Source organism: Apostichopus japonicus, chromosome 10 (genome assembly GCF_037975245.1).
Source record: "Apostichopus japonicus isolate 1M-3 chromosome 10, ASM3797524v1, whole genome shotgun sequence".
Lineage (NCBI taxonomy): Eukaryota > Metazoa > Echinodermata > Holothuroidea > Aspidochirotida > Stichopodidae > Apostichopus > Apostichopus japonicus.
The window spans coordinates 3,410,734-3,822,556 of NC_092570.1; the positions used below are offsets into that span (position 1 = coordinate 3,410,734).

Below are 411,823 nucleotides of genomic sequence, written 5' to 3' on the forward strand. Positions count from 1 at the left end.
GTTTTGTGATGAACATATGTAAACAAAACTCGATGGACATGTCAAAAGGGTTGCAAAACAGCGACTAAACGCAAAATGCTGCATTAATATACGACACAGGACCACAACGCAGATAAGTGCCGATGTGGATACCGTAGAAGATTGATTCTTTAAGAGCGCCATCACTTTTACTGTAACGTCATATATTCTTGTGTTGGCAGTATTATTAGCCTACAAATGATGTATACCACATAAATAAGACTGAATGCATTGCAGATGTTTATAATTGTGATATATATTCACAAAATTTAGACTTTAAGTGACAATATCAAGCAGAAAAAGGACTGAATTTCGATTCCACTTTAGGATATTCGTTTATAAGAGATGACATTCTTTATCAGATAAATTGATATAATTCTTATATATTACCTTAAGCAATGTGGTAACAACATGTACAACTATAGTTTAAGTACTTAGACAGGATAGGAGTAATGAAACTGTGTTCAATTTCCATATAAGTGTCCTAAGACCGTGTTTGTGTCATATTATCGAGCATATTATCGAGCAATCTTCTACAAAAGAGAATGAAATTTACTTGGAATTACCTGAAATGAGTTACAAATAAAACGCTATATGTTAATAACAACATGACAATTCACAATAAAAAAAAATAAAAAAAATAGGAGTTGAGGTGATATAAGTAAGCTAACATTTTCTAATACAATTCGAGTTGGTTTTTCTTTCTTTCTTTTACGAATTTTGTTCTGGCAAAAATCATGATTTTTTTGCAAAAATGATTGATAGCCTAATTGCCATATTAAAACACCATACCAGGTATCGTAAGCCTATGTGGATATGCATATAGGTGTATAGGTCTATGAGTATAGTACTCCCCGGGTAATGAATGAGTATCTTCAAGCAACGCCCATTTAGTAGTAATACTTACCATCGCCTGGTTCAAGAAGAATTCATGTTGTCGCTGAATGACTATATCCTTTAAAGATGTGACCTGATACCTGATACAGACATCTTTGAAAATATCTCAGTAATATGTTTTGTTTTTTTTTAATAAATTGAAAAGCATGTATGGCGATTGGCGTTGTCTCTCTAATTCTGTTCCCAACAGAAATAATGCCGCATAATTACTCATGTAACTACAATATAGGAAGGGTATGGGCGATAGTAGGGATCGTAGGGGTGACAGTTGGGGTGATCGTATGGGTGACAGTTGGGGTGATGGTAGGGGTGAGTGTAGGAGAATGGTAGGGGAATGGTAGGGGGTTAAGCTAGGATGATGGTAGGGGTGATAACTGGGGTGGTGATAGGGTGTTCTTTGATTACCAAAGTTCCATAAGTCATTTTGACATTTTTTCACCACTTTTTTTTTAATGATTAAGTTTAGACAATATTGTATGGTGATGTAAATAAAACGTCACACCGTGGTGAGGCTTCAGTGACCACCATTTACTCGTTGTTTCACTCTTGTGTAAATATAAGCCTAAACATATTTGTTTTCCTTTTGATTTCAGAGCAATATCTTCTGCCATTTTGTTTTATTCTTGTTTGTCGATATGATATTGTCTAGATTGTCATAATAATTACGTTTTTGTTTACAAGTTACAAATTAACATAACCTTAATGAGTTCATCAATGACGCAATCCTTGTCGTTTTTATGTGTAAATATTAATATTTCATAAATTTGAAAAAAGTCTTTGTTTTGTCATTGTTCTCTGCAAAAGTATGCGGATCGAATGTTAAATGACGTCATGCTTCGGATTCGCCGATAATCCGATGGATTTGGTGCTTTTTTTTTAAAGTCAGTTATTTGTTTGTACTCAAACTAAATCCTTTTCCCAGTGGTGTGAAGCTCTCGCATTATATTCGATAAAATCAGTTAATGTTTGTGCTTTGTTAAAGTGTTTTTTTTTCTCTTTATGAATTTAATTTACTACAAAGTTCACAAACTTTCGGTTCAATCAATCACTCTGGAAGTCCCTGCTAGCCTTTCTTCTAGCCCCCCCCCCTCATCCCCTGACCAAGCACACTCAACATAACACACACATACACAAAATACAATCTTTACGTTGAAATTTTGCAAAATAAGGTGTTTACCTTCAACTTATGCAATCTACTAACATTTTATAATAAACTTATACAATCTAAAATTCAGAGACAGTCTGGTATAATCACAAACCTTAAGATATGCCCCTATAAAACACTGCAACGAATTCAGTCAATGTACAGTATAAAAACCATTTTTTTAATGATTTTTGTCATTAGTGGTCTATCGTATGTTCCAGAAAATCAAATTAATTTGTTTTTTTTCACTCATTTGAACGAAAAATCTGTAGCAAATCCCGCTTTTTGGGGGCATTTTCCTTACACACAAAAAATAGAAACAGGATAAAGAAAAGAGAGAGGGGTGAATGTGTAAATGTGCAAAATATTAACACCTTTTTAATCAACAGTGATGACGTCAAACCTCAGATATATGCCCCACCCCCCACCCACTACCACCCACTCCCATCCACCACCACCGCGTGCCACCGCACCACTGTCTGTACCACTATTTGAAATTATGGATATTAAACTTTCCTATTTGGCGTTACGTATTTTAAGCGATACCTTAATAAAGAAAGCAAAACAACCCTCCCTCCTCCCCGAATAAAGGCCCTCGCGTCAAAAGGAATAACCGCTACCCAAGTGACGTCCAAACATGCCTATATACTACTTCCAATAGGCGATGGTGACTGTCTATCAATTGTTGTAAGATTGAGCACATCTCGCTAGTAATCATCTTCGATGTCAAAGTTTTCTTGAGCCTCCCCTTTAACGTTTGAAATGACCACCTCAAAGTCAGAAGGTAAATTGCGGCGTTTAAAATAGATTTTCATCCAACTCTTCTCTTCTATCACTTCGTCGCAGTGCACAATATCCTGTCCTCTTCGTATAGTCAACTCCAATGGTCGTTCTCCACGAATACGTAGAAGTGCATGGTCTTGGTAGATCCTTGTTTTTTTGCTTAAAAATTGTGGGTCACCTGAATTACAGAAACATAAAAACCGATTAAAGATTTCAGACAAATAATGATTAGTACTTGATGTATAGGTAGTGTGTATATTACAATACGCTTCATCGGAATCAGATTGCCCCCGCCACCTCCCCCCTCCCCGTTTACCGGCTCGGAACTGGTGTACCGATGGGTCTAATGCGCCAATAGGTGCTGCTAATATGTGTTGCTGTAAGCTTAAAAGCGAGAGAGTTAAAGAGAAAACAAAGCTCGTGACACAGAGATTTATATAATTAGAGATAGGTAGAGAGGGAAGGGGGGGGGGGGGTGGAACGTCATAGTAGTATTATAACTTTATCTTAATGATTCCTCTCGACACAGGTCTTAATACCATCTCAAGTATTCTACAACCCCTTTCAGATTAGACAGCAAATCATACCACTAAGATAAAAGAATAAGAAAATAATGATGTGAGCAAACCGCCCTATAATAACCTGTCGCTGTAGTAACGCTAAAAATTGAGAGTTTATCACATAAATGTTTGGATGATATTAACTAACAATCCCTTGGCTATCTCTGCAGGACTATTTGAATTGAACTTTGAAATGATAACGCAGCTAATAAGTTGTATTGTATGACGATAAAATCGTTATATTCGCACACTGATACGATAAGCTATAGTCCCTCGAAATGTATTCTAACATGGTAAGGTATAATGTGCATGACTATTGATAAGGCGTTCTATAACTTACACTGTTACACTGTGATAGGATAAAGACCACGTACCATGCTGTTGAATAATAAACAAAATGATTCTTACTGGTTTTTACCTTTAGCTTGAGAAGTGTCAGCGTTATATCTTTTATTACTGCCATTACGCCAGGTCCATTTAACTTTAATATCACTAGGTTCCACGTTGTGTGCCATAATTTTCAACTAAAACAGCTAAAAGTATCAATTAAGAATGTTATAAGGTCAAATTCCCGCTCTCGATTATATATCCGCAAATCTCGGTATGAGATGATACTACGTTTGTGAGCATGCTCAGACAAAATTCTGGAAAATTATTGAAAATGATAATAATCTGTATAAGGCGATACCAATTAACAAAATCATGGGTGCAAAATGATAAAATGATAACATGACAAAAATCTAATTCCTTCCCTATAAAGTCAGTTAGATATATTTTTTAACCGAAATTCGCTGTAAATATTTTACCAAAAGTTTTAATGATTCTCCTGATTTTTAAGTATATCATTTTTGTTCCAACTCGAACGCTATCAAACCATATGAGTTAGACTGAAGCTCGAATCACTCTTTGCGATTCGTCAGCTGATTCAACTCGCTATAATAGTGGTTATATATCATAGGGAAAAACAAAACAAACCAAAGAAAGTGTCTGTGACATGTTGGCGTGCGAAAAAATGGTTGGAATAGAGAAATCGGTAAAACTGAATAGATTTAAGGTTCGTCACCTCACCAGACAGCAGCGATACATTATATTTTCGATTTTCCTGAATGGGTATAGGACAATATATGAGGAATTAACAAAATCAGTATTGTTGATCATAAGAAAGGAAAATCCCTCACCTTACCAACACAACAGTTCACCCACACCCCTTGTCCCATAAATGAGACCGAAAGCCGAAGAGGTTTGAAGTCCTGTTACTCAACTCGTCTACCAAACTATATCATGAAAATCTTTCCAAAATCTTCGACTTAAGTATGTAAAGAAACTACAGGTAAACATCAATCGAAATTTGTTTGATATGTCTTTGAATATCAGCTATACTACTTTTCAACACCTTGTACAGTTTCGGTAACACCATAATGCACCCGCCATATACCAATTATGCGAAGTTATTTGATCACGGTGTAGAGGGGGGGGGGGGGGGGTTGTGTCCTCTCCAGTAAATAGAATTAAAATAGTAGGATCAATGCATTTTGAGGCATATTTAGGCTTTAAATTAGGTATATATTTAGGTCTAATCTCAAAATTGTGCTAATAAATACTTTCAACTTTGGAAATTCCTCAACTGGACGTTAACCTCTTCGATCGGGGTAGGGGATGAAGGGGTATCAAATAGCGCACTAAAAGTGTGATCATTCAATGCATAGTTGATGATATACTTTGTTGGAGGGGAAATGGTTGACTGTGCGACTTTATTTTGTTTGTCGAACGAGGATTAGCTTTGTGCGGGTGTAGGTCACTGAAACACGTATGTTATGGACAGTGTTGGGTATGGGGGCGTTGTGGTCAAGTGGTTAAGGCAGTGGACTGGTGATCTAAGGATTACAGGTTCGAGTCCTGGCCAGATCATTGCGTTGTGTCCTTGGGCAAGGCACTTTATCTCCATTGCCTCTCTTCACCCAGGTGTATAAATGGGAACTTGCGAAGTAACTTGTAAATATGTGGTGCCCCAGGAGAGATTGATTGAATTGCGCACACTTTGGTGTGCATGTGTGACAAGTTACCAATGACCAAGGCTAAGTTGTACACGTTATGGTACAATTAGCGCATTTGAACAATTTCTGTTGATTTTGGCGCTATATAAATGTCTTATGATTGATTGATTGATATGGGTAGTTATTTTTTATTCAATTGACAGGTGTAATTTATATTTGTTGTATTGTGTTTTATTTCTCAGAGTTGGTAGAAAAGAAACAAAAAGGGTATATTTTACCTGACAACTATATGACCATGCCACTACATCAAATGACAGGACAGGCATTGGCGACGGAAGAGGGTTAAATCGGGGGGAGGTTTGTGGATGGGTGGGTTAATGGATGGGAAACGAACTTTGATTTGATTTGAGGCAGAAAAAGTAAATTCACCCTAAACGTCCATACAAAATATAACCTTTGTTCATTCTCTGCTATACTTTCCAGTATTTGAAAATGCTTTTTCAATAACCGAAGGTGTACGTTATCTTATTTGTAGCAAAAGGTCATTTTCGAACTATACAGTGTTTGTTTAAACTTCTCAGCACAAAATTTAAGTGGGGGTCAATACTGATTTATGAAATTGGGAATTTCAATTTTTTTTTTTTTTTAGAAATCGGATGGTGAGGGGGTGGGGGTACATTGTACAGATTTTTGATGTAAGACAGCCTTTTATATTTCACTATAAACTATGACTGGGTAAAGATGGGTGACGATAGGAACGAAGAGGGTATACATAGAAAAACAAGATATGCAATTTTTTAAAGTTTATTGTTAAGTACCGAACATCAAAAAAGCAGAAGCAAAAGAATAATTAAAGTATAAGTAATGATTTACAAGGCAGCCTCGGTGTTTGTGCTCACATTTCATTTCTATAACAGAGAATCAATCTCTAAACATTTATAACCTGTTAATTTCTTTCTTGCATAATTCAAAACAAAGGAATAAAACTTTCACCGGGGGTTAATGACGTAGTTTATGACGTAGTATAATCGTCACCATCCTGTTGTAAGAGGATATTATATATAATCCGAGGCGGTTATTATACCTCATATTGAATTTTGATTTAAACATGTTATTTCTGAAAAGAGAAAAGTTAAAGCTAGAATATTGATAAAGTCAATAAAATATTCGTTCACATTCCTCATATAATCCATAATTCATTTACCATCGAACATTCTTTTCGTAAATTCATTTTACTGTAGAGGATTGTTTGTCAAGAGTATGTCCTTAGTCCATGTTATATGATTTTGAGCAATATGAAATATTGATATAAAATGTGATATTCCACCCCCTTATAATCTACCTTAGTATTAACACCCCAATGATACCCAACACCACCATTCCCAGACGAGGAGAATGTTTAAGTATAATACAATGTAATATAGATATTCGAAACAAAGGATGGTTACATTTTGAATTAACAATTTAACTTTATTAAACTTTATTAAACAAAAGAAAAAGTTAAATGGTAAAGTCAGAATTTTTTTTACCACTCTCCCTTCTTTCACTACATGTCCAACCATCTATGATTTATAATTCGGATATTAGGACACCTCCAGATGTCGTAAGACTCTACTGACTACAGCCGTCAGTTAGACATCAGTTTTATGATAATGATAGAATAATATATATAATGAAACAAAAACAGGTATTATTTTTGACATTTAGGTTAATTAAACAGATCAATCGTCTTCCTTTATGGGAGGATGGAGGGAGGGGAGGAGTGAGAGGGGCAAGGCAATAAAGCATCAAAGGGGGAAGCACGGTAACTAATTTTTACCCTAGGATTTGAAGAGCAAATATGTGGTACTGATTGACGAATTGTGCAATATTAGGACGAACAATGAGAAAATGTAAATATTTAGATAATTTAAATAAAAACTACATATGGTATGCGTTATTTCGACTAGATATAATTGGGGCTATTTTGGAGTAGATATAGTAAGGTTTACTTGGAGAAGAGATGAGTTAGTTTGGTTATTTTGTTTACGTATGTATAGAAAGCTCACTGCAATTCTTCAACAGCGCCATTGTGTATTGAATACCTAGCTCGTTGGGGGGCAATACTATACAACGTTAAAATTCATGGTACGATAAAAATGAATACATATTTGCTAGATAAATAACTACTAGAAAATACTCAAAACAGTGACTTTTTCATTTGAAATTTTGAGAATTCGTTAAAATTTCCCGAAGTCTCCATACACCCCATTGCTGCATTTCGTGTATTTCTTTTACGTTACATACGCAGTGTTTACCACACGTTAGTATGTGTATTTGTATGTATAAGCATGCTAGGTATACGCAAGTCTCCAAACATTTACGAAAAACGATAAATTGTACAGTGTATTACTAAATTCGTTTGCGAAGGATATAGGAATCACATGCGAGTTGAAAGGAAATTGCACCACATATTAAAAATTGCACATGTGAGTTCATGACTGTTTTGTAATGTTACATGGGAAAAATTGTTTCGTTGAAATGGTTCAAAATGTACGTGAAGCGAGTGAGTGAATTTTCAGTTACAGGATATTGGCTATGTATGTTATATATTAGGTATAGGCTTACGGTACTGTAATGAGATAACAACAAATATACAACGACAGTAACCAACTATTTCGGAGGGGAGGGGGGTGGAAACCAATAGCTTTGTTTAATATGATGATATAACTTGATGGGGAAACCCGTCGAGTCTATAAACATGGGCATCATTATCCAATCAGGGTTAGACACGAGTGTCATTTTAGAAATTTCAACTTTCGGAATGACTTGTTTGTGATTCCTGCTCAATAAGGAATTTTTATTATGACGTATCTGAGTAAGATGAATATGAATTATACTCTCAGCCAATCAGCGATCGTTTTGCAATAGATACTTATTTCAAAATAACCGGAATCTCCCCATGATGTTGCAATCATTCCAGAATATTCGATGGCCTATTGTTTACGTATTCTAACTGTTATCCATTTGTTAACAACAGCTGCTGTTAAACTAGAAATGTAAATCTGCAAGCGAAATTTTATATGCAATACGCGGTACGGAAAACACTGCAACGAATTCAGTCAATGTAAATTATATAAACCAATTTTTATGATTTTAGTAATTAGTGATCTATCGTATGTTCCAGAAAACCGAATTAGTTTGTTTTCTTTTCACTCATTTGAATGAAGAAATCTGTAGAAAATACCGCTTTTTGGGGCATTTTCCTTACAAAAAAAAACAAGAAAAAGAAAAGAGGGGGGGGGGGGAATGTGTGAATGTGCAAAATATTAACACCCTTTTAATCAACTTATGCAATCTAAGTTCAGAGACGGTCTGGTGTATGCACTACAACAGTGATGAAGTCAATCCTTCAGATATGCCCCACCCCCGCCCACTCCCCTCCACCGCCACCACGAGCCACCGCACCAATGCCTGTACCCCTATTTTAAAATAATGGATATTAACCTTTCCTATTTGTCGTTACTTTTTTAAGCGATACCTTAATAAAGAAAGCAAAACAACCCTCCCTCCTCCCCGAATAAAGGCCCTCGGTTCAAAAGGAATAACCGCTACCCAAGTGACGTTCAAACATGCCTATATACTACTTCCAATAGGCGATGGTGACTATCTATCAATTCTTGTAAGATTGAGCACATCTCGCTAGTAATCATCTTCGATGTCAAAGTTTTCTTGAGCCTCCCCTTTATCGTTTGAAATGATCACCTCAAAGTCAGAAGGTAAATTGCGGCGCTTAAAATAGATTTCCATCCAACTCTTCTTTGTTGTCACATCGTCATTGCAGTACACAATATCCTGTCCTCTCCATATAGTCAACTCCAATGGTCGTTTTCCACGAATACGAAGAACTGCATAGTTTTGGTAGATCTCTGCTTCTCTGCTTAAAAATTTTGGTTTACCTGAATTACAGGAATATAAAAACAGATTAAAGGTTTGAGATAAATGATGATTAGGACTTGATATATGGGTAGTGTGTATGTTACAATACGCCCGTTAACCGACTCGAAACTGGTGTACCAAGGGCTCCTATGCGCCAATAGGTGCTGCCAATATGTGTTGTCGAAAGCTTACATTGTTCAAAGCGAGAGACTTAGAGAGAAAACAAAGCTCATGACACAGAGATTTATAGAGTGAGAGATAGGTAGAGGGGAAGGGGGGGGGGTAGGAACGTAATAGTAGTATTATAATTTTACCTTAATGATTCCTATCAACACAGGTCTTAATACCATCCCAATTATACTACAACCCCTTTCAGATAGGAAAGCAAGTAATACCACTAAGATAAAAGAATAAGAAAATAATGCTGTGAGGTAAACCGCCCCTATAATAAACCGGTCGCCGAAATAACGCCGAAAATTGAGAGTTTATCACACAAATGTTTGGATGATATTAACTAACAATCCCTTGGTTATCCCTGCAGGACCATTTGAAATGAACTTTAAAATGATAACGCTGCTAACAAGTTGCATTGTATGACGATAAAACCGTTATATTCGCACACTGCTACGATAAGCTATAGACCCTCGAAATGTATTCTTATATGTTAAGGTATATTGTGCATGACCATTGGTAAGGCGGTCTATAACTTACACTGTGATAGGATAAGGGCCACGTATAATACTGTTGAATAAAAAAATAAAAAAAAATAAATCGATTCTTACTGGCTTTTACCTCTAGCTTGATTAGTGTCACCTTGATATCGTTCATTACTGCCATTACGCCAGGTCCATTTAACTTTAATATCACCAGTTTCCACGTTCTGTGCCATAATTTTCAACTAAAACAGCTAAATGTATCAATAAAGAATATTATATGGTAAGAATCCCGCGCTTGATTATATCCGCAAATTTCGGTATGAGATGATAGTACGTTTGTGAGCATGCTCAGACAAAAATCTGGAAAATTATTGAATGTTATAATAATCTGTATAAGGCGATACCAATTAACAAAATAATGGGTGTAAAATGATAAATTGATAAAAAAGACATAAATTTAATTCCTTTCTAATAAAGTAAGTAAAGCATATTAAACCGAAATTCGCTGTAAATATTTTGTCAAAAGTCGTAATGATTCTCCTGATTTTTAAGTTTATCAATTTTTGTTCCAACTCGAACGCCATGAAACCATTTGAGTTAGACTGAAGCTCGAATCACACTCTATGCGATTCGTCAGCTGATTCAACTCGCAATAATAGTGGTTATATATATTCAGGAAAAAACAAACAAAAGTAGTGTCTGAAATATGTTGGCGTGCGGGAAAATTGATGGAATAAAGAAATCGGTACTACTGAATAAATTTAAGGTTCGTTCGTCACCTCACCAGACAGCAGCGATACATTAAATTTTCGATTTTCCTGAATGGGTATAAGGCAATATACGAGGAATGAACAAAATCGGTATTTTTGATCATAAAAAAGGAACATCCCTCACCTTACCAACACAACAGATCGCCCACACCCCGTGTCCTATAAATGAGACCGACAGCCGATGAGCTTTAAGTCCTTTTACTCAACTCGTCTACCAAACTATATCATGAAAATCTTTCCAAAATCTTCGACTTAAGTATGTAAAAAAAAACTACAGGTAAACACCAGTCGACATCTCTTTGAATATCAGCTATACTAATTTTCAACGACTTGTACAGTTTCGGTAACACTATTATGCCCCCGCCATCTACCAATCATTTATGAAATCACTGTATAGAAAACATCGGAGGGGATTCCAAAATCCATCCGATGATAAATGGTATATAGGGAAATGAACCTTTATGGGTATGGAATGGAAAATAATATAAATGAGATGTGTGGCTGTGTGGTCTTTAAATGTCTTCCTATTTGGCGGGTGGGGGAGGTGTCCTCCCCGTTAAATAAATTAAAATCGTAGAGGTCAATGCATTCTGAGGCATATTCAGACTATAAATTAGGTTTAGAACATCTTACAGGATTTCCATATTAGTGAAGCAGCCTTTTATATTCCACTATAACCTTTGACTGGGGTAAATGCGGGTGACGAAGTAACGAATAGTGTACATAGAAGAACAAAATATGTCATTTTTCAGTATATTGTGATGTACCAAAGAAAAAGAAAAAGAAAATGAAGGTAGAAGTTATGATTGACAAGGCAAGAATTTGTGCTTACATTTCATTCCTATAACTAATAATCAACCACGGAACATGTATAACTTGTTCTCAGCCCATTTACAAAGATCATGTCAACTATAAGCGCACTCATGTTTTGTTATTTATTTACCTTTTTTTTTTGTATGACTTTAAATAAAGGAAGATAACTTTCACAGGGGGTTAATGACGTAGTTTATGACGTAGTCTAATCGTCCCCATCCTGTTGTAAGAGGATCTTATATATAATCTGTTAATTTGTGTATTTCTCTATGATATCTTAAAGCTTGATCTTTCTTTTGTTTCAGATCATATTCGGACTTCTCTTACCACAAGTTAAGGGGACGGTTATTTATACCTCCACCCTTCCTTCCTTCACTATATGTCCAACCATCTATGATTCATAATTGGGATATTAGGATATCATCAGTTGGAGTAAGACTCCAATTAATATCTCCATCACTCAACCCCCTCACCCCCACGCCACTGCCACCGCCACGTCCTACCCGACACCCCTGTATTGGAATTATTTATTAACAATGACTGATTAATTTAATGAATAGTCAAAGGCAAACTTCACTTAATCAAGCTTGAAAATACTCAACATTTTAGCAACAGTTAAATTAAATACGAAGTTTATTTAGTGCAAATTTTCCCAATGTCTTGTCTCCGTGAACCGGTTCTTGTAACAGAAAATGTAGAAACTAGTATAATCGGATTCAAGCCCAATGACATCCTCCAGTGGGGTAAATCTGCAAGAGAAATATATATGAATATGGCGTGGATATAAGAATGCGATATTGAGGCAAAAAAGAAAAGAAAAGAAGGTAACACTTATATAAAGACCGTTTGTGTCCAAGTTTCGAAGTTCCACATCATTTTTGTCATAATGATAGAATAACATATATTATGAAACCAAATCGGGTATTATTATGGATAGTTTGGTTATTTAAACAGATATATCTTCCCTTTATGGGAGAATGGGGGAGGGGAGGAGTGGAAGGGGGAAGGCAATGCATTATCAGAGGGGTAAGCACGCTAACTAAATCTTACCCTACGATTTGATGAGCAAATACGTGGTACATATTGACGAATAATGCAGTATTAGAACGAACAATGAGAAAATGTAAATATTTAAATAATTTAACCAAAAATGGACTAGGTATGGTAGGAGTTATTTCGACTATATATTGCAGGGGTTATTCTTGTAAAGTGCTTTGAAACGTTCGTTATGTAAAGCGTTATATAAATGTTTATTATTATGATTATTATTGGATATACAGTAGCGATTATTTAGAATAGATATAGTAGGGTTCTTTGATGGAGTAGACATGGTAGGAGTCTTTTGGAGAAGATATGGTATTGGTTCATCAGCAATGTGCAGGTAGTATAAGTAATTAGGAGGGCCGGGGGGTGGGGGTGGCTGTGATTGCAACACATATGAACTATGTTTTGAAGGCTCCTAACCAAAGAGCTATTGTTCTATAGCAATACCAAGTTGCAGATATGATCTTTTATGAGATTCGTTTTGCCATCATCAAGAAAAGGCGAAGCGAGGCGAGGCAGGGCGAGGCTGGGCAAGGTGAGGTAAAGAAATTTTGCATTCATACCAATATCATACTGTAAATCGAGCAACCACAGTAGCTCCATCGACTGCCTTGACATATACAAAGTAAGTACCAGGGCTACAATTTCCCACGCGGATAACGCTCCCAGGTTGTCTGTATTCGAAAGATCGGATGATTCGTCTATAAATGTCGCGTATGGTCACATTTAATGGTCTCTTCCCTCCAATCCTTAAGATATATTCCTTTGTGCGTGGATCGTAACTTGGGTCTGAAAGGAATTTCGCGGTGCCTATATCATTATGTTGAAACGAAAAAATGAGAAATACGTGTTTTTGCTTTGTTTTCTTTCGCTTGGGTCAATGAGTGGGGTACTCGTATCGGCGTAAAGACCAATGCCGAGAAATGCATCAATCAATGTTCAGAGATAAATCTATTTAGTATACCCCTCCTTACCGGTAAATTTCTATTCAACATCTCAGAAAAATTTGTAAGTCTGGATTCTAATATTTTTTAATAAAAGGGGAAAAAACGTTGGAAAATCTGATCCTTTTTCATAAGTGAAGGTTTGAAAAGAATAGAGCATTAAGTAACCCTGCCATGAACCATCAAGATCCTTGCTTTAGGAAAAAAAGACATGTGAGGTACAGTTTGATATGGTTCCACACGCGTGTACAGAAGCGGTGGAAGCGGGTACGATCAGGTTGGTTGGAGGGTGGGTGACTTCGAAGGGATTAGGGACAACCGAAAACTCACCCCAGAAAGTACCCACAAATTGCAGTCCTGGAATATTTTTTTGAACAAAACGGCACAATTCAATTATCTTTTCTTTCTTTTGTTGTTGTTATTTTCCAACGACATGGCTTTTTTCATTACAGTTTTGCAAGTTTCTCAACATCAATAAAATGATCGTTTCCATTACGGAAATGGAAAAAGGGTAGTTTATATTCTCGAAAAAGGGCTATGCCATTACTAGGCCCCCAAATATATATATATATATATTTTTTAGAACATATATTCTGTTTATTGGTTGCCTTCACCCCCCCCCCCACCCCCGTCAAAGCATTTCACCTCCTTAAAAAAGTAGTCTAGCAACGCCCTGTTTCGAATTCGTTAAAATACACAAATATCTAGCGTGCAGTTTGACTTTACAATATAGCCAAATTTATGTTTACTCTGGCCGTATATTTGGCGCGTCAAAAATGCTGTAAGGACGTTACGGTGGTATAGGTTCCATTAATTGCAGCCTACCATATACTGTATTGGCGTCCGAGTTACTTTGAGGCGTTCCGGAATGTTCCCATTTTAATGTGATATCCGAGGGTTCATTCATGATGTAAGTATTCTACAACGTTTTGTCCTCCTAAAGATCAACGACTGGAGATATCTGACTAGATTCCGTGATCGAGGCTGTGTCACTGTTTTTCAACGACCGACTTCACCAGATGTGTAGACTCACGAGGTAATCATGTAACTATGCCAAAACTAGTTAACTAAGCATACCGTATTACGGACAATGGGTATCATTTCACATATAATTTAAGACCAGTTATGAATATATGAAATCTTCCAAAGTTAGAAAAATAATGTTATTACAAATGTCTATAAACGAAGTGTCGTGCCGGCACTTAATAACGACTATACCAGATTTTTTTTAATTAATTAATTACTTCATTAATTATTACAATAATCAGTAAATGTTTTTAGTAAAATCGGTTAATTGTTCAATTTTAAATGTAAACTTTCGGTATTTTCGTCCGTGTGATAACTGTTAATCACGAGGTTTGCTTAAAGTCCTACTTGTATTCCTCGTTCGCCATAGCGTGTAAGAAGTGCTAATACAACCGGCTCGATGATCACCATTTATGGAGAGCGCCACCATTTTTCGCAATTGTTATCACCTCGATTTTATCAGCTAATAGTCATTAGGGTAATATTATATGATAAAAACCTGTGGTGTTGTGACGAAAACGTATGTGAGGGACTTGGAACATTCTACACTACAACAATAATGGAAAAAGGGGAACAGTTTATTTTGTAATCTCGATTATTCGATGTAGCTCTCAGGCTATTTCTGGGACTGAGAACTTCAGTCCGCTTCTAAATAATGAGTAGGCCTTAAACAAGGCGAGTTAATTCAACTTGCCTTTTATTAATAAACGTTAAACTGCAACGGTACAAATAACACACACTAAGAATAACAATTCAAGATAGTTATTTGTTATTGGTAGAACTATCAAAACAAGTCTAACTACTAGTAATAATGTACACACTAAAATATGAACATTTGCCTATTTTTATTACAAGGATATATACATCTTCCATACAATTTCAAAACTATTTTCGGAGTACAGTTGTACAGTTTCGATAACACCATGATGCACCCCCCATCTACCAATTATGCGAAGTTATTTTATCAAAGAGAGGCAATAGGTTAGGCTATGTTTACATGTTCTAAATATCATTGACTTGACACAGTATAAGTTGCCGACTACTAATAACCTTTATGGTTGCAATCATTTATGAAATCTCTGTAACGAATAAAAAAAAACAAGCGGGATTCCCAAATCAATCCGACTGATAGAAGGTATAGGGGCTTGAACCTTAATGGGTATGGAATGGAAAATAATGCAAATGAGATGTGTGGCTGTGTGGTCTTTAAATGTCTTCCTATGTTGCTGGTAGTGGTGGTGGTGGTGGTGGTGGGGGGGGGGAGGTGTCCTCCCCATTAAATAGAATTAAACTAGTAGGATCAATGCATACTGAGGCATATTAAGACTATGCATTAAGTCTTTTTTTAGGTCTAATCTAAAAATTGTGAAAATAAATACTTTGGAATTTGGAAATCCCTCAACTGAACGTTAACCTCCCCGATCGGGGGTAGGGGATAGAGGAAGGGGGAATCAAATAGCACACTTTAAGTTTGATCAATCAATGCATATTTGATGATACACTTTGGGAAAGTTGGAGTGGAAATGGTTGACTGTGGAACTCGAACGAGGATTAGCTTTATGCGGGTGTAGGTCACGGAACCACGTATGTTATGGACAGTGTTGGGTATGGGGGCGTTGTGGTCAAGTGGTTAAGGCAGTGAACCGGTGATCTAAGGATTACAAGTCCTAGTCCTGGCCAGATCATTGCGTTGTGTCCTTGGGCAAGGCACTTTATCTCCATTGCCTCTCTTCACCCAGGTGTATAAATGGGGACTTGCGAAGTGACTTGTAAATATAGTTTACGCCGGTTTGTGGCTGCACCCTATGGGAAGTCCCCCGGGGGACACGTGGTTGTGGTGCACTGCGGTGCCCCAGGAGAGATTGGTTGAATTGCGCACACTTTGGTGTGTAGGTGTGACAAGTTACCAATGACCAAGGCTAAGTTGTACATGTTATGGTACATTTAGCGCATTTGAACAATTTCTGTTTATTTTGGCGCTATATAAATGTCTTCTGATTGATTGATTGATATGGGTAGTTTTTTAATTCAATTGACAGATGTAATTTAATTTTTGTGGTATTGTGTTTTATTTCTCAGAGTTGGTAGAAAGGAAACAAAAAGGGTATATTTTACCTGACAACTATATGACCATGCCACTACATCTATATGACATGACAGGCATTGGCGACGGATAAGGGTTAAATCGAGGGAGGGGTGGATGGGTGGGTTAATGGATGGGGAACGAACTTTGATTCGATTTGAGGTAGAACGAGTAAACTCACCCCAAACGTCCATACAAAATATAACCTTTGTGCATTCTCTGCTATACTTTCCAGTATTTGCAAATGCTTTTTCAATAACCCAAGGTGTACGTTATCTTATTTGTAGCAAAAGGTCATTTTACAGTTTTTTTTTAAAACTTCTCAGCACAAATTATAAGTGGGGGGTCAATGGGGGAATTTGAAGACATTAATTTTTAAAGAAATCGGATGGTGAGGGGTGCGGGGCGGGGGGGGGGGGGGTACACTGTACAGTTTTCCATGTTAGTGAGACAAACTTTTATATTCCTCTATAAACTATGACTTGGTAAAGATGGGTGACGATAGGAACGAAGAGGGTATACATAGAAAAAACAAGATATGCCATTTTTTCAGTTTATTGTTAAGTACCAAACAACAACAAAAGCAGAAGCAAAAGAATAATTAACGTATAAGTAATGATTTACAAGTCAGCCTCGGTGTTTTTGCTTACATTTTATTCCTATAACAGAGTATCAACCTCTAAACATTCATAACCTGTTATTATTTTTTCTTGTATGACTTAAAACAAAGGAAGAAAACTTTCACCTGGGGTTAATGACGTAGTTTATGACGTAGTCTAATCGTCCCCATCCTGTTGTAAGAGGATATTATATATAATATGTTAAGTTTTGTATTTCTCTATGATATCTTAAAGCTTGATCTTTCTTTTGTTTTCAGATCATATTCGGACTTCTCTTACCACAAGTTAAGGGGACGATTATTTATACCTCATATTGAATTTTGTTTTAAACATTTGTTTAGGAAAAGAGAAAAATGAAAGCTATAATATTGATAAAGTCAATAAAATATTCGTTTACTTTCCTCATAATCCATAATTCATTTACTATCGAACATTCTTTTCGTAAATTCGTTTTACTGTAGAAGATTGTTTGTCAAGAGTCTGTCCTTAGTCCTTGTTATATGATTTTAAGCAATATGAAATATTGATATCAAATATGATATTCCACCCCCTTATAATCTACCTTAGTATTAACACCCCAATGATACCCAACACCACCATTCCCAGGCGAGGAGAATGTTAAAGTAGAAGACAATGCATTACAGATCTTCGAAATAAAAGACGATTAAAACTTGCATTAACCAATGTAACAGTATTAAACAATTAAAAAAACCAAAGAATTAATTTAACGGTAAAATTCATGTTTTTCCACCATCCCTTCCTTCATTAATTACATGTCCAACCATCTATGAATCATAATTTGGATATTAGCATATCTTCAGTTGGAGAAAGACTCTACTGACTACAGTCCGCCCCCCCCCCACCGCCGTGCCAGACTATACACCACACTATGGGAAATATGCAATTAATAACAATGACTAATTATTTAATGATTAGTGAAGAGTAAACTTTACTAAAGCAAGCTTGAAAATACTCAACGTTTTGCAACAGTTAAATTTAATGCGAAGTTTATTTAGTGCGAATTGTCCCCATGCCTTGTCTCCGTGAATCGGGTCTTGTCACAATACATGTAGGAAGAAGTTGGATTCAAAGAATGATGCAACAATTGCACTGTAAGAGAAATATATATGAATATGGCGTGAATATAAGAATGCGACCTTCAGGCAAGAAAACTAAAAGCACTTATAAAAAAAGACCATTTGTCTCCGAGGTTCGAAGTTATACATCAATGTTATTATAATGATAGAATAATATTATATTATGAAGCAAAATTGTGTATTATTATTGATAGTTAGGATATTTAAACAGATTTATCTTCCCTTGATATGGGAGGATAGGGGAGGGGGAGGAGTGGGATGGGCAAGGCAATAAAGCACCAGAGGGGTAACTAATTCTTACCCTAGGATTTGAAGAGCAAATATGTGGTAATGCAATATTAGGACGAATAATGTGAAAATGTAACTATATAAATAATTTAAAAATTGGACTAGGTATGGGAAGAGTTATTTCAACTAGATATAATAGGGGTTATTAAGAGTAAATATAGTATAGGCCCATCAGCAATGGGTAGGTGGTATAAGTAATTGGGGGAGGGGGGGGGGGTGATTGCCACACAGATGAACTATGTTTTGAAGGCTCCTAGCAAAAGAGTTATTGTTATATTCCAACACCAAGTTGCTGATCTGATTTTTTATGGAATTCGTCATGCCATCCTCAAGACAAAGCGAGAAATTTTGCATTCATACTCATGCAGGTACTGTGACTAAAGCCCGCACACTAGTTCCGTTGTTGACATCTACAGAGTAAGTACCAGGTTTACAGTTTCTCAAGTGACAAATACTCCGAGAATCGTTAAGTGTGTGACCTTTGATGAATTTTCTATCTATGTATATACCCACCCTTGATGGTCTCTTCCCTGAGTTCCTGGTGTTTTCATATTTTTTACCTGAAACGAGAAAAAGGAAAACCATATTTTTGCTTTGTTTTCTGTCGCTTTAGGTCAATGGGTGGGGTTGAGCAGGTATTAGACGGGTACTAGTATCGGCGTAACAGACAATGTCAATAAATGCAATAATAAATGTTCAGTGATAAATCTATTTAGTATACCCCTCCTCACCAGTTAAGTTCTATTCAACTTCTCAGAAAAAGTTGTAAGACTGGCATTCTTACAGTTTGGAATAACCGTTGGAAGAAACAAATCCTTTTTTTATAATTGAAGGTTTGCAAAGATGAAAGCGTTTAATAACCCTTCCATTTACCATCAAGAACTTTGTTTTAGGAAAAAGGTACCTGTGAGGTACAGTTTGGTATGGTTCCACACGTGTACAGAGACGGTGGGAGAGGGTACGATCAGGGTGTTTGGAGAGTGGGGTGACTTCGAAGGGCTGTGAGATAACCGACAACTCACCCTAGAACGTATACCAACAAATTGCAGTCCTGGAATATTTTTTTGAACAAAACGGCACAATTCAATTATCTTTTCTTTCTTTTGTTGTTGTTATTTTCCAACGAAGAGTTTTTTTCATTACAGTTTTGCAAGTTTCTCAACATCAATAAAATGAACGTGTCCATTACCAAAATGGAAAAGGGTAGTTTTCATTCTCGAAAATGGCTACGCCATTACTAGGCCCCCGAACATATATAGAATTTTAGGAATAAATTCTGCTTATTACGTGCCTCCAACCCCCCCCCCCCCAGGAAAGCATTGCGCCTCCCTAAAATAGTAGTCTAGCTACGCCCCTGTTTCGAATTCGTTATAATACGAAAGCATCTAGCGTGCAGTTTGCCTTTACAATATAGCTAAACTTATGTTTACAATTGCCGTATATCCGGCTCGTCAAAAATTCTGTGAAATCCTCGTTACGGTGGTATATGATCAATTAATTGCAGCCTACCGCTGTTTGTACTGGTCTCCGGGTAATGTCCATGCGTTCCGGAATGACTCCATGTTATTGAAATATTGGAGGGTTCATTCATGATGTAAGTATTCTACAACGTTTTGTCCTCCTAAAAATCAACGACTGGAGATATCTTGACTAGCTTTCGTGATCGAGGCTGTGTCACTATATTTCAACGACCGACTTCACCAGATGTATTATAGACAAGGGATATGAATTGACACATAATTTAAGACCAGTTATGAATATATGAAATCTTCCAAAGTTAGCAAAATAGTGTTATTAAAAATGTCCATAAACATACTGTCGTGCCGGCACTTAATAACGACTATACCATATTTTTTAAATTAATTGATTACTTCATTAATTATTAGAACAATCAGTAAATGTTTTTTTAGTAAAATCGGTTAATTTTTCAATTTTAAATGTAAACTTTCGGTATTTTCGTCTGTGTGATAACTGTATATCACGGGCTTTGCTCATAGTCCTGCTTGTATTCCTCGTTGGCCATAGCATGTAAGAAGTGCTAATAAAACAGCTAAATGTATCAATAAAGAATATTATATGGTAAGAATCCCGCGCTTGATTATTTCCGCAAATTTCGGTATGAGATGATAGTACGTTTGTGAGCATGCTCAGACAAAATCCTGGAAATTTATTGAATGTGATAATAATCTGTATAAGTCGGTACCAATTAACAAAATAATGGGTGTAAAATGATAAAATGATAAAAAAGACATAAATTTAATTCCTTTCCAATAAAGTAAGTAAAGCATATTAAACCGAAATTCGCTGTAAATATTTTGTCAAAAGTCGTAATGATTCTCCTGATTTTTAAGTTTATCAATTTTTGTCCCAACTCGAACGCCATAAAACCATTTGAGTTAGACTGAAGCTCGAATCACACTCTATGCGATTCGTCAGCTGATTCAACTCGCTATAATAGTGGTTATATATATTCAGGCAAAAAACAAAACAAAAGAAGTGTCTGAAATATGTTGGCGTGCGGGAGAATTGATGGAATAAAGAAATCGGTACTACTGAATAAATTTAAGGTACGTCCGTCACCTCACCAGACAGCTGCGATACATTATATTTTCGATTTTCCTGAATGGGTATAAGGCAATATACGAGGAATGAACAAAATCGGTATTGTTGATCATAAGAGAGGAACATCCCTCACCTTACCAACACAACAGATCACCCACAACCCTTATCCCATAAATGAGACCGAAAGCCGAGGAGCTTTAAGTCCTGTTACCCAACTCGTTTACCAAATTATAGATGAAAATCTTTCCAAAATCTTCGACTTAAGTATGTAAAAGAAACTACAGGTAAACACCAGTCGATAATTCTTTGAATATCAGTTATTAATTTTCAACGACTTGCACAGTTTCGGTAACACCATGATGCACCCGCCATCTACCAATTATGCGAAGTTATTTTATCAAAGAGAGGAAAAAGGTTAGGCTATGTTTACATGTTCTAAATATCATTGATTTGACACAGTATCATTTATGAAATCACCGTAACGAAAACACCGGACGGGGATTCCAAAATCCATCCGACTGATAGAAGATACAGGGGCTTGAACCTTAATGGGTATGGAATGGAAAATAATATAAATGAGATGTGTGGCTGTGTGGTCTTTAAATGTCTTCCTCCTAGCGAGTGGGGGAGGGGGGTAGGGGAGGTGTCCTCCCCATTAAAAAGAATTAAAATAGTAGGCATATTTAGACTATGCACCAAGTCTTTATTTAGGTCTAATCGCAAAATTGAGCTAATAAATACTTTTGAATTTGGAAATCCCTTAACTGGACGTTAACCTCCCGATCGGGGTAGGGGATGGAGGAAGGGGTATCAAGTAGCGCACTTAAAGTGTGATCATTCAATGCATAGTTGATGATACACTTTGTTGGAGGGCAAATGGTTGACTGTGGGACTTTATTTTGTTTGTTGAACGAGGATTACCTTTGTGCAGGTGTAGGTCACTGGACCGCGTATGTTATAGACAGTGTTGGGTATGGGTAGCTTTTTATTCAATTGACAGATGTAATTTCGTTCATTCTCTGCTATACTTTCCAGTATTTGCAAATGCTTTTTCAATAACCGAACTTGTACCTTATCTTATTTGTAGCAAAAGGTCATTTTCTAACTACAGTTTTTTTTTTAAAACTTCTCAGCACAAAGTTTAAGAGGGGGTCAATTCTGATTGATGAAATTGGGAATTTGAAGTATTTTGTTTAAGAAATCGGATGGTGAGGGGTGGAGGGGGGGGGGGGTACATTGTACAGTTTTTCCATGTTCGTGAGACAGTCTGTTATATTCCTCTATATAAACTATGACTGGGTATAGATGGGTGAAGAAGGAACGAAGAGGGTTTACATAGAAAAACAAAATATGTCATTTTTTTTTCATTTTATTGTTAAGTACACCCCACAGACAAAAAAAGAAATAAATAACATATAAGTAATGATTTACAAGGCAGCCTCGGTGTTTGTGCTCACAGTTCATTCCTATATAACAGAGTATCGACCACGAAACATGTATAACCTGTTCTCAGCCCATATACAATGATCATGCCAAGATTAAGTGCACTTATGTTTTGTTATTTATTTACCTTTTATTTGTATGACTTAAAATAAAGGGAAAATAACTTTCAACGGAGTTTATAAAGCACTTTGTGACGTAGTCTAATCGACACAATCACGTGTTTCCCATCCTGATGTAAGAGGATGCCATATACCATCTGTTAAGTTGGGTACTTCTCGATGCTATCTTAAAGTTTGATCTTTTATTTTGCTTTCATATTATGTTCGAACTTCATTTTCCAAAATTTAAAGTAGGCGGTTATTATACCTCACATTGAATCTTGTCTTTAAACATATCTTGATGAAAAGAGAAATATAAAAGCTAGGATATTGATAATGACAATAACATATTCGTTTACTTTCCTTATATAATTCATAAATCAGTAACTATCGAACCTTGCTGTTGTTAAATTCATTTTACTTGAGAGGATTGTTTGTCAAGAGTCTGTCCTTAGTCCATGTTGTATGATTTTGAGAAATATGAAATATTGATATAAAATATGATATTCCACCCCCTCAGTATCAACACCCGCACTATATACCCAACCCAGATCTTCGTACCGCATAAATCAAGCAAAAACGAATTAAAAAAGGAATAAAAACTGCTTTCCGTTGTGATCTTTTTCTTTCCTTGTAAAAGATTAAACTAAATTGATACTTGAGCCATAAAAGTCAACACGAACACACTAGAGAATGTTTAAGTGAAAGACAATGCAATATAGATCTTCGAAACAAAGGACGGTTACTTTTTGAATTAACAATGTAACTTTATTTAAAAAATTATAAAATTGTATTAAAAAAAACAAAAGAAAGAATTTAACGGTAAAGTCAGTATATGTTTACCACCCTCCCTTCCTCCATTACATGTCCAACCATCTATGATTCATAATTTGCATATTAGGATATCTTCAGTTGGAGTAAGACTCTAGTGACTACGACTACAACCCCCACCCCAACACCCACCCCACACCCGACTGTACTAACTAATTTCTCTATTAATTATTAGAATAATCAGTAAATGTTTAGAGTAAAATCGGTTAATTTTTCAATTTTAAATGTAAAGTTTCGGTATTTTCGTCTGTGTGATAACTGTAAATCACCGGCTTTGCTTATAGTCCTGCTTGTATTCCTCGTTGGCTATAGCGTGTAAGACCGGCTCGTTGATCACCATTTATGGAGAGCGCCACCATTTTCCGCAATTGTTATCACCTCGATTTTATCAGCTTATTGTCATTAGGGTATTATTGGATTAGAAAAACCTGTGGTATCGTGACGAAAACGCATGTGAGGGACTTGGAAAATTCTAGAACTACAACAAAACTGTAAAAAAAGGAACAGTTTATCTTTTAATCTCGATTATTCGATGTAGCTCTCAGGCTATTTCTGGGACTGAGAACTTCAGTCCGCTTCTAAATAATGAGTAGGCCTTAAACAAGGCGCGTAAATTCAACTTGCCTTTTATTAATAAACGTTAAACTGTAACGGTACAAATAACACACACTAAGAATAACAATTCAAGATAGTTATTTGTTATTGGTAGAACTATCAAAACTTGTCTAACTACTAGTAATAATGTACACACACAAATATGAACATTTGCCTATTCTTATTACAAGGATATATACATCTTCCATACAATTTCAAAACTATTTTCGGAGTACAGTTGTACAGTTTCGATAACACCATGATGCACCCCCCATCTACCAATTATGCGAAGTTATTTTATCAAAGAGAGGCATAAGGTTAGGCTATGTTTACATGTTCTAAATATCATTGACTTGACACAGTATAAGTTGCCGACTACTAATAACCTTTATGGTTGCAATCATTTATGAAATCTCTGTAACGAATAAAAAAGAAGAAGCGGGATTCCCAAATCAATCCGACTGATAGAAGGTATACTGAGGGGCTTGAACCTTAATGGGTATGGAATGGAAAATAATACAAATGAGAGGTGTGGCTGTGTGGTCTTTAAATGTCTTCCTATGTAGCTGGTGGTGGTGGTGGTGGGGGGGGGGTGTCCTCCCCATTGAATAGAATTAAACTAGTAGGATCAATGCATACTGAGGTATATTAAGACTATGCATTAAGTCTTTTTTTAGGTCTAATCTAAAAATTGTGAAAATAAATACTTTGGAATTTGGAAATCCCTCAACTGAACGTTAACCTCCCCGATCGGGGTAGTGGATAGAGGAAGGGGGAATCAAATAGCACACTTTAAGCTTGATCAATCAATGCATATTTGATGATACACTTTGGGAAAGTTGGAGTGGAAATGGTTGACTGTGGAACTCGAACGAGGATTAGCTTTATGCGGGTGTAGGTCACGGAACCACGTATGTTATGGACAGTGTTGGGTATGGGGGCGTTGTGGTCAAGTGGTTAAGGCAGTGAACCGGTGATCTAAGGATTACAGGTCCTAGTCCTGGCCAGATCATTCCGTTGTGTCCTTGGTCAAGGCACTTTATCTCCATTGCCTCTCTTCACCCAGGTGTATGAATGGGGACTTGCGAAGTAACTTGTAAATATAGTTGCGTGCGCCGGTTTGTGGCTGCACCATATGGGAAGTCCCCCGGGGACACGTGGTTGTGGTGCACTGCGGTGCCCCAGGAGAGATTGGTTGAATTGCGCACACTTTGGTGTGTAGGTGTGACAAGTTACCAATGACCAAGGATAGGGTTGTACACGTTATGGTACATTTAGCGCATTTGAACAATTTCTGTTTATTTTAGCACTACATAAATGTTTTCTGATTGATTGATTGATATGGGTAGTTTTTTAATTCAATTGACAGATATAATTTAATTTTTGTGGTATTGTGTTTTATTTCTCAGAGTTGGTAGACAGGAAACAAAAAGGGTATATTTTACCTGACAACTATATGACCATGCCACTACATCTATATGACATGACAGGCATTGGCGACGGATAAGGGTTAAATCGAGGGAGGGGTGGATGGGTGGGTTAATGGATGGGAAACGAACTTTGATTCGATTTGAGGCAGAAAAAGTAAACTCACCTCAAACGTCCCTACAAAATATAACCTTTGTGCATTCTCTGCTATACTTTCCAGTATTTGCAAATGCTTTTTCAATAACCCAAGGTGTACGTTATCTTATTTGTAGCAAAAGGTCATTTTACAGCTTTTTTTAAAAACTTCTCAGCACAAATTATAAGTGGGGGTCAATGGGGGAATTTGAAGACATTAATTTTTAAAGAAATCGGATGGTGAGGGGTGCGGGGCGGGGGGGGGGGGGGTACACTGTACAGTTTTCCATGTTAGTGAGACAAACTTTTATATTCCTCTATAAACTATGACTTGGTAAAGATGGGTGACGAAGGAACGAAGAGGGTATACATAGAAAAACAAGATATGCAATTTTTTAAGTTTATTGTTAAGTACCAAAAAAAAAAAGCAGAAGCAAAAGAATAATTAACGAATAACGTATTAGTAATGATTTACAAGGCAGCCTCGGTGTTTGTGCTCACATTTCATTCCTATATCAGAGTATCAACCTCTTAACATGTATAACTTGTTATTTATTTTTCTTGTATGACTTAAAACAGAGGAAGAAAACTTTCACCTGGGGTTAATGACGTAGTTTATGACGTAGTCTAATCGTCCCAATCCTGTTGTAAGAGGATCTTATATATAAGCTGTTAAGTTTTGTAATTCTCGATGGTATCGTAAAGTTTGATCTTTCTTTTGTTTTCAGATCATATTTCGGGCTTCTTTTATCACAAGTTAAGGGGACGATTATTTATACCTCATATTGAATTTTGTTTTAAACATTTGTTTAGGAAAAGAGAAAAATGAAAGCTATAATATTGATAAAGTCAATAAAATATTCGTTTACTTTCCTCATCATAATCCATACTTCATTTACCATCGAACATTCTTTTCGTAAATTCATTTTACTGTAGAGGATTGTTTGTCAAGAGTCTGTCCTTAGTCCATGTTATATGATTTTGAGCAATATGAAATATTGATATCAAATATGATATTCCACCCCCTTATAATCTACCTTAGTATTAACACCCCAATGATACTCAACACCACCATTCCCAGGCGAGAGAATATTAAAGTAGAAGACAATGCATTATAGATCTCCGAAACAAAAGACGGTTAAAACTTGCATTAACCAATGTAACAGTATTAAACAATTAAAAAACCAAAGAATTAATTTAACGGTAAAATTTATGTTTTTCCAACCTCCCTTCCTTCATTAACTACATGTCCAACCATCTATGAATCATAATTTGCATATTAGCATATCTTCAGTTGGAGAAAGACTTTACTGACTACAGCCCCCCCCTCCCTCCCCACCGCCTCACCCGACTCTACACCACACTATGGGAAATATGCAATTCATAACAATGACTAATTAATTTAATGATTAGTGAAGAGTTAACTTTACTAAAGCAAGCTTGAAAATACTCAACGTTTTGCAACAGTTACATTTAATGCGAAGTTTATTTAGTGCGAATTGTCCCCATGCCTTGTCTCCGTGAATCGGTCCTTGTCACAATACATAGGAAGAAGTTGGATTCAAAGAATGGTGCACCAATAAGACTGTAAGAGAAATATATATATAAATATGGCGTGAATATAAGAATGCGACCTTCAGGCAAGAAAACTAAAAGCACTTATAAAAAAGACCATTTGTCTCCGAGGTTCGAAGTTATACATCAATGTTATTATAATGATAAAATAATATTATATTATAAAGCAAAATTGTGTATTATTATTGATAGTTAGGATATTTAAACAGATTTATCTTCCCTTGATATGGGAGGATAGGGGAGGAGAGGGAGGATTGGGATTGGCAAGGCAATAAAGCACCAGAGGGGTAACTAATTCTTACCCTAGGATTTGAAGAGCAAATATGTGGTAAAACAATATTAGGACGAATAATGTGAAAATGTAACTATATAAATAATTTAAAAATTGGACTAGGTATAGGAAGAGTCATTTCAACTAGATATAATAGGGATTATTAAGAGAAAATATAGTATGAGCCCATCAGCAATGGGTAGTTCGTGTAATTAATTGTTGGGGGGGGGGGGTGATTGCAACAGAGATGAACTATGTTTTGAAGGCTCCTAGCAAAAGAGTTATTGTTATATTCCAACACCGAGTTGCTGATCTGATTTTTTTATGGAATTCTTCATGCCATCATCAAGACAAGGCGAGAAATTTTGCATTCATACTCATGCAGGTACTGTGACTAAAGCCCGCACACTAGTTCCGTTGTTGACATCTACAGAGTAAGTACCAGGTTTACAGTTTCTCAAGTGACAAATACTCCGAGAATCGTTAAGTGTGTGACCTTTGATGAATTTTCTATCTAAGTATATACCCACACTTGATGGTGTCTTCTCTGAGTTCCTGGTGTTTTCCATTTTTTTACCTGAAACGAGAAAAAGGAAAACCATATTTTTGCTTTGTTTTCTGTCGCTTTAGGTCAATGGGTGGGGTTGAGCAGGTATTAGACGGGTACTAGTATCGGCGTAACAGACAATACCAATAAATGCAATAATAAATGTTCAGTGATAAATCTATTTAGTATACCCTCTTCACCAGTTAACTTCTATTCAACTTCTCAGAAACAGTTGTAAGACTGGAATTCTTACAGTTTGGAATAACCGTTGGAAGACACAAATCCTTTTTTATAATTGAAGGTTTGCAAAGATGAAAGCGTTTAATAACCCTTCCATTTACCATCAAGAACTTTGTTTTAGGAATAAGGTACCTGTGAGGTACAGTTGGTATGGTTCCACACGTGTATACAGAGACGGTGGGAGAGGGTACGATCAGGGTGTTTGGAGAGTGGGGTGACTTCGAAGGGCTGTGAGATAACCTACAACTCACCCTAGAGCGTATACCAACAAATTGCAGTCCTGGAATAATTTTTTTGAACAAAACGGCACAATTCAATTATCTTTTTTTTCTTTTGTTGTTGTTATTTTCCAACGAAGGGCTTTTTTCATTACAGTTTTGCAAGTTTCTCAACATCAATAAAATGAACGTTTCCATTACCAAAATGGAAAAGGGTAGTTTTCGTTCTCGAAAATGGCTACGCCATTACTAGGCCCCCGAACATATATAGATTTTTAGAAATAAATTCTGCTTATTACGTGCCTCTCCCCCCCCCCCCCCCACAGGAAAGCATTGCGCCGCCCTAAAATAGTAGTCTAGCTTCGCCCCTGTTTCGAATTTGTTATAATACGAAAGCATCTAGCGTGCAGTTTGCCTTTACAATATAGCTTAACTTATGTTTACAATTGCCGTATATCCGGCTCGTCAAAAATTCTGTGAAATCCTCGTTACGGTGGTATATGATCAATTAATTGCAGCCTACCGGTGTTTGGACTGGTCTCCGGGTAATTTCCAGGCGTTCCGGAATGACTCCATGTTGTTGAAGTATCCGAGGGTTCATTCATGATGTAAGTATTCTACAACGTCTTGTTCTCCTAAAAAATCAACGACTGGAGATATCTGACTAGCTTCCGTGATCGAGGCTGTGTTACTAAATTTCAACGACCGACTTCACCAGATGTGTAGACCCAAGAGGTACTCATGTAACTATGCCAAAACTAGTTAACAAAGCATCACGTATTATAGACAAGGGGTGGCATGTCACACATAATTAAAGACCAGTTATGAATATATGAAATCTTCCAAAGTTAGAAAAATAATATTATTAGAAATGTCTATAAACGAAGTGTCGTGCCGGCACTTAATAACGACTATATACCATATTTTTTGACTAATTAATTTCTCTATTAATTATTAGAATAATCAGTATATGTTTTTAGTAAAATCGTTTTTTTTTCAATTTTAAATGTAAACTTTTCGGTATTTCGGTATTCACGGGCTTTGCTCATAGTCCTGCTTGTATTTCTCGTTGGCCATAGCGTATAAGAAGTGCTAATACAACCGGCTCGATGATCACCATTTATGGAGAGCGCCACCATTTTGCGCAATTGTTATCACCTCGATTTTATCAGCTAATTGTCATTAGGGTAATATTATATGAGGAAAAACCTGTGGTATCGTGACGAAAACGCATGTGAGGGACTTGGAACATTCTAGAACTACAACAATACTGTAAAAAGGAACATTTTATCTTTAAATCTCGAATATTCGATGCAGCTCTCAGGCTATTTCTGGGATTGAGAACTCGTCCGCTTCTAAATAAAGAGTAGGACTACAACAAGGCGCGTTAATTCAACTTGCCTTTTTTAATAAACGTACAACTGTAACGGTACGAATAACACAAACAAAGAATAACAATAAAAGACAGTATTTTTTATTGGCAGAACTATTAAAACAAGTCTAACTACTAGTAATATTGTACACACATACAACTATGAACAGTTGCCTATTCTTATTACAAGGATATATACATCTTCTATACAATTTCAAAACTATTTTCGGAGTAATATATATATCTCGTGCACGTTATATTCTCGTTATAGGCCTATGTGTGTTTATGCACGCTATTCCGCACGTATGTAAAAGCTCACTATAATTCTTCAACAGCGCCATTGTGTATCGAAAACCTAGCTTGTTGGGGGTAAATACTGTACAAGGTGTAAATGCACGGTTCGTTAAAAATGAGTGTCTACATATCGTATACAGAAATAACTACTCGAATATACTCGAAATACTGACATTTTCATTGTACATTTTGAAAATTCGATTAAATTCCCCGAAGTCTCCAAACACGCCAATGTTGCATTTCGTGTATTGTTTTTACGTTACATTCGCAGTATGAACAACATGTTAGTATGTGTATTTTTATAAATATAAGCATGCTAGGTATACGTAGGTGTCCGTACATGCACGAAAAACGAGAAATTGTTCAGTGTGTTACTAAATCGTTGTAGTAAATTGTGAAGTTCGCGAATGCATTTAGGAATCAAATGCGAGTTGAAAGAAAATGCGTTATAAATGCACATAACTGTTTTGCCATGTAAAATGGGACAAAATCGGTTCGTTGAAATGGTTGAGAGTGTTCGTAAAGCGAGTGAGTGAATTTTCAGTTACAGATTATAGGTGATGTATGCTATATATTAGGCATAGGCTTAAGGTAACTGTAATGAGATAACAACAAATATAAAACGACAGTAACCAACTATTTCGGGGGGTGGGAAACAAATAAATTTGGTCAAAATGATGACATAATTTGATGGGGAAAGCCCGTCGTGTCTATATATATGGGCATCATGATGCAATCAGGGTTAGACACTAGTGAAATGTTAGAAATTTCAGCTTCGGAACTACTTTTTTTGTGATTCTTGCTCAATAGGGAATTTTTTATGACGTATCGGAGTAAGATGAATATTAATTATTACATTCTCAGCCAATCAGCGATTGATTTGCAATAGATACTTATTTCAAAACAACTGGAATCTCCCATGATGTTGCAACAATTCCAGAATATTCGATGGCCTGTTGTTTATGTCTTCTAAACGTTATTTCGGTAGTTAACAGCTGCTGCCAAACTGGAAACGTAAATCTGTATGCTATTTGCTATGTGCTGTACACTATTGGAAAATAGACTACAACGAATTCAGTCAATGTACATTATATAAACACAATTTTTATGATTTTAGTTGTTAGTGGACTATCCTATGTCCCAGAAAACGTAAATGATTTGTTTTCTTTCCAATCATTTGAATGAAGAAAATCGTAGAAAATCCCACATTTGAGAGGAATTTTCCTTACAAAAAAATTAAATTAAAAAATAAAGAAATATACAGGGAGAAAACAGAGAGGGTTCTGGGGAATGTATGAATAGGTGAAACACAAATCAACGTGTTAGGAATTGATTCCATTTCATTGCTAAAAAAAAGATCACAAAGCACCTTAAGATTCTGCATTATTGAGACATTTTTTTAATGGTATTTAAGGTAGGCTATGATTAATTATATACAGTGTACTTTTATATACAGCTTAAGTAAAATGACACTCATGTTAACTATCTATGTACATATCACGTTGATGACATTATCCTACTAACTTGAATCATTCAATTTCTATTAATTGTTAATCTGATATGTTCCAATAAATATTTTAATATTTTTTGTTGTTGCAGTGACCTGTTATAATGTACAGAGTAACACATTAAACAATCCAAAGTCTCAGTGGAGAGAAAGCGTGTTGAGGATTGATACAGTCAGTATTGGTTAGTGAAAAAAGGACACCAGTGACCATATTCCAAATCCAACATACTTGTGATATATTTATAACATATTTAAGTATACCTTATCTATACCACCCGCATTACGTCTTCTAGTTTCCTAACCCCATTTATGAACACCATAAAGGGCCTATATATATATATATCTCCACTCATCATGCGAAACAGCAGTACAATGCAAGACTGCATATACGTACATATATACAATACAACAGAACACAATATTTGGCATATATATATATATATGCCAAATATTGTGTTCTGTTGTATTGTATATATGTACGTATATGCAGTCTTGCATTGTACTGCTGTTTCGCATGATGAGTGGATCTGTCCACTATCTATCCATCCATCCATCCATCCATCCAGTTTTTTTCGGGCAGACTATCATTTGGAGCCGATATACTGATATATGTTGAGCTTCTACAGGACAAGCAAGCAACGAAGAATATAACAACACTGCAAAAGTTGACATATATAGTAAACTTCATTTTGAACAAAGATACAGCAATATCGATGGTGTTCAGTCACTATATAGACTATATACTCCAGGGTCACAACACCTGCTTTGCAGAGCGGGAGGATAAGATGATACGTCTTGCTGGGGAAGGGTCTTCTCTAATGTATCCCCTCCCTTTTGTAAAACTTGGTCCAAAAGGAGGTTGCTTCATAGCAAAACTGAACTATAGATGCCACTTTTCAAACAACGTTGACGAATTTTCGACTGTATATACTATATATACCGTGTTTATATGTTATGGTTGGGTACTGTACTTCCCCTGAGTTTTCTCTTGTTGCTGAAGTCCCCGACCCACGGACTTATTACGTGGTATTTCCCCTGCTCTACCCTCTTTCACGTTTTGGATTTTTGTTTCGGTGGGGTTGGGAGGGGTTGGAGGGCCAGGGGGGGGGACAACATTAGTCTGCCATCCGTTCCAGGCAGGGGTCTTGGGAATTTGTTTCGGTAAGAGGGCTTCAATGCAAAATTGTCCTATCATTTCCATCACTTTGACTACGTGTCTGTATTAAATCTGTGAATCTTACCAATGTATCAGAAATCACGTTCAGGCTTCTTTTTTTTGGCGACAACGTGTCGTCCAGAACTCTTCTGTGGTTGAACTCTTCCCCTGCCCCACCCCTTGGCTACACATGCATTCAAAGTGCTCATGTTGTTAGTATAGGGCAATAAACTAATTTCATAAGGGGCCTCTTAAGGTTAATAAAGTTTAAGAAAAAAGAAAATCAGATATATTTCTCAGACATTGAAGCAAATTTATTCAAATTAAATCAATTCTTTAATTTCAATTGTTATGTAGAATATGTTGAAACAAAAAGGTAATTAAATTTCATCAGTATTGACCCGACATTTCAGCATGATAAAAGGTGTTACAGGTTTCAAAGGTCTCAAGAAGAATCTGACCCTTCCTATTATTCACAGATATTGTTGAATATTCAATTCAAAATTCAATGGTTCCAATGGGTGAAAATGTTTTAAAAATGGCAGTGAAATGCTTATTCAAGATCGAACATTGGTGACCATAATGTGACTTTATAGCATATTTCGGAGCAATACTGATGAACTTTAAAAGAAATCTTCAAAGTTTTTCTGTTTTCTAACAGAATTCAGGAAACGTGTAAATTTAGGGGTGTGTTCCGAAAGGAAAATATTTGGAATAATGGGGAAGCAGCGGGGAAAACATCTCACAGTCTCGGAATGTCACACGTTTAATTACTCCGAAACAGGGGCAAAACTTTTCATTGGCTTAAGAGAAAGGTAGAAAGACATTTAACTGTCGTTTCTGGTTCAGAAACCAATGGAATGTGAGCAAATAACTTCACGACTCATGTCACCTAGTCTCGCGCAACAAACCAATTATTTAGAAAATGACTATTATTTTATCGATTAAGATCTAAAACAAGCATAGATAGAATAAAATCAAAGTGACTTATGCACTCCTTTTCTCTTTATAATCCCTCCTCTATACCTTTTCTTATTGTTCACCCCTGCCCCACCCACCTCACCCACTCACCCCGAAAAACTATCAAACCCATCCAATATCACTTACCAAAACCCAGTGTGAATATATTATTAACATGTCTGAGAATTTCCACTCAATGTGCCTTTAAAATAAAAAGAAATAAAAACACATATCCTAATAGTTAATAATTTTAAATTAAAAAAAAGAAGAAAAAAAACAGGAATGGTTATCAAATCAATAATGACAGTACTAATGCTGGCGATTCCTGATCAAGCTATAATCATCTCAAGATATGAGTGTGTCAAGAATATGTCTTATTAATTATAAAATAGATCAACCCTGCGTTGATTTGAATACATCTCGAAACGTTTTTTAAACAATAGTTTAAATGTATGTAATGAAACGAAATGTCGACATCTCTAGTGAAAATCATAAACCTAGGAAGATTTAATTACACATTTAGGCATATTGTCTTTAAAGTTCGCGTTATGAAAACAAAGTAAATGCTACAAGCACAGCTGACAATGAGACGTGATAAACATATGAATAATTCTAACATTGCTCGCAAATGCATCTCGGTACCTCCCGCCCCCTCCACTACCACCACACCCCCGTCGCCCCTCTTCCTTGTAATCCACCATAATGTTGCTTCTATATATGGGGAAGATTAAACAGTTGACACCGTTCATCCTTCAAAATACCTTCTTTCTACCTCTACCAATCAGTTTATTCCAATAGGTTTACTTCCTGCTGATAATCTTTATAAAGAGAGTCAGATTGTTTCATCGCGATTTATATCAATGTTTTTGACTTACTGTCTGAATTAGTACGGGTAGCGAGATCAATTCTGTCAATGATCTATTCATCCTTGGAAGTTCAAGTAGTAGTTCCGCGAAAGTTGTATCTTACAACGCGATGATAGCAGAAGACCTTTTTACCGATGTTTTTATCAAATACTTTCCGTTATTTCCAAAGTTCTTTCACATTTTTTTAATTTTTAGTCGCATGTTAGTATAACTTTTTAAATCACTCAATATATCAGGATAAACCACCAAACTCCTTTAAGCACAGTTCTCATTGTCGATGTCCTTTTCGTCCTTGGAGGTACATGTAGTAGTTTCGCGAAAGTTGTTTTCTTACTACACATAGCAGAATACCTTGTTACAGATGTTTCTATCAAGTAGTGTTTGTTATTTCCAAAGTTCCATTCCGATTTTTGATTCAGTCACATGTTATTACAACTTTTTAAATCTCTCAGTATATCAGGATCAATTACCGTGCTCCTTTAAGCATCGTTCTCAATGTTTAGCAATATATTCTTGTTACTTTAAATCCAGCTCTCAGTCAGCTCCCGTCTGCATTCTCATGGCTGCTTTTTTATTTTAAACTTAATCATCAGGGAGCTGTGACTATTCACTATCCATTTATCCTCCGGAAGTTTGCTGTAAATCAAAACAAAGAAAGACAAATTTTAACCTCAAACAATGCCAGATAAAATACTACAAAACCATTAATTGTTAGTGGTCATTTCAACGTTAAATGATTATTCCGTGTTCGTTCAACTTAAAATGAAATCTTAACACTTGAATATGGAAATTATATTTCCAAACAATAAATTAACATCCCAACTACAGAAATATACATTTAAATGAAGTACGGAGTGTACGTAGTTATAAGAAATAAACAAACATAAACTTATGATGGTAAATGAACATCATTTTAAATATAGGGTTTCTATGAACAATTCTGGGGTTATATAACCACATAATGATTAATGAAAATGTTCTGGGAAACATTTTAGCATGCTAACAATCATGACATTGATATCAAGTACTGGGAAACATTTTTAGGATACTAAAAAGTTTAACACTTTATATCGATTTATATACACTGCTATAAAATAGGTACACATAGTAACGTCATGGGTTATGGTAATTTTTTCCATAATTTTCGCATTATGTGCTATTATTGATGAAACTCTCAAGAAAGTGGTGTACAACTATGATATCTAATATATATCTTCTCTCTGTATTTATTGACATTTCTTACTCATGTGTTTAAATATTATAAATTACCAACAAAGAACAGAACCACTATTTCTATAGTTAAGCTTTAACAAAACAAAATTATGTCCTCCGTTTTGGCTACACCTTCTCGCATGGATTTATTTTCTGCGAATTGTAAACTTTTAATCTGAAATATCTTACACAAAATTATCCCCTTAAAATTGAGGAATTTCAAAGCATGTTAGTGGAGAAGAATTGCTCCTCACAGCAAAACGGTCTGGTGTTATATACGTTGGAAAATGATAGTCGAGGTTTCCAAAACAAGAGACACCATTAATATTAATTGATTTTGTTCATTTATTTGTAGACAAAACTTGATGAATGTGAAATTAGAAACATGTAACATAAAACAAACATTCATTATTTTATTATCCAATGTAAATGTGTATACATTCAGTATAAATTGGAATAAAATTAATAATCTTACCTGATTAATTTGTAAAGTTCGCGTCAATATTGCTCCTCCTTTCGCGTTTTCTGCAGTGTATTTAAAATGATGTATTCCTGCATAATGTCGTCTTTGTACCGTGAAACTCAACGTGAATCCAGCATCACTTTCGCCTAGTGTCAACGTCTTGAGATCGTGCCATTTGCTGGTGTCAGTAAAATCTTGCTCTTGAAAAAGAACGGTAACATCCCTCTCACCCTTTATTCTTATTACATCCTGGTAGGTTTGCCCGACATTTAGTCGTGTCCTATCGTCGTGCCTGCCCAGAAACACGGGTTTACCTGATGAAAACAAAAGCATAAAAATTGCCTTTTTATGACAATTTGTCGACAGTGTCTCAGAGATATGAATGATGTTGGTTGATTTGTTTTCTTCACTAGGTTTATTGCTTTCTTTTTCAGACTTATGATAGGATATAAACCAAATATAAATAGACATCTATATGACAGTAGTTTATACTTTACGCGCTCATGTTTATCGGTAAAATTGTACTTAAAAAACGGTATCATAGTTAAAGGTTTGCTAAAGTTAAAAAGGCAATCAAATGCAACAGGGAGCAAATCTAAGCACCAGGAATTGAAAGTGTGCAAAAAAATCGAAATCTTTAGAGTAACTTAAACATTTATTAGCCACAACAATTTCAGTATCGCTATTTATATTCATATAGTATATGCCAGCTATGTAGATACCATAATTACACAGAAAGTGTGGAAGGTCTATTGGTTAGTGTTACCGCACAGTAGATGTTTAGGACACTCATACAACAAACACAAATAGTACGTTAACAGTCGGTGTCAAAAAAGGAAAGATATAAATGTTAAAAAAGGAAACATACATCTTCTATATATAATCATTATTTCGTTTCCATCGAATATGATATGATGCTATACTGACATCAAAATAAATAAATTAATAATGATAAAACTTGAGCAAGAAATAAACTTATCCCCCCCCCCCCTCACTCCGAACACCTCCCTTTCAACCATAGACCTATAACTGTTAGGAGAAAACCCATATATTCACATACCTCTCGAAGGGTTGGGTGGTTCTGGTCCAGGATATGGTCTTGGATCATATCGATTATAACTCACGCTAATATCTCCTGGTTCCAACATTTTGACTTCAAATTGTTCAAACTTTATCGTTTATTTGGTAATGAAGACTGATATTAACTAAATACGTATCTCTCCTTATATACATGTATAAGAAAATTATTCCACTAGTTAATCCCATATCTATTTATATATAAACGGGCGATCAACTATACATAAGTTCATACGCCTTGAATAATATAACACCGTGTCGATTAGTGGGGGCAGGCAACTTTTATTTATTAGTGCTACGTATTGCGTAGCTATGTTTGCCAAAAAGTGCATACATTACTACACCACACGTAAGAATTGGCGATGCTTTTCATTGAGACGTTATCATGATGTACAGCTATAAAGCGGTCCACTTTACGTGTGTGTCAACCAATGTTAATCGGTCTGTGAGCCTTTTCCTAAATATACACACTGTTTTCGGATACTTGTTATATACAGCTGTGTTATACAACCTAACGTGTATTATTTTACCTACGTCCTATACACATTACTTAAGCGCTAACATTTTTTGTATTAATTTAATGAACGAGGAAATATTCCGGAGAACAGAAAAACTACACACACATGGCGATCGATCGAGCTTTAGTTTTTAAAGGTTTGCTAGTGAACACCCGTCACTTTGCATGGTAGGAATGGGATGTGCGATGTCGATAGAAACCCCTATATCGAACTTAAACATTCTACCTCCCTCACACATTATTTCGGGATTACATGAGACTTTATAGCAGTTGTTCATGAGCAAATAAGACAACACAGAAGCAGTAGTGTGACTCGCTCAATAATTGTATTTAGAACTCTTGTTCTTGTAATTTCCGAAGTATTGTGTGGTGCAGGTACAGAAGCAACGTGTTTTACTTTCCTGCATTCATTTTACATGGAATAGTAGCTACAACACCTTCGTTGCATTACGCAATGGTTTAAAAGTGATCGCAGGCAGACAAACACGAACCTAAAAGTATGACCAAAGATTCTGTCGGTGGGATATGTGGTGAAAACTGTGTTATAATAAATCAGTTAAAGGCGACCAGTAAACTAGAAATTTAGACGATTCATTGAATATAATGAATATAATATGATATTACCAAATTGAATGGTAACATATTTCAGTACATATGAAATATATTCGTAAAGGTTTAACGATCATCAGTTTTAGCCTCAAATTAGGCTAGAAAGATCTGATAATGGTCACCCGTATTCAACATGCATTAAGACAGGCGTTTGAGCTGAATGAGACTAAATGAGAATATAATAATTTTGGTCGTTTGGAAACACGGGAAAGGCAACTTTGAAAATGTTTAATGTTTTGTTGTTGTAAAATTGAAGAATTTATATACAGCTGACCTTAAAAGCTTGTTTTGTGTGTAACATTGGAACACGTTTCTTACGATATCAGAAGATATTGCAGAGAGAAGTGACGTCACAAGACAAACTCTCACCTTCAACACAAAAGCCAATGCTGCTAGCATTTTGGGTAACCTTGCTTTCTTGACAGATAAACAAATAAATGTTTACAGAATTGAATTTTGACTTTCAAAAATGGGATAACTTTGTTATATTTTAAACTAGCCTTAACAATTTAATAGTATTTCCTAATCACAGTCTCTATTGCTTAGCTATTTTTATATTTTGTACATGGAACAGTATTACCGCAGAGTCTCACCTGCTGAATGTGATTGGTTATTTGTATGTTTTGTACATGGAACATTATTACAATAGACTCGCACCCCTGGATGTGATTGGCTTTTTATATGGTTTGTACATAGAACAGTATTACCGTAGACTCTCACCTCCAGAATGTGATTGGCTATTTACATATTTTGTACATGGAACATTATTACCATAGACTCGCACCTCCTGAATGTGATTGGCTATTTACATATTTTGTACATGGAACATTATTACCATAGACTCGCACCTCCTGAATGTGATTGGCTAATTACATATTTTGTACATGGAACATTATTACCATAGACTCGCACCTCCTTAATGTGATTGGCTATTTACATATTTTGTACATGGAACATTATTACAATAGACTCCCACCCCTGAATGTGATTGGCTATTAATATACTTTGTACATGGAACAGTATTAACTTTTACTCGCACCCCTTGCGTGTATAAGCGTCTGTTTCGTCATTGTAAGCTTGAGGGGTATAGGGGAGTGGTTAGAACGGATTTTACAAAAATCTTTCTGGTTGTTTATAAATAAGATAATTAAATACTGGAGTGGTAAGAGCCATGTCGATTCAACCATCTCGAATTCCAGATGATCCTTAAATGGATAATAACACATCTTAGACATCAGACACAGTATTTTAATTTAAAAAAAAAACCGCTGTGATAATATCGGAAGTTCGAACATTAATGCTGTGAGAAATGATGATCTAAGAATAACAAGTTCTACAGATAACAATTATAAGTCTGTAGTTAGTTCATGTTGATTCGATAACCCTTAACTATATTAACAAGACAATAAAAGTTATCAACAGGCTGATCCTGTTTTCCACGAGGTTATGGAATGGATAGGATATGATAATCGGCCACCATACAAAAGAATGGTCAAAAGATCGCCTGTTTTGAAGAAGTTGTGGAGAGAGTTTCCTAGGTTAGTGAATTATGGATGGTATACTTTGTAGAACAGTGCATAGTTGGATTAAGAATCTCTTATCAAACTGTTACTCCGGAGATTTTGGCTTATGATATGTTTAAAACTGTTCATGGTAATGTTACACGTGGTCATTTTTGTTAAGAACGAAAATCTAACAGGTTTAGAGATATTTGTTATTGGCCTTTCGTGAACAGAGATGTGAAGTTCTTGTGCAAAGATTTGTGTATATTGTCATTTTCGTACTAACGTTAATCTTTCTCGAAGGGGCACATCTCCAGGATAGTAAACTTATGAAAGTAAACCTATGAAGGAAATTTGTGCAAAGTTTGGAATAAAGAAACAGAAGAACAACTCCATACCACCCACAGGGAAATGATCTAACAGAACAATTTAATAGGACTCCTGAAAGATCAAAATGTGCAAATATTTAATGTCATTAGGCGATGAGTTGGACCAATACCAAAAGTGCCTTTGAGTTTTCATACAAATCGAGGGTTTACTCAACCACTGGCTTGAGCCATTATTTAACCAATCATGGTAGGGAGCCACCGAACTCCCTTTTAATCGTATTCTCCTCATGTAAACTTCACATGGAATTAGACATCATGCTTTATACTCAAACAGTTGAAAATAGATCTAAAACGAGCACATGAATATGTCCCAGATATAATCGAGTGACCATAGACGTATATTAAGCATATGTATAACGAGACCAGGTCAAACTTGTCAAAGGTCATCTGAAGCTGGTGACCTTGTAGTTGTAATCATCAAAGAGAAAGGTGAAGCCCTAATTGGAAATGTCATTATATGATTCTTTATAATGTGAATAATGTTAATTCTAATCCGGCTATATGTGCCATCATAGATCTGTACTCATTTATAAATGTAAGGTTCGTCACCTCACAACACACCCGCAATACATTTATTTTCGTTTTTCCTGAATGAGTATAAGGCAATATGAGCTATGAACAAAATCAATATTGTTGATCATTAGAAGGGAAAATCCCTCACCTAAACAACACAACAGATCACCCACACCCGTTATCCCATAAATGAGACCGAAAGCCGAGGAGCTTCAAGTCCTGTTACCCAAATCGTCTATCAAACTATATTATGAAAATCTATCCCAAATCTCCGACTTAAGTATGTAAAGAAACTACAGTTAAAATCCGGTCGAAATTTGTTGCTACTTTTTAACGGTTTGTATAGTTTCTGTAACCCCATCATGCACCCGCTTTCTACCAATTATGCGAATTTATTTTATCACAGAGAGGGCTATATTTACAGTTCTTAAATAATTATTTTATTAATTTGCCGAGTACTAATAACCTTTATGGTTGCAATAATTTATACAATCACTGGTATTGAAACAGTGGAGGGGATTCCAAAATCCATGCGATTGTTAGAAGGAATAGGGGCTTGAAGCTTTATGGGTTTGGAATGGAAAATAATACCAATGAGATGTGTGGTATTTAAATGCCTTCCTATTTAGCGCAATATAGAATTAAAAGTGTAGAGGTCAAATGGTCCATTCTGAGGCATATTTAGACTATTCCATTAGGTCAATATTTAGGTCTAATATTGCCAAATTGTGCTAATAAATAAATAAAAATTCCCTCAACTGGACGTTTACCTCCCCGATCGGGGGTAGGGGATGGAGGAAGGGGTATCAAACAGTGCACTGAATGTGTGATTATTCAATGCATATTACATGATACATTTGGGAAAGTGGGAGGGGAAATGGTTGACTGTGGATAGGATAGGGAACTACAAACTGATTTGAGGTAGGAAAAATCACCCAAATACAAACTTTGTGCATTCTCTGCTATATTTTCCAGTATTTGTAAGTGAAATTCAATGAAAGAAGGAGTACGTTTTCTAGTTTTCTTTGTAGCAAAATGTCATTTCTAATTACAGTTTTATTTAAACTTCTCAGCACAAAGTTTAAGAGGGGCCAATTCTGTTTATAAAGTTAGGATTTTAAAGGCTTTTTAACAATCGGATGTCGGGGTGGTGGTGGGGTGGGGCAGGGTATGGGGGGACATGGTAATTTTTTCCATGTTAGTGAAACAGCCTTTTATATTCCACTATAAACTATGACTGCATGGGTATAGATGGGTGACAACAAAAAACGAAGAGGGTGTACATAGAAAATCAAAATATGTCATTTGTTTCCTCACTTTATTGTTTAGTACCGGTACACACCCACTGACAAAAAAAAGAAATAAATAACATATAAGTAATGATATACAAAACAGCCTCGGTGTTTGTGCTCACATTGCATTCCTATAACAGAGTATCTACCACGAAACATGTATAACCTGTTCTTAGCCCATTAACAAAGATCATGTCAACCAGAATAAGTGCACTCATGTTTTGTTATTTAATTTTCTTGTATGACTTAAAACAAAGGCAGACAACTTTCACCGGGGATAAATGACGTAGTTTATGACGTAGTCTAATCGTCATAATCACGTGTTCCCCATCTTGATGTAAAATGAAACTATATGCCACCTGTTCAGTTGGGTACTTTTCGATGGTATTGTAAAGTTTGATCTTTTATTTTTTTTTGTTTTTAGATCATTTTCGAACTTCATTTTCCACAAGTTAAGGGAACAGTTATTTATAACTCATGTTGAATTTCAATATGTTCAGGAAAAGAGCAAAATGAAAGCTATAATATTGATGATGTCAATAAAATATTCGTTTACTGTCCTCATATAATTCATAATTCATTTACCATCGAACCTTGCTGTTCTGAAGTTCATTTCACTGTAGTGGAAGCAATATGGAAATATTGATATCAATTATGCATTTCCATCCCCCTATAATCTACCTCAGTATCATCACCCGCATTATATACCCAACTCAGATCTTCGTACTGCATAAATCAAGCAAAAACGAATTAAAAAAAGGAATAAAAACATGCATTCCCGTTGTGATCTTTTTCTTCCTTCGTAGTAGATTAAACTTAATTGATACTTGAGCCATAAAATTAAACACGAACACAATAGAGAATTTTTGAGTGAAAGACAATGCAAATTTAGATCTTCGAAACAAAGGACGGTTACTTTTAGAATTAACAATGTAACTTAAGTAATCAATTTAAAAAACAAAAGAAAGAATTTAACGGTTAAGTAAGTATTTGTTTACCACCCTCCCTTCCTCCATTACATGTCCAACCATCTATGATTCATAATTTGCATATTAGGATATCTTCAGTTGGAGTAAGACTCTATAGTGACTACGACTACAACCCCCACCCCAACACCCACCCCACACCCGACCCTACACCATGGAAATTATGCAATTAATAACAATGACTAATTCATTTAATGATAAGTGAAGGGTAAACTTCACTAAATCAAGCTTAAAAAACCAACGCTTTTGGCAACAGTTAAATTTAATGCGAAGTTTATTTAGTGCAAATTACCCCCATGTCTTGTCTCCGTGAATAGGTTCTTGTCACACAAAACATGTAGGAAGTAGTGGGATTCAAAGAATACTGCAACCCGAACAGGTGCCCTGTAAGAGAAATATATATATATATACGTAACATATATGAATATGTCGTACAAATAAGAATGCGACCCTCAGGCAACAAAAAGTGGTAACACTTATACGAAGACCGTTTGTGTCCAAGTTTCGAAGTTCCACATCATTTTTATCATAATGATAGAATAACATATATTATGAAGCAAAATCGGGTATTATTATTATTATTATTATTATTGATAGTTAGGTTATTTTAAACAGTTATATCTTCTCTTATGAGACGATGGGGAGGATGGGGGAGGGGGAGTGGAAGGGGAGGGGAAGCGTGTGAGAGGCAAGGCAAAAAAAAGCACCAGATGATGGAGAAGCACGTTAAATAATTCTTACCCTAGGATTTGAAGACGAATAATGCAATATTAGATCGAATAATGAGAAAGTGTAATAATTTAAAAAAATTACAGGGTTCAGTTATAAGGAATAGACATTCGTGAACCTATGATGGCAATTGAACATTAATTTTAATTCAAGAAATAGGGTTTAAATAAACAATTATGGGGTTATACATTTTCTGAGATCTGAAAATTTTTAATCTGAAATATCTGACTTAAAAACTATCCCCTGAAATTGAGGAAATCCAACACATATTATTGGAGAAGAATTGCTCCTCACAGCAAAACAGTCTGCTGTTATATACGTTGCAAAATGTCTAGGTTTCCAAACCAAGAGACATCATAATTGAGTTTGTTTATATATTTGTAGACAATACTTAATGATTGTTTACCTAGAAACATGCATCATTAGACAAGCATTCATTATTTTTCTTCCAATGCAAATGTATAACATTCAGTATTAATAATCTTACCTTATTAAATTTAAAATATCGCATCAATACTGCTGTTCCTTTCGCGTTTTCTACAGTGTATTTACAATGATGCATTCCTGCATTGTGCTTGTTCTGTACCTTGAAACTCAATTCGAATCCAGCATCACCGTCACCTAGTGTAAACGTTTTGAGATTGTGCCATTTTTTGGTGTCGGATGAATCTCGCTCTTGAAACAGAATAGTAATATCCCTCTCACCCTTTACTTCTATAACATCCGAGTGGAAATGTCCGACATTTATTTGTGGGACATCGTCGTACTTGCCCAGAAACATGGGTATACCTGAAGGAAAAAAAAGCATAAAACTTGCTTTTGTTGGACAATTTGTCGAGTACCCCAGAGATATGAATGACGTTGGTTGATTTGTTTTCTTCACTAGGTTCATTGCTTTCTTTTTCAGACTCAAAATAGGATATAAACCAAATATAATAAGTCATCTATGACAGTATAGTTTATACTTTACGCGCTCAGGTATATCGGTAAATTGTTATCCCCCTCCCCCCCCCCCCCCCCAAAAAAAAGGAAAGCAGTACGATAATGAAAGCTTTGCAAAAACAAAAAAAAGGCAAATATAAGCAACTGGGAGCAAATCTAAGCACTAGGAATCGACAGTGTGCAAAAGAATACAAATCTTTAAATTAACATAAGCATTTATTAGCCACAACAGTTTCAGTATCGCTATTTACAATCATATAGTATATGCCAGCTATGTAGATACCATAATTACATGGCATGTGTGGTAGGTCTATTGGTTTAGAGTTACCGTACAGTAGATGTATAGGACACTCATACAACAAACACAAATAGTACGTTAACAGCCGGTGTCAAAGAACGAGAGATATTACGGTAAAAAGGAAATGTATAACTAATATTTCGTTTCCACCGAAAATGATATGATGCTATACCGATAACAAAGATAAATAAATTTTAATAATAATAATAATAGTAATAATAATAATAATAAAACCTTGAGCAAGAAATATACTTACGCCCCCTCCCTCCCCGAACACCCCTTTTTCAACCATAGACCTTTAGCTGTTAGGACGAGATCCATTTATTCACATACCTTTCAAAGAGTCGGGTGGTTCTGATCCAGGATTGGGCATTGGATCATGTTTAAAATAATCCACACTGATATCTCCAGGTTCCAACATTTTGACTTCAAATTGTGTAAGTTTTATTGTAGAGTTGGTATAAAAGACTGATATTAACTAAATACAATATCCCCTTATATACATGTATAAGAAAATTATTCCACTAGTTCATTCCATAACTATTTACATATAAATGGGCGATCAACTTTTTACATATGTTCATTCGCCTTGAATAATATAACACCGGGTCGATTTGTGGGGCAGGCAACTTTTATATATTAGTGCTATGTATTGCGTAGCAATGTTTACCAAAAAGTGCATACGTTACTACACCATACGTGAGAATTGGCGATGCTTTTCATTGCGTGTAGTTATCCATGGTGTACAGTTATAACGTTCCACTTTACGTGTGTGTCAACCAATGTTTTTTCGGTCTGTGAGCCTTTTCTTAAATATACACACTGTTTTCGGACAGTTGTCATATTCAGCTGTGTTATACCACCTTACGTGGATTATTTTACCTACCGTACGTCCAATGTACAGTACTTAAGCGCAAATAGTTATAATAATGTAATAAACAAGGATATACTCCGGAGAAATGCAAGACACACACATGTAGACTTTTGGGTAACTTTGTTTTCAAGACAGATACAAATTAAATGTTTACAGAACTGATTTGACTTAAAAAATAAAGTGGGGAATACTTTGTAAATTTTAAACTGGTCAAAAATATTTCACTGTGACATTCATTAGATTTTGTATTAAAAAAACTATACCTATTATATATGGTATCCCCTCCCTTTTGTAGAGGGTGAGGATAAGGTACTATGTCGTTCTGGGTAGGGGTCTAATCCAAGGTTTTCTCTCCTTTTTTTGGTTGCAATTTGGTCAAAATGGAACTATATTTCCCACTCTTGAAATAACGTTGACGAATTTTCGACTGCATATGCTGTATACCGCGTATACATGCTATGTTCATGCCCTTAACTTGTGAAGTTTTTCCTTTTAATACTCTGTCTACCAGTGGACGGGGATTCTTTCTGGTAGCTAAAGCACCTCTTCCACGGTAGTTCACGTGGTTGCTCTACCCTCTGTTTCGATTTGATTTTTTTGTTTATGTGGTGGGGTGAAGGGGGGGCGAGGTGGAGTGCGAGGGGGTACACAGCATTTGTCTAACATCCGTTCTTGGCAGAGGTCTTGAGAATTTTTTTCGGTAAGGGGGTTGGGAGGGGGAGGGTTAAAATGCAAAACTGGTGCTATACTTCATGTTTGTATTACATCTGTGTGAATCGTACCAAAGTATATGACTTTACATTCGGGCAATTTTTTGGCGACCCCGTTCTTCCTATGGGGAACTCTTCCCCCTGCCACACCCTAGATGTAACACAATAGAACACATTCAAAGTTCGCATAATCCTGTTAATTTTTAATGAAGTTTGAAACCAAAGAACAAAATGCAACATGTAGAATATGATTAGAAAAAAAGTAATTAAATTTCATCAGTATTGACCCGATATTTCAGCATGCTAAAAGGTGTTACAGGCTTCTTAGGTCTCAAGAAGAATCTGACCCTTCCTATTATTCACAGATATTGTTGAATATTCAATTAGATAATTCAATGTTTCCAATGGATGAGAATGTTTTAGAAATGGCAGTAATATGCTTATTCAAGATCGAGCATTGGTGACCATAATGAGACTTCCTAGCATATTTCTAGCAATACTGATGACCTTTAAAAGAAATTTTCAAAGATTGTTTTTAGTCTGCTAAGAACAACGGATAGAAGAAAAATAAAGGATAATGACAAGGGACAAAACCTTTCAATTTCGTTTGGGAATTTTAGAAAGATTCTTTTAACTGTCGGTTCTGGGTCAGAAAGAAATTGAATGTAAGCAATTAACTACACGATTATGTCACCCAATCTCGCGTAACAAACCAAATATTTAGAATATGAAATAATTAGTTTGATTGATTAATATCTTAAACAAGCATAGATAGACAAACTCAAAATGTATGTTATATGTAATTTTCTCAAAATCAGTCAATCCAGCCATGACATATATTTTCACACTGGTTAAAAATTTGTCTGTGAATTTGTTAGTGTATCTTATCAAAGTTAAATGTCTGGTTATGTTTCTTATTGAATCGTCAGTCGGATTTATTGCATGTACAAATTTCTCATGCATGCATGCATTATGTAATGTATTGTTTTCACATTTTAGTGTCAACTGGAGGTCGACAAGTTATTTACAGGTTATATTTTCATAAAATAGCTACTTGTATCTGTCTTTTGTTATGTCTTACATATATTAACTGAACTTACTTATTGTGTATGCTTTGTATAATTCTGCCAAATGAAAGTTTATTTGGAAGTCCAGTTTCTATGCAAAAAAAAGAAAAGCAAAAAAGAAAAAGAAAAGAGAGATGGGAATTCCACACTTAGCCAGTTCTGGAGAGAGGTTATTATTCATACGTGAAAATTGTTTCATCCGTAGCTCAGAATATATAGTGAGACGAAGCCGTGTGCACTAAAAATGCCTCGACCGGTTGGCTACATTGAAAGACTTTGTTGTAACCTTGTTAGACTGGTAGCAAGTAGAATATATATATATATATATATATATATATATATATATATATATATATATATATATATATATATATATATATATATATATATATATATATATTATATATATATAAGATATATATATATATATATATATATATATATATATAAATATATATATATATATATATCTTATATACCGCTCGACAAATCTCCTGTATTTTCTCCGGCTATCATCGTCTTTCTCGTGAACGCGACAATATTCAAATCATTTCGCAGAGAAAGTGATATATGTAATTCCATAAAGTGCGGTTTTTCAAGATATTAAGAGTTGAAAATGTCACCCGTTTGGGCCATGGGTGAACTTGAAGGATGTTTTTTGTTTTGCCTAAGTAGTAAGTTTGCTTTGGATTGAATACCAGTTCCAAGTTTATCCTAGAGGATTTGTATTAAATAATACCCAAACATCCAGTGGCTGTATAGTGTTATCCATACCGAGGCGCTTCTCAGATTAAAACAATTTACACGCTTCTGTCCACTTTATCCAGCAAATCCAAGATTCGCAAGCCATTCTCTTGAGTATTGACAGGACGTATAGCCACCTCTCACTCTCTGTAAAACAAAGAAAGAAAAAACTATATAATTTTAGAGTCATTTTAATCTTTTGAATCTCATTGGACAATAACTTTTTGGAGAATTTGGGTATCCTCCCCCCCCCCCCCCCCTCAAAGGAGCAAAAACCTGACGAGTTAAAACGTTTTCCAATTTTCATTAAGATTTTCTAATTAATTTTCCATATTTTTTTAACTCAGGGTAATGGCTTATGTTGAATTGTACCTTTTTAAACATAGCTGTGAAAGTTATATAGGAAATGGTGGTAAAGGGGTAAGTGGATGGTATAGCAGTGGAATAACAAATTTTGATTTTAAATTTCTGTTTTATTTCTTGCTAGGATAACATTGAGGAAGGGGATGGTGGTGGGTTTGATCAGTGTCGGGTTGATGGAAGAGGGATGGGAGACGTTAATTCCATGTGGAATGCTTCACTAGATATTTACAACGAAACAACATTTGGAGCGTGGTTTTTTGCTTTCTTAAAAGTCGTTTTCATCGGTATGATATAAGATAAATCAGATTTTATTCACAACCATGATACCCCATGAACGCTTTTTGTTTGCAATTACAGGAATACTTGCAGATTCGTAGCCAGGAATTCACTTGGAAGAGGAAGGGGAGTGGGGTGGCAACAATGTAAAAAGGAGAACAATATTGGTATTTGCATGGTAACATATGTAGTTTGTTGTAAACATGGTGGGGACTCACAAGTATGGGTCGTGCCCGCCGTGCCCCCGTGTCTACCAAACCCCCCGTGCCACTCGTGCCCTACGATGTTTACGGCTTTCGAGAAAGGAGTAGACAATGAGGGTTGGGTGGAGCAAGTGGATGAGGTGGGTTTGGGAGCGGGTGGGGGTGGGGGAATTAAGGTTTTGTTGAGAGAGGGCTTATATCATTTGATCAATATATTTATATAAATGGTATATATATATATATATATATATATATATATATATATATATATATATATATATATATATATATATATATATATATGTATTGTGACGCTAACCTGTTCCACATTCAAAGTCTGCTGATAAATTGGAGATCCACGTTCTGAATTCGTAGCTACATATCTTAGCATATGTCTACCCGCCATACGATCCCGGGTCTGTATTTGGACAGTGAATCCCAATTGCTCAGAATCCAACGTAACACGTCCGATTGAGGACCATTCCCCTCGTCCATACAAGCTTCTCTCTTCCAGCGTGACGGTAATAGGACGAATGCCCCCCATCGTTATACTTTTCTGATATGCTCCTCCGGCAAAAACACGAACGGTATCGTCACCACCTCGGGTCAAAAATTTCGGTGAGCCTATACGATAGAAAATGCAAACACTTGTCAAACCTTCACGTACCTACAAACTTCAAACCTTCAAACCTACGCTGAACCTCACACCTTCCCTCCCTCACCCCCCTCCCGCAACCACCTCCTTAACAGGATTAAACACAAGGATCATGACTCAAATGTAGATAATTATTAGTGTATAAGACAAATCATAACTTATAACCAAATCGGACCATTCAATTGCATCAACTCTACCACAATTTATCTGCAACATAACATTTTTCGATCAAATTGAATTCAAGTCTAGTAAACTTATTATGGTACTTTTAAAACTTTGCCCCATATATACATAAAATATCTCTTATATACCCAGACCAATAGATATACGAGACGACAAGGGAGAGGCTTATACACAAATATATAATTTACAAATGTTCAAATTGATAAAATATTTAATTCTAGCTGTGTTACCTCCACCTCCACCACCCCCCCCCCCTCTGTGTCGGATTAGGGAGGGGCATGACTTAGTCCCAGTGATGCAAATGTCCTACCCAGAGAAGAATCCAGCTTTGCCAGGACATAGCCAGCCTATGTTATATAATTTAAAAAAAAATTACTTACCGCGAAAAGTCCTGTCAGTTGGCTCTGGGGCATTTATCGGAGTTTGGGCCCACGTCCATGTAGAAAATTGAACATCCGAAGTCTCAATCATAGTGCTATATGATATATACTTGTTAGTGTAGAATCCACGAAAACAAAGTTTTGTTTATAAAATTAGCAGAAGGTTGTATACAAAGTAACAAATGTAGCTCTTAGTTGCTTGGTTTGTTACAATATTGTGCCAGTATTTCAATATTGCACACGGTTTTATATAGTATGAAGAACGGGGACTCCCCTTACAGATATATAATATAGATAAAAGAGGATGGTTGTTAGTATTCCTCCGCCAGCATTCACCCAACCGTCTGATAACACTATAATTTCACGTAAGGTCATATTCATACGTGAAACCAAATAGTTCATCGAAAATTATATTCTACACATCTGACTTGTTGATACCGATGTGGCGAACGTTACCGTATGTCTTTCGGTAATTAATGTTGTGTGAACATTTTGACGGAACTTACTAGTATGAAATGTAGAAAATATTCGCAATCTACCATATTACTATAATGTCTATTTCACTACCAGTACATACGGCTCAAAGATGTGAGCTTCTAGCTCAGATTTTCGCGAAGTTGCCATTGCTTAACTATACACAATTTGCGAAGAAGCGAATGTTACCTAGGAAATAGCACACGTTAAAATATTCGTGGGTAATATTCAACCAGTTTGGTTCCTAAATATATCTAATTCTTCGTTGATTCATTTCGCATTCAAGAATTGTGATTCCTATCATCAAATTGTGCTTCAACTTTCTTTACTTTAGTGAGAAAAACAAGAAATTTCATTCGTGTTCGATATATCGAGGTCATAATGTTACCAGAAGTTAATCTATACATTTGCTAGAATTTCTAGTTCGTTATGGGTTAAGCGGTGAGTGCTATCAACATCAACACAGTGTATAATCGGAGGGTAGTTGTGTTTATTTGCATGAAAGATCAAATTCACTTCAAATAGGCTTTACCAACAGTTGCATAGCGGTGGCTTTCTTCACGATAGAGGCAGTTGTGGAGAGGGAAGGGTGTGTGTGTGGGGGGGGGGGTGTGGGAGGGGGTCTACTTCACTGAGAACTACCAGTAATTTGCAAATTGTAATTTCTTATTGGAGTGGTGTGTTAAAGGAGAACAGTGGGAAGGAGAAAAGAAGGAGGTAAAGAGGGGGGGACAAGCGGCGACAAACTCCTGCCGATTTAAGGCCTCAAACACACGAAGAGAACAAAGTCATAACAACCAGGTAGATCCAGGTAGTGGCGGGTGAGGCCGGGCTTTCCCCCTCCTGAAATGTCTTTGGTACTAAGAATTCGTCTTGTTCAAACTAAGGTACATTTAGTGGGGTAACATTAACACTCTTTGATAGAGGCCATTCCTTATACCTTTTACTGAAATTTTCCTTCGATATCTATCGAAGGCGTTAAATGTTTACCTGTGAGGTAACTTCTCATTGGGTGCAGTATATAGCTGCAGCTGCCTGGGGGGGGGGATTGTCTCTGGGACAGGTTATCATTGACCAGGGGTAATATAACGTCTGTAAAGCGCTTGAGACTATCGCTGGTATAAGGCGATATATAAAAAGCTAATATTATTTTAATTATTATCGATACAATGATGTCTCCCGGGCCAGACCTTCTGAAGAAAAAAAGGTCCTGGATCCTCCACTGTCATCAATTTTATTTGACACGGATGGATGAGATTGAACGGTTGGTAACTTTCTCCTCAGTATAACTCGAGTTCTTGTAAGAATTAACTCGTATCTGATGTCTAGTTAGATTAAGGGCTTTGTACAGATATTATAAAGGATTTATATGTCGGGTAAGTGTGTTAACCATCGCTATATTTAGACGTTGCCATAACGTATCATTCTCGTGCCCCACAATGTGCTTTGGAAATATTTGAATACTTATATTTTAACTTTGCTTAATCCACCCCCTCATTTCCCCCCTCATTTCTCTCCTCTCTCCCCCTCCCCACCCTGTCCCACTCAACACAATGTAAAAGGCTGGTTAGCCCTCTACGTGAGCCAAACGTTAGTATTACGTAACTAAATATAGCGCAGTCTCTCTTTTATATGCCAACCTTGTAAAGGAAACTTTACGATTATTATGATTTTGTTATCTTATATATAGGTACAACATCATTGGTATGGAACATATATGTAATGAAATATGTCCTTCATAACACGAAGAACTTCATGTGGAAATGAAGAGTAAAAGTCAAAATTAAAACATGGCCTTGATTTGATATCAATATGTATTTCTATTTGAGAAAAGACATTCATTGAGAAGACACACAACGCCGATGAAAAAAATTAATAATATTTAAAGATAAAAGAAAACTTGTCTACTAAATGGATTAAAGAAGAACAAAAATACAAAGAACCTAATTCTGCACAGATATAACACATCATTAATTCACAATACTTTTATTCTGTCATATCGTTCCTTTCTAAGCTTCCGCGAAATTTGACAACCTGCAGTCTCTGAAATCATTGAAAATTCCATTGTGGAATACCTGATCGACACTTCTGGGCAAAGTGTCTGCCCATTCCCTAAAAGTGTGACGTATTCGAACTTATATACGGCTTTACCACTCATGACTAGAACATTTTAGCCAAAATAAAAGGGTTTAGCAACTTTACACAGGTTTATTTTCAACCAATCAGAAAGCTTCATTATGTATTTTCAAACATATCGACTGAACTGTGTTAAAGCTTTGATCGTCAGTAATATTGCTCCCAAGTCTTTCGAAATGGAATATGCTGGAAATATACCTTAGATTCTTCCTATAAGTACTGAAGCGAAATCTTTGGAAATGTATTTTCAAAACAAGCAAATAGATTGAGATATCGCTTTAAAAAATCTTTGGCGGTCAGTAAAAAGAGTAGATCAAACCCATTTGAACCAAGAGATGTATCTACGACATTGTTAGAAGTGATATGACCTCGTCTTTCTGCCGAAAAAGCTGATTTCCCCCAATCTCCTCCTCTCGTCTCCTCTTATAACATGAACATGCTTTAACAAGACTCATATTACAAGGTTCTGCATACTAAGCTTTTAAAATTACACGATTCATTCTTTTCATAACTACCATTTTTAGTTCACGTATAGCTTTGAAGAAAAAGAACAAATTAAAACAAACTGTGATATAGTTTACTATCAAAAGGATTGAAATAAAATAAATCATGAGAAATATGCATATCACATTATTTTTAAGCAGTTAAAACCCGAAATAGTTAGGATTAGGACTTAAAGACCGAGAGATGTATCCAATGACATTGTTATAGAACTGACATGACTGCGTCTATCTGCCGAAAATGCTGATTATCTCCCCCCCCCCTCTCCCCTAATATAATGAACATGCTTCAATAAGACTACAAGGTTCTGCATACTAAGCTTTTAAAATTACACGAATGAACCTATTCATAACTACCCCTTTTAATTTAACGTACCTTTGAACTACATCAAAAACAAATTGAAAAAAAAACTCTGATAAAGTTATCATATCATATAAAAGCAGTTAAAAAACCAAAGAAAGTCAATTTCACAGTGTGTCTCCTACGATTAGTTCACATTCCACCTGCTGAAACTAGCCACCTTCGTTTCTCTGTTGAAAACAAAAACAAGAAAGAGAAAAAAGTCATATCATTAATACTATCATCAAAGTCAATTTATAGTAATTCTTTAATGACGTAAAAGGTCAATTGTCTGCATTGTTGGCAAGATTTAGCAAGATTACACTGTCTTTAGTTGATCTCAAGTGTATTTTCTTGAAAAGAAAAAGAAACATTGAGGGGATTGACTATGAGATGAGGCAAAATATGCAAAATATGCAAGTTGGATACTTGTGGAGCTGAACGAAATTTCATAAATTTACATCTTTTGACCATCTCTATCTGCATGAAATCATATTGTATACTTTCCTGCTCCCTTTCCTCCCCAAACCTCCTCTATCACCCATTTGGCATTTTCATCAGTACTGTCATACCTATGCAAGATATATTAACACAAAATAAAGTTTCAGAAGTTTCATCTTTGAAGTATGAATGCACCTATTTGTTGAAAGAATCAAAGTCCCTTAACTGGCAGAAAGACTTTTAGTGACCATTATTTCGGCGTCAATTTGGCTAAAGCCTTGAAATTGCTTCACTGTATGTCGTAAACTGAAAGCTAACTCAGACTAGGTGGACGATGCGTAGCCTAACCATACACTACAATGCATTGTTTGGATTCATTCTAAGGGGTATCTGTTAGAATGTAGGTAAGCCAGTCGTTAATTCTAAGTAATTTTACAGTAACAATAAGGTGTTCTCAGGAGTATAGTCTTAATGTGACATCATCGAGCCACAGGTGCTTCCAATTTTGATGTTTTTTTTTAATTTTATCACTCATTGTTATGTTCAAAGGCCATTATTTTAAAATTGCAACAGTAATTGTTTCAAATATGCTAGACTGACAAAACAAGTGGTCATACACCTTAGACCAAATCCATTTTAATACCATATCACCATTAACACATATATCCTTCATTGAGACATTTTATTGTCCAATTTTGACCTTGTTCGATGTCCACGCAGGGAAAGAATGTAAGGTAAAATCCGTCCGAAGAGTAATTGTTTTGAATAGAAATGATAGAAAGTGTTCTCTTTATGATAGACAGATACGCACCCCATAAACCTTCAGATAAACATATGCAATCGTGGTGCCTTTACTGTTGGTAGCTTCAAATATGAATGTGTATACATCAGGTGTATGACACCCAATCGACACCGTAAACCCTGCGTCTCCACATAGGAGTGCCACAACGCCAAGCTCTCGCTTGTTGTTACTTTCTGGAAATATCTCCTGGTACATAGTGACTTTAATGTTCTTCTCCCCTTTAACTATCATTGAGATGGTAGCTGTTTGGCCCACAGTACAAAATATTGGCTCGTCTGGGTCATTCTGTAGACCTTTTATTACTGGACGGCCTGTAATAAATATGATAAAACAAACCACACAAAACATAACATAATCAATCAATCGGATATAAGAACTAAATCTACAATTATCATTCCCAATTATCATATCGATAATTACGCAAACCAACCATATCCGGCCATTGGATATTTCCTCGTCACTTTTGACATCTCTAAAATATTCCGCTCTCCGAAATATGTGTTATTCCACATTGTAATATTCTTGAATTTTTTCCCTTTCATTTTGTTGTTGTTGTTGGTGATGAAACACACCATATACTGCTTTTACATTCTTTGTAGGTCATAGGTCAAATGCCTTTCATTTAACAAGCAGGCAATCGTTAGCAAACTTAAAAACGTATCTTCCAACACAAATGTCGGGCAAAGTTCGGTGTTGTTGCCTTTGCAAGCTAAACTGAATATTGAAATTATAACGTTATCTACAGGTGTATATGTGTGGTTTAAGGACTCATTGTGAAGGCTAAGTCTATTCTTAGCTATAGATACGTGACCATTGTGTCGTAAAAGAGCATCTACTATAAATTAATATTAAATATAAAAGAGTTTTATGGACGATTGGGCTGTTGCTTTATACTAAGGTACCAGTTTAAGATATTCAAACTTGACCAAAAAACGGCTTCGTTTTCCTCTCTCCACAAATTGGAAAGGAAACACTCGAATTGGGAGAACGAGGTTTAGTTTCAACACGGATCAGAAGTGAGTAACCTTCTTACCGTAACAAACTGCTACATTTTAAATATGAAGTCAATGAAGGTATTTTGTTCCAAAGCCTGAGAATTCACTCTTTAAGAGTGCACTGGGTCATCAGTCTTTTAAGAACTCACCGAATAGTAACATAAATAAAAGGTAACACCAACAAAGAAGTTGCCATATGTATCTATTATGTAAAAAATAATACAAGCAGGTCCAAAATAATATAAACTTGTCCAAAATAATATAAGCATATACAATATAATATGAGCATGTCCAAACTAATACGAGAATGTTGAAAAATAATGAAAGAGTGTTGAATGTAACTGCTAATTTCAACTTGATATGAACAGTTTGGACACATGTACCTATGGGCATGCTCATATCATTTTTGACACGATTATATAGTTTTAGATATTTAAAAGAAAAATACATATGGCATTCTGTAGATGGGGTTTGCTCTATTTGGAGTTCAATTTGTACAGGATTTCAGTTTTAGGAGACAGTGGAGTTCACTCATCGAAAGAGTTGTTATTTTGGACACCATCAGATAGTGAATTTGTACTCTTTGGAATTAAAACTGTAGACATTAGCTTTTGACAACACTACATCTTTATCGCAAAGCATTATATCCTCTTTATATGCGGACAACATTTCCAACTAGGCTATACACACTGATTGTATTTCCAGAGGTTCGAAAGTAGTAAGGAAGGTCGTCATTCCACTGTAGGCTTTTGCCAACTGTATAGAAAAAATGGTGGTCTTGTTTTGGTGACATATTTTGCCTTACTATAGAGACCAATCACGTTGCTAACCAACTCTAAATCATGTTTTCATCCTAAGGCCGTATCACGAAAGCAATAATATTAATCAATAGTAAAACATGTTCTCGTTCCACAAATGAAACTCACCAACATCAAAATTACCAGGCTCGGGTAACGGTCTAGGTAAGGAACTATGTTGCCAAGTCTTAAAGGTAACGTCGGATGTTTCGATACCCATCTTCAACGATTTGGACGAAATTAAAACAGATTGAGGTGCGTTGGCTTTAGTCAAAGTGACAGAATGTTGTACTCCTCACAGTAGTTTTATAAGAAATTTTATCTAATTTAATAATTTATATTGGAATTCCCCCTTGTTCGGCTTTTACATATGCATGAGTTACATATCATGTATCTTTGCGCATGTTTTTGCACTATTAACCTTTTCCTTTTTTTTTTAAATTAAAATTTATGTGGAAATGTTGGATAGATGGTATGCAATGATGATAGCTGAGACTAGACACCTGCACTCGTGTCCTGCAACAGTGTGGTAAAATACGTAGACTTCGTTGGGCAATTTTATTCTAGGTAGTACTGCTTTTTTGTTGCCGATCACGCATAATACTGTGAGTTCGTTCTTTCGTTTGTCAACATACTCAAATCATCGCTACATAGCCTAACCCCTAATACACTCAACTATAGAGCTATACCAAAAGAGCATAGGCGATCAACAGCCACAGATAGCAGACCAGCCAAAATTGCGGATTCTCGCAGTACGCCAGAACGTTATATTAATAGCGCCCTCTATTTGATTCACCTTGCGTAACAGTCCTTGTGCGTGGACATTGTGTTTATTTGTGCCTAATTCTGCTGTTCATTGCGGAGTAAGCCCATTTATTTATATTTGAGGGGTAAATAAGGTGTATTATTTTCAGTGAAATACAAATTTATGTTAATTTTTAAGCATTTTTTCAGCCTTGGTAAGTAATGCGTTTATAATACCATACAAAAGCTCGTAAAGGACTATAGGGACATAAGTTATTGTAATGGTCATATGTTTCTCTGTATGCTTGATATAGAACGGTAGGAAAACCTTTATTTGGTCATGTTTGTCCTAAAGATAGGCCTTCACCTGTTTTTTTTTCATTTATTTATATACTAGTTACGTAACACAAACATTCTGGAAAATCGCGTAAAAAACGGTACTTCTAAATTTGTTGAGTTGATAATGTCTATTTATCCCGTTTACCATTCATAACATTAAAAGTTAACGATTCCACTTTCCTTCCTCTTTGATAAACACAAACAAACAAAATAAATAAACAAACAATTGCTAAGTTCCCACAATGCTTCAAACACAAATAAAAGTTTATTATCGATGAAATTTATAGCCATCAGTATTTCGAAATTCAATTTTCAAAATAGACACATCGATTTCATTTAAGGAATAATAAGTAAAAGTAAAAACATATTAATTTGAAGTAAAATGTGAGTGTATTAATTAAAATAAAAAAGAGCGTTCTAAAAAGTTTCTTTTAAGAGTATGATTTTTAGTCTAGCCTTTAAGTTGTTGTCAAATCTCACTAGATTGAAAATGGGAAAAGAAACAATCATACCAATTTATTGAACCAAGTGTTTTTGCCAAATTAGTTGCCTTGTTTTTATGATAAAAGCATTTTATTAAATTAAATTTCTTATTCTTTAGCAAATTAAGATAGCCATATAGAAATCACGAATTTCGCAAAAAAATATATAAAGAACTAACAAAGATAATTAATTACAACAGTTAAAAACATTAATGAAAATAAACCATCGAAGGTCTATCTGGCAGGCAAATAAATAATACAATATAAGACCCCAAAAAATGTTCAGCATAAAAGCAAGATTAATTTACAAACTCTGATTCATCTGTTAAAAAATTTGCTAGTAATGAAAAGTATTATCATAACTTTAATAAATTTCATAATGAATTTCTCAAAACATTAATGAAAGAAATTCATAAAGGAAAAATAGAGGATGACAGAAACGCTAACGGTTAGCAGTAAATGAGAAACAAAAATCCAGAAAATATTCCAATTTTAATTTGGGTCCTTATAGTGTCAAATGAGTGTACAATTTGCGCCATCCTCCACCCGATCGCATACCGATAACTCGAAATTGTATATAACCTTGCCGAAATTGTTATCTGCTACGAGTCGAAATGTGTGCTCTCCGATGTGTCTCTTTTTCAGAGAAATATTCAGATCCACTTTTTCTGCCTCATTAACACGGGCTCTTAGCAGGATAACTGGTTGGCGGGTAGTCTTGTCTGTTATATGGACCGTTAGGGGTTGCCCACGCAACTTTAATGGAAGGCTGAACATGTTACCAACATATTCAGAGAACCGTGAACGTCTGTTTAAAATTTGTGGAGCTGTAAATGAATCCATCATGTATATGAAAATTGTAATAATGATAACAACAATAATAATAATAAAACAGAAATAGTCCAATAAACTTGAATTGAATACTAACTAAGAGAACCAAGAATCTCTGTTTAAAATTTGTAGAGCTTTTTGTAAATTCATCAATTAATAATGATAAATATCAATATCAATACCAAGAATAAGAATATGAACAAGAATAAGAATAGAAAACAAACAAGGGTTGTTTTTGTTTTCAAGAGAGGAATATTTAACAGAAAGATTAATCTTATTAGGCAGTTTGAAGAGGTTGATATATCTCGAATGGACAGATATTGTGTATTTAGCTATTTCATGATAAATTAATTTTTAGGAAGAAAGCACAATTATCCTTTTATGCTTTCATATAAAGTAAATCATACCCAGGATCTTTCGTTTATGTTGTTGTTTACAAAAAGGCATATCTTCTAGCCTATAGACAGCCTAACCCCAAACCTACACACTATATCATACGTTGTTTTAGTTTTTACTATCGTCAGCGTAGAATATATTCATATTTTTATATACAATTTGCTTAGTAAAACTGATGACTTTTTTTGTTAGAAATAAAGGAGAAGTAATGTGTCAATGTCAACTACACGTGTTATGTTAATTTAAAATACTACTGCAGTTGTTCATCGACAAAGGTAAATTAATATATTATTAAGAATAATATCACCACAAATACAAAACAATACCCTGCGACAAAATTACGCCACATAGAATCAGGCTTTAAAACCTATATTTCCATTGCATAAAAGACAACTTTTGTATCAATTATTTTCTAAACGTTAAAACAAATTAACCTTTTCCTTGCCTCCCATCACGAGTTTCTATTCCATGTCTACAATTTCCATCGTATTCAAACACAAACTTAAGATCACCAGGTTCAAAAGTTGACGCCATTTTATCTTTATACGGTTCTATATATCTCAAGATGCAGAAGCTGCAGAATAACCTTTATCCTACCAATTCATCCTATAACGAAGGGCGCCAACTTCATCGTCGGTCGATCTTTCCCATCTACTTTTAAAAATACTAATTTTGTTTATATTTTTTGAAGTAACACTAAATGCACAAATAACTATTATTAATATCTGAGACATTTTATTAAAATCATATAATTCAATTTCACCTCCTCTTAAGGCTCAAATTTACCACATTTTCTTTTCGTTTTAATTATCATCTAGATTAACAAGCTCATTATGTTCGACCCTTTCCCAATCGTGCTTCTTAACATTTTCTCTAGCATGCATGGAATTTTAATTAAAATAAGCATTCCATACTCTATCAATGACAGCTATGGTCGGGCTCTGATATCAAATAAATCCCGCTGATTAAACTCTCAAATCACCACTAATTAATTGTCGTATCATCTTTTGTTTCTTTCATTACAGATGAACTGGATACTGCAGTGTAAGACTGATTTATATAAACGCTGCCACAAAAAAAGGAAGATTCAAATTCTGTAATTAAATTTTGTCTTTATTTAGGAGGTACCATGATACAGCAGAAACAAAACAAAAATTGAATGAAGTACTTATAACAACAGTGCAAACGACAAATCGACGGACGCAAAACTACATCACTATATCACTACGTGGATTCAAGCTTTGAAACGTGTCGTCAATATTACTACTTCAGCCTTCAGTCAAGAAATAAAGTATTATATTGTTATTTCCTTTTCAATGTTGAAATCTTTTCCTATACGTTTTCTCTGTGCAACGGGACGTGTATGTGCAGACGGTTGGTGTCCTTATATAGTGCTGTGGCCAGACAGACATGTATGTACATAGTCGCGTTGGTGTATCACATCTACCAACAGAATATATGCTGCTTTATATCCTTCAATAAATGATTTGTCATAGAGTACAACACAGCATAATTTGTGTGCAGTCGATTGTGTTCGAAATAGCCAGCGTATGAAAACCGTTTGCTGGAAGTTAGCGTCAGTGTACCATGACCTTTGTGACATATTACCTGATACAATAAATATTTGCTCGGAATTGTTGTCGATGGAACTCCCCAAGATATATTTTTGGTATCGTTCGATTCACCTTACCCTTTGTCGTTTACTAGGTAGCGTGCCCTTTTGGGATAGCTTTACGTCATGCACGCCACATAGTTTTTTTTAAATATGTTTACACCTTTGCACCATTCAGACCACGCGTCATTATAGGTTTTCTACATTCTTGAATTTCATGCTATAAGGAACAGCAATAGACAACTTTTGTCACCTAGTGAAGATATATCAATTGTTGGTCCTTTTTAGATCGAAATCGTTAGGATCCGTGAAGAGAAGAACACCTTCGGTAACGGTTTTTTCCATTGTGAACCAGTTCCAAAATGGCGACAAGTAATAGCGAAAATTTGCTATTGGATATTGCAATAATAACGACTCCACCCGCCAATTTGCCAGAACCAGCCGATTGTCTGCCAGAGGAGCTCAAAGAAAGATGGGAAGCTGGTAAAGTAGTATTTTACTATTTTTAATTTTAACGTTTTGTAGAAATGTTATTAAAGGTAATAATCCCACTCAATATTGCTAATAGCTACAAAGGTTGTATAGCGTGATAGTTTATGAATATATGCTAGCATTGCCATTGCTTACATTGCCAATCACTACATCTGGAGATACGATAATGTTAAAAGATAATGTTGCTAACTTTTGTTTTAAGTTGTTGATATTCAAAATGTTCAGACATATATTTGGATTGGGTTGATGTATATTTAAATTCTGGTCTTAAACTTGAATGGCAACAGGATAGTTATATCTTAACAAGGATACGTGAAAATGAATCACGAGGATAATATAATGACAGAGTTGCATTACTATCTAGATGCTTTGTGCGTTTTTCACGTACGCACATTCATCATGAATACATATCTCTCTCTCTCTCGTCTCTTTCTATAGTCATAATTAACTATTTTAGTGTTGCTAAGTTTGCATACATCATAAAATTTTGTAATTACATTTTGAAGTATTTTGAATTTAAGTTTTGGGTTTAGTTTATTGGAGAAGAATCTTTACATTTATTATTTTGATTGATGTCAGTAAATGAAGCAATTCGTTTTAGCGATTTTAAAATACAAACATTGCATCATTTAAATTTTGGTCGATGTTTCGGTACGATTTTTCTATTTTTCACCTGTTTACCTGACGTTTTTATTCTCTCTCTGTTCAATTCTTTCAAAACAGATCTAGATTCTAAACTCTTCTTTATAGAACTAACCATAGTGTCTTGTCATAATTCATTACAAACTAAATAAATCTTTTTATCGATTATGTTCGTTCTAAAACAAATGTGAAGCACATTGCTCATGCCATCATTCTACTATTAATAATAAAAACAATATTAATCTACAATTTTAGGAAAATCAAAGTTGGTATTATTCTTGTTGTTTCTTCCATTAAAACCCTTTGTCTCAATTAAAACTAAAATGCTGAACCATCCCCGAACCCCCCCCCCCTCCCCCTGACTGACGATTGGAGGTTGAGAGGACATGACCCCTGCCCCTTTTCTATACTTGTGCATGCCATACGGAGGTACTGGGGTATGGTTCAGGGGTAGACAGGGGCAGAATGTTGAGGTATTTATCCGCGAATGGACAGTTTATATTGTATTAATTTTGGTGGGCACCACGGAGTGCTCCCCTCATTCCATACATTTCTTTTCCATTTAAAACATCACCTTCTCAGACTGGTTTTGCGGCCCCAGTATTAGAGTATTTCTTCGCACAGTGAACTCTCATCTGAGAATAATGAAATAATTGTGTCGCATGTGGTTTGACAGAGATGTATGTAATTACTAAAGATCAACACACCATAAAATTCGACTTGATTGATATGAATATATTTAACATAAATATATTTATAAATTAAGGCACAGGGGGCGGATTTTTTGCTATAATGTTTAAAATAACCTTTATCAGTGTATATATTTTTTTGACACGCCTAAGTTTAAGCACTGTAGTTTTACTGATATTTCTCCCATTTTTTCTTCCATCGTAGCTAAAAGGAGAAACGCTGAAAAGGATAAGAGAAAGCGAAAGAAGAAGTCTGAAAGACAGCGTTCGGGAAACGAGTGAACTACATACAGGTTCAATGTATCAAGCCCTCTACAATCTTGGACACGAAAAGCGTTCGTCGACTTCACAGATACACCACCATCACGAATATCATATGCAAGGCATAATGAGTGGTGTAAAATTTGGACAATGACTGAATGGATATCTTGGATAGAATGAGAAGGGTAGAAGGCAACGAGAGGAAGTGGGATTTATTGGGAGAGGGCTAGCAATGTTGTCATACTATTCGTTTACAGTCATATTTTTTTCAGGTCATAAAAATTGGGTCAATATATACGAATGGCTAAATGGTGCTGTGGGATAGGGGTCGTCGGTTAATAGTGGGCTAGATTATCCTTAGCGTACCTTAGGGTGGCTATATCAGTTGCAGAGAGTTATCTTTCGAAGAAAAGGTACCATTAAATAGAAAACAGCTGTAGGAAAAGATTCGTATATCTATGATAAATTGTATGGCAGTGTAATCATGACGTTCGAGTGTTTCAATGTTCAGCAGTTACAAGGACAACAAAATTTATAGGCAGGGCCCATGGGGCAGCAAGATGTGATGGCATTTGTCTGCTGAAAATGGCATTGCTTATCCCTATCAATGACATTCTAGAGGCGTCAATGACCTCTTCAGAAGTGATTTTGTTTTCATTTATATTTTCTTCTCAAAATATTGTTATGTACACGAGTGGGATCTAGACTTGACCAGCGTTGTAACATGGGCTTACATTAGACCTTGTAAGGTCTTAGAGGTAATCAGAAAGCGTTGATATCGATAATCTTTGGCTGACTGAAATTTTTATGCTTTGCTGTATCATAGATGCACAGGCGGGCCTACAACTTTTGACCAATCACCTTGCAAATAACTGTTTTGTATGAAGGTCTCTATTTACATAATGAGGGCTCACTTACTGGAGAAAAATACAGCTCCAACAACTAAAACGTATATCCCCATGCATCTTGGGGTTTTCCAAGAGTCGTCAACAAGACAAATCATCGTAGATTTGGAAGAAAGTGACAATGTCTGGCGCCAGGGTTGTATCCATCGTTTGCATAAATATGTGAAGGTATCTTAGTTCATCTTTTTTACGCAGCAGCTAAGTGTAAATACCGTTATTTGTCACCTTACTAATATTGCAACGTGAGCCTGTCCAAGCCTAGGCCCACTAATTGGGCCTAACGTGATTGCTACCTGTAGACTAAGCATTCGCAATAGTGATGCTGTGACAATGCTAACAGTCTATCGGCCTAGTGTTATCGTTAGGCTAGGCTGTAATATTGTACTGCGAACAGTGATAACACCCAACAACGTTAGAATCAAGCGGTTGTTGTAAGCACCTTCGAAATCTTGTCACAAGGGTATCAACCATCTTCAAATGTGAATGCAAGGTTGTGAATTGTTAAAGTGGCAGTTGTGCAAACTCATAAACAGTTTTTGATGCAAGTAGGGCACATGTCATCAAACTTGTTAAAGCTCATATTGACATATGTTACTGTTAGGATAGGCCTTGGCCTAATTTAGGCTTCAATGGATGACAGCAGTGTTCACAATTTCAAGCTCAAAAAGGGGAATGCAAGCACTAAGGCTTTGTGCCGTCATAAGTAAGTAGTACTGTATCTGTCCATGTTCTTAATGCATTGGTTTAATGGACATACACCTTGGTGTAGTGCTAAGCATGGAGGATTGAATATTTTTCAATGTGGAATTAGACTTATATTATCAGTTTATACAAATTCATGTAACATTGGTTGAAGAACTATGTGCACTCTTGTTCTGGTTGTATGCATGCGTTACAAAAGAAACTGGCCAAAGGATCGACTAATCAGGTTATTAATATATGTCACAGCAAGATAAGATTTTGTATGCTGTCTTAAATTAAAGTTATCTGATATCTGGTACATGGAAGTTTATCAGGAGAGAATTAATCCATAGAGAGGGCTTTCCAAATGTTTTGGAGGCTGCATCCTGCAAGACATTGACCTTCTTGAGAAATTTAAGTCACAGATAGAAAAATGGAAAATATTTAATATATGAAAGGGTGAAAATTCAGAGTATGTGTCAGTACATTATCTTTCCAGAATGTGTTCTCAAGACTGTCTTTTAAACATCATAATAAAACAAGCATATATACAAACACTGACAAAGGCTTGTTTACCATACATAATGGTGGTCCATGAGATTTTCAAATAGTGACCTGAAATGTATGCATGTGCTAATTGTAAGAACTTGCTTTTGACGTACCATTGCTTAATATCATATATGTGTACATCGTGCAAGAGCATTAACTAGGTTTTGAGCTGGACGATCATGAAGGCAAGTTCTCTGTGTGATAGCTACCATAGATACAGTGCTTCCCATGTAGCATTTTGGAGTATGGAATTAATGTAGTATGCCATGGGTTCACTACAGCTATACATTCATGCACATGTGTACTGTACTTCAGACATGGAACAGAGTCTTTCTCTTTCTTCTGGAGAAATTATCTGAAAAATGTAAATGTATGTCAGAAGATGTATCATTAACTATATTCATGCTGTTTGAATAAATTTTCTCCCTCCCTCCCCCACCTCCACACACACACACAGTTGGCAACTTACTTGAAATACCATTGAGGCATTGGCTTAATCAGGGGAAGCAAACTTGGATCATATTTTTTTTGAAATATTAACAATTAAATTGCCAATCAAAATGACCCAACTGTGCTTTCTAAATTTCTTGTATTATTATTGCCTTGCGCCCTTGCTGTTGCTCAGTATCCTTATAGAGTAGTAAACTTTCTATTTATTTGTTCTAATCTCGTCCTTTGTCGACAACAACATAAATTTTTCAGGCCAGCCCCAGCCTGCAAAGCAAATCACCTATGTGTAAATACTATTTCTCTAATTTGAAATCAGTACTATTTTTTTTTTTTGTGCAAAATTGAACCTACTGTATGAGGGGAAAACCTTATTGTTCAAAGTTGCTTGTAAATACATATATGCGTAAAATTAAATTGTTTGTTGTGTTGTTTCATATTTGTGTTTCCTATCATATTGATATGTTTGAAATAAACTTAGTCTTGACCTTTGGGATCATGATTGTGTTTTGCTTACAATAATTAGTCATGATTTAACAGGAATCTTGAATCTGAACAAGTGGAACATTTGTGGTAACGTTCTCAGTTCTGCAAAGTTGTCAAGGAATGCGGAAGTAAGCCTCACCCTAACAACTGTCGTAGAGTTACAGTAGGTTATCCCATCCTGCTTGTTCTACCCATCCTACTGTATGTGTGCAATATCTTGGGTACACAATTGAAATACTCTGAAAACCCACGTCCTAAATGTTCAACCATCCTACATTTTTGGATTGATTAGCACTCCCATTGTCACTGCCAAGTTGATGCCAGAACAATAAGTCACCGTTTCAAAAACTATAAGTGACCATCGTCTCAATTTCGATATCAAAATGGATGCAGACTAAAGAGATCTGATGTCAAATTTGTACAGAATTCTTGACTTTTTTTGGGATGCATTTAAGTTGGTGTGATAGATTCAAATTTCATAGTTATGATCTGAAGTCAGATATAAATGTAGTATTTCCCCCATCGAAGCAGATGATAGGAGATATATATTAATTGATTAAATCTAGCCTGAATTAAGTCTTCCCAACAGTTGTTATTATATTTAATTATGATTTAGTGGATCCAAATAAAATCGGTATGTAGTGTAGTGGTATGGCCAGAGTATAAAGAAATACAATGCCCACCTTCCCGCCCTCCCCCCCCCCCTCCTCTCCCATATCACCACAAAATAGAACCAAAGAAGAACGGAAAAACACACAGTCACACACAAGGAGTTGTTCTCCTGCATGACCAAATGAGGTTGACTAGAAGCGGTCAATATAAAATGTATTAAAAACGTCAGTAGAAGAATCAGTTCTATAAATGCAAACAATTTTGCAAATTGGTCAAATTAGTTTGTACTTTTTTGTTCTTTGTTTGAATGCAATTGTTTGTGTGAATTGCACAAAAGGCTTGCTGGAGCACAGCTGTGGTCTGTATTTCTCTGGTCTGAAGTTGTTAATCAGACGACAATTTCCCACAATGATATAGAGTACAGGTATGTGTCTACCATAGATTGATCATGTTCCCGGGACCAGATTTCAATTGAATTTTCTAGCTAGTGTCTAAATATACTACTCTTAAAGATTTCCAAATATTTGCAGATATCTCAAATGATACTTTGGTTACCATAATTGCTGCAAGATTTATGACAGTGTTGACTTCATGAATTGTATAAGACACGATAAGATTAGGGAATAATTGATTCAGTATCGAATTGTCAAATGCTATGCAAAATTTACATAAATATTGATAGACAAGTGTAAAGAGGACTTTTTTCATACATGTTCACTTCACACATATTCATACACTTCACACACATTCATACACTAACATGCCACACAAATTCAAAACTGCTGCACAAAGCTACAGTATCATCCTTATTTATTCTTGTACTGTACTCAATTTTATACATATTGCATTGAACCCCTTTTGTTCAAACCCACAGATTATCACCACAGCATTCAACTGTGCAGAACAGTGCACACTATGTATCCAATTTGTCAGTACATTTTGTACAGGATATCATCAAGTACATAGGTTTTTGCATGCTGATCAATGGACACTTCCACATACATTACACAGCCCATGTATGACACACATTGTTGCAATGCGTAAAATAGTGGGCTTTAGCTGCAGTCGGTTACTAATGGCAACGATGGCAATTGAAAACTGGAGATTTACTGTGTGTGAATTGGTTAATGATGTTAATATTATTTTAATAGAACAAAAAAAAAAAAAAGTAGTAGAGTTAGTTTAGTACATATTGGTAATAAGTTCAGGAAGTATCAAAATTATTATATAAAAGAGAAAAACATTTGTAACAACTTGTTGATCCACTACACAAAAAGCCTGTAATAACACAAAGACAAGAGAAACAGGATTTCTCTGTTTTTGTTTAGTTTGCCTCTGAAGAAAGTTTTTTCAAGCAGTGTGATGCATTTCTCTTGTGTGTACTTTGGTGCCCATTTGGTGCCCATTCAGATTGTTTGAAATTTGCCTTGGTGCCTCCTACAGTATTTCAATAAAAGTCCAAGGCAGCTATTAACTTGCCATGTAAACTGTTGTTGTTGTTGTGCCCCTCTCTCGATCGTTATTTTCTTGTATTGAACTGAAGTGTTAGAAAGTAAACACAAGGACAAATTTCTGCCACCTGTACCAACAATGTTCGCATTGGAAACTTATCTTGCCAATATGGCCAGACGAGTTTATGCAACGGTACATGAAATGTGCAGGTCTAAAGGACTTTGGTATGTTAGGGTTTTGACAGACAGCAGCATACTCAGACAGAGCCTTATCATTATGTTAATAATGATATTTGTTAATTATGTTAATAATTAATTATGTTAATAACAGCTGTGACCCAGTTCAAAATCACAACATGGAAAGTTAGCTTGGCGTGTTGCTTTCAATGTTCAACACAGTTACTGTAGATTATACAGTAGTACATTACAAAAGCGATATATACTATAGCTGATCCCTTGTTTAGCCGTATCCGACTTTTACGACCTTTCTGATGTAGAGCAAACTTGTGTACCAAGGAATGACTTTCTTTTCTTATGAAATTTTGTGATCTTATGAAAAAGTGAAAAGAAATTCTTTAATTCTATAGTTGATATTATAATAATAGTGGAACATTTTTGTGCTACTTAATTTTTATGGTACAAAATTGTTAAAACCCTACATTTAATCTCATTATCTACTGTTAATGTTTCCTGCGTCTTTATTACTGTGCAGTGTTGCAGGTGGTTTTGGACTCTCTACACTCATTAAGACACAGAGCACACATGAATTGCAGAAGGAAGGACGTGCAAGTTGATGATTTTATTTTAATCATGTACAGTAGGTGCTGTTAGTATGGTACAGTATGTATAATACTGTGTGAATTAACAAACAGAAATGATTTTATTTTACGTGTGTGAACTAGTACTGCTCATGACATATCATGTGCAAGCACAGGCAGTTGAAGCATGGACAAGGTTTTAAATAGAATTGATTGTTATGAGTTATCCAGCTCTCTAAAATGGCTAAAATCTTTTTCTTGGACAATCCAAACAATCTTTTTCAGAGACCCGACTGATTTATTTCCAAATTACAATGCTCCGTTGTGCTTTGTAACACACGTTGGTATTGTTGGACAAGGCAACTTTGATATTTTCACACATTTTTAAGCAATGATAAACATGATCTGAGTTTTTGGAATAAAATAGGCTCCAAGTTGATTCTCTCCATCCTTGTTGTGTAGTTTGTCAAAAATATGCAGGACTTTGGCTGCTGATTGAGTTAAGCTAAGTACTGCAGAGTCAAAAGCCTTCAAGTATTGCATCCTTGCCCCCCACTTTGCGTGGATGTGTGAAAGAATACACTACAGACAGTATTCTGGTAACTACAGTAACTACTTTAGTTGATTGATTACATAACTTTACAAAATGACAGCTACCAGAAATGAACTTTACACAGTTTCTCCCAAACCTGACTGTTTAGGGGGAGCTGTACCTCAAAACTATCTCTGTCATGGAAACTTTTAAGATGATGATTGACTCTGTGTCGCCTTAATGATGATGGTTAGTTTGTGTCCCCTTTAAGATTATGGTTGATTTTGTCCCCTTTAAGATGATAGTTGGGTTTGCATCCCCTTTAAGATGATAGTTGAGTTTTTCCCCTTTGAAGTGGTGATTGTTTTTGTGTCCCCTTTAATATGTGGCCTTTGGTTATTAGTAGATTTGTAGGCTATATGGCCCAAGTTGAGGATAGGATAATTTATTGATAAAATTGGAACAGTACACAGTGTGAGATAGCTAAATATTTAAGTAAACAATTTATACAATTTTTTTTTTCTTTCTGTGATCACATGGAAAAACTTCACATAATCGGTGTGCACATAAATAATTGTACACAGTTAAGTAGTTCCTGTCACATAATGAGGAGAAAGCCTGATGAAAATTATTTGTAACTTTCGTTGTGAACCTCCCATTAGATGGCATTGTCATGAAATGGCCTTAAGAGTCTGTAAACATGGTCACAATCTCTCCTGTTTTGATAATTTCGGCCAATAGTGTTTCTCTTTCGCCGCTGTTTATAACTTTCAGATTGGAGGAAGTATTGTTCAGTTGTTTTTATTGCCTTTAAAATGAAACCGAAGATTGGCTGAAAACTTTTAATCTAGACAGGTTGAAACACATGTCCAGCACATTTCTGTTTATGGTGACCGCTGTACTCTATGCAAATAAGGAAGTCGTTTGTTAAATGATTGGGAGGTTTAAATCGTTTCTCCTACATGGATAAAATTCATCTCTTATTTAGGAACAATGCATCCACTTCAATACCACAATCTAGTAATGAGGACAACACAATTATTACTACTGTAGCAACAACTTACTGTATGCTGAACCCTAACTGCATGGGGATGTCACTTGGAAAGGCTTCTCCTACTGTGCAATAGACTGTTACTGTAGGACACAGGAAATATCCAATCAGGACTTTCCTGCTGGGGACTTATTGCTATTGATGTATTACCAAGGACTGTACACCATTTGGTGGTATTAACTTGCGTGGACATCTCTTGTCGTATCATATGAGTCGGTCAAATCATATTGGATTCTGGAAAAAAAAGTACCTGTTTAAAATAGTATTTCCTTCTATTTTCTCACAACTTATTTAATTCAGATCTCTTTCAATATCTAGTTATGTGGTCTTTATCAACTGCAGATGTCATTACTTTGTATGAAGGTAGTCCTGCAGGCAAGCTGAATTTGATTTCGATGTAAACTCATACAGTCGTCTCACCTGTAGTAAAACATCCAGTGCATAAAGGTAGCATCCTTTCATGTTTGAAAGCTTTGTGGAATTTGAGCCACCATGTGGTGTGAGACAGAAATAAATGGTTTTGATTTTGGAGACCACGGATCAAGTTGGATGCTTTGAGACTTGTTCATAGTCTTTGCACAGTAAGTACTGAGCTATTGTCAGGTCTTTGTGTACAATGTTCCATCAAATTTGCAGAGCCTGTTTGAACATTTCATAAGCAGTACTGTACAGTATGTTGACATGACATTATCATCGTATACGTCATTCTAAAAACATTAACTTCCCATTTTTCATGACAGAGTGCAAATCTGAGTTCAAAGAAGTCAATCTGGCTACCAATAGATGGGAAGTTTAAGAGGAAGTTTCCAAGACCTTCCTCTACCAATTGTCATATTTCAAACTTCCCTGTTCACCGCCCGTTCTACTCAAAAGCAACTATACTCTAATCCCAGTCATGTCTGGAATCCTTAGATCTTATGATACTCTCCATAATTTCTGCCACATTTAGGTGACTCACTTCCGGTCTACCTTCCTTCATTCTCATTATTTATCCAAAGTGTCTGAAAATCTGAGTTTTTTTAGTATGCAAAATTTTGGTATCTTTTAAAATTGTTTGTTTGTTTTAAGTAGCCATCTGAAGGCTGATCTGATCTGATATAATGAGGTGATACAAAACAACTTCTCTGTTGTACTAGCCATAATTATACCAATAGTGAAAACTTCAGAGCTTTCAATGCTCAAATTTTTAATACACTTAAAAATTAATTGTCTGCAATATAGCAGTCTGAATCACTTTGTCTCAGATCTGATACACAAATCTGATGAAATGGTCACCTTTGATCTAAACAGCCCTGAAGCTCATGCTTCTCAATGTTTCTGGAAGAGCTTTTAGTCTGCAACATGTGGTATCTTTAACTTTTAAAGAGGTTTGTCTCTGTGTTACCATCTGACCCATCTTATTGTCTCAGATCCGATATACTTATTTTGATGAACAGTTGCCTCTGGGTCTACCGACCTCTGTGAGATTCTACCCTAAGCCTGGAAGAAGCATTTTTCAATACACAACATCTTCGATCACTAGAATGCTCTCCTTGGAATGGTCATCTGGCAATCTCTTTGGTGCCGTAGATGTATCTCTATCAACCAATGCTATTTGATTTTTTTTTCAGTTTCAGTTTTTTTACTGTTGATGACATTCATTGTTAATTGTGATGTACATAGGTTAATACTGAGCAGCATGATATAATAAGGTACCTGGCAACTTAATGCAGTAGTATGCACAACTTTGGCTTCCAAGTTGAATACAGTGTGAGCTGTATGGGAATGGACTAAGTCACTAAACTAAACTATACCATTACCATCTTTTGAATCCATACAGTGTGAAAACTGAGTAGTATAAATTCTTTTTGATGGTATGAATTTTACATAAAGTTGGTTGTAGGCAGCAGCAACTGGTAATGTCTGTAGACTCTAGTCTGTCATTGTTTAATACCACATGAACAATTGATCATTGTCCTATTGTTTTTGGATTTTTTTTCCTCTGTGTATGTCCGTCAAGGGTTTCATGAGCTTGGTTACTTGTAACTAAAGTACGCAAGCAAACCTCAGTGTAATTTCTCTGTTAATTAGATGCATCGTCACAATTGTTTGTACAGACTACAGTACCTATAGGAATTACATGACAGCTAAAAGATTTTCCAGCATATTTTGGTATTATTACTGTACACCAGAAATGATACCTACTGTACATCATACTTTTGTGTACTCGTTCCACTTCTACTGTAGATAGTAAACCAGAGAGGAGTGGCCATATTTTGGGGGCATTCGTTATGAAATTTTCCTACTTGCATTCGTACATTTCTGTATGAAGTTAACTTTAACTGTATACCCCAAAAAAGTAGCTTGCCAAGTTAGTTTGCAGATATTTTTACCGAATGTCATAACTGCAGGTATACAAATCCTGGCAAAGTAACCAATTGTGTAGTGTTTGTTATTCAAGTGAAACGGTTTTATCCTAAAGTTGTGCTACTGGTAGAAGTTGCTTGTTTACAGTACAGAGCTGAGCTTTGCAATATTCTTTAATGATCAAGGCATATGTGCTCTCAGATACTGCATGGCTCTACCAGACCCATTCCTCCAGGAAGTGAAGGAAATCTGAGTCATATGTTAATTTCCTCGCTCTCTATGCCCACAAGCAACAAATACAGTCAAATGATGAATTTTCAGTCTATGCTTTGAAATTTGTTGATTCAATGTTAAGGGTACAACTACATGTGAAATACAGTTTTTCATTTCAAAACTGCTTCAGGCAAAATGTTATAAAGTGTACTTGGCTCTTTTTGAAGAACTTTTCTTCAAATTGTGGTTTTGAAAATTTTACTTTTTCTGTTAATTTCATCATTGAGTCATTAGCCTCCATCAGTTACATATAGTTCATATACTTTTGTGTTTCTAAGTTAAAACCCTTTTTCCGACCTTGTTTTCAAGGTATTTCAGTATATTCCTGCACTTCTCATTTGTCAACAGTTGTGTGCCTGGACCTACAAAGCCATATTAGCACTTTGGGATATTAAAACATCTCAAAGGTTAAAAGCACAGCGTCAATCAAAATGGAAGTTCACAGATGCCAGCTGGTTAATTTCAATACCAGCTAATATCTTGGTTTTAAGACAAAGGTTGTGGTAGCTTGATATTCCCTCAGAGGGTGAATTGTTTTACAAGGTAAGATGACATAGAATGACAAATTTGAAGAACTTTAGCCAAAAACTGTTGACTAATGAACATCACATGTTTCATGTTTCGTTATTCAATAATTTACCATTCTGACAGACTGCTTTTGCCAACGCAAATTCAAATTACAACAGCTTTCTTCAGGCTTACTGTTTGGAATCATAGCTCCCGAGCAGCAATGTACTTTCAGGAGGGCATGCTTGATGCAATATTAACTAAACACCTGCAGAATCAATAGAATGGTTAACCTTGCTTTTGACCTTTAAGAATGATTATAATTATTTTCTGTAGATGTTACTTAAATGGTTAGTTTAACATGTATAATGACCTGCATTTGCTTATCCCTACCCCCCCCCCCCCTACAAGTTCAAATTACCCTTGAAAGTAGCTCAGAACTTTCAGACTATATCCTAACCTCATTTATAATCTGGTCCTCTCCCTCATATTATATCATTCCATATTCAATCTTGTTTGGCTCTGATCATCAAATTTGTGAATATCACAGTACCAAAGAAATTGTGGGTGGTTTTGCAGTACATATGGTATATACTTTGGGTCCACACCTTTAATACACAAGTTTGTATACTGTTTGAAACTCATAAACACTTTAAAAACATGTCAGGACATGTTACAAACATGTCAGGACATGTTACAGTACCATTCTTTAATCATTTCCTCTCTCCTGCCTCCCCCCCCCCCTAAAAGTTCAAATTACCCTTGAAAGTAGCTCGGAACTTTCAGACTATATCCCGACCTCATTTATGCTCCGGTCCTCTCCCTCATATATCATTCCATACTTAATCTTGTTTGGCTCTGATCATCAAATTTGTGAAATACCACAGTACCAAAGAAATTGTTGGTGGTTTTGCAGTACATATGGTATATGCTTTAGGTCCACACCTTTAATACACAAGTTTGTAAGTGGTTAACTCATAAACACTTTAAAAACATGTCTGGACATGTTACAAACATGTCAGGACATGTTACTGTACCAATCTTTGAAGGGTGTGAAGACTCGCGCAAAAAGAAACGTCTAATGCCGGTAATCTGACCTAGTTTCGAATGAGGTGTAACAGAAGTGTTAGACACCACCATCCATCCCAGAAAATGGACACACACAGCTTGCTACCATCAGTAATTAGACACTAGTGTACAGTCAGTACATACAGCTTCGGTCAAAACCCATAGCACAGTGTACACACAATATAGCGATGGACATCTCAGGTCCAGCTAAAGATAACAAGGTATCACGTTTCATTACTGTACTGTCTGCATTTTGTAGCGACACGAACAAAACGTCACTTGCAAGCAACAGAAAGTTAACTTTTTCAGATGGCCGCACGCGGTTTGGGACGAGTCTTCAATGCCTTTAATCATTTCCTCTCTCCTGCCCCCCCCCCCTCCCCTAGAAGTTCAAATTACCCTTGAAACTGGTAGCTCAGAACTTTCAGACTATATTCCGACCTCATTTATGCTCCGGTCCTCTCCCTCATATATCATCCCATATTTAATCTTGTTTGGCTCTGATCATCAAATTTGTGAAATATCACAGTACCAAAGAAATTGTGGGTGGTTTTGCAGTACATAAGGTATATACTTTAGGTCCACACCTTTAATACACAAGTTTGTAAACTGTGTTAAACTCATAAACACTTTAAAAACATGTCAGGACATGTTACAAACATGTCAGGACATGTTACAGTACCATTCTTTAATCATTTCCTCTCTCCTGCCCCTCCCTTCCCCCCCTAGAAGTTCAAATTACCCTTGAAAGTAGCTCAGAACTTTCAGACTATATCCCGACCTCATTTATGCTCCGGTCCTCTCCCTCATATATGCTCCGGTCCTCTCCCTCAGATATCATCCCATATTCAATCTTGTTTGGCTGTGATCATCAAATTTGTGAAATATCACAGTACCAAAGAAATTGTTGGTGGTTTTGCAGTCCATGTGGTATACACTTTTGGTCTACAGGTTTAATACACAAGTTTGTAAGTGGTAAACTCATAAAAACTTTTAAAACATGTCAGGACATGTTACAGTATTATTCTTTATGCAGGTTGGACACTGGCTATGATAATGACAGGAAATCTTTGAAGGTTGGTGGTACAAAATTAGTAAGTCACTGGGGAATACCAAAACATTGTAATTATTGAGCAAGAATATAAAAAGTGGGGCTTTTCTGATTGCCATGGACCATATTATAGAGAGGGAGCTATGTCAGCTTACTGTGCATGAAGATACATCATTAATGATGGCTATGTATACTGTATAGCATGTACACGTACAGTAATGTCTGTGTGCACACTGTACTTATATATGGCAGTACTACTGTACATAGAGCTGTTATACCTATTAATAGGTATAATACTTTAGCCTGGCATTTTGCTATGTATACTGTAAAACTGCATTGCATAACATTGTGTGTGTGTTACATTCAGGATTTTGGTTCTGTATACAGTTCTACCAATTGGGTGGGTGATTAAGATAATAAAATGTCCAATGTATTTAAACTCAACCGAGACTGTTACCAATATCTACAGTTGATATTTCTGTTTGTATTGCCTGTATTTATGTTGAACTATTATATAGGCTTCCAATTCTGTACATATGATGATGATGAACCAAATTTGCTGACATTCCAAGAACAACCTGGTTGTGTGTTGGAGGGATGTCCAGGAAAAAATACATACATGTATGCATACATTCATACATACCCAGTACACGCATACATACATGAATTTATACATACATACATGTATGTATGTATGTATATATACATACATACATATACATTTGAACTGTCATTCATAATTACAGCATTATCAGAAATATTGTATAATTTACTGCGATGGATGTTGAAATTGAGGCTGTCCATCACTTTCTTAGAGGGTGCTCTGTCCATTGTCCATGGGTCAGTAGGCTCTAAGAAAACAAAATGCCACCCAGTTGAATATTGTCAACTTCACACGTGCAACAAAGGTTGCTGTGCATCCTGCAACCTGCTGTACACAGCAAGTGTAGAGCAATGTAGTACAGTCTATACTAGTACATAATACTGTATATATATTACTACACTACTACACTACACTACTACACTATTACTACACAGAACTGTGTACAGTGTATGTACAGTATACTATACTATGTAGGTTAGTACTTGATACCGTTAATGTACTCAGTCAAATGTGTTCTACAGTGTGTATGCAAATGATCTCACTTGTATTTCCTTGTAACGAATTCTATGAAACAGCAGCCATCTTAGAAGTAAAATTAACTTCAAGGGACTATAAAATGATTATCTGTTTTTGATATCCCTTGGTACATGGCTAATTGCCCCATTTATCCACACCACTTCCAACTTGGAAACATTACTATATCTAAGCAGTTTCCCTCCAGTACGTTGACTTTTCGTTGCTGCATAATTTCATGACGATAAGTGATAATCCTCCTCTTGCATTAGTCGCAGACGTAGAGGCGATGTTCCATCAGGTGAAGGTCATCCTAGAGGACTGGGGTGTCCTAAGGTTCCTTTGGTGGCCTGGTGGAAATTTGCATACTACAGTAGTTTGAGTACAGAGTGATGGTACCCTTGTTCGGTGCCACACCAAGCTTAAGTTGTATCTAGGCTATGGCGCTGCAACACACAGCAAGAGGACAAGGAGACACTTAATCAAGTGTACATTAGATCTGTTACGTTGCATAAACATGTACAGTAGGTTATAAGAATGTCACATTTTAACCACACTTGGATGTATAGAACTGACTGTTTGAAATTTCTTGTAACGATTAATAAGGAATCTGGAAGTTATAGTTATTTACTGTTTACAGTTTGTATTGATATGTTTGTCTGGTTAGCTGCTTTAAAGCTTAAAAGAGCAACCAATAATGCTGCCATTTATAATGGAATCTCTGGTCAGGTCATTTGCCTCTGCCATTCCTTGGAACATGAAGTTGAATACTGTGATCAGGATAAAATGTGAAATATACCTTCTTGGGGGGCTTTGAACTTCCAAGTTCACTATCTCTTGTAAATATAAGGGAAATTTCCCTTCCAATAACTTGGTATGCTATATACTAACATGTAGGCAATGATCAGGTGTCCTACAGTAGCTCAGCAATCTTGAACTTAACATACATCTGTACAATGTTACATGAACTGTGATTCACCTGCAGATCTACAGCCTTTGAACTGTGTTTCGTACCAACGAACCTATCTTAAAAAATTGTATGATTCACTGCAAAATATAGAAGCAGGGGTTTTCCATAAAAACATAGAGGGCACTCTCTGTGAAATCATGTCCTTCGTACAGTAGTAGGGCCAGCGGACGTTGAAAACAAAATGGCCTCCAACGTACAACATGTGTGTTGTTGATATACATACAGTAGATATTGTACAGTATACAGTAGCACTACTGTACTGTACAGTATGTACTACCTACTGTATATATGTACTGCACAGTAGTATGCATGTAAATTTGAATTGTGATGTGAAATTTGTATTTCTCTCTACCGAATTACATGACATAACTATCATTTCATAGTATGATAATAGGGATATAACCTTTATTGTTAATTGCACCAAAATATGAAGAATGTCAGTTTGAGATTTGTCTTAGTAATAAGAATTTGAATCTTTCCAGTGTGCATCTTTTAAAGTTGTCATAACTTGCTTTGGCAGATTTTGCTGGTCAGTTTTTGCGTCTGCATTTTGCTAAATGAAATTGCCCAATTGTGTGACCAAGTGCGAGTGATAGGGCTAAAGTCTTTAAGTTAACCGCACCAAGATATACACAATATTTATCTAAGATTTCCTTGAAACAAGGCAAATCTGCCCAGTGCACACCAATGAGAATTGGAAAACTTGACAAAATAGCATATTCAATGGTCTTCTCCTTTTTGTTAGATTTAGTCGTGTAATTGGGCTTCCAAGTGCGTATGATAGTGCCAAAAACATCAAGTTAACAGAACCACAACATTAAGCAATATCTGCCTAAGATTTCCTTGAAATAAAGCAAATATTTCCAGTTCACCCCAAGGAGAGTTGGAGTCAATGCTTTAGCATCTTCAGTGGTCAGCAATCTTGTGGGATTTAGTCGTGTAATTATGACACCAAAAGTGTATGATAGGGGTAATATCACAAATTAAACTGCACCGCAATTAGCAATAATTGGGTAAGATTTCCTTATAACAAGAAATATCGTTTCAGTGTGCATACCAATGAGAGTTAACAAGTGTAATTGATTTTTGGTGTATACATTTGTCAGATTTTGATTGATTTTGTCATCCAATGTTGAACCATGAAATGTTGAACCATGAAATGTTGAACCAGGTGCTGATGGCAGGGATTTTAAATTGTCAATTTCACCGAAACCAAAGCATATAAGCGTATATATATGTGTGTGTGATTTGCTCTCGGAACACTTGAGGCAAATCTTTCCAGTGAACTGCAACGAGAGTCGGAAGTACATTACTCAAGACATATTCACCGGTCAGCTTAACTGCTTTTGAATGTTGTTAGATTTAGTTGTTGTAAATGTGTTAGCAAGTGCACATAATAGGACAAATATTCCCCAGTTTTATCAAATTGAGGTATTAGCAATACCAGACCTTCATTTCTATAAATGCCAGGAGCTCTATTAATCGCTCTCCTGGATTTAACAAAGAGGCTTTTATTGAGCTCCTTAAAATTACTCTCCTGAAACCGTTGAGGAGCTCTGTTTGATAGAGACAACTGTTTTTATGCATGTGAATTTATAAAAAGATTATTGCAGTATATTTCATTTAAATTCTGTTTTTCATAGAAATACTATACCTTAGTACAAATAAACTGAAAGAATAAAAAGCAAGCTATAACTGTTTTCTGTCATCATTTATTTCATGTCTCCAAATAAATATTGTAAAGTTAGTGTTGTTTCTAGTACTTCTTAGTACTTTGTTAGAACTTTTAGAACTTTGTTAGAACTTTGTTAGAAATGTTATTATGAACTGCTCAACAAACAGACAGCTTTAACGTTTAAACTGCAAACAATGAATAAACAAGTTTCAAACATTGAACTTATGATTGTGAAACTGAACTCTTAAATGCAAATAAAGCATTAAAATTGAAAAGAGGCCGTCAGAATTTTATAAAATGTGCCTTGTTAAATAATTCACAGCCCAAATTTGACAAATGCATCATACTGTGAAATAGTCACTAAACCATATCTGCAAATTTTCTAGCCCAGTTCTCTCATTCTTCAAAAAGTTCTGGTTCCGATCATCCACTATCTGAATCTGATGAATCGCTCACTAACTTTTCGGTAGTGGCATCACTAGTTTTGACTTCCATTTGCAGTTTTTCTCTGTTTTTCCATGTAGTGACATAGAACATTGTGGATTATTTCATGTCAAGCTCTTTTTCACTAGCTGTCTTTCGGGCTTGGGAACCATCAGAAAGAATACTAAATGCAGACGTACGTCGTACAAAGCATTGAGGTTAACTTTGTACGAACAGCATCAACTAAAATTCTTGGAGAAATTCTCTGGCTTTGTTGCTACTGTCTGTCCCCTGGATCAAAGATACACCATTTGCTTTCTGAACCTTAACAAGGGTTGAAAATGGGACAGTGGTAAAACCATCAACTGCCATCATGTACTGTAAGCTGTTGTCAATAGTTTGTAATATGCTTGCTGTGATTGCTGCAACACTGTATAAACAATGCTGGGTTGCAGACGTTTGTGCTTGGTAGAATTAGCTGGTGCATCATTCTGATCTTCACCCAGAAGTTCTTGGTAGTCTAGTCCAATAGCATGACCCTAAAGTATAATACATAGAACAAGAACTGTGTACTCAAAACTCAAAAGGCACAATTGACAATTGTTTACTACATGTAATTATCACAACTGAAAAGTTTCAGTGACTGCAAATACCTAATGTGCAGCACTCTCTACATCAGCCTGTACAGTAGTTTGCATGTTGTCATAGCCTATCTGCTTAGGCCCCAGCCTAGATCCATTGCTAAACGAATGTGTGCATGACCAAATTATAAATCCATCATTTCATTCTTCTTTATAATGTACTACTCTGTACATAAATTTGATTGAATGAGAATAAAATATACCATGATAACGTACAAGATCGATGTCCTTACTCATAGGTCAGGCTGAACCCATAAACCCTCTATAGTACTTACTAGTAGTACCTCTACATACCGTTGACAACGTCAAAAACACCAGAATGAAATCTACCGATGTTACTAAGTCGACATGCTACTTGTTAGTGCCTTGCCTACGCATAACCTAACACAGCAAGACGTAGCCTAATATAGGCCTAAGCATGTTCGTTTAACATGCAACACAACTCTTTGTACTTTGAACTAGCAGATTCCCGGTTCAGTCTTTCCTTCTGTATTTTGTTGTTCGTGGTGACTCTACGAATTGATAATGCTACCATTTGCATACGATTTTGAATCAACTATGCAATTTAATTGCTGTTCATATAAAAGTTATTCAAAAGTGAGGCAAATTTGGCAGTGTACAATGTACATGGGTGGTGCTTAGAAGCTCCAACTGGCAGTGTGTCAAGTGTTTCACGTTAAATTAAATGGAGACAAAAACAGTTCTGACCGTTGTGTGGGCTGAAAATAAAATTAAGAATTGCAATATGTAGGATTAATTAAAGGGAATATATTTATTGTAAAAATTTTGCATAGCAGGTTTGAAGGCTACGGACTTTGTCTCTTTTAAAAATAAGTGGTTCTGTGTGGAAAAACTGATTTGCATCTTGCCACTTAGAGGACTTTGCCCATTTTGCATAGCATTTTGTGCTCCAATACGGGTTAAATTATTCACTGTTTTAAGATCTGTTTGAGACTTAGCTTTTGATCAGGTACAGTAATCTTCTGAGCAGTAATATGCAACAGAGGTCAGCATTTTGTGTACATAACAGATTCACTGGTAAGATATTGCTCGTTTCTTTAGGTTGTATCGTTGCACTTCTATTTGTGTACATACAATAAAGATATAAGGTGCAATTTCTCCTATTTATGCTACGATTATGTGCCCAATCTATAGTTGAACCATTATGAACTAGGTGATAGAAACCTCAGATCTTCATCACAGAGGCTTCAGTAGAAACAAATGAGGCTGTAGATCTTTCCGTGTTCTTGCAGCAAAAGTGTGGAATGTCAGTTTACCTCCTTCAGATAGGCTTGCCAATACTGTGAGTCTTTTCAAGACAAACTTAAAGCCCTGTCTCTCCCAGGTCACATATTACCACAGTTAACGTTTTATTTATTTAAATGTTGGTCATTATTTTGCAAAGGGCCATGAGAGACTCCTGTCAGATACCGGCCCTTTATAAGTGTTCATTATTATGATTATTACCTAATGTAGATGAAGATTGTATCATTAGCTGTCCAAGATTTGTCTACTACAAGTGGTATGATCAGTCTCTTATTTGTATAATACAATAGTTATTTTAAATTATAAGAAACACCCATCTTTTTTTTCTTGTTGCACAAAAGATATTGGTGATACAGGGTCTGACTAATTTCATTCATATATACTCTACAGTATGCCACAGTGAAATTAATACTCTGTGTTTCACAGATTTTGCTGGTCGCCGATTTCTTCCTTATATTTGAGCTGGCTGCTCACTCTGGGATGGACTTAATGTAACCCAACTCAACTTGGCCGTCATAACGTTGACAATGGGGCAAACGTGGGTCAGTGTACTGTACATATTAAAAGTACCTGTATTAAGACTGCAACTGAGGCAAATGAGGCTGTAGAAACAAATGAGGCTGTAGATCTTTCTTTGTTCTTGCAGCAGAAGTGTGGAACAGTTTACCTGAACTTCAGATAGGCTTGCCAATCCCTAATCCTTTCAAGACAAACTTAAAGCACTTATCTCTTCCATGTAACAAATTATCACTAACACTACCAAATTGTCTTTGAGAATGTCATTCTCATCAGCAGAGATTGACGGGAAGGGTGGGGGGGGGTCAACGAAGTGGAGGGAAGGGTGGGGTCACGGGTTTGGAACCCTTCAAATCAATGGTGGTGCTATGAGGCCATCAGTTCATGTCTATAGTAGTGGTTCCAACAAAGTCACTGGTTCACTGTAATAGATGTAATGAGTACAGTACAGCAATACTGTGTACAGTGCAATATATGTACAGTAATATCACACATTGTTGTAGCTTACTGTACTGTATGTACTAAGAAAACACTGTGTGGTGTAGGGCTAGATTTTGTCCATGTATTTGTCAATATTGGATTGTTCAGCCCCAAAAGAGTGTGTGGTCTGTTCCTAAAAGATCGTTTAATTAACTACACTCTGTTTCAGCCGCGTGATTGGCACATTTCATCTTCTTTTGCAAGATATTTGTGACTAGTTTTGAAGGGTCAAGGGACACATTCTTGACTTCATTTTAGATATATTTGATATAAATTGTATAATATGTCGGTTGAAGTTTATAGTTCTGAATTCGCAACAGGATTTCATTCACAGAATAAAGTTGCGGACCATGTACTGTAAACAGTTAACTAAAGGAAATACTGTGTACTGGGGAAGTACTGCATGGACAAGAACTAATTTTTCTTATTGTATTTTGTGTATCTTAGTTCATTGGCCATGATACAGAGTGCGGCCTGTTCCTAAAACATTTAATTAATGGCGCCTTGTTTTGTGTCAGTTTGCACCATTTTGTGGCCTTATCAAAAATCTTTACAGCCATTTGTAATTGTCTGTTGATCACATTATGTTCATCATTTCTGATCAAACTTGTCTATGGTGCTGACTGTCGTTTTGATGTCAGTTTTAAAGTCGCAATACTTAGGCTTTATTCCACGAATGTAATTATTTCCCCCAGTTGTTAATTGACTAAAAAAATGTCCCTGTTCTAATGCATTACAATTGGGTGAGGACACAACAGCACAAGTTGTTCAGTTTGAAACCATGAAATGTAACATTCTGACAATCAGATATTGGGGTACCGGGGATTTCCGGAAATAAATGGTGGCGCTATGTCACCATCAGTTCATGTCTTTAGCATTGGCTCAAACATGGCCGCTGGTTCCTACAGTAGTAACAACTGACTGCAGTATGAGAACAGTACAGTAACATTAGCTGTATGCAGTGTACAATACTGTACATGTATTGATGTGTGTAATGTAATATATGAGAAAATACTGTGTTGGGGTAGGGCTAGTTTTTGTTTCTATATTTCTGTATTAATGGTTGAGTACCCCTGATAGAGTGTGCGGTCTGTTCCTAACAGGTTATTCAGTTAACTGCACCTTGTTCCAGCCACCTGAGTGGCACACAGTATTTTCTTTTGCAAGAAAATGATAGCTAGTTTTGATATGAAAAGAACGGTATTGTGTCTTTCAATATTAATAAAACTCTCTGTTGGAGAAGGGCTAGTTTTTGTCTCTTTATTTCTCTATTAATGGTTGAGTACCCCTGATAGAGTGTGCGGTCTGTTCCTAACAAGTCATTCAGTTAACGCACCTTGTTCCGGCCACTTGAGTGACACACAGTATTTTCTTTCGCAAGAAATTGGTAGCTAGTTTTGATATCAAAAGAACAGTGTTGTGTCTTAGTATGTTAAAAAACTCTCAGTTGGAGAAGGGCTAGTTTTTGTCTCTTTACTTCTATATAAATGGTTGAGTACCCCTGATAGAGTGTGCGGTCTGTTCCTTACAGGTCATTCAGTTAACCGCACCTTGTTCCATCCACGTGTGACGGCACAGAGAACCTTCTTTCGCAAGAAATTGGTGGCTAGTTTTGATATGAAAAGAACAGTATTGTGTCTTACTGTATGAAGAAAACTTTGTTGGAGATGGGCTAGTTTTTGTCTCTTTATTTCTGTATTAATGGTTGAGTACCCCTGATAGGGTGTGCGGTCTGTTCCTAACAGGTTATTCAGTTAACCGCACCTTGTTCCATCCACTTGAATGACTCACAGTACCTCTTTCGCAAGAAACTTGTGGCTAGTTTTGATATGAAAAGAACAGTGTTGTGTCTAACCATATGAAGAAAAACTCTTTTGGAGAAGGGCTACAGTAGTTTTTGTCTCTTTATTTCTGTATTAATGGTTGAGTATCCCTGATAGAATGTGCGGTCTGTTCCTAACAGGTCATTCAGGTAACTGGACCTTGGTCCATCCACTTGAATGGCACACAGTATTTTCTTTCGCAAGAAAGTGGTGGCTAGTTTTGATATCAAAAGAACAGTATTGTGTCTTACTGTATGAAGAAAACTTTGTTGGAGATGGACTAGTTTTTGTCACTTTATTTCTGTATTAATGGTTGAGTGCCCCTGATAGGGTGTGCGGTCTGTTCCTAACAGGTTATCTAGTTAACTGGACCTTGTTCCAGCCACTTGAGTGGCACACAGTACCTTCTTTTGCACAAATTTGTAGCTAGGTTTGATATGAAAAGAACAGTGTTGCGTCTTGGTAGGTTAAAGACTCTCAGTTGGAGAAGGGCTAGTTTTTGTCTCTTTATTTCTGTAATAATGGTTGAGTACCCCTGATAGAGTGTGCGGTCTCTTCCTTACAGGTCATTCAGTTAACTGCACCTTGTTCCAGCCACCTGAGTGGCACACAATACTTCTTTGGCAAGAAATTGGTATCTAGTTTTGATATAAAAAGAACAGTGTTGTGAAGATTACTATATTAAGAAAATTCTGTTGGAGAAGGGCTAGTTTTTGTCTCTTTATTTCTGTATTAATGGTTGAGTACCCCTGATAGAGTATCCGGTTTGTTCCTGACAGGTTATTCAGTTAACTGGACCTTGTTCCAGCCACTTGAGTGGCACACAGTACCTTCTTTCTCAAGAAATTGTAGTTAGTTTTGATATGAAAAGAACAGTGTTGTGTTTTACTGTATGAAGAAAACTCTGTTGGAGAAGGGCTAGTTTTTGTCTCTTTATTTTGTGTATTAATGGTTGAGTACCCCTGATAGAGTGTGCGGTCTGTTCCTAACAGGTGATTCAGTTAACCGCACCTTGTTCCAGCCACTAGAATGGCACACAGTACCTTCTTTCGCAAGAACTTGTAGTTAGTTTTGATATGAAAAGAACAGTGTTGTGTCTTACTGTATGAAGAAAACTCTCTGTTGGAGAAGGGCTAGTTTTTGTCTCTTTATTTTGTGTATTAATGGTTGAGTACCCCTGATAGATTGTGCGGTCTGTTCCTAACAGGTGATTCAGTTAACCGCACCTTGTTCCAGCCACTAGAATGGCACACAGTACCTTCTTTCGCAAGAAATTGTAGTTAGTTTTGATATGAAAAGAACAGTGTTGTGTCTTACTGTATGAAGAAAACTCTGTGTTGGAGAAGTGCTAGTTTTTGTCTCTTTATTTTCTGTATTAATGGTTGAGTACCCCTGATAGAGTGTGCGGTCTGTTCGGAACAGGTTATTCAGTTAACTGGACCTTGTTCCAGCCACCTGAGTGGCACACAGTATTTTCTTTCGCAAGAAATTGGTGGCTAGTTTTGATATCAAAAGAACAGTGTTTTGGCTTACTGTATGAAGAAAAATTCTCTGTTGGAGAAGGGCTAGTTTTTGTCTCTTTATTTCTGTATTAATGGTTGAGTACCCCTGATAGAGTGTGCGGCCTGTTTCTGACAGGTTATTCAGTTAACTGGACCTTGTTCCAGCCACTTGAATGGCACACAGTACCCTCTTTTGCAAGAAATTTTTTGGTAGTTTTGATATGAAAGAACAGTGTTGTGCCTTACTGTATGAAGAAAAACTCTCTGTTGGTGAAGGGCTAGTTTTTGTCTCTTTATTTCTGTATTAATGGATGAGTACCCCTGATAGAGTATCCGGTTTGTTCCTGACAGGTTATTCAGTTAACTGGACCTTGTTCCAGCCACTTGAGTGTCACACAGTACCCTCTTTCGCAAGAAATTTGTAGCTAGGTTTGATATGAAAATAACAGTGTTGTGCCTTACTGTATGAAGAAAAACTCTCTGTTGGTGAAGGGCTAGTTTTTGTCTCTTTATTTCTGTATTAATGGATGAGTACCCCTGATAGAGTATCCGGTTTGTTCCTGACAGGTTATTCAGTTAACTGGACCTTGTTCCAGCCACTTGAGTGTCACACAGTACCCTCTTTCGCAAGAAATTTGTAGCTAGGTTTGATATGAAAATAACAGTGGTGTGTCTTACTGTATGAAGAAAACTCTGTGTTGGAGAAGGGCTAGTTTTTGTCTCTTTATTTCTCTATTAATGGTTGAGTACCCCTGATAGAGTGTGCGGTCTGTTCCTGACAGGTGATTCAGTTAACCGCACCTTGTTCCAGCCACTAGAATGGCACACAGTACCTTCTTTCGCAAGAACTTGTAGCTAGTTTTGATATGAAAAGAACAGTGTTGTGTCTTACTGTATGAAGAAAACTCTCTGTTGGAGATGGGCTAGTTTTTGTCTCTATATTTCTCTATTAATGGTTGAGTACCCCTGATAGAGTATCCGGTTTGTTCCTGACAGGTTATTCAGTTAACTGGACCTTGTTCCAGCCACTTGAGTGTCACATAGTACCCTCTTTCACAAGAAATTTGTAGCTAGGTTTGATATGAAAAGAACAGTGGTGTGTCTTACTGTATGAAGAAAACTCTCTGTTGGAGAAGGGCTAGTTTTTGTCTCTTTATTTTTGTATTAATGGTTGAGTACCCCTGGGAGAGTGTGCAGCCTGTTCATGACAGGTTATTCAGTTAACTGGACCTTGTTCCAGCCACTTGAATGGCACACAGTACCCTCTTTTGCAAGAAATTTGTTGGTAGTTTTGATATGAAAGAACAGTGTTGTGCCTTACTGTATGAAGAAAAACTCTCTGTTGGTGAAGGGCTAGTTTTTGTCTCTTTATTTTGTGTATTAATGGATGAGTACCCCTGATAGAGTATCCGGTTTGTTCCTAACAGGTTATTCAGTTAACTGGACCTTGTTCCAGCCACCTGAGTGGCACACAGTATTTTCTTTTGCAAGAAATTGGTGGCTAGTTTTGATATCAATAGAACAGTGTTTTGGCTTACTGTATGAAGAAAAACTCTCTGTTGGAGATGGGCTAGTTTTTGTCTCTTTATTTCTCTATTAATGGTTGAGTACCCCTGATAGAGTGTGCGGCCTGTTCCTAACAGGTTATTCAGTTAACTGGACCTTGTTCCAGCCACTTGAATGGCACACAGTACCCTCTTTTGCAAGAAATTTGTTGGTAGTTTTGATATGAAAGAACAGTGTTGTGCCTTACTGTATGAAGAAAAACTCTCTGTTGGTGAAGGGCTAGTTTTTGTCTCTTTATTTCTGTATTAATGGTTGAGTACCCCTGATAGAGTATCCGGTTTGTTCCTGACAGGTTATTCAGTTAACTGGACCTTGTTCCAGCCACTTGAGTGTCACACAGTACCCTCTTTCGCAAGAAATTTGTAGCTAGGTTTGATATGAAAATAACAGTGGTGTGTCTTACTGTATGAAGAAAACTCTCTTTTGGAGAAGGGCTAGTTTTTGTCTCTTTATTTTTGTATTAATGGTTGAATACCCCTGGGAGAGTGTGCGGTCTGTTCCTAACAGGTGATTCAGTTAACCGCACCTTGTTCCAGCCACTAGAATGGCACACAGTACCTTCTTTCGCAAGAACTTGTAGCTAGTTTTGATATGAAAAGAACAGTGTTGTGTCTTACTATATGAAGAAAACTCTGTGTTGGAGAAGGGCTAGTTTTTGTGTCTTTATTTCTGTATTAATGGTTGAGTACCCCTGATAGAGTGTACGGTCTGTTCCTAACAGGTGATTCAGTTAACCGCACCTTGTTCCAGCCACTAGAATGGCACACAGTACCTTCTTTCGCAAGAACTTGTAGCTAGTTTTGATATGAAAAGAACAGTGTTGTGTCTTACTGTATGAAGAAAACTCTCTGTTGGAGATGGGCTAGTTTTTGTCTCTATATTTCTCTATTAATGGTTGAGTACCCCTGATAGAGTATCCGGTTTGTTCCTGACAGGTTATTCAGTTAACTGGACCTTGTTCCAGCCACTTGAGTGTCACACAGTACCCTCTTTCGCAAGAAATTTGTAGCTAGGTTTGATATGAAAAGAACAGTGTTGTGTCTTACTGTATGAAGAAAACTCTGTGTTGGAGAAGGGCTAGTTTTTGTCTCTTTATTTCTGTATTAATGGTTGAGTACCCCTGGGAGAGTGTGCGGCCTGTTCATGACAGGTTATTCAGTTAACTGGACCTTGTTCCAGCCACTTGAATGGCACACAGTACCCTCTTTTGCAAGAAATTTGTTGGTAGTTTTGATATGAAAGAACAGTGTTGTGCCTTACTGTATGAAGAAAAACTCTCTGTTGGTGAAGGGCTAGTTTTTGTCTCTTTATTTCTGTATTAATGGATGAGTACCCCTGATAGAGTATCCGGTTTGTTCCTAACAGGTTATTCAGTTAACTGGACCTTGTTCCAGCCACTTGAGTGTCACACAGTACCCTCTTTCGCAAGAAATTTGTAGCTAGGTTTGATATGAAAAGAACAGTGGTGTGTCTTACTGTATGAAGAAAACTCTCTGTTGGAGAAGGGCTAGTTTTTGTCTCTTTATTTTTGTATTAATGGTTGAATACCCCTGGGAGAGTGTGCGGTCTGTTCCTAACAGGTGATTCAGTTAACTGCACCTTGTTCCAGCCACTAGAATGGCACACAGTACCTTCTTCGCAAGAAATTGTAGCTAGGTTTGATATGAAAAGAACTGTTGTGTCTTACTAAAAATACCCTCTGTTTGACACGGGCTGGTTTTTATTCTCTTATTTGTGCATTTTTAATTGTCTGTTGATCACATTATGTTCATCATTTCTGATCATACTGTACTTGTCTATGGTGTTGTCAAATGTCAGTTTAAAGTTGCAATACTTCGAGCTTCTTTCGACGACTGTTATTAGATCTCTCAGTTGTTAATTAACTGAAAATTTCACCTGTTCTGATGCTTCCTTGCAAGTGAATTTTGAACGTCCAAACAAAATAAACTACAGTATGTAGCCAAGTAGATGCAGAACCAATGAACCACCTATTGATGTCTTGTTAAAGTGCACACATTTACAGCTGATCCACTCCAACTGCTGGAACAATATTGCTGGCATTTGATTTTCTGTAAGCAGACAATGGATTGTAGATTTATCACACCCTAAAGTGTGAAAGAAGGAGAGGGGGAGGGGTGGGGGGGGTGGGGCAGGGGAGGTAGTAGAAGGGTATCTGTATGTAATTGAACTTCAAACGTTTGGCAGCTAAACCAACTTTTGGCCATCATTCAACGATACCCAGAGAGGCGGACCCTTTGATCTTGACGTTTTATCTGATACTGAGACCTCTGCTACTTTTCAACCAATGTCCTGGACACAAGATAAACTGGCAGGGTGTGATAAAGCTGATCTGTTGTCTGTTTCTAGAAAATAAAAACTCAGAAAATTTGCGATAGTCAGTAAGGTTCTGACAGTGGAATTTCTGTTGTTGTGTTGGAATTTTCACTCGGGTAAGGCACCACCACACAAGGTGTTCAGTTAAACCAAGAGATGTAACATTCTGACAATCAAATATCTGTTGGTGTGTATGAATTTTCAATCTGGTAAGGACACAGCAGCACAAGTTGTTCAGTTAAACCATAAAATGTAGCATTCTGACAATCATATTTTGTGAGACGGGGGATTTCCGGAAATAAATGGTGGCGCTATGTCACCATCAGTTCATGTTTTTAGCATTGGCTCAAACATGGCTGCTGGTTCCCAGTCACAGCTGACTGCAGTATGAGAACAGTACAGTAACATTAGATGTATGCAGTGTACAATACATGCATTGATGTGTGTTATGTAAAATATGAGAAAATACTGTGTTGGGGTTGTGCTAGTTTTTGTCTCTGTATTTCTGTATTAATGGTTGAGTACCCCAGATAGAGTGTGCCGTCTGTTCCTAACAGGTCATTTAGTTAACCGCACCTTGTTTCAGCCACTTGAGTGACACACAGTATTTTCTTTCACAAGAAATTGGTAGCTAGTTTGATCTAAAAAGAACACTGTTGTGTCTTTCAATATTAATGAAACTCTGTTGGAGAAGGGCTAGTTTTTGTCTCTTTATTTCTGTAATAATGGTTGAGTACCCCTGATAGAGTGTGCGGTCTGTTCCTAACAGGTCATTCAGTTAAACGCACCTTGTTCCATTCACTTGAATGGCACACAGTATTTTCTTTCGCAAGTAATTTGTAGCTAGTTTTGATATGAAAAGAACAGTGTACGGTCTAACTGTATGAAGAAAACTCTCTATTGGAGAAGGGCTAGTTTTTGTCTCGTTATTTCTGTATTAATGGTTGAGTACCCCTGATAGAGTGTGCGGTCTGTTCCTAACAGGTCATTCAGTTAACCGCACCTTGTTCCAGCCACCTTATTGCACACAGTATTTTCTTTTGCAAGTAATTGATAGCTAGTTTTGATCTAAAAAGAACACTGTTGTGTCTTTCAATATTAATAAAACTCTGTTGGAGAAGGGCTACAGTAGTTTTTGTCTCGTTATTTCTGTATTAATGGTTGAGTACCCCTGATAGAGTGTGCGGTCTGTTCCTAACAGGTCATTCAGTTAATCGCACCTTGTTCCAGCCACCTGAGTGGCACACAGTATTTTCTTTTGCAAGTACATGATAGCTAGTTTTGATCTAAAAAGAACAGTGTTGTCTCTTTCAATATTAATAAAACTCTGTTGGAGAATGGCTAGTTTTTGTCTCCTTATTTCTGTATTAATAGTTGAGTACCCCTGATAGAGTGTGCAGTCTGTTCCTAACAGGTCATTCAGTTAACCGCACCTTGTTCCAGCCACCTGAGTGGCACACAGTATTTTCTTTTGCAAGTAATTGATAGCTAGTTTGATCTAAAAAGAACAGTTTTGTGTTTTTCAATATTAATAAAACTCTGTTGTAGAAGGGCTAGTTTTTGTCTCTTTATTTCTGTATTAATAGTTGAGTACCCCTGATAGAGTGTGCGGTCTGTTCCTAACAGGTAATTTAGTTAACTGCACCTTGTTTCATCCTTCTTTTGCAAGAAATTTGTGGCTAGTTTTGATATCAAAAGAACAATGTTGTGTCTTAAATACTATATGAAGAAAACTCTATGTATGAGAAGGGCTAGTTTTTATCTCTTTATTTCTGTATTTATTTCTGTGAGTAGTTGACTGGAAACTTTAACTGTTCTGATGCTTCCTTGCTAGTGAATTTTGAACGTCCGATCTGTAGCCAAGTAGTTGCCAAACCAATGAACCACCTTTTGATGTCTTGTTAAAGTGCACACATTTACAGCTGATCCAACTGCTGGAACAATATTGCTGGCATTTGATTTCATGGAGGCAGACAATGGATTGTAGATTTATCACACCCTAAAGTGGAAATGAAGGGGAGGGGGTGGGGGGGGTGGTGGGTGGGTGGGGGTAGGGAATAGAAGGGTGTCTGTATGTAATTGAACTTCAAACGTTTGGCAGCTAAACCAACTTTTGGCCATCATTCAACGATACACAGAGAGGCAGTCCATTTGATCTTGGATGTTTTACAGTATCTGACACTGAGAACTCGATAATATCTCTATAGTCGATAATATCTCGATAGTCAGTAAGGTTCTGACAGTGGAATTTCTGTTGTGTTGGAATTTTCACTCGGGTAAGGGCACCACCACACAAGGTGTTCAGTTAAACCAAGAGATGTAACATTCTGATAATCAAATTTTTGTCATTGTGTTTAATTTTCAATCGGGTAAGGACACAGCAGCACAAGTTGTTCAGTTAAACCATGAAATGTAATGTTCTGACAATCATATTTTGGAAGACGGGGGATTTCCGGAAATAAATGGTGGCGCTATGTCACCATCAGTTCATGTCTTTAGCATTGGCTCAAACATGGCTGCTGGTTCCCAGTCACAGCTGACTGCAGTATGAGAACAGTACAGTAACATTAGCGGTATGCAGTGTACAATACATGTATTGATGTGTGTTATGTAAAATATGAGAAATACTGTGTTGGGGTAGTGCTAGTTTTTGTCTCGGTATTTCTAAATTAATGGTTGAGTACCCCTGATAGAGTGTGCGGTCTGTTCCTAACAGGTTATTCAGTTAACTGCACCTTGTTCCAGCCACCTGAGTGGCACACAGTATTTTCTTTCGCAAGTTATTGATAGCTAGTTTTGATATAAAAAGAACAGTGTTGTGTCTTTCAATATTAATAAAACTCTGTTGGAGAAGGGCTAGTTTTTTTTCTATATTTCTGTATTAATGGTTGAGTACCCCTGATAGAGTGTGCGGTCTCTTCCGAACAGGTCATTCAGTATACCGCACCTTGTTCCATCCACTTGAATGGCACACAGTACCTTCTTTTGCAAGAAATTGGTAGCTAGTTTTGATATGAAAAGAACAGTGTTGTGTCTTACTGTATGAAGGAATATCTCTGTTGGAGAAGGGCAAGTTTTTTTCGCTGTATTTCTGTATTAATGGATGAGTACCCCTGATAGAATGTGCGGTCTGTTCCTAACAGGTTATTCAGTTAACTGGACCTTGTTCCATCCACTTGAATGGCACACAGTACCTTCTTTCGCAAGAAATTGGTAGCTAGTTTTGATATAAAAAGAACAGTGTTGTGTCTTAATACATTAAGAATATTCTGTCAGAGGGGGCTATTTTTTGTCTCTTTATTTCTGTATTAATGGTTGAGTACCCCTGATAGAGTGTGTGGTCTGTTCCTAACAGGTCATTCAGAAAACCGCACCTTGTTCCATCCACTTGAATGGCACACAGTACCTTCTCTTGCAAGAAATTGGTGGCTAGTTTTGATATGAAAAGAACAGTGTTGTGTCTTACTGTATGTCGAAAAACTCTCTGTTGGAGAAGGGCTAGTTTTTGTCTCTTTATTTCTGTATTAATGGTTGAGTACCCCTGATTGAGTGTGCGGTCTGTTCCTGACAGGTTATTTAGATAACTGGACCTTGTTCCAGCCACTTGAGTGGCACACACTGCCACACAGTACCTTCTTTCGCACGAAATTTGTAGCCAGTTTTGATATGAAAAGAACAGTATTGTGTCTTACTATATTAAGAAAATTATGTTTGAGAATGGCTAGTTTTTGTCTCTATTTTTCTGTATTAATGGTTGAGTACCCCTGATAGAGTGTGCGGTCTGTTCCTAACAGGTCACTTAGTTAACCGCACCGCATATATCTGTATTAATGTTTGAGTACTCCTGATTGAGTGTGCGGTCTGTTCCTGACAGGTCATTTAGTTAACCGCACCTTTTTCCAGCCACCTGAGTGGCACACAATATTTCTTTCGCAAGAAATTGGTAGCTAGATTTGATATGAAAAGAACAGTGTTGTGTCTTACTATATTAAGAAAATTCTGTTGGAGAAGGGCTAGTTTTTGTCTCTGTATTTCTGTATTAATGGTTAAGTACCCCTGATAGAGTGTGCGGTCTGTTCCTAAGCAGTGATTCAGTTAACTGCACCTTGTTCCAGCCACTTGAATGGCACACAGTACCTTTTTGCAAGAAATCTTTTTGCAAGAAATCTGTGGCTAGTTTTGATATGAAAAGAACAGTGTTGTGGCTTAAAGAAAACTTTCTTGGAAAAGGGCTAGTTTTTGTCTCTTTATTTCTGTATGAATGGTTGAGTACCCCTGATAGAGTGTGCGGTCTGTTCCTAAGCAGTGATTCAGTTAACTGCACCTTGTTCCAGCCACTTGAATGGCACACAGTACCTTTTTTCAAGAAATCTTTTTGCAAGAAATTTGTGGCTAGTTTTGATATGAAAAGAACAGTGTTGTGGCTTAAAGAAAACTTTCTTGGAAAAGGGCTAGTTTTTGTCTCTTTATTTCTGTATGAATGGTTGAGTACCCCTGTAAAGTGGGTGGTCTGTTCCTAAGCAGTGATTCAGTTAACTGCACCTTGTTCCATCCACTTGATTTCTGTTGTTAGTTGACTGCAAACTTTACCTGTTCTGATGCTTCCTTGCAAGTGAATTTGAACGACCAACGAAATAAACTATGTAGCCAAGTAGTTGCCGAACCAATGAACCACCTTTTTGATGTCTTGAAAAAGTGCACTTTTTCAGCTGATCCACTCCAACTGCTGGAATAATATTGCTGGCATTTGATTTTCTAGAAGCAGACAATGGATTGTAGATTGATCACACCCTAAAGTGGGAAAGAATGGGAGGGGTAGGGGGTGAGGTGAGGAGGGGTAGAAAGGGTATCTGTCGGTAACTGAACTTCAAACGTTTGGCAGCAAAACCAACTTTTGGCCATCATCAACGATACCCAGAGAGGCAGACCATTTGATCTTAGAGGTTTTATCTGACACTGAGACCTCTGCTTCTTTTCAACCAATGTCCTGGACACAAGATAAACTGCAGGGTGTGATAAAGCTGATCTGTTGTCTGTTTCTAGAAAATAAAAACCTCAGAAATTCTCGATGGTCAGTAAGGTTCTGACAGTGGAATTTCTGTTGTTATGTTAGGCACTCGGGTGAGGGCCCCACCACACAAGGTGTTCAGATTGACAGTTTAATTTCTGTCGGTGTATTGGAATTTTGAAACAGGTATATACAGTAAGGGCACAACCACACACAAGATGTTCGGTTCCCCATACATGCTCAGAGGAGGATGCTGTCGAGATGTTAGTTGAACCATGCATGATACCAGTTCTAGCTCGCCCATTGGATCACATGTATTGCCAGTTGAAAGCAGATAAGTTTCTGCAGTTTTTACATTTGTTTACTTTGTATATAACGTGTGTCGCTTGGGAACTAGTCTTTCAATTTTGTTCCCTAGACTTCTGTAATCCAAATATTCTCACACCTTTGGATTTTACATTATAAAATAATCTTTGGTATCGGTGGTGTCATTACTTGAAACTACTTTATGTGGATGAACCCGACAGACATTTGTTTAGGGAATTCCAGATATTCATCGTGTGGGACCATTACCAAAGGAATACATCTATTTTGAGTATGCCAGGGTTTGACTGTTGGGACTTGGTCCTCGTTGGCCAAGTATGAAGTATCTAGGCTTAGTTTCTGAAAAAAGAAACTAAAAGTATGAATGTTAGTTTTGATCTTAGATCAAACTAGATTTATTGGTTTCTGTCCTCTTGCTTAAATTTAAGCAAAGCTTCATCAGTGGGAATCTTATTTTTGGTAGGCTAGAGTTATTGACAGTTAATTTGGGTATATTTGTACTTTATGATCACAATTTCTTACTTTCAAAGAGGGTGGATGGGAAGGGGGAAGGGGAGGGGGAAGGGGGGGAATGAGTTATACTCAACATTTCATGTACATTCTTGAGAACTGAATTATTCTTCAAATTTGTGTTTAAGATAAATTTGTGCTGTTATAAAATAAAAATGATCAGTTGATTAATAACAAATGACTGGAAAGATGATTGGAGTACAGTCAATGCTCATGTCCTATTGGTTTAGCATTTTGAAGTTTTCATTCAAATGCTGTAGTAAAGTAGTTGTACATAGTCAATGGTGGCAGCTATCAATATTAGCTGTAAACATGTCTTTGAGCATGACCTTCACATCAGAGGCTTCTAAAAAGTGACTCATAGGTTGGGGGACGGGGATCCCCAGAAATAAATGGTGGCGCTATACTGTATCACCATCAGTTAATGCCTTAAGCACTGGCTCAAACATGGCCACTGGTTCCTAGTAACAGCTTACTGCAGTATGAGAACAGTACAGTAACATTAGCTGTATGCAGTGTACAGTACACATGTTGTGTGTTATGTAAAATATGAAAATAGTGTGTTGGGGTAGGGATAGTTTTTTCCCCTGTACTTCTGTATTAATGAATGAGTACCCCTGATAGAGTGTGCGGTCTGTTCCTAACAGGTGATTCAGTTAACCGCACCTTGTTCCAGCCACTTGAGTGGCACACAGTCCCTGCTTTTCGCAAGAAATTTGTGGCTAGTTTTGATATCAAAAGAACAGTGTTGTGTCTTTAAGAAAACTCTCTGTTTGAGAAGGGCAAGTTTTTGTCTCATTTCTGTTTTAATGGTTGAGTACCCCTGATAGAGTGTGCGGTCTGTTCCTAACAGGTTATTCAGTTAACTGGACCTTGTTCCATGAACTTGAATGGCACACAGTACCTTCTTTCACAAGAAATTTGTGGCTAATTTTGATATCGAAATAACGGTGTTGTGTCTTTGAGAAAACTCTCTGTTTGAGAAGGGCTAGTTTTTGTCTCATAATTTCTGTTTTAATGGTTGAGTACCCCTGATAGAGTGTGCGGTCTGCGGTCTGTTTCTTACTGGTCATTGAGTTAACGCCACCTTGTTCCAGCCACTTATTCCAGCCACTTGAGTTTTGAGAGCAAAAGAACGGTGTTGTGTCTTACTATATGAAGAAAACTCTCTGTTGTAGAAGGGCTAGTTTTTGTCTCTTTATTTCTGTATTAATGGTTGAGTACCCCTGATAGAGTGTGCGGTCTGTTCCTAACAGGTCATTCAGTTAACCGCACCTTGTTCCAGCCACTTGTTCCAGCCACTTGACTTGAGGTTTGAGAGCAAAAGAACGGTGTTGTGTCTTACTATATGAAGAAAACTCTCTGTTGTAGAAGGGCTAGTTTTTGTCTCTTTATTTCTGTATTAATGGTTGAGTACCCCTGATAGAGTGTGCGGTCTGTTCCTAACAGGTCATTCAGTTAACCGCACCTTGTTCCAGCCACTTGTTCCAGCCACTTGAGTTTTGAGAGCAAAAGAACGGTGTTGTGTCTTACTATATGAAGAAAACTCTCTGTTGTAGAAGGGCTAGTTTTTGTCTCTTTATTTCTGTATTAATGGTTGAGTACCCCTGATAGAGTGTGCGGTCTGTTCCTAACAGGTCATTCAGTTAACCGCACCGTGTTCCATCCACTTGTGTGACACACAGTACTTTCTTTTGCAAGAAATTTGTGTTTAGTTTTGATATGAAAATAACAGTGTTGTGTCTTGCTATATTAAGAAAACTCTCTGCTGTAGAAGGGCTAGTTTTTGTCTCTTTATTTCTGTATTAATGGTTGAGTACCCCTGATAGAGTGTGCGGTCTGTTCCTAACAGGTCATTCAGTTAACCGCACCTTGTTCCATCCACTTGTGTGACACACAGTACTTTCTTTTGCAAGAAATTTGTGTTTAGTTTTTGATATGAAATTAACAGTGTTGTGTCTTACTATATGAAAAAAACTCTCTGTTGGAACAGGTCTAGTTTTAATCTTTGGTATTGGTGGTGCCATTACTTGAAACTACTTTATGTGGATGAACCCGACAGACATTTGTTTAGGAAATTCTGGATATTCATCGTGTGGGACCGTTACCGAAGGAATACAGCATACAATTTTGACTGTTGGGACTTGGTCCTCGTTTGCCAAGTATGAAGTATCTAGGCTTAGTTTTTGAAAAAAAGTTAAAAAGTATGAATGTTAGTTTGGATCTTAGATCAAGCTAGATTTATTGGTTTCTGTCCTCTTGCTTAAAGTTAAGCAGAGCTTCATCAGTGGGAATCTTATATTTGGTAGGCTAGAGTTATTGACAGTTACTTTGGGTATTTTTGTACTTTATGATCAAGTTTCCTTACTTTCAAAAAGGTTGGATAGGAAGGGGAAGGGGAGGGGGGGGGTGTGAGTTATACTCAGCATTTCATGTACATTCTTGAGAACTGAATTATTCTTCAAATTTGTGTTTAAGATAAATTTGTGCTATTTTAAATAAAAATGATCAGTTGATTAATAACAAATGACTGGAAAGATGATTGGAGTATAGTACTGTAAATGTTCATGTGCTATTGGTTTAGCATTTTTAAGTTTTCAAAAATGCTGTAGTAAAGTAGTTGTACATAGTCAATGGTGGCAGCTATCAATATTAGCAGTAAACATGTCTTTCAGCATGACCTTCACATCAGAGGCTTCTAAAAAGTGACTCATAGGTTGGGGGATGGGGATCCCCAGAAATAAATGGTGGCGCTATACTGTATCACCATCAGTTAATGCCTTAAGCACTGGCTCAAACATGGCCACTGGTTCCTAGTAACAGCTTACTGCAGTATGATAACAGTACAGTACACATGTTGTGTGTTATGTAAAATATGAAAATAATGTGTTGGAGAAGGGCTAGTTTTTTCCCCTGTATTTCTGTATTAATGAATGAGTACCCCTGATAGTGTGTGCGGTCTGTTCCAAACAGGTCATTGAGTTAACTGCACATTGTTCCAGCCATGTGAGTGGCACACAGTCCCTGCTTTTCGCAAGAAATTTGTGGCTAGTTTTGATATCAAAAGAACAGTGTTGTGTCTTTAAGAAAACTCTCTGTTGGAGAAGGGCTAGTTTTTGTCTCTTTATTTCTGTATTAATGGTTGAGTACCCCTGATAGAGTGTGCGGTCTGTTCCTAACAGGTTATTCAGTTAACTGGACCTTGTTCCATGAACTTGAATGGCACACAGTACCTTCTTTCGCAAGAAATTTGTGGCTAATTTTGATACCAAAATAACGGTGTTGTGTCTTTGAGAAAACTCTGTTTGAGAAGGGCTAGTTTTTGTCTCATTATTTCTGTATTAATGGTTGAGTACCCCTGATAGAGTGTGCGGTCTGTTCCTAACAGGTCATTCAGTTAACTGGACCTTGTTCCAGCCACTTGAATGGCACACAGTACCTTCTTTTCGCAAGAAATTTGTGGCTAGTTTTGACATAAAAAGAACGGTGTTGTATCTTACTATATGAAGAAAACTCTCTGTTGGAGAAGGGCTAGTTTTTGTCTCTTTATTTCTGTATTAATGGTTGAGTACCCCTGATAGAGTGTGTGGTCTCTTCCTAACATATCATTCAGTTGACAGCATCTTATTTCATCCATTTGAGTGGTACTCAGTTTTTTTTTTTTCACAAGAAATTTGTGGCTAGTATGAAAAGAACAGTGCTGTGTCTTTAAGAAAACTCTCTGTTGGAGATGGGCAAGTTTTTTGCTTGTATTCCTGTATTTATGATTGAGTACTCCTGATAGAGTGTGCGGTCTGTTCCTAACAGGTCATTTAGTTAATCACACCTTGTTCCAGCCACAAAAGGGTTATAAAAACCCTAGAGCACACACTCACAACTACTGTAGGCCTATGCAAAATATACTCAAACCTTGCATGAAAGAACATACATCTTTCGTTCTATTTAAAACAACCACAACTTCTTCTTGAAAAAACCAAAATGTCCTCCAATCCTACAGATCAAGACTTTATAGTAGATCATAAACATGTTGTCCGAGGAGCACACGGTCTTCATCGTAATGTTCTACGCATCTTAAATAGAAATGGATGCCCCTGGTAACCACCGATGGTAACCACCGCCGGATCGACATGCCTCCTCGGGTTGAGAAAGAGTAAACGCTGAGAACCCTAGACAGAAATGGAGTGAAAAGTCTGAAGTTTTTTGTTTGATTCTCACTTGCAAGTCTCTGCTCTCTATCCACACGTGATACTGTTCGTGATAATAAGCCCTGACCAGAAATGGCAATCGTCGATCCAAACCAAGGCCCCCAGCAACTATGGGATCAACCATGGGATTAACTTCTTTGTGTATTTTTTTTCTTCAAAAACAAGCTATACCAATTACTGTAGCATAGATCTAGCAGTTTGGTATTAAACAAGTGTTATCCTGATACTTGCAACGTTGATGAATGGCATACATGTAACATTAGTGTGCCAGTTGTCATCAGTTGTAGGTCATAGTCAAGACTTTATTTGTAAAGCATTTGGTGTGATCAGTGACAGTTTCCTCATCTATAGATCTATGTCTGAAAGTTTATACTTAAAGAGCTACTGCCGATACTGCGTCGTTAATTCTGGCGAAATAGTTCTTTGTTACAGTAAATTCACACATGCAGCGGTACCAGTGTGTGTCGCACGAACAGAGACTTCTCATTGCACTGTCAGCTGGCCCAGTTTCTTGTACTGTAGAATCAGCGAACCTTACCTTCATAGAGGCCTCTGGTGGTAAAAGGATATTAAATGCTTTGTTAATGTCATCTCATTTTGATAAGCCACAGTACCAGTCGGTTAATTTCCCTGCCACTAGTAAGTCTGTACCCCACTGCGGTATGTCCATTAGACGTGAAGAGTTCTTCTTCAGCAGCTTGAGGTTTATTGCGGCAGATACAGGCAATTACGACAGTAAGTGGTCTTATTACACTTAGATACATACTCAACACAGCGACCCTTTCGCCACAATGAATCATTGGCAATTAGAATATTGCCAAAACACAGCGTATCAAATTATAGTTGGTCATTTCCATTTGAGGGCTTCCAAGAGAGGGAAATAAGAAAAGGTTCGGTCTGCAGTGGTGGACGAAATAAATATTACCGAAATCGTCGCCATGTGTTTATTGAAGTGGACATATTGGTAATGGAATTGGTTGGAGTTCTCACAATTGGATGACTCAAGCAGTTTTGGTGCTGAAAGTTGTAATTGAACTCTCCTGCTTGCTGTACATAGGAAATGAATGAAAAGCTTTCATTGACTGATATTAGTTTTATCTTGTTTTGGGTGGTTTTGAAAAAGCATGACCTGATAGAAAGATATTGTGATGAAAAAGGCCTTTAAAACTTCAAGGGTTTGGGATTTGGATCGTTTAATAACTGGTCTTCTTCAGACAGAGAAGGTCATCGCTGAACTGTTTTCTTGTTGATATGACTTGATATCAGTTGAAAGACAGATCTACTTCCCAAGTACAGTAAGAGGATGGAGACTTTGAAGTGTACAAAGTGACTACAGCTTATTCTGGCTTCATCTTGTAGAGTAATCACTATGTAGTGAAATCACTTGTAGAGACCTCGCATTGTAGAAAAATCTCTTTGCAAGTTTGCAGTGAAATAAATATGTAGAGAAGTCACTAGTAGAGAAATCAATATGTAGAGAAATCATTTTGTAGAGAAATCACTTTGTAGAGAAATCACTTTGTAGAGACATCACTACAGTATGTAGAGACATCACTTTGTAGAGAAATCACTATGTAGAGAAATCACTATGTAGAGACATCACTTTGTAGAGAAATCAATATGTAGAGAAATTACTTTGTAGAGAAATCACTTTGTAGAGACATCACTACAGTATGTAGAGACATCACTTTGTAGAGAAATCAATATGTAGAGAAATCACTATGTAGAGACATCACTTTGTAGAGAAATCAATATGTAGAGAAATTACTTTGTAGAGAAATCACTATGTAGAGAAATCAATATGTAGAGACATCACTTTGTAGAGAAATTACTTTGTGGAGAAATCACTATGTAGAGAAATCACTTTGTAGAGACATCACTTTGTAGAGAAATCAATATGTAGAGAAATCACTTTGTAGAGACATCACTATGTAGAGACATCACTTTGTAGAGACATCACTTTGTAGAGAAATCAATATGTAGAGAAATCACTTTGTAGAGACTACAATATGTAGAGACATCACTTTGTAGAGAAATCAATTGGTAGAGAAATTCACTATGTAGAGAAATCAATTTGTAGAGAAATTTCTTCAAATATTACATGCATTCCAGTTGGTTACTTGGGGTATACAGAATAATTTATATATCAGTACTACTGTATATTATCACAGCTCCATGTCAGAGAGACTTGACAATAATACAGGCTAATTAATTTTCCTTGGTTTTCATCTAAGAATGGCTTGTCAGTGCTACAGTAGCTTGTCACATATTCTCAACATACATACCTGTACCTCTCTTTTCTTTACATAGCATTTAATTTTGAATTCATCGGTGCTGAATTAATTGAAGGTCTAATCCCTGTATAGATACACTACTATATTCCGTCATCAGTATACAGTAGTTAGGGGAAATCTCTCTCTTTTTTAACAGTTCATGAAATATATGCGTATACCACTTTATAACTGCTAATTTGCATAGCGCAATATCCTTTCTTCACAAAGTAGTCATAAATTATTCAATTAAATCCACTGGTAAATTTATTTTGTAGAGATGCCTAGCAGAATATCCCGCCTGAAGCCACCCAAGCTGAAATTAAAATGAATATTTGGTCTCCGCTTGGAGGAACACTCGAGTAAATCCGTGTCGAAACAGTTGGTTGATTTCTGCCAGGTACTGAATATCTTTTAAGGCCGACAACATTAGGAGAACTTGTCGGGATTAACACTGGAACAGGGGGTGCCAAGGAGGCTTTCATTTTCCTCCAGGCATTTGGTAGTGATTGTTCTTAATTGAGTTATTTTCTCATTGGTGGTGTCGGAAGAGCAAATGACTCATTTGCAGAGAGAATTAGCGATTTCTTTATTGTCTGCTGAGGACTTTGCGATCTGGCACTTGATTAACAGTTTGATATGTCGTGTGTCAGATGCCCACTAGCCAAGCTACAGTACTGTAGCTCTGTGTTTATTGAAGAATAATATGTAAAAAGAAAGGCGTCATCGTGAAAAAGCGATGGACACTTCTTTGGCATTATGTTACTGTAAAAAACAACGAAGCAATCCTCATTGCGTGAGTAATATTAATAACTGTAGAATGATGAGAGCTTTATTGACCCAAAGATTGTCGTTAAGCTGTTAAAAGAGACAACAAAATACTGTGGCTCATTGAAGTTATTTAGCAAACTTGTCAGAAATCTGGAAATGATCTATAACTTCAGGAATATTTGCAGGTGTTTGAAGATTGCATGGACAACTGACATCCAGAAAATGACTTGAGACCTGAAATGCGACGGTCTGTTTGCCATTTTTCATTTTTTAATTGGTGAGAAATATTCCCTGCTAATTTTTGTTTCTCTTCTTCTTTTATCTGACAGATTAAACTTGTTCAGCAGGTGGAAGGTTTACCAGACACTGAAACATGGACTGCCACTTGTTTATTGATGCCCAGGTCGTTGCTAACAAGTCAGTTCAACTCAACTGTTGGCTTAAAGTCAGGATGATCATCCAACATGAAGTTATACGTGAACCGATCTACGGGCTTCTGTCTTCCCCAGGCATAGCAAATTAGGACCAACCAGAATCCCCGGCCCTAATTCCTGGTGGCGGTGACCTTTTCTTGTGCACGGCAAGACTGGAGTTACAGTGTAAACAAGATGCATGATGGTGAGCTGGTTTTACTTTTATTAAAATTACAAAATTACAACTACAGTACCGTAGGTTGTTAGTTTTCAGATGAAAATCCCTTGTCCTCTTGGGTTTGCCTCATGAAATGTTTTGATGTGTAAAATGGTGGACTTTCGGTTCTTCTGTGACATGTGCGAGCAACTTGCAAATGAGTAGAAAAGAAGGGGAGGGCGTATGTTTTGTGTGCAGTTGGGGATGGATTGATTCATGTTTTATATAGAATGGAACATCTTGTGTCAAGGGTTCTTTCCTTGGAGTGAGTTTACAAACATATTCTCTAATAAACCTCATCTGCTATTGTACCAAGAAAAAAAGTGTGGCAAAAGTTAGTCAGAAGAAAAATGTATTTTAACAGAATCCTTTTAAAGCGTTATGCCTAATGACACACTAATCTACACTTGTTGCCCTTCTATATCTAGGGTGGACTTTGGGTTCCTTGCACACGTGTTTCAAACGGAAATATTAAAAGGAACAAATATTAGGACTGTGTGCCATATGGTTGTAGAACTCATGTAATCATTTATTTGGCATGTGATACGATGAAACACCTTGGTTTAATTTGGTTGCTGTATGTTACAATCTCTTTGGCAGTAAATTACACCTTCTGTCCTTCCAATTCTGAGAACCAGACGATGATTGACGGAGGATTCCGAGATGCAGAGTGTTGGGAGGCAGAGAGAATCTAGTGATGATGATAAATCTAAATCCAGAAGAAGATGGACAATAGAGGCCGTGAAACTCTTCTGAGACGGTATGCCACACTTTTGTGTACTACGATTGCATGCTGAATGGGGCTTTGGGGCCTTTCAACAGAGAGTACTGTCATAGCAGTTCTACCTGGGTTACATTTCATATGGATTCTATAACAATATTCTTCTCGGAAACTTTCTAAAAACCACATTTTTGATGAATTTTTTAAGTATCGTGACATAACAACCCTGTGTATAGAAATAGTTTTAATCCACCTGCTCAGATTTATGCGTGGTTTTCATTAGAGACGAATCGTTTGATTCTGGCAAAAAGAAAGAAGCTAAACAGGGTCAGCATTTTTTTTTACTTTTGTTTTACACTTACTTGAGCTTTAAGCGATAAAAAACAAATTAATAACTTCCAGTATTGGTCAAATCCTTTAATAATATTGAATGAATTATCACTAGTGATGTATATACTATCTAATGAATAAGTCAGATAACGGTGCAAGATTGATAATTAGATTGTCTTTCCTTGATGATTGACATAATTTTAGATAATTAGTTGTTTGTGATTGAAAATTGATCACTTCCTTAAAGTCTCCTAAAACGGTGAACGGTGTATGGATAAACGGCAGTCTCCAGGGCATCAAAATTTGTCTGGCAAATAAGCAGTGCTGGGAAACTTCATTAAAATTAATTTGTCCGTCCCCTTCTGTCTAGTTTACCTGTTTCTTCCGTTTTCGTTCCATCTGTCTTTGAAGAAGGTCCTGTAAGGACCAGGCATGAGCTTTCTCCGAGAATTCACGGAATATCAGTGATTTCTTTTCTACCTTGGGGACAAAAACTATTATCCTAACACACTGAAGCATACGCAAACTGGAGCCTATAGTTGCAAAGTTCCGTGATTTTTTTTTTACCCCAGGCTCATACCTGAAGGACAAACTTTTATGGCCTTAAGTTTTTTTCTGTACTTCCACGATTGTGTTTCTTTACAGGGAGATGTCCGATACCGTTTTGACAAAGTGTCTTAACTTTCATGGACAAATCAAAGAAGAAGTAATGGTATAATTGGGATCTCCAGATTGTTGATCAGCCGGAGTTCATTGGTAAAGTATATTGTAGTAGAATATGTCTCATTTTTAAAATAAGGATGATTTCTCATAAAGGCAGTCACCACAACAATTTCTTCAGCTTTCACAAGAGCAGCCCCCCAAGGCAGTTTTCAAAATTGGGAAAGGGCACCAAGGCAGTTGTGAGAGAAGACACACATATATATAGAAGTGACAGAAAACTGGGATGTATCTCTCACTTAGTATTTTTATTTTAAGTGTATTCTTAGATGTTCGATCAATTAGTTAAATAGTAATGTTTAGGGGACATTATGACAGAGAAGAATGACGTCGTAGAAATGAACTGGTGTATTCTTAGGCAAATTTAGGCTCTAACTAGGTCTACATTCAAATTTGTGCTAATTACTTCAATTTATTTCTTTGTGAGAGTTGAAACAAAAGCAGAGGGGAGGGGGGAGGGGGCGGGGGTGTACAAGGAGGGTGGAGTGTGGGGTGTACACTCCCTGAATCCAGCCCTGGTCTTTTGTTCATTGTTGTAGACATGTCCTCATCTCTTGATCATATTTACCAAGAGTGTAATGATGAGGAATTGAATTGATCATCATCTGGAGTAAGATTTTAGTAGTTACTGGTCAAGTTAATTAAAGCATGGAATGCGTCATTTTGGGTTTTAACTGTAGCAACGTCCATCTTGAAAGTCGTAAAGAAGTTTGTGCAGCTCATTTTTAGCTGGTTGTTTATTCCTTTTTCTTTCTACCTGAATTTTCAGAATGTTGATGTTACACCCTTCAACTAATTTTGTCAATCCCTTCACTTGCCTTACAAAGTCACTTATCCTCATCGTTTTTTTTGCTTTCTTTTCAGAACAAGGAGGGAAATCTTGAATAAAATATTATCAAAGCGACAAGCCCAGAAATGAGTTTGGGTCCATGGCATTTGGAAATGAACACTGGTAAATGCATCCAATAGGTTCTACAATGAATTTCTGTTCACAATTTGTACGTACAGAGGAATTCTGTGTCTCTCATATGTTTGAGGATTCCACTATTACAAATTAAGCATTCTTGCATATATTAAAATCTGTAATTTCCTTTGGAATTTGCAGGGTAACACCAAAACTTGCTCTTCATTCTTGCTTTGTTATTGTATGTATTTATGTATTTTAGATCCTCCTGCAATCAGGAACTCGCGAAAAAGCCTCATTGGCTTATCAAAGCCGCAAGCTGACCGAAGTCAGTCTCTTACATTCATATTTAACGTCCATGATTATGAATTGTTAATTGTCAACAACTCTGTAACTGGACGACATACATTAATCTGGGAGTGACTCAAACCGGGGACCTTATGATTGAAGGGGACCTTATGATGACGGGGACCTTATGATTGTTATTGGTCAAGTAATGCATCATTTTGCTAGGTGATGGGAGATGATTAATTTCCTTGCTCTTTGATCCATCCTGTAATTTGAAGCCCCTGGGAATCATTACACTTTTAAACCGAAATTTGTTAATGTTGGTATTGAGAGTGGCACAAATTTTACTGTCTTCAAAATGAGTTATCCTCATTTTCTCTCCTTTTCAGAAAAAAGGAAAAAAGGTTGAAATTAGCAAGAGGTGACAGGATCTCCAAGCGCAAGGATGAGATGTACTTCATGAAGGTGCAAATGACGAAACTGCAATTTATGCTTCCAAGAAGTTTTCTTACTTGAGTTTCTGTTCATCATATGTAGGTACAGAGTAACTGTGTTGTCTCCTATACATTTGAGGATTACCTCTATTCCAACTTAAGCCTGATTCTAGCATATTTAAAACATAATAAATAAAAATAAAATAAAACTGCTGGCAAACTGCATAGATCCACTAGAGAGCCTGTGTAAGAGAATGTCTAAAAGTAAGTTGGCCTGTTGTTTCGATCCTAGCAGGATCTTTTTCAAAGGCTAAATGACAAGTAACAGTAACAGAAGGGACGAAAACACCCAGAGAATACAGGCAGGTTAATGAGCATGGTGAACACAAGGGGATTAGTAGGGGATTAGTAGACAAGGGATGGAGAGAAGAAAGAATATATAAAACATTTTAATTACATTTGGAAGTGTGCCAAAGTTGGGAGTGGAAAGGGTAGGCAATGGGGGGGGGGGGAGGGGGAGTAGTGAAAGGGAGAGAGAGAGATTGGAGGTATAAGGAGGACATTGTTGTGTTACTTCACATGTGTAAATGAAGGACTAACATATCTGGTATGCATTTTACCACAACACAAAATGAGTAAGGTACTTTGCACTAAAATGAAATACGTATAAGCAGGTTTTGTGCAAAGGATGATGTCCTTTTTTTATTATTTTGACGGAAAGCAAAATTTGTAAACTTCAAAACTGCTAGACTAAATCTTAGCCCTAAATTGATCTCTGTGGGACTGACCTTATCACAAAAAAAAAGTCTTTTAATCCCCGTCTGTTTTGAAATGGTCAAGGTACGTAGGTGGTATAATAAACATCTGTATTGGAATTTGGGATCTTGAGAAAAAGGGAAGGAATGTTTCTTGCGCCTGCCATATTTTTAGAGCATTGTAATCAAACATAACCGGCCTCAGTTAGAAAAATTCAGGTTTTATGTATTTGCTACCTAAAGTTATATGAAGTCACTCAATTACATGGTCAAGTGGAAGTTTAACGTTGTGCAATTTCTTTGACTTGCATACTCAACTCAATCATTTTTTTATCAGTAACGGTAAAAACTTTATCGACATATTTACTCGACTCTTTTGCAATCGATGCTTTAATATTGACCTGCAACACAAATTAATAGTCTCCATACTAGAGGATGAACTGCGTTTTGGTACTTATTTACTCCAATTGGTAATGGTAAGGGTCGTTATTCCTTTATTCAGATGTGTTCCAAACTTGGCTTAAATGTCTTAAATTCCTCCTACCTACTGCTGTCCCTATTCAGCATCTCCATTGGGTTCTTTGGTGTCATTTTAACATTCTGTTATGACCTAGGAGTGAAATAATAATCACTTTGATTAGATTTTTCTGTCTAGCGTACAGGCTTGTATGTTTGGGGTTGTTGTCTTGCAGTAGCCTGAATCAGTCGGGGTAACACTACCGTCAAAATGGTACCAATGCATCTCGGAAAATGTCTACAAAAAAACTCTTTGCGCATGATTCCATCGAATATGACTATATTCGTGGCCCCTCTCTTTGATATACCTGCCCAAACATGCAACTTGTAAGGATGTTTGGGTCTCCCGTTCACATTTCAGTCTAATGCAAACTCTCCCGTGACTGTCTAATTCAATAGTGCTGCACTTATCGGTAAACACGACGTTGTGGTAGGATACCTTCTGGAGGGCTAGCTCTCGAACATGGATGAGACGCTTTACTTGGATGGCATGTCTGATGCGTGGTGCGTTTTTAGTCTTTTCACAAATCCAGCCAAGTTCAGCCCGCTTCTATTTCTTGGACTGTAGAAGTGCATATATCGAACCCGGTTCTTTGCCAAAGTTCTCTTCTTAAGTCGGTTGAAGTTAGCTCCCCATTTTCCTTCAATAGTGCATGAATAATTTCACCGCACTGGGCCGTCATAATCTTTCTTCCACCTCTTTGCCTGTTACGTACGTTTCCTCTGGCATGAAACCTGGTGATAAAGTTTGCGACAGAATTTCTGGATATAACAGTGCCAACATCTCTTGGCTCTTTCCATACGGCATAGGGACGTTTCTACTGTAGTATCACAGCTCTTACTACTTTTAACTGAATTGTCGGTGAAATTAAACAACCTGGCATCTTTAACGTTTTAAGTTCTCTTGGGCGTTACCTACGAGAGAGTGATTCTCTGGACTGGGACACTCTTAAGTCTTAACACCATTATTCACCAGACTCCAAGCGCGTCCGCACATCACCATAACAACCTTTTAAAAATCTTACATAGATCTATTAAATTAAAATTTGATCGCTTCAAACAGGTTCTTCACCTAGCTTCATTCACTGATTTCAGAATTTGTTCTCAATCTCTGACAATTACCCTTAAATTGGCCCTTTTGTTTGGTTTGTTTGTGTGGGTAAATGAGCAGGATACTCACTTATACTTTCATAGTTTGTTACTATCTTGTTGTCTAAAACATGAATCAATGACTACAGAGCTCAGGAAACTAACCCAATTTTGTTAATCAAAACTTGCTAGGTATCAAAAAAAAACTATCAGTTCTTACTCATTCTTTGATAAATGAAACATTCCGTATCTGAGAGATTTTCTTAACCACAAAACGCCCCCATTTGCCATCCATAATCAACTTTATTTCATTATTTTCTTAATGGCCAATTATCACAACCAAAAAACAATAAAAAATGACTAATACTTTGATAGTTTGTTACTATGGAAGGATGTTCTCTTGTCCTCTAAAGTAGGAAATCAATGACTATCAAGTGCAGCACTGGAAACTGATGTTTTTTGAAACACTTGCCGTTAGGCCTATCATTGAAAAAATATGAATACTCACTCATATTTTGATAAAATTAAGGAAACACTATGGCTATAATTAAGGTATTATCATTTGCTTTGCATGGATGGTGTGGCATATATGTCTATTTCTTAAATCAATTGCAGCATGCAACCTCTTCCACTCACTCACTTCTGCCTGTGGAGAAGGCTGAGGCATAAGAAGTTTTCTTATGCCGAGGCATAAGAAAAAAACCAATCTCCTTATCTCACACAGCCTGTTAACATCAAGCTGCTGCTTATTCCCTAATGGGAAGTATTTCCATTAATTGTTCATGGACTGAAAAAAAATGCGACATCAGTTTTTGTGCCATTATCGCCCCATCCTGATAATAATTGTGAAATAAACTTATCTTCGTCATTGAGGGCTCCCAAAGCTCCTCCGATGGCATTGGATACTGAGGGTGGTGTAGAATAAACTTCCGCAGGGTGCTGAACTGTTTGGTGCTCTACAGAAGTCGCGCGCTCTGAAGGTCGTTCCCTCAATGCCTTTATTTCATGTTCCTGCTTCTGCAGTTGTTCCTGTTGCTGCTGAAGCAGAAGTTTTATCTTCCCCATGCGCACATCAAATTTGTCTTCAAGCCATTTCAAATCTGGTGTCGCAAATCCCTGAGCTTGTTAGAGGTGGAGTGCAGTTTAGCCATTCTTCCAGTACCTTCGGTGGAGTTCCTGCAGATGATATGTCTTCCACCGCATCAAACAAGGCCATCGTGGCTTGGCCAGCACAGTCCGGAGCCATCAGTTTGGTCCTTACGTGGTTGTCTCTAGGTGGGGCCTCCCCTATTACTATTCTGGATGCCATCTGTGAACAAGTTAGCCAAAAATTATCATCATTTGTTTTGGAACATACTGTACCTGTGTTTAACCAAAACTGTCTTCTGCTGGATTGATTTTTCCACTGCACCTTTCTTGTTCTTTGGCCGTTGTCCGTTTGCCTCAACTGGGTCCTTCAAAACAAATAGAAACACAATACCAGCAATTTTGCAAGGCAATAACTTACTACTGAACTAAAGGTTCTAAATCCATCCGAGCTAGACTCTTTTTTTGCGTAGGTTTACTCCCCAGCATTTTACAGTGGAGTGAACTGAAGCAAGTAAAGTGCCTCTCAGTAACTTTTTTTTCACCTTCCTTTTAGATCCTCTTCTCTCCTTTCAACCTTCTTTTTCTTTTACAGCATTGGTAACATTCGGAGGAGAATGTTCGATCGATAAATGGCAATAACCCTTTGTCAATAATATCCTTATAAAAGTCTGATTTCATAATGTGACAAAGGTACTTAAGGTACAGTACCTGCATAATGCATATTTCTTGTTAACCACCTCTTCTTCTATTTGCAATTTATGAAGTGAGCCCTCTTTTTAGCCCTTCATCCCTTGTAGCTTCAGCGAGCCTCCCTTTCAGATTTGTCCCCCTACCGGGTTGGAATGACGGATCCTTTCAGCACAATACGATCACATAGATCTATCAACTCCAGAGAACATGTCACCAAGTCTTCATCTTCTTTTTGCCGGTACGAGAAGAAACGCTGTTGCAGCTGGGCAATGCTTTCCCCTTCTCCAAACACCTTCGACAAAATACTGAAAATAACCTCTGGATTCTCCAGTGCAGCATCTCCACGGCCTGCGATCTCTCTCCTGGCCTTCCCCCCAAGATGATCTACGATGTAGTTCGCCTGTTCCTTTTTGGTCAACCGCCTAGCAGCTATCTGCCCTTTGATGTCTCTAATCCACTCTTCAATTCTGGGGTCTGTAGGGCGTTGAGGTTCTCGCGAAACCTTTCAATTCTTCGGTTAGCTGATACGTACACCGTACGCTGATCAGGGGACGCAGCACCATCTCCACAAGTTGTACCGTCCGATTGAGTAACTTTCTTCTTTAAAGCATCCACCTCGGCTGCAGCCTTCAAGGATTTTGTCTGTTTTCTCACTAAGGCGTCCTTTAATGCAACCAGTTCCAGTTTTAGCTGGTCTACCTCTGACATCTTGTCAGCTATACAGTATACCGTTGGTCCAACTAAAATCAGCAATATAGTACAGTCTTTACAGAAAATGGATTCGATCCTACCTTGTCTACTGCAACCTTTTCGAACATGCCATCTTGAAGAGGGGTTCAGTTCTGCACACCGGAATCCTGCCGACTACGCCAAATGTGACCAAGCAGGGGGTGGGGTAAATGATTGCACAACAAGCTTTCTTCTTTGTCTCTATCATTTAATGCTATCCTGGTGTTAACCGAACTGAAACCTTTAAACAAATAAAAAGAAAGAACAATACATAAAAACAAGCTCACTTAACAAGATAAAACAGAGCTTTTAACAAAATGACTCCTATTTACAATGCTATGAATCAACACATATAAGTACAGCAAATCTTATAAAGATCTTGGCAGTGATGATTACATACAGTCTGACTTTATTAAACAGCTGATGGTATAAAGGCAATTGTACGACAGAAAACATGTGAACGGGGATCCGCAAATGAGGTTTCCCTCCTTACTTCCAATATGCATGAGTTTTATTACCTTCCCTTTAAAAGATTCCACAAATGGTGGTAATACCCCTTTAAATACTGAACAATAGTAAACATGGTGTTTCCTGTCTCTATGCTGTTTACATTAACATCTATTAAGTAATGTTGAAAACTGGGGGTGTCCCTTTAAATAATCAACAACTCTATGACATCAATTCTCATAGCATCTGAACATTAAATACAGCACGATTTAAAACAATTCTTAATTAGCTCCTCAATCTGCTTTTGTTGAGCCATGATTTGAGCACTCTGCCTCTCTACAACTTCAGCCAGAGGTTTTTCTGCTTTAACTTCCTCCACAGCTCCATATCTTGTCGTCTTACTAACTTTTGTCTTTCTGTACCATTCAAGAGCCTGGTCCCTCGTCTCGAAGAAAATCCAATTCTGACCTTTCTAGGTTAAGGCGCCGCAGTTCCCTCTTAAGCCCTTCATCCCTTGTGGCTTCAGCAAGTCTCCCTTTATGTTAGCCTCCCTACCGGGTTGGAATGACGGATCTTTCAACACGATTCGATCATATAGATCCACCAACTCCAGAGAGCACGTCACCAAATCCTCATCTTCTTTTTGCTTGTGGGAGAAGAAACGCTGTTGCAGCTGGGCAATGCTTTCCCCTTCTCCAAAAACCTTAGACAAAATGCTGAAGATAAGCTCTGGATCCTCCAGCGCAGCATCTCTACGGCCTGCGATTTCTCTCCTGGCTTTTCCCCCCAAGATGATCTACTATGTAGTTGGCCTGCTCCCTTTTTGTCATCCGCCTAGCAGCTATCTGTCCTTTGATGTCTCGAATCCACACTTCAATTCTGTGGTCTGTAGACCGTTGAGGTTTCTCACGAAACCTTTCTATTCTTCTGTCAGCTGAAACATACACCATACACTGACCAGCAGACGCAGCACCATCTCCATTAGTTGCACCGTCCGATTTTGGTAGCTTCTTCTTTAGAGCCTCAACCTCGGATGCAGCCTGCCTTCAAGGATTTCGCCTGTTCCTTCTCTAAGGCCTCTTTCACCGAAACCAGTTCCCGTTTTAGTTGGTCTACCTCTGACATCTTGTCAACTATACCATCAGTCCAACTTAAATCAGCAATACTCTGTCTACACAGAAAAATGGATTCAATCCTACCTTGTCTACTGCAACCTTTCCGAACATGCCATCTTAAAGAGGGGTTCAGTTCTAGACACCGGTACCCTGCCGACTACGCCAAATGTGACCAAGCGGGGGGCGGGGGAAATGATAACACAACACGTTTTCTTCCTCGTCTCTATCATGTAATACTCTCTTGGTGTTTACCGAACTGAAACCCCTCTTCAAAGCACAACCAATTCTCTCTCTACGAGGTCATCACTGCACTGGTAGACTCTTTAATTGTCATAAAACAATACTACTGACAGTGGCCATTGGCAAATGCCATAAATCTTGAGTTTTGCAAAAAAACAAATTGTTACTGTCCTACTAGGCCCACTGAGTACCGAGCAGGCTACGCAAGTTGGGTTCGTAACTAACGAGTCTGGTTTGAATGTCGCTTGCTGTAAGGAATTTTTCGGTCACCATTGTCACTTGGGACCTGTTGTCTATAAGGCAAGTAGTGAGGACGCCATCAATGAAAATATCAATTGTTAAATAGTCCCCTACAAATTTAGTTCTTATGTCCTGTTTTGGTTTCCTTTGTTGTAAGGAGCGAGCCTCTTGTTGACAACACATCCGCCATTTGGCTCGCAACAGTGGATTCCATTAGTTTAATGGATTCTGTGATGATTGGGATTGCTGTTGTCCACTAGTAGCAGCAGCTTTTTTCCGGCACACCCTTTCAATATGTCCTGCAATTTTGCAAAACCTACATATAGGTCGCCCTTCAGGGGTTTACTGGTCATTAGGTCGACCCGGGTACCTGTTTGTTTGGGGTGGGGCTGTCTGTAGCTTGGCTACCTGCTCACACAGGTCCTTAACTGTCTGCTCGATACCTCTCTGCCATGACGATAACTGTAGTTGCAGAGAGGACACATCGCTCAAGGCACCATCTCTCTGTGAGCGCTGATCTGCTTTCACTTGGCTGTGGAGTACCGGTGGTTCTGTCAGAAACTCCTGCTCCAGGTGAAGTGCCTCTTCTTTTAGCTCATTAAATGACTATTAACGATGTTCCCAGCTGTGGAAAACACTCTTTCCGCTGGTACAGAGGTTGATGGAATGCCTAAATAACACCTGGCAAGTTTTGCCATGGTTGGGAATTTCCCACCATTTTTTTTGCCACCACTTGTTTAGAATTCAGTCCCTTTGCTCTTGTTTCTGAAGCATGTAAGCTTCAAATTCGCGTTTGACAATGTCTGCGGCAGTTTCATCGGTATCATCATCATCATCATCATCATCATCATCATCATCATCATCATCATCATCATCATCATCATCATCATCATCATCATCATCATCATCATCATCATCATCATCATCATCATCATCATCATCATCATCATCATCATCATCATCATCATCATCATCATCATCATCATCATCATCATCATCATCATCATCATCATCATCATCATCATCATCATCATCATCATCATCATCATCATCATCATCATCATCATCATCATCATCATCATCATCATCATCATCATCATCATCATCAGAATCTGACATGAGGAAGTCCATTGCTGTTGCATTCTTTTTCACAGCTGGCTCTCCTATGTCATCATCAGGACGATCGTGCTCGTATTGGAGGGCCAGATCTACTATTAGGGCGTCATACGCTGCCTTTCTTGAAGTCTCATCCAGAAATTTCATGTTCTTGAATCTAGGCCAGTGTTCTTGAATCTAGGTTCAAGAACACTGGCCTTCGTTACCATGTCGTCCTCGTCCCAGTGAAATCTCTGATGGATATCGGCGGCAGTAGCTTCGTTGAATGATACAATCGCGCGGTAATCTTCATCTGTAGGTGTCAGGTGTTTAGATGTCATCTTCAGCAAAACGGGCCGTACACATGATATGCTGGTTGTAGTAATAATGACGACGACTGATTCATTTAATTACACCTTTAATGAGGTTTTAAACAACAAAACACAACCAGCAAAACGAACCCAAGTATATAACATGTATAAGGCAGAATAATACATGGAAGGCCGTAAAGGCCAAAAACACATACAGCTAAGATTAACAATATAATACAATAACACCACATTCTCCCCATCTAAAAGAGAAACCAGAAAAACACTTGACAACGTTCGACATAGAAGTATGTTAAAGGTCCAAACGATCAGGAGGTTTACCTTTCCTCGCTGAACGCCTCATGCTTAAAGTCTCTTTTACAGCCAAACTATCCTCAGCTTCACAACCCACTGGGATAGAGCCTTTTTTATCAACACTTGGGGCTTCCTCAGTTAAATGCCTACTATCAACTAAAAGTTCAGTTCCATTTCCGCCCTTAGGCCCTCCCCTGAGGTCATTATTCTCTACCACACCAACAGGGGCTAGATGACGGAGTGAGACTGTCGATTCTCTGCCGTCCTGAAAACGGACATGAGCATACTGGGGGTTAGTGTGGTATGTGGAAAACTCAACTGGATTGGATCAACAGAAATTGTAATTATGAATAACAAACAATACACAGCTGATCTGGGCACAGTCAAATAATAAAATAAAAAAACTTACAGTTGTGAGGTGCGCACCAAAAAGTTTAAGTAAATACACTTAATTTAAATGTCATTTGTGGTGGGTTGGCCTGATGGTGACATCAAGTATTCCACGACATCGGATCTTCCACGACAACAGATCTTCCACGACATCAGTATAGTTGAACATAATAGTATAAAAGGTATTATGAATGTCTCCCACAAAATAGTATCCCTTAATTTATAAGAAATAGTGTCCCAGGATATCCTTTGCAGTAAAATAACGTCCTTTATAACAAATTGTGTCCCCAAAATATCCTTTATAACAAATTAATATCCTTTATAACAAAGTGTCCCGGAATATCCTGCTTAAGGATGCACAGAACCATGGCTAAATAATTAGCATCCAATTAACTCAACACGCAATGCAATCGATAAAATACTTTAGGGGGGTTTGCCTAGATCTTGGTGTGATACATTCCAATGCTTCTTCATGTTCGATGAGACATTGTCAATGAACAATTCAGTTTCTGAATCTTGCTACTCTACAACATGAGTTTTCTCATTGGAGCTGTTCTTTGGTGTGACCTTTGACCTACAAACTTTCTCAAAATGTTTCAACTCACCACATTTATGGCATTTGCGTATTGTATGCTGGGCAGTTTTCTCCATGTAAGTTGCTCCGTTCCAGTTGTTTTCTCGACTTAAGACTCAGAAACTCCTTTTCCGTTTGGGGTTAGCGATATGTTTCTGATCCCTTCCTTCCCATCTGTGGGTCTTGGTACATTTTTTGTCACTTTGGATCTCTCCTTTGATTGGTGGTTTTGAGTCTGATTAGCATATTTCAGATGAGGTGTCATACGCTGCTTGGGTAAGGGCCCAACTAGACAAAATCCTCTGGATGTCTTTAATAATATTAAATCTTGATAGCATGTGTGGGATCTTCTTTTGTGTTACACAGTTTCTGCAGCTCATGACGGTGGCGCACTATTGACAGAAGACCTCTTGGTCCATGCCTGACCCTGGCCAAAAGCTGCTGCTGTGGCCTCCCAAAAGAGCTTCCTTTCTTACTGGCAGGGGAGGCGTCCTACAGCAGGAGTGCCACCTACCCCTATGCCGGTCGCCTTGCCAGACTCTGGCGAAATGCCGCTCCTGTGGCCTCCCAAAGAGCCTCCACTTTTACTTGTAGAGTAGGTGTTCTACAGCAGGGAAGCCACCTACTCCTATGCCGGTTGCCTTGCCGGACCCTGGCGAAATGCTGCTGCTTTGGCCTCCCAAAGAGCCTCCTTTTGGACTGGTAGGGTAGGTGTCCTACAGCAGGAGTGCCACCTTCTCCTATACAGGTCACCGGAACCTGATGAGTTGGAAGAGGATGTTTTTCTGATCTCCCGATCTTTCTTGTCCAATGTGACCGACACATTCTTGTCTTAAGGGAATAGAATATGAATTACAGCAAGTGACGGTGTTCACCTTTCTTTAATGGGTGCAAAACCAAAACCTGCCGGAATTTAAAGTAAATGGAGAGCTCTAAGAATTATCTGAGTTTCCTTTTTGAAAGCAGCTCTCTAGTACACTCATCTTGATGGAGTTGTTGGAAGCAACCCACTGCAACCTTCCTGATAATATCTACAGACAATTTGTGATGTGAATTTGGTGCTTTTGTGTGCTTGTTTGCTCTGTTGTAGAAACAACTAAACGTCTGGTTTGTCTGGGTATCAAAGACATTGGGATTTTTGTCAGTACTCATACTGTTTTTTTAGTATTCCCCAGGTGGCTTCCAGCATATATCATTGTGATTATAGTTTGTGTAGTATGACGACCAAGTTATCATCCATACTTGAGGTGTGTACCCCTACCCAGAATGAAGCTGGTAGTTTTAGGGCATGGCGGGCATCCATGAATGCCTTCAAGGCAGCACACATCCTCTTACTAATGTGATACACTCACTCTTCCTTTCCAGTTTCCTCATCAACATTTAGGCAGGCCAAAGTTTTGATGAACCCTGGATATAAGATGGTTTCGGCTAAATTTAAAGGTCTCTGTAATTTAAGCTTAAGCAGTGACAAAGGACCCAAAAAGCAAAAAACATTCTTTGAAATCCCAGGAATGAAGATGCAAAGACCACGAAACCACAGATCTACTACATATATGGCGGCTTATGGAGTTTTTGAAAACATATCTAATTTATAAGAAATTTCACGGAAAATTAAGGAAGAAATTAATCTGTATACAAACGCGGGTTTCGTTGTGATTACTGTAGGTACTGTACGGAGCGTGGGTTATGTCGCAATCTGCATTAGCGTAGATGACGTCACGTTCTGTACTGTTCAAATCATATTGGAAATGTCCATCCTTAACGATTAAAAAATCGTTTCTCTGTCAAAAACGTTCTCATACTTTGACAACATGTTTGGAAAATTATAACTTTTTAAGGTAACTTCTTTCGGCAACCAGACAATCTTTTTAATAACTGAGGATCTCACAATTTTTATAGCAGCTGCCAGTACATAACTTGTAATAATTGTGTCGCATAGGTGGGTGGTACAAATGGGACCCAGATCAGGATTGACTTGATTGTTATGTGGACTCATATATTGTAGCATACACTGATTAGTTCATGTCACCTTTCATTGTCTTTTACCTAGTGGTTATAATACAGTAATGCATACTGAGTGTGGACGTAAGACAGGCAATTCTTTGCTATTGAATGAAAATGAAAGAGCCCCCTCTCTCTCTCTCCCTCTTCCACCAAGAAGACAAAAATATATAGAATAAAACTCAAAACAAATCGGCTAGAAAGAGTAATTGTTATTTTATTAGTCGGCTGTTTCTTTTATTTAATTTTATAATGCACATAATGACAAAATTTCACCAAGGTTTAATGAGAAAAAGGTTTGACTATAAATTTCTTGTTTTATCATGCATTTTATTTAACCCATACTGGTAATATATATTTATATATTTGAAATTGGAATGAGTCGTAAAATCCATATCAAGTTTAAAACAAGAAAAGGAAAATGAGTAAATGAAACACTAGATGCGCAACGAAAAAATATACAAATTTTACAAGATATCCTAAAAATGCAATTAAACAGCAGATGATGTTAAAAAGGGACACTTGGTGTCAAGCAACACTAAAAGGCAAGCAAGCAAGCACATTTAAATCTTTTAAATTATATGACATTAATGTATTAATTTGAAATGATAAATGTGGTAACATGTCAAAAGTATTTCACACAATATTCACTACCGGTCTGCAGAGGTCATCTCTGTTGCAGCTTTGCTACAGGACTGACCACAAGGCTGATATGTGATGACCAGGACGTGATTTGTCTGCAGATTTACTTCAGTTTCGTATTAATGGCAAGAAATCATCTCTGAACAATGCGCCACATTTCCTAGGCTTCCTGTTTTTAAGCTAGAATTAAAAACATGAATTTCAGATATCACCTCAATTTCAGATCTATATATTGCAGATTTTGGTTTTATATTGACCATAAAAGCTGTAAGTTTATACTATTCTTTGGAAAGTGGGAATGATAACAGGATTAAAGCTAACAAAATGGTCAATAGGGGAAAAAAATATGTTTCTTCGCAACAGAACTTTCAAACTAATAACATTTTGATTGATATATTTATTTATATATTTGATACTGTCGTACTTACATCAACAATTTTCAGGCAAGGAAAATGTTTGACAAAAATACATTACATGTTAATTTTACTTTGTTTTTTAATAAATTTTTACAGTACAAATAACATGAAATTGAATATCAGAAATAATTCTTATTTAAGACATCACAGTCAAAATATGACTCTTTGCATAATTTCTGTAATGACATTTTGTAATAAACATTTCATATGAAATTTCTTGTTTTTGAATTACTTTTTGTGAACATTAAAAAGTTGCCTGTAAACTACAATTTTGTGATTGCACAAGATGTGATTGCACAAGAACATTCCTACACACACTTTTTAAAAGTGCAAAAAACACTCCAACACTATTTTGACAACTATTACTGTACTAGGAATATTCGATACACCAATGTTGCATTCAAAGTCCTACAAGATTCATGCAATGAGTTTAAATTATTTCATTTCTTGAGGTCAGCCCGAATTCTTACATGCATAGAAGGCTGAGTACTTCTGCTACAGAAATAATGGTAGCTTAAGTAGAAATATGGTAGCTTTTTAAAAATCGCTTGAACTTCACAGACAGAATAAATTTCTATTAAACACCAGAACACGAGAAATACTAACTAGAGATGAGAGGTGTGATGAATTTATCAAAAATGTTGTGCACTCTGACGATTCTTTCAATTATGACGACTATGTACAGCACAAATAAACTGAACTAAAATTCCTAAGAGTTACAAGTTAAAATGTCTAAAACAACAGGTGCATAATTTTTTATAGAAAACTGTTAACGACAATCCCTGCCCCACCCCCCCCCCCCCACCACCATCCAACCAACCTACCTTAAGTGTAGAAATAACGGGTCCCTCAAAAGTCCATAAACATATATATATATACAGGGATGTGCCCAGGATTTCCTGAGTGCCGAGTATACTGATCGCCGTCCTGCGGGAGGGTCTAAGGGGGAGGAGGTGTCCCCTTCCCCTTTGAGAAATTTTTCGATTTTTGAAGGTGCTCAGATGCCAAATGCTGGCACTTGTGTAGCTTTTTAAGCACATACACTAGTTTCGCTAACAATTTACATTTTTTGTGTGAAATATATTGTTAGGAATGTCGGGATTTTAGATGAAAATAGTGCTGGGCGGGATTCACGATTTTTAAGACAGTGCTGGGCGGTAATTTTTAGTGCTGGGCGGGGCTGCCCAGCGTGGGCACATCCCTGTATATAAATCAGACAACCAATACATTCAGTACTACATCTCTGTTAGACTGGTACCATCAGCAGCAATGGATTACAAGATCTACGCTAGGGAACACGTCCCTCCCTCTGTTGTATCAACCTGACTGGTACCACCGGTCTTCTTGGAGGATGACTTTGGCTTCCTTGATGGTTGGGGTTCTGTCGACATGCTGTCACTGTCGTCGGAATCGTCCCTGGTCTTTGACTTGTCTCCGGCTGTTTAATAAAATTAATAAAAAAAGTAGTAGGAAGAAAAAAAAATTCATATGACATGAGCCAGATGGAATACTTTGCAAGGTTATCACATACTGTAGCAAAATTATCTATACCAAATAGTAAGATGTCATGAACGTTTTTGGACATGTGTAAGAACCTTAGTGTAATTGTCAGTATTTTTAATATGATATAAACAAATAACAAAAACTCATAAACTTTTAATTCCAAATTTTCAGTGTACACATATTACTCCCTGACTGATCTAACAGTGTCATGAGAAGACTAACTGGTGATTCTGGGAAACAAAATTTAGTTTTGTCGACATTTAAGGGTCCAATTAACAAAAAATGGCACTTGGGCAATGATGGTCATACGTAGATAGAGACTTCCGATTTTGCAACCTTGCTTTACCTCCCGCCTGCCCCTCTTATTTGCTTTCAGTTGCGCAAGTAATGCCATGATCTCAAGAACTCTGCCTAAACCTGTGTGATATTAAAGGACACAATGTTGCACAGGGTTTTTTCAGTACTGGATGAGGGTTCTTTCCCGATAAACACAAGTAGTGCAATAATATACTCGGTGCTGTGGCCGAGTGGATTAAGGGGGTTGCATTTTTAGCAATGAGGAATAACAATCCGGAGGTTTATGGTTCGATTCCCGGCTGGGTAAATAGTAAGGAGGGTTTGTCATCCAAGAACAATCTATGGTTTTCCCATCTGCAAATGACTTTCTAAATTGCAAAGATTCCAAATTTGAGATAAAATGTTGAATTGGAAGCCACCCGTGGTATAAGTTGTAATCCATAGGCCCTTGCCGGCTTCTCCCACATTTGTGGTCGCTTAAGCATCCTAAAAATATCTGCTGATTATTATTATTAGATTTTATTAGCCAATATCTATAAAACACCATACAAGCAATTAGTCCATATGAATGATTAAGGCGCATGATATTTGCAACAATCCCTGTTGCCAACTTGACTTTTGATCAGTTCCCCGAAAAATACTTACCTTTTTTGGTCTTCTTTTTATTTTTCTTGGGTTCCCAGGGGCCTCTCCGGGGATCGATTCCGTAGCACTCCTCAATCGAATCATGGTCGTCAAAGTCACTGTCGCTGTATCGGATAAACTTGACCTGTACATCAGAGGCGGCAAAAGCCCCCTGGGACGGTCCAGCTTTGTTCCCCGGAATGCTCGGCGGTATGGGAGGGAGACAGGGCCCATCGCTGATGGACTGTTTCTCTAATTTCTTAGGCAAGTCCGATCCGTAATCTATAAAAATCCGTTTTAGACAACAAAAGTTACAACAGGTGCCACAGAGTAGGACGAATCAAACGTTTTGCAGGGAAAATTGTTTTTGTTTTTTGGTTCTTTACTTTTCTTGTCATTGGCTATGATCTGGTGATGTCAAATGACAACGGGTGGTGCGGCCGACTATAACGATTGTCTTTGAAATATAACGGCCAGCTAAAACCTCTCTGCAATAGCTAACGGTCTACCAGTTACCAGAAAAATTTGCCACTAGGTCATCTGGTGCAAGAATGTCTAAAAAAAAAATGAGACAAATGCAGAAATAAAGATAATTATACTCCAGGGTCTTTTTAAAGTTCCAAAGGAAAAATGAAACCTAAAGTCTTGTCAGCTTGAATTGATTTGGGCTTTATACATGACATTTCTTAGTCATTTTAAAATTTATTTGTGTTGCATTATTTTTTTTACAATCTCTCTTATAATCCATGTTCTATGAAAGTCCTGTTTTTCTCACAATCACCAAACCACACCACCAATTTTCTTTCATTGAAAACTACCGTGAACTGTAGACAGATGCTCGACACATAAGTTTAAAATGTCGTGAAGTGTAAGATTCTGTCAGGGGCAAAGGGCACACCCTAATACTGTACGCATCATGCAGTTGACAGCAAATGAGACATTAATTGACATCAATTAAATGAATGAATTTGCATCTCATTACCTTTGAACGATGCTAACACCCTTTAATCAGGAAACAATCTTTATAAAATGTTGCTCATATATGCTGATAGGTCAAACAGTTCTACCTTCAGCACAAAGCCTGTTGCTGCTGGCTCGTTTGATTTGTGACGTTAATATTCACTACACCTGTGCTTTGACATGGAAAGTCTGGGAATTAATTTTCCAAAGGCCGGATATCTGGCAGGAATTTTGTTAAGGCACTTTGGCAAAAAGTGGTTTTAATTTTTTGTGTCAGCTAATCTTGCAGGAATGTTGACAAGATGAAGGGGGGTAGGGGAGTGTGGGGAGGACAATTCTTGACATTTTGTTTTTTGTACTTTTTTTGTTATTTCGAGCCCTGCTATAAATGTGATGCAATACTGGTGCTGTGGCCGAGTGGATATAGGCAGGTGGCAATTGAAGCAATGAGGCTTAGCAATCGATATGTGGCAGGGTCATAGTAAGGTGGGTTTTTAATCCAAGAGCAATCTATGGTTTTCCCATCTGAAATGACTTTCTAAATTGAAAAGATTCCAAATTTGAGTTAAGATGTTGAATTGGAAGCCACCCGACGTGTAAGTTGTAATCCAAAAAACCCTTGCGGGTTTCTGCCACGTTTGTGGTCGCTTAAGGGTCGTATAAATAACTGCTGATTAATAAAGATCATTATTGATACTGTTCGGAATAAAGAGAATATTTCATAACTCACTGTCTTTGTTTTCATCGCCCTCTATCTTGGGGACTTTCTCGTCAGTGGAATGCAGAGAAGATGCCGAAGAAGATGACTTGCGTTTCCTCATCGATTCCTCTTCTGCGAAGAGAAAATTTCTGTCAATTTTTCCCCGTTATTATTCGTTTCACTGTCATCTGTCTTCACCTCTATGCAGTATACAGTATACTCATTCAATTCATTCATACTTTGCCTCTTGTACAACGACATATCCCGACTGTGAATAATTGCTGCCATTTTTTTTTTAAGGCAGCTTTCGGAATTTTCCTTAACAAATTTACGAAAGCCTACCAAGTATTACTCCAGATTGTAAACTGATCAGACCTTGGGTTTTCCACCAACCCAAGGTTAATAAGCTAGAGATTGATTCTCAATAGTTTTACCAACCAACCAGTCTGTTTACCTGAAGAATTAGAAGAACTGGAGAAATCGCTGCCTTCCTCTTCAGTCTTGTCGTCCTCGGGATTCCGTACTGCTTGGTTCTTTTCTCTTTCGGCTGCCTGAAAAGGAGATAAAGCAAAATATATGCCATATGGTAAAATGATTCATTATCAGCATCCGACGCATCTGTAAGAAATTGGAGAAGAGAAATCCAGTACCAGCATCTTCTTCACATCAGAATTTAAAGTCTTCTCTCCTGATGTATTCACGGTCCGAAACAGAAACATAAAAATTAGAAAATAGTAGAAGACGGACATATATGCAAAATATCCATAAATTTTCGATATTCTAAGAAAGTGATCTGCAAAGAAACAAAACAAATAGGAAATATAGAAACTCCCAATAACGCAACAACCTGGTCTTTAAACTTAACAAGAACCGAAAGAGAATCAATCGTTTCCCCAAAAACAAATTGTGGTATTCTTCTTACAGAAAGGAGATATATTCACCTTAAATCGTCTCTGATACTTCCTCTTTGCTTTCGGTTTGTTCTCGATGTCCATGAGCATCTCGAGACGTTCCTTCAATCGAGTCCAGTCTTCGCTGTGCTGTTTACCTTGTGCCCAGATGTCCTCCTCCATGAGTAGAGCTTCTTCAAAATACTTACGAGCCTCCTTGTAATGCGTCAACATCATGTTGATCAATCCCACAAAATAAATAGCTCGGGCGGTCTGCTGATGGGTCCCCAGGAGAGCCTTGCGGCCTTCCAAGGCTCTGAGAGCCAGCTTGAGTGCATCTTCGTATCTGGCGGCGAAAATCAGAGACGAGTGAAAATAAAATCAACGTTGAAAGATCAAAATCAAAGATATCGTTGACAGGGATGACATGGTGGGTATTTCTGTGATTCTTATTCAGGTTGGACACCTTACTGTACCTACTGAAGGTCCCCATATGATTTTGTATAGAGTGAGTTACCCTCCATCCCCTATTGGCATGGCAAGAGTTGGTATCCATATATCTAATGGGTGTTACTTTTACAGTATGACGTTTAATAAACGTACAACTGAATGTCATTCATTGGTCCACACATTTTATCTTTTCAGAATAGCCCTGGTAGTGATCTGACCAATGGACGCTCCATGTTTCACACAGATATCAGGGATAGGGTATACATGATTTTCGGAGCATTATTAGCAGGAGACTTTTCAACGCTCATTACAGTACACGCCGGAGCACATCATTACATATATGACCCTCTCAAAAATGATTCATGGATACAGCTGTTTGGTAGCTTTATCTACAAGCCACAGCTTTTTGCATCTCGTGACTTGAAAATGATTTTTCACATGTGACTGTCACTGCTCTTCACTCACCGCTCCATTGAGAAATAGGACATCGCCATATTTTTCAGCAGTAGACAAGTCTTTTCTGTTCCGCTCACCCCCAACGATTCCTCAAGTTTGAGAGCCTCTTTGTAAAGCTCCACAGCTTTCTCCTGCCTCCCCATCTCATGCATGCATGCTCCCATACTGACCAGGACGTTGGGCATTTCCATGTGTTTGAGCGACCCGGAGATGTTTGTCAGCATGTCCAGGGCTTTCTGATAATGGTCCAAGGCTTTGACCATGTCGTTATGGACGTACGTGAAGTGCGAGCCCGGATCTATCACTCCGATGGTCTGCCAAGTGGTACCCAACGACAACAACGAACGAGCCGTCAGGAAATGCTCGCCGAGAAACTTCTCACGGATACGTAAGGCCTTCTCTACGTATGGCTTTGCATCCTGGGCAGACGCTCTCCTTTTTACCTCTGCCAGACGCCCCTGCCCCACCAAGACATCGGCTCTCACCTGATAGCAGTGGGCAAGACTCAATTGAACCTCCTGCGATTTTTTGTTACGAAGAGAATTGAGAATTTTCTCTGCTTCTGTCAAGACCTTCAGGAGAGGTTCTGCCGGCTCCCCCGCTAGTAGAAGCTGGTACATCTCATGACACTTATAGTCCACGTACGAATGCATCTGTTTATTCTCCTTCATAATCTGTGCTCTCTTTTGGAAGAAGGCCCTTCTTTGCTTTGGGACCATCAGGTGACTCACTGCCATGTGGAGCCATTTGGTGATCTCAGGTGAGTCGTACTTGGTCGAAGACTGAAGCAGCGCGAGGACTTCTTGATAGTTGGCGTGATCTGCATCCCTCTTGCTGAGTGCCTCCACGTAATCCTTCTCCATCAGGTGGCAGATTTTACGTAATTTCCCCCCGTAATGGTGGATGAATTTCTTCTCTGCGTCTCGATATATCTTCCCTTCTTCTTCGTTATCCAGGACCAACTGCTGTATGAAAGATCTCAACAGGAGGTGCATGCTGTACCTCATATCTCCTTCCTCGGGGTCGTTGGGCCCCCGGGCCTCGTTCCTGTCGCTCTCAAGTAGGCTTCGATACATGATCGCTTGCAAGTCCAACTGCAGCTCGACTCTAGATCTCTTCTTCAAATCCAAAATATCTCGGGCGGCCTTTAGAGAGAAAGTGCCTGGAATCACTGCCAGCTTGATCAAATGATTCTTGTGATCGTTGGGGAGGGCTCGAATAGAACTCTCTAGGCAGAGGCTGAGCTGATCAGAGGCAGCCAAATTCAGATGAGTTAAGCTATGTATGATACCTCTCCCTTTACTCTTAGTATTCTGTAGGTATTTCAGCAGATCCTTCGGCTTTATGGTCCCGTCTTGGAATCTGCTGCCGAGGACTCTGATCGCCAACGGAATCTTCCCGCAAAATCTGACAAGTCCCTCGCAAGTGTCCTTATCGATGTCGGTGTTTCTGGCATGATGCTTCATCATCGCGACTCCATCCTCCAAGTTCATTTCGTTATCCCCTTCCAGGGAGAAACAAGTTACCTGCAAAGGAAAAAGAAAAAGACAACACCCTGGAACGGTGAAATGGCATATCTTTTAGCAGAGGTGGAATTTTTTGTTGAGATATCACAATTTTCTGCTCTCTCATGAATAGGAGTGTTGGGGGGGGTATTATTAATAATAAAAATCATACTTATTTATATAGTGCACTATACCGACCGTCTCAATGTGCCTTACAAGAAAAAAAACAAGAAACAAGTACAGAAATGCAGCATAGTAGAACAAAAACTTAAAGATACACGAAAGGATTGAAAACATTACAAGGTCCAATGAGGGTACCACGTGAATAAGTGAGTTTTTAAGACGCTTTGAAAATTGTATTTGGTAGGGGTCTTCCTAATGTGGGTTCGGAGAGTGTTCCAGAGTTCGAGGGCAGCAAACTGAAAAGAACGCTCACCGTATGTCTTCGTTTTAGTTTTTGGTGGCTTTAGGAGAAATAACAATGCTTAGATCTGAGTGAGCGAGTTGGAATTTATAAGGTGAGTCAGTTGGAAATATAGTTTAGGGCAAAACCATGGATGGCTTTGTATAAAGTGAGGGTGAGAAGTTTGTACTTTATTCTTTCAGAAACAGGAAGCCAGTGGAGTTGGTGGAGAATAGGTTTTATGTGGGATCTGTTATCTGTGAGGGTTGCTAATCTGGCAGCAGTGTATTGAAATGCGCTGAAGCTTAGAGATTTGGTAAGCAGGAAGACCAGAGTGGACCGTTCACAGGTAGAGGACCGTGGGCTAAAAGGCACCCAAGTGCACTTGACACTAAACTGCAAGAGTGCAATTGTTGTGAGGAGATAGCAAAGTGAGGAGTGCAGTAAATTCTATCATTCATTTTGGACTGTTCATATGTAAAAATTTATTTACAGTGTGAAAACATCAATACTTTATGTCCCAGGCAGCTAATGACAAAGAAGCTTTAGTATCTTTAATTACTAAAGCAGGTAATTAACCCCCCAAAAAAAACCAAAATATGAAAAATGTTTATTACTATTAGACAGGTAGAAAAGTGATTAATGCTTCAGATATATGGTCATCCAAGATAATGCAATAAGGTAATGCCTGTGGAACCATTTTTCCTGATGGTACAAAGAGAAAAGAGGAAGTGGGAGGGGAAGGGGGTAAGAGAAGGGAAGAGTCACCAAATAATGTTGCTGTCGGTTACTGAAAGACTTTTAAATTGATGCAATCTTTTTGTCCAAAATATCTTATCATATCCATCGCTAATGTGGAAGGTCACAAATGATATATGTAAGGGATATTTTTGAACGAACCTTTCTAGGATTCAGACCACTCCTTTCGAGACCTGTACGAGAGGTTATGACGATCTTGAGCTGTGAATTCATCAGGTTGATGGCCTGTCTGATAAGATCGACGAACGGCTCAGAATTGATGTTTGGTTTGTCTCGAGTACCAGGATCTAGGAGGTAGTCTGCACTGTCAAGCAGCAGTATGGTGCCAGCTATGTATGAAAATCAAATGTGGAGTGGACCGTTGAACGGTAGAATATTTCACAGTCAGTTATGTCTTATTATCATCACACTTGCACAGGAATTGCACAGAAAAGTTTAGGAATTAGTGAATGTAATTAAGAACTGGTCTGTTACGGGACCTAAACCTGGTGCCCTTGGCAGAGAGGCGCAGACAAAGTAGAATCATCTTATTTGCTAAGGGCATCTATGGTCAGGCTCAGATCCCTATTGACTGCCTAAGAAAGCCTCTGCGTAGGAGTCGGAACATGCACGATATGCATTTCTGCCAACTGTATGCCAGTACCAATTGCTATAAGTATAGTTTTTTTCCAAATACAATTAGGGATTGGAATAGTCTGCCTTCAGACCTCATTAGTAGTTCCAGTGGTTCTGTGAATCCTGTCACTTATATCAGTACTCGGGTCAGATCTAATTAATTACTCTCTTGACGTGTGTGTGGTGAGATATTGTCCCTTTTTGCGGATGTGTCACCGTATCGAAGACGAAGAATGTCATAGTAAACATAGTATGAACAAAGAATGCAATGCAATTTCGCTGTAAAAGTTTGGTATTAATTTGACGATTCAACAAAATATTGGATCAATGTTACATAATTCCAATGTTTCAAGTTTGAAGAATGGTTTGAACTTAGAAAAGAACAAAAACTGATGCTGTAACTCGATTGACCTTTGGCAAAGGGACTTGTGCAAATTATCTTAGGTCACACACGACGCAAGAAAACCTAATCCACATTGTCTGAGTGTACCAGGTAACAGCTATCATTATTATCGCTACACTTTGAAATATTGCTGCTTATTCACTATGGTGACCCTGTGGTCTTGCAAAAACTACTGAAGCTTGTCGGTAACTTCCGTACCACAAGTATTACAAAAGATGAGGAGACATCTGCATTGATAAAATGAATGTATGAACAGAAACTGACAGTTAATGAGAAAAATGTTAAGTGTCCAAAGTAATGTGTAGCAGTTTTGATGGGTTCTTAAACTTTTGTCTCACATTAAATACTACGATTTCTATACAAAAACTGCTATACTTTTTCTGTAAGCAATTTGCAATGCGATACTGGAAAAAATCATTCCCTTGGCTATGAGAATACATGACATTGAAACGAAAATGGATTGATAGGCAAGATAGAAATAGAACTGAGGAAGATATCTATGATTGTTGTAGTTATAATTTTATGTAATATAAGAAATCAAGCTGCAATGAAGTACTTCACACAACGTGCTGTGGATCGGATATTTGTGCATATATATAGAAATCCATTAATGTGGTTACTGTTGTTGACAAATTACTATAATACTTGACTCGCCTGCTTTGGACGGCCTGAAGTTTTTCACCAAGCTGAAGAGGACTTCTGGTTCATAGGTTTTACATTCTACATTAAGCCTATGTAAGATTGCAAAGAAGGCGGCTTCCACTGTCGTTATCTCACGCAGGTTGACTGATATCAACTGGTGCAACCGCAAAAGCCGGTGGCAGGCTTCGTACGCCAGTCTGGTCTTTCCCGCTCCAGGCATACCACTGATACAGATGACATGGATGTATGGCTGCTCTTCGTCCAGGACTCCAATCACACTGGCAACCAAAAGAAGGTGATTAAAGATGTTAGGTGTGTGTGTATGTGTGCATGGAAGGGAAGGGGGGGGGGATGTGTGGTATCTGAGGCTGGTAGCTGTGTAGGTGGGGTACTGATGTATGGATAGAAGGTGGATCGTTGGTAAGTCAGAACAAGTTATTTCAGTAACACTGTTAGAGTCATTTTTGTTAAAGGCATTAATTGATGTATGATTTTACATCATGTAGTACTTACATTAATTCATAAAACAAAGCAATGTCATTTAAAACATATTAACTGCAATATGGGAAACCAACCAACTGCAGAAATCGATGCAAATGTTTCTCTCGGAACATTTGTTGCAAACTTACACACTTGCACAAACAATTTAATTCTCCTTTTCTTGAAAGCATTCAAAGACTGGAATTCTTGGAACCAAATGTTCATAGGATCCATGTTATTGGAAAGCTTTGGGGTAACTATCGGGTCCATCCCTTCAAATCAAAGTTGCAAGTTCCACTGCCACTAGATTGAACTGTTTTCTACCTCCCCACCCCCACCTGGCACCCTCCCCACCCCCTCATCCCACCTTCCTCTCCTTTTTTTATAACAGATTACAGAATATGAAGATATACTTGTAATAGAGATCACTACTTCACCCTCACTCAGTGTATCACCCCAACTGCCTGTGAAATGTACTCATCCTACTATTGTATATCTACATGTACAAATTTACAGAATGATAATCTGTAATTTACACAAAGATATGATCACCTTTGAAGCAAATCTTCTCTGCCAAAGAATGGTCCTTCCAAGGCTGATGACTTGCTGTTTTCTTTCTGGACTACAACTTCTCTTTCTCGTTCATACTCGTCAATCGCCTCTACGAGATCGGTCCTTCCAATTTGATCTAGCCCTATCTTTAATATTTCTAAATCGGTTTCATGCATCAATCTCTTTTCCTCCAAGATATCAAACAATTCCATGGGATTTTTAAAACTCATGGTGTATTCTTTACCAAGCTTTTCTTTCAAAGCAAACTTTAAAGCGGCAGTGTCGTTTTCCTCACACTCTTCAGATAGAAATGCCAGAAGGCGTCTGTAGGTGTTGATTCCTGTAGTAGCCATAATGAAGTCGTTTGCCCTGTGGAGATAATAGATAAATAGAAAATGTAGGACAAAACTGACACTGAAAATATTTTAAGCTTCACAAATGTGTCAAATCTAAAATGTGAATACTATTATGTAGTGCTTATCAGTTTGTACCAGAGATGCCATAAAGCAAACTCACAACAAATAGGTATTTTAATGAAAATGAGGGGATCCTATATATAATGACACTTTGAATTTCCTGTTTGGAAACAATCAGTGAATGCAATGTAAACTTCTGAAATGGACCCAAAAGGCTTAAGAAAAGGAGTGGACAGTCAAACGAATGACAGAAGACACCAGTAGCTGCGGTTGACGTAATCTATTCTTACAATAAAACAGCCTCTGTAAAACAACATACAGAACAAATCGTAAGATGAGAAAATAAAACATAATCAACACTTAAAACACTTAAAAACTTAAAATGATATGAATATGCAGAAACGATATGAATATGCGAATATGACCTCATTAGTATGCAAACAATTAATATAAATGCTTCACACTTTCTAGTTTAACTCTCTTCTAAGTTCTAAATATCAACATAACAATTTTCCCTCGGTTCATGTAATATAACTCTCAGAAAACATCAGTATCAATGATAACATGCACAGAGTGAAACTGCATGGATCTGTATGAACAGAAAAGAAACTTGATTTACAACATTTACACTAGACCCTTGACACGATAACTCACCAGGCTAAAAATAGATACAAGGTTTTGACTTCAGCAAATGGCAAGCATCATAGTTGGTAGATACCCAAGGTAGAGGAGAACTCACACCAAACCTGTTTGAATTAAATATATACCAGTTTACACTCTATGTCTCTTTACTGAAAATTATATAGTCTGCGTCCGGTTGAATCCAAAGTCACAACAATAACAATAACAAACAGTACAAATCTTACATAACTTTACAAAACTCTGTCAATAAGCATAGTCTTTAATCAAAACATTTAATCAAACAATTAAATAAGTCTTAACACCTTGCAATCCCAGTCAACACATATTAACGTATACCGTAGCAGAATTCATACATTGGGAACCAAAACAACACTTTGATATTCCCACTTAATAATACTGAAAGTGCGCCGCCATTTTGACAAACAAAAATGCCAGGCTTCTATAGCACTTCAACCCACACCTATTACGTAATGGCACATTTACCTATCCTAACATGAGCACTGTTACAACAAGAATAATCTAATATTACGATCCATCGGAATGATAAATAAACTTAAACATGATATCAATATACGTACATCATTTCTAGGACAATAAATCTTAAGAATACGATCATCGAAATAAGTGAGGATATGATCATTGAAAGAAAATATACGTTCTCACGAGTCCCGAATTTCTAACGATAACATTCGTGGAACCCCTATACCAAGTATATCATTGAAAAGCTACAGACAGCTTCATTGATACAGAGTCATAAGATTCGATCAAGAATTACATATTAACACCAAGATAATAATTAGATTTCTTGCGATAAAACGTGACAAATATCAAATCAACACTCACCCTTACAACGGTGACACAAAACTCTTATTCTACATCGATAAATTTGACTTGGTTTCCACCACTACTTTCGGCAGTTCTTTTTACGTTAAGCACGGTGATGGAAGCAACAAAGAAAAGCTTTGTAGGCCTTCTCTTCCCTACGCAATCGGCGACCCAATCACGAGCGTATTGATATAAAACCTGTTAAACCCTTAAAAATCCAGGTAAATTAACAGAAACAAGAAAACCCTTTGTCAATCTGGACATACTAAAAAGAATATAAAGAGATACTGGCCAGAAAACGAGGTAACATTTAACATAAATAACAGCTTAATTGGGACTCAATTAACATCCCGCGCATTCTACTAAACCCACATGTTTGGACCTCAGAGAAACAGAGACAGGAACGATGACTCACACCTCTGTCACGGGAGTAAGTACCAAAACATTGCCAGGTAGAATTTAACACCACTACAATCTTCCCCGCGATTAACATCATCGCCTCTGACTGATGGTAATCTTACTAAAATAACGGAAAATAAATACATCAAAAACAGGTTCAAGCAATTCCAATAACCTTGAAAGGTCTCACAATTGAGTTGTACAACATCATAACCAAATGACAAGATTAATAATTCCACATGTTCTTGACCTAACTATCACCAGCATTTGGCAAAATAGAGCGAGGCAAGTGGGCAGGATTTGAGTGAACTCCTTTGTTTACTCTCGCTGATCGTCTGTAGCCCACAGGTTGCTCCTCATCTATCACAGGAGGTCGACCTCTTTCTGGGAGTACTGCCTCTTGTTGGTACAACCAAAGCGGTAACAATTCACACAAATTTTCATCGTCATCGTCAGTATCTACTTCAGGTGGAACTTCATTTTCATTCTCAATAATATCAGCATCTGGTTCTGCAAGACAAGGTTGATCACTACGAGGGTCATGAATCAGAAGTCTTCTGTTCACAGTCTTCATGTCACCGCCTAAAGCTGGTCGAATACTGTACACATCACCCTCCTTGTTGATACTAACAACTACATACGGTTCGTGATAAAACTTATCCTTCAATTTATGGCGACCGTCGAAGGCACATCGCTTTAGCAAAACTCTTGCTCCAACTGGGAAAGGCTTACTCATAGGTAGACTGTCATGTGCACGCTTCTGATTCAAGAGATTCTTCTCCATGCGCTTCTTTGCAATTTCATGAGCTTCTCGCAATGCTTCTGCCTGTGCTACAATATAATCTTCTTGCCAATCATCTCTGACTTTACTTAACAGTTGGTCAAGTGGGGTAAAGGGGTCTCTACCATACAGCATACGGAAAGGTGAGATTCCAGTCGCACTGTGAGGAGTTGCGTTATACACAAAAGTGAGGTGATTCAGCATTTCAGGCCACTGTCGTCGCTTGGAAGGATCGATGGAGCGTATCATGGCGCAAAGGGTACGATTGAATCTTTCTGTCTGCCCGTTCCCTTGTGGGTGGTACGGTGTGGTATGTGACTTCTTGATTCCATACAGTTTGCACAATTCTCTGATGATGTTTCCTTCAAAATTCCTGCCCTGGTCTGAGTGTATTCGTAAAGGCGCACCATAATGTGAAAACCAATTATCCCTCAATGCCTTGGCTACTTCTGTTGCTGTTTGGTTTCTGCACGGTATGGCCTGTGCATACTTTGTAAAGGAATCCGTAAGGACTAAAACGTCTTCAAAACCACCCTTTCCTTTATCCAGTTTCAGGAAGTCGATTGCCACCAATTCATTTGGGCGAAATGCAAGCAGATGTCTCTGGGGGGTCCTTATCTTTGCCGTTGGGACTTTAGCAGTCACACACTTGAAACAATTCTTCAGATGAGTTCGAACATCTTTGTGAATTCCTGGCCAGAAGCATCGAGTTTTCAGAGTGTCCAGAGTTCTTCCAACACCTTGATGTCCCCACTCATCATGAGACATGGTCAGCATGGTTGATTGCAGGACACATGGCACTAAAAGTTGTTTGTACTCTCTTCCCATAGGTCCTGTCACCTTCCTGTATAAAACCCCTCTATACTCTTCCAGACGATCATATTCCTTCAACCAGCTCTTCACTTCTGAAGAACAAGGTTCAACTTCTTCACCAGGCTCCCATGACGACTTCCAATACTTCCACAGAACACCGAGTACCTCATCATTCTGTTGCATTGCTGCTAGCTGAGCATATGTGTATGATGGAAATATGCAGGGAGAAACAAAATCTGGTGGCTTCTCTCGATCAGAATGTCCAGCCTGTGCACGAACTTCAGCAGGAAATATGGTACAAGTAGCAACTGTAGCTCTGCAGGGCAACTTCTCCCCTTCTTCTTGATTGTTTGGATGACGACTGAGGGCGTCTGCACATGCATTCAACTTCCATGGCTTGTAAAGGATCTCGATGTCAAATGAGGCTAACTGGGCTGCCCATCGTTGCTCTGTAGCACCAAGTTGAGCCGTCTGGAGGTGTGAAAGAGGGTTGTTGTCCGTGTATACTTTGCAATGCGAACCCATCAGATACTCTTTAAATTTCTCTGTCACTGCCCATTTAAGTGCAAGCAATTCAATTTTAAAGCTAGAAAAATCTGGATAGTTGCGTTCTGCTCCTCGAAGTCCCCGACTGGCGTAAGCAATGGGATGGAGTTTTCCATCATCATTGGCTTGTAAGAGACATGCACCCAATCCTTTCAGACTAGCATCGACCTCAAGAACAAACTCACTTCCAAACTTTGGATAGGCTAGGACTGGTGCAGTGGATAAAAGTGTCTTCAGCTTCTGGAACGATTCATCAGATTCAGAAGTCCAGACAAAATCTGATTTAGAACGCTTCCCCGCTTTCTTCCTAGAAGAACCAACAAGAGCATGGAGTGGTCCGGCTAATGCTGCAAACCCAGGCACAAATCGTCTGTAATAAGATGCAAGTCCTAAAAAGGAACTTAACTCTCCTGCATCTTCAGGTACTGGCCAATGCATAATTCTTTCAACTTTCCCAGGATCAACTGCAACTCCATACTTATTGACGATATGCCCAAGGTGACTTACTTCTTCTTGGAAAAACTTACATTTCTCGCCTTTAAGCTTCAGCCCGTTTTGAATGAGTCTCTGAAACACTACACCCAGTCGGTTGACATGTTCTTCAAAGCTGTCGGAAAATACCAGAATATCATCTAGATACAATACCAGTTGGGATAAGTTGACATCTCCAAAGATAAATTCCATGACTCTTTGGAAAGTGCTGGGACTGTTACAAAGTCCTTGAGGCATCCTGGTGAACTCATACAGTCCCCACGGCACACGAAATGCAGTCTTCTCCACAGATTCAGTATGTACAGCTACCTGGAAGTATCCGTGAGACAAATCTAGGGAAGAAAAGTACTTCGATCCACCCAAGGCCTCTAGCGTCTCATCAATCCGTGGAAGGGGAAAAGAATCCTTGATTGTAATAGAATTCAGACGGCGATAATCTACACACAGTCTCAAGGAGCCATCTCTCTTTGGAACAATTACAACAGGGCTGGCATAGGGGCTTGACGACCTTCTGATGATATTCTTTTCAAGAAGTCCTTGAAGAAGTTCCTTGATCTCTATAGTTTGTGTCGGAGGAATTCTTCTATATGGTAACCTAATGGGGGTGCACTGATCGGTTAACTTAATCTCGTGGGGTATGAGATCACAGAATCCTAGATCCAGATCATCTCTAGAGAAGGCCTTCAAGTTATCATGTAAAAGGACAGCTACACCATCTACCTTGTTTCTTTCAAGCGCCGGAAGTTCCACTCCCCATGGCAATTCTACCATTGTCTCATCAGCCAGCATATATACTTCTGTATCTGAGGAAGGTGTACCCTCTAAACTCACAGCCTGACTACCTTCAATTCTGTCTTCACTCTTAGTCAACAATTCTCCTCCCTGTCCTTCAGCAAGCGCAGCTACCGACTTTCCTACTAGAGATCCTTCACTTCTATTCTGACATGCAGCAACTTCTTCTCTTTCCTCTCCTATGACTATTTCTGCCTCACATACCTGAGTAACATCTGAAAATTCCATACATCTTGCAGCCAATTCTACACTCTCACCCTCCTTAACGGGTTCATTGGCACCCACTAGAACCTTCAGAGCATTACACCCAAGTAGGATAGGATACTGCTCAGATCTCCCAGAAGTCTGTCCGTCTATGATCAAGAAAGCTACTAAGCTGGATCGTTCCCTTATCTTCACCACTGCACTTACAAACCCAAGTACGTTTACATCTTCATCACCAAATCCAACAACCATTAAAGGGACAGGCAAATTCATAATCGGTCCGAGTACACCTTCAAGTATCTCCCTGTAAACCACAGCTGGTATCAAAGATGCCTCTGCTCCTGTGTCTAGGACGCAGCCTACCTCTACCCCCTCAATCTCTGCAATGACCGTTGGACTTGAAGATATCAATTTCTCTAGCACCACTCTAACCTCTGCATCTTCTCTATCTCTCCCGTTGACTCCTCCTACTCTAACTGCTATGGGCTGTCGATTGGTTACCAAAGACTCTACTGTTTCGCCCGTAACAGCAGAGACTATTGGTTTCCCGGATGGCTATTTCTTGGCTGTGTTTGGGGATGCTGTTCTGATGACCTCTGTCGCTCATTCCTTCGATTCCTTGCGCAGTCCCGTGCAATATGCCCTCTACGCTGGCAAGAAAAGCAAGTTGTGTTCCAACGCTGACCGATGTCGACGGGTGGTGGGGCTGAGTTGATAAATTGTTGCATCGTGTTCTGGAGGGATGTCAACTGCTCCTTGAGACTCTTCACCTCATCACTTAGTCCACGTTGGTTCTCCAACAGGGTAGAAAAGGCTCCATCCTCTTTGATTTCAGCTGCAGCAACAGGGGCCTCTACACATACTTCTCTGATTCGGGATCGTCTGGGCTGCATCTCGCTTTCTTGAAAAAGTAAGATAGCCTCCTTCCTCATCTCTTCGAACGAACTTACATTTGGAGATAAGTCAATCCGTCTCAGCTCCCTACGCACATAGGTCTCACTGGCCCCACGAATGAACTGCTCTCGAAGAGACTTGTCACGGAGCTGCTTCAGGGCTGTGCTCTCCTCCTTTGATGATGCAGCCGTCTCCATTTTCGTATACAATCTCTTGAGGGACCTACTATAATCAGACAAATTTTCACTCTCTTGTTGTTTGCGATTGTGAAAAAGGCTACTCAAGCTTTGAAGTGATTCGTACGTGCCAAAACAGAGATTCAGTGAGGACACAACCTCGTCAAACTTTTCTCTCTCGCTCTCTTCCAAACACGCAATCTCTTCCTTGGCTGGACCAGTCAAATGATTGATCAGAGCACGTGCTTTGGCTTTGTCCTCCAGATCATACTGTGCGATGATCCCTTCAAACTCTTCCAACCATTCAAGGAAGGAAAGATCCCCAGCTGCATACGGTGGTCCTTTAAATTTTGGAAGGCGACTCACAGGAATTCCTTGAAACCCCATCGCTCCTTTGAAAAGCTGGGTCAGCAGGGCCATATTCACAGCATTGGGATCTGGGTCTGTCATGATGCCTGCACCACTTGCCCTTCTCACTTACCTTATGCTTTACAAAGGACGACCTAATCGTATCTACTTACACCAAATAAGGCCCTAAACTCACTCTTAACTTAATCAAATACCTGTACATATATAGTAGCCTGAGGCTGTTTTATTGTCTTCTTTTACTCCTCGGTGCTGTCTCTGGTTATCGACGTCAGCTGATGATCACAACGTCTTACTATGGTAGCTTCCGTATCCCACTTCTGACACCAATGAAATGGACCCAAAAGGCTTAAGAAAAGGAGTGGACAGTCAAACGAATGACAGAAGACACCAGTAGCTGCGGTTGACGTAATCTATTCTTACAATAAAACAGCCTCTGTAAAACAACATACAGAACAAATCGTAAGATGAGAAAATAAAACATAATCAACACTTAAAACACTTAAAAACTTAAAATGATATGAATATGCAGAAACGATATGAATATGCGAATATGACCTCATTAGTATGCAAACAATTAATATAAATGCTTCACACTTTCTAGTTTAACTCTCTTCTAAGTTCTAAATATCAACATAACAATTTTCCCTCGGTTCATGTAATATAACTCTCAGAAAACATCAGTATCAATGATAACATGCACAGAGTGAAACTGCATGGATCTGTATGAACAGAAAAGAAACTTGATTTACAACATTTACACTAGACCCTTGACACGATAACTCACCAGGCTAAAAATAGATACAAGGTTTTGACTTCAGCAAATGGCAAGCATCATAGTTGGTAGATACCCAAGGTAGAGGAGAACTCACACCAAACCTGTTTGAATTAAATATATACCAGTTTACACTCTATGTCTCTTTACTGAAAATTATATAGTCTGCGTCCGGTTGAATCCAAAGTCACAACAATAACAATAACAAACAGTACAAATCTTACATAACTTTACAAAACTCTGTCAATAAGCATAGTCTTTAATCAAAACATTTAATCAAACAATTAAATAAGTCTTAACACCTTGCAATCCCAGTCAACACATATTAACGTATACCGTAGCAGAATTCATACATTGGGAACCAAAACAACACTTTGATATTCCCACTTAATAATACTGAAAGTGCGCCGCCATTTTGACAAACAAAAATGCCAGGCTTCTATAGCACTTCAACCCACACCTATTACGTAATGGCACATTTACCTATCCTAACATGAGCACTGTTACAACAAGAATAATCTAATATTACGATCCATCGGAATGATAAATAAACTTAAACATGATATCAATATACGTACATCATTTCTAGGACAATAAATCTTAAGAATACGATCATCGAAATAAGTGAGGATATGATCATTGAAAGAAAATATACGTTCTCACGAGTCCCGAATTTCTAACGATAACATTCGTGGAACCCCTATACCAAGTATATCATTGAAAAGCTACAGACAGCTTCATTGATACAGAGTCATAAGATTCGATCAAGAATTACATATTAACACCAAGATAATAATTAGATTTCTTGCGATAAAACGTGACAAATATCAAATCAACACTCACCCTTACAACGGTGACACAAAACTCTTATTCTACATCGATAAATTTGACTTGGTTTCCACCACTACTTTCGGCAGTTCTTTTTACGTTAAGCACGGTGATGGAAGCAACAAAGAAAAGCTTTGTAGGCCTTCTCTTCCCTACGCAATCGGCGACCCAATCACGAGCGTATTGATATAAAACCTGTTAAACCCTTAAAAATCCAGGTAAATTAACAGAAACAAGAAAACCCTTTGTCAATCTGGACATACTAAAAAGAATATAAAGAGATACTGGCCAGAAAACGAGGTAACATTTAACATAAATAACAGCTTAATTGGGACTCAATTAACATCCCGCGCATTCTACTAAACCCACATGTTTGGACCTCGGAGAAACAGAGACAGGAACGATGACTCACACCTCTGTCACGGGAGTAAGTACCAAAACATTGCCAGGTAGAATTTAACACCACTACACTTCTAGTTTCTACCAACATGTAAACCTAAACTAATGTGCTTATGTTACTTAGTTGATTTACAACTTTTGTTGATTTTGGTACAATTATAGAATACAGGGCCATTCATTAACTCTTCCCAGCATCCGGATGCGCGGATGCGCGGTGTGTCTGTACATGTCCGTACACGTATGTCGCCCTCTAAAATTCCATCACGTATATCATTTTGACTCCGCATCCGCGCATCCGCGCATCCGCGCATCCGCGCATCCACCCGGGAGTACTAGGAATGGACTTAAATAATTTTCGAAAGTTTCCCCATATACCATCACGTATTTCATTTTGACTCCCTCTAATTTCCATCACGTATTTCATTTTATCACGTATTTCATTTTGACTCCGCATCCGCGCATCCACCCCGGGAGTACTAGGAATTGACTTAAATAATTTTCGAAAAAGTTTCGACATATACCATCACGTATTTCCAATACTGAAAGTTCCGAATGTACGAAGATATTCCACATCAATAGTGTGTCGTTCTTAAAAGGCATCCATACAGGTGTGACGCCCTCTAAAATTCCACCACAGAAGTACTAGCAAAAGACTTAGGAAATTTTTGACTCCGCATCCACGCATCCGCGCATCCACTCAAAAAGAAAGAACTGGGACTTTGACATTTTTTAGTCACATACGTACTGGGGAGAGACTGAGCATCCGCGCATCCGGATGCTCAGATAGTATCATCGAGTGGCCCTGTATTCTATAATTACTCCTTGATTTTCACACACAGGCTGTCCAAACATACGCAGTACCTTACTGTGTGATGTAGGCGTAGACTGTACTGCTACATTGAAAGAAAATATTGATTAGAATAGGCCTAGGCTATGTTGGGCGTGCCTGTAAGACTAGCCTAACGAAAAGAGCCAAGCCAACAACAGACAATTGACAACAACAGATATCATCATAGGGTTGGAATGATTCCATAGTGATTATATCACCTCAAAAATGTAATGAAACAGAAATATTAGGTCATTCCAAGAATCGCCTGACAACCAGGCTGACCAGGGTGAAGTAACAAGGTCCGGAAGTTGTGGCGTCTACCTGCGATTTGAGCAAGAGAAAGGGAAAGGCCCGTTTTGCCAAATGAGGGCAGCATTTGTCTAAATTTGGAAGATTGTTGTCTAGTTTTGCTGTTGCTACTAAATTTAAAACTAACTTACGCCGTTGAAAAAGTTGTACGACCCATGCGATGTTGCCTAGCGGAGAAAGGATTTGACAAAAGTGAAAAGGTTTTCTCCGTCGAATAACTGTCATTATATGATACCACGAAGTATCACAGTCTTCTATTTTGCAGAATATAATTGACCACGCGTTCGACATAAGCAATCAAGTAAATTAGCCGAGGCCTAACTTAAACCTATGCAAAACATAAGGCTAACGTTAGGCTAGGACTAACCTTTTTGCAGCATAACACAATGCTAGACTAGGAATAGAATGGTCGACAGTTACTTCGCGATGAGAATATAAAGTTCTTTAACTTCTTTTAAAAGACAAAAATAAGGACAATGGGAACATGAACCCGGAGGACCGACAGACAAACTTGCTAGGCATACCCGGTACCCAGTCCGGAAATTTGTTAAAATCAGTAACAATACATTGTCTCCATCTTCATTGATATTTTTTATTTGAACTATTCAAAATAAACGAAGGAAAAAGATGTATGTGTATTCTTCCGTAACTTCATCATAAATTTGTGATATTCCCTATTATTTGGATGTCTCAAATTGTAAAATTTGGTGAAAATTTGTTACTGTTCCCACCCAAGAAAGTTTGATATTCAAACCAAGTTTGTTTACCTAAGTTTGTTTACCTAAGGCGGAGTGTATAGCCTAGTGGTTAACGCCGGCGTCTCCCAGTCATGAGATCCCTGGTTCGATTCTCCGCCGACAGCAATGTGTGTCGTCTGGCAAGGGTGTTGTTCAATAACAACTTCCTGACATGGACGTTAAATGAATGTGTGCCGAGAGATTGGCTTCGGTCAGCTTGCGAGTCTATAAGCCTCCATGGCTTCTTTCGCGAGTTCCTGCTTGCGGGAAGATCACATATACATACAAGTTACTTAGTTTAAAATGTGTACACTGTAATGTATGGCAAAAGTAATCTCTCCCCACATTATGTGCTTGCATACTTTCGATGCTACAAAACTTGACCTTTGTACTCTTGGGCAGAAGTAGACCCTGTCACCCCTGTGAAAAATATGGTGCTTGGTCCATATTTTCACAACGGACATCACTATTTAACAATAAGGGGTTGATTGGCGTTGTTTCTACAGACTTTCCAAGTACCTGTAATCTATAAATAGCCGGGACCTCCTGGAGCGCTGAAAGAGCAATCAAAGAATAGGTTGGATAGGCCTGGCACAAGTGTGATATCGCTGCCCTAGTTCCGTAAATTTATTGTTTTCTTTTTCAAAATATAAAGTAAATTATCTCCCGATTTTTAATTATTTCAATTTAATGCAATATACAAATGCTTTCAGGAATTCTTCAATCATGCAAACAACATCTTCATAAGTCATTAATTCAATGGGGCATTGCACTGTTACTGTTAGGCTTGAAAGGCCATAGAGTTGCACATTAGTTACAACTTTACATAGATCACTAAATATATCATAAGAAGCCCAGGAGGAACATCACATGTGCTGCTTTTGAAATAGCAATCAGGATATTCATAAGTAGAATATATAAGTACACAGACTTAATCTGTTCATAAGTTAAATGAGTAGTTAAAGTGTTGCTATCTATGTGGTTGAAGGCCTGCATAGCCTCTACACATCTAGGCGTATGTATGCTATAAGTATAGGCTTAGTTGGGTTTTAGGTTAAAATGCGTAATGAATGGGTGGGTACCTGCAGGACTGACCCAAACGGGTACCAGGGAGCATATTTTGGGACCGTTTCCATCACAAGTGATTTCATCAATGGTTTGATTCAAGATCAGATTTACCATATTGTCAAAGCGAGGAACAATTTACCTAAAATTGAGATCTTAAAATCTCATCCATCCCTTGAAACATATTTAGTGAGGGGGAGGGGGGTGAATATCAGTATCATTCCCCAGAATTTCTGAAGAATAATATGGTCACCTTATCCTTGCCACACTGTTTCCTAACCTACAGGCCACAGTAACTAACTGTTAGCTTGGTACCAGCATATTGTCTCAAACTCAATTATCTGTGAGAACATCCAAAATATTGCTTCCTACTAAGAAGATACGTGTATGAACTATGAATGCTTGCAAACTAGGTTGTTTCCAATAAGAGTTCACTTTCATTCATAGTGTATTCTGACGGTAACCTTATCTTGTTTCAGCTCAATGCTGTGCTTGTGATGGCAGGCATACCACTGGTAGCTGACAGTGATGCCATGAGTGGCATCGAACCTTTGGGTACCATTTCAGAGTCATCAGCTGGTGCAAGCCCTGCTCAGGATGAACGCACAATCTCGGCTCGTAGCAGTGCCAACACAGCAGAACTGTTAGCATCCACTCTGTTACCTCTAGGTCAGTTGTCTGATACAGAAGTCTCACCACAGTTTGATACTGCCAGACTCATGGGAAGCCTGGCTGGCGGCGAAGAGGATGAGAAGGCTAGGAGGAATCTGATGTGGCAAAATGAAGATGGCCAAACGGTCTCGTCGATCTTTTCACCTCTCTCAGAGAAACCGGTCTTTGACGGTAACAGTAAGAGTCTTGCAAGCAGCGATAGATCGACATCCCAACCATCGACGATTAATAAGTCACTACCACAAGGTACGAAACAAACCCACCTAGCTGTTCAGTGTGATGGCCGTGTCAGCAACAGTGTTGAAAGGGATAGAGGTTTGCCCGCCTCTCTACTCACCCCGAGGAAACTAGAAAGCTTTCAGCAGAACAGTCAGCGATCAAAGTCTCTTAATACGATCCGAGGAGAATCATTTGTAGGTAGAGCATCGGAAGCGGACGGTGCAAATCCGATCGTACAAGGCAGGAGGAGAGATTTTGTCTGTAGTTTTGATCGAAGTGAAGACATCGAGTTACGTCAAGGGGGAACCAATCTGGCAAGAGTCAGAGGCCATGTAGAGTCTGAACATGAGATGTTAGTAAGTACTAATAATACAGTATAATTGTAATAAAAACAGTCTCTAGATCATCCCATACTGCCGTGTATTGAAGTTCAGATAGCTACCAATATACTTGACAATACCTTCTTGTTCACTCGATCTGTCAAAGTATTTTACAGCAGTCAGCTTTCTTGCAATATATACTGTAATCTACAGAAAGAAAAATTTAAGATGTGTTTATGACTTGATTGAAAAGGATATGGGTATAGACATCCAACCATAGATAATACCCAAGGAATATAGGATTCATATGACCCCTCATGTGGGCACAGGGTGACCCTAAAAATCACAAAAAACATTTTCGGCTGAATAAGTGCCTACTTTGGGTGATCATAACCAGGAATATAAAGGAGATACAGTTGAATTGAGTGCAGATTCATGAATTTTGGCCAAAAGTAAGATAGAATACCAAATTTGAGCTCTCTAGCTGGTACAAAGACTGAATTATGAGCTTTCAAAGTCGGAAAATATCACAAAAGTCACTTTTCGCGAATCGCGCACGCACAAAATGGCCGCCTTGACCAAATTTCAACGGGCTATATCTCGAAAACGACATGGAGTATGATTTAACTTTTTTGTATGTGTTCATTTGGGACATCATTCTTATGAAGTTTCATCAAAATCTGAGAGGGTCACCTGGGGACCACTGGTTGATTTGACATGGAATGACCCATATAGTTACCATGTATAATTAAATTCCTTGCAGATGTCACACAGGGATGACTTTTCCAAGGACCGATCACCCCTCACAGATTATGATGGGCATCGTTTGTCAGCTGATAGTACCCTCACTGAACATCTGTTGAGGTCAGAATTTATGGTTTTTATGTACCTTTTTAATGTGTAAGATCCATTCTTTGCAAGATTTCTTTTTTTTTCCCAAATAAAATCATGGTCAATGCACTAGACCCGACCATCATGTCAATCATGTAAAAGTTCAATTGTATTAAAGGGAGAGTGTATCAGTGTGTTGGAAGTTTTGGGTGATGTGTATTTTTAATAGATTGTACATACAGTAGTGCCTTCTGCTTCATGCACTCTAACGTTTTTAATTTAGAATAAGACTTTTAAGCTAGACATTTTTTATCCCTAGCAGGATCTGCATTCAGAGGCCTCTGAAAGCAGATTCTGCTAGGACAGAAATGTCAGGCCCTCTTACTTTGACATATTTACCTACGCAGTAGATGAGCAGTTTGCTAGCAGTTTTCCTTTATTCACTTTAAAATTCTGTTACTTTCATAGAGATGGTTTCCTTCAACAGACCACATATTTAAATGCCTCAAGAAGCACAGCTAGAAGCCCTTAGTACACAATGACACTCGCTCCAATTGGAACCACCTCTTCCAAAATATCGTGAATTCGAATGCCACAATGAATACAGTCAAACTACTTCATTTTATTGATGACCAAAAAGAAAGAAATAAGTAAATAAATAAAGCATACTGTAGCTGTTTAAGTGATGCTATAAATATGCTAAATATTAAGTAATGCACACTACTGTTCCATGTTCAACTATTCCACCGTCGCCCTCAATTCCACCCCCCACCCCTCCACCCATCACGCTAATCCCTTCTCGAGACCATTTTTGTTAGAAAACTCTTTCTTCAATCTCTGAGAATAGTTTGGATGGTCAGATGCTCCAGGAGAGACTTAGCAAATGTGACGCAATATTTGGCTTCCTCAAAATGAGAGACCGAATCGATGTCTTTGAATAAGTGATCATATGGCGTCTGTCATATGTCTTGGGTTTATTTCTACAGAGGGATTACTCCAATGATGGAAGACACGTCGCCGTACAGTTTACCCTTCGACAGTGGTCTGGCTTCAAATATTCAATCTCTTCAAGGGGGCATGCAATCCCACGTTGCTAGTTTCCAGTCTGAGAGCTATATACTGCAGGAGGCCTTGGAGAAAGAAAAGTATCGTCGTAAAGTAAGCACGGAGCCTGGAATCTTCCGATGATTATATAATGCTTTAAAATCTATCAAGCGGTCGCTGAAAATGTTTTCATTCTCAGGATTTCGGACCGGGAACTAATCAAGGAACAAATACACCTCCCAGTGAATAATTTAGTGTTTAAATTTTGTGTCTAGCATTTTTGAGGCTCTGAAGTTGTCATTCTCTCATTGAATACTACAGTTCCTGTGTAGACAACTGTTATACTGTAAAACTAATACACTTGTATGGCAGCTTGACCATTCTGTATAGCATTGTGGGATGCTATACCGGATAAGTTATAAAATAAATAAATAAAATTAGTACTTATATAGCGCGTTCATCAGCAACGCTGCTCGAAGCGCTTTACAGGAATTGAAAACAATTAATATACAGGAGACATTTAAAATACAGGAAACATTCAAAAGTAAATAGTACAAAAATATTGCCTCAAAGGTATACACCATCAAACCTATAATAGGATAGAAAAATACATTAAAGCTATGGTGATACAAAAATATTGTACAGTTCAAACATCAAAGGCAATTCTAAAGTAATATGTTTTCAGCGAGTTATGACCCGCATCTCTAAAACATACAAAACTTGTAGGTCTTTAGATGCTGCATTGATTAGACCTCTAATGTATTGTTTTTGTATTCAATAGCACAGGTGATTAATGTATTCTGATACCCATAAGTAAAGTTGATTATTTGTATCATGTTGCCTATATTCTTGAGACGCTTGTCTTCATATTTATATGTTTCAACTCATGAGATGTTTTATATATCTATCAAATTGATGTCCAAATAGTTTCTCATAATCCTAACTAGCTTCTGCTTATGTAGTTAGAAGAGGGGTCCATTTTCTTTAAGAATTGAGTAACTGTTATGTTATTTAAATTGTAGCAATTTGTTATCGTCTACACAATGCATGTGTGTCAAGGCTATTTTCTCTCTGTTTTGTTGTTAGATTTGCCCTTACAAGTTCAGATCTATTAGAATTAATACAGTTTGGTTGGTTGGTTCACACAAGTGTGGCATCGTTTAACACACCATGTCAAAAGGAAAACCTACAGGAAAGTTGACTCAATATCAAACATTGGAGATTATCTCTACAGACCAGCATTGTCAACAGTGTTAAACTGCAGAGCACAAAGGATGATGTCCCACACAACTTTGATAGGGATATGCTACAGTCTCCCCCCCACTTGCCTCCCCTCCCCCAGCATTCAAATAATCAACATGGCACCAAAGTAGACATTTGTCAAGTTTTTTGTAAACTACCAGCATTGAACAATGTGTCGTGTACAGTATGCATAATGATTAGATTGTCACTTTCTCTCTTTTTTTCTTTCTTTTTGCTGTGATTGTTATATAAAGCACTGTGAGCTACAAATAAAGGAGCTTCAGTCTAAACTACTGGAGAATCAGCAGCTATTGGCGGTCGCTGAAGCCACAAGGAGGAAGAAGGATTCCATGATAGCTCAAGTGGAAAAGGTTGGTTTTTGGTTTTAAGTTGTGTACGAGTCGTATTTAATGTGGCTTGTTGCTATTTTAAACGTAAACAATATTAAATGATGTTACCCCACTGAAGATCCATCCATTGTATGATTCCTCTTGCATTTGCCATTAAATGTATTTCTCAGTATAAATGCCATGAGATGATCGTCTTTGAAAAATAAAGGGGGGGAAAAATTGAATAAATTTGTTTGTCAATGACTTCATTGTTTGTCAATTAGTAAATGAGTGGAGTAAAATGAGGCTCTCCAATCATGCCCAAAAGTCTGGCTCTGTTTTTTTTTATTTATTCTTTTTATTTAATTTAAATCTATATTTCTAAATTTTCTGTGTTCGATTCAAATGCCATTTTAATAGCCCTTTCACATAAGGTGTATTTCTTTAGTTTTGTCTGCTCCATTGTTGTTCTTGTGTTTTTTCTGCAGAATTTTAGCAAAATTATGTCTGATTGGAAATCTAAAGATAAGGAAAAGCTGGAAACATTGGACCGTCTGAAGAGAGAATGTGAAAAACACGAACATGTGAGTATTGAATCATGTCACAAGATATGTTTGGTGAGAGTGTTTGTTTGTTTTATGTGCAGCGGTAGTTTGTAAATTGTAATACAAGGCTTTGTAGTTGGTCTGTACTACACAAAACATTTGTGCTGTTTACTGGCCAGTTGTTCTCACAGGGCAATTCTGAGCTGAGCTACACTCATCCTGAGCAACATCTTCAGCACTTACTGAAAATACTTCACATTGTGGAACTAAATTTGCAAAACTTTGTCAAACAGTTTTTGGTTTTGATCAACTTTTTTCAGCTCCTTTTTATAACCATTAGTGATAATGGTTTCCTTTTTCTTCCTTTTTTTCCTTTTCTTTTTGGTTTTGTTTTTATCGATATTTTGCAAATTTTCACAGATTGCTAGGATGAGAGAACAAGAGCTGGAGGTCAGAGAGAAAGAAAACAGAGAACTGAGATTATCGCAAGAGACGTTACAATCTGAGGTGAGTCACCTTGAGTCGCTAGGTTGCATTGCATAATGTACGTACACTAACTAGTAAACATGACTCAATAGTGACTCAAGATTCAAACAACCTTGAGACTACTTTGCAGAAGTTTTGTAGCCCCAGATATGACTCTATACTATAAATATATATCATGTATATATATTAATGTATATATATATTCATATATATATATATAGATAGATATATATAATGTACATATATATACATACATAAATACACGCAAACATATACACATCTATCTATATATTATATTATATATATATTTATATGTATTTATGTATATATATATATTTAATTATAAATATAAACAATATCTAGGCAGTTCCCTACTCAGTAATGCTTTCTGCAGTTCTGAACAATATTTAAAAATTTTGAGACCCCTATTATGTATCATTCATGGACGATACTTTTTACCTTGTGTGACCGGGCCTGACATGCTAGAATTGCAACCTCTATCTTATATTCAGTTGAGTTTGTTTATTATACTGGAAGATAATAACAGTGTTATGATTATTCCTTCAATCTCTAATGTAGAAAATTGCCCGCTCTTAGCTGTTGACATATTTCTCCTACTTTTTGTTTTGTTTGGTCATTTTGAAAATGCCCAGCTTAATCAAGTGAAAGACGAATCGTCATCTCACGTCGAGGATATGAAACAACAGATGGCGCTGTCCATCCAGCAGATGGAGCACGCAGTGGAGGAGAGAGTTGCAGCAGAACAACACGTGAAGAAAGTTCAGGATATGCTAGCGAAGGTTGGCTTCATCAAGTATATGAAATAAAATACCAAAGATCTGTGTTATTTGTAGACTTCCCTTCATTGTAAAGCCGGCCACACACTCCCCCTCCTCCCCCCCCCTGGACCGAAGGCAACCCGACTCAACTCCCATCTTCGTGACCTTACCTTTAGTGAAGACGCATAGCCTTACAAATGATTGACTGATGAACACACAACCACTGTCTTATGTTATTTAACCGCTGGTGCTTTGCTTAGGTAGCATGCGACTTTATTTTACCTACATTGGTTACATTTGTTAAAACACTGGGTAGATTTAGATATAATATTGCTGATGAGGTTCAGTTTCCTCAGACAGAAGCGGAAACAACTTAAAACTGGTGTAAAATGCTTCATCGGTCATTTTGACATGCACACTGTTTGACCATCCACAAATTGTTCCATGCTTTGTCTGTTAAAATGAGTCAGCTTAGCTTCAGTTTGGCAATGTGCTGCTGGCTCATAATGTTTTCATCATAAAACATTGTTTCATTTGTGTTTATTAAACGTGACTGGCTGAAAGGATGATAACGGGAAATTTGAAGAGCTTCTTTCAGAGCAGCCAAAAAAGAATCAGTTATTTGAAAAGAATCCAGTCTTGCATTACTTCCCTGTTGTTTCATCCATTTTTATAAATATTTTGCTTTAATGTTTTAAGGTAATGTTTCTCAAAGATAAAAAATGTATGGAAATGCTTTTATTATTGCACTTCTACAGCTGTTGAAATTGTGTAAAAGTAAGTTGGCCTGACGTTTCGATCCTAGCAGGATCTTCTTCAAAAGCTAAATGACAAGTTACAGTAACAGAAGGGCCAAACCATGCACAGAATACAGACAGGTTAATGAGCATGGTGAACACAAAGAGATAGATGTAAAGGGAATAGTAGACAAGGGATGGAGAGAAGAAAGAAACAAACAAACAGGGGAAGAGGAGAGGTAGGAGCTGTTGAAATTAACATTATTACACATATCAGTCTTCCCCGAGTTGAAACTTAGGTAACCGTTGTTGGTGGATTAGAGATTAACGTTTTCTTGCTAAGAAGTACATTTTATTTCTCTATCTGAGCTCCGCTTCTGCTCTCGTCCCGTCCCGTCCCATCTTGTATGCAGGAACGTTCTCAGTGGAGAGAGAAAGAGGTTGCCCTGACTAAGAGTTTAGCAAGAGTCGAAGAAGAGTTTGATTTGAAGCAGAAGGAACTAAAAGGCACGTTGGAGAGTGAAGCTGCGGCGGTTAGGAATGCGATCACAGAAAGCAACGAGAGAAAGGAGAAGATAACTCGCTTAAATGATCAGCTGGCTAAGACTCGTCAGGAAAAGGTAACCATTGTTTCAATGAAATATTAAATAATTGATTCTCATAATAACAAAACAAAATATATAAGTCTAAAGTTAAAGTGAAATATTTAGATTTTTCATCTGGATGTTAATTATATATGGGGTTTTCTTCTTTTTCTCTTTGTGTGTCACTCTGGACATATTTAGTTCTAAGTTATCAGCTCTGTAAAATGAAATTCAGATTTAGATATGATTTTTAATTGATAAGAGGGGGAGGGGGGGGGTGAGTTTGGCTGCTACACACCTGATCATGGGAACTGTCGCCACCCCGTAATCAAAGCCTCCACTTGCAAATAACCATCAGAGATTGTTCTTCCTTGTGATGGATATATTTAAAGAAAGAAATTTACTGATGGGATCCTATTCTTACTAACAACAGGTTCATATTTAATAATTTGTGTGAGTGTCAGGTGGTGCATAGGGTGGGGAAGGCGGTAGGGGAGAATGGGCTTCCTTGCACCTCTTCCCCTTGGGTCATGTTATCGATAGTTTGTATCAAACAGGATCCACCCCTATCGTATCCATATTCATATTTTTGCTCATTTCAACAGGAATCATTGTCCCTGGAGCTGAACTTGAAGCAAGCTCAGTTTGAGGCATCGCTCCAGAGGCAGGAGATGGACTGGAAAGAGCAGATGGAGAGGCTGATACTGGAGAGGATGGAGCTCCTCCAGGAGGAGACAAGCCATCAGCTCGAGAAACAGAGAGAGGCTCATCATGCCCAGATTGCAGAGATGGCTGAGAGGCAGGGGGAGGAACTTAGGAGGCTGAGAGAGGAGAGTTCCAAGGAGATGAAGAAGAAGGAAGTCAGATACCAATCCAGTATTGATCAATTTCAAGCAAAGTGAGGAATCTCAGATGATCTTGTCTCTCTCTCCTACAGATTTCATCTCGCACCTGACGATTAAAAATACTAAAAAAGAAAAAAAAAACATTTGCTATTTGAAAGTGTCATATTGAGTGTGGGCAATAATAATTTTACCAAACCTGCCTTGAAGTATTCCTCAGGATAAGATTGGCACATTTGATTGAAATAAGATACCCTCATATATATTTTTTGGTATTTAAGTGAATTTGAAAGTACAAATGACTATTATTTAAATATATATCTTGTCGTCCAGACAATTTTCCCTGGTCTTTGTTAGATTACATTAAAGTACAATGTGTAGTCTCAGTGATGGCAGAGATAGGGTTAATCATAAGTCCATTACTCATTTTGAAAGGTGCACTGGGGTGGGGGGAAGATGGCAGTTAGGGCATGTGTGTGGGGAGACTGGGGTGGGCAAGGTTCGAAGGAAAATGATTTTGCTCTGTTCATACAGAGTAATGCGCAAGTTACTTGAGGGACTTTAAAAGTAGCTCTGATGGAATTTGCATGAGGTTTGCATATTTTGAAGCCTAAAATTATTAATCAGCTGTTTAAATATTGAGAAAGTTTAAAGATATATTTCCCAAGCTGTATTATGTATAAATTCCATGCCTTGTAAAAGAATGCATTGTGAAATGATTACATCTAAAAGTTTTCTGTTAAGGTCTCTTGATGTTGTCTTAATCTCGTTTCAATTCTGCCCCTCTAGACTTGACCTCAGTCATCAGGAAGTTTTAAAATTAAGCTCCAAGCTTGAACAGGCCCAGGGTCACCGGTAAGTACCAACCGATTACCTTTGACACCCTATGTTAAACTTACATCAAAGAAGGGTTGTTTAGGGATAACCATCAACATTTAAGACACATATATATATGTTTATATATATATATATATCAGGCCTCGACAATTTTTTTTTTAACTACTCGCCAACTGGCGACCGAGTCTAAAATTCTACTCACCAAAACGTTAAATTTACTCGCCATTTTTTCTTGCAAAGTGTTTGTGTCCCATAAGCCTAGGTAGTATGGCCTAACTTAGGATATCGCGGTTTAGTGTTACTGTTAGTTGTTTACAGCAAAAATGATCTATTTAAATTGTGCTTCGTCGAAAGTGTTTAAAACATGATATTCATGCGTTACCCCTGTTTGAGTTGTCGTTACGCATTTATTTGAGTTTGTAGTTTTCCAGTTTGGTTACACCTATCGTGCATCATTTAGTCGATTAGTATCAAATAAGTTTCGAGCTGGTGAACAGAGCTGTTCCTTAGGACCTACTTGTAACAGTGCACTTGATAATTCTACTGTGATGTGTAACATTAGGCAATAGGCCTTTGTTGATTGGATCACAAGTTAATAGTAAGCCTATCGTATAAAGGCAGTAAGCGAATGAGCCACTCGCCAAAATGTCAAGCGTAATGCATTTTTTGCTCGCCAGTCGCAAATTCTAGTCGCCATTGGCGAGTTGGCGACCGTATTTGTCGAGGCCTGGTATGTATGTATATATATATATATATATATATATATATATATATATATATATATATATATATATATATTTATATATACATATATATATATGTTAATGAAATGGAGGTAAACGACAAAGGCAAATGAATCTATATACAACCAAAATCGTAATGAGTTGGAAAATCAAGAACAGGGAAAAAACTTCAAGCCTCTACCGGGGTTCGAACCCGGGCCTCCCGCTTTATATGTGGACACCCTGACCACTAGGCTATGGACGCTGATTATATATATAGGTATATATATATATATGTATTGAGAAATAAGTCAAGGTTCAGAGAAACCCCTTTCTTGGAAATATAGACGTAATTATAATTGTGTAAATCAATTTGTCTTGTGAGTTCATGCCATTTTTTCTTCTTATTACCAGGTCAACGATCATTAACAAACTTCAGCATTGTCTACAGAGTTACACCAGTGATTCTTTGATGATGCTGGGAGAGTTAGGCTCCTCACCAGCCGCTTCTTCTGCAGTAAGTGTGCATTGCTTTTACCCATGTATCCGAGGTTCATATAAACGGGTGGCCTGCCGGCCAAATCCAGGCTGTGAATGATTTCTTACACTAATCGGTTATGCGGCCCTTACGACTTGGCTCCCTAGAGGTCAGCCCAGCCTGGCATTTTTATACGATAGCCTACAATACGATATATAAGAAGATATCGGCTCTATCTGGCCCTTTGCCCCAATTAGTGTTTCTCACTTGGACCTTGTTGAAATTAATTAAAGATGCCTGCTTTATATCGTCACATCTTACTTTTGATGAGAGATATCTTCTTTTTCACGAGATTGTTAGAACAAAATTGTGGTTTTTAAGGCAATTTTCTTCTCACAAATTTCTTTGCATCCCTCCCCTCCCACTCCCCACACATCCCTTAGCTCTGCCATTGTCATGTTGTACTTTTGTTTCAGAATCAATTCCATTCATCGGTAGCCAGTGACCATACACCAAACACCAATCAGATGGTGACTGATCAATCTCTCACTGGACACCCTAGGGTGCAACAACAGATCAGAACCTCTGTCGAGCAGCCTCTCCTACAATTAATGAACAGTCTCAACACAGATGCGGGTTACCAAACATTATCATCCAGTTCTGATAGGGGAGGGGGAGGAGGAGTCCAGGTATCTCACACAGAGGGGAATGGAAATACAACAGATAAAGGAAACTTGTCCTTTATGGCCATGTCATCCATTGTGTCGCAGCCAATGGAGTCAGAAGTGTACAATCAGCCTCTTCCAATGAGGTATGAGATGGCATCATCAGGCTCACAACCTCTCAGCTTGAGGTATCATTCAACATCACTAAACATGCAACCTCATGATGTGAGGTATGGCTCATCATCACTACCCATGCAACCTCATGATGTGAGGCATGGTTCCACGTCACCATCCATGCAACCTCATGATGTCAGGCATGGCTCCTCATCACTATCGTTGCAGCATCCTGGTGTGAGGCATGGTTCTACATCACCGTCCATGCAACCTCCTGATGTGAGGTACGGCTCATCCTCACTATCAATGCAACCTCCTGGTGTGAGGTACAGCTCCACAGGTGAACCGACACTACCTCCACTGACTGGATCACACACCACCAGACACATTCCGAGCGGGATGCCATCATCAACGATTTCAGAGAGGTACCATTCGGCAGATGGCGTACCAAACAACGGTCAAGTGGTTCGGCCCAGTGGGTTCTCAGAGGATGGAAAGCTACCTCAAGAGGTCACCGATGATCTAAAGACCTCGTCGGGAGCAAGAGACATGAAAACTTCAAAGCTGTATCATTTTGAAAGACCAGAGAATGATACCTCTGTGAGATCTGCTCCTCAGTACGGAGGTCTCAAAGTATCCAGAATGAAAGATTATGAAGGTCAGTGTCAGAGGTCTGTTTTACTATTTCTTCTTTGCAGAGGCAGGGCTATGTGGCAGATTTGTATCTGTTACGGCATCGAAAACATGCCCTTCAGATGGGCCAGTTATGTTTTATGTGTATGAAACGATGTATAGTATTTTCAAAGTATCATGTCAGAATAATTTCATAAACCGTTGTACTGCTTTGTACAATGTTATCACTGCAGTATTTTCAGAACAACCATACTTTTTCTGTTAATATTAGCATAAATTGAACACATGTATTTTGTCCCTTCTGTAACTGTTACTTGTCATTTAGCCTTTGAAGAAGATCCTGCTAGGATCGAAACATCAGGCCAACTTACTTTTACACACATGTATTTTGTGTCAGTGATTCATGTTTTAATTTAAAACAAAATGGGCTTCTTTTGAAAATAGGTCATGCCTGCTCCCTTAGAAAGTCATTGACCCCCCCCCCCCCCCTTAGAAACAGAAGTCTAGCTACACCCCTGATTAGAAATGCTAGCTTCCCCTCAAACAGTTGATACTATCTGGAGAAAGATAACTTAAAAATGCTACTTTTAATACTGTTTCATATATCAATTAACATCTATAAACGGTACAGTTGACATGTTTTGCCTTTCCTACCCCCAGAAGGACAAGACCACTTTGCCCCTGTCCCAGAGAGTGATGACTTGAGCATTTCAGAACATCCCTTAGATAACACCAACCAATCGTATGTAGTTTCCCTTTTATCATCCGTGTTGAACTCTGATGTTATATATTGATATTCTGGGTACAGATTGTGTAACACTTATTCTTTAAGAGAATATTATTCCACACCAATAGTCGAATTCCCCATCTCAATATCTTAAGATACAGTTGGAATGTACCCTATTTTGATTGGCTAAACCTGAACCCTCTCTCACTTGAGGAAGTTGATCCCAGAAGATGGTCTGTGAAGTCATATGAGAGATTTTCTTCGTAGGCTTTCCTTACATATGATAACATTCCTGTTGATTTATCCTTGAAATGTGATATAATTGGGAATTCTGCTTAGCTTTCGATGTTTCTCTGTGTTTAGAATTTCTTCAAAATTGATTTTTTTTTTTTTTTTTTTTTGAGAAATATTATTTTTCCTCTGTGGATTTAAATATTTTGAAAAAGATCTTACAACAACATTGATAAATGGATTCACTAATTCTTTAGAAGAGAGAAGAGGATACAGGGGAAAAAAATCTTTTGTTTTAGATTTTAATTAAAGAGGTTAAGTGACCATAATATGATGTGTTAAAGAGGTGGTAATTTCAACTATGCCCTTTAGTGACAGGGCTAGCATTTTTTTTTTTTCCTTTTCAATTTGGGGAATATTTTTCAACTCTGCCCTTAAGTGACAGGGCTAGTGTTTTTTTTTTCCTGCTGCAGTTTGGGGAATATAACTAGCAGACTTGGCCGGGAAGAAGATAGAAGACATTTGTTGCAACATTACCTAAAAGAGGTGAGAAATGGGTTACTCTAGTGGGCTGAGAGGGTCGATAGGGGGTTGGACAGTTGGAGGATAAACATGTCTCTCCATGGAAAGCCATTTTTTTTTTTCATGATGGATAATATCATGTTGTTCTCATATTTTTTGAGGACTAAGCTAGGAGTTACTTAGTGATGTGACAGTTGTCTTACTAGATATGATAGTTGAAGCATTTGGCCTATAGAAGGTGGCATTCAACTTATGGTTTTAATTGCTAGAAGATGAGTCTTCTGATGGTACCGGGTTTTCGTCATTTCTTTTGTCATTTTCCAGCTCTTGAATCAAACGTCTGTACCCGAGCAACTGGGTTCAGAGAGTCCTGAACACGGTGAATCAACTCACTACAAATCAAGAGGTATTTGTTTTATATTCTCTCTTCATACATTCTGTTATATTTATCCACCTAAATGTCCCTGGAGTAGTGATTCACCAGCAGGCTTGCATTCCGGATCACAACAGCTTGAGTATTAGAATTCTCCTCCGGTATGAGTGGGAAGAATGAGTACACGGCTCTTAGCAAGAGTACCAGTACATCTTTTGGGACTAGTTTGATATAGTGCTATTCAAAATGACCCAGTTAAGTACCAGTAGAAATCAAACAAGAAGAGAATGGGTACAGACTCGCCCCGAGTGTGTTCAAATGAGCTTGCAGACTTTGTTCATTGCAAGCTTGTGCTTGAGTTACCCTTGCTCTAGAGATTGCTTGAGATAGGTGCAATGATTGCTCTAGAATTGGAGGATTAACATTTGGATGAAATGTGGGAAGGAAAAGGGGAGGAGGAGTGGAGATTGAAGGAAGGGGGTGGGGGAAGGGATTCATTTATGTATGTCCCTAAAAAAACACCTTACATTGGGTCCAACAATGGTACTTCATGAAAACAAGAACATGGATTCCTTGTCACCAGCTAGTTGTCTAGGGGAAATCTTGATTCCGGAATTTTTTTTTTTTTTCTGTTCCTGGTCATATGGACCAGAAGAACTTGAGGGTACGGCTAATTAAAAAGTGGGTGTGGAATTTTCATTGTTAAAGAAACCAGAGTTGTAGATTTTAGAATGCAACTAACTTACAAATGATATGATTTCCCTTACTTAAGCCAAGAGCTTTAAGTATGTAATAATCTGATCAGTGAGACTGAAAAGTTTCATTTAAAAGACAAGAAAGAAGAAGGGAAAATATAAAGGCTCAGGACTCAGGTTAGTTTTACATTCTGGGCTGATGCCAGTGTAAAGTTAATTTAGTTTGTTCTTAAAAGGTTTCACTCACTTGAGCCAAGAGCTTCAAGTGGTTTAATGACTGTGGTCATTTCTAATTTCCTTTAGTTTGAATGTCACTTCTCAAGTTTTCAAAATACATTTGTCGCTTATTTATCTTCCTCCAGATATTCACAAAGCTAGATTTAGTACGAGAGCTTCGAAGGTGTCTTCCACAAGGTCACAAGCATCCCATGGGACGAGTAATCAACATCCGAACAACTCTCAGAACATGAGGCACCATCACGATGTTCCACCAGTGTCTGCACCGACTAATACGCCTGTACAGAGGGATGTCGTACCAGTCAAGGATAGGTATATAGTAGTACCCTGGTGACAATCCTTCACGTCAAAAAACTGATAGCTCGTTCTTGGACAAGATCTCTTGCTCTGAAGTTCCCCACAGTGACTTTATTGCACAACAGTTTGTGAAAGTAACTTTGATAAAAAAGAAGGGAAAAAAAGAAGAATTTGTAGTTGAAGCAATCGTCCTGGTATAACCTTGACTAAGTCACTAACTAGTATCCAAAGCAAACAGATGATTCATTTGAAACATTTGAAATGTCTTCATAAATTTAAATAAGCCGATCTCATTGATTATTTTCAAAATTTATGATTGACCAATGACCAGGCATCATCTAAACCTTTGTTTTTGAACGGAATTGAAATCATCATTTTTTGTTGGGGGGGGGGGGGGGTCCAGAACGGGATTTGCACCAATAACCTCAGGATAACCCTGAGGTAAATGGTTTGAATCCCAATCTAACGAAACAGCAATTTGCTCTTTTCCATTGTTTATAATCCCAATTCAGTTTTTCATTGTTCATTTACTTATATACTTCATTAAGTTCTTTTTTCCATTTTTTTTTTCAACTTTGGAATCTTGTCTGTCTCTTATCTTGTGTTGAATTCCACCCCCCCCCCCCATCCTTTTTTCTTTATGATTGTCATTTTATATACCCTAGAGTGATAGTACCGAAGCAAACATCTGGAAAGTCTGGTCAAAGGTCAGGGGAAGAATCAAGGTCAGGTCGAAGGTCGGCTGAAGATTCTAGGTCGGGTCGTAGTTCAGGCAACTCTTCAGTCCTTCAAGGGAGAGTTGACTCCAGCAACGAACAAACATCAACAGTAAGAATAAATGTATGATTCCTCTTCTGCTGCGTCCTCTTTATTACATGTCTCGCCAAGAAATACATCAGCTTTAGATGTACATGTGGTATATGTTGCATTAGTGACTTTAAACAGATGTTTTATAATTCTGAGAAACTTTCGTGTTTTTATCCTTAAAGACAAATATTTTCAGATAGCCTAGACGAGCTATTGCACTGTCATAATAGGTGTTCCTAGAATTGATCTTTTATTTACATATTAAATTCTGACCAAAGAGGTAATTAATTTTCATCAGTTCATTAGGCCGATGGTACTGTTGTTTATGGGCATTCTGTTTCCAATTTACTGAGATGGGGGGGGTGAGGAGGGGGGTCGGGGGGAGGTAACTCAAAAGCTACAATAAAGTAAGAGATGAAAGAACTCTAGTTGATTTTGTGAGCTTGGTAAGGTTACCAACCTTACAAATCAAGAAAACGGTATAAAAGCACAAGAGCTTCCCTAGATATTTATTTTGAAAAAGACAAAACAAAGTAAAACTTCCCAAGAATGTTGAAACATCTGTGTAAAGTCTCTTATGCAACATACTTCTAACACTGATCTCATGCTTATGTATTCTCTTGGCAAGATATGTTTTAATGATTGGTGTCCTTTTGAAAATACTCCACTAATTCTCAATAATTACAATTATTATATATTAATTTTCAATTCATGGATTGCCTCTTTCAAAGATACTAAGACTGCATAAATGGTTTCTTCATTTCTCTTTCACAGTATATGTCTAATATACCTTTTCTTTTCTTTTCGTCTCCATTTTTTTGTAGTTTGGCACCAGCACGCCAAAGAAGAAAGGCCACCAACCTACAAAGCCACCAACAAGGAAATCCAAATCTAGCAAGAACAAACCTGCTGGAGTCTGGAGGTAGCTAGTGTGGCTGGTTTGTTGTCATATGGTCGCAAGCAGCATTGATCACAGATGGCAGGAGATGTATTCGCATGGAACCCTCTTCGGGTTCTTGTCCAAATTACGATAAAGTGTAACATTCCCGGCCGGCCAGACCATCAAGACAAAGGGAATAAACTTGCAAGTTGGCAAGACAAAGGCTGTGGTTTTAATTTTTAGTATCAGTTCTGAGGGGTTTGAGGGTACACGACAACCATTAGGGTCTGTTACAACACTGGGCATTACTACTTGTAAATATTAAAATATAGATATATGAAACACAGGGCTTATACATACTACACTCAGGGATCCATTAATAGTGCCTTTTGTCATAACCCTTCATTTCTTGGTCAGACAATCATCATGGATATTCTAGAAGGCCAAACAAGCAGTAGTAGAATCTTCAAGGGGTCAAATTAAAGGTCAGTGTAACAGGGGCATTAGTTGAAAAATATATAGATACAGAGAGATAAATAGCAGCCATAGTACACTCTATACTCCAAACTTACATCTTTCCTTGGCATTATTAGCGGATAAAGAAGGTTTTGTTGAGATACTGAAACAGCTAACTGAGCTTCATTCCAGGCATCTCTGTGATAGGTGCAAAGGAGCATCGATTGTTAAATAATCTGGACACAACGATGGCTTGCGGTTCACTCAGGACTCCTCAGGGGAGTGGCTATCTATGCCTTGATTCTTAATGAAAAAACCCTCCAAATCAGAGTAACTATTTTTGAGGACCCGTGATAAGTTGAACAGTGTTTGTGGAAATTTGAATGGAAGTGACCATTCTTTGACATGACCATATTTTGAGGGCAAGTCTTCTTAACAAAGGTTCTGATCATCATCTCACAAGTCTTCCAGGATCGTTTTTTGCTTTAAAACTAAGATATATGGATCCTCTTAAATGTATGCAACAGATGAATGGTAATACTAATTAATAGTAAAGTTTCTTAAAAATGTTGTCTTCCGTACACTTTTATTAAATCAGTACCAAATGATTGTAAGCATCGACAAACAACAGGCCTGAAATCTGAAACAACAGGCCTGAAATCTCTGTAAAGAGATGTCTTCCAATTGGCTATTCAAGTTAAATGAACTGAATTATTTCTGTAAATGATTGTAGTTATATATATAATATTAATATTGTAAAATAAAACACAGAAATCTGCATGGAAGTAAATTGTAGATATCTTGCACCTTGTCCAGCAAATGCATTTTGTAAAATTTTTATTGCATAAACCTTTGTACGTGCCTTTTGTGGAAGCGGTTTGAAGTCCGATGCGTTTTGCTTTTCTATGGTGAAAGTATTGATGCAAAAGAATGAAGGTCAGATGCAAAATGTCTTATTAAGACAAAATGTATTCCAGGTTTGATTATTGTAAGAGTGCTGTGTAGCAAAAGATTTGTAAATGTTGATATGAAGCAACCAACACCTTGTCTGTCAAACTCATATGCTATTTATGAAGTGCCCTTCCGAGGGGAATAAAATCTTATATGTTTATATTTTTCATTTTTTTTCAAAGTTTTCCGTTATTTTCTCTGTATTATGCGATAGTTTGCACTATAATTTTTTTGGTAATGATTAAAATTATCCCACGTACGATTTAAAATGGATAGTTGAACACAAACCCGCCTGTACTTAAATGAGTATTTTCAATATAATGATCATCACTAATGTACACACACATAAAGTGCACAGCAACTGTCAATTTTGAGGAAAACCGTAAATTCTTGTCATATTTCCGACACAGATCATTCTTGTTACGTATAGATTAAAGGGAAATTCTGGTTTCCGAAGTTTATTGTTTATATTGTTTGTCTGCATTAGTTGGTTAAAACTGCATCAACCTGACAACACTTTGTATCTTGGAAATTTGGCAGAAAAAAAATTGTACGCATGCATTTGAGAACAGACGATCTAGTGAAGTCATCACAGCAGTTTAGCTGAAAATTTAACTGCTGAGGGAAAATATACTATTGTTAATAAAGAAAACATTGACAACTGAAGCAAGTTTTGCAAATCACACAAAAACGGAATAAAAAAAGAAGATTTGAACAATATCTACCACAATGACTTCATAAATAGATAATATCTTGACCAGGGAGGATGATTTTAAAGAGAAGACGGTGTGTTCCTGGGGTTGCTGAAGCCAACTCTAACGTTGGGTGGTCTGGGTCCACCCCCCCCCCTCTCCGAAGATATTAAGACTTTGTTTTGAGACAATACATGGTGCATTTTAACCTATCATTTAGGTCTATAATTAGATCTACAAGCAACATTGTGCTAATAACTACTACCCCTACCCACGACATGGTATCCACATACATCCTGGAGTAAGGAAGTGTGCTTATCTGGTAGGAATAGTAAACAATCACACAACTATATCTAAAGTTAGGAACATGGTATTGAGATGGGGAATCTACAGAGTAGGATACTGTTCTTTCACATTACCTGAGATGAGATTACCCCTATAAACAATGAACATGTAGCTAATCCCATCGTTAAGCAACTCCTGATTAATTCTCGGGATTGGCATTGCATAGGAAAGAAACATTTCAATTCTGTACCGAAATAAAAACTAAAAGAACATGTTGTAGGAAGAAGATAGAACGCGAACACTACTTACTATCTTTAATCCCCTCCTCTCCCTCGTAAGGCTTAATCCCCCCCTCGGCATAAATTATACTTGGCTCCTTGAAATTATCTTCTAAATCCCATTTAAACACATTTAGCAACACGTTGCGTTTTGCACGAAAGCACTGTAATATATTCACACACGTTGACTATAATATTATGGTAGTACTCGGCATCCGTAGAAACATCGTTTTTTTAGTAGGACCAAATTCACTTTTTCATCACATTTACATCTTCTTTGTAAACTTAAATATCACACAGATCGAAATAATGAGATCATATTATGACATTTGAGTGGTATTGCGATCTCAAATTGAATAATATCTGTGAGATATTAACGGTTGAATTTCTCGTATGTTTTCACGGTAGGCTCCTCTGTTCAAGATAAATGCACAGCTGTAACATTAGGTTCAAACTGTGCAGATTTCTGTCAGCATTCGCAGTATATTGCGGAGACCCAAGTGTCGATATGTATATACGGTGTCTCCCAATTGACATCATTATAAACGTTTTACGAGACTGACATGGTTATTGTAATTTCGTTTGTAAAAATATCCTCCATAAATGGGTTGGCTTATCGTTTCTTCGACTGAGGCATGGGCACAGGTTTCAAAGATTGGCAGGGCGGAAGTGATGGGGGCGGGGGGGGGGGGGGTAGATGATAATTTCACCTAACTGGCTTAGGTAGGGGATGAACCTTTCCGGACTAAGGGAAAGATGCAGAGCAACAAAGGATTTTATACAGTATGGGATGTCACCCTGGGTCATTAAATTTGACTCGCGTGCACTTGGGGAGGGGGGAGGGGTGGGTGCGAGCCACCCTACCCAGAAGAAAATACAAATTTAAATTTCAAGTGGTGTGTATACTGTGGCACATTTGGACTGAAGATAAGGTCTAAATGCAAGGTTATGGGAATAAATACTCTTGAAAAAAAGGAGCTGGGGAGGGGTGGGCTTTATGGTAGAGCAGAGGGTACGTCCTTAGATGCAAAATCATGTGCTGTACATTGAACTGTAATATCATCATATAGGCCTACTGTAGGCTACAATGTTTGATATTGTCAGTTGTGGAGGGGTGGGGGGGGGACAACCCCTTTGATTTTATTTGGGGGAGTATGAAGCATAATTAAATAACATTTATGGGGGTGGGGCTATAAGATGTCATGAATCATTTGGGGAGGGTCTTAGTGGAGAGGGTTTGTAATAATCTGTCTGTCCTGTGGGAGACGGAGACCCCACTCTACCTCTTGAGTTAGGCATGCCAGTGAACAAAAGAGCTGACTGCACCCTTGCTTTAGCTTTAAAGGCTTACTTCATAGATTTTTTTCATCCCTGAATATCTTGTAGCCTAGAAAATGATAAATGAAATGTATGTATGTATTTCAGATCCTCCTGCAAGCAGGAACTTGCGAAGAAGCCTCATTGGTTTATCAAAGCCGCAAGCTGACCGAAGTCAGTCTCTTAGATTCATATTTAACGTCCATGAATATGAACTGTCAATTGTCAACAACTCTGTAACTGGACGACATACATTAATCTGGAAGTGACTCGAACCGGGGACCTTATCATTGAAAGGCATCGGCGTTTATTTAAAGCACTTGTATTTTTCTTTGATTTTCTTGGTCCAGGACGACATAAAGAGATTAAAAATTCTGCCTGCAGTAGTCTTTTAATTTAAAGCTGGACTGTGTCTAGTTTCTACTTTGTTTCTCAATTTTAATCGACACAATGTTCGACTTGTTTCCCCGAGGCAGCTGGTGCAAAAAGATTAAAAACAAATCACAAACTGATTTTGAAACATCTGTTGATTGTATCAAAAGTAACAAAATCTGTTTTGAGCAAACTTGTAAAACTACAAACATAGGTTAAAGTTTTTGTTAAATAAATATTTCTAAAAAAGAGTTGGTTACATAAAGAATATTTGATCTATTCTATGCAAAGGAATTATAATGCAATGTTGAAGCGCTATCAGGGAAAAGAAAGAAAGAACAAGAAATCATTGAAAAGGAGATTACAGTATGAAAAAGCTGGAGTACAAAGAAGAATCGAAGCTGCTGATTTCATCCTAGAAGACATTTGTCAATTATGGATGTAGGTGTTGGGGTCAATTTCTTGGGGTGAGGGTGGGGAAGGAGGGTGGGTGAGGTGAACTTCCTGCCTCCTTCACCCATGATGATAGAGCAAGGTGTTAAAAACTATTTACAGTATCTTTGAAAAAACAAGAGCTGTAGGTGTAGGTGACATCTAAATGTTTGTTAACAGCATCATTAAGATGTTCCATTCTGGTTGACTTTCTCAGTGGAGCTAGTTTTGTTCAAGACCCTGGCATTCTGAGCTGGTTACTTTGCCTGTTACAATTAATATAAGTGCACCCTAACATCCTCTTTCGAACATTTGTCAAAACGAGGCTAATACCAAAGGTGAATTATCTTTGCTAACATTCTTGACAAGCAGATTTGTGGAGGTGTGCCCTTAGACTTAAACAAAGACTACAGTGGAGCTGGTCTCCACTGAAATGTTGTCTGTCATTGATGAGAAGAATTCTAGACAAAACTTATAAAGAATGTTGGGCAACCTGTCCATTCAAACTTCATTACAAGACTAATTGAATACACTATTTTAATTCATAAATAAAAAAATAAATAAAGAAATAACTGAGTTATAATCAGGGGACGGGTTTCATTAATCCACTTTTGGATAAGAAAAAATTGTTCGCTACACATGTTTTCAGTTTACAATATTTCAGGGCCTTTTAATACTGTCTGTCTAACGATCAACATAAAATACTGGAATATTGTGCATCAAATCTAGACATTTGTTAGGTGGGGTGTCAATACTGTAAGACTTTTAGCAAGTCTGTAAATGTTATCAAACTTTTCTCAACCTCTACCATCTGTTCTGCATTTCACAGGGAATTTGCAAACAGCCAAATAGTACTGATACCTCTCTCCATACAAGACTGTTGTTATTTTGTAAAACTTTTTGGAACGAAAAACTTGAGGTATAACACTTGAATGCCAGCCATCTAGAAAAGGCAAAACTTGCTTGAAAATTTTTTTTGGGGTCAGTTGAAACCCAATTACAAACATTTTTTACTTCTGCGATGCTAGCTTGCTGTTTCCGGAACTGTTTTCTACATATTTTGATGTTGGCTTTCCTGTCGGTTCAAACCGCTGAAACTGTTCAACCGTTGAATATGTCCGTTCACACAGAGTCAACATTCTGAATGAAGAGTCAAACTAAAGCCACATGCAGGGCTATTTTATCAATGTTACACCTTTTTGAGATGGAAAATGATCCCTGCAAAGATTTCAGGACTACACAGTTTGCAAGATATGTTACATAATACGCTACAGATAATAAACGGAGCTCCTGATGAAAACCTTAAAGACATCCTCCTTATATACCGCAGACTTTTCCAAGACCATATAATTCGCTGTCACATCTTTTGCCCTCACTTTATATCAATCAATGGCAGTCAGTAAAGATTTTTCGATGAGAATCCCATACCAGTCAATTCCAATGTTGGACACAATGTTACACAAATGATTGACCTTTAACAAACATTGTGGAATGTTGATTCCTGAGGGTATCACATTTGAAAGCTAATCATCTAAGAGTGAGGAATACGCTGAGGTAGTTGTTCCGTTCGTTTCTCTTCTTTTTCCGATCTCTTACATCCCGAGTAAGATCCTGACATCGTCGATTCTAGCTTGCTGTCTCTGTTCGGCCTTTGCTTTGACTCCGAACGCCTCGGACATCAGCTTTCTCTTCTTCTCCTGGAGTTGCAGCATGCGCTCTTCGATCGAATCCTGGACTATGAACTGTAAACAGGACAGAAATATGTACAAATGAGCAAGAGACCCAACCTTTTATCCTCAAAAGGTGTGAAGACTTGCGCACAAAGAAACTTCTAATGCTGGTAATCTGACCTAGTTTCGAATGAGGTGTAACAGAAGTGTTAGACACCACCATCGATCCCAGTAAATACACACACAGCTTGCTACCATCGGTAATTAGACACGAGTGTACAGTCAGTACATACAGCTGCGGTCAATACCCACAGCACAGTGTATACACGATACAGCGATGGACATCTCAGGTCCAGCTAAAGATAACAAGGTATCACGTTTCATTACTGTCTGCATTTTGTAGCAACATGGAAAATACTTCACTTGCAAGCAACGGAAAGTTAACTTTGCAGAGGGCAGCAGGTGGTTTGGGGCAAGACTTCAATGCCTTTAAGACATGACGCAGTTTGCGATGGACAAGGTCTGCTTTGTTTTGTTTATCAATTCACACATGATACCTAGCTACCAAACCTATACAAGCATTTCTATAAAAAAAAAACAACTAAGGTACTTGTCAGTATATAATATTTAGCATTCAAATTCTGCGTAGCGTTTACGAAGGCTCCGAATGTTACCTATTAAAACACTATAGTTCCTGCGTACAAACACTGTGATACATCTGTACACTCTCATAGCAAATTTAAGTATCTTTGCATAGCATTTTCCGATGCGATGCCGGATAAATTATTCACTGCATTTTGTCTAAAATAAAGAAAATGACGACCTCTTCGGGAGAAGTAATCGACCGTAGTTGTTGTTTGGGGCATATTTCAAGACATTTCACGGCTACAGAGTTTCAGACGACTGACCTTTGTAACGGTGACCTCCTTTGTCTGCCCAAGTCGGTGGCAACGGTCGAAACACTGCTCCTCTACGGCAGGATTCCAAGCCTGAAAATTACAAAAATGACTCAAGTGAATGCGTCAGAAAAGACGGTCAGGGTTTACTTCGTAGGGGTACCCACGTCCCCGGTTTGAGTCACGGTTCAAGGTCCCCGGAGGTCCCACGGAGTCAAGGTCCCCGGTTCGAGCCACTCCAAGATTAATATATGTCGTCCAGTTACAGAGTTGTTGACAATTGACTATTCATAATGATGGACCTTAAATATGAATGTAAAAGACTGACTTCGGTCAACTTGCGGCTTTGATAAGCCAATGAGGCTTCTTCGCAAGTTGCTGCTTGCAGGAAGATCATTTGCTGATGTTCTTTTGTACATCTCTTATTGTTGGGAGTATAAGTGTTGATTAGCTACCTTTTTTTGCATATCTGGTGGGGGAGGGGGGAATGGGGGGGTACTGATGATTATTAAAGGCAACTGGTGACAGATATCACTGATGGTGAGGAAGGTTAAAGCCTCATGTAAGTTTTTTGTTAACCATATCTATAGCACAAACATTATACCTGCAACATATTTTAAAAGGTAAAACGGCTGCATGAACTACAATTATAAATGGTTGACTGGTTCATTCTACATTTATTATATTAAATAGAAGACTCACAGGTTCCATTAAGAAGACCTTGCTTGCAGCTGTGAGATTGATACCGACACCACCAGCCTTCAAGGACAATAGAAGCACAGTAGGGGAGCCATCAGTACTTGATGCAAAGTGACTCATGGCATCAGCCCTTTTCGATGCTGTCATGCTACCATCAAGACGAACAAAGCTAAAGCCCTTCTCCCTGGGGGAAAATGAAGATTCAATTGTTTTTGTCTCTGTTTGTTACATACCTCATAAATATAGTGTATAAAGTATATTAAAGATGTTTTTAATTAGCTCACAGTTAATTACCTCTGTACTAATTTACACCTTACCTGCAATTGATGGTGCTGTTGAAATGTTAAATGGCTTTTTCATAGTTAGGCCTGCAATTTTTTGGTAAATTGTTGAAATTGCTTAATTGAATAAAATCTCACGACAGAATGAAATTGGGTGTGTGATATCTGGTATTAATAAACAAGGCATGTAAGATTCTGTGTTCTCTGACTGACATTAACCCCCCGCCCCCTACACCAACCACACCCTCAGCAAAGGCTATGTAGGGGTAAGGACCGCCACCAAATAATTGCTTGGTAGCTCAGTGTATAGAGTGTAGGATTCGTAATCCTTTGGTCACTGGTTCGCACCACACTTTGAGCTGAAAATTTCTCTGCTCATTTTGAAGTTTGTTTTATAAATTCCGAGTTAGATGTTGGTCATTGAATTATAAGAAAGAAAAAACATTTACTTGTGGAATTGATTAATTCACTGAATTTCTATCACTTTGCGTCTCGCAATGAATTGACAAACCACTGAAAAGCCAATTTTCTATCAAAAGGTTCTTCTTCCAGCTCAAATTGATATTGAAACAGAAATTTTGGCGGAACTGTCTATGGCAGCATAGATGGCTGGGTAAATAGATGGACACCCTATAGTTTAATTTACTGAGCAATCAAATTTCCTAGCACTACTATTAGTAGATGGGTCATCAAATGATGCACTGAAATATTGGGTAAAGAAAACCTAAGTATGTTCCACATCTAAGGGGATCCTAAGCCTCCATGAAATGAATTATTACAAAGCTGACTGGCTGTGCTTGTTGTAACAAAAGGCAATGCAGGTATTAAGTGGAGGGCAAAGGTCAGCCCATGGACAATTATGGAAATCTTCCTTCTTCCTGATGCATGTTAAGAAAATGAGAATACATCTTTATTCCATCTTTTACATGGTCCCCTAAAAGACTCCAGGCCCTGGGGGGGGAGGGGGGTTGTATCCCCTCTTGATAGGCCTAAGAATAGACAGGTACAAACCTAAGAGGTCTTTGGAGTAAGGTCAAAAAGGATGTAAACTGGGAGACGACAAGACTCTTGATGGACGGATCCTTGGATCTCTCTAGGAGAAGACACTGCATCAGAGCATCAACCTACGAAATAAAAATTCATAAAATCAGGATGACTCAATGTCTGTCCCATAGATAAAGAATTTGATTTTGACTTACAAAGCACGGCATCAAGAAACACTAGATGCATCATTTGTACCTGCACTAAAACAGATCGATCATTGACATCGCAGTAACAGACAATACTGTCTACCTAGCCCCCCCCACCCTCCACCCCGGTCACCTGAAACAAAACTAACATGTATCTACATAATGTGCTTGCTATTACTTTGTTCTTCAAGCTTTGCCGCACACCTACCCCAACTGAGAACATATTCCTAACAATTTATAACAGAAAATCTGAATTAAGTCAAAAAGGCAAAAGCTAAAATGTCAAAGGGGAAAGCTGCAGCAGCTGCAAGATAGCCTGCAGCAAGGCTGTAATCAATACCAAACAAGATAGGTTATCTTGGCAGACCTATAGTGTGAAACTGCAAAGCGCAAAAGATAATATCCTATGTTATCAGCCTGGATGCAGCCCCCTCAGCTTGTACTTTTGACATAGCTGCCTTACTGATACACTAATTGAACGGTTTTATAAATGCCACCTTCTAGTATGGCGTTTACCTTTGCACTGGAATGCCATTCACTGGCTTCGTCTTTTTCCGGTGCGTCGCTCTGTTTTTCGGGAGGTACGTGGACCAAACCAGACTCACTGATAGCGCCACGACATAGAGGGCAGGCGGCACTTTTCTGTATTAAAGTAATCAAAATTGAAAAACATACCCAGCTTTATAGTAACCAGCAAATTTCAATGCAATGAATGCTCTGTTTAGAGGTATATATTTTTTTTGGGGGGGGGGTTTGGGGGGGGGCATTATGATCTTCCAGGATTTGTTGTTGAGGTCCAAAAGTATGACCTCCTGGGGACGATGTTTTCAGCCATAGATGTATACCCAAAGTAGAGTACTCTAAAGATATGTCATATTTCTAAGAGATTATCTGAAGCCAAAGATGCTCTGAATTTTATTCTTCATCTATTGTCATTACTTTCTTCATAAATTCATAGGTAACTGTATTCAGTGTAATAAAAGTATATCTGACTGATCAAGAGGAGGAAAATGATACCAGGTGTGTGACTATCCCTTATCCCCTCTCCTTCCTGTTCCTGTCACCTTATAATCATTCCATCACACCCTTCTCCATACCCCTAAAGTGATGAAATATCATAAATGTTCTTTGAGATGAATTCATACATAAATAGGAAAAAATCATGATCACATCATGTGGTGATTGCTGGCAACTTAAACTCTCTTATCCCTGGTCACTTCCCCTCCATCCCCCTCCATCCCCTCCCTCCCCCAGGGAATAATTTAACCGGTATCACATGTAAATTTGCTATACAAGTGCAAAGTTTGTACAGCATCTTTTGAACACAGGAACGATAGCATTAAATATGAGACAGAGTTCAGAGCCTTCAAAAACTGCTACAAAAATTTGAAGACTAAATTATTCCCTACACCTACCCCCCACCCCCCAACCTCCCCCCCCCATCATCCCTCCTCATACCTTGTTCTGTGAGATGACTTCCACAATACAATGGAAACAGAATACATGAGCGCATTGTGTGATCACTGGTTGCATGAGAGAATCCAAACAAACGCAGCATTCCTGTTTAAGAAGAAAAATCACAGAAAGCGGGGAAAAAAAGAAACATTTCTGTTTATACTCGGGTAATCGTTGCTCACAAAACAGTATGTATAAAATCCAACATGCCACTGACTTTCAAAACTTTCGAGATGGATGCTCGTGTAGGATATATCTTGTAGGTTTCAGTAATACGGCTAACACCTTCAACTAAGTACTAGCAAATCCTTCTTTTTCAGGCCATTCCTTTTGTCAATTTATTTTTATTTGGTTCAGTTATCATATGTTAAGTCTTTTATTTGATGATCTTTGGTTTCAATTTCTTACTCTAAGCGGCTAATAAAATTGTCGTTCAAGTTTACGAAGCAGGTGAAGTCTAAGAAGGGGGGGGGGGAGGGGGAGGGTGGCATAAGAAAATAAAAATGGCAAGGTCCCTGGTAGAAGATGTACATTTGATTTGTTTCATATATCTACAGATTTTTTATTAACTTCTTTCCCATTTCTTACTTCTAGTGGTTACCAAATGTTCCCTTTTACTTTCAGTATATGAAACAAAATATAAAACACATTGTAGTTTGTGAAATGGTTGAAGTGATACATTTTTGCATAATTTTATATTAATTTTTAAAATTGTTCTTCAAATAACTGAAGAATAGTCACACTCAACTATCCACACCCTTGCTAGGAAATACCCTCAGGTATTGTTCTTTCTTTGAGTAGGATATATGTGTAGCAATTGTCTTCTTTTGTTCATGGAATAGCACTTTCTAGTGGATATATATCTTAAATATGGTTAAGCCTAATTTTGATCACTAAGTGATAGTTACTCTGAGATTACGGATATTAATTACACTTTGAGCCATGTGGTGGTTGTGATATGATATTGCATATAGTTAGATTCGTATTCAAAAGAGTTGCATCAATTTGAATAGACAATGATCCTCCCCCCTCCCCCACCCTCCCAGCAAAAAGAGAAGGTTACCTCATCTGAGCCCTGGCTGAGGACAGCAACTAGTGCAGCTACCAGTCGTTTCTTCTCCTCATCACTACAGGAGGCGGAACCTGACAATGTAGATAGATCAAAGAGTAATGTAATTGTATCTAGCAGTTTACACTTCAATACTAACATCAAATTAATGTATTCTAGCCCCCCCTCCTCCCCCTCCCCTTCACTGAGTCACTGGTACATTTATTAAAGCATTTTTTTCTCCACAATTTTTTCTCCAAGTATTTATTTATTTTGTTTAAATGTAAGAAGGAGAAGAAAAATTGAAAGAAAATAAGCAACTCTGCCAATTAAGAGAAAACTAAAATTTTTTGCCATAATTCATATTTAAGTATTAATTGACACATTGCTGTTATAAAGTTACTCATTTGAAATAGGCAGTAGAAATATGGTCTAACAGTGATCCATTTTGCTGCAATATCAGCAGTAGTCTAACAACCTCTCTGCAACCACTAACCCCGTTATTGACCCCCCCCCCCCATTTTTGAAAGTTGTAATTATCCGAATCAAATATTTCAAATTCAACCCCTGTATGTAAAGAAAGACAGCTACTTATGGTCATCATAATATGGTCACCAGTGTCCATTTATTAACATCTTGTTCTTGTCACATCCACACCTACCCTTGGTGGCAAGTTTGGTGGCAGCTGAGGCACATAGTCCAGGATGGCAGCAGAGTTGCCTCAGGCGTAACAGAATGGCAAGAATGTCGCCGTAGTGGTCCAGAAATTTACCGGTGGTGAAAAACCTAGTGCAACAAATAGGGTGATATAAGTATAGCAAAAAGATATTAACAGCTAGCTTACTTGTTTCCCAATGCAAACAGTGTAGTTACTGTTACATTTATTGCACGACTGATGTTTCACATGAAAAGTCCATGATATATATCAAGGACTAGATTAATGTGATTATCCTGAAGCCGGTAAAATACTACCCCAACAGAACATGATCAGAATCGACTTTTCCATTGTGACATAGTTTTCGATAGTCCTCTATGCCCATAGTCGTAGAATCAACCATTTTTCTGTTAACACACTTAGCTGGTAATCATTTAGCACACATGCAAAATTATTTCCCCGCGATTGGTTAGATTTATGTCAAAGATTGACCGAGTAGAGCAATCGCAAACTCCTGTACACTGAGACTGGAGAATATGCTATTAAACAATACGCTGAATGTTGGGTTTCTCAGGAGAAGCCAATTTGACATCAAGGCGAACAAAATTAAAACCCTTCTCTCTGCTGGAAAAAGGAAGATCTGGAAAGATCTTGATTAATGAGAGTCTTAAAAAAATGCAAACTGCCTAGATTCAGGCACGTAGGCAAGGGGGGTGCGAAGGGGGCAACCAGCCCCCCTTGAGCATATTTTCTTATCGCTAGTTATTTCAAAGTAAAAAATGTTAGATGCAACTTACAAGGCCTGGGAAGTGCCATTTCCAGCGATCTTGGAGGCATTTTCGGCAAAATTTTTCTTGTACGCTTCTAAAAGGAAAAGATGTCTTTTCATTTGTAATATCATTTATACTCACTTATTGACAGAGAGTTTCCCATCTTTGGCCATGCTGTCGTACATGGTTCTCTCGTCCTCTGAGAGTTTGACGTACTGTAAGAGGACCGTCTTGGGAGGCAGCTCTACCAGCAGCTTACCATCAACTTTCATTGTCTTGGTTCGTCGGATCGCAAGGACCTCCATTAGCTTCTGCACTCTCCTGTTTGGAAATACGTTAAGGTCAAATTATGTTATTTCCGAGCGTACAAAGCATTCTAAAGTAAATTCGTGGTGAATGATGAAACCTAATATATGTTATTTCTCTTTTCATTGCATCATCTGAGGAATGGTCTGTGTGTTAGGCTATAAGCAGTCCAGCCCACTTTTAATAATGTAATTTGATAAGCCTTAGATCTTTCCCTTTCTCAAGTGACATAGAAATACAACCCTAGAGTGGAGTGGTAACATGTAGTGTATTTCTAAATGTCACAAGAATGTATCAAAATAGATTTTGTGTCAAAGGTCATCTCTTACAAAGTCAATTGAACAGAGTGAGTGTACATGTGTATGAGTCAATTTATCTACTGTTGCCAGTAAATTAAAGCGTGTTTTTTTTACCTGAGGGCATCCTGATCGCCGGACCTGATGGGTCTCTCGATGATTCTCTGCCACCACGTCCGGTTAGTCTTGAATGGTTCTAACTTTAAGAACGACATCAATGACCAAAGATCCTTGATGTTATTCTGAATCGGAGTACCTTGTAAAACAAAATAAGATGAGACCAAAATCTTTACAGTTACTTTTCATTTACAACACCCTTATTCTTCTTCTAAGAATTACAGCTTATTTGGTTCCAGGGCATTTGTTTTACCAAAAAAATAAAAAATAAATAAAAACACTAAAAATATTCTACAGGAGAGATATGTAAAGACATTGCTGATGAACAGAGGATGCTAACTATTATCACCTTGCAATCGTATTAATAATCCATTTTCTTTGCTTAATTCTTTGACAGCATGTATGAAACCTGTACGTAATTAAGGAGCCACATGCTGTTTGTCTATGGTATTGTTGTAGCTGGCTTAATGTAGCTTACACTTTGAAAACAAATAAAATGAATCAAATCCCTTCACACCGATATGGTAATGACAGCTTGGTTTACCTGACAAAGCCCATTGTCTTTCAGACTTGAGTTCCAATATAGCTTTGGTCTGCATAGCTAACGGATTACGGATGATGTGAGCTTCGTCCAGTACCACTCTCAACCAGTGGACGTTGTGTAATGTACTCTTAGCCTGTGGGATAGAAAGAAACCTGTATCAACGTGACTGATACTGAAAACCAATCAGTCTCACAAAAAAAACCCACTTATTTTACAGTGTTTGACACTAATCAGGCTAATTCTTGAGCATATCAGGGTAATTGTTCTATTAACTTCCATTTCTTACTGTGGTTTGCTTTAAGATACACATTACCATAAAGAGAAAATGAGACATTCAATTAGAATCTTTCTTTGTTTTTTCCCCGATGTTTAAATTTGATCGTACCCCTTTAGCTTTGAATTCGTGAGCCAGTGTATTATATGTGGAAATGACCACGTCCTCTCCTGCAAGCTTCTCGGCACTGGACGCTCGACTCTGGCCATGAAAGAGATGGACCTTAAGGCCGATGTTAGGATCCACGTGTTCCTCGAGCTGATCCTGAAGGGACGAGAGATATATTGAGAGTGACAATAGTAAGAAAAGAATTGTAACTATTGTGCAGCGATAGAATATTGCTGAATAACCTAAGGTAAAAACAAATGTTCTTTTGTATTTACAATACCACATGCTACAATAACATCCATGGTTATTGTTAAATATGCCACACCATTACAGGCAAAAAGGCATAAAGAGATTTACTGCCTATCATTAATGATTACCGTATGCTACAGTCGAACTGCCATGTATTGATGACGAAGGTCCCAGGGGACTAAAAATTCCAATATATTTTCTAAAACTTTACTCCTTATTTGTTATTTATGAGTCATATCTTATTTCTCCGGTTTTCTCTAATAATATTTTGGAGTAAACATGGATTTTTCGTTATAATGTATATGTATATATATATATATATACATATATAAATATATGTATTTATATTAACAATACTATCATACCTAATGTTACACAATGTTACTGTTTATTGTTAATTAAACAACACAATTACAGCTTATTGATCAAAGGTAGAACTTGTACCCAGTTCACCTATTATTCTGTGTTGAATAATCTTTGTTTTTTGGTACTGATGCAGACAGCATGAAGTTATCACAGTTGACGTGTGATATCACTTTGGTGAATAATTTATTTGGTATCGCAGCACGAACTGCTATGCAAAAATGAGTAATTTGCTATACAAGTGCCAGGATGCATAGCAGTTGTTGAACACAGAACCATAGTATTTTATAAGAGTCAAAGTGCACATCCTATGCAAAATGTTTATTTTTATTCCCTGAACTTACCATCCAGTTACCCAGCACCGAGACTGGACAGATAATCAGAGTTGAAGAAGGCCGACCAGCCGTGACAGCCAATCTTCTCTGAAAACTTGGACGGTTTGGACTTTTCTCTATTGAAAACATATTAATGGGAAACTTTTAGGGAATTTTACATCAACTTGTCTCTCAGACTTGCACAACTCATTCAATATTAACCTGATAAAAATGTTAAAACCCTGGAATTTTCAAAAGCTAAATGATATATGGGAATTACAAAAGAGAGACAAAACATTCAATAAAATTTCATATTTAAGATTTGAAATATAGTGTACATGAATTAAGCTTCATTTCAAATTTATTTCCTCAAAATATTGTAAAAGTAGAGCCTATCCATAACTCATCAATCTGAAAAAAATATTCTGTTAAAAAACACTTTACATATCTTTGTCATTGTGCTAAGGTTTGCTTTTGGAAGGATATTTTGGGGTAAATTCTTCCAGTAAAGTTGACGCAATAACTTATTAATTATTGTTCATTATTTTCTGCATAACAAACAGTAGCTAAGCAAAAAAAAAATTAAAAAAATTGAGGAACTCAGCTTCAGTAACGTGATTTTATTCGTTCAATATTATTTTACTAATCACCCTTAACAAAAGATCAAAAGTTTCATAGATTCAACTATCTTTTAGATCAAGTACCAATTTTACGAGAGATGGGAAAAGTTTACCTGTTGAGAGCCTGCCACTGAATATTCAAATTAAAAAACAAAATAGTGATTAGAAACAGCAACCAATGTTTGATTTATAAATGGCACATGGGCATAACTTTGATTTTTCTGTTGTAATTGTAATGTCGGTCTCTTGTACAGCATTTGAGGATAAAGAGAGAATATATCAAATCTAAAACGGTATATAAACCAATCAAATGTATTGCCATCCAGTCTAAATAAACTAAAGTTATTCCACATTACCTGTTACCTCTGCCTTCTTCGTTGACGACGTCCCCGATTTACCCCTCTTGCTTTGCTGCTTTGGGACGGATTTTTTCATTGCTCCTTTCCTTGTTTCTCCTTTCGCTGATTTCTTTGGCTTCTTTTCGGGTGTCCAGTTATCATCGCTATCATCGATGACAATGTACTTGGTGTTTTTTCTGGTGCTCCTTCAGATACAAAAGTATGAATTAACATCGATGATGCATAGAAAAGCATGGTGAGTAGACAAAAAACTGTAACGTGGTGATTACTGATTTGGTAAAACATATTTGTCTGATTCGTAATCTGGCCTTTAACAATTGTAATGCAATATGTTTTTAAATGATAATTGGGTTCCATTGATCGTTCCAATAACATCCGTCTCGCACATTCTATTTTCCTCAATTTTTATTGCATGAAGAGTAATGCTTCACAGGTCTATGAGAAATCAACTTAACTTTCCCTTTCAAGTTTTATGTAAAATGTATGTTCTGTTTGAATTTTTTTTGAATCTTGACACAGTAAGGGTGAATCTCCCAAAAAAAAGATGTGTTCCTTCTACTTTCTAATTTAAAGAATCCCATCTTACATGGTTTGCTTTCCAGATTTGACAATCGATCCTTATGAGACCACACAATAATTTATAATAACGATGTCAACCGATAAACTTCCCCAAAATGGAAGACGGCTCATACCTCTGTGGTCGTTTAGATCCTCTTTGAGAAGAAGAAGTTGCAAGTTCTGTGACATCATCTCGAACTGATTTCAACTTAGCAGGTGTCCAAGATTCGTCGCTATCGTCGTCGATTACAATAATGCTATCATCTTTAGAACAGTTTCCTGGTTGAACCTCCATCTTCTTTGAAGTGGCCTTCTCTTCCCCATCATCATCAATGATGATGGTCTCCTCTGCTCCACCCCCATTACCAGCACCCCCTGTCGACTGCACCTTCTGGGTGACGGTTTGTCCCCATCTCCCTTTGGAGACTGTGAGAGGTCGCTTGATGGTATTCACCAGCATTTTTCCTTGGCTATCGATGGTCAGAGATTGTGACGAGGATGGAATAGAGAGAGTATCGTCCATCTTTGGTAACGAAGGTAACTTTGGAATATTAGCTTGGTGGAAGTCGGTGGAAGGCGGGCGAGAAGAGGGAAAAGCCTGAATGGTGGATGACTTCCCCTGCCAGGAAAAGTTTAAAAATTGGTAGTTAGAGTCAGTGGAATTAATTGTGGCTGATTTTCATGAAAGATTTTATGAATGACCTTTGGACAATCTAAACATATCTATATAGTAAATAGGGGTGCTGAAGGGGCAAGGGTTAAGGGGGGGGTGGGATGAGGACTGGAAAATTGCTATGCAACTTTCCATCAAGTATGATTGTAAGGACAGGATTGGTTAGGCGCACATATATACACCATGAATTTGTGCCATCAGCAATTTAACACACATTAAAATGAAACCCATTATTCATTTCAACTGTTTTTTTTAGTAGTATTTCAGGTTATATGCAACTAAATGTTACAGAAAAATGGGAGTAGACAGTACCTAGACTAAGAGAGCTAATTCTGAGTTTTTAGTATCATTACAATAATGTTCCTCAAGTGAGAAACTTTCTTGGCAAAGAAATCTGGTGACCGTGACAAATTTCCAGGCAACTGATGGATTGAGAAAACTTGGTTAACCAACCGTCTTATGATGCTTTACAAGACACAGAAAACAACAACAACACAGTCATTACCATTGTTTGATGCCAACAAAGAGAAAATTAATAACTTTTACATATCCTTTCCATCAGAATAAGTAATTAATAACACGACTACAAATTACAAATATACCTTTAATTTTAATTGCAAAAATGTCTCGGTTTATGTCCGTGGTGATGCCCAGTTTTAAATATCAGGTTAAAAATAATAATAATAATATACAGTTCTTATAAAACGCAAAAAACAAAACATAAAGCACAGAAACCTAAAAAACACAACACAGACGAAAATACACAACTGAAAAAACGTACAGGTTACGTTTTTAAGCTAGTCTGGCAAACGATATTTGGGATCCAATATGATCTATCACCAACATTTACTACTAGCGATCAGATAAATATGTGACTTTAGCCACTTCTACATCTACTCTTCAAAACTTACCACCGCTTCGAACATTGGCCTTTCGTCCAGGTGATTGGAAAGGATGAGCGATATTACTGCCAGCGTCTTGCCCAATCCCATGTCGTCCGCTAAGATACCACCTTGGACACTGCTAGGTCTCTTGAAACTAGAGAAGTTTGTCAGGGTGTTAAGAAAATTAAGACCTCTCTTCTCCCAGAAAGGAGGCAGCTCCTTTGAGTTTTCTCGGAGAGACATCCAATGCAGGGCTTGCTTCTGATGAGGATACAGGCGGCTTGTGACAGCCTATGTATGAGATAGGAAAGAAATGACCAAATCACAAAATGCGCTAACAGGACACATACTCGATGACATCTATGGGTCTTGGGTAAAAACCTGATGAATCGTGTCTTAACTTTCACAGTGCATGTTCAAGGATATGCAGGGATGTGTCCAGGATTTCCTGAGTGCCGGGTACATTGATCACCATCCTGGGGGAGGGGTCTAAGGGGGAGGAGGTGTCCCCTCCCCTTTGAGAAATTTTTCGCATGCGTAAACTGATGCATTATTAATCTGTATGATTTTGGCATAGGCTAGGCCCAATTTATGTAGAATATATTGTTAGGAATGTCAGGATTTTAGATGAAAATAGTGCTGGGCGGGATTCATTATTTTTAAGACAGTGCTGGGCGGTAATATTTAGTACTGGGCAGGGCCGCCCAGCGTGGGCACATCCCTGGATATGTAATGTAAAATTATTACCATTTGCTTCTCAATGATGTTTCTTTGCTTCATTGTCAAATTTGTAACCTAATTTAAGACAGATTTCGTCTGTACGGTATATGTTGGTAGTTTGCAATAGAGATGAGAGGGGTAAAGGGGTGGGGGAAGGGTTGGAGTACCATGGGAGCAGTTACTGAAAGCAAACTCTACTGTCAGTTCTAGGGAAGATAATGCCTTTACTTCTTGTTGCTACCAAAGAAGGTGACAATTCCTCCAAGAATTCACCAATGCTACAGGCAGGTAAATTCGAATAAATTCATTTGCTGTAATATAAATAGTTATATACTTACGGCACTAGGTTCTTTGATACCCGTCTTGTCTTCACTCTTAATGTCCTCAAACAACTTGTCCAGCTGGTTTTTCATCTAAAATTAAATCGACAGAAAAATAAAAAAAAATAAAAACAGAAAAGAGAAGAGAAAAGGAGAAAATGCTTTTAGATCTGATAACTAATCATTCATTAAAGAGTTAATTATTAATTACCTGAACAACAAACATCACGACTGAATTTTTCAAATTTAACTGAACAATGTCTGCTGATGTACCGACAAATTGTTGCATGTTCATTACTGTGCATGCATCTGCAGATGTTGTAAATGTTACAATTTTCTCTCTGTTTCTCATCAGACTGCATTTGATTGTGCCAACCCCCCCTCCCCTCCCACTCCCCCTAGGCCTCCCAGCTCTACCACCTATAGGATGATGATGGTTTATGATTTCTTTAGCAGGAATATGTGGACAAAGAGAAGAGGTTGAGTTAAGACAATACCTCAGCCTGAGAGAGTTTCACCGAGGCACCAAGCACACTCTTGGGCTGGTACAAAGGGGCGCTCATGCGACCGCCAGAGGGGCCTCCAGCGGGAGCACATGCAGAATCCTTCAGATAGAAGCCATGACGACTGAGTTTTGCCTTGATAGCTTCAAGATTTTCCAGAGGAGCCCAGAAAGATATGTCGACAGGCATACGGAACGAATTTCTATTTCCGTAGGGCACAACTCTTTGAGAACATAAAGGAGAAACCAAGTATTAAACTACACTCGAATGATAAGCTTAAAAGTAGGTAGTTATCTGAAAGAAATTAATAACACTGAAACTAGTAATGCCATCATTAGGTATGCTTAAAAAGTTCAAAATGTTTACATTCAGAATATAAATATTGTGAATTGATCAAATAAAACCTTAGAATTGTTAAGCTTATTTGGGTTGATGATATCATATTAAGAGTATGTGATCTAGTCTTCAGTATTGTGTGCATAGGAACATTGAAAATGTGATTCCTCCCGACTGGAATAAAATATTTCTTTTTTCTTTTGGGGGGTGGATGGGGTGGGGGAGAGGATGACGATATTCATTATAATTATCTCTATTAACTAGATTGATAAGGATGGTTCTAGACTTGCTTTTATCTTAAATATATCCAAAGGGTTTCCGGTCCTTATTCTCTCAAAGGAGGAAATACATTCCCAAGTGATAATCATATCTCCATTATTCAATTTGATTATTTTTTTTCTGTAAATCTATACTGAAATTTCTTGTCAATATGATGCAAAAAATGATGTATTTCGACAACTTTGAGTCATCTTAGTGATGCCATGTCATACTGTAACTGCAGCAAAGTGCCCACCAGTTTAAACTTTCTGGGTGTAAACATAACCAGAAACACATACACCAACAACATCTTCCACTCAAAAGTCATTAAAGATCACAAAATGCTAGAGCTCATGGAAATGTCATGGGTCCCTTACCCTTCTATCCTGGCCAATCTGTTATCACAGATATTGGCGAGAGGCTTGGCAAGTTCTCTCTTGATGTGTCCCACCTGTTCACCCCAAGTATTTTCCACTTTGATGGCATTGGCATCATGAGCGTTGTCAGGCTGACGAATTAGCGCCACCATTTCTTTCTCATTCACCTGTAGGAGATCAACCACAGAGCATCAGGTAACCCATAGCTCCCGAGACCAAAGCACCCTGTATACATATCACTTGAGAAATCATAGACAAGTGAAAAGTAATGGATTGCCCAGCAGCTCCATACCATGCATACTGTAGGTCCCTATGCAGCCATGCATGCATTAGTTCCACATACATTAAGTAATCTGTAAATTATATGTCATTCGTTTTCTAAATTTAAGTCAGCTCAGAATAAGTGGAATACCATATTGAAACCTGCCATATTTTAGCCAAACAAATCCACACGACAATTTAAAATCATCCTGGGTGAGTTTTAAGGACTGTCCAAAATTTATGGCAAACTGAGACTAAAAATATTGTTCATTCTTTTATATAATTTCTAGGAAGTAAAAACTTATTACACATTATAATTGAACAGAGCCTACCGTAGTTTGTACATATATACAAGTGATATAAGTGCAATACTAAATCGTTAAATGTGGAACCATATGCATGCTACTTTGTTGATGGCAATCAGTTTGGACACACTTTCAATCAAAAATCTTGTCGGAGGGTCAAATTTGTTGTTTGGACATACTCGTCAAATGTCTCAAGATGTCCAACTGACCCTGGGACAGTCAGCAAGTATTCTCGAAGGCAACCTTACTCATTGCAAGGGGAAAACACTCTGCAGTGCTAAAAAGACCCTGTATGTATCTGGCCAACCAAGTGACGAATATTGGGTTATCTAGCATACAGCTGGGATAATTCAAACTGGCTATTAAACAAATTACCAAATCCTTTAAAATAAACTACATCTACTAAATCTAATAGAACGACATACTTCTCCATGATAGTACTGTAAGCCCACGATACTGCCCCGGACGTGACCCAACAGTTGTTGATCATCTGCGCAGAAATCGTTCACATCCAAACCACTTTCAGTGAAGCTGCTGTTCAGGCCTCCAGGACTTCTGATTGAATCCAGGATATGTTGGACACCTTGAGGAGATCCAAGATCATCACGAAATGAGCCAGCATGCCATCCATTCTTTCGACCGATATCTTTCTTACGTGGCATGGTCAGGTCTTAATCTGGGGGGGGGGGTGGAAATGATGATACAGTTCGAGTTATAATTCAGTATACAAATTTTGCGTAGCAGTTTTGAAGGATCTGAGCTTAGCCTTACGAAATACTATCATTCACTTGTACTCAAGGGTTGAAATAAGGATTTGTGGACCGGGCGCCACTTTCTAAATAAGTGGCTCCTGGTTCGTGGCAATTTCAGTAGGACCAGGAGATATTTTCTCACTACCAGGAGCTTAAAAGAAGAAACAAAATTCAAGTATACACGGCATGTAGGTACGTATCAGTACAGGTGTTGTGCGATATATAAACCATGTGCACCAGTGCTATTGTGCATGCACTCGAATGACTCGATCGATCAGTGATTTATCAAATCGCTAGCAGTTACTATCCATGCACTAGCATGCAATGTAGTTTCAGGCTTCTGTGCAGCGCATGATAAGGCTGATATTTACAGGAGTATGCAGGCGCTTATTTGCCGACAAAGTAGCGCCGGGTGTATTGTATTTTCATGTTCAGGGGCGCTTATTTTAACCCTTGCTTGTACTTCAAAAACTGCTATAAATCTATGCACTTGTAGAGCAATTTGCCCATTTTGCATCATATTTTGCCATATGAATTATTCCCTGATAGTTTTCTTGGAAACAATAGAAAGTTTATGAGTAATGAAGACACGTCAAGCTCATGACGGTTCTGAATAATGACTTAATAAATTTATTTTAGTTGTTTATAGCACTGACAATCAGTTTTACAGTATCCATCAACAGCAAGGTTTGAGAATGTCATCCATTCAGAAACTTCTACAGCTCAAAGGTAGAAATGGAACTTGAAGATCACTGACCAATCATTGCTTTGAAAAACAGAATTGACCATTTGCATTTTGTATGAGCAATAGTTTGCATTTGAATGGTTTAGAATTGATTTGAAATTATAGGCCTCATACACGCCTAGTTGCTTTAACTTTGGGGCTAGGCCCAAGTTTGAATCAATGCGATGAATGTGAAACTATAGATGAGGCATCTCAATAATCTGCTGATCCAGATCTGTATAGTAACTTAAGTGTGGGCTGTAAGTTGTTCTGAATTTAAAACAGCAATTCAGGCAGTAAATATGTGTGCAAAGACCATTGTTCGAAGTCATGGGAACTTGGGGTGATGAAATTTGAAGTATCTGGGCTGCTAGGTTTGCATTCATCACTGTAGTTGCCAGGTATTTCTCCAAATTCTGACTATTCAGCTGGCAGTCGGGTGAATAAAAGGTACACATAGCCTATTACAATGTTCTATCCAATATGAGACAATGTTCTATCCATTACAATACAACACTTGTAAGAGATACAAGATCCACCACATCAAAAATAAATAAATAGTGTAACGAGAATCAATTCTAGCATTAACATAAGATAAGGTTCCATTCAATAACCACGCACCAGCCCTCTGGGCCAGCCTGTAGTGTACTAGGCCTAGACGTACTATAAAAAGCTGAAAGTGCAAAATAACAAGTAGGACCCTGTAGAACCAGAAGCAATTTTATCTGTAATATTGCTTTGAAATAGATAGAACATGTGGCTTTCCACATGCAATGTCATCTCTGTTCAGCTGCAGAGGTAATAAAGAAACAGGGCATGATAGTGCGAGTGTTATGCTTAACTAAGTCTAACCCGGTACAGGGTCCAAAAGGTGAAACCAATTTTCAATGCCTAAATCCCTAACATGAGTTAGGTTACCGTAGGCCTAGCCTACCCCACAAAATATCTGGCAGACACTTTCTACTGATCATATCATCATATCCAACATACGGCTAAATTAAATTTATGGCTCAGTTGCTGCACTTCCGATAAAGATGTCAACCTGTCTCCTCTTGTAATTTGTGGTCTGACCATAGCAAAACATCAGTTAAAATCAGTTAGGCTTTATTATGTGAAATATGGAAAGGTCCAAACATGTCAACATTAAAACTACGGATACTGAGACCAACCATAATACAAAATGGATCCACTGACATACATGGTTCAGAACTTCAGATGATGAACATTTCGATTGTTGGATCCAACCATTAGTACTACACATTCGATCAGTACTATATAATAAAAGAACAGTTCAGAGGTTCATTTGGTTTTGCCTGTTAATAATCCATAATTTGAGCAATGATAATGAAAACTGCATTCATTTTTACTTTATATATTATCATCGGTTTCATCTTTGCTGTCGATCGTGAATTCCATTGGATTCGGTATCAAGAGTAATAGATCGTTTCCTTAATGATGAGATTTTTCATCTTTCAACAAACTGAAACAAATAAAATAGAAATAAATGCGTGAGGTACGTGGGCGTCTGTGCAGCCACCTTGGTTTTTAAAAGCTACCATATAAAATTCATTACTCAACTTTTCAAGTTTTCCCGGCTCTATACTCAGTCGGTGCACATGCGCATTTGAATTCGGATTATATAATATGGACTATTTCGCAATCATAACAGGATAAATACACCGAGCTTACACACTGCATTCGAATACAAAGATATACTTCCACTATTCTAGGTCTACAACCGATTTCACGCAGAAAACGTATTATATACACACAACTTGCCAGGTAAATTTTATAGTTTTCTTCTCTATCGTTCATAGCATTTTGGCACGTTTTGACATATCGGCGTGAAATATTGACCAAATACTGTATTAATCAAACTTCGGTCGTCAAGTAGGCTACGTTTGTAAAAAAGTACTGTAACATAGATAAGGACCAGAATTAAATACCGGCGTCGTTCTAGCACACGTGATGTTGGCACAGATTTTTAGATCTATGCATAGTATTACTAGTAGTAGCCTAGTCTGCATGTAGGCCTGCCCCTCGCCACCGTTGGCCGGACTGGCTACCGCCCATGGGTTAGTGACACTTGTTTTACGCCGGTGAGTTTGAGCGCCAGCATATAGGCCCGTCAATCCAAAATAACCCATGATATTAGGCCTAGCCTATATATACAATCACCTCTAGCCTAGTCGTATTTGGAATTGATTTAATTTCATTATGTGGTCCTACTGATGCTGAGCATGATTTACTGTAATAACCTAGGGATATGCATTAGTGCAAGCTCTGATTAAAATATACTTCACAGGAACTATTGGCATAATACCTTCTGCAGTACATGCTTTGTATCGTTTGCGTCATCGGCTCCCATCATTCATTCTGTCTACCTGTGTCGAGCTATTTGGATCATTAATATTGTTTGTACGTAAAAAAAGATATACTAATGTATGTTTGATTCCGATATTACGAAGCTGCTAATTATGGAAAATATTTTGTCCTCCCAATATAACCTGTGAAATCCAAACTTTACTGATTGTAATCTACTAACTAACAAACATACAGCAAATATATTGTTGAAATTACATATTAAGCAGAGTAGTGAAGCACTGAGCTCTTAATGTGGAAGCTACTGTACGTATGTATACAGTAGCATGCCTATAAACTTGAAACGCATCTGGAAAGAACAGTTAAGGCATTGAAGACTCGCCCCATCCGCGTGCCTTTGCTTGCAAGTGAAGTTTTCTTCTTGTCGCTACAAAATGCAGACAGTAATGAAACGTGATACCTTGTTATCTTTAATCTAGACCTGAGATGTCCATCGCTGCTATGTACACTGTGTTGTGGATATTGACCGTACCTGTATGTATTGACTGTACACTAGTGTCTAATTACCGACGGTAGCAAGCTGTGTGTGCATTTTCTGGGATCGATGATGGTGTCAAACACTTCTGTTACACCTCATTCGAAACTAGGTCAGATTACCGGCATGAGACGTTTCTTGGTGCGCGATCCTTCACACCCTTTAAGGAGGAAAATTAGTAGAGCTTGACATGGTTGTGGCATAAGAGCTGCGAGGTTACAATATGTCATATATATGTAACGTCCATGATTATGAATTGTCAATGGTCAACAACTCTGTAACTGGACGACAAACATTAATCTTGGAGTGACTCGAACCGGGGACCTTATGATTGGAAGGCACCGGCGTTAACCACTGAGCTCACACTCCACGACACCACACCACACTCCATATTGTTCTATGGTTTGTGAAAACTATTATGTACTGAATGAATATCGTTATACAGCGCTTACTTGATGACAGCACAACAGTTATCACTTCCGTTCAAGCCGTGCTTCTTCCTGCTACAACAATATTTTTCTAATTTTATGTCTTTTGCAGATGAGAATATAAAATGTCATTGTACAGAAATGCAGTGTTTATAGCCAAAGGACTCAGAGAGTTCGGACAGTAAGTGTACCATTGTCATCTCATGCTCTGATATTAATCTTTTGAATGTTTACATTGTTCAATTGTATGTAGGTGGAACTAAGAGGACCCTATCAAATTATAAGGGCAAATTCTATTGGAATGTTCTGTCAAAGCTTGTTTGATACAGTAATGCAATAACAGTATGTTAGGCTCCATCAAGATGTAAATCTTTTGCAAGATTGTACTAACTCCTGTGGATGATAGATTCAAGTACAGCTGCATAGATCAGCTTTCATTGTGTTGTTGTACTGCAAGAGAGATTGAGTTAATGTCAGGTTTTTTTACTTACTACTCAAACAAGATCTATTGTTTATCACTCATCCTTGTTTTTGTTATTTACAATATTTTTGCTGTCTACTCTTTTGGTATATAATTGTTAAAAATTATATATATTGCATTTTTTGGCTTTACCCCTCTTTTTCAAAACTTTCAGAAGTGGACACGTCAAAGCGTCAAAGTCGTTTAACACAGAAGATTTGAATGTCGACGCCTCTGCAGAGTCATACATGATCACTGGTGCCAACAGTGGGATTGGATACAGTACAGCTTTGGCTATTGCAAAGAAAGGTAATATCAGACAAGATGCTTTGGTGTGTTTACATGTGCAAATGTGCTCATATTGAGTACTCATACAAGATACAGAGAATAGTTTATAAGGGATTAGTTTACTGGTCAATGTCTAAGATTGTACTGATCAGTCACGAAGGTCTGGAATTCCCACTTATGACAGGTAATCAGGTATACAGCCTTATATGTGTATGATGAGAGCTTAGACAAGATATATAATATAATATATAATTGTATTTATTGGTTGATGTCTCAGAGTATACTGATCAGACAAGAAGTTCTAGAATTCCCACTTCTGACACCATGTTTGAATGTTTATGTGAATAGTGAGTATTTAGACATCTTGAGTAAAATATATTATTGTATTTACTGATCGATGTCTCAGAGTATACTGATCAGACAAGAGGTCTAGACTTCTCACACCTTGTTTAAATGTTTATGTGAATAATGTAGAACTTAGACAAGATATGGAATTACAATGATCAGACGAGAAGTTCAAGAATTCCCTACTCTGACACCATGTATACAAGCTTATGTGAATAAATAGAACTTAGACTTGATAGAGTATAATTTATCTATAAGTGTGTAGTTACTGGTCAATTTCTCAAAGTATACTGATCAGATAATTCAGATCAGTTCTGCAGGACATGTATACTCTTCTGCTTTATTTGCACAGTGACATGTTGACAGACATATAAACAGTGACAGGTTGTGAGTATACACAAGCTTTCTATCTTTATTGTTAATGTTTGTGTTTTATTTCATTTGTATCAGGTGGTACTGTACATATGGTTTGCAGGAACAAAGAAAGAGGAGAAACTGCTCAGAAGGCTATTATAGATGAATCCCAAAATATGGTATAATCTTTTACTTTTTTCTCTTGATCCAATTTTCATATTCCATCTTCAATCTTTATCATGAGCGTTTGCTGTATCATTTTTGTATTTATAAAACAGAGAACTTATTCATGCTCTTTGATATGTATAAACTAATTACGATAAATCTCTGTTTGTTTTATTATGACTGCCCCAGAATTTGTTTAACCTGTATCTGTACCTGCTAAATATCATAATATTTCTTTACAGACCAATCCACACAACATGCAATTTACTGTAATAGCTAGGTACAGTATCTTAATGACAATGGAACCATCCAGGCCCCAAATCGTAGTCAGTGATATGTTTAAGGGCGCAAGGAATGACTGTGACATTAATCTAACACTTCAACATAAAAAAGCGCCTTTTCCATTGAAGTAACGTTCAGCCACCGGGATATATCCCCCGTCAAGGGTTTTTGTCAATCTTTTTTTCGGTCTTCTCTGCAGAATGTGCACCTTCATCTTGTGGACATGTTGGATACAAGAAGAGTCTTTCAATTTGCAACAGAATTTGTGGATGAAGATAAACAATTAAATGTCCTGGTAAGAAGGAATTGTATTGTTGGAAATTGAAAATTGAAAATTCATATGGAGGATTTTTTTCCAGTGGTAGTTAAAGGTTCATTGGAGTAAGTATAGAAGTAAACTGTTTGTTGCTCCAGATGTAACCTGTCATTAAAAAAGAAACTGTTTGAATAAAAATTAGCGATTCTAAAACTTCATTGGGGTCAGTCACACGTGCGGTAAGGTAAGGTTGGAATTAGTATTTTTCTATTCATTTTCTTTGGGTACTAGAGAGGCAGTATGGGTGTATGGGACGAGACTGTTTTTCACTGTCAAACTCTGCAATCATATAAAAATCATGTTGACACAGTTTTTATTCCAAAGAAATCGTTGCCCACTAAACATATTCCTTAAATGTTTCAAGTTTCAAGGCAAAATCAATAAGAAGATTATACTTGCCTATTGCTGTTGGATCATCTGCCCAGATCACATCACAGCTAATCCCCTACAGTTATCCAACTTCTCGATGTACTAGTTGAATGCAGGGATGTAGCCAGGGGGGAGCAGGGGGAGCAACTGCTCCCCCCTTTCAGTGTCAAAAAAAATTTAAAACTGTTGTTTTTTAGCATGGTATTTTGTCAGCGCTCTTTTGATCATGAATACTCGTCAGTTCGGTTAACTCGATTATAATCGTTATAACATTCAGGCCTAATGATTCAGCTACTTACTTAGTTTGGCAGATTCAATTAGCTAAATTGAGCCTATAGCCTATTACAAGCCTACAGTTGGCCACTGCAAAATAAAATACATATATCCTACCTAACCGCACTCGATGGAGTGTCACAAACTGTATGCACAACGACGACGACAACGTACATTCTCATCCTTTCTATGATTCGTCAGAAGTTGCTGCGCGAACAGCATGTTATACGTGATACACGTTCCTATAAATAATTATTACACTGCGATAACAATATTTGTGTTTAGGCCACTGCACATCTGGCTGTCTTACAAAATATGAAAGTTTATATTGTCCATCAGTTAAGTTCGTCAAATGTATTAAAGTCCAGACATTGGACAATAAACAAGAAACATCCTACTGGAAAAATTATAAAAGAGCACTCAGTTTGTCTTTCTGATATAATATGTAAAAGAACATATGAAAGAATTTGTAACAGGAAACAAAATCTGCTGATAATATGATATCATATGATGATGATGAAACTGGCAAAATATTGCACCAGATCGCATCTAAGGACCTTCAATTGTTCAAAAACACCCCCTCCCCTTAGACCCCTCCCCCATCTATTTTCTATCATATGTCTGTGTATGTGCGTTAACCATTACCAGCATTTGTTATGTTCAGGTCAACAATGCCGGAGTCATGTTTGGAAGCCTAGAATTTACAGAGGAGGGATTAGAGAAGAATTTTGTAGTCAACTCCCTCGGGACCTACGTCTTGACGGATACCTTGATTCCATTACTCTCAAAGAATGAAAATCCTAGAGTGGTAAGATATACATGCTTTTAGCCTGACTTAATTTAACACATCATGGCTGAATATAAATTGTACAGTTAGAGATATGCTTCCTCCAAATGAACATAGTCATGCAAGCTATCACAACAGCAATGCTTCTGTTTGACTTATGAAAGACATAACAAAGGGGGAAAAAAGAGATTAGAGAGAAAATACACTGAAACGTTGATGCTCTGATTCGTGATTTTTAACAAAAGTTGATAAACATCCCACAATTTGAAGGGGATATTATTATGATCTGTGATCAGTGAAATGTTACAAATTTTGGCTCTATGATGGAAGAACAATAGCTCCATTAACGATTGTGCAAACCGCTTTATACTGACTGCCATTTTAATGTATGCAACAATTTTAATTGGCTCTAATATCTACAGTCCAAACAGAGTATCAGACTTGTTCAAAATTGTACGAGCTGGTTCCATTATGTGCATGCTACACTATTTCTTTTGCAAATCCATTGTGGATAACATTGATCCGCCAAATGCATGGTCAGATGTAGCACATGCTTTGTTTTTTTTTTAAATTAATTACCACTGGTATCATACCCAAACCATAACCTTGTCAATGATAACCTCTTGTGGTTTGTATTTCAGGAATGGAGATGTGATAACTCCTTTTTTATTCATCCAGATAAGCTTTCATTCTAGTGGAATGTATCCTATGAAAACTAAATATTAAATGAAGGGACCTTGATTCCTTTTTTTCAGATAACAGTTTCCTCTGGTGGGATGTACACCATGAAATTAGACTTGAATAATTTACAGAGCAGAAAGGGATCTTTCGATGGAACATTTACCTATGCTCATCAAAAGGTGAGAAGGAAAGGTTTCACTCTTTTTTTCATACTATGCACCCTGACAAGATAATCAAGAGTCCTAACTTCCTTGACCTTGCTGTATAAATGCTAGAATGATAGTTTATTCTTAATCCTGGGAGAAAAAAAGTAACAACAATTTGTAAACCATTTTAAACATAAATGCATTTACAAAAGAAAAAAACCCACACCCATCTTCACAGTTTATTTTCACAGCCCTTTCATCACATTCTTCTTTTCAACTCACTGCCCTTTTGTTTTGCATAATTCTTAATTGTATTCACTATTCAATAGGCTATTTGTCTGTCTGTCTGTCTGTCTGTCTGTCTGTCTGTCTGTCTGTCTACGTGTTCTTAGTGTTAACCTTACTCTGCTCCTACCTGTCTTAAACTCTATAACATATGCACTTTCCTGTCTTATCTAAAATACATTACTGAAATGTTTTAACACCGTGCCCCTCGGTTCTCCTTTGAAGAATCTAAGTTCCTGCCAGGATCCTGTCATGCCCCTTTTTTAAAGTTTGATACTCTTTTCCTACACAGGCTTTCTGTCTTTGCAGTAGATAAAAGCAGTTTGTTAACAGTTTTGTTTCTATCTTTAAATGTCCAGTAAAGTACTCAATTTTCATATTCGATGTGTATTTGTGCAATTTTGTGTCAAAAACTTCTCCCAAACGGCTCCGCCGATTTTCTTCACACTTGGTGGTAAGGTACCACAGGGGTGCACCCTAGTGTCTTTCTATAACTCCAAGGGTAAACATCGAATTGACATAGAACCTTCACAGGTACAATGGAAATGTCAAGTAGTACCAAATTTGCGGTTGCCATGGGAACTGAGGTCAAGTGCCACATGGTTGAAGGTCAAAATGTTAATTTTCAGTGCAATTTCATCTCAAAAACTTTTCTTAACAGATGGAAGGATTTTCACATGCAATGTGCATTTGTTTGGTTAAGAGGACGATAATTTTTGATCGTAGCAAGGTTTGATACAAAAGTGTTTAAAATTGATTTTTTTTTTTTTTTTTTCCCTGTATCTCTTCTAACGGCAGAGACAACAAGTTATAATGACAGAGCAGTGGGGAAAGAAGTATCCCAATATTCACTTTTATTCAATGCATCCTGGTTGGGCAGATACACCCAGTGTAAGAACCTCCATGCCAGGTTTCTACAAAAGATTCAAGAATATGCTGAGAACTCCAGACGGTGGTGCTGATACGGTCGTTTGGCTCGCTCTATCCAAAGCTGCACTCGATCAAGCGAATGGTCAATTTTACCTAGGTTAGTGTGTTCATTTTCTACACTCTCATATATACGTTTGATTTAGTACGTAATACTCGGTCGGATTGTCATCGAAGCAAGTTGGTCTGTTGTATAAACATTCGATAAATTAAAATTTAATTAAATTTACAAAGTAAGTATACCAGATTAAGAATTTCCTGCCTCTCCAGAAATCATGTCCAGATTCTTGTTCTCTTGTTTTTTCGTTGATAGATCGAAAAGCTCAATCTTTACATCTGACTTTTGCGGCCACCAAGAGTTCTGAAGAAGAACATCAACAACTGATGACAAGTTTGGATGAAATTGCAGAGCAATTCAAGACAACTTCAAGTACATGATGTGATTTTTAAGTATCTGTAACACATTCTTGGTTACCCTCAGTGGTTATGGATACTATCATTCTGTGGGATTATCCTGTCCCTCTCATTGTCATTCCATGTGATGTCTAGGATTAAGAGGGTAAATCTACCCTATATTACCCATCTAGATCAGGGTTGTCCAACCTACGGCCCGCAGGCCACAGTCCGGCCCGCCGCAGGGTTGCGTTGGGCCTGCCAGAGATGCTCTACGGTGCAAAATTTTAGTGAGCAGATTTATTGATAACAATTTGAAGCTATATATAATCAATCATTGGAACCTTCTGGGTCCAAAAAACTGCATACAGGTCAGTTTGTGTGACACTCTCTCAGCGGACGGGGGGGGGGGGGGGCGGCTGATCTTTATTCATCTGTTTTATCAGGAAGAAAAATAATTCAGTGCGCTCTGCGCTCACATTTTGTTGCCTTAGGCTTCGGGCAAAAAATTGAAAAATCGAGCATAGGGTTCATGCGGCCCCCTCTTTCATCATAATCATTCAATGTGGCCCTCCTCTGCAAGAGGTTGGACAACCCTGATCTAGATGGTATAAGATTCCTCTTAGGAAGATTCCTCATCATACCCTACATTTGGCAAGCCAAGCAATTACTTGTACTTAGATTCAATAAATTGAGTTACTTGCAGCATGTTTATCCATTCAAGTACCTCCTTTGGGTTGATTTAACTTCTCCTACATTTGGCCTACCAAGCAATCATCACTGGTATTTGTTTTATTAAATGTGAGGTACTTGCAGCATATTATCCACATTAGTACCTCGTTTGGGTTTATCCTACCTCATGTTTCAACTTCATGTCCTACATCAGGCCTATACCTAGCAATAACTGGTATGTCTATTAATGATTTGAGGTACTTGTAGCATATTATCCATTTAGGTACCTCATTTGAGTTGTTTCAGGATTTTTGCCTCAATATAGCCTACCTAGCAGTTGCCCGGATTTGTATTCATGAATAACTGATGTAACACAATATGTATCATATCATCAGTATCAAGATTATATTTTGATTTATTTCTGGTTACTATGGTGATCTGATGTAATACCAAGATGATAAATTAATTTATACATATCTAGGTTTTGTTTAAGTTTACGTAAAGTAATGGTTTTGTAGGGTGATGATTGTTGATACAAGCATATGTGTAGATGAAACACAGAAACCTGTGGATTTGTTAGGATTCTCTCTGGTGCTCCTTATAAACAGCATCATAAACAAACGTAACGCTTAAAGGATTCTGGTCACACAATTTCAAGGGGCAGTGGAACATGTGACATTAATTTGAAGGGGGAAGATCACAAGGTTGCATCAAAATGTTTGAACGAAATGAATCATTTGTGCATTCCATACCTTAAATTTCAGTATTAAAATGTTTCAACAAAAGAACCCTTTTCAATTACACATATATCTTTATTTTTCAAAACAAAACATAAAAACGGTACTTTTTTATAATAGAAGTGAAATAATGGACACTTCTGCGGGTTTTAACTATTGTTGGGGGCACATGCCCTCATTTCTCCTAGCTCTGTTGTCCCTGACTCTTTTTTTTAATTTGATTTATAAGATTTATTGTCAATCCATTGTAATAGTTGTCATACGTACTTAAAATATGAGTGCAATTTAGTTCAGCAGTGCTACCTTGATACCATTAAATTGTTTTCTTCATGCAGCTGTTATATTTGTTAATGAATAATAATGATGTCATGAATAATAATAATGTCATGAACAATAATACGTCAATACAATTGTAAAACGTAATATTTTTCCATGTTCTGGAATTATTTCTCTCCATTGTGTCTAAGTTTTCTAGTGAACAATGCCAGTGGTTCATGAATTGCCACCGCTGTGTAAAGGCTAATTCAAAGTTTGTTGTCAGTTCCTAGGAAAGGGTCACTCCCTGCCAAAGGGACTTGGTATTTTGACACACTGTAGGTGCCATGTATTCAGCTTAGGCTAGAGCCTAACGCTATGTAGGTGTTATGGACCAAACTTAGGTTATGGCCTAACACAGTAATACTATATGGGTCAGTTTGGGCTAGCAGACTAACACACCATGGCTACATGGATGACTATTTTTGACTTCCATAATTATACCCTGACCTGAAACTGTTGGCTAATCGATACTCAGGATTTATTACTCTGTAGCATTCAATTTTCGACTGCGAAAAAAAGTAACTGATTAGTAAATGTTTAGTAAATGAATATCGTACGCTCGACAAGTTTTTTATGTTCTTTATAGTTCTAACATTGTATGCTCCTTTAAGGTCAAACCGATGATGACGTCATCTCCTCGGTGCAGGCCTTAATATTAATGTATATATATTCTTTTATAATTTCTAATAAATCGACCAACAAACATTTTGCACAAGTTACAGGACACAAGTATTGTGCCCATCCATATTTTTAACTTTTCTTTGTTTATCACCCCCACATGGGTCACCGGTATGGAGCACGCTTGGACAGAATTTAGATATTAACTAAACAAAATGAACAGTTTTGTTGTCCTTAATTGATTCGCAAGAACTGCAAGGCTATGCAAAAATGAAGGGGAAAAAATCATTTTGAAATGGCTAATTTCGTTTGGTCTGTTTCTTCTAAATAGCTAAAGTATGTTAAATCTCAAACCGACAAAGAGACGGTTGCTTAGTTTGGTTTGTTTCAACGGAAAATGTCAACGAAGGTATACCTCCCTGATGCTAGGAGGGATTACTTCATCAAATGCTCATGACGTCATCGAAGTCGATGGTCCTTTAGTTTCGAAAGATCCCGTATACTTGTCCACAAATTCTTGCAAAATAATGGTAGCGAATAATCACATGTATAAAAAGCTTATATATAGAAAGGAAAAGATAGGAGGAGGGGGGGGGGAGCGGGTACACTGAAATTATATCATCCTAAGTAGTGTTTCGTCTCAAAAGATGAATTTTATTTTCATCAACGCAAACCTTATTGATAGGTAGTTGTTTCGTACGAATAATCAAGTAACTATAAGCTAAATACACAATGAATTCCACTCGAACCGTTCGAAAAAACTTTTCCGACTAAGCACACTAAGTTGTTGATAATTAGGCCTATACCTTACCAAGTTGATGACACTAATACACTTTCGATCGTTCATATTTACCGTTTATACGATGTATGTAGCATTAATACTATAAACTTAAACATCAAGCATTTACTTAGTGATATAAGCTTTATATGATTTGGGTTTCAATATTTGGATGCCAATACTTCGAAACACAGGAAACTTGAAAGGAGAAAACCTTGAACAAATTTGATTTCTCAGCACAATCTGTATTCTTTTTTTTTTTAATTTAAAGCAATTCTTACTCTTTAGATTATCAATATAAATTGAGGGAAAAAGAAAAAAAGTTGTCTCGGTTTTAAATTTATATATTTATGCATGAAATGTCGAATTTTTGAAATCCCTTCCCTGCCACTTTCTTGATTGTAATTGAATGAAACTGACGCTTGATCCCTGGTTCAACGGTTTGCAAGATATTGTGGCTTAATTGTGACTGGCGCCCCACTAAAGAAATGGCTTTACAGGGATTGCCTATACAACTAAAGGCTGGATAGCTCAGTTGGTGGAGCAGTTGGTCTTGTAGCCCAACGGTCACTGGTTTGAAATCAATTTCTTTGCACATTTCCCTTGATGATATAAATTTCTCAGTTTTCTGTTGATTATCTACTTACATCCATTTAAATCGAGACAGAAACTTGTACCTGTAAATCTGTAACCCATTGTTCAGTATTCATGGAAGTGTTCCGCAACTCTTTAGAGACCTTCATTTTTCAAAACACCAATTCCATGAAACCCCAATTCTTCTTTCATTCTCCCACGTAAAGAATAATTTCACGATGTCTCTCACTGTCTCATAAAAGACAGCAACTTCCAAACTGAAATCTGGAAGGAGTGTCTAAGTGAGAATATGTCCAGAAAATCATGAATGAACACGAAGACTAAATGCTAGAAGTGACGAGAAAAAAAATGATTTAATGGTTATTAACATTGGCCTTGCTTCGGCTGAAAGACCCAGACAACTCGGTCTCTTGACACAGCATATTGGAAACCTCAAAACAGGTAACCCTTCATCTTGAAAGTGCCTTACATTTGACCTCTTTCCTTTTTTATCTAGTGTACTTCATTTGAGTTTAGTGAACTTTGCCGACCAAATGCAAAATTGCTGATTTACAACAAAGCAACAGTAATTTATCAAGTATCGGTCCTATGAAACGTCACAGAAAACTATTCAGTACAATGTCTCAACTTACACTAGTAAGGGGAAAACAACAGACAAGTGAAAGAATGTTTCATGTCTTAAAGTTTTACAAGATGTGAAGATCACCTCCTTTCACATTCATTAGAAACAATATCAGACCACAAAATCACCTGACATTGTCTAACATCAAGATATGATACATGTTGTTTCATTCGATGTGGTTATTGGAAACGTTTATATTTGGTAATACTAAGGAATACTGGCAATTGTGTGAGTTCACATAGAAGTGATGCAGTTTGATTCAATCGAGGGTTAACCGTTTGTTTGGTTTTGCAAATGGAACACCAGGGAAGGGGTCTACAGAGTGCTGTTATCCTGATTTTTTATAGGCAATTATTCATTATGCCTTAATTTTATTTTTTATTCTAGTTTCTAACATTCAGATCAGTGACTTTGAAGGAAATTTCGATTATCCAGATTAAAGAAATGTACTAACATGGTTCTTCTCTCTGCGGGGACAGGACTCACTCCAATGATCCGTTTGATTAGCCAGACCACAACGGGGAAACTTCAGAAAAGGTGCATTGATAAATTTATTAAAACTCTGGTTTTAAGGTATAGTGGGTGGGGGAGAATTGTGTTTAATTCAAAATATTCCTTCCATTTACAGTTGCATCAAATTACTTTTCTTCAACAAGACTGAGAGTGACATTTTATGGAGAAGTGAAATGGAGCAATTGGAGCAGCAAAAAAAAGTAAGTTGTTTACGGTGACTTTTTACCCTGTGCTTTTTACAAGGGCAAATATGAAGTGATACAGTATTCAGATTTAGATTATTTTGTTCTTGATGAAAAGAGAGAACGACTCAACTAATGTTTCATAAGGATAAAGAACATGAAAATTGCATTTTCCTGTCTAAGCATTGAGCAATTTTCAGTTGAAACTGTTTGCAAATTCCTAAGTTTGTGCACAGATTATTTAATGTAAAATTGATATAAAAGCATTTTCATTACATAGAGGATTACTGTCTGTAACGTTTGGTCTGTGGTTCTTATCTTTTGAACAACGTAACAACTCTTAAAGAAAATATATACTTACTTTTCCTATTTGCATAAGCCTACTGTGTACAAGCTAGGCCTGGCTGACATTAACAATTGACGTGTCAACATTTGTTTTCTCTTAATTTCTTTCAATTTTGCCTTTTGAGTCTTTGTACTCCAATACCTACTCCGGACAACCACAGAAATTACTCAACTAAATTGCTTATTGCCGTAGTCAACCGATGTTATCATTCTAACTCAAGGGATGGGGGGGGGGGGGAGAGATGTTGACAACAAAGACCTTTCCTTTCCCATGTCAAAAGTGGAGTAAAGATTGTAACCCTCACCCATTCTGTCTGACTGTGTACATGTATGTAATATCAAGAACTATGTAAATATGATTATTCCAATAGCAGATTTTTAGTTATCACAGGATATAATTGGGAGAAAAAAAAATGCAAATTGTGGTTAAGTTTTTTTTTCCATTATAAATAATTAAACTGGTGTCTGGATATACAGTACCCGCACATGTTCCCAGAATGCACAAGAAAAAAACGTATGAGTCATCAGTCGCTCAAACCCTTTCTTAATCATTTTCTTTTCTGTAAACATTTGAAATTTCCAAACAACTTGTAGGACAATATATTATTTTTAGTTCAATTCCAGTAAGCAGATTTGCTGGTACAATAGACTTTGCCGGGCTAGGCTTTGTTATTGCATCATAAAAGGTTGACAATGCCTCTGCTTAGTTTGCATATTCACGTTTTCCAGGGTTTAATTCTTTTGTACTTATTAGTGTGTCATTCGTAACATCCATTCAGGAACAAGATTTCTTGAAAGCTGCATTTTTCTAATTCCATTCTTTTCGTTTCAGTTTTGCAGTTTTTCTTTCGTTTTTGGGTGTTTTTTCTTTCGTTTGGCATATCATTGAAAGACTTTGGGAAGACAAGAGGCAAATAGGTTTATTGGTAGCATACCATAGTTCTGAAAGACTGTGAACGCTCTACGATTTTAGCGCTTTTTGAAGCAGCCAAAGTACTTAATATTCATGCTTACCGAGCACCATTTCATAAATGTTCAAATATTTTACAATAACCTAGAGTGACTGTTAGTATACATAGACTAGATGCTAAGTTATGCAAGCTGGATAACGACAGTATTATTTTGTTATTTTGCGATGAAATTGTGATTGAAATGGTGTGCCAATATGATTGTCAAAATTTACCAGCAGTTAATACATAGCCTGTGCCTAATCATAAAAAGTTTGTTATAGTTTTGTATTTACACATTAGCGCTGTTTCAATTTCCACTTGTTGCATCAAGTCTGATGAACAGTGTTCCAATTACAAACAGGTGGAAGCAGGATTATCATTATAACTTACCCATATATGTGAACTAATGATAGACTATAGCTTACAGCCTTACAAAATGTACAAATGGTGTATGATCGATCATTCACTGATTTCAATACTGAAAGTAATCTACTGTAGAAAACCTGGTTAAACCTTGGCCACTTGCTGGAAAATATTAGCTTCTTGCAGTGCATTCTTTTCTTCTTACAAAGAAATGAACGATTTTTCCATCCCTGGTTCGGGGCTTACGTTGAGTACTTTGATCGTAAAATCTCTGAATGTAAGCATTTGGCTTCCATTCCATGCAGGGAGCAACAGCCACAATCCATGACTGTTACATCCACCTCTCATATTTACCTCCATGGTTACAAATTTCGGGTCACAAGCAATTTTCGGTCACAAGCACTGTTTGGGTCATAACAAATTTTGGGTCACAATTTTTGTTTGTTATTTCGTGAAAAAATTTTTGGTCTCACAACACTTGGTCCGAAAAAATGTTGGTCCAAAAAAAAATTGAGTTCCAAAAAAAATTTGGTCCCAAAATAATGGGCTCACAAATTAGTTTTCTTAGTACAAACAAATTTTCGGATAGAAAAAATTTGCTCCGAATTTTTTCTTTTTGTCGGAACATAGAGACATCGGAACTTAGAGACGTCGGAACATAGAGACGTCGGAACATAGGGATGTCACCAAATAGACAGGATACATACAGTCCAACAAAGTGGACAACTGCAATACTTTAAGACCCGTAGGACATTGTGTAGTAAGTATAGGCTGAGTATAGGGTACTATTGAGGGCTTGTCAGTGAAACAACAGACTTTGTTCTTGTTGACAACAAGTTGACTTCAGTGATAATCTCTTTGGTCGGAGATCCTTCCCATATTATATATCCCTGCCCCGGCGATATCTGTTTTATCAGTTAAGTCTGTAGTCGGCCATTGATTCCACTTTGCAAGGTACATCTCATTTTGATGTTACCGTTCAAGAGCATATTTTGAATACCTTTGGCGGCAAATGAGTATTTTAAATTTATAGAAAAAGTAAAACAAACAAGTGAAGGATAAACGTTGTGTCAGTATTGGTTGAATACAGTGACTGAATGTCTTCGAAGAGAAAGATATCCGTTCATGTAGAAGTCTAACATTGTTGTGCGAACATAATAACTCTCACAAGTGACTAAAAACTAGATCTCTACGAACAGGGGGACAACCACCATTTGTGTCATGGTTAGGGTGGGACTAAGATGTTATGCTCTGGTGAGAGGGGTTCCCTTACCATTGAGAAAATTCTAAACTTGAAGGTTGCTTAGATGCAAAATGGTGCTATATTCTGCAATTTCTGAAACAATAATTTAATGATGACAAGATTTAAACTGTCTAAGTTGTACTGTAGATACAGGTATAGACATTTGTGGTGTAGGCCTTTTTACTAGAAGTGTTTTAAATTTGTAATAATATTTCTGTTATTTGGGGCTTAATCTACCTGGTTTTAGGGAAGGGGAGGGGGTTGACGCCTGAACGATGGAGCATGACAATGAAGGAAAAATGCGTAGCAGACGTATCGTCTGGAAATCCAAGTGAGCTGTCAACTTAACCATCCTTTACGAGAGTTTTATTTACTATCAAGTCCCATTCTTTTTCAATACCATCGTAACGAAATGGCTTCCCTCAAACTGTACAAATATTCTGAGTACATCCTGACTTTTTGCGAGACCGGGAGTGAAGTATAGTTCACTGAAAGCGCACCTTCTTTTTGGAGATTTTTTGTTCAAAGTGACTTGCAGATTCAAAATCTATTCATGGAAATATATGATACCTACATAGGTACTTGTATTGACATAAACTGAAAGCAAATGCATGCCATCAGCATAATATGCTTCAATGAATTTCATTGGTTGTTTCAATCTATTGCCTTACACAAAAACAGGGTATACCTGGTCAAGAAAACATATATGCTTTATTATAGAACGCCAAACTTTCTGAGAACAACACAAAATAAACCACAAAAATTCAGAAGCACACACAATAGCTTGTGTTACTTTCTTTTTACGATTATGTCTATAAAGTAGTTGTTACTGCGGGTAAATCACTCAGTTTCGACGTTCTTGGTCCAAAACGATGCTGGAGTCTGGGCGACGATACAGCAGGACAATTGACACGTCAGTTTCAACTTTAAAGGTAAGTTTATTTTTCTATTTTCCCTATTTTTGTACTTTCATCTCTGTTTTAGGTTTGTGCATTACTACTTTGCTCATATAAGGTGATACCGACTCTGTATTGTCACTTGGGAAGGAAAAAGTAAGAAGTTAAAACTTAGATAAACCGTTCACACTACATGATGAAACAAGTTCACTATAATCAGAAAACTAAAAATTGAAATAAAAGAAAATCAATTTTTTGTTATTTTCTAAGTTATTTGACATGAAGGTCTTCTCATATTTCAGTGAATTTAATGCACAAATTATGATTTTAATCAACTACAATTCTGTTTACATTTTAAATGTGTCAGGTCGGACTAGAGTCCCCTCTGTGCCTTGCCCGTGATACGCAATAGACATGACACTGTTCGCTTATCACCCATTTGCCAACACATTAAAAAATTGTGTTTTCCTCCACTTGCCGACATGCGAAGCGTATATACTTTTGCTGTTTAACACAACACAGTTACCAGATAAAAAGAACAACATTTTGAGATACAAAATGGCAAATGTTTGGGATAACGTCCAGAATTTGTTCGCTGCCCTTAATAAGCTGGCCCACTTAGAAAGGATATTTAAACTTTCACTAAATTTCTTTTAACTTTTTAAACTTCATGCAAAATATTAAAAAGTCCTCTTTTCCCTCTTAATGTTTTTTTTTCTCAAAATGTACACTCCTTTATGAAACTTTTTTGCCCATTAGCTGTGTTCTCAAACATTGGATAATGTCTGGTGAAAATTTGGGGATCACCATATTTCGACGTGTTATCTTGAAATATCTTGAAAATTATCTTGAAAAAGTTTTTTCATTTATTCAGACAGACCATACTAATAATAATTAACGTTCAATATAATTAAAGTCTTGCAACAGTTCTTCTCTCTTCTTTCTTTATTCCCATGTGTTGTTATCCCATTATTTCCATTATTTAAATCCCATATTCCTATGATTTTTATCACATTTTCTCTTGATTTTTGTCCCATATTCCCATTAGTTTTTATCTCATATTCCTATCATAAATAATACCATCGTGGTTGTTATCCCATATTGTCCCATCTCATGTTTCAATTAGCGTATTTGTTTATCTCATATTCCAATTTTTGCTATCCGATATTCCCATTATTTGCTTAGCCCATTTATCCTTATTTTTTATCGCATTATCCCCTTTTTAATCCCATATTCCTATTGTTATGTATCCTACATATTATCATTATTTTTAATCCCATATTCCTAATGTTATGTATCCCACATATTACCATTATTTTTCATCCCATATTCATATTGTTATGTATCCTACATATTATCATTATTTTTAATCCCATATTCCTAATGTTATGTATCCTACATATTATCATTATTTTTAATCCCATATTCCTAATGTTATGTATCCTACATATTATCATTATTTTTCATCCCATATTCATATTGTTATGTATCCTACATATTATCATTATTTTAATCCCATATTCCTAATGTTATGTATCCTACATATTATCATTATTTTTAATCCCATATTCCTAATGTTATGTATCCTACATATTATCATTATTTTTAATCCCATATTCCTAATGTTATGTATCCTACATATTATCATTATTTTTAATCCCATATTCCTAATGTTATGTATCCTACATATTATCATTATTTTTAATCCCATATTCCTAATGTTATGTATCCTACATATTATCATTATTTTTAATCCCATATTCCTAATGTTATGTATCCTACATATTATCATTATTTTTAATCCCATATTCATATCATCCTTCATCTATATATCTTTACTTTTTAAATAGCTGAAAAAGTACAAGTATGATAATTAATCCTTAAATGTCATCAATTCAAGATTTGTTTGAAGGAAATTGAGAAACTGTTTATATATAAACAATAAAGTTCTCGCAAATTGTGAAATTAATAATTCTGAGAGAGTAATAGTATACTGTTCACAATTCGCAGAAACATCCTTCAGTATTTGGAAATATATGGCAAGTTAGAAATTTGCAAAAGGACAAGTATAGTCAGTGAAAATTATTCTCAGAATTGTTGAGCTAAAAATGCTAGGAATTATACGTTCGTATGATAAATATATGAGGCATTTGTTACGCCTCAAAATGTAATAGTTGACGCATAAATATAATCTTTAACCAGATATGTAATACCTTTCGCCGCAAAATGTATACTCTTAACGGAAAATGTAATAACTATTGACGCAAAATGTAAGAATCAAATAAAAATACCAAAAGTTGTTTAACATTTGGCATGACACCATAACGATTCCATAGACCTGTTTTGAAGTTGTATTTGTACTAGATCTTGAATTCTATTGTAGAGCTTATTTGGTCTATCGAACTATGAACAATAGAAATACAGTAAACAAGTTATTGTGTAAAAGAATGGATAACTATTTTTCGATAAATTCTAGGAATGCTTTATTGAAAGTTAGTCGGCTGAATCTGCGAAACAAAGTGGCAGTGGAGTCTTACACCGACTTCCTCTCTGTTACGCTATTGCTGCCGTAATTGCACTGGCTCTGGACGTCGGTGAACATAACAATAATTAGAGCTATTTAAGTGACAAGGTTTGCTATGCTTTAAGTTTGTAAGCCATAGCGGGCGTTAGTGCGTAGTGCGAATACTAGTGCCAGCATTACATGAGAATACAACAAGTGCAATTCCCCTTGACATAGGTACGATTAAACACATCGGGCTTACGGACTCACTGCAAATCTGGCGTTAGTAGGGCTTCACAAATCCAATATTATCTCGCTAATTGAAGATGAAACGTTCTCATCCTTGTATCTGAAGAAACTTTTACAATTAATTTACAGAATTTCAAAGCACGAAATGTAGGTTTTATCAAATAATCCCTTTTTTTGTACATTTGTATGTTTGCAGGCTGCCGAGAAAACTATGAGCATATAATTATTTTTATTGCAGCAATGTTTAACTTTATACTCTCTTGCTAACACTGCGACATGGAAACTACCGATCTAAGATCTTCGACCCTTTGGCTAAGATCATGTGTAGTATCTGTGCCCTTTCGAGGGGAATGGTGATGCACACCCGACGATGATCACACAGTCACAGTCCCGATGCGAGGGGACTGGGGCTGAGAGCGGATCAGTCGTTCGGTTTTCGTGCCCAGGTTCTATCCTGGGCGACTTTTTCTTAAAAGTATCTTCGGCAATACGCTTGGGATGAAACTGTAAGGGAAATTGTGAAAACTTTCATGTGTTTCCTTCATTACCAATTTATGTTCCATACACTGAGCGTTGTTAACACAATATGGCTTACTGAAACAGTTTAGTGAGAGCATTCAAAAGCGTCACAATTTGGCCCCCTAGTGCATAGAGTGAGCCATGACTCAACTATTGAGAGGATCATTCTGTCTACAAATACACTGCAAGTTTGTACGAAGTACAGACACCCCCGTAGGGGTGTAACAGCTAACTTGTACCCCAAGGGGCCGGCGGGTGAGTCCCCTCATCTCCCAACCCTGTACGTCTTTGGGAGACACGATGTTTATCAAATACAACCGATCCACTTACTGTTTGCAATTTCTATATTGTGCAATTCGAATGTTTCTAATTTTACCTGTTTTTAATTTTTTTTAAAAGAAGCTCAAAACGCAAACTCGCCTGAATCATACAGTGGAGCTATTTTGTGAAACGATCACATTAAAGGGTGTGAAAACTCGACCACAAAGAAACGTCTTATGCCGGTAACCTAACCTGGTTTCGAATGAGGTGTATCAGAAGTGTAGACACCACCATCGATCCCAGATAATTCACACACAGCTTGCTACCGTCTGTAATTAGACACTATAGTGTACAGTAAATAAATACATACAACTACGGCCAATACCCACAACACAATGTACATAGCGGCAGCGATGGACATCTCAGGTCTAGAAAAAAGATAACAATTAAGGTATCACGTTTCAATACTGTCTGCATTTTGTAGCGACGAGAAGAAAACTTCACTTGCAAGCAACGGAAAATTAGCTTTTTCAGAGCTCGGCACGCGGTTTGGGCCGAGTCTTCAATGCCTTTAAACCTATATAGACAAACTGTGATGCGTACCACAAATCTTTTAATGAATGATTCGGCTGTTTGACTCTTCACGGTTCTAGTACAGTTTCCTTTTGCTTGTTTTGTGGGTGAGGTGTCGATATTTTTAAGTGACGATCTTTTAGGCTAATGCTTCATTGTTATTACTGGGTACTCATTTCATTCACGTGTTGTATACTGTATCGTGTTTATTACTGTTTCCTGTATCGTTAGATATGCCAATACGTTTCCAATTACGTACTTATACGCATTGTAGGGAAATATATTGTGTCATATAGAGAAGCCTTTAGAAGGAAATACATTCAGATTGTATTCGATACTGTGGAGATAGAAATGGAGCAAAATAGAACAGGTTGATGGTACCAACCAATCAAAACACAGTACTCCAAAGAAATGGATCTGTTATATGAATTTTTGTAGTAGGCCTATATTCGTGTGTTGTCTTGTCTGTATATATGTGTTTTAATGTCTATCTGTTTATTCGAGGGCAATCTCTCTCAGCAATGATCTGTAAATCTCATTGACCGAAGACTAGCTGTTGAATGTTTCATATTTTTGTGCACAGCTTTGACGATACAGAATGACAGAGGTAGACGGAAGAAGAAAGTTTGCAAACTTATTTGCAAGCGGGTACAGTATACCAATTAAGACTTACTTTTCTTTGCTTTTCATTAGCATATTTGGCGATAACTTTATCGCTATGACATCTATAGCTTAAGTGACAATAATGCATGCAAGTGGACTGTAGGAACGACTCCTTACGTAGGTTAGTATCTTATACTCATCCAGCTATTGCGAAAGTACACTTGTGAGGAAACTACAGCGATTGGGGATCAACGAACGCGACAGTAGTAGTAGGTGAAACGTTAAATAGTAAATGTATAAGCCTATAAACTACTTATGTCCGTTAAGGGTTGTGGTTTTACTATTACAGGGTAGAAATATATCAACGAATATTGATTGAAAAACAAAAACTATCCTTGTTATAAAGTTGTAAGGTCTCCTTTTATATACCCCATTTTTTCAGGTTATTTTCTCAGATTTTGGAAGAGGGCCAGAATGAAATACTCAAGGATCTCATAGAAAAGGATGTAGCCAAAGGAAAAGACTTGTGTGACAGCTACGAAGAATTGAACAAACATGTTTTTGTTGTGGATAGTGGGGCATTCGAGCTTTCTATCTTCAATGAAAAGGTAATTTAGTCAAATTAGTAAAATAAGTAGCAGATGTGCTTCAAGATGGGGCACCCCATTCTTCTTTTTTTAATACAAATGAGCTCGGTCAGTGTATAGACACTGATGGTAGTCTTAGGAGTGTTAAGCCTTTATCAATGTCACACTTTCATAAGAATAACAGTATAAGTAGGACAATACTTCCTTAAGAGTATAACATATGATACGTAGCCAAAGATTATTAATTCCAACGAATGATTGATACAATATTTCTACTTTTTTAGCTTTCACTTTTAGATTTACACGAAGATAAAGATCTTAGATCAGTCAATTAAAGGTATAAGGTGTATAACTATATGACAACATTGATACTTGAGGCAATATCATAAGAATATATTAGAATATAATAGATATATTAGAATGTAATATTTTGTACTCACCTACGTAAAGATGACATATCTTTGGTTCATTTCAGAGCGGTAGTAAAGACGTTATCAGACGTGTCGAAGGTCAAGAATGTATTTATAGTATATTTTCCATTGCTGATGCGTTGACGGTAAAATTTTTAATGGTATATTTGCTGTGTCCCAACAAATTGAATACCTCTATAGGCCCAGTTCCAGACATTTAGTTGAATTTTATGATAATTAGTAAGCAGGTGAATACTGACCATGGTCAGTTATTTGTCATATTCATTCATTTGATTAAATAACACGCAAATAGTACTATTGATAACAGATATATGCTAATTGTGGTTTGAATCACCAACTTTTGTAACCTTTTAACTATGCTTTGCTTTAACCATTGGTAGTAATTACTCGTTACTCATAAGTTGTTGGTTAATCTTAGAATTCCTTAAATTATTAGCACTCCCTTGCCTTTATTGTAGACCTAATTTAAATTCTATATATCCCTCACAATGCACCATTTGTGGTACCGTCTAGAAACGTCAGTTTATTTCGCTTGGGAGAACCCCAGAAACGTCTACATGGGAGGCGGTCTCAAGGACTCCATGGTCACACTCCCTTCCTGATAAATCCCTGGATCCACCTCTGGCCCTTCTATTAAGGTCCATGCCACTACCTAAATCAGTCGGGGACATTCGGAAAATGTCGCCCTCGCAAATCTCACAACCTGTAATCCTTTGCACGCCACTGATGCATGTGAAGAGTAATCATTTCCATATTATTGATCAAAATCTTCGATTAAGCTCTCTGGATTTTTTTTTTCTCGTATCTGTTCAATCTGACATGTATATGGTCCCTTGGACAAAATCATTCAGCATCTATATATATACACGTTTTCCTTTCAGGGTACAAACCATCACTTTCCGAAGGTGTATGCTAAGGCGTTGGAAGACAGCAAGGTGTATTACCTTCCAAATGAGAAGTTCTTAGCTCTAGCGAGGAAGGATAACTCGTTTGCATTTCGACTTATACAGGTGAGAGTATACATGAGTATAGAAGATACACAAAGGAGGAAGTGAGGGGGGGGGCGTGGAAAAAATAATGAAGGTTTGTGAAAAGGTCATTTCTTGAAATATTTCTTTCAAAGTCTTTTTGTTTTCTGTTTAATGTCCTCGAACAGAGATCTTAAAAGATGACTTTAGGCACAATGTTCAATTTGATGTGTTTTACACTGTATATGTCCAAGTTATTTTTTTTTGAAAAAAAAGTCCCTTTAAACAGCCGTGGTTCATCCATTTAAAGTAACTAAACAATACAGTTTTAATACACATATCATTAGTTAGACTTGTATGGCCCCATATGACGTGTTTAAAGTAAGTATACAAATTTGTCATGGAAAAAAATGTATTTTATAAAGTAACACTTTCGAGAACAAAAAGGGATCCGCAGAATTCTCAGAGCGATCAACTCTTAAACTGTATATGAATACCCAAACTATTGACGACTTTATTATGTCCAACATTATTATGTTCGATTTAAACATTATCCAAATTTCTCTGTGACATTTCATTTATTTAAATAACAATATAGCGTAGTCATTTTTTGTTCGACATTTTTCAGATTACTCTGAGCTATGCAATAAAGATCATCAACATAATACATAGTATTTCCGGATTGGGACCCCAGATGTGGAAACGGGTGAGTACTTATCAAAGCAGTCAATGAAACAGGACCTTTTCAACACATTAACTAGCCCATTGTCACCCCCCCCCCCCATCACCAAACTCCTCCCCCAAAGTTAATATATTTAATGTTTACCAAATTTAAAGTGAATTATTCTCTTTTATTATCAAACTTGGTCAAGATTTCTCATTGGACCATATTTTTAGCCACTTTATGTTATTTTTTTGTCTGGCTATATCATAATTTAATATTGTTCTCCACTTTATAGACAGAGTTTAACTTAGACGAAAAACCAGTGGAAACGTTGTCATTCCAATCTCAGAGTGATCATGTTGGGGACTACGAACGAGAACTGTGCGGATCATTCTCTTCTTGCGCATTAACGAGAGAAAGAACATTTGTGAATCAAGAAACTAAACACAAGGTAATTTGTAATCCTTCACAGAGTGAAGAGGTGGTTTGATTTAACTGTTCGAGGTCAAAACACGATGAAACCGAAGTTAGTATATCTAAGGTTCATGGAATATTATTCATTTTTACTTAAGGTATTTTTATGGGGGGGGGGGGAGATCGGAATTCAAAGAAGCTGACCAGTTAACTAATCATAGCTACAACTGAACAATCCAACTCTAATTTATTGGCGTTCCATGTTTTCGAAGAAACCTAACATATAGGATCTGAAATAGATATCAAGAGAAATGAAAAACGGAACCTGAATGGGAGGTTATACAGTTGAAACATGTTTTGGAAGAGAGCAGAGATCTACTTGAGTCTTGTCATTCCATTACGTTTCGTCATATAAATGTCGACCAGTAACTCATCCTTTTAATGAATAACTCCGCACAACACAGTGTCACCATGTTTTTATGAATGATTTTGGTAAACCTGTCTTTCTCAAAGTTCATTATAACAGTTTGGTCGTCTGCCGTCACTTGAACAAGCATACAGTTCCGTTTTTTCATTATTCATAAATACTTAAAGGAATTTCTAGACTAGACTAGACTAGACTAGACTATAGACTAGCCTAGAAATGAAAAATGAAATCGATATTAGACTATTCATATAGAATAGAGATTTGATATTATTAATGATTTTAAACAGATCAATAATCGCTTATCATCGCTTATCACAGCTTATCACAGCTTCTCCTTCTCCTTCTCCTTCTCCTTCTCCTTCTCCTTCTCCTTCTCCTTCTCCTTCTCCTTCTCCTTCTCCTTCTCCTTCTCCTTCTCCTTCTCCTTCTCCTTCTCCTTCTCCTTCTCCTTCTCCTTCTCCTTCTCCTTCTCCTTCTCCTTCTCCTTCTCCTTCTCCTTCTCCTTCTCCTTCTCCTTCTCCTTCTCCTTCTCCTTCTCCTTCTCCTTCTCCTTCTCCTTCTCCTTCTCCTTCTCCTTCTCCTTCTCCTTCTCCTTCTCCCTCTCCTTCTCCTTCTCCATCTCCTTCTCCTTCTCCTTCCCCTTCTCCTTCTCCACTACCACCTACCACACTACATTCATGGGTATGTTCACTTTCTATGTAAGCCTTTTTGCTGTTTGGTATGGAAACATGTAACAAGTGTTAAATAGAAGATAAACAATTATGGCGGTCAAATCAAGACGACTATAACAAACTTTGGCAGATTGACAAAGGAAAACTAGGAAGCAAAATGAAAAACGACACAAATATTTTCATTATTTAAACCGTCGGCACTCTATAAGTTTTTCTCATAAAGCCAATTCGTTTTCGAATAAGTATGTACAGACTAACAATACGGTATATTAATGAGATAAAACTTATAATATTTTAAATATATTTATGAACAATTGTAAATACTATTTGTTAGTTCACAAGTATGTAAATATACTGACAGTGTGAGCATCTTCATTTCTTCTATAATTTTAAATCTATATTATTATTTAATATTATTATTATATATTTATTATAATCTATATTATTATTTTCAATGAGTAATGACATATTTTATTGGTAACGTACATTGTGTTTTCATTTAAGTTACCATCCGTTTTCGATCATGGCGTTGGCAACGTGAACGGATTGGAGAAAGTATCTGACGAAAGTAAACTGTTAGAGGCATGTCAAAGTTTTATGAAAGTCCTTGCTCTGAAGGTAAGTGGTCAGTTTCTAAAATCTATAGCCCCAATTTCTGAATTGTATTGTATTCAATTTCGTTTCTTAAAGTTTACTCCCAAGCTTCCTGTTTATAAATTGTTTTAAATTTATACTGCAATAAGCTAAAGTGAATTATTCCTCTATTCATCGATCCATCTATCCATTCATTCATCTATCGTTTTATCTTATATCGTTTTTGTTTTCAGGGAGAGAGCTATACAAAGATGTTGATGGATTACATGGAATTATACAAACTTCCTAAAGAATTTGAAATCAGCAAAGCGAACCAAGAGGTGTAGTGAAAATGTATTCCTTTAAGTCGTATCTGTGGCTTTGTTGCAAGCTTTCTACAACAATCTTTAACGGCATTACTAGACGTTTCGCCTGAATATTTGAGGTTCAGATAATCATATCGTCATGAATTTACTCCATAATTACCATTAGTAATATCTAATGAATAAAGGTGTAATTAGCTTTTCAGTATTCATTTTCCCAAATATCTGGTTCTTATGTCTACATACGAAATGTAAAGCTAGAGTTATCAACGGCCATGTGTAAGACTATGTTTGCGGTCTAAAACGCCTTCGAGGAACCACTTAGTGTCCTAAGAAAAGAGATCAAAATAATCACTATACATGTTAAACCAATTGATACATCTTACTTAGCAAGAGCAATAGAAGAAATATCAAGTCTTCCTGTGACGCAACGTTTAACTGGTAAAGCCCCTATTATTGGCGAGGTGCTTTGAGATATTAACTTGATTTCTCTCATCCACATTATCACTTTTTAAACTGTTCCTATATAGACTTGTCAATATCATCACAACAATGTGTCTTGAACTCATACCAATACATGAAGTCTTTCAATTTGTCACACTAATTTATCGATCCTACAAATCCGAGCAAACATTAACACCTTTAAATAAATGATGATTGTTATCGATTTTGGGGGATATCATCGTTTCAGGCAATCGGCTTCATTTTTATTGTCGATGGTACAGTGAAAGTCGTCGCCGGTAATCCAACAAAGAGTGACAGTGACAAAGAATTTGAAGAGAAACGGGGATCTCTTCTGGGAGTGTACTCGGTGATCACAGGAGAGGCACAGCTTTATGGAATCAAAGCTGGCGAGTCAGGCTGTACAGTAGCCATATTAAGGCCTGCGAGTGTTAACCAGTGAGTATATATACACATCCAAAAGGGCGACACCGCTTTATATATAGGCCTTTATAGGCCTATATATATATATAGATATATATATTTATAGGGCTTTATAGGCCTATATATATATATATATATAGATATATATATTTATAGGCCTATATATATATATATATAAATATGTATATATATTTATATATATATACATATATATATATATATATATATATTAATTTATATATATTTATATATATATACATATATATATATATATATATATTTATATATAAATTAATATATATAAATATTTCTATATATATATATATATATATATATAATTGAGATCGTAATATATATATATATATAATTGAAATCGTAATGAGTTGGAAAATATGTTCATCATATAATAAGACTAAAATGAGTGTCATTAATCTTTAAATTGTTGCAAATATACCAAATTGGCAATATATCTTTAAGACTATGGTAGAGACATTCCACCGATCGGTCCAAGATTGGTTGATTGGTTCGATCGCGCCAGTTTCTCCAATCGCACATGCTCCCATTATTCACAGTTTTAATTTTTAAATTGCTCATTATTCAGGTTGAGAAAACAGAAAAGTGACTTTGTGGTTCGATTATGTGACTACAGACTTCGTGAATTGTCACCAGTTGTACGCATGTTTGATTTTGCTGTAAGTTGGATAAGCGTCGAGTCTGGAAAGGAGGTTAAAAGGTAAAGGTTTTTTTATTCTCTCCTCTTTTTTATTTGAAATCCTATTTCAACTTAACAAACTAACTTAAATATAGCCAAACAATCACCAGGCTTTACATTGTGTTATATGACAACCATAATTATATTAACTGAAAACAAAAGAACTTGAACAGGATCTCGCGAAGAAGCCATCACTGGCTTATCAAAGCCGCAAGCTGACCGAAATCAGTATCTTAGATTCATATTTAAGGTCCATGATTATGAATTGTCAATTGTCAACAACTCTGTAACTGGACGACATACATTAATCTTGGAGTGACTCGAACTCGGGACCTTATGATTGCTCTTAAGATTGCATTACTCTTAAAATGATTTAAAGGAAGTGGAGTGTTCTGCATTTTGCAGTTATAAATATAAAATTTGAACCAAATAATTAATGTGTTTAGTGCTTGTTTACCAAAAGTGTTGCGTACAATACCAAATAGAATTAATTATATTGGTAATTATATAGGTATAGAACCTTTATAGTGGTCTGAAAACAGGTGCTTTGAACACTTCCCACATTGGTATGATGTTTTCACAGTGACAAAATAAATGACGAATTGTCTCAGTATCTTTCAAACAAAATGAACATTTGTCACATTTTGATACATTAATCTTTTCCAGCTAATAATTTGTAGATAAGATTGTACTGTTAATTATGTACTGGAACCAGACATATCTAATTTCCGAAGAGAGCGAAAAGGGAAAATTGTATATATTTTCCCAATTAAGTTCTGTTATGGAAAGTTCGTTTACTCATTTAACTTGAGACTTCGGTGTAGATTCAGTGTTTTTAATCATCTTATAATAGAAATCCGAACCCCCCCCCCCCCCCTTAGCACTTTTTAAGGAGATAACAACTTTCAGGAATAAACGGCCCCTATCTTAGTGCAACCATGGCCATTGCAGTAAAGTTTAACTGCCCTTAAAGCTCCTTCATGCTGCAAAAATTTGGACGTAATCTTATATAGGGAACCAAATTTAGCATATGAGAGAAAAGCACTATCATTATCTAACAAATCATCAATTATGTTTAGACCGAGTCTGGAAAGGAAGTTAAAAGGTAAGTTTCCTTAAAAAGATGACAGTCACTTCCAGTTTATTATCTATTTTCTTCTCGGTATTAGTCACGTATTATATAGTGTCTTTTTCATTCACTTCCTCAACTCATCGTACTGGATCTGTAACGCAAATGCACACATTAACCAGTATTAGCTGTTGGAACCGGGGGAAAAATAGCTTAAGCTTGTTGTTAGATCTGTGATGTTTCTGTACATAAAAGCTGTCAAGACTAATGGAAAAAAGAACGTTTGCGGTCAAGTCTTAAAGATATTTGTAGCATTGATAAGAATTATGCTAAGCAAGCAAACAGTCGGTAAACTCTTTCAAGATCATTTAACAGGCAAACACATACTTACCATCAAAATGAAGCGCGCTTCGATGTCACGTGTTTTACTTTGCACAAATGATCAGGAAGCATATAGTTATATGTCTTTTATCCATCGAGAATCTACTTCTTTCATTATAGAGATAAAGACCATATTCTGTACGTGGTTATGGGCCGTCTAAGAAAAGAAAATACACCAGACCAACCCGCAAGGTAAATTACTTTCGAATAGCGAAATTGTAATTAAGTTTATACAAAATAACAGACATAAACAATATATTATCTATTTGGATCTAAACCTGACCTTTACTTATTGCCTTATGAAAATGTTGTAGTTTAAAGTTAACTTTATTGCATTAACACTACATTGGCTTTCGGACATTTTCAGTATGAAATTCCGTGCCATCATATTCATCATAACGGTACACTGCAATGTCTTTATACCCTTGATTTGATAAGAACTCACTGTACGTCCAGATTGACTTACTACTAGCAAATCAAATTTATTATTTTGTTTTAGTTGGAAATTACAGACTATGAATTGAACTGAACATAAAAAAAAAAATGGTAAAAAGAAGCCAAACAACTAAATTACTCTACGAAACATTCCATTTCTCCTTCCTTGTCACACAGTAACATTATCAGTTGTCATGGAAGAGATTTCGGTCGTGGTAGGGTCGTTGGAGCAGAGAATATTCTTTACGATCGGAAAGAATGCATCACGTTATATGCAGTAAGGTAATCTATTGATGTGTTGGTTAAATCAATCACGGACCAATGACTATAACATTAAATTACGCGAAGACTTGGTGATTGTCTTTTGTGATTTATGCTTAATTATCCTCTTCTACTCTTCCATACATTCCATACATCTGTTTAAGTTTCTTCCAGGCTCTATCACTCTCTTCCTTCAAAACATGGAAACCCGTCACCTAAGACTACACGTAAAAACAAGGGCGTAGGAACCGGGGCGGAAGTATCATTCCGCCCCCCCCCCTTGCTCTGCAAGTCAGAAAACCCCTTTTTCATTTCTCAATAAATGATAACAACATTCGTCATTTTACTCAGAACATTTTGGCAGAAAAAAATCTCATTTGGAGCACCAAATTGCATCTAAGGCCAGGTGAAAATGCTAAATTATTTACAAAATGGAGTGGGTGTTGAAGTTTGCTATATTGAACCAAATTGCATCTGAGGCCACCCCCAGGCCTGCCATCAGTCTTCAGCCCCCTCACTCAAAAGTACCTTCCTACGCCACTGCGTAAAAAGATGTAAATGTTTCCTATATGACCTGAGAAAAGTCAAACGCGTGGTGAAAGAGCTTAAATTTCAAAGAACAATAGGTAGCTGTTCAGTAAAAAAAAAGTGGTGATTGTTAGAGTTAACTATAACTGATTGATAAAGAATACAATGGTCTGTTAAAGAATAATCGGTGGTTGTTTAAGAATAATAGGTGGCTGTTGAAGATGGAAAGAATGTGATAGTGATCCGTGGGGTATAATATATTCCTCCATAGTGATTGACTTCATAAACATAGAATTGATTGTATTGTAGCAAGAACGCTAATTGGAACAAATATGGTGGTAATTACGAAACCACAAAGAATGGTTCGGCACCATATTTATAATTCAATGGTGGCATAAACAGACATAATGAAAGCATTGTCTTCCAAGTTAAGATACTACAGTAAGTATAAAGTCATTACCCTAATTTATGCCTTTCTGTCTCGTTCGTCACTTAGGGACACAAACGTTGCACGTATTCCTAACAAAATTTGTCTACATCTTATGAAGCAATACCCTGAAGCCTTCTTCGGAAAAATAAAGGAACTGTTAAACGAGAGTTCAAATCAGAGTGACTCTAATGGTAATTATTATTGTGATCGTCGTAGTCATGGTCGTTGTTCTTGTTGTTGTTGTTATTATTATTATTATTATTATTATTATTATTATTATTATTATTATTATTATTATTAATATTATTATTATTATTATTATTATTATTATTATTATTATTATTATTATTATTATAATTATTATTATAATTATTATTATTATTATTATTATTATTATTATTATTATTATTATTATTATTATTATTATTATTATTATAATTATTATTATTATTATTATTATTATTATTATTATTATAAAGATTATAATTATTATTATTATTATTATTATAATTATCATTATTATTATTATTATTATTATCATTATTATTATTATTATCATTATCATTATCATTATTATTATTATTATTATTATTATTATTATTATTATTATTATTATTATTATTATTATTATTATTATTACAACGACGATGATGTATTTATGTTTATACATAAGTATTACCATATTATGCTGTGCTTTAGCTGTTGAATATAGTAAACTTTTTAGTAGCAATAAATGAAGAAAATCAACTTTGATGGAACAAAACTCCGTTTATATGCTCTTGAGCATGATATATAACGATAATGCGACACTTGATTATATTTTGATATTATTTGTTTTTTTGTAAGTTCTTTTCATGTTTCGGAGCCTTCGAAACGAAAATGCAAATTTGCTACGTCTGTATAGGAGGATGCTATGGTGATTTAACTATTGCTTACCAATCGTGAATGGTCTGATACAGTGGCGGAGATTTCTTGTCAGAAGTGGGGGGGTTGCAGGCCATTGATGAAATAAAAAGTCATAACTGCTGGCTCACTATCTAAGTGGAGCGCCACCATAAGTTGGCGCGAAGTGCACAAGAATCTTTTGGCAAATATTGCCTCCCAGATTGCAGTAAATGGCACTGCCCAGGCCTTGAAAAGCTGCATTTAACCAGGGGCGTATGCAGGATTTTCCAACCCGGGGGGCGCGTATTACTTTCTACGCGGAGTGCCACCATTGGTTGGCGCGCAGCGTACAAGCAAATTTCTGGTTTTGGTACCCCCAGATCACCGGAAATGGCACTTCTCGGGCTTGAAACTGACCAACCATATGTACACTTTTGCCTGAGAACCAAGTATTTCAAAATACCCTTTTTTCTCATCTATAACCTTTTTGAAGATTGTCACCAGTCACACATCATGTTCGACTTCATCACATATCCTGTGGATCATTGCTTTTGTAGGTGATTCTTCATCGCGGCCCACAGTATCCGTCAGCCCCACTGTTCAGAATTTGAAAATTCACAATTCTCGTGAATAAATTCACTTCAAAACATACCCATAATGTTGCACAAAATATCATCTATGGACAACCGATATAGAAAAAACCTCCTTCAAACCCTAACAGACGGGTCAAAACTGCACGAGTATGATGAAGTATGATGAAGAATGTTGGTTAGGGAATTTTCGAAAATTCAGACCGCAATTAAAACATTTCGTTGATGGAAATAAAAATATACCAGATATTTCCAAAACCGAACACTATACACACATCGACAGTTTTGAGCATGGGCGCAGATCAGTGTTGGATAATGGTGGGGACTCGTGTATGCTCTCTGATACTATCTAAGCGGAGCGCGACCATGGGTTCGCGCGTAGCGTACGATTTTTTGGGCAAATATACCTCCCAGATCGCCGGAAATAACACTTCCCAGACCTAATGATGCTCCTAAACCTCCTTAAGTTTTAGATCTCATGGCTTAGAAATTTGGTTTGGAGAAATACATGAGCGTCTGCAGAAAGAAAATCAGGGGTCAAATAATCCAAGTAGACTTTTGTATATACGATGGGTCTGGGGTCCTCTCCCAGAAAACAAATATAGACTGCCGCAAATGCGATTTCCGTCCTATATTTAACAACTGTGGATACAATACAATAAAATGAGAACTGCTGCATGTCATTTGCACAATGCTGGATCAAACTGCGCCAAAGTTCAATACAGGGGAACTTGAAATGCAGCTATTGGTCAAGACAAATTGGTGGGGACACGGTATATCACGTCCACACTACTGAAAAAGTTGGTGGGGACGCGTCCCGCTGTCTTCACCAGGATCTGCGCCCATGGTTTGGAGGCTGTTTATCGTGGAACGCCATTTTCATGCTCACTGATATGATGTGATATCTGCTGTTTGCTTTACAAATTCGAATAATTTTGTCACTGTTCCTCTTTCTCTTCCCGTTTTCCCGTATTTTCTACTCCATCCTTTTCTCTCTTTCTTCTTTTTCTTTTCCTTCCTTCACCTCGTTGAAGTTGGCAAGTGTATACAGTTCCAAAGCTATTCAACAGCAACAAAACGTTATTTTGTGTATGTCTGTTGTGGGGTGAAGTTAGCGCTATGAGCTACAAGTTCCAATGCGCAAGGTGGGGGAAAGGGGCTAGAAATAATGTGTGGGTCAATTCTAACTCGGTTTTCGGTCGTTAATTGTTGATGTAGCCTACCAGGTAAAAGGTTGAAATGACTTTAACAATTTCAAATTCAATAATTTGATTTATTATGCCATTTGGAGCACATAACATAGGCTATAACAGAACATTACTGGCTAAAACTAGGGGGGGTTGATTGTGTGGGCCAACCCCCCTCTTCAAAAAGTGGGGGGGGTTAAAACCCCCCCAACCCCCCTGTTTCTCCGCCACTGGATATAGCGTAATACAGTGGTACTTCTTTCAGTGTAAATGTGCGTGTATGTGGGACGGTATGATCTTCGCGCATCCGGTATATACATGCCTGGGCTTGGCACTTGTGTTCCTAACATGACGTCGTTGTCTTGTTTTGAAATCGCATTTTTCAGTGGTCTGTTTTCGGATGCGATTATTAAAACGTTAATTTCTTATAAGTCCTTAGTTTTGAACATAGATTTTCTCATAGATTCAGAGGAAGTTACTCTCGAGTAGTTGGATTTTTCATATCACGGCCTCTTTAAGAACAAGACACTTATCTTATAAGGCCATCAATATTGTCCTCTAAATACAGTGTTCTAAATTCATTAAAGTAAGTTGATAACTTAAAGTTTCTACTCGTAAAAAATATTTCTAGACTGTCATTTGGAAACAACAGACTTATATGAGACTCTAGTGGAAACAATCTCTCAAGATAAGTGTTGATAACTCTCAAGATAACAAGATAAGTGTACTACTGACTGTACACGAGTGTCTAATTACCGACGGTAGCAAGGTGTGTGTATATTTTCTGGGATCGATGGTGCTGTCTAATACTTCTGTTACACCTCATTCGTAACTAGGTCAGATTACCGGCATTTAGACGTTTCTTTTTGCCCGAGTCTTCACACCCTTTAAGTCTGACATATATTGCTAATATCATCATCAATTACTTTTTTTCACTCACAAAATGTCTAAAAACGTTGAAAGCTAACAAAATACACATCATCAAACAAGTCTTCACCTGCAAAATGTGAAACCTTTAAAATATGTGTCAACTAAGTACAGGAACACAACAGAATCGAAAGACATATTGCTTCATTCATCAAAATGCACATGCTGGTCTCCAAAAGCCATGGGCGGCGATCCGTACTTCCGAGTGGGGGGATATGAGCGTAGCGCCACCATGAGTTGGCGCGAAGCGTACACGAAAATTTTGGGATTTACAAACCCTCTAGATGGCCGGAAACGGCACTTCCCGAGGTTTCCAAGCGGCATATACCCAAATTTAAAATAGGGATATCATGTCCGAAATATCTCATAATCAGAATCCAAAATACTTTCTTTAATTTCTGGTGTTATTTTGGGGAAATTGCGGCTGTCAATCTTGCTTCAGGCGCTACGTTAGAATGTTCGAGAGCTCTTTTATATTACTCGATGAAGAAAATAGCCTCATGCAGGCTATTATAGGCCTATACACATGCAATACACAATTACACATAGTTACATTCCGTTTGCTTTTTAGCTAGGGAAAACCTGATGAGTTGAACTTAGGGAATAACGCGACGACCTAGCAAATGTAGGCTAACTTGGTCGGGCAGTACGATGGTAGAGTGCTCGCATGCGGTGACAATTGGAGGTCCCTGGTTCACACTTTGGTATCAACATCTGATACCAAAACTTCCCTCCACTCCTTTCTCTATGAAAACTAATAAATTAATATAGGAGAGGCTAAGTCTCCATCCCCAAGTTCCGTTGCCATTTGCCAGGAGAGGAAAGTGTTTGCAATCTCTGCAAGTGGACAGCTGTACTCATGTTGGTGGGATGGGGACATTAAATGACAGTCCTGGAAGTAGGATTTTGACCCGCCTGCCTGAAAACATCTCACTTTGCGTCTGGGGGTCTATAGCGTTCAGAGGTTGAACCTGCCCATTAAAAATATCTGTGTAATGTGTCTTAGGTGCATAGTAATGCTATGTTAGGTATTCACTACGACTATTCACTGACAACAGCATACGTTTGGGAATAATTATTTCTGCATTACAGCTACATTTCAGATTGCCAGACAAAATACCATATTATAGGTTTTAGGCGTTAGTTCGAGGGTACATGTACGTGTGTAGGCCTACTATAGGGACTATATGAATACTATGAGGGTGCATATATGTACTATATCAATACCGTGGGCGCAATAATACCTTTTGTTGTTATAGGGCCAATGAAGCCTACAGTAACTATTCTTGCTTTATAAAGACGCTTTATTTGAAAAGATCGCACTGCGTTTATGCAGGTAGGCGAGAAATGAAACTAAAGAAGAGCCGTACATTCACGATGATGCATAAATGTAGGCATGAAAATATTCTTATCCCTGGCATTTGGTGGGGGGATATGGTGTATTACATCCCCTCCACCCATTTTCATGGGGGGATATGTCCCCCCCCCCCTAGGATCGCCGCCCATGCCAAAAGCTAAAGTAATGAGTTATTCGCATTATAGAGAGCAATGAAAATTTGTTCACAATACTTGATTCCACTACACAAACTTTTGCTGGTGTGTATGGCAAATAGTAATTACTCCAAACTAATTATAACTAGAGAAACAAACATATCATCCCCTCAAAAGCCTGCTAAAATTGTTGCTCCTTGAAGTAGTACGGCAAACAGCGTAGGGACAGCAGTTCATTTTGGATTAGCATCGGGTTCTTGCAAAGGAAAAAAAAAATCATTCATTGAATTAAAATTTCAAAGTCAGTAGTGCCATGTATGTTTAGGCAAATTTTAGACTCCATGTTTGGTCTATATTTTATCAGACTTACAAGGAATATATTTTGAAAACTGTTTATTGTGTTACTAACTAACAGGGGACAGAAACGTTACTGTTAGTTGCATTGGTAACGTCGGTATAATGCGCTATAGAAATAAGTATTGTTAATATTATTATTATTCTTATTTAATTAAAATACATTGTGTTCATTGAGCACAATAGATGCAAGAATGTTTGCAGACAATCATGTCAAGGTACTTTTAGCCTTGCAAACAAATCACAGGAAATATTGGAAACGCATCATTGACTGCTTTCAGGATGGAAATCTTTGTAACAGGAGTGTTGTTAACCTTGTACTTTGCGGTTGATTGTTATGAATTATTTGTTCTCAAAAAATGCAATCATCTGCACAAAGAATTGGAAAAAAATTGGTGCTTTTGAGGGTTTTTTGGGAAAGAAAGAAAGATATTCATTCCAAAACTTGTTTTTTAAAATTCCAACAAAAAAGGTTATTGGAAACCAGCTCAAATCCCAAAGCCTGCTTCGTCATTGTATACTGGTTTACAAAATTTACACTTTGATACGGAGGGATTATATCTACGAAGTTGTGCAAAGTCTATTAACTGTTTATCAGAACGAGGAATCGTTATAACGGCACGCCATTGCTCTTTAAGAGCTTCGTTACCATCTTCCTCAAAACTTGACTAGCTTCCAAAATTCCAAATTCTTATACACATGAACTCATACTTTTATTTCTGGCATCATCATCTGTTTTTAACAATCTGTTAAAATGGTTGTGCCACATTGTTGTTGTGATTAGTTGTTTCTACCTGGTAAGTTACATAACATGATTTAAAAAACAAAATACACACCTATACTGTAGTATATATTGATAAAGTTTGTATATTCTGATGTGGTCTTCCCAGGGTTCTTCGAAACCACCCGTTGGTCTATCCGCTGACCTTATGACCTACATATCATTTATCATATTGTATATACACCAATATGTATCAACTCAGATCAGTGGCGGAGATTTCTTGTCAGAAGTGGGGGGGTTGCAGGCCATTGATGAAATAAAAAGTCATAACTGCTGGCTCACTATCTAAGTGGAGCGCCACCATAAGTTGGCGCGAAGTGCACAAGAATCTTTTGGCAAATATTGCCTCCCAGATTGCAGTAAATGGCACTGCCCAGGCCTTGAAAAGCTGCATTTAACCAGGGGCGTATGCAGGATTTTCCAACCCGGGGGGCGCGTATTACTTTCTACGCGGAGTGCCACCATTGGTTGGCGCGCAGCGTACAAGCAAATTTCTGGTTTTGGTACCCCCAGATCACCGGAAATGGCACTTCTCGGGCTTGAAACTGACCAACCATATGTACACTTTTGCCTGAGAACCAAGTATTTCCAAATACCCTTTTTTCTCATCTATAACCTTTTTGAAGATTGTCACCAGTCACACATCATGTTCGACTTCATCACATATCCTGTGGATCATTGCTTTTGTAGGTGATTCTTCATCGCGGCCCACAGTATCCGTCAGCCCCACTGTTCAGAATTTGAAAATTCACAATTCTCGTGAATAAATTCACTTCAAAACATACCCATAATGTTGCACAAAATATCATCTATGGACAACCAATATAGAAAAAACCTCCTTCAAACCCTAACAGACGGGTCAAAACTGCACGAGTATGATGAAGTATGATGAAGAATGTTGGTTAGGGAATTTTCGAAAATTCAGACCGCAATTAAAACATTTCGTTGATGGAAATAAAAATATACCAGATATTTCCAAAACCGAACACTATACACACATCGACAGTTTTGAGCATGGGCGCAGATCAGTGTTGGATAATGGTGGGGACGCGTGTATGCTCTCTGATACTATCTAAGCGGAGCGCGACCATGGGTTCGCGCGTAGCGTACGATTTTTTGGGCAAATATACCTCCCAGATCGCCGGAAATAACACTTCCCAGACCTAATGATGCTCCTAAACCTCCTTAAGTTTTAGATCTCATGGCTTAGAAATTTGGTTTGGAGAAATACATGAGCGTCTGCAGAAAGAAAATCAGGGGTCAAATAATCCAAGTAGACTTTTGTATATACGATGGGTCTGGGGTCCTCTCCCAGAAAACAAATATAGACTGCCGCAAATGCGATTTCCGTCCTATATTTAACAACTGTGGATACAATACAATAAAATGAGAACTGCTGCATGTCATTTGCACAATGCTGGATCAAACTGCGCCAAAGTTCAATACAGGGGAACTTGAAATGCAGCTATTGGTCAAGACAAATTGGTGGGGACACGGTATATCACGTCCACACTACTGAAAAAGTTGGTGGGGACGCGTCCCGCTGTCTTCACCAGGATCTGCGCCCATGGTTTGGAGGCTGTTTATCGTGGAACGCCATTTTCATGCTCACTGATATGATGTGATATCTGCTGTTTGCTTTACAAATTCGAATAATTTTGTCACTGTTCCTCTTTCTCTTCCCGTTTTCCCGTATTTTCTACTCCATCCTTTTCTCTCTTTCTTCTTTTTCTTTTCCTTCCTTCACCTCGTTGAAGTTGGCAAGTGTATACAGTTCCAAAGCTATTCAACAGCAACAAAACGTTATTTTGTGTATGTCTGTTGTGGGGTGAAGTTAGCGCTATGAGCTACAAGTTCCAATGCGCAAGGTGGGGGAAAGGGGCTAGAAATAATGTGTGGGTCAATTCTAACTCGGTTTTCGGTCGTTAATTGTTGATGTAGCCTACCAGGTAAAAGGTTGAAATGACTTTAACAATTTCAAATTCAATAATTTGATTTATTATGCCATTTGGAGCACATAACATAGGCTATAACAGAACATTACTGGCTAAAACTAGGGGGGGGGGGGTTGATTGTGTGGGCCAACCCCCCTCTTCAAAAAGTGGGGGGGGGTTAAAACCCCCCCCCCCCCCAACCCCCCCTGTTTCTCCGCCACTGGTCTGATATGGATTGACATGTCGAACGTTTCGACAACTATATACCAAACTGCTCTTTTCTTCGTTATTAGTAAATCATCTAAAATAATTGTTATTTAAAAGTCTTTATTTTTTCATTAGGACCGCAGTTTACTGGGAGTAACACTTCTACAGTAGCATGCATTCGTCTATCTGAGGATGTTCGTCTCGAAAAATTTGTTGAGGCAGTTGGAAAAGCTCTATTAAAGAATGGTAATTTTCTTAAATGTCACATATGAAAGGTCATTCTTAATGAAATCCTTACAGGGAAAACTGACCAGTTTAATGGAACTTTTAAAACAGGTTGCAATAGATGTTCCATGCGAGAAAAAGGTTTGAAACTTTTTATGGCCAGAATTATGGATGAACATCCATACCGTAATTTGGACATTCTTATTAGAACTGATATTACGTCATAGAATAGGTTATGTAAAATATGTAAAAATTGAAGGTAAAATGAGCTGGAACAATGTCTGTAGAAAAATGTACCGAAAGTAACATGAAATCGAGCATAAACGTTGAAATACTGAGTATTTGAACGTTATAACATACAACGATGAGCATAGTAAAGTTTCAACCGCTTATAATGGACAAAGGGAGGTAAAGTTTACCTTTAATCAGAATTGGTTGGTATAAGTTGTAATCTTTGAATACTCTTTAATTCCTTTGATATGCAGGCATCCATTACAAAATATGGGAGGAAGGTACCAAGCTTACACCTGAGACCACTCTCCGGTAAAAATTAAACATTTGTTACAAATTAAATTCCGAAAGCTTTTATGGGCGAATTTGATTGCTGAACAGATCAAAGGAAATGTTCTGCGTCTTAACCCCAAATTCACATTCCCATATCATTATGTCTGGTGAGATATGCATAAAATCCATTATACGTAGAGGAAACTAATATTTCTACAAAGTTGCTTTGGATGACTACAGAAAACATTGACAGCTAAGCAAACATTCTAAATGACTGTGCGATATTTCAAGGATAAAATAACATGAAGCTATTTAGCAAAGTAAAAGTAAAGCTGTATTTATAACATCTGTACCACAACAACATCTTTGCGACAACCTACTGCATGCCACTTCGTTGAATTTTAGGGACAAGATATTGATAAAGGGTGTTCAGCTAAAATCGTGGCATTTTCTTTCCTTTTTGGGATATGTGTAACATTGCCTGTCACTGGAATATCTGATGTGATGCTTAAAGTGATTATTTAAGTGATGCTTTACGTGATGCTTTATGGGAATAATATCTATCTAAACATGCAAATGGTGCAGCTCTCGCATGGGTTGTATGAATTTACGTATATCAGTTTAGACCGGATAGCTACATACAGCTCTCTTCGTACGAAATGTTTAATTTTCATTTCACTGTCAAATGACTTGTTGAAACTCACTATTGTAATTACGGTGATTACCGTTGCTAGCAGAAGCTGCAACACGGATATAATCAAAGTAAATGTACCTCCAACACAAGGAGCACCTACTGACCGCCTCGACGTTCGAGACGAAATGATCAGCAAAATGCTAATATTAGTATTAGAATCTTTAAGTTTATGTATATTCTCATATTCCGTCTCTGAATGTTAATGAGCGAAATAGTTAAAAGTTCGGTGGTGTACACTTCAGGCTTACAGTTCTTGCAAACGCTAGTTGACTTCTTTGATAGGGAGGTATGTACGGGCTTTCACTGTTTAAATGAGAGCACCTCTCTGAAAAAAATTTAAATTTCAAAGTAAGTTCAACAACCATGGTGAAAGTTTAACCTATCTATATAAAATCAAAGTAAAAGGTTATACTGTCTAGATGTGAACATCATGTCCATTGGCCATACAATTTATGAATATAAGAATTGCACCTTCGAATCAATTTCTATATTTTCTATAATTTCTATAATTCTATAATTTCTATAATATAATTTCTATATATTTTTGGAGTGTTAGCTCAGTAGTTAACGCCGGTGCCTTTCAATCATATAAGGTCCCGGTTCGAGTCACTCCCAGATTAATGTATGTCGTCCAGTTACAGAGTTGTTGACAATTAACAATTCATAATCATTGACGTTAAATATGAATGTAAGAGACTGACTTCGGTCAGCTTGCGGCTTTGATAAGCCAATGAGGCTTCTTCGCGAGTTCCTGCATGCAGGAGGATATAATATATATACATAACATTTATATAATTAAACGACCCCAAATCGTAATTTAACGTGTGAGTGAAATTTTCCAGTGTTGCTTCAAGATGCTTAAAGACATTTAAAAGACTAGTAATGGTATTACAAGTCACTGGTACATGACATTACTGGATTTTGTTTTGTAATCCGTAACAGAAAATTGGCACAAGAGCGAATGAAGAATATAATGAATTGTCACGAGAGCAATAACAGCATTAACTTTTTCTTGACCAACTACTCAAGCGAAGATGAATGGAGTAAACTGATCATTCGTCAGGTAATCTTAGTGATAACGGTATGTATTGTCCGTTATATTATACACTGTGCAGAGGGAGTTTGAACCGTTGGACAAAACATGAACCGTTGGACCAAACATGGCGATCCAGATTGAAACTAGTATTGCAATTAGTTTGTACGTCAGTAAAATGACATAAGGTAATATGCATGCATTCGATTTAAGTGATCGTTCGTTTTCTTAATGGATCCCATTTTGTCGAGACTTGCTTGAACACATGCAATATCTTATCAAGCGGAACACTTCGTTGAAGAAGATTCCGAAGAGAAATCAAAATGAATTGTAATATCAAAATGGAAACACACGTACATAGTTAATTCATGTCACCTTAAATCTCTTTTTAATTTGTAGGCTGATTTAATTTTTGTGGTCGGTAATTTTAGTGCAGGAGTCAAACCTGATATTGATGAAATATTCAAGGGACAAAGGGAAGAGTACTCTGCTGATAAAATCCTGGTACTACTGCATGAACCTAACACCGACGGAGAATACGAGAAACCTAAAGGAACAGCAGAATGGCTTAAATGCAAGACGGAGTTATCCCACCTCCACATTCGATGCCCTAAGAATATGTTCGTAAAGAAGGACCTGTCCGATGAAGGTCTGCCTGACGCCACACTTACACCAGACTTCCATAGACTGGCGAGGTACATCACTGGACAATCGTATGGACTTGTCTTAGGCGGGGGAGGTGCACGGTAAGTGTTTAAAGACAACGTTTTACACAGTTTGGGAATCTGACATCGGGAACCTCATGGTGGCATACTCCTATTAGCGTCTATATCAATCTGCGGCAAATGTTCTCCTTCAGGAAAAGTGCCAATTAGGAGCAGGAGAACAACTTTTTTGCTATGTTATCAATTAGGATGTGCCTTTTTTGTGGCTTTGATGTTAAAGAACATGAATGGAAGCACATGTGGTTAAAAAATTGGGTCAATCGAGGCAATTTTAGACCCCTTTAGGCCTCCAAGGAGCAGCGTAGGAAATTTGTTTACCACTGAGTGGAGAGGTTTGTTTACAAGTGACGAAAAGTTCCGGCTCTCGTAGCAAAAAATCTACATGGTCATGGTACGGAAAATTGATAGTGCCATGAAAGGCCAACTTGTCAGCTATTCAGTGATGGGTAGCGTTTAGCAAGTGAAAACTTCTATCTAGGCTTAGAGAAGACATTACTTTTGTGATTTAGTGTGTAAGTCAATGGGGCTTTTAATGGGCGTATGCTACCTCATTATGTTTAGGCACAGCGACGTCATTTAGTTATTGTACGAGTAATGAGTATCGGGTGAATTTCCTCGATGCGAGAATTTAGCTTCAACATGCATGATAAGATTAACTGACTGATATCTGATCAAATTAATTATGTGGTTTATGATGATCCCTATGTACTTGTAAGAATGAGCCCATTCAACTGGAGAATTAGAAGTACAATAGAGTCAGGAGGCATTTGTTGGTTCTGAAATTAATAACTATTTTAATTTAAAGAGAGGTTATAGGTAGTTTATTATTGAGGAGAGTAATAGATTGGAGACACCCGTGGCCAATATAATTTATTTGCCAACACATGCGGCTGGATTGTGTTGAAAGTCGACGAAAAGCCAAACAACAACAACACCTTCTATTACATTCAACGACCCAACGACGAGTCACATTCAGCGACCCTACTTATTTTTGATCTGATGAAAATTCATGCCCAAACCTAACTCAAGTTATCGTGGTAATTGCAAGTTGGCACCCACCCCCTTTGAAATCCTGTGCACGTCACTGCACATCCATGCAGCCACTTTACAAAGTTACATCTTCCGTTGGGTTGTCACTTTGCGTAACTGTGACAAATCCATGTTTTACTCGCACATAACTGATACGCCCCATTCCGAAGCAAAATTTGGTGTTGGTTTGTATCACATATCTGGATATACCACTCATCGTAACTAAGGCATTAGAATGCATTGAATTATCGACTTATGTATAGTCCAATGTTATAATACAATATCTTGTAATTCGTTGACAAACGGTGAGTTTTGTTTCATGAGTTTTGTTTCATTCATAGTTCGTCATTACTGATTTAACTTCCTTGCAATTTAAAATAAAAGATATCTCTCCTTTAACTATTCTGCAGAGATTTTGTTGAAATTAAATGTTAAAAATCATTTTTTATATTGGAGTTATATACCTGTACTTTATAATAATGAATTTCGCTATTCTTTCCGTCAGTGGTCTTGCTCACGTCGGTATAATCGAAACTATGAACCACGAGAAGGTGGACATAGATATGGTTGGAGGTACAAGTATGGGAGCGTTCGTGGGAGCATCGTACTGCATGTCAACTAACGTTGAAGAGCTGAAGCAACAGGCGGCTTTGTTTTGTAAAGGCATGAACTCATGGTGGAAGTATCTTGATATCGATATGCCATACATCTCATTTACTTCTGGTAAGCCCAGTGATCTTATTTGTTTTACAAAATAAACAGATAACCACTCAAACACTTCAAGAGCATTTAGAAGCACAACCTTGTGCTTATAGTAACTATATATACCCAGCCTACTTCATTTTTAGTCTATGTCGGTCCCTGCAGAATAGACGACTTGACGCCAGATTTTGTTTTTCTCTATAGGCGGCTTCAAAGATCCCACAGCCACCGTCGCTCTTTATACAATCTTTCATAAGACATAACCATTCTGCTGCTGCAGGTAACGATATTGTTGTTGTTGTTGTTTACGTTAGTTCAATTCATATTCACCGTCTTTTATTTCTTAATTAGGTTCTTACTTTAACAAACTTTTGAAGCAAATTTTCGGCGCAGACACACACTTCGAAGATCTATGGATTCCTTATTTCAATATTACCACGGATATTACTCAATCCGTGAAAGTGGTCAATACGTCAGGTAAAATGTTTACTTCTTTGAAGATTGGAGTAGGCCATATATTCGTGCCTACTGAAATTTATTTCAAAAAGGATCTTTGAGAAGCCGGTTGGGAGACGCACTAATTATCAACTAATAAGGGGTATGAAACTGCTGGCTGCAGGACGTCTCGGGTTCCTACTTTTAACACTGCAGTGCCTTAGGGATCCATGCATGGGCCGGGATTATAATGCTGTGATGGGATACATTCTCTTATCAACCACCTCACTAATCTAAATATTCAGTTTCGTCATACCAAACACTGAGAAGTCTTCAACTCATTGCAGCTGTATTGTATTTAAATGAACACTTTAATTTCAAGGCGCAATAGTTGAAACACCAACGTATTGAATGTTTCTAACATGAACTCCCCACCCCCCCCCCCCCCCTTAAGACGTTGCTTTCCCAAAATGTCTTTCGAATGTATTGTCAGAACGGAAAGCACTACAAAGCTTTGGAGTACCTTACTTTTGATTAACATAATTTTTAAAAAATTCATTAATTTATCGTATGTACAGACTGTATTTCCCAGATCAATATAGTATAACAAATATTAATTGGTGCAAAATATTGCAATATGAAGAATACATCAATTTCAGAAGTCTAACTGTTCTGCTACTTTGAATAACAGTAAATTTTTGATTTATTTGTTCATTTTCTGAGTGTAGCTGAATTAACGGCATGACTTTTGTCCCTGGTCGCAAACTTCGTATCAATACCGATTCCCTATCGTTTTCATCTCACAGGGCCATTGTGGCAGTATGTCAGGTCAAGCATGTCCCTTGCAGCTCTGGTGCCGCCATTGTGTGATCCCAAGAATGGACATTATCTTCTCGATGGAGGATCGGTAGATAATTTGCCCGGTAAACTCCTTTTTTTTTTGTCAGATTTAAAACTATACGCTCTCAACAAAGTCTGCTTCCAAACAGTTAGCATACCAATATATTTTAAAACTTTCAAAAATATATATAGAACGTATTGTGCATATAGGCATAAGCAACACAAAACCTTCAAACCGCTAACTGGACTATATATACAGACATGCATTGTTGATTGTTTGTGTGTTTATATACCAAGAAGGGACATGGTGAAGTAATATGTCATATTCCATGTGTTCAGCTGGAGAGATGAAACACAGAGGGTGCAGAATAGTTATCGCTGTTGATGTTGGTGGAACTGAAGAAATAGAGCATATTAACTACGGAGATAGCGTTTCGAGCTGGTGGTTGTTGATGAAGCGACTCAGCCCATGGTGCAGCAACACGGTAAGCACAGCGGGTGGAAATGATTCATTCGGTGGGGGGAGGGGGCGATCGTTAACTTTTAGCAGGCAGTGGGACATGTGACATTGATTTGAAGGGGCAAACAACAAGTAACTTTACAATCTCCTGACAAAATGGATGTTCTGTGCATTCCGTAGTAAAAATGCCAACATTTAAAAATATTCAACAATAGTTTAATGAAATATTTTTCTTTAGTTTCTTATCAGAAGGGCAATTTGAATTTCAAAGTTTATGTAACTTGTCAACTTAAGGACACTTTTTTAAAGTGAAAAAATAAAGCAAGGTCCTTTAATACTAACATGGCACACTTTATTAATAAAACGTCTAGGTCAATGAATCTGTCTTATGATCATTTAGATGGTAATAAATTAGTATTTGGTTTAGAAGCTTTGTTTACATCCCACCCAGACCAATCATAATTAATAACAAGTTTGTGATGATGCTGAAGAATGTCGATTAGCTTTTATATATATATATATATATATATATATATATATATATATATATATACATATATATCTATATCTATATATATATATATATCTATATCTATATATATATACATATACATATATATATATATATATATATATATATATATATATATATATATATATATATATATATATATATATTGGTTTAAATATATTTGTTGTACCATGTTAAAGGTTCCAGACTTACGAACTATAATCACGCGGCTGGCATGTTTATCTGGAGAGGAACAACTGAAAAGAGTAATTGCCAATCAGGAGTACATATATGTAAGACCTGACCGCATTAACGAGTAAGTTCTAAAGTTGCAAATAGAAATGATTATAAGTAAAATTTAAAGTGTTTCATATATTACGCTAAGCTTTGATATTATTATTATACCCAAACATATATCATGGTACTGGATCGGTGACCAGCATACCGATAGGAAAGGCCAAAGGAAAAATAAGAATAATAGCATTTTGTAAAATAATGTTGTAAGTAAGGAATATGGTTTACAAACATTTTGTAATGCTCCATAACAGCAAGTTATCAAGGTGTGATACAGAGCATTTTGTGTTCATTTTTTTTTTCATTTCGTGCTTTCTTTTCTTATCCATTGATATATCAATACAGGTAAAAGATTAATGTGAATGAGTGTCTTAATAAACAATTTGAATATTGCAGCAATAAATTTTGAAAAAGATTATCAATAGCTATTCGTGTTATTATCAAATATTCTTCGGGTCCTATAATCTTTTATATTTAAAATAAAGTCTGCAGTTCTAAGGAAATCAGTTATCGTTTTCTTTGTGACCAACCCGACAGCATTATGTACTATTTGTCCAATATGTGGCGAAGCTGTCTTCTTAAATCCGTTTCATACTTGTTAAATTCACAAGCAACTATTGGCTAATACACTGAATTCCAGGAGATTAAAAGCAAAGCATTGAATTTGTTATGTAAACAAATGTAGGATTCTTTTCAAACAGTTTTCTTTTTCCACAAATATACAATTTGTCCAGACCTATCAAGAAATATGAAATTAAGCTTACTTTTCAATTAGCCTTTATACACATTTTCTGGGTTTTGTTTTTCACAACATGGGCGTAAGTCATCAAGATAAGTGAGGTAGCAAATACTTTCGATATATATATATATATATATATATATATATATATATATATATATATATATATATATATATATATATATATATATATATATATATATATATATATATATATATATATATATATATATATATATATATATATATATATATATATATATGAAATTAAATAGATACAGTGTTAAATTGCTTATATATGAATCGCAAGCATTTTCATAAATGTGCCCCCGTGCATGGACTATACAAAACAGGCCACTATTGACTTCCATGACTTGAAGCTCAAACCCCTTTTCTCGTGTGTAAACTAAGTTTGTACTTTCGTCTGATTGATATCACTAGTTAAGCTATACTGATCTACAATTCTATTGGTTTGTCGAAAATATTTACCAAGTTTGATGCAAGGAGCTATTAGAATAATCTTCACTTGGTCGTTTGTCACGGAATCGTCATCTATATCATATATAGTCAAAGTGAACAAGCCACATATATCTCGTGAAATGCTTGACCGAACCGGGCCTGATAGCTTTGATACAAACAACACGCTTTTCATTGAAAGGCTGCACATTTCATTTCATTTATTTGTTTCTTTACAATATAAATACAGAGAAGTTAACTAAGTGACAAAACATATCAACAACAGGCAAACTTGTGAAAGGAAGCACTCCAAAAATCCAGAGGGCTTGTCTAGTAGAGCGCTCCCATAAGTAAATAGAGAGAACAATACAAGAAAATAGTAACACTTATATCCACCCACACACCAACCCAATACGTATAACCCACCCACCCCACCCCACCACCTACAATACATATATATACACATATGCATACATACATAATTGAATACAAATACAAATACACACACGCATATATAAACATATATATAAGTATATGCATATACATACACACACATACACCCATGTTAATATAAACATGTATGCTTACTGACACAAACACAAAAACAATCATGTATATACATATGTGTTGAAGGGGGAGGGTGGGGGGGGGGGGATTACAATGACAAAGAGATGGGTACAGCGTACAAAATACAAAATGAAATTTGAAATCTTAGAACAGGTTTATAAGGGATCTAGAAAAGTTGTAACGTTGTGGCATTATGATAGCACTCCTATTGGCCGCTGTTGCAGGATTCGGATTTTTTTTAAATACACAAATCTAATTTCGTTTTTGTTGTTGTTAAATCATGCTGTTGTGTGAAGTTTTATATCATCTATGTTATTGAGCCAATAAGAATTGTTGGGCAATATTTCGTTTCTTATATAGAAATTATGCACCGATTAATGGAATGCATCTCCCATTAAAAAGAACAAGTTTCCTGAATTTGTCTAGTCTTATGTATACATATTTTTTATATAGGCTATACATATATGACTTTATATTTTGTTATATTTCTTCAACAGATTCGGCACATTGGAATTTGAGAAGCGCGAGGAGATTATACAACGTGGCCGTGAGTCATGGAAAAAAGTGGCTACGGAGTGGAGAGAAAAAGTCAAAGGCCCATCTTAAATAATCGATCCGATGCTATACTCGGTGTTGCTGTATAAAGCTTTGGTTGAAAAGTCTTGGAAATATGTGATTGTAATGAGTATATGTAACTACATTTTACAAGACCGTTTGCGCGATGGTCACCCTTCTCGGCGTTTGCTCACGTGTAACAGTACACGCTATGGATGACGCAACAATCTTTATCCTGATCATGCGTATAGCATCCGTTTCATTTCCAAGGGACTCGTGTTACTCACTTGACCGTAACATCTTCATGTTAATACGGCTATAATATCGATGTAATGGTCTCTGATTAACAATGGATCAATTTGTTTGGTGTCGTACCCAGGTTCTATCTTAAATGACTATATCACGTCACTCTACATGCATAATTCGCAATTATGCTTGGAATATTGAAACTGGATATCTCAATACTATATGCATGGGTTTACGTGCGGCATCTTTGCAGTTGGTACATGTTCTATTGGATTATTATTCTATACTCTGATTATGTTATGGAAAAAAAGTAGTGCGAATTTGACAAAACTGAGACTCGGTGACGTAATCACTACTTCGTCATATGGTTCTAAAGATTAGCCAGGAGATGGACATTCATAAAGTTTTTGTTCATTGTATAATTTATATTTCCTTTTAGAATTTACTCTAATAGTTTGTTATTTGGATTAATGTTGTTGTAATTATTAATGTTGCTTTTGTAGATTGAGCAGTGATGGTGGTCATGTACCATACGGATATGCCATAAAGTCCAACTTAAGCCCAATTGCGCGACATATGTTCACTTGTTATAGGCTCTGGGTGTGCAGTTGGCAAATAGGGCAATCCTAACATCGGTCCCCTGGCCTTCGGCAGGGTGTTTGTTGTCTATATTACATTTCTCTATATGAACCTGTTTTCGATAGTTTTCTACCAAAATCAGGGAGTGGGATACCTGCTTGATAACTCTTTTGATTCGATCATTTTTACCTTTACTAGTAGGTGTTTCATTGGTACGCAAACGTAGAAATATGTTAATGTTCCCGCCATTTCGAAGTTTCATAGACGTTGAATTGATGATTTTTTGGCTAAAGCATATGTAAAGTATTCATTGAGGAATGGATAACCTTCCGGATCCGGTTATCAGGAAAAGGAGATTCTAGACTAGTGCAGAATCCCCGTCGGAGATTTGACACTATAGTGTAGACTATCCCATGCACATGAATAAAATATTCAAACGGATATTCTACACTGTCACACCATTCATTGTTGGAGAAGCCTTCTGCATAGTTTAATTAGAATACAATTCTCACCGAAGAAAGAAACTATAATTAGAAACATTTTCGAAAATTGATTTTCGTTATTATCTTGTAGATGTTTCATCATGAACTGGTGTCATTCTATATAGAAAGCCTACAATATATAATATTAGGAGATGCTCTTCCTGCCTGTAAATACGGAATGAAATTTACATTTACGAGATTACATGGGCTGAAACAGTTCAACAAAGTATAGCTTAAATATTTAACTACTTAAAAAACTATATGTGTAGTACATGCTAGTTAGCTTATCAATACACAGAACACTTCATATGATGTTGTGTATATAGTCTATAATTGTTGTGGAATTTTATTTACCTTTCATTCATTCTTTATTCCAGTATATAAATTGACAGAAAACGTATATATATATGATAGCAAATTAAGTAAACAACATCATCAATACTGGTTGAAAGAGATATAAAAGTTTAAAAGATTTAGAAGTATATGAACTACAACATTCGTTACAAAAATTATCGAAAAGCTACAATAAAGGATCTTTATTACAGATTTACCTTCGGTATATAACACGAAAATACTAAAAACGTTACACCAAACCACAATCTTCTAATTGACAGTTTGAGAAGAAAAGGAAAGGATATTTTAACCCCCCCCCCCTCCACCCAACCCCCCCCCTTCAGAGCCCCGTTTGAGTAGCGAGAGCATATAGCTTTGAAGTTACAGATTCTCCACGCTTCGAGACATCAAATATCGGAATGAAGCCGAAGTAGAAGAAATCGGTTCAACCTGGCTCATTTGAGAGAGAAAAAAATCATGAATTCTTCAGTTTGTCTTTGAATAAACTATTACTGTATTTCTTAGATTGTGACAGGCGTCATCAACTAAGTTGAGCTTAAACATTTTAACATTTTGAGGAAAAAAAATCACATTTCAGGCTTCATTAGGAAACTATTGCCCGAGTGATCTTTGTGAGGAAGCTAAACTTAATATTAACTGATAAAATGTCCAAAAATGTGATGCCTATGCCAGATCAAATTTGATAGGGATGATTGTGCAAGAACTATTGAATAGATACCAACATGCTTATGCAATATGCTCTGTTCTACCAGGTTGAAAACATGTTTTTAATTGACAAACAAATTTACTGCCTTCGCACATATTCCGTGAACCGATCGGAGAAAGTATTGGTTCAATGAATCGAAACTAAGCTTTGTCAATTCTAGGGATGCATATACAACAACAAAAAAGTAAAATTTATACACTTTTTCAACTAGGAATGCACACTACGGTAGTTATAAATCGTTCAGCTGAATCTCTGTATTAGCGAACAGAGTGCCAGGCAATAAAATGATAACTTGTTGCCGATTTGAGTCTCCATTTTAAGGTCCATGGAATTACAAGTTGGAATTACGCCTGTCTTGATATGACTATGTAAGATACCATAAAATATCGACCGTCTGTTACGAAGATGCATTATAAAGAGGAATTTGACTGGCGCCCGTTCTTGAGAGGGGTGGGGAGGGACTTTTGAGAAGTGGTTCGATAAGGGGTGTTAGATGCAAAACGTGCTATGATTTCTATGATTTGTGTATATAGTTTCGCGATTGTTTTATCAAATGTTAGCCATTCGAAATAACAGTCCGTGTTCCAACTTCCAAGCGATGTTCATTATTAATGCTGACGTCACGAGCAATCTGATTGGCTGAAAACTCCGTAATTGCAAACCTGCTTGGGGAAAAAATAGCGACCCGACCGGGTACCGAACGCGGAACCTCCCGTTTGCTAACCTTCATTGCTTTAAATGCCACCGCCTTTATCCACTCGGCCACAGCACCGGTTATTTAAATAGTATATTCCTCCTGTTAGATGTTCCTCCGCCCCCCCCCCCCCATGGATTTTAAGGTGAAATTGTGATAACTTTTCTTTGTTATGTTTTGAGAGTTATATTTGCGTACTACATAACCCGTTTACTATTCATGTGATAGTTTTTGCCCTGATGGCTGCTCATACTTCTAGGGTATATATCCAGACCATATTTCACTTTCTATGCAGTATTATCTAGACACATTTTAGAGGTCCATTTACCGTACTGTGTCACAGAGATCAGAAATTATTGTTACGGTGACTCTACCGATGTTTGATCCACTTTGCAACTGGTTGGAAATAAGGACATGCCGTCTATCACGTTGACCAAGATATTTTCCAATCGTCTTAAAAGATAAATGATTTATTCGTTTGATTCGTTCGAAGATGGAATGCTAAGTTTTGCATAGGCAACAAATCTTCCCAGCACAGGCAAGTGATACCCTAATGTAATGTTCACAAGCAGTGGTTCCACGATAATGTGTTATGCCAAATCTAGGCAAATGTTGTGAACTTGCGCAACTTTACTGGGCCTAATTTCAAGCGCAATACCAAGTCCAACGGACGTTTTTGCTCACATTCTTTCGTAAATATTCGCTGGTCAGCCCGTTTGAATAGGAAGGAATTAATCACCCCACTAATTAGTCATGCCATGGCAACGTCTCGGTCAAAGGCCTACTGTAAGTTAACGTGTGGTTAGTGTTAGCATTGTCCTACGAGGGACTAACGTTCTTCAGCGGAGGAAATCCGGAAACTAATGGGAGCCTAGGCCTACTACTAGCCTAGTGATACTAATAGTCTAGCCTAGTGCTAGTAAGCTAACAGGTTATATGGAAAACGGTGCACATAATGGTTAGCCTAATGGACATTCTACTTGGGCTGGTAATTTGTATATATAAATACTAAATAGTATAACAGTAAGCCAATAGACAATTCATACTTCAACGTGCCTGTAAGTTTCCTAAAAAAAACGTTGCACAAAGAGTGGGAGGGGGGGGGGGTGAATAATTTTATTGCATGCAACATTTGCTGTCTAGTGAAAACCTTGAATGGGTTCATGACAAAGGACAGCAAGTTGCATACATCCTTCTGACACACCAGTGGTTAGACTAGTGTGTTACTAAATTATGATATTGAACAATTTGCCAAATTATGGGTAACTATAATGAGCTTATCTTATTAAACTCACAAAGGCACTCCCATGGTGTATCGCAAAATATTTATGTATAAACGAAAAGTCACGAAAGTCAAAGGGTAACTGCAATTCATAAAGTATGTCATGGCAATGTTTGCTGACCAGATTTACCTTGATATGTGCGGTTAAGTCTGATTCACTAATAAGTCAGAGCAAATATGTACAGTAGGTTTATGTGAAGAACACAGCCTAGCCATTTATTTGGCTGATTACTAAAGCTGATTTGACAGTTACTATTTTGGTTATTCTGGTTAATGGGGATTGTTTTAAATGGGGTTTGAAACTAAGAAAATAAATCATTTATTTAAATCTCTCTTTGCCAATAAACAAGTATCTGATAGACTGCCATGCACAGTGAGTGGCTTTTCTATAGTCAGAAAGGTAAATTTTTGCTGAAATTCCAGTGTGAAATTTTCATGCTAGGGATAGCCTTACATTGACCAATGCTGTGTGAGCTCCTCATTTATATATGAATACTGTCCTGTGTGTCTTATAGTGAGAGTGCATGTGATAAATCTCTGGGTTCTTATAATGTAAATTCTTTGAAAGCAAAAATTATCGGTTGCACTTAATCGAAAAAAGAAAAAACTGATTCGGAAAAAGACCAGCAAACTGTCTTTGTAATGATAAGAGTTGTCTACAGTTAGCTTAATTAGCTTAATTAGCCCTATGTTTGACTGGAGATTTACCTGCACATGTTTATAAAATCCTGGTGGTAATTTAAAAACATTGTTTTAAAATGATCTTGTCAGAGAATTTATTTATGGCATTTAATCGTCTCCCTTCAATGTGTTTCTTTTCAGAGCTATTTTCTGCTTCATTCGTGGCTAATTGGTGAAATCTACAATACAGGCACAAGAAAAGTCCATCATGGGTGATAAAACAGACATTGATACAACAGCCATGAGCAGCAATGTCATGCTAGTAAAGGTAATGTTTATATTTCACGTTCGTACTCTCTTCCTGTCACAGGAAGCTGAACGTACAGATTTGATGCCATAGGAGAGTACGTGGGAAGTGTATCGCAAACTTGTGATTCTGCATGGTTGGGTTGAAAAGAAAAGTTTCATGTCTGTTATCTTGCACATGTACAGTAGTGTGTAACCAACACATATCTGTTTGTTGTCAGTGTCAAATCTCTGACTGAGATTTCAAAAGAAATCGTAAACCCGCAATCAAACATTGAAAGAAATATTCTTGTTATGCTATTCTATGCAAAGATTTTTAGATTCATAACATTATAACCAAGGATCAATATTTTTCCCCACAATTTTATCAGATCATGACTTTTTAGCATTTTGTTTCCATCAGCAGTGTGGTGTTACTGTATACAGCTTTGCTATATATGTTCGTCCATGAATTGGGAAATCATAATCATATGGTACATATTATTGGTGCTATTGTAAAGCAAGTTTGTGTCTATATGAGATCAATTTCAACTTTTTTTTTTTATCTCTACAAAGGTACCAAAATATGTTTCCAAACTATGGGAAAGGGTTGGACCAGGTGGTTCTGTTGGCAAATTACGTGTTAGCAGGTAGGTATTATTCCAACAGTAATATAGAGCTCACTCCACCCCCCCCCCTCCTTCCTGCCCCTCCAAACTTAGAGAGGCACAGAGAAATACGAGTTTGATTTTTGGAGGTTTCTGCTCGCTGCATTCTGTAGCACAAAATGCTCTGCTGGTTTGAATCATTTTGTCCAACAAAATGCCACTGTCAATTACATGAATGGAAAATGGGCATTAGCTGTGGTTGGATGTGGCATGTACCCTTCTGTGCCCACCACCCCCCTCCCCCTCCCCACACCCCATGGGTTCTACAGCCACTGATACATTTACCTACACAGGCTTCATCTTACTAGATGTGTAGCTTCACTTTGTTTTAACAGTTTTGTTTTTCTGTTTTTTTTTTTTTAAATATATTTTTCAGCAAACTGAAAAAGCGTGATTTTACATTTATACTAAAGCAAGAACTTCTCAAGCAGTCCTCCGAGGGCGAACTGAAATTACCATCCGAATATAAACTCCACTCCCAGGGTGCTGGTAATCGTGTTGCCGAGGCATTTTCAGAGACTGCTTCACAAGGTATGTCATCTTGTGATGTAAAACTGCAAAGTTCTTTTTCAAAAACCGTCGACAGATTTTGTCAGGGACCCCTAAATTCCGGGAAATCACGATAGTATCGTAAGAACAACCTGTCATTCTTGATTGTACTGTGACAAAATTGTGAAATAGTATCTTCTTGTTTTGTTTTCTGTCTAGATCAAGACGGTTCTGGTAATGGATCTTCATCTACAAATCAAACTGGTGAGTCATCCTAGACTCATTGACAAGGGTTTCAAAATTCCAGAGATGTTTGTAGTTTTCTCTGAAATATGTGTAATCATATATTTTTTCCACCCCTTCTCTCTCCCTCTCCCTCTTCACATTTTCATTGATGTAATAAGCAACATGAAGAAACAAATCAGATGTTTTTTTTGTCATTTTAATATGAGCTTTCTTTTTTATTAAATTTCAACTTGACCAGCATATGATCTGAATTGATAACAGGCACATATTGCAACAACAATCCTGTTGAAAGGTTACAAGTATTAATTGCAAAGCATGATTGAATTTCACCAAGTTTTGTTGACAAACTTTCCTTCATTTCTATCTCTTTGTCTGTTGTCGTTGTTATTTTATCGCAGGCAAGCTAGCTTTGGAAGGACAGATTGCAGAAAGGGTCGAATGTCGTCCTGTTGGTGGAGACAGCTATATGAAAATGAAAAGGTGATTATCGGTAAAATTTTCCTCTTGGGTCAACTATAAACAGGGCTTGGATTAACCGATGGCAATTGGATCTTGCTGCCCTCAACCTCTTGCCAGATTGCCTTTAGAAATTTACAACAGCTGTGCCTCTTTAATAAATTTGCCATGAGTGACCGCCTAACGATCTCATTATAAATATAAACACTTATTTATTATTGGACGTCTGAGAATGTGATGAGAAATGGAAAGTGAATACAAACAGGGATGGGGTCATTTTCTCTGTCATTTTCTGAACGTGTTGTCTTTCACGTTGGAGAAATGCTTTGCTGCCCTCCCCCTTGCCTGTCTCTGCAATATTACAGCACTCCCACTACTGGAAATATGGCTTAAGTTTATAGTCACTTCACAGTGCATGTTCTTATTCACATAGCTCCAGGCAAGCTTTTCTTTGCTGTCTCCTTATGTCAATGTCATATTAATAATTCTTACTAATCCTTTCTGTCTCAAATTCAAATCAGTTTTCAAACTGTAACCCTCACACAATCAAACGAACAAAGTCCTCATCAAACTGATGACAGCTAAGGTAGTATTATTTCTTTCAATTCCACTTGCTGTCGCCTCAGAAGAAGATCCTGCTAGAATAAAAAATCAGGCCCTCCAACGTACACATTTTACCTACACAGGCTATTAGCGTTAGATAGGCACTTTGTTAACCATTTTCACCCCCCCCTTTAAATGTTTAACTTGTTCAACAGATTGCAAATCAAGAATGCTCTTCAACCAACCAGAACAACCCAACCGATCGATAAGACCATAACCTTCAAGCCTAGGACAAATAAGAATGTAAATGTAAGTATTCTTTCCATGTGTGTTAGAGTACAGGATAAGAAGGTTAATAGCCGAAGTATGAAAAGAGTTATCACGATATGTATTGTAATGTAATAGGAAAAAAAATGGGGTTACAAAGTATAAAGCTTTTTTACCAAGAAACAGCACGGTTGTGATCACAAATTCCTGGGAGCGTTTTTGTCAGGAAAACATACATTTGGGGATGGAGCTTAAAAAAAGCCTGTGGGTTGGATAGAAGGGGCAATCTCAATTGAAACAAAGTAAGGGGTGCCAGATTCTCTTGTTTAATAGTGTTTGTTAAAGTGTTTCACATCTATTAAGGGAATAATTACTCAGAATCGCATTGCAAAGTACTATGCCAATTGGTCAAAAGACAAATAGCATTTTTGGGTTTCAATGCTAATCGAAAACTTTGCTTTCATGATGGTATGTGTGTGTGTGCATTCGTGATGCCCAGCTTGTAGACACGATATCTGAAAGGAAGGTCGGACTAATTTCATATTTAGTGTGTAAGAAGTACCACACTGAGTACAAGAAATCTCCTGTTTTTTCTGTAGAGGTCAAAGGTCATTTGGGGTCACCATGGATCAAATTGTGAAATTTTGTAAAATGCGATATCTCAAGAAGGGAAGCTTTTGCAGACCTCATATTTGGTGTGTAGAAGTACCACATTGAGTTAAAAAAAACTGTTGTTTTGGTGTAGGTCAAAGGTAATTTGGGGTCATCAGAGGTCAAATTATGAAAACCTTGTAAACATAATAACTCAATATTGGAAACTTGGGCAGATCTCATACTTTGAATGAAAGGTGTATAACATCGAGTTAAAGAAGCCTATTGATATTGGTGGAGGTCAAAGGTCATTTGAAGTCAGCAAACACCAAACATTTACTTCACTCCTCTCTTACCTATCTCTCTACACTAACGAACCTTTCTAAACATAATATCGAGAGGGATGCTTTGACAGATCTCATATTTGGTATGTTATTGTACCACATTGAGTAAAAGAAGCCTAATGTTGTGGGCGGAGGTCAATGGTTGTTTGAATTCATCAGGGTTGAAATTGTGAAAACAATGTTTTACACAATATTTCAACAAGGACAAATGTCATATTTAGTATGCTGATGGAACACATTTAGTACAAGAAGCCTGTTGTTGAGGTCAATGGTCACTTCAGAATAGCCTTTGTCATAGAGAATGAATTTTTTTGTCACATCACACTGCTTTTCACTGTATTACTAAGATCAAGTGTGTTGTATGCCCTCACTATACATTACGTCAGATTCATGAAGAAAACTGCTCATGTTACATCATGGAAACCACAATGCATTTGTGGATTCTGGGTTTGTTACCCAGAAACCATAGTTCCTTTATGAGAGAGAACTTTCAGAGTCTTCAAATCTTCTATGCAAAATATGAACACGCAGTTAGTCCCTGCCCTTGGGTAGTAACGTTATGTGGCTGTTTGGTCATGAAACATGTATCCTACAGTTGTCAAATACAACTGTCAAATGTGTTATGCCAACAGCCATGTTGTCAAATGTATTGTATAATTTCTGTTCAGTTGAAAGAAAGATAGCCCATTCTTGTTCATAATAAAGGCTCTATTTATTACAGCATTTGTTATATGTAATGTGCTTGTTTGGCCTTCACCCATACAATCCAGCCAGTACCTGGTACAGGACCGAATAAGTTTTAGCAATACTATGGTTTGGAAAGAAATGCCAAAGTTTGTTATCATAATATGACTTTTAATATTTCATACCAAGGGAAAACACCACACTAAAATAACTAACATGATTGTACATCCAACCTTGAAAATCGGTTGTTGTTTTGGGCTCTCCTTCGGGGAAACAAAGTTTCTAATAACTTCTGTAATCAAATGTATGTGTCTCTTATTTTTGATAAACTTTTCGAATTTATTTTTTGTTTTGTGTATTTTTTGAAATCTTTGTTGCATTGCAGGAGGTCATTATCAAACCGAAGTCTGCCGAAGGTAAAAAAGCAAGACTGGATAAAGATAAAGTCTTGGATATGTTGTTCAAGGCCTTTGAAAAACATCAGTATTACTCTTTCAAGGACTTGGTTCAGATCACTCAACAACCCAGCGTAAGTTGCCATTTAATTTTTGACAGAAAAATGTATAATTTATGAATAGCTAAATTTTGAAAAAAAAGAGAAAAAACCAACAGACAGAAGATAAAAAAAAGAGAGAATAATTTTCACTAAAGGAATCAAGTAGATATTACATAATATGTAAAAGTAGGATTAGAAGCGTCCAGATGCATTGTCACTCGGTTTACAACCGGGTTTAAAACCCAGTTTACAACCTGGTTTACAACCCCGTTTACAACTCGGTTTTCAGCTGATTGTGCTTTAAGTTCCAGCCTTTTAGACCAACATTTTGTTCAGTAGTATCTGCATGGTCTTATCAGGTTCACAGCGCTCAGTTGATACCTCACCAACCAAGTAAATGTCAAAGGTATTGCCCCAAAAGTATGCTAGAAACGGTCAATTAACGGTTACTCCTGGTGGAGCAAGAGACACACTACTTGCACCCTCAGAGCAATTCCCCCCCCCCACCCCCTCATTGAGACATTTACTTGTCGACTTATAGTCACTAATTATATAGAGAAAACAGCGCCCCCAGACTGGTACTTTTGAAAACTTTTAGCAGCTCAAATTTTTGGGGACAATAACTGATGAGCTTTTATTAAACAGGATCATCATGTGTAGAACTCAATCTCTTTCAAAGTGGATGTGGAGCATGATAATTCACTTTATGAAAGATTATCTGGATCAGAGGATAACAGTCACATTGTCAAGAGTTGAAGGTGGATTGAGTTGTCTGGTCATTGATGCCAGGCTCTCTATCTTGGGTGATTTTAAACCTATTTTATCCTCCTTACATGAAGGAGGGACTTCATTTGCTCATGCTGCTTCACTAAAATAAACCCCAAAGATTGTTCTTACATAAGTAGCTTTTTCCTGCTTCTTTCCTTCAAACTACAAACTGTTTGAAAAATTAACTTGAACATGTAAGTAAAATAGTACTACTGATCGAAGTAAATAGTTGACCCAAGTTTTTGCGTGCTGTGCTGTAGAAGGACATGTATATACACGACATAGTTTTTGCCTGAATTTGGCAGACATTTTCTGATATCTTATTGAAACTTGAAAATCTTTCTCGAAATTTATTTGAAGAACGATCAAGCAGAGAAAAAAAAATCAATCTTAATTATTCATCTTTTTGCTTTGATAACTAGAAGTGATTTATATTTAGGTAGTAAAAGGAGAGGTCATGAAAAAATAGTTGGAGGACCCCTTTTTTTTCTCTGAGGGATTGAACAAAATGTGACAAAACTTCCAGATCAACCAATGGGTTTTAGATATCAATTGGGATCATGCAACTTTTTGACCTTACTTAAATATCATGAAACGAATTGAGCAGGTAAAGACAATTAAAACGAGGTCCCTCGTCACAAATAGATTTGTGAGCGGCAGACGACTTTAGCGCTAGGGATCGACATACGGGTAAAAGTTACCGTGTAATTCACATGCAAGCCGGTCTCACTCAATGACTATTTGTATAATATATATTTTGTACTCCAGCAGTCTCATAAACAAATGTTGCTCTTGTCAATTTTTTTCAGCCGTACCTGAAAGAAATCTTAAAAGAAATTGGAAAGTACAATACCAAAGCTCCCCATAAGTTCATGTGGGAATTGAAGCCAGAATACAGGCATTACCAAGAAGATCAGCCCTCCTAGGGGGTCCGGCTGGTCCTCATGAAGGCACCCTGAAAGGAGACCCCTCCGGTACGATGAAGGCTTCGGGCTCCAGGCGAGGAATTTCAAAGACACAGAGCAGAGTGTGATCGGTGACACACATCCAAAATAGCTCCCTCAAAGGACATTTTTGTTAAAAAAATCGTATCAATGCGAGCAACATGTTTGCTGCTTTTTTATCTATACCTATTTTTGGAAACTCCTATATCTTTTTTTTTATGGACAATACATGTGCAATGTTGTTAGACAACACTTGTAAAACATTTATAGGGTGCTTGTAATGTACTTTGGTCTTCAAACGCTTTGGAGTTACTTCATGGTAGAAGGAACTTGACACTTTATACACAGAATTAAGGCTTGGTAAAGTTCACCTATAACTTGCACTTAAAAAATGTTTAATGTTTTTTAAGCATAGTTGAAGGTTAAAAAAAAAAAGTCTGAAGTAAAATTTCAAAGGAATATATTTGGAAAGATAACAAGGTGATGATGTGAAAGACCAATTCGAATGCAGATTAATTTGTAGGCTTGGTGCAAGGTTAGAAACTTAGCACTAGAAATATTTGATGTTGCTTCTGTTTGTACACTGAATGAAGCAAAGAGATTTTGGTATTTGGAGGATTATGGGTTCACTCATCATGCAATCATCATGCAATCATCATGAATCCATCACACATTCATTATGCATCCATAATGCATCCATCATGCATTCATTATGCATTCATCATGTATCCATCATGCATTCATCATGCACTCATCATGCATTCATATCCTAAAAAGTTGGGCCATTTTGATGCTCATATCACCCAGCTGAATTAAATCTACAAGCTCCTGAAAGCTGTCAACATGAATATTGCCCTCAAGTTAAAACTACCCTAACTTCATCACTCTTTGATATAAAGCAATCACATTTTGTTTCTCTATCATTTTTGTACAAATTTCAAATTAGTTTGAAGTTTGAAGCCAAAAAACAAAAAAAGAGAAAAAATAATAAGAAACATTGACTAAAATGAAGTCTCATTTCTCGAAATCACATCTTGTTTGTCTGTCTCTATTTTTATTTTTGTATTTTTTTTAAGAATGTGAAAATTTATATATATTTTATATATATTTATATATATTTTGTGGCATATTATAGTTTGGATCCTGCAATAACTAACGAAAAAAATAAATAATAAACTAATATGATGTGAATACTTAAGTGCTGGGATGAGTAACTTACAGTGCAAAAGAATATTAAAAGAAGAAGTACCATTTTGTGACAAATGTGCAAACTATTGAATTTGTGGTATGGAATACACAGAGGATTCATGTTGGCCCACTGCCCATATGTTTGTTCCCCTCCCCCTACCCTACCGCCCCCGCCCCATCTTAATTGAGCACTCTCTCTGTTTACATGGTGCGCCACAAGACAAACACTATTGGCCAACCTGTTCCATAAAGGTCAATGCACCTATCTCAGTCAGTGAGCGATTTAGAATAAGGCCTACACTGCCGGCCGTACCCAAACTCCTGTGCATATAAGCCGCTGCAATTATTTTAGCAGATATACACATTTACCAGAAAACATTTATTCATAAGTTTGGAGAAATTTAAAACATTCTTGATCTGGTTTTTACTACGCTGTTGTTTAAAATTGAATCATCAAACTGTGAGTAAAAGTGCCTTGTTGCCTCAAACGTTAGAACAAAATGTCATTAAAAGGTGCACTTTCGATAAAAAAATAAAAAACGTTTGTGATAAAATTTGATAAAACTACACTTTAAATTTGTGAAAATACATCATCTGGGGCTTTGTTAGGCTGTGAAGAGTATCCTGACCAAATATGAAAAGTTTGATTTTGAGCCCAAATTAAGCAATTTTGTAAGGGTATAGCCTTATGATTTTTGTCATTTTTGACCAAAATCACGACTTTTTCAATTCTTACCAAACTCATACATGAGGACAAGAGCGACCTTTAGATTATATAGCAAGGATAAAATCATTATTAATCAAACTGATATTAAATGAAATAACATATTTACTAAACAAACTTAAACTCAATGTAAGCATATCATTTCAGGCTTAAAATTTGATAAAAATACACTTTAAATTTGTTAAATGACATCATCAGGGCTTTGAAAGGCTGTGAAGAGTATCCTGACCAAATATGAAAAGTTTGATTTTGTGCCCAAATTTAGCAATTTTGTAAGGGTATAGCCTTATGATTTTTGTCATTTTTGACCAAAATCACGACTTTTTTCAATTCTTACCAAACTCATACATGAGGACAAGAGCGACCTTTAGATTAAATAGCAAGGATAAAATCATTATTAATCAAACTGATATTAAATGAAATAACATATTTACTAAACAAACTTAAACTCAATGTAAGCATATCATTTCAGGCTTAAAATTTGATAAAAATACACTTTAAATTTGTTAAATGACATCATCAGGGCTTTGAAAGGCTGTGAAGAGTATCCTGACCAAATATGAAAAGTTTGATTTTGTGCCCAAATTTAGCAATTTTGTAAGGGTATAGCCTTATGATTTTTGTCATTTTTGACCAAAATCACGACTTTTTTCAATTCTTACCAAACTCATACATGAGGACAAGAGCGACCTTTAGATTATATAGCAAGGATAAAATCATTATTAATCAAACTGATATTAAATGAAATAACATATTTACTAAACAAACTTAAACTCAATGTAAGCATATCGTTTCAGGCTTAAAATTTGATAAAAATACACTTTAAATTTGTTAAATGACATCATCAGGACTTTGAAAAGCTGTGAAGAGTATCCTGACCAAATATGAAAAGTTTGATTTTGTGCCCAAATTTAGCAATTTTGTAAGGGTATAGCCTTATGATTTTTGTCATTTTTGACCAAAATCACGACTTTTTCAATTCTTAGCAAACTCATACATGAGGACAAGAGCGACCTTTAGATTATTTAGCAAGGATAATATCGTTATTATTCATCCTTATATTAATGAAAAAGACATATTTACTAACAATTTTATTCGTAATGTAAGCATATAATTTCAGGCTTAAAATGTGATAAAACTACACTTAAATTTGTGAGAAGACACAGTGGGCGGCTTTGTGAGGCTGTGAAGAGTATCCTGACCAAATATGAAAAGTTTGATTTTGTGCCCAAATTAAGCAATTTTGTAAGGGTATAGCCTTATGATTTTGATCATTTTTGACCAAAATCACGACTTTTTTCAATTCTTACCAAACTCATACATGAGGACAAGAGCGACCTTTAGATTATTTAGCAAGGATAATATCGTTATTATTCATCCTTATATTAATGAAAAAGACATATTTACTAACAATTTTATTCGTAATGTAAGCATATAATTTCAGGCTTAAACTTTGAAAAAAGTACACTTTAAATTTGTGAGAAGACATCATCTGGGGCTTTGTAAGGCTGTGAAGAGTATCCTGACCAAATTGGATAAGTTTGAGATTTAGCCCAATGTTAGCAATTTTAGCTGTGCGTCTCGGATTATGATAGCCTGACGTTACCGTTTATATTCTCCTCATCGTCCTCATTAATTGTGAAACGTTATAGGCTATACATGTGTATAACTTGCATGCGAAACCGAAATACTGTCACGGTCATGGTATACATAATTAATTAAGGAGCGAATAAAAACAACAATTTCAAAAACAAGGTTTATCCCTTTTTCTGCCTGGTAGGCCTATATAGAGCTGTTTATGATTCGTGAAAAACAATTTGACATCCACGAATATGAATAAAATTACTTACTCAGCAGCGAATATATATATACATCATCATCAAACCTATAATAGTCTGGACCACAAAGAAGGGAAACGACTCTTCCTTGCCTCATCTCCAAATTACACGTGTTGGTTGCTTCTACTCAGCTGGTCTCAGATATCATCCACATACCTCATTTGTTCCTACAATGATCCAGCCTGTCCAGCATTCCCACACTTATGTTTACATCGAGTCTCAAAGGACTCAGCAGTCGAGTCACCAGTCATATCGACACCTTAATCAATTATGCTGACTCGACTCAATAACTTGGGTCGAGTCTAATGTCGAATACCGGTAGCTGGTTCGAGTCATCTCAAGTCAGATCAGTTATGAGTTGACCTCAACTGACCCGATTTTATCTGTAATTAGCCGTTATTTACATGACTTTAGCTAATCCGGATACATCTTTGAATGTCAACTCTAAAGTCTCCGCAATTGTGTCACGTGATTTATCTAGGCCAGGAATAATGGCTATGTAATGTCTTACTACTTGAGACGGGGGGAAGGCGTGTGGGGACGGAGGGGGAGGGGTGACACACAATTACGTACAGTGCATGTCATCCTTTTGTATGTGGTAGTATAGCACACGGCGTAGCTGCACCGTTAACAGAAGAGAATAGAGTTTGAGAATTTATCGCGATTAACAGCAGTTAAAGTGCGAGAATAAATTATTTATAAAGTATTTACAAGGATATTCAACCCAGATTGCGTCCGAGCGAGACAAGTTTTGCGAGTAACTTTTGAGCCGCATTATTTATATAAATCGCTTTTGGATCAAACTCTAGTAAAGTCGAGTCTACACAAAACTGTGATTCGAGTTAGACATATCAAACTGCCATTTTCATTTATTTTTCGTTCTTTACATTCAATCACAGCCCACTTAATTGCATTTTTGTTCACTTTCTTTTCTTAATCACCAATGGTAATCAACTTTTTACTTTTCTTAATTACAGCGATGCTAATGACATATTGAGACCCTCGGCATCTGTATGTCTCATTGAAATTAAGTTGTAAACTTATCTATCATGAAAACAATAGATGTTAATAATTTATGAATAGAAATTTGGCACCAACAAAATTAAAGCTACGTGTTACCAGGGGCGGATTCCAGGGGCATTGAAGTGGACGCCCATGTAGTTGGTTATACTCCCCACGTGACACACAAAAAGAAATTTAGGCGCGCATATTTAGGTTATCAGATAGGTATAGTAAGGTCTATACTCTGCAAAATAATTTATGCAAATCACTTCTTCGATGGTACATTACGAAAGAAACATTCAAATGGCGAGAAACTTTCGTATGGTTACGAAGAAAACCATGACTATGATTCGATAACCATATCAATTATTCCCAAGGCAGGTAGCCTGAAGAATTCTTATGTCAAATGGGTCATTTCAAAACATCGTCTTTACAAGTCATTCCTAGAGAAAAGAATCAAACGAAATTTTCTTTTCATAATTTTATTCGCAGAAAGTTTTGTCTGGCAAATAGGGTGCACTACTTATACATATTTACCACGTGACAGCTCATAAGTACTTTATTATGATTACACATCTCAATCGATGGTGGTCTCTACTCTACCTATCGGTGAAATGAATGTTAAAATAAAAACTTATTTTCAAGTTATGAATATTTGCCATTCAATCGTGCCTGTACGACTGAGCAGGTATATATTTAAATGTAATGTTACATTATCATATCATTGATAGAATATGAGACAATCAGTGCCAAAAGATACGATACATCATCAGGGGAAAGGGAGGGGGGGTATTCAATTTGGACAGGGAGGGAAATTAAAATGAGAAAATGTACTTTTTATTACCGAATGTAATCTTCTTTATATTAAATGACCCACATTTAAGGATTTTCACTTAATTATAGGTTGGGATGGGGGAGGTAGTGGGGAGGGGAGGGTGGGTTGGGAGAGTTCTGGTTCTGCTGCCTCAGTATGCCACACTGTCATATATCAAAGGTGACATTGTTGATACTGTCATGTGTTCTGTGTAAATACAATACATAATGACGAAGTACTAATTACAAGGCATTTCCAGTTGTATATATACATATATATATACATATATATATATATATATGTATATATATATATACATATATATATATATATATATATGTATATATATATATACATATATATATATATATACATACATATATATATACATACATATATATATATATACATACATATATATATATATATATATGTTTATATATATATATATAAGTAAAGGGGCAGAAAACCTACAAAAATAACTTTAGAGCTGACATTTTGTAGTACCTTTTTTCCCCCCTTGACTTTGTTGAAGAAAGGCGACAATTAAGCTATAATAAAATTAAACGCTCAAGTGTACATAGTAAATTTATATATTTATATAAAGTATATATTAAATGACCCACATTTGAGGATTGTCACTTAATTATAGGTTGGGATGGGGGAGGTAGTGGGGAGGGGAGGGTGGGTTGGGAGAGTTCTGCTGCCTCAGTATGCCACATTGTCATATATCAAAGGTGACATTGTTGATACTGTCATGTGTTCTGTGTAAATACAATACATAATGACGAAGTACTAATTATAAGGCATTTCCAGTTGTATGTATACATATATACATACATATATATATATATACATATATATATATATATACATACATACATACATATATACATACATATATATATATATATATATATATATATATATATATATATATATATATAAGTAAAGGGGCAGAAAACCTACAAAAATAACTTTAGAGCTGACATTTTGTAGTACCTTTTTTCCCCCCTTGACTTTGTTGAAGAAAGGCGACAATTAACCTATAATAAAATTAAACGCTCAAGTGTACATAGTAAATATACTTTCCAGTGGTACTGATTTGAAGGTGACAAATCAAAACAATTAAACAATTTAATTAAATTAAACAATTTACTCTACAACTCTTTACTTTATAAAAATAAAACATTAAAAAAAAAACCAATGAAAAAAAAAAAAACATTCGAAAAATGTCATTAAAAAAAAGAACGGGGAAGAGTTACATTGTTATTAAATTACAGGTGTTGTATAACAAGTATTACTTCCTAAAATTGGTGATTGTCACAGATGTTATCATTAATTACTTACTGCCTCCATTCTCTATGCCAACAACAAGGAGTGTGTCCATATAATTAAATTTGTTACACATGCAGTAATAAAAACAGATTGATTACTATGCCACGTGTAAATGTGCCATATGTGCCACATAATCCACACTTGCCATATGAAACTCACATGTGCATATGTGCCACATGCAACCCACATATAAATGTGCCATAATATGTGCCACATAAACCACACGTGCCATATGTAACCCAAATGTGCCTAAGTACCACATGCAACACGCATGTAACCCAATAAAAATATAGAATATATCCAGAACAAACATTTTGATAAAATAAAAGAGATAAAACGTTTTTTTTTTCCTTTTCGTTTTCCTTTTACAGTAGAAAATTATGTTACATGAAAGACAAGGCCTTTAAAAATGCATTTGCGAGGCTGGTTGGTAAAAATAAAATAAAAAGTAAAAAACGTGAGTGAGTGAAAGTGATAAAAAGAATTTAAAAAAGTGTATGTATTGCATGATGAAACCAAAATTGACTCACATGTACTATTAAAGTTGTGCATAATTATTGGTGGATGTTTTGTTTCCACCACGGTGTGATATTTAAACAAACTGATTTTTTTAATACCTTGAGCGTTTTTTTTTTTTAAATACCTGAAAATTGCAAATTTCGATATTATATGAACATCATATAGTACTGGTATGAACTGGAAGATTGAAAACTGTTTAATTGAGATACAACAACACATTTTAAATGAAAGTTCAAAGTCAATAAGTTACATGTTAATCTTACTTGGACCTGATGGTGGAACAGGGAGGGAGTGGGAGGGGGGTGGTGGGTCCTGGGTGACATGTCCCAGGGGCAATGACCTCGCTCTTGAATACCCCTGTATATTAATCCAAAATTTCTAGTCAGTTTTTAACGTTGTTAGCCAATGGTTTACTCTTTCTCCATTTGTACATGAAAGGCCAAAGTTGACTTTGATATTTATAAGATTTCAAACTTTTTTAAAAAGCTCAGTGGCGTAGGAAGGTACTTTGAGTGGGGGGCTGAACACTGATGGCCGGCCTGGGGTAGGGGTATAAGGGGGTGTCCCCCTCCCCTTTGGATTTTTTTTGGCATTTCCAGGTGGCCTCAGATGCAATTTGATGCAATATAGCACACTTCAACACCCACTCCATTTTGTAAATAATTTTGCATTTTCACCTGGCCTAAGATGCAATTTGGTGCTCCAAATGAGATTTTTTTCTCATTTGGAAATGAAAAAGGGGTTTTCTGACTTGCGAAGATTTGGAAATGAAAAAGGGGTTTTCTGACTTGCGAAGCGGGGGGGGGGGCAGAATGATACTTCCGCCCCACCATATTTTTCACTGGGCGGCTGGCGCCCCCCATCCCCCCGGTTCCTACGCCCTTGGAAAAGCTGATGTTCTGTGATCTACATTCCTTAATAAATTTCTTCTCTTGCAAACTTCCAGAAAAGGGCCATCCATCAATATTATCAAACTACAGTATGTACTTCTTTCTTGTACTTGCTTGATATTTCTTTGTCGAGATACCAAACTGCAGCCTGTATTTTTGAAAATAAAGTTCATTTCCGATTTTGCCCTGTTTGTTTATCATCTTGTTATATTTCCAAAATATATTCTGTTATTTTCTCTCCTCCATCCCTTTAATGGAACAATTGGCAAAATTTCAACACTTTCAATATTAAAACATTTCTTCTCAAAACTAGTTTTTAATAAAAAATTTATTCCAAGTATTTGAAATTTTCACATACAATGTAGACCCTTAAATCTGTTGTGACATTCAATAAAGTCACCTTGACAGTGGCAATATATATATATAGGAATATATATATATATTCCTATATATATATATATTCCTATATATAAATATATATATATGCATGTATATATATATCTTCGTCTGATGTGACCTTGCCACTCAAAATCTGAAACATCTTATTTTAAATTTTCAAGGTTTGAATGAGAGCAATTTTGACCCTGAAACCAATGCCACCATAAGGTCATATATTATATTATATTATGTTTTATATATAGTATAATATATTGTATAAAACATTATATCTTATATATCTTATATATAATATATGATATATAATATCATATTATAAATATATATTATATCATATATAAAATATTATATATAGGGTAATTAGAATTGAGTCACATGTGGCTAGATGATGTCATATTTAGACTTGTATGTGAAGAAACACTAAATGTGATTTCTCTGAATCGAATACAAGTTTTCTTAGCTGTTTCAGGAAGATGTTGGTGACAGTTATTTCTACAACATTGATTGACGACGATCATGGTTAGCATTTGTGTCTCCTTCAGTTATGCTTTTAATATTGAAGGTAAAAATAAATATTAATCATCGACTTTGTTAACTTCAAAAGAATCACTGACTCGTTTCTGTAGTATTCTCAGCTTTGGTCGCATTTTGACCACAAATATCCACAAAAATATTATCATTTGTTTCTGCAGTCGGTCTCAGCATCGGCTTTCCCATATTTTACCGCGGATCTGTGTCCGATGTCTTCCAGTTGGACTTGCCGAAAGCATTTGCACAGTTGGATCCGGGCGTTCATCCCGAATGAACACCCAAAGTGCAATGAACTTCTTTGCGTGAGTTGGTTCCCTTAATTTCAACATTGTTTACAAATCGTCGTTGAAACTGAGCACTTTTGGAACCGTTTCATGTCCAGACCTTTCCACTTAACAAGCAGGACATATATTTCTAGCTGATCAGCTGATTTGGCCAACGGCAACGTTTTCATAGTCATCCTCACTGTCCGAGTCTTCCTCCTCTACAATTTGTTGGATGTTGTTATTATTCCTCGCTGTCCTCTCGCCATTCTCGCGTGGTTTCGGGTAACGGAACTCTGAAGAGGAAAACCAAACTTGGACTGGGTTAAAGCGGCATTCTACATTTCATAATCGAACCTGGGAGGGCAGTTATTATATGGGCGCTGAGCGCTCGCATTATGGTGCATGCGGTAGAAGGCAAGAGGCTTACAACTTTACGCCTCACTTCTAGGGGCTATCAAATTTTTTTTTTTACAATTCTAGCTGATATTGGATGTTCGATATTTTGGTCACAGTTTGGAAGACTATTTCAGTTGGATAAGCTGTGGATTTCTCTTTGATACACAAAAAAAAGGAGAAGTTATAATCGAAATATCGTTCCTTCCTCGAGGAGGTGGTCATTTTAAATCTCTCCCCAGCATCGGCACCCAACGATACGGAAATGAGAGCTACAGAAAAAATTAATTCGGAAACAATTTTTAAGTGCAAAATAATTTGAGGGCAGTGTGGATGATCATTAATGATTTCTTGCCAAAGAAATTTGAGACTAAATATCACAATACCGTTTTCGAGTTGAGAGTACTAGAGAGAGTACTAGTGCCATCATGAAAGTAGATCATTAGCTTCACTAGTATTTAATTTTCATTTCCAACAGTGTATCATTACTGAAGTGAAATCGTTAGTTTCTCAATTTACTGTCTCAGTGGCGTAGGAAGGTACTTTTGAGTGGGGGGGCTGAAGACTGATGGCTGGCCTGGGGGAGGGGTCTTAGGGGAGGGGTGAATTTTTTGGCATTTCCAGGTGGCCTCTGATGCAATTTGGTGCAATATAGCACACTTCAACACCCACTCCATTTTGTAAAGAATTTTGCATTTTCACCTGGCCTTAGATGCAATTTGGTGCTTCAAATGAGATTTTTTTCTCATTTGGAAATGAAAAAGGGGTTTTCTGACTTGCGGAGCGGGGGGCGGAACGATACTTCCGCCCCCCCGTATTTTTCACTGGCCCCCCCGGTTCCTACGCCCTTGTACTGTCTTGTATATGGTTATTTACCAGCATACAAAGTAATGAAATGCCGAGGAGTGGAACAAAATCTATTACATAATCACTCTTTGGGAGGAAGGGGGGGTGGGTGGAATAAAAAAATTATAAAAGGTATATCTTAGGGTGAGATTAATTTTAGCCTAAGTTTCGTGAGTAATTCCCTATCGGTTTGAAACTAGAAAAACCAGAGGATTAGTGATCCCATGCCCATAAACCCCACTGACTGTAGGGCGACAGACTTAACTCGTAAACGAGTTAAAAATTTCTGACCCAGAGAATCAGAGATCCACATCTTCAACCAACATACTAATTAATAATACACAAGTATGAACGCCGACTAAGAATGCCGTTTACGATGCAGAAAGAGCGGTCTTCCTCCTACGCGAGATAATCACATCTATGCACTATGCGGCCAGCCGTGGACATTCTCGTTTTGCCTTCTGTAGGGGATAAGAAATGGCCATCTTTATTTGAAGAGCTTCAAGAAATCCTGTTAACTAGATTTAAACTGATTCACTCACCTTCACCTGGTTCGACCTCAATGGGCACATCTGAATATTCATGCTCAGCTGTACAGAGAAGGGTAGAGGAAAAAAAATTGCTTAGCAAAATAATTGATGAGCAACTTTTGATAGTGGGATTAAGATGGACTTTATACAAACCCAAAAGAACAAGGTCCATCCGATATTTTAATAAAGATTGTTGAAATAATAAATGTCGACATCAATAGGCCAAATTTGCATGGTAAAGTGTTCAAAACGACGAGAAAAGGCCTAAGCAGGAGAAATATAATTGGAGCAGTCGGTACCATTGAAGGTCGCAAGATTCCATTATGTCCATCTTCTTTTTCTTACTGTTAACCTACACATTTTTAATATAGAAGTGACTTAATTAGGTGTATAGTCCCGCTCTTGTATAACTGGACATGTGTACGGGCACAGGATCGTATATAGACGAATAAAGACCTACGACCGCGTATAAACTTGTTGACAAACAAATTGCCGCGTAGACACCTTGTATAATCCCTGTACGAGTTTATTCGCAGGAAATGCTATTGTGCTCAATGATAGAGATTAAAGTTGCCAAAAGAACTAGTGAGATGTTTGAAACAGCTGTTTATTACATCGTAGTTTAAGACGTGATATTCACCTAGCAGCGAAGAGGACGCGGGTAAAGTGTTTGCTGGCATAGAACTTAACTGTTTTTCGTTAATTGGGTTTCTATTCAGTGTTTCTTTTCCCAACTTTTCTACAGTTGTAGAGGTTTAGATCCACGGAGGATAAGTTTACTTTGAATAGTTGTAAGTTGACTAAGTGTAACTGTTAAATTTTGAATGGGATCGAATCGGTATACTTTCCGCAAAATCTGACTCTAAATTAGGCATTCGCCGTGGTCGTTAAAAACTAGAGCAAACGATGTCAAATTCTGTCCGTTCCGGTGCGTTTGATAGCAAAGTCCAAATAACATCCACAAATAGATCTAAAGCTTGTCAATAAATTCATCTTACTTGCACACTTAAAATAACAACAGTTATACAATCTGTTGCCTTTTGGTTAAAACAGTAATTGTACAACTAACCTTCATTGATACCGTCAACTGATTCTTTACTGCTCCAAGTGGACGAAGCCTGCCTGATATTGCTTCCATTTTTGCTAGGCTTTGGTAGGAGGGCAGGTTTCTTCAGTTCTTTAGGTAGAGGTCTGCGATCTGAGTTGTCGTTCTGTGAGGGATCCCTTCTCTTCTCTGTCAACTCCACCCTGGAGGGCACAACTGTTGGTGACAGGGGAGGGGTGGACCTTTTGGTCTTCAGTGATCGTGGTGACATACCATCAGATAGAGAACTGGTTAACTTTGGATGGGTGGCTTTCATCGTTCCACCGCTAGGTAAAACCTTGATACCGCAGGTCAGAGTGCCTGGCGTCTCTGAATCATCGGACGACTCTGAACCTTCCGGGTCCTCTGTTAGGGAAGCGGGCGGAGAGGGGTGAAAAAGTTTATCAGCTTCTCTTACGGGTACAAGGTATTCTACTCCAAGGTCGTCATGAAATTGGTCTGGAAAAGCATAGTCCTCATCAACATCACTGGCACCACTTGAACCTATAATATTAAAAGAATAATACCACAGCTAAATAACCACGCAATGACGACCCATCCTAATAAACATATGGCATGGTGGAGGGGGGGGGGGTGAGGTAGTAGAGCTTCCTCGACTACATAGAAAAGGGTATGTGATACATCCCACACTGTGCAAAGCCACACTGCTAAATAAGTTGATTTATTTATTAAGTTCCTTTCCCATGAAAATTACCACCTTATTTACTAAAACGAGCGGTACACTTTGATTTTTACTGCGAAGCAGTTCACTGTATTAAAAACGTATGAAATTACGACCGATGACTGTTTGAATTACAATTTTTTTTTTAAAAAGTGTCTATTCTACAATACTATTATCTCCCGTAGGACCTCTCACGAGGTCGATCAGGGGTTAAACTCCTTTTTGTTTGTTGAATTACCGTCAACTTGCCACTCATAGCAACCTTGGGCAATCATGGACTTTGTGACTCTGGTTTTGCCAGTAGTCTGTCTGCTCGTGTCTGGAGCAGGCGGTTTCGATGGCAAGGTCCTATGCTTCATGTTGGTGGTATCCTCTCGTGACGGTAGCTCCATACCAAGTTCAGTAAACATCGACGACACCTTGAGATGTGATTCTGCCGATATCAAGATGGGAAAGTCCTTGCACAGCTATAGTAGTCAAACTTTTTCAATACGATTATTTACAATTTATTTACGATATTTACGATTATTTCAATACGAATATATATATACGAATTATTACCGTACTTTTCACCGCTAACAGAGAGGAGTTTTTCTCATCGATGAAAAGCTCCACTGTTAAGGTTTTTTGAAAAAAATCTGGGGAGGGGGCTTCATCCCTCGGCATCCACCCCATCCCCCCCACCCGAAGTCCCCCAAGCTTTGACACCCATGCTTCAACACCTAATATATGTAACCTATTCTTACTCTATCTTCACACTGGGGAGGGGGGGTTACCTGTTTTTAGTTTGTCTCCATGATACACAGGTTCATCTGCCATGTTTTTGGCTATCTGATGTTTCACCTTCCACACTTTTAGACTCTTTTCCAGGCATTCTACGTAACACTGACTGACAAGACATAAAATCTCTTTCAACCATTTGCCCTGTCAAGAACAAAAGACAACGATAGAAGAACGATTAATCCAAAAGCTTAATTTCAAAGGTAGTTTCATGCTCATGTAAACTAGTTGTTTATATATATATATTGCTCACTTCATAAATATATAAATATATATGTATATATATATATATATACATATACATATATAAATATATATATGTATGTATGTATGTATGTATGTATGTATGTATGTGTGAATGTATGTATGTGTGTATGTATGAATGTATGTATGTGTGTATGTATGTATGTATGTATGTATGTATGTATGTATGTATGAGTGTATGTATGTATGTATGTATGTATGTATGTATGTATGTATGTATGTATGTCTGTCTGTCTGTCTGTCTGTCTGTATGTATGTATGTATGTATGTATGTATGTATGTATGTATGTATGTATGTATGTATGTATGTATGTATGTATGTATGTATGTATGTATGTATGTATGTATGTATGTATGTATGTATGTATGTATGTATGTATGTATGTATGTATGTATGTATGTATGTATGTATGTATGTATGTATGTATGTATGAATGTATGTATATGTATATATATATATATTTATATATATATATATATATAGATAGATAGATATATATCACACAAAAAATTTGGCGAAGGTAGGAATCAAACAGTGGATATTCGTGTATTCATGTCACAGACATAAGTCCATACGACTCAGCCACAATGATTCTGTTATCATTTATTTTTCAATTTGCATTGACTCACTGCCATGCCGACAATCTTCTCTATATGGAAAGTTTCAATTCCTTCTTCTCTTTGTCGCTTTCTATGATCATGCATTGAAGAAGAGCTAGTTTTGCTTGAAAAGCTCTGCAAAAACCAAACGTTTATATACATATACAGTACATATTTATATACAGTACATATATAGTATATACAGTACATATATATATATATATATATATATTTTGTCAATATTTTATGATCCTCATTTTATTTTCATATAAAAAATAAAAATTCCTCATTTTATTTTCATATAAAAAATAAAAAATTCCTCATTTTATTTTCATATAAAAAATAAAAAATTCCTCATTTAGTCTGCTCCTGTAAGCTGGAAATTTCCCAAATACCACATCCAATGAGAAAAAAAGTCAAAAGTAGTCTGGTTATGAGAAATTACCTTACTGACTTCAAATTCTTTATCTTTGGTATCCAATATGCTCAACATCTCCCTTTCTTTGCCTTTAGCCTGTTGAGAAAATGACACACATGATATTAATGTTACAGACAACTTACAAGCAACCAACAAGGAGTGTTTCAATCTGTTGTGAAACATTAAGGAGTGTTTCAATCTGTTGTAAAACAGCAAGGAGTGTTTCCATCTGTTGTAAAACAGCAAGAAGTGTTTCAATCTGTTGTAAAACAGCAAGGCGTGTTTCCATCTGTTGTAAAACAACAACTTGGGTGACCATGACGACTAATATATTGAGATATGGTATATCTGAACAATTCAACGTTTAAGGTATTGAGATACAGTATATTATTTGGGTAAAAAACTTATCTGCAGATATGGTTATATCTAAACATCTTAATTGATCAAGTATTTTCAACTGATTATTTAAATTAATAGCGCTACATCAAAGCAAAGGGGCATAGTTAGTTTTGTCAGCAAAGTCTTAGTATTTACCATCATTTGATGACACACAAACGTCACCTATTAGTCAGGTGGCTTAGCAACAATTTATGATCTCCCAAATGTGACGCACATCTCTCACAGGTCTGTGACTAAGTTACTCTCTGTTTACACCATGTGTAACAAAATTTCTCAGAACTGTACAGCAAGGGTAACAACATTTCTCAGCAACGTACAACAAGGGTTTGAATTTCTCAGTAACGTACAGTAGCCTATTTACTAGTAAGGTAATCCGTTGAGCCTGACACAGCCTGACCTAAGCACCATGACATTGTACGTGGAGGAAATCATAAATGTCAGTAAGGTATCCGTGGAAGCAGAGTTCAGTTGAATTGCGAAGACAAAACAATGTCAAGCTTTACCACAGATATCATACTCATTGACCCTGGACTATGTATACATCCGTATGGTAATAAAGACAGTTCAGATCAACAAAATAGACGATATATGAAATGGGCATACAAATGATCATTTGCTGATTGGCTTACGAGGTATATGACTTGATTTCTGGAAGAATACAACACTTTTAAGTAAGAAGGAAGTACACACTGTATATTATGGTAACAAAGACAGCTCAGATAAAAAAAAATAGACATTGTGAAATGACACCATTGTTGTACTAATATCATAACATATTTTTTGTTTTAGAATCACATGACCTCTAGTTAGTCATCATCCTGACCTGATCCAACTTGATGAAAATTCCACACGTGCACATGAGGAAAGAGTCATTTTTAACTTTTGGAAACATTAATTGGGCACAGCAACCAAGTTTTGATTCAGGGGTGAGAGGGGGGGGGGGGCACCGACTGTAGACTTTCTTCATATTCTTCTTACCTTGCCCTACAGGTATGTCCTCTTTTGCCCCCCCCCCCCCTCCCAAAAAATTTTTGCTTATTTTCATCAATTCATAAATATGGTATCGTTACTCTGTCTGCATATAATCGAAAAACTACTTATACTTACTAAGGTCATTTCAGCTTCCAAGTTATCAATTTTGACTTGGTCTACCTTCTTTGATTTTCTTGCAGAATCCAGCTGTTATAAGGCCAAAGAAAAACAAAGAAAGAGAGAAATGTCATGTAACCAATCAGGTGTTACCTTGGTTACGATAAAAAACAACAACAACAAACTAATAACAAACAACTAATAAATAAAGTGAGAAATAACAAAAGCCACCTTTAATATTATTATGCATGTTTGACAGTCAGTCATAAGAGAGTGACTCACACAGTCTTGTTTTTATTATTAAAATCCTTTTCCTCAGACATTAAAGTTAATTATTGTTTCAAAGATACATGCAGTGAAACCCTACATGAAGCTGAAATCGTAATTGGTAAAATGTTGGCAGTTGTAAGGCGACATAAGACAATTTAAATTCCACAGTACTAAGTAGCATAATTTACATTTCTTCAACCATCGGACTGCATTGCTCACACTCCAACTTAAGGCCCTCCATTTTAACCCGGTGTCACTCATCCCTGAGAGAAATTATCATGCAATATTTTTGTGTGTACTAACGATGGCTGACAGACTTACACTTAATTGTACCACTGTACAGTTATCATCCAACATTGTGTAGCCTGCTGGAATTTCTGCGTTCGTTGCGATGCCCAATGTAAAGTGCTAATCGCATGCATGATATTCTGGGAATATTTACAGGGTTACATACACGTATGTACCATGGCACTGTATGAATGCATGTCAGCATCAACACATTGGATATGGACGGCAACAAAAAACAAACTTTATATAACGTACAGCCTGAACCAGAGATGCTCACTTCATCAAACTACAGCAATTGGTACGTGACATTGCTGATCAGATACAACATCCAGGCTAAAACCAGGCAACATCAAGACTAATAGATATGATTCATGAAGAAAACTTCCTTCTTTGTCTTACAGTCAGCGTCGTAGCCAGGAATTTGAAAGAGGGGAGCACATTTTGTGACTGGAGGGATCGTTGAGAAATTTTTGAAATATTGAAGGTCCTTAGATGTGATCTGGTGTAATGTTTTGCCAGTTTCATCATTATCATATGATATCATATTATCAGCAGATTTTGTTTCCTGTTTGAATTCTTTTACATGCTCTTTTACATATTATATCAGAAAGACAAACTGAGTGCTCTTTTACAATTTTTCCAGTAGGATGATTCTTGTTTATTGTCCAATGTCTGGACTTTAATACATTTGACAAACCTTAACAGATGGACAGTATAAACTTTCATATTTTGTAAGACAGCCAGATGTGCAGTGGCCTAAAAACAAATATCGTTATCACAGTGTATTAGCAGTGTAATAATTTATTTATAGGAAGCGCGTATCACGTACCATTACTACCTTAGCATTATTACATGCTGTTTGTGCAACAACTTAGGACGAATCATAGAAAGGATGAGAACGCATGTTGTAGACATCATTGTGCATACGGTTCGTGACATTCCATCAAGTGCGATTAGGTAGACTATATGTATTTTATTACGCAGTGGCCAACTGTAGTCTTGTAACAGGCTACTGTATATAGGCTAAATTTAGCTTATTGCATCTGCCAAACTAAGTAAGTAGTTGAATCAGTAGACCTGAATGTTACTATGATTATAATCGAGTTAACGAGCTGACAAGCATTCAAGATCAAAAGAGCACTGACAAAATACCATGCTAAAAAATGTTTTTAACAAGTTTTCAACAACAAAAGGGGGGAGCAGTTGTTCCCACTGCTTCCGCCCTGGCTACGTCCCTGCTTACAGTAGCTTTGGAGTAAAGATCACTTTGTTATCTTAAGTTAGTTCAAACTAACCTTGTTACCTTCCTCCTAATCCTCTCTCTCTCCTCTCCTCCCCACCCCCACCTCCCCCCCCCCAACACCACAACCCCATCCTTCCACTAGCAATAATCTTACAGTTCACTACAAAAACAAGCTTCTGTATATTGCTCAATAAGGAGAAGACAATATAAAGAATTCTCCTTCTTTTGCGATACTATATTTAAGAAGAAATACAGCAGGTGAACTTGGTAGTAAGTAGAATTAGTTTGTTTTGTGTAAAACGATTCCAGTTTAGAGTATATTGATCAATCAGGGAACGAGTTCATAACAACTGACTGGATCAATGCAACTGTCCAAACATCATTATATTACCACGGAAGGAAATGGGTGCTTTACAGCACTTGCACAGGGACCCACGAGAAGGAATGCTGATGATCCTGACCTTCCTTCCCAACAGATCTAATTCCAATACAGTTTTCAAAGTAAATGAAACTAACTTCTCACATGTTCAGTGCATCATACTTTTTGCTGAGCAGATATTAAACTTCCTTCCTTGGAAAACCTGCCATTGTTTACGACAGGGGGATACTTCAGGTGATGACGATGATGTCATAATGACTCAGTGGTAGGTGTGTGTGAACACTTTTATCATCTGCCAAAGTCATTTAAAAGAATCTGGAGATGTGAATTTCAACGTACCTTCATGCAAATTTGCTTCACCTTTTTACTGGCTGCTTCTGTATCCTTCTGGAGTTTGGCTAACCTTAACTCCTCTCCTTGGATGTTCTTGAATGTTTGTCGGAAGGAGAAATTCTGGGGAGAAAAAAAACAAAAACAATTTTGACAAGGTCGACAGTTTTCAATTTAGAATTGACTCCTCTTCTATCAGTCAAAAACTACATTCTTCACCTTGACCGTCCTTGACCTTGACCTTTAGTAAGACTGCCCATTTTTCGCCACTGCCCACTTTCTCACCTTTCAAGGTTATTTATAATAGGCTGGAATGTTAGCCTGTGTGTTGCATAATCAATTCGCCAAGCCCAGCATAGGAAACGAGCGTGGAAAAATCACTTACACTGCTTAAAAGTTTCCCGCGATCTACCGCGAGTGCCGATCAAAATGCCCGAGGCAGGTAAACTCTTTTTGGCACTTGGGAACTGTATTAAAAGGACGTGTTTTCAAATGTCCATCGGTAGGGGAGAATCGGACACATGTAAGTTGTCCGAAAAATGACCCCAAAGTGACCAGGAAGACAGAAACTGGTGACCGTTGATCCGCACCTGGCCAGTCTTAATTGGCTATGGCAGTAATTTATTCCTATTCCTTGCAGTGAACAAAAGTATCTCCACTCTAATGCACAATACTACAATAGGTATATATTCCATATAGTCCACGATCAGTATAACTAACACTCGCCATTATCATCACAAGACTTTTCGTCTATTGTGTCAATTTGTGTGCGCACATGCAGTTATATAGTAGACTAAACAATGGGTCCCTTCTCCACGACCTGTTTACACTCCATATCAAAGATGCATAGCACTGTAGACTTAACTCTAAGCAGTGTAAGGAATAGTCACTGTAAGTTCACTCTGTATCTTGACATGTTGGATTTCGATAATGGAACAGGGACCGAACATAAAAATATAATGTTTTGGCTCAATAAATGACGGTTATTTCCTGTAAAGATCTATATCATAATACCATAAATGATACCATAAATAATACCATAAATACCATAAATAATAACATATAATAAATATATCATAATAATAGCACTCAGACAGGCACATATTTAAGCTCTTTAATCATATCATCTAAATTTAGTACCTGGCAAGCACAACATATATAATATATTCCAGAAACATGTATGTAAAGATATACAATTGAAATTGTAGGGAGTTGGAAAATCCAGAACAGTGCAAAAACTTCCGGTTCTCCACCGGGATGCGAACCCGGGCCTCCCGCTTTATATCCGGACACCCTATATGTGTACGTATTTATATATATATACATATTGTAAGACAAAATCAGAGATATAAGATATGACTCATAATTGGTATTTTCTGTCCCCCTGCGACCTTTGTTATCAATACTTGGCAGTGGAAAGAAAAGTACAAAATGTAACACAATGAAATATGAAACTTGATAAGTGTAAGTTGCATCAATTGATGGAAAAAGTACGAAATAAACCATGACTATACAGGAAGCGGATTAAAGAGCAAAGACAAGTAGGAAGAGATTAGGCCTACATGTTTTTAACTGGTAGTTGTTTAGGGGTCCCAAGTCTTTGTACTATTCATTCCACTGCCAAGTATTGCTGACGTAGGTCCTAGCTAGGGGGGAAGGAAAAGTCCAATATATTTTCTAAAACAATACTCCTTGGTCTCCTCATTTGTCAATTATGAGTCATATCTTATTTCTCTGCTTTTGTCTAAAAATATTTTCTTTTGGAGTATACTGTACCTGGATCGATATATGTATATTTACATATATACATAATTGAATATATATAGATATATGCAAGAATCTACATATATTTATATAAATGATGAGTCCCAAAAACAGGACCAAACTGGAAAAGTAAAATTTTTCTGGTGTGTTGCATAGCATTTTGTGATTATAATACTGGTTAAATTGAATCACTGATACATATAAGTGAATACAGTACATGCAACTTGTTTTATGTAGATTTATGTCAAGAATTTACCTATATAATCTATGACTAAGACACCAACCTATACAGTAACATTGTAACCACTCTATGCTCATCAACAGGAAGTACTTCAAAAACGTCTGTGATGTAGATGGTCACAAAAAGCAGAGGCTTAAACGGATGACCGAACTTAAGTAGATAAATAACCCAATGCTCCTAATTGCCTTCAAATTTGTTTGGTATAAACTGAGACTGGTATTTGTACCAAGTTTTGTGATTACTTTCAAGTTTTGTGTTTACCTGATTTTGTTTTATCTGATTAGAAACACTAATTATCGGTAAATAAAACGGAGGGTATTCGATAGGGGGTGGATTTAAATTGATACCTGACTACTCTGTGTGGGTAAAATAATATCTACTGTAAAAATAGTTCCTACTGTATGTACAGTATATATGTATACATGCAGTATATTTATACTCTTTGGATCATGGCAGATTCTAATCTCAATATATGCTATTGTATTGAGTACACAATGACTAGGCTGAATGAAAGGCTATTGTAGATCAGTAGTAGGCCGACATGGTATATATCTATATATGGAACTTGTACATAAAAAAAACAGGATATAAAATAAAGTACTTTACTGTACATGTGAATTTATTTTGGAAGTAAACAATGCTTCATAAGCTTCAGCAAATCCCTTTGAATTGTACAGAAACAATATACTTGCAAACTCATGGTACTAAAATACTACCAAGTACCAGTTACCATATACACATAGAAGGGATTGTCAACTACTGTATGCATTGTACAAGTTGATCTGGTACAAAAGAAACAACCATATATATATATCCCAGGGACTGTGTGACGTACGGACGGTGTTGCACAGTAACAATTATGTTTCGGGTTTCTCTTAGAAGTATACATCTGTAATATAAGAATCACAAAACTGCAGACGAGCCCACGTCCAGTGCCGTACGTACGTATAGAGTAGGTGGGGGATTTGAAAGTATAGCGATACACAAACGTCAACTAATGAACTTATAAATTATAGACATATGTTACAGTTTATCCCAAGGAAGCTCAGATACAAAGTATCAGTATTCACAGTTATAACTAGACACAGTACATCCCTTTGACTGTTACAGTATACCTACCTAACCATCCCTTAACAATATCCTTATTGGTTTTTCCGACAATTTATGCTATCCTGTGCAGCTCGGATATATAGGCGACATTAACAACCACTAAGTACTGTACATAAATAGTCGGTCGGTAAGTAAGTACAGTGACATTCATGAACAATTGTATAACAGAGAGCATTTTACCGGCATTGTCTCACCATGCATCCTATAAAAAAAACCACTGATGTTATCTTTTCTTTAGTACAACAGCCAGAAGTTCCCTGAACAATTTTACCAACCATTAATATTGCTACTCTACCAATCAAATTGTTGTGAATACTATCCATGACAAAACACATTTGGAATTCTTGTCAAAAGTGTACAGTTTACGTTATATAACAGGTGCTATGCAGGAGCAGGTACCAGTGACCTGATACTGTGCTACAGTTCAAACAATTTTTGGTTATTGCAATATACACCTAAAGACTGACGTCACTATGAAAGTTAACTGAATTGAAAAGTTCATGGGAAGACATATATATCAGATCTATTGTAATTAACATGTTTTTTTAATGCATGATGCATGGCAAAGTCACAGATCGGGCACAATGACTATGTATAATAGTACAAATAATAAAAGTTCACATGTTCATCATGTTGTTAGAGGTATAAGATGTTCAAAAAGTAATAAAAAAGAATAATGAACTTGGCTGGCCTGTACCATATGTTCCACACATACCACATTGAAAATCTCACTAATGGAAATGTTGTTAATTCTGTACCTTGCGATTGATTGTTATGATTTATTTGTTTTCAAGTCAAACAAATTCAATCATGTTTAGGATTGGAAGAAAGTTTGGTTCTTTAGAGAAGAAGATTTTCTTAAAAGAAAGATGTTCTTTCAAAAGTGTTTTTTTTTGTGTCATGTTTTGCATAGTCCTAGTTATGAGTGTGTGTACTTCTAAAAGGGTTTGTTTCTCAATAAAAGGTTTGCGTCCGCCGGCAAGCACTTTGAGGATTTTGCATACCTGGCTGAAACATTTGTGTCCCGGACGCAGAATCCTGCGTTTTTAACAATTGATGCAGTCTTATCCACTGGAAGATAAGACCTAAAAGTATCAATTGGTAATATTATTCCTTTACATAAAAGAAGAAAAACTAAAATAAAACAAAAAAAAGTTCTGTAAACCACTTTAATTCAGCTCATTTCAGTACCTCAGCACGTCCACAATTGGCCATAATTATGTTGCATGAACGTACTACACCTGTACAACGATATGGCATAATAAACATCATTTTTTCTTCTTTCTATCATGTTTTTTCCACTCCATTAAAGTTTTCTTACATATTAGATAGCTTAAAAGCCATGGATGTAGGTCCCTCTATTGTTATCTATTGCTCCAATAGGGACGATGCGATATTGTAGTTCCTTGCCAGTTCGGCCTTATACAGCTATGACAGTGGCCATAGCAACAGTTGCCATGGTAATGGCCGGGTAGCTACTCCCAGTGGGTCACCCATGGTGGGGTACCACAGGGTGACCAGAAGTCCATGACAGAAGGTGGGTCAAAGCGTGTCCATGTGTGATTATGCGTGAGTGTCATTGTGTGACATGTGTGAACCATATGTTGTGTGAAAAAATTTTCCCAACGGCTGTATGGGATACATACTGGCCAATTATCTCCAAACTTGGTGGAAAGGTCCCCCAGTGTTGACCATTTTTTGGCTATAATTCCAAGGGGATCAAAACATGGAAATCACATGGTATCATGGAAATGTTAAGTACTATCAAAATATGTGGTTGCCATGGGGGAAATTTCTTATCTGAGGGACTTTTTCCGACTGTAAAGAGAAACAAAACTGTTGAAATTCGTGAAAACCAAGATATATGGCATAGTTACCACAAGTTTATCTATATCTTTAATAACCTTGCAGCTCTCACCTGATCAATAACAGCTTGAGTAAGTTGTATCAGGGCGTGGTCTAAATCAGACCAAGATGATAACGCATCAAAGAGACTAATGTTGCTCTCGGTCATGGACCATTTCAGCAGTGCGGACGAAACTGAAATTTATAAAATAAAATATAAAGTTTTAAATACATGTGACAATGAATGGTAAGTTAATTAAGTGGCATTAAAGCCCTGAGTATAATATAATCGATTACCAATAAAATCACAAAAGTTAAGTCTGTTCATGTACAAATAGAAAAATTATTTTGTACATGGACCTTACAGACGTGGTGCTAAGATGTTTACAAGATGTTAAAAAATTCAGCAATTGGCTGTGGCAATAATAATTTATTGAGCTTCTAAACAATTCTAAGAGGGCCTTTATCTGGCATTAAAGTGAAACAAAAACTGTCAAAAATTTTGCCAAAGTAGGCATACTGTAGTTTCCACTTACTACACAATTAAGAAAGTAATTACAGTAAACAAAAGGACTCTGCAAGAAGGCAAATTTACGAGTAGACCTGTAATCTCAGTTTTGCTTGCAACAATTGTATGTAAAGCTGGGCTTCAAAACTTAGTCAGGGCCTTTCCTTTACAACATAGGCCTATGTGTGAACAATGCATGTGTTGATGTAGCTACTGGACACTGTGTACTTCTCTTGCTTTGTGTTGTTAGGCCTTTATCCAAATTTGATTGTTTTCTTATCCTAGGCCTACCTTGTTTTCTTTACCTCCTGAATATCCCTGATTGTATGTAATGTTGTTCTGTGGCAAAATAATGATTACGATTAAGTAAAAGCCCTAGCCTTGAGGCTAAAACGCTACTGTGGCCTACAGTAGGCTATAATCTTTGCCTTGGGTTGATATATAGTTCACTATGTAAATTGCCCAAAAATAATAATAATAATAACAATAATCCACAAACCGTTAATTCTGCAAGGGTTGCTCTTCACCATGCACTCTTGCAAAGATTTCTGCTTGTCAAGAATCGCTTGCAGGGAGGACGATTTCCCTAACAACTTGTTAAAGGCAGCCATTCTCAGGCAAGTACATCCAGATCAGTCTACTATTAAGTAATGCTATATATGCTGTACTGCAACGAGTTTTCTTTGGTTACTATTATATCACTATACTAGGTACTGTACTTTACTGGTACACGACTTTTACTGCCACCTGTCAGTGAAGTAATCATATCACGAATAGATGTCAAAACACGAACTTTGAAGACAAACAACGTCTACTTTAATATCTCCATTTCATGGTAATCTTCCACACTATTTTCGAAACTTATAAACTTCTATCTACGATTTCCTTCCGGGTGTGTTCGACGTCATGACTTAACCTCTGATGAACGATTTGCAGAAATTTCTTGCGTTATACCTGTAAATACTGATGAGCAACTGAGTACTACTACCACTACTTTGTATTACTTCCGCGTTCCAGTGTCCGAAAGATATTCTATAAAGAAGGGTATTTATTCACTGCTCAATAACAATGCGGACAAATCTCCTTGTTCAATTGATCCCCAATTGACATGCGAAAACGTGGGGTTTCTGGACCTTACCTCCAAAGCCTGAACTGAATGAACATCTAAAAGAAGGAATAATCACTTGGCAGAACAAATCACCTTTGTGTACAGGCGTGTATAGGCGCTATCGAAATTGTACAGTGTTCAACTGTACAGTGGGGTAGAAAACGGCGTTGGTTCCTGGTGTCTTCGAGCAATGAAGCAATTACATGGCATTTTCAAACTTTAGCCATTGTTATCGGGGTTACCCAACAGAGTAATAAAAGCTACGTCTTTTGTTATGACTCATAGAAGACGACCTTTTTGCATATAGACAAGCTACAGTGCTTTCATTTACAAATGCAACAGTAGATCAACGATAAGGTGTTATCTCAGTTAGGCTGCGTCAGCGAGTTTATTCTTTCAAGTTTCCTAGAAGTTGTCACCTTCTGTCAAAACCAAGATATGAGATATTTTTGATGAGGCTTCTGAAACGTTTGTTAGTTCATGGAAATTCAGTGACGTTATGGAACACATAACGTTATCATAACATTGATAAAGAGCCTCTAAAATACGTTTTCATAACGTTAAATGTGGTGTAATAAAAACGTCGGCATGACGTTTTTATGAGATGTTAATGTTATATTAATATTTTAACGGAAAATGTTTTGAAATAATAGCCTGAAAAACGTTTTCGTGACATATTTATTACACCACAAATAACGTTATCAAAACAAAAGACGAAACGTTTTAATAACGTTTTTGTGTTTGCTGGGTAACACGTTAACTATCTTTCTGCATTTTATCAACCTTGTATAGGTCTAAGTGTTGAAACTGCTTAAAAATGTCTGGAGATGGAGAAGTATATAATTACCGCAAAGTACTATGAAATACAACGATGCTTTTTCTATAATGGCCAATTTCACAAATCTAGATTTCCCCTCTCTCCGCTCTCGTGAATCTTTCATGTTTGTAAACTTAGTCATATCGATATTTTTTTCGGCTTTAGCTAACTGCAGTCTAGAACATGTTTCTGTCTACACTAGTGTAACTTGCACAAAGGTCTTGAAATTGGTAAATCTACGGTTACAAATTACACATGTCATGAATTACAACGAGAACTCAAAAGCGCAACGAAAACATTAGGTCATGCTTGCCAGGAAATTGACAAACCGGAACCGTATGTAAAATTGAATTGTTTTTCCCCCCGCTGGAACCACAGACACTACCAATAAACAATTCTAAGAAGTTAATGTGTCCGATGATATTTAAAATGTGGAATGATACAAATTGCTAAATTTATTGTATAGCAATATCGCACATGATAACCGAGCTAAAATGCCTACAATAAATTGTAACCGCTCCCTGAACCTTTCATACATGAATTCATGCGTGTAAACTTAATGAACTTAATATACCGGTGCTGTGGCCGAGTGCATAAAAGTGATGACATTTGAAGCAATGAGAGTTAAAATGTTGAATTGGAAGTCACATGCATATAACGTATAAGTTGTTATCCATAAGCCCTTGCGGGTTTCCCAGACATTTGTGGTCACTGAAACGTCGTGAAAATAACTGCTGCTGATTATTATTATTATTAACTTAGTCTATATTGAAAGTTGGCTTTAAGCTGAGTACAATATTGAAAAATGTTCTCTCTACAGTGTAGCTTGCACAAAGTTTATGAAACATTACACATGTAAAGAATTTTGAATGAGAACTCAAAAATGTAACGAAAAATCGTTGCTTACCTGGAAAATGACAAATTGCATTGTTATTAACCCCGCTGGGACCACAGACAAACCAATGTAAATTCTAGAAAGTTGGTGTGCTCGATAAGATTTCAATTGTCGATTGATATACATTGCTAAATTTATTCTATAGCTTACATATAGCATGTGATCACCTAGCTACATAGTGCATACAATGAATGTAACCGTGAAAATCGACCAAACCCAAACCCATCAATGCTTCGCTAATGGACAGGTAGAAACTATTCACCCCCCCCCCAACCCCCCGCTCAAAAAACCCACAATTATTGCCCTGAAAATTTCTTTGTTCTTGCAGGGATGTGGCAGACATATATTGCTCTCCTCTCAGCCCACCACCCCTCCCCCTTCCACGTGGCTACGCCACTTGATAAAGAAAAGAGAAATAATTGAGATGGGCAACGCGAAAGTGTATGTTTGGAAAGTTTACTCTCATTATGCTAACTGACATATGAGGGTACATAGTCGGTTTTAGCGCATTTCATTTGGAGACAAATCATTCCAGTTACACATATTAACCGTACCATACCGTAATACAGGGAGGGGACCAGTTCACGCTCATCTCTCACTCGTAACTTTCCGACAAAAGTTCAAATTCTCCATATTCTGATATTACTCCCAGCCGTTTATATGGATTGTTAGAAAAGACAATTAAATACCTTTTGTGTGGATAACTACTATTGGAGTGACAATAAAATGCTGGTTCAAATTTGAGCACGTGGTGATCATTTTCTGACTGTATTGCATATTTGAGTTCAATAGTGCTGATTATTAACGTATCGTATTGCACATCCGTTCAACATTTGGCAATGGGTATACTCGACATTGTGATGCGAGGGAACTTTTCTAAAAAGTGGCGCTATTTATCTATGGAAAAATAAAACCAGACACCGTGTGTTTACCGCTGAATATCTTTTCTCGGTTCTAAAGCAAACGTTGCACACCTTACGAAATCCTTGCCGAGAAAAAGACCCCCGCTGTAAAGCTTTGTTCAGAAGTGTTCCGTTTTATAATCATTTCTTTTGAGGTGGTGGGAAGGGGGGGACGTTATGTATGAGGTCTTGGTTAATAATACCTCTGGGACACCATTTACAAAGAGAGTATATTTCATACATATGTAACAATAGAAAAAGAAATACGGAAATTAATGGCTTAAATCCAGGGGGGGTCCAGGGGGTCCGGACCCCCTGCTCTTGGCCAAAAAAAAAAAAGAGAGAAAAAAAAGAGAAAAAAAAAGAGAGAGAGAAAATATAATTAAATTAAACGCCAATTTTAAACATGTAGGACGTCAGAAGGGCAGTTATCCTTACAAGTCAGCCAGGTGTATCTTTTCCGTCAAATGAACTATAGTGTGCACGCGTGCTACACGTGCAAAAAATGCCTAAAAATCTCAATTTTCAGACCGAAAAGTTTCAAAATTGAGGTGGTGTTCGAATTGTTTTGGGCGGTGAGGTGGCAGAGCGGTAGGCTGCATAAGATGCGCCGACGAATTCTTCATGAGAGATCGTTTTCTGCGGTGAGAAGGCATAAAACTGTTCTCCGATCAACAATGGGCAAGGAACGTCTCACAGCTCTTGTTCTCATGAACACGTATTATAACACTCCTATCGACACTGACGAAGTGGTCCGAAAGTTCATTGAGAAACATCCACGGCGTTTGTTCTCTACAATCTACCATGAATAGATCATCAATAAAACTAGCTAACTCGTACTAATGCAGATACATTTCGAGTGAGTTTTTGTAGGTGCTTTGAATGGCTAAATTGAAGGGGGTTCCCTGTTGTACTTAAATATCCAAGAATTTCACAATGGATAGAGGGAAACCCACTCCCCTTAGACCCTAGGATCACTGGAGGCCAAACCCCTCACCCTTCCAGAATCCTGGATCCGGCCCTGCATCAAACAGTGGTGACGGAACGGGAGGGGGATTGGTGGCTAAAGGCATTATGATTTTTGTATCATCTCAACTCATCTGATATGTATTACCATATTTCATAGATTGTTTTTCTCATCAATCGAGAAATTGCAGACATGAGATCCATATTTCAGGCTAGGTACATGCAGCTTAGAATACTCGGGAAGTGCCGTTTCCGGCCATCTGGGGGGTTGTAAAGCAAAAAATTTCTGGTACGCTCCGCGCCAACCGATGGTGGCGCTCCGCTTAGATAGTCTTTCGATCAGGCGTGGCTGGACCAGTCAGACCCCCCCCTGTCAAAAATCCTGCATCCGCCCCTGAAATCTCTCTCATTTTTCTGTGGTTTTGTATATATATATATATATATATATATATATATATATATACAGGCGCGTAGCCAGGAATTTGCCAAGGGAGGGGCGAAACTGTAGATTCGGCATTGAAAACTATCTAAGCGTAGCGCCACCATGATTGGCGAGAAGCGTACAAGAAAATTTTGGCTGTAAATGCCTCCCAGATGGCCGGAAATGGCACTTCCCATGCCTTGTTAGTTGCATCTTAGCATTTTCTCTTTTGAAAATACTAGCGATATCATAAAAACCTTAAAATTTTTTGTAATAAATATGCTCAAGGGGGGGGGGGGGCGGCTGCCCCCTTCGCCCCCCCTTGGCTACGCACCTGTATATATATATATATATATATATATATATATATATTCCCTTTATGGTTCAAAAAGAAATTCGTACAAAGTTGAATTGGTATCTCACAATGCATTGTTCTTTAATGCCGATATTGACCAGTACATGGATTACATACTAAATTAGCATTTTTAGAGTTGATTCTAATGGGGGGGGGGGGCAGTGGGATATGTGACATTTGAGCCCAGAGTGTTTTGCAAACATTGATCCACTTTGCATTCTGTATGAATAATTCTAGAATCTTTATCAACACAAAAATGCACTTTTTTAAATGTTGACTAACGGGTTTTTTTCTGACATATATACATTACCCCTCCCCACCACCCCGCTATCAATCGATTAGTTATCAAAGAAAACATGTAATCTTAAGTACATTTGGGCGCCTCGCTGAACATTGTTACATATATCAGTTCATATACATTGGAGCTGGCCTTGACAATACCTTCTTATTTAGACACATTCCTTATACTAAGCGACTAATGAAAACAACATCTTTTGAAAATATATTGATATTCACCTCACAAATGTTTATCATGTTAATTAACATTTTGTTAACATTGTCATTATTGAAATATTCGCTAATGGTGGGCATGTTAACTTCGTTTGATATTTCAACCCTGTAGTCTACTTTTACATTAATCATGTTTCGTTATAATGTTTCTGTAACAGAACTCGAACCCCCCCCCCCCAAAAAAAAAAAAAAAAAAAAAAAAAACATGAAAAGTCAAATTAGACACCAATGCTAAACTGACCATATTGTGACCATACAGTGGCGCAACCACCACGATTGTTCTTGAGGGGGTAAGATGTCATGTCCTCCTGGGCTCCCCTCCTCTGGGGAAAATGGTCGGGTAGGGTGCTCAGATCAAAACATATATATTTGTGATATTTTGTTATTTTGTGTTCTTGAAACAATGTTGGAGAATTTAAATGCTATACATGTATATACTGCACCCTAGAATTTTAAAGGAAAAAAAATTCTACCCGTCAAGCGGGGACGGGGATGATCCCCTTGATTTTATTCTTCGGGGGGGGGGGGGTGGTTGAAGCCCCTAGGGGCCCCTTAGTCTTAACTCACGCACTGGGTCTTCCGATGACAGACAGTGTAACCACATGATTCACTCTACTTGTTGCCAGATACATTTCACAAAATACCACAAAATAAAAAAATAAAAAAAATAAAATGACATCCTCACAATGTAATATACTAAGAGGATGTGGCATTTGACCTATTGGCGCAGAAAATTGTTTGAACGTTATTAAGCACGATTTCAACTCCAGCCCACCGGAATGCTATTTTTAAGAAATTTTCAGAGTATTGTCATCTACCTGAGTTGAATAATTTCGTAGTAGGCCCATTTCTCAACAGTTTTCCTTGAAGACCCATCGTCGTTGGCTTCGGCGAGTCGAGACCCTAATTTTTTGTTGTTGTTGTTGTTGTTGTTGAAAAACACTCAATTTATACTCTCTGATTATCGACAACTAAGCTGCACATTGACTGATTGTTTACAATCGATTGCACATTGACTGAAAACTAGTGTAAACAAAAGCCAACAGGCATTCATGAAACACTGAGTAGCGATACATACCCACAAACTTGGCGACCAATTTCAGGATCGCGAAACATAGTTTGGGAAGCGTGGCTGTGTATAGTATTTGTGCTCCTATATAGGCTAACATCGAATATACAGAAAGACAAGAAGGCATGTTCTGAATATCCATGAGTGGCCGTGGTAATTGATACCTCAACCTTTAACGGTAAATTTTGGACTTCTAGGGAGGCATTCAAATTAAACACGACGATAAAAGTTAGGTCGAAGAAAGAAAACAAAAACTGAAATAAAATGCCCCGCAAATATATGAATGAAAAAAAAATATACAACCAAGAAACACATGTAACAAACAAACACCTGCATGTACCCGGAAATTCCATGTCCATCTTTATTTTTCTACATGGGATGAGGTTTGGGTGGGGTGGGGGTGAGGGTGAAACCACTGCTGAAAAGGAGGAATGTGTTACCAACTCCTGTACACGTTTTTTCATATACTGCTATTCATAGGCTAATATTTAAGACCAGTGTCATCAGCATTGGAACTGAAATCATAATCATAGAAACTACAATTATTCATGCATTTCATCTATATTGTTGCGACTTGCAACACATGCATGGTAAAGCAGGCGGTATTTTCTAATCGAATCGCCTTGGGTTTATGGATGTCACGAAAATAATATACACCCCTTAAGCCCTGCTGAAGTACAAATTAACGAAAGAAAATCTCCTGCAACGCACTTTTATGTATAGGTCTACACATTGTATCCTAAAGGTAGCCTGTTTTTTATTTATTAAATTACATGCATTTTATCTGAATCTGATACATTAATGATTGCTTCAGAAAAAAGGGTTCAGGGGAATAAAAGTGATCAATAATGGCCAAACGTAGGGTATAGGTATTGCACAAGATCCTGCTTTTATGCACGATCTATACATTGTGTATCTTAAGGGAAAATACCACATCTGAACACAACAAATACCACAGTATCTGGCAGTGTGTGTCCGAACCACAACTACGTGAGCGAGTGTATACTTCCGCCTGAAACTGAGGTTAATCGGAAAATAGTCCTAAAGTGACTCGAGTTTATTGACATTTTGTGAGTCCTCATCATTCTTTCTGATGCTTGGATGTTGAAGAGGATGAAATAAACTACATATGGTCTAAAAATCTGGAGGATTGAAGAGTGATTTAAGGTACTTTAGGAAATCCTGGGTGAAACAAGAAGAATCCGCAGCGAGAGCTGGCAGATGGGGTTTAAGAGCACTATGCTAACCTTTGAGCTCTTCTAGCTCAAAAAATCTAAGGCATGGGGGCAAAAGTTGAAGGTGCGGTAATAGCCCAATTAAGACATCAGCTATCGTATGATGGGTAGGACATGTCAGTTGAAAACTTCTATCTATAGTCTAGCGGCCTTGAAAAGTGACGAGTTTAGTGTGTAAGTCAATGGGAGCAATTAATTGTGGTGCGACACTTATTGTAAATCGTTCGTTACCTTGAACCCAGGATCATGGTTACCTTGGTTACCATGATTAGCTTGAACCAGGATCTTGGTTGTGTTGTATTTTCGTCCCCGACGATCTAGTGGACTCCCGATACTTAACTTGACGTAACACACCACCCTAGTCACACCTCCGTACACCTGATATATATTAATGACCCTAACCACACAGTGGTTTCACTGGTTTCTGTCTTAATATAAAGCGACTGGGCTTCCATGTTGATCGACTTGTTAGGTTTTTATTTATATTTTAAGTATGTATAGCATTGATTAATTTAATCATGTAAAATGAGAATGAAGCGTTTTACTTTAATTATAGCAATGAGATATTCTTTATTGTTCGATAAATGAAAAAAAGAAAAGAAAAAAAAGAAGACCATTATAAGATATTACACCGTTTTGAATACCTTCCAGGTACACTATTAGCCATGACTATAACTGTTAAGTACAAACTTTTGACAACTGCACGCGTCTGCGCAGTGCCGTCTGCGCAGTGCGTCTGCGCAGTACCCTATAACCAATTTAACCACCACTATAACAACTAATAAACAGGCTCTCATTCTTATCTTATCTTTGCAAATCCTTTCTTCTCGTCGTCATCATCTTTCTTCTTTTGTTCGAAAAACATAAAATCCTGAAATTAAAAATAAAAACAGAGAAGAAAACAACTTAGTATGATTTCAATCTATCTCTGCAAATCAAAATTTAAATTCCACTCATGCGGAAGTTCACACTGATCTTCGCGGGTAATCTTTTTTTTCTCTTTAAGGTCAGGTTAATAATTAACAGTATAATTAAAATGTTTTTTTTTATAGTGATACAAAAAAGGGGTTTAAAATAGTCAAACTAAATTCCCCCAAAACATGAAATAAATGTTTCAGCAATTTCTATCTTTCTTTAGTTTTGTAGTATCTAATTGTATAGAAATTAAAATTCTGAGACAAATGTTGGGGCGTAGGCATAGGAGGCGGGGGCTGGGAGGCTGCAGCCCCCCAACCAAATATTTTTGTGGAAATTCGGGCAATATGATGATAATTTTTCGGGCATCTGAAAGGAAAATAATTTGCAATATGTTTTCAATTGCTAAACTGATATTATCATCATCATTATTATTGTAACGACTTCCCCAATAATTCTAACCATTGTGGAAGGGTAATAACACGAAAAATGATTGTATGTTATTGGCATGCGATGTAATAAGCTATCCATGCCTATATGCACATTAGTATGTTGAACGCGCGCGAAAAATTTTGGTTATATTTTTCGTGCAAGTTGTTACAGCCCCCCCCCCCCCCCCCATTCAAATTGGGCTCCTACGCCTATGGGCATAGGACATATCAATGTACCACCACAGGACATTTTTTTTTCGAAACTACAAGAATAGTTGTTTCTCGCCTGTATTGCTACAGTACCATAGTAGTACGCTGTCTGTCTACAAACTAGTACCAAACCATATAATCCGCTCTACCAGGAGACTTCGTAGCTAACCGAATGGTAACACACCACTCGGTTGAAGCACCACCGACTATAAATGCACAATATACAGCACACAAATGTATACATATCCATATTTACCCTTTTGGTGCTCACCCCCTAACCCCACCCCCCCCCCCTTCAACTCCGAACTACTGGCTACGGTCCTAATCCAGATGTATGCCTTCCCTTCTTTAAAGGGTCCTGACTCAGATGAAACAGGACACAATGACATGAATAACTGCAACACTTCAAGCCTAAAGTTTTTTAAAAGGTCATAAATACGTGGGCCTATCATTTCATATCATGGACTTCACATGGTTGACTATATAAGCACTATGCAGGGTGCGTACACAGTACACTAAATGATACATTATTTCCATTATTAGAAGACTTATCCCCTTTTCTCCCTCCAAACCCCTCCCCCCCCCCCAAAAAAAAAATAACCTCTTTGAGACATGAAATCCTGATGTATTTCAGCCTAGAAATTAGGTCTACACACATGATTTTGTTACTGTATGTTAATACATCGTTCTGTGTGGTTAAAATAGGGAGATGTACACTGCCCCTTTAACCCCTGGATCTGTGTGATCGATGGAATGTTTATTATTAACGTCATCATTTGATTCTTGGACAACGGTACACCAACAATGCCATCACAATTTCCTAAAATAAAGGTTAATAAAAAATATATAAAAATATGAGGCAAAAAAAATGTAAACACAATCTTAGAGATAATTTGTTAACGTCAAATATATTTTGCTGACAATGGATAAACCATTAACACATTCATGCATCCCTTTACATACAAAATCATTCCTTGCTACGTTTTCAGAACATTCTTTTATTGACATAGATTCATAGAAGATTACAAAATTTCAATCATGCACCACCCTCCACCCCAAATGGTTGGGTAATAGCAGTAAAACATAAAACTCGCAAATAACGTGGCTAGCAAGAGATGTCAACGAGTTACCACGAAACTTTGAAAAGGAATATTTTTAAGTTGAAGCTAAAAAATGTGCTTAGATTCCAGAGCAGCAACAAGAGAGTAACCAAATGGGTAATGTTGGAGTGAATTGGCGAGAAGAGTTGGCCAGATGCTTCAGTCTTTATTCTCGGCTTCAAAATCTCAACAAACAAAAACAGAAATGCAAGACGCAACATGTTTGCATATTCATGTCATGAACACTAAACTGAACTATATTATGACTGAATCTGTTAAATGTTGACATTTGCTTGAAATTTAACCAATCTCACTATAAAAAAAAGAAGAAATTTTAAGGGGAAAACGAGCAAACTGTCATCTGAAAAAGCCGGAACATGTTACCATGACCATTACACTACTAACACCACCCCACCGTTTACAAATTCATTTGCAGATAAGAGAAAATCGCTCTTATTGATAGAATGACGAAAGAGCATTGACCTATTGACCTTGGTAGGAATGTAAATAATGGAATGGAAGGTAACCCTTTAGCTGTTTAAATGTAACTCCATTTCAGCTGCTAATTAAACAATACAAATATCATTAACAATGAGCCAATCTTGCTGCACTACCTGCCAATCAATACTCGGTTCAATCGACTACTTCATTGTTCTCTGCATGTGCTGTACGTCGCACCCCCCCCCCCTCCCGCTTCATGTGTAAAAGAGGAAAGAATCGGCTAGCTATTATTTGCTGAAGCACTTCTTGACAACCGTCCATGTTTAGTCCTTATACAAGGATGTACGATTAGGCTAGGCTGAGCATTCACCAGCTAATAAAAACGTTGTAGCCTAACGTACCACTGGAATCATATAAACACTTGATCTACCAGAGCGATTTTCATAAACATCTTTTGGAAACCTTGTTATGTGATAGCCTATCATAAAATGTAGGTTGAATCAAAGTCTTTGCCCAGCAGGATACATTACACTGCAAACACACACTGCTGCATTATAAAATGATATCTTATTTTTTTCCCTTGCTGTTTACTAATAATAGAAAGATGTAGAAAATATAAAATGGTTGGTGTGTAAACAAACAGTGAATGCATCCATGGAAAACATGGACTTTTGGTATAGGTTCACATTGAGCAAAGTTTGATGGATACTAAATGAAGAGTTAAGAAAAGTGAGCGGGGGGGGGGGGGGTGGAGAAGAAAGAAAAAGGAGGAATATTCAGTGATGTGAGAGTTAAAGATGGCACAGCAATACACAGACGTAAGAGGGTTTCAACCAAATGGTGCATTTGGCTACAAAATGCGTGATTTTCCATGCAACAAACAGATGCAGACAGTGTCACTGTTTGACAATCGACAATTTGTTATAGACATGTAATATGTTTATACAACACGTTAACATCTGATAGGGTGTCAAGTTTAACAAACAGACCAGAGTTGATTGTACCATAAATTCAGACTGGGATCCTACTATATCTTACAAGTTTAAAATAGTCCATACAAAACCTTAACAAAGAGTATGTACCAAAAAGCAAATTTAATTTGCAGGGAAAAAAACATGACCAATACAAAACTGAAATGAGTTTATAACATTGCCTGGCTGTTTTCTTGCTGAGGATACAGTTTTAAAGTGCTAGGTTTTTTTTGGCAAATATCAGACCAGGAATAGGCTAATGTTCTACATTTCCCCTCCCACAATCCCCCTCCCCAAAATATATATAAAAACTTGAGAAATATCATCACAAACTAATATGAAAGTTCAAAATAGCAAATTCATGGAGATTACAGTACTACGAATATTATAAAAAGAAGGTTAATATCGATTCTGAGAGACTCTATTAACCACCATATTAATTTTGCCCCCTACTAGAAGCTTTAGTTAGGTGGACTTGACAACCATCACCATAAAAGTTTGATCTATCACACTTTTCATGCTAGCATAGCTTTGTTAAGGCAATATTCTCACATATTTGGCAAAGCTTATCAGTAGAAATAAAGAAAAAATTTAATCAAAATCGGCTTAAAATCATTCAATGGAGGAAAGATTGTTTGCCTTAAAAAACTTTTGATCACACACATTACACTACAAGCAAGTATTAAATGTTACTCCAGTCGACAACACCACCAACAGTAAGAACTTGGATTATCATGACTTCTCTGTATCCTGATGCGAAACACAACCGTTGTGTGGTGTTTAATAGTACACAGCGCCATATGTTTCTCACTTACAGTTCGGAACATTAAATTTCCATTAAGAAAAAAATTGTTGTGTAATCTCCCTTTTCCCCCCTTTTATTTTGGCAATTAATATCCAATGTTACATTTCACATTTATTCAACAATTTTTTTTATCGCGTTTACGATAACGAGGCAAGCCACCCGAAAATGTATCGGAAAATATTAATTTTCCTGATTCTATTTGTACATATTCTGACAATTTTCCGAACTGATCTGTCTTGATAATCCAGGTTGTTACCCTACTAGAAGATTAATCACTCTCGCATGCACCATTTGAACAGTAAGCAAGAGTGTAGCCCCTCGATTTAACTAGGATATTTAATTAATATATTTAATCGTTAATTCAATATTATTGGAAAACATCATGCATTACATGCAAAGGAATTCTTCAAAACTTGAGAAAACGGCCCTATTTCCCACTATTTAGGTCCCATGTATTCAAACTGTTTTGACCCTCCCCCCTCCCCCCAATCAATGTGAAACATTTTTTACATGACTACAAGAGCTTAGTTGCAAAAGGATTTTATATTATACATCTTATGAAGTAATTTTATATGTACAAGATTTGTAATCCTTTTTTTTAAGACAAATATTGGCAAATTTTTTCCTCCAGTTGTCCTCCAAAATATTTTTGTGACTCTAGAAAAAAATCTCGACCCTCAGTATGAATACCAGGGATTCAGGCAATGGTTAGTAATTCTATCCAGAAGTAAGGTTTGGCACAGATGGAGTTTTAAGTAATTAATCTTCAAATACAAAGATTGTTCATTACCTAAATTGATAGCCTTACTGCTGTCATTTCATGTTGGATTGTAAATTTTTTTTCTGCCTTTTTATCCCCAAGACTCACTGGTTTAGGGATTTATGAGCGACGATACTTACCCATCTCCCACTCCACATCCACCTTAACTACACATTGGAATGTTTAAGCACTGCGAGTGTACTTCAACACCAGATTGGGATGAAACCAACACAGATTAATACAGCATCAAAATGATGGACAGATTATTACCTGTCTGGCCGGTACACAAGGTCAAGGGTCATTCATACTTACTGTACCTCCAGGACAATTGTGTTAAAATGAAACCCCAAGTTCAGTGGTGTCAAAGATCGGTAACATTGTTATGAAAATTTATCTTTTAATTCCAAGGGATGATATGAGAGACGTACAATGAGAATACAACATTTATAGAGATTTCAATATTCAAAAAGTTATTCAAAAATGTGAGAAAGGTGAGGCAGGAGGGGAATAAAAAAAAACAGGATAGCTCAGATTGAGGATAAAGATGATGAAAAATAAAATAATAGGGAGAAGCGGTGAGTAGTTGATCAGTAGAACCCTGATTTGTTTTGATCCTTCTGGTTGCCAGAACGCTCAAAGAACATGAAATCCTGCAGAAAAAAATGAAATGGTTCAGAGGTCATTTGGGATCAACATGCACAGCCACGGTGAAAATAGTGGGGGACAGACATTTCGTAGTTGTGAGTTTATTAAAATGAAATTAACAAAAAGTAAAAGACATTCTGCCATTGTTTTATGCAAGTGATTTCATTTATTGATGCACAGCTCTGTTTTAGAAATTTATTTGATCGTTGATAGTCCAATTTTGAATACAGACAAGATTCATCGCCTTTAATGTGTTATCTTTAATTTTTCTCATCATTAATGACAAATCTGCACCAACTATCTATAATAAATACAGAAAACATTTTAAACAATTTGAGATTTTTTTTTTTTTTTTTCATGACTACAGGGGTGGTACCTGTACTGTATGTGGGGGAAATAAGAAGAAGAAGAAAGAAACTTCCATAGAGCCTTTGCTTCATGGCATCTATGTTAGGAGAAGAGATAACTACTACTGCTTTTCATGTTAAAAAGGATGCATTGCAATTTCTACGTTATTGGACAGAGCCTTTTCCCAAGGTAACGGCAAGCGGGGCACGAGGCATAGACTTTCTTTCTCACTCATCAAACTTGCAGTTTATCATCCAGAGCAAACATCTAGCAAAGTTATTAATGTCCCTTCTTACCATTTTAATAGTTATAGAAAGCAAAGGAGTCAAGTTAAACCAGAGAAAATTTTCCCAGGGGTTATTACTTTTCTAGGAAGTTTCGTCAACAAACGAGTTAAAATGTTAGTCGACTCATTGACAAGATGCAAACGGGGAAAAAATAAACGAAACTGTGGGAGGATTAATCAGATTAAAAAACTGTGGGAGGATTAATCAGATTAAAAAAAAAAAAAAAAAAAAAAAAAGACCAAAAGGAATTGACTTGAAAAGTTTGTGGCATATATGATAACCACAGATCTCTACTGGGAGCTTCCAAATGAGAGCTCTAAAGTTGCTGTCAGACAAAAAGTCTGGTGCCATTTTGAGTCCCAAACCATCCCCATCTACCACCCCACTGGCCTTACAAAATGGCATTCTTTGTTGTTTTCCATCCCACGCTTCGTTAGGTAAGGTGTAAACAAGCAAGTCGGAAGTTGCTTTCTTCTCTTAAAAAATTAATAATAACAACAATATCCATATCCAATGAGGTGACAGACATGAAGGAGAAGCAAACTCAGTGTGAAAAGCTGACATACAAAACGATATGATTAACATGTCAGTGAAGACAAATACCATGTCTTCCCATGATCCACTGCAAATGACATACTGTGAGATGGACAGCAGCCTACGTCCTGCTCGGGGAAATCAACAAACTATCAGCCCTGAGCTGACAAGACATATGTGTATGACACAGCAAGAAACATACCCAATTATCAACTTCAGCATTACATTTACCTGATGCACAAGATGAACAAGGCGAGCGAGGGTTTGCTATGTTGATTTTGTAACCCATTTAAATATTCTACTAATTACAATATATATCTATATATATATACTGTACTGTATATATATATGTATATATTAAAAAATCCCTGAGACAAATATTATCTGCTATCTTTTTGTTTTTCCTTTTTTTTCTAAATCTTTTTGTGAAATGACATGTTTCTAGTTGGAACAATTAATGGACAGCCTAACATATAACAGAGATGAATTCATTTGAGGTTTTGCAGCACCCTAGAGGTTAATATCTATGACTGTGCTATGGGTATAACCATTTTTGCAGTACCTCAACATGTTGACAAGCTGTGCTATTATCTGGCTGCAAAAGTGTCTCATGATGCAGGACTGACTTATAAAGAGGAAGTTTAACTAGTTTACGGAAGTTTAGTTCAACTAGTTCATGCTCAAATTGGTACTTGAAATAGCAAAGGGTATAGCCTACTACTTTGATGCGAATTACAAGGATAAATCTGGTTGTTACTACATAGAACAAACTAGACAACCCTCAAATACTATCCTTGCATGTCAGAGAATTTCAAGTTTAAGTCTTAACATAATCTGACTGCAGGGTCATATTAACGCAAGAAAAGTGAAAATTGCCTACAATTTCACCTACAAAATTGTTGAACGTTCCCTAAAAGAATTAACGTAATAATACAAGGACTGAACATGTGAGTACATAATGAAACATACATGATCCTTGTACACTTTCAAGAGTCTTTCCAGCCCCTCACAAAAAAAAGTGTCACCTCACATGGTCACACCCCCCCACCCCTCCCCTACATGTAACAAAAACTAAAAAGAATTCAAGAGAAGGTTGAGCTACTGATCACTTTGTTTGACATTAGCATTTCCAAACTCTTCAACTATGTTCTTCATAGCTTGTTCCATGGCGCATAAATATTTGGAATTTGTTTTCCCCCTTCCTTCCCCCACTCCCCGCCCACTATGAGTAAACTGCACAATCACCGGTGGCATCGTAGTATTATTAAAAACCGCTTGGACTTACTCCAAACTTGTATAAAATAGAGCTCATAAACCTCAGAAATTGATTTTATAGATATTACGAGCAGAACTGAGGGGATGGTTTCCTTTTTCACCTTACATGGAAGTTTTAGACCACAGTTAACTTCATTATAACAACATTGGTGTTTATTTCATTTTTCTACCTTAGTTTTGAAACAAGCAAAAACTTGAGTGAATGACACCAACATTTTTCACTTGCAATCCATCGTACAAGATCTTCGTTGGTTTATCACTCACGTGACAATATTTTATACCAGCAGAAAAACGTATACTTCTTTGTGGACGTTGCGGATTATTTGCAGTACATTCTAACCCCAAATTTGTTAAATTGAGAAACTGGATTGTCGATTTACCACATTGCAATCTTGTAACGTGCATTTGTTCGCACTCAGGAATTCGATTGCAGTTAACAGATTGTAATTTCAGATTTTGAGAAGCAGATAAATATTTTTTGAGGATCAGTGCGATACTTACGATGAGGAAGCAGGCAGCCAGGGTAACGGCCTTCATCCTGACATCAAGATCCATGGGAAAGGAGACGCCAAAGTTATCAGCATCCGTGAAATACTCCTTCACCAAACCTGTCCACTGTTTGGAGATCTTACCGACCTTTGTGCTGCCGTCTGCAGACATGACCTGAAATGAGGGTTAAAGGTCAACTACCATCAAACGGGGCGACTATTCAGAAATCTCTTGTTACGTGTCTCGGAGTTAAAAACTACATTTTCAAGAAAGTAGAAGAGTAATAACTGGATGAAAACTAAACTTATGATAGAAAAAAACAAAGGTTAAGAAACTACTTAGATCTCTCAAAGTTAAAGAGAGGCTGACATTTTGACCCTAGCATTAAATGCTTGAAAGCACTATGACTTTGAAGGAGTTCACTTTTGACAAAGATACTGGTGGGAACAAAATATCAAGCTCTCTGAATTCGGACAGTAACAACTAGATTTTTAACAACGCCATGAAACGACAAGGTACAATCTCAAACTTATAACTGGACTGTACTGAGAAGATGTATATCAATCAACGGGCACACTTGGCCTTTTATATCAATCAATCAATCCCCCATGCTAGTATCTTATTGATCAAATCCTATCTGTGATGGCAACCCATTCAGCACTCTGTCCCTCCCAATTGGCAGAAGGGTAACTGGCTGGTGATGGTGAGTGAGAGGAGGCGGGGGGGGGGGTGGGGGGATTGGTGAGGGTATATGTCCAAATAGATTGCTCCAGGACCAGACTACAACCTTACAGTTGAGTATTAGGGGAGACTCTCTACTGACCCTCGATGATTTGTCCCGGCACCCCCAGACAACGTCATTTCTTCTTCTCATTGTTTGTTTGTATCTGAATTATCTGACACTTGCCCTCTACCCTTAAACATCCACCCATCAAAGCAGAACTATGTGTAGGTGGTTTAATGCACAAAGTGTATTCTATTTCTTCTTGCAAACCCTCCCCGGTCAAAAAATACGTAAAAGGTATGCTCTATTATATTGAACATTTATATTGGACATTTTAGCATTATCTAGCCAATTTTTGCATAAGTCACTGTGAAGTCAGTCTCTATAACCCTTACATCAAATTCCACATCTCCACACATGTTCCAGGTACAGAGCGGACCGTCGATACGGAGAATGGTCTCTTCTCGTTCATTCTCAATCGTAAACTTTGGGAAACAGACGCTCCAGGACTGCTTGACATAACCGATCACTGTCCCGGGAGGTGAGCTCACTTCCAGTTTCTGCAAGCAACTATTTTTGGGGAAAAAAATGATAATAAAGAAGAAGAAAAGAAAAGTGAATCAAGTTGGCGGAAAAGGCAAATATTTCTATGTTCCTGTAAGGTAATAGCCTGCATGAAAGTTCTCCATGAATTTAAAAAGAGAAAGAGAAAATAATAATGATGATATTTATTCCAACTAGGTCCAAAGACTTCCTGAGAATTTCATCGTTTTCAGATTCTTTAAGATCGATAAGGAAAGTAAAATATATACGCTGTAATCAAAGCAGTGAATTTTCAGGTTACCAGGACATTCTAGGCACGGTAGAACAAGGTGCTAAGGTTGTGAGGAGACAGGTAAGCAAGGAGCGATGTAGATGCTGTAACCAAAGTAGTGAATTTTCAGGCAGAGGTCAACAAATGAAACCGTTGAAGGTTAGGAAGATACTTCATCCTGTCGGTATTGTGAACAGTGGGTGGATCACTTGGTAATTCTGAGCAATCTCATGCATTTGTGTTTGTAACAGTGGGTGGCTCCAGGGAGGTATCACATTTTACTTCTGAGTAATCTTATCTATATGTATGAGCATTGGGAACAGTAGGTGGATCCAGCAGGGATCACCTTTTAATTCTGAGTAATCTCATCCATATGAATGAGTATTGGGAACAGTGGGTGGATCCAATAGGGATCATCTTATAATTCCCCTGAATAATCTCATCCATATATATGTATGAGCATTGGGAACAGTGGGTGGATCCAACAGGGATCATCTTATAATTCTGAATAATCTCATCCATATATATGTATGAGTATTGGGCACAGTGGGTGGATCCAGCAGGGATCAACTTATAACTCTGAATAATCTCATCCATATATATGTATGAGTATTGGGAACAGTGGGTGGATCCAGTGAGGGATCACCTTTACATTCTGAATAATCTTATCTATGTTTGAGTGTTGGGAACAGTGGGTGGATCCAGCAGGGATCATGTTATAATTCTGAATAATCTCATCCATATATATGTATGAGTATTGGGAACAGTGGGTGGATCCAGTGAGGGATCACCTTTACATTCTGCATAATCTTTTCTATGTTTGAGTATTGGGAACAGTGTGTGTATCCAGCAGGGATCATAATTCTGAATGATCTCATCCATATGAATGAGTATTGAGAACAGTGGGTGGATCCAGCAGGGATCATCTTTTAATTCTGGGAAACCAAGTCCACATCCAATATTCTTCTAACCATAAGGTGGATCCAGCAGGCATCAACTTGCCATAGTCATGCACAAAGCTTCTTTTTTTTGGACAAATACCATTCACTTGAGTCCAGTGTGTTACTCATTATGTTCAAATCTCAACCTTCAAAATGCAAAACGAAGCAATATTTTTTTGAAGTATGAGACATGGCTATTGATATGTCCAGGTAACTATGTTAATTGAAGTTCTTGACACACTTATCAAATACCAATTAAAAAATGAGCAGTTACCATGGAAACCAACAAGATGTACATCTCAATGGACGACTCAAGTGGATGATATCTCTCTGAGTATTGTCTAGAATCTTCATGTCGAAACATCGTGCATTCCCGCAGCAGTTTCTGGTACAGCAGTCCGAATCTAGACACACAAAAACAAACAATAAACTTGATTCTTAAAACAGACTGAGAAGCCACAGCAATGTTAAATTAGAAATTTAGAGCCAAATAACAAAGATGGAATTACACAAAAAGAAAACAAAGATTTGTCATAAAGTTCACAAAATATTTAAATATCTATGTCTGAAAATCATTATGGTATTGCAGTAGTAATTATTAAGCAGTGATTGTAAACAGGAAATAAAATGATTATCATGTACGGGTACTGTAGCATGGCTCTAGGTTGACTTTCCATAAGGAATATTCAATGCCACTTCTAGAAGAATTATGTACACTTGTGCAATTCAAGTAGTGTTTGGAAATGGCTGGAAACTTTTGAAGTATACTGCTCTGAACTTCTAACATTACATATCAACCACTGTGTATAGAACAGCTTAGCAAAGCACAGCATAACAACTCAATACCAAACATCTTTTTTTTTGAGGCCAAACTTAAATTTGGACACAAGATTTCCAAAGTTTCCACAATTGTTATGACCTCAAATTATGAAGTTTTGTGGTTTGAGGTAAATTTTGATTATGAATCTTTTCTTTGTTTTGCACTTTAATCAACTATTCACACTGTAACTTGTTTAAGGTAAGTGGTGATGTGAAATAGCTGAAAATCATTTGAAGTATGCTGCTCTCAACGAGGGTGCTAAGGTTAAGGGGAGACAGGTAAGCGAGGAGCAAAGTTAATACAAAACAACTTAGAGGGAAATTTAATTAGTTAGTAAGCCACCTGAATCACTCAAGTTTCTTTCTACTATCTTTGTGATTTAATACCTAAAAGTATTTCATATTATTTTCTGTCAATATTGATGTTCTCACTCTTACAGTATGTTAATTAATATCTCATCTCTTTGTAATGTTTCCTTAACGATTGATTCATTAAAAATTGCACCTACTTCAAGTTTTGTTTTAATGTCATGGCTCATTGTCCGGGGGACAACTGGCAAATAATCCTTACAAATTTTGCCCTGAGTGATGTAAACAGCCAGCACTGCCTAGTGCAAATCCTTAATATTTGATAAAATTATAGCTAGATTCAAGGTACTGTATTTAAGACCAAACAGTGACACAGTTGGTACTGTACATTGTAATGCAATACATTATCTCAGTCACTAAATTTAGATTTTATTACACTTTATTACCTCTGGGTTTAAACAACATACAATATCAATGTTCAAATTAGCAAACAAGATAATCATCCTGTAAAAATTGGCAAAAGTCAATATTTTGTGAATCTAAAGAATGTATCCAGACTGTCAGTTAATACAGGGATAAAGAAACACAATAATTGATTTTACCATCATAAAGTGACACATCTTCAGAATCTATAACTAACAAATTAATTATGATAACGAGCTGTAAATAATAAAGGTAACACTGGAAAGTCAAGCTGTAGATAGTAAACAAAACGCTGGAAACTGATCGTGAAAACAAACAAACCAAGCCAACGCTCAACTGCTGCGTTTGACAAATATTATTTGTCAATGTTTAGCTGTTAATTATTCTTTCATCAAGGGGTGACTGAAGGGATCACATAGTTGTAAACAAGATATTGTTAAATTGTTAAAACTGAAGAGGGGAAATACCTTGAGCAACATTTCGTTCTTCTGAAGGTAACATTTTGCATTTTATAAAGGAGGCCAGTGTGGTTCGGGGATCAGTGAAAGCAACTCCCCCCCCCCAACCCATTGGAGGTGTGTGGGCTTCATCTAAAAACTTTGTTAGACTTCACATGGTGCATTCCAAGTCATATTTAGAATATACTTGAAGTCATAGTTCGGTCTTAAGTCTTAAGTTTGCATTAATTTAAATACTTTTTTGTCTGAAGTTGGCAGGGGTGTGGTGTTGGAGGTGGGGGGGGGAGGGGAAGTGTACTGTTTACCCCTTCCTTACCACTGCACTAGGATGCTGAGAATTTTATCAATGCCATAATCCCACTTTAATGCTCTTTAAGGTCAAATTGCAAACTTTAACTGATTTCATCAATTCTTATTCAAAAGAAATTGAATAACAAATATCTCCCTTGAAGTAAAATGTAGCAAATTTGCATCATTCCTTTCGGATGGATTTAAAAGGCAAAATTCATGGTACACCACCGAAAACGTGGAATGAAATATTAATTTACCTTCGGCAGCAAAGTAGACTTGTTGTCCCAAGGTATTCTTAACGATATACTTATTTGCCGTCTCAAAGCCAGTGAAAGCTGGAAGGGAGAAAGAAAGACAAGAATAAAAATATATGAAAGAAAATAAAAACTGATACTGTAGTTTAAGAAATAAAAGATGGTATAAAATATCTGTACTATACCTGAAAACAAAATGAAATTTTGGTTTGGACACAAAGTAAAACCAAAAGGTACAAAACTGACTTTTACAATATAACAGCTTTGATAAGCTTTTGAAGGGCATAGAGTTTAGTTTTGATCAACATTAATAATTTCCTGATCGAGGTTCAACATACATGTGCATAATCAAACCCTTTCTTCTTTTTGTTTGTATCCGTACGTATTTGAACGTTGTCTCTAATAAATTGTGTTTCATGAGCTCCCATTCGCTGATAACCTGATCACGTGAACGACTACACCAACGAGAGTATGTGTACTACAGTATGCATTTACATTACATCACAGCCTACTGAAGGGATCTTCCCGCGGATTAACCGTGTGATCGTAAAAAGGATATTGTTCTTAGCACTGATAGGCTTGTTGCGTAACACGAGCTCAGCACTGAACAGTCTGAACGGGTTAAATATGAAGTAAAGCGGAGATCTGATCTTAGCTGCCGTATTCTATGACAAAATTTAACAAAGTGTTGTAAATCTCTCAACATCATGCAGTATGTTTGTTACATCTAGGCAAATACAGCAATCATTGCATGCTGCAGATGTTACAGTACTACAACATACTGTAGGTCTTGGAAGACTAATATGGCTTATATACATGTTTTCATATCTGCAGCAGCTGGACGAAGGATTCAGTAAGAGGAGGGGAGCAAGATAAAAGCTGAGACAAAGTCCACCACTCACTGCACTGTCTGGTCATACAAGGCTACACTGGTACAAACGAATAAACTTGAGTAAGATAGCTACGGTAGCTGATCTACTCCATCATAGGAGACATAGATTCAGTTTGTTTAATTAGAGCAGGAGTAATGAAGAGACAAAGGATCTACACAGTACAATTTTTCATCAGAACGAGACGCCAAAAGGTACTTTTGACACCCCCTCATACACTGGCTGGTGAACAGACCCGAAAAATCAATACTTCAGTGAGACAAAATCTCACACTGTACACTACAAAGAAAGACAATCAATGCACAGTAATTAGTCTGTTTGACTGAGGACTTACTTCTGTTTAATTTGACGAATAGCAAATGATCGTCAAGTGCCTATATTCATTAAAGATGTTGGCCTCTACTAATTGGCTATCCTAGTCTTTAATGTAGGCTCTATGGGATGTCAAATCGAGACCTATACTACAGGTAAATCAATGTCCTGACTATGTGTTAAATCAGGTATAGGGGGCTATCAAGTACACTGTAATTATACAAGCAAGCTCAACATACTGTATGTTTGACAGTGAAACGAACGTCAATCACAGGATTGGACTGGATAGGCTCCAAGGGAAGGACTTAATTAAATGTTATGGACATGCAGTATTGGTTTTAATTGTATGTAGAAACTGTGATGATTTGTGGCACTGAAGAAGAACATGTTTGAGAAAGGCAATGATACTGGACAAGATGACACATGAGATGCTAAAGGTACTTCTACAGCCTAGATTGTCTACAGTATGTACTCTACAGTAAGGTATTTTATACCTTGAAACTATTGCATTACTGGATACAGTATAGCAAGTTATAAAGAAACAAACTTAAGAATGTGAAAAAATAGTCGGTGGAATAAAAGAATAACCTGAAAATGTAGGTTGGCAAACTTTAAAATGTTACATCAGGGAGAGAGAATAATTGGAAATGGGGGGTTGACCTGAGAATAAAAACAGCCGGGTCTCAGCTGTGTAACCTTGTGCACAACTAACTTTGTAGACTTAGATACTGTCAGTGAAAACATTTGGTAAAGTGCTGTATTTGAGTCAGATTGAGCAAACTCCCCCTCTCCCCTGCTCCTCCCATAATTCCTAGCTCCCCCTCCCCCTGCCCCTCCCAGAAATGCCTGGCACTGTGGATTAAAGCCAAGAAGATCAAAAAGTGTGTAATACCAACTTAAAAATAAGTTGAGTAAAAACCTAAAAGGCTGCAGTGCTCATGTAGTGTTTACATAAATTACTATTTTTCTATATGCTTGATACATATATATTCATGAAGTGGGTGTGGTCATGTAAAATATAAGTTAAAAGTTAATTAAGTGCTTCTCATAAGTAATTAAGCAATGTAGGTATCTAATTAATCATGATATTGTGTAGTTTGCACATTTGGCAAGCCTGAATGTGTCCACCAATGGCTTGTTTTTGTTGATGTTGTGTGTAACTTAAAAGGATTACTCTACATAACATGTCAACCTTTCGATGTTAATTGCTTGAGAGGGAAAATTTCAATCATCATTACAACATTCATTTGCATAATATGATCTATTGATACAACCCAGTTTTCATGGCTGTGTCCAGGTTTTACCAATATACTTTGTGCTTTGTATGGCCCAGCAACAACAGAGTGGGTTGCATGGAAATTCTTTGTCTCAAAATAAAACTTCCTGTAAAGAAACGCAAGTATGCATTCATGTACATCCTCTTTAAGAAGAGTGACCCAGGATAGAACTTGATCCACTCTCAACCCAAATTCCCCTAACATCGAGACTGTAACCGTATGATCCTGGCGCTGTCACGTGAAGTGAGTATCGCCACTACCTTTCAAAGGGGAATAGCTACTACACATGATCAGGCCATAGATTAACGTTGATATATATACCCTCAAAGGACAGGTTGAGAATGGCTATCGGTTTACAGTTTTAACTCGGAAGTGCTTCATTACATGGACTTCCTACATAGATCTGCTCTGACGTTGGAAGGTTTAATGAAACAACTTGAAGATTGAAAAGACCTTCAAATGGCTTTATCTATAAACTTTGAATCAAATATATGATTCATGGGGTGCACAATGCAGCAAGAGTAGTTCCCCTTCAAATGACCGTCTTTTACGTTTACAATACATCCTCCATTTTCTTTCAAACATTAGCATACAGGTACACCTGGTACAGTAGTTGTTCTAACTTCCTGGAACACGTTACAGTACGAGTCAAATGCTGTACAAGTCTAGATACGATAGCAAAAGGAAAGCATATAGCAGAAAAAAAAAAGCAATTCATCTTTTTTTCTGTTCACAATATTCCACACGTTCCTTTTCTATGGATCTCTCGCAGACGTCAGCATACCATAGAGCCTACCTCCCACTGCTTTGTCCAGACGATCCTATGATCCAGGAAAGTAAGAACGTTAACAAAGTATATACACTTTCCTTTTTGACAATATTTTTATATTCTCCAAATGCCCCATATTTTAATCTGTTTGTACTCGTCTCGGCTGTTCTGAAGACTTGTAGCATGCAGCTAGTTCCGACTACTTTGAGATAACTGAAAGTAGACCACTGCACATGTCTAGATAATATTAGGCAGGGCTCAAATTTAACAGTCGTCCAATCATCCGAGCCGACCAAAAATCATGTCGGACAGTCCAAAACACTGCTAAGGTTGTCCGACAGATGACTAGCATTTGCCGTACAGTAAGTGTTCAACACTTTGAACAAAACTCGTAAAATCCCTATTCTTTAAATGAAAATCTGCCCCTAAAAAGTGATAGTATCTTGTCGGTATTATCCCCAACTCATATTAGCAACATGAGGGGAATGCCCTACACTTTAGCTGTATGCCCTTCCCCCCTTCGCATCGCTGACTTGCAGTTAGCACATTTTGTTATAGATTCGTAAAGACAGAATGTACATATGATATGCACTATGGTTATGTAAAGTATATATCGTACATACTTTGTACACTACAGACCCTGGCGACTGCCACACGTATGACAAGCTACTGTAGCTGGAGTACAACGTGTATGCAGTGCTATACTGTGCATGTGGGCATACCGCATGTTTGTTTGTGTTGCTGCAATGTACTGTATACTACAGTATACAGTATACCCTGGGCTTACCCTAGCTGTTTCTGGAAGTGATCGGAAACGATTACAGAAAAGGTTTTTTACACTACCAGAGAATTCCCGCAACCCAACATGATTAATCATGAACAAATGTCAGATACCACATAATTGTCTATAACTCTACACTCATTATTGTTACCAGGTTTTGAAAATTAAAACGACTTAACAATGTTTGCGTCTGCTCACAAAAACTTGTGTCCCTACAGTCCTCCATGAAAACATGCACTTTAAATACCTGTACAGGAAGACACACTACTAACTTATAACCCCTGACCTCTGATCTACAGTATACACTAACCCTGACAAACATTGGCTTGTGCGCAGTGGAAGCCTACTGTATGTCTATAATGTGCACACAAAAATCAAATGATGAAAGCTATAACTAGTATACCCTGTACAACAACAAAATCATTGTCAAATTTTGAAACATCCTTTGAGTTCATTGAGCACTATACTGTAGATGCAACGATGTGTGCAGACAATTGTAAGGGCTATTAGCCAAACAAATCACAGAAAATTAAGAAACCACCATTGACTATTTCAGCATGAAAATCTCTGTTATGGAAATGTTGTTAACTCTGTACTTGCGGTTGATTGTTATGATTTATTTGTTTTTCAAACAAATTAAAATCACCTGTACAAAGGATTGGAATTTTGATTCTTTTGAAAAGAAGTTGTGGTTTTTTGAAAAGAAAGAAAGATATTCATGCACTGTACCACGTCAGGCAACTCCAGTAGTATTTTTGGGTGCTTTAATTGGACAACCAAAAAATCCTTCAGACAACCGAATATATATGTAGGCAACGTATAAGGGAAAACAAGTTTGGATGTAAAAAATGGAAAGGGGCAATTCATATTTGAAAATATTTATCTTCAAAATATCCCTTAAATTGTCTCTTTCTAGTTTGTTTGACCTTGTTCCTCCAGCTGAACTTAGGATACAGAGAACTCCTATTCATTTCAGATTCAGGAACATGTTAGTACAATACTGTTAAAGCCTACACAAGAATAAAGAGGAAATCAATTTAGGTTTGAAAACTCCTAATTGCATTGCAATGAGGGGATTAATTACTTCATCATTTTTGAAATGCAACTGGATTAATTAGTCAAGCTAATGACCTACTGTATACATTACGATGGGATTTTATATTTAAACTGAATAGCAAAATGTCTGAACATTACCTCAAAAAAAGAATAAAAGGAGAAAAAAAAAGTTGCAACAAATTGAATTGTTAATTGAGAGAGATATCAACATAGACACTCATGCATGTCTTATCACCATGTACTGTTGTTACTATAAACAGTTAGCTATCCTGGCTCTACAGTGTGTGTTTGTATAATCCAGTTCTAACTAAGCTTCATAGCAAACACAGATTAGCGTACTTTAAACTGTGCGCCTTTGCCAGAACTACTCCCTTTAAATCTATAATTCACCATTATCGTGTGACTTAAAAGGTGTTGTGAAACGCCCTACTATAAATTGTGCTTAATAGAAAAGAAAAGAAAAGAAAAGTAATAGAAAACCCAACAACAAAAACAATGACGTAACCCTCTCTTCTCCCCCTCTCCTCTCCACCCCCCCCAAAAAAAACCTAACAATATCAATGTGAGAGCTCAGTATTATTTGGCACTTTAACATTTTGATAATTCAATTAAATTGTAAATAGGTCATACATTTCCACATACAGTACATGTGAATCATTGCTGACTGTGCGCTTACTCAGTTTGCACATGCATGGTACAGTACTGTACATACATTACAGTATCTGAGCAGCCCTGACTTTTGATGAGGATACATAATATTACACAGGCTCTACTAAATACAGTCTATAGATATAGCCCTTGCCCTAAGTAGTACACTACTACAGGTCTGTATATGAGCAGCCCTGACTTTTGATGAGGATACACACAAAATATTACACAGGCTCTACTAAATACAGTATATACAGTGAATAATATAGCCTTTGCCCTAAGTAGTACAGTATTAACAACGTTACTGTTGACTTATTTTGTTGACTTATTTTGTTAAATTTCAACTTAAAGTCAACTAAGGCAAGAAATTAGGTCATATTTAACTCATTCCTCATGCAAAATTTGAAATAACCATGGCGGACAGTGTAGACAAGCTTACAGGTACGTACTTGCACATAAACAGGATTCTGATAAAGTTTTAACAAATTCTGTATACATACATGAGACAGAACAGCGCCTTGAATAAAATGCTAGTCTGACTGCAGCCCATGCAGCGCATACAACTCATCGGTGTAAATGACTTACTGTAGCATGTTGTATGACTCATCACGAGCTAGACACGAAACTAGCCGGGGGGGGGGAGGGGAGGGGGGAATCGGATACAAAGTTATTTGCATCGAACTGTCTGTACAACTGAACTTCTGGGAATTTAAAATGTTGACTCAGAATCAACAGGGAATTGCTTCATGGCATTTTCTCTGGAAATTAATATTACTGGTGTGGATTGTACAGTACATCAATAGAGTGCATAAGTACAGTACTTGTATGAAATGACAGACCTCAAGACTTAAATGTGTCTAGACCAGTGTCATGTGTTTGTAACTTTGAGGTATACACTACTGTATGTACAGTATAGCACAGCATTTGTTACTGTAAAAGGCCAATCGAACTAATATCCCACTCTCATATCAATCTACCAATTTATTTTCATATTTACTAATACAAGGTACAGTTTCAACACCTGTGTTAAGGGGGGGGAGAGGGGGAAGGGTGATGATGGTGGGGGAACAAAATTGATCTTTATACCCAATCTGTACATCTCAACACTTAAGGATGCCCATGCTACTACAACACATGGCAACAAATGGAATCAGTACAGTGCATTGTTGGAGAAAATAAAGATTAGAAACTTCCACATATTCTGCTTTTAATACCGTACATATATGTTGAGATATCCCATGGGCTCTATATAGGTCTACACAAAGACGTCCCACAATGCACATATCATGGTTTTCATCGCTGTGAGGATCCGATGGCAGCATTCATAGGGTTATGGGTTTGAAAAACCATGAGACTTTCATATAAAAGCTAAAATTTCTGCAGAGGAATTCTGATTACCTTGAACAATTAAAATGTGTCCCTCGATAGTGTCGACACTACGGTACCTTTTAAATGAACTCTACTTCAAGTGAAACTCTTGAGGTGTTAAGCAAATGTGTTGAGAGAGTAACTTCAGTGAATGAAGTTGTGCTCATGGAAATTTCACAAATGGCATAAAATAATTAATTATGCTACACCCACAAAATTACAGATGCATTGAATATTGACCTTCTTAACGACCAACAGCAGCTTGCTTTTATGATGCAAAATCAGTCTATGGGAAATAGGTTTTGTTTGTTGTTGCTGATTGTTCTGTAGGCACACAGTACAATGACTAAAACCTCGTTTTGAATCATGATAGCGGTTTGCGTCACACTGCATTAAATACACAATTTAAAGCGAGTCCTGTATGAGTGGAATCTAAGAGATCAAGAACTTTGGTAAAGAGAAGTGTAAACATAGATAAAGATGCCCATTGCTGTACTTATCAGTTTGGGTATATATTGCACCATGGCCAACTTGAACAGTTACAGTACATGCTTTATACATAAAACGTAGCACGATTGATTTGCTTGGTACAACCATTCGCTGCAACGGATGGTTACAAATGTATATATGAATATTTGGCAGCTGCAGTTGGTAAATGTCTCAACTGCCTGGTTTATAGAGCAGTTTGACATTTCAAACAGCTATACAGTAGGTTCTATTACTCATACATGAATGAATCATTCATGAGGCGACCCACTTTAAACAGCTTGCTTTAATTGTAGAGCACCAAACCCATTACTGTAATTAAAAAAATTAATTAAAAATTAATTTAAAAAAATATCTTCTTTAAATTTGTTGATATTCTTAAAATGGGTACTGTAATCTTTCATCCACAGCTCTGGAAATCATATTTCTTCAAAAGGTGTTGCATTTTGATGAAATTCTAAATATACAGAGAACATTGACAGACCCAGAGAAACATTCCAAAATGGAGCAGAGTCTGTCAAAGGGTAATCAACAAGAAGATAATAACTGCCAACAGTAAACATAAAACATCTAGAGAGCATCAACTGTGATGGCATCACAAGTATACCACCCTCTGCAGGCCACTCCATGCCATAAACCAAGATGAATCATGATAGGCAACAATTAATCAACAATACTATATCTCAGTCTGGCACAGGTATACCAGCCTCTGCGGTCCACTCCCTGCCATAAACCAAGATCAATCATAATAGGCAAGACTTAATCAACAATACTGTATCTCAGTCTGGGGCAAGATATACATATTGAGACAGGGTTACCAAATAACAGTGTGGAATATTTTCTTCTCAATATAAGTAAACTGTGTTAGATTGTCTGCCCATTAAATGTCCCTAATATCCCTTCTGGTGAATCCATCACGGCAAACTACCCACTTTCCCTACCCTCTTTGATACAAGTTACTGTGTGTTTGATTGTCTGCCCATTAAATGTCCCTTATATCCCTTTTTTTGAATCCATCGCTGCAAACTATCCACTTACCCTCCAGTAACTCCACCTGCTGATGAACCAGTAGCTGATCGATCTGTGTTAGGTACTCCAGACCAGGGGGGCAGTTTGGAGGTGGCTGTTGGCCTGCTGGTAGTACTCCCGGTAGGCCGGGGGGTACAGGAGGACCTCCTGGTGCCTGTGGTGGTGGATAACCCTGCTGAGGGGGAGGGTAACCTCCTTGTGGTGGCGGGTACCCTGCATCCTGGGGTGGAGGGTAACCAGCCTGGGGTGGTGGGTAGCCACCTGGTTGCTGTTGTAATGGTTCTGATAAGGGCAAATAGGAAAAACAATGTTAGTTCAGATGAAGTATCAACCATGTAAAGCTGACTTTTTGTTCTTCTAATACTTTGTATTTGTAGTACACTATAAATAATTGTTTAGAAACCTTGTAGTGTTCCTACAGTCAGTGGTAGTAAAGAAGAACATACCACCACAGTGAATTGCAAAGAAAATTTAACACTGTCGTAAATGAGCACATTCTGTGGTCAAGGTTAATACAGCATCAAAAGAGAGCAGCTACTGTAGAGCAGTTATGATCAATTCAATCCAGGGCAAACATGTGCAAACTTCAGTTCCTTTATCATACATGTGGCAACTTTAAAAAGCAACTCTGTTCAATGGAATTATTTAACTAGTCTAATCTTTCATGTCTACTCTTTTACCTGATTCTAATTCTTTGCTTGAAAGAAAAGGAAGAGTAAGTACTGCAAGTTACAGTAAATCAGAAAGAAATAGATGGAATCATAAATAAGCATATCGTCACTGGTTGGACATATACTGTAGAAGTGTGTTGTGTGCTGTTGATGTGAGGCGACATGTTGTTGCATTGATTAAAGTGGATCCACATACTGTACAGTACTGAATATGCAGTTCGACCAATGTCTTTTTGCATTATGGTGTTTTTACGATCCAAGGCATCCCATACACATACAGAACGCATACTAAATGTACACACATAATGTGCATACCATCAATGTCACCAGCAAGGAATCAAGAAACATCCTAATTAAAAATTTAAAAGACTTTAATGTTCCTGTTCCTACATGGAAAGTCCTTAGGCAGTAGTCTGTCTTGTCACTAAAAAGATTATAATGTAAGCCAGGAAAGTGTGGTACGGGTTAAATTAACTAAGTGCACAATCAGTAGCCCAGTCAGCAACCCAGTTTGTTAAACAATTTCCATTAAATTGCAAACGATTGCACAATACATAATACCGTGTAGAAATGACTAATGCCACACAGCAAACACAAATGCCTATGAACCATAGCAACTGTTGACACATACATTACTGTACGTCAATAAACTCTTTCCAAACCACTCAGTTTGAAAGGACAAGTGACGCAGGCGAGAGAGGTTTTGACAAGTTTTCTACCGCTTCATACTGAATCACACTGTTTGAATAGATCTGAATGGTACTTCTGGATAGCCAGGATGCATTGTTCTCTGACCAGGATACTTCACTTATAATCTGTATGGATATAGCCTCACCTGCATTGTCAGCATATCATGTGATGGTGAACCACAATGAATCCATCACAAAATAAGTATATCATAAATACTGTATAGAACTCATTGTCCTAGACCATTTTTCTCTAGTGTCACAGTGTACAGTATATACTAGAATGCACAGCTGCAAAAATGGTTTTCTGTTTCTTGTCTTTCTATTTTTGTAGGCAAATTTAAATAAATATAAGAAACACACTGACGATACTATGACACTATATACATGTATGTACAGTACTGTATGTCTGTGTACTGTATATAGATGTGTGTGTATATACACACAGATAAACTTGCAATTTGCTTGACAACAAAACACCGACTTTTAAACGAACATTATTTTGTGTTGAGCACAATCAACATGCGACTAGTGCCACTCTGATGACAATTGTTTTTAATTAACATAAATTTAAAAAATATAACAAAAATTTATACATCAGCATTGCTATGCAGTTCATGTAGCAGCAGGGTTTATAATACACACCCTCAGCTTCCATATTTGAATACTGTACTGTAGAGCAGTGTACATATATATACATATGCAGTGTACATATACTGCACTTGTGTTACAACAAATAGACACTGTATTACACTGTAAGATGGTGTCAAATTCTACACACCACTGCAGTTGCATGAATCACTGTACACTTTCAGTAACTTGAGTGTGTGACATTAGTACAGGTCTGATGGAATATGAGGGTTAAGCAATACTGGTAAATATTGTATAATATTAACATGTATCAACCACTACGGGGTTCTGAGATGAGGAAGTTTTGGTTTCCCTTCAAAGTTTTTCATTTGAGAAATTTATGTGAATCACAACATACGCACACTAGTGTATCTAGTAGATTGTCAATACCTTCTTTCGTTGCCCAAAACTTGTAATGGAACTTAAATTTTGTTGAACATACAGTAGCCATCCTTTTAAGTTATTCATACCAGAATTGCCTTGTGTCTATGTAGTTTAACAGGCCTAGAAATAGTCACATGCCTTCAGTGCATAACAAAAAGCTACTAGATAAAATCAAGTTTTCACTGGCATTTTCTTGAATAACAACACATAGAGTCAGTGAATAAGTTAATATGCCGTACCCCATCGCAGAATCCCATGTAAAAATGAGTATATACATTGCTATTCAATTGCCAAGATACAGTATATGGCAGTTTTTGAAAACAGGAACCATGGAGCATTTTATAAGAGAACAAAGTTCAGAGCTATCAAAACAGCTGTGCTTCAATTTGGACACTAAATTCTATCTTGACATAGCAGCTTACTATATACTGTAGGCTTTTGAGAGCAGCACAATAACATACTTACTGTACAGTAGTGCTGACAACAACCAGTACAATTACTGTGTGTACAGGGCTTGTCATAAAGGCATGGCAAATCATGCCCCTCCTTTGAACTGAATACTGGTAACTGATTTACCACATGTGTGTTTAAGTTCTTAATACCTAATGGTAGAAAATTGCAAGAAATTTGCCTTGTTTGATTAGTAAGCCAGTTAATAGCCCAAATTTTTAGAGGCTTGTTTCATGGTAATTAATTTAATAGTATTTACTGTACGACAGTGAAATACAAAGTCCTCACAGAGGTACATTAACTGTTTCAACATGCATCATTAGTTGTTCTACATATTAAAACTACTGGTACTTTTAGCTGGAGGGAACAGAGTTATCGTACATTTATAATTTTCAAGCAGTGTTTTATAGTAAGTGTGTTAGTTTAGCTACCATATATGACAGCAACATAAAAGGCTGGAGGTCCTCGCCAAGGGTCTCTTTTACCGTAGTAGATCAACTCCCAAATAGATTGTAAAACAAATTGTATTTGCAGTTCCAGCTGCTTGATTAGATCTTTGTTTAGCCCAAATATACATTCAATTTCATGAAGTTAAAAGCAAATTGAAAGCGAGTTAGTTTCTTTATCTTGAAGGCTTACAGTTGCATTAAAGAGAAAGCGCTGCACACAATGGATTTGTAGTTTTTCTTTCTTTAAGTTGATGAATAAGGGCAGCATGAAAAGAAAGACAAAACCATAAATGAAGCTACTAGATAGACAATAATGAAGGAGAGATCTACTTTCTGTTCATGTACTGTAGCAAGGCTTGGGGAGGGGAGGGGGTGGGGATGGGGAATACCATGAGTCCATCACATACAGTACAGTAGAGAACATGACTGGTTTCTGTGTGTAAATATTGAAGAAGTGAACTAAGAAAGTCACTACATATGTCCAAAGTTTCATGTTAAACCAACTATTCTGCATGCAATAAGTTTTGTTCTTTTTCTTAAACCAGTCCTGTCAGACGGTACTCCCATCAGGGAGACTTTGAATGCTCATGAGCACTTTCAAATGATTTTATAACTTTTTAGGTTTTGGCATTTTATTATATCTACAGTGTTAAGAAACATCATTCAACTTACAGTACGATACAGTACAGTACATAGTACAGTAAAGTAAAACTAAAACACTATTCCTGATTGTATCATTGAGCAACGATACTTACAGTACCTGTGTCCCACTCCACAATTGCACTTTCCTATCTACCTAACTACACATTTGGAAATGTTTAAGCACTGCGCCCTCCTCCCTGGGCAATGCCCACTAACTCCTCCTTCCAGATCTACCCCACAGCTATGCCCTGCCCGCGGCGGGGAAGCTAGGGTGGGTTGTCAGAATGTGGGAGTCGAGGGCAACATAAGTTGAACGAGCTCCGCCGATCACTAGCAACCCTTGACCAGTGGAACAAGGTGAGACGTAGTGTGTGAAGAGTTATGTGCAACAGAAAAACCACACGAACAACTACGCAGGAAAGCGTGTATATAACCAAATAGAATCCCTCAAAGGGAATGAAGGCTCAACTTAGTCTGAATAGGTCTGGATTAAGCCGGATCAAATGGACGTTTCTGGTCCTGCGGGGAGACTGACAGGTTATGAACCAGGTGCAGTGTGTGATACATAGTGTTATAACACAGGGTCTCCCAGTGAACCGTGGAGCTCCTGTCCAGAGTAGTGTTGGGTAATGTTGAATTGTCGGGTGATGTGAGGCGCTCAGTCGTTCTGTCGGGTTGGTTGGTGTAGGTTCCGATCGCGGTGGTGGGAGGAGGGAGAGACAGGTAAGTATCGTCGCTCTTAAATCCCCAAACCAGTAAGTTTTGGGGGATTTATTTGGCTCCTCTCTTACCTGTCTCCAACTCCACAATTGCATGGAGTGGCACTGTTACAATGGTGGGAGGCCCAACAGGCGGACCTACCTGAGGGAACTCCCAACACTGCACGACCAAAAGCCGACTCCGAAGCTAAGGTGTCTGTTAAGTAGGCTGACACGAAGGTCGATGGTGTCTTCCATGCCGATGCCTTGAGTATGTATTCCAGAAGGATTCCTGCAAAGAGAGTCTTTGAGGACGCCTGACCACTAAGGTCGTGGGCTCGTACCCGTTCTCCCGTTGGATGAGTGGGACTGGATGAGGTGTACGATCTACCTTGAGATGGAATCCTTGGAGGCTGGTAAAGGATGTGCGGATGAGAGGATGAATAGTCTAGATGATGTACCAATCGTATTGGTTCTATCGATATACGAGAGGAGTGCTCGGGCAAGGCACCATAGCTTGTCCTCCCTGATCGAGGAGAAATGTGATATCCTTGGAAGGAAGATGTCTCCTGGTACAAAATCCAACGTCTGGTTCATAGGGAGAAAGGACAGGTCGGGGATAAGTCTTTCACCATGGTTGTCGAAACCTAGGTGCCCGTGGGCTATGGGGAGTGCGTGTAGGCGACTCCGCCTTCTAGCTGATGCCGCTGCTAACAGGAACACAGTTTTGGATGTCAGGTGACGTAGAGAAGCTAAGGCCATTGGCTCGAAGAGTCGAATGGGCTATCGGAAAGGCCCCTCAGAATGACGTTAATGCTTCAGCAGTGAGTTAGCTTGCGAACTACTGGTCTCTGGTTTGCCATCCCCTGGATGACCGTTGAGATGAGAGAATGCGATGCCTCATTAGTGGTGCGGAGCATGGACGTACGCTCCAAGATTTTTGGTGCTGGTGGGGGTACAAACCCCAGCCTCTATACGAGAAGACCTCGATGGCTTTGGCGACGAGGCAGGGGGGAGGGGGAAGAGCGATCTCTTTGTCCTCTTCCTGGTCTGGGATGTCTGCTGGGGAGTCGAACACGCCTAGGCAAGAGGGTGTATCACCGACTTCAGACAACAAGGTAAGGACAACCAAGTGCCTCTACAAGGAGCCTAACACACAAGTTAGGACGAACCGTGAGCCGAAGCAAGGTACTAAGAATACCTCCCAAAACACCCCACGGAGCTTCCCGCCAGGATGCCTGGGGACAGTCGGGGGCGGGAGAGGAGTGGGGAAGAACCATCAACTAATGATGGAGATTTAGGGGCCTAGCCAATGGCTAACAGTCAGGGGAGGTAACGCCCACCACTGAGGTGTCCCGCAACCGGTACCTGTACAAACAAACTTACAACGGAGAAGCTGACAACACACACAGAGGAAGAGAAAAATGCAATCAAAAATTGTTCGAAAACAAAAGGATACTTATGAGTGCTTCTTGGAACAGTGACGAAAGAAGGTCGAATTATCCAAAGATGAATTCCAAATGCAAAATACAGTTGTATATAAACTACAAGCGAAGAATTTGCTGAAAAAACATGTAGCAACTTCCGGGGTGGTAGATACGGAAGGAGGAGTTAGTGGGCGTCGCCCATGGAGCGAGGGCGCAGTGCCAAAACGTTTCCAAATGTGTAGTTAGGTAGCTAGGAATGTGCAATTGTGGAGTGGGAGACAGGTAAGAGTGATGAGCGAAGTACATCGGTGGGATTCAACAGTACTGTAACATGCATACATTTTAAGAAGATCTTAAGTGTTGGATTCATCGATTCAAGGTGTACCGTAATATGGTACTCTGTAAAATATAGACCCCCACTTTTGATGAATCTAGCTTTCAACAGTTTTTTTGTCCGTAGTTCTTGCTTGATGACGAATGAATCCACTGTTACAATTGGTTAACAAATTGTCCAAAGCTACCGGGAAATTTATCAAAATTGCAAACTGATCAAACGAACACATTCTTCGAGAATTTTTCCAACCAATGAAACTTTCCGAGTGAGTAATTATGGCATTTGATTTCAAATATTCAACATATTTGTCGCCGGTTTTTTACAGTAATAAGTACTGCTACTAAGCATGAATAAAGTATATATACATGCATGCAAACCCAACTTGTAAGAAAACAAGTATAAAAATTTGGACCTTTAGTTTACGATAATTTGAAATGGATCTTGACAAAACAAGGTAATTTGAATCAAAGAGTATCACAAGACGTAATCAATCAACTAATGAACACTTATAAATTCCCGGCTAGGCACTTACAGTATGTTACCGAACGGGTATACTGAACATGTATGTACTAGTGCTGATAGTCGACTCTTTCCTTTGTAGCCGACTAATCGCATAGCTCTTCTCGCGATTACTCGGTAACAGTTATGACGTCATCACTGTCATTTTTTCATTGCAGAATTACAGTCAAACAAATCTTTCTCCATGGTGCACTCGATCAGACATCGATAAATGTGAACCAGGCCAGTAATGAAATTATTTTAAACATGTTTGAAGAAATGACTTATACTTTGGTGGCAATCACCAAAGATTTATAACTTACGAATTTGCGATGATGCAGAATGATTAAACATAGCTACAGGTAGGACTGAATGTTGCACTGCAGAACAAGCATATTACTGACAATCAAATGCATGAATCTAACTGGAGCAGGTTCTTGCCACTTTTTAACACAGCACAGTGCTGGTGTAGCATTATGAGAACCTGTTTACTCTTGTGATATTTGCTGACAAACTGCTTTAGTGTTGTTTTTAACAGGTTAGGCTATTTATCGAAAGCACATTATGTGCAGTGCTAGCTTGCAGTCAAGTTATCGCAACTTAGGTTTTGAGCGCGAATTAATCAAACTTCCAAAGTGTAATCGCGACTTCTGGCGATTAATTGATGACAACTACTGTATCAGCACTAGTACACATACACACCATCCACATGCACAATGCAGTGGAAGGTGAAAATTATGTACACAGTGCGGTTGTTTTAATATCATTTTGCAAAACTGCAGTAAAACAAACAACTTCAGCATATAATATTGCTCAGGTAGCCTCGATACTGTACATGTATTTGAGTTTTTATGCATTTTATGCGAAAATTCTTGACAGCCATAGAGTAGATTTGGGTGTCCGTATTAAATGACGCTTTGCGCACCGTCACAAAACATAAGTATTTAATTTTTACACGAACATAAGAAAAGATTAAGGCAGTTCGGCAGAATAGTTTCCAGGAGGAAGAAAGCAACTTCAAGACAAAGCAGCATTTAGGATCAGTGTCGTTATGAGTAGATATAAAAAGAAATCTTAGTAAAAGAATTTGGGATTACAATGTGAACATAGAATTACTATCATGAAGTACAGAGAGACTACTGCGGCATGCACAGGCAATAGGAAATTATTACCTTTCTCAGGCCCTAAGTCGTAAAAGAAGGGAGGAAGAGTAAACGTTACATGCCAAAAATGCAAACACAGGACAAAATGAATAAGACACAACATATTATAAGTATAAAAAGTTCTACTCTACATGAATAACTAATCTAGTACCTACTGGACAAAAATAGAGACTGAATTTTGGTTAACGATTTATAGCAATATTTTGTAATATATATCTGACACTATGAACATTGTTAAAATTATATCTTGAGTGAGGCAGTCACGTAAATATTGCAGGAAACATTTATATACTTATTTTCAATAAATTTGCACAGTAAATCCAAGATTTTGCTGTTATACAGTATCACTTAATACTGTACATTAAGCAGTAACACAGATTTTTGGATATTGAACAAAATTGGTCAACTGAACTCTAATTTCTCAGTTTGTAATTTATACTTTGTACATATATAATGTACAGTAGGCTTGGGTAAGTATAACCTACTGTAGGTTACTAGACCCTCACTTGGATTATACCGTAGTCTCCTACAAGTGGAATGGAGTACTTTTGACTCCCTCCAGCTAAGTTGAGGGTATGAAATATACCAAAATGCTTTAATACCAAATTTATGAAAACTAGTTTACATGTCACTTACAATTTAAACAAACCCCTTCAAATTTTAAAGTAGACAGATATATATTTGGCTGAAGTAATGGTAGATCAATATATTTATAATTTATCACAGAATTTTCTCCACGCCGAAGGTACAAACCCTCCGAAAAGTCAGTACTTATATTCAAAGTTTCTTGGCGATGTTGGGCAAACTACTGTAAGACTGGGGGCAACACTGAAGTCTTTCATTCTCCAGTGGTCTACTGTATATACGTATGTTAAAACAGGTTAGCTTGTCTACATCCATGTTATTATAGCTCTTACAGCTAAACTCTTTGTAACAAATATATGCTTCAATCTGTCACATGGCAGTTTAAGTTACTGTACAGGGAAACCTTTAAGTTCTACAACATCTACGGTACCTAATATTAGCCAAACACGGACATATAACTTGAACATTAAAGCTATGTAATGTTGTTTCAAATATATTCTTGCTGTTGACCAGTGCTAACAGCAAAGCTTTTAGTACTTGTAAGCGGAACTAAAGATAATGTAAGCGTGCTGTGATGCACTTATGGTGCATGGCTTTAATGAGACCTATATACAGCATATGCATACTGTACTCTGGAACCATTGCTGACCAGCACTGGTCGTGCAAATGTCCTACTAACAGATAACAATGGGGCTCTCTTGCTATGACCCAAAGTCAACAGAGAGCACTGTCTTATCGGTGTTTTCTTCATACCTGAACCTTGATGCAAGATGCAGTCTAAGATTGCAGATCTTAACGGCAAGGCTATTATGAGCTGAGCAATAGTAGTACATACAATTTTTTTCTTGTATTATTGTAGAAAGTATCTTTTGAAACATGTTTTCGATGTTTTATATCATGATCAGTGTTTTTACCACCTTACTGTAACTTGTGATTTCTGAAGCATGTTTTTCGTTCAGCGAAATTGCACGAGTGGAAACATGAACTATAGTCAATGACCCAGCTCATCAGTATGCGAGTTCATCAGGCGTGTTCGAGGCTTGCGAACGCTTGCACAAGATCTTGTTACTTAAATTCAGAGAACAGATCATGCACATTAGGGCTGATCATTGACAGTACCCTCTGTTGAAACAGTGAAGAGGCCATTTCTAACTACAGTAGTAATAAAACAAGCATTTTAGTGATGGCTCCTACCTGACATAATGGTGACTTCTGGAAAATGGTACAATCAGCATAAAACTGTAAAAATAAAATGGGAGAAAAGTGTAAACAAATCTTATAAAAAAGGTCCAAACTGTGTTTTTGTTGTTCATTCTGTAAATAATGAATGTTCAAACAGTAAGAAAATCTATCAGGTACTTTGACGACAATATACTGTAAAAGGGATAAATTGCCTAGCCTAATCTCACTCTCCCTACTACTAGGCCTAGGTAGTACTGTTGGTTAGGCATATGCCTAGGGGAGTAGGATGATTAAGTTAGGCTTCACTGTTACGAAGTAAGATATCCTAACTTAGGCCGAGCCTAGCCTAAGTCCAACATAAACAAACGCCTAACATTAGTAATAGTAACAGTACACTGTTAAGCCATGGTAACCAGATGAAAACAATTTTAAATTTACAAAAGAAACAAGGCCTACAACGGCGCAGAACTCGCAAAAGGTTAGAATAGTGTTGACTTTAATGAGTATTACATGCAGTACAAAATAAACTTACTTTAAATGCAGAAATTACAAGGCTAGTATAGCCAATGCTATTGCAGTTAGTAGCTCAAACTTGCACGCCCACAACCGACCATATACTATCTCTCGGCCTGACGTTATTTAGGCCAATCTGACCACAATTGGTAATAACTCCGAAAACCCTCTGGCAAGTCGAACTGAATGTTCGTAACACTAATCTTAACTTTTAGAAACTTATTTTAATTTCAATTCAAAATAAAGTAATCATATATGTTTCATATACTTTACCTTGATGCTTGAACTTCTTCGTTGGTGTCCACTAGTTCTGTAGTAGTACAAAACACAAGAGTGGAATATTGTAATACCTAATTATAATGTGGTTCATTCCAAACTAGACTGCACAGTACTAGTATATACATGACGTTTTATGTTGATTTGGGTGGAGTTTTTTTTGGGTAAACTACACTTGGCTAGATATGAACCAATCGGACATGCTAGATCGGTCGTTCGCGTATTTTGGGAACAGGATACCCCGTGATGTCATGGGTTTTAGTTCGAAAAGAACCAGAGAAACGAGCTGGAATATTTGTTATTGTGTAGTATTCAAAGTGACAAATTCCTGCATTTCCCCAGTCTCCGTCATTTTATATTCTGCAGATATTGTACATATTTACATAAGCTACTGTCCAATGCAAGTAGGCCTATAGAAAATGAGAGAATATTAAGAGAAATCTTTCGAAAGGATTATTCAACTCAAACTAGTCTCATTCGTTGGACAGATCATGCATGGATGGACAGATCTCTCTTGCCTAGGTTTAAACCGAGGATATTTAGTCGGTATGGTTGCCCTAGACCTAAATAAAAAGGGATATTTGATACTGTTGACGATTCAATTGTTTTAGATAAACTCATTTTGGAATATATGTAGCTCTAAAAACAAGTGGTTTGGGCAGGGACGTCAATCCCAATTGAAAAAATGTGTGTGTGTGTGTGGGGGGGGGGGGGGGGGATATGCAAGACTGAACATGGCGGGTGGGCTTCAGGGGCGAACCTCCGGGCGGGATCCAGTGAGCAGACCCACAAGTTTGGCATTGATATGTCAGTCATGAATATATTTTTACAGAGTCACACCTGACAAGTGATTAAGAAAGGCTTATCTATTTAGCAGCCAAGCGTAGCTTAATTATGGGGCCTTTATCATTATTAATGGAATTGAAACTAACACCAAAAACGGAAACATTCTTAAACTTTGCACACAAGAATAAAATCATCTTGTTCTACAGATACCTACAACATGCACGCACATATGCGTAGGAGCCCAATTTGATTGGGGGGGGGGGGCTGTAACGACTTACCCGAAAAATATAACACCAAATTTTTTTCGCGCTGAACACATTAATGTACATATCATATAGGCTTTTACATTAGTAATGGCAAATTTGTCTTAGAACTTTATTTTAATTACCAAGGAGATTTTTCTTAAACTATTGATTACCTTTAGCTACATCCTTACAATTTATTTTTCTTTCAGTAGGTGCCCGAAAAATCTCAGCATATTGCCCAAATTTTCACAAAAATATTTGGTTGAGGGGGGGGGGGGGGGAGGGATGGAGGGTAGCTGCGCCTTCATTTAAAAAGGCGCTATTGAGCACATTCACTTTATCGAAAGCATAAAAAATGGGAATTTATAGGTGTCATTTAATTGTTAGGTTTGTGTTATCATTGTTTGTTTTGCATGCCATAGATCGAGACAGACGGGGTGGGGAACATTTGAGTTGTGTGGGTGTGCCGTGATATAACGGGAACTGTGCATGAGTCGTAGTTATAATTAACAACAAAACTCGGACCAACGGCCGTTCGATTTGAGGATGCAGGGGACTTGTGGGTGGGGAGGATGGATGATAGTAGGGGTTGCATTGGGCTTTAGAACAATAATACCTCTCAAACTGTCCAATTACTAGCACATTAACCCCTGCCCCATCCCTTCGTATAGCTACTCCCCTGAGAAAAAATGGCCGCTTTTCAAATTTGCGACAGTTTCACGTGATATATTGTTTTGGTAAAATCCAAAATGATGTGGTTTACAAGTTTGGAATAGGCATTGTTTACCACATATAAATGTCTGGTTCACCCAGTTTCATCTGTGTGATCAATTTACTGACGATAGAACCCCCCATTAGTAAACATATTTGACCCCGTCTGCATGGAAGATATTATGTTGACAAAATGTCATAAATAGTAACTGCTTGTTATACGTACTGTTTCAATCAGAAGATGCACAGGCTACTTTTAGTAGGCCGTGTACGGCCCATGTCATTTTAGTAGCATTCACTCAATAACATTTGCGGCAAACTGACCGTTTACATAATAATGTAATGATAGACAGCTGTAAGGCAATGTGTTACATTGAAGCTGCTCGAGACTGGGTTCCCCTTGACCCCCATAAGGGTCCTGTTGGGGGGGGGCGGAGCCCATGTCGACATGGCTTCTCATTCCGTGCTCGCACTGGCGCATACGGCACCAGCTTGCATTACCGGTGTCGTCGGTGCCGTCCCACCCCCCCCCCCTACACCTTCCCTAATGTTGCTCTCAATTTCCTGTCTCCCCACTTCGAAATGTCTGGCGCCGCCAATCATGAGACCTAAGAGAGTTCAATGGATTAATGATGGAACATATGTGTCATAGGATCTTCATGATTTCATGTGACCTCCATAACATTGAATTTCATGTCAGCTAGTTCACTGGAAGACATATTTCCAACCAACTGACCGGTTAAAAGGGTATCAAGAGCCTCCTAGCTGAGTCCCCCTCCCCTTCCCCCCTCACTCCCACCAAAAAACCCCAGAAAGTATCATCTGTTGTAAGTTAAATTAGAAGAAAGCAATATTTATTTTTATGCTTTGAGTTTTACATTGTCTGTGGTATTCGTGACGTGTGATTGGAGTACATGATATAATATGCATGTATACTGAAAACTAAAGAGATATGCATGGAGGCGAAATGTCATTTAGAAATATATATTTCAAACACGGTCATACACCCTCTTAATCGGTGATCCGAACAGAGATAACGATTTCGTTGTCAAGTTGGCCCAAAGATTTGAATCAGGAATAGACTTCAACTGATGAGTAGGCTACCAACCAGAAGTTTGTCTTGGCATTATTCATTCTGCAATTAGTTTTGAATATTTATTAACCATTTTGGAGAAGTTGTAAGGTGGATGTGAGTCACGTGATTATAAAACCCACATGCTCATAATGTTGGGATCCTGAAATACTGTACTGCAATACAACAATAGTCTCACGGGAATGTTTTTATGTCACCCCTTCATAAGTAAAGAAAAGTTAAAGAATACTCGTTCAATGGAATTTCGTTTTAACTATCAGTCTGATAATTTTATTGAGTTAACATCCACCCCTCTTGTCTCAACAACAGAAAAGAAACTTCCCCGCCCTATAGAAACTGCATGCAGTTTCGCTTGCTTGCAAATGAAATATACTTACTTAACATATTGTGATACCGACGCTGTATACTGGGTGACATTTAAAGACGTGACATATATATATATATATATATATATATATATATATATATATATATATATATATATATATATATATAGGATATATATATATATAGGATATATATATATAGGATATGTATATATATAGATATATAAAAAGATATATAAAAAGATATATATATATAGATATATAAAAAGATATATAAAACGATATATATATAGATATATAAAAAGCCAAAAACCCGCATTTACTCAATAAGAGATCTGAATTCATCTCCAAGTGTCGCCACAATAGGCTCAAACCAATGAACCGTGCACGTAAGAAATAGGGTTCGTGTTCCCCATAGAATATATCCGCGCAGAGAGTATTTGTTCAGTTGTCTGACGATCGCCACCCTAAGGGCGTGAAACTCCGAGTAACAGCTGTACTCACCAAGGCATTTACTTATATGATATATAAAAAGATATATATTTAGATATATATATATATATATGTATATATTTACATACATGACAAGATAGGAAAAAGCTTAACCATCCGGTTTAATATAATGCAGTTGCGTTACACGCATGCCAGAATCATATATTATTTAATTGAAAACAAGTTTGTTTTTTAACATTTCCAGTGACTCCACTGGCCCTTTTGGAAATCTCGAATCATACTTGGCTTTCTTCTATATAACAGTGACAAAGCCGTTTTAAAACTATATGACTAGGTCCTTCGAAACACCTTCCATCGTTTCTTCGATGTTTTGGGATTAGAATCCGCTAAATCAATGAACCCCCAGTCATTCGATTTGGACTTCTTAGATTTCTTGGCGATCATTTTGTCTACATAATCTAAGGAAGGTTCCTCCTCAGTATTAACAACTTCCCCGGAATTAGCAATTGCTCCTTGGTTTGCTGTTTTGATCTTCTTCTCTTTCGATTTCCGACGGAAAAATGACAAAAGCTTCCTCTTCTTTGGCTTTGACGATGTCTTAGCATTAGCTTCTGTTAAGTCAGGAGATAGTGTTTCGTGAAGTTTCATTTTACTGCCAACAATTTCCAGCCTGTTCGGAGTGGTCTCCGCTTGGTCATCACCGTGAGACTCCGGCGTCGTAATAGGAGACCTCCCGCCTATGACTCGTTTATCGCCTCCTTGAGATGCATCAAAGAATTCTTCCCTCTTTCCTTCAGCTACCATGTGTTCTCCTTCATCACTTGCCATTTCAGGGAGGACGTCTCTATCCTCTTCAACGCTTCCATTGTCTAATTCAGCGTCCGTCTGTATGACTTTGGAACCATCACAATTCACTCTGGTGTCGATTTCTTCAAGTTCGTTTGTTGCAGACTCTCCTTCTCTCAACCCAGTTTCTGCATTCGACTTGGAATTGGAAGGGTCGCCAAAGATGAAACTCCATTCCGAATCACATTCTTGGCGGTTATTTTGAACGGATGATTTATGAAAGCTGTCTGCTCCATTTTCAACAATTTGGGGGTTATCACGACTCGAATCCAACTTTGTTTCTACATGTGTTGCAATATTTTCGTCAGTCGTGTTGTCGACACCACTTCCCAACGAAGTATTTTCGAAGAAAGCTTCGTTTGTCCATATACCAGATTCATAATTACTATGAGGTGATAGTACAACGTAAGATACATCGGTGGATCCAAGAGTATTTTCCAACTTCTCTTTGTTATTATTCTTTCGAAATCTCTGAAACCAGTCATCTTTCATGAAACTAAAACGAGAGCTTGATCTTCTGGAAAAACTACTTTCGGATGAAGAAAATTTCTCAAAAAATTCAACTTTCTCTTTCGTGGAAGAATTCAAGTTGACAAGCGCTTGCTCTCGTTTGTTTCCACGCCTTAATGGAAGCTTTTCCCAGATTGAGATTCTTGTCTTTACCTTTGAAGGGGGTGTGCACTCCTCAGTAACCAATGAACGTTCAATTTCATGAGTGGCTTCGGAAGCAGCCTCTTCATCTGTAAATTGTGTCTTTTCATCATCTATTGTATACACATGTTCTGGAGTCTGTTGAGTGTCGGCTACGTTTTCATGAAAAGCACCTTGGGAGTAGTTTAGTTCGTTTTTACGGTCTTCTTCAAGTTGACTCTCATCAATGTCTTCACCGGCACAATTCGATTCACCGTTAGTACTTAGTACACTGTCGTCATTATTACACGACACTATTTCATTCGCTATCTCATGAGTGGCCTCGACATTGTTGCTGTCACTGCCGTATTTCATTATTCCTTCCCAGAATGTGATTTTGGTCCTAATCGAAGGATCTGTTGACTCGGTGTCTTCCTGGATACAAACACGGGTTTTTCTGTCAGTTGTACCTTGGAGAACATTGCTCGCATCATGACCAACCTCGTTCTGGACGTTTCCCCTGGGAGACGTGTTACATAGCTGTGGACTTTCGTGTTCCAAGTTGTATTTCTCTCGACGCGATCCACATTCGTCTCTCCCATCCAGTTGGTTGTTTTTTATGTCTTTCGCTACCTCTTCAAACGTCTCTTTCATCTTTGCAATTTCATCCTTTATATAAGTAATTTCACTCATATTAAAGTCCGACAGACTGATGACATCTTCGTTATCATCAGGCACTAAGAGGTCTTCCCAACACTGGGGCTCGTTAGTGTTCTGTCTTACATCCGCACTCTCGGTAGGGCTGCTTTCAGAGGCAGCTTGTTGCGCAATTGTCAAGACATCACTAACAACATCCTCAGCTGCCTCATGTATACTACGTGCCGGAGATGACTTGCGACTCTGCAGTTCAACTGCATCTATGTCGTCTTCATTCACTACATCCTCCTTCGTGAATCTCCGGCGAACGCGACGAGGTGTACCGATTAAACTATGGAAGTTCGTGGTGACGGTGCAAGTGTCATAATTCTCGTCAAGATTCTGGTCGGTTTGGCCATCATTGCTTTCTTGACATGTCGATATTTCCAAAGGGGTGACGTCGGTCAGAGCACTATAGTTCTGGCTATCATGGAATCTCTCGTCAGTAAGTGACATTCCGTATGAGGTGTCTTCATGTGATTGTTCAAACCCATCAGATAGCTTCGCAGGCATAGATATAGTGTCTTCAAAATTGGAGGTATTACAATCGTTCGCTGATTTTCGCTTTGGGTAGGGAGTAGATACAAATTTAGGTTGTTGTTCTTCCAAAAGTCTATCAGTAGTTGCAGAATCCACTGCGTCTTCTTCCCAAAACACGAAATCCTTCGAGAAGCGAACATCCCCCTTTTGAAGATCCGCGTAACTCAGGAAACAGTCCTGAAGAACGTTTTCTACAGTGAGGACACTAACAGCTTTACGCATCACGTCTCCCACAAGTGTGTGCGACGCAGTCTTATCCTGCGTACCATCCGCAGGTTTGCCACCACCATACTTCGCTCGTGGCTTTTTTCTGTCATTGGCGTCATCAACAATTTCGGACTTTTCAGATTCAAAAGGAGGCTTGTTTGGCCAAGTCAACCTTTTACGCCGACTCTTGAACTTAAGACGTACATCCTTCGAAGATAATGCATGGTCGGAATTTGATCTCCGTCCGAATGTACGGGTATCGAAACCGAAAACGGGACGATCTTCATCTTTCTCGTATTTTGAAAAATGTCCACTAGCTGTAACTTTCTTGTTTGGCGTTACTGGCTCCTTATGCATCGATTCTAAGATATCGTCACATGACTTTACGGCAACAATCCTGTCTTCATTTTCTTGGACACAATCAAGATGTATCACCTCATCATCATCATCATCATTATAATTAGAGTAGAACTGGGCGGAGAAATTCTGGATGTTACGAGTTGGGTTTCCGTCTTCATCTTCTTCGTTGATGACGCCGTCATTTGGTTTAGGACTTCGGTCAAAGGTCGAATGCCAACCACTCCGAATTGCATCCATGATTCCAACGACACGTACTCGACGAGGTTGATTTTCAAGAGATACTAACTGCTGATGACGTATCCCGTCGTCAACGTCACCGTCAACGAAGAGTTCATCAGCAGTGAAGTATTCGTTTGAAGATGACCGTTGACTTGATACAGTGCTGCCCTCAATATTCATTTCTTCTCCACGTTTCATCCTGAAATAAGCGGATAAAGCATTCAGTGGTCAGTGGCTATAACTGGTACTTTAAGGTTATTAACGATTATATATACTGAATTTTACTTTACAATCAAAATTTTGTTGGAAACAGGGTAGGTACGCATGGAATTTTATATAGTATCATATTTGCCTACCCGCCACATGCACCCCAGCCCACAAAAAAGAGAATCAAACAAGATGACTTGATGACAATCAAAAGAAGTGTTTTACTGTCTGTGCCTGGCAACTCCGTCTTCGTGTATTCAATTTTAATTGAAACTTTCACAATTTCATCGATAATTTTTTCATAGTTTATTTCAAGTTTTGTTATTATTACATTCCCAAAATTGTACTCTTTGTTTCTTAATATTTCCACTATTTACACTAATTGTTCGAAAATCATCATCGTCATCGTCGTCGTCGTCATCGTCATCGTCATCGTCATCATCATCATCATAATCATCATCATAATAATCATAATAATCATAATTCCATTATATCCTCATGCAGGATAAGACTTTTTGTAACAAAATTTCGTTCCTCAACATTTTGATGAGCAAAACTAACATTTTAGAGATCTACTTAATTGTCGAATTTTCGACTGATAATATGGCAATTTTGACATATGTCGAAATCCGCATGCAGACTAGTTTGATATCACCGTTGCTTATCTTGAGCTGTCGATTTAATTATTTTGTATTTAATTGAAGTCATTCCTTTCTATTAAAAATTTGAAACGTAAAGTGTTGAAATTTGGTATTTCATTGTCTGAACATGTCAAAATTTCGATGACCGAAGCAATGGAATCTTTCTAGCCTAGGCTAGCCCTATTAGACTGATATATGCGATAGCCTATATCTAATGAGTATGCCTAACATCAATCCTATGGCAAACTTTATGAATACCATCGAAACAAATGTAAACCTAACGAAAGTTAAGACAGCTTGTTAAAAGTAAATAAGAGCCTAACCGTTTCGCCTAACTAAAGTTAGTTTTTTCGGTCTATGACGATCGGAAGCAATGTGCGATAACATGAAAGTAATTACTAACGCTTCAGCGCATTTCCTTTTGACGTTAAGTCAAAATGTTACTTTTTAAGTCGAAAACTCACTTGATTATTAGAACAGGAATGCCTTGGAAAACAATATAAATTTTCTGTCGAGCTGACGATAACGGAGTTCTGCAAATGTGTTTACATTTAACCACATAGCGTATCGAAATGATGTGCGTATAACGCCTCTTTTGTGCGCGTAGCATGTAGAAGCGTTTGTCATCAGATTTAGGACCAATGCGCGCAGAGCGGTTGACGATGTGTCCACACATATAGCGCAAGACAATATATTATGTTACAAAGCCGAAGGCGCTAGATATTTGACTTCAATCTTCTGGAAAAAGTGAAGCCGTAGTGTCACTTATTTTGGTTGCGGAGTATATTTTCACGTATGACCCCATGATAACCGTATTCATATATTCATTAGGTCAGCGTCAAAAACGATAGGGAATATACCAAGTATGACAAATATCCATCACTCCGTTGAGTTATCGCGGAAAAAAGCAAGTGACACAGATGCACACACCCACACACACATAAACTTGATTGTATTAGGTCCTGAGCTACCATGCCAGCAAGGAACCGAAAAAGGCAACTCTAAAGCGCTAGATCCAAGACTCTTATTTACTACTTACACAAAGAGGTCAAACCAGTTAGACACGTGCGCCTGCACACGTACGAATTTGACAATATGATTTCTTGCAGCGCATTCGTACGTATAAACTTAACGATGAAGACAATTATTGCGCGTGTACGCACGGATATTCGTTTGACTTGGCTCCTTGACCCCGAAACTAGCCAGGGCAGTATTTTCTTTCAATTGTTGATTCAATCTCTCAGCGGGAGTCTATGTGTGTGTGTGTGTGTGTGTGGTGGGGGCCGTAAGTGTGCGTGTGTGTGCGTGTGTGTGTGTGGGGGGGGGGGGACCTCTCTACCGGTAAAAGGTGTAAGCTGACAACCTCGACGGCTGTATTTCTGGGTAGAATGTTGGCTCCAATTGTGAAAATAACTCTCAATATATCACGCCAGCATATTTATGGTAAACTGTTTATAGAACGTGGCCTTTTCTAAACAGGTCTGATAATCATCAATTGTTTCACTCCCCCCTTAACTAAATGTTGTCGACAACGGTGTAAATTATAAACATTAAACCATAAAACGATAATGAGAACACACCGTGATTTCTATCGGAATTCCGATAGATTTCTTTGTTTAAAGGTCAATGTAAAGTATTGAAGGTAAATATGCTAGAAAGTCAATTAATGGTCACCAATATTAATATTTTAGCTGCAAGCATTTATAACTGTCACTGTTAACAGTTACTTACCTACACTGAGATATTTAATTGTCTATCTAAATAATCCTCGATGACTAAATTAATTTCAAGGTTCAAAGTATATTTGAACACTTCGAGCAATTTTGACCGAAAATTCTCCTTGCCATTACTAAAGGCGTTTAAATAAACCGACAATAACAAACACAAACAGCTATTAGTTGCATGCCTTGTCATTTTATTCGTTAGTTGATGGTTGTGTTTGACACTATTGACATTAAAGTATATCAAACTATATTGCATAAACAAGTACGACTCATTTGATCAATGGAAAACCTATGCAGAGAAAGTAGTTGCTTACAAAAGTTATACTAATTCTTTGATACTTAACGTGCATATATGATCCTCATATCTTTGTAATTGATATGGTATTTTGTTCAGGATTGGGTTAAGGCACTTAAACTGGTCTATTGCATGTGTAAATCCTAAGGCACTTTTGGGCAAATGCATTTAAATTTGGCACGTTACATACATTCAAAACTTTACACGAATTTAAACCAGTTTCTCAGAAGTGTTTTACAACCAACATGCACCCAGAAGGATGGAAGTTTGATAAAGATATCTTGTAACCATACGTTGGAAGGTATTGTATTGAATCACTCACAGTTATTCTAGCAATATTACTGTGCATAAAGTAAGAAAGAAATATTAATAATAATATTACAACAACAACAACAAACAAACAAACTCCTTCCTGCAATATAATTGCATATACAATTTCCATCAGCTGGTATAATTTCAGTTTTTTAAGCTACTAAACGAAGACTTTGAAAGATTCTGTCCTGGTTTTTCATGAAAAAAAAAAAAAAATGTATCCTAAAAAAAGGTGTTTAATCTCGTAAGTGTTATGTTGGATGAACATGTTTATCTGAGATTGCTATTAAAATCATAATCACAACCACTTATTGAAAGTTGACAAAGTTTTAAAATACAGATTAATTATCACTATAAGCTACTGTTGGCAATCTCTGTACGTTCGCTCACACACCAGAAGAAATACAGATTTCATGCTTGTGTCACTTACTTAACAAAAACTTGTAAGGGCGTTAAGAAAGATTTTTTGGACTTTGATTTTCATAAATTTACCAAATGATATTTGATAATAAAATCCCATAACTATACCTATCATTCTAGCTTGACTATGCAAATTTTAATTTCGCACAATGCATCAGTAACAGTTCACGGTGACACGATCCTAAGAAAGTGCTCGCACGCATGCGTACAAGCTAGATGGACTTGCTAAAGACGAACTAACTGGGTGATTGACTACGTTCATGGGTCCACTTTTGCAGTTTGCCCGCTTGAAACACATTCTTGGAAAAACACAAGAATAAGGGGCTTAAACACTTATTTTTTGGGGGGGGACTTGAACCTTCAAAAATATGTTTCATAGGATCTATTCTTTAACAAACTACGAACGAAATTGCACTAATAGTGATGGACTCATTGTAGCACTATAATCTGCAATCAGAGACTGCATATTGTCAAGTTTTGCGGAACGAGATAGAACTGGTTAGAGTTCCTCTATACTCTATAAAGGAACTCTAGGACTGGTATGATGACAGCGCCCTCTATTATTGAGACACTCATCTAACCCTACCGTACTTTGATGAAACATTGTTTGAAGAAGATTATCTTATTGCAATCATTTACAATTATTATTTTATTTTTGAGTAATACTCTGTAGATTTTGCTGTACAAACTGAAAAAGAGCACCCTTAAAAGAAGTTAAAAAAGTAAAGACAAAAAGAGAAAGCTGGCATTACAAAGACTTCTGTTGATCATGTGAAAGGCAAAATGATAGATAACAAATTAAACAATTTCAGTTATTTTGAAAGCAAAGCAGACCAAACGATAGACAAGAAATATACCTTAAAGCACAGCCAACAATACTTTTGTTGATTGATTGAATTTACATAACTATGCAATGAATACTGATCATCCAATCATTTTGATACAGATATTTTTAGTATATTTACAGTGCGACTTAAGTGCGACTTACAGTGCGATTCTAAAGTACAATACAATACAAATCATAAAATTAAAATACAATACTTCCCTCCATTGTGTCATCCTTATCTCAAATAATATTTGATTGCTACCGTTAAATTTCGATAAAAACGTCTGTTCTTCCAACATCCACTGTCAGAATTTTCAGCAAGTAGAAAAAGGGCTGGGATTGCAGTGAAAAAAGTTTTACACAATTATGGCACCAACTTCCAATTAAAATTTAAGTTAGTTCCTTTTAAGCCTCCATTCAAAATGCTGTAGCCAGATGCATTCACAAAATATCATCAACTTTGAAAAATTAAAAAATATGATAATAATTAATAACTTTACCTTGATACAAAAATGAAATGAGGATGTGGGTTTATCCCACAGATGTAGCAAAATCTGCAGCATTCTCGTTTCAGCCACCAGAATATCTCTTTAAGTTTAAATAACAGAAACTAGTACTGTTCATTATTTCCTTAAGTTACATTCAGTATTACTGCAGTACAACACTTAACATTAAGGCACTATGTGTGGTAGGCTGTTCAATGACTCATATTACCAGTTATGAATAATATTCTCTTATAAAAAGCATGTAAGGCAGTTTGATATATATCAGTCAGACAAGGAAGGTTGTATGCATAGCAGATTGTTAATGACGATTTCAGAATAGAGCTACCCCTAGGGTGGGGGGGGGGAATAGGTTCAGATACCTGTTGTCATAAGTTCTTATATCACGGAGTTAAATAGTTCCTTCCATTCATCAGTATTTGACAACTCAGCTACTTTCGTTAACTATAGTTTATCCAAACAAGGATATTTAATAACGATAATAAAGACCACGTGACTATATTCAGCAGTTTCCTGAAATTCTTTAAATGATACACACTCACTTTCTGAATTGACTAACTTTCATTACTCCCCTAACATTTAAAAAAAGGGAAGTAAAATAAACAAAACGAAAAAATGAGGAAATCCTGAGGTCTGATATGCAATGACTTGCTCTATTAATGCACACACACACACACACATATGCACGCACGCACACACATTATTTCATTTATGAGTCATCCCGTTACAAGGCAAAGAACATGTTAAGTTGAAACCCTACATCAATATAACTGACAACCCTACATCAGCATAACTGCTATATATAGCAAATCTTGTAGGCAGCAAATATTCTTAACATTCAAACTAAAATGAAACTACCCCACCACACTTGGTATGTGCAAATCGATAGCATCAAATCTTGGAAGTATTGCATATCATTACAAGGATGATTGGAATGTAAAAAAAAATGGAAAACAAGATCATTATAATATTCACATAGTATCAGCATCTCTTGAAAAAAAGCAAAACTTGGTTTTAAGTGATAAACATAATTTGCAGAAAGAAATGAATTCTTGGAATAATTTTAAAGACAATTTTAAGACGTACGATCAACGCACTTTGTACACCGTTTGGCTCGTATCCTAGATACAAATCTCAACTATTTCAGCAAAACTTTTCAAATGAGATCATAGATTGAACAGGTCAACAGATATACATTGGTCATGCAAACAATTGTTACATTAATGTTAACTAGACGAACAGATTGCAATATTGCTACACATGACAAAATATGAAGTTAGAATGAATAAGTTAGCACCAAAGAACTCCACCTCTCTCTCTCTCTCTTTGTTCAACATCCTGATTGACCCAGCCAATCTATATACCGGTAGCCATCTCATGTCAAGGAAAGTCAGTCATCTTGTATTTAACAGATAGAGTCCTGTGTCCTACATCTGGAATACATAACATGCTCTTGCACATTCGTATCCCGGGATTAAGATGATGATGACTACGTTAGTTTATTATGACACTCTGCCAAAAGACTCTGCAGGGCTTGCTTAGATTTCTTAAAACTGCGACTTGAGCTCTTCGCATCCAGTTGAAGGATGGTGCTCAGGATCCTCCGTTCACATTCCTTGTAAATGAAACGTTCAATCCCTTCTCCCCTTTCTGCAGTCAATTTGAGAAATCTTCTGTCACTCTAAAAAAAAAAGAAAAAAAAAAGCAGAGAGCGAATAAACAAAATGAACGAGAAGATTGTCATCCTGTTTGGAAGAGAATGAACTACCGTCAAATGCCTCAAAATAAAACATTGAAAGATCCACTCAAAAATAGTAAGAAACTTCACAGAGAATTGCTTAAACAAACAGAGAGGAGAGGCGAAAAGGAAAGGGCGAAGGGCAAGAGTGGAATCATACTTTTAAGAAAAGAGTGGAAGAGCAAAAACAACACCTTTTGTAAAATCTGCTATTTTAGTGACTGAATTGAGACTATACATACTGAATATTCATAGCTTGACATCTAGAACATGAAAGCCCTTCCTATCACGAATTTACCATATGCCCTCATACTTGGCTTAATATAGTTTTGTTTCAAAGTAAGGGTCTCAAAGGGTCGCACAGTACCTCACATTGAGTCACACCTCGTCCGAGGGCGATACATGGTACATGCATGGTCTAAGGGTGACACTGGGAATTGTCAGCAAATACAGTATGACAATAAAAAATAACAGGAAAAGGAAAAAAAAAAAAAAAAAAAAACTTTAAATGAAATTAAGTTTTATCCATCCTTCTTTTGATTAAACATACCTTCATCTCATCTTTGACAAAGTCGTACAAGTTCTCTCTATGGTCTTCCCAGCTTTCTCCAGAGCTGGAAGAGGTTATCATTTGTTTTAACTCTTGTTCAATGATCTTTCAAAAACAAAAGAAATGAAAGAGAAAATAAAAATATCAAGTTTTGTAAAATCTGCTATTTTTAATGACTGAATTGAGACTATATATACACTGAATATTCATAACTTCACATTCATATTAATGTGCAATCATGCTCATTCTTTTTCTTAATACTGTATAAAATACTCCATCTGTTATCATTAAAATATGAGTGTTTAAGGTATTTCAAATTTATGATGCTAAAGAGTGGGAACTGATGAATTATAGTCTAAAGCCGATATGATATATATAATAATTATTTTTAACCCTGACTCAAAGATAAAGATGTAACTACTGATAAAGTATTCAAAGACTCAAGAATGAAAATGCTACAAGGCCGTTCATCAAATGTTTCTCTTTGATCATGTGTTAAAAGATCACATTATTTACTCATATTTCATAGCTTAATAAATTCATTAACAACTTTTGTAGAAAGTCCAAGCAGTGCTACTACCCACCTAGTGTTTGAGATATAACAGGAAAAACAAAACTTTTAATTTAGGATTAAGTCAGGAGTCACGGATGGAAAAATACAGGTAATGTTTTATGTTTTTCACCTAATGACAAAGTATGCTATAATGTCAATTGAATGTGCATATGTTTCATGTTGACTATCATAATGTTTGGTTGAAGGCTCATCATCAGTTGAATTGGCTAAACTAGTAATTTTAGTAACCAGGCCAGTATCAGTAACCAGAGGCAAACCATCCAACCCCTCCTCCTTTATTCTCAATAAAAAAAAGGACCCTAAAACTCCCCATCCTTCCCCCCCCTCGAAAAAAATGGGGAAAAAAAGAACAGTGGGTGTTGGTTATTTCCTAATTTTCTTCAACAAAAAATTGACCATTGTGAACAAAATTTAAAATGTATATTTTTGCTACAGTTCATCTTACAAATACTACCAAACAACTCTTATTAACAATAATAATAATATATTAATAATAATCATGGTAACTGGAATTCAAAATACTGAATCTTGCTTCAAGAAAACAGTTCAGAAACAGTTACTGCAACTGCTGGATTACCATACACAGCGGTACTTACCTCTCCAATATCTTTAAGTGTCATGGCAAAGCTTTCAGAGAGGTTCCTTTGCATAGAAATATGTAACACCTCAAATGCAAGCTGAGTGACTATAAGACAGGCACAGTTGATGGCCTATAGGGTACATACAAGTAAACAAAAGGGTAAAGAGAGTAAATAAACATCCGGTAAAAATAAAATGTCCATAGGTGAAAAAGAATCCACCAGAACTTAAGCTACCTGTAAACAATTTTTTCACAACTTTTCTGTAATTTTATACTCAAGTAGATATGAAATAACATCTGTAAACAAAATCCCAATAATCTCTAACAAGCAGGTTTAAAAACAACGACTATTTCCATTTTTGCCCTACCACATGAGGATAGGACAGTGCCGTTAAAGGGGTTTACCGCAAGGTTTACAGAGTAGTAACATTTCTATTGAAATTTTATTCTTTTGCCTGGGACAGGTTTTAAATTATAGAAACCTCGGGATAAAAGAGTTCAAACAACTGAAATTATACTGTTCTTTAACAGTTGAGAGGTCTAAACATTATCCTTGCTTGTTACTAGCAGAACTTGTTTACCATTGGACATAAGATCATATGCTATATTTCATTTGGAATAACCAGCATGGCAGTACAATTCATCTCCAGATTTTAAATAAATCCACAAAAATTGGAGAAAAAAGATTGTACCTATTTTGCAAACAAATTCTCGGACAATTTAACTTCTAGGATACTCGTTAACAGATATCAAAATTCTTCTAAAACATCTAACTATATGGTTAATCAGGAACTGCAGTTGCAATATAAGGATCCAAGAGGGTGGTGTGTACCCCCACCCCCAATTTTAAAACCTCAATTAAGTATTTCTTATTTTAATTTTTCTGAAGATACCCCCACCCCCCTCTTCATGGAGAGTAGGCTTCAGTGATCCCAGGAAGCACCTCCTCTGGAATAAATCCTAGATCCATTCCTGGTACAGTTCTCTTTATCCAACTACTCAAAAGTCAGTCTTGAACCATAACAGAAAAGGCCAAAAAAAAAAGAGAAAAAAAAGGAAGATAAATTAACAAATAGCATAAAAGAATGGATACGAAAACAAATGCAATGTTCTCGAAACTTACTTCTCTGTTCACGATATATTTCAGCTGCTTGATTTCCTCCTCTGGCATTATCTCCATCAATTGTCTGCCTCTAATTCTGAAGTTTGCCACGTTATCTCGGTAAAAGGCCCATTTCTCCTGCAAAAATAGACATAGATGTACTTGTTGATTCATTACTCTGGCCAAGAGGACTCCTTAATGAATCTCATAATCATCCTACTTGTATCTAAGTCTAGAAATCTACGAAATCAGCTTTTTTTAGTTTTTTTGTTTTTAATTTGCATCATAAATTCTTGTACATTCCTTTTGTCTCTAGATTGGAATTTTTCAATTTTTTTTCTCCCAGGAAAAACACAGTCTTGTTGTGTAATAATTTTAATTTAATATTTACTATCCTTTTTTGAGGGCTTCTTGATTTTTTTAACTCTCAGAATGGATTAATTATTTAATTATTTTTACGACCAACATTTGTAAGCTAGGTAATCTTCCAATGATGACATTTATTATTAGCAATAATATACCAGGCACCATGGACCAACAAATCTTGAATGATTCTGATATTTTACAGGTTACAACAATTTTTTTTTTTATGATAACCATAATTATGTGTTTTTGTTTTTATAAATTGTATTTCCAAATTACCAAATTTAATATTTCAGAGCTACAAGGCAAATCACTTTTTGTCAGAAATGATCGTCCATAAACATGAGCACAAGATTTTGCCTCGATCTCATTCTGTTACAATACCTGTATCATCGAAAAACAAATATGAAGCCGGTTTTCCCAAATCGATTGAAAACTGAGATGTCCTTACCTGCAATACATTTCTCACAAGTCTAACCTGCTGCTCAGTTTTGGGTGTGATGTCTCTAAGTTTGTCGACAGCCATGATGAATTTCGGGAATTGTTCCATTAAGTTGTCCTGTTGGTAAAATGCAAATAACTATCGCATTAGCAATTGGTATATTGCCTGCGCAGATGATAGCTTTTTTTAGGGTCATTATCAGAAATACTCCTAAAAATGTTATGAAGAAAAATGTTTTTACGAAAGCTCCAATTTCAGCTATTTGGAAAGAGATTCTAATACAGACAAATATTTCCCAAGCACTGAGGGAGTTTAAAATAGGCATCTAGTGGCACTGATGTGAAGGCCCTGCCCCCCCTCCTCACCCCTCAAATATTAGATAATGATAAACAGGTAATGTTATCTTGAACTTACACCCTTGCTGACATCAGAAACTTTGCCAAACCTTTAAAACCTACGAGATTCCAGTGGATTGGAAAACACCTTGGAAATTATAGTTTGTAAGCTAGAGAGAAGGGGGGGGGTAGGGGGTCGGGCGGTAAATGCCTTTTAGGATTTGAGTATGAGTGACCATTCATATGAATTTGTAGCATATTTGAGGGTGATACTACATGACAAATTTTAAAAGAGAGGATTCGTGCAATTTTATGATTTGAGACCATAAACTAACGATTTTCTGATTCATGATCTTGTGGAGAACTATTAATAAGTTCCACTTTTCTTGATGGAGACTGGATTATTACTGATAATTTAAATTTAATATAATTTCTCTCCGTTGCTTGATACCTGATGGTTAGCTAACGACTTCCTCTGGGTCTCTGTAATGTTCTTGGAATCTTTTCCCAACATATCCACTGCATCAATAAACTGGAAGAAAAAAATTTATTCAGAAATAACACTAGGATTGAATATTCATAGCGGAGGTTTGGCCAATCATTTGACAGAGATGAAGAAACAAAAATAACATAAATAACAAAGTTTCACAAAAAGGTTGGTAAATTTTATCGGAGGGCACTTCCCAACATAACATATCGAATGTATCAAGATACTAAAGAAGAAAGCAACGAAAAATTGATTAATCAAATTAGACAGCCTTCATACACATCTAAAAGTTGCTGATGTTCTCTGTGATATTAAAACAAATTCAAGTAAATAAATAAAAATAAATAAATAAATAAATAAATTAAATTAAATTAAAATAAAAAATTAAAAAATTATTTTTTTTCTTTTCTTTCTATTTTTTCTAAATCAAGCTGAAACAGTATTTTAACAAATTTAACTATGGGACATCGAACTATAGGAAGCACTTTTAGTACCCACAATGTACTTAGTTAAAAACTTTCACCTTAAAAGGTGAATTGGATGTAAATCAAAATGTGGTTCTTACCTTTGGCATACATTCCAGAATACTTGATTTCATCTGTTGCGTTTCTTTATGAATACCTTGTAGCATCAGCATGCACAGTTCGTACTCGTCCGACAGAGAGAGTCTGAAATGCTGGAAAGTCTCCTCTTGTAAGGTCGACAGTTTTCCTTTACACGTAAAGCAGACTCTTAAATACATGCAGATAGCGGGTTCCGTTTGAGGACACTGAAAGAGATATTGTCAAATTATTTTCATTTTTTTATTGATGTGCATACGATCATTTGGCAATAGCTCCCCCTATTTACAAAGTTCATCTCCAATTATGACATTACCTCAAAATCACATCTACCATTTTTTCTTTTTTTGGGGGGCTACTGCATTTCTTTTTGCACGTAAACATGCAAAGAGAGAAAGATGTACTAACTGTTCCAAACTTTAAAATTGCATGACCCAATGATTACAATTTTATTGTCTGTAAAATTTCCGTTGGAATGTATCTATTTGAAGGACAGTGCATGTAAAAAACCTTTTAGCATTTTATTCATAGTGACAGATTATTTAGAGTTTGAAAGTGTTTGTGGTTTAATTGTTCATCTACAAAAGTGGCTTTCTCTAAGGCATTTTGTCTTATTAATATGTAGGTCTTGTAGTTGCTTTCATGACCCATCAAGGACAATTGAAAATACACCAAAAAGTGTCTTAACTAACCCTGGGAGAGATATTCTGCGTGTTTAATAACCTCTTAAGATAATGAAGGCAAAACGAGGACACCTGCTTAAACTTTCGAGGAAACCTTACAAACCAAAAAAGTGAAGATAAAAAGAAAGAGAGAAAAAAGACTACAACATTCCCCAATGTTATGCTCTGTATTCTCAACTAGCAAGAACAGGACGCATTTTGTTTAGATGAAGAAACAATTCTCCAATCTAGTTTTGATGTACAAGAGTTTTGAAAACATAATTTCACAACAAGATATGTATCAAATATAGATAAAATTATGATAAATGTATTATTTCATCCTTCCCATATGAGAAATGAGACTACTCACACCCACTATACGAATAATCTTCCATCTGGTACTGTTTTCCGGTGAATACTCGACGGTGCCCCGATCAGGAATGTACAGGAGGAAATCGCTGGACGAATCCTGCGAACAGACACGCCTTCCGCAGATCCTGCAGTTGTGCAGGGAACCGGGTAACAGTTTACTACGACTGCACAACTGGCATCCAGTGATATCCTAGGAAACCAGACAGACCAAGTCAAAGAAAAGGAGACAATAAAATAAGAATAAGATAATATAATCATTCCTGCTAGCTATCAAGCTTAAATGACAGAACTGATGGCAACAACAAAGTCATGGAAGCAAATCATAAAAGTTTGCAGCATCAGATTGGATGTTATTCATTTACAGGCACATGTAGGAAATGTACGCTAAGTATGTAAGTACCTGCCAGTTTTCATTACCTAAAAGTTCCTTTTCCCCTAATTCCCCCAAAATCTGTTCACAATTTGGGCAAGTTTTGCTGGTTAAGTAGGCTTGAAGGGAAGAGAGGGAATGGGGAGTGTATGTGTGTGTGGGAGAGGGGTGGGGGGAGGGGCATTATGTAGCATGTCAAACCAACATATCACAATTGCAAGTTTGAAGTCTAAACAAAGAGAGAGAGAGTTGCATCTATCTATCTATCTGTCTGTCTGTCTGTTGTCTGTCTGTCTGTCTGTCTGTCTGTCTGTCTGTCTGTCTGTCTGTCTATCTATCTATCTATCTATCTATCTATCTTTGAGAATGAGAGGTATAGTGAGTTAGGGAGTTATACCCACAACCATGAGGTTCCTGATTTAAAACACCAACAGGAACCAGCATCTCTTGTTCTATTTCACTTTGCTGCTTGGTTGTCAGTTTCAATGGGGTGTTCATTAAATTTGGTATTTTTGATTTCGTGAATTTGGGGGCTTGGTTCTGTCTTCTTTCACTGTGTTCACCGTGGCTGTGCTGCAGTGGACATGAATTGGGTACCTTCACCTCCCTCAGTATTGGTCAGATGCTGAGGTACACTAGCCTCTACTGAATGGGGGATGTTATGGGGTAGCCCCAGGAGCAGGAATGGGTGCGACATTGAAAGCCCTGCCTCATTATTTCCTGAACATTCTTCGAAAAGAGATAGTCCCAGTGATCATTACAAGACCATGGCACGCATATATGCTTTTAAATGATATTCTGTCGGTTTTCTATATTCATACTTATCATGATAGTGCTCCTAGTACCTTGTTGCTAGGGTCTACCCACGTAGGTGGTTTCTGCCAATCAGGAATGTTCTTCTTCATCAGGGCAAGATTTGGTACCTTCAGGCCCGACTTTCCTGACACAGACCCTTGGAAGCCTTTTTCCAGTTTCTTACATTGGCGAAGCATGCTGGATACAGTAGGTTCAAATCTACATGAGAAAGGATGAAGAGGAATTACTATCACACAAGAAATATGAACAGCTTAGGCTTATACTGTTATGTTTTAATCTTGTTTAATACCAAGAGTCATGAACTGTACAAACAGTGTAACATCATTATGATGTTAAGCTTTGCCACAGATTTGTTCAAAATAAGACATTAGATGTCATGACATTTTAATTTATCGCATTTATTATCTCATCAACTTTCACATTAATTGTATTGTATTGGTAATTAAATCTTAGTTTGAAGTTTTGTCTTTGTTTGATCCCGTTAGGATTTCACATCTATGTGTTTGACTTCTGTTAATTACCAAGTTTTTCATGGTTTGATCCATTGCTGAGGACTTTGTATCACACATAGTTTAAATGTAACTACTTTCCATATACTTCATTGACTAACATGCGAGTTATGCCGAGTTTTTCCTGTTACGAATTGGATGGAGTACCCATAACAGATAAATGATTCCAAGTACATTTTTAATATCTGTTCTCTCAACGAATGTGTATGAACCCCCAGGGGGTGCGTGAGTCCATCACAGGGGTTTGTGGGGGGGGGGGATAAAGTTAGGGAAACCCTGCACCAGACAGTATCAATATCAAGTATGACGTTCATTCAAGCTAACCTTTGCAATTACCATGTTTACAAGGCTTTCAGACCTTGACCTTTGTTGACCTTGAACATTTTAATTCCACAAAAACAATAGATTTCACTACAAGGTGAACTCACATAGCGAGCATGAAGTACAACCAACATGACCTTGTAGAGAATACCTTGTTTAATAGTGGGACAGTCACACACACAAACATGCCATCTCCATCATCACATCAGTTTCTTTTGCCTTCAACAAGATATCATAACAATGAGGTGGCAGTGCTACTCACCGGTACTGCAAGATATCATAACACAGAGTGGGAGTGCTACTCACCGGTACTGCAAGATATCATAACACAGAGTGGGAGTGCTACTCATCGGTACTGCAAGATATCATAACACAGAGTGGGAGTGCTACTCACCGGTACTGCAAGATATCATAACAATGAGTGGGAGTGCTACTCACCGGTACTGCTCACTAGCCAGCTCTATGTCCCAACCATAATGTTTGAAGTTATCTCGATGCTTTTTGAACAATTCCAAATGGCTAGAGGTCATTCCTTCCGTCACTGGGGCTGTTTCTGGGTTGTGACAATGTTTACAGACCTACAAAGAGACAAGAAAAGAACCAATCACAATCCTGAAAGACAGTTAACGTATCTAGTTTGAATGTTTTTTGTTGTTGTTATCATAAATGACAGATGTCGTACCTTCTTAGAACACATACGTTGAAGAGAAATACATTCTCTTCATGTATTTGAGAGCATTGTGATCAAGTGGCTAATGCAGCCTATGGGATGTCTATAGTAGAGTGTGGAAATGATGGCTGTAGCCTATGGGATGTCCCCAGGGATGTTATGGCTGCAGCCTATGGGATGTCCCCAGGGATGCTATGGCTGTAGCTTATGGATGTCCCCAAGGTTATGGCTGTAGCCTATGGGATGTCCCCAGGGATGTTATGGCTGCAGCCTATGGGATGTCCCCAGGGATGCTATGGCTGCAGCCTATGGGATGTCCCCAAGGATGTTATGACTGTAGCCTATGGGATGTCCCAAGGATGTTATGGCTGCAGCCTATGGGATGTCCCTAGGGATGTTATGGCTGCAGCCTATGTGATGTCCCGAAGGATGTTATGACTGCAGCTTATTGGATATCCCAAGGATGTGTAGATGTGGTGTACTCTAGTGCCCTGGAAATGTTTGAATTGTGCGCACTTTGGTGTTTTGGTGTACTAAGTTACCAGTGACCAGAGTTTATTAAATGTGGTACGATAAGTCCTTGGGCCTTAATACATGACTTAAAACTAAAATAACAAGAGCTCTATAAATGTATTCCTTGAATCAATCATGAGAAACAAACTAGTAGAATACGATTAATGATAAAGAAAACCAAAATAAGTTGTCTTTTCACTGATGTTTCTTACAAAATAAGCCCTTTTGGATAAACCAAAACAGATCAAAATGCAGAACTAATATCATCACATTGTTTATAAATAATTTTCTAAGTCAGTAATAGTTTTCAACCAACAGCAATTTACATTTGTTTCAAAAACAAACTTTTACACTGTGTCTGTCATTAGGTATAGTCACAGCAGAGGCTTGGGAACGAATCAGACACAGTCTGGACATCAAACTTCACATTTCTATTCTTGTATTGTTAGGAATAATGACATACTTGCACATTTGCTACCCTGGGAAGACCTTACACCAACTTTACATGTACAAGACAGAACACCGGCTTACTTTACACTCTTTCCCAGAAGGATCGTACTGTGCGAAAGTGTTCAGTTTCCTCATGTATCCGAGACATCCGTTGCAAAAGACCTGCCCACATCTGGCAAAGAAGAGATGAACTGAAATTAATTTTCTCAAAAGCAAAACAAAGATATGCCTCATAGGCAGGTGTGGATCTAGGAAAGGAATAGGTGTGATACCAGGTTTGTTGGAAGCTGACTCGAATGTATTGGGGTGATGGCCGGATCCTCCCAAAGAATAAAAATTTTATACTTTATATTATTATACTGTACTATATTATATTTTATATTATTATTATATTATATTTTATATTATTATTATATTATATTATATTTTATATTATTATTATATTATATTATATTATATTATACATTTAATACATGAGGAGTGTTAGCTCAGTGGTAAACACCGGTACCTTTCAATCATAAGGTCCCAAGTTCGAGTCACTCCAAGATTAGTGTATGTCATCCAGTTACAGAGTTGTTGACAATTGACAATTCATAGTCATGGACGTTAAATATGAATCTAAGACTGATTTCGGTCAGCTTGCGGCTTTGATAAGCCAATGATGGCTTCTTCGCGAGTTCCTACTTACAGGAGGATCTAAAATACATACATACATACAAACATTACAAGGTACATTTTGAGGAGCTTTTAAACTATAAATATGGTATAGAAGTAGGTCTAAACACCAAGGTTTTGCTACAGTTAATAATTCATTTGATTTTTTTGTCTTGTGAGCTGGGTTGAAAGAGGGAGTGATGGCAGTGTACCCCTATACTGCCCCCTCCTGTATGCATGTCTGTTAATAGCAGAAGCTGGATGCTTTCCAATATCTTGCAATTCTTTTCATTCTCTGAATGTTTGAGATATTTTCTGTACTTCGCTAAATACAATTCACAATGTACTAGAAGTTGTTCAGTGATACTTACTGACATTCACATCAACCAAATTTTTCTCCTCCTCCAAATAAGTGAAATATGAGCTCTAAAATTAACCTTTTCAGTTAATATCAATGATAAATTCCATCTGGTGTTTATGTATGCATCATCATCGACAGGCCCACTGTACATTTTGATAAATTCTAATACTTTGGAAATGATCTCCCACAAAAGGTTCAAACATCTGATAATGACAATAAAAGAGGACAAACTAAAAAATATCTCTAACGTGTTAAAATAAAAGTACATTTCACGAAATTTAGGCAACATGAAAAAAAAAGACACAACTAATTTCAAGAGACTTACTTTCTACAATGACCTCTTTTGCTTGATCTTCTGAACCTAGCCAGCGCTGAGAACGATGTTTGGCACCCCTGGCAGTTTTTGTGATTTTTGCTTTTCTCCCAGTGGCTAGTGAGGATTGAATCTTCAAAGAAAAACACATCCAGAATTGCAAAAACAAAGAAAAGAAACAAAAACGCAATTTAATTGAACCAGAAGAGAGAAAGAAAGGTGTAAGACTACAACTGGTAAGGAAATATAGACATACAAATATTATATTACTCTAAACAATCTCATTTCTGCCTAATTATTTGGTGCGTTCGAAACCATTATCGATTAAGGCTAGAAATACGGTTACCGTATTTTAACCGAAGAAAGGAGGAAATCTCGTCGCAGTTCTTTTGGAACTTTCATGTTGACTATACTCTTCAATGCGACCATATAAGAGTTTGCCCTGCTCTAGTGAAGAGATAGCCCTGTCCATGAGATATGTTGGCAATCAAATTCCCTTTCCATCCACCTTACCTTCCCTATCATCATCCTGGTCGCCTAGCTTCCACAGACCGTAGCCATCGGATAGGGACTTGGCGGCAGTCCCTACGAAGCTTTCCACATCGTCACGGGTGCTACTCCATTCCTTCTTCAAACGCTTGGAATCCACTTGGTGTTGGTAACTCTGAGCTCTAGCTAAGCTGTCATTGGTTGCTGCAATGTCCAAAGTTTTACCTGTGGACCAATAGAAATACTAGTATTTTAATATCATGAAAACAATGTGATTGATACTGTACTTTATAACCGTAACCAGTGTAAGATGTGGTTAGCTTTACTCTGGCTAAAACTACATGCTACATGGTATGTTGATATAACCAAATGAGACACACTCACTTGAGGACAAATTCAGTTATAAATTTGTATGGTCTATAAAGTCAACTATGATCGAAACATGCGTCTTGTAAAGTACATGACCAAAGTGTAAATTATACAGAGACTTCTGGGGATTTAAAAACTTAATTTACTGGGAGTAGTTAATATTCACTTGGAAGAGACAGTGAAATGTTGCTACGGAATTCAAAATGGCGACGGCTTTATTTTCAACAGTGCGACAAATAAAGAAGAAAAGGCCATTTCTCTGAAAAAAGAAACCACCCTAAGGTCAAAAATGGGAAAACTTACAAAAAGTACCCCTGGAAAAGAATATAACATAATCAGACGGTTGAGTCAATAAAGTGTGATCCATTTTAGGAGAAACAAAAAAATTAATGTTGGCTTACAAATAATCAAAAGGAGCAACCATTAAACAAACATTTTGCTCCATTTCTCTGAGTATGTTTAAGACATGTAAATCTGTCAGAGCAAGCAAGGTGATCAATGTTAATAGTACCGATGCCTTCCTCCTGAGAACTATCTCTTCTCTTTCCTATCTTCCTGAAGGGAGAGAGAAGCACATTCGGTGCTTTCTTTAAGGAAACCTCATCTTTTGGACTTTCTTCTTCTTCTTCTTTGCCCGCGGGCGGCGACGTTTGATCAATCTGTTCGTTACTTACGGGGTCATCACCTACGGTTGGTGATCCTTGGCTTACAACAACCCACTCACCTGGAAAAAGAAAGTTTTTAAGTCATGCTCAAGAGAGGGTGGTTTCATGCAGGGTGAGTGAAAGAGAATAAGTGTTAATTACACAAAACATAACAAATTAGTGCAAGTGCCGGGTATTAAAGCAACAGAAAATTTGATTAACTGAGGGTTCGGCGCTGCAATTACCAGCGAGTGAGTGAGCTTGGGGGTTTAATAGTGAGATATGAGTCAGTGGGAAATGTTGTTGGATAATTGTGCATGCTACATAGCAGGATTAGTGTAGGGAGAGTTAGGGATTAATATGGATGTGAGTTAGTATACCACATAAATTAGTTAGTAGATGATGGAATTAGTGTGTGAATTACACATTGGCTTTAAGTGAATAAAACCTTTGTACTTGCAAGTAGTAGGGCAAAATGATCCTACTCAAATAATCCCGTAGTTCTGTATAAATGTACTGATTGTCAACGTGGTATATCGAATGTTAAACTCTGACCTGTGAGGTGTAAATATTAACAATAACTAAATAGACTAATAAAACAATGGTTAGTACTGATACATACAAAGGGCTGCATTCACAATCAATTCTATTATTTTACTTACATTATACCTCTAACAACTACATTGAATGCAGTTAAATTCTCCTGTACATGAGGAAGAGACAAAGAAGTACCTGATACACAAATAAAGTATTTCTTGAACTCATTTAAGAATCATGGATCCAGTGGTAAATGTTAACAAGACAATGCAAGTATGTACTGGAAATAACACCATTAAATCAATCTTAACTTAAATCAATTCTTGACCTCACAGGAGCTTTGAATATTCAGTGCAATATAAATGCCAACAGTATGTAAAACGACATCATACTCATGTTTCTACCGATGCATTAGTAACTCAAATGATATCATAGAGAGTATTGAATATTCAGTACATACTAATGACAACTGTTCTACTTAAAAAGAAACACCACCAGACAGTGCCTGAATACATGAATATTTAAAGTACTTTAATCATTTATATGAGTTGTCACGTAAACAAGTCCTCTATAATCTATTCGCTCAATCCCTCCTTCCAGTATAATGACTTGTTATTTCAGGGCTGTTCTGCAAATTATGCAAACTGAATACTAAACAAAATTATTATCAATTTGATTACTTTACTCACAGAACTTCAATTAAATTACACCTGATGTGAATTAGAAGAATTAAATAAGGTGTGTATAGGGACTGTTGTATCATTTGTTTTTGTGTCTATTAAAACAACACTCAAAATTAACTCATGCTTTAATAATTGACTTTGTGTTTGCTGATATATATACAGTGGTAATAATATTATCTAGCATTGTAAAACCAATTTAATATTGTTGATGAATAAAACAATCATGCAGTCAATTGAATTATCATTCTTAAATTTTTTAGTCATAAATGCAATATTGATCACATATGCTTTGAGCATTACTTATCCCCTCTAAGTGAAATACTAACTTTCACACATACAGTATAATGAAAAATGTTACCAACACTAAGATTGTTCAATTAATTAAAACACATTCAAAGGTGTGCTGATGATTCAGTTAATTAGTAAGTTAATCATTCTGATAAACAACACTATTACCCGATTAAATTTGTATTTCACAGATGAAAAAGGTATCATCTTAGGGACCACTAAAAGGTGGGAATATGAATGAAGGTCGTGAGAGGGGAGCCAGAGAAGGGTTGCGGAAGGGGTAGGCTAGTAAGAAGGAATTTCATTATTTATTAAAACGTACCTTAATTATTAAACAAAAATACACCGGGGAAACTATCCCTACGTTAACATTGGTCTTTAGGTAGGAATGCAGTTTAATTAACAAGAAACAAAGGTGGTGGTTTGGAGCAGATGGAAAACAGTGGGCACCAAGGGAACCTCATAACTTTAAGGAAAATATCTTAGTAGGCAAATAAACACCATGGAATACCAATATTCATCCAGTGATGTTTTTTCCCTTATGACTCATACTACGCTTAATAAAGGATTATTATGGGTCATTTACTAATAAAGTAAATATCTAAAACTTGGTCTGATAAAGCATTTTTATCAAAATTGAGAATGAAAACTTAAACTTGCAAATGAAATTGTTATTAAACACAGAGAAACAATATAGCTGACTCAAAAGGTTTTGCTTTCCTGTATAAAATGCTATTTCAACGAAAAGTGACCTGAACTTGAATACCAAACTGTCAAAATTACAGAAACAACAAATATACCCTGTTTATCTTTAAGTGACTGATCCTTTTTCTTCTTTCCACTTCTAATCAGTGAGAGCCGTTCCCTAGTACCTCTAACAAAGGAACCGACTGTGGTCTCTGTTTTTTCCTTACTGGTTGATGGACTTGTTGGTATACTAATAAGATCACTCTTCTCTTCATCACTTTTGCCCTCTATTATTGTTGTGAAGTTGCTAGGCAACCTCTCCTGTGTAGTCGTTAGCGATAGCTGATCTGCAAGTAAGTTTTGTTTAAATCGTTTAACCCCAACGCAAAAGTTACAGTTGCCATCTTGTGGATGAGTTTACGTTAACTTCAAGCCTGTCGAAACCCCATTTTCCCCAATACAGTTTTGATTAATCCTGAAGTCCCATGCCCTTACAACTGACCTGTCGCACGTTCAACGACTGAAGAGCAAACACACATCGTCTGTTTTCTGTCAATGACTAGTGCTCGTTTAGGCCACACGTGCAAACTTAGTTCAGCGTGATTGGATGAAACATTTGTTAAACTTGTTAACTTATCGTAGTGTAATGCCGCAGATGGCTAACTGCCAGTGAGTCGGGAAAATGCTACATGGTCTGTTTTCCTGACTGAAACTGATGCAACTTAAAGATGGCAGAATCTTGAACAGCCCTAGTCTTACGTACACCCACACGACCTCCCTCTCCACAATTTTCCCTAGTATTCCTGGTCTAATTTGTAGTGCGAGGCCATGTTTATACATTAGTGCTTTGTGGCGATCCTTCATTTCATTACCCTAGCAACACACGTGTCAATATTGAGTTAGATTTGATGCAGAAGTAAACTTGAAGTCAACATATTAGACATCTATTATTATGATCATATTGGAATCAATGCAAATTTATGGAGAACTTTGAATTACTACCAATTTTAAGTTCTACAAATTATTCATGTTTTATTAAAAAACTTGTTATATATGAAATGACCATTGAAAATCTCTGCAGTGGATGAATCTTTCTTTTCTAAAGAATATACTATTTATAACCAAACTCATATTCTTGGAATACCTACGTCAGTCCTCGTTCCTAAACGAAGTGACTTTATTCAATTCTACTTCATACAATGATGGTTTAATATGCTCAACAATTAAACTCCATAGGTGAGATGATTGTTGCTTTTAATTCGTCTACAGCATCAGCAAGCTGGAATTTCAATTTAGTAGTAGGTAATGCTCTTTACAAAGTAATTTTAAAAGTCAACTTGAGAATTGTTGTCATGTGATGGTTCGTGTTTTACAATTACATATTAGACCCGATGTTATGTCATATTCCGAAGGTAAGAATGATCCCACTGGTCTCTTGGATGTGAAAGTTTACCTCTCTGCATTTCCTTTTTGACAGGTGATGTTGAGGAAATATCAACATCATCTTCAGATACAACTTTCTTTGAAGATTCTGTGCCTGTTGAAATATTGAATTGTAACGCAAAGTTTTTATCGTTCAGTAGAGTACAAATATCTGGTTGATGACTTATCTGTTATATGCTTAAACAAAATCATCTTACATAAAGAGATGTACCTTTAAAGGGGTAAACAATTTTTTGCAAGTTTTATCAATTCAAAATTTGTCAGGTATAGGCCTACTAAGAGGAACTACAAAATGATAACATCTTGTTTGCATAGCGTTATTTTTATACCAATTATGTGTTATAGATTTTCTGAATTTTTAACAACTGTTGTATTTATAACTTATAGTAGATATATTTTACAACATTTATCTTCCAACAAGTTAATATTGATGTAAAACCCATGATTAAGTTATTAATTTTTTTTTTTTTTTTTGATAGAAAGTTATTATTTGGGTGCAATTCTGTACATATTGAAATTGCTGTCAGTGATTATCAACCATATCAGCTGTTTTATTCTTCAAAATACAGCAAATTCACTTGAAAGTTCTGAAATCAAAATAATCATTTGTCTTTAGCATTACAGCAGATTACCGATATAACGGTTAAATTATGTATCTGAAAGAAAATAATGAGAGGCATGAAAGGAGGATACAACATGAATATCTCTCTTCCAATTCTTAATAACAATTTAAACCACATAATTTTCAAAATAAAATGACCACTTTTTATACCAATTCCATCCAACGATTCTTTTCTGTTAGTCGTGTTTCGTGGCTTGTAAAACACCTGCATATCACTTTCACTTCTCCGCAAGCCTTTTCCTGGCCGCCGGGAAAGCTTTCTTTCGCTGGTACTTCTTCCCAATTTCGTTTGTCGATCTTTCTTGAAGGTAAACTGCAATTCCTCGGTGTTGCCACTACTTTTACCGCTATTATCGAAGACATCGTATTCCTCGTCCTCTGACTTATCATCGACCGGCAAAGTTTTGTCGATTTCGCTCGGTTTACCAGCTTGTTTTGCTGAAAGCAAATTAATTTTTTATAGCTAGGATATCAAAGCATGTGTAATATAAACAAAATATTGATTAATTCATTCAAATAGTCACCTGAAACAGTTAAGTTTCAACACTATAATGTCATTTCTGGTAATAATAATAATAATAGTCATAATTACAAAAGATATGAAGTACACCACTCTTTAAATTAAAAGACAAAAGTCTTCGCAACTTTTCTCTCTTGGTTTGAAAAAAACAAAGGAAAAAAATTGCATGACTGGACAATGGAGCCAAAAAAAATGATGTGTGAATGCTTACTGTATGAAAATGGCAACAAAATGAACACATATTGGTAATTTCTTGACCAAAACAAATGAAACACCTGAAAAATAACATTTAAATGATCTTGGTGAAGATTTACTTAAACAAAACCTGAAACTAAAGGAATGGTTAGCTATAATTGTATAAAATTTAAGACAGTCTGATGTTTGGACCCTAACGGGACCTTCTTTAGAGACGGATTCGACTGAAAACAGGGTGCAAAAAATTAAATTGACGGATGGACAGACCAAGGAAATTGGAACAATTAACAAGAGTATAATTAGAAAGATGGGCAGTGATATGATAGTAAGCACAGAGATGAAAGATGTACTGGAGATGAAAGGGCTGCTGGAGATCAATCAACTTGTTTCTCCATCTGCCTATTTATCTTTTGTCCTCTTGTTTTGTAGTCTACCTCTAAAGAGGATCCTGACAAGATGGAGATATTTAAGTCACTAAGACTTTTATGCAATTGAAATGAGGGTCTTTGCAGTAGATAGGAAGTTTGCCAACATTTTCATTCCTAAGATTTACCGTCAGAATTCTGACTGATTTACCTTCAGAATTCTGACTGATTTACCGTCAGAATTCTGACTGATTTACCTTCAGAACCCTGACTGTTTTGTGTAATTGATAAAAAAAAATCATCAACTTCCTTTACTTGTTGATTTGTCAAAGTTGTACCCATTCATCTAGTAAGAGTAAACCATTTGTTCAAATAATCTGAATACACACGAGCATTCATCACACCATATGCTAGTATTGAAAGTTTCCACTGACTGGATACTATGATTTGTATGCACTGTAATACATTAAACATATAACTTGGTGGTGGAAAAGCATCCAAAATTAGTACATTAGATAAAAAATATCACAGGTCTAAGAACATGCCCCACTTCTAGAAGACCACATCTAGAACAGTTGGTCTGTGTGACCATGAGTTACAATTAAGTCAAGTTTTGCAGCACATTTATACTTATTTGACCATCAAACGTTGATAAATGTAATATTTTCAAATCCATTAGCTAATAGGTACCATTTTTAAGTATACGGATTGGATCTGCATCAGTAGAGAACTAAAACATTTCTGCTGTAGAGGGAATATGTGTCTTCATAATGGCAAAGACTATGAACACCGTTCCAAAATTTGACAAAGAAAAAAATTTGACACGAATCTGTTGCAAAATAGGATTGAGTAAGTACCAAGTTTGTACATTTTAGTTGATGTTGAATTATTTAACAACAGGTCGTTATGGTGATCTGACCCCCATTCGATCTTAAAACAATGTGCATACGTACAATTAAAAGAAAGTTGTTTAATACCATCAGCCACTGCAAAAAAAAACTTCCCACGTCAATAATAATTATCTTATAAATTTTGCCTAGCGAGCAAAATAATAAACAGATGTACCAGTTTCGGGGATGAGAAACTGGTCTTTCTTCTTCTTTCCTCTTCTGACTAATGAGAGACGCTCTCTAGTGCCTCTCACAAAGTTACCAACTTTATTCCCAGTTTCTTTCTCACTGCTATATTGTGTTGCTTCTGAAATACAAGAGTCACTTTTCTCCTCAAACGTGTCTGGAAAGGTACTTGGCGACTCCTTGTTGGTGGAAACAGCCAACTGATCTGCAAGTAAGTTAATGTTTTTAACTAATTGGTTTTTTTTAGTGTAAGATGTTACCTAACTTAGGGAACAACATTAGTCACATTGTGTGGATATGTAAATGATGATCTGAAAGAAAATAGAAAGTGGATGCTTTAGTAGCACATACCAGTTGAACAGTTTGGAAAAAGTACAAAGATGAATATGGGAGCATTTGAACACCCGATATATTAAGCATCGCATATATTAAGCATCGCATCACAAACTTGCCTAGCACAAAATTTAGGCCTTGTGGGACAAGAAAAGCACCAAAACCTTCACCAAAGCTTTGAGACAAGAGACAAGTGAAGTCAATAGCTGAACATAACCCTGACAAATCCCTTCCAATCAACATTATATGTTTTCTAATACTGAAATAAAATGACAATGAACACCTCAAATTTTCCACATCTATTATAAGATTGATTCGTTTAATTATGTTCAATACAACTTTTAATTTTGGAAACTTTGAACAAAGCACAACAAATTTTCAAACTCATGACGTATAGTATTCTATACAGATTCAAAGTGAGGGTCCCAACCAATTTTTAGGGTTGCAAGCAAAAATTTGGGGGTGGCCAAAATTTAGAAGAAAAACAAAATTATAACGATATTCTGATAAAAAAAAATGTGTAACTATCTTGAACACAGTTTACATCATAAGTTGCAAAAAATATATACCCAGTTTGGCCATTCAACAACTTTCAAGATTTCAATTTCTCAAAGTGGAGGGGAATACCATATCCCTGTGGATCCCTCCTGTTGGTCAAATCACCCACCATGGGTGGGGGGGGGTGATGGGTTTGTTAAGAAGATAAAGGTGAAAGTTTGATCAAGTAACCCAATGGTAGCCAATACACACTATATATCAATAAATACCAGCCGCAAGTACACAATGCAATGAAACTATGTTAGGATGGGGGAGCTTATAGTGCGATTAATTTCCCTTTTACAGTGACAACAATTCCTCCAATTATACAAGTTTACAAGTAAGTTAACTTTAACATTCAAGGAATTGATTTTTATTTCTTCTGCTCACCATAAAGTTCAATTTGTACCCAAACTCCAAAATTGTTATTAAAAAAAAGTGGGAAAGAAACGGATTACCTTTCTCATTATCTTCATTGACAGCGGCTATTGCAGAGATATCAACATCAGCTTCCCTTACTTCTTCTATTCCAGATTCTGTGCATGTTAAACAGAATGAAATGTACTCCAAAAACACCCCCAATATTAGCTTACAACATTGCAGAAAGCAATAACAGCTCCCAAACATCCGTTCATGTATATGTGACATCATACATACCATCAGACGGTATCACATGATGCAGGAATTAACATTTATCCTCTACAAAAACGTTGTTTACAACAAACATACATTAATATACAGTACAAAATTATCCAGTTTGAGATATTGGAGAATTATGTATTTCCTTGGTTAAACAATTGCTATAAAAAAAAGCCAAAATACCAATTTGATTAAAAATTCTAGTAGATAGTTTTTTAAGGGTAATATTTTTTTTATTATCTAAGCTAATGCAGTATATTGGACAATTTTTATCCAGAATGTTATTAAAAAAACCAACAATGTATTCTTTTGAAGTTACATTAAATTGTTAAAATGTGGTTTAGAAGTTACAAATACAGACGAGTGAAAAAAAACAGGAAATCGTTGTTGCCTAAAACCAAAACCAAGATTAAGAAAGATAATTGACTAATAACTCCATTTTATCTGTATTCATGAAAAATGAACGTTATTAAAAGGGAAAATAATACTGTTAGTACCAAATCCACACTGAAGACTAATACATACCACTTTTGCTGCCGGGCAACTTTTCTTCCTTTCCGATCTTGCGTTTGATGGATGAGCGAAGTTTGTCAGTTCGTTCCATCAGATCGGTCAATCTCGTTTTTCCTTTTCCTTCTTTAGTCTCAGACTGTAACGATACCAAATTTGCGGAGCGACTATTTTCATTGCTAGAAACCTCATCTGTTGCAACAAATGTGTCAGGCAGTTTCCTCTCTCTACTGTCTAACTGAGCCCCAGAAGAGACATTCACATCTGTAAGTAATCAATGACATGAAAATGGTTAAGTAAAAAGTGATCATAAATATACTCAATTTAGATTCGACAGTAACACAGTGTTTTCAATGATTAACCTTGTGGAGTGTTAGCTCAGTGGTTAACACCGGTGCCTTTCAATCATAAGGTCCCCAGTTTGATTCACTCCGAGATGAATGTATGTCGTCCAGTTAAAAGAGTTGTTGACAATTCATAATCATGGACGTTAAATATGAACGTAAGAGACTGACTTCGATCAGCTTGCGTCTTTGATAAGCCAATGATGGCTTCTTCGCGAGTTCCTGCTTGCAGGAGGATCTAATATACATAGTTGTACCTCTGGTAATTATTGAGGTTCGACTTGAATCCACCAACTGATCTTAACGATCATTCATACTTTTAATAGAAGACTGTCTTACCTAACTCGATATCTTCACTGACAGATGTTGGTGCTGTGACATCAGCATCATCAGTTTCCCTCACATCTTCTTTCCTAGATTCTACACCTGTTGATAAGCATAAGTATGTACAAAAGCTTCAACAACATTAGCATAAAAAGTTGCTAAAGTGAACCAAAATCATGCACAAATCCATTATATATCAACTGAAAGACAATAGACTGTATAATTAATATGTTACATTACTGGATCAATTATTGAAAATCAACAACGAACACAGTAATACTGAAAACTTTGAAAGAAGCAGAAATTAAATTTTAGATGTTGGAAGATTTCAAAAATTGACATATTGTGCATGAACAACTCTAAGAGTGACTGTCCTAAATTTGACCGATCGATATGTTATTTGGATTAACACTTGGTAAGTTTGATAAAATTGTTGACCAAGCATAAAATGGCCAAGTCAACCTGAAATCCTTTACTTTCTGCTACCGTACTTCATATAGCCTAACATCCTTTAACAAAATTTACCTATACCTTTTACAAATTTTAATGAAATATAAACATAGAGAAGATTAAAATTGCTATTCTATTCAAATTAACTTACACAACCATACACCCAGGCATTCAAATGAGGGCATAAAAGTTAAGCAAAGAGAAGATTACAGTTAAGAATTATGAAGCAGACATTGACTGAAACAAATTAGATTAAATTAAATATCAGCTTTAAATCCCATTTCTACTGTTTAAATGACTACTTTTTAGAGGGGAGGGGGGGGTGGGAGGTGTGTGCGGGTGGTCAATTTATTCATTGCAAAATTCCCATTCTCCTGTTTATATTTAGAGGACAGAGAATATTCTTTTAATTTAGAATGGAATCAAAGTTGACAAATTCAAAATTACCATTATTATCACCGGTCAACTTTACTTCCTTTCTTAATTTGCGTCTGAAGGATGAGCGAAGATGACTTGCTGTTTTCTTAAAGTTTTTTAATTTTGTTCCTCCTTCTTGTTCCTTTTCTTCATCTTCTTCTTTAATGACAGACTGCAACGATGCTAAACTCACAGAGCCACTACAATCATTATCAACCTCATCTGTTACCATAAGTCTATCAGCAGCTTTTCTTCCTCCATAATCTAATTGTTGATCTGAAATAAAGTCAATATTCATTTAAAATAATCACCTCAAAAAAACAATGCCATTAACCAGTGAGAACAGTATCACAGAAATGTCACTCTATCTTCCACTAGCAACAACTATCTGAACGCCAAATGTATGATTGCATAAGTAAATTCAAATACTTTTCAAATTCATACAATTTGTTAATAAAGAATGTTTTCCTCAGTTGTCTTATCAGCAGTAGTATCAGTCGATTCGTTCATTGTCAACAATTAATAGTATCAAAACCATTCCATTCATATTACGTGAAGTAACACCTGATCAAAGCTACACTGCTAATATTACTCACAAATCCACATACTCAATGATCTAAAGCTTCAAGCTAGTGCCTGGTTTTAACATTTTAATTGTAAATTTTAAAGTAACACATGGCTCTTCATCACTAACAAGTTAGTAACGAGAGGCTTTCAGAGATGTTTTAATTAAATAAACTGTAAATTTTAAAGTAATACAGGGCCCTTCATCACTTAGCAGTTAAAGATGTTTTAATTTATCTGTAATAATTAACTTTAATTTGAAGTCAAAATTCAGAGTTGTGATGGCTCTTCTCTATTTTTGATTAAAGTTTTACCTTTGTCGATGTCTTCATTGATGGACGTTGTTGCTGATTCATTAACCTCTGTTTCATCTTTTCTAGATTCTGTGCCTGTTAATAGAGTAAAAAAATATATTACAAAGCTTGCACAGTAACACTCCAATCACACAGAGCTAAATATGCATTGCATATAAGTAAGTGCAAGACATTCTGTTCAAATCACATTTAAACTCAACAAACTATGTAGTTTTCATGCAAATTAACACTTCAAAGTTTTCAATGAAGACATGGAAATTTCACTTTTTGATAGTGGATTCTAATTGCCAAATGACTACTTTATTGGGGGGGGGGGTCAATTAATTTGTTTCAAAATTTAATTTCTCCTGTTTATATGAATAAAAAGATTACTTTAGAGGACAGTGAATATTCTTTTAATTTAGAATGGAAATCAAAGTTGATAAATTCATACATACCATTGTTATCACCGGTCAACTTTTCTTCCTTTCTTAATTTGCGTCTGAAGGATGAGCGAAGATGACTAGCTGTTTTCTTAAAGTTTTTTAATTTTGTTCCTCCTTCTTCTTCTTCTTGTTCCTTTTCTTCTTCTTTAATAACAGACTGCGAAGATGCTAAACTCACAGAGCCACTACGTTCATTATCAAATTCATCTGCCACCATTGGTCTATCAGAGGCTTTGCTTTCTCTATAATCTAATTGTTGACCTGAAATAAAGTTAATGTTCATTAATCATTTAAATAATCATCTAAAAGAAATGTAATAAACATGTGAGAACATCATAGAAACATCCCTCTATCTGAAACTAGCTGAACCTATCTGAACTCCAAATGTTAGATTGTGTAAAAGTAAATAAAATATTAAACAAAATTCATAAGAATATTTTCCTCAGTTGTCTTATCAGCAGTTAGCTCAATGCACAATATTTGTACATTGCCAACAAAAAATAGTATAAAAAAAATTCTATTCACATTAAGTCAAATAACACATGATAAGAATCTGAGGGTGATTTGCAAAAAAGGCTTCAAAAGTAAGAGCTACATATTCAATGATCTAAAGCTATCATGCTAGTGCCTGGTTTCGACATTTTTAACTGTAAATTTTACAGTAACACAGGGCTCTCCATTACTTACGAGTTAGTATCGAGAGGCATTCAGAGATGTTTTAATTTCATCTGTAATAATTAACTTTAATTTGAAGTCAGAATTCAGAGTTGTGATGGATCTCCTCTATTTTTGATTAAAGTTTTACCTTTGTCGATGTCTTCATTGATGGACGTTGTTGCTGATTCATTAACCTCTGTTTCATCTTTTCTAGATTCTATGCCTGTTAATAGAGTGAATGTTTTATATTAGCTTTACCAATATGCATACATTTGGCAAAAGCAACACTAATCACACAGAACTAAATCTGCAAGAAGAATGCAAATATATATACAAAGCTTCTCTATTATTCTAACACAGAATATTAGCAACACCACAGCCACATGCAAATCATTGTCATCATATGAGAAACAAAGGACTGTTGAATATAACCAAACATGAATGACCACACTACCATTCAAATATGGTCTAGAAGTTACATATTCATATAGCTATTGAAAAAAAAAACATCAACGAGTTAAGACCTAGAACAACTATTAACAGGGATTGAGAAGTTTGCTAATCAATTAAAAGGGGCATTAGGAGGCAATGTTAAATGTCAAATGTATACAAGGATGACAAAATGCTTACCACTTTTATCACGGTCAGGCAACTTTCTTTCCTTCCATAATTTGCGTCTGAAGGATGTTCGAAGTTGACCAGTTGTCCTCTTAAAGTCACTGAATCTTGACTTTTCTTCTGTCACTGACGATTCCAAACTAACAGAGCCAATGTCAGATGATTTTGTCTCAACTCTTAATTCTAATTGTTGACCTGAAAACAAATTCCATGTCAACGTTTGATATAAAAATCCCTTTATAATAAAGCAGAAAGTGTATGCAAAGATTACCACAGCTTCATAACTGTAAGACAACGATTTAATTGATTCACAATCTCAAATCAAAAATGAATTAGCCCATAATCCTCCCCCCCCACCCCTACCAAAATATATACATATAAGTTACAGCAGTATTTCCTTCACACCTCCAAGTACTCAAGAGATCTTAAAAGTTTGTGTCAGAAGTTGATATTGTACAATAATTTTATCCAAAGTCCAGCAATACAGTGTATATTTCTTCTATAGATATAAGTAAGCATTAACCGTCAAGAAAGTATGATTATGTTAATTTGAATTCAAACTCAAACTGTTCAAAGATATCATCCATCAGATTGATGATTTACCTTGGTCAATATCTTCATTGATAGCTTTTGATGATGAGATATCAACATCAGATTCCGTTAATTCTTGTTTCCTAGAGTCTGTACCTATTAAAAAAGGATGCTTCATCAACACTAAAATATGATGTCATAGAAAAACAGAATACTGAGAAAAAAAACTTCTGTATATCAATATATAGATAACACCAGAGTGGTGATGTACAGTAGATAATTAATACCACACTTAAAGATCAACTTGCTTGTTTCTACAACAACCACATCACACAGCAGGCACCTAGCCAAGGGGGGGGGGGCGAATGGGGCAAACGCCCCCCCTTGAGCATATTTTTTTTGTATGTTTTTATGATATCGCTGGTAATTTCAAAATAGAAAATGCTTAGATGCAACTTGCAAGGCCTGGGAAGTGCCATTTCCAGCGATCTGGTAGGCATTTTCGGGCAAAATTTTCTTCTACGCTTCGGGCCAACTCAGAGTGGCGCTACGCTTCTAAAGATAGATTCCAATGCCGTATCTACGGCTCTGATAATTTGCCTACAGTTTCGCCCTCCCCTTGGCAAATTCCTCTCTACGCGCCTGTCACACAGTAATATCAAACACTTTCAAGGGGCTAGAAACAGCTCCATTACAATCTTTGAGAATCTTAACCTGAGAAGCATCATTCCAGAATTTACTGATATATGACAAGAAGATCAGCACTCAAAAAACTCAATCTAGGTCAGTGTTTTCTTGTTCTCAATAGGCTACTCATTTTACTTAACCAGAATGAAACATTTCATGGTTCCTTGCTGCTGTTCATTAGTTCCATTCATAGGGAAATTTCTAACAAAGCCCTAATACAACAACAGTAATTTATGCTCACAAACTTTTGTTGCCAAAGTAATGCTAAGCCCTGATATCAATTGCAACACACATCAGTGTGTGAAGACTATCTACCATTATCATCATACCAAGTTTGACGAAATTCCGACTAGTAATAGTAGCCAAGTAATTGCAATTTGGAGTATTTCACGTCTGACCCCATGACCTCATTAATATTCATGAAATGAGCACCAAAATCAACAGGGTGAATCTACTTACTATGGGCCACCCACTCGCCAAGTATGGTAATGATTGGTCATTCCCTTGTTGAGTTATTGTGCATACAAACTTTTCATAACGAAATAATGCTAGCCCCCCCCCCCTTATAAACATGCATGATATCAATTGCAACACACATCAGTGTGTGGAGACTATCTACCAATATCATCATACCAAGTTTGACGAAATTCCAATAAATAGTAGCCAGGTTATTGCAACTTGGGAGTTTTTCACGTTTGACCCGTGACCTCATTAATATTTTTTAACTTTGACCTCGTATAACTTCGCACACGAAGGTCACACGGGGGTCAACCTATTGACATTTATGATCAGAAGGTACCTTTGACATCTGAAAATAGCATCGAAACTGTAAAAATCCCCAAAACACGAAAAGGTCACCAGAGGTCAAATTGAGGTCAAGGGTCACCCAGATGCGGGTCGACAACTGGATTACATTGAAGCAACTCCCAACCTTAACGGACAGTTCGTTCTCAAGTTATCACAAAAATACTAGTTTTTTTATCATTAATTGACCTTTGGTGACCTCGGATCACATGACCGTTAAGTTTGAAAATATTTCCCTATACCATTTGCAACTTGTCCCAAAATATCAACCGTGTCACACCTTGGAACTGAGAGTTATTGCATTAATTGTCTGAAAATTAACTTTGACCTTGTATAACTCCGCACACAAAGGTCACACGGGGGTCAACCCATTGACATTTATGATCAGAAGGTACCTTTGACATCTGAAAATAGCATCGAAACTGTAAAAATCCCCAAAACATGAAAAGGTCACCAGAGGTCAAATTGAGGTCAAGGGTCACCCAGATGTGGGTCGACAATTGGATTATACTGAAGCAACTCCCAACTCTAACGGACAATTCGTTCTCAAGTTATCGCAAAAATACTAGTTTTTTAACATTAATTGACCTTTGGTGACCTCAGATCACATGACCGTTAAGTTTCAAAATGTTCCCCTAACCAGTTCACAACTTGTCCCAAAATATCAACTTTGTTGCACATTGGCACTGGGAGTTACTGCAGTTTTAGTATTTTGGGTTTTTGGACCATAACTGACCTTTGTGAGCACCAAAAACAATAGGGTTCATCTACTCACTATGGGCCACCCACCCACCAAGTTTGATCATGATCAGTCAATCCCTTGTTGAGTTATCGTGCATACAAGCTAAAGCGTCACACACACACACACACACACGCCAACCTGAATACATAGGTTCCTTTGCTTTTAGCAAGGAACCAAAAACAGGAAAGACTGACTTTAGTTTCAAAATTGAAACTTAAAGTACCTGTATTAAAATAGGGTTTTTTTATAAACATTTCAATTCCTTTAATTCTCTTTAATTTAATTTTTACCTACTAAACCAATTTCAATCATCATTGATCTCACAACTAATCATTTGAATATTGCCTAACAATATGTACGCATAAGCAAGAAACAAGAGCAGCCAAATTACACTATATACAAACCTGCTTAAAGGAAAGCGAAATGAAAACCAATCTTTCCCTATTGTACCGTTCTTGGAAATACAGATGTCAACAGGACAAAAAGAGTGATAAAAAATTATCACATTTTTTTTATGAATTGACCTACATCAACTATGGCCAGCAAATTAGCTAAACTACTGCATTCCTTATTAAATACTTAGAGGATAAATTTTGAAAAAGACAAAACAATCATTTTCAAGTCTAGAATCTAATAGAATTGACTAAAATGTATACTGCTATTATTACAGCTGGAACAACTAGAAAGAGTGATAAAAAATTATCACATTTTTTTTATGAATTGACCTACATCAACTATGGCCAGCAAATTAGCTAAACTACTGCATTCCTTATTAAATACTTAGAGGATAAATTTTGAAAAAGACAAAACAATCATTTTCAAGTCTAGAATCTAATAGAATTGACTAAAATGTATACTGCTATTATTACAGCTGGAACAACTATGTACAATATTTTTTTATGTATTAAAGAAAAAGGACATAATACTGATACTGATAATTCTGGCTTTGTAACTTACCATATTACATTGACTCTATATACCTCATGTACTTGCTATTCACATGTCGACTAGAAATCACACATACAGACAAAATTTAAGATTGAGACATTCAATGTAGATATACATTTACTTTATCAAGAATTATGTTGAAGGAATATAAATTTACAAATTGTTTGCCACTTTACATAGAAATCTACAGTAGTGTTGAGAGGGGGGAGAGATGGGGGGGGCGAGAGAGATGGGGGGGAGAAAGGTCTTCGAAAGTCTTCATGTAAATTAAGTCGCATTATGACCAATCTATACCAGTACTATCCGCAGACCGCCTTTTTGCCTTTCTTGATTTTCGTCTGAAGGATGAGCGTAGTTTGAACGTTCTTTCCTTCAAGACCGTCCATTTTCTTTCTCGTTCCTTGTCTTTAATGATAGACTGTGAAGGTGCCAAACTAACGCAGCTGCTATCTTCTACCTTATCAAACTCATCTGCTGTTATGCCAGTCGCTTCTTCCTCTCTTAAACTTAATAGTTGACCTGAAAAGAAGTCTAAATATTAATGTTAACAACATCATTATTTGGAAAAGCAACTAACAGAATAACATCTATTGGTGGTGTCTTCGTGTAACGGAAGTCCGACCAGAAAAGGGAATTTAATGTATTAACTGTGACAGCACATCATGTACAGTTACACAAAAAAAAAAAAAAAAAAATTATCACTTAAAAAGAAAATGAATAACATATATAGCATTCCATCACAAATCATATAAGAGAAAACCATGAATAGGTAATTATAATATAATATCATCCCATTCAACAAATGTTGGTGAAACAATTGGTAGCTCATCACTGCATTAACCATTGACTAACATGAATGTTTACGTTAATTATGGAAAGTTAAACAGCCGATTCACCAAAAGGACAAACAAATTATCCAAAATTCCTTTTGGATGAATTCTTTCACATGCAACGATTAGTCTGAATGTTAACGTTAATAGGTGAGAACAATATTATACAACAAAATCAAGAACTAAAAATGTTCAGTGACAATATTTGTTAGTAACCACGCAAGTGGCATGAACGATTAGAAACATTAGTAGGTGATCACAGTTAGAAATTAAATCAATCTGTAGTAACAAGTAACCAGTATTTAAAATATATACATTGAAAAATAATTTAATAACAGTAAATAAATTTTGAAGAAGTCAAATTTAACTAAAAACACTCTTTCAAAAATCTCCATATAGGTAAATTATTGTCCGCTAAATCTGAAAGTTTAAGTCAGTGATGAAAAAAAAAATCATACAACCACCATTTCATAAATGTCTTCATGCAACCCAGTGGCTATCACCTCAAAAGTTAGCCATTTTAAAAATTACTCCAACACCATTTAAAAAAATTATGCTGTTTTGATAAACTTATATAAGGAAGTTGAAAATATCAAGAACACTAATTGTAAAATTGCAACAACATCACAACACCCACTGACACGGCTGGTAGTTTAAGGTAATTATAAATATTAATCAAGAAAAAATATCGTAATTGCAACTATACCATTTCATAAATTTCTAGAATTATGTTAACACTGTCTTCAACTTCACACTGGTAGTAATTCAACAGACTACCATTGCTTGAATTTGTAAGAGGAACTAATAACAGATTTTTTACCCCCAAAGGATATATAGCAACAGCCCAAAAATAATAATCATATTTAATATTTAAGTTTCACAGATCAAAAAGGACATTTAATTTTATTTTGTGTTAAAGTAACTTGGCCTGATGTTTCGATCCTAGCAGGATCTTCTTCAAAGGCTAAATGACTTGTAAGTAACAGTGACAGAAGGGACAAAAACACGCACAGAAATACAGACAGGTTAATGAGTATGGTGAACACTAATGCATGGTGAACACATACAGTACAGTAAATGCAGAATTATATTTTGCATTTATAGTGAATGCAATGCACCATTTTAATACCACATGACAATCAGTGAAAACAATGTGTGTGGTTTAGTCAACCTCATTTTTAAAGAAATATTACTTGTACATCAAGACAGAATAATAAAACAGACTGCAAGGCTAAGATTTAGTGTCAAAGAGTACAATAGTTAAATATTGGTAATCAAACTAGTACACACTCTTGCAAAATAGGAAACTAAAGCAACATCTGTGCAAACTCACAATTAGTTAAATGTTTAATAATCCAGTGAGTAAACCAGTAAAATAAGTAACAACAGGTTCGGATTGCAAACCTGCAGTATTTAACCGAGCATTCAGCATGATTTTAACTTTCACATTCTAAATTAAATTACAGAGTGTATAAAGGTAACTTTATAAAGTTATTTCTTGACTTTAATAGTGTACAAGAATTTCAAAAATATACTTCATTATTATTAAAGAACATAATGAAATAACATACAGTAGGTAATAATTGATTTCATAATGGTATTTTATGATCCACATCAATCATGAACATCAAAAAATGATTTAAATTATTTGCTGTCATACAGTTTTGAAATTCTGTGTCATGACTGGGGAAATACTCCTGCGTATGCAGTGCATCTCGTATTGGAGTTTGTGTTGAACTGTGACTCTTTATGACACTTTCAGTACATTTGCAATAATTGCATAACATTTGAAGGAACCAGACGACCAATTTATATCCACATATACCAAATACCTTGTTATTATATTATTAAACATAACAGTCAAACCTACAGTTAATTATCTCTCTGTTTTAAGCTACCTTATCCAAGGATATTAAAATTAAGCTGGACAATTAAGCTAATAATAACAGTATCATTCTCTTCATCATTTTATATCCCTCCCACTCCACAAAAGTCATTATATATCTTGAATTTAGAGTCATAGTTTACAGTAAAAAAAGAATGATCACCACCTTAATAATTATGATCTATTGGTGGTCATCAAGATACCGTACTTGTAATATTCCTGTAAATAATGTTTTGACCATAGAAAATATGGATAACACATTAAACTTAACAGACAGAATTCCAAAAAATTACCATAAACTGTGCTAAGTGTATATTCAATCAACCACAACCAGACTTTGGTTTCTAAGGGCACGTCATATAGTAAAAAAGTCATAATGAATCATTATTGTCAATATAAACAGCACCATTCATGAATTATTAAACCCCACATACTTTTAGTAAACCATTATGTGAAAGAAGCCTGGGATTTGAATGTTTACAAAAATGTATTACAAAGTAAAAAATATTGATACTAATATCTTTTTACACAAACAACTGACAAAAACAGTTTGAATAAGTGTCAGTTGTGCAATTACCAGGAGATGTGCTAGCAAGGTAAATTTTAGTCGTCATCCGAAAGCACCAAATTTCTGTTCGGACAACCCAGAGATCAGCTTGGAGGTTGTCCGATGGACGACTTGTTGTTTACATTAAGTTCAGATTGCATTGTAACTAAATTCCTCCAAATAGGTAAAATGACAATTCAGTATCACCCCAAATGTTGGTGTTCTATTTCACCAACACTGCACATCTCTGCTACAATGTACGTATTAGTCTTGCTTATTTTTTCTATACCTTTTTTCCCTGGACAACCAAATTTGCAGTTGGGACAATCAAAAAGTTTGGTTTGGTTTTACAAAGGTAATACCACGATAAATCCTTAAACATTTTGCCCTGGCTACCAACAGGTTCAAGAAATGATACAGAAATGAAATAGATACTGTGAAGACAAAAACATACAAGGTTTTGACAAAACATAAAATGTATGCCATGCTAATAAACATTCAAGTGGTGTCACGGGATATCATGTTTAACAAATGATGAATGTAAGCCAAAACAAATCGATGCGAGAGGTACTTTAATGTATACATTCTGTACTACTTACCGTCCAGATCGATCGAAGATGTTGGTTGAAGGCCACTCTCGTTTTGCTTCAATGAATTTTGAGCATCTGATTTGCTACCTGTCAAAGGATGGAAAAAAATCATGGAAAAATTGGAAAAATGGAAAATTGATGGAAAAATTGAAATTGATGAAAAAAACCCCTTATTTAACGGATAAATTAAACACACTATGTGAATATCAAAGCTGTGTTCTTTCTTGACATAGTTATGCAAAGCATCAAGGAAGACAATGAAACACACCCTTTGCATTACAGTATGTAATATAAAGTATCAACATAAGCCAGATGGATTCTTCTGTGCGCAATTGAAAGCCTAGCTTCTTGGACTCCTATAAGACTACTGACAATTTGAGTGATGCTTAACTATACAAGGCCATTAACATAGCAGTGTGTCACTTTTCCCTCCAAAGCCATAATGTCTATTCATTTGAGAACATCCAAGAAGACAACTTCAGAGAGGAAGCAATACAGTAGTTTAGCACATCTAGTCCTACCTGTAGTTATGACCAGTACTGTAGATAGCCTAAAAATGTTGCAATGCTCAAGATTAATCTACAATAACATGAAGATTAATTTTCCTGTTACACACTTGAAAGTAGTTCCTGTATCATTTTGATTTAACTATTATTAAATAGAACTGATTGTTACCGTTTGCAGTGGCAGCTGAGCCATGGCCTTTTGATTTCCTTGAAAGCCCTAAAGCTGAGAGACGTCCGCCTGCACCTCTAACAAATCCCAGTATCCCACCACTCTTTACATCTGTACCAGATTGTCCACTGCTGCTAATTCCTTCGGCCATTCCAGTCGTGGCAAATCTTTTCAGCCTATCAACATCGATGTGTAACCTTTGATTTCCTATTATAAATTTTTTGAAATTGTCGTTCGTGTCTACAAAGTTAACGCCCTCTTCTTCGTGAACTGGGATAGATGGGCTCAACGGTTCTGAAACCACCGAGTCTAAACTAGTCGCTTTCTTAAGACCATGTTCTGTGTTGTTTGGCTTTATGGTTCCCAAGTAAACATACGGTACCAGTTGCCAAAATTTCAACTTTGAAGGTTTAATCTTCGGTACTGCTTTCGCGGCACTAAAAACATCTTGTAAGTGTTCAAATTCCAAGTCAGTTATCTGTTCTGATTCGTCGGTGCTATCTTCGAGTAAGTTGACGTCGTCTTGTGGATTCTTTTGCTTGTGGGATGTCACATTAAAAGTTGCAATTACTGGATCAGACAAGTTGTCTAAACTTTGGCTCTTGCCCTTCCAAGAAAGCGTTTTATTCACCAGAGTTCTGTAAGTGTTAGGTTTGAATAAAAGAATAGGATGTCTCATCCATCCCTCCTCTTGTGCTTGACCTTTGACCTCCTCTTTGATCTCCTCCTCTTGGCCTATCTGGCATTCATCATAGTCACTGCCATCCTCTTCAACAGACTTATCTAATGCACTGCTAATATCTGCATCTTGATCTGATGAGAAGGTGTCATGTTTCAAATCCTGATCCGGTTCTTGAGATCTTTCCAAAGGTGGCAATGAATCTGTTGACTTGAAATGTTTGCCGAGCTGGGAAGGAATAAAAAAATGACCGATGGTCGATATCAAACTACCGGAAGTTTCTTCCGGAAATGGTTCATCGGGAGGCTTTGTCTTTTTCTTTGAAACTCTCAATACATTCTTAATACCATCGGTGAGGTCATCTCCATGAGCATCCAAGGTCAGGTCACTATCACTGACTGCTGATGCCTTCTCATCCTCCTCGAGAAAATCCCCTCCCTTCAAAGGCACCGAAACTTCACGTGCCGAGTCACTGACGGTATCCAAGGGGTTTTCAGTGTCTGCAGATGCTGTTTCCTTTGTTCTCTTGAGGGAACTTGTCTTAGTATTAAAACTTCTAAACCAGCCTGTTTCTGTAGGAGACCTCAACAAAGGAGTATCATTAGTGGTTATTGGCTCTGCCTCGGAAACAGTCTGTGGTTCGGTGCCCTGTTCCTTCGATGAAGGGGTGCTAGAGATAGTTTGACCTTCAGATACTTTTGAGGATTTCAAGTTTGAAAGTCCTTCCTTCAGGTAGACTTGAAATCGATGAGGGTAGTCAGGGACAGACTGCAAAGTGTTCAAAACAGCTGTTAAAAAATGAATGTATTTAATGAAATTAAGCATAATTGAATAGGCAAATTTGGTTTGGTTTTACAGTATATATTTAAAAGAAACAGCAAGATAATAATTCAATGGAGGGAGGTGATCAAATTCTCTGTCGTGTCTGCTCGAGATGAGTCTTGTCCACTGAAGTTTGCTTTTACTGATGTCAATCACTAGCAGAATATGATCTAAGATAGCATACAGTAGTTCATCAACTAGTCAAGAAATTTGTTACTAATTTAATTAATTGCTGACAACAATCTACTTAAGAATGATATAAAATTGTATTCACATGTTGATTCAAAATTTCCTATTTAGATATTAATTATTGATGCCTTAGGTCTGTTGGAAACATCACAGAATAAATTCAAACATTTAGTTTGCATATTCATAAATTTAATTATGCTAGATCGAAGAAGATACTTAATTACAAATAGCCTGGCCGGCCTGAAATATATGCATCAGGTACATTTGTATCCACTTCAGCAACAACAACAAAAAATCCATCTACTGTACATTCTCACAAATGAGCAAATTCAGTCCACAAAATACTGTACAACTTAACCATGTGACTAATATGAGGATGACTTTTTAATAGTTAGGTTTTGACATGTTATAGACCGAGAAAAAAGAAGAAATTGTATCTACTCCATACAATACTGTACTTATCATCCAGTGGCGTAGGAAGGTATTTTTGAGTGGGGGGGGCTGAAGACTGATGGCCGGCCTGGGGGAGGGGTCTAAGGGGAGGGGGTGTCCCCCTCCACTTTGGAATTTGTTTGCATTTCCAGGTGGCCTCAGATGCAATTTGCTGCAATATAGCACACTTCAACACCCACTCCATTTTGTAAATAATTTTGCATTTTCACCTGGCCTTAGATGCAATTTGATGCTCCAAATGAGATTTTCCATTTATTGAGAAATGAAAAAGGGGTTTTCTGACTTGCGAAGCGGGGGGGGGGGGCGGAATGATACTTCCGCCCCCCATATTTTTCACCCCCCCCGGTTCCTACGCCCTTGTTATCATCCAACCATGTATTTTGAGCGAGTCTATACAATTTATTCCATAATTGCAACTTTTATAACAAAACAACTAATTTAGGTTGAAAGGATGACTTTAAGAAGAATATTATGGTTTTGATGATGTTATTTATCAAGAAACAAAAAAGAAGGACCATTTGAGTGCTACACTGCTACTAATGCATGCTACTGTATTGGTATGCCCCTGTCACACTAAAACTGAAGATGAATACATGGGTTCCCTCGGTGCAGGCCTAACTGTTAAAATAAATTTATAGGTCAGACTAAATTCGAAATAACTCAACCAAAAGCATGTTGTTTCAACTTCATATTTACAATAGACCACCCTTGGGTGACACAAGAAACACAATTTGTCAAATTGTTAATCCATCAAGCACGAAGCAACCAAGGGATACGAACAACACTCTACAGATTAAACTTGAAGTTCTGACTCAAATATTTGGGATTTAATACCTACCATGAGCTCATAGCAATCATAGGGTAGCCTTAAAAAATTAAAACTGATTCTTTCATAATAATATAGATCTGCTCTGATAATAATTGATACAGCAAACTGCTTCAGAAAAAAAAAAAAACAAGCTTTTTTTCAAAAATAGTCACTAATTACCTTGTTCACTTTGCTTTTCCATTTTTGTGTAATCCCTGGAAAAAAATTCTTTTAGAAAACTTTCCAACACCCAGTACTGTACAATCTTTCTTTAGATCCAAGACATCAACAGACACACACACTTACAGGGAATATAAAAACAGTACGCTGCTAGCACGAATATGCTGCAGAGGGCATCCAAAAGATTTATCTTAAGAGACTGTTTCATGCACTTCCAAATTAGCAAATATGTGTTTTAGTAAAAGCAGAAATAAGAAAACATCCATTCACAATTTAAACAAAGTCTATTGTCGAACAATCTCAAATATCCTTTGTTCCGACAAGAATTTCTTGAAGTGTCCCGAATAAACAAGACATAGTCATGCAATGCAGTATATGAGTAAATTAATACAGTACTTTACCGGAATGAACAAAAACATGGACAGGAAACGGGGTAGGCTCTGCTAGGCTGCTAAATGCTTCCTTCTCTTGGAAACAGACTTGTTCAGGCCTAGGTAACAGGATAAAATCCCCTGTAATGACAATGTGATAGTATGAGAAAAGGTTGAGAGTCGCGTCTAAAAATAGCACTTAGGACATACCCCTTATATACTGTACTGTACATACCTACTTATTGCAAAATTGACCATTTAAAGATGAACGATAGTGATTTTTCAGCATCGACGAAAAAATACGATTTTATTCAAGAGTATTCTATTTGGTTTCCATATTACACATGTGAAAATTCAAGTCAATCCGATGTTGGGAAAGGCTTAAAAAAAATTCCTAAACTCGTTGATTTTTTAAACAAAAATTGGGCTTTTCGCGAACAGCGATATGATGATCACATGATCTACAGTGACATGTGACGTCATTATGATGATAACAAAGTGAGCTCGGCGTAGTGTACTTCAGCAGTGTGCACTTAGTGTGTAAGTTTAGTTGCAACCTACTCTATATTGGACTCGACAAACAAACCTAAACCAGAGAGGAGATTTGATACACTGCGTGAGACATTTAACGGTCTAATTTTAATAAGATGTTATTGTTCCTGCTTTTTCTTGTCGTTTTAGTGAAGCCGACTGCCCCAATGTAAATTACGGAATAATCGGTCATATAGAGCCATCTCGGGCCCAATTGAAATTTGCGTGTGGCAAGGTCACTAAAGTAAAAAAAGTTTGAAAGGGACAAACTAAAACGAATGACAGCGAATGACCGAATGACAATTGACTTTGTACAGGGTTAATTATCATTTGCGAATGACAGCGAATGAAGGTGAATGACAACGAATGACAACGAATGACAAAGAAGGACAGTATTGAGAAGAGATAGAATGATTAACGGAGTGGAGTAAATGCGTTTATTGGTTTTCTGCGCAAAAATGATTTGTGGAAAATCGCATATAACGTGGTCGCAGGGTTTTGGTGTAATTTACGGATAGAAACCACAGGGAAAGTTTTTGTGTGAGAATGCGCTTGAGTGCTGTCCTTTTTACCTCTGTATATTTATATAGAAAGGTAAGGCCGTTTCAAGATTATAGTAGGCCTATTGTTAGTTTCTAACAATTAATATCGGAAAAATGACGTTAAATTTACTTTTTAAAATCAGACTTACAATTTCGCATACTATAAGGTGCGTTTTTATCTTGTCCGTACTTTACTAGATCTAGATACCCACGAAGTCTGAACTGTGATATACGGTTGAAGCAAATGTCTGTGCTGTCATTACTGTCATTCGTTTTAGTCAACGCATTTTTTTGGTGTGTACAACATATTGTGATTCGTTATGTGTAACGCAATTGTCATTCGTTTTGGTAACACCCGTTTGAAAGATTGATGCTTTTATGCCGCATTATTTATATATATCCCGATAAATGCAACAGTAAATGTTGGAACTGGAAGACATGTCAGACGTGAACAACCTAATGACTATGTGAGGAGAGAATCCACGTGCAAATTTCAATTGGGGCATGGACGTCGCTTAGGCAGAGTTTTTTTGGGCAGAGATGTGTTCATACCCTCCAAACCACTTTAAATGTAATACGAATAGGAAATGTGTGTATGCTCGAGCGAAACAAAACATCGTGTAAGTATTACTTACGGTAGCGCACACTGTCACTTATGTTTGCACAGTGTGAAAGTACCTACGTGAAGTTGGGCTAGAATACGATTCCTCCTGAAGCCCAAACCATGAGGCATGCATGTGAATAAACGCAATAGGCATTGCATGTAGTGAGAAAATTGTTCGAGCTAGACTAACTACTCGATTGAGTTCAAATGCGGTTGTATTTCAAGCTCAATGAAACCTTTCTGTTGGATTTAATGACGCACGGAACAAGGAACGTTTATGTTTTACAGTAGGCCTAGTGCATACAAGCGAATCTACTTTGTTTAGAACTTTGGATTTTCTTTCGGATGTTATACTAAACTACGTTTGAGACTATCATCTCTATTGTTATTGTGCCAGTTTGACTGGTAAGTGAGCACATTCATACATCACTCTGTATAAAACCAGCCAAAAACGTGATCTTGAGATTTACGTTACTTTGGGTCAGCTTGCGAGTTACCTCTTCAGATATTGGAAATCGTTGCGAAATCGCCGCAAATTTCGTTAAAAAAAAACTTGTAAACACGTGGTGAAGAAATCAAGAAACACCATGATATTCATTATCTATTTATGTCTTGAACATTACGCCGGAAAATAACAGTTATGCTGACACGAAATGCACGCACAGCTCCGTACTGAACAGTGCACAACAGAAAAGATCATCACAGTGACGTCATTCACTGACCTGAGGGCTGTTCAAGGTCGTTGCAGTGTCTGCAAACTCCTAAATTACGGAGACGAAAAAACGATGTTTTAATTCCCTTTTTTATAACTTTCCGGTGTGCTATTTGGAAAATTAAAAAAATATGTTGCTTGATAACCAATAAACTACACTATATGTGAAAATGAGAGATTTTTTTTCTGTCACTATCGTTCTACTTTAAGTGGAAACCCCTGAAGTGAAAGTGAGACTGTATATATCTATAGAACCTTACAGTATTATTGTTAACTAGAATTTTAAAACCACCGGACATGGCATCTTAAAGCTGTTTTTCTCTCAACCTTCATCGCCTACTTTTGACGATACTGTACATGTATGAAGTAGTTTGCACAAGAAATAACAACTGAAGCAGGTTGCAACAAAGAAATTAATGAATACACATTTTACTGACATAACAAATCTCAATGCCGAGAGAACAAATATACTGTGAAATGAAAGTCCTATTCAGTATTGGAGATGTCAGCTTCCCATAAAATTCCCATAAAATTCTTAGATGATCCCTATACACAGGGAAAAGTAACGTTACAAGGAATTGCATTAAAAATCAACATTCTTGTTGGTTGTTTCGTCCATCTTGCTTACATGCTTTTGAGGTGGAGATCCTCCTTACTTTTGCTTCAGGAGCTGAGCACCAATGAAAGTTTTACCAAAAATATTTGCGAGTAAACGATAACAATATCAACTCGTCAAGAACAATATACAGCGGTGGACCTTAACGCTATTTGCAGCTACAATTGCATTTTGATAAACCTAGCACTTAATCGCTTGTGCATATACTGTATAGTCAGTATTGCGAAGTTTGGAACACTGCGAAGTTTGGACACCCCTAAGAATTCCACGATTTCCCCATGACATACTACAGTACAGCAAGAACCAATTTCACGAAAAACTATGAAGCTACAGTTATTTTCTCTCCAAAATGACCGTGTGCAAGTATGTACTTACATATTTGCCAATAAGGAAGTTTTTGGGGTGTTTTAAGGCTTATAGGTGTCCGAACTTTGAGGTGTCCATGCTACTAGCTTGTAAACATTCAAATTGGATTACGACCATGCTAGATAGACATAATTTGTGGGATTTCCATGACAAATATAGACCCAATGAACCAATCACTGGATATCATGCAAAATACCGTGCTTGCTCACCATCAGGATCAAAGAGGATAGGGGAAGTTGGTTCCTCTGAATCCCACCTTTCTACTAATTGAAACAGGGCCTCCTCTCCACCTTCCACTGGACTTTGACAATGATCCTCCAATACCAATGGTGTCACTCCCAGAGGAAGATTTGAAAACACTCTCATACAATGATTGTAGAGGGCCATACTGTACCATAAGAAGACCTTACTTGAACACTCTGACCAGAGCTGTATAATTATAATTTGGTGTTCATGTATACAAATGAAGTCTGTACTGACAACAGGTTAGAGCTACAGTATTGCTATTGTAATAATATTGGACATTCTCTCTCAAACCATTTCCATAAACAGCTCAACAGAACAGCAACAGAACTATACAGAAACGCAACATACACGCATTAAATAGAACATGTACAGTATGCCAATTCATGAGCTCAAATGGTTTGTTTATAAACATAAGCGATACAGTAGTACCTTAGAAAATACTTCTAAAATACAAAAACTATAAGTTCCAGCTGTACAGTACAGATAGAAAGCAAAGTTAGTTCTACCAGAGAGCCAGTGAAATTCTCATATCAACAGTTTATGTATATATATTGCCTTCACAACACAAACACCTTGTTCAAGTTGGTATAATTGTCATGCAGTTTCTCACAATCCTCAAAGAAACAAACAAAAACCATGCAGGTTTGTATCCTTAGACGGTGACAAAAATGGACACTGTAGATATCCCACAGAGAGTTACAGTAACAATGAGAGTTTCAGCAGTTTGCTTCAGAAAGTCACAAATCTATGAATTTGAACCTGAAGCATTGCGAACAAAACAACACAAGCGATTGATAAACTACAAACAAGCATTTGTTGTAGACTTCTGTTCTGATTGCTTAAATGATTACACAAATATGAGTGGTAAATTGACTACCAGCAAAATTAATTCCTTGCAACATATAACACTAAAAGATATACCCACATCTTTCATAACATCATATCATGTGATATCAGATGTTGGAAGATGATGTCGTAGTTCAATTTGGGTGGGATGGATTTATTATAAATTTACAACTGATGTCATAAGAGATGACTAAGAGATCCAGGTAAGAGGTATATTACAGTGTTATCTGAATCCCAGCTAAGTGAATTGATCTCTTGTAATCTGTTTGCCCCATCCACAGTGAGGAAACTTATGGGGGGGTGGGGGAGGGATGGGAGCTTGTGGAGCTTAGACTGGCAATCGATCACTTTCAAAGTGGAAATTTGCAGTCCAGACTTCAAAACTGTACAATTAAAGACCAAGCACTACTTTTAGTATGAATTATTTTATTCCATAACATGAAAACATCCCACATTAGGTGAGGTTCATTTGTTTGAACTTTCTTCATCATTATGAGGGAGGGGAAGAGGTTAACAATTCCAACTAACATACAATGATGTAACTTGGTTGTGTTTGCAATCACGTCTCCTCTTTTGCACATTAAATGATGCCATCTATAAATACAGAGCTCTTACAAAATATGAGGTCACATTAATGAGGACACATAAATTTGGTCCTTGTGCTTTAATAATAATAATAACATAATTTTTATATAGCGCCAAACAAACTATGAAATAATTCTTGTAGCTCTTAACAATAATTCTCGTAGCGCTTTGAGAATCTATTGTACTGTAAATATGTATACATTTCCAGTAGTACACTTAATCACTCTACCCCTCAAGCTGCAGAAATAACATCATGTAACATTTATGGAAGATGTAGTCAGTTTATTCTGTAAGCTCCTTTAATTCCCTCCCAGCACCTCTGAAGATAATCCCTAGACTAAATGCATAACTGGGACCATGTCCACTTATCTAATCTTACACTCAAGTATACAGAAAAAAATTAAAAACTTAAGTTTTTTAAATTACCTACATTTTAATCTTTCTAGAAAGATGAGATTTTAGCCACAGTGTGCTCATTAGAACTGGACTGCATGCATTGTAGCCATTGCTTGCTTGAAGATTTCTTTCTTGGCTGCATTTCTGATTGGCTCTTTGGAGGCTCGAAATGGATCAGACCTCATGCTCAGTGTTAAGTAATAAAACAAATCAATTGATTTTGTACTACTGTGCTTTGATATAGTGCTCAGTTTCAGACCCCAGGCTTGTGATCAACAAACAGGAAGTTATAGGGTGTTTTTTTACCACAAGAAAAGGCTCGAAACCATAAGTTCTGTGATCGGAAGCACTGCTATAAATATCCTACTACTATTGTGTCAAATTATGAGAATAACAAACTACAACTGAACTTAAAGGTCAAAATTCAATCCCGATTACAACTTTTAACAATGAACGCAGGGTCTGTTCCTCCCTCGATTCTAGTGTGGGTCTGGTCCGGGTTTATACTACAAATGGGACCCTGAGGGTTTGGCTTAACACCTTGCTCATGGTCTCATGTAAAACAGGTCAGATTCGGCTTGGATCCAGTGTGCCTAAACCAAAACACAGCAGGTGTACAACACGTAACATGAAAACGAAGGAGGATTTCAATGTTATCTTTCGTGTCCGTCTCTGAAGTAAACCCTTAAATTGCTTCAATCTCTAAGATTATTTTTGACCTCACCTGTTTGGACTAATGCCACAACATATGAACTTTTACACTTAGATCTGTGTAGTATTGCTTGATCTGAATTAACCTTTTTTTTTTTTCAATTGTGATAAGATTCCTGTACCTTTTAAATCATTACAAAGTGACATCATTAAATGACACAGAAAATAAACAAAAGTGCCATGAATCCATCCAATCACAGTAACAACAGTTTAATTGTTAAGTTGGTGACCAGCAAGGCCAATGCCGCAGTAGCATTGGTAAAGAGGGGTGGGGAACAAGGGACATCTCCTTCCGTTAAGTAAGCATTGTACTGGTCATTATTTAGCCAATTCACAGTTAAATATGGATTGCCCTCAGGCTACTTATTTAGGTCATATTTTAAAACTAGAATGCTAAAGGGGCTGCAGGTTATGTTGCCAGGTTGTGTGAGACACACAGTAATCATATTCTGCTCTGCAGTTAAACTCTAGCCCATAGGCACTGCTGGTATATACTGAGATAATATATATTAATTGCCGGTGATTAATTCTTGCTGTAGGGAATTTTGCAGCTGCTGCAGCTCTTCTTTTTGGCACAATGCCTGACCTGATCATTGGTCTAGTTGCATTGTGTAACGCTTATATGTTATTTCACCAAGTTAGCTTGTTATTTAGAGAGACCATGCGATTATGTTGGCCTAGATTTCTAGCTTTATTTAAGCACAGTTCGTGAACGTGTAAGGATCATAATCATTTATTGTTATGGCATATGTAGCCTAGAACTTAGTTAAGGTTACTTCCTAGGCCTAACGATTAATTGTCTACAGTAACTTTGACATCACACTGAGCAGGATCAGGCCTAGGCTAGGCTTAGGGCTCCTACTCCTACGAGTACGACATGTAACAAATGTGAGGTTTCTCGCTCATTATCCTTACTCTCAAATCAAACTGGGACGGAATTTAATTGCTGCGAAGAAAAGAATTTGTAATTTACGAACATTCCACTTACGAACAAACAGGCGCGACCAACAAACTTTCTTCACAGACGGGGATTCCCACCGGGTTAGTAGCCTAATCTACGTACCTCTGTCTTGCAATGGTGACCGCTGACTGAAAGTTGTTCTCTGGTACGGGGTACTTTCAAGTGACACTACTCAATGTCTGGGAATAACTTTTATAACTTTTAGCAATTTTTAGCGTCCTAAAAATTTAAGGGCGTACTGGGTACCTTTCTAATGGAATATAGGTGAGGAAGATCCCCCCCCCCCCCAAGAAAGAAAAAAAACAAGGAAGAAGAAAAAATGCCACTATAATTCTCGAGACATTTAATAACATTATTTCGCAATCCTCAATGTCCGGGAATTATACAAAGGGGGTAGTCGCGGTGGGGGTTCATATACACACAAAAATAAAATTACAAAAAATAATCCTACATTGAATGCAGTTAAACTTCAGCAGTCGAAAATTCTTTTACATTGGTTCAAAGGTTGCAAAGGAGGGCCCCAACCCTTAGTCATAGAACATTAGTGATGCAATATCGATAACAATATTGTTACGCCACTGTTTAAAGAACTTATGGCGGCCCATAGTACTATACTGTGTTGCCAGCTTGAAACAGCGCAACTAGCTCGGCTTATACATAGAATTTGTAAACATTGAAGAACTCACAAAATGACCAAGGACACGAAGGAAGTCGTAGGGAAGATACCTCCTAAGACAGTAACAGTAAAGCAACAGAAAGATGCACCTATGCTGAAGGTTGTTTACAAAGAGAAATAGTTTAATTTCGGCAAAGTTTATGTCCTGTTGCAATATTTTAACAAGTAAATCATTTTCCATAACACCACAAAGTTGGTATAGGCTACTTAGTAGTAGTAGCACACTTGTACTTTGTAAGCCTAAGCCTAACTGTAAGTTAGGCTACGCCAAATCTACACTTGAGATATTTAGTTCTTGCTAGTTACAGGGTAGTAAATCAGAAAAAAATTAGTTAAATTTGTGGTTAATCACAGAAATACTTCCGATTGGCATTTAGCATGACCAATTTTTGGCAATGCTCATCTTTGTTTAATTATACAACAACGTACAGGAGAATTAAATTGAATAAATGGTATTTATTCCTTTTTTTCGCTTTCTGTTGTTTAACAAGGTGGTGATTAGATGTCTACCTCCAACACTAACTGAAGAAGAGTTTTTAAAGCTTGTTGAACCTCTCACAGGTCATGACTTTTTTAACTTTTTCAATGCAGATTCCAGGTGAGATGCACTAGGTTTCTTTCTAAGAAAAGTATGAATATTTATGGAAAATTGTTGTAAATGTAATAATGATCTTCCACTGGCTAGCCATGTATGTGTTTAGAAATGATTTGTTATAAAAACAAAATTTCTTACTGTATGTAATAATTAATTAGTTAGAAAATAGCATGCAGCCTTTTTCATTTATTTCTAATTTGCATAAGTTATAATTAAAGATTATGCCATATAAAACAAACAGAAAGAAAAATGGGAACCCTTTCTAAGTTGCATGAAGTACCAATGTCAACCCACATAGAATATCTTCCTTTAAATGCTTTACATTTTATATTTTGGAATTTTTAACCCCCAAAAATCACTGACTCATGAATGAAGAAAAAAAAGTGATAGAATGAAATGAAATATATGCATATAAATAGTGTGCAGAGCTATAAAATAGCATTGTTACTAATAGGTAAACATAAATTTGTAGAGTAAACCAAGCTTTTGTTATGATTGCATTCTTTTATTAATTCTTAATATTTCCATATACGCAGTCTTGGTCAGTATGCATGCAGTCGGGCCTATATTAACTTTCTGAAACAAAGTGATGTGGTGAACTTTCGAGACAAGTGGGATGGATTTCCCTTCAAAGACACCAATGGTGAGGACAAAGATCATTTGAATTTCATATTTGAATAGAAAATCCCTATGGTGTGGCATTAATAATTGGCAAAATGGCAAAACAACGAATCATTAAAATATCTTAAAATCAAAATGTAATATGTGATAGGATCGCAGCATGACAGAAACAAGTCAAGTATATATGCTTAATTACAAAACAGCATATGAACTGTTTGCTGAGGTTCTTCCTGTCAGTCAGTTTCTGAAATAATTTCAATGGTTCATATTAGAAATTTTATAAAAAAGTAATTGTTTAATAGGTGGCTGCTTTATTTCTCCTTTTTTGAACCAGTTTCAAAAATACAGCAAAATAGTAATTTGAGACCTTTTGCACAGCTTTACCTACATGAGAAATCTTATCTTACGGAAAGGAATAGAAACATTTAGTTATTTTTCTTCTTTATATAGGGAAGGAATATCCAGCTGTTGTGGAGCTTGCACCTTATCAGAAGATTCCAAAGCGGTCAAACAGAAAACCAGATCCGAGATGTGGCACCATTGAAGAAGGTAATACTATTAAGGCATGTTTAAATTTATTTGGTTGTATCTTTACAAAAACTTAATATTCTAATCTTTCTGTCCAATCTCCTGCAAAATGTTTAACCTGTTGGTGGGATGATATCAATTCTAATTTATTAAGGAGGAAAAGAGTATAATGCAGAAGTTTGGACAATAAGCTACAGTATTCGTTTCTAGAATCACAACTTAAAGCATCTTCTAATATCATATGTATAAAATATGATAATATATGTAATAATATATTATATGTTATAATAATATCATAAAATAAAGTATCTAATATAATAATATCCCATTCTGATAGAGTTATAGTTATCCTCTTGTTTGATGTGACTTTAAAAACAAACAAAGCTACAAAAGCTTCAGAAAATGCTGTTAATTTCAAGCATTACACGAAGTGTCGTATTGCCCCTGAGCTGACCACTTTATGTTGCTTTAAGTGGAAGGATTATATGTCAATTTTTGATGGCCTGACCTTTGGATCCTAGCATGTGCTGTGAGAATTGTTAGGACTGATGATAGGATTAATGACCTCAGGTCAGTTTATAAGCACTTTTGCAATACAGAATCTTAACTTTTACTGGTCAGCACAGGAAAGCAGAATTTTCCGTTTAAGTTATGATCTTGGTTTGAATGCCAATCTGTCCGTTTTATTTTTCTTAATGTCTAAATGCTGTAATTTCCTTTCTCTAGATGAGGACTACCAGAAGTTCTTGGAAGTGTTAAACGCTGAAATTGAGCCTCTCCCTAGTGCAGAGGCTTACTTAGAGGAACTAGAAGCAAAACAACGTGCTGCAGCTAGTGAGTATCTGAATATCTTAGGCTGTCTTGCTTGTTTTGTTGCAGAAAAACTTAGGAAGGAAGTGCTTGATGGTAGAGTAGCCATATCAACTGAGGAAAAGGATTTACTTGGAATTGAAAGTAAAAAACAAAAGAAGTCTCAATTAGCTTTGGCTCAGAGATTTTACATTTCCTATAACGTGTAAATGCAATTTTTTATCCTATATCTTCTATTCCGTATCAATTTTATAGTTCAAGTATTGTAAATGAAAGCTTTTTTCGTAGTAATTTGTCTTCACAAAAGTCATAAAAAACAGCCCTTGATTCTGCTTTCTATGCTGAATACAAATCAGTCCAATCAGATTGGTGAAAAACAAATGAACACAACAGATTTATATCTTCTCATCTCTCTACTACTGTAGCAGATGTGGAAGTATTATAATAGAGCTAGAACAGGAGTAGAACTCATAGCCAACATAATTTCCCAAGTAGTTTTCTATTTTTCAGTGACTTGCAATGGAATATGAACAGAAAAATGGACAAAATTATTTTATTTCTTTTCCTTTCGACAGCAACCAAGGTGACCACTCCACTCATTGATTTCTTGAAGAAAAAGAGAGTTGAAAGAATTGTAAGTGTAACTACAAATAGTCCGAATTTTGATCACAACACATCCAAACACCCTCCTAGTAGACGTTTCCACCGAATGCTGATAAATGATTGACTAATTAAGGAATTAGATTTCATTCCCAATATTTTGTCAGCCAGACACTTTCCATAGTAGCAGTAAACTATTATAAAACTTTTGACTGTCCCTGCATTATTTGAAAATGAAACTCATCAACGTTGTTAGACCATCACTCAGCAAGTCAAACTTGTCAGCATAAAACTTGAGAACATGTTTTTAACAACCTAAAATAACAATGATTTATTTATTGATCCTTTGTATAAATAGAATACTTTATTTAACCCTTTAGATGAGGGTGGGATTAGTTTTTTAATTGCAAAAAAAGAAGATGATATAAATATACTTATATGTATGTATTTTTGAAATTGCAATGATTTGGAAAATCCAGAACAGTGAAAAATCTTCCAGCCTCCTTAGGGATTGTACTATATATGTACACATATAACTGAAATTTAATGTCTCAGGGATGAATCGATTAAAGTGAAAATCAATACAAATTATTTCACGTTAATATTTGTTAGTCATTTTTCTTGGCAATTATCTTCCTCTTCTTGTTAAGCTTAGAGGACACAATCTTGTTTCAAGTATTTATGATAATAACTCAGTTTGCTGTTTGAAAATCAGCTTCTTGAACTTGATTAATGTGGCATCCCACTGTTACCTCTGGGTTAATGTGTGAAATACATATTTTTGTTTTTCTGTTCTGAAACATTTTCAATTGTCTAAAAAAAGTGTTTGTTCTCGATGAAATGCAGAAAGCCAGAGATAAAGCGAGAGAAGAGAGGAGACAGAAAGAGAAGGAACGGAAGAGACAGCGAGAGGAAGAAAAGAGACGGCAGGAGAAAGAGAGGAGGAAGAAGAAAGAGGAGAGAGAAAGACGGGACAAGGACATCAAACAGAAGAAAGAAGAAGCCGTCAAGTCAGACGGAGAGAAGAAGACGAGAGAACGAGAAAAGATTGTAAAAGAAGACGATAGGAGGAGAAGCAGAGAGGTGGAGAAGAGAGATTCTCAGATAAAGGTAATGAAACGTGTGAAAGGAAACAAAGTCTGTCATACAGACAGACAAATACAGTATAAATGCTATGATTTATGAAATGATATTACAGCGTGATACTTTATGAGAGAGACTGAAAGCTATCACTGACAGGTGGTCAATATGCGAAATCACTCCTGTCACTCTTGTTCTTCCTGGTCACAGTTATTCTTAATGGTGTCAATGTGCTATCACTCCTGGTCACTCTGAGTTTATTCTGAATGGTGCTGAAGAAAACCTTTGAAATTTTGAAACTGTTGGCTCAAGTTACCTATTCTTGTTGCAATTTGACTACTCTTGAAGGGAACTCTGTGATACAGTGGGTCTTTATGGATCGTCTATCATAAAGTCAGCTGAAAGCCAATCAGGAAGGGTAGGGGTTTGTACTACCCTTTTGTTGGAACTAGTAGCAACACATACCAAAGTAGATTTGTACCCTATGTTATTAGGGGATGAGAGTTTTGGATGGGTGGGGGGGGGGGGGAGGTGGGGAATGCCAGCGTTACCTCATGGGAAATGATAACAATGTACAACTTTTTTCTTTTCTAAGACATACCAAACCATACAAATGTAGCAACAGCATATAATCTTAATGTTATCTAAAGTTATCTCCCCCCACCTCATTCCCACTCAACTAGTGAAATTATATCAGAACATTTACAGGCATAACATGACAATAATAGGACATTATGAAAGGTTTAACCCTGTATACCTGATTCCCCAGTGGCCATCCCACCTGCCTCATGCAATGAACCTAGATAGTGTACAACCTGTAATTTCCAAGACATATCAAATTTTATGTAGCAAATAGGGCTACATTGCACTGATATATTATAATATTAGTTTCAAATAAATCAAATTGTAAAGTATGTTTTTGTGCCCCAGACAACCTGCTTTATCTACATATGCCAATGTTTGTACAGATTATGACCAAGCAACTGAGGTGACTAAATCCAGATATATCCAGACATATTTCTTCAAGTTGTTGTCATCTATAATTTTCTCTTTTAATAGCTTTTAAAGAAGACTGACAAGGATTATAAAGCTGATTCTGACGACAGAAGCAGAGATCCAGGGAGAGGAGGAAGGGACGCTGATCAAACTAGGTGAGCTTCTCAGATGACAGATATAATTATAAATTAGTTTGTATGAAAATTATTTAATTCATATTTTCATCATCCTTAAAATCAAGTGACATGGATGATCGTTGTAACTGTAAACAATGCATCCAACTAATATTTTTTTTGTAAGAATTGAGGCATTCCAGAAAAAATTACAGAGGGAGGGGAGGGAGGGGAGGGAGGTGAGGGGGAGGGAAGGGAAGGGAGGGAGGGAAAGGGGGAGGGAGGTAAGGTAGGAGGGAGGGGAGGGTCAGATGTTTCACTTGGCGAGCATGTAAGTGAACATGCATTACAGAGAGAGTATCAACATTTGACAGTTTTCTGTCAGTATTATTCAATATATGGGCATAGTTAAAGCGGCAACTGAGTTAATAGTGAAAGTTAATGATGATTTTTGGCAATCCAGAGAGCAACATCCAAACATAATGTCTTGAAATAGTACTTACAGTACTCAAAATGTGTCAGTTTTAGTCAGAGATGTCGTAAATTTGCTTTTCGATTGGCGTTTGGGTCAATCATTTTATTCATTTATTATTATTATTATTATTATTATGATTATTATTATTATTATTATCATTTATCATTATTATTATATAACTGATAGAGAGAAGTCCCCTTATCACAAAGACCAATTTTGAGTGGTTGGGTTAACTCCTCCTTAAACGCATCACTCTTTGAGTACTTTCTAAATATTTCAAGGTGATGATGTTATTAACAAAGTTGTTTAGACAATTGTATGGTGTCCTATCTGCATATCTGCAAGTTGTTTCTTGTACTTTAAACTGATGACTTTTAAGTGCATGACCATTGTGTAGTTTTGGATTCATTTACGTTCTTATTTCTTTAAGTAAAACCAAAACTGTTTTGGTACATTCACTGATAATTATACCGAGCTGTACTTTAAAAGGACTTCTTTTTAAACAATTACATGTTTGATCTGAATGCAAGATAAGTCTCTTATTATTAAGAGATAAAGAAATTCTCAGCTCAAATGTTTAGCATTTAGTCAGCATTTTCCTTGAATTCTTTTCATAATATTTATGATTTCCACTAAATTTCGTAAACAGAAGAAAACCGGAAAATGTCAGACAGCAAGAGAGTTCCTCACGAGATAAAGACCAATCGTCAGGAGGGAGAGACAGAAATGCTTACTCCAAGTCCATCAATGATAAGAGGAAGCCACCTGGCCGGGAAGGGAAAGATAAAGATTGGGACAGATACCGAGACAGGGGTGGAGGAAGGGACCGTTACGGTGACAGAGAGAGGGATCGCAGACAGCCATCAAAGACATCCTCCCAAGAGAGCTTACAGAGGGCCGGTAAACCAAGGAGTGATGGCAACGATGAGAGGCAGAGAGACAGGGATGAGAGAAAGGGCGATAAGCGAGACGAGAGGTCAGTAGGCAGGGGGGACACGAGAGGCGAAAGAGATGCTAAGGATGCAGGAAGGAAGACAACTCTAGAGTCGAAGAAAGAAGAGGAGAAGGAGATGAGAAGAGATGACAAATCTAAGATCAGAAATAAGGTAGAAATTTCAATTTTTTTTTTTTTTTGGGGGGAAAAGAATATGAAGAATGTGAACCAAGGAAAGCAAAGTAAAAATATTTTAAGTGCTTGAAATAGCCAATAAAGTGATGAATATGGTGTGAAATGTATTCAAGATTTTGTGCAGACCAATTGAAATTATCTGTACACAAAGTACTCTTCAGATTTATGTAACCTGTTTTGATGGTAGGGGTGCTTTAAATGGCACCCAGATCAATAAATTCAACTAAATGATGAATTTTTACTATGGTTCTTTTTGTACAACGCATTTAAAAATCTGTGGTACTGGAGGACATATGCTGTCATTATCAATACTATCCCTCTCCCCTCCCTCCCTAACCTCCACCCATAAACAGCACCCTCTTCCATCAACCCAAGACCCCTCCCCCTCTCACTCCAACTGGCAGGGATTTATATATATATCACTATTTTCCGCTTCAGTGATCATACAATAACCAAAAGTTATTTGGATAATACAATTGACTACGAAATAGTTAAAACAAGTTTTGATGATAAAATTAGTTGTTATTATAAATGAATTTAATAATTCACTCCATATGAACCTACCAGATTTCCAATTTTTGATCAATTGTGCAGATGTTGTCTGCCAAACTTAAGTCTAAACTTAAGTAATTACAAGTATCCTTTATGCAATCTCAAACTTCACCCATTTTCACTCAGGATCGTCCTGACATGGCTCGTTACCAACCGGGTCAAAGGTCGTGGAGCGCTAGGACAACCAAAAAGGAGGAGGGCTCAAATTCGGCTCAAACCTCCCCGACTTCAAGTGAGGGCGACAAACCCAAGACAGAGGAGAAGAAACCAGAGACCTCTACCCAGAAGACTCCCGTCGCTGGAGATGGGAGGAAAGTGGAAGAAAAGAGACCGACAGCTGCCAAAAAATTTGATTCCCAGGTGCGAAGTAACAGCGCACGCTCTTCGGCCCCAAAGGAGGAAGTCAGAGGCAAGCCAGAACAAAAGTCTGTGGATCGAAACAGAGAAAGGGGAGTGGGGAGGGGATACAGAGAGGAACGTTCCAATCGTAGGAGGAAAGCAGAAGAGGCGAGAAATGTGAAGGGACCAGAGAAGGAGACATCTCTTAATACTGATGAAGTAAATAAAACTTGATGATGGAGGTCTTGGAAATAAAATATTTTGAGAAGAAGAAGAACAAATACTGGTCATCTTGTTGATAGGTCTATGGCAGTGTGTCCAGACAAATTCAGCTGCAATCAACGTTAACTTATGCTACGATTTAATACAAGTAAGAAACGGAAACAGCTTTTCAGAGCTGCTCTTGTGATATAACATCTCTCATAGATTTGAAAGACATATGTTAATATATAATTTATACTAAGTGTCTGAAGATGTAACATTTGAGAAACAGTGCTGTGTCAATGAAAACCAGTTTTCTGTCAGTGTTTGAGGACTTGATCGTAATTTTGACATTTAATTTGAACTCTGTACTTTGTGTTAGTATTTACAAACAATTGGAACTGATTGTCCTGTGAAACAGAAACAAAAGTATAACAGACACAAAAGTAGGAAACAGATCCAAAGTATTGACTCTATGATCATACTATGTAGATGTAATAAAAATGGATATTATTGGAAAGATGTTTCAATGTCCACAAGTCTAATATCTGCTTACCAGTGTACATTTATACACAAAATTTTATACGGAAATTTCTTTTAAAGACATGATGAAGTGAAACTGGTTAAAAATTTAAGAAGAGAAAGTGCAGATAAACTCATAGGTGTGTCTAATATTATCATTGCCAATTTTGTTTCTGAGATATAAAGTTCTGAAATTTATTATTCTTTGTATGCGTGAAAGCACATTTCACTGTATTTGTGGTGTCACATTTGGACAACACATCAGACTAGCTTGATTTTTCTGTGACTGCACTGCATTCTTCCAAACAAACTGAATACTTTTGAATATTGAACACATCAGCAAGAAGCTTTCTACTAGAAAAATTAAACTTGAAATCTGCAAAAAAAATGTTGTTTTTTATTATGACCAGCTGTAGACATACTGAGGAAATTGTTCAATGAGAAGTATATCTCACCTGTCACTTGAACCAATAGTGGTCCATACACTTGAGCAATAAATGCCAATCATCCATATTTGCAGTACTTGAAATGAGAATCAAGACTAATATGTCATATTTTTCTTAGATATTTCATGCCTTATTGTACAAAGTTCAGACCATATAGATGACACTGTTCAAGGTGAAAGTGCTTTACAAGAATATCAATATGCTGTTGATAAGTCGCTCTCAAAGAACACAGCGAAAAGAGCTGAACAAAAACTAGCAGAAATCAATATATTATTTCAACTCTCACACAAAATCTGACGTTATGTTTAAAATTGAAAATGCCTTTAAAGAGGTGGGAATTTAATCCTAAATCTGACAAATAAGTCTAAATAATAATAGTAATATATTAAAATAAAGTTAGAATTATGATGTGCCAAAGTCCACCTTTGCAGAACGTTCAAGGCGTCGAGAAAATAACATTAATACACAGACGAAAGAAATAGAAGAATTAAGAATGGTCGTCAAAATCCTTACTCATTAATTAACTTGTGAACTTCTTGGTAAAAGTACTGATACAAATGTAAAGCTGACGAGATGAGCTAATATCTCGAAATTATAAAATTCCGGTCTTCAAATCTGCATACTTTCTGATACAAATACGCCTACAACCCTTCTACTGAAGATGACCTAATTCAACATGATGAAGAAAAAGCATTACTCTTTCAAAACTTGTTTACAAGTTTTCTTGTCAGCTTTCTGTATATCACTAGCCAGCAGAAACGTGACGCAACTTCTTTCCTCACATGAAAACCTGTTCAATGATAAATAATGCAAAGACTGACACTATCTCAAAGAAAATTACTATACGGGCAATTTACTAAATTGGTTACAAAATGTTTATCTATCGGCCTTGTAAATGTTCAAACGTTATTGGGATACCCCGTAGTATGCAAGCAATCTAAGCCTCGTTTAAGTATGTCACGTCCATGCAGTTTCGTCGAATGCCAGATAAGGCCACATACGGTTTAACCTTGAACTATGTTGTCACCGGTCCCCCATGTGGAAGTCTTCATGTTTCCTTCATTTTTATTTATAAAACAAAAATACATTATTCTTTACATCGTATTCCCCGGACCCCCTGATTGATGCATGGCTCCGGCGTTTTGTCGCCCTGAGGCGTGTAGCCAGGAATTTGCAAAGGGAGGGGCGAAGCTATAAGCAAACTATCAAAGCCGTAGATTCTGCATTGAAAACTATCTAAGCGTAGCGCCACCATAAGTTGGCGCGAAGCGTACAAGAAAATTTGGCTGAAAATGCCTCCCAGTTCGCTGGAAATGGCACTTCCCAGGCCTTGCAAGTTGCATCTAAGCTTGAAATTACTAGCGATGTCATAAAACATACACAAATTATGCTCAAGGGGGTGGGGCAGTCGCTCCATCGCCCCCCTCCCCTTGGCTACGGCGTTGTGTCGCGCTGATACCCTCTCATCAGTTCTAAATCTATCTAAATCAGTCGTAATTTGCGAAATTATTACAGAGTAAATAACGCTGAACATTTTGTGTATTAGTGAATTAAAATGTAATGAGCGCTGCTTCATTCTCAACCACCCATGTTCGTAAAATGATTTTATCGTTGTAGCGATTTTTGGGGGACTAAGCCTGAGGTTTCAGATGGTTTCTTCATGGGAAGCAGATATCTCTCACCCTCGAACGATCGAGTTTTTGCAAACCAAATTTATTGCAAATATGTAGCCTTTTTAGAGGGAGCTGTTGGGGTTAAGGAAATTCTACTTAAATTTGGACAAAGAAGCGACAAATACATCCACGACCACATAAAAACATGATGCACGATCAATCACAACCAACTGAATTGCATTTTTTGAAAACTCCCCATTTCTTTTGACATATTTTATTTTTGAATCTCTTCGGGCATCGAACCAAAACCGGACATTTTAATAGAACTTAATTGACGATGAAAAACGTTTGTTTGCGTATTGTACTCGGTCAGTATCGCGCTCGATCGGTGATCCATTTTGGGTTAAACATTTGGCCTACACCACGAGAGAAGACAGTCATCTTGGGATTGAGGGCGGGCTGTACTTGGGCCCTATTTAGAACTGGTTCAACAAAAATTCGAGTACCACGTGGGGCCCAATAAACTAGGCAACCTATAATGACATATAGCACGCGTATTCATTTTTATTCAGCCAGGTGAAACCCCATTATTTGAGCGCCAACTGGATACGATGACTGATGGCTCCTCGCCAAGCTTGAATGTTCACGAGCTAAAGTAATGACAATGGTGCCATTCATAACACTGTCATTATTAGCTACTTTTGGAGCTGAAGTCTGAGAATTTTTTTTAAAAATTGAAAGCAGCTCCGTAGGGACGATGTACGCTAAATTTCCCCCATTTCTTATCAGCTGACAAAATTTTGTAAATTGATGTTACGGACTTTTTTTACACCTACGCATGAGCGGACACTTCAGTCTGTAAACTTTTCAATATCATTGGCCAAGTGGCGATAACATGAAAGAATTTAATCTGTGGCCGGTATAGGTCGCAGTGTATCGGAGAACGCAGTGCCCAAAGTTTCGCCATATTTTCATTCAGACTCTTTCCACTCAACAAATTAGACTTCTGCTTCAGTCTCGTCTTCTGGGTAGTTAGCAAATAACGTTCACTAAATTGTATATCTAATTGGCATGAAAAGAAGATGCTCTCGTGCAGTTCAATGGCCATTTTTTCGTGTTGTAGTGGACTCCACGATTGGATTGATAAGAGCAAACATACTCCCGCTAAATTCAGATAAGTATTAACAGAAGTGTGAGGAATGTGTTTTAGTTGATGCTATGACTCAACATGAGCTCTCATAGCTCCTACAGAGTTACTCCGAGGAGAAGTTTGGAAATAACTCTTCTAATGCTGTACATGACCACTGCATTCTTTTCAGGGTGCAGTACAAGTTGCCAGCCAGAGTACATCATTGATATATTTCGTCGGTAAGAGTTCATGAAATTTGTAGACAGGAAATACTGTAGTAGAAAATCTTACCATTCCCTGGTAATGAAACGAAACCAGCTGTTTTAATTTCCAGTTTAGGCTTCGTCGTTACTTGCTTTGACAAGTCAATCGATATATCTTCTCACATGAAGACAGATCTGCGCACGAACCACTGAACTCTTTCAACAGAGAACATCGAACTAAATGTACCATGCTCTGGGTGTGACGTAATTCTGTAATTAGGCTTAAAAGGCAAAGCTGCTAAATTCTTGAACTATGAAGTGCAGGTGACGCCGTTTGCTAAAATGGCAAATAGAAGAGGTGCATTCCAAAAAAGCAAGGTGATGAAGGTAACTGAGTAGATCGGGACCAATCTCGACAAAGCAGGAGTTTAGTGAACCCGGGCCTCCCGTTTTATATGCGGACACCCTAACCACTAGGCTATGAACACTGATTGTATGTCCAGAGGTTCGAAACCGGTAAGGAAGGTCGTAATTCCACTGTAGGCGTTTGTCACCTGTAATCGAACAATACTTGTTCTGTTTTTGGTGACATATTACTTATTTCAGACGCCGTTCGGTGCTTTGAGGTATGTGAAAATTCTTCTGAATAATATTTGCCAGTGATGGGAGGCCAAGGCGGAATTCAGTAACCAATGGTACCATTTTGTAACTTTTTCAAAAGAACCCCGAAAAAATAGTCTGTTGACAAGGTGTTGTGGCAGTTCTTTTGTGCGAGAATTACTGAAGAAGAGCTAATTTGATATATGTAGATATGAAGATATGAAGATATACACACACACACACACACACACACATATATATATATATATATATATATATATATATATACATACATATATATATATATAGGCTATATATATATATAGGCTATATATATATAGGCTATATATATATAGGCTATATATATATAGGCTATATATATATATATAGAAATATATAATATGTACATTAATGTCTCCATACCTATATGTCGCTTTTATACGACATCCAAGAATGACTTTTGTAATAACCAAAAGGGAGTTTTGCGGGTATTTCTTGCGTGTTATGAATCATGATCAGTTATAAATTGCTATGAGCAAACTTGATAGCAAAAATACGTTACAACAATAATCATACTCAGAAATTTTAGTAATTAAAATTATTACAAAATTATTATAAAATTATATTATGTGTCATTAGAAGGGGGAAAAGGGATAAGAAATGTTGAGACAGAAGAAAAAATGTATTTGTTTGCGTTAGGCGGGGGCGTTATACGATGTAGTTCCTTGTCAAACGTGGTAAGTGAGTACTGTTGGTTGGTTATCTTTTTACTGATACAAAACCAGAGTCGGAACAAATTGATCACAATGTTTACTTGCTAAATGATAGATTATATGTTAGAAATGTTTATCCTTGTATGATTAAGAAGCCTGTAAAGTTGGCGTACCGTAATAGTAATCTCCCTCGAGCTGGAAGATCAGACGGTTATCAAACAAATAACTTATTTTTTTCTATGAGTGTCCGCTAAATAATGTTACGCCTTCACCTGCAGGGAGAGCTAAAGTTATTATCAATTTAGCCTTCAAAGGAACATTATAATTAGTTTAATGGTAAATACTCTGAAATCCGGATTAGCTATAAAAACGCATTAAAGTGTTCTTTGTCAATGCTATATCAACATTAGATTCTGCTGCAAAGTCTTGCTTTAACTCAAATGGTAATGTCGGTTAACTGAAGGCTTATCCTGTACCTGAGCTCTACACCGGGAGAACATTCGGTTTCTAACATTATTCACGGTAATGGTGGCGCACTAAAGATCAAGCAATCAATCCGTTTGAAACATTTGTGTCCTCATTCACTTATTTTAACAATGAATACCAAATGGACTTTCATCCTATAGTTTCGCTGCTCATTTTGGACAATTGGACGGTATCTATACTAGGCCTCCGATAGAGAACTTCGTAATGACCTTAACCGATGACAGGCCCACGTGCCAATAATATGGACCAATGAGCAGTCCTCAAACGATAATCAACCAGGAGTATTCAGTGAGTGACAAGTGACTAGGCTTATTTCGGTCTTAAATTATAACTCTCGTAATTTGACATAAATATAAGCAGCTATCGAAATAGAATCTCAAATTTGAATTCATTAACCTTCTTTTTTTTTTTGCTCGACCGCATTAATATTTTGGAAAGAGATATCAGTAGAAATGGTATGTTTATCCATACTCCTTTCATAGATTATAAATAACAAGACTTATGATACAAAGCAAATAAATGAAGCCGAAGTTAATGAGACAGATTACATTAGTGCGGCTCACAAAGACCGTAATTATATTTTAGTGCGATAAGGATAGAAAACAACCGTCCTAAGGGGTTCGAGGGTACTAGATGTTTTTGTAAGAGTAATCTTTGATACAAATAATTGATTACACTACATTTTTGCTGTCTCACAGTCTCGTGGAATCGATCTGTCCTTTGCAGACACGGTGAAACATCATACATATATGTAGGGCAATGAATTGGAAAGAAAGATTACCAACACAATATAGACAGTTGGGTGTTTTCCTTTGCCAATTTTACAATAACACATCGTAGCCGTCTAAATGCATAATCCAAAAAACATCTTGAAATCCTTGGCAGAAGTAAAGGCTCTCAAACAGGCTAATTTAATATTCAGTATCCCACTTAGCTGACGGTTCGTTATTCTTAAAAGTGGTGCTCAATGTGCCATTAGATATCCACCCACAGCCGGCTAAGTTGAATAAGCCGGCTGATTGATAACGAGGAACTTAAAAATGGCGGCGACACGTAAATGCCGGTGCGATGGGACTTAACGGAACCCAGAGGGGGGGGGGGGGGGTGGGGGAGGGGGAAGTGATTGTGTTTTTTCTCTTCCCAAATGAAAATACATTCATATTGTTTGAAGACTAGATTCATGGAAACTAATCTTCCCCTCTTCCAAGAGCACGAAGATGTGTATCGACTAACTTACATTCTTCCCATCTGGACCCGGTCCTGTCTAGGGTAGTCCTTAGTTGGTTGAAGATGCAATGGAGTAACAATGAACATAGGGGCCCGGGGGCTAATAATGCAATGGGTTCCTAAAAGCGAGCTACCATTCGCTAGGGTCAACACTTTCTTTCTTACCATTGATACATTTTGATGACATTGAGGATAGTTTAGTGTTAATCAAATATTCACCTCTTCAACATTACAATCAAATCATACAACGGTGTCTTCTGATAATGTAGAAAGACAAACAGAGACGAAATGGGAACAGGTAGAGATTTTGTTATCTTGGCATATTTGCTGTAGATATAGTAGACGTAGTAGATATGTATTGTCTTAGCATAACCACACTAACGCGAAGAGATTCGTTCCCCACACATTCATGATTTTAAACCTGTAAATTTTTTAACGCAATGAGCTTTACGTGTCAATTGTTTTTATAGCTCGGGGTCCCAAACTTCCGGGGCCCGGATCGGTTCTTCCCCCTTCTCAACCCCCCCCCCCCCCCTCTCCGTGAAGTTTCGCCGATGTGAAGAAGAAGCTAATCTTAACGAATATGTTTTAACAAAAGCCTATACTTTTTTCATTGATCTATAAAATGCACACTAGTTTGTATAGGTGCAGTATACCTGTAAACTGTAATGTATTCTTACAGTGTCAATGTGCCACGGAACAGAAAACGAATATTAAATAATCAACAAGCAAGCCCATCCAAATTGAAAATCCTATGAGTAGTAGGATGCCTTTGGCTGCCTATCTTTAATGAGAAGGTAAAATATACGCATCTTACAGACAATGTAATTAATTAACGACCAAAGAGGATCATGACTTCGGTTTCGGGGTAAATTCGAGGTATATGACACGTAGGGTGTCAACCAGGGAAGGCATGATCCCTTATTACCGATCCAGTTTTTACGTGGTCTGTGACAGCCCAATCGATATAACTTCATGGTTTCGAAAGAGCCTTGACCAAAGGCGTGAATAAATTGTAGATAGATTTCATGAGTTATGTTTACCAATGATGCTAATCTAACTGGATCATGGGGAAGGTGTTACGTCAAATATGATCTTTATTTATACTCCATTTGGGTCAAGTTTTAAGAGATTTCCATCGGTAGGCTGACAGATATCCTTTGGGCAAGAAACTCTATTCTAATACTGATCGTGAGCAAAGATACATTCATTGCCACATTTTACTTTAGGTCTTCCTTGCTCGCGTTGATGAGCCTGTACGAGAAAGATATACTCTCTCATGGCAGTATATAGAAGCTCTTGAAAGAAGCAGCAGCATTTATCATGTAAAGAAATGCTGTAAACGAGTAATTTGATAGTCTGGATAAAAACTGAATGCACAGCACATGACTCAAATATATCAGTGAATTGTCGAGGATTCAAGTAATTCAGACTTGCGTGAAATCACATGATCGGATGATATATTTTGTCTGAGTTCAGGAACGTTCACCTTTTATGAATATATAGGTGTGGTGATGGGGGTGGAGGGGGAGGGGAGAAGACGTGTCGCACCTGAGCCACGCAATTAAAAGAACGAAAAGAATAAAAATAATCGAAAACATGATACCATAAAGACTATGAGACGAACTTATCGAACGATATCCTTGCAAAAAACAGACACGCAGTTTGTATCAAAGCCAAACTCATCAAACTATGGTAGCGTGACCTTCGTTAAATCAGTTATCTTTGTAGTATTGTAGTATTACTCTTTAGTATCACTCCATATATGAAGGCGTATTGCCGGCTCATTAAACACCGATTGCAGACTATCCCCTCAGAACCAACACCCATACCCCGAGTGTCGCATTATCCAATCGATGATAAGGTGAGTATCTATTGAGCCCTATAGGCTCAACGATCCCCCAAGTTCACGGTGGTTCTATGAACACTCCCAGACAAGACATACAAACTCTCTATTTTCGGATTGGTCTGCAAACCTTAATGAAGGAGGAAGAGGAATACGTGGCTACTTAGGTTCCCAGTGGGTGGTATTTTCTTGCACTGCTCTCACCAAAACGAAACATAAATCTGATACAAAGAGAATCTAACAAGCAAACACCCACATTAACGTTTCCCCTACTCCTATAAATACACTGGAATACAAATAACATTGTATCTTCGTTGGCATTTCTGCATAACAAATAATTGTGCTTTCAGAAATTCTTTTACTTTTCCAAAAAAAAAATAGAATACAGTACTAGCCAAATACGTAGAACAGCGCCATTGCATAAGTCGTAATTAAACGAAAGTACTTAAAGGGATATTTCCGTTGGCTGACCTTGATTGCTGAACAAAAGTGTCCGAAATTACCTGCATTTTGAGGTAAAAAAAACACATCCTCGTGGGTGTTTGAGAGGCGAAGGTATAAAATTGTTAAAATTCTGGGGTATTTTGTGAGTCATGAATCAAGCCATCATGCCTCTTGCATTGTAAATATCTTAACTTTTCGGTATGATATTTAAATCATTCTTCCAAAGAGAATTTTTCACTTCACCACATGTCACTTTAAGGAAGGCCAGTGTTGGATGGAAAGATTACTTTATAGTTGGGGGCTTTGGACAGCAAACAATGACATATCTTTGTTTGCATTCTCTTGGTATTTATCTATATCGATAGTGCAATTGATATATCGCTATGACCCCTTTTATTCCCCTTTGGTAACCGAGTCCGTGACATTTTCCCTGCTAGTTTATTGACCTGTTATTTACATTTCATCTTTTTGACCTAGCTTTTATTCAATCCATTTTCCGGTTTCGTGCGTAGACGTGTTTCCGGGATCATGCAGTTGGTCATTGGACGCTGAGGGGTTAAGGAAATTAGTTTTCCTTAAAGACATACATTATGAGAGGTAACCAGTGTCATAACCAATATCTTTAGCATCAAGGAAGATTAACTTTCATGTTACAATATACACTGATGGTTTGCTCTTTGAAACTTCAGGAAACCAAAATTTTCATATTGTGGTTAAGGCTGATTGCCTATCAAATTGCTAAATACCCCTGCAAAAGCACAGTGGTTGATGTCATCAGGGCATTTTGCTTAAAAGCTAAAATTTCTTTTTTTTTTCTTCATACTATTTCAATCATTTATCTACGGAGAAAAATAATATTTTGACGAAGTCGCATTGAGAATCTATTTTCAATACAGATAACATTTACAGCTAAGCAAGCATTCCAAGTGTATCATGGTTTACATTCTAAATCAACATTGTACATTCAATCAATCATAATCTTCAGTTGGCGGGAAGGTACTTAACCAAAATGGGGTTTCAATTAACAATATAAGTTTAATTTTCTATCAATACCAGTTTTACATTGTTTACGATCGGAGTACCCGGAGTACGTCATTTATTTGTGGAAAGTAGGTCGTAGATTCTTATCTCCTTTGGGTGACATATATACATATATACTTAGACATAACGTCTTGCACGACAGGATTTTAAAACGTTTCAATCTTCATGTTACGATCTTTGTCATTTTCTGCTAACTTTTTAGATGATGGTTGTTAAGCTTGGAAGGAACTTGAAAAGGTCAATGTTATAAACCACTATGAAATCAACAGCTTTATTAAGATAAATGTGTAGAAGACGACACAATGCCTACCACTTTACGCAACTCATGCTTTTCTGGCCTACATGTGACATGCATCGTCGGATTCTTGAAAAGCATTAGCAAACGTACGCGTTAATTTGTCTTTTAGTTGTTGAGGCTATCTAATCTTAGAGTAACTGGTGTATTTGTTTTCTCAACTCTCCATTATAGCGAAAAGGACGTATCGATGTAAAACTGGATAGGAATATACTGAGGTTTTTGTTGTGTGTGTGTTTTTCAATGATGGTATTGCTTTATTATTAAAAGCAGGAAGCTGTTGCTTTACTCCTGATTACAACACAGCTGAGAGCAAACGATATGACCTTGTCATGATCATTTTTCATCCCCAGTCGATATCATGAGCTCACGACAGACCAAAGACTGTTAAACCCAGTCAGCTGAGAAAATTTGAAAGGCAGATCCACTCGACCTACTCATTTGATCATTATGACGAGGAACAAGTCAAATGTAAAAAGTAGAACCATAAACGCATTGCCGCATTTTTCCCCATCTGTTTTGCTTTGAAATAGTGGTTTTTTAGCAAAGTATACTTCTTGATTCTTCAGCAAAGATGTGTTCTAGTCTGCTTTGTACAAAACTGACCAAGCAAAATTATTATGCATAGAATGCAAGCTTGGGTAGCTTTTACCTTTCCTCACCGCACAAGTTGAACAAAAATGTACGGATACTTCGTTGTTATGTATTCGTATAAATTTGCAAACAAAAATAATTGTTTCCAATCTACTTCAGAACATAATTCACTTTTTTATTTCACGGGAAACTCATAGGAATATGATAGAGAAATTGATATATTACTCATATAGTATGATAGGTACATCATTTAATCACTTATTGCTGAATAAATACATATGCGTATTGATCCATCCATCCATCCATTCATCCATCCATCCATCCATCCACCAATCCATCTATTCATTCATCCATCCATCCTTCCTTCCATCGATCCATCCATCCATCATATCTATTCATACATACATCACTCCATTCATCCATATTATCCATCCATCCCATCCCATCCATTTTCCATTTATCCATTCATCCATCCATCCATCGATCCATCCGCCCGTCCGTGTTCGTCCTTTCACTGATAGTAGCAGGGTCTAGCTAACTAGAATACTATTGATCCTATTTGATGACACATTTGCCTTTCAAGATCAATCATGTTGCTATCCAGCCAGAAATCATTTGTGAAGCGAATGGTCTAATTGTCACTTATTCTACATCTTCCTAGAATCTCATTTAAGAAAAAAAAATGTCATAATTGTCTGAACTAATGCCACCGAACTAATGCAAATTGTGGTCGTCTTGCGCAAATAACCATAAGACTATGTAAATAACTAAACGGAAATACATGACCTGCTTGATAAATGTTCACTATATAAAACTGGTCCGAGAAGAGAGGTTACGGGTTTTTTTAAAGCAAGATGCACCTTTATTGAACAGAAGAAAAGTAATAGAGCATAATATAAATTCAATAAATAAATACAATAATATTTAAAATAAATACGATAATATATATAGAACAAATAGTAAATTATAATATATATATATATATATATATATATAAATGAAAAAAAAATATATATATATATATATATATATATATATATATATAGGGTTTGTACTAAAAAACAATATCAACAACAGTAATTGACAATGTTTTGAAATAATGAGAGTGGCTACGTGCCTGGATATATACGCGAGTTTTACAACACACCAAGTTATAAAACTTCCCAGTTCCACCCACAATGTCGTCTAGCTAAAGTGTGCTACTTTAACATGAAAACTTGATTCATGTGATTTACGTCTTTTCAAATTGCAAAAGTCTCGTCGGACAGTCATCACGCATGATTTGTTTTGGTTCGTAAATCTTGTTCTCACTACATGTTTGTTTGAAAAGTTTACATACTAAAAATTGATTTCGCCTTATTGTCTCCCAATGTGACTCCAAAATCTCTTGTTTTCAAAGATGTTTAGATTTATATCCTAAACTTTGATACACAAAAGAAGACTAGAAAGAAAGAAAGAAAGAAAATGAAAACAAGTTAAGGTTTTTCTTTGATAAAAATAAACGAAATGTGTGTTTATTCACGTACTAGTCATTAATAACTATAAAGTAGCAATTCGTTAGAGAAAAAAAACCCATTTCTATATATAAATTATGAAAAGAATAATTAAACTTTAAAAAAAATTAGAAACTTTTTCTTACTTTGCTGATATAAAGAGACAATTACGTAAGATACTACAAATGAATAAAACCCAGAGGCTTCATGAGAAATTCATTCAGTTGATTGACCATTCTGTCATTTTGATATTGACTGCCTGTCATGTAATATGTTGAGGCTCAATTTCACAAAAAAATAATATTACAACATCACTTTATAAAGACATATATGAAGTTAAATTTACAAAATGAAATAGAAAAACAAATATTATATGATTCTTTAATTTATGTTGGTAGGAGTAGTATAGCTATATGTATTGAAGATAAATATTTTGAGTGAATAAACACAAAGTTACATTAAATGATGTCAAAGTATGTAGATACCATATGTAATTATCATCTTTATATCCCGCATATACTAGGCACACAGTGCAAGATATATGTCGGAAAATATCGTAAGACGATGTCGTATGAGAAATGTATTGTACAGTGTCTGGTACGCAGTTTATCAAAACATTTTAATAAAAACATTGTTACGCGGGCTTACATTATATATGATTTAACGAATGTCCACTAAGTACATCTAGTAGATTCATACGCCATATATAAAACAACCCCTCCTCCCCCTCCCCCCACCCCTCGCCGAAAAACAAGTCTGAAGCATAATGGAATGTTGTATTCATTTGATAGACAATGGAAACTTAACAGTTTAATGTCACAAATTGATGCCAGTTTTGTTTTATGATTGTAAATATGTCAAATTATAACTTTCGTTTCAGTGTTTTACGAGTCTGAACGAGATAGGCCTCTTCAATGGCTTCTCAAACCTTCCTCTAGTGCATTTATTTAAGTTTATCATCATATAGTTTGGGTTGAACTAGATAATAATGTAAATATTTCTTCTTCATTAGAATGACAAGGACTCAACTTAAGAAACCCACCATCCGAAGTCAGATATGATTGTCATTTTCTCCGGAAAAGAGTTCCGGAAAAGTTTAACCTTGTCTTTGAAGATTTCCTGTCGGAACCACTTCCGCGTGTTCTTTGAAAAGACGTTGGCGGGATATTTCCTGTCTTATTTACGTATAGATCGGGTAATATGTTAAATAGAGTATGCCATCTTTCTCCTCAATGCTCATAGCGCAAATCGTGCATGCCAATATATAAAACGTTAAAATATTTCCCTATCATTACACAAGTTCATATGAAAGAGGTAGTTTACAGTCGATCGTGATATTTCCATTCATCATGAAATGCGTATTTTTTTTGTCTGGTTTAAAGGCTAATCAGTATATCATATTTTATATCAATATCATCATTTAAATTAACGGGTTTGCTAATGAAAAGTTATATAGTTCTGTTCACTAGCATTATGGTTTCTATACTCAAAATATCGCCTTCTATATTATGATGCTCGAAAGAATCCTCTTATTATTATTATTGCCTGTATGTATCCTCGTGTGTACTTGCGCTTTTGTAGATGCTATCAAGAGTTGATAATCTGGCTTCTAATAATATATAACATGTCAACAAAATTGATACCCTCCATTTTCAAAATTCGTATTCAACTTTGCTACTTATCCTCCTGTTTAAATGTGTTTACTTTACAAGTTGAAATGTCGGACGTCGAGATGCGTGTTCTTCAAAAGACGATACTACGAACCGTTCCGAAAATGCATCTGAAAAATAAGTGATATGAACGGTCGTACCTTAGGGAAATTGTGTCATTTCCACTAAAATGCGGCTATGTTACAACAAGATCACATAGGAATTCGCGTAGTGTTTGGAGAAAATATATACGAGTTAACATAAGAGTGGACTTCAAAGAACAGTTTATGTCATGTCTTGTCAAAGAAGATGGTGATATGAAACGAGAAACGCTTCATTAAGAAATTGCCAAGGATGACAACTCGTTGGAAATACAAGACATGCATGATGGGACTCGTGAATCAGGCCTAGTATTAATCCAGAGAGAGAGAAAGAGAGAGAGAAAAATAAGAGAAAAGAATACAAAACATCAAAATAAAAGACAGCATTAGGTACTTGATCACTTTATCTAACAATATAATATATTCTTAATATAAATTAAACAGGGGTTGCACCTCACTGATTCAAATAAGTGTACATGAAGCGTTTCTTTTATCTTCGAGGTCCAGTTTGAGAAAGTAAAAGAAACAAATAGGAAAAGGTTGCTTAATTTTGACATCGTGTAATAACATTCCTTATATAAGACGACTATTGATCCTACCGTATGAAACATGTACAAAAGTTCAGCCTAACGTTATATGTGTTTGCATATAAACCATAATTGTTCTTCTGTATCAACAATGATCGATTTCGTTCACTTTAAAATGATTTAAATTGGATGAGGAGGATGAAAATCGCTTTTAACTGTCCATCAAAACAATTTCGACATGCCAAGACTAAATCAGCCCGAAAGTATTCAGCATAACAGCGACACGTTCTGCATCGATTAAACACATTTACAACCCTTATAACCGTGTCAGGAACGTCATACGTTGGATTCCCCATGGATATAGATGATTGGATGAAAACCATAGTATGATTGTGGAACTGTTTAATCCCTATATCAGTTATATTAAAGGCCATAAGGTATAAGGTCTTTATAGTTAACATGGTATTAAAGTTAGTTAAACTTGATAGCATCTTTATATAAAACAAACTTCACTTTACTTGTAAATATTTGGGTTTTGGCGGTTCGCAGAGTTGAAGCGTGAGTTTGAGCTACAGCGATATGTAGACCTGTATGATCTGATTGACACTTAGAACATTAGATATCGACTTGAATATATCAAACAGTACAATGAGTATGTCATGCAACAGTTAAAAATATTGGGACGAAATTCTAGTCAATCGTGGGAAATGTTGCCTTTACTCAAGTGCTTCGAGCAGCTAAGCTGATTTTAATAGATATATGATATTCGATTTTCAAAAGTGTGAAGGCTATATCCGTTGAAGAAGGGAAAGAATTATTTCAGATCACCAAAAATATCAATATTCACAGTTTTATGAAATTTAATGGTTTAAACCTAATTGAGTATAGACTGACGGCATAAATTTGAGTATAGACTGTCAGGTTGTGGATACTGTTGCATTTCTGTATGAAACACAGACGGGGTACCATCCACTGAAACAACATAAATCACTTAAAAGAGCGCGATACGTTACAAATTGGCGTATTAATTGGAACGGAAGTTGACCCACAAATTAAACAAAGTGTTTAAACTCTTGACAACGTAATCTACTTTATTGAGTACTCATTGCACCCTAATATTTACATCCGGAGCCTCCTGCACTCATTGAAATTAGATTGATATTGATTTCGAGCCATATGAGGGGGGAAAGAAGTAGAACTGGAAAACTATAGAAAGAAAAATAAAGTCGTGAGACTTTCAACCACGAAAAGAGAACAAATTGATTCGACTCTACGTAGTAATATCTTGGAGACGACTCAGATTCCGTCAAAGATTTATGGGGAACATGAAAGGGAGGATTAACAGTACGAGGAGTCGCCATTAGCAACAGAGAATCTCAAATCACACGATACCAAGAGAATCATTGATTTGTCACATAGTACAACACGATGACTGTACTGTAACTATGTATACACTTTTAGCTGTGTGTTACAAATGTGAGCTGTAAGTTAATTACTGAAACAAAAACACAGAAAATATAATAACCTGACCTGGTCATTCCGATTACAAAAAGAAAATTAAACATTGTTTTTACAAACACATATGATAACGGTACTATGGCCATTTACTCACAGTTTATTGCGTGTTTCATACATGACTTGTGAACTAATGACTACAAAAATAAAACAAAAAGCAAGTACAATAGAAAACCTGAATACGTAATGTGGTCATTCTGACAATGTCTTTTTCAAGGCTTATTAGGTAAGTACAATGTATACACTTTAGGCAATCTGATAATTGTGTTTCAATTTGAACTTTTGGCATTTTTAATTCTGCCAACGCCATTTCTGTTTTTAGCGTATGTTTATTGTTGAAGTTCAGAAACGTTTGGTCATGAATCTGACTACATTGTGGAACTGGGAAAAATTATGCACTGAAACGAGCACATGATTTTATTAAACCGCAGATAAAGAAATTGCCTTTCTGCAGTTGTTATTGATATTTACGATGAAAATTTTACCAAAGAAGACTTGGATCGAGTTTGATTTCTGATTAAGAGGATTCAGCAATCAGGCCAACATATCCTTGTCGGGAGAGATTGACGCCTCTCGTAACATCTCACAATGTTCGAAAGTTTTGAAAATAAATATCAACAGATTGTTTAAGTTAGGTTGTGTATATTAATGCCTTCCCCGACATAGAGATTTTCCCATGCAATGTACCCATGTTGTACCAAGTTCTATATTTGGCCTTATTATGTAATTAAAAAGTTACATATACTAAAATCAATGTAATGTTTGTAAACCTATGTTGTTGCGTATCAATTAATCAGCGATCATCTATTTCATGGCACCGTTTTCTTACATGTTGAGTGGCTTTGTACCTATATCATAATTTCTGCTCTTTGATTTCTTCGCTCATGTCAGAGTAACATTATTACAACACTGAAGGAAAATAAGGTGTTTTACTTCGGTTATTTGTCCTTCACAACTGACACTTCTAAGAAACAAAATCGATGACCGCTCGACAAGTGACATATTTTGCAAATATTTGGAAAGGCTTAAGCAATCACCTCTTTCCAATGATATCCAATATCCTGTCATTTCGTCAAGAGAATGAACGCTTTCTTGAGGACCATTCGAGGGTTTCTTCGAAAACAAAAATGTTGTTTTCGTCCGTTCGTATCAATGCGAGCCTCTATGATAAATTGTTATTGATTGTTATGAACCCTCATTGAACCTGTTGTAAAACACGTGGAAAAAAATAGTCACTTGATGGAATTTAGTTAATATGTATCTGTGATATTAGCTTTTCACAAAATACATAGTGAAACATATACAACAATCGTTTATAGAAAGAACTTCGATCCAAATAAAAATAATAATATGTAGGGTATAGCCGCGATATTTATACAGTCAACAACATGGCCGTAAAGAAGATTCACCAACATACGTCCTTTTCATATTTCGCTTATAATTATACTTATAATTAAAATTATAGTCATAATTATAATCATATATAATTACGAAAATTAATTATAATTACGAAAGTTTTAGTTTGCATTGTGAATTTGTCTGGTCATTGCATCTTTCATACTTCACGATTAAATGTATCGCATTTTTATACCCGACATTGAACTTGCTACTATTGTTGAAACAGACATACAGACACATATACAAACACACTACGTATGGTATCATTCTTGTGATTCTGTTTGCGTCCTTCCTACTACACCGCTACTTACAAATTAGTTATTAACAATCATGTTATAAACCATTTTCTTTAGACTTCTCGATAACATTGCAACCTCTTTATTGCAAAAATGAGGGACGTCTTAAATTTGAGACTTTCTCAATTATTGAACATTTCCCTGAATGTATCCTGAATAAAAGGTTTTGTTAACTTGAAAACTGCAATAAATTGAAACAACGCATGCACACTAGGATGACCTTTGTTACCTCACAGAACTCATTTCAAAATCCCTCCTGTGTGTTAATTTCTTCACCTTAAATCGTCGATTTTCTCCAATTTAAGGCATTGCCATTAATTCTGTCTTAGAACGCTGCAGGAATGCTGCAGCTCAACTGTGTCCGTCTCTCAAGATACTCCGTTAATGAAATGGGAATCCACCATACGTTTGTTTACCATTCCTACTGACCGTGAACAGTAAATGTAATGTTTGTCTATGAAATGTTTATCCCGAGAATATTGTGGCACTTAGTAGCGATTGATTCTTCAACAAGTTTTTAGGTGAGAGTGACAAATGCAGAGCAAAAGAAATATGTTTGGCTGCCAAAGACGAGCCACCAACCTCCATTTTATAATTAATCAATAGTAAACGCGGTGACAGAAATTCACAATTGAGGCGTCATATACTGACCTACAAATGAGGTTGCTTTAGAAAGAATATGTAGAGACTGGGGCGTCTGTTGAGCGCAATAAACATTGTGACCCTATTAAAGGTTCAGATATGTTGTACAAGGCTAGGTATGTTGGGGAGCGGAGACTATCTGAGCTTGAGAATTTGTTGCTCCTGATAAATGTTGATAAATGTTAATTCGCTCTCTTTTCCCTAATTTCAAAGATTCAATAATCACACATCAGTTTGGCCAAGTGCTGTTCATACGGTCAGGGCTAAGAATGGGTAGTCCTATTTGCGGACCGCGTGAGGGAATTCGTAAGTGCCTTCTTCCAAAAGTGTGTATATACTGTTCTTTTAATTTAGTCCCCCACCACCCCACCCCACCCCCAAAGAAAAAAATCAACAAGTTATGAGAAGCATTGCAAATCAACAGGAAATTATGTCTTACTTGTTATCTGAAATACTATGATACAAAACGTGACACATTTTGCCAAGATTTATGACCTTTTTCTACATAAATAGATTGAAAATACAAATTAAGTTGAATGAACTAGGGTTATCATCATGTTTGACACAAAAATTCTTCGAGACGAAAAATAGCGATATAAATCGTATGTATCCTAAAACAAATGAAAACAAAATGTATGGGTGATGAACTGTACTATCAGAAATGTATATTCTGATCAAATTCACCTTTACGCTTTGAGACATTTAAATTTTGATAATACAGTCAGTATAATCGCTATCCGTATGAAGGGTTCCATGATATATTTTTCCTATCGGAGAGTTAATGTTTCAGTCATAAAGAGTTTTAATTTTGGCAGGAACCGTTTTGAATGAAGAATGTCCCTATTCTGTCACAGCTAAAGTAGTAATATATATCCCGTCATATGTCTCAATGATTAATATATATATATATATATATATATATATATATATATATATATATATATATATATATATATATATATAAATATAGAGTAGGTTGGCGTCTATCTTGGCGCAGAGTGCTCTATGTCCATTGGACAGAGCGGAATATATGTTGATACTAGATGAGACTAGTGGAACACTAGTAGTTGTAACTCGGAGTTTCACGCTTTATTGCGATCTTCAGACAACTGGTAGCTTCAAGATATGATATGATATGATACACCTCGTATTACGCTTCCACCCGAAGGTGCTTCAGCAGACTAAGGAAATCCTTAGTCGGAAATTATTGAGGTTCCAAGTTTTTGTGCGTGGAAGGACACCGGCGAAACTCGCCTTCTCTTTTCGAATAGTGCCCTGAAGTAACGAGGCAGGGGTGTGTAGTCCTGCTCCCGGGACCGCAATTTAACGTCCCCTCCGAAGGACGTGAGTACCGCTTACCACGTGTAGCCACTTTCCTACCACGAGAAAGGAGCGGGGTGAAAATTGGTGTCAGTGTCGACACCGAGGTTTGAACCAGGGACCTCAGGTACTGCAGACGTGTACTCTCCCGTTCTGCCACCTCACCGCTCTGGTGAAAATTGGTGTCAAGAAAGCCTTACAAACCCACCAACAGAACGGACGCAAAAGAGAATACACCGGCAGAACAATACACCAACAACCGCATAATCCCCGGTAATCCCGACGAGGATCCTATATATTCATGGAGCATAACTTGAAGCTACCAGTTGTCTGAAGATCGCAATAAAGCGTGAAACTCCGAGTTACAACTACTAGTGTTCCACTAGTCTCATCTAGTATCAACATATATATATATATATATATATATATATATATATATACATATATATATATATATATTTATATATATATATATATTTATATATATATATTTATATATATATATATATATATATATTATGAGAGAGGACGTGGAGGGGGGGGGGGGGGAGAGAAAGAGAGACAGGCAGAGAGACAGAGGCGGAGAGAGATAATATCGTATTTCCAATCTTAGAAAAAGCAGACACTCAAAAATGTTTTCGATGTAGACACCGGTTAATTTGAATGTAGCATGTAAGTATTCTCTCAAAGCTAAAATAATACTAGAAATCCACCAAAATATGAAATCAATGATATTACAACCAGTAAGGGATAGGGATATTTACATATGCATGATTTCGATCTTAGCAATTAAGAAAAGAAAACACCGCTTTCGAAGGAATGGTCAAAATTGTGGACACTGACTGTTTGAAATGAAGAAAGGCCTCTCACATCTGCAGTGATAATAGATATCCGTCAACTGCAATTCAAGGATATATTTTCTCTATAACAGCGATATCATCATGTGAAATGTGCTAATCTTAGAATAAGAAAGAGATAAGGACTTTTCATTGCAGTCAGTGACCGTTTGGAGTGAAGATTGTAAGTTGTTACAGATAACCTCAATGTTAGTTTTTATCCGTCAGATGAATTCAAGGACATATTTTAAGTCTATCCTTGAGTGAATGCGAATTAAATGTGAATGGTTTAACTTTCAGCAAAAAGAAACACATCGATAGAATTGTCATAAATCATCATTATTATAATATTGAGGATTTATAAAGCGCAGATATGATATCCACGGATATAACGGTGCCTCAAGACACATCACAATATTACCTTGGTCAACGATAACCTGTCAAACATAGAGACAGTCCCTCCACATAGCAGCAGCTAGACAGCGCCCGAATGACATTTTATCTCACAGGTTCCCAGTCTATACACCTTCAGGGTGAAGAGACTCAATGGAGATAAAGTGTCTTACCCAAGAACGTAATGTTACGACCTGGCCAGGAATGGAACATGCAAACCTCAGATCACAAGTCCACTGGTTTAATCACTAGAACACAACACTCTCAGTCTTATAAAGCTAGTTATTCAACAATAATGCTAGTTAATCATTATATTCAATAACATATTTTAACTCGTTGAATTTCAAAGAGAAAGTGAGATAAATGTGTTAGATTTCATGACGCCCTTAGTGTGTACGTATCATGTACTTCTCCGTTGTAAATATACAATTTTACGTTATCATTATATTAGTCACACATAATGTCACCGATCGTCAGTTACACATTCTTCTTTCTTGATTAAATCTGTTCAAAAATATTCAATGAAGATACTTGATCTACCTTAAAGTACATGTTGACATTTACTGAGTTAATTTTAGAATCTCTAACAAGGAGAGATTTGCATTTATTGGAATCAAGTATATTGTAATTGACAAAAGTATCGACACTCAAATTTACTTGTCCTTCAATGCAAGGGTCCTTATCAGCTACCCGGGAAACTGCGAAATGTGGATTTTTTGTGTGCTTCTATGTCTTACCATACATAAGCATCATCATCCATACAGACACACACGTACACACACACAAACCCACACAGGCAAGGATGTTGTCAAGGGTTCGTAAAGTGACTTTAAAATTCTATTGATTTTGTAAGTCGTTAGTTGAGACACACACACACACATGTTTGTATTACATTCCAACCGAGGACCGCATCGTATTTTCCATTGTTCAAATCCACGTACCCTAACCTTAACAATATCCCATACAATAGAATTCTTCCGAGGACGTGGTGATTCTTTAGAAATCACAACCGAGGACCTGGAATTCTTTTGTTCATGTCCTCGGTCAGATAGAAAAACAAACGCATATATATATATATATATATATATATATATATATATATATATATATATATATATATATATATATATACTGTACTATACTGTACTGTATTATACTGTACTGCACTGTATTATACTGTTTCAATAATGATAGCGCAGTACTTTTCTTTTCTGCCTAACATCTCTGATGCTACTGATGAACTGTGTTCTTAACGACCTTTTCCTCTGAATAGTTCACACGTAGGTCGTATATATAATGAAGTACTTTACCAACGTGACATGAATACTGACAGTTCCTCGTGCATATGAAACATTTATATACATACAACCACAGAGATTCTACTGGTGTGTGAATGCGTATAAACTGTCTTTGTATAACTTTAAATGAGGGCGTATTAGCTCAAGACTGTTATGATTGTACAGAGAGCACCTCTTGTGCTCTTGAATCTGACAATTTACACAGAACTACCACTTTCAATAGGCAAGCCGAGCCGTAAATAATAAACGAATGTGATAGTAAGTGGTGTGATATATATATATATATATATATATATATATATATATATATATATATTAAATTAATAAAGATCAACACACCGGAAACAGTCTACTACAGGTAAAGATATCTACATTTGGTAACCGAATTTAGTATTATTTGGTTAGTAAGAAAAATGTAATACAATTTTTCCTGAATCGAAATTAATATCTAACGAGCTTCATACCTAGAAACATGTATATGTCTGAAAAAGAGTACTTTATACAATAATTGCACATTTGATTTGCTTTGGCTTGGTATATCGAACCAAGCAAATACACCAAAGAAATTTCTGTAAATGTACCGTGGAGCCGAAATAATAAAAAAAACTAGACATTCTACTGATATTGTAAGGCTTCCGAAATTTATTTATTTCCCTCTTGGTCAAAAGTCACAACTAAACTTTGTAACAAGTCACCATACCAAAACTTTACCTTTTTTTTATACCAAGACAATTTCTTATTGTCTAATGTTGTTTTCCTTCCCTCATCTTTGATGGAATTTTAATATAGCTTTCTGAATACCAATAACGCGTAAAAGCCTAAGCAGTTAGAGCTTCCTTAATCCAGTTGATGGATCATCAAAAAAGGTGTTAAAAACTCTTTGGTCAAGCTTTTAAAGAGATTTAAGTCACATCTTTTAACAGCTTTTGGTCAGTTCTTAGATATTTTAAAATCAAAACAAAACTAATTAAAATGACGGAACTATATCCGTCACATTCTAGGGTAATCTCGCCATAAAGACAAACATTGTTTAATAAGTTACTTAAAACAAAGAATGATACTTATGCAAATGAAGAATAAATGCATACTAATATACTTAACTAAAAGCATGATATACTTATGTCGCAACTGTACTTGACATTTTAAAGTGGATTTAATACTTGAGGGCCTGTTCTAATGCTCCCTTTAAATTCAGAAAATCTTTCAGATTACCAGTCAGCAATCTGTTTCCATAAGAGCAAGAAGAAATGATAGTTAAAACTCCTTGTAAATAAATTAATCCGATACGATCTAGCTTGAATCGCCTTTCTATATAAAAGACTATGAGGATTAGCATTAAGCGCAAGCCCTTTCCTCTTCACTTATATTGATTAGCGGTCGTAACACAGTTATAAATGTATTTCCAGAATCTTAAATATTCCATTTCCTGCCCTGAGTATTTTGATCTGAGCATTTGACAAAGTTTTCTATTACTGATAGCCAATCAGCGACAGGAATGATCACTGTTAAACAAACTCTAGGAACTGTCATAGAATAAAGAAAGTTGTAAATGGTACTGTTAATTTCTTAATTAGAAAGGTAAACGTTATGGATGTATAATTCAAAGATTGCATGGCTATCGGACGATTATACTTGGACCTCAAGAAAACCGTTATGGACTGCAGTGTTCTGAAACAATCCGTATCGACACATGATACTCATTACACATAAACACGTTCCCTTCCTCCATAGACGCCCTGCTAGCGCTCTGCCCCCCATCCCCCCCCCCCTCTTGTCGTCCCTCTTCACCTCCTAAATGTGTCATAATTTCATCACTCTGCTCAAGGTACCTTTGTTACTGTGTCCCTGCACGTGACCTTAAAACAATGCCCCCGTGGGTATACTTATTTCAAAATCGTGCATCGCTTGGTGTAATTCCATAGTTTCCTGGACATCACATAAGGAATCTTTTAGCTTACTTATTATGTAAATATCACCCATGTCTGCTGCTCCAAATACAGTTATATCTTTTAAAACGTGTTATCTTCTTACAGGATCTGCTGATACCAATTATAAAAGGAATTACCTGTTGTCTAGGTTTTCTGCTATAACCTCATTTAATACACATGGGAATATCTGTGTGAATCTTTAATGAGATAGAAGAGGGGACACATGGACACAAATAAAAAAAGGGTAAGTTAAATTCCAATTGGTAATGACACCTATCAAATTGTCTCTAGAGATAAAAGTGTTATAGGATATGACAAAGAAATTGCTAAAATATGCCCACAATTGGTCTAGACTTCAAAGACATTAGGCTTATACTTTATCCAGCACATTGATCTCAAACAAACATAAATAATATATAGAGTAGTAGAAATATAATCTATACATATATAATCAAATCAACTGTTGAAAGACCGTTCTGTGCGTCAAGACCACCAGAATAGATGTTTGGCTTTTGCCTGAGATCTTGTGACAAAGCATTTATCTCATGTTGATACACCAAAGCTAAAGAAAGTGTTGTGCGTTTCGTTTCGACAATTCTAAATCGCTATGTGGGAAGCGACTCCACGAATTTCACATGAAACCGAAATGGAGCAAATGATTTTTTTTGAGGGGGCTGAAAGATGGCGATTGGACGAATGTCATATACAATGCAACATTAATAATGTCACGCATGGATGACAATTAAAATATCACGTTAATTAGACTTTCATCTTCATCATTTGAGGGCTCCTCTGGAAAGCAGTGCTTCTGCACTGAACAGGACTACCCTCATTAAAGATGACAAAAAATATATAATTAAAAAAAAATCATTTGAAGGATGTTCTCATATTTGGTTCTTTTGGATCAGAGACCACCTGTTTCAACTGCCTTCTGGTATAACTGTTGATACAGAATCATATGAATTGTGGAGTGTTCCTCATTTTATCTCGGTTTTTCTCCCTCAATTCATTCGACCCCTGGTAGGAATCAATTTCATTTCATGAAATCATTTCTGTTCGATATCAGCGATATGGTTGGGTGGGAAACCATCGTTAAACTGTCTTTTTTGTTGTTGAAAACTTATACTTTTGTTAATCCTATACTGTAACATAACGCCGATCTTGTAATTAAAACATTACAAAATATTATGCTCCGTGTTCATGTTCATTGCATTTAAAAAAAAATTATATCAAAGTAACCCTTGCTGTTACTCGGAACTCTTAAATAGTTACAAAAGTTGAAATAATAATAATAGTAGATTTAGTGTTACAGTTAAGAATTGTTTTTCATGGCTTAAATTTAACAACAAATTGCATAGACAAACACAGTATCGATAATGGGTTGGACATGACGTGGACGGAGGGGATGGGGGAGGGAGGGAGGGGAGGGAGGGGAGGGAGGGGAGGGAGGAAAACCAACCCTTTCCGACTCACAATAGGACATACTATACTTAAATCGGTATGCTATGTCCTTTAGGTAACGTTTGGCAACCCGAATAGTCTTCTGTCCTCGTGACAGATATTATTATATAACTATTTACATAATTATTATAATCTTACATCTTGCGGGGAATTTTATCCATCTCGAACATTTGCAATATTTGCCCCAGGTTCTGTTTTTTTTCTCATCCGGTGTCAGAACATGTAAAAAATATGGAAAAATGTTTAATGTAAAACCAAAACTCGTACGTGTTAAAAGCATGAGACAATTGATTGAGGCTGTAACATATACAGCATCGGCACCTGATCAATATCCCTGTATTAACAAGCAGGGACTTAACCACCATTTTTGTACTTGCGGGGTGGGGCAAGAGAGGGGCAAAATGGTCCTATATCTTACAGGTTTTGAAATAATGTTGAATAACTTTGTACAGTTAATACATGGTTTATATCTATGTACCGTAGACTAGTTTTGTTTTTCAATATTATGTGTAACTACCCCCCCCCCCCCCCCCCCCTCAGAAGTATACGTTGTTACGCCCGCGTTGACATGCATCTTACAAAAACCGTAAAAAGGTACATAGTTTTGCTTCCTATATATGTTTATGTGAAGGGAAAAAATCATTTTCACCGTGATCACTCTTTTTTTTGGTATTCAATTTTCTTTAATATATCTTCCCGTCTTTACTTTCATTCTAAAACTTGTCCCTTTTCAATTCCTGGAAATAATTTTAATACCTGGGTATGTTTTCATTTGTATGTATGAAAGTCCCCCAGGAAAGAAAAAAATTGGGAAAAGGATATGCACGTGAAACAAGAGAAAGATGTTCATCCTTGAGAGTCTGTTGAATATTCATGAACAAATGATATATCTTAGAATTCACAGTCGGTATTGCCGATGACATCGCCAAGGTGTCGAATACGGATCGCTGATATCTTCCTTCTGTCCTTCGTCAACACGCTGACATGCATGACTTACGTACACATATATAGAGAATATTTACACGTTATTTCTTCCTGTTAGTGCTGGAAAACGGGGGGGGGGGGGCAGGCGCGTAGCGAGAAATTTGGTAAGGAAGGGGCGAAACTGTAAGCAAACTATCAGACCCGTAGATACGGCATTGCAAACTATCTAAGCGTAGCGCCGCCATGATTTGGCGCGAAGCGTACAAGAACATTTTGGCTGAAAATACCTCCCAGATCGTTGGAAATGGCACTTCCCGCAGGCCTTGCTTGTAAGTTGCATCTTAGCATTTTCTCTTTTGAAATTACTAGCGATATCATGAAAACATACAAAAAAATATGCTCAAGGGTGGGGGGGCTGCCCCCTTCGCCCCCCCCCCCTTGGCTACGCGTCTGGGGGGCATTGCCATATTTAGTGTAAGAAAGAAAACACCTGGTTTGATGTTGTTAGAAGTCCTTGAACCGAATGATGGAACTTTTCAAATATCGAACATAAAAATTTCAGTGTCTCCTGTCATATGACGTCATAGACACTGAGGTCAGAGTTCATATGTTAAATAACCACAAAAACAGCATTTTGGTGATTAACATACATACCTAACCGGCAAATGTGGCGGAAATCCTCAACAAACTTGTACACATGATGTCATTCCTTGAAAGTTTAAAGTGCAAATAATTAATGTCAAAACGCCAAATTGCATATGGTTAATTGACTAATCGTATGTAAATAATATACTGGACAACTTCTACGTTTTTCTTCTTATTTTATTATTGGAAAGTTTAGTTCACTGCTTTAGCTAACAAACTATACGGCATTACTGGATAGGATCAACAATTCGAAAGCTGCCCTAACAGGATATCTTAGTATACTCTGCGGACTTCTGTTGGTTTGTTTGACATAATCATGCAAAATTTAACCAATGAAATGAACGGTGACTACCGAGTGAAAACTGCCAAACTTATTCAAAAGTATCCAACATATCATTAAGTTGATATATGTTGCCATTTGCTAAAATGTCATATCTTCTTTGGAGAAATAACTTATAACTTGGAAACAAATTATTTCATGTCCAAATAATGTATCTACTTCCATAGATGGATATAGGACGAACATTCACACACACAAAAAGGAAGAAAAAAGAAAGAGAATTGTAAGCTAAAACTTTACATCCGGAATGTAAATAATAAGATATTGTGGACACATCCTTTACCCTGTGAGCCTTTCAAATTTCAGAAAGAATCGAATATTTTAGCGTTAGCCTTGGTTCAGATTATCCTGTATTTCATGTTTCTGTTGTATGTTTCATCAATAACGACAAATAGATAGTAAAAACAGAAAACGAGGCACTTATAATGGTCCCAAGAGGGTACAGATCCTATTAGTTAATTGACGTACGTGCGTGTAAATACTAAAATGTCCATTAATGCAAATCCAAGGAAGCAAACATTGATTCTCGAATAATGTAGAGGAACCTTTGACACAGCTTTTCCGCACAATTAAGAGTTGATCAAAGATTTTTCCAGTGCAGTCTTCAATAACACTACATTTTCAGGAGACTTGTTTTTTGTAGTTGCGGAAAAAATTGTATTTTTGTTTCCCTCAGTGGCAATCAAAATTAGCTGCATGTCCGTTACCAACATGTGAATACCCAAGAGCCAGCGATGAATCTCAAAATGTGGTGTGACGAATATTAATTTGGCCTTCTCGTATGTGCAGCTAGCGATATACAATAGTAAAAATATAGTGCCACATACTCTCACAGGGAATGTTTCCTGTGTGTGTGTATGTATTATGTATTTGTATATATATATATATATATATATATATATATATATATATATATATATATATATATTGATTCCCCCCCCCAGGGGCGGCTCTGCCGCCCCTGGGTAACCTACAATTTTATGCGAAGGTTAGGCTACATGGATCTGCTTGAAAATGCAATAAGTTACGCATAGTTAGTCTTATTTTTAGGTTTACAAAGTCAAAGGATTGCTCTCTAGCCTTGAAGTATTTTTTTTGTGGTATGACCTTTTAATTTATGTCCTCTTAGACTGCATTTGTGAAGATGATTAGAAAATTATGCCATACACTACTTGAAATTATACTGTTTCTCGAAGTTTTCACTAAAAATTCTTCGGTGGTCCTTATTTCATAGACATTCCATTTAAATATTTCATAAAATAAGAGAAAATAAATTTATTTTCATAACCGAGTCACTGGAAAAGACATTACTCTCTTACGATCGGCGAAACTTGATCACGTTTTGAAGACACGATGCGTTAAAAACTCTGATTCGATTAATGTATGCGTTTGCAAGACTACGGTAACATTCGCATTCATTGAATAAGAAATTAAAGCAAATATAAATATATTTTTTCCCCAGATGCTGTAAGAAATTTATACCTGAAATTATTCGTTCACGTATATTCAGGTTTTACTCGATATGATGTTTAATTCAATTATTTGACACCCCTGTTTCGGTTACCTTCTTGTGCATCAAATATCATAACATTATAGGGAACATTATGTCATAATTTTGAAACATATAATATTAGCGTGCCATCGTGGCCGCGTCCTCTGTTCATTTTGTGATATAGCAAATTTAATTAGGGAGAGAATGTATAGTTCTTCACTAAAATGAGTGTTATTGATATGTTCGTTGTAAATTAAAAAGCTACAGAAGCAGTTTAGAATGTAACAATCTCTATGAAGGGATATTAAAGAAAATAATGTAATAAAGAAGAATTATTCTGTGTGTAACGTTGTTGACGTTTTGTCAGAGTTGTCTGATGATCGCTCAACGCGCGTAACTCTGAGTAACAACTACTAGTGTTTCAATAGTCTCCACAAATTCTCATCTATATACTTCGGTCTGTCCACCGGACGTAGAGTACTCTGCGCCAATATAGACGCCAACCAACCAACCAACCAAACGTATATATATATATATATATATATATATATATATATATATATATATATATATATATAATGTATAATATCATGCAAACAATGATTATTATGCTAAACTTTTTGTCACGGACGAAACGTACTTAAGTGGGATTGCAGTAATGTTCATAGCAAATGTGAAAATAATAGAAAATGAAACACGTACCTATAAGTTTAAGTACATTGAAAGACAAACATTCGCATTAGATATTGAAATATTATATAAAAGAATGGTGTCCCGGTATTCTAGGGTTATTGCTTCATGATACATTATCAAAATAAGAAATAAAGTACCCTTTGTTACTTACAAGTAAATCATGCTTGAAATTAATTCAATGAAAGAGTTTTACATGCATTAATAGCTTCACGAGTGTACATGACTTCCATTAACAAATATTAACAAAATTAAGGTTTTTCTGGAAAAGGGCAGTCTCTAATATGGAAAACCTTTATAATTGTCAGTATAACAGTGATTGGTTTATCTATACCTTAGGTAGTTCTTATTTCAAACTGAAATGTTGATATAGGTCCAGCTGACGAACGCTGACCCAGATTTTTGACCCAGATTTTGATTTATTTACTCAGAAAAAGACCAAAAATAGGAAGACTTATGCACTTAATTCGATTACATAAGTGATATATATTTCATTCATGTACATCCTTTGCAATTCATCCTAAATGTGAAAATACGCGAGTGCTTAATTCAGGCTATTTGTCTAGTAAAATGTTGCCGCCTCCAAGACAACTGTCTATTGAACTCGAAAATTAAGAGAAACCATCTGAACATACTCCTCCAATATAGCTGAACATCCAAATCATTAGTTGAATGTGATGTGACATTGACATTGTTACATGAAACATTAATATAAACAAGTACAACGTATTGGATGAGAGTATACTCTGACATCACTGGGGGTTGGGGTGGGATGGGGTTAGTGGTTGGGAGTTGTGTGCATGGTGAGTATTATAGTCCCAGTGGCGGGAGCCATAACTGCCTTAATCATTCTTCGTTTAGCCAAAGTTACATTAAACTTATATCTTTGTATTAGTTAAAGCTAATATGTAATGAAGAAAATTAGTGTTTACATCAAGGGCCATCATCAAATTGCATTTACGATTAAAAACTTTTCCTTAATTGAAACAATGGTAACGTTCGTGTCTTCCCGGCTAATTTGTTGTTGTTGTCAGTCTCACATTGATTTACCTTTGTTGATATACAATAAAGATAAATAAATGGTCATAGAATATCTTTTATAATAGTGTCAAATTCTTAAAAAGAAAAGTAATTAGTACTAATATCCATAATGTTTGACATAAATGCAGTATTGTTTACGATATGAAGATATGTTTGTATATGATTCTTTTATGACATAAATCATCTTTAGCAATGACTACATACATAAAATGCCAGAAAAGATTGCTGAAAAATGTAATTCTACGGCTTGAATGTCAATTTCTACCAAATGAAGTCGTAAATTAGAACAAGTTTCATATTTTTGGCGAAACATGTTTCTTCTTTGATATAAATCATAAAAATGGATTTAAATGCTTTCCTCCTCTTAATTCTGAAAACTGAGAAGTCACACTTGAATTTTGGTTTTAGAATCTCCAGAGCTCGTCAAGTATTGCAGTTAGTGCCATATTTTGCTTGTATTGTGATATACATATATCAATATATAACGTTTGGAAAGTGCAAAACTTTTATTAAAACTCGCGTTATAATTATATTATGAAAAATCTGCTAGTTGTACACGTGGCTACCAGCCGATACTCAAAGCTAGTCCAGTAACTACTGGTACCAACTGTAACACATATAACCTTGTTACGAACACAAATCAGTAATTACTGATGCGCGGTTGTGGGACATGAAGAGTATACTATACAATGATAGGTTGAGTATCTGTACAAAGGACCAACCCCCTTATGAAATGGTATCGGCCATACCATTATATTACTCTACGTTTTGTAATTAATACGTGTTTATTTAAACTAGTTTGTACCGTTTAATGGTTCCAAATCTCTTGATTTTTACTGCCCAGACAAGTTTCCCTGTTAGTATTCGAACGTAATTAAAACGGTATATTGAAAAACTTTCAAAA

General features: G+C 36.9%; 14 protein-coding genes and 5 long non-coding RNA genes across 64 annotated transcripts; 6 read left to right on the top strand and 13 right to left on the bottom strand.

Annotated features, from left to right (window-relative positions):
• Positions 1 to 6,184: 6,184 nt before the first annotated feature.
• On the bottom strand, positions 6,185 to 14,661 carry LOC139974790 (uncharacterized). 2 transcript variants are annotated; one of them, XR_011795543.1, is made up of 4 exons: positions 14,367 to 14,661; positions 13,161 to 13,407; positions 10,097 to 12,302; positions 6,185 to 9,334 (listed from the first exon to the last, which is right to left on the bottom strand). It is a non-coding gene; the product is annotated as an uncharacterized lncRNA (long non-coding RNA). The 2 variants fall into 2 exon arrangements; XR_011795542.1 differs by having other exon boundaries at positions 10,107 to 12,302; positions 14,367 to 14,652.
• A 2,528-nt stretch (positions 14,662 to 17,189) lies between these two features.
• On the bottom strand, positions 17,190 to 20,384 carry LOC139974800 (uncharacterized). Its single transcript, XR_011795569.1, has 3 exons — positions 20,165 to 20,384; positions 19,169 to 19,215; positions 17,190 to 18,380 (listed from the first exon to the last, which is right to left on the bottom strand). It is a non-coding gene; the product is annotated as an uncharacterized lncRNA (long non-coding RNA).
• Positions 20,385 to 26,396: 6,012 nt separating this feature from the next.
• On the bottom strand, positions 26,397 to 29,359 carry LOC139974797 (uncharacterized). The gene is made up of 3 exons (XR_011795546.1): positions 29,121 to 29,359; positions 28,123 to 28,169; positions 26,397 to 27,331 (listed from the first exon to the last, which is right to left on the bottom strand). It is a non-coding gene; the product is annotated as an uncharacterized lncRNA (long non-coding RNA).
• Positions 29,360 to 30,776: 1,417 nt separating this feature from the next.
• On the top strand, positions 30,777 to 115,714 carry LOC139974798 (uncharacterized). 22 transcript variants are annotated; one of them, XR_011795557.1, is made up of 10 exons: positions 30,777 to 30,791; positions 49,397 to 49,658; positions 61,135 to 61,304; positions 61,914 to 62,108; positions 63,654 to 71,762; positions 104,157 to 104,445; positions 105,058 to 105,217; positions 106,154 to 106,264; positions 107,093 to 107,180; positions 107,810 to 115,714. It is a non-coding gene; the product is annotated as an uncharacterized lncRNA (long non-coding RNA). The 22 variants fall into 22 exon arrangements; XR_011795562.1 differs by lacking the exons at positions 30,777 to 30,791; positions 49,397 to 49,658; positions 61,135 to 61,304 and adding exons at positions 32,011 to 32,025; positions 61,039 to 61,109; XR_011795556.1 differs by lacking the exons at positions 30,777 to 30,791; positions 49,397 to 49,658 and adding an exon at positions 51,634 to 51,651.
• On the bottom strand, positions 33,219 to 37,644 carry LOC139974796 (uncharacterized). The gene is made up of 3 exons (XM_071982230.1): positions 37,488 to 37,644; positions 36,440 to 36,741; positions 33,219 to 35,388 (listed from the first exon to the last, which is right to left on the bottom strand). The coding sequence occupies exons 1-3, from the start codon at positions 37,573 to 37,575 to the stop codon at positions 35,371 to 35,373; spliced, it is 408 nt and encodes a 135-aa protein (XP_071838331.1). The 5' UTR covers positions 37,576 to 37,644; the 3' UTR covers positions 33,219 to 35,370.
• Positions 42,336 to 50,965, bottom strand: LOC139974794 (uncharacterized). Of its 4 annotated transcripts, none has more exons than XR_011795545.1 (5): positions 50,737 to 50,965; positions 49,838 to 50,142; positions 45,615 to 48,823; positions 44,628 to 44,830; positions 42,336 to 43,696 (listed from the first exon to the last, which is right to left on the bottom strand). XR_011795545.1 is itself a non-coding variant. In XM_071982227.1 (3 exons), exons 1-3 carry the CDS (start codon positions 45,700 to 45,702, stop codon positions 43,667 to 43,669), a joined length of 321 nt encoding a protein of 106 aa, XP_071838328.1. In that variant the 5' UTR covers positions 45,703 to 45,910; the 3' UTR covers positions 42,336 to 43,666. The 4 variants fall into 4 exon arrangements, 2 of the variants coding, with proteins under 2 accessions (XP_071838328.1, XP_071838327.1); XR_011795544.1 differs by having other exon boundaries at positions 44,529 to 44,830; XM_071982227.1 differs by lacking the exons at positions 49,838 to 50,142; positions 50,737 to 50,965 and having other exon boundaries at positions 45,615 to 45,910.
• Positions 53,007 to 57,486, bottom strand: LOC139974795 (uncharacterized). Its single transcript, XM_071982228.1, has 3 exons — positions 57,351 to 57,486; positions 55,439 to 55,740; positions 53,007 to 54,377 (listed from the first exon to the last, which is right to left on the bottom strand). Exons 1-3 carry the CDS (start codon positions 57,439 to 57,441, stop codon positions 54,360 to 54,362), a joined length of 411 nt encoding a protein of 136 aa, XP_071838329.1. The 5' UTR covers positions 57,442 to 57,486; the 3' UTR covers positions 53,007 to 54,359.
• Positions 115,715 to 120,803: 5,089 nt separating the features above from the next.
• LOC139974793 (uncharacterized) lies at positions 120,804 to 142,291 on the bottom strand. Of its 2 annotated transcripts, XM_071982223.1 has the most exons (10): positions 142,140 to 142,290; positions 131,745 to 132,113; positions 130,725 to 130,990; positions 129,194 to 129,381; positions 126,395 to 127,911; positions 125,531 to 125,825; positions 125,044 to 125,140; positions 124,620 to 124,721; positions 122,951 to 123,211; positions 120,804 to 121,943 (listed from the first exon to the last, which is right to left on the bottom strand). In XM_071982223.1, the coding sequence occupies exons 2-10, from the start codon at positions 132,095 to 132,097 to the stop codon at positions 121,789 to 121,791; spliced, it is 3,234 nt and encodes a 1,077-aa protein (XP_071838324.1). In that variant the 5' UTR covers positions 132,098 to 132,113; positions 142,140 to 142,290; the 3' UTR covers positions 120,804 to 121,788. The 2 variants fall into 2 exon arrangements, with proteins under 2 accessions (XP_071838324.1, XP_071838325.1); XM_071982224.1 differs by lacking the exons at positions 120,804 to 121,943; positions 122,951 to 123,211 and adding an exon at positions 123,218 to 123,484 and having other exon boundaries at positions 142,140 to 142,291.
• Positions 142,292 to 142,305: 14 nt separating this feature from the next.
• Positions 142,306 to 162,456, top strand: LOC139974791 (uncharacterized). 4 transcript variants are annotated; one of them, XM_071982222.1, is made up of 19 exons: positions 142,306 to 142,422; positions 144,512 to 145,279; positions 146,007 to 146,107; positions 147,061 to 147,232; positions 148,615 to 148,731; positions 149,178 to 149,273; positions 149,655 to 149,741; positions 150,374 to 150,520; positions 151,650 to 151,856; positions 152,426 to 152,718; positions 153,452 to 153,517; positions 154,636 to 154,738; positions 155,176 to 156,136; positions 156,772 to 156,853; positions 157,543 to 157,615; positions 157,916 to 157,997; positions 159,022 to 159,208; positions 159,859 to 160,033; positions 160,825 to 162,456. In XM_071982222.1, exons 2-19 carry the CDS (start codon positions 144,530 to 144,532, stop codon positions 160,924 to 160,926), a joined length of 3,801 nt encoding a protein of 1,266 aa, XP_071838323.1. In that variant the 5' UTR covers positions 142,306 to 142,422; positions 144,512 to 144,529; the 3' UTR covers positions 160,927 to 162,456. The 4 variants fall into 4 exon arrangements, with proteins under 4 accessions (XP_071838323.1, XP_071838320.1, XP_071838321.1 ...); XM_071982219.1 differs by having other exon boundaries at positions 142,311 to 142,430; XM_071982220.1 differs by having other exon boundaries at positions 142,311 to 142,430; positions 159,859 to 160,021.
• A 3,219-nt stretch (positions 162,457 to 165,675) lies between these two features.
• Positions 165,676 to 185,701, bottom strand: LOC139974909 (helicase-like transcription factor). The gene is made up of 21 exons (XM_071982457.1): positions 185,539 to 185,701; positions 183,498 to 183,748; positions 182,507 to 182,673; positions 181,530 to 181,758; positions 181,051 to 181,125; positions 180,020 to 180,283; positions 178,570 to 179,054; positions 177,875 to 178,062; positions 176,929 to 177,035; positions 175,976 to 176,128; positions 175,591 to 175,723; positions 175,047 to 175,185; positions 174,469 to 174,648; positions 173,564 to 173,688; positions 172,918 to 172,997; positions 171,858 to 171,959; positions 170,916 to 171,041; positions 170,221 to 170,333; positions 168,932 to 169,112; positions 168,242 to 168,322; positions 165,676 to 167,405 (listed from the first exon to the last, which is right to left on the bottom strand). The coding sequence occupies exons 2-21, from the start codon at positions 183,732 to 183,734 to the stop codon at positions 167,256 to 167,258; spliced, it is 3,315 nt and encodes a 1,104-aa protein (XP_071838558.1). The 5' UTR covers positions 183,735 to 183,748; positions 185,539 to 185,701; the 3' UTR covers positions 165,676 to 167,255.
• A 477-nt stretch (positions 185,702 to 186,178) lies between these two features.
• Positions 186,179 to 196,343, top strand: LOC139975055 (dehydrogenase/reductase SDR family member 12-like). Of its 3 annotated transcripts, none has more exons than XM_071982669.1 (9): positions 186,179 to 186,330; positions 187,946 to 188,014; positions 188,469 to 188,602; positions 189,377 to 189,459; positions 189,927 to 190,022; positions 191,350 to 191,493; positions 192,228 to 192,332; positions 193,383 to 193,611; positions 193,825 to 196,342. In XM_071982669.1, the coding sequence occupies exons 2-9, from the start codon at positions 187,959 to 187,961 to the stop codon at positions 193,947 to 193,949; spliced, it is 972 nt and encodes a 323-aa protein (XP_071838770.1). In that variant the 5' UTR covers positions 186,179 to 186,330; positions 187,946 to 187,958; the 3' UTR covers positions 193,950 to 196,342. The 3 variants fall into 3 exon arrangements, with proteins under 3 accessions (XP_071838770.1, XP_071838772.1, XP_071838771.1); XM_071982671.1 differs by lacking the exon at positions 186,179 to 186,330 and adding an exon at positions 186,485 to 186,623 and having other exon boundaries at positions 193,825 to 196,343; XM_071982670.1 differs by lacking the exon at positions 186,179 to 186,330 and adding an exon at positions 186,494 to 186,647 and having other exon boundaries at positions 193,825 to 196,343.
• Positions 196,344 to 201,341: 4,998 nt separating this feature from the next.
• Positions 201,342 to 236,924, top strand: LOC139975266 (neuropathy target esterase sws-like). 6 transcript variants are annotated; one of them, XM_071983029.1, is made up of 25 exons: positions 201,342 to 201,356; positions 202,660 to 202,771; positions 207,424 to 207,488; positions 207,886 to 208,051; positions 208,506 to 208,586; positions 209,343 to 209,471; positions 210,058 to 210,135; positions 210,389 to 210,544; positions 212,110 to 212,223; positions 212,433 to 212,519; positions 213,193 to 213,401; positions 213,988 to 214,119; positions 215,669 to 215,740; positions 216,161 to 216,265; positions 217,269 to 217,393; positions 225,694 to 225,804; positions 226,269 to 226,326; positions 227,924 to 228,044; positions 228,414 to 228,760; positions 230,274 to 230,491; positions 230,822 to 230,947; positions 231,712 to 231,828; positions 232,085 to 232,230; positions 232,917 to 233,032; positions 235,270 to 236,924. In XM_071983029.1, the coding sequence occupies exons 3-25, from the start codon at positions 207,439 to 207,441 to the stop codon at positions 235,376 to 235,378; spliced, it is 2,973 nt and encodes a 990-aa protein (XP_071839130.1). In that variant the 5' UTR covers positions 201,342 to 201,356; positions 202,660 to 202,771; positions 207,424 to 207,438; the 3' UTR covers positions 235,379 to 236,924. The 6 variants fall into 6 exon arrangements, with proteins under 6 accessions (XP_071839130.1, XP_071839134.1, XP_071839133.1 ...); XM_071983028.1 differs by lacking the exon at positions 201,342 to 201,356 and having other exon boundaries at positions 202,526 to 202,771; XM_071983030.1 differs by lacking the exons at positions 201,342 to 201,356; positions 202,660 to 202,771 and adding an exon at positions 205,527 to 205,634 and having other exon boundaries at positions 207,345 to 207,488.
• A 1,752-nt stretch (positions 236,925 to 238,676) lies between these two features.
• Positions 238,677 to 248,104, top strand: LOC139974966 (general transcription factor IIF subunit 2-like). Of its 2 annotated transcripts, none has more exons than XM_071982534.1 (9): positions 238,677 to 238,926; positions 240,493 to 240,619; positions 241,153 to 241,226; positions 241,621 to 241,775; positions 241,953 to 241,997; positions 242,378 to 242,459; positions 243,194 to 243,287; positions 245,250 to 245,393; positions 246,938 to 248,104. In XM_071982534.1, the coding sequence occupies exons 2-9, from the start codon at positions 240,560 to 240,562 to the stop codon at positions 247,052 to 247,054; spliced, it is 771 nt and encodes a 256-aa protein (XP_071838635.1). In that variant the 5' UTR covers positions 238,677 to 238,926; positions 240,493 to 240,559; the 3' UTR covers positions 247,055 to 248,104. The 2 variants fall into 2 exon arrangements, with proteins under 2 accessions (XP_071838635.1, XP_071838636.1); XM_071982535.1 differs by lacking the exon at positions 238,677 to 238,926 and adding an exon at positions 238,981 to 239,174.
• A 3,572-nt stretch (positions 248,105 to 251,676) lies between these two features.
• LOC139974898 (uncharacterized) lies at positions 251,677 to 273,050 on the bottom strand. Its single transcript, XM_071982423.1, has 10 exons — positions 272,141 to 273,050; positions 271,207 to 271,328; positions 266,183 to 266,296; positions 263,682 to 263,753; positions 262,203 to 262,271; positions 260,890 to 261,037; positions 260,352 to 260,546; positions 259,417 to 259,935; positions 258,360 to 258,407; positions 251,677 to 256,871 (listed from the first exon to the last, which is right to left on the bottom strand). The coding sequence occupies exons 1-10, from the start codon at positions 272,250 to 272,252 to the stop codon at positions 256,735 to 256,737; spliced, it is 1,536 nt and encodes a 511-aa protein (XP_071838524.1). The 5' UTR covers positions 272,253 to 273,050; the 3' UTR covers positions 251,677 to 256,734.
• Positions 273,051 to 279,000: 5,950 nt separating this feature from the next.
• LOC139974711 (phospholipid scramblase 2-like) lies at positions 279,001 to 313,519 on the bottom strand. 4 transcript variants are annotated; one of them, XM_071982052.1, is made up of 9 exons: positions 313,365 to 313,519; positions 312,591 to 312,635; positions 310,821 to 310,832; positions 302,789 to 303,061; positions 294,167 to 294,244; positions 291,884 to 292,013; positions 290,250 to 290,424; positions 289,143 to 289,304; positions 279,001 to 280,790 (listed from the first exon to the last, which is right to left on the bottom strand). In XM_071982052.1, exons 2-9 carry the CDS (start codon positions 312,595 to 312,597, stop codon positions 280,719 to 280,721), a joined length of 909 nt encoding a protein of 302 aa, XP_071838153.1. In that variant the 5' UTR covers positions 312,598 to 312,635; positions 313,365 to 313,519; the 3' UTR covers positions 279,001 to 280,718. The 4 variants fall into 4 exon arrangements, with proteins under 4 accessions (XP_071838153.1, XP_071838155.1, XP_071838156.1 ...); XM_071982053.1 differs by lacking the exon at positions 279,001 to 280,790 and adding an exon at positions 282,365 to 286,202 and having other exon boundaries at positions 313,365 to 313,517; XM_071982054.1 differs by lacking the exon at positions 310,821 to 310,832.
• Positions 313,520 to 317,087: 3,568 nt separating this feature from the next.
• On the bottom strand, positions 317,088 to 321,890 carry LOC139975268 (uncharacterized). Its single transcript, XM_071983035.1, has 2 exons — positions 321,792 to 321,890; positions 317,088 to 320,678 (listed from the first exon to the last, which is right to left on the bottom strand). The coding sequence occupies exon 2, from the start codon at positions 320,675 to 320,677 to the stop codon at positions 317,312 to 317,314; it is 3,366 nt and encodes a 1,121-aa protein (XP_071839136.1). The 5' UTR covers position 320,678; positions 321,792 to 321,890; the 3' UTR covers positions 317,088 to 317,311.
• Positions 321,891 to 323,225: 1,335 nt separating this feature from the next.
• On the bottom strand, positions 323,226 to 367,867 carry LOC139975394 (uncharacterized). Of its 6 annotated transcripts, XM_071983356.1 has the most exons (21): positions 367,521 to 367,867; positions 363,971 to 364,081; positions 360,439 to 361,905; positions 359,773 to 359,850; positions 344,062 to 344,349; positions 343,300 to 343,383; positions 341,960 to 342,193; positions 339,519 to 339,731; positions 338,663 to 338,863; positions 338,162 to 338,282; positions 336,903 to 336,993; positions 335,627 to 335,766; positions 334,388 to 334,556; positions 333,171 to 333,362; positions 332,144 to 332,347; positions 331,543 to 331,623; positions 330,766 to 330,873; positions 329,973 to 330,089; positions 328,866 to 328,979; positions 327,696 to 327,800; positions 323,226 to 327,088 (listed from the first exon to the last, which is right to left on the bottom strand). In XM_071983356.1, exons 1-21 carry the CDS (start codon positions 367,696 to 367,698, stop codon positions 326,897 to 326,899), a joined length of 4,488 nt encoding a protein of 1,495 aa, XP_071839457.1. In that variant the 5' UTR covers positions 367,699 to 367,867; the 3' UTR covers positions 323,226 to 326,896. The 6 variants fall into 6 exon arrangements, with proteins under 6 accessions (XP_071839457.1, XP_071839458.1, XP_071839460.1 ...); XM_071983357.1 differs by lacking the exon at positions 343,300 to 343,383 and having other exon boundaries at positions 367,521 to 367,864; XM_071983359.1 differs by lacking the exons at positions 363,971 to 364,081; positions 367,521 to 367,867 and adding an exon at positions 363,570 to 363,909.
• On the bottom strand, positions 346,244 to 348,155 carry LOC139975396 (uncharacterized). The gene is made up of 3 exons (XR_011795729.1): positions 348,102 to 348,155; positions 347,396 to 347,473; positions 346,244 to 346,378 (listed from the first exon to the last, which is right to left on the bottom strand). It is a non-coding gene; the product is annotated as an uncharacterized lncRNA (long non-coding RNA).
• A 3,807-nt stretch (positions 367,868 to 371,674) lies between the features above and the next one.
• On the top strand, positions 371,675 to 380,316 carry LOC139975395 (uncharacterized). Its single transcript, XM_071983363.1, has 10 exons — positions 371,675 to 371,832; positions 372,224 to 372,330; positions 372,864 to 372,970; positions 373,399 to 373,497; positions 374,203 to 374,310; positions 374,862 to 374,920; positions 375,733 to 375,996; positions 377,026 to 377,117; positions 378,200 to 378,656; positions 379,358 to 380,316. Exons 1-10 carry the CDS (start codon positions 371,746 to 371,748, stop codon positions 379,802 to 379,804), a joined length of 1,827 nt encoding a protein of 608 aa, XP_071839464.1. The 5' UTR covers positions 371,675 to 371,745; the 3' UTR covers positions 379,805 to 380,316.
• The last annotated feature ends 31,507 nt before the right edge of the window (positions 380,317 to 411,823 follow it).

Bases quoted from the DNA above. Each gene is read 5' to 3' on its own strand.
- LOC139974711 (XM_071982052.1), bottom strand. The intron at 294,245-302,788 runs GTAAGTGGATAG...TCTCCCTTCCAG, and splicing joins GCAGGTGGAGTTACTGGAGG to CTTTCACTGGCTTTGAGACG. The intron at 290,425-291,883 runs GTAACTGCTCAT...CCCCAAAAATAG, and splicing joins ACATCTTGTTGGTTTCCATG to TTGCTTGCAGAAACTGGAAG.
- LOC139975055 (XM_071982669.1), top strand. From the start codon at position 187,959: ATGTCATTGTACAGAAATGCAGTGTTTATAGCCAAAGGACTCAGAGAG. The intron at 188,603-189,376 runs GTAATATCAGAC...CATTTGTATCAG, and splicing joins TTTGGCTATTGCAAAGAAAG to GTGGTACTGTACATATGGTT. The intron at 191,494-192,227 runs GTAAGATATACA...CCTTTTTTTCAG, and splicing joins AGAATGAAAATCCTAGAGTG to ATAACAGTTTCCTCTGGTGG.
- LOC139975266 (XM_071983029.1), top strand. From the start codon at position 207,439: ATGACAGAGGTAGACGGAAGAAGAAAGTTTGCAAACTTATTTGCAAGC. The intron at 208,052-208,505 runs GTAATTTAGTCA...GGTTCATTTCAG, and splicing joins TTTCTATCTTCAATGAAAAG to AGCGGTAGTAAAGACGTTAT. The intron at 230,492-230,821 runs GTAAGCCCAGTG...TTTCTTAATTAG, and splicing joins ATACATCTCATTTACTTCTG to GTTCTTACTTTAACAAACTT.
- LOC139974966 (XM_071982534.1), top strand. From the start codon at position 240,560: ATGGGTGATAAAACAGACATTGATACAACAGCCATGAGCAGCAATGTC. The intron at 241,227-241,620 runs GTAGGTATTATT...TATATTTTTCAG, and splicing joins GGCAAATTACGTGTTAGCAG to CAAACTGAAAAAGCGTGATT. The intron at 241,998-242,377 runs GTGAGTCATCCT...ATTTTATCGCAG, and splicing joins TTCATCTACAAATCAAACTG to GCAAGCTAGCTTTGGAAGGA.
- LOC139974793 (XM_071982223.1), bottom strand. From the start codon at position 132,097: ATGGCTACTACAGGAATCAACACCTACAGACGCCTTCTGGCATTTCTA. The intron at 130,991-131,744 runs GTGATCATATCT...TTTGGTTGCCAG, and splicing joins AGAGAAGATTTGCTTCAAAG to TGTGATTGGAGTCCTGGACG. The intron at 124,722-125,043 runs GTAAACAGACTG...TTCTCTTCGCAG, and splicing joins CAGTTCTTCTAATTCTTCAG to AAGAGGAATCGATGAGGAAA.
- LOC139974795 (XM_071982228.1), bottom strand. From the start codon at position 57,441: ATGGGTATCGAAACATCCGACGTTACCTTTAAGACTTGGCAACATAGT. The intron at 55,741-57,350 runs GTGAGTTTCATT...TATTTATTACAG, and splicing joins GCCTGGTAATTTTGATGTTG to GCCGTCCAGTAATAAAAGGT.
- LOC139974909 (XM_071982457.1), bottom strand. From the start codon at position 183,734: ATGCCACGTAAGAAAGATATCGGTCGAAAGAATGGATGGCATGCTGGC. The intron at 182,674-183,497 runs GTATGTCGTTCT...GATCTCCTACAG, and splicing joins TACAGTACTATCATGGAGAA to GTGAATGAGAAAGAAATGGT. The intron at 172,998-173,563 runs GTAGGTGTGGAT...CTACATTGTCAG, and splicing joins CACCAAACTTGCCACCAAGG to GTTCCGCCTCCTGTAGTGAT.
- LOC139974898 (XM_071982423.1), bottom strand. From the start codon at position 272,252: ATGGCTGCCTTTAACAAGTTGTTAGGGAAATCGTCCTCCCTGCAAGCG. The intron at 266,297-271,206 runs GTGAGAGCTGCA...TTTTCTCCCCAG, and splicing joins CTCAAGCTGTTATTGATCAG to AATTTCTCCTTCCGACAAAC. The intron at 259,936-260,351 runs GTAATTCAACAA...TTAATATTATAG, and splicing joins CTATGAGTGGCAAGTTGACG to GTTCAAGTGGTGCCAGTGAT.
- LOC139975268 (XM_071983035.1), bottom strand. From the start codon at position 320,677: ATGAAACGTGGAGAAGAAATGAATATTGAGGGCAGCACTGTATCAAGT.
- LOC139974791 (XM_071982219.1), top strand. From the start codon at position 142,386: ATGCGATGTTGCCTAGCGGAGAAAGGATTTGACAAAAGTGAAAAG. The intron at 151,857-152,425 runs GTAACCATTGTT...TCATTTCAACAG, and splicing joins CTAAGACTCGTCAGGAAAAG to GAATCATTGTCCCTGGAGCT. The intron at 156,137-156,771 runs GTCAGTGTCAGA...TCCTACCCCCAG, and splicing joins CAGAATGAAAGATTATGAAG to AAGGACAAGACCACTTTGCC.
- LOC139975395 (XM_071983363.1), top strand. From the start codon at position 371,746: ATGACCAAGGACACGAAGGAAGTCGTAGGGAAGATACCTCCTAAGACA. The intron at 375,997-377,025 runs GTAATGAAACGT...CTCTTTTAATAG, and splicing joins AGAGAGATTCTCAGATAAAG to CTTTTAAAGAAGACTGACAA. The intron at 378,657-379,357 runs GTAGAAATTTCA...ATTTTCACTCAG, and splicing joins AATCTAAGATCAGAAATAAG to GATCGTCCTGACATGGCTCG.
- LOC139975394 (XM_071983356.1), bottom strand. From the start codon at position 367,698: ATGGCCCTCTACAATCATTGTATGAGAGTGTTTTCAAATCTTCCTCTG. The intron at 359,851-360,438 runs GTAACAATCAGT...ATCCTTTGACAG, and splicing joins CTCAGCTGCCACTGCAAACG to GTAGCAAATCAGATGCTCAA. The intron at 333,363-334,387 runs GTACTAGGAGCA...CTGGTTTCCTAG, and splicing joins GGGTAGACCCTAGCAACAAG to GATATCACTGGATGCCAGTT.
- LOC139974794 (XM_071982226.1), bottom strand. From the start codon at position 45,702: ATGTTGGAACCTGGAGATATCAGTGTGGATTATTTTAAACATGATCCA. The intron at 44,831-45,614 runs GTATGTGAATAA...TTTTTCCTTCAG, and splicing joins ACCACCCGACTCTTTGAAAG to GTATACCCATGTTTCTGGGC. The intron at 43,697-44,528 runs GTAAGATTATTA...TTTCTCTTACAG, and splicing joins GATATTTTAAATTTAATAAG to GGCACCTGTTCGGGTTGCAG.
- LOC139974796 (XM_071982230.1), bottom strand. From the start codon at position 37,575: ATGTTGGAACCAGGAGATATTAGCGTGAGTTATAATCGATATGATCCA. The intron at 36,742-37,487 runs GTATGTGAATAT...TGTTTTCATCAG, and splicing joins ACCACCCAACCCTTCGAGAG to GTAAACCCGTGTTTCTGGGC.